The 576,716-nt window shown below is 39.1% G+C and overlaps 10 protein-coding genes, 1 non-coding gene and 4 pseudogenes across 21 annotated transcripts; 9 read left to right on the forward strand and 6 right to left on the reverse strand.

Moving 5' to 3' along the window:
• The first annotated feature begins 12,331 nt into the window (after positions 1-12,331).
• prdm16 (PR domain containing 16) lies at positions 12,332-282,107 on the forward strand. 5 transcript variants are annotated; one of them, XM_088332122.1, is made up of 17 exons: positions 12,332-12,407; positions 98,354-98,787; positions 159,996-160,043; positions 249,737-249,877; positions 257,146-257,248; positions 261,261-261,462; positions 261,547-261,694; positions 261,873-262,026; positions 262,207-263,845; positions 263,964-264,051; positions 266,513-266,685; positions 266,805-266,882; positions 268,303-268,472; positions 269,129-269,300; positions 274,316-274,558; positions 276,077-276,257; positions 279,441-282,107. In XM_088332122.1, exons 1-17 carry the CDS (start codon positions 12,371-12,373, stop codon positions 279,573-279,575), a joined length of 4,146 nt encoding a protein of 1,381 aa, XP_088188248.1. In that variant the 5' UTR covers positions 12,332-12,370; the 3' UTR covers positions 279,576-282,107. The 5 variants fall into 5 exon arrangements, with proteins under 5 accessions (XP_088188248.1, XP_088188250.1, XP_088188249.1 ...); XM_088332124.1 differs by having other exon boundaries at positions 269,162-269,300; XM_088332123.1 differs by having other exon boundaries at positions 263,967-264,051.
• On the forward strand, positions 138,999-139,184 carry LOC148369878 (U2 spliceosomal RNA). The gene has a single exon (XR_015850165.1). It is a non-coding gene; the product is annotated as a U2 spliceosomal RNA (small nuclear RNA).
• Positions 282,108-283,291: 1,184 nt separating the features above from the next.
• On the forward strand, positions 283,292-296,272 carry tprg1l (tumor protein p63 regulated 1-like). The gene is made up of 6 exons (XM_088332106.1): positions 283,292-283,625; positions 286,934-287,025; positions 291,095-291,145; positions 292,215-292,340; positions 292,935-293,088; positions 295,571-296,272. The coding sequence occupies exons 1-6, from the start codon at positions 283,398-283,400 to the stop codon at positions 295,763-295,765; spliced, it is 846 nt and encodes a 281-aa protein (XP_088188232.1). The 5' UTR covers positions 283,292-283,397; the 3' UTR covers positions 295,766-296,272.
• A 1,794-nt stretch (positions 296,273-298,066) lies between these two features.
• On the reverse strand, positions 298,067-314,178 carry wrap73 (WD repeat containing, antisense to TP73). The gene is made up of 13 exons (XM_088332111.1): positions 314,008-314,178; positions 313,461-313,540; positions 313,243-313,395; positions 311,674-311,790; positions 303,355-303,427; positions 302,823-302,926; positions 302,543-302,629; positions 300,405-300,539; positions 300,220-300,297; positions 300,046-300,148; positions 299,847-299,972; positions 299,556-299,747; positions 298,067-298,468 (listed from the first exon to the last, which is right to left on the reverse strand). Exons 2-13 carry the CDS (start codon positions 313,527-313,529, stop codon positions 298,305-298,307), a joined length of 1,401 nt encoding a protein of 466 aa, XP_088188237.1. The 5' UTR covers positions 313,530-313,540; positions 314,008-314,178; the 3' UTR covers positions 298,067-298,304.
• LOC148369881 (U2 spliceosomal RNA) lies at positions 300,728-300,896 on the forward strand (annotated as a pseudogene).
• Positions 314,179-314,772: 594 nt separating the features above from the next.
• Positions 314,773-372,191, forward strand: tp73 (tumor protein p73). Of its 3 annotated transcripts, XM_088332110.1 has the most exons (14): positions 314,773-314,815; positions 318,310-318,405; positions 320,234-320,384; positions 345,762-346,007; positions 357,003-357,189; positions 357,303-357,418; positions 359,158-359,267; positions 359,904-360,046; positions 360,131-360,219; positions 362,885-363,012; positions 363,140-363,288; positions 367,676-367,808; positions 368,995-369,088; positions 369,973-372,191. In XM_088332110.1, the coding sequence occupies exons 2-14, from the start codon at positions 318,347-318,349 to the stop codon at positions 370,372-370,374; spliced, it is 2,007 nt and encodes a 668-aa protein (XP_088188236.1). In that variant the 5' UTR covers positions 314,773-314,815; positions 318,310-318,346; the 3' UTR covers positions 370,375-372,191. The 3 variants fall into 3 exon arrangements, with proteins under 3 accessions (XP_088188236.1, XP_088188235.1, XP_088188234.1); XM_088332109.1 differs by lacking the exons at positions 314,773-314,815; positions 318,310-318,405; positions 320,234-320,384 and adding an exon at positions 334,145-334,871; XM_088332108.1 differs by lacking the exons at positions 314,773-314,815; positions 318,310-318,405; positions 320,234-320,384 and adding an exon at positions 342,633-342,813.
• A 455-nt stretch (positions 372,192-372,646) lies between these two features.
• rer1 (retention in endoplasmic reticulum sorting receptor 1) lies at positions 372,647-382,285 on the forward strand. 3 transcript variants are annotated; one of them, XM_088332114.1, is made up of 8 exons: positions 372,647-372,800; positions 374,138-374,219; positions 376,323-376,427; positions 377,294-377,390; positions 377,517-377,595; positions 380,193-380,328; positions 380,501-380,555; positions 381,725-382,285. In XM_088332114.1, exons 2-8 carry the CDS (start codon positions 374,139-374,141, stop codon positions 381,733-381,735), a joined length of 564 nt encoding a protein of 187 aa, XP_088188240.1. In that variant the 5' UTR covers positions 372,647-372,800; position 374,138; the 3' UTR covers positions 381,736-382,285. The 3 variants fall into 3 exon arrangements, with proteins under 3 accessions (XP_088188240.1, XP_088188238.1, XP_088188239.1); XM_088332112.1 differs by having other exon boundaries at positions 372,648-372,800; positions 380,501-382,285; XM_088332113.1 differs by lacking the exon at positions 372,647-372,800 and adding an exon at positions 372,890-373,279 and having other exon boundaries at positions 380,501-382,285.
• Positions 382,286-386,827: 4,542 nt separating this feature from the next.
• tas1r2.2 (taste receptor, type 1, member 2, tandem duplicate 2) lies at positions 386,828-395,753 on the forward strand. Its single transcript, XM_088329833.1, has 6 exons — positions 386,828-386,997; positions 388,252-388,558; positions 390,098-390,817; positions 393,070-393,276; positions 393,411-393,531; positions 394,819-395,753. The coding sequence occupies exons 1-6, from the start codon at positions 386,828-386,830 to the stop codon at positions 395,739-395,741; spliced, it is 2,448 nt and encodes an 815-aa protein (XP_088185959.1). The 3' UTR covers positions 395,742-395,753.
• Positions 395,754-407,101: 11,348 nt separating this feature from the next.
• Positions 407,102-408,653, forward strand: hes3 (hes family bHLH transcription factor 3). The gene is made up of 4 exons (XM_088330023.1): positions 407,102-407,198; positions 407,271-407,366; positions 407,529-407,613; positions 408,235-408,653. Exons 1-4 carry the CDS (start codon positions 407,145-407,147, stop codon positions 408,651-408,653), a joined length of 654 nt encoding a protein of 217 aa, XP_088186149.1. The 5' UTR covers positions 407,102-407,144.
• Positions 408,654-410,244: 1,591 nt separating this feature from the next.
• Positions 410,245-474,577, reverse strand: gpr153 (G protein-coupled receptor 153). The gene is made up of 6 exons (XM_088332115.1): positions 474,035-474,577; positions 449,909-450,487; positions 436,381-436,810; positions 428,621-428,810; positions 425,291-425,475; positions 410,245-418,827 (listed from the first exon to the last, which is right to left on the reverse strand). Exons 2-6 carry the CDS (start codon positions 450,259-450,261, stop codon positions 418,138-418,140), a joined length of 1,848 nt encoding a protein of 615 aa, XP_088188241.1. The 5' UTR covers positions 450,262-450,487; positions 474,035-474,577; the 3' UTR covers positions 410,245-418,137.
• On the reverse strand, positions 415,117-415,249 carry LOC148369887 (U2 spliceosomal RNA; annotated as a pseudogene).
• A 9,203-nt stretch (positions 474,578-483,780) lies between the features above and the next one.
• Positions 483,781-567,211, reverse strand: acot7 (acyl-CoA thioesterase 7). 2 transcript variants are annotated; one of them, XM_088332117.1, is made up of 9 exons: positions 566,943-567,211; positions 558,857-558,974; positions 556,383-556,539; positions 533,033-533,124; positions 531,161-531,272; positions 530,600-530,686; positions 510,882-510,998; positions 507,391-507,575; positions 483,781-485,390 (listed from the first exon to the last, which is right to left on the reverse strand). In XM_088332117.1, exons 1-9 carry the CDS (start codon positions 566,981-566,983, stop codon positions 485,295-485,297), a joined length of 1,005 nt encoding a protein of 334 aa, XP_088188243.1. In that variant the 5' UTR covers positions 566,984-567,211; the 3' UTR covers positions 483,781-485,294. The 2 variants fall into 2 exon arrangements, with proteins under 2 accessions (XP_088188243.1, XP_088188242.1); XM_088332116.1 differs by lacking the exon at positions 566,943-567,211 and adding an exon at positions 563,947-564,100.
• On the forward strand, positions 515,785-515,930 carry LOC148369889 (5.8S ribosomal RNA; annotated as a pseudogene).
• Positions 566,060-566,171, reverse strand: LOC148369890 (U2 spliceosomal RNA; annotated as a pseudogene).
• A 1,616-nt stretch (positions 567,212-568,827) lies between the features above and the next one.
• Positions 568,828-571,664, reverse strand: LOC148369891 (transcription factor HES-2-like). 2 transcript variants are annotated; one of them, XM_088330025.1, is made up of 5 exons: positions 571,534-571,664; positions 570,414-570,657; positions 570,240-570,335; positions 570,045-570,132; positions 568,828-569,626 (listed from the first exon to the last, which is right to left on the reverse strand). In XM_088330025.1, the coding sequence occupies exons 2-5, from the start codon at positions 570,501-570,503 to the stop codon at positions 569,322-569,324; spliced, it is 579 nt and encodes a 192-aa protein (XP_088186151.1). In that variant the 5' UTR covers positions 570,504-570,657; positions 571,534-571,664; the 3' UTR covers positions 568,828-569,321. The 2 variants fall into 2 exon arrangements, with proteins under 2 accessions (XP_088186151.1, XP_088186150.1); XM_088330024.1 differs by having other exon boundaries at positions 570,414-571,627.
• Positions 571,665-576,716: the final 5,052 nt, after the last annotated feature.

Genomic DNA, 576,716 nt, shown 5'->3' on the forward strand with positions numbered 1-576,716 from the left:
TTACAGTTACATAATTAAAACTAAATAAATGAAAAAAGTATATTATCATGACTACATATGGGGAGTGACATATTTCAATACAGACGCTGCCCTACTTACGAGTGATCGTTCGTAAGTTGAATTTGTCCATAAGTTGCTTCAGTGCTACATTTATATATATTATGTTTAAGGTTTGTATACGTATTTTTAAGGCTTGTATAAGTAACCAGTATTGTTTTGTATTTTAAAATAAACTTTTCATAAAAAGATATGCTCTATAAAGATAAATAAAGATGAGTTTAACTTACTTTTGGAAGATGTGCTTCAAAAGGTCCCCCTACGTGGTAAAAAGTGGCCGAAAAAAAACGTTCTGACCATTTTCTCAACCGCATCAAACTTTCTTATTGCACTTTTGTTTCAAAAGAGACGACTCGCTTCTTCTTTACACTTCACACCAACCATATTGAATGGATGTATGAGATATTAAACAATAAAAATGTCAAAATTCTTAGCGCGCTGGAGATAGTGTAGACATAGACGGTATAGAATGTTTCCACATCAACTAGGAAGAGGAAACTGATTTTTTTTCTTACGGGGGGATGCTGGGTGACCTCTCATAGCGCCTGAAAGAAGCACTACAGTAATGTCCTGTACTCGGAAAAAGGTGCACAGAATTAAAAATCTACCTTACAAATACTTTGTATATACCGTGTAGGAGAGCATCTGTATTACAACAATCATACCAACAACTTGTTTTAGCATGTTTCTGTATGCTTATTATTTCTTAGCAGAATAAATTATAAATATATATTTCAGATGTATGTATTTGCAGATGTTGAGTGAGACAGTAACTTTGGAAAAGGAATAGCAAGGGTAAAGTATCTCACAGTAGCGCAAAACTTGACTGGACTTAACCACACTGCTGCATGAGGTTGAGGAGTCATTTGTTGTGATTTGTAGAAATCCCTTTTTGGATTGAGCCTTTGCATACCTTGGGCCGCGTGAGCACCGAGACAGCTCCCGCTAGGCTTGCAGATATTTAGCTCTAAGCTCATAACGCTCCTGCCTCAACCCCTCAAAAGTGGTCAAAGTGCAACACGAGATGCAGCCTTCCCATTGTTTCGTGTGTGCGTGGGGGCCCCAAGGCTGCGATTACGTCATTCCCCCACATGCGGAATAATGATCACGCTTGTTTCTGTTGACCGTGAGATGTTTGAACTCCCATCAACCAACACATAATTGTGAGTTTTTGCACAAACATTGTTTCTGCTTCTTACAGGGGATCCGTGCTGTTCTCAGGTTTGGATTGATCTCACACTACCTCTAAAACCCGGACTTTAGCAGCAACCGTACAATGGGACGGGTACAATAGTCCTAGAAAAAAACTGAACGGTCAAATATTTGGAAGTTATTTTTGGGAATGTACAATCTACAATTTTCAAGGGGTCATTGGCTAGTGAAGTATTGTCTAATAGGTAGTACGAGTGAAGCTTTTTCATAAGCAAAATATCAAAGCATTTTTTTGTTATACTGTATGTTGCTGAGGTCACATCACACCAGAGGTAAATAAAATGTAGGTAAATAACATTTCAGTTTTCTTCATATTCAATCAAACTGTTATTTAACCACATCTACATGTATTACACATAAGCACTATTAAATACATATTTTGTTCTTATTTTAAAATGTTATGGTGCACTGGGCGTTCAGAACGCATTAACTAATTAGCATAGGTTTCCTTCCCTAGCTATATGGTAAGTATACTTTGTGATCCCTTCCTCAGAGTGAATTAATGTCATATCGCAGAGGTCTCCTGTGTTCCCTAAATAAGACATTCAGTACCACTGACAGATGTAAACGCTCAACCTCAGATTTGCATTAAGTAGAAAAAAATAATCAAATATACTTACAAAAGACAATTTCCTTTACCAGACCAAGAGCCTTGAATGTGTCACAAAAGCAAAGGTTGTAATGTTATCACCACAAAGTTTTCTTTTCAACAACATATTAAAGCCACAAGTTTTGAGTTATGTGAATGTGGCTGACCCAATTTCTTGGAACGAATGACTTTTGCCCCAGTGATTTGGGATCTGGAATCAGTATTTTCACACGCTGCTGCCCGCCAATGCTGAGGTCAAGACAGTGCATATATTTACACCACAAAACAATGGCAACCAGAGGATGAAAGTGATGTATCCGAATCAGAGCAGGAGGCTTCCTCTGCTACCGGTAAACTATGGGCACCAGTAGTATTTGTTTCATATGGAGAAACAAACCTCTACCGAAAAAAGGACCTGGATGTGGGAAATGAACAGATTTTACTTTTAAGTTGATGTGATTTTGAATGCAGGCCCAAGAGTGATGAGATCTCATAAGACAAAATGCAGATCTTTACATGATTAGGCAACAAACCTTGTGATAGGGATTCAGATAGAGGAAGAAACACGAGCTAAATTTGAAAAGGCCTTAGATGAAGCTACAGCCGGGATGCCCTCCCCGGTGTTTCCTGCTGCGATGCCTGATGGGTGCCAAACGATGTAAGGCTACTAAGAAAAAATGTAATCTGAGACCTGCCATCAAAAAGAGATTCATATGGACAAAATAACACAGACAACTTGTTTGATAAATCAAGGTGGGACTTTTTTCATGGAAAACAGAACATTTTCTGAGTGACCCCAAACTTTTGAACATTAGTGTATATAATTTGCTTCTTAATCTCTTCTACCAGCATAATGCACATACTGATGGCAATCACATCAGTCTCACTCGTAAATGTTGAATATTCACATTTGAATTTTAACAATCTTGTATGGGTTTTAAAGGCTCACCATGGAAAAATAACTGCAGTATTTAGACCGATGCATTTTAGTTAGGATTTACGGGGTTGAGTCATTGCCATTGTCATCCTTGTTGCCTTTTCTATGCAACTTACATTTTGTCTTCTATCACCTTATCAGGTTGGGTTTTTGTTTCTGGTTTGGACACTTTCAAGTTGTTTTCTTTCCTGGTTTTGTTTTTTGTTAATAAATGACATCCTTTGTTGAGGACACATACCTCCATTCTGAATTCTCTGGATTTGGGTCCACCTCTGAAAACGTGGCGTTCATCCTGTGAGCCTATTGATGACGTAGGTTGGAAAGAATCGCTTAATAAAGGGATTAGCAATTATTAATAAGAGGAGCAATTGGCTGAACTTGACAAGTGTGTAATATTAGTGTGTGTGAACATTTTCCACGTAGTTTTAATAAATACATTTTGTTAATTAGTAACACATTGAAAATTGTATCTGCTTTTTATATCAAGATTTTAACAAACAATAGAGGCCTGTTTATTTACTTGACTTGAGGTAAATATTGAAGGGACAGTGTGCAATATGGTATTGTATTGTGTAGTGCAACCAGAAAGGAGTGCTACAAAGCACGGTATAATACAAATTACAGAGAATCAAAGAGAACAGACCACAGCATTTTTCTAAATTATTTTGCCATGCCTTCCACAAGGTTTTTGGTTTTTGTGGTACCTGTAGCAGCAAGATGTCTGACAATTATGTCAGCTCCCATTAAGTAAGACTCGTGTTATGGAAAATAGATACAAATACCTCCATTTACAAATATTTTGAAAAAAAAGCATGGTTATGATAATTATTTTATTTTTGCTTATTTTCTAAAGCATGCTATTTTTTCTTAATGAATCATGTTTTTAACAATGAGGATGCGCTAAATATTACACGTCTGTAAAACCTGTGTCAAACTCATGGCCCGCGGGCCTCAATGTCCACTAGATGTCGCCAAAGCTAGGCACCACTCCCAAGCAATTGGAGCATTATTTAATGACTACCATTGATTAACATGGAGGAGACCCACTCGGGGTGCACTTGAATTCACAGGGACGGATGCACTGTTTTAGGCAATGCAAAAATAAAAAATGAAAATAATAATAGCTAGGTGGTTAAAGAAGCTTTAGTTCCTTTCTAAAATAAGCCTATTTAGGTAATCTGTTTCATTAAAAAATAAAAACACGAACTTATCTTAAATCCTGCCATGTCATTTAAATAGGCAATTTTATGCTATTTTGGACTCTTTTCAGTGTGGAGGAGTTTCCCCAGAGTTCTTTTTTTTTTTTTTTTTTTACAAATGCACATTTGATTAACACTACAAGATTAAATCTTAGCGATGGAAAAACATATATTGAGGAAAACCCTCTATAATTGTTTTATAATCAAATAGCGATGTTCTATTTCTCTAATCATAATTGATTTTGAGCCTCCGAAAAGACCCACAACCCTCCAACTAAGGCACACCTTTTATGCTATTAATTTCCTAGTCGGGCCCCGTGAGAATATTTTTCTACTATGTGGCCCCGGAGGAAAAAGAGTTTGATAACCCTGTATTAAAGCGACTGCACATTTGGCATGAACTCCATGCATGCATGGGCGCGCGCTCACCCGTGCGGGCGTGCGCGCGCTCTTTGGCTGACTTGTAAAATATGACAGGCCATTTTCATACTCAAAGATTAACATTGTGATTCCCAGCAGACGGCGTGATTGATTACATCATATTATATTAAGGTCATTTCGACACGGGGGTAATTTTCACGCGGAGCCTTCGGGCAATGTTTTAATGTTCGTTTTTGTTTGGCGCTGCTGTCGCTCGCTCGCTTGTCTGGTCTGGAGAGAAATTGATGACGACGTTAACCGCCTATTAATTAAAAACAAAACACATTCATGATGAGGGTGACGCCTGCTTTCCCTTTTGAAAAATGATCTTCCTCACACATAGAAACCGCAGTCATCAGTTAAGCGAAATGTTCCAGAAAATGTCTGTATTCAGTGATTTTATATATATATATATATATATATATATATATATATATATATATATATATATATATATATATATATATATATATATATATATATATATATATATATATATGTATATGTGTGTGTGTGTGTGTTTGTGTGTGTGTGTAGTGCTTTATATAATTAAAATAAATAGATAATATATATATTGTAGTGCACAACTCAGTGAAAAAAGTTACGTAACAATAGTGCAAAACAATCCACAACTAATTACATTAAGACAGTTTAATATTAAAACTGTAAATTAAAAAAAAAATAATCATACCTTGTCATTATTGCAAAAACACCATCTTAACATCGTTTGCTGTTTTTTATTTTTCTTCGTCGATACAAATGAATACAATTGACGAACCCGTGTTAAGATGCAAAACAATTTCTGGGAAAGCCCCTGAGTCAGCAAAACACACTCAATGCCGGTCAGCTTTTTGGGGTGGTTTTCACATCCGGGGTAACCTATCCGTCTGCCTGTAATAACGATGATGTTGACATTCATTTTATCTGGTCTGGGAGAGTGAAATGTCTTTCCAGGGGAAAAAAAGGCTTCGAGGGTTACTTACTTGATTACATCTGAAAGATCGTGGTCATCTATAAACTCCTTACATCTCTTTGGGATGACATACTTTGCTCAAGGGTGATCGTATTTGAATATTATCACATTGAGAATTAATTTTTAGCCACGGTCATGCATAATCTGTCTATCTGATGTATATAGGGGGAAATATCCTTGCTTCTTTTAGTTTGTAGGTGAAATGTGCATGTTCGTGGGATCAGTCGCTTTATGTCTGTCTGTATCTATGCACAACGCACGAAACATGAAATATGCGCCTTACTTGGCGCTCACACCCCATCACATGAACACGCATTATGGCAGCGGGAATGCCGCTCATTTGCGGCCCTATGCAGTGTGCACGCTCCACTCGCAAGTGTAATGTGCGCTTGCGTTATCTGCACGCAGCAGGATCCAAAAATCTGGAACCTTCTCCACCGTTGATCAAGTTTTCAGTTTTGGTGTGTGTCTGTCTAAGAGTGTGTTTGTCTAAGAATGGCGTGGGTTATCCATTATTACTTTTCTACTTGAGTGTTTAAGAGCGCGTTAGCAAACCTTTTATCCATTTCTATACGTTTGTTCCACGCCCTTCAAGAAAAACCAATACGATCTACACGCCCATGTATGTAAAGTGGGCCGAAGTACAGATTATTCGATTTTTGAATGGTTGACTTTTCACCCCTCAACAGAATTGTTTTCCCCCAGGCTTTCAAACATCGGTTGGCGGCCTTATCCTCAAGTTTTTCTTTTTTTCATTGATACTCTCAATTAAACGGCGGCAAAGACACCAAAACATTTAGAAATACAATTTTAAATGGTGCTAATGTGATAAAGTTTTGATCATTTCAAGGACTACCCATATTAAATTTCAGCAAACTTGTTATGATTATCATCATACGTTTATAAATAGCGTTGATGTCAACTTCAGTGGTGATGATTAATATTGTGAACGTCCCAAAAACCTAATATACTGGCGTGATTGTCTGATTTTTAATTACAATTAATTAATAATTATTAGTCATTATTTTTCTTTTTATTCTTATGATTAGTGGTATTATTAAGGTTGTTAGAATTGTCTTCTTTTGTCATCGACAAGAATGAAGTGAACATTGCACATTGCAACGAGATAAATGCCAAGGTAAACACATCGTAACGAAAAATAAGACAAAAGAATGTTTGGATAAATAGGCAGATATATTTACAAGGTACTGCTCGGATACTGTTTTAAGTGCACCTTAGCTGGTGCAATGTAAAATTGTGCAACAAAATTAAGCTTCAACAAAATTCCAAATTAAATCAAGAAATACGATTTTGCACAATTGGTAAGAAAAAATAACATGGAAAGTCGATATAACTGTGAAAGAGGATTTGTACAAAGAACAGAGCTGGCAGGAAGTGACGTTAAACATGTTTTAAGAAGAAAAATGAGGTACTAAAACCAGAATGTTAGGATAAATAGACAAACATATTTACAATGTTGTGCTTTGGGATTGGCCTGATTTGTAAGTTTATCATAACAATGTTATTATTAGGAATAGTATTGTTGTTATTGTTATTGTTGTTGTTATTTTTTATTGTTAATAGTATTAATAGTATTAATAGTATTAATAGTAATACTATTATTAATATTATTAATATTATTAATATTATTAACATTATTAATATTATTAATATTATTAATATTATTAATATTATCAATATTATTAATATTATTAATATTAATATCTTATTAATATTATGTATCTATTATTATTTATTTATTATTTGTTGGTATTAGTTTTATATTTCCAATATTGTATGAACTAGATTATTAATGACTGTAATGTTCAAATACTGTTATGTTTTTGTATGCTCATTTATTGGTGGATTTTTCATATACATATTTATTGATTCGATAATCAATGACAATATTATTGAGTGACGCGCAAGTTAGGATCATTCTGACTGGTTCTACATTGTGCAGTCGTCACACACACAGTTGTCCTACTAACTACAAATACTTAACGAACGAGTGGATAAAAGAAAGAAAGAAAGAAAGAAAGAAAGAAAGAAAGAAAGAAAGAAAGAAAGAAAGAAAGAGAGAAAGAAAGAAAGAAAGAAAAAAAGAAAGAAAGAATGACTGACTGACTGACTGACTGACTGAATGAATGAATGAATGAATGAATGAATGAATGAATGAATGAATGAATGAATGAATGAAGCGCTCGTCTTGGGATCAAGGGATCCCAGTTCGAATCCCGGCTCGTCCGTGTTACATGTCGAAGTGTCCTTTGGTAAGACACTGAACCCCAGATACCCCCAATAAGCAGGTAAGCGCCTTACATGGCTGCAAGGCCGCTATTGGGAAATGTGGAGCACATTGTAAAGCGCTTTGGGAAGTCATTGACTTGAAAAGCGCTATAGAAATGCAGATCATCATTTATTGCAACAAATTATAATAAAGACAATAAAGAGTTTTTAAATGTTCCTTGTTGATCAACCTTTTTGCATGTCTTCCTCTTCAGAAATAAAAGAAAAGCAGCAGATCTCCCGTAAGAGCAAAGTCAGCGCCATCGAGTCGTCCTTCGAATCCTTCCTTACCTTTGACAGCAAAATGTAGAAAAGAAACCCAGGCAAATAACCCCCCCCCCCCCCCCTTTTTTTTTCCGGCGAGGGCCAACCATCTCCCCGCCTGAACAATTAGCCGCTAATTGGTGTCATTTGTGCTAACTAATAAAAAAGAAATGTTGCTGTGAGCACACACACGAAATGCAATTAACACCCTCTCACACGCAGATTTCTTCACTTTATTCAGTATGTGTGTGTAAGGCTGACCTTATCGATCTCCAACCAATCGATCGAGACAATGGTTTCACTTTCACTCCCACTTTGTTTCCTCCTCGCTGTAAACAAAACCCTTTCACTCATTAATGACTTCATTAATGTGGCGACTTCGTTCGCACTTTCCAGTTCGGCATTTTTTCTTTCTTTTTAGAAACCTATGTTTTAAACAGCAGCAAAATATATAAATTCATATATATTGAAATAAATGACCCTATAGGTAATATTCGGCTTCAGCCTTCTCTTTAAACACATTTTTACGCATTGTCTAGATGTATTGCAAAGCTGTTCATTGTGCAAATAATATATTGTTTGTTTTTTTTCCTTTATTAAATAACGATTGTTGTTTATTTGTGTCATGCCTAAATAAAAAAGCCAGTTACATCTCGTAAAATAGTTGTGTGGACGTAACATAACAATCCAAGTCCCACAGAGGCTCCCTATAGTATGCTAATTGCTACTGATTATTTGTATTGATTTATGATTACAGGGGAAAATCCCGGGTCGATGTGTTTGATAGGCGCCGGTAACTCATAAATAACGTCATCTATATTATTATTATTATTATTATTATTATTATTATTATTATTATTATTATTATTATTATTATTATTATTATTATTATTATATAATGATAATAATAAACATAATCATATCAGTTTCATTTTTTTTTCTTATCATCTTTATTATTTCTGTCATTTATATCATTAACGTGATCATATATTATGTTATGAATGTTTAATTGATTATTAATACCATAATTAAAACTAGTTGTTGTTTTTGTTACTATTTGTATTATTGTTGCTGTCATTTTTCTTTGTATTTCGTTATTATTATCATTATTTATCTCATTATAATTATTATTATCATTATCTTCATTTCTTCTTTTTCTTCTTCCCCTCCTTCTTAATATTGTTCCTCTTATTGTTTGTCATTATCATTATTATTGTTATTATTATTGACTAAAACATTTCATAAGTTTTGTTTTCATTAACAATCTAACGATTGTTATCGTTATATAATTGTTTTTATAACTTGTCAATTATTATATAAAGTAAATAGTATGTAGTATATAGTATATAGTATATAGTATATAGTATATAGTATAAAGTATATAGTATATAGTATAAAGTATATAGTATATAGTATATAGTATATAGTATATAGTATATAGTATATAGTATATAGTATATAATATATAGTATATAGTAAATTGTATATTGTATATAGTATACAGTATTTAGTGTATAGTATACAGTATATAGTTTATATTGTATGAATTAATGATATTGTCATTGCAATTGCTATTTGTGATTATTGTCAGTATTTTTAACAAATGTTCTTATTTTTCTACTTCTTCTTCTTCTAATTATTATTATTATTATTATTATTATTATTATTATTATTATTATTATTATTATCATTATTATTATTATTATTATTATTATCATTAGTAGTAGTAGTAGTAGGAGTAGTAGTATCGTTATTATTATTATTTTTCAATTAATATAAGAATAATAATGATAAAAAAATCACAATTATAATAATCATTATAATAATATCGCTCTTATTTTTTTGCCTTTATTTAATATTATTTTTATCATTTGATTTATCATTGTTTTTGTGATTGTTGTTATTCCGTTGCTTTTGTTTTTGCTGCATTTGTCCCAAATTTACAATTACTGTTTAAAAGCACATTGTATTTTTAATAACAACACCAACAAACAACAACAACAACAATAATAATGATAATAATAATAACAATACTACTACTACTACTACTACTACTACTACTACTACTAATAATAATAATAATAATAATAATAACAATAAATATTATTATTATTATTATAAAGCTAAGTTGTTGCAGTAGTAGTAACAAAAACAATGTTTTTTTAATGATTATATCTAATAATAATGTAAAATAACAATTATGAATAATAGCTCCAATAAATAATAACAATTAGATGAGCTTCCAGTGAGAATAGCAGCTGGGGTATGTCGCCACCTCACGCAGGCAGACGGCAGCCCCTCCATCAACGCAGATCTTTAATAGGCTCCAACACAGTGCCGCCTTTATTTGGCCCAAAGCACACGCAAACTATTCCCATATGACATGCTTGCTTCAGGCAGAGGCACCATGTGGAGCCTGGCCAATCACTCCGCTTCTAATGCACGCTGACAAACTTTTCTCACTTTTTGGACGCTGCTGCGTGGGGCAGTCCAAAAATAATTGTTGCGTCGCACGATTTGATTACAGTTCCTTGTTTTTCGTTCATGCGTGCAAGAAAAAAAAGCATGGGCACACAAACGCAAATATGCAGGTGAACATTACCTGTACTTGCACTCTGCATCTGAAGCTCAAAACGTATTTGGACATTTCTGAAACACACACACACACAATGAAAAAACATAAAAATAAGTGCAGAATCGCTTGATAGAGGATTTGTATTATTTTCACCATTTTGATTTGAGGGGGTTGGAGGTATTTTGTGGTGCAAAACTGCATGCTAGATAACAAGGAATTATGTGCCATCCAGGGGAAGAACATACCAACATGGGACAGTCCCAAAATAATTGTTGGGTTACAAGATTTGATTATAGTTCATTTTTTTCATCATGCATGGAACAAAAACATGAATACACAAACTAAAATGTACATTACATTTCAGCATTACCTGTACTTGGAATCTGCAACTGAAACCAAAAACATATTTGTAAATTCCTGAAGCACACGCACGCAATAAGCAAACCTTCCAAAAACATGCGTGTCAGGTTAATTGGCATGTCCAAATTGTCCTTAGGTGTGAATGAGCGAGCGAGTTGGTGTCGCCGTGCGACCAGTTTAGGGTGTTCCCTGCCCACTGCCTGAAGATGTCGCTGGGATGGGCTCCAGCACCCCCCCTGCCCTACTGAGGATAAGCGGCACAGATAATAGATGGATTGACAAAAAAGTGCAGATTTGCTTGTTTTCAAATGTATATTATTATTTGCAATTGTGGTTAGGTGGTCTTTGGGGGTACGCCATGGGGCAAAAAGCTCCATCATACTTTACCTGTAATAATGTGCAAAACCATACCACCACGGGACAGTTCCAAAATAATTATTGCGTCGCATACATAGATCACAATTGATTTATTTTCCTTCATGAATGCGACAAAAACAAATGCATGGGTGACACAAATGAAAAGTAGACATAACACTTGCATGTACTGTACGTGTACTCTAGAGCCGAATCCAAAAATGTTTGGTAATTCTGAAGAGCGCGAGTGCGCGCGCGCGCGCACACACACACACTGAACAAACATAGAAATAACTTGCTTGATTTAAGATTTATAATATTATTCACAACTTTGGCTTGGGGGGGTATATGCCATGGTGCAAAAAGCAGCATACACACTTTTAAGAATCAATGCTATTGGAGAAGCCTAGTCCACCATGGGACGATTCCAAAATAATTATTGCCTTGCAAGATATGATCACAGTTATTTTTCTATCGCACATTCAAAAACATTAAAATCAATTTAAATGAATGAAAACACAAACAAAAATATGCATTACACTTCAAAAGTAAACATTACCTTCACCTGGACTTGCGTTGGGGGCTGTCATGGCGCAAAAAAAAAATGCACTCACACGTAACAGTGTGCTATTAAAGCAAGATACTACTGTACCACCTTTTGGTTAAATTTTGCAAAAAAGTGATACTAATAAATATATTATTTATAATAGCAATAACCATTTGACCTACCTGGTACTATACCCGGGAAAGAAGCACCTCTCCGCCTTGAGTTAAATGCAAGTGGGTGCTGCCAGCATCGGGGCTGGGTGGGCTGGGAACTGGGGCTGCATTGAGGAGGGGGAGGTGGGGAGCATGAGGAGAGAGAAGGTGCAAGTTTGAGGAGAGAGCAGCATGTGGAGGAGGAGGTAGAGGAGGAGGGCAAGAGATAAGTGATCTAAAGGGGAGACGATAGGACAAGAAAAAAAAGTGATGGTGATGAATACGTTGGAAAGTTTTTTGGCCCCGACGCGGGTGTCAGATTGAATGGGTCTGTGCGCATGTGCGAAGGTGTCCGAACTGACAATGCTGGTGAGATGAAGATAGTGCTGTTGCTGCTTCTGGACTCACCGTGGACGACGAGAGGAATCTACAAGGCGACAAGATGAGATCCAAGGCGAGGGCGAGGAAACTGGCCAAAAGTAAGTCCTGCGTCTTTCGGGTTTGTTATTCCCCACCACCCAGCGGTAAAATCATTAAATCAGGAAATAAAACGCAGCGCTTTACTCTTGCACGTCCGGTGTCATTGTGAGAAGAAGCACGGGGATAGGCACTTTTGGGAGAACTTTTTGGTGCGCTCCAGTGCGAATTTGTGTGCGCTTTGCGGTATCGCTTTCCTCGCGTCAAAAGTTGGAACGTTACCATTTTCAAAGCCACTCGTCTCTCCTGCTTTGAGATTTTTTGTTTTTTCTTTTGGCTTGCTGCAGAAAAAGTTGCCCGAACGGATTCGAAGGTTCCGAATCCTTCTAAGACTTGTGAAATCACATCGTTCCCGTCACGTGTAATAGTGGGCGCTGTGGTACCGTCCCGCAGCATGTCTTACCCGAGGCTTGCAGCCTATTTTTATTTTAGTTCTTTTAAGGGATTGGGGGTTAAAAATCACAAATATTTAGTCTTCCGTTTGTTTGTCATCACTCACTCTCCATAGGCTGCGTCACTGCCCCTTTCTAAAACCAAATTCAACCCCACTCTACACACGAACACACACACTGACACACGCACACTCACACCTTCGATGAGTGCCGATCAAAAATACAATTTTAAAATTTCACATCCTAGCCTCAAATATTCGTTGTATTTTTTTTTCTCCCAGTTCTGATATTATTTTCTTGCAATGTTAACTCGATTCAAATAATATGCAGATGATGATGATGATGATGATGATGATGTTGTTGACAAGTTCCCTGCTGGCATTTTAATGCATTGTGATCTTATGCAGGACACAGTTTGTGATATTTACCAACAAATATTTATTTATATACAATTAATACAATTGAGCAACCTGGTCTTTTTAAATTTTAACCGTAAATAATTAAATCTCATTTTATGGTAACAATTCTCGGAAGAATTGATATTATGTTTGCAGTGTTATAAGTGCAATCATAACATTGCATTAATTGCCATTGCATATTTTATTTGTACTATTGCTATTGTACTGATGCGATTACAACTTAGCCATTCTAATGTCAAACTTGTAAATAATTTCGGTATATGATTTAAATATTCGTTTTCTAATTTTTTCTGATTTATGTCTTTACTACATTTTGATTCATGAGTGCCATGTAGTAAAAATGGTCACTACGTTGTTATCAATGGCAGGGAATGCAATTGTCAAATTCTAACGTTGTCTCATGGTGCAGCACATTTGATTAAATTCTCTAAACAATGAATGCACCACGCCTGGAACTATACTGTGTATTCTAAATCCGTAATTTATTTTGCAGATTCTTTCATCGTACTTTTGCTATGATACACTTATGATTTAGGCCAGTCTCAAAGCACCACCTTGTAAATATTTCGCCTGTTAATTCTGAAATTTTTTAATTCTTTTTTTCTAATCCAAATGACGTGTTTATCCCGGAGTATCTAATCTCGTTGAAAACAACGTTGTTATGCAAAATAATCTCGTTTTAAAACTAAACCGTGGCCTTTATTTTCAAATTTCTTAAGGCCACATTTTGCATGCTCTTATTAGGCCTATGTTCGTGGGGAGCGTCCCCCACCCACCTTTTCTCCTTTCCTTTTTTTTTTTGCTTTTAGCGGAAATCGCTAATTGGTGTGCTTAAGCTAATTGCTTGAACGTGTCGAACCAGAGCGCTCCTTGTGAGTCTTCTTGATCTGCAAACAGCAGAAGTTGTTAGTCTGTTGATCCTGGTGCTAATGAACACAAATACATGGCTTTGCACAGCCTTCCTCGCGCAATCTCAATGGATACGTTCAAGTCCCGGCCGTTGTGGAAATCCCTGATTTTCTTTTGTATATGAAACTTTTTATAATCTATTTTATTGTCAAGCAACCATTTCCCTTGCACTTAAGTCCCCCTCAAAAATAAATGGCTATGATCCTCTGGAGACGTTTGCCGCCACATGCGTCACCGTGTATAAATGTGTGTGCACACAGCCGCTCGCGCGCACGAATGTATCATGTTTTTTACTACAAACACAAAAACGACAAAACGTTTTTTGTTCCATGCAGAACTGGTTGGTTGGTCGGTTGGTTGGATCCCTTAATCACTAGGGATGTAGAGGGCACCATTTCTTGTGGTGTGTCTTGGGCAAGACCAGCTACTTTAATTGTTGAGTCCTGAATGTATTTAATGAAATACACAAACATAAATAAATAAATACAATATATATATATATATATATATATATATATATATATATATATATATATATATATATATATATATATATATATATATATATATATATATATATATATATATATATATAATTACTATTGGGTTAACTGTTTCCTTATTGATGGCTTCCAATATATAGCGTTGCCTGCTAGTAAGAAATTTGCAAAAAAGTAAGTTTGCGCTGATTTGCAGTCCTGCCAATAGCTGGCCATCAGTCTTTGTTGTGATCCACTAGCTCAAAGTCAGATGGGATCAACTCCAGCTCCACCCGTGAACCTTGATAGATTGATGTCGTGTGTGCTTTGAAGTTGCACACAACTTCTTGTCCTCACACTTTATGAAACTTCTTGCACACTAGCAGTCGGCTTGTAAGCCATTTGAACTGGGCTCACTCGGCGACGTGAGGTGGATGTAATATTTTCGAATCTGGGGTTGAGTCCTGGCTGCAGGCTCTCACCTCTCACTTGTATTGAATTGAATATTCTTTATTGTAATTGATGTCAACAATGTGAAACATGGTATGCAACTAGATTAGAGATGACACTTAAAGCTAATCATGTAAAAAGATCTAAAAGAGAAAAACAATAAAACACTGTCAGGTTAAATAGCTAGAAAAATATTTCAAATAAAGTACTCATTGACGGGCCTAAATTGGAATGATAATGCAATGAAAAAAATAGTGCATCATAATAATAGTGCAATAATGAAAAATCCCAGTCACAAGATATATATTGTTCACAGTTTTGTGCAATTATACTTAGCAGTCACAAAAAACAAAAGAAAATAAGTCACAAAATATATCCTTTCACAGTTTTGTGTGCATGTTTAGGGTGATAATAAGCGGTATATGGCTTCGGTGATAACCCTTGGGAAGAAACTGTCTCTTTGTCCTTGTTTTAGTTAAGGGACATGTCTACCTGTCTACCAGATGACAACTGGTCAAAGAGGTGGTTGCCCAAATAGGAAGAGTGCTTTGAAATGTGAATGACTATGCTGCGGTTTTGCAAGCTAGCAATGTCCTCTAGACTGGGCAGAGAGCATCCGATGATCATCCGGGCAGCGTTGATTGCATACTACACCGTGACGCTACCTGCCAGAATGCTCTGCCCTGTGGCTTTGCAAACCAAAGTACATCCACACACACAAACACAGGGACAATACACGTGTTGCAGTTGGATTTGGTGTCCATCCGTCAGTAACGTAACCAGTCACTTTGATTTGTACCCAATATGTTTAATTTCATCATCTTGTGGTCTTCGTCATTATAGTGTTGGATTTCATGGGTTATATTATCAAAGTGGAAGAATTGTTAAATGTTGCTTCATTCACTCTCTCCGTAAACAATTGAGTGGAGTCATTTAGCGAGAATAGAAGAGTGTTACGCTTTCTTTACAGAGCCAAGGCGTCTGCTCCACTTAAGAGAAAACACACAAAAAAATCAAAAAGTTGGGATGCTAAAAATAATAATGACCTCATGTCTGATGTCGTACTCCGTTTAAAATCTACGGCTGTTTAGTGGAACACAACACTGACCTACAGTATACCACTTGCATGGACTTCAATTTTCTGTCTCTTGGCATAAAGAGAAAGATTATTTTACAAATCTACTAGCTATGTATTGTTATTGGCATCGACAGACAAACCGCAATTTGGATTTTAATGTGTGGTTTTTTTTTTTTTTTTTGTAATGTTATTTGTTTTTGGTATAGTGGTGGGGGTGCAGGTTCCTCTTTCTATTATGGTGGTTCTCAGCTGTTGAGGGCCCACCACCCCAACCTGAATACAAGCCATGATCTAAATCAATACATAAAATTCCACTTTTCGAACTTATTGATGTAAAACTTAAATCATTGTTTTGTATACTTCGACACAGCTTTCTTTCTTTCTTTCCTTGTGTCTTTCTTTCTTTCTTTCTTTCTTTCTTTCTTTCTTTCTTTCTTTCTTTCTTTCTTTCTTTCTTTCTTTCTTTCTTTCTTTCTTTCTTTCTTTCTTTCTTTCTTTCTTTCTTTCTTTCTTTCTTTCTTTCTTTCTTTCTTTTTTTTCCTTTCTGGCATTCTTCCCCTTGCTTTTTAACACTCGTTTTAGGCTGCATAATGGAAGGAAGCGACATCAAGTGGTCAAATAATACACACAAACATTTTGGCAAAAAAAAGAAGATTCATTTTAATAGCTTTGTCTCCAATATGATAAAATCCAAATCTCATATTCTCCACTATATTAGCCAAACTAACTTTACTGGTCTTTTTCTGGGGAAATAGTCGGTGTCAACTCGCATCTGCAGGGCATTATTGCAGTCCCAAGTTAAGGAGTGTCATTTACCCTGTCATTATTTTTTTTTTAGGATTATTTTACCAAGGCAAAGGCCTGCCACCCCCTAAAAACGAGCCTGCAACTCACTTTTGGGTCCCGACCCCCCAGTTGAGAACCACTGTTCTATCTATTCTATTTCTTATGTGAACACAGAATAGGAAAGTGAGCCTATTAAAATCACCCTCACTTGCTCAATTGTTGTCCTGTGATCTCTTGGTTTATCCTAAACCTCACAATTATTTTGTCAATTTGTAAAGCTAACCTTTGTTTTTATACCCTTGAAAAAAAATGTCAAAAAGTACAAAATAAATCTGGTTTCTGCTTCTGAAGCATATGGTCTCCATTTGATACAATGATACAAATACAGATGAATTTCTCTGAGTAATCATACCTTGAGATTTATTGAGAGAACAGACATTTCCCACTTTAAATACATGTGCAGAGTTCATTTCTACTCGCGCTTCTCTCCTAACTTTTTTTGGTCTCTTTCACTTTTAGATATGTTACTACAAAGAAGAAATTTGAATACGAGAGAACGATGGCTCATCCATTCTCGATTATTTTCATGCATTTATTACAATTTTATATTCCTAGTTGCTTCTACAATGGTTTAGTTTTTACTCATACCTTGATGTTTGTGCCTACTCCAAGAAAAGACTTCCATAGTAATTCACTCACACCTTGTTTTATGGTTTCTGCCCATCTCGGACTTTAGGGACCTTAATTTGCAAATGGCACAAAAGTTATTGTATTAACATGACACCCATACAGGTATGCAATAAATATCAAGAGCAATAGACCAAAAAAACAAAAAATATGGATTGAATTAATATCCATGACAGACTACTTAATAGTGTCAGTGTGGTAATTAGTCTACTATGCTTCAGCTCCACATAACTTACATTCTTTTTCAAAAACTGTAACAACTGACATAAACATGTTATACAGAAATGCATTAAAACACTACTATACAGCATTTGTAAATCCAGGTAGGTCCAGAGGTCACCAATGTGGTGCATGCAGGAACTGGGTGGCCTTCAAGAACATCTGAGTATATCACAGAACTGAACCGAAAATGGATTACCAATGAAGTGTCATTATGATGTTTTCTGAAATTTAAAGATGTAAACAGAAGAACAGGTTCTGATCTGTTTTATATTCGTGTTTATTTTGTAACTTATAAAATAAACCATTCACAAGTTTAATATATTTAAATACCTTAAAAACTCTAAATAAATCTTTTTAGAATCAATATTTCAGATATAAGGTCAATATTATAGATACATTTGTTTTAGTGGTTGACCGAGTCTATTTTAGCATACTCATAATGATTATGACCTATTAAATATGAAAAAAAGTCTATTTTTCCCTGTTCCGTTCTATTCTATTCTATTCTATTCTATTCTATTCTATTCTATTCTATTCTATTCTATTCTATTCTATTCTATTCTAGTCAAGTCATGTTTATTTGTATAGCCTTTAATCACAAGGAATCTCAAAGGGCGGCACAGACCACAGATTATTGCAAACTACAGACTATATTCTATTCTGTTTTAGAAATATCACGAGAATTCCCAATTGATAATTGTTATTATATGTGCATATCAAACTGCTATCTGTCTGCACTACTGTATTCTGTTCTATTCTATTCTATTCTGTTCTATTCTATTCTATTCTATTCTATTCTATTCTATTCTATTCTATTCTATTCTATTCTAACAATCATTGTTAATTGATAATTGTTATTATATGTGCATATCAAACTACTAGCCATTTGCACTAATCAGTAACAAAAAAGTAGCTCCCGGCCTTAAAAAAGTGGATGACCTATGGTGTAACATAAACACATTTTTCACAGGTGGTGTAGTTTTGCCCTTGTTGTTTTTTTTGTTCATATAAATAATATAGAAATCAGGGCTCACATATTTTACACCAACGATATGATTTAACCCTAATCAATTACAAACAGGAAAGGTTGAGTGCAAGCAGTGTTGCAATTTTCGGTAGGTGATTGGGGTCTTGTCCGCTCTGACTCTCGTTCAGAATGGCACTACCATGGGTGGGCACCTACCGCTGATCCAAACAAGCTTCTTTTTGCAGTCCGGTGCCGTGGCAAGTTGTACATTGAGTTGACATGCAAATACCAGCAAGCATTAAGCCATTGCACATGGCTGCAAATCCCGCTCATTCCACTGATACGCTGACCTCACATTATCCAGTTGGCAAATATTCCCCCTCCCTGCCTTGCTCCATGACCTCATCTGCTGTGTTTGTGAAAACATCCTTTGGCAGGTTTGGAGATTTCACTGATATTTTTGCTCTCGGTGCCCCCCCACCACCTCAAAACACCCACCTCTTCTTCCCTAGAGTCTGTGTTTTAAAAACGGGAACAATTAAGCAAAATGTCTCCGGTGACTGTCAACTATCTAATGCAATTGTCCAAAAATAAAGGCCTCCCTCCATATTGGGTCCGCCCCCCGCTGAACAATAGCCGAGAGCATTTTCTTGCACATTTTTGTTTAACATAAAACTGAACTCATGGGCACAATTTTGTTACAAGATTTGAAACCATGTCACGAAGCCCAGATCACTGAATTCTTATCACTGGACTAGCAATAACACATTGTGGGTGACATATGAAAAGGCATTGGGTTTTATCCCATTATCACACTGATCATGGAACCAAAGACAAAAGTTAATTTTGTTCTTTATTTCAGCTGTTACATGTGAAATGCACAACAAAATTAACATTGGTCTCTCGTAAAGTGACTAAAGATAGCATGATAATGAGATAGGAACCAATGTGTTTTTATATGTAAATTCATACGTAATCCAATGTTGGTCACTCCCACTATTTCAAATGTTACAAAAAAAATACATTTGCCACTATCGATGCTTAAAGGTGCTGTCCAAAACTTCAAAATATTTTACATGCTGACACAATCTTCTGGCTGAAAACATTATTGCAGCCTCTGTCAAGCTGCTTGTACGGCACAAGGAGGCAGTATCTCTCTTAGACGCACATTTTTAAACACTTCTTTTTTCATCTGTTTTGAGGTTTGGGTTGATGTTTACAATATATTTAAAACAGTCCTTTTCTTACTTTCACCTTTTTCAACCTAAAATAAAAGAAAACCTCTTACGTGTGCGTGATATCACTCTCCTCAACTATGACCTCGCTTTCCTTCAGCCTATTGCACTCTGTGGCCGGAACAGGATAATAAAAGTAAGATAAAATCAGTTAGGTGCGGGAAACAAAATATATAAAGGATATTTGATATTAACTTAATACAGAAAATATTTAATTCTGAACTAAAAGTACGCACCCCACCTATAAAATATAAAACAATTTATTGTGATTGTAACATGTGAAACTCACAACAAAATTTATTTTTGTCCCTGATACCTTGACTAATAACAGTGTTGTAAAAAGATAAAAACCCACAACCTTTTTCAGGTTATGTATGTCACTAGTGGTCCAGCGCTTTACAAACCAAGCTCATCTTGGACCTGTTAAAATGGTGCACTGCACAACAGAAAGTTAATGTTCTACTTTTTTTATATGAAGAACACACAGCATGATATTTTTTATTTTATCTTTTATTGTCTGACTTATAATTCTTTGAATAATCTGCAGAGAGTTATTTGGTAATAATTTATTTTACTACATTATTAGTGTTTTTTTTTTGTTGTATATTCTGGCGTATGTTCGGTGGACAATTTAAATAGGTAATTAGACTGTGGCCTTCTAGAAAACATTACATCCACACATTCCGGCACTCATGCAATCATCACACTTTTTCTGTTACAAACTAATTCCGGCCCTTCATAAGGTAAGGGACAAGTTATGTGACCCCATACGAAAAGTTGGGGGACCCTAGCGTCTCTAGCTCATCTTCACTTCCATGGCACACTGGTTAATGTGAAAATTCTTTCGTTCTTTCTCTCCCCGGCACACGTTTTTGCACCACCCACTGTGAAGCGGTGCTTGCTGTTTGCCAGATGAAGGGTGAATGTGTGGAGTCCTAATGAGCTTGTTGTAGCAGCCCTCATGATTCCCTCCACGTCGCGGCGTCCCGGGGCTCGCTCAGCATTGTGACTAGTCTTATCTGGGTTTAATCCCGATTTGTTTGGTATTAGCCAGGTCACTTTTCCCACTTTCTCCTATGTTCCCTTTTATTTCTTCATTTGCCCTGACTCCGCTCTTTTCATTTGATCCTCAAATCCAGATTTGTCGGTGCAACGAACTTTGTGTCCTGGATATGATTGTGCAGGTTGATGATGAAAAATCTTGTTTTTAACCAAAAAAGAAAAGCAATTGAGAGAAAAATATCATTTGTGTCAGACTATCTAAGCATACAGGCTACAGATGAAATTCAAACCTTGAAAATGAGGGCCAATGACTATGAAAACTCAACCCACAGTGGTCCTTCAATCAAAGTCTCATACAGTGATAAGTATTGATGGCATTGAAGATTGTTTGATTGTTTTATGAGGATATTGTTCAATTAATATAGTTCTGGCCACAAATGATGATTAGTCAGACCAATAATTCGGCAAAATTCCCTTTGAACAAAAAGATGGACTCACAGTGCTAAGACACCCACTCATATCATTGTGGCTTCAAGCTGTTCAGTATTTGCTTAGAAAACATAAGTTGTGGGCTTCCTGTGTCACAATATTCATCAATCCTCTTATGAAGCCTTCAGAAACCAATTAATGTACGTTTATCTTTTTTTGCAGATTACATTTTTGGTGATGTTTATTGATGTATATTGTGAAGTTAACTTAAATAATCTGTTATAGGTATTAGCTTGGAAACATGCAATCTATTTTGTAGTTTTCTATGTTTATGACAACTGAAATGGTATACTGTACAGCTTTACGGAAACACTTGGTGCATTGTTGATTATACACAGGTTTAATGTTTAAAAAACACCTTTATTCTCTTTAAAGTTTCACTTTATGTCATTTATTATGAATTTGTGTTTTCAGAAATCATTAAAGGGACACACATGCTCTTTCCCTGCTTCATGAAGAGACATTTTGCTGCTTATCTAAGTTTCACACTTAACGCAACTCAACACCTAAAGGAATCAATGCAATAATGATAATTATTTTTGACTATCTAATCGCACAATCAAAATTTTAGGTAGAATCACATTGGCTGACTCTGATTCCCTGTACCAACACTTCAGAATCAAGTTTTCGGAACTTTCGAGCTGAGTGAGTGTCATTGCATCTTGCTCACAAGCACTCGAACTTAGATGTCAATTGCTTTATCTAACCATGATTTGTTATCTAAAACATTTGATTTTGTTTTTAAATAAACAAGTTCAATATCAAGAACATGCAAAATAATACTTGAACGAAATCATAATAATTACAAGTTTGAAGTAATGTACAGTAAAATAAAAATATGACATTGGCTTAATCCTATAGAAAATACAAGTTTACAAAAGCAAAAAAATCCAGAAATGTTGTGAATAAAAAACGGTAATCCTAGGGATTTCAAAAGGGAATAATTTTATTTAAAAAAAAGTTCCTTAAAAGTTAAAATGTGATTTAAAAAAAAATGAGAAACAAAAATGTTGTGTATGCAAATATAGGGAAAAAAAGACTACTTTTCTCTACACATTGTAGTGGTATAGCATTTTACACTTACAAACTGATATCTTATTCTCTTATTATCTTATTTTGCGTGCCTTCCGCATACAGTCGCGAAGAAATAAATCTGGTTTGCCTGCTGTCCACTTACAGATGCGGCCAAATGCAAGTGAAGTGAACCGTTGCGGAAACATTACAGTTGGCCAGTCTTTGCCACACACCAAGCCATTAAAAAACTTTTGAGGAAGTGAAAACTCTTTGAGGATCCTTGATTGCACATGTAGCCAGTATGAGGAGTGTTACTGAAAAAAGTCATGTTTACGGTTACTAATTACTCCATTTAAAATGTAATTGCATTACCTCCATGATTACCGACACCCTACGTAGTGCACTACACTGAAAGTAACAAAAATTACTGTACAGTATGTCACAAAAGTGAGTACACCCCTCACATCTCTGCAGAGAGATGAAGATAATAACACTGAAGAAAAGTCACTTTGACACAATGAAAGGTAGTCTGTGCTAAGATTATACAGCAGTGTAAATTTATTTTTCCCTACAAAAAAAATCTAAATATAGCCAATAGTAGCTAATCACCTGGTAACAAAAGTGAATACACCCTTAAGTAAATGTTCCTGAAGTTCAATATTTTGCGTGGTGATTTTGCAGAACCACTTTCATCCTCCAGGCCATGGATTTCACCAGAGCCTCATAAGTTGCCAGTACAATGCTCTTACACTCCTCCACAACAACATTAATGAGCTGGGGAATATTCAAGGTGGTCTTCAACCTTCCGCTTGAGGATTTCCAAAAGATGGTCTATTGGATTTGGATCTGGAGGCAGGCTTGGCCAGTTCATTGCCTTTACCCTTACCCCCTTTAGAAAAGCCTTGGCTATCTTAGAAGGGTGTTTAGGGTCATTGTCATGCTGGAACATTGACCTGCGACCTAGTTTCTGGAGGAAGGGGTTCATTCTCTGCTCCAGTATTTCACAGTGCATACTTGAGTTTGTGTTTCCCTTACAGCAACTCCCTAATTCGAGTTACACTCTTGCAGCCACAAACCATGACATTCCCAACACCATGCTTGACTTTAGGCATGATACAAACATGATTGTACTTCTCACTTGGTTGTCGCCACACATGCTTAAAACCATCTGAGACAAATAAATAATATTTGCCTCATTTGGACCAGAGGCTATTTTTCCATTCAGTGATGGCCTTTGTTTAAATACTTCTTTTCATTGTGTCTAAGCGGTGTTTCGTCAGTAATGTTCCATGAAACGTTATAATGAAATATCCGCAGAAATGTGAGGGATGTACTCACTTTTGTAACAAACTGTGTATACTCGCCAAAATCTCCCCTAAAACTGCTTAAAATAGCCACATTATAAGTGAAATAGAAGACAATGTGTACACTAACCTCTGGAAGCAGTTAAGCCTTCATATTTTTTGGCTGGCTTGTGCAATCGAGAGAGCTTGCAAACAAGCACTTAGCTGAGGCACTTCATATCCATTTTGCCTTCAGACTACTTAAAGATGCATTTTTCAATTTTCAAGTCCTTCCCAAGACTTTTTCTCCAGGCATATTTTATAGCAAAACTAGTTTTTACAAATAAAAATACCAAAATTCAGCACACTTTTACTGTAATTTATGTGCTCATTTTTCCCCATTGAATGAGTTGGTTTGTTCCTGCATTAGCTCCCTTCATTGGTAAATGGTCAATTGTAAATTGTCTGCATTAATATAGAGCTTTTTAAGTCACAGAATACCTTCCAAAGGGCTTTACAGCGTGCTTCTTGCTCACCCGTTCACACACACACACACACTCACACAGCAATAGCGACATTGCCCTTTCCATAACACAACGCAAACATAGAAAACAAATCGATCTTCATTCGGTTTTGACTGACAAAATGCGGTACCAAAAAGGGTGAGATGTTTTTCTTCAAAATCCCCTTTTAAGTGTGGACATGTCCTCAGTCACAGCCTGGCACCACTGATGATGCTCATCCTGTCCAGATATGATAAGTGGACAAACTGCCCTCCCAGGGCTGTTTGTCTGTCTGCCCCCTGAAATAGGCCACACCGTGTGAAGACAGCGTGACTCTCAACTCCCTCGGCCCCTGTCCGCTTTCATCCAACTGCCACTTCAAAGCCTTGGCTCGGTCTACGCCTCTATCTCTTTTGCTTTTCTTTCCCTCCCTCCATGCTATCGTTGCGACCGGGTTTCATCATTACGCGAAGACGGGCTCGCTGTGTCTCATTAGAGCGGATTAGAGACATCTCTACGTCTCACAAGGGCCAAGCGGGACATTTCTCTTCTTGGGTCGCCGCCCCCTCCCAACAACCACAACCCTGGCCGCTTTTCTCTCACAGATCAGGTTCTTTGATTGGGACAGATAAAGACTGCTTTCATGTTAGCGGGGACAGTTAGCGCTTAAACTGTCAGGCCAGCTGTTTTGTTAGGTCTGACAAATTTGCCGCTCAGGGCAGGAGTGGGCAGTGTTGGGCACGTTAATGATAAAGTAATTAGTTATCGTTACTGGCACTTCATTTACAAAAGTAATTCTGTTACCTCCCAGATTCACGGTTCACAGTTCCCTTAACCGCCAAGGTCGTCAGGGCACCACTCCCTCTGGTGTGTCTTGGACAAGTACAGCCTGGTGGTGCCCATCCTTCTCCAGGCCATTTCTGGGTAGGGGTTTGCTCCCCACATTAAACATATACTGGTAATGGCTTCCATTCTTAACAGTAGCAGGAAAAGCCTCCTGATCAGACTTAGTTTTAATACACCTATCATTTGGTCGCAGTTGTTGTTTGGTGTATAGCGTCATCCTGCTCTTCAGAGATGATGGCCAGCTGTGTGTGACAATACAGTCACTAGAACTTAAATCACTAAGGGACACCTCTTTAATATAATTCCATTTTAAAATAAATTTTGATCATGTACTAAATGACTAAGAAAGAATACTAAAAATAACCATCAATTTGTTTGATATTCAGCAAACATTCTGTAATTAATGCAACCCCTGAAAATATTGATTTACTAAAATTTGCAAATAACCGCTGAAAAAAACAAAAAAAAATAATAACACCAAAATTCAGCACACGTTTGGGGTAAATTCTGGGCTCATATTTGCCCCACTAATTGAGTTGTTCCTCTATGAACCACGCTCCCTCCCCATGTGCTCCCTACCATTCGCTACTGATAACACATAACCAAACTAGTGCGTTAAAGCTGAACCTCTCATGTGAGTACTTCTTTTTACAATTGAAAACACAGCTTAGATGCGAGGATATATGGTAGAGAGAGTATATGTGGGGAGAAATTCTTGTACTCTGTTGCTATGGTCATCACGTTGTACATTGTAGGGCCATAACATGCCAACAGTCCTTTGAAAATGTGACTAGTGGTGTGATTCTGGCTGACTCCATGTTTATTATTCCGTCATGAGCAGTATGGGAACAGGTACCAATTGGTTAAAATTCCGGAACTGTCTGTAATAAGTAGCCCAACAATGCCCATTAGAAAGAAAGAAGCTGCCGTCTATTCGTTTCTGGTGACACACAACCAAACATGTGCATTTAAGCTGAACCTCTAATCATAGTATTTCATTGTATAGTTGTAAATACGTCTTAGTTGCAAGGATATATGGTAGGGACAATATCAGAAGGGAGACATTATTATACTCTCTGCTTGAGACGGTGCCACCCAAACTGTATTGAGTTGTACTATGTAGGGCCATATTAAAATGGCAGCTCCACTTTGATGACATAAATAGTGGTGTGATTCGGGCGGACTAAGCGTTCATTAACCCGTCCTGACAGAGGGGGGTACCGATTGGATGGCATTAAAATGACAAACCTCCTTTTAATAAGTAGCGGAGTAAAGCACCATGTTATAAGGTTTGAGATATACAATTTCACAAATAACGCATTGCAGTACTCGCTACAGAGAAAAGCAATTGCGTTCCATGAACATGTTACATCGTAACAGTGCTGGCCAGCCGGTGAACAAGCAGATTCACAGTAATTGAGCTATCATTATCCAATGACCCCGCCGGGCGCTGCAGCAGAGGCCTCTGCAGACCTCCTATTTGTTTTAATACTTGGGATAACTTTCTTTGTGACTATGATGGACAGCAGAAATAAGGGGAAGGGTGCGGAAATGGGGTGTCAGCCTGCAGATGAATGTCTGCTTTTTTGGGGGGGCACTTCTCTTCAGTGGCGCTCGCCATTAAAAGTGGTTGTGCTGCTTTACTGATGGTGCCTTTTCTGAGCTGCCTCACGTAGCAGCGTAATTAGGCCCCTATAACAGACTGCTATTTATTTTTGGGAGAAAGCTGTTGGCATGTTGATTACAAGTCCCCCAACACACTCAGACACACACAAAAAAGGTTCCTACGCTCGTGTTTTTCAATTCAATTGACTCAAATGTGCTGTGCAGGATAAAGGGACAGTTTAAAGTGTGCTTCCATTGGCTGCGTTTCAACGAAATTACACCATTATGTTAAATGATGCCTGCAGTTGTATTTTCTTCCAAAAAGAAAGCCTATAGCGTCACTTAAACATATTTGTCAGGGTGGGCAATACTGGGAATTTTTGAATTTATAGGATCGAAGTATATACAAGGTAGTATTACTCGATACTTATATCTACTGTAACGTTTTGCCAGGAAATCTAGTGGTCATTCAATAACTGGACCTCCCCCCGCTTCAGTCAGTTTTTAATTATGATAATACACAGCACACATAATTTTAGCACCAAAAAACAAATGTATATTTTTTTAAAAAAATAACTACAACGCAAACCTTTATAAGAAAAAATACATATTTTTATTGCAACCACTTCAGAACAAAAGTCAAGAGAGTCAAAGCAGAACGGCAGTAATAAAAAAAAATGAACATGAAACTATAGCTTCTATTGCATTATATTCGAAAAATGAAGTCAAAGTGCCAATTGCGTCAACAATACAATGTAAACACCTTCAAAAGTAGCGTCAATAAACTTGCAAATAAACAAACTTGTTCCATTGAGTCTACCCAAGTGGGTATTTTCCAGAAATCTTTGTTGAATTAATTGCATACTACACTTGAAAGCTGTAAATGTATATGCATGAAACCATACCCCATCCTCTACAAGGTATAGACACGTTGTTGTCACCACCTAAATACAGTGGTACCTCGGTCCTCAACCATAATGCATTCCTGGTTGTTGATTGAGTACTGATTTGGTACCGAAATGTTAATTCTCATAGGAAACATTGGTAAGTATTTTGATCTGCTCCACCCATAAAAAATACCTCAAATATTAAGAAAACGTGTATCTAAACATCAGTAAAGACCATACATGTGTACATAGTATATAATAAACATAAAAAAAAGAAGAAATATACACTATTTTGTATCGGTTACATACCTTTGAACAGTGGTGTGATGGCATACAGAACGGGTGTGGGAAGGTTACTGCTTAGCCTTCATCTTCTCTTTTAATAATAAACCTGTCCATTTTCGGCTGCTTCTCCCTCTTTTGAACCATTTTTCTAAAGCCCGACATGACATTGTCATCAAAAATGTTCACTGGATGGTTTGCTACAGCTGTATTTGGGATATATTTCTCAACAAAAGCCTACAGCTCATCCCACTTCGCATACATCTCATTCACAGCTACTCACGAAACATCCTTTCATACTTCGCGATTATTTCCGTTTTCATTCCAATATTTTTCATCACGATTTTCCTCTTATCCTTCCCTTTATCGCTGTTACTCTTGGGACCCATGTTCAAAAGCAATGCAAAAGCTCCAACTAGAAGAAAAACAACTTCCAAAACGACGTACCCGTTTACTAATTGATGGTCCGGATTGAAGTGGCGCTAAAGCTAGGCTAACTCGCGCCGCTGAGTGCATCTTGGCTCCACTCAATATGCGCCAAATCTCATTCAATTTGACTATTTTCTGCCATTTTCTGCTATTTTGACACGGCTATTTTTGGTTGGGCGTCAAATTCCGTACCGAGCATCAAAACATTTTTTGCGCACATTTTTTGGTTGAACACCGATTTGGTTGAGTATTGAGGAGGTTGAGGACCGGGGTACCACTGTAGTCCGAATTTAACAAAAAAGTCAGCTGCTCCTTTGATGCTTCTTTCTTACCAGTGTTTACTTAGAGGAACATCATATTGTGGCAATGTTACCATTGTATTGTATTTGCATTTTTGATTATTTGAATTATGGTTCTGGATCTCATTCTCTGATGGATGGGATCCCTGCTTCTGTAGATGGTTGTTTGCACATGATTGTAGCAGAATTGTCTCGATGTGATTGGTTGATTCTTCTGTCAGAGAGCCTTCACAACACTTGTACACTCCCTAATACTGGGGTGTCAAAGTCAAACAGATGGAAGGGCAAAATAGAAAATCAAGCTACAAGTATGTCATCTTGTGAACTGACTTAAACTTACTACAAGGCAAACGTATATATTTCAATATGATCAGATAAATAAGGCAATATTTTCTAATATTTGTCAGTCATATTTAATTTTTAACTGGCACAGTTAATTTTAAACTTCACTAGACACTCAAAAAAAGGAGAGAAGACATCAATGGATTTTGAACTTGCAAAGAAAAACATGTATAAGATAATTTTGTTCCCCGTTTGTGGCGCCTTCCCTCTGAGCCACTTCATTTTATTAAACCCTCAAGGTTACAAAGAGCAGATCATCCCTAAGAGTTGAGGGAATCAGAGAACAGCAACACGATTAGCGACAAAAATGTAAAAATAAGGATCAGCAGATCGCAATGGTAGTCAAAATAAGGAACTGACATCCTATTAAATATTTTTTGCATTTATCCAATATAAAGACAGAATACACTCACAAGGCACAAAAGCTAAATTAATTTGATAAAAAAAGAAGAGAGAAAAAAGGCCTACTACTTGAAAATGAAACAAGGCAGTATTATTCGGGCACCAAGGCGGTATTACTCAGTGGCTTTTATATTCTCATTTTACCAAAAGTGGGCTAAAATAATTTCAAAGGTAAAAGTGAAATCAATGTTCTATCATTAAATAAACTACAATAAAATAAAGTTTAAAAATAAGTAGCACAGAGTGCAAATAAATGCTCAACCATTCCTAGTTTATTATACAATATTGAATCAAAATCATCTCGGTGGCTAAAGAAAACCTTGTCAGGGGCTGGATGTGACCCGCACGCCTTGCCTTGCCTTTCCCTTAATATTTAAAGAATGGTGTGTAGACATTTTAGATAAACATCTCCATGATGAAGGCAGTCCATCCTTATTATTAACTTTTCACAAGGTTTGCTCTTCAACATGCATGTCTCCAGTTTTTCCAAATTCTTATGAACTATGTTTCGTGTGTCCAGGCTGTAAAACGACTTTGAGGTGTAAAAAGAGCTCAGAAGATGCGGCACAGTCCGAGCGATTGCGGCAGAGGAAAGCCTCCGTTAGGATAGAATGACGCTCCAGGCCCAAAGGTTATGACGGGTGAAATAAGAGCCCACCTCTCCTCATTAACCCAAAGTCAGATTGGTTTGGAATGTGTGCGATCAGGAGTGTGTGCGCAATTGTTTGTGTGTGTAGTTGTTGGAGGGGTCCTGACTAAAACATTTCAAGATGGCCCATTAGCCGCCACAGACTCTTCCCCTTCCCCGACGTTAGGATTCATTCCTCTGCTCTGACCCCCTCCACCTCTTAGCCTCTTCGTCCCAGAGGCCCCCCTCGACCTTATCGTGCCAAGTGTACGGTTCCAAAGTAAGGACGGAGCGGTTTGCGTGTGAAAATATTGAATTGCAAAAACATCCCTGGGTGAGAGGGTGTGTGAATGGAGCTTTCAGCACCAAGTCCGGTCCAGGCTTCTGCGCTACTGACTGATGGACAACAAATGGCATTTTGTGTCTCTGGAGCGGGACTGAGCAAAATTAAAGAAGAAGAGATGGGGGAGACGAAAAAGATCGAGGAGCTGGAGAAGGAGAATGATATTGATGTTCTTCAAGCCTCTTCAGCAAGGGCTCCTAAATGTGTCTCTTAAATGCCTTATCACATGACCCGTCTGACCCTTGGCCTCTACTCAGGAGAGGCTGTCAAACTCTTCTTCAACCGGGGCCACAAAGCCCCCAGCCTCAAAGACCACCATTCAGCTTCCCGTGCTGCCGTCTTCCTAAGGTAAACAGGTAAAAGTAATGTCACTGACCTCCACTTTCCCTCACTCGACACCAACGCCAATCTCTTGAGATGAAGTTGAAGTGGAGAGTGGCCCTCATAAGCTGCTCATCTGCCAATCCAACTTTGTTCTAGAGCCTGCAGAAGTGATGACAGATTAAATCAAGTTGAGAAACTTCATTTGGACTGTAGTGACATACTGTGCATTTCAGACACAGGCCCTCCGTAGTGCTACCTCTGAATCGATCCAAACTTCAATAACTTGTATGGCTTTAAAACCTTTACTGCTCCTAAAGCACTGCCTCATAAAAAGCATCACTAATACTTCATACAATTCCATGATTATTTAGCAACATATCAACCTTTTACGCACCAAAAATCAGTTTTATTTGTACACAAAAGCCATTATCCTTGCTTTACTTTTTAGTGGACAGGTGGTAATGTACATTATATCTGTGTTTCTCTCAGGAACAAAATAAAGAAGCTCCACATAGTTTTCTCCGTTATTCGGTCCAGCGCTTTCATAGTGCCCCTGAAAAATGTTTCTCTTTGCCCTGGTTGTGACAGGCTTTCTGCTTTGGAGTTGTCTAAACTTAATTGATGATGTCCAGTTTTTTCTTGAAGACGACTTTGACAGTAAATCTGCCATCAAGTCCATGTTGTTCCTCCTTCAGCCATTGTGGCTTGACAAAACCACTATTCAATCACCACAATATTATTTTTGCCCGTGCAGCTTACTACAGATACAGCTTGATAGCTCTGGCTCAAACAATCTATCACTAAATTTAAATATAAATGGTCTGCATTTGTATAGCGCTTTTCAAGTCAATGAAGACCTCCCAAAGCACTTTACAATGTGCTTCACACTTTTTCCCTTTTACACACTAACTAACCGACAGCAGCGTGACAACTACCTATCGGGGGCATTAGGAATTCATTGTCTTGCTCAAGGACACCTCGACTAAACAATCATCTTCTTTATCTTATTCAAGTTTCACAGCGCTTGACACCATCACTTTAGATAACATGTGCAAGAGTGCTTTTGGATATGAACACGCAAGAAAAGTTACAGCACTTTAGCAAATTAGCTCAAGTCATCTATCTACTATATGAAAGGTCTAACCTAACACTTCCCCATGCCAGCTAGAAGGTCATGGTGGTGCATTTATTTTATGCTTCTGGGCCTGCAGAACTGATTGTGAAAGTTTCGGTTTAGACGGGTAGATTTCTGACTCTGGCAACAAGTTGTGGTTAAAATGTGATTTGTTACATTTTTATATATGAAAACACACATATGAATGCAGAACAATCAGGGGAAAGTCAATGTAAAAAAGCTGATGGACAATTTGTATTCAAGTATTCATGGACAAAATATAATGTTATCACATGATTTCGATACTTTTTAAGCCAGAAGAAAAGGCCTTGTAGGCCAAGACAGCCCTCCAGTGAAATAATAGGGTGGGCAAGGACTAGAACATAGGCCTGTTTGGAGACATGAGAGGATTTCTGATGCCTCAAAGGGCCGACAGGGTCAAGGCATGACCGCAAACTCCGTCTTGCTTCGCAACCCACACACTAACGCTCTCTCGCTCATGATCAGTCCAAGGCTTCTTTCTTCTTCCCGTCTGTTTTTCCCCTCTCCTGGAACACTGGACGTTCTCTCTCCCCAGCACTCCTTTGAAAAGATGCGACGTCTTTGTCTGGCCCGATAAAGGATGCCATAGTTCCCCTTTCCCCCTTTTCTTTGTGTCCCAAGGCTGGCGGCTCATGTAGAAGTGCAAATGGTATCCTCTCGAAGGGGCTATCCCTGCGGGCCCCGCAGGACCCTCTCTCCCTTACGCTCCCCTTCAGGCTTGGCTAATTAACACCCGACCCCCCCCTCTAGCTAGCCCTAGTACGCAGCCCCCAGCTAGCACGGACAGCACATTCCCACAAGCAGCACCTGGCCTTCCTTTCTCCTGGCCCGCTTTGATGGTTGACACTCCAGCCCAACCCGACCCTCCCTTCTCTTCCTTGTCCTCTTCTTCTCCGACTGCCTCTTCTCTTTCTCTGCCTCCATTCCTTCTCACTCCTGCGCTTTGACTCTCATTAATAGAGGTTTTAAATTGCTTTCTGACCCCGACAAGCTGCTCTGTCTAAAATGGAGATGCCGACAGGCGAATAAGAGGATGTGTGCAATATATGACCTTAAGAAGTCAAGTCAAATCACGTTTATTTGTATAGCCCCTAATCACACAAATAAGTGAGATCAAAATTTTTTCAATTCATTCATTGTTCATTCCTTACTCACTTTAACCAACTTCATTGGTTTAAAAGAATTGAAGGGTTAATTAAAAGATGTTACCTCAAACAATGTATTTGTCGGATAGCATCCTACTCTTGTACCGAACATGACAACCTTTAGACATTAATAAATCGTAGCTTTTATTTCATACTGTATTTTTACCCACAAAACACAATCTTTCTTCAGAATATCAAGAAAAAAGGGTTTGTTTAAATCCAGAAGTGGTAAAGGTTTACTAAAAAGTGAATCAAATGAAAAGTTGGAGCGGTTTATTGATGCGCAGATGCTCAGTTTTACTTAAAAATAAAGCACCTGTAAACTAAAACACTTATCTTTAATCCAGATGTTTTATTTTTGTTGTTTAGATTTGAAAAAGCGATTTATTGAAAAAAAATGATAAACAGTCGGCGTTTTTAAGAGAAAAAAAGCGTTAATCTATTGTCTTAAGCGGTAGTGTTGGTAAGTATGCTGTACTAATAAAAAAAAATGATTAAAAATAATTAATATCGGATCACAACAGACAAGTACAGTTTATAAACTGATCTGTGTCATCATACCTTTGGGACCAGAAAATCCGATTTAGTGGTTGTTTCAAATAAAATATCTGTTTTGGAGACGATCTTTTGTAAAATAATCAAAAAATCCCATTCATTATATTTTCAGAAACAAAAGATGCATTATTTGGAGGTTTAAAAAATATGGGAAAAGAAAATTCAACTCAATTTGTTTTGTTTCTTTAATTTAAATCAACAAATTTTGGGTGGGCTGTTTTCTGTTGGAATACAACCAATTTTTCTCAAAATATTAAAAATGAGTAACCTAATCTTCAGGGAAGTTAAAGAAAATGCCAATGTTTTACTTTAGTCAATTTCTTCTGCAATTTTTGTTAAGTGGGTTGGTATGTTGGTTTTACATGAAACAACTCAAATTTGGGTTTCGTATGTGCAAAAAACGAAAGTGATGGTAAATAATAACCCAATTAGTGGATTAAAGCACACACACAGTATTCTTTAGAGCAATGGTTCCCAAAGTGGGCGGTACAGCCTCCCTGGGAGCGGTGGAAAGAGCTGGGGGGGTGGTGAGGAAGAAGGGGGCAGTAGGTGGGCGGCAGTCCGAAGTTTAAGACAGAAGTTTGAACGTTTGTTTGACAAATCGGCATCGGATGTGATGTAGTGCGGTTGTGAAACGGCAAAGCACTGCAGTTTTTTTCAAGGTTTTGTAGTGAGTGACAGAGTTTTGGCCAACCACAATTGGTACTGTTCAAGTTTTAAAAGCGCCGACCAATCAGAGGCACATTTTTATAATAGCACAAGCCAATAAACACGATTCAAAGGTTGCAAGCACCACACTATGCCACACCTACCGTGTGAGCTCATTGAGCGTCATGGAGGACTCTGTAAACATATTCCCAGAGTCAACAAACGAGAATGAAACTAAGCTTGCACCGAAGAAGGGTGGTACATCACTTGTTTGGACCTATTTTGGTTTTGACGAAGCGGTTGTGGAACAGAAGAAAACACCCGTTGCAGAATTTTCTTTCGTGTAGTCGCTAGGTCCAGAGGAAACACAAGTAGTTTGTACCAGCACCTTAAAAATAATCACATATTGAAATACACGGCACGTCAAAAAGGATTACAAATGAAAGACGAAGAAGGTGCATCTACAAGTGGACTGAGAGGTAAACAAACCTCCATCGAAGCAGCATTTGCGACCTTCACGCCATACGAAAAAAGTTCACAAAGGGACAAAGAAATAACCAATGCTGTGACTAGCTAAAAATGTCTACTAGTGTCCAATCCCAAAACTGCGTTATCAATTAGAGTTAACTATTTTTATTTTTGCAAATGAATAAGTGAATGTTATAATAAGAGTAATACATAGTTGTAGCAGTAGTGTTCATAAGTTAGCAGGAATGGTGGGTTTGAATTTGATTTTCAACTGTTTATGTTAGAAGTTGACTTTGTTTGGAATCCACTGGGGAGCCAAGGGGGTGCCAGCCTGCAAAATTTGGAAACCATTGCTTTAGAGTGTATATTTAGCTTTTCAAGAAGTAAGACCAAAACAAAATGTTAAAAATGCTGATATATATTCCACAATATTTTAGGGAATCTTGTCTAAATTCAGAAGCGTGATTGTGATTCAATTGGAGCCCAGTGTCGAACGCAGACCGACTCTGTTACTGCAGTGTTAATCCACTCAGCCGTCGAAACACAAATATCTAATTAATTGCATATTTGTTTTCAACTGCCCGCAGGCCAAATCAATACCTGCCCCAGAGGACTTGACCAATTCATAGCTGGCCTTTGTGCCGTTTGGTGATCCCTGCGAGGTCGCTCGGACAGCTTTCTGAGGAAAACAAATAGCTCTATTACGCTCTCGCATCCGCGCCATCCAACGTCTCTCCTCTGGGACTCTTAACATCAGTTATTAATCAGACCTACTCACCACGTGGCGAGTAGACTGTTTTTCAACGTAGCTTGACCTGACTGGGCTTAGAGCTATGGTGATGGGCAGGATTATTTGTAAAATAAAAGGAGATAAAAGCACTTATCATACCTGTCAACCTCAGCCAATTCCCCCCTTATTAATGATTAGAATTGCCCGTATTATGCGATAATAAACCTTACAAACACAATGCGGCACCTACTTAATCACAGAAAGACAAAATATATAGAATGCCGCATAATGCCGAATAATATTGTCAACCTACTATGACATTGTCGTTTGCTACCAGTGATCGAGATGGTTCGGTTAGAGACGAAATGGACGAGACTTGATCAATCTAAGAACAAACACGTTTTTTTTTAATTTCTGTACAAGAATTGTTCAACGCTGTACACAATTTTAAAAAAAAGTAGATTAAATACAGGCAAAACGTGTGAGTTGATGGGTTTGTAATATCAATGATACAACAGAGTCATAACATAATGAATTGAACAAGATAACGGATAATCATTTTTGCATTTAGTGTAGGTAGGCATGCTTACTTCCACTATAGTAATCTAATCACTCCAAAACACACCGTCTTGAGATATGGTTACAACTTACAGTAAGGGACGTGTGACCTTAATAATCGCTCAAGACCACGTGGTCAGATTTAGTTAGCTGTTTCATGGTAAATCTGTGTGAAAATAGACTTGCACATCTTATTATAATGCACTCAATCCAATTTATTTAGAGAGTGTAAAAAGAACCACAAAATGGAAAAGAACGCCTCTATTTTATCTGTTAGGGTCTGACTTACTTTATACCACCAGCAAGCCCCAACCAGGGTTTGGACTGGGGACAGTTGTGTTATAATTGACAACAACTGTACCCAGTTTAAACCCTAGTAGGGGCCTTCTAGTTGTAGGAGGTACGCCGGATATATTCAACCAATTAAAAAACATGATAAATGTTTCCACTAAAAGCTGATTAAGTGTATGTTATCTTTGCCTCACTATTTCAAGGGATGAACGAAAACTTGAAAAATCACTGAATGCCTCGACTAACATGCTCAGAGGCTGTTTCTTTCTCAGGGCCATCACTACCCTAAACAAGCGCTCAAGACTGTGAAAAATATATATCTCGCCTGTTGTATTCAACAATGAATGACTTGTTTGGGAAAATTGTTGCTGCTAAATATCATTGATATTGGATTGCATTTTCACTTGGTTACTTGCTATTGCGATTGCTTTGTAGACAATATGCAAAGGCAAGGAAGTATGGAGTTAAATCAGGGTCAAAACATTTGAACGAGAACATTTTTGTGTGTGTATTTGTTTAATATAAGGTAAACATATCTGCGTTTGCTTTGGTAACTTTAATTCAAATCAAATTTTTGATACTTTAAGATTTTTTTTCTTCCAGATTTGAAATGTTTTTTAATCTTTTTTGCTTAATATCGGATCAGTTTTTGGAGTTGCAAGCTTCTTCTGCTTGAATCAAACAAAAGCACTCACGCTTCACTGCTATTTCCCTTACTTGTCATGTACATGCCAGACAATTATATACAGAAGCATATAAATGAAATGTGTCCTTAGTGATTAAAAATAGTCGTAGTGAACTGGGAGTTATGTCGCAATAAATGTATTTGTCAGGCTAGTTGGAGTGACAAAATAAACACTCAGCAAATGTGTGCACGCTTGCTGCATGCTGACTTCAGCACAACGCAAGCTGCATGTCACACACAGAGACCTGTTTCACTTATCAAGCAGAATTGAACATTAATGCTTCATTTCAGTGTCTTGTTGTGCAGCCGGGACATTGTTAGTATCTCTCTGCTTGGTAGTCCTTTATCTTTTTTTTTTTTAACTCTTTTTTTTCCACAGCTGCCCAGCCCTGTACGTTTTACACATTATCACCTCCAGGAGATTTGATGATTTCATGAACTAGGCTGCTTGATTCTTCGGCTAATTCAACAATGATGAGCTTCACACTAAATAAAGTGAATGTTGTCAGACAGAAATATTCCAGGGTTTTTCCAGTAGATTTCCATAAGTACTCTTTGTGGAGTGTTTAATTTGAAAACAGGAACATGCTTGGTACCCTTGGTTGCTTAGTCTTGATGGGAGGTTTCCAAAATTTGGGGCTCCTAACATTTGCATAAGCTTTGAGACCTGGATGGTCCCTCTGTTCAAGTCTTTGTCCTTTAAATCACCTTATTTTGGTATGCGAAACCAAAAGCATGAAAACTAGATGTCATCGTTTGGTGAAGTGCTAAAAATCACAACAAAGAATACAAAGTACAGAGACTCAAAGTGACCAAAACACAATCTATTCTTGTCTAACGTTTTTTTTTTTTTTTGGTCTTTTGGGTACCCGTAGCAGCCAGATGTTTTCTCTTTTTAGGTGGGGCTAATTTTATATAAAACAAGTGTTTATTTCTCAACCTAAGAATACTTAGAAATGATAGTTACTGTATTGTTATGATTTAAATTCTTTCTCCCTCTCTCTCTCTCTCTCTCTCTCTCTCTCTCTCTCTCTCTCTCTCTCTCTCTCTCTCTTTCTCTCTCTCCCCCTCTCTCTCTCTCTCTCTCTCTTTCTCTCTCTCTCTTTCTCTCTCTCCCCCTGTTTCCCTCTCTCTGTTTTTATCTCTCTCTCTCTCCCCCTTTCTCTCTCTCTCTCTCCCTTTTTCCCTCTCTCTGTCTCTCTCTCCCCTTTCTCTCTCTCTCTCTCTCTCTCTCTCTCTCTCTCTCTCTCTCTCTCTCTCTCATTAGGAAGCGTTATATAATATACACTAATATCACTTTAAAAAAGGCAGATTTTGACACCTTACATTTGGCCACAATTAATAGAAGGGCAATTTATGTTTTCATTTATCTGTCAGGGATATTCTTTTTTTGCATGTCAGCAGGGAACTTCGATTCGTATTTCTTCTTTTGCATAAAGCGATGACCCGACCCAGCACATCTGAGAGTAGTTTGGTGCAATAACAGCAAATGTTTGTCTTGTATTGTATGGCACGCTGCTGGAGGAGCGCTAAAGCCCCTTCTTCCAGCGCCTAAAGCGTCTCTTAATAAAATAGTCAAGAATAACTCCCCAGCCTTAATCTTCCCCCCAGATTACCGCACTCTGGGCGGGAAATTAGCGGCAGGCCCACACGCTTCCCGCTTCGCTTGTCATCTTCCATTGACACAGTTACAGCTCTATTTGCACTCGATGCTTCTTTTTCATGGGTTTGGCGGTATAGTTTGAATTTAAAACGCTTAGTGAGGAAAGACAATTTATTCCTTTATATCATTCAATTGGGAGGCTGCACTGAGTCAGGCAGAGCACTGAGAAGGCAGGCGTTTTGTGAAGTCATTATTAAAGGTAATATCTTGGTGATTGGCGACAATATTTTTGTCACTAAATAGTGTAAAGGGCTACTAGTTGTATGTGCATTTCTAAAATAACATATCATATTATCACTATGTTGTGATTATGTTAGTATTATGCTATTACCACGTTATAATGATCAGAAATAGGGTTGAAATAGGCTCAATCAACCAATGAAACTGTGAGTGGGCCAAATGTGGCATGTCACATAATTTCATGTGGCCTGCGGGACGATGCTGAGGGAAGAACAAGAGAAAAAAAAGCCTCCAAAAATAACCTGCAGTTTAAAATATGTCCAATGATGTCGCAAAAGCCAAGTGGCACTCGCAGCGCATCAACCAGAGAACATTGAGGAAACCCATCACAATGTCATTTTACCTAAATTAAAAGCCGCAATACAAAAAATAATACATAAAAATAATAACAGTGTCTTTGCAGAGGTATAAATAATCTTTCACTTCTATCTGTGAAAAGTTTAAAATGTAACAGTAAAGTCCCCATATTCAGGTCAACATTTTCTCAAAACAATAGAAAATAAAAAGCACAATTCATTTTAAGTTAAAAAATCAAGACTTTAAATGATGGTTGTAAGCTATTTTTGTCACTTTCTAGTCTGCGTGAGTTTCCATGACTAATTAATTTTTAAAAATTAACTCAATATTATTTTTTATTTTTGTTTTTTTTACAATTGCAAAACGACAACCAAAAACTACTTGAGATTAAATCTTAGTAAAGGGCAAAACTATTGAGGGCTAAAATGTAATTAATGGTTTTATAATCTAATCATACATCCCAGAATTATCGCGAGCCTTCGAAAAAGACCCACATCCCTCTACCTAAGGCACACTTTTTAATAACATTAAAGTAGTTCGACCCCTGAGAGAATTTTTTTTTACCATCTGGCCGCCAAACTGAAATTATTTTTTGAGACCCTAGCATTAAAATATATGGCTTGTATAGGGGCACTGAGTGATGGACAGATATACATAACATTTTAATTTTAGAAAATAATACCAGTTAGAAATAAAATTTCCTAGAAAATCACAATGACCCATGAATGGGGAAATATTTTCAGATCTAGTTCACAAACTAATCTGGTGTTCTTGGGGGGCTACCCGTTGCCTGCAGACACAACGTTGGTGACCCCTATTCAAGTCACATTTATTTGTATACCCCTGAATCTCAAAAATGTCTTAATTTATTGGACAGCACACCATTACAACATCCCCTGATCTGAAACCAAGGGAAAACTCTAAAACCTCATCATAAAGAAAATAACAAACCTTTTGAAGAAACCATACAAGAGGTAACCCCCCTCCCAGGATGACCAGGCTGCAATTGATTTTTCTTAGGCAGCAATACACAAATCATAGTGAACAATGAACAAAACAAATAACTAAAATTGTTAAAGAAGTCCAAGACCGTGGCGACACAGCTTCCCATCTCAGCCAGCTGGTCAATGTAGATGATGACATGCTCAGGTCCAGGTGTTGGTACACTGACTCATCCAAGACTGTCCTTCTCCCTTACTCCGCCACCAGCCAGGCAGCCGGAAACGACATAAAAACAAAAGCATGAGGTCGGCATCAATCATTAAGGTATAGAATGTAAGTGTGTTCTAAGCCTAGATGTAAACACGTACAATGAGCTTTTCTCAAGAGGCAGAACACTCCACAGGACCATAGCCCGAATGGAGAATACTTTAAAGCCTGTAGAATTCTTCTTGGCCCTTGGAATTATGAGTAGACCAGCATTTTCCGAGCAGAGGCACTGAGCAGTAACATACGGCACAACTAAATCAGAAAGTTAGGAGGGTGGAGATCCATGCACACTTTTGTTTATTCTAAAAAAATCAAAATGACTATTGACAGTTAATAAGAATCCCTTTGTACTCACAAACATACACGCGGCTCTTCATGTGTGTTTGAGTCAACCAGAGGTGGGTAGTAACGGAGTACATTTACTCTTTTACATTTACTTGAGTACGTTCTGGAAACTGCTGTACTTCTACAAGTATTATTAAATTCCTATACTTTGACTTTTACTTGGGTAAGTTTGTGTATTAAAAAACAGTACTCTTACTCCGCTACATTAAGCGAAATTGAAGTCATTACTTTGTTACTCAATATATCCCCTCCATGTAAGTACACGTCTGTCTGTCTTCGCCAAGGCGCATTTATTTTGACGCAGAACTGCGACAGGCTCTACAATGCTTAACCAATCAAACGTAGCAGCCTCATCACGTGACCATATTTAACATTAGCAGGGGGAATGAGGATGGAAAATGTCGCTTAGCAATACTGACTTCGAAATCCCAAAAGAGGATGAGCACACCTCGCCTCGCATCAAAAGCACGTTCCTCTTGGAATTTCTGCCAAACATAAGCTACAATATGCAATGTCTTCAGTGTACAAGTTCATGAGCTAGCTTGTGGTTCTGCTTGCAGAGCCTGTGAAGATCAATTGAGGCTCTAAATGTGCTACACGTGCATAATTGATTTATTTAATTAATTTATACTATGTAAAGCACTTGAACGTATGATGATTAGATTAAACTACTTTTATTTTTTATTTTTTTTGTTGGTTTGACAGACTTTGATTATTTGATGATCTGATTGGTTGTTTTAAAAAAAAATCGATGAATACGACGTTGCTACAGTTACTCAGCACTTGAGTAACTTTTTCACCAAGTACTTTTTTATTTTTACTCAAGTAAGTATTTGGATGTCTACTTTTACTTCTACTTGAGTAATATTATTCTGAAGTAGCAGTACTCTTGCTTAAGTAAAACCTTTAGCCATTCTACCCACCTCTGGTGACAAAGCAATAGTGTAACCAACACTCCAAGTACGGTAGCAGTAGCAGTGGCGGCTTTGAGTTCAGTTTGTCCCACCGTCTGATCCCGGTAACCAGAACTCTCTTTTAACGCTTCCTGTCCACTTGACCCACCTTCAAACCTACTCGCCTACCATCTGGGTCGGCTAAAGGACACACACAAACAAGCATGCACGTACACTAAGATATCGCTAACCTCTTACGTGCTCTCCTAAATTTAAACGAAGCAGTTTCTCGCATCCTTGATTACCTTTGACAAAAATATCTCACTGAAATGCACATGAGTAAAAACAATTTGTTTGAAAAAAATATCAATGCTCATTTGAAAGTAAAGTTGCTTTTGCCGATTATTCACAATTACTGCATTATAACATTGATATATAATAAATCACTTTCAATCCAGCTTTTCATGGTAGGGCCTGTCCCTAAGATAAATTGAAACTTCTTCAAGGTGTCCAAAATATTCACGAGTCCATTAATTCCCAACTCTTTTTTTGAGAAAAGGAACACTTGCTTTGCAAAAGTTTAAAAATTCCTGGCACTAGTTTCATGTTTTTGTTAAAGGTTAAATGATCATTTTTTTTAGTATTTGTGGCAACCATTGCTTAAAATAATTATATGTGAATATTAATATAATAAATATAATACATATAATAAATATAATAAATATAATAAATTATATAATAATAATAAGGATAATAATAATAAAGAATAATAATAATACATATTTGATTCTTTTGACTATTTTTGCAGTGCAATCCTAAAATGCTTCTTGAAACAAAATAATTCATTAAACATATTTCCCTGTACTGTACTGCCTCATGACAAGATAATTAATTTGTATAAATAAACATGAAATCTTAATCTGCTGCCACCTACTAATATAGATTATATAGTTACCTGGCGGATCTTTGGAACGAAGCAAATATTCTAAAGAATGGCAATACTCTTCCGCAATCATACAACTTGGCAATTTCCGATGGCACATTAGATCAGCTATCAAAGTACATGATTGTGCCCTGGCACACTGGTTAAAGAACAGTGCACTAGTAAAAAGGCTAAACTTTGTTGATTACAAGTAAAAAAACAAAAAAACTATCACCAACTATCAAAACCAACTCCTCACATTAAGAAACACTATTTTTAAAAAAGTCTTTAAGTAAAGTGCAAAGATAAAAAACATAAAAAACACGAAATAAATGAACATATCACTTAAAGGACTTCAAATGAACTGCAAATGCCTAATAAATTAGATCTATTTACAAATCTTTAAAGTGATAGTGTGTATTACTTAGCACCCCCTACTGATAAACACTTTAAGAACTTAGTAGGTCCAAATATTTGTATTTATATGACATAACATGAGCCTCACTTAAAGGGAGCTCACATAATTGTCCGACAATTTGCTGCTACGTGTACCCAGTAAACAAAAATCTAACAAAAAGTGTGGCCCGAAAAAAAAAAAAAGGTCGCTTTGAGTCCCCGTAGTTCGTAATCTTTCTTGTGCTTTTAAGCACTTGTTTTTCTGTTGCATTACACGACACAGTGTCATCTAGTGGTCGAATAATACACACTATCTTAATAATAAGAGAAATCAATAAAAAAAATAAACCATGCAATATATTTCATATGGATAATGTGAATATAGTGATATTATAATCATATCGTCCATACTATATCGGGTTTCTTTTTTGTACAACTTGGATTTGTACACTGAAAACTTACCCATATAATATTTAGTGTAATTTTAAGTAAAAAAAAAGGATGCTAATGGCCTATGAAATATGTCTTTCCCCAAACCAATTACGATTGCCTCTGTGGGAATACAGGATGTTGAAATTGGATAAACACAATTGTTTTTACAGGTTTGCTCATGAGTAAATGAGAGTGCAAGCGATGTGAAATGCAGTAAAAAAAAAAAGACTATCTAATTTATTTTGAGTGCTGCAGGTGCTCGCTCACAGTTTATTGGCTCTTTGGATGCCTCTTTTTGCACTAAAGAGGGCAATTTGTGTTCCTCACCCGTCCATCTCTCTCCAGAGGCCGGTGCTGAAGTGGCCCACTTATTTGAACGGGGTCTTGTGGTCATGACTTGTGGTGACATATTAATTAGGCGGTTCCTCCGACGAGAAAAGGCGAATGTCACCTAGGCTCCAAATGTGTTTGTAGAGTCATGGAAATTGGTTTTGTTTGGCTAGAATGCTTTTAGGTGTTTATTTACACACGAACTAGTGTCAAATAGCAGTTACATCTCAACTTCAGCCTGGATGTGTGTTTTCTGTCCGGCCCAGACCGCATGTTTGGGGCATAGGCTCGGTTTTTGCCTTGTAAACATACCTGTTGGAGCGCGACATGCATCCGATGAGCTCTGCACAGTTTTCCTGGCTCTCGTTTTTTTTTTTCCACACAGCCTGGTCTTACTATCTTCCTCATCTATTATTGACCAGGTTTATTCACGGTGGCCTGTTTAGACCCATTACAAATCTGCCAAACAGACTCGAGGCTTTAGAGATATTTGACTTCCTTCCTGTTTGATTCAGGCACACAATGTGGCACTGAATTTAATTGCTAAAAACAAAGTTTGACAGTCACTCTCCCACTTTGGCGGGTTTCCCTGAGGCTACTTTAACTAGCTATAATAATATTACCTTGTGGGCAGGATTTATCCGTCCATCTATGGAAAAAAGCCCTTATATACATATATTCAGTGTTCCTGCGCGATATCAACTTTCACGTCCTCGATAAATTACAGATTTTTTAGTTATGTAGATCAGAGTTTCTCAAATGGTGTGGTGGGGACAAAAAGTGGGTCGCAGGCCCGTTTTCAGTGGGTCGCGGAAGAAAAATCAGGTGTATCAATTACAATGTAGATGGCCATAATACATGTAGGCAATAATCCCTCCTAAAGGAGCAGTGCCCAGACCATCTCTGCACACAAAACAAATATATCCAGCGCATAAAAAAACATCATGGCTCTAAATTGTGAATTGAGTTGCAAATTCTGCCAAAATTACAGTGCATGCTGTTAAAAACAACAGAAGTTACTTTTTTACAAAGTCAATGCTGAAACTGCACGAAGTTGAGTAAAGTCAGTAAAGTTTTAGGAGAACCGGCTTCTTCGGCTTGGCATACGAAAAAAATGCCGTTTCTCTATCTAATTTCAATACAAATCTGCTATCACGTGAACTCAACAGTTATTTTATTTGACTCCTTATTGTTTGCAGTAAGAAAATAATAGATGAAAAGAAAACTAAAACAAAACAAAAGTTAATTTCTCACCTACAAAAATGTACATCAGAGGTATTGGATTAACATACTGTACTAGTTACAAAAAACTACCTTGTCTCAAATTCGAAGGCTTAAACCTCGAGGGTGACAACCTTAATTAGTATGTTGTTCTTACCCCTGGTCAAGATAACCTTTACAGAAAAAGTTGAGCAAGCACTTGTCTGAATGATTTGCATAGTTGTCTGTTTTCCAGTCAGGATCTTTCATGTAGGCTAGCTCAATTTACACACCTTATAAAGTTTGATTACAAATTTGTACTCTTGAGGCCGATGGTGCAGCCAGCAAGTGACGGATGAAAGTGCTTTGCTATAGTTACCACGGCTGAGATTGTTTGAGCTGGCATCCTTGTTGGAGAGAAACAATGAAATGACGACATGACGCCGCAGATAATTGGTCCCTTGCAAAGCTGTGGAAGGAGACATTTGTTCTGTGTTTGTTTTGGAGAAAGACGTTCATCTTGGGAAAAACAGATACATGTTTTCACCTTCTTCTGTTTTCCATTTTTGGTTTTGGAATTTTGAATATGCTTCATATAAGACACTTCCTGTCAAAAATCCATACGATCTTTTTTACTTTCGATCTTGATTTTAGTGGTAATTAAGCTATGCTTCCAAGACCTTACCCTCAAGCGTTCACATCTTGGAGAATTACCTCCTCAGGAGATTCTTCTCTAGTTACCCCAGAATGAAATTGAAGTCCAAACACACAACATTTTCTTTGGTCTGGTATAAAGTTCCCGCAGTCTCGATAATCAATTTATTTCTCGGCTGTTCCAAACTATCAATAATAAGATCTATCATTTCCAATGCCCCCAACAGCCTTGATTTGATTATTTTGTACTCTTCCTCCGACTCCTCCACGGTAGATCCGTTTCCAATTTGAGAGAGGCCATGTTTTGTGTTTCGCATTGTCATGACAAGGTTCCTCACTGAGCAAGGCCTGTCTCCGACGCAGCATAATCAGATCTGGGCGGAGAAAAGCCATTGGGGAACATGAAGCTGGGTTGGAAGGTTAAACAGGTAAAAGTGGGGTCATGAGTAGTTTACCTTCCACTCCTCACTGCCCGCATTTCCTCATTTAAAGGAAAATTAGATCTGCCTGCTCCATATAGCGTGTGTTTTTCAATACAAAGGCTTTGAAGTTTGGGGAGTCCTGCGCCCCATAAACCACATGTACAGGCAACCTCCCAAACACAAGTAACCGCCCCTTCTCTTATCTAACCCCCCTCCACTTACTTCCAGACATTGCTCATTACCTGAGGCCTTGTTGAAAAAAAGAGTGGTGGTTAATCAAATTGGCTCTGCAGGTTTTCTGCCATCAGAGGAAGTCTTGGCCACTGAGAGGTCATCGGTTCATTTTGGGGCTTCAGGAAGGCATCTCAAAGTCAAAAAAAGTTATTTTCTGGACTTTATGAATAGCTTGCAAGACGTACAGATGGAATTGGTCAGTAAAGGCTAAATTTTAATACGAAGATATCGGCAAAACTTGGGTTTCATTTCGCGATGTCTTGGGGCTGGGAGTTCTAAAATCAGCAAAATAGATTAGTTAAAAAAAAACAACAACAGATATTCCCCTGATTATCCAAACATGGACAACAAATTAGTATATTTGAATAACCCACTATTTTTGCCCAGCCATCCAGAAAGTGGTGCTAGCATGTGTGTCAGGGGTGCACATCCATGCCACCGCATCTATAGCGACCGTGTTGAGCCAATATGCAAACTACCGACTGCCAGGAAATCAGAACCTTTTGTCATCGCCATGCTGCGTTAGCCTGGGTACAAGGACGTCGAGCTAGGAATACATTTAAATAAGCGCACGCCACTTTGAAAATATATATCTTGGAACTTATTAATCTTGTTGATGCTGCTAATTTTTTTCTGTTGCTGAAAAGTTGTAATGCACTACTTTTTTTGCACTACTGTTTTGAAACACTAGTCTTTCATTGCACTATTATTTTAAGGCTAAAAGGACCTGTAGAACTTAGGTCAGTCTCTAAGCACTGCCTTGTAAATATTTTGCCCATCTTTAATAACAACAGAGATAATTTTGTTATGTTCAATTCCATTCTATTCTTTCAGGACATGGTCAGTTGCACATAAAGGATATAATGAAAGTAGCAGAAGGAGCACCAATGCTGATCCAAATAAAGATAATTCAGAATTGATAGATCCCACAGTCGGCACAGCGGTTTGGTTGTTAGAGTTTCTTTAGGCTGCATTATTTTTCTTTAAGTGCGTTATTAATTGTCATTTTTTTTTCATTACCTGCGCAAAACTACACACTTAAAAAAAATCTAGGAAATGGTAAAAGGTGCAAGTGTGTCCTGATGCATCTCATAGGCTTTAAAAAAATATATATATAAAATTTCTTCTTACCATCCTTAAAGATAGAAAAGCACTACAGCGCTCCTGCCACTGGTGGTAGAAATGCGGTATTGCATTCCTATCTTCTCATTGTTTCAATAGTGAATTACATCTCTGAGCCAAATGCACTCATGGAAAGAGCGAAACCTGGCTAGCGAGCCAGGCGAGCAAACCCTGCCCTAAATTAGGGCATTGAAAGGTCAAAATAAAGGTGTATGCGATTTTAAGTGGGGTTTTGTGGATACACATGTATGGCTACTGGACTATCTATAATAGCATTCATTTTGGCATTTGTACAAAATTAGACCACTACTAGCTACGTACCAATGTGGGGCCTAACTTTTATAGATATAGTGCAAGGTAAAAATTATATTTATTTATTTATTTCTATATTAGAAAATACATTTCCCGTTTGGCTCCCCATCTTACCATAGAACGTTACTGGCATGATATGTTTGGGGAGCGGCACTGGAGAGCTCAAGTGGGTGTTTGGCAACTCGCCGGGAATTAACCCACATATTCTGCAAGAAAGACAGCTGCATGTACACTACACCACTATTCCAATTCCTGATGAACATTAGCAAATGTTATGATGGAGCTTTTCGAATAGCATGTATCATTAGCAACAGACATGATCCCAGCGGCTGGCTGTGCTTTGACCTCTAACCCAAATGAAAGTTTTGCAGTTGCGTCCATCTTTCCGCCTCCTGTGCCGGCCTCTCTCAGCTGCCCGCTGCTAGCCACTTTTGTTTTCACATGGCTAGCTTCTCAGGGAACTTGCTCATATTTGTGGCTTTGGTGGTTGGCGGCCGAGCGTGCTACGCTCGGCGAGTTTTTTTTTTTTTTTTTTACTATGACTTACCGAGCGCACAAATTGAACAGTTTAGTCATTTCCCTTTTGGCCATTTCTCGCTCCTTTTTTGCACCTCCCCCCTCACAAAACATAACAATTTTTTTGGGGTCAAAAAATCTTAACATTTAGAAGAGTTTAGTTGCCATGGAGGCTGTAGATTTCACACCTGGACCTTCAGTTGAGCTTTGGCTGAATTAATACAACCTACAATAACTGTTTTATGGCTATAAAAGATTTACAGTAACTTCGGCCGCGACACTATAAGCCAATCACATTCTGGGAAACTGGTAATGTCTCCTAAGGCCCGCTAGCTGGAGCTGACTTGCCAACTCCCAAACTGGGTGGCTAAACCCACTGCTTTATGGACACTGATGTTACTGATGGCTTGCAGAGCTCATTCCGTAAGGCCTCAAGGTAGATTTCTGACCCTGGTAAAGAGTAATGGGTGATATGTGATAGGCAGGGTTGTGTAGGGTTACTTTAACTTGATTACTTTCAATTAGTTTTGGATTACTTCAATACCAAATATGCTAATAAAAGACAAAATAAATTAAAAATGAATACAATTATGACTCACAACACGTGGTTAGCTTTCTCTCCTGGCTTTGATCTCTTTGATCTCTGCCAAAACTAACATAAAATGCGACAGAAACAAAATGAAAATAAATCCAAACAGCTTGCCAACATCATTTTTGCCGTGCTATGTATTCCGTTACCCCCCAAGCCTGCACAAAATGTAGTAATTTTACTCATATTTAGTTTATTTTGTCTTTTATTAGCATATTTGGTATTGGAGTAATCCAAAAGTAATTGAAAGTAATCAAGTTCAATTAACCCTACCCAACCCTGGTGATAGGTTAAACGCTTAGATATAAAAGCAGACATATATAGCAGCAGCAGCACACGCAGGGGAAAAGTAATCATGGGAAACTGATGGACAATTTGGAATCATCTAAAATACGTATTATTGGATTAAATTAATTAACATTCGGCGGCAGAGCGGCTGGGTGGTTAGCACGCAGCTTCACGGTGTGGAGGTTCAGGGTTCAAGTCAAGCTACTCCAGCCTCCCCGTGTATAGTTTGCATGTTCTTTCCATGCCTGCGTGGGTTTCCTCCGGGCACTCCGGTTTCCTCCCACATTCCCAAAAACATGCATGTCAGGTTAATTGGTCAGTCCAAATTGTCCCTAGGTGTGAATGAGCGAGTGAGTTGTCTGTCTCTGTGTGCCCTGCAACTGGCTGGAAACCATTTCAGGGTGCCCAAAGATGGCTGGGATGGGCTCCAGCACCCTTGCGACTCTACTGAGGATAAGCGGTGCAGATGGATGGATGAATGGATAATTAACATAACATGATTTAGATATTTTTCAGCCCAGCAGAAAAGGCCTTGCAGCCTTGCAGCCCCTGACGGCCCACCCCTGTTTAGATGAAACGCCAATAAGTATATCAAGGTGCCTCAGTCAATTGTGCTTTTAGACCCCAAAGGAAAAGCAAATATTTTGGTAGTCTTTACCACACAGTTGTAAGCATGAGCAAATCTTCATCAAATAGGCAGAATTCATCCAAAGCCTGACGCCCAAATGAAAAAGCAAGATGGTTATCTGAAGTGAGGTCAGAAATGAAACATGTCATAGCAAATTAGAACCATATTTGAACTACTCCAGCCTGCTCCTCAAAAAGACAGGCTTGCCCATGGAAAGAAAAATGGGCAGGGACTGTCTATTTAGTTGTGAAAATGTGAGCCACAAAACGGGAAAAAGAGAGTTTTGGTGTCCTTTTCAGACGGACCAAAAGTGGTTAAGAGAAGATGATAAGAAAAGCAAGAATAACAGCCCGAGCCTGAGACGGGAGCCTCGACAGTCAAGAACATGTTTGCTCTGGAACAAATAATGTCACCCCGGGCTGAGTCATAGGCCTGCTGACAGATGATGACGAGGAGGATGATGAGAAGAGACCATGTATTCATTTTTGCTCCAGGGAAAGCTTGTGGCATCATTTACAGAACTACTTTGAGAGGGGGTCCTCGGGGTGTGTGTGTGTGTGTGTGTGTGTGTGTGCGTGCAAAAATATGCACATTCTTTCAGCATCTTCGGCCACCAGGGCCTGTTTTTATAGCTGGGAACAGGATCAGGCCCGAGTTTGTTGCAAGGTCAATTTCAGAAGATGGGAAGGAAAACCCTCATAAATAAATATATTTGTTAAAGTAGGAGAATTGTGACCAGAAGAAGTTGTGCAGAGGGATTTAAAAAGCCCTCAGACGTGTTGCAAAAAGGATGAGCCAGCCGTCATAGATTTTCTGAGAACAGTCTCTTGATCAAACTACAGATTTTCAATCACATTCAAGTCTGGGGACTGAGACAGACATTCCATAATGTTGCAATTGTTGTTCTGCATCAATGATTTAATCAAAGGTGAGCAGTAGTTAGGGTTGTTGTCTTGCTAAAGTATCCAGACCTGGCACAAATTCAGATTTGTCACTGATCCTTGAACATTGTTCGTAAGTATCAGCTGATACTGACTGAAATCCATACAAGCTTCAACTTTAACAAAACTGCCAGTATCTGTGCTGGTCACACAACCCCACAGAATGATGGAACCAATACCAAATTTAACTGTTAGTAGCAGTTGTATGTCTTTCGAATTTTGCCTTCTTCTTCCCATGGCATGTCCAAATAACAAAATTTTAGTTGCATCAGTCGACATAGCTACTTTTGTCTAGGTAATTATTGCATACGTTCTGTAAATCCTATTAACTTAATTTCACTCCCCTAATATCACTGTTTTTGCCTGCAATATTATACTGTATATTTACGGAACTTACTTATCCAAATAACCAATTATGTACTTAAAAATATCTTGAAAATGATCAAAAGTGCACAAACTGTTTTCTACGAGTGTACCAGTGGAAGGTTGACGCTGCATCAAGAAATTTCAAAGCGAGTAATCAAATACGATGACCAAGTGGAATGCCCTTAATCTTTTTGGTGGGATGCAATATTTTGCATTTCGTCAGGAGGGAATCTTTATCATGAATCGTTTTAATAAAGGTAATTTATTAATTTTAAAAATATCTTTTATTATCATGGTGTGGGTTCATCAAAAAAACCCAACCCGAAGATAGCATTATATACATCAAGGTCTGCAGCATCATTGTTGATAGTGGATGTGAAAGAATTCAGTTTTACTCTGCAGGCAATATTTACTTAGATATTGTTTTTTCTTGCATGCCTTTAGTCTAGCACGGAGTCAAAATAGACAAATAGTTGGGACTTTCCAGTTGGTATTGACAGCTTTCAATATGTTCCCAGTTCTATCAAGTTTTTGGGTCATGATTGACCCTTACAGGAGGAATGCTAGGTAGACACAGATAGGGATCAATGGATGTAAAACATGACTCACACTCAGTACTTTGCAAAACAGAGAATAACAAATTTGGCGGGGATCAGTTAATATCTACAACAAAATAATATATTGCATGTCTAAAATTGCAAATTTCACTCCATGTTCTAGTCATTATGAGCATCAGACTGTAAATCCATGGAAGTACAAAAGTGTGATAGAAGACAGGTTGAGAATTCATCACACTCTCTCAGACAAACCCAGGCTACATGTACTTCTCCAAATCATATCCAGGGATGGCCCTTGTGTTCTTTTTTTTCCCTTTTCATCGTCCTCTATTTTAGTTTGTATCCTTCCACTCTGTCCACTCCTTATCTATCCTTCGCTGTTCTCCACTGATTCATTCAAGTTTGCAGTAATTCTCTCCATCAAGATCCATCACCAAACACACAACAGAGCTTATGTAGACGTGGAATGCAGGTCATGTTTCCGAAAGACACACAAACACACGCACACTGTCAGACTAAGATATTCATCTGGGGTTTGTCATGTCAGACATGGCCAATGTCTCTCTCGTCTGTAATTATGGCAGTATTTATTTTTTCAGATTGTACCACTGAGTTTGGAGCGCCCCATGGTGTGGTTAGGACATAGAACTCACTCTGCTCAAAGCTTACAGCTGAGCTAAACCTGCCAAAAATGGAAGGACAACAAACCAAATATTGTTCAATTGTCCGTTATTCAGAGAGATAACACAATTTCATGGCATTTTATCCAGCGAGAGCATTTTTAGATTTGGAACTGTTGTAGAATTTTTGAAAAATGCGAACGTCCATACATTTCCATGTGCCGTTATGAGAATAAGAACGGACTTTAATATTCCAAAGCACATACTAGTTGCAGTGCACTATCAAAAGCATGATTTTCAAGTCACACACCACTTTGTATCAGAAAGTTCAATAACATATGTGATTAGGAACTGAACAGTTCTCTTTAAATCGGTAGCGCCCAAACTACTTACACTGAACACGATCGGAAAGCCCTCAATACAAAAACAAATTGTACCCAATGGAGAATTAGCTGTGCAATTTTGTCTCCCCATGTTGATCACTGGATCCCATAAAAACAGAAAATACATATGTTATGTTATAATAAATGTTTCATGGGTTGGTTTGGATAGGGACATTAATTCTCATTGTTTAATTGTTAGTAGGGGCTCACTTCAAACTATTTACTAAATATTTGGAAGTACTCAACAAAAGGCTCATGATTGGCTTTTTGGATAAAAAAGAAACCCTGCCACCCACATAATCATTAGAGTGTTTCGTTTATAAAGTGAGCCCAAGCGCTTTAGAGAAGGCACAATACAATATATTTGGCCCTCACAGGAAAAGATTTAGAGAACCCTCTTTCGAATAATGACAGTGTTATTCTTATTGCTTGACTTCTAGCTTGTAACAAGGGGCGACGTGGCTCAAGGATGGTGATGGAAAAAGATGCCTTTCAACCCAAACATTGTGGGTTGAACCCACTGCCTTTCAGACCATATCAACATTTTCTTGAGTCTGATGTTTAACTTTTGGTTGCTTCATACTCCGTATTACTATTTCGTTATTGTTTTGTAATATAAACCTATGCAAATATTTTTTTTTTAAGGCAAATACACAGGAGGCATAATTATGAAGAAACATTGTTTTTGTTTTTCGACTTGTTGTTTGGTTTCATTGCTGTTTTAAGAAATGAAAAAAGAAATGTAGAAAAGCTATAGGCAAGTGAAAAAACGTTCAGCAGGATATCTGAAAAATGAATGTCTAAATCCAAGACAGCACTACTCCTTAGGATACGTCTGCCTTAGGGTTCTGAGTAGTTAGTGTTTGTTCAGTGTCCTTCTCAATGAGACTAAGTTGCACTCTTTTTCTCTGGCAGACTCAGTGAACTTGGCACTCACCCCAACTGACGTCCTCTTACTCCATCCTGTCCTATCATTGCCTTGCAAAAGCATTAGCCTCTCATTTCCACTGTAGCTCCTTTTTTTCGAATGTTCTCATCTTCTGTGGCATGACAGAATGACAAAACAGATGACACCTCTGTTCAAGGGAGACATAAATATCGGACTAGGTGCAAATCAACAACTATCGTGGGAAATGTTCACAAGAACGTTGACAGTGGTAGCGTCAGTGGTGAGAGAAAAAAAAAACGTGCCAATTGTCCCGAAAAGATTAAAGCCCTCGAAAAGGCGGCATTGTCTATCAGAGGGGATGAATTTTCCTCTTCCAGTCACTCAGGGGCCGAATTCAATTCTCCTCATCCTGTCTTAAAAGAGCGGCTTATCTTCTACTCAATAGCGTGTTGCGCTACAAGCCAAGCAGGAATGCATTGAGTTGTATCCCTGACACCCGCTCACTGAGATAAAAAGGAATCAGGAAAGGAAAAGCCAGAATTTGTGAAAGTAAGCGTCTGAATTGGTCTCTTTTTTTGCCTGAGGATGTGCAAAAGGGAGGCAGATGGGACTGTTGACAGAAGGTGACGGGCGGAGAGTAGGTGATCGACCGCTGCCAGTAGGATTAATGCCAGTGCCAAAGAATAGTGGCCCACTTGCTCAGCTTTTTTGGGCTGCACAGTTGGAGGACTACAGAGAAGCCACAGCGGAAGAAACTTGGGAACCCCTGGCAAACTGCCACAACATAAATCGCACCATTCTTTTCCTTGTGACGCAACCGTTCTCTCTTTTTGCATCTCTCTAGCTTCAATCCAGGGAGCATCACCAGTTGCTAAGATACACTGCTTTACAGGACACACAGATCCAATTCAAACACCCCTGATCCTACACAAAATAAACGACCCAGATGGAGAAAGAGTGCTTGGAATTAGTCTTTAGACTGTTTTTTCCAAGCACAAAGTACCCCTTTATCTGTCTTCCATTCAGTCTGTTGCGCCTGGCATGATCTCAAAGCTTAGGTTCATAAAAAGAGAGCACGGAAATCGATAGTTAAGTACATCTCAATGCAAATTACTCTCTACTGGACGTCTGAACGAGAATAAAGATCCAGTTCCCATTTATTCTTTTCAATGCCAATGCCTCTCCAAACCTCATCCCATTGTAAGAAAACAGGATTTTTACGCTTTGACACCAATTTGCCTATTTGTTTTTTATACCCCCACTTTCACCAGGTTGACTGTGTCTTGGATCCGCTTAATGACAGAACTTACATCTACTTACAGGATTAAATTAATCAGTGTGAAACAGGGAGGAAGAATGTGTCGCTCTATGACTGGGCTTGTGTTGGTGGCTGGCGGGGTCATCGGTCTAATGAGGAAAACAAAGTTGTGCAAGCTGACATAAAACTTCGATTGGTCTTGGTGTGTTTACGTGAAATGTGATCTCAAAATTAGTTTGGGTGTTTTCGTTCAGAAGTGATTGCAACAGCTTCATTAGTGTCTGTAAAAATGCTTTCTATTTCTGGCTCAGTCAGCCCAATACAAAAAACAGAGCATTGACATACAGAGCCTCAAGGAAAATTAATGAATTAAACAACCTAAAAATTAAAAAAACAGTTATATTACCAAGTTTCCTACTACATTGCTGATTGACTTATTGACTGATTGATTTGTTTTAAAAAGAATAGACCTATATGGGTAAGGATTTCTACTAGTTACTTACAATAAGAATATATCTGATTTAGAAATTACAAATTCAAAACACACTTTCCAAGTACCGGCAGAAGAGAGTTCTGGCCATCAAAGTCACTCACCAGCTTAAGTAGACACATTAAAACAAAACAAAAAAACATCAAGCTATTAACTGACAGCCATTTTTTCCCAAATGACAGAAAACCAACCTTTGCCGAGCAATCCCAAAGTTAAAATGAATTCGGGAACAGACTAAAGGACTTATGTGAAGGGCTGTAAAAAAGACAATGTGCGAACAACTTTTTTTAGGGAACAGGTCCACGTTTGAGAAAGTATAAAACAAGGTCAGAAAAAATGTATTTAAATTTTTCTCCAAGCCTTCTTGCGCCATCATTAGCTATCCGCTTAACTGATCTTCAAAAATGTCTGTAACGTCGTTACTTTCTATCTGCACAATTGCTGCTTGTGAATCGGTCCTTGCCAAGGTTAAGCTGCAATAACCCCTTGTTGGCCTAAGAAATATATGATTCAGTCTCAGTCTTTCCCGGTCCCTATTCCAGATTCTCTCCTCTGTCACCTGCATCTCTTCTCATGACCTCAGTCTCTGTCCTATGTCCCTCCCTGATGGCAAATGTGTGGTCAGAGGCTCTGTATTTTCCTCATGATAAGCATTAACACAAGAGGCCCTGCTGGTTGTTTGCTCACTGCACTTGACCTGTTTTACTTCAGAAGTTAGATTCTTTCGTAGATTCTTCTGCACACCTCAGGCATGTCGCTCATAAGTAGCCCCTCCCCTCAACCACTGTCTGTCTAACCTCAAAATAAACTCTGTCTCACATGTTACACACTGCAATTTAATGATTGCATTTTGGTAGACCGTTGCCCACAGAGCGAATGTGAAAGATTTATTTCCAACCACAACAAGGTAGACCACATGGAACACAAACTAGGTATTATTTTTTAAAATGATTTATACTTTAACCTAGAACAGCAGTGTCCAAACTCTGGACCGTGGGGCTTAAACCACTGTCATCGGTGAACAACATAACAATTCCTAATCAAATGAAATTGGTGTTTCCCAAAAACTCTAATCGGCCCTTTTTGGTAACTAAAGTTTGGAGGTATGAGTTTAGATGCCCGTTGTAGCCAATCAGTAGCATTGACAAACGTACATATGAACAGCTATGCACACACACACACACAAAAAGATTTAGTCGGTGACAGATGTGTTGTGGTACAGCCCATTGCGTGGCAGTGGTCACCTCAATCCCTTCCATATGACAGTGATTAGGCAGGACGCACATAATGCTTGTAGATCCCTTGTAGAATGCTCTGACATCTCGGAAAAAACACAAACAGGCACACAAAACGCTTACGCACACACGGTTCTCAACCTCGCTCCCCGGCTTAGTGCATTCCGCGCCCGAATTAGCTTTTACTGCTCTAATTGCTTTGTGCGATCACCATGATTTCAAAAAATGAGAAAAACTTCCATTTAATTTAATGATTTTGTGCATTTAGAGAGTTATTTTTGGTCAAAGTTAGGATCTTAAGCTCGAACCTGACTCGACCTAGATTTTGACCTTGGTAGAGCCTAAAATTTCAATCATTACGTTTGTGTCAGCCCGGTCTCTCTTGCTGAATATTTTTTCTTGATTATCCACCTTGTTCCTCTTTGTCTCTCTGCCTCTCTCTCTCTTTCTCTCTCCCTCTCTCTTGAAATACCGTGCTAGATTCTTAAGCATGTACGGCTGCTGTGGTCTATGGCCCAAATTGTTGTCTAATGTAATCGCTACATACACATAAATATCACATATATAGAGTCTTGTTTGACATAAACTTACAAAAGACAGCCTTTAATTTGTTATTATAAAACTCCTCCTCTGCTCTCCAGTACTCACAGATTAAATATGAAATTTCAGGTTTGCTTCGGGCCAGACCCTCCATATCCAGTTAATTGTTTGGGCTCAGGCTGTGTTGGGCTTTAATACCTGCGGCCCCAGATCGGGTCAGGCTAGAATGATTAAGGCCTGATCCTACCTCTATTCTCAGTGGCCAGTTCTGGGCTCGTTGAGTTACCACTGAGTCGCTTCATGGTCGTGAGAGAGTTCACAGCTGTGACATCTTGCGGCCTTGCCCACGAGGGCCTCATGCTGATAAGACCCTGACAAGATAGACAGGCTGTGCTGGGCCTTTAGCATCACATCTTGATGCATCAACAGGTGGAAGAATAATGACAAAACTAGCTGCAGGGCTTGAAAATAATTTCAAGTAGTTTAGTATTGCACAACAATTTAATTTTATATAACATGCCATGGATGCATTATTACTTTTATTAATGAAATACTATATAACGAATATAACGAATTCATGCTTAAAAGCGCACAGCATCCGCACTCCTCATTTTCCTTTTGTACCTCACATACAATCAAACAACATCATACTGGTCAATCAAAGTAAAAGTGTCTGCCTCAAGACCTGCCATTTGCCCCGGCACCCACGCAGGGGGCAAAACGGACAAAAGCAGGCGAGGGCCAATGGCATCAAAGCGATTATTGCCCCCTTCCCCCAACACTTTCCTCTTATCGGGCTAATTGAAGACAAGCTCTCGGACAGATGCACAATAGCGCCAACACTACAGCGGCATTTGAGACTCGACGGGTGGACTTGAGGAAAGGAGATGGCAGGTATTGAAAAAGCCAACCCCCTCTACCGCCCGCCCCTTGTCTAAATCCCTTATTCTGTCTTCCTTTTATCCCATGGCGTCTCATTCAGCTCTCTACTTGACATAGCTCGACCTCTGAACCCAGAGTTTATGAACTGAAGCAGCGGCTATTTATTTGCAGTGGTGCTATTGTACACAGATTGGAAGCCATGTTAGCATTGTGTTTGACTCGGTCTGTGTGCTCGGTTAAACCAGTGGTCAACGGCCTTTAATGCCATTTTTTATGACGACTGACAATTGAAGTTGATGGATCTGTCGCCTTGAAAGATAAATTAATATGTTCCACCCCAAGAAATGCCAAAATTAGTATTTTCTTTTCTGTATATCTTTACATTGAACTGTGAAAACAAGCGCCTGCGTTCTAATTTTAGCATGATGGAAGGAAGAAAAACACAATTTTTTTTTTTTTTTTTTTAGAAAACTTTGGACCATAATGTTCCTTTAAGAAGCCACCACCCTCTGAATAAACAACGATTATCTTCAGATAAAAGTTGACTTGTCGTTATTCATTGGTCAAAGGTGAAATTGTCAAATTATCTCCTAACCAAATAGACAAAATACACAAGCTCTTTTTAGAATAATTTTGGTAAAAGATTTCAGGAAAAAAAGTGAGTATTTTTAGACCCCATTTCAGTGTGTCAAACACAATTTGTACCATTAAACCTCGTTTTCGTTTATTCGTAGGAACAAATACCCAGACCATGGCTTGTCCTTTTTTCGCTACCACAAAAAGTGTGATCGGGTTTTCAGGTTGTAGGTTAGGTTTTGATGTAGAAGTGTTGCGTGGAGGACATGTTGAATCAACACACATCTTAAACAAACAAGGGAGGACAGCAGAGCAAGACTAATGATGGGATCCATGCATCCTGAGTCCACATGACCACACACACCCACACTCGTCTACAAGATATACATCCACCACACTTTAAAATCCACTTGTGCAAAAACAAAAGGAACTACTCGATCGAAAGAACAGAAAAAAAGAATTGTCAGTTTCCTTTCATACTTTTTCGTACATTCTTGAAATTCTCTCAGTTTAGGGTTTTTCTTCCTGGTACTTTTCATTTTTGGGTTATTTTCCAGTAGTTGTATTGGTTGTTTTTAGGTTGTTTTTTTGGGGGTTGGTAGCTGCAAAGAAAGAGTAGGCAAGAGAAACCATGTTCAGAAAAGTTTATGTTCTCTGTTACCTTCATGATTAAAAAGTTAAAAGGTAAAGAACTGAACTTTAACACTAGACTAAAATTCAGATGCGATAGAAAAGGCATTATATCTTAACTTGTTACACTATTTTTAACCACAGTTCCAGAAACACTGATTTTGTAATTCATTTTGTTCTGCATTCTGATAGGTTAAACAGGTTCTTCACGATTTACCTTTGAGTAAATTGCAAAAGACAGAAACAGAACACGGAGAGTCACTGAACAAAACACTTATGAATACATACCACAATTGTATTGACCCAAAGGTGAAGAAGTGGAGAGACTGTTTAACCTGTCAAAATACAGAACAAAGTGCAAAATGCAAAAACGTGTTTCAGGCACCGTGATAATAAGATAAGTTCCTTAAAAAGTAGCTTTTTAGTGTGTCATCTGTAACACTGGTGGCCAAGTGGTTAATTTTCCCCGCCTTTACCGCTGTGATCCAGGTTTTAATCCCATTGCAAATAATATTTTACAATTTTAATCAGCGACACGTATTCACCTATACATTCCTTAAGTGTAAAAAGAGCCCGATGTTATACACAAATAAACACGATGAGTCTTACCAAGTCATATATAAGTCTTATCAATTCCTTGCGGCGTTTAGTCCAGTGCGTCTTATGTATAAAAAACATATAACAAATTATATATTCATTTTTTGGGGACTATGCTTTATTACCCGGTGTACCTCATAGGGCGGAAAATATGGTGATAACTTTTCAAGTGGTCGATCGATTGTCGAGACCGTGCCCATTCCCCTGCCTCAAAAGCCTGCTTACTGTATATTAGGGGAAAGTCAATGAAGCATAAGTGTCTGTGGTTAATCTAAATTAGGGCTGATCAGCCCTAGTTGAGGTAGGAACTCTATAGTGCCATTCTAGTCGGTTCGGTGCTGTGATGCCATGTGCTTGGAACTAATGTGTGAGCAAGTGCATGTGTGTGAGCGGCGTGATGGCATTGTTCAGAGTCCTTGACAGAAGTGAATTAATCAGACCCCACAGGCCCATTTGTCTCTATTTGGAGGGGAGGGGGCCTAATTGGAAAAGAAGCAGGTGTTAATAGAGAAGGGAGCCAGCCAAAGTGACTTGGTGCACGTGTTCACGCGAGTGAATGTCGGAGCACACGCGTAAAATAGAAGTCTCTCAGCTAAGTTAACCAAACTTAATTAAGCTTGTTCATTCCGCAGTCAACCTTGCATCTCTCTCTTCTCCATTGTGAAAGAAGGAGGAATAAAACACTTGCTAACCTAGTGCTATTGTTTTTGGTTTCGTTCATGCCTGAAAAAAAACATTCAAGATACAATGCAATAGCATGTTCCATATTTTTCGGACTAAACTGCTCACCTTAATAACACAATTTAGCCATATTGGAAATGGCACCTTATAACTCAAATAAATGGTTGGAAACAGTAATTATTTCTAGTTTTGTGCAACCATATCTGTTATTTGTGAGCCATAGTTATGGGATGATTCATCCAATCAAAAAACCTTGATGACCTAAATGGTCACAGTGAGAGCCCCGGCAATTTACCACTGGCCCACCAGTGGAATAAATAGTATTCGACAAGGCATTACACCTTTTATCGTTATCAAACTATTTTTCCGATGGTGCCGGGAACACTGATTTACATAGTACATTATGATAGGTTAAACAGACTTCAGCAAGGAATATTAGATAATGGAGAAAACAGATAGTCTTTCAACAAAATACTATAGAAGCTCTTTGACTTATGCATTCCTATTAAACTTCTACGCTATGGACCCACAAGTGAAAAGAGGCGAAACTGTTTAACCTATCAGAATGCACTATGCAATTTAGTTTTGTGGAACCAAGTAAGTGTGATGATGGGATAAGCTCTAATGTCTTACCGTATGACATCTTTACCACTGGTTGTCTAGTGGCGCTCTCAATGCCACTACTTGGGTTCGTTTTCCATCATATACAACGTATCACAACGGAAAGTACCACATTTTAATGCTTTTCATTGATGCATTAAAATGAACCCACTCACACACAAGAAAGCTCTTACCGTAGTCTTACAATTACACACCTTATTGTCCGGTGCGCCTTACGTACGAAAAATAAATAGCATGAGACTGTTTTTGGAGGTGCTCCTTTTAATCCAGCACGCTTTATAGTAAGCACAATACGGTACTGTTCACGCAAAAACTATTCAAGTGTGCACATGGATGTGTAGCAGGACTGTGTCCAATCCTGCAGGTAGCTAGCAGTAAACCCGCTAAAAGGATTGTTCACTTGCTTTATGGTCGCCATCCCTGAGAAGTCAGCAAGTTTTAATGGAAAGCACCTTTTGCCAATTACACAGGAGGGAGCGGGTAAACTACCCTGTGATGTGAGATGTTTTGTTGCTGTATTTATTTACGTATTTGATGCCTTCTCCTGTGTGGTCTCATGACCACTTGCCTACTTTCTGGATTCTACACGCGCACTCATTGGACACACCGTATATTTTGATATGTGCATGCCATTCTGGAGATGAGTAACAGTCCCTTCTTGACATTTGACATGTTATCACTAAATTTCCTATTTAGCACACAAGTGGATCAAAGATGCAGTTGCCCATACTTAGCTTCAGGGAACAAATACAACACAAAATTTTGGCAAACATGCACAAAAGTAAATTGTTTATTTCCATTAAACAGTCCACATCAAAACAATATTATTCTAGTATGGTTTATGTTTATTTTTACCTGAAAAAACGTAAATAAGGGTTTGGCTATTCATATTATTTTTTTATGGTGTTTGTCATGCAAGTGACTGATACAACTAATTCAACACGTCACAAACAACACTTTTAAAGCATAATTGTTCAGAGAGTTTTGTGAATTTTTGCTAACCAAATTAATGGTTGCTCGATCATGAAAAATAACGTCTGGAAATATTTTTGTTGATTATTTGAGATTATATTATTTATTTGAAATGATGTGAGACTATGTGAGAAAATCAACATTTGGATTTGATACAATCGTTTCATAAGTTTTTTTCACACGACAGCGATGATGAGTAAACCAGAAACAAAAAGAAACAAATTTAGCTTGAGGGCCACATTGTAGAAAAAAAAAACATAACCAGGGTTAAAATAGGAAATTAATGGCAAAAGGTGTGCCTTAGCTGGAGGGCTGGCGGTCTTTTCGGAGGCTCAAAATTAAATTATGATTTGGAAATGAAAGATTTGATTCTAAAACAATTATTCAGGTTTATTTTCCTCCATATGTTTTTTTTTAATTCACCAAGATTTAATCTTTTGTTCACTACGCTTTATTTATACTCAATCATAATGGAAAGGGCTAAAACTGGGAACTTCCTTATTAGATTTCATATTGATTATGAAAAGCAACTAAATCTAATTTTTCAAATTGCCCTAATCAGTGTGTCCGTGATTTTTACGTAAAAAAACACAAGGCGGGGTTTCCTCAATGTTCTCTGATTGATTAATAGTATTCAGCAAATAAAGCTACAGTGGGTGCTTTGCGAGTGGTGCCTGGACATAATAACAACTGGAAGTCATTTCTTAATGCAATCCAGCTGATTTTTCTATTGTGCTTCTCTCAGCATTGTCTCGTGCCATTAGTCCGACACGTGGTTTAGGTCCATAAGATGACTTTTTAATCAGGAATAATTTCACTAATCACCCTTAATCTAACATACAGCCTTAAACAAATCATTTAAACTATGTACTTCTATCAAAAGAAATGTACACATCTCATGTTGTTAATCTTTTGTAACTTTGAGATGATGTGGCAATTATTTTAAGTCAAGAATACATTGGACACAACTATTCTTTACCTAAAAGTAAATTGCTGTAGCTGAATACTAAATTGATAGAAAAATGAAATTAAGAAAGGAAATTGTGCCCCTGGGAAACTAGTGGTTAAGGGAACCAACCAACCAACCATGCTAGACTTAATCGTAACAAATTGTAGCCAAGTTTTCAAAATTTTGTAAATCTGTCTTTTGTTGTTCTCTTGACAAACGAACCAACATCCCAAGACTTCATTTGGGATGTGGTTTAAATCATGTGGTCAGTGTGTGTTAATGTGGTGAAAATTTGCATCAATGTGAACATTCTGCCCTCCTGAACCTGGGATGCCCCTGACAAACATACAACCACGCACACATAAGCAAAAACACAAAAGCAGTGAGAGGTGGGATGGCTGCAGGCGAGGAGGCAGCGATTATGAGGGACTGTGTGCTTAATGGTTGCCATCTGTGAGCCCATCTCTTCGCCCGTTACATGTACGCACACACAAACGAAGCCCACCTCTTAAATCCCTCCAAGATACCGTACACTTTTAAAAACATTAGCCCCTAATGCTTTAATGCCCTCCTGTCAATGTAGGGTTCGACTTCAGCAAAAATGGCAGACCCAGGAATGCCCCCTCGTTTGTTCACGTTTGGAACAAATACGATGTTGAGTTTGACCAAGATAAAAAAACATAGCATATATAGGTTTTCAGATATGATATTCATTTGTTCAGTCTAACAGGCTTAATTGCAAATGTTCTCCATCATAAGTAGGGCTGCAACTAATGACTAATTTGATAGCTGCTTAGTCAATGATGATTGAAATGATACCTCGAATAGCAGAATCATTATTATTGTTTTCTTAAATGATCCGTACAGAATTTTGAACTTTGATACTCTATACTGTCTTTTCAGCTGGTTTGTGTCATCATTGCATCCTCAGTCAGCTCATTCATTACTCATGCACGTGCAAATATGTGCATTTCTTAGACGCACCTGAATAAACTCTTCTTTTTTCCTCTTTCTTGGGATTTGGGTTTGTGTTTTTACTCTATCATTGGCACGCCTTTTGCTACTTGCACAAATTAAAAAAAAGAAAAAGAAACTGCAAGGACGAGCAGGATGTCACTCTCCAGCACGACCCCATCCTTCAAACCCAGTGTATTCCACCCCGAACAGGTCTGTTAAAAGTAAGACAAAAGCAAATAGTTCATGATTTGCAGATCCCTTAATTGCCTGGGTCGTTGGGGCACTTAGAAGAGCCAACTTTCTTCTCCACTCCTGGCCTGTTTTGGGCTTGTGGCAAAGTTGGCACCAGTCCATTCCTTAATGTTCTCTGCCCAGTTATTTTTTGGTCTTCCTCTCCTTCTGTCCCCTTCAACTGTGCCCCGGAGAATTATCTCGGCCAGTACTGATGATCTTGTGAAGAAACCGTACCACTGAAGTTTTGGTCTACGCATAGTTGACAACAAAAAGCAAATAGACGCAATGTAAAATAAACCAAAAGGGCTCTTTGAACACATATGGGCAATATATAACTTTGAACTTTTTAAGGACACCTCAAATGATGCCCCATCTCTGTATGTTATGTCTCGAGAAAGCGATGCTATTATGCCTGAGAGACTCAGCAGATATTATTGTCATGTAAAGATGGTTCATTCTGATGGAAAAACATGTCTGGTGCTTATAGTCGACAATGAATTCCATTGTCGACTATTTCTATTGTGGATTTTTGTCGACGATCTTTACTAATTGTTGCAGCCCTAATTAGAAGTAGAACATCTAAATAGATATTTTTACAATCACTTCATTTAACTACTTCTGTTTGGTTGACAACTGGAGGTTGAATGGTGTCCTTGTCCATGAAACACACTAACGTAAACGCTAGAGGACGTGAAAATAAGTGCGTTATTGCAAGAGATTCATTGTGTCAACATATGTGCCACGAAAAATCCATAGGGGGAACAGTCTAGACCATTTACTGACAAAGGGACTGTGATAACAGCCCTTTATTTAATGCACACTTAACCTTGGTGTGCACCTCACTATCTAAACATTTTTATCAAGAAACACTCTTAGATTTCTTACTGTGATGAAACCAGGGTGTCGCTTTTACATTTGCAGGACAGCCCTGAAAATGTTATTGCTCCCCCCAAAATACTTTATAGGAGCAGGAAACTGACGTAAAAGAGGCCGTTTAAACGTTGGCCCCTATGAATATTGGCATTGATGTGTTAAAGGTTTCCAGGTGTCACGGACTCCAGCTGGTACACCCTGGGCCTGTCAGAAAGCAATGTATGTTATCGTACACATATGTGCCTGAAAAGATGTGGGCAAGGGCCATTTGTGGTGCGTGTTTTCACTGTCACAAACTCAGAGAAAAAAATTGCTTCTTGATACCTGATTGGTGATTAGGGAGGGACTGTGTTAATGGGACTGTCGCTAATGTGTCACTTGGGTGAGAAATTAAGCATTTGGAGGTTAATAGACTGCCAAAATGACTTCTATTGGGGGGACGGGATACTGTCGATGACAACAGCATTTATTATACATTATACATCGGGAATAGACCAATAATTCAATATAGGTAGAAAACTCTTTGATTATTCCTTTCTTTGACTGTTAATGGTCCCTCCTTACCACTACTAACCTGTGTGGTTACTTTAATAACATGTTTCACTTATTCAATTTTTTGACACTACAGCTGTTGATTCATTATTCGTTATTCATTTACTATTTATCCTACTATTATTGCTTGGGCCGCACATTATACTTAGCAATATGTTTTTTTAAAGTACCTTATAAATAGTGTTGTGTTATTTACCATCTATCAGATAATACTGCATATTGTTATGGCCTTAAGCATTATTGTTTGTGCCATTTGCTACTGTCCAACCAAAAGTAATCAAAGGCAATGAATTGTGAAGTTGATGTTTTCTCAAATTCTTGCTGTCATTAGTCAGTAAAATGACTTTTAATAGACTAAGGGAATTAACTTTATTCCTGGCTTTTGATCCCCACCCTGCCCCAATCTGTCTCCGCCAAACTTTTGCCATTAAGCATTGATAGCAGAAATCGATATGTAAGGTATCAATGTAGATTGAGTCCTCGACTTCATACTCTCTTCCGAGTCGTTCTCTTTCACACTTCACTTGTCCCCTGGCTTGCCGATTAATAATGTCTCTCCATTTACCAGAGTGGAATGCAGAAGGAGACTCGTATATGCTTCTTTAATGATCTAGACCAGTGTTGGCCTCAACACTAATTAACAAAGCTTTTAATTACGGCTGTAATTAGAGCTGCTGATGGCAAGACGCAATCCCGGCTACCCTGAATAAGTAAGTGTATCCCGCTGAGACGTACACACACGGAACACAAAACAAGGGCTCAATGAGTAAGAATGAAGAATTCATTTAGCCCTTGTGACCAACTAAGGATGGTTGACAACATCTTTGGGCCCAAAATAGCCCCAACACTTTATTTGGAAGCCATAGCATCCCGAAATACGCTCCCACTATCCAAAAACATGAAGCAAGAGGAAGAGAATGTCTGCTGCTGTGTGATGCCAACTTCCCAGTACAGTGGATGTTTTTATTTCTGTTTTTAACACGCAACAGCATTTAATTCACGATACAAAGAGGTTCATATAGAATAGAAATACACCACTAATTGAAAGGTAAGCTTAAATATTAGAGTTTTTTTGTTTTTTGTTTTTGAAATTCAATTTCTCTGCAGCTATTTCAGATCCAGAATAGCTGTCATTAACAACATAAATAAATTTAACCTTAGAGCTCACATGTGTAGCTAGACTTGGATGACTTGCACTAACAGCAACACTTTAAAGATGCTTTAGTAAAGGAAAATGATACAATCTTTGTTGTTCCAACTGAATCCAATCCACATGAGTTGGCATCCCATTACATGATATACCTTTTTTATTATTCAATTTTGTTCAAAAGCACCTAAGAATATACTCCATCATGCCGTTTTGCAGGGTTTAGTCACGTTGCACAAGTGCATGATTGTTGTCTTATCTAACTATATGAGTAATTATTTTCAATCGGGTGCAATGTACTAGTGATAGGTTGGGGTTTCAAGTACTTGCAGAGTGTCTGGTAGTGTAATGATTCACCTGTCTGCCATATGTTCTGCTGGTGTAGCTGTGGTTTATTTTTGTTAAGTGTGAAGCACATTGTAAAGCCCTTTGGGAAGACTTCATTGACTTGAAAAGCGCTATATAAATGCAGCTAATTTCATTTCATTTCATTTCCACCCTCTTTCACTGCAATTCATTAGCCTGGAAAAGGCTAGAAATAGATCATGCTAACCAGTTCAATATGAAGCACTATACAATTGGCAAGATAACCAAAAAGCAAATCTGCAAAAAAAGTGGACTAACAAATTATGTAACATACTCCTTGGTTATTGTGATTTATTACTTATTTATCTTGTTTATTTTTCTTTTCTTTTATATATGTTTTTTGTTTGAGCTTTCAAGGAAAAAAACACCCATTCCTGGGATTTTATGAAAATAATGAAAACTCATTCCGATTAAAACAAAAACAGATTAAAATGTCACAATAAAGAGTAATGGGATTTGTAAAAGTGTTTTTATTGTTTTAAAACAGTCTCATGAACTAGTGACCAGCTGGAATGGACAACTCTTAGAAAAGAGCTTTTCTAAAGCCACACCGCCATCTTCCTGTCTCTCTACAGGCTTCTTCTTTTTTGAGACTTAAAACGTGCTTGAACTTCCTGAAATAATGCCAGCCTTCGTGCTTTTCACTAAGAGAACCTGTAGCTGCAATCCCGTGCCAGTGCTGTGTCACACATGACCGCTCTTTATTTCTTATTTTTATTTTTTATCATTCTCAACTACGCTCCTGTTGTAATGTGTTTTTGCAAATCAACTTGTGTTCCTAGATTTTGTAATAAAGAAAACAAGAAAAAAAAGCAACAGTGGTGGAATGTAATGCCATTAAAGTACGTCACAAATTCGGTTGATCTGCACTTAAATATATTAATCAATGAATACCCAATGGTTTCAATACTATTTGAGAGCAAATATATTTTCTTCTACAATTACTTTTGTATTTCCTTTGGATTACTCTGCCCAACTTTTGTAAATTTTTGTCACTTCTTGAAACCGTTTGACAAAAACTAGTTAAGTCATATTTATTTTGTCAAGTAGAAGCCGCTTAGGAACCAGCAACCAATCAGAAATCGTCTTACTTTCTCAGTCTGGGAGTGAGTCTTGGAAGTGAGTGTTGTCTTGGTTTCTGACTGACATAGGGTTCATATATTTATTTATTACTAAATTGTTACTGTCCATTAATTAAGAGTTTGGACTCCATGAGAATGTTTATATCATGCGCTTCTTTTTTTTATATCTGCAACCTTGTCAACGTTACACTGTCAATGCATGACCACTGTATTCTGGATTTTTTTGGGATATTTTCTTTAATCTTATTCAAAGACATGAGTGCCCCGCGGCCTTACTGAGGATAAGCGGTGCAGATAATGGAAGACTGGATAAAAATGTGTGTATTTTTTCCATAAATATCAATAGCTAGTTTTATTAAATATTTAACAGTCATGATTGAATCAGTATATAGTACTTTTAAATATTGAACTTTAAATTGAGGAGGGAGTACTTTTCTAATTTGAGTTGGCTGGATTTTTTTTTTTTATTAAAGGTTTTTTTCACCTTATTTTTACTATTAAGTAAAGTACTTCATTCACCTTTGCAAATCAAGGTCAGAATAAATCAGCAGCTCTAACAACATATATACCAAGCAAGGATACACCTTAACGGTCATGTGTTAACGGTCACGATCCCAAAATAAAATACATTTAGTCTTTAGAACAATCATCATAAATTCAATTTACCTGGGGGGGCCCCGCCCAGGTCTGGGTGAGTAAGGAGCGCATCAGGTCTTTCACAAGAAAAACTCTCATTAAAAAAAATAATTAAAAAAAATAAAAAAATACCCATATTCTCAAAAAAGTTTATATAATAATATGAAATAATATGATAATATGAAAAAATAAAATCACAGTTAAAAATCTACTTTTTGTTCTATACTTTGCGGCTTCAGTGCATCATGGGTTGAAAATATTCATGGGAAAATGTAAAAAAAAAATAACCTAAAAGACAAATTCAAGCCTTGCTGCCTGTGAACTGGGAACGCACGATCAAAGAGTACCATTTTTTTAAATTTTCGGTTAGGGCTACTCGTGCCTACCGTTTTGAACCTCCTAAAGTGAACTGCACGGTGTGGCTGAGTTCCAATAGTCACGGTCGACTATTGCTGATTGCTAGGGCAGAAAGATAGAATTTGGGCTTTCGGACTGTTAAGAAACAAATACGTGTACGCAAAAACATCAGCATGAGGAAAATGAAGAAACCTTAGGGCCGCACATGAGGAAACCCCCTCTCAAGGGGGACCGGGCTGCAATGGATGTTGCAAGGGTATCAACAGACAATACACAACCTTAACATAAAGTATACGTAATAACAGAATGTCCGGTTGACAGCGTCCTTTTCCAAAATCTTGACCGCTGCAGCAGGTCCTAGACGATGGCATTCACCAGGTCCAAGTGCCAGTACTATGGTTTGAAATGCATGCACCTTGCAACAACCACGCTCACCCTTCTCCCTCACGACAAGAGGGCAAGGGTATGAGTATGAGAGTAGTACATTACAGTAATCGAGATGGGAGGTAACAAATTTATAAGTTACAATGTCAGCATCAGACTGGGACAGCATGGGTCCAATGTTATTTTTTTTTCACCTGTTTTATTGGTCTACCTCAACTCAAATGCCTGACCAGACAAGCGTAACCTCATTAAAATGGTCTGGTTAAGCACCGTATTTTGTAGCCGAGCTGAGTGAGTTGTCAGGCATTTGCAGGAAGGGGGAGGCAGTCACTTCTGTCGCGGGTGAGGGTGCAAATCTCATCTCACCTAAACTAAAAAGAGATTAAGGAACTTTTGCAAGATATTAGCTGTTAAAAAATGAGAAAAATGTCTTAAGCCTCTTGTGCTGGTGTTTGACCTGGTCAGACAAGGCTGTCTTTTGTTTCACAGATAGAGCAACTGAGCATGGAGTCAAGGAGATATTACTGCATGAGTCCGTGTGTGAGCGAGAGAGAGAAATTGGGGAATTGCCAGGCAACAGCACTCTTCTGTGACTTTTCAAGTGGTTTTAAGCTGAGTATAAAGACTGGTTCTATATGCTACATGCAGTCTAGAAGTTATGTGTGAGTTCAGTAGAAGGATCTCACGACATAGTCACAGGACTGTATTCATCACAAAGTTTCAAGATGGAGAACAGATGATCAACAATGTGGGAACTCTAAACAAAGAGATCTTCATTGAATGATCTAGGTTTAAACAAGTACTGATTATGATGATCTGTTTATTGCATTGGACAGCAAAATGCTCTGGTGAATGTTTTGGTTAACAGTGTCAAATGGAGGACAAAGGTATCATACTTGATCAAATAGTGAAAATTACTGATCAGGTGTGGACAATTTTATCTGCAGTGTGACATTCTGCAGAATGTATTTTTCCATTGCATCACCATGTTAAAGTCAATACAACTTAAAAAAAAAAAAATAATATTGGCTTGTGACATGACTCAAATGTAGCAGGTGATGCACAACCGCATAGATATATATTAACGGTTGTATTTATCCTGTGTTAAAATTATTTTGCTGTCTTGTTATATTAAATTATGAATATTATTCATATAATTAGTGTGTGACATTATTGTGTTGAGCAGCTCCAAATAACAAGTAAGGCATGTGATTATCTTGCCGCATGGCAGAGAGCGATAGTGAGACCAAAGCTTCTGATGTGGCGCGCATCTCAGCCCGAAAAAATATCATTAGTGACAGAATTGGCAAGCTACACAGCATCTCAAGCAATCCAGTGTTTTTTTTTTCTCATTGCATTAACTTTTTAATAATGAAGGATCACCTAGCTTGTGATTCTTTTATTCAAAAACAGAAGTCTATAGTCTTCATTTATAAGTTAAGGAAAGCCATTTTTTTTAATATGCTACAGTTTATATATGGCTTTCTTGCTCCGCCAATCGAACGATGAATAAAAGGTAGGTTCATTTATTTGTAAATCTGACTGAGCCCCATCAAACACAAACCTCACGTCACTGGCCTTTTCATTCAGATTCAGATTCAGATTCAGATTTATTTTATTGTCATTCGTGTACACGTGTATACAGAACGAAATGTCGATACATCTGACCCGCACAGGTTCTTTGAACGTCAGCCGGGATAGATAAGATTAACCATGTCTTCGTCAGAATTTTAGCGCAGCAGTTCGTCATCTCGCGGTTCGATGCCACTTCCAGTTGTTAAATGGTCCAGTTTATTGTCCAGAGAGCGAACGTTGGAGAGCAAAATGGATGTTAGAGGGGTTAGCCTTTAGCCTAGCTGTTAGCCCGGCCCGCTTCCTCGTCACGCCGCTGTCTTGCCACTCTGCTTCGCTGCTTTGTAGGCCGCTGGGTCTTGTTGACATAGCAGTCCGTGGATAATAAACACTCCCGAGTGGTCGTAGCACCGAGCGCTTGATGTCGAGTGGTCGTAGCACCGAGCGCTTGATGTCCTCGTTCGGCGGTCACGCCACTGTCTTGCCACTCTGCTTCGCTGCTTTGTAGGCCGCTGGGTCTTGTTGACATAGCAGTCCGTGGCTAATAAACACCGAGCGCTTGATGTCTGGATGATCGCATATCCAGCAAAAAAAACTGAGATCGTATCTTAATCTGCAGTTCGAGACGACTTTGTGCGCCATCAAAACTGAGTCGAAGACTGGATCTTATGGCCGACGTGTAAAAAAAACGTTGCAAGCCGATGCAGCCGCAGCCGAACAGGGCGCCGCCATGATGTAATTGATCATGAACATAAAATGATGAACAGAAGAATTGCATGAATGTAGCTGTGTTCAGAGCATCAATAAACTGCTTTGACTCTTCATTTTAACACACCTACGATGCATTCTCACATTTCTCTCTCTGACTGACAGAGACATAAATAGTGAATCCAGGCCATGTGAGGGTGTCATACGGAAGATATTTTGTGCTATTGACACCTCACCCAGTCACACATAGACCAAAGACAACCTTATACCCAATCACTTTCCTGTGCCATTTATTTCTCATAACTCCACCTACATCATTTCATGGTTATTTTTATCCTTTTTTAAGCGCTGATGACCACACAAATTAACCTAACGCTAATTGTACAGGCTTTATAGTTATACTTCTGTGGAACAAGTACATAAAAACTCCAAACACAATATGGTTTGCCTTTCCATTGCACATAGAAGCCAGGAGTGCTTAGCATGTTTTTGGACTACCGTCTATTAAATTAGACCAGTGGAATATTGTATAGAGATGGAAATAAAAAAAGCTGCAGGCATCTAAGTTCTATGTGTTCGAATCATCTGGAAAAATGTATCATAAAAAAATCAAACAATACAACTCTGGAAATCAATTTCCGACTCCATATTTATTTTGCTGAAATGGATTTGGGGGAAAAAAATCGAATAATGGATGAGGAAGAAGTAGTTATGACAACTGACATGTGACTCTGGTCATTAAAACATGTATTTAATACTCAGAATAACTAAAGGTGAACATAATACAAGACCAGGACTACTTTTGACATTGGATTCTATTTAGGGTAGGAGATTTGAAAATAAAAAGAACATCCAATTGGTACTTGTTAATAAACGAATACAAGTTGGAAGCATAAGTGCTTGTCTGAGCTTTAACTTTAATAATTTAAAGATGGCACATGAAATAAAGATATTCAAATTCAGGAAGCTCTTTTTTCAACCCATTGGATTCAAGCATACACAGAGGTCACAATGGGCCAATTGGGGGGTTCAATTAGGCTGCCGGAATTTTTTTTTTTTTTTTTATCAAATGCCTTGTAATAGGAATGTTCTTTAAATGTCCACATTTTTATAATGGTGTCAGTTCAATGGTTTGGCAGATATGTAATGCAATGGGAGTTTGCTTTAACCCAAAGTAAAATAAGTTCGATGAGTTGCTAAAAAAATTGTACAGCTATACCTAGTTTAAATGCAACTACATGCACCATGACAATATTTAAGTGATGCCATTAGCGGGGGTGTGAGATTTGTTTTGACTATTAGACTTAGTTGACAAGAACGTTAACAGTCAACTGCGTCAAGAAAGATATGCCTGTCATTTTTGCAACTATTGGCGTCCATGCTTAAACTGCATAGCAAATGATCTCAGTGCCCTCAAAATCTTTTTTGCGCCATGTGTGTCTGTCCACCACTTTGGGGTCTTGACCTCTAAATTGACCTTCAGTCGGCCTGTCAAGCCCCTCGCACTTCTCATATCTGCATCGCACTAACGCTGGCATTCTTTCACGTTAGCGCATCGCAGCACTACAGATAGGTCTGCCAGACACCCCCTTTGCTTCATGGGTATCTCTAAAGCACACACACTCACACACACACACACACACACACACACACACACACACAGTTAATTGGTAACTAGAGTTTATGGGTAGCTTGCATCTCACAACCGGACAGCACGGTAGCGAGAAGTCGGCTTTTGGTGAGTTGCGATTCCTTGTAATTGAGCGTGGCACTACGTAATGCATCTATTTTTGTTTTATTTTCCTCTTTTGACCTTTCAATTTTTTTTCCCTATTTTATTGCTCGTTGAGCAGGTTGCCCATCCAAATAATAATTGTTTTAGAATTCCGAGAAGACGTCACGTGATTACGGAAGTGGCGTTCCTTTTTTTTCGTGGGCATTTACAACACAAGCTATTTTTTCCCTCTAATATGTAGCGTAATCCGTCTTTATTGCACAAAAAATCAACACCTTTGTTGGAAAAGGTGTTATTTTGTCACTTTTGACTCGCCAATCAATATCAATAAAGTGGTCTAGTTATCTATTTTACCTTCCTCCAACAACTGAGGGATCAATACTCATCCGTCATGGCTTCACTTGCTGAATGTTATCGCTCAAGCTGGGATTAGTTTGCCCCACATGTGATCTCGCTGTGCTCTGCTCTCCTGAGATGTTGGTTGGACAATTCACACTGTGTTTAAAATTGTCGGTTTGGAGATCCAAAATGCGTGACGTTAATTGAGGTCCATTTTTGGACGCATTATTCCTCCAAATGCAGTACCAATTGCGTACAATAACATCCCACATACGAGATATAATATACCTGTGTCAAACTAGTGGGCAAGCTCATCCATATCCCAGACTGTCAAATGGCCCAAGCATGGTCATCCTTCATGCCTTTCTCATCCTTCAAGTGCTGACCACTCTCCTCCATCTGTCTGTCAAGCCCAAACTTGACCTCTCACCTTTACGGGTCCGCCCACCTTGTTAATACTAACCCCTCAGTTGATTGTGTTGCTTGACCAGCTTTGAACAGTCGGTTCACAGAGAAGCTTTCAGCTTGAAAGGACGTTGCACAAACCACGATTGCACATTTTGATCAAAACATTCGCGTTTTTGATCTACCTGGGCAAAGATAGCAACATGTTTAGTCGAACTACAAAAATTACTATGAGCTTCATGCAGAGAAACTTTTTTTTTCAATGCTAGGCAACAGTAAGAAATATACTGTTTATTTGAACATAAAATATATAAGGCAGATAATATACTGTAAAGTCAGTTGGGTCAACAATAGCCTTAAATGTTAATCAAACCACGATGAAATAGGTGAATTATTTGAGTGGGGGGTTGAATAGAAAATTATGGCGGAAGTGCCTGGCAAAGTGAAAAAATGATTCTTAAATTTCTATCTATTGCTGATAGCCTTGAATTCGAAACCTCAGAAATTCATGAGCAAAAAAAATATGTTCCATATGTATTTTAAGAAAGAATGCACATTAAGTGTGAAGGTTATATTTATTTTTATATTGGTATGTAGATGGATTAAAAAGCCCGATAGGCCGCATGATGCCCATTGACTGTAGTTTGCCCAGTCCTGATTTAAACCCGCATTGGGGAAAAATAGGCCAATTAGCATAACTATTTCACAAAGTATTTCAGCTCGGTGGCCATGGGGGTAGGGCGCCCGCCCCGAGACTGGGAGGTTGCCGGTTCGAGTCTCGACTGGGTCATACCAAAGACTTACAACATTGGTTCCAACGAGCTTGGCGCTTGGTTTTAGGGGTTGGAATTGGGGGGTTTGCTCACCTAATGACTCCCAACGAGATGTTGCAATCAGTTGGGTTGAGCGAGGGGGCTGGGAATTCCCTCTTTTTTTTCAATCTCCTAGAAAGAGTAAAAAATGAGAATATGTTATTGACTCGAGCCACCTCCCACTAGGGGGATATGTATGTATGTATATATTTCAGTATTGGGGGCTCTTAAGTGTGTTATTCAGTAGGCTCAAAGATTCGCGTCAACACAGTTTATTCGACTAACCTGAATATTTTGGTGGATCCAATTATTTATTTATTAAACCACCCGACTTATATGGTAATGCTTTTCAAGCTATGTCACCCAAAACTAAATAGACTACGTCAAGCACCAAAATTAAAATAAAAGCATTTCATGCAACTGGATTTTAGGGTGTTTATGGATTGTTAATTCATATATCATTATTTTTAGAAACGTTTTTTATCCCTATGGGTTATGGCAGTGTTTCTCAAATAGTGGGGCACGAGAAGTTGTCTTCTTCCTTGGGGGAACATGACAGGAAGTAATTGAGAAGCACTGGGTTTTGGTCCCTCACATCCTAGGGGAAACTGGGGGAAAGTCCCACACGGGAGAGCTACTACCTTAAGTGCATGTTACACAAAACCATGTTTTCCCTTTTTTCTCTTCAACCCAAGACATATCTCTGACGTACTCTACCCGTCCTTGTACCTCCATTCCCGCTTAACACTCAGACTGATGAGCCCAATTTGGCCTGCTTGTGCTGCGGACCGACTTGATTAATGACTCTAGGTGATCTCGACTCTGTCTTTTTTTTCCGACCACACACACACACATGCAAACACAATCGAGTAATTGATGACACAATCCTTAACATTTGCAAACCAAATGTACCCCCTTTTTAAAACTTGCTCACTTTCTGTCTTCTTCTCTTTCTTTCCACACCCACCTATTCATTAGGCGACTGTCACTATGATATGCAGGCCAGGGCGGCCTTGTGACACACTCACAAAGAAGTATAAATATTTGATTAGTCTAAATGGAAATCATCAGCGCTCGCTAATTGCACACACATATTATCTGAGGTGGGCTAGCAAAACGAGGTTTCAACTTTGATCCTCCCTCCCCCAATCACACCTCTCCACATTTTTTTAGTCCACCTCAGCCTCTCTTGTTCTCTTGTTTATGTCGTTTATTTTGGGACATCTGACTTGATGTCACTCGCACTGTGTCCCACCGACCCTTTGCCTTCCTGTCTTTTTTCCAGCAGTGTCGTTTGTATGCTGCATGTGAGAAATAGAAGGTGTTTGAGGTCCTCCGATCTAGTTTTTCACTTGCCAAATACGATTCATTTGATATAAATGCTATTATTTTGATGGTAGCAATTTTTCTGTGATTGCATATTTAAATCTCGGATTGCGATACACAGGAGAGGACATTGGCCATTCAGTCAGGTCAAATCTGATATTGTGCAAATACTTTGGGGTCAAATAGAGGTCATTAAAGCTTGTTCAGATATCATGATTAGCTCTACCAACGAGGTTATTGTTTTACTGATAAAGTTTACATTGGCAGCGCATTTTGAATTTATTATTCCTAAAAGCTATTCCCATATTTAGCTGCATTTATACCATAAACCCTTATTCTCTTCATTCTATAATACATTCATCAGAATAACATATGTTTTTTTTTTTATTATGTGGTCATTCAATTCATCTCCACTAATGGCCAAAGGTGGGGAAAGATTTTTACTGTATATTCCATTTTGTATACAAGTTCTCGTCAGATCCTGAACTGCCTAACAGCTTGGATTTCCAGGGGTCGTTCTTAACTTTATTATTTTGGTTGGACGTTCATAACTAGAGGATTACCTGTATATACAGTACATGCACTGACACGTTTTAGTATTGTAATAAAATGCATTGCTTCCAATGAAGATTGGTATCTTCAACTGATGATTTCAATGTGTGCAGAATCCAATGCGCTCCTAATGTAGAGTGTTCACATGCGCTTCCTTAATCGTCATCCTGTTTTTTATTTGCTTGTTGTTATTTACGGAGTGTCTCCCCCCTCTGAGATCCGTCGTATTGTTTGCTGTCGCTTCTCTTTTCCCACTCCCTTACCCTTTCTGGATGTTCCCATTTAGTCAAAGACAAAACAAGTTAATGAGATCGGAAGTGGGGGCCTATCAAAGGCGACCCAGTGTTCAAATCAAGACCTTGTCTGGACACAAACAACAGGAAGCCAAACAAGAGGCTGCTACTGCTGAATAGGAACGCAGGAGAAAGAGTGAGCAGGACGAAACAGAAAAAGAAGAGGAGCGTGTGCAATGGGACTCGTCGGGTCTTTATCTTTGAAACTTTCGCATTTATTGTACTTATTTATTTTACCATTTTACAGAATCTTTCTTTAAAGCAGGGGTCTCCTACGTGGTGCCCACAGGCGCCAGGGTTCCCCCTAAGGACAGCTGAGGTGCCCAAGGACCTGTTCTAAAGATAGCTCACCAGTGCTGGGTCATTGTGAGTTTCTAGTACTTTTTTTAGTGCTTGACGTAGTCTATTTAACCCTACTTCCAATAATTAACTCCGTAACAAAATAATAAGCACTTGCTAAGTTATTTTAGAACTGCATAAAAAAAAGTCAATCTCAGCTTTAAAAAAAGTTAAAGACCCCCTGCTTCAAACAATTTATCATGTTTACAACAAGAAATACATAACACACGTTTTCTGTTGCTAGCAAACTGTTGCTCGCAAAGAAACATTAGTTTAGCTGGTCCAAATTCATTAAATTGATAAAATACTATCACTGCTCTTTGACATCCATCCTCAGTAGGGTCACGGGGGTGCTGGAGCCCATCCCAGCTAACTTCAGGCAGTGGGCAGGGGACACCCTGGACTGGTTGCCAGCCAGTTGAGGTCACACAGAGACAGACAACTCATTCGCTCATTCACACAAAGGGACAATTTGGACCCACCAATCAACCAGACATGCATGTTTTTGGAATGTGGGAGGAAACTGGAGTGCCCGGAGGAAACCCACGCAAGCATGGGGAGAACGTGCAAACTCCACACAGGAAGGTTCGATCTCATGACCTCAGAACTGTGCCGCACACATTTTTACCACTGCACTGCTGTGTTGCCCTTACATAAATACACAAAATACAAAAACAAACTAACACAATCATTTTGTACAATTAAAGCATATTCAAAAATGTCATCTAACATTTATGGTGAAATAATCGGCAGAATCAATATTTTGGAGCTTTTGGACATTTTGAAATGCCAATTTCTTACAAAAACACAGTCGTAAAAGGTGTTTTCGACCAATCAAATAGTTGTGAGAATCAAAAACACATGATTTTCCTGAACATGGCGTCCTACTTCCTGGTGAGCATCATCTATGCAAAAATAACTTTTATTTTTTTAATTAAAAGTCATCCACACTCTGTTAAAGTTTAGATATAACCATTCAATGACAATAATTTTTGAAAGCGGTTTAAATAACAGCATATGTATCCTTTAAAGGACAACATTTTGAATGCACATCAAAATGTTTGCAATTTTTCTTACTCATGTAACAAGACTTATACAAAGCTACATTTTTAGTTCGTGCTTCGACGCCTTCTTTTGGAATAATTTATTCAGTCGTTTCACTTTAGTTACTTTGATGCTATTTTGTATTCAAACCAAAGTCTGCAGATCTTACTCTGCAATCTATGCAGATATGCCATTCCTATTTAAATGAAATCAACAATTTTGGTGTCATCGATGTGACACCAAGCTAAACCACCAAAGAAAGAATACTGAGACTTTAATTGCCTTTTCTCTTTGGTGAAATCTGCAAAACCATATACCATCAACATGGATGAGGATGGATTAGTCATGCAACAGTCCTCTTTATGTATAGCTGGCAGAACCTCAAGTGACATGAGAAACCCAGAAGTGATCTTATTGTGCTCCACATTTGACTGCACTTTTCAAATTAAAGCTCATATTTTTTCATGTAGAACACATCTTAACTTACTTCTGTGTTTAGTTTAGTGTCACATTTTAAACACAGTAAATTACTTATTGAAGAAAAACAGTTTGCGTAAAGGCAAAACCACAATTAAAGGACAAAACAGGAGTAAAAACTGAATTGGTGATATTTTTGAGTGCAGGAACAATTTGTGTATACATTTAATCTCAAACGTATTTCTTATTTCCGCAGCTCCAATTGCATACTTGACAATAATCTTGTTTCTTTTCTGGGAAAATGTAGAATTCTAGGGAAGGAGGAAACAAATCTGAAGATGGCGCACGAGGGAAGAGGGGGAGCGGGAGGACCGTGGGTGTCGCTCGGGCATAAAGGTCCCATTATCTGGTGTGGAAGGCCACCTGAGCTAAAGACAGCCATTTGTTACCGAATCGACCTGTCGACCCCCACCTAATAACCAGACAATTATTTCCAAATGTCTCTCGTTCTTCGCACAGCCTGAACACCTAAAAGAAGGATAAACTGAATGGCCTTTCTGCACATATCAGTTGTACTTCCACCTCTTTTATTTAATAGATGTTTGAGAAGAAGCACAGAACTATTTCTACCATTTCGAGTTTGTCACATAGTTTATTTCACATATTTAGACATTTCATTTAATACATCTAGGTCAGTTTTGAAACCTATACAAACCTAAATCGTATTTTTCATTTAAGTGACAAAGCAAGACATCAATATTTTGACTGTAGCATAAGAAGTCGTTTTACTGTTTTACCTTGACTTAAAGATATGCGGCCTATGTGCTGCTGTTTTTGATATATCGTCTAATATGAAAACAAGTCCATGGAACAAAACAAAATTTCCTGGATAGCTTGACTTGCTACCAGCTTGCTAATAACTTTCATGAATTATATTGTTTGAGGCTGATATGCATGCCAAATCAGAATAATTGGTCTCAGTATCGCCCTCTGCCATGAAGTAAGAGAATTGCGTGCCTCATTCTACATCTGCACACACTCAGCTATACGTTACATACAGCTCCCTTCAAACTGAAGTGTCAATATTCCCACGTTATGGGAAATGTCCATGAAAAAAAATACTGAATGACTTGACTTGCTGTTATACTATACAGTATGTTATCACAAATTATTTTTGCGATCTGTGGTGTGCACCAAATCAGAATCTTAGGTGACACTACTACCCTTTGCCATGAGGCAAGTTAATCATGTGCCTCACCCTGCATCTGCAGACACGCAGCACAGTAATACGTTAAATACAAATTGTATTATTAAAAATGAAAATAAGCGTCTGCTTCTTACTACCCCGTTTAGAACATGTTATGTTAACATTATTTTTGTTTGAGTCATTGTTTGTTTAAGTTTTTTTTTTTCCTGTTTTTATTTTATTATGTTCGAACTAAAGTTTTTATTCATTCACTCAATATTAATTCAGTTAATTAAGAACATTCTTTGATTTTGAAAAAGAAGATTAAAAGATGAAGATACATGAGAAAAAAATCTTTAAAACTAAATGAATAAACCACTTGTAATATATTTAATATTTTACTTCTATTATTACAGGTGAGGCTTTGTATCACCTGCCTTCCCTGACTACACATCAATGACAGAAACTATATATTTCAGCACACTGCTTTACACGTTACACTACTGATATTTTTGGCCCTTAAATACGCATACCGCTATAGAAAATAAAATAGAATTTAAAAGTGCTTTTTCAAATTTAAACAAAACAAAACACATACTTGAAACTAGTGTTTTAGTCTATTACTTATTTTTGGAAACAAAATTCAAGTCAAGTCAAGTCATGTTTATTTCTATAGCCCTTTATCACAAAGAGGCTCAAAGGGCTTCACATTTCAAAGTCTATTGCAAACTATTATTAGAGACTATTAACCCACATGAGGGCAAATGATACACATATTATCAACATAAAGTATAGGGTTATTCATATGCTATAGAGTAGAAGTGTGTTTTAAGCTTAGATTTAAACATTTCCACTGAGGTTGCAGATCGAATCTTAGGGGTAAGAGCATTCCACAGCACCCGGGCCCGGATGGAGAACAATCTCGAACCTGCGGATGTCTTCTTGGCTCTCGGGATCATTGAATTTTGTAGCGGTTTATTTGAGTATTGATTAAAAAGTATAACACGCGGATAAAACAATGTTATTTAAAAAAAAAAAAAAAGCTAGTTCAAAACACGGTTTTTACCGGTAATCCATGTCCAACAAAAGCATGCACCAGGACAGCTTCGCTTAATCTCGGTTAAAAGGTTCCCTTTCTTTATTTTGCGCCACTGTAGTCCTGGTCCGCATGGAAAAAAGATAGTGCTTCATGTAACAAAAGTACCAGGACAATAACAATAATAATTGCTCGATACGCAAGGGCGCTAGCATCCAAGAGTACAGTATTCCACAAGCAAAGGACACATTGCTTGTGACGAGACGTGTCCTCTTCTGCTTGTGGGAAAGTGTTTACACGGGAAAAAACATCAAAGTCACAAGAGATCGCATACAAGTCACATTTAGTTGGAAATGTGAACGATCTAAAAAAAAACATCGGATTTTCCCCCAAAATGTTGTCAGTCTTGACTTGGCCAAGTCCCAAACCCGTGACCTCCCAGGTCTGAATCAAACACAGGGCACTGTAAGATGGGGCACGCCACACAATTTGGAGAAAATCTGAGACTTTTATGTGCGCCTTAAAGTTGTGATATACGGTATTATTCATGGTAGCTATATAAAAGGAAAAAGAGGAGTGATTCGCTCATCGCTGTATAATAAGTCGAGAAGTTTGACTAGTATGCTTAAGAAAGTAGTAACCAGTCGGTTTTGGAGTTTGGTGGATTGAGGATACTGTACGCTGGATCAGTGTGTTACGAGAGAGAGTTTAAGAATTTCTGTGATCCTTGTGTTGACATTTAGGCACATATAATGTTGCACAGCAGGTGTGTGCGTGTAATGTTGTTGCAGCTCCCATATAGCCACGTCATTCCTCTCCCTCTCTGTCTGGCACCGGGCTGTCTCAGCAGTCCGATGCGTATCGAGTCGACCCAACGGAGAAGAAGGCTGCACCCCCGTTCCCAGAATTCTTTGTGGCCGCGCCTCCATTGTTTGCAGTGGCATGTATACAGTATTGTCCGTCTGATTGTGAGCCTTCATTCTCCCATCGCCGTGCGGCCGGTCGCCGAAAGCGAGCAATGCCGAGACGAGGAGGACGAGGAGGAGGGCAGTAGTCGGCATTGTGTCCCTCGCAGACCATTGTCCCGCTTTTCCATCTGTTTCCTTCTCTTCCTTCCTGTTTCTGTGGGATAGTGGACTGATTAGTAAGAACCCGGCCGTGGCTCCTAATACGGGAAGTTATGGCCGGGAAATAAGATGGATCCGTCTGAGATATCATCTCGCCGAGTGGTGCAATAGTTTTGAACTCTGACACCTTGTCGCTGGTTCGAAGCTTTGATCAGGAGTAAGCAGGAATATCCCATTTAGACGGGTTTCCTTTACTTAAACTTAAACTACTACTTGCTGTTAATATTTGAACAGTTTTCTGATATTTGTAGTTCAGTGATCTTCCCATGAAGTATTATACCACTTTTTTTTCTTTTTTTACGTGTAACACTTTGAATCTGAGCCAAAACCTTTCATAATACCATTATTGCTCCTTTTTTTTAAAAATAGTTGTGTGTGTTCTGCGGCATTGGGTCAGGCAAGCATTCGGTCTTTCCCTGGTTTTGTCAGATCATTTTACTTCACCAGATGCAAAGTCTCACCAAGGTCAGTACCTATTTTCTGAAACCAAACAATCAGAATTTTAGCCACAAACACCGGTATTTATCATCTGGTATTAATCATTTGAGTAATTTTGCGGGGATTATAATAGTGAGGACATATAACTTTTTTTTTCAGATGCCTTATCTTTTTATAGGCTAGGCATCATTGGATTGTGTGAACTTTTAGGACTAGGTCCACCGCCCGTTTTATCATTTGCTAACTTTGTATCGTCAAGCCTCAGTCTTTGAATGTGTGTGTGTTCCTCCGGTCGTACACTGCGCCAGTGTTCCTTACCAGGCTCCGGTCTGATGTTGAAGCTAAGTGGATTAGCATATCTCCAAAGCCGGTCGCATTTGTAGTGACAGCCTGATGACATGGGACTGTATGACGGCCTGGACCCACCTGACGGGCTTGACTCGGGCCTCTCAGCAGGTGGTCTCCCTTTCGAAAAAGGAGCTAAGGCTTTTAGTGATGAGTAGAAGCTTGGGAAGCCATGTTTGACAATTTTCCGGTATAATTATTAGTATAATTGTCCGCATAATGTTTGACATAACACCTTACATCTTTTTAAGCAAATCTGTCCGTCTGACTGACCCTCTGTCTGTCCGTCCTTCCATCCATCCGTCCGTCTCTCCGTTCGTCTGTCACATCTGTGCATCAAGATCATGAAATCTCACATTTAACAAATACACAAGTTGCACTGAAGTATAAGTCGAATTGATTTTAAGGGCATGAGAGCTCGAGTCTTGTCCTTAAGTCCGTTTCAATATAAGATACAATTTGTTTAAGTTTGACACGAAAATAGGAAATTAAAATGAGGGTGCATTTGGTGGGAGTAAAAATAAACAGCACACAGTCATTAAATTCAAATTGAAAAAAACAAATGTTTTTTTAATGGAATAGAAACACATACACTTCAAATTTCAATACAAATATTTGAAAACACAAGATTAAAATAATATTTTCCCACTAGCAGATAATATTGCTATTTTTTTATTCTTTATGATTTATTCGTTTGTTTATTTTGGTAATTTACCAAAAAAAAATCAAAATCTTTATGTGTCTTATTCAAATAAAATTAATTTGCAAATTGCAAGTATTATTTTCTATTTTACTGGGAAAACAAGTTGAAAATATAGTAGCATGCAAAAATAATACGTACCTGAAAAATATGGTATTATGTCAAAGTACCGTAGTTATTTATCCATATTTTATTTTTATAAAATTAGGACATATTTTACATAGAACTATGACCACATAAAGCAGGGTTAGCTTAATTTTCACAGGGTCCAACAGAGCTATGGTCTGGATGCGGCTGGGCGAAATCAGGTTTATGATAAGAATAGTTGCAATAAAAACATTCCACTGTTCTAAAATGTCTTTTATGCGATTTGCTACACAAAATTTGATTAAAAAGAGATAATTAGGGTTCAAATAAATTAATCAATCAGTAATGAATGAATCTTTATAACGATTATATTGATACTTGTCTTTTGTCTTTCTACAACCCTATTCCATGCAGTCTACGCCACTTTGCGTTCTTCTCTCTGCCTCGCTCTTCTTCATCTGAATTTTCCTTGGACATATTTGCTTAGCATGACTCAAGTGCAAAGCAACAAACATTTGCTTCGGCCCGTCCAGTCATACAACCCCCCAACCCCGTCTTGCAAGGCGATGCAAACACTTTTGTCAGGGTGATTAATAGCACGCTGGAGTGCCGTTAATTCACTGGCTAATGACTGGAGGGAGAGTGGGCGAAGGCAAAGCGAGAGCAGAGCTGAGTGAGAGAGGCGAGTAATGGACTGATGTATGAGAGAAGGCCGCGTGCAGTGGCAGAGGTGAATGGCGTCACCTCCATCAACACTCGCCTGCATAGCCAGACATTGGCACTGAAGCAATCCCGCAGCTCCAGCCTGCTACATACTTAGCTCTGTATTACCCAATTATGCTAATACTAAACTGTTATTGAATCGCTTTCCATTGGGTAATATTGACTGTAATAAAGCATGGATGTGTGCACTCTTGTGTAATATATCAGGGTGGAGAAACTTTGCAATAATGCATGTACATAATGTTGGTATTTACTAAAGTATTAGGTTGAACTGAAACCAGGACTGGATTTTAAGGCAATTGAATCTCACAGTCACACTCTAAGAAAATTCTGGGAGGAACAACAAATAAAAATGTGCATGTTATTGGAATTTTGGGTCAGGTAAGACCACATGTGTTTTCTCTCATAGACAGTCAGATATTTGTATATTTATGTTAAAAACAACAGATTTTCAATAAACCGTTGTCAGAATTGTATTAATGTATTAATTCTCAACTATACCTTATCATAGAATGATCAATATGGTCAAAAAATAAGAATGCGTTGTTTTAACTGGATATCCAGAAAAACTTTTTTGGGCCCATGTTCTAAGACAGTTTTGGGCCACTACAGTCACTGAAGTATGACTCGTTTATGTTTTCCACAATTGCAATATCAATTAAAGCTGTTTTGAAATGCATGTATCCATTTGAAAATACTTCAGGTAAACCAATTTTCTGATAGTTCAACAGCATTAGGGAATTGTGTCAAACCTTTTTTTGAATATTAATTACATGGCACTTGATCAAGAAAAACAAAGTACTGTAAAATTAAAAAAGATTCACACCGAAGTAAAAATCACATGTATCATGTATCCATGATACAATCAATAAATCATGGACCAAGACACACACAGTGGAGCACTTAATTTATTCTTATACACCTCCTACCTTTGGCATGTTAAACTGCCACCAAACCGAAAGATGGTCAATAGATTTTATGGATTGGCCACATTGATTATCAACACAGTCTTCACTCTTCATGTGAGCATAAATCTGATTATTCCACCTAAGTGATCGACAGTACACTCTGTTAAAGAGGGCGACCACTATGTCTATTTGATTTATCAAACAGTTTCCATGTTGGTGCTAGCTGCACTTATTAACATTCTTATTGCTTTAGTCTACTTTTATATAATTTATTTTGTCATGCTTAACATTTATTGGCTGGCTATAAAAGGATAACTGATATCTAAGAACCTTTTGGAAGTTCTACAAATATTTGTCTCCTCAAAACATTTTGTCCAAGACCTATGCAAAGTATAGACGTGGGTCAATAAAATGTAAGCATTATAATGTATATTAGAACTTATACATGTTATATATTCTAAATTGGTAGATTGCCACCTTTGTTTCTACTGCTTCCACTGAGTGATGTTTGCAACCTAATTTGGCAAATGTAACTCAATATTGACTGTTATGAATATTATTATGTTTTGCCCCAGTGCCATTAATCCTCCCTGTTAATAAGTGTCTACACAAGCTTGGGCCCTTGGGACCGTGTGCGATCTTTTTATTTGCCTGAAAGATTGATTGTGCTTTTTAGCGTAAAAACACATTCACTGCAGGATGCGATGCCCTTAGGCTGCTTTAGGCCTGATAACGCAGCAATATATCAGACATGTTGGTTGAGGGCAAACAAAAATCTTCAGAATGGCTGGTGAATTCGAATTGTTTTCCAACAGCTCTAACTTGCTGACTTTTTCTTTTTTGTTTTTCTGTAAATGTAGTTGTGCACTGTATAACACCTTCACTAACTCTCAATCTTCCTGCTTTTTGTTCTAAAATAAATAAGTCAATTTATTTGAAGCTAGAAATGCAAATGAATTCCTATCCCCCAAAATATTGACCCACCTTTGTATTTATATAACTCTTTTAAAGAGACAATGTGTATAACTTAGCGCCTCCTAGTGCTGAAAAAATGCATTAAATTAAAAAAACAACAATATTGATGTAAGTAATAGGCAAAAATACATGGACTATAGGCCAAGAAATGACATTTGGTTGCTATCGTCAAACTTTGGGTACCCAAAAACTGGGATCAAAAAAGTAAAAGTAAAATGGTGCAGTTTGGTCACTTTGAGTCTCCAGATTTTGTATTATTTCTTGTGCTTTTTAGCATGACTTTCAGGTTGCACTGCAGCATAGAGTTATATGTAGTGGTCAGATAATACACATTTTCTTTTGAATAAACAAATGAATAAAATAAATAGAATAAATATTATATATATATATATATATATATATATATATATATATATATATATATATATATATATATATATATATATATATATATATATGTGTGTGTGTGTGTACTGATTTCAGTGGGGTTTTTTTTTAATTGCGGAACAAAAAAACAAAACAAAAATACAACCTGTAAGATTCTTGTGTTCTTTGGGTTAAAAATGTTTTTTTTTTTTTTATTTTAGCTATTATTTATTTTAGCTATTATTATTTCAGCATCTATCTTTGTTCTTTTCCCACTTGCAGTAGATTAAGGGTTGCTTGTTAAACGCATTAAAACAAATCCTGTGCAAAATTTGTTATACGGCATACAGAATTTGAAATGATTAATACATGCATACAAATCATCGGTATGCTGAATGTAAAGCAAATTGATCAGTGTTTAATCATCTGAATAATCAGAGTTAATATCGGCATATTTAAACCTAAATTGTGACTTCTTATGACAGTCCATTTGTGATTGTCACGTACACAAATTTCAAGCACGCTGTACTACACAATATCAGAATTGTGTCTAGGATAGTTTTGATGTAACAAGTCATTCTAAAAATTAAACTATTTCTGTCAAGAATCCTTTTCAAAGTTCAACACAGCAATTCCTTCGTTATTGCACTTAATGGGGATTACAGCCCTGAAAGTGAAAATCCCCGAGTAGCGTCACACCTTCATAAAAAACCCCAAAGGGCAAACTTATCCCAAGATGATGTCATTACAGACTGAGAGTATATGACTCTAACAAAATCTTAACTATAGATCTACCAAAAAAAAAAAAAACAGAACACCGAATTGCATGTGAATCGTTGGTCTTTGTTTGTATTTTTTTTTTAAAGTACCACACAATTGGAGGGCTTCTCCTCTTAGGGTAAGAAAGCGATTTAGAGAGTGGCTGGCTAGCTGCACATAAGCATCTGGTAACCTCTGCGAGGATTAAAACACAACACTCCCAAATGTAGTGGGTAATGTATCTGGTGTTTTTTTCATACAGGCCTGGCAGAGTTAGCTTGTGAGATTTGTCAGCCTAGCTGTAGTGTTAAGCCGGACCTGCAGCCTCGGCATTGCCCTCTCCCCAACAGCGCCTCAGTTGCTTTTCAAACCAGATAACGATCCACGGACCACCTGATTTCTTTGCGTTTCTCTGACTTACCTTAGATTCTGATGTAATTGATGAATTTCTTTTTAATGTAACAAGCTGCTAGAAGCTATTTGTTTTGGTAGTCAGTTGAGCGCCCGTCCCACTGTTTGACTGACAGCATAAACTAGCCTATCGAAGTCGCGCACATAGAGTGTTACGCTCACCGACACAAAAAAAAACTCCATTACCTGCCTCAGTGATAGCGTTTGCAGTGTGTTGTCTATCGGAACACAATAATATTCATTGATATCAATGACGATAAGGAATATTTTAATTCAAAATCCGCTAAGCAATGAATCAGCGATAACCGATGCGCGAAATAGCGAGGGGTCTCTGGACTATGTATATGAGAGTGCGGCAAGGGGGCTGTGTGTTCTCACTCATCTCATCCATTTTCGTGTTCCATATGTCTCCGACTTTCCCCGCGCACTCTTTCGCTGCAAGGTATGAGCGCCTCGTGTTGCTTGGAAATGTTCCCCGGCACTTTTACAAGGGGAAACAGTGTGGTGTTTTTATTCGGGTTGGCTCCCTGCTATTGTAGCTGACTATGCCCCTGTTGCACTCTCACTACTTCCTTGTAAACAGTCGCGCACACACTCTCACACACACGAGCAAAAACTACCTCGAACTAGAAGACTCCTTTTATTTTTTTATGTATTGCGGGGTAAAAGGTACACGTCATTTTGTTTAATGCCAACATTCCGTGGAAAAAATATATATATGCTCTGGGTTTTCAGGTTAGTCACACTCATAATCGTGATTTTTTTTTTATGTTGTGCATATGCTTGTTTTTCATGCAGTCAAATGGAGAGAGAGTAATTATTTGTCATTATAAAGAATGCCTGCATGATAGGACATCCGTAGCTCTATTAAAATAAGTATTTTTTTTTTCTACCTATCCAATGTCACACATTTCTCTCAAATTGGAAGAGCTTGGGCCAGACAAGTTCAGCCATTTTGACTCAATTTTGAAGGCCTACAGAAAATTTACTTCTTTAGCTATAGAGTAATAGGAGGCATCAAAAGAAAGCTTTTAACCCTAATCTTTCATCAGAAAAAAAGGATATTTTCTACTAATTAGAAAAAACAACAACAGTTGAACATGGCTAAGTTTCTTAAAAATACTCTTTTCCAAAAAAACTTTGCTCACAAAATTACATTTTATTGCAAGAACACAACCTCGTCATGAACGATGCATGAATTTTGCAAGAACTTTTCAGCGCCTGGTGTTTCAAGTGACGTGATTAATTAATTCTAGTTACCATTGTCATCACGTTCCTGTGGACATACACATAAAAACATCATCCTTCTCCGCCCAGATGATTAAGAAGGCCATCTAATGCTGATTTATCACACTGAAATCATTCCCAAAGGCTTGATACTTACTGATGAGCTGTGCCAAAGACTTTGTTAAACCCGTAATGTTACATGTCGTCACTCCCAAAAACGTATTTATACGTTATGGCGCTTGAATAAGTCAACCAGATCTCAACAGTTTTATCAGGTGAGGGTAGAGGTATGTTGGTTGAAACATAAGTTTATATATTTGTTATTAGTTCATTTGAAATACTCTGTTTATTATTAGCAGCAACGGCAATCCAGGAAAAAAAAATCATCATTTATATGCAAATTTGTCAACCATTATAAAATGTGTGCGGTTCAAAATGAAAAAAGTTACTTTTATTGTATAAGTGAAAATACATATTTATATTGTATTAACAGGTTTAAATGCATTAACTTAAAAGGTCAAAATCAATAGGTCATACCTGTCAACCCTGAGTGACCAAACAAAATTAAATACATTAACAATAACAAATAATAAAACAAAGAGTGTATTATTTACGTACCCAAAAAACCTAAAAAAAGGTGGGCAAATAATGACAAACTTGTGCTTTTGGTTGTTTTTGTTTTGCAGTTTCTTTTTTTGCTTTCTATCTCCTGTTTCCTAAACAAAAATCTTGTCGTCAAATAACATACAGTGTCCCTTGAAATAGAATAGAATAGAATAGAATATACCTTTATTGTCATTGTTACAAAATGGGTTAACATATTGTGACAACGAAATTGGGCAAAAGTAAAGTAAAGTAAACAAAATAATCGAATGTTGAATAAAAATCATATTTATTTCATAATATGATTGTAATCAAATATTTGAGCAAAAAGTCCCAAAAAACATTTTAAAATTGTATAGGTTGGCAGGTTAATATATTGCAGATTTGACTAATTAGACTGAATATTTGCACGATTAACATAATGTTAATGTTAATGGTTAATGTTAATGTTTGTTTAATCTATATTGTCTTAACTGAACCTTCTACAGTGGAATATTCTATATAATTAAAAAGGTAATAATGTGGTAAAGTGGTATACCATTGTATGGAAGGGAAACATTTATATTTTGATACAAGTGTAGTGCAATTTGAGTTTGTGCATACCAACTATTGCGTTAATATCTTTAATTTTATCACAAGTTCAAGTTTTAAGTAACTTTGACCGTGCTAAGAGTAGACAATACAAATAATTACAGCCTCACTCCTTTTTTTCTCACTGGATGCTGTCAAAGTTTAATCCAAAGTCTCCACCTTTTATATTATTTTTACATTTGCTAGGAAAAAATGTACTTCTCCTCCATTGCATGTTGCTAGAACTTTGCATAGTATGCAACATGATGTAAATATAGCATTTTTTGAGTGAAAGAACAGCCACCCTTCGTCCCATATTGTTCCTGCTGCATCAAGTCTGGGTATGGCCGTTTTCTCTGAGGGCAAGCCCTGATTTTGAAATGTTTCTGCCATGTATTACCGAGTTCGTTTTTCATACAGATCATAATCTTTACTTTTTTTGCTATCTCGCCGCCTACTACTAAGCGCTCTTTTCTCCCATATTTGTAATCATGAGAATTATTCTGCATAGTTCGGACATTTCCCTGGATACGGTTCATTTTTTGAGTTGAACCAGATCATTTTATGAGCGGCGAAATAAGCAGTTTGTGTGCGTGTTCATTGGTGCCCGAGTATGTATTGGAAAAGGGAAATAGGACGCGTGCATTTTATGATGGCTGTCACTTGTGCACATGTCCTATTTCCAGCTCTGTTTTATTGTTATCTGAGCTGCGAACGGGCTCTTGCAAACCAACTTGGAAAGCACAAACGATTGTTGGCTTCCTTGGGGCTTGAGATCTGTTTTGTAATGTTTGTACGCCTGTCTGCAATTACAATTTTTTGATTGCAGTTTCGGGGAGAATTTCTCCCCCTCCAAAGGTTTTTGGGTCCCATCGGTGCTTTCTTCCAGGATTTAATCTTCGTAGTGAATTTTGTTCTTGGGGCCGGGCAAAAAAAATCAGACGCATGGAACACGTGTTTGTGTACGTTCAAGCAGACAGCAGAAAATGACGGAAGATCTTTATCTCTCGACGTTTAAGTCTCGAGTGTTCTGATTAAACGCAACCACAACACAATTTACGCTGTTGTGAGACCCGACGATTTGCTCGATGATTTTCAGCTCCATGTCATTTTAGTAACTGTAGATTAGCTTATCTGGGTTTTATACATTACTTTTACCAATGTGCTTGTTTGTTCTTTGGGGTGAATTGGTATCCAAGTCTGTTGCTGCCATTGTGTGAGCAGCAGTTCCATGTCAGCATCTTCCCCAATAATGCCATGAGTTCTTAAAGCTGTTCTAATTTTTTAAACATGCAAAATGTGAGGAAATAGTACAAGTTTTTTGAAAGAAAGCAATTTATATTTTATCGACAAATTCCAATATATTTCTTTGAGATCATGCGTTTTAAAGACAGGATGTCTTTTCGGTGTCATTCTGAGCTGTGATGTCATTGGAGTAACACCAGCCGGTCACCATATTGTTTTATTTGTTAATCAGTTGAAGAGATATATGAGTTTTTTCAAGCAAAGTTTTGGTAGTTTTTGTAAAGAATACTGAGGCGTTTTGTCGCAGGTGGACGCAGTACTGGTACAACAAATTGCGAGCAGCCCAAAAGGGGCTAATTGGCGAAAATAACACATGGAGAGCTGCCATCAGGGATAGACCAAGGCACACAGCAAAACTGGTGTTAACGCCAAGCTAGCTGTTCTAACACAAGACGGTGCGACGCCCGTACAAGGAAAAAAGGCAAAAATCGTGTTAATAAGCAGATATATGAGGGGTGGCCAACCCAGTACTCAAGAGCTGCATCTCCTGCAGGTTTTTGGAAGTTCTCTGCTCCAATAAATGTCATTCCAATCACCTGAATGATTACCAAGTTGCCACACCGCTTGCTAACAAGCTAAAAATTTGCATCACCTGAATTGAAAAAAGAAACCTCCAAAAAATTCAGGACATGCGGCACTCGAGGACAGCGTTGGACACTCCTATCCACAAATACATCACAAACAACAAATTATTGGCCGCATTATCACACATCAGACATTTAAGGGCATCACAGACCTACATTTGCTTTATTTCTCGGTATCAAAATTAACCATACAAATCGCTCCACCGACTACAAACAGCAATGCACCATAGGAAGGCACCCAGTGAGCGCCAACCAGGAGCAAACAAAACAGGAAAGCCCTCGGAACCCCCAATGCTAACAGAGAGCTAGCCGGACAAAATTATACCAACCACGACCCACCCGGTAAAAAAAACATACAAAAAGCCAAAATTGCCTACCTAAAATGAGGTGAAGGAAAATAAGGAATACACGCTGTAACAGTGGCAGGTAGAGGCAGTTTTTGGAGGTCAAAGCATGTAAATTTGACAAAACAGTCAAAAGACCCCTACCTACAGGGTAAACAAAGTTCCAATTTCTCCAGGCAAAAATGAGCGATAAGCGATCTCAGCTAACAGAAATCCGCTTTCTATTTTGGAGCTGCCTCACATGTTGTGCTAACTGGGTTCAACATTTTAAAAGTGTTGAGTTCCTTCGATGGCTTCGCAGCTCTAGAAGAAACACCCAAGATGGGTCAACTTTGAGATTAAATTTCTCACATCCCCCAGCGTGTGGAGTATTTTGCAACATATTTGCATAATTGAAGGGCAAAAGACTACACATTCTGTGCCTGATTGAAACTTGCATCTCAGCTCTTGCAGTACCTGCCTGAAAATCTTTGTTCCATCATCTTTCATGTAAATAGTGTGCATTTAAAACAGCTCACGGATGTCTTCACGTGTCTTGCACCCGGGCTCTCAGGCAGCCTTTTTTCCTCTCAACACAAGCAGCCTATTGTAGCTACGGCCAGAATCGGGACCCCCAAAGTGTGAATTAATGATTGACCCCTGATGTAATCTGAATAAATAGCTGCCCGTAAAAGAGGAGGAGCAGAGGGAGAAATAACAACATCGGGAGTCAGGCAGAGGAAGGCGCTATCTGGCCGTGCTGTTTTTTTAAAAGTCCTTCGGGAGGCGAAGCTAACATATCTCCTTTGGCTTTCTGAGATGTCGGAGTAACAGAGGGGTGTTTAAAAGTGGGCTGGTTGCTCCTCACTTTTCCTCGCCTGCTCCTCTAACTTTTAACTGCTGTTTTTTACGGGCTAGCGCAGGGACTCTCAAACTGTACTTTAAAAGTGTAATAGTGGCCTGGTATAATAATTAGCCGTTTACTGTAAAATCGTGCCGGTAACAGTTGTTTCAAACAGAACAAGAAGTTTGAAAAAATCCTAAAACATATTATCCAGGAAGTTAAGCACTTTCACATTCTTTACATGATTTCCCAGTGTCTTAGTACAAAGGCTTGAGTTAAAGCTGCTTTAATTCTTAATTATATAGTAATAAACCATAACCTCAGTATACAGTATGGACAAAAAATATATATTTTTTCTTTTTGTGTGGTCTGGTAGAGAAAAACCCATGGCCCGATATTGGTCTGCGGCCCGATGGTTGCCAAACACTGCTTTAGAATATAACAAATAGTTTAAGAAAGGGGGTCTTAAATTTTCTTCCTGCGGTATGGTAGTTTGAGGTTCCACCTTAATACAATGATTTAATCTAAGTGCAGCCCTCACAAATAATGGTTTAATTTATTATTAAATCATTGATTTATTTTCAAGTTTAATTCTTTTTTTGGGGGGGGTCTTAGTTTGTGTAGATATTTTTAAACATATTTGATCGGCATGATATTTGTTATCAGAGCTTTTTTTTGTGTCAAAAAATCCGCCACCTGACTTGTGTCGGCAGCACCCAAGTAAATTGTGTTTGAGACCCCATGTTTAAACAATTTATAGGTACATATAAAAACACAAATCGGCGCAAAGATGAATATGAAAACAGTCCTTTTGACTAATGTATTCATTACTTTCACTTCTGAAATATGGTTTTGTTTGTCAGTCTCAACTTTGGCTGTAAACATGTTGGGCCAACACACCAAAGATATGCCATTTTGCAATCGCCTATTCATGACTGGGTCTACACAAATTGACAGCACCTCTTTGTGATTTACTCCAACTTGTCACTAAAACTAAAACCTGACACTCAAGCGAAGCTTGACACGAAATTGGAAATTCAAATAAAACAAGAAGATGGAGTGTATGAACAATATAGAGTGAAGTAATCATCTTTATTTTGAACTGGTTAATAAATGTGGAAGTCTAAAATTCTCTCTTGTGCTTAGTGCATATTGTATGCAATTTAATACAGCATGCATAGTGTGTTTATTGAGTCAAGTCATTTACGTATTTGTATGTGCACAGAGACTCATACATGTAAAATGCATAGATTTCCTAGCCCTAAAATTGCTCTTACCAGTTCCAATGTTATTGAGAGTTGAGTAGTGCAAGAGAGGCTCACAAAAGAGGGGGGAAAGCATTTAACTGCTTTAAAACAATTTGATTGTACAGTGGGATCAAAGTCCCTAATCCAAATTCCAATGAAACATCACAAAAAAAGGTTTTCCCTCAAAATTGCTGAATGACGCAAAATCGGTCATAAAAGGCAGACTTTTACTGGTGTAACTTTATGTGATATGTCTCCTGGAGCTTCGTGGAGCGGCCTCAGCTTTGCCAAGCTCCGGACAGCCGCTGTCCCGTGCTTTGCTGGTTTAATGTTTCACATTAAAAACGTACATGTCAGTTAATTTAACAGCGTTCACAGGCCACATCTGTCGCCGGGCGGGAAGCCAAAGATTTGGCAGAGAAAAAAATAGGATGATCTGCGCCGTGAACGTACTTTTTGATTCCACGAGTGTTTGATTAGATCATTCAATACATCTCCAAGCACTTCCCGTACAACCTCATTACCATGACGACGCTGCTAAAAACATGAGCTGCGTGCTGTGCTTCTGAGTGATGGATTTTAAACATCACATGCTATTAAACAGAATAGAATCACGTTTAATAATAACTTTTGGGTGCTAACTACAACCTGGGAGGGGCTCTCAAACGTGCCACGTTTCACTACAGGGAGGGATGGAAATTGATTAAAAACACAGCTGTCATCATTTAGGGTTCAGTTAATCAAAACGTTTGCAAACTTTTGCCAACTTTCAAGACAACAAAATGATTGCTTTTCACAAAAATTATTAAATGGCGCGTAAAGTTTCAAAAATATGTCTGGACGATGTCTATAGGTAATGGAAAAAATTGATTCATGAAAAATATACTTTGCTTTAAGTTCACGGAAAATTTGCGCAGATTTCAATGTTTGTTATCTATAAAAGTGTTGGAAAAGTTAAGATTTTTAATACATGTCAAGTCAAGTCAAGTCATGTTTTTTTGTATAGCCCTTAATCACAAAGAGTCTCAAAGGGCTGCACAGATCAAAGACAATTGCAAACTACAGACTATTATGACACCATCAACTGATTTAAAACCTACATAAGGGCAAATAATACACAGATACACAGATGTTGTCAACATAAAATATAGGTTACTCATATGTTAGAAAATAGAAGTGTTTTTAGCTTAGATTTAAACATTTCCACTGAGGTTGCAAATCGAATCTCAGGGGGAAGAGCATTCCACCTGCACCGTCTCAATTACTGTAATGCACTACTCTACGGTCTCCCGAAGTCCAAAATCAAGAGCCTTCAGCTGGTACAAAAAGCTGCAGCGAGGCTTTTAACAAAGACAAGAAAGTTTGATCACATTACCCCGATTTTAGCTAACCTGCATTGGCTCCCTGTTAGCTTAAGATGTAATTTTAAGGTTCTGTTGGTATGATACGAATCATGCACGGACTTGCTCCCTCATATCTTTCAGATTTAATTTCCCCCTATGTTACGATCCGGAGACGCTCTGAAAATGCTGGTCTACAAGTGATCCCAAGAGCCAAAAAGAGATCCGCGGGTTCGAGAGCATTCTCCATTCGGGCACCGGTGCTGTGGAATGCTCTACCCCCTGAGATTTGATCTGCAATCTCAGTGGAACTGTTTAAATCTATGATTAAAAAACACTTCTATTCTATAGCATATGAATAACCCTATACTTTATGTTGACAACATCTGTGTATTATTTATTATTACAACATCCATTGCAGTCTGGTCATCCTGGAAGGGGGATTAACTTATGTGTGGTCCCTTCTCAAGTTTACCTCATTTTCCTCATATTGAGGTTTTTGAGTTTTTCCTTGCCGTCATGTAGGTTTTAGATCAGGGGATGGTGTAATCAGTGGTTTGCAATAATCTGTGGTCACTGCAGCCCTTTTGAGACAATACATTTACTTTATTTTAAAGTGTTGAAAGTTAAATACTATTTTTTAAATTAAGTATGTGTAAACATTGCCCAACTGAGATCAAAGAGCCTTTATGTTTTATTTTACATTGGGCTTATCTGCTTTTGTTTTACTTTTATCAGAGCTGTTTTGGGCGCAACTCATCAGGTTCGAGGAAGGGGGTTGAGTGCTGGAGAGTGACCCATTGTTTTGCCTGTGTAGCATACAAATTGTGAAAGTAAGAAAAGGACTACCGTATTTTCCGCACTATAAGGCGCACATACAATCTGATTTTTTTTTAAAAAGCTGACTATGCGCCTTATAATCCGGTACGCCTTTTATATGGATCATATTGAATTGCAAGGTCTCGCAACTAAGAGAAGCAGCCACCGACTCCATTTTTCGCGTTGAAGAAGAAGTGGGCTGTGCATACTGGGAAATATTAAACAACGATTCTCTTTTATTTGTGCGTTTGTATAAAGACCCTGAAATGGCTCCTATTAAGAGACACGCTTACAATGCAGAGTTCAAACTCAAGGCATCAGTCACGCAGTAGAACACGGAAATAGAGCAGCAGCGAGAGAGTTCAACATTAATGAATCGATGGTGCGGAAGTGGAGGATAAGCTGCGCCAAGTAAGGAAGACTAAACAAAGTTTCCGTGGCAATAAAGCGAGATGGCCACAGTTAGAGGACACACTTGAACAGTGGGTTGTTGAACAAAGAGCAGAAAGTAGAAGTGTCAGTACAATAACTATTCAAATGAAGGCAACAGCGCTGGCACGGGAACTTAACATTAAAGAATTCAGAGGTGGTCCTACTTGGTGTGTGTTTACGTTTTACATTTTACAGTTATTATGTTATTGCTTTATTGTTATTGTTTTGCACTTGTTGTTTTTGCACTTAACAAGTGTCACCATATTGCGATTGCACTAACGTTTAATTTACCATAACAGTATCAGACGTTTTTTTGTGTGTTGACTAAATGGAGGAAAAGTAAAATCTTATGCCTTGCTGTTGTTCAAAGATGTTAAAGATGTGTCACGAAAATGCTTTACCTCAGAGAAAATAATAAAACAGCTGTTTATTCGTTTTGGGAGTGAATGGAGTTGTGAAAAGCTTGTTTGTTATCTATTAATAAAGTTTGACTGACCTAACTGACTGTTTTGTTGACATTCCCTTTAGCGCGGCTTGCATAACGTTACTACATCCTCTACTGTAGCCAAGTCAAGTCAAGTCACATTTATGTATATAGCCCTTAATCACAAAAATGTCTCGAAGGACTGCACAGGATTACAATTACAAAATTGCACAATTACCTGATCTTAAACTAGCATACACTTATAGTGCCTTATAATGCAGTGCGCCTTATGTATGGAAAAAGTTTTAAGATATATCATTCAGTGAAGGTGCGCCTTATAACACGGTGCGCCTTATAGTGCGGAAAATACGGTACTTATAGTAGAGTCCAAATGCCAACCCCAAATTTTCGAAAAGAAGAAAAAGAATAATTCACCTGCACGCGCATTAATAGTAAAGCTGCAATCATGACTTAAAACTAGAAGATGGTGGCAGAGAGCGATAATATTTCAAATTCCGCACATCTTATCAATGGATTAGCATTTTTAGATGGCCAAAAGCTTGAAAAACGCATTTCAGCTGATTATATGGTTGTTAATCTAGCTGTATAATTTGATTTTTAGATGACAGCGAGCCGGTGGACAGCATGTACGACACAGAGGCCAACCTCCCAGGCTTGGCTGCTGGCGGCGTTTGCACCGACAGCCCCGAAGACGACGCTGAGGATGGCATGGTCAATGTCTCTCCCCTGCCCTCACCCCTTTCTTCCCATCCCAACAACCATCATCTGCTGCTGCATCCCCACATGTACAATAGCCACCATCACCTCCACCATAACAACAGCAGCAGCAGCACCGACCAGGACTTCTCCACGCCAAAGGAAGGCTCACCCTATGAAGCGCCAGTCTACATTCCTGACGACATTCCCATTCCCGCTGATCTGGAGCTGCGGGAGTCTTCGGTGCCGGGCGCCGGTTTGGGCGTGTGGGCCAAAACTAATATCGGAGCCAGTGAGAGGTTCGGCCTGCACAGTAAACGCAGCTCCTTCGGATGGGAGGTAAGGTCTTATTTTTATCCAGGCATGGTTTATTGCAAAAATAATTCTACGGATAGAAAGACCAAAATTCAGCACATTTTTACTGTAATTTTAGTGTTTCTCTTCCTGTATAAGAGATGCGCCCTCCTCACGCACTGCGTACCATTCGCTACACACTACCAAACAGGTGCACAAAAGCTGACCCCCTCTTTTTAGTATTTGTAGTTGTAAATATGGCTAGGATGCAATTTTTTTATGGTAGGGAAAATGCATAAGGAAAAAATAAGCCCCTCAAACTATGCTTGAGACGGCGCCATAGTAACTGTATTAGTTACTTGTACTTTGTAAGTAGCTATAAACATGTTAACCCATTGATACTTGCAGTTTGATAGTAGTATGTATCAATACGACTGATGGAGTATTTTTCAGCAGCTGGAGTCAAATTCTCAATGTGCATTTAATGACTAATGCTCTGAGTAGTATAAGTTACGTCTTGAGCCCGAGCCTAAGCCTGACCTGAAATTTAGGTCACAGGTCAGAATCAAGTCAAAATCATTACGTTCTGGTGCAGGCCAGGCTGGGCTTCTCTCTCACTGACTTTGTATTTTTAATCATCCACTTGTCATCTTTCTTTTTTTTTTTTTCTTTTTGTGTCATGCTAGAAGGGGACTGAAGCCCTGCTCTGCCCTGCCCTCGCAAATAGAATATGAAAATTCGAGTTTTCTTCAGGCTCAGTCCTTCAAATCAAGTTAAATGGTCAGGCTCGGGCTTTGGTCGGCTTGGGTTGGGTTTCTTTAGGCCTGATCTTACCTCTACATTGTAGTAACAACATTTGAGTCCCGAAAATGTGTCAATAAGACGCTTCAATTACCCGCTACCAAAAACAGTAGTTGCGTTCCAGGAACCCGTTCCTTTTTAACCCATTAGTCCCATCATTGCTTCTTTGTGCTTTGTTTTGTGCCCTTCTTCATCTTCATTGTAACTGTCTGTCACCTTTGACTTTTTCATTGTGAAAGCAACAATACAGTGAATGCATATGATATTCAAGGAAAGAGTTTTGCGACAAAAGGGAGGGGCACGAAGGGGCTGATTGATGAAGGAGTCACTCTGCATTCACACGTTCACATTTCCAGCAATCACAGTTCATTCACGGGCATCTATCTCATCATCATAGCAGGAGCCAGCTCCATTTGCATCCCCATCTCATGATTGGACCTCATCTTTGACTACACCAACACACACGAGCGTGAAATATACTCGTCTGCGTATGCAGCTCCACGACAATGTCAGATGGAGAAATTGGACTGATTAGTGGAGGTATCAGCTTTTCTGGGCGTCGGCCTGAGCGGGCATGCTCATTTGGTCACGCCACCCGATATGGAAATGGAAGAAGCATGACCGAACGCAATGGCGGCATATTGCACTATTAATTTTCATCTTGACATGACATTAGGCAATATTGAAGTTGCTTTGGTAAGCTCATTAAGAAATGAAAGTCAAACTGGCTCTTGTCTTTGTGTCCTTTTTCTTTCGTCTGCCAATCAGACATTGAATATTCTGGCTCCTTTCTCGTTTCGCTAAATCCGTGCTGGACCGCTCATTCACTGACCATGACATGATTGTTACAGTTGTTTGGGGACACTTATTTGCGTACAGACCTCCACGACATTCGGGATATATTTTAAAATATAGAAATCTACCGTATTTTCCAGACTATAAGACCCTCCTAAAACTCAAAACATTTGCACAAATTCCCAAGAGTGCCTTATAATCTGATGTGCCTTATAGACCGGGAATACATTGAAAAAGTTTGAATTGTTTAATTAAAATGAAATGCTCTAAAGTACGTTAACCATTTTATAATGAATTAATATAATTTAGTTGTGAAAGCCGATTTGATAATATTTATGTTCAATGAAATAAGTTTTCCTTTTTATTTTATGATGTATTTTAATGCAACCCTTGCTATGATTTCATGTGCCTTGTACAGTGCGCCTTATATATAAAACATGTAGCTCACAGGAATATTTTGGAAAAATTTGGGTGTGTACTTTATAATCAGGTGAGCATTAAAGTCTGTAAAATACAATACATGCGCTTGCAGTATATAATTAAAACTGATGAAATTGTATGTTGAAATAACAAAGGTACAAGAAAAAACTACTCAATTACAAGTTATGTCAGCATATTTTTTTGAAAGTGCATCACGGTCACAATTGTAATGGATCTTTTTTGTCTTCAATGGTATTGAGCGTGGTAAACATATAGTTTCCCCTTGCCAGCTTTGCGTCAAAATTTTCATAACATCTAAAGAACGATAGCAGTGTATGTAGTCCGACTTAAAGGTAACTGGGGGTTTTAACTTGGCTGGGTCAGTTTAACTAAAAACGAAATTTTGGATGATTCCAGCAAAAATTTGTTTAATGAAGTTCACTCAATATATTTTATTCACTCCTTTATATAGACTTTAAGTTTTGTAGAACATTCAAATTGATTTTGATTTTACTTGATCAAAGATTCAACATGGGAAATCTTATTTTTCTTTGAAATAATACATTTCTAGTTTGTATAGTGCTTTTTTGTGATATTTTTTTAATGCTGTGACCATAAAATGCTGCAACTTAGATCTCATATTCTAACTTTAAGTCAAGTGAAGTCAAGTTACATGTATTTGTGCAGCCCTTTTTCACAAAAAGTCTCGACGGGCTGCATCATCCCCTGATCAGAAACCTACATGCGGGCAAGGAAAAACTAAAAAAAAAAAAACGTATTGAACATGAGGTAATCCCCCTTACATGAGTACCAGGCTACAATGGATTTCCCTCAGGTATCAACATAACGTCAACATCAACAATAAACATTTCATAACTGAAATCATGCAAAAAGTCCAATTGTGAGCAATGGCAAGCTTCCTGTCGCAAAATATCTGCTGATGCCGCAGGTTCTTGATGATGAGCATCAGCTCCAGGTCTTTAAAATAAAATTATTATTAAAAACATAAACAAAACTTATTCACAGAATGCAACAATGTTTGTCTTTATTTTTGTTGATGAAATGAGAATGAAATGATCTGCATTTAATGCAACCCTTGCTTTAATTTCATGTGTCTTGTAGTACAGTGCGCCTTATATATGAAACATGTAGCTCACAGGAATATTTTGGAAAATTGGAAAATCGCTTTACAGTGTGCTTCACATTTTTCAATAGCGGCCGTGCAGCCATGTAAGGCGCTAACCTGCTTATTGGGGGCATTAGGGGTTCAGTGTCTTACCCAAGGACACTTCGACATGTAACAGAAGGAGCCAGGATTCGGTCTCTTGATCCCAAGACGAGCGCTCTACCTCCTGAGCCACTGCCGCCCCAATATTTTTTATTGGATATTAAAGACCCAACTCAGATCAGTGTTAACATTATCATCAGTTTGCTCAGTCCGGCCACAAAGTAAAGCATCCGTAGACTAAAATACTAGTACAGAGTCAAAATTGTTTTTTGTTGTTTAGATCTTAAAAAGCAGTGGAATGTTCTCCAAAAATCTGTCGGCATTTTAAAGAGGAGAAAAGTAGCTTTCAAACCCGTAAAGCGGTAGTGTTGGTGCATGCTTTGGTCTTCCAAAACCTTAACATTGCCAACAGTAAGGTTTTTAAAGTATAACTGATGACATCTAAACATACAAAATAATGTCTCTAGAGTCAGATCCTCTGTTATCATGTGATATATATTTTAGAATAAAATAAGAAAGCTGTACTCTCCAAAAACACGCTCAATATGCTAAACTCGGAGTCGGTTCTTTGACTCCCTTGTGAGCACTGGGGGAATGTGTTGATGATTAAAGAACCCTGGCGCATACATGCTGAGCGGCAGCGAGCGGTTTCCTTGTTTAACATTCATATTATGCGTCGCCATTCAAGGTGCAAAGGGCACTTCTCCAAAAATGACACGCGCATTTTCTTTCTTTTTTCGCTCACTACATGATAATTGCATATTTATCGGCACTGAGGTTCAGGTTCATTTTTTCTTCTTTCTAACAAATGTTTAGTAGACCCCCTAAAATTAACATAGACTTTCTGCCTGGTGTAGTTTTACTAGTTTATTGAGTTTTAAGAGTACCATATATTCCGGACTAAGAGGCGCACCAAAAAAAGAAAACCCAGATTGGACAGAAATTTGAATGTGCACCTTATAACCCGGTTCTAAGATTATTATTTTTTTGTGTGGATTATTACAAAACATTTTATACTAGCATATTTAAGCAATAATATACTTTGATCTATCTATCTATCTATCTATCTATCTATCTATCTATCTATCTATCTATCTATCTATCTATCTATCTATCTATCTATCTATCTATCTATCTATCTATCTATCTATCTATCTATCTATCTATCTATCTATCTATCTATCTATCTATCTATCTATCTATCTATCTATCTATCTATCTATCTATCTATCTATCTATCTATCTATCTATCTATCTATCTATCTATCTACCTTGGTCATATTCCTCAAAAGGGGTGACTGACAAACACATACAATTTCTTAAAAGGAACTATACACTATACTATACAATAACAAAGAAAATAAAATAAGTGAAAAAAAATAGCAAAAAACACACACAAACATTTTTGGACCATGGCCAACCCAATTGCCCATACACCCAAACTAGTTAGGCACCTCGGCACCTAAGTCAGTCATGCTTTCGTCCCTCCAGATGAAACAGGACACAAGAAAGCGACCGTGTCACTCGGGTCAGGGTGACACAACACACTCTACTGTTCAACAGCAGGGCCCGACAGCTTTCACTGGTTTACCGCTGCCGCATCATACAGGTGCCCTGCCCATCCCTTAGAACACGTCCAAACATCCCTCTTCTATAACTACTTCTAATAATAATAATAACAATAACAACACAAATATATATTTATCTTAATGTACTTCAGATCATAGCGTGGTCGGAAAGCGGAAACTAGTGGATTTGCTGGGACGGGCGATCGGAGCGCGGTCGATGTGCAAAAACAGGTCAAGTAGCCAGAGCGGGAGATCGGAGCGTGGTCGGTGGGCAAACACGGGTCAAGTAGCCGAAGATGATCGGAAAGTCAGGGACAGACGAGAAAGGTGAAGACAGACGGGGGCCAGAGTCAAATAGTGCTTGCCTTGCGTATGCAGAGGTTCTTTAACGGACTGACAAGGAGTGAATGGAGTACTGAGTTTAAATAGGAGGGGAACCAATCAGGCAACGAGCAACAGCTGGCGCCAAACAAGCGGGCACAGGTCAGGGCAATGGGATATCGTGACTCAAAAGTCAAATCTTGAGTTAAAAAGTAAATGGTTTAAATCAGCACGAAAAACTACTTTGCATGAGATAAACTTCACTGATAGAAAACTTCTAAGGGACTCTGTGTATTATTTAGTGCGTGTCAATTTTAAAAAGAAAACATTTATAAGAAAAAGCATTTGATGTATATAACTTGTTTAAAGTACTCTTACAAACTGTGCCAGAAACGTTGATTTGCATTGTGTACTGCATTCTCTAATCATTTCTCCACTTTTTTCACCTGAGCAACAATAATGTTGCGAAAGACAGAAACTGAAAACAGAAAGTCTTTCAACAAAATTATGTACAAGCTTGTATGTAGGTATTCATATTCAAACACGTGAAAAAAAAAAGACTGGTTAACCTATCAGCAGGCAGAAACAAAATGCACTGTGCAAATCCGTGTTTCTGGCACGGTGGTAAAAATGTGTGATACTGTGATAAGCTCCAATGAATCGGTCTCCAATGTGGTGCCCGTGGGCGCCATGGTGTTCAGTGAGGACAGCTGGGGTGCCTAGGACCTATTCTGAAAATAGCAGAACAACATGCACTATGCAAATCAGTGTTTCAGTGTCATTGTGCTTTTTTATTAAAATTGTTTTTTAATGGTCGACTGCATATATTTAACCCTACCGCCAATAATTAACCTCGTAACAACAGTAACAACAGAGTAATAACATAAGTTATTTTAGATATGCATATCAAACAGGGTGTCCTTTGTGCTAATAATTAACAAAAGGTAGCTCTCAGCTTGAAAAAAGGTCGGCGACCCCTGCTCTAAAGCCTTCTGTATGTCATCTGTACCACTGGTGGTTTTTGGTAAAGTATCAGCAAAGATACTATTCTCGTTTCAAACAACATGTTGATCAACAACATTTATAGAATATCATTGTGCTGTATGTGGCGTACATTGTAACTCTTACTATAGTCTCGATGTCATGCGCCCTATAGTCCGGTGCGCCTTGTGTATGAAAAATTGATGACAGAAGCTATTTTTAGGGGGCGTGCCTCGTGGTTCGGAAAATACGGTAATCAACCTCTTTCCCTTCATGATGAGATTGTACCCTACGAGGGGTCCACTCGGTTTCCATTCAAGCAAAAACATGTGGCGTTTGCTCCCCAATGGCAGATGAGCGATTGATCCGTCTCGCCTCCTCCTTTTCGGTTCTCGTCGGAGGACCGAGCGTGTCTCAGTTCGTATTATTGCTTCGCATTTCCTGTCTACTCCGGGGCTGGAAGCCTTCAGGGGCTCTCCTCACCCAAACCCTTATCACAGACAGTCATAACAGTCGGCCTGTTGATAATCACCGACAGACTCCCCGAGGAGGGCCGCGCACCCTTTTTCATCTAATGCTTCTGCTCTTAGACAAATAGACTTTGCGAGAAGTGCTGCAATGTGTGCCCAGGTCCTCCAAAGTAATGCAATGATTTGGAGTGTGAATTGTTGTTTGTTTATGTATGTCTCTATAAAACAAGAAACCAATTGTTTTAGAGGGCGTCTAATGTTAGCTGGCAATGGCTTCCCTGTATCACTGCAAGATGCAATACCATGATATTAAAAATTTAAAGAATTTGAAATTAGATTTTATTTTTAGACTGGGAGATTATTCAACTATTGAGTCTTTATTAATAACAACACCAGATATCTACTGCACACTGTAAACTATTTGTACGTGCAACTGCTTACCCGCATACAAAACTAACTCATATGTTATTAAAGTTACCTATAAATCCTAACTTTTTATTTTATAGCATTAAATAATGACAAAATCTGACCTTTTTTATATCCATTCATTTTGGTAATTGGACTAGGAAAGGTAAAACCAACTAACAAAGTATATATATAAGTATATATATATATATATATATATATATATATATATATATATATATATATATATATATATATATATATATATATATATATATTTAAATAAGTAATATTATTGTTAAAATTTTTACTATGATGTATGTTGTATGTTAATTGACATGATAATAAATAAATAAAATATTTTAAAGGCTAAGCAGTAAATATATATATAAAGTACCAATTGTTACTATTATTACTACTACTAGTAGTACTATTACTACAACTACTACTTCTATTAATAGCAATAATAACAACACAATTACTTTGTATTTCAAAGCATTTCATAATTCTTGGTATTTCAAAATAAAGTAATGATTACAAAATAAATATGAGAGATACAATTGAATATAATGCATCCAAACACAAAAGATACTGTTAAAGTTTAAATTTCGAATGCACCTCACAAGGTGTGGGGAAACTATGGCCACCTCATGCAGCTAAACAAAAAACGTGAAATCTATTGACAATTTTTTATAGATAAATAGACCAAAAATACTACCACAGTACTATAATACCAAAATACTCCGACGGAAATTCTACAAAAAGATGAATACTGTAATACAACAAAAAAGCTACAACAGAAATACAGTTCATCAGAAATATTTCAAAAGTAAGATTACAAAAAATTCTAAAAATACTTTTAAAATATTTTGACAGAAATGTTACAAAAAATACTAGAGTAATGCTACAAAACTACTAACTAACTAACTGAATATCAAATTAAGTGCTTTAATACAGGAACCAAATTTATTATTTTGCTTTAATTGTGTGTTTTAAGACCAATTTGATAAAAAGAATGAATTTGAAAACTAATATAATACATAATACAACATGTAAATGTTTTGCATGTATATTCATAAATGCAAATGAGAAAAATGTGATGGTTGTACAGGCCCTTGCCATTTTCTTTTTAACCAAATGCAGCCCACTACTTCAAAAGTTTGCTCAACGCTGCTCTACACTATACAGGGCATATCACAGTTCAGGAAACCATTCAGGTTTTTGGGCCACTACTTCCTGTGGTGAGTCGCTGGCAAGTACAGCCCTCTCCAGGCCCATCTTTTGGGTAAGGGTTTGCTCCCCCACATGAAACAGATAGTACTGGTTTCCATGGCTACCAGTAGCAGGAGAAGCCTGCTGATTTGAGTAGGATACAGCCCCTTCATCATTCTGTCGCCGTTGTTTCTTTTTGTAAAGAGTCACCCTGTTCTCAAGAGATGAGCGTGACCTCGACATTGACGGGCAGCTGCAAGTGAAGTTACTGATACTAGATCCTAAATAACTGACGAAAAACTATTTTGTTGGGAAATGTTGTGTATCACAATGTACAATACACTTTGTATAATATATACAAATATTCTATAATATTCTAATTATTGATGTATTTAGATGAATAATAACAAGATGGATAAAAGATTTAATTGTTCCTTCAAAAATAAAAATGTAATGATATAAATACGTTATAAAAATAGATGGTTTAATAGAACGGTTCCAATACATGGATAAATAAATCAATATAATGTTTTTATTGAAAATACATAAATACATGAATATCCAAATAAATGGATGTGAAATGAAGACGTATTCATAAAGCGATTGTCCAGTCTATAAAAAAGTGACTGATGGTAGTCAAATATTACACAATGTTCCTTTCATATTTGAAATGAGGCACAAGTTGCATTTGTATACCACGTAATCTTCTGGACGTGTGAAGTTAAGCCGTGTCGTCGAGCGGCAAACGGCATGAAAGAAGAGGAAGGCCTAGAGGAAGCGCGCCATTGTCTGTCCCGGGGGCCCGGGCGAGTGCGGTGGGGGGCACTCGAAGAGGCTTTAATTCAGACTCATTTCAGCGAGACGGACAGCTCAATCTAAAAGCTGCTTTGCTGCGGGCAATGGCTATTCTCTCCTGTCTCACTCCGCCTATTTGGGCGAGCACTGAGTCATCTATTTCAAAACCATTATGCTTCCCCTTTAGCGCAACATGATAAAACGGGGGAGTGTGCGTCGGGAGCACCGGTCCCTCGCGATAGAAAGGCCTGAGCTCCGTTGCGTCGCCGATCTGCTGTCAGAACGACTGCTGCTATTATCTGACTGTGAGATTGACCTGCCGCTAACAATTGATAAAGACATGTCACCGTATGACTTCTGCAGCTAATGTGCTAAGCGGTCTCACTGATCTAACTAGCCTACAAGCTGCTTGAATTGCACTGCAGCTTTGGCTTAACTATGAGTAATTTCTCTGTCTCTTTTTAAAGGGACACTGTGTAATATTTGACCACTAGATGGCGAACAATCATGTGAGTTCCTTTTAAGTTAGCAGGGAGTCAGCCTAAAACACCCACTTTCTCCTGTGTCCTCACAAATAAAATATGAAATTTCGGGATTGCTTCGGGCTCAGTCCCTTAAATCAATTTAATTGGTCGGGCCAAGGCTAGTTTTTTTAGGCCCGATCTTAATTTTAGTTCATGTATTTTTATTATTCAAATCAATGTCCATCTAAGGTCTCATTTGAAGGTCAGTATGCATATCAATCAGTTTACAACATAAGGTGTTACTTCCTGAAGATTATTTACAGCTAAATTCTGGTTAACTTCTGATCATAAAATCGACAGTGACAATTGTTTGACAATGCAATATTACACACACAAACGTTAGATATACATGCTAAACTTGTGTTTACCCAACCTTTTTTGAGCCAAGATCCACACTTATAGCAAAACCAATAGGATAAATCACAAAAGCAAGAAAAAGGGTTTAAGCCGGGATATGTTCATTATTATGGCTGAATTTAGCCCTAAGTGTGTTGCATGAAAGCAGGTTGAATTTAGGTTGGCTCAGTTACTCCTGTAATTTATTTTCTACAGCTAGCCTGCTCCAGACCAGGCTAACAATCAGGCTAAAATCATCCCCAGAGATACGTCTGGCATGAGTACTGTCCATCGTGTGAATACTGAATACGTTTTATATCTTTTTCATGGACTTACTTGATATACTGTACTATTTTTGTTTATCCCCCACTAAAATTGTATATGTATACACATAATTTTATAGTCAATTCTACTTAATCATTAATGAAACAAATGTATTGTTGTCAGGCCATGCTTTTTAATTAACAATTAACAATGCGTGTCAGCATGCCATCATTTTCCTTATTTTACAAATTCTTAAAAGTCCATACGGAACTGTTGTCCAGCACCCGTAAAACACAATGGGAACATTTTTCCATTTTCTGATCCGAACATATTTGTTGGGTCACGGTTACTGGAAAATACTCATCTAATTCAATGTCAGCGAGTGTAGTTTTGTCCAGTGTTTCTCTACCAGTCTTCTGTGAGACCATGTATAGCCAAGTAACTTTAAAATTCCTCTATGTCAGTATGTGGCAGCAGATAATTTTTGCCTTTATATATGATCACGATTTGCTCATTACAGTATATTTGATGATTTGATTAGTTTGATAGAACTGTATTGCACTGCAAAATAATAATTGAAAAAAATATATAATATTGTCAAAATCGTACGTATAATTTTGATGATTTTAATCATCATTTCTATTTAAAGAATAAAAAAATAGAACATACTGAAAATGTGTTTGTCCTGCTAGCACATCCTTCTTGTATTTGTTGTTATTTTTCTAGAAAACAAAACAAAACAGGTCAAACTGGTTAAAATATGGTATTATGCAAATTTAAGGCAAATTCTATTAACCAACATGAAAACTGTAACAATTATCCATGTCAGTAGGTGGCAGCAGATGCAGTTTTTTAAACAAATATGAATTTAAAAAAAAAGTGACAGATGTTGTGCCATTAAGTTTCCTAAAGGAGCTATGTGGAAATTGGAACTAAATCTCTGTTGCCATCTTCAGGCTTAAAGTCTTGATCGGAGCTTCATTCAGCTCATTCATGTGCAAGTGCATGCTTTATTTGATCCACTCAAATCAACTATTTTTTCATCTTTTGGGGGGTTTGAGTTGTTACGACTCTGCTAGAAGCATACATTTTCTTACTTAACCATTTTCATGCTACAATGACAAATAGAAATGAAAAATGTGAAAAAAGACCTGGGGGCTCAGGGAAGATCTCTCTCAAGATCTTCCCTGAGTCCCCATTCCATGAACCTAATGTGTTCCACCCCAAAGAGCTCTCAACAAATAAGATAAAAGCAGATCCGCACAGTGGAAAACAAAGCATAAGGGCTCTTTGAAATCATTTGGGCATTGTTAACACCTCCTTGATTGAGAAAATATTTTACTTGTACTTTTTAGGGACACCTCAAACGACCCATTAAGGAAAATAGTGTGCTTTGGGTCTAACCTAATTCAATTTGAGATCAATAAATCAGTGAAACAGTCCAATCTCATTCAATCCAATTCTATTAGACATACAATATAAAATAATATATACAAACAGTATCTGGGTTGACACCTAAAACAAACTTTGAATTAAACGTTTTATCTAATTCGGAGAATATCGTTTTTTGCTGACCATTATATTTTTATTGTGTCATCTAAAAACATATTGAATAAATTAGCCATTGAATAAAAAATACATTTTCCTGTAGGATGACTCAATTCCACTCCAAAGCAAAGAGCTTTCTGCCGGTCCAACTTATGTACATTCTTTTTGTTTTTTACTTTTTGTGGAGTGATTTTCCGTATCAGTGCAATTTATCCAGCGATGTGTGGAAAGAAGGGGGAAATATGCTAACTCTTCTGTTGACTATCTTGTTGACATAAAGATAGGCCAAGATGTCTGCTGCGTGTCCTTATATGAAACCAAATTCCTACGTGACGTGTGCCTATCCAGCAATGGCTTCGTGCATCTAGCGCACCTGCTGTTTGCCAATGAATCTTTCTTTTTTCTTTTTTTCTTTTTTCTTTTTTTTAATGTGCTAACCTCTTTCTCACCTCTTGCGCTTTGTTCTGAGATTGAGCCAAGCAAATGTTCATGGCTCTAAGCAGGACGACGAAGAAGTGCTGGCGCACCCTGACACTTATCTGTCCTGACCCACCTCTGGCCTCCTGCACTGTTTACTCTCCTTTTGTGTTTTCCCTTTGAAGGGGTTTTATACTTAAAATAACCATGTATAGCAAGGGTGGCGAACATACGGTACACGGGCCCATCAACAGATTTAATCAGCCAGCGAGACAATAGCAGCTTGAGAAAATAGGATATGCTTCATGTAAAAATAGAGCTTGTGATTTTAAATATATCCACTGGGTGTGGCAAGGGTATCTACACCCTCAATACCCAGGCTTTTCAGTGCTTTTCACTAATTTGTATTACTTTTTCATACTTCTAAGTTATTTTCTTTAGTTTTTGGTACGTATTCCATGCTTTTCTGTAATCTTTAATACCTGTTCATACTCTTCAGGAGTTCTTATTTTTTATATTTATCACATTTCCACTTTCTCAAACTGTGTCATATTAATTTTTCAGCGCTTTTTACCTTGTGGCCCCTGGGCAAACAATGGTATGTTAAAAAATCAATTGTCAACATTTGAGATATTCCTTTTACAAAGTCTATGAGATTAGCTGGTTTATATTAATATATATTTGATTTCTCCCAGTTTTGTAGTGCCACCCAGAGGCCACAGCCACATTTATGACCGAAATCAAATTAAGTCGCAACATCAATGCGGATTAGTGTTTTCAAACCAGTGTGCCGTGTCGCACTAGTGAGCCGTGAGATCTTGTCTATTTTGCCACAGGAAATTAATGAATAGGATGCCATTGTTCAATGCCTTTTCTTTCTTCCAGTGGTCAGTCGAGTAAGTTTAGCATTCATCCATATCAATAGGTGGCAGCAGTTATTTTTTTTTTCTTCATAAACATATTATCTGCTCACGAGGTAGTACAGTATACCGAGTTCCCTCGGTTTTCACAATTATTGGGAACACTCATTTTAAGCATGTATTTGTTTCGATTTCCCATTTTTGACAGTTTTCTTGTTAAACTAGAAAAAAAACAATTTTATTGATAAGAAATGTTTTATACTGCAAATAATCTAAGGACAGTGATTATCGTTTTAACATCTTTAAAAAATGCATACATATTTTAACATCATTACCCTTTTTTTTCTTCCAACAATCAAAAATTGTGGTCAATACTACGATGTTGCCTATTTCAAAGTGCAATTTTGTTAAAAATAGAAGTAAAACTATTTAAAACAAGAAAAGTCAAAACGCAACATATCATTTTGCTCATCTTAAAAATAAAAACTCTTCCAATATAAAATTTAAATAAGCAAAAGATCCAAATGTGCTGTTTTTATTATTACATTTAGTTATTATATAATATACACTGTACTTTTAAGATATCAATAAAAGAATAAGGCAAAATCATATAAAATCTGCTAGAAGAGGAAAAAAATAATGTTTTTTTTTTAATCACAAAGTTATTTACGTCAGTAAAAATATCATAAAATAAAAAAGCGACATTTTCTGACAATGGAGTAAGATATTTCCGTTTCCTCAAAAGAGTGTAAATTAGTTGTAAAATTTAGTAAAAATATAATAGATTTTGGAATAGAAGTCTGGTTCACAGTTCACAGTTCGATTAGAAAAGAAATATGAGCGACGTTTTCTAAAAATGGGTTGAATTTTTTTTTAGTTTGTATTGTGAGTAAAAATATAAAATGAAGTAAATAAATTGTATTACTGCAAAAAAGGGTCATTTTCTGACAAGGGTTTAAGATTATTTATTTTTAGAATTTTATTTTACATAGCGAAAAAAATAATTAAATTAGGTGAAAATACATTAATGTCACTGAATGAGTTAAAATCAGGACAATGATCTGCCATTTGCCATATTTAACGGGTTCCCTCATTATTAGTAATATTTTTTTATTTTCTGAAATAACAAAAATAACACATTTAATGAGATAAATGACCATAAAAAGGTTTTTTTTAATATACTGACATGAAATATATATATGAATGAACAACATTTTCTTACGGTATGATACCATTTTTATCTTCTTCACAGTACATTGCACAACTAACTTTTCAAAAATAACATCATGATTGACCACCACAATGTGCGGTTTCCTGCCCTCATAATTTGCCTTTGAAAGAGAAGGTTTACGTGTGGCGCAAAAATCCAGTAGGGAGAACAAGCTCAAAAGCCCCGAGCTTGCGTGCAATAACATCTTCCACTCAACCTCCATTTTATGTAGGTTTTAAACATACCATTAGCCCATTGAATCCAATTTTCTCCGTTTTCAGAGCACTCTGGTGGAACAGATTCCATCTAATATTGAACATATGGTCACTGTTACACAGAGAGTCACAGCGGCGGAATTAGCACCCAGCACCATTTTTTTTTCTAATTAAAGGAGCTGCTAAAGACAAGTCTCCTGTGGCCAAGCACAATGTACACGGCACCTGATAATGAAGGGCCTGTGCAGTAAATGAATTGTCGGGTTTGATTATGCATTTGATGCCTTCTAATTTGTTCATAATTCATTAGCACATCTGTTAATTATCTCGGAAATTAACGCACGAAGGAAAGTTGTCCGTCATTAGCGAGCGCAAAACTTGACGGTGTCGCTAAGATTTAGGCCTTGATTGTCCTATTATTGGATTTCCGAACTTTTAAGTGGACTTAAAACCCCAAATCAGCCAAAATGTGAAAGTTTGCCTTTTTTCTTTAGAATACAGTAGGGTGCGGTTGGAAAAGAATCCAGTCATTATAGGTGTAGGTTACCACATGAGGTCTAATGGTATACTTTTGTATTTTAGAAATGATTGATTAATTGATAATCATCGCTGGCCCGAATCCTAATGCATTGTATTCAATGGAATTTATCGCGAGACCAAACGTGGGGCATACAAGCTATAAAAAGGCGCAAAAGCGTATCTCATTATCACACTATTTTTACTACTGGTGCCAGAAACAATGATTTGCATTGTGCATTCTGAAAGATTGAACAGTCTCATCACTTCTTTACGTGTGTCAATAACGTTGCAAAAGACAGAAAAAGAAACTAAAGTCTTTCAACAAAATACTGTACAAGCCAAAACAATACCAACATAACATTTTTCATGTATTTATATAATGTCCTTCTAAGTCTGATTCATTATCAGATCTAGCAAAAAATTGTTTCACTCATCGTGTTTTTTTGCTAATGTGTATATTATTTTAGGAGGACTTTATTTTTCTCTATTCTTTACCATTTGTCTCAGGTACCGTGAGTAAAAGGAGTGTGATATTGGGATCAAATCTAATATTTTTTTCATGTTATCTACGGGGTATCCCAAAAGTCTTTGGCACACTATGACCTTTACTAGTTTGAAAACTATTAAGGATATTCAAATCCATCTGATAAGTTCAGAAAGATTTGATCTTGTTTTTTTTTAAATTTTATTTACATAGAATTTTTGAAAGATGTTTAATATGAGCATCCTTTGTCATGACACATCAAGCAAATTCTTGACAAACCCGTCCCAGCAATGTGTTGTGAAAGGTAAGCTTGATATGCTGAAAAACTGGTTAATGGATAAATTGAGTAAAAAAAAATGTGTTTGTTCATTCTTCAACAGGATGGTTCGCCACCACACTGCTGCCTCGAGGTTAGACAGTTTTTGAACACAAAACTGCCGGACAGATGGATTTGACGGTCCGGGCAGAATGATCACAATCCAGATTTTACACCATGCGATTTTTTGGGTGGGGATTCGTGAAAGGATTGTCTTTTGTGCCTCCTATTCCAAGAGACATGAATGAACTGAAGGCACAAATAACAGAAACTGTTGGAACCAGTGACAATGCAATGCTGGGACGCGTTTGGCAAATAGTTGACTCTTGGCTTCATGCCTCTAGTGGGACCAATGATGCTCACATTGAACATCACATTGAACATCCATGTCAAAATTGAGATTATAAACTTTCTGAATTCACCAGATGTGTTTTATCAGCCTTAGGATATTCAAAGTCATAATCTATTTTGGAATTGTGGACAGTGATATTTTTCCACTGATTAATTATTGATCAAATACGGTAGCGTAATTGAGTAATGTAAAACTTTGTGTATAACTTTTGTTTTCATTATTGATGCTTTTAATCAAAAGGAGCTGTCAGAACCAGAACCAACAGTAGACCCAAAAGCTTAACGTTTCACAACAAACGTTATTGCGGAAGCGGAGAAGTCAGGGGTAAGGAAACCAACGCCAGCGATTCGGCGATCGCTGGACAGGAGGAGCAGCAAGCTCACGGAATTGGAGTGTGGTCGGAAGGCTGAAACGAGTTGAGCAGCCAGGACGGGAGCTCAGAGCATGGCCGGTGGGCAGAAAGGAGTTGGGCAGCCGGGGCGGGAGATCCGGGCATGGTTGGTAAGCAGAAATGCGTCGGGCAGCCGGGGCAGGAGATCGGAGCGTAGTCGGTGGTAGGAAAAATTCAGGGAGCCGGAGACGATCGGGAAGCCAGGGGTTAGTTGAGGAGGATACAGGAAAGGACAGGGCAGACGGGAGCCAGAGTCAAAAGGTGCTTGCCTTGCATGTGTGGAGGTTCGCTGATGGACTGACAAGGAGTGAATGGAAGTGTTGAGTTTAAATAGGAGGGGAACCAATCAGGAAACGAGCAGCAGCTGAAGCCAAACGAGCGGGCACAGATGAGGGCAATGGGCAATCATGACAGGAGCAGCACATATAATTAATTTAAGATAAGGTAGGACAATAAAACATTTGTTTTCTATTCCACAGTTAATAGATTAGCTTCTTGCTCTGGCAATCAAATGATGAATAAGATGTAGGTTCATTTATTTGTAAACTTAAATGTGCCTTACCAGACACGAACCTGTCACTCACACTCATGCACCACTCCTCTTAAGATTACCCCTCCCATAATCCCTTTTTAATGTACATTGTTTTTAACACTCCATGTAAAATTTGCACAAAGGCCCATCATTATTCCCTAGTGGCCAAATCCAGGTAACTGCTGTCTAGCGTCCACTCCAACCCTCAGTATAACCCCTCCCTCTCTATATGTGGCTAGATAAAGACCCATCATTCATCACTCCCCTGATGAAAAGTCCCATCAGCTGGAGAGCCTCCGGGCAGTACAGACAATGACGGCAGTCTTCGCATTTATCAAATTCTGTTTATCTTGTAGATTACATTTATTTGCTCAAGTGCCGCTTATTTCTCCTTCTCCACTGTCAAAGTATATTAATTTGTTTTTTAGAGAAGTCACTGAGGGTTGCGTCACTGAAAATTGGGTAACCCTTTATTTTTTGTGAATACATGATTTTGTTTTTGTCAACTAATATCATTTTACAATAGACCCAAAACTTTGAAAAGTAGTGTGTCTATAAACATAAAAAAATGAACACACAACAACAACAAAAATATAAATAAGACAATTACGCTCTTATTAAAAAATTAAATGTCATTAAATGGCCTACAATTATTTATCTTTTCATTCTAAATGTTTTATCTTGTTTATATTGTATTTATTTGTACTTTTACTTATTAATTTATATATCTACATACTGTATATTTTGTTATTTTTACAATCATTTGCATGTTTTTTTCAGTCAATTTTATGATTACTTTTTCTCCATAAGGTTTGAATTTTAATTTTAGTTTACCGGGCATTAATTGTGATTCATGAATTTTGCGTCCTTCACAATTTACTACAATTTACATCAGAGCTGTTACTGGACTGTCAGCATTTGACAGTGTTTTTTTTTTAATCTAAAATTAAATTGTCCTTATTGTCATTGATAACAACACATTGATATGGTTAGACAACAGCAGTTCAGTATGAACATGTGATAAAGATTTAGAAGAAAAATAATCTCAGGATGAGGATAAGTATACAAAAAATGCAATATTTATTATTATAAATTACAGCAAATGTAATTAGAATGGGTAAATTGTTTAGTCATTTGCATACTAACAAGAATTAAAATAAACAACACACACCCTAATAGCCCAAAAAGTAATTATATGTAATAATGCATTAGTGGATACGTAACAAGTACATTATTCACTCAAAACAAATGATACAAAGGCGTTTTTCCGTAGACAAAGGACCATTCTTTGCACTTGTGTCTATTAATTACCTTAAAAACTGAGCTGTGCATAATCTTAAATCTGTCAGATTTCCTCCTCTAAATCAAACCCTCACTGCTGTATTAGCTTTATTTTCTTCCAGTCAGAATTCCAATTAACGGATTTTACAAAATGCTACTTCTGTTTTTACTTCCTCAAAGAGTTTTGTGGAAATCTCAAACATTTCCGAAATATTTAATCATCTGAACTTCACAAAAGTACTTGATAGGTTTGTTACTATTGGAAAAGTGCAAAGGAGATTTCATGGGAATAGAATAGAATAGAATAGAATAGAATAGAATAGAATAGAATAGAATAGAATAGAATAAAATAGAATAAATTCATCTATATTGTCATTGATTACAACATGGTGTACATTGTTTTCAACCGAAATGGAAGTGGCACTCCTTCGAAGACGTAATAAAAGATGTATATATGTAAAAAACAAAACATTTATAAATATTTACAATGCAGTGCTTGTAGACCGACCCACAATTTAAGTGCATAAGAAAATAGTGCAATGAAAAATTGTGCAAAACATTAGAAGCGACAAAAATAAGGATAAATAAATACAACATAAATGTATTTTTTTCCAAACATGGGAAATATTTTATTCATTCACAGTTTTGTGTGCTTGTCAAAGACAGTGGTGGCTCTGTGAAATAAACTCTTAGCTAATTTAGCTAATGAGTAAATTTTCTTTATTGTCATTGAGATCAACATTGAGAAAACTTGTATGCAACAAGACTAGATGTGTCACTCTAAGGTAAACATGTAATAAAGACTTTAAAGTGAAAATAAAATAAAAGACTGTCATGATAGACAGTGACAAGTTGCATATCAAACTTGGTGCTCTTTGTGCTAATAAGTAACAAAACGAAGCTCTCAGCATAAAAAAGGATGGAGACCTGTGGCATATATAAACTTCCTGAGCGATTGAGCAAATGACAGATATTTAAAATGCATTTGATTAAGAAGTATACTATTGTATTTAAGAATGCACAACGCCCCCCCCCCCCCCCCCCCCCCCATGTGTTAAATAAAACCAAAACAAAAGAGTTTCAAAGTGGCATGTTGAGTGCCAGCCAGTATCATTGTACCGTAAGTCGATTTTCTGAGAATTCTTAGTGTGAACCATGTGATAAGCAAAGATGTGCCTTCCCCGCCGCCTATTGTGAAAATATTATCCATTATCTGCACCGCTCATCCTCAGTAGGGTCACGAGGGTGCTGGAGCCCATCCCAGCTATTTTCGGGCAGTGGGCAGGGGATTATGAAAAACTATTTTTTAAAAAATGATGTTTTGTTGAATAATTGAATTGAATTGTCTTAATTGTCATTGATATCGATGCTGCAAATCATTGTATGCGATGAGATTGGACATGGCACTCCAGGGTAAACATGTAATAAAGACTTTATAGAGAAACAAATATCAAGATTATCAGGATAAAAGGCAGAGGAAAACATGTTTACATCGTAGTACTTAGAGACTGTCTTATTTTATAATAATGGAGCAATGTTCGTGAATGAAAAATATCTGTGCATTGAGCACAGAGCAATAAAGCAATGTAAATAATTGCAATAGCATTTAGCAGCAACAAGAAACCCAAAATAAGTCACAAGGTATATCCTGTGTATATATATATATATATATATATATATATATATCTCATCTCATCTCATCTCATCAGCCGTACCGCTTATCCTTATTAGGGTCGCGGGGTATATATATATATATATATATATATATATATATATATATATATATATATATATATATATATATATATATATATATATATATATATATATATATATATATATATATATATATATATATATATATATATATATATATATATATATATATATATATATATATATATATATATATATATATATATATATATATATATATATCATCTCATTAGCCATACCGCTTATCCTCATTAGGGTCGCGGGGGGGGGCTGGAGCCCATCCCAGCCATCTCCGGGCAGTGGGCAGGGGACACCCTGAAGTGGTCGCCAGCCAATCGCAGGGCACACAGGGACAGACAACTCATTCGCTCACTCACACCTAGAAACAATTTGGACTGGCCAATCCACCTGAAATGCATGTTTTTGGAACGTGGGAGGAAACCGGAGTGCCCGCAGGAAACCCACGCAAGCACGGGGAGAACATACAAACTCTGCACAGGAAGTCTGGAGCTGGATTTGAACCCACGACAGGTTCCCATGACATGAACATATATATATGAGTCAAAAATAACACCAAATCACCGAATCAAATTTCGAAACGTTTTTCAACAGTAGTTCATCACTGTTTAACTCACCATCCTCAACATGATGGTGGCCCTCCCTCCTATTCTCCACTTCTCTCGGCCTCCGGGGCCCTGGTGCTTCTAATTCGGTCTTATCAGCCAAGTAATTTAGCTGCCGCAGCTTGGGTTTCTGTTGGGCGGCGAGAGGCCTCATTGTGCCGCCCTGCTGTCGCTGAGATAAACCCTCAGATTGAACAAAGTCCGTGCTGACCTTTACAAACTCCCCAATCTTTCTGCGTGTGCACCTTCGCCACAGGCTCCACAGGCTCCACATCCTTCAATCTTTTTTATCAAGGGGAGAAGATAACTGTGTTAGTGCATATTTGAAGGGGTGACAGTGTGTGGGCGGTCAGAATGAGATGGACAGGGAAGAAGGATTAAGATGGCTGACTCAGCCTGTCCATATTTCCAATGGCACTTTGGTCTAAGTGGGAGGCCAAGAAAGGGGGTGAATGGAGAACGAGCAAAGCGCTCAAGTGTGTAGCCCTCTGTCTTCTTGGAACTACAGGGCGGCGCTTTTGTGAGAGGAATTTATAAGAAGGACATGAAGATCTGTGACAAAGAGAGTTTTTCTCTTAAATTTGGGCAAGAAGTTGCTCATTCAGAGAGTCCTGATGCAGTAAGACCAACATATGCCTTCATCAAAGTCTGTTGACAGTTGACAGTCACACATGTAACCGACCGTTCAAATGCCTGGGGTCATTTATTTACCTATTTTTGAAAAAAAAAAGCTGTATTTTTCAAACCAAGTTAACATAAAAAATGGAGAATAGACCTTGTGCATTGTTAACATTGTGGATAATTGTTTTAGCTGCAAATGTCCGCTTTTTAATGCAATATCGAAAGGAGTGCTCGTTTTTAGCAACTAGAACTCCAGTATTCTGTCAGATACTGCACGTAATTTGACCTTCCTTTTTTTTCTGGGTGTGATAAAAATTTTACAATGGCCATAAAAAGAAAATTTCCTTGTGAAACTTGACAGTATATTGAATGAAGGCTATTCCATCAGAGGAATTGCTAAGTGACTGATGATCTCCTACAATGTTGTGTACTACTCCCTTCAGAAAACAGCCAGTAAAAAAAAAAATAAAATCACAGAAGAAAAAGAAGTGGCAAAAGAACAAGTACTTTAGAGTCTGTAGCTTGAGAAATAGACGTCCTCAACCAGCAGCTTGGTTAAATAGTACCCGCAATATACCACTGTCAACATTTACAGTGAAGTGGCAACTCTGAGATGCAGGCCTTTAAAGCAAAGTGGCAAAGAATAAGCTAAGGAAGAGATTCATATGGGCAAAAGAACACAAACATTGGGCAACTTGTTGGAAGAAAAAAAAAACTTTTTCACAGAAGACGCATAATTCTCTGGTGACCCCGATCTTTTGAGTGGTAGTGTAGTTTGAAGTAAAAAGGTAAGTAGTTGGGGGACTTTGCAACAGGAGGGACCTCACCAATGCGAAGAGCTGTTTTTCTTTGGGAAGATCTCCACATCCAAAAGCCAGTCTTTGTCCTTCTGTGTAACAGGCAGGGGAAATTGCACTTGAGGATTGAGACAGAGTTGCTTGAGGGTTGCAGGACTTCAGAAGATGAGCCTAAGGGTCTGGGGCTAAGTTTAAACGGGGAGCTTCAAAGCCACGGAAAGGAGTTCTAGACTCTGCACCAGTGTATTTCTTGATCACGGTGGCCTTGTGTTCATCCCGCCCTCCATCCCTCCATTCAGCCCTCTGCCTGCCCCCGCCTCCAATCTGCCCACCGCCACCTGCCTGCAAGCCACCACAGTGTTCCCAGGGAGATGAGCGCAATGGAGAAGAAGGCCCACAAGGGATTAACTTTTCACATGGCTGGGAGTCCTCGTCTCAAAAGACCTGACAACCCCAGACGGCTTGATTAAAAAAGAAAAGAAGAGAAGAGGAAAGGGAAGGAGGGAGGGTATGAGAGGAGAAAAAAGGGGAAATTCTTCACATGATGGCCCTGAGAGAGGGATTTTAGATATAGGGTGTCTTTCTCCCCCCTTCATCCACAGTCACCATGTCATGGTTGAGAATGAACTTTTTCTGTCCGTAGAGTCAAAACATCTTTCACTTCCATTTTTTTTATTTTCTGGGAGAACAATAAACTTCAGACATAATTATCCGTGGTTGTGGTTAGTATCATCCTTTGACAAAAAAGTAGAGTACTGTTGTGGATGTCGGCCTACCATTACAGTAAAGGAAGACACAAGGAGGGAATCGATGAACCGTTGCTGGCTTAAAGTTCTAGTGTTCAGATGGCAAGGAGCCCCATTTCCCTTCACTCTATCCCCTGATAAACTGGGGCCTCTCAGGTTTGTCGGTGAGAAAGAGAAGACTGAAATCACAACAAACTCCTCCACTGAAGTGAAGATGGGTTTTGGCTTTCCGCTAAGGCGAGCAGATCAGCAATTCAACCTGGCAGGACAGTGGGCCACTTAATACCCCTCATCTTGTCCATGTAACGGAGTGGGCCGACGGGCGGGTCAGCGAAGGTAGCACAGTGTCATCTTACCGTCACCTCTTCCTAGTTTGACTTCCTCGGCTCGCTTAACCTTCTTCTCGTCTCCACTACGGGGCGACTCTGACATCTCTTTTCCTGTTCCCCTTACTTTCTTCCTGAAAAGTTTGATAATTTTTGTTTTTGTTCTGATCTTAAGTAGGTTTTCAGAGATTTAACACAGGAAGGCGTTATGTAATTTGTGGTTTCCACACTAGGAGAGCTACGGAGAGGACTCCACTTCCATGAGGTGACTACCAATTAGCTCTAATATCAGCCCGGATCTCTCATTAATCATGACGCTTACCAACCATATGGCCTCTGAGTCCAAGGAGGCGCTGAACTATTTGTTGTGTACTTGACCTTGCTGCTGGGCTTAGGGGAATACAATTTGAGCGCCATTACTCTTTTAGCCTTTTGGCTCAATAGATGGATGATTAGTCGTAGATAGGCGATCTTGAAGATCTCTTTGATAGAAGGTCTTGTAATCTTGAATTGATACTCAAGTGGTACATCTAAGCACATACACAGAACATGTCGTGCATGGCACTTGAAATACAGCGGAATGTGGTGTATTACTTTAAAACTACAGATAATATCCTTTTATTGAATAGGTTGAGGCTATTTCACACTTCATATATCAATTTGAGTTAAACTTTGAGTTATAAAAACAAAATTCATTTCAATCCGTTTAAATTGTTTATGATCAAAGCAAATTAGCAATATTGAGGAAAGTGTTCATGTATTTATGCCACTCACTAATGATGAATACTAGCCAGTAATGTAGCTCAAAAATAAAGTAGCTGCTAATATTAAAGCGGCACACCACGTTAACAAAAGTATGTTCCTTTGGTTTGAGGAGAATTGTGAGGGTATTATTTCCCCCCATATATTTGCTTATATTTGTTTAAGTGTATCTTACCTAAACAAGCCTGAGATATATTCAACAGAAATACAATAGTGAGTATTATATAGACTTAATTTAATCGTTTCAGTATACTTGACATTTCTTGTAGCTCAGGGGTCTCCAATCCTTTCAGGCCGAGAGCTACTTTTTGTGACTGATTAGCGCAAAGGGCAACCAGTTTGAGATGCAATGGTATGCTATTACCAGGTTGATCATTGGAAATGGGGTTAAATAGACTACATCAACCATAAGAAACAAAAATTTCACAGGAAAATAATAATGACACAGCACCGGTGAGCTATTTTTTCGATCAGGCCCACAGGCACCACCTCGGAGACCCTGTTTTAGATATTGATCAAATAGGATTTTTGAATACCAGCCATTGTGTTTGTATCTTCAAAGTAGTGGGTTGTTGTCTGAATGGAATATGGGGAGTACTGTGATACTTCCTTTAAAAGATTACTTTTGAGATTCATAACTATTTCAGGAAACTCAGTCATAAGTTAACAATATTTGATTGTTTTTTTTTTCTATGATCATAAACAATGGCTCGCCTTCCTGAATCAGCTATGATGTTGCCTGTGCAGTGGGGACATTTGTATATTATTTTGGCAAACATTCTGGTAAACCCAAATGCACAGACACATGATCATTGCGAAGCGTGTACTGTACATTCTTTGACCTAGCTCATTGTGAATAATTGTAAAAATCAATGTGAAGATCCCATTGCTTATTTTTCACGTTTCTGAAATAGAGAATTATGTGGCAGGAACCCTTTTTTAAAAAGTTGGGGAAATAAATCCGGAAAAGGCTTCGCTGTTGACGAAGCAAACAAAAAATGTAAAAGCAGGGTTACACATGGACAGCGGCAGCACGTGTTAATGTGCCAACAAGTATGTAAAGTATGCGACCTCTAATGGTATCCACTCAGCGCTTGGATCCCCTGCTATTCCTGAAGTGACAAAAGTGACACTAGTGATATGATACACTGGCTCATTACTTCTGCCCTCAGACCAAATTACGATCCAATCAGTATTTCTTTGTCTGAGCACTCCTTCCCCGCAGCACGGCTATCATTAAATGTCTAATTTAAGCCGTCACAGGTAGGCCCACATCAGTGCCTCGCTTGTGGCTTTTTTTAATATGGCGGCAAGCGGCGTTCTTTCCTTTTTAACGCTGGCTGAAGTGGCCAAGGCTTATGTGACATCTATAGATCTGGAACCTCATTAGTGCCAAAATACTCAGCAGTGAGTCTTAACAGGAAAACGGCAAGACCGCTATTGTCTTCCCCGCAGTCTAAACCAGAAGACGCACGAAGGGCACCATAAGGTACATATTTCCGGCAAATCACGGTCCAATATTTTTATGAGGGGTAAGCAAGAGCTTCACTTATTGTTATTGTAATTACAGTAAATGGCCTAACTTATCAATCACAAAATGTGTAGGGTTTACAGAAAAGGTTTTGGGGTTTACTAACAAGTTTTGCACTTATACATTGAGAAGTTATTTTACTGATGTGATTTTAAAAAAAAATAAGAAATAATTACATAACTGAAATGTTGCATTTAAATGTACAACGTATGAGGAACATTTTTATTGATTTAAGCAGCTGATGATGACACAAAAATGCAAATACTATGTGAGAGGTTCGTTCTATATTTTTGCTTGTGCATTTATCTGTTAGTGGTACTGTTTTTGTTTTTGTTCCCCCCCCCCTGTGTTAGTTAGCACAAACATACTACTATTCACTTTTTGTTATAATAAGGCTGGGCAGTTTTGCCCAAAACTCCAATCTCAGTTTATTTTTTATATTTTTTTAAAGAGGGGGGAGGTACAATTTATTGCCTACACACAAAAGCATTAAAAGCAAAAATATTTATTTTAAACATTTTCATTAAAAAAAAATGTTTTTCCTGTGAAATAATGAAAAAAAACTAATAACATTTATATCAAGGAAAAGTGTAATAAGACTGCAGCTTTACGACATCTCGAATTTATCTTGCTACTTCATTTTAAATAGTGTTTGTGTTCCCGTAAATCTGCTGTTCCGGGTTGCTAGGGAAAAGATGAGAGGGTATTTGATTTTCTTAGGGTACATGGAATATCTTTGTATTATTAAATCTGAAATCTGCTATACAATAACATTTATATTTGATATTAAATAGATAATAGATTGGATATTTTATAGATCAAGGAGACAAAAAAACACATTTTAACTCATTCATTGCCATACATTTTTAAATATGTTTTCAGATGCATTGTGCCTAAGTGCAAAAACGTAAAAACACGTTTCTTTTTTTATGATTTATAATTTGAAAAGAACAAAACAAAAAAACCTTTCGATAGATCTTTGGTGCTAACTAAGGCTTTTACGCTGCTGATCAGTAGGTGTCAAGCCTCTGGGAATGGTTTCAGTATGATAAATCACCACTAGATGGAATAAATGACTTTGATCAGATCTATGTTAACACATCCCCCATTCACTCAAGTTGCTTTCCTATCCAGCGATTAAGAGTGTATGGGCAGCCCCCAAGTGACTGACCGGAAACATTGAAAAATGTTTGCACATGCCATGCATCATTTATTCATCATTTCAGTGTTCTTACTGTAAAACGTTATTTTGCAAACATAGTGCTCGTTTTATGGTAAGCATTGTTATGAAATTAGAGGTATCAAAAATGCAAAAATTAAGCAGTGAAAGTTCTGCTTGAAATGCTTCCTTTCAAAAATATCCATTTCTTCTCAGGAGTTTTCTTGGAAATTAGTATTAAAAAAAAAAACATTTTCAACTGTTGTTTATTAAACAATGGCGAAAGTTAGAAATATATTTTTTTCCTAATAAAAACCAGGGTTCAAGCGTTCTTTTGATGTGTCCTATACCTATTTAGCCACAGAACAAAGTTTTCTGTAGGCCTGTAAAAATGTATTAAAATGGCCTAAATTTGGCTGGCTATTCTCATTTGAGTGAAATGTCTGGCATTGAATGACTTAATAATGAAGCACCTGACCGGATTTTTTTTATTTAGATAATCCAAAACGACAAAGTTAAGTCAGTCTGACTGGTCTGAATTCATACACTAAAGCCAATGCTGCTGATTATGCTAGCATCCAAGTCAACAATGCTAAAAGCTAATACTGGCGTCATCGATGTTGGACACTAATTGTAGCAGCCAGATTCCCAATGATGGTCTCTAAAGAAAGCTTCTACGACACTCACCGCTAATAACAGCGATCTGACTGCACATTTTCACACGCCTTGATATCCTAGTAGTCATATCAGGTAACACTAATTCTCTTTTTTAAACGTGTGACCGGTCATCTTGACATTGAGTTCATCAAATTGAAACATGTATCCTCGGTGTACTATCAACGCTATGTCAGCATCCTTCCTCATCTTAACATGGAAGTTGTTTTATATGTGCAAAGTTCGCGCTCACTTCCCAATATTTTCAATTGTTTTCTCCATTTTTCTTATCCGCTCCCTTTGCATTATTCAAATCAGAATCCCCATGTGGGCACCTCGCTCTCGAACTAGCTAAGAAAGCTCCTGATTGCTTTAATAGCAGTTCTTGGACCTGCAAGGTAGGCAGGAGTCTTTAAAGGAACTCAGAGTCGACTCGAGGACTGTATGCTTGTACGAGTGCAACCAAAGGGTGGTTGATTAGAACTGACCTCAAGCTTAAGAACAAATATGCATCAGGGAGGTGTGTGTGCCCACATAATTGGAGTGGAGTGGAGTGCAGGGAGGTGAAGTAGGACGAATGGTTAGCGGACCGAAGTGAAAGTCTAAATACAAATACTCCGGCACACACACGCTGTGCTTTGACTTGGTGCAGTTAAGGCGTCTGTGATTGAGGAATCATAATAATTCTCCTGATCAGAAATTCTCGTTGAGTGAATGTGAGCTTTGATGGCAAAATTTGAGGCCTGTATTTCTGTAAATAGTTTGGTTGTGATTTAATTTTTTCACAATTCAGACCTGAGTGTAATGCAGTTTATACCCATAGTTTCTTGAATACTAAATACTGTAATATAATTGTACTTTTCAACATAAGCATCCCTCCACAGATGTGGTTCTTTAGAGAAACATTGTGTACTTTTTAACGGCACCTCGTGGTAAGTAGGTTTCATTGATTAAAACCTAAAAAAAATCAAATAAAAGGCAAAAGTACATGAGCTATAGTATAAACTTGCTCTTTTAAAAATAAGAAATAGTTTTTTGTTTTACACCACATGAGGCTCACCGAGAGGGAGTTGACATGATTGTTCGCCATCTTGCTGCCAAAGGTACCCCTTAAAATACCAAAAACCTCCTCTGAACCTAGGCCAAAAAAAGGAGAAGAAAAATACTACTCTTTGGTCACTGTGATTCTCCATTGTTTGTATTCTCCCCTGTTCTTTACAGCACTGGTTTTTGGTTGCACTACACAAAACAGTGACATCCAGTGGTTAAATACTACATAATGTCCCTTTAAGAAACGGTTTGGGGAGAATTTGAAAATATAAAACATTTCCCACCGAGCATGAAATATATTTTGCTTGTTTTAGTATTATTTTCTTATAAAAAACTAGCTAAATACATTGCTAATACGCATAAGAAAACATGCAAAATGTTCACTTGTTTTTCTATCAAAACAAGAAAATAGCAAACAAGAGCAAAATATTTTGATATTTGAGATCGTGAATCGTATAAGTCATTTTAATTATAATTTATATTTCAAAATCAAAACGGTTATGATATGACCAATTATTTAATTTAATTTTATAAACAAAGGTTCCACAGTGTCATGATAGAGTTTAGAATAAATCAATATTAGAATATGTGTCTCTGTTGTGAAATGTTTTTCCATTTACAAAAGTCCCCCCCTAAGCCCCCCAAAAGAAATATTAAAAAATAAATAATAATAAAAATAAGGAACTACATAAATGATTACATACCTAAATAAATAAATAAATTAGTAATTACATAAATCATTACATAAATAAATACATAAATAGATATAGAAATAAACTGAGCCCTCACCATTGCATCAACAAAAAGAGAAAGAAGTTTCTCACACTTTTTTCTTTGTCACTAATTTAGGTGAAACATACAAAACACAGCATGGACTGACATGAAGTATTGTTTTGAGGGTACAAAATGTAAAATGTTTCAAATTTGGTTGATTCAACTGGATGCTAGTTATCTGCACACTTGTGTTCTAATGATACTGCTAAAATTAAAACCAATTGGAAGCATTCAGAATTGTAAGGATGGTAGCCTTGGATTGCTCATTACGAAGGGTTAAACTTAGGTAAAATTGCACATTTCATTTAGTATTTTTTTTTACAAGTGTGGTTTTCACAAATGTTGTAGATTTTATTCATAAGTTCTGTGTTGCTGCTTGTTGCGAAAAAAAAAAACATCTTGGATGCTCACATCCTCCCACTCAAAGTAAGCACACTATAAGATGTGTTGAAGTCCGGCATCCCTGAAAAAAACCCGAGTATAGATTTGAGCCCACAATTGAAAACCATTGAAAAGACATTCTGAATCTTCTATTTTTTGCCAGCAAATTGGGAGGAAATCTGGCTATTGTGCTAAATTTGGGGAGGTAGCTGGTGGGAAGGGGGCTGCCTACTATGATTACATATAGATGAGGCTCCAGACTAAAGGGTTCAGGGACATCCAAGAGAGGCTTTGAAATCCCACTTGTCTGGAGATGGACGTAGTTGGGAAGAGGACTTCAAGTGGAAGGTCAACAACGGTGAGGCCGAAACAAACGGGCAGCAACATAACACTGAATAGAAGGAATTGACCTAAGCCTGGAAAATAAAACATCGTAGAGAACCACCAATTGTTTTCTTTAACCACTTAATATCTATCGTTATCATCATCGCAAGAGATTGGATTTATTAAAAGAACACAACCCTTTATGTTTTTTGAATTTAAATATACACTGAAGACAAAGGGAAAGCTTAAAAAATTCCAGTTGAAAATTGAGGGGATAAAAAAGTTAAATAAACCAAATGATCTTCTTTCTTTTTTTAAACTGGTGGATAATAATGCAATTTTTAATTTGTGTCTGTTTAGTGTTTGTTTTGAGAATGATCCATACAATATTAAAAACAACACACGTAGAAAGAGAAAACATATGCCATATCAATACAACAATGTTTTATTTGACTAGAATAAATATATAGAGTTCAAAATAAAACTTAAAATAAGAAAAACTAACTGCCAGAAAAAGAATATAGGTTTTATTTGTTTGTGTGTTTTTTTTTATTTATCAATGTTCCATTTAAACTGAGATTTCAGTTTAATGGTAAAGGATGGCACTATTTTGGCCTTACTTAAAAACAAACTGTTGTTATATTTTATATTCTTGTATTGAATGAGGATTAATTAGTTTGTGGTCTTTAACATCTATGTGTAAACCTCTAAAAAATCTAATAATACAATAGAGGGCCTCCAAATAGTATTTACAAATAGTTGCGATTGGGCAGTATTTAATATTTTGCAAACGTATCCAAAGTTTTATTTGTATATCGCCATGCTTGGTTTTGTTTCTGTTAATTATTTATTCATTTATTTTTGTTCTGTTTTGTTACTCTGTTTGTTACACTGTTTTCAAAAGGCAAAAAATAATACTTGAATCAATTCGGGAACAATTTTCAAGTGAATAGGTCACGAAGCTATAGGCCAGAGGTGGGGAAACTGCGGGCTGCATACGGCCAATCAGGTTTCTGAATTGAGCCCACCGAACGTTAAGAATAGGACAATAACATGTATAGGAGTGTAAAAATAATTAAAAGTACTACTAATAATAATTCGTTGATTTAATGCCACTTCTGTCCCTAGTGTCCCCAACATTCAAAAAGCTGGGTACATTTATCTTTACATGCTAAAACTTACGTTTGTATTAATTAATCAAAATATTGAATTAAGAAAAGCACAAACAACATAACATAAAAGTTTTTGCATGCATATTTACAAATCTAGTGGTTGAAAAAATACATATATGTTAAGTTGTATTTATTCTGAGTGTTTCAATACCAATTCAATAGAAATGATCTATTCATGGACCCAAAAAACTGAAATATAAAATGCAAATGTAAATGTCTGCATGTAAGTGTCTGCCTGTTTATTCATTAAGGCATATGGTCCTCGAGATAAATTGACTAAAATTGTTGGAAATTGTTGGTTTTGTTTGCAAAATTGACTGTTTACAAGGAAAAATATGCTTAAAAAAGGAGATCTGTCTCATTAAATGTCAGAGACGACATATTTTATCGTTTTTCCCGATGTGCATTGCCAAGGTATCAAGACCTATCCTCAGGCAAAATGTCCCATAACTGAATTGGGCCTTTTTTGTTCCCGCTTTGAAGAACAGTTGTACAGTACAAGTAACAAAACAAAAAACATAAATAAAACCAAACATAGAGAAATATGAATCCAAAAATTAAAATTAATCATTTGTTAGCATTGTTTTTAACACAATGTGGCCCTCCACTCAAAAAGTTCAAAAAAGGACATGGACAGTTTTACAATATAACATTTGCGAATCTCTTTTTCTTTACTTTCCTCTGAATAATTTCAATTTTCCAAAACCAACAAAGCAGAAACACATTCAGTACTTGCTTGCCCCTCTCAGTATCAAGGAGTCAATCATACCGACATCTCATCTGCTCATCCCTTATTATAGCAGTGAGTGTTTTCAGCAAGGCTAACACATCTCATATGTAGCACGGTGACAGACTAAAACACATTTAGTGTTTTGCTGCCATAAAGCAGCTGAGCTTCTTCCCCACGGTGTAAAAGTGCCGACAAAGCAACTCCTATTCATGAGGAAGATGATGACGAGCACGTCAGCTTTTGAATGCTGCTTTGATGGATGAGGATTGATGTGGTTCACGTTGAATCGTCTGCCTTCATGCGCACCAAATCCTCCAGGCAACCATCATACCGTTGAGCCAGTGATCGGCAAACTAAGGCCTGCAGGCCGAATATGGCCCGCCTTCACATTTAGTCCGGCCCACTGAACAATACCAAGGAGTCTTTTTTACCTAAAAAGGAAATCAGAGTCGAGGTGGATTTCTTTGCTTGAAGCAGGATTTGGACCAGGGTTGCGATGGTGAGAGCGCCCAACTCTTACCACTGATACCAGTGATATAGATAACAAGTGAAGAGGTATTGGCTTATAGCTTTAGTCCCAGTACCACAGACAAATGTCAATTTAGTTTCGCATTTCACCTGTTCCATTAAAAAGTATCTGAAGAATCACATTTGAATAAACTTTCAGAATGACAAGAAAAAGAGAACATTGTGTGAAATTCGAGTCTATTTTTGCTATTCTTGTTATTGTAACATGTGAAACACAAAACAAAATAAACATTTGACTCTGGTACCATAACTGAAAATAGTGTGATCATGTGACCAAATCTATTACCTTTTTGGATGCCATGGTACAGTTCTCTGAGCTGAACTTGGACCTGTTAAGAAAATTGTTTATTCCATAGACTTTTTTCTGTAAAGAACCCACTTCTATTTATAGAAGTATAGGTAAAATCTCAAACCTGAGCCATGACCCGACCCAAAACGTAACTGAAATTCGTTTGAGTTTGGGTCGGGTCATTTTTTGAATATATCCACCTGCCATTGTTCTTTGTTTCTTATTATTTTTGTCGCGCTTTGGAGTATCCGCGCAATTGATTCCATCGCCTGTAGCGCAGCCTGCTTATCTACTCTAGTCACTGTTCGATGTGGGGGGAAGATTCTGCCCAAATTACACCCCCTCCTACCAAGTATTCTAAAAAGATATATTTTGATTCGCTGTGAGCTTGATAGCTCTAATTTAGTCTATTGATCAGGTTTAGGCTTCAAAACCTGCAGGCCCTGGTCGGGTTGGTCTGGATTTGTTAGGCCCGATCCTACCTCTATCACGGTTCCCTTAACCGCATGGGTTGTCATGTCACCAGCGAGGACGCCACTCTGGACAGCCTTCTTCACTGTTGACGGTCCCTGGACTGTTTTGGGGTCATAGTAAAGTTAGGTTAATATTTCTTTTATAAAAATTGCTAATATTTATTTGTTGCTCTTTTACTCTGTGAATACTCCAGTAAGGTCATTCGATTGTGGCCTTCTAGAAAACAATTTTCTTTTTTTTTTACATTAAGGCACTCCTGCAATCGTAAGCCTTTTTTTCTGTTATAAACTAACCCTGGCCCCTATTCAGAGATGGGAAGTTAGTGGCCCTTATAGTAAAAGGTTTAGGGACCCTCGCCGTAAGCTGTCGCTGGGTTAGTATCTTCCTCATCGGGGCGCCCAAGGCTCTTCTGTAGTCTCCAACCCTTTAATTCCCCCCTCGTTGAGCATACCCAACCAGTGCCACCCCTCTCTCTTATTTTCTCCTCTCTCTATCTCATTAATCAATGTCAAGCTGTCCAACAACAAGGCCAGCATTCTTTCCTCGTATATGTCATTGTGCATGGAACACCCCCTACTTGCCCTCCGCCTCTTCCACCGTGGCTATCATCATCCTTTCTCATGGCCACTGAGCAAAACTCAAACCCACGGTTGTGACATTAAAGCTCATTGGGACGCAAAGCAAGGACGGGAGAAAAAGTGTGGAGGAGGCGTTTCGCTCACGTTGCTTCATCCCTTTTCCTGTCTTCTTCCAGCCTGAGAAGAAAGGGAAGCCTTTATCATTTACATAAGTCATGCGAGTGAGAAGAAAACAGTCCTTTGATTCCTGATGAGAGAAAAAATGGGGATGGTGCGGGTTGAGAAATCTGTATGCCAGTCTCTGTGACCCCTGGACGCATCTTCCCACGATCCCAATACTCGGTCATTGTCCCATGTGTGACTGTCCTGCTCCAATCAGAACATTCTCATGATTTCAAAATTTGGGACACACTTGGTAATATAATGTTCTAAACTGTTTATAATATTCAATATTTTTTTAACTATAACTAGGAATGTTTTATGCCAGGAGTCGCCAAACGTCTCGAAGCTGAAACTACCTTTTGTTACTGATTGTTGCAAAGGGTTACTATTTTGATATCACGGTTCATGGATCCCTTAACCACCTGGGTCCAAAAACACTGACAACCAAATGATTAAGGTGTATCTGTGTCAGATCAAGAGGGTCCTCCTGCCACTGGTAACCATAGAAACGGTTACTATCTGTTTCATTTGGGAGAGCAAACTCCTACCTAAAAAAAAACGGCCTGGAGAGGGATGGGCTGTACTTGCGCAAGGCACAGGAAGTTTTGCCCATTTAAATATGAAGGGTACTCTCCAAAAATATATTCTTTGAGAATTAACTATAACAACAGGTACATCATTAAGGCAAGTAATTTGAAAATGTGTATTTATTCAAGATCATTTTATTTATTTTTTCTGAAGGATAAATTAAAAAGCATGTCAATTCATTGAACAGTTTCCCAAAATGCCTAAGATACCGCATACGCCAAGTCATTAAACCAGTTCCTGCCAAACACGTGGAACATCTCTTGGGTAGCAGTTCTTATATGTGGCTTTGGGTGCTTTTGGGTGCTCTGAGAAAAGTGCTGAGTAACAAGAGTATGAGTATGGATGTTGAGAGTTAACTGTATGAGAGTGTGATTGTGGCGACTGGGTTGTATGGTGCAGAGACTTGGAGCCTGAACGCAGATTTGAGAAGGAAATATTTTTTTTTTAGATGAAGTGTTTGAGGGTTATGTTAGGAGTGACAAGACTGGATAGATAGAGAAATGAAATTGTGAAAGACAGAACTAGAGTAGCAGTGGAACTGAGCAAGCGTGTGGAAAAGAGAGTACCCGGTTGGTTTGGACACATGGGGAGGATGGATGAGGAGTGAATATTGAAGAGTCCCTGTTTAATTTTAAAAACCTATTCTAAAGACTTTGCACTGCTGATCAGTAAGTATCAAGCCTCACAGAATGATGTTATTATGATAAATCACCACTAGGTGGAATCACTTCAATCAGATCTTTGTCCACACATCGAGGAGCCCCCACCTTCTTGTTTTGCTTTGCTTACTCTATTTAGTGATTAAGAGTGTGTGGGTGGCCCCCGAGTGACTGAAACCAGGTGATCACATCACAGATGGGGGGGGAAGCATCTAAGTAAAAGTTCTGCTTGAAGTGCATCCTTTAACTTAAAGAGTTTTCTCAGTAGTTTTCTTAAAAACGATTAATTTTAAGAAATTTAGCAATGTTCAAATCTTGTTTACTAAACAATAGTAAATGTTAGAAAGATGGGTTTTTTTTTTAATGAAGGATGAGAGTTCAACCTTTCTATTGATACGTCCTTCACTTCTAAGGCTGCGGAACGAAATTTTCTGTAGGCCTTCAAAAATAAGTCGAAATGGCAAATATCAAGCTGGCCCAGGACATTCTATTTGAGAAACCCCTGGCATTGAATGAGTTAATCTGTCTGCCAGCGCCACAATCTTCTAGGGTTTGCAACAAAACCTTGTCAGGTTGCTAGCTCGTCTAAGCTACTTTATATCATGACGTTTTCACTTGCGTTTGGTCAGATCAATACAAAAGACACTCGATTTTTGTGGGCACCAAAACGGTCTGCTACTTTTAATGCTGATGTAAGAAGTCCGCCATTACTAGACTGTTTTTGAAATGAAATCTGTATTTTTTTTTCTAATTACAAAAAATAGTTATTGAGAGCTGATGCTGACATTTTCCACCATGATACAATTTCGCCAAACAGCTTTAACACATGACAGCTAAATCAGCACATTCAGCATTTCTTTTGGTCCCACTGGCATGTCGGTTTCTCATTACTCATGGATGTCGGCTTTTTATTGTCATGTACTGTTTGCTTTTCCTTTTTCCATACCATATTAAAACAAGGACAGAAAGCCAATGTCCCCTTTAACAATTACTGTAATTGTCCATATTTTCATGGAATAATGAGAGCCCTTCTTGCATGAGCTACTCGGAATTGTTTTTGTTTACATTGAAGCAGATGACTCCAAATCTGCAGTGATGTTTCAACACAGGGAGGCTCTGCTGGAAAATCTTATCCTATTCTGTCCCTCTTCCTGAAGCATTTGTATGTTAAATACCGTTCAAAAGTTTGGGGTCACTTAGAAATGTCCTTATTTTTAAATGAAAGGCACAATTTTATTTTAAATGAGGATAACATTAAACCAACCGAAAATGCACCACTTCAATTGTTAACTTGGTAAATAATGAATCTCTACTTTGTAATGCAACATATACATAAGTGTATGGGACCCGTTTCCAGCAACAAGCACTCTGTTGTTCATATAGCAAATTGTGTTTGCTAATTGCCTTAGGAGGTTAATGGATGATTGGACTACTCTTAGGCATTGACACTAGCACAGCTAAAAAGGTTTACCTGGTTACAGAAGGTATAAAACAGACCTTCCTTAGAGCTAGTCAGGTATCTGAAGTGTCATATTTGTGGGTGTGATTAAACTTTCAGAATGGCCAAGAAAAGAGAACATTAGTGTTAAACTTGACAATCTATTCTTGCTGTAATAAATGAAAGTTACTCCATGTGAGAAATTTCCAAGAAAATAAAGATATGCTGCAATGGTGTGTACTACTCCCTTATGAGAACAGCACAAACTGAATCTAACCAGAGTAAAAATAGACATGGCAAGATGACAAGTACATTATAGTCTCCATTTTGAGAAATAAATCCCTTACAGGTCTTCAACGAGCAGCTTGGTTAAATAGTACCCGCAAAACACAAGTGTCAACAACTAGAGTAAGAAGACTCTGGGATCCTGGCCTTCAAGTCAAAGTTGCAATGAAAAAGCCCTATTTAAGACTGGCCAGTAAAAGCAAGAGATTAATTTTGGCAAAAGAACACAGACATTGGACAACTAAATTGATACATAAAGGTGTGACAGTTTTCTTGGGAAACACAAAACTGTCCGGGACACCCCAAACTGAACGGTAGTATATTTTTTGCACTAATGAACAGAACAAAAGTTTCTGTGGGCTTTTTTGAAGAAAAATGTTAAAAATGATCAAGTGGTCAGTTGCCACAAAAATAATGATGACGAAAAGAGTGGCAAATATGACTTTTCGTCCGACTCTTCCTCAGCCCCGTAAAAAGCCCCTCTACCACCTTTAGACCTCTAAGGATCACCCGATGTTTGTCTGCACATTGATGCGCACGCTACATTCAACTAATGTTGCAGCCATCTTGTCATTCTTCCCGTCAAACCCGCTCAGACAATCAGTCCTTTTAATCAGTTACAATGATATATTCAATACATCCATTTGGATCAGCATTAATGGATATCTTTTATTAAAGCCCCCATGTGTAATAATTGACCAGTAGATGGCACTGTGTTGTCTGGTGCAAGCAAGGATCCACAGCTTGGTGCCTGATTGCCGGACAAATATGGAATCCACTGTGTGAAGTGTAAAAGACGAAATGTTACTCAATGTGAATCTTACCTGTAGGCCAGCAAGTTTTCGCAAAGAGTTTCAATTATCCATCCATTATCTGCACCGCTTATCCTCAGTTGGGTCACGGGCGTGCTGGAACCCATTCCAGCTATCTTCGGGCAGTGGGCAGGGGACACCCTAAACCGGTTGCCAGCTCACAGGGCACACACGGACAAACAACTCACTAACTCATTCACGCCTAGGGACATTGGGGCCAGCCAATTCTCCTGACTTGGATGCTTTTTGGAATGTGGGAGAAAAACGGAGTGCCCGGAAGAAACCCATAGAAGCACGGGGAGAACATGCAAACTCCACACAGAAGGGTTGTAACTAGATTTTATTCCATGACCTCAGAACTGTGCCGCATACGCTTTTACCCTTCTGCCGCCGTGCCGCCCTATTAACTAAAACTTTTAGTAGTAAAAAGAGACTGGACACCTCAGTAAATTAGTTTGTCAATCAATCTTTCCCCCTTGGTTGTCTTAAATAAAGCTGTCAAAATCCTCCCAGCGACTACTTTAAGTAACCATTCCATCCATCCATTATATGCACCGCTTATCCTCAGTAGGGTCGTGGGGGTGCTGGAGCCCTTCCTAGCTATCTTCGGGCAGTGGGCAGGGGACACCCTGAACTGGTTGCCAGTCAGTCGCAGGGCACACAGAGACAGACAACTCACTCGCTCACTCACACCCAGGAACAATTTGGACCGGCCAATTAACCTGAATTTCATGTTTTTGGAGTGTGGGAGGAAACTGGAGTGCCCAGAGGAAACCAACACAGGCGCAGGGAGAACATGCAAACTCTGCACAGGAAGGCCAATAGCTGGTATTAAACCCTGGACCTCCACACATAAGCAACAAGACAACCACCCACCCACCATGCCGCCGACCTCGGATAATAAAGTTTCAAATTCAGTACAGGTCCTTCAACCTGATATATTATATGTTAAATGTCCAACAATGAACTGTCTCTTGTATCAAATTATCACAAAGACAATTGTTAGCGTACTCTACCACTGTGCCTTGAAGTATTCACTTGCAAATTTCCGTTTTGTGGTGCCCCTTGCTCTGTCTCAAATAAGCGTGTGGTTTAGGTCAAATAGGTCCCCCTTCTGCTCTCTTATCTCTGCTGTTTGTTTGCATGCCTTGTTCCAAATGATGTGTTTAATGGGCTTTTTTTCACGGTTTCTAACAACATGTTTCAATGTGGTAAAGTAGGTACGATACCTTGCCACGATAAAGCAGCCATATAGAATTGAGGAATGGTCAGGGGTCTTCAGGGGAAATTTTGTCCTGGATAATGTCAGGGGACAAGGTACCACTCAATGATGCAGATGACTACCAAGTTATTTTACTGGCGGAGAATCGGGCTGAAATACCATGACGGTCGCAGAGCAAGAGGCACCCCATGCCCAAAGAAGGAATTAAGATGTCTCATACATGACTGCCCTCCCCTTTAGCTTGTTCACCATGTCCCTCTCTCTCTGGATCTCTCACTCAATCTCTTCCTAATTCTGGGATGGTGGCCAAATGCCACCAAGGACACTAAAGCTAATAAATCATCCTCGTTTCAACATCTGCCCCGTCCCATAGGGGTGCATTCCACCAGCACCCCACCCCATGCGAAGATTGGTCCCTGCCTTTCTTCCTCTTTCAGCATCCCTCCATACTCACCCAGTGACACCTCCGTCCTGACCCACAAAACGTCTTTTGTCCCGTGCCCAAGTGAAGAAGAGACTCTCTTTCTCCTTTGCTGACAAAAGCCGGCTGAAGCCAAGATGGGGCCTGCCAGGCGAGATGTCGGCCCTCGGTAGGGGTGCCCCCTCCTCCAACTTTTTATCCTTACCCTTCGTCTATCTCTTACTCTCAGTTTTTAATGTGTACCGTATGTTCCACAATACAACGTGCGCTGGATTACAAGGCGCACCCCAAAAAATTGTCTTTTGAGAGGACTTATGGATGTAAAGTGCTTCGAACCATAGGGTACATAAAATTAAACCTACTATAAAACAATAAATATTCTTAAAAATTATAAACATTTGCACATTAGTTGATCAGTCAGTGTATAGTACTGATCACAATTGCATAACATTAGGTGCAAGACACTAGGTTTCTTCTCAATATCGCACTACTTTTAGTCACGGTACCAAATTGTTGATGTGATTTATTTTTGCACTCACAAAGTCTCACAAAGCACACAAGATTCTGCATTGAATGACGAGAAAATCATTGAGGTAAGTATATTGGTCGTTCTAAACTATCCATCCATCCATTATTTGCACTGCTTATCCTCAGTAAGGTCGCAGGGGTGCTGGAGCCCATCCCAGCTATCTTCGGGCAGTGGGCAGGGGACACCCTGAACTGGTTGCCAGCCAGTTCGGGGGGCATGCAGAGACAGACAACTCACTCGCTCATTCACACCTAGTAACAATTTAGACCGGCCAATTAACCTGACATGCATGCTTTTGGAAGGTGCGAGGAAACCCACGCAAGCACGGGCAGAAACTCCATACAGGAAGGTTCGATCTCATGATCTCAAAACTGTGCCACGGACGCACTAACCACTCAGCCGCCGTGCTGCTTGTTCTAAACGAAATGAAGAGAATTACATTGTGGGACGTAATTTGGTCGCCCTGAAAAATATAATCAAATACATTGCCGCACATATTCAAAATGTTTTTACGTACAATAAAATGCTTAGTTTGAGCTGAGAATAAGATTACATTCTCTCTAATCTAACATATCTGGTACTGTGAATTAACGTAGTCTAATTATGACTTAAGAACTAATGTCTTTTCACTTATCGTCTGTGTCCCTATGGGTTAATGGGATAGGTTCTGGCACTCTGGTTCTGAATTTGCATACTATCTATGAAGTTATGAGCTGTGATTTTAGAATTCTATACCATCGAATGGATCTATTGATTTTTGCAATCCGGAGATGGAATAAGAGCTTGCTCTGTCCACGCCACGCATCGGCCCGGTATTGCAGTACCTCCGGGAACAGTGCATTTGCAATGATCGCAGCAAGGATTTAGGGCTAGGACCTTAGCTTAGCCTTTTGGCTGAGAGTAAGTGTCCCGGCTCCTAGGCTTTGTAGCGTATTATGAACTGACCGATAATGGATGATGGATAATGAATAACGAAGATAGAACAATAACCCTTAAAAACCCCAACCCCATCCATTGCAATCTGGATTCGATTCCCTTTGTGTTCAATGTTATTTAATTTTGAACAATCATCCATGTCGCTAGTGAACTGGTAGTTAGGAATTGGTGCTCTTACCATTGCTATCTGATTCAGAGATGGATTTTATGAGCTGATCAATTATTAATAAGAGTAACACATTTTCAATTTTGAACACAAATAAGGTGCACCGGATTATGAGGCGTGCATTAAACTTTCTGGCTAATTTTGGGGATTTGAGTGCGCCTCATTGACCGGAAAGTACGGTAATTCTCCCCTCCCGTGGGGGTCACTCAATATGCCCCCTTCTCTTTTGATGGCGGTGAACTCTCAGGCCCACATAAAGACATCAAGTGACAGCGGCGAGAGAAAACAGACCGATTTGGCAGAAAGAGATATTAGACATGGCTGTCATTGGCCATTCTGCATGCCTTTTGTTCCCTCGGGTGTAGTTGAAATAGATAAATAAACAGTCATAGGCTGAAAAGCCTGGATCAGAAGCTTGTCAAACGTATTCATACGGAGCAGAAAAGGGGCATAAACCTGCTGTCGCCAATTAAAGATGTCGGGATTTGTTTTCACGGCCAATGCAAAAGACATTCAGTGACTTTTCGCGCTTGCCTCCAAAGATGGTACACCTCTATAGTTGTGTGAAGCTCCGAGCGCAGCCGTAAAGACCCCAGCAGTTGTCTTGGGCATCATCAGTTAAGACGTGCGCTCGCCACGGTTGCTCACAAGAGCTCATTAACTGTGAATACGCCGCACATTTTCCCAGCACCTCCGACTCGGCCCCGACAACAGGGAGCGCCGCCCACAACTAGGCGCCCGCCAGACACTTTCTGCACTTTGTTCACGTTCACGGGCTGTCTAATCTTCATCTTGATTCGATGTTGGCCAGGAGTCATCAGCTTTTGCACTGAGTTGCTTTGTTTAATATGTCCAGGGTTTGTATACTTTTTCCATGTTCCAATACAAAAAATGTATAAGGGAATTGAAAGACAATTTTTTAGTATCTCCATACCCAAGTAAATCAACGTTTAGGTGAGAATTGTGTATTTTACAGATCCACAAATATTTGTGCCATTTACATATGCCATTTTTAATCTTGCGTGTGCATTTATCAATACATAAGATTTTCAGAGCTTGAGTATAATATATTGAGCATGTGTGAATACTTTTGAGACGGTGCAGTAATACGAGCGTACATTTTCAGTTGCAAGTAGTTTTTTCCATTACAATTTACCACTGAAAAATGCTACCTTATTGTCCTGCTAGCCGGTTAAAAACGTCCGTTATTGATATGCAATACTTGCACTAATACACATTTCATCATATCGCAGTGTCCAGTAGCATGCACCTGTTCTCGTACGTTCGACCTGTTAGGGCCGATGACGATTCAAAGGACGATGCCATATAAACAAATGCCAGCTGCTGTTAATCAAGAGCAGTGTTGGAGTCATTTTCAGGCAGACTTGTTGTGAAACATACCAACTATTTCAAGCATTTTTAAATAATTTAGGCAAAATTCAAATACATTTTAATCCTTAAAACCACAACATAGAAATTTAAGCATTTTTAATGACTTACAGAACCCGTACAACCCGTATCCTTCATCCATCACGAGATGTCATTCCAGTAAAATACATCAACATTTGATTTTGCTTATTTTAAAGGTAGGGTGCGCTGTTTGAGGTGCCCTTGAAAGCGAAGTTAAATATTTTCTCTGTTAAGTATGTGAATTTCTAACTGCGTTCAAAGAGCCCTGATGCTCCTTTTCCCCGCACATATCCTCTAGTGAACCTAATTATATCTAGTGAGAAGCTAACAAATACAATCCAATATAATCAGATAAATTAAACAACATTGATTGTGGCTCTTTCAGTAATTTGTATTTTTCAACAGGCACAAAACAAACATGTCCTTGATAAAATTTGCATTACATGAACAGTAAAAGCAAGAAGCTGGTATTATTATCTTATTTTTTAAATATTTTAGCAAAAGTAATCCTTAAAGTTTTCTATCACTAAAGTACAATATAAAGTGCCAAGAGAAGTTACATACATTGAAAACAAATACACAACTATTTCGGGAGCATGATACAATCATTAATCAAGATTATCTCACGATCTGGAAAAAAAAAACTTTTTGAGGTCTGAATGCGTGACGAAGTGCCTACAGTTAGTTGTCTATCTATCTATCTACCTTGGTCATATCCCTCAAGAGGGGCGACCGACAGCAAGACACACACATACAATAACAAAGAAAATAAAAGGGAAATAAATAACAAAAAAAAAAAAAACACACACATTTTTTGGACCATGGCCAACCCAATTGTCCAAACACCCAAACAAGTTAGTCACCTCGGCACCCAAGTTGGTCATGCTTTCGTCCATCCAGATGAAATGGGACACCAGAAAGCGGCCATGTCACTCGGGTCAGGGTGACACAACACACTCTTTTGTTCAACAGCAGGGCCCGACAGCTTTCACTGGTTTACCCCTGCCGCATCATAGGGGTGCCCAGCCCATCCTTAAGAACGCGTCCACAATCCCACTATCCTTTCACAACACCTCTCCACTCCTTTCTATCACCAACAAGAGCTCTAGCTTCCATTATATTTAGACCTCTTTCCTGCAGTGCACTCATAACACCATCCATTCGCGTCAATCGCGGCTTTCCTCTTGGTCTCCTTCCATTGACTTCTGCTCTGTACATCCTCTTCAACATTCGCTCCTCATCCATCCTCTCCATGTGTCCAAACCAACTGAGTACTCTCTTATCAACACGCTTGCTTAGTTCCACAGTTAGTTGTACTAAAATAAAATAATCTATAAAATATTAACCTGATTCCTAATCACTGAATAAACTTGTTCTAATCAAAGTTTCCGTGAGAGAATTTTTAACAAAACATTTTCGATGAGGTACACATTTAGTTACTGAACTTATATTTTTAAGCTACAGATATATGAATAGAATATTCTGTGATTACGGTTAGAAGTTAGCAAAACATGTTTTATTCTTTCAGAATTACTCAAGTCAGCAGGTCCATTTATCGATGAGGTACTAACATAAATGAGTCCATAAATGTTGCAGGCATTATTCAAACCATTACTTTGAAACTGAATGATTTAAATCAGGTCTGTTGATTAATGAAAAATTTCAGTGTGTTTAAAGATGGAAAAGCCAGTAAAATGATGTGTTTTGCTACAGTCTGCTAAAGAGATGATCTGATGAAGCTGCAGAATGGATATTAGTGAGCAGACAAATCTATAATTCAATTTTCCACTCCCAGCAAGTGTGGGCTCCTTTGACGCGTTTCTCTCGCTGTGCAAAACATTTAGATTTCCAATTAGCTCCTGTGTACAATGGCTAATTTATCGCAGTGAGCAGGGGCTTGACGTCTCAATATGTTGTGCTGTCAGTGCTCAAAAGAACTTCTTCCATAATGTCACACACAGACACACACCCGTTAGTCCATTAAAACAGTCCATTAAGCTACAGGGTGAGAACAGATCATATCCAGAACGGAAAGCATAAGAAAAAAATCAGGACTTTAAGGGAAAAAGAACATAATGAAATACAAATTAGGAAGACCACTTGAAAAAATATTTGACAGACAGGCTGCTGCTCTGCAGTCGCCCCACATTGACTCTGAAGCCTGCAAGAGGACAGCCAGCCAACTCATCTACACAACACCCACATTGTCCACTGTGCCAACGAACCAGAGCAGCGTTCCACTCCTCCGGGGAAGCGAAAAGGGGGGGTTGCTTGAGACGAACATATTATAGATACATGTTAGCCTTGGCCAGACCTTTCCACTCTCAGGGGAAGGGTCACATACTGTAGGAAAGAGTGAGAAAGAAGAGAAATTAAACAAACAGGCAGACAGGATGATCTTCCCAAAGAGCTTAACAATGCCAAAGTTTTTTGGAAAAATTGAAACACATAACTGAGGGTTCGTGGCTGGGGTGAGGAAAAATAAATGAAGTTCTTCAAGAAAGGAAATACTGCGACAAGCTTTTGATGATTTACTGACCTTATTCTTGGAGTATTAGTATCTTAGTAGCAAGAACATCACCACTTAATTAAAAAATTGCATTCAAGTAAGAAACTTACACAACCATTCAAAAGTTTGAGGTCATATTAAAAAACACACTTTTATGTATCAAATGAGTTGTCCAATGTCTAGTTTCTTTTTCTTTGGCATTGAACCTTGAAGGCCTGCATCTTGGAGTCACCACTTCACTGTAGATGTTGACACTGTTTTTTTTTTTTTTAATTGCTGTGTCAATAATGTGGTTATCCTTTCACCACTACGGTTATAGGGGCACCATTTACATTCAAACTACTTCTAGTTAAGGAACTAAAAGGCATTTATTTCTCAAACTAGAGATTTGAATGTGCTTGTCGTCTTGCTACTTGTCTTTCTACTCTGGTTAGATGATATTTGTTTCCCTCATCTGGTTAGATTTTACTAGTGCTGTTCTCTGAAAAGAGTAGTATTCACCATTGTAGGAGATATTAAGTTTCTTGGCAAGTTCTCCCGTGGAATAGCCTTCATTTCTTAGAACAAGACTGTCGGATTCAAGCAGTTCTTTTCCTAGACATTCTAAAAGTTTGATCACACCCAACAATGATTCTCGACTTGCTCAAACAAAGGTAATAGTTTGATTGTATTTTTGAGTTCAAACATTCTCAAATTAAAATCTTACATCAAAATGCTTCGTGTAACTCGTGTAAACAATAAACCTCCATGATTTAATGATCGTTTGCAAGGTTTGGATTATGCAAGCACTGTAAATTCCAACTCTCAATTGAACTTACCATCACGCTCAATTCAGGCCTCTCTAAATTCTAATATTTGTGCATTATAATCTAATCTTTAAAATCAATTTTAACTTGTTTTTTTTTCAAGTAGAATGCCAGAAATAGGTAAAACAGATAATCTGTTGATTTCAAATTGTAATTCTTTGAACTGGGGGTAGTCATAAAAAAACGTATGTATAGGGCAGCACGCCGGCGCAGTGGTTAGCGCGTGTGCGGCACAGTTCTGAGGTCATGGATTTAAATCCAGCTTCCGGACTTTCTGTGCGGAGTTTGTATGTTCTCCCCGTGCTTGCGTGGGTTTCCTCCAGGCACCCCGGTTTCCCCTCACATTCCAAAAACATGCATGTCAGGTTTATTGGCCGGTCCAAATTGTCCCTAGAGGTGAATGAGCGAGTGAGTTGTCTGTCCCTGCGTGCCCTGCAACTGGCAGGCAACCAGTTCAGGGTGTCCCCTGCCCACTGCCCGAAGATGACTGGGATGGGCTCCAGCACCCCTGCGACCCTACTGAGGATAAGCGGTGCAGATGATGGATGGATGGATATACAGTACATGTATACACGTTTTTTCTTTTTTTATATACTTACAATGAGCAAAATTACCCATTATGGCAAATGGCAGATGATTTCACAAAAATAGTATATTTACCTATCAAATAATTTAAATTTAGAAAATAAAACACTCATTAAAATTAATACTGTTTTCCATAATTTTCCATTTTGAGTTTTTGATTCTTATCTTTGAAAAAGCCTAAAATAAGAAATTTTAAATTTAATTTACCATCGGAACAACAACATTTATATGGACAAAAAATGAATATATACAGTAACTTAATTCCCTACAGTTTTTCAAATTGATTTTTCGCATTTGTGTCCTAACCAATAACTAGTTTTGCCGTGTTCCTTGGCTTGTTTATTTGTTGTTGGTTCCCAGTTAGTCTAGCTGCTTGTTGCATGTTTTTTGGTCGGCCAGCCTCGGGATTGCGGCCGCCTTTCGTTGTTTGGTCTCGCTTAGCCCCCTCCTTGGCGGCTCTAGGTGTGTCATTTTAGCCAGTTAGGCCCTTTCTTAGCTGCTTGCCCTGTTTTACCATCACTGCATCCACCTGCGACACAACGCTTAGTCATTCTTCACAAAAAATACCAATACTTTGCTTTAAGCACTCATGACTTATTTGACTAGTTATCACATCAAATAATAAATTAACTGACTAGCAAGGGTGCTGTTGCTTTAATGATGTCACAGCTCAGGATGACAAAGACAATACATCCGGTACTCAAAATGCATTGTCTCAGAAAATAATTGCAATAAACCTATGAAATATACAGTACATAGGTTTTATGCAAAACCATGCACTATTTCCTCACACTCTGCATGTTTATTAATTTGTGGTTACCTTCAAAGCCAAACTAATCCTTTATTTTTTTCAAATTCGCATCACCACCTTAGAGATGGTCATTCCATAGGAGTTATAGCCATCCTCAGCAAAATCATTCCATCTCTATTTTACTTTAGCAGCTATTTGTCAGAAACCTCTCACAAAGTATTCTATCTTCCTGTGCGCCTCACAAGACCCTTGGCTTGTCCTGGTGGAAACCTCTCGCTAGTGGCACTATCATGCTGTGTAATAACCACTCAAATGAGGCCAAATTTGCCCTTTGGACCCAGATACGGAGAAAAAGATTCCAGTCTGGGCCCCCAAAGCAAAACATTTTTTGAGGTGCTGTCCTTTTTCTGCTGTTAAACACACATAGTTGTCTGCACAACTCTGTTGTTTCAGCTTCATATCGCTGCCGTTACTAAGCAGAGGCAGGCTGACTGAGAGCTGGCCTCCTACGTTCATGTGCCTGCAGCCGGCCCCTCAATCACAGAAGGCCCATCGGCAGCAACTGCCTTTATCTGGCCTGGACCAGCCCTGTGATAACACTCTTAACAACACAAAAGTGTGGCTGTTGGAAGCTGTCACTGTCAGGGCGCATCCGATTAACGTTTTTTTAGCATCTTTTGTCGCCACGGCTATTATCTCTTGCTGGTCTTTATACAGCATATGTGTTTATTCCATTTCTACCATGTCATGTGGTTTGTTTGTGGGTTTTTGTTTCGGCACGGCACAAAAAAAACCCATCAATAAAAAAATAACAATAGGATAATACAATTATACGATACATAATCATCTGCCCAAAGGAAATAGCCAAAGCTTTTAAGTGCTTACCCCTATTCTATTATTTCTTAGCAGGGGAAGACAAATAAACAGGAAAAACAGCAGCATACCTCAAAAACAAAAATAAGAAAACAAAGAAATTACATTTTAAACATATAAAAGTATCAGTAGTGACTCATAGTGTATTATATTCCTTTTAATTTATTATTATTTTATTTTGAACACAAGGATACTGCTGGAAGTGTGAATTTCCCTACAGGGATGAATAAAGTATCCATCTATCTATCTATCTATCTATCTATCTATCTATCTATCTATCTATCTATCTATCTATCTATCTATCTATCTATCTATCTATCTATCTATCTATCTATCTATCTATCTATCTATCTATCTATCTATCTATCTATCTATCTATCTATCTATCTATCTATCTATCTATCTATCTATCTATCTATCTATCTATCTATCTATCTATCTATCTATCTATCTATCTATCTATCTATCTATCTATCTATCTATCTATCTATCTATCTATCCATCTATCTATCTATCTATCTATCTATCTATCTATCTATCTATCTATCTATCTATCTATCTATCTATCTATCTATCTATCTATCTATCTATCTATCTATCTATCTATCTATCTATCTATCTATCTATCTATCTATCTATCTATCTATCTATCTATCTATCTATCTATCTATCTATCTATAGTCCCATGGAAATAAATTCTGCTACACATACATTCTATGTGTTTTGCCCGTGGTTGCCCGCGATGGAAAATGCGCAAAATTGGCCAACCCGCTGTTCATTGGTGGTATGCCCGCAAAACAGACGCCGGCGACTGTTCCGCTCCCTCATCGCGTCATTTCCGCGTCATTTCAGCGTGTGGACCACGGGTATAAAAGCTGCCGAGCCGGTGTTATGCCGAGAAATGCATCCCCTCGCTACTACAACCACTTTTACCTCGTTTTATCTCACTTTTAATGGCGAACATATAACCAAAACCAGGTAACATGTTTATTTTGCCTTTTTCTATTCAAATCGATCGTATTGAACCTGTTATGCACTCTACCATGAAGCTTATTTCTGCATATTAAGCTTTACGGTAGAGTGCATAACAGTTCTCAAAAGTGATTTATATACGGTGTGCATTACCGTTCGATTGCGTTCACAACAAAAACAAAGACGGAATGGTTTATGTTGTATTACATTCCCAACAAATGCAAGACGAAGTGGATTTGGTCATATGTTCGCCATTACATTCCCTAAAAGTGATATAAAATTGAGATAAAACGAGGTAAAAGTGGTTGTAGTAGCGAGGGGAGGGATGCATTTCTCGGCATAACACCGGGCTGTAGAAATCATAACCGCTCAAGACACAGTCCCGTGAAGATCAAGATTTCAAGCTATGGCACAGAAGCCAATATGTTATTATTGTAATAGTTTTTCATTTTTATTTTATTATCTTGTTATGAAATGAAAAGAAATGTCAAGAAATAAAAATGGATTAAGACGAGGTCACTACGGTGACGGGGATCCATGTTCACCCCTTGACGTCTCGAGCACGTGTGCTCGGCAAATCGCGCTGTATATAAGCGGAGAAAGGCGTTTGACCATCACACGCGTAACACGCTAATTTTCACGTAATAACACCGTGATACAGGCGCAGAACATGCTCCACCTACGATTACCCGCTGAAATTTCGCGTCCTATCCACGTGTAACCACGCCCTGGCCACGGCCAGAGCACGTCCTTCTGCGTCATTGCCTCGTGTGTACCACGTGTGCCGCCCGCGGTTAACACGTGGTCTATAGTTTTGAGCAGCGCAAAACTTTTTCGCGCGGCCAACCGCGTGTGAATTTCCGACCGCGTGTAAAGCACTGCTGTATCTCGTCTGTATGGCGATCTCAAAGCGTCCAACAGCGTCTGCTTCACAGGCAGAAATTTCTGGCCGTGATTCAGCCTGGATACAGACGCAAATGGCTTTGTGACCGGGCCCTTAGACTATATAATGTATGTCAAAATTTTGTGTAAAAATATTGAATATTTGGTGGGACTTGGTGTTTTCTTGGTTTGTATGCTCATGGAAGGAATTTAATTTTCAATGTATCTTCAAATTTTAACATTTGGGATTGTGTAAACAGTGTTTGTATGTTCCTTAAGCACAATCCTGATAGCTTTCCGCTGTAAGTGAATAAGCGGTTACAGATCGCTCTTATATGTTTTCCCCAAAATCGCTATTCTATAACTTAAATAAGGCGAAGTTATTGTACTGTAAATTATATGAAAGTTTTTTTATTCCTGCATCCACTCATAACTGCCATACTATTTGCTAATTTGGATTGTATGCTACCTATCTGGGGTCCCCAGCAAATAGCATAGCTCATAATCACTTCAATAAACGTATACTCTTAACTTTTTCTATTTAAACATAACCTATTTGTTTGTATTTCAATGTGGTTATTATGTACATAGGTTTTATGCAAAACCATGCACTATGTGTTGGTAGAAGGGACTGAACAGGCCCTTCTTCCACATCATCCCTCTGGGAAAACACTGGTGTTATTTCAAAAATCACACAGTTAAAGATGAATGTGGACCTAGAGGAGGTGTCATCGTTCTTTAACGACACGACCAAGACTTGGGATAAAGGCAGCACTGTGTTCAGTCCCTTAGCCCAGGGACGGATATGTTTCCTCTTAACAAGCTCTCCTCTCAAAACCCCCCTTTGTCCAATAGCTTTCTTCTTAAATCATACAAAGAGAGAAAATGAATTTCTTCCCTTTCAGACTTTTGGTCCTTTCCTGATGTTATTGTTGATTTATTAAATCAGAGAAACGTGTGTTTGTGCAATGATTACTTTCTCGTAATGATTAAAAATATTGTCGATTAAGGTCAAAGGTTTTCACAAACATTTTCCATTGTGATTGTTCCGGTCTGATGACTAATGGAAAGTCCCAGCTCTGAAGGGTAAGCGTGCAACTCCCCCAATAAAGTCATCCGTCATCATGACAGAGGAGACAGACAGTTATAACTCAGGGTTCAGAGAGCACAATCAGAGCATCCGATTTCTAGATGATTGGTCTAGAGGATGTTGGTACTATAAATTAATCGGCTGTAATTAACATAGTCAAGAGTGGGTATGATAAAAGCGTACAATATCTGATTAGGCCTGATGAAGACTCGATGTATGCAAACTGGATTTATAGACAAATGTTTCTCTTATGCTGATAATCCTAAGATTTGATAAACCGAGGAACATCAATCTTAGTGACAGAGATAGTCCCTCGTTCCTTTGCACTAATAGCGTTGTAAAAGTCTTTACCTTATACGGCCCTGCTAATAAAATAATTTGTGATGAGCCCGAAGGTCAATGGAATAAATGTGTCTGTGTTCACCTGTGTTTTGTCTTTGATATTGCCTAGCATATTAAATTGATCTATGAGTTCACTTTGATGCACAAAGCTGTAATTGGTGTTGTATCTTCACTGTTGCAAATATACTCTCGACATATGAAAGTTAGTAGCTCCTGAATTGATCTAGAGCTTTGATAACAAGGACCTTAGGCAATGGCCTTTGTATGTGGGAGTGGGATTGCTACATTATCGCCACTCCTATCTTCTTTCATGAGTTCTCAAGGCCACTCAGTTACAGATGAGATTGGTCTTTATCAAGCTACAGTTAACAAGCTGTCTCTCACCCGATTTTTCCTCCTCAATACTCTCATAGGACATCATGCACATCTTTAAAGCCGACTCACAAGTGTAGTGTGCGGCATGCCCCAATCAATTGTATTAGCTGTATAAATCAGGCAGCTTGACATTTATTGCCAAAGTGGTGGTTTTATCTTGTGGACTTGGGGACGGAATCCATGGTGATAAATGCAGCTATCTCTTTGGAGCAAGTATGCAAGACAAAGGTGGAGGAATTTGAAATGGGTATTAAAAAGTATGGCTACAGTTTACAATGTGTGCAAGGATGCCCACTTTGGTGGAATCGGACCAGTTTAGTGATAGTTGACTTCGTTATCACTAAAGAAACCAGCTTGAATATTTAGAAACAGCAGTCCATCAAAGTGGGTGAGGGCATAATTACGTGATAGCCCGGTTTGGTCAAGAGCCATGTCTGATTACAGAACTTTTGCAAACTGAGGGTAATAGAAATGCACATGGAGAAATCTAATCTAATTTTTAAAATATTACACATTCTAATAGCCGCTATTAGACCTACTAGCTGCTTTTACTTCTTTCTGGTATGTACAAGCGTCATTTGACGCAATTGCCAGGGCCGTAAGCCAACTAACATAAAGTGCACGGATTCAGCCAGTTTAACCATAAGCATTCGACAAACTAATATTCCCTAGTTGAGGGAAAGACAGTGTCATGTCTGTCAGGAGCAGTACTAACTGTCTCAGTCATGTGAGTAAGTTGTTTATCACACTTAATGAAAATGAAAAAGAGTGTGTTTTGAAGCATATTAGTGCACTAAAGTGAGACACTTAAAATCACAGACTACCAATGGAACAAAGACTGTCTCATGAACACACGGTGCTGTTTACCTTTTCCCCAACACACACTATACTATTCACCTCTGTCCTGTTGATGACCTAACATCTGAGCTCCATGTCTTCCTAGTAAACACACAGGCCACACTTGTACAGAAAAGCAATTGAAAAGAGGGAGAAAGTCCAAAGACCTAAGTGGATGCTTCAAAGTATAAGTGAGGGGAGGAGTCGCAGGTAATTGATCTCTAACTGTACGTGTATATTCATGTCTAACGGGTGTCGTTTCAGACGTATCAGATTGGACTCGCCTAACAAAAACAAACAAACTAACCCTCTTTGGGTTTGCCTTCCTCAAGCGTCATCTTTATCAACACAATTTGAAGGCCTTGACCTCTGCAAACCTTTACAAGTGCCAACAAAGGCTTGTCTATTTTGCTTTCATCCATATATCTACGCAATTTGTTTTGGCTGCAATGTGATTAGAAATGATTTTGAAGTGATTTTAAAAACACACGTATAACTCAATAACCACCAAAAGGGACCATTTCAGTCACATATTTAACATGCTTTCTATTGATTTTGATCAGCCTACCACATCGCTGTAATTATTAAACATATTTGGATTAATTGTTATCCTGAGGCAAATGTATCAATAAATTTCAACAACTGGAAGGTAAAATTTACTATGATACAGAATTCACCTAACTGTCCAAACAAAGTCTTCTGCTTCCTATTGCATTTGTGGAATATCTTTTAGACAACAAAATGTATGTATGCTACTTTCTGTCCTCCACCTTCTGAGATGGATAAAAAGCATTGCCTTTTGCATCTCAGTAAATATTCTGAAAACACAATATTAACCAAATGCTATGCTTGTCTGTTAGGGGGCCCAAAATTTACTGGCAACTATTTTCGTTTACTTTGAGAGGATTCATTTTGTTTAATTTATGAGAGAACTAATATATGTGAACAAAAAGTGTCAATGTTCTTAATTGCCTAAAGTCAGGTTACTAGAAGGAAACGTTGATATGAGACAGCTTTTCCCCAAAATATCAATATTGGACCTAGAGCGCATATGTTTCATCTGTCATGTTTAGCTTCAAAGGCAGCCCTGAGATGTAAGATGAAATGGCGTGACCTTTGATTCGATCCATATGCCCCCGAGTCGATACCCTGAATTTTACTCGTATAACCCCTGCTCACTACGAGGCAATATGTGTCATCTGAAGAATAGGCGATCATTACATCCGAGCCGTATTATTTTTCATCATCCTGTTGCGAATCGATGAGCTGCAACATTTATCAAAACGAAGCAGGAGAATGTGATATATCATGACCTGAAATTCACGTTGCAACCTTCCTTGATGCTATGCAGCCAATCCTCTTAGGGCAAAAGCTAGATTATTTATTAGTCCTCACTCAGTTGGCTGTCACCACATTCCCCAAGCACAAGATCTATTGCTGCACATTTATTCACTTATGATTATTACTGATCATCTGCCCAAATGACTTATCAATAAAGTGGAGGCCAAGCAGATAATTTATCTGTACAGGTCTGTCGATATCAAGTTCAGCAGCAGAGGCCTTAAAAGGATAAGGGGCTTTGGACATGCGGTGATGGATGATCATATTCAGGATCCAAACAAATATGACTCTTTTAATGTAATTGCTCTTTTTTCACTTCCTCGTCTTTCTCGCTATCTCGCTTTATTCTCAAACTTTGCCCCGTCGTCATGTAAACACTCTGTCAGATGTGCAAACGGAAATATTTTTTATACCAAGTCTTTTTGTCGATGCGAGATCTGTGAATCATGCACGACTTTGAAATAAAGAAAAAAATGCCTGTCTGGGGTCAATGAAAACCCTGGCAGCATATTCTACGCTGGGATTTCTTTATCAATCGCATGAAGGCTCATAGGGCTATGCGGGGTCAAGGCTGGTTCTGTAAATAGCGAGCGTTTGTATTAGACAAGTGGCCGTGACTTTCCTGCATCGCACAATGGTTCGCCGTGTTTGCCTTCCAAATCTAACCTTTGTGCACTAAGCTCTATCTCGCCGTTGTTCCGTCACAGGCCGCACCCTTCCCAGCCTCGTCTACACGCAGGGTTGGGCGACTGTTAGCTTTAGATTGTTGTCTAGTTATATTCGGGTCCCTCATGGTTCTCTGAAACAAACTCGGCTACTATTGCCTTTGCTAAAGTTCTGTATATAATAGTCTCGTATTTAGCTTCACGGTGAAACTGACTCAATGATCATGAATCAAACAGAGATTACTCGGAATTGCGTTCTCGATCAACCGGGACGGACAAACAGGGGGAGCTGGAGAAAGAATGCTTCCTATCAGGACTCTCCCGTGTTTGCTTTGGCCAGCACACCTCAGTTTCTCCACTTATTAAAGTCGTCATAAATATTTTCTATCTGATGGATGCCGGCTTCCTGCTATTTAGCAGTGACCATTTTGCCCTTGTTTCCTACTCCCCTGCCTTACCACTTACGTGCCGTGGGCAACCTCATTGTTGAGGCATGTTCTGGAGAGGTCATAGCTCTGGTCTTGTTTTGGGTCAGCTGTCAAGGCCCCTATCTATGGGAAGTCCCAAAATAGTCCAATTTAACAGTTTCATAGGAGAGAAACCTTTAAAGGTCCCAAGACCCAGACTGAATTCATGGTGTATCCTTATTCAAACAGCCAGAAACTGATTCTTGCAGGAAAGTGTAAATATGTTGTTATCTGGAATGTTAAATGACAGCAAAGGACCTGTGAGAAAATAACAGCGGATACTTCATATTGTTACTTTTCTTCCTTTTTGGGACCAATTGAGTCCACTCCTTGATTTCGAGCCTTCCTCAGAAAATCGGCTCGTTTTGGAGGAGATAACACTTGGATAAAGTTTAGCTCTGCTTTTAAGCCCATTTGGCAGTGGGGAGTCTTTTGTCATTTAAGTATTATTTGATTGCCGCTTTTCCATTATACCGGTTCAGCACCGGGTCGGAATGGTGGGATATGAAAGTGTTTGGTTAATTTCAATTTGTTATGGTAACAGTGAAAATATAATTTCGAACATCTCACTGGATCAACTTTTGATCGGCTAACATAAGTTGCTATGATATAATCAACAACGCAAGCTCTTCATCATACCTCTTGTGAAAACCGTAAGTGCTGTCCATTTTACATTGATGGCTTAACAAGAACTGACACTCAAGAAAATGATTTGTCTTCCTTTCCTTCAAACTTCCTCAATGGTGGTGGAAAGTTAACCTATACTATAATCTTATTGATAAGACCGAAGACACATATCTCTTTCTTATCAACAATTAAAAGTAACAATGCCAAGGAAAACGTATTGCACTTGTAACCTTGCATTCACATTAGATTGATGCAATAACTTTTGCATAGAGTCGAATGAAAAAAAAAAAAAATCAGGGATGTTTGTTACCTTTTTCAAACAAAAAACTGTTAATTTAAAGGCGTTTAGGTATCATACGTGTTTCCTTATGTTCCTGCTAGTGTGTCACACATCTTTTCAATGTCGTTTGAATTTATCAATATGTCCCTAACCCACAATTATTTTGACAAGCTAATTGATGAACAATGAGAAACTTGGTCTTCACTCCATCCAAAAATCAATAATCTACCCCGTGAAATAAGGTTAAACCTATGTGCCAAGAAGCAACAAAAGTTAACAATAAATTTGAGCAAAACTTTCAATCTGTGGCTTTTTTTGCTGTGGCTGTGTCTGACAGGGCCCTGCTTAAAAAAACCTGAGGTTTGTTTACTGATGGTTCTTTTTGGAAAAGTTGTGGTTTTTGGGACATTCGTAGTCATCCATTGGGCAGACCTGCCTTACTGCTTGTATTATTCAGAGTTCTGAATTGTTCTTGGCAGCACAGGGCTAACATTTTCCTACGACGCAAACCCCGGGTTATCCTCCGAATGGGAAGATGAGCAACATGAGGTCAAGCTTCTTGGCTGTAGCATCCATGACTTGTAAAAATATATGTTCCCGAGCTAGGGCTCTTTTTGCAAGTATTAACTTTTTTTCGGCATGGAGCACAAAACACCAAGTGTGCATAACAGCGCTCAAGGGAAAAAAAGGGGACATTCGTATGCACCTTTCAAACAAATTTAGTTCTGGAAACGAGTGTAGCGGGATTTCGCTCTGCAGAGTTTTTTGGAGTGTGACACATCTTGTGAAAACAAAAGCTCTCAGTCACTTCACGCCTCTCTCTCCACTGCATGTTTTCTTTTTGTGTGCTCGGCCATCACGGCACGTCAATACGGATGGTGCTAAAGTGGCGTTGAAAGACTCCTGACTCTGTCCAATAACAAAAATTGCGAATTGAAACTTTAATAATGGGAGGGAGTCGGTCTCCTTCCCGCTCAGTGCGCAAACGGCCAGCCGACGTGGACATAGTGAGATAGATAAACACACGTTGATGCATGCTGCTAATGAGTGGAATGGTTGTGCAGGTGGCTACACTTTCATCAAGCCATAACTTGATTTGTTTTTGGTTGAGGTCATACGGACCAGGGCGAGCGCTACACACGTACACACACTTTCTAATTACCCTCGTGGCAATGTTTTCTCTTCTCACTGAGACATATTGACGTGTCAGCGCTCTGCGGGTTAGATACAGAACAAATGGACATTTTAGTTCTGTCTATCCAGTGGAAAAATCTATCCTTCACAACATAAGCTCGACTCTATTTGGACTTGTCTCACTGAGCCGGAGCAAAAGTCATTTTGAAATGGCGCGTGCAATAAATCAAAGCTGCAACCAGTCACTGGCCAATCATTTTTTCCAACTTTAATTATTATTGTATTTATTTGCATGTAGGGTTCTGTTGGTCTTTCAAGTTATCTGCATCAATATGTGTTTTGGACTGAATTGAATTGTCTTTATTGTCAATGATAACACACAGTAAACAGTGTATGCAACGAGATTAGACATAGCCCTCCTGGGTAAACATGTAATAAGGACTTAAAGAGGAAAACAAATATTTACAACATTGTGCGTAGAGACTGACCCAAGTTATAATAATAGTGCAATACTTTTGAAAGAAAACGAATGGTCCTTCATAACAACGGTGCAAAGAAAAGGAGGGTAATGACATTTAGCAGCAATAAAAATCCCAAATAAGACACAGGATAAATATTCTTACATAATGTGTGAGGTTTTATACATGTATTGGGTATTGGTCTCATCCTCATTACCACATGTTTACTGTAATTGTACAGAAGGTCCCTTGTGTAATAATTAGTTAAAATAATTGTCAATTTATTGAACAAGGTTGACACTGTTTTTTCCCCTTAAACAAATTTTGGTTATATGACTTACTTTACTGTAAGCATTTTAATTGGGGGCAACATGTAATGCATTTAGCACATATGTTGTCATTTCATGCATGGCAGCACGGCTGCGCAGTGGTTAGCGCATGTGCGGCACAGTTCTTAGCCTAACCTCTTGTGTGGGTTCAAATCCAGCTACCGGACTTCCTGTGCGGCGTTTGTATGTTCTCCCCGTGCTTGCTTGGGTTTCCTCCCACATTTCAAAGACATGCATTTCAGGTGGGTTGGCCGGTCCAAATTGTCCCTAGGGCGAGTTGTCTGTCCCTGTGTGCCCTGCGATTGGCTGGCAACCAGTTCAGGGTGTCCCCTGCCCACTGCCCGATGATTGCTGGGATGGGCTCCAGCACCCCCGCGACCCTACTTGAGGATAAGCAGTGAGATGAGGTGATTAGATGAGATGCTTGTCTGCATTCAGGTTAACAACATATTGATGATACGTGACTTTTTAGGCAACCCGACAAAATAGTTGGTTTGGTAAACAACAGTTGCTAGTTTTTCAGTGGGGGAGGAAAAACAAATTCGCCCATTCTCACAAGTCATAAGAAGTTTCTTTATTTTATAATAATGTATTATCATCATGATTCATAACAATGACATTTCCCAAGAAATATTAACATTGTAAGGCGAACAAAACAAACTATTTTTTCTGCGTGTTTCAACGTCACCAAGGTGCTTAAGAGAGAAACCCACGAAATCATTATTTGTTCCGGGATGCTGAATTTTAAATATAAAGTTTATTGGAGGTACTTCAAATGATAGTGTTCAAAATTGAGCAAACACACAATGGCTTGCATATTCAACTTAGCCTACCCATATCAGTTATACTTGTAAAATGATCAATGTGAGGACGGAGAATCTTATCATAAATGTACTTCTAAAGTACAAACAATGTTAAAATATGAATGAAATAAGTGCATAGATTATACACCATGCTGTTTTTTTTCTTTTTCCTCAAGCAGATCTTTTTATATATTAATATAATAAGAGTAAATATAGATATATTTCTCATTTTACAATTGACTTTAAGTTTTTTTTTGTTTTAGAAAATTATAAAAGTAATTCATAAAATTAACTTTAAAGTAAGAACAATAACATGTATCTGACATCTGCCATATTAGTGAATATTCCTTTTACAGATGATCATTTTTCTAATTTTATTAAAACAATTTATTCAAAACAATGATAAAATAAGAGAATAAGATACTAAAATGTGAAAAATATTCTTACAACAAAGTAGGATATTGTGTCTTGAAGCCATGACATTGTGCTTTAAACAAAGCCGCACAAGCCATGTTTTTAGAACCAAGCTTTTTTTTTCTTTATCAAGAGAATTAATTAGGCAACGACACATGTGAGCGAGCACGTCTGCACGAGCCCCCATCCATCATCTAAAATTGACAACATGGTTGCAGGAAAAGTACATGAAAGAACTATTATGCGGCAAAAGAGTAATGCCATGGTGACCACGGCAGATCCAGCAACAGATAAATGTCTTTTACTCCTACCTAATGGTCCGCAACCATTTCCTGACTCCTTTACTTGAACTCACCAAAATACAGCAAAACAACTGTTTAAAGGGCAGCAAATAAGAGGCATGCTTATTTTGAGGGTATTTTTTACAACAAATTTGCTTGAAAGCCAAGCATCCAAAAGTACTTATCACTTTCCATCAGTGAGTGTCAAGGAACAAGAAGTACTTTCTCATTGCAACGAAGTCGCCTCATCACTTCATTTCCTTTAACAGACACTGGCGGCATTCTGCTACCTAGTAAATATTGCTTGAAGGTTTAATTACACACACACACATAGACACAGCCTCAACTAAATTTCCTTCAATGCCAAAGCAGAGAATTAAGGTCAAATCTTTCGAGGCGTTCATTTATCAGGAGAGGCGTGTGTAATGTAATGGAATGTTTTCTTGTATGTGTGACCTTTTCATCCATAATGATATCCCTTTGGTCACAGTTGTTGCCCAAAGGGTTAGTGTGATGTACTACGAATACCCGCGTTCATGTCACAACCCCGCAGCCAAGGCCCTGCACGGCACGTAGATCAATACAGTGGTACCTCTACATCCAAGCTTACTCCGTCCAAGCATAGGATCGTGCTCGTTGCTTGAATTGCTTACAAAATGAGCAAGTTTTCCTAATAACGAAATAGTCAAAAAGAAATTAGCCCCTTCCCTACCTCCCAAACGATCAAAAGGAACCCCAAATAGCCTTGAAACACATCGTTCTGATCACTAAAAACACATTTAAATAGTAATTAAAAATGAAAATACAGTAAAAAGGTAAACACGATTATATTAACATAAAATAAAATGCGAGTTTATCATGATCACTTGTAGAGACGGGCAGTACGGCGGCACAGTGGCTCGCGCGTTTGTGGCACAGTTCGGAGGTCATGAGATTTAACCTCCTGTGTGGAGTTTGCATTTTTTCCCCGTGCTTGCGCGGGTTTCCTCCGGGCACTCCAGTTTTCTCCCACATGCATTTCAGGTTAATTGGCCGGTCCAAATTGTCCCTAGGTGAGAATAAACAAGTGAGTTGTTTGTCTCTGTGTGCCCTGCGACTGGCTGGCATCCGGTTTAGGGTGTCCCCTGCCCAGTGCCCGAAGATAGCCGGGATAGGCTCCAACAACCCTTCGACCTTTCTGAGGATAAGCGGTGCAGATAATGGATGGACTTGGAGAGACTCCAGTCGCCTTAACAAAGGTGTGTGCGTGGTGCGCAGATGTGGGAGTGGGGGTTGGGTTTCAGGAGTTTGACGGTGCGCAACTTTGGATGATTCTTAAACTTTTACTGTACACTTAAAATTAAAGTTTACATGAATGTGAACACCCGATCATTTTTTTATAGCACAATTATTTTTCCTTCTTTGCGTTTCAGGTTTCATTCATGAGTCTTTTTCCTTTTTAGCTGGACTCGCAACACTATCACTTTCTACAAGTATTTAAAAAAAAAGGAGAATTAAATAAAATAATTTATTCTATGAGATTTGTCTCTGCGTCCCCTTTGAAATGTTCCAAAAATGTGTAAGGCAAGTGTCATGAAAGAGAGATGTTGAATGACCAATTTCCACGTATTTTTCCCAGAAGCAACTTCCTCCTACTTGGTCAGTACCTCTTTAATTTTCTTTGTACATGCCAGCTTCTCTGGTTCATCCTCCTCTTCGCTGTTTTTTTTTTTTTTTTGCAACAGATATATAACTTCCCTCGGAAATTATTGGAGCAATGTACTGGGTAAAGTCTTCCAAGGCTTTGTGATCGGCATTCGCTTCGTTCCTATTGTATCTGTTGGCTTGGTCACTTAGATAAACACCATGCTTGTGTTTTTTCATTATTTCTTCCTCTTTTTCGATTGTCGTCATACTCTTTTCTTCTCAGACACCTCACTGTTTCCCTTTCCAAAACCCATGGCCAATGTCACAAAAGGTCACAAAAAGGAGATGCTAAGTAATGATATAATGTGATTAAAGAAATGCGATCGAAATGAACTTCCTGCGAAATACAGGTACCCGACATGTAAAACCAGGGGTGTGGAATCGAGTGTCTGATGCCAGGAGGCACAATCGCAAACTAGACCAAGCTGATGAAGCAGTGAGCGGTCTTGAGCAGTCTCTAGTGGTAGCCTCTGAGACTGTTGATGTAAAGGATTTCCATTCGTAGAGCAAGCAAGATTTTTGTTTAAAAAAAAAAATGTTTATTGAAATTATTTTGTGTGGAACTATATAGAGGTACCACTGTAGTTTGGTGGTAATTTAGTTTTTTGTCCTGATAATCATAATTCTTCTCTTCCCAGATGATGAATGACCACGACGAGTCCTCGCCTGACAGCTGCATCAAAAAGGTAGGACCTGTTCACGTGAGCCTCAAAAGCTTGGTGTTGTTTTTGTGTGACGAAAGTTAATGCAAAGAAAAGTTCGACCGTGTGGAAAGAGCAACAAAATGCTGACATGCAGAACATAAACATTACCAGTCCAACGTCGTCATTCAGTCCCCTTAGGAAAATAGACTGATACTTGGCAATAAGAGCGATACATTTCATTAGCCAGCCACTGACCACTTTATGGGATGATAAATTTATTGATGAGATGTCACCGGGTCAAGACAAGCCTGTGCTGGTGTCCGTGTCCATCTAATGGTCCATGACAAAACAATGTCCGCCACCAAGTGGACGGACCCTCGATGGGACTTGAAGAACCCATGAAGCATGGTGTAAGTTGAGGTCATTGACAACAGGGGGTCTACAACTGACATCTCAATGACTATAAGCCATATGCTGTAAAATGACTTTTTCTTATGTTGTATTTCAGAAGCTTAAGAACAAGTACTGTTTACACAAAAAACGGTATATGAATAAAAATAGACTGTAGTTGTAGATCCAGCCATCCTTTATCCTCACTCGGATTGTAGTTGCGTTGGAGCCAATCTCAGCTATTTGGGCATTGGGCGGGGGACTCACAGAGCTGGTTGCCAGCTAGTCGCGGGGCACACAGAGACAAACAACTCACATGTTCATTCACACCTAGGGACAATTTGGACCTGACATGCATGTTTTTGGAATGTGGGAGGGACCCGGAGTGCCGGGAGGGAACACACGCAGGCATGGGGAGAACATGAAAACTCGGCACAGGAAGGTCAGTAGCCAGGCTTGAACACAGGGCCTCTGATTGGTGGGGCTGGCACGCTAACCTCTCATCTGCTGTGTCATGTTGTTGTAGATATGTCAAAATGTTAATGCAAATCAGAGCTCATTTATCATGTTTTTCAGTATAATGTGTTTGCATGAAGCTAGAAAACCTACATAAGATAAGGTTATTTATTTATTTGAAAATGTTGTGGTCATTGCAGATGTTCTTACTAAAGGAATCCCTTGGGGCCTTAGCGGATAATAAAAGGCACTATTAGTTGCAATTCTAAAATAAACCTGGAAAAGTGACCAAAATCACAGGACAAGCAAAAAATAAATATACATACAAACCATGTTGGTAAGATTTTTTTAAAGACTTTTTCTCACTTCAGGGAGCAATTTTCTTTTACGAAATAGTATTTTAAATTATTGCATTGAGTAAAATTAGAAATAAAATATGACAATTATCAGCCTCGTTTCATAACAGATCAATTTACACATTTTAAATATATATTTTTTTCTTATTTGACTACATTTTTATTCATTTTACCAACAGAGTTAAAACTCTATAAAATAAGTTATTTGACCACATTTTTGTAAAAATATTTTTTCATTTTTTTATTCAAACTTTATTTAAAACAAGTTTTTCTGGTGAAATAATAACAGTTTCTTCATTGTATATTTTTTCAATTTTTTGGGCCACATATATATATATATATATATATATATATATATATATATATATATATACATATACAGTTTCTTGTACTATATATTTTCAACTTCCTATTTTTCTATTTTCCTAATATTTCCTCTTGTTATGAATGCATCTATGTTATTTTAAACACTGAAGAGCTATTATGCAATTATGCCTTATCCCACTAGTTCCAACTACTCTTTTGTTCCCAAGGATTGTTAAAAAAGTCCAACACATCGTAGTTCAAGTCTTTCCTTTTCCGGATTTAGTTCAACATAGACAAAAAAATATATTTTTTTACATTCCCAGTCCAACACAGCACACACCCGTCATAATAAATACAAAAATGTGCAATTACAAGCAGAACACAAACACACAATGCCCCTCACACAGGTCATTATGCAGAGTGTGAGTTGTGGTGGGCCCTCACCAGGTGGCAGTGGTCAACATTCCTGTTATGAATATGAATGAAATTATGCAGGCGCCATTTCTTATGACATGACTCATTCATCTGCATCAAACACATACGAATTAACTTGTCCTGCCTTTGCCGTTGCTTGGCTTAATTAAGGCAGAATGTTAATTGGGTTTTAGATTTTGAATAAATTATCAGTACTCTATTGGTTGTCATGCAGCATTTGCTAAATGTTTTGAAATAGTTTGACTAATTTAGATGCTAATTTCTTCTAAATTATTGATCCACAGCATATAAAATGAATAATAACAAAACACCAACTACAGTACATATATTGTTTACTTTCAGATACTATTTAAATTAAAGTCAGAATTCAGATGTATAATTCAAATGCACTAACTCATTCACATGTGTTGAAAAGAAGTTGTTTGGAATAAAATGACCCATTCTAAATAGTGACTGGAAAGAGAATGTCATAACACAAAGGCTCATTGTCTACAATCAATTTAATAGTCAAGTCAAGTCACATTTATTTAAATAGCACTTAATCACAAGATGTCTCATAGGACTGCACAGAATTACAATTACACCACCCCCTGATCTTAAACCAACATGCGGACAAGGAAATACTCAAAACCTCAGGACGAGGAAAATAAGAAACCTTGAGAAGGGGCCTAAAAAGAGGCAATCCAGGATGACCATGGTCCAATAACATAACAATACACAGAACATAGTGAACATCAATAAATATATTCTTTTTGTGTGAATCACTATAACAATAAATCACAGTATTTATTTCCCTTCGATCTGCAAATTTGCACTGCATTTTGTGACTAAATGTTTTGTGACTGAAAATCTATTTGAATTAGAATTGTCTTAATTGTCATTGATAACAATCAGTCCCAAATGTATGAGTTCCGGGAGACTCTACGCATTATTGACCAAGCATGTATCCAACAGAGAAAGTAAGAAAAATTAGAGGCCGATAAGAAATAAAGTAACTCTCTGGAGAACTATTAGCCGCTGCACCTGTGTGCACCGCCATCTTTATTATGGTAAAAAGCTGGTGCAGAGAAAGCAATATCCTGTATATTGATTGGAGCTTGTTGTATAAGTGTGACAGGGTTAGTGGGACTAAGTCAATTATGTACAACAAGACTAAGTTCAAATGAATAAGTAAAAAGTCCACGAAGAAGAAACATATTGAGGTCTCTTAATGTGTTTGTATCCACAAACACTATTTCAGCCTGAAAAGAGTAGATTATCAATTATTTTTAAAAACCCTGTTTAAACGCATACTCCCATGCCCCAGCCCCTAACCTGAACATCATCAATATTCTTTCTTTGAGCTTGTTATCGCCTGCACTTAACATGGTAGGTGCGTTTTCAGGCCAAAGTGATTTTCCAATCTTGCCGTCGTATCCTTAGCTTCCATAATCACTGTCTATCCCAATTGAAAGTGCATTTGAGAACATGTGCATGCTCCCGTCAGCACGCAGACAGAAAATAAATCAATCTTCGATCTGAATCCCCCTTATTCATCCTCGGCTTATTCCTTGGCTCTCTGGCCAGCTTTGTGAACAGGATGGTGTTGTTCAAGCTATAGATGGCTATCATAGGCCATCGAGGGAAGTATCAGGGATTGTTTGACTTGGTTTGCTCCGACCACACAAAACCTTCACTATCCGTCTGTTTAGCTGTCTAGGCCCTGCTTACACTGACTCGCCCTTGTAGAAGTTAATAGGGTGTCAGAGGAGGGCTGTTTCTTTTTCAGAGTCCCGGGATTTAAAGGTGATATAAAGACGGGGGAGGCGATGAAGACAGTCTGCGCTTTGTGTGTGTCTACGCTAATCCTCATCTTCAGAAGAGCTCTGCTGTCCGCCCTGATGTGTGTAAACATGCCGCGCAGATCAGATGGCAGATAATGACTTCCAGATAGACACCCTCCATTGAGGCGGTGAAGAAAATCAATGAGCGCTGATTGCTTTTTTCCCCAAGTTGATCGTCTCACCCCCTGAAGGCTACTATCTTTCTCTCGTCTCCTTTCTTGGTTCACGCGAATTGAATCAGTTCTTGTTGCTTTTCATGGAAGGTTAACTTTTAAAGCGAAATGTGTCGTTAGGATTTTCGTAACTGTGTCAAACTCAGTGGTTTACTTGCGAGCATGCTTGACTTCATAACACCCTGATGTTCTCTAAAGATTAATTAATGGATTCTGACGGTTGCGTAAATCTCAACGAGTTGTTTTGGGATGTTCTCTGATCACAGAAATGAAGTGGCGGGCCAAGCATTTCATTCTTAGGTTTTCAAAATTGCCACGTCGGCAAAAATCCAGCCCTAGATAACGATTTTATAAAGCTGTGATGCATATAAAAAGCATCAATATTAACCACATACAATTTCATTTTTATTTAGGAACGAAGCCATATTTTACTCAAACAAATGCTATTTATTCGTGCACCAACCCCACCCTCCTTCCTTTCTTCCAGAGAATGTAAATCACTCTGTTGTACAAAGTTTCTGTGCATTTCAAGTCAAGTCAAAGTCAAGTCAAATTTATTTATATAGCCCTTAATCACAAAAATGTCTCAAAGGACTGCACAGGATTACAGTTACAAAATTACACAATTACCTGATCTTAAACCAGCATGCGGGCAAGGAAAACTCAAAAACCTCAGTGTGAGGAGAAAAGAGAAACCTTGAGAAAGGACCTCACATGTGGTAATCCCCCTTCCAGGATTGACCAGGGTGAATTACAATTAGCATTACTGTACACATAATAGTAAACATAAGGTAAGATGTTGAAAATGTCCGGAAAGTGCATGACATCAACGACGCCCCCAGCCTGCAAACCAGTCCAGAAAGTCTATGACGGCCACGACGCTGCCTCCCGTCTCTGCCAGCCGGTAAATGCAGGGGTTGACATGCTGCAGGTCAGACGCCGGTCCGCTGACCCATCCCAAATCATCCTTCTCCTTCGTATCAGCCAGGCAGGCGTCGGAAAAAGACAGGACAAAACAGAATATGAGGTGGGCATCAATCATATGCTTTGAAATAGAAGTGTGTCTTAAGTCTCGATTTAAAAACTTCCGTTGAGGTTGCAGATCTTATCTCCAGAGGCAGGGCGTTCCATAACACCGGGGCCCGGATGGAGAACGCTCTCGAGCCCGCAGACTTCTTGGCTCTCGGAGTCACAAGTAGACCGGCATTTTCCGAGCGCAGACTCCGTGCAGGAACATAGGGGGAAATCAAATCGGAGAGATAAGAGGGTGCAAGCCCATGCAAACATTTATATGTTAATAAGAGAACCTTAAAGTCACATCTTAAGTGGACTGGGAGCCAGTGCAAGTTGGCCAATACAGGAGTAATATGCTCAAACTTTTTGGTCTTAGTCAAAAGTCTAGCTGCCGCATTCTGAACCAGCTGCAAACTTTTAATGCTAGACATCGGGAGACCAGAAAGCAATACATTACAGTAATCAAGCCGAGAAGTAATAAACGCATGAATTAAAATCTCTGCATCTGATTGGGACAGCATCGAACGAATCTTCGCAATATTACGGAGGTGGTAGAAAGCTATTCTAGTAATATTTTTCACGTGTAACTGAAACGACAGATTAGGATCAAATATAACACCTAGATTTTTGACCGAGTCACTATGGGTGATATTACATTTGTCTAGGTTCAGGGTAGTGTTTGAAAACAACTGACGACAGTGAGCTGGATCAATAATCAACATTTCATTTTTTTCTGGGTTAAGGCGTAAAAAATTATTTGACATCGATCTTTGAATCTCAGTAAGGCAAGCCTCCAGATTTCTAAAACTTAAATGTCCATTTTTTTTCCAGTGGCACATACAGTTGAGTGTCATCTGCATAGCAATGGAAACTAATATTATACTTGCGGATAATGTCACCAAGCGGGATCATATAAATACTAAAAAGAAGGGGGCCAAGTACAGAGCCTTGAGGAACACCACAAGGGACATTAGATTGTTTAGAGGTCAGATTGCCATAGTTAACACATTGCATCCTGTCTGACAGGTAGGACCTAAACCACGAGAGTACAGTTCCTGAGATACCAATGCGTTCTAGACGAACCAATAATATGTTGTGGTCGACCGTATCAAAGAGATCCAGTAGCAGTAACATTGATGAGGCACCAGAATCTATTGTTAAAAGGAGATCATCGGTTACTTTAGCAAGGGCTGTCTCAGTAGAATGATTTGCCCTAAATGCTGACTGGACAGTTTCAAAAAGGTTATTTTCTGACATGAAGTCATTTAGCTGCTGTGCAACGACCTTTTCAAGTACTTTCGCAAAAAATGGCAGATTTGACACTGGCCTATAATTACCTAGGCTTTCTGGGTCAAGGTTAGGTCGCTTAAGCGTGGGTTTAATGACGGCAGACTTGAAGGCTACAGGAACAATACCCGAGGATAGCGATATATTAATAATATTTAAAACTGATGGTCCTAAGATCCCAAACAGATCCTTCACCAGTGAAGCTGGAAACGGATCAAGCAGGCACGTAGTTTGTTTGGCCCTACTGACCATCTGTGTTAGATTATCAAGGGACAAATCATTGAAACTGGAGAATGTTTCTGAACAACCGCTGACACAGTCCATACCTAGCACCTCCACATCTTTGATATAGGAGGAGGAAACAGAGCGTTCTTTTAAAATTTCATTCCTGATTAGTTCTTTTTATTAAAAAATTCCATAATGTCATTAGCAGAATAAGTGCAACCATTTGGGTTAAGTTGTTCTCTGGTAAGTTTCGCCACTGTGTCAAACAAAAATTTCGGATTATTCTTATGTTCAACAATAATCTTAGAGAAATACGAAGCTTTAGCTGAGGCAAGAGCTACTTTATATTTCAGCAAACTGTCACACCAGGCCAGTCGAAAAACCTCCAGCTTAGTAGTGCGCCAGTTTCGTTCAATTTTTCTGCAACTTTGTTTGAGTAACCTAGTTTCTTCAGTAAACCAAGGTGTATTCTTCTTGGGTCGGAATTTATACTTTAGGGGCGCCACAGAATCAAGAACATTTACCAAAGCAGTATTGAAGTTGTTTGTAAGTGAGTCAACAGACCCAGTGTACGAAGGGAAGGCTGCAGTTACTGTAGGTAATAATTCTTTTAAGGCTAACACCGTTTTAGGGCGGATATTGCGACTGCCAAAGCCTAAATTTTCCTTATCACAGTAAACATTAAACAGCACCTCACATTTAACAAAATAGTGATCAGAGATGGCATTAGGATACGGTAACACTGTAACATTTGAGGCTACTACGCCACGGGTCAGGACAAGATCTAGAGTGTTCCCATCTTTATGAGTGGGCACATCAACTATTTGATTGAAACCAAATGTATCAATCAGTGACTTAAATGCAATTGCAAGTGAATTTGATGGGGAGTTTATGTGAACATTAAAATCACTAATAATTACAACATTGTCCGCATAAGTTACTAAGTCTGTTAACAGTTCCGAAAATTCTTCCAAAAAATTTGAGTATGGTCCAGGCGGGCGATACACAACAACTAAATAAATTGGTGTTGACATTAAGGACCTCATAACAAGTGCTTCAAACGTTTTAAAACTAGTAGGGGTATTAGAAGTAAATTTCAACCTATCTTCCGATATAAGAGCAACACCTCCACCTTTTTTGCATGGTCGTGCCAAGTGCGAACTCACAAAGTTAGGGGGAGAAGCCTCATTTAACACTACAAACTCATTTGGTTTTAACCAGGTCTCACAAAGGCCAATAAGGTTAAGATTGTGTTCATTAATAAGGTCATTGACAAGTAAAGCTTTGGAGGCTAGTGATCTAATATTAAGAAGGCCAAGCTTCAGCACTGTGGACTGAGCTGAAACCTTTCGCGAGTTTTGAACCTTAATGGCAACCTTAGTGGTAACCACCACAGGATTAGACTGCCGGTCCCGGGTCTTGTGCCTTGCATGACGGCAGATGCGGCCCGAATTCCATACCACAGGAATATTGTTGACAGGTGGAGTAGCGGGATAACTATTCAGTTCCATCAAGAAGTTATTTTCTATAAGTATTGAAGCTAATGATCAAAGTTGAGTCTGTCCTGTTGTATTTCGGGCATACATTTTTATTAGATTTAGGGCTGAAAAGTCAACAGAAGCCTCCTGGACAATCATAGTTTGTGAAACTGGTGACGTTTCCCGTGGCCTGCTAGCAGGTGCAGACTTGCCAACTCGGCATCTGTTTGGCTAAACCAACAGCTTTATTGAAATTAAATGATCTGCATTTATATAGCGCTTTTCAAGTCAAGACTTCCCAAAGTGCTTTACAGTGTGCTTCACAATAGAGGCCGTGCAGCCATGTAAGGCGCTAACCTGCTTATTGGGGGTGTTAGGGGTTCAGTGTCTTACACAAGGACACTTCGACATCTAACATGGAGGAGCCGGGAATCGAACCTGCGATCTCTTGATCCCGAGACGAGCTCTCTACCTCCTGAGTATTGTCACTTATTTAATGCCTTTGGGCCTGCAAAAATGATTGTGTAGGTTTTAATGTGACTGGTTAAAGGCTTAGATATGAAAGCACACATCTGGAACCAGCACAACGGTGGAAAAATCAATGAAAGGAAGTTGACAGGCGATTTAGAATTTTATAATTAGTTTTCATGGCAAATATATCATTAACATTCCGTGATTCCAATTTTTTCTTAGGCCAGCAAAGAAGGCCTTTCAGGCCCTGACGGCCCACCACTATAGAAATGTATTAAATGTGTTTTTAATGCATGGAGGCTCCTAAATGAAAGCATGACAGGGGTTGAAATGAACTCTGACCCTAGAGTAGATTTTCCCCACTCTGCTGTATGTCATTACAGCCAAAGGGGTCCACTGCAGCTGTGGCCGTGCATGTGCATACACGTGAATATGATTTTTTTTTTTTTTTACCGTATCAAACTGGATAAAGGAGGTTTTAAATAGGCTCGCTAAATGACCCTGAATGTACGAGAGCTATTATGTGGACAGACTGAGGCTAATGGGTCACAAAAATGATCCATGGCTTCAGGCCATAGTTTACCTCCTGCCAACTGCAACTCAAACCACCAATGTCCTGAAATTGGCCTGTGATTGATTGATAATTATGATAATTTATTTGAAATGATTATCTGGATATTATTATCACTGCCACCCTGGTGTGCCACGGTTCAAAGTCATTTTTCATCTTGCTGAACATCACAAATGGCCTACGGATATGACGTATACATTTCCCAATATGTTCTGTACTATTTTCATTTGATAAATACTCTTTTTAGAATTTGAAACATGTCAAATATTTAAAATTGAATATCTATATAATTTGGAAAGAAAATAAATGAGAAGATGCTGTGTTAAAGTTCATTCTTTATCTACATACAATAATCATGTTGTTGACAAAATTATAATTCAGTATCAACTTTAGCTAAAGTTGCTTTTTTGGCAAGCACATGGTTCATTCAGTTCTTCTCAAGTTCTCAAATAATATTGTTTCTCGATGGGTTTGTGCTCTTCTAAATTAGGTATTAGAGTGGGTATTGTTTAAGAACTGAATATGTATGATCGATTGTGAACGAAAAGTTGGTCGGTTTGGTTAGTTGGATCCCTTAACCACGTGGGTCATAGAGGCACCATTTCCTGTGGACTGTCTTCGGTGGTGTGCCTTGTAGTCCAAGTTACCAGAGGTGTTTTACATTAAAGAGATGCAGGGGGCAACAAAGGGTGTTTGCAAGATTCAGAACATCCCTTCATTCTATGGACAATGTGAATCCATCACTCCTTAGCACGCCACTCTGAAACATACTGGTTTGAAAATAACCAGAAGCAAATGTTATTGCTGATTTAATAAATGTTGGGATCTATTAATCTGTCTGTCTGTCTGTCCATCTGTCTATCTGTTTGTCTGTCTGTCTGTCTGTGTGCATGTCTGCTTGCCTGCCTGCCTGCCTGCCTGTATATCTGTCTGTCCGTCTATTTTTAAACATACGTAAAATTACCATTGATAGATGGATAGATAGATAGATAGATAGATAGATAGATAGATAGATAGATAGATAGATAGATAGATAGATAGATAGATAGATAGATAGATAGATAGATAGATAGATAGATAGATAGATAGATAGATAGATAGATAGATAGATAGATAGATAGATAGATAGATAGATAGATAGATAGATAGATAGATAGATAGATAGATAGATAGATAGATAGATAGATAGATAGATAGATAGATAGATAGATAGATAGATAGATAGATAGATAGATAGATAGATAGATAGATAGATAGATAGATAGATAGATAGATAGATAGATAGATAGATAGATAGATAGATAGATAGATACTTTGTTCATCCCCGAAGGGAAATTCACATTTCCAGCAGCATCCCTGAGCTGAGAACAATCGAAAATAACACGGGAGCTGCTGGACACAGTGCTTATCGGTCCATTGACCCAATATCCCATATTAGAAGATTCAAAGGGGAGATGGATAATAATTTGGAATGGCATTTATTCAATTACCTATTTTTTTATGTTGTCATTCATTATCAGCTAATTACTTGGTACTTGGTTGGTCTGACCCAACTAAATGTCTTGATTTAAAAAGGTGACCCACCAACTGTATATTTGTAATCGAATAGCACTCGTCCAGTCCATGCAATAGTATTCCGGTCACAAAGACCCTAATTGTGTCCCTGTGGTGCTTCAACTCAAAACAACTAAACTAAAAGAAAAGCAGAATTGGTATGTATTTTTATGCATTTTTGGTGGTATCTGTGCTGTAATAATATTTGTGGTTTTCACTGTGCCCCAAGATGACTTAATGATGATATGGGTCTCTTTCTTCTGCTAGGCAGGGTTTCTTTTAACGGGACCCGAGTGACATGTTTTATATGGCTGCAAAACACCCCCAAAACACATACACGCACATGCACACGCAGACAGACAAATATTCCGAGATTATACTCACATGTTCAAAATCCTGCACGTTAAAGAATGTTTGCTTCGTGGACAGGATAATCTTTCAAAGCATACCCTCGCCTCCTGACACTGTCAAGATCACACAAAAATGAAGTTGAACCCATCTTAACTTGAGATAATATCTCGTCATTTTCAGTGTATACACGTGTAGTTAGAAATAATACACACTAATTAAAAAGGGTTTGATGGCAATCTGGGGCAAGGAGAATGTTTTACACAGCTGTATATAACATTTTTAACATTTGTATATATTCCACTTTGGAAATCTAAAATATACTCCCTTTTGTTTCAACACTTGCTTGACAGATGTGTCTGTCAAGTTGGCAATAATATCCTCAGGGTTTTTATTTAATGACTCTGTTGAGATCTTTTGGGCAAAAGTCTTGATTTTCTGGATATCTTGTCTAAGCCAAAAAGTTTGAAAGGCATTTTGGAAGCAGGAGACAAGGTGAGATGGAATGAGCATTTAAATGGTCTTACTGTCTGGCATGTCTGTGGTATTTTTTTTTAGGGATGGATACTGTTGAATGCTGTCATTATGCTGCGAAAGTGTACATGTTTGAGTGTTTTGTTTTGTTTTTAACCTACATTACCACTTGTGTATTTGTGTCTTATACCTGTTGTTACTCCTGATATTGTTCCCAGAAGTTGTCTAATTTATTCAGTTAATACATCTTTGTCCCTCCATCATTTGTGTGGATTTAAGTGTTAGAAAGAGGATGTGCATAGAGTACAAGAATAACCCCAAAACAGTGTTTTTGTCGCTCATTTACTGTCTGGAAAGGTATGCCAAAACAACTTCATTTTTTTTAACTACTTTGCACTCCTCTTGTTATAAGATATCAAAAAAGAAGTAGACACGAGACATAGAAGAAAGACAAATTGCCAAAAATTTCATTTAATTTTTGCCATTAATAGGTTTTTCATTAAATACCAAGGTCTATATCAGTAGTGAGTATTGAAGTTTTAAGAATTTTTAAACATTTGAAAAATAAGAATGGATTGCCATACTAGGTGACCTGCAACAGGCTTTTTCTTCCTCTGCATGCTCGAATCAACATCCGGTTCTTGGGAAAAGACGGGTAAAAACAAGCCCTGGAGCAGCTGTTCCGTTGAAGTTTTAATTTCTGTAAAACAAAAAAAATGAGTCAAAGATAATATTCTGGGCTAGTAAGTACAGAACAAGGCTGTGTGGTTTCACGAGTATGCTTTTAAGATAGCTGAGAATTTTCATGTACTAGAGGGGAGGATTTTTTAACAAAAAACACGATGTGAGACACTGTAGCGATTCAAAAACAACTGAATGAATGGATATTTAAAGGAGTCTGTTGATGAAATCACACAATGAATAATAACCAGTTTTCCGAATGATAATTTGGCGGATTATTTACAACTTAATGAACCAGATAGAAATGACTGAAATAATCAAAATGCTGTAGCCGAAAACGCATAAAACGGTGACTAAATATGCAGTGACACATTTTAATATTGCAACAGTATCAAGCATGAGGACACTATACTAACACTATTTGTTTTATTCCAAAAGCTTATAATCATAATTGTAGATTAAACGGGTACCTACTCAATTATTAGAGGAAATACTCCATGAAAATGTTGTAATTATGGTTGAATACACACATCCTGCCTTGTCTAGAGTATGCGTTTGCAAACAGTCACAAACGCCAAAACTTGTTGCTGGTCCAGTTAGAAAATTAAAAAGTGCAAGACTGTTTCAAAATACTCATGTGAAAAAATATCAATAACATATCAATAACAATAACAATCCCAAAAATTGTATGAAAGTCCATTAAAGCGACTCGCTTGTCGAAGGCAGGCTTTGGTAGTGCCTTGTGGTATAACTTGATGATCCAGGAGACGTTGCCACGGAAAACAGGACGCTGCAGTGAAAAGATAGGGGGTTGTTTGGTCCTGCTTGTCAATAAGTATTTTCATGTTCGTCAAGGAAGATAAAGTTAATCTGAATGTGTGGATGTATGGTTGTGTTTAAACAGAAACCTTGCTTTCAGACATGATTTAATAGTCGATAGTAAAATTATATTGTTATATTATAAAATGATTGGTCAGATAGTCAGTCAAAAGTGTCACAGCCCCTGAAATAATGCATCTATGTTCAAGACAAGGATTGAAACTTGCAGAGGACAAAAAACAGCCGGAGACTTGAGAGTGGAAGTGTGGGGGTGGGGGAGATACTTGATGGGGAGGAATGCCAGAAAGCCCAAGGGAGACCCGGACTGGCAGCCCAGTTTACAGACACGGTCTGTCTGGGTCGAAAGACGGCCGGGGTGGCCCAGCCAAGGCAAGGTCATGTGAAAAAAACAAAAAAAGTCAGCGTTTCTCCACCCACCCACCTATCCATCCATCGAGATCCATCCAACTTGATGCATACACGCTTTAGCTGCCAGAAGTCTGTGACATTTGCACCCACTACAAAGGGGGGGAAAAGAATGAGAAAGATGGAAGTGAAGGATGAGACACAGCAAGTCTGTCCCTAACAGCTCTTTGGGGAGCTTTGAGCTATAGAGCGCTAGGTGAAGCGTAGCGCATGTTGAGGCTGTACTGTATGAACACATGAGACATCGCACAGCGACACATAGGGGCACGTAAAAGCACAACATGTTCACATGTTTGAACTGGCATGCAATCGCTGAAAGATATACAGTACATCACAGCGTATCGTAACTATACTGTATATTCAGACATAGCTATGGTGCCTTCTAGTGACTGCAGGCATTGGATTCTCAATGTTCCTTTATTTTTTGGCATTGGGAAAAAATTGTTTATTAAGAAAAGAAATACATCCATGGTAAATGTAGAATAAAACTCAATAGCATCAATTGGAAGCACTTTGAGTCTCTAGAAAAGGGAATATGAATTTAGTGCATATATTGCATCAGTCAAATGCAGTGAGGTTGGTAATCGTAAATGAACCTACGTCTTATCCCTCATTTGATCGGAGGAGCAAGGAAGCAACATATAAACTGCATGAAAAAAATCACATTATATTGTCTTACGTTAACTTATCAATAAGGTTTGTGCACTTCTCTTTTTGTATAAAAATATTAGATATGTAATCGTCTTTATGGAAAAACGTTTATGCAACAAGAACAAATATTACCGGTTGGCTTGACTTGCTGTTAGTCTGCTAATACTATCACTAATTCTACACAGTATGATTACCAGTATAATCCAGTTATTTATTATTCTATAAATAAGGACCATTTGTTCAATGAGGTATTAATTTATTTAGTAATTTGATTACTCTTTTTGTGTTAATTAAACAGAGGTTAAGTAAGTGTCCGCAATAATAGTTATAGTTTAACATTTAAAGACTAAACCTGTAACACTACCCGGGTGATATATGGTCTTTTTTTCCATGAGTTTTAAGTTATTTTACTGTGTATTGTGTAGGGCAGGGTTCAGTAACAGGTGGCTCCGAAGCAGGATTTGGTTCCTTGGCACTCCCTAGTTGCGCCGTGGTGCGTTTTTGTAAATGTTTGAGAGTGAAAATGATATGGTCTCTGTAGGAGTAAAAACATGACACAAACATTCCTAACGTTTACAAATGAACATTGATAAAGAAGAAATCTGGTTTATTGTGTGTATTTATCATAATTATTATTATCATTATTATTATTATTGTTGTTGTTCTTATTATTATTATTTCACTATTGTCTTGTAATACAAACCTATTTAAATATGTATATTTGTGACGTGTTTGTTGAATGTGAATACACAGGAGAGCTAGCTTTCAGACACAATTAATAAGGAAGTCGAAGGGTTAGGATGAAATAAGCATATGCAACCTCCTATTCCTTTACAGACATGATACATTAACATTGTTTATGGTATGTGTTGTTTTTTTTTTTTTGTGTGGCTCCAAACAGACGTTTTTTTCTCGTATATGGCTCCTTCAACATTTGGTTTGAAGATACTTTGTGCACCAAATCAGAATCCTTGGTCTCATTATCGCCCCCTTTCATGAGGCAAGATAATTGTGTGCCTCTCTGCAGTGCAGACACTCAGCACAGTAATACATCACATCCTAATAGTCATTAAATGATATTCATTACATAATTTAAAAATGCAGCAATCTTCAAAAGGAAAATCAAAAAATTGTGAAATTAGACAAAAAAGAACACTAAATAAATAAACCTAAAATATACTATTTTAATGTTATATTTTCATGATGAAATGTGAGGTACAGCCTGGTTACTGTAATGCATTATTATTAACAATATTATAATGACACAGGTTTCCAGTTTAGTGGAGAAAAAAAAGTGTTCCTCTCTCTTTTCTCATTTTTTTCTGCCTTGAACCCAACTCAAATCCATCCGAGCAATAGCCGCCGAACACTATACTCTTTGGCTGAGTCTTAATCTTCATTACAGGGCATTAGTCCACCGGGGAGGCCCCGTCTCGTCCCCCCACGGCGCAGGCTGGCACTATCCTGCAAAGGGACGTCCTGCCACGGCGTAGCACAGGACACCCTGCCAGCAATTCATTTTCCTCTTTCCTCCCCCTTCCAGCCACTTTCACCTTACCTAGCCCTTTGCTCAAATGAACTGTTAAATAAGCGGCTGGCCCTAATCCACATGAAGGAGGGCGGGGGTGGGGGTTCTTAGGTGGCGAGCCTGCAAGCGAAGAAACAATAGCGGCGGCCCCGGACGCCTCCATTTTAAAGCAACCATCAATCTTGCTCACCAGGAGACGTCACTTTCTTTCTTTTTATGGCATAGACGTGATCATTAATGACTACATCTGCGGGAAATAAATGAGACCAATACTAATGTAAAGCATGTGGCTCAGCATCCACTCCCAAGGACAAGAATGCTTGCCTGCCCTCTTAAAAATAAGAAACGTTTTGCAGAAGTCCTGAACATGTTTGCGTCGTCAGAAGAGTCGTCGGAAATAACAAAGGTAAACCCGGGGATGCGCTGGTGTGAAATCCGTTGTGATGAATAAGCAGTGGCTTACCCTTTGAGATTGGGTAGCACTCATGGTGGAGGCAAACCTGTAAACTTCAGTGCTGAACTTAGTAATTCAAATACCCTTATCAAACTATAATAAACCTTACAAACACAACACAACACCTATTTACTCATCACCATGCCTTAAGAAATATGGATATGGAATGTCTCCGCTAAGTGCCGTTTGCAAGCTTTTGAGATTCCACAAGACAGCCCAGAAAAAGAAAGTTTTACTTCTTCCACTTGTTGGTGCAGGTTCTATTTTTCATGTGGCTATTATAAAGCAGTTTAAGAGGGTCGGCTTCAACGCGAGGTTATTTGTTAATTTGACAGGTAGAGAGTTTGTTTTGGAGTAACGCGCTACTGTCAGTTACCTGGGGGGAAAAGTAATTAATTTTTAAATGTAGCTAATAACTCTAATTACTTAATTTTTTTTCGGTATTGCACCCAACACTGGTTAATGTGTTTTTTGATTGACTTTGGTCTTAAAATACAATTTATATGCTCTTTTTATTGAAGGTTCTCCCATGTCTGTAAACAAACACCATGCAAGCAGTGAATCATTTTTCCTTCAACTAGCAAAGACACTTGACTAGCTTCCAATTTGGGTAATTAGAAAGGATGGCTAATTGAGTAAACAGGCACGGAGGCTGTCGCCCCTAATTAAGCGATTACAGGAAGAGGACCCTCGGCCCTGCTCGGCGCTAATTAACGCGTACGCGACAGCACGTAGCGACGTCAGGGACGACACGGAGAATTATCTGTTGAAGAAACAATGATTACGCTGAGTGGGGGATCCCAGGAGAGGAGGCAGGATGACGGAGCGCTGCACAAGAGTGTGTGTCTCCGTGCTAATTCACAGAAGACTCAGAAACAGAATAGGCATCGCCTTTATTATCATTGTATTGCTACAATGCAATTACAGTTGCATTCCAGATGACAAAGTATCCAATATGAAGGCTAATACGTCAAAAAATATAAAGTATTCAGCTCTTACACACGATATAAAAACTATTAACACCGGGGTACAGTATTACACGAGAAAAAAAAAACAATATTGAACTTAAAACTGTCAAAATCAACATGACAACTACAATACCTTCCATTTGCTCAATATTAGCATTCTGGCATACAGCATCAACACGTAGTAGGCTAGGAATACCGCAGCAGACAGGAAAAACATGCAGAGAGTAATCAACACAGCCTAAATCATCGGCTGCACGCTGCCCAGTCTGAAAGACATTGCCGGTTTGTGATACTGTAGCAGACCCATTAATATTATGAAAGGCAGTTTGTATCCTGGCCACCACCTTGTTTAACCTGTTGTCCTCCAGTAGGCGCTACAGGTCCTTTAAAACTAGGACAAACATGCTCAGAAACAAATTCTTACCCAGGGCCATCACAACCATGAATAAACACACAAAACTGTGAAAGAATATTTCGTGACAATCGTGACAATGGGTTTATTTCTTCTTTTTTTTTAAACTGGAACAAATAATACTATTTCACGAAACTGTTAAAAATACAACAACACTTACGTTATTTTTTGCATTATTATTGTAATAACTTTAGCAAGATTTTCTAATCACTATGTTGTAAATATTCTTTATTTTTGCCTATTAATCCTGCTCGCCTTTCCTCTTTTTTCTCTTCAAATTATATTTTACCCTAGAGTGCCATGTCTAATCTCACAACGCTGATATCAATGACAATGTAAACAGTTTTGACAATGGCTGCAGTTTCCTGAGAGCAACATGGCCTGGTTTTGGTTCGCCCCATGCATTCTATTGACTCAGGTAATGGACTCTGAGAGGAAAATTCAATAGACAAATGTAATCATCCAGTCCAAACCATTGTATACATTTAAATATTTTATTTTGGCTTCTTCCCACCGCTACATTGACGCCAAAAGCCATTTCGCGTTCCGTGTGCCATGGGGATAGATGTAATACGGGAATCCAAGCCTACTCTAATCTCAGCCGTGACATTTCAGATGGAGAAGCTCATATTTTCACAAAGAATTTGTCCCTGGGGAGTATTATCCACAACATTAACCAGGAAGTCTAAGTGATTATCCCCCCTTGCCTCCGACGGTCTTTTGGGAATACTCACGTGTGTGAGTGTGTATGATGTGTTATGTTTTTCTAATACAAAACCATATCTCGTCAAATATTTAGTTGGATATTAATGGCTTTGCTCAATGAAAAGAGATTTCATTTCAGTGTGCAATTTACAATGGAAAAAAAAGAAATGCAATTCAGTAGAGCCCGAATATTGTCACCTGCATAATAATTCATAAAAATAGGGGGGATATAATTGATAGGACAATACAAAATTAGCATGAAGAAAATAAGTCATACACCTGATGTTACCATTAACATAGTTTGGGTCAATATGAACTGATACACTGAAGTGGTTAATATGGTTTATATCCCTGGGTTATATTAACCAAATAACCAGAAAACCTACAAAATGTGTTCATCTTGCACTGAAGAAATCCCCAAAATGGAAGATATTGCATCAATTTACTAGGAAAAAATGGTTGTTTGAACACACCAAAAAGAATAATTCATTTATGACAACTTAACAAACTTTTTTTTACAAAACTCAGCAAATAACTAGCAAAGAATTACAAATAAATGTGATTATTCTGTTTCAACCACTTAAAAAAATTATATTTGTCTATGATCATCTAAAATTTGGAGATGTGTTGTACAAAACAATCCTGGCTCACTTTGTTTAAAATAAATCCCCCATTGCAACCTTTTTAACACATCTCAAAATGCATGCAGTTTAGCTAGATAGATAGATAGATAGATAGATAGATAGATAGATAGATAGATAGATAGATAGATAGATAGATAGATAGATAGATAGATAGATAGATAGATAGATAGATAGATAGATAGATAGATAGATAGATAGATAGATAGATAGATAGATAGATAGATAGATAGATAGATAGATAGATAGATAGATAGATAGATAGATAGATAGATAGATAGATAGATAGATAGATAGATAGATAGATAGATAGATAGATAGATAGATAGATAGATAGATAGATAGATAGATAGATAGATAGATAGATAGATAGATACTATATTCATCCCCATAGGGAAATTCACACTTCCAGCAGTATCCTTGTGTTAAAAACAAAATAATAATAAAGTAAAATGAATATAATATAAAAATACCCAATGTAACGTGTTAATATAGAGTATTTAAATAGTGCTACATAAAATACACACTGTAATAAAAATAGGGTAATATGAAAAGTGGGTGTGTTGTTTAATGTGGGCTTTTACTCCCCCGGGTGGAGTTAAAGAGCCTCATGGCATGAGGAAGAAATGATCTCCTCAGTCTGTCCGTGGAACAAGACTGTGACAGCTGTCTGTCGCTGAAGGTGCTCTTCCGTTTGGAGATGATGCTGTGTAGCGGATGTGAGGAATTGTCCATGATTGACCGCAGCTTTTTCAGTGCCCGTCTCTCAGCTACTGTTGTCAGGCTGTCCATAGCCCGCTTTCCTCACCAGTATATTAAGACGAGAGGCATCCTTATTCTTGGCGCTGCCTCCCCAACATGCTGCCGCATAGAAGAGGGCGCTTGCCACAACAGTCTCATAGAACATTTGCAGGAGCTTTTTGCAGATGTTGAAGGAGGCCAGCCTTCTGAGGAAGTACAGTCAGCTTTGACCTTTCCTGCATAGAGCTTCTGAGTTGGCAGTTCAGTCCAGGTTATTGTCCTGCTGCACACCAAGGTATTTGTAGGTCTAGACAATTTATACACATTTTCCTTTGATGGTTACAGGAACTGGGTGAGTTCTAGTTCTCCTGAAGTGCACCACCCTCTCCCTGGTCTTGGTGGTGTTCAGGTGCAGGTGGTTAGCGCCGCTCCATTGGACAAAGTCCTGAATCAATTTCCTGTACTCCTCCTCCTGCCCACCTCTGATACATCCCACGATAGTTTGTTTGATTATGTAAATATCCGTGGCATCTTGTACAAGATAACACAACTAAATGAAAATAACCTGTCTCGGACGCCCAAAAATCTTCTATTTTTAAATCATAACCCAGACAACTTGGCTTATTTGGGTTTAAATAACACCCCAAACTGTCCCGACCCGATTTGCTTGGGTTGAATTGATCCAAGTCGTGGATTTTTGACTCAAATTGGGGTATTGATGACCTAGTAAGATTGTTTGTGATTAAGGGCTGTACGAATAAATATGACTAGACTTTTTTTTTGGTTCACTTTTCAGTTTGCCGCTTCGCTGATTTGCATCGAGCATTGTGTCTTACATTCAAATTGGCTTGATTCAAAAAATGTTTTCTCAGTATAGTATTTATTTGCAAGAAAAAAAAAGAGTTCATTGAGTACTTTGGTTTGCTAAACACATTCTTGATCATTGTAAAATAGGTCCGTTCTTTGGTTTCAGTGTATGATAGAATATTTATTGTACAAAACTCAATTCCAATGAAGTTGGGAAAGTGTGTTAATTGCAAATAAAAATTGATCCAAGTAAATTGCAAATTCTTTTCAACCCATATTTAAATGAATGCACAGCAAAGACAACATATTTATTGTCTTCACTCATAAACTTTATTGTTTTGGGAGAAAATCATCAACTCTGTAATTTGATGACAGCAACACGTGCCAAAATAGTTGGGACAGGTGTCAATAACTACTCAGAAAGTGGATGAATGGAAATCAACCAACTATTTGCAGGTGAACAGATGAATTAGCAACAGGTGAGAGTTGTTACTGGGTATAAAAAAGGGAGACCCGAACAAGCTAAGTCATTCACATGCAAGGATGGGGCGAGGTTCACCTCTTTGTGAACAACTGCGTGAGCAAATTGTTGAACAGTTTAAAAACAACATTCCTCAAAGTACAATTGCAAGGAATTTAGGGATATCATCATCTACCGTCCATAATATTGTGAAAAGGTTCAGGGAATCTGGAGAAATCACTGTGCGTAAACGGCATGGCCGTAAACCATTATTGAATGCCCGTGACCTCCGAGCCCTCAAGCGGTACTGCATTAAGAACCGACATCAATGTGTAAAGGACATCACCACATGGGCTCAGGAACACTTTGGAAAACCACTGTCAGTCAATACAGTTCGACGCTATATCCGTAAGTGTGGGTTAAAACTTTATGTTGCAAAGCGTAAGCCATTCATCAACAACATCCAGAAACGCCGCAGGGTTCTCTGGGCCCGAGCCCATCTAAAATGGACTGATACAAAGTGGAAAAGTGTTCTGTGGTCTGATGAGTCAGTTTTCCAAATTGTGTTTGGAAATTGTGGACGTCGTGTCCTCCGGTCCAAAGAAGAACAGAACCACCCAGACTGTTATGCACGCAAAGTGCAAAAGCCAGCATCTGTGATGGTATGGGGGTGCATGAGTGGCCAAGGAATGGGTAACCTGCACATCTGTGAAGGCACCATTAATGCAGAAAAGTACATTCAGGTTTTGGAACAAAGTATGTTGCCATCCAAACAGAATCTTTACCATGGGCGCCCTTGCTTCTTCCAGCAGGATAATGCCAAGCCACACACTGCACGTCTCACGACAGCGTGGCTTCGTAGTAAGAGGGTGCGGGTGCTTGACTGGCCTGCCTGCAGTCCTGACCTGTCTCCCATTGAAAATGTGTGGCGCATTATAAAGCGCAGAATAAGACAAAGGAGACCCCGGACTGTTGAACAGCTGAAGCTGTACATAAAGCAAGAATGGGAAAGGATTCCACTATCAACGATTCAACAACTAGTCTCCTCACTTCCTAAACGTTTATTGAGTGTTATTAAAAGGAAAGGTGATGTAACACAATGGTGAAGAAGCCCCTTTCCCAACTACTTTGGCACTTGTTGCAATTATAAAATTCTAAGTTTATCATTATTTGCTTATGGAAATAAAGTTTATGAGTTTGAACATGGATAATCTTGTCTTTGTGGTGTATTCATTTAAATATGGGTTAGAAAAGGTTTGCAAGTCATTCTATTCTAATTTTACTGACATTTTAAACTTTTTCCCAACTTCAATGGAATTGACTTTTGTAGAATAATTGTAAAAAGGTTTATACTTCACTAATTTCGCCTACCCAGGTATACTTTTGGAACATAATGCCTGAGATAAACATGGGTTGACTCTTCGGGCTCAACCAGCCCATTTTAGGGAATTCTCCAGCATACAACTCCCTCGCCCCCCTGCTCCTCTTTGGCTCGGCTAGTGTCACTTGCGGCATAGCGGCAACGTCTGTGGAGGCCTCTGTGTATTACAGAGAGAATATGTCATACAGTGGTTGTATTTAACAACTATTTTATCACTTTGTTATCATCAGCAGATAGCGGTCTTCATACTAGTTACATTGGATCAAATGAAATAATAATCAGCCCTGCTTAATGCGTGTGTGTAAGCAAAATGTGTGATCATCTTCCCAGTCCCAGCATGGACCTTTGCATTTTTTTTTTCTGTAAAAAAGCACCATGTTTAGGTGAAAGTCCCCACAGGAACTATAAGGAAACACAGTAATTCCTCGGTTATCGCGGTTAATAGGGACCAAAACCACCTGCGAAAAGTGAAAATCCGCAAAGTAGCGACACCCCTTCAAAAATACTTCGGTTCACTAGCTGCACCAAGGGATGAAGAGCGTTTAGGAGCCATCACGAGGACTTCACAAAACTTTAAAAATCACCGCGAGACAAAGGCTAACTACGGTAATGGTGAGAAGCGTACTGTATTGTGCTGTATACGAAATAAGCGTGGTCTACTGTAGTGAATGGGCCAATGGGGAGTCGAGTATTCAGCGAGTGCTGGCCAATCAGCTTGCGTTTATGGCCGTGACGCTTAGCGTATACGTGCATTTCTTTGTGTTTTAACATTTTGTAAAACGATGCAATTACTAATTCTAACCGAATATTTTGTTTTGAAATTTTGTAAAATAATGTAATTTCTAATTTTAATGTAAAATTTTTCTTTATTTTTTTTTATTTATTTTCTAAATTATTTTATTTTATTGTTATTATTTTTTAAACCCGCGAAGCTCTGAACCCACGAAAGTGGAATCGCGAAGTAGCATGGTCCCACTGTACACAAAACTCCCCCTGATTTATTTGTGAATGGTTTTAACTGAATGTGACACTGAACAGTGTTGAATGATCCTAAATCCGGAAAAATAACCAGAAAACCTGGTTCACCGTATACCAGAAATGTTTTTTATTCATTCTTAATCAGTCACATACCTTCCACCACTACCGCTCTACACATAACAATAGCGTTTTTTTCCACTCAAAAACACGCACAAATCTGCAGCTTTTTCGTATCTAAATGAAGACGAAAAATCTTCACTTGAGACTAGTATTGGGACTTTTGCTTTATTTTAATGGGAAGTTTATGTGCCTGAATAAACCACTCCAATGAAGGCATTCGACTTACGTTTTGGTAAACGTTTGCCAGCACATGTTTTGTTTTTTGTTCTTTTAATATTTAGGAAACTATTGTGTGCGTAAAAATAGAGTGTGCAATAAAATCGACCGGTTTTTAAAGTCAAAATCTCTGCATTGGTGCAGTTCCCCACAATGAATACAGCAGGTAAGTGGATTTTTAAAGCTGAGCACCAAAGTAGATTAGCGAGCCTTAAAGTTAAAAAAGGAAAAAATGCATTAATTAAGTATCACACCAGGGGATTAAAATCTAATTATTTTCCAGAGCTGAGAGAAATGTTTTTCCATGTTAACACCGGGGGTAGTTGTCCTGAGCTATCAGCATCCAACAATGCCGTCCTTTCTTGTACCACCCTCCAGTCACCCTCCCCCCGCTTACCATTGTCCAGCCGATTTAAGAACCCTAATGGGCATACCTGCCCGACAAACATGACTTCTTAGCAGGTGACTGCTGTCAAGTATGTCTAAAATAACAGGTAAATGAATTAGCAATAAAATGGACTTAGGGGTAACAGGTAGGGGTGCCGGTCTTAATCACGAAAGAGATGCCATTCACTTGCTTTGAGAAGGCAGCATTTTTCACCACTTGCTGGCTGTCGACCCCCACAACGACGCAACACACATCTGATGCAAAGCTCACCACTTGACTTCCGAGCCTTTCTTTCACTCTCTCCCTCCATCTCCCCCGCGTCCCTTTCTCTCCTTTAAGATTATCAGTTTTGATTACCGCCAGCAACAGGCTCTTAGCGGCGGTCGGAAGCCGCGTTTCGCAGACCTGAAAGGCCCTCAGCGAGTCGCGAGCAGCTTTGGAAATTATGGGGCTGGCTGGCGGAGGGGGAAAGTGCTCCGAGCGGCGTTTCAGGGGCCATTTAATCAACTGCTGACTTTTGATCGCCAAATAATGGCTAATTACAGTAGCACCTGCCCACGGGGTCAAAGGGTGGAACTGACTTAATGGGGACTACTATTGAGACCGAGACAAGGAAAGGACAGAGATTTTGGGGCGTGATCTTTATGTCTTGGGAATTACTATATGTTCCCCACTATTAGGCACATGGGATAATAAGGAACACCTCCAAACATTTTAATTTTGTGATATTTTTATTTATATGAGCCACACCAGACTATGAGGCGCATGTCATTAATACTACTATTTGGCTTGGAGTTTGATTTGAAAATAAATATGTACCATATTCAAGCATTGATTGATATGATCACTAGTGCGAATTTGAATGCAACAGGAATCGAAGCCGGATCGATACTATCCACTATCCACTGACTTTTGTTTAATAATGGCAAATTATAATAGCACTGGTCCACGGAGTCAAGTGTCACGACCAGATCAGGATGTAGGACCCAGATGCGTAACATTAATCACAAGTTTATTGAGATATAGAGGAAAGGCAGCACCCGTGATCTGGTGCTCGCTGGACTCGGAAAGCAAGCCATTTGTAAAATACGTTGGCATCGAATTTTATCATTGATTCGTTGTGTTGTGCGATGTATGCATCACTCAGCACGATGCGGAGCTGTTGACGACCTGCAGCATGAGTCGGTGAGCTGTACAGAGCGAGGTGGAGTGCGAAAGCAATATTTTCGAAGGATACACTCTATTCAACAAATTTAACATGACTGTAAACAATAAACAGTTCCAATGAAGTCCTCAACAGTGTCGGCGCACTTCAACCTTCATACAACAAATAAGAAAATACATTTTATTTTACATAACATGAGCCTTACTTAGAGTGAGCTGACATAATTGCCCACCATCTTCCTGCGTGTGTATTTCTAAAAAACGTGTAAGAGGCTGGGCTAATAGTTAAAAAAAGTGATGCAGTTTGGTCACCTTGAGTCTCTGTAGTATGTAGTCTTCCTTGTGCTTTCAGTTTCACTACACAATACGACACACAATGGTTAGATATTACATAGTGTCCCATTTAAAAATATTTGAATCTATTGTAATGACAAATCATCGAATCATAATGCCACCGACATGTCCAAAGCACAACAAAATTTAAAAAAACATTTGGAAAACATTTTAATGCCATCACTGCTGGTGCTCCCCCTGGAGGGCTACTGGTGTTCTCACAGTTCGGGAAATCCCTTTTTAAATGTGATATGTGTACCTCCTTGGTCATTTATTTAACCAGCTTGAGTAAGGGATCAAAGCTTATTACACGCGACCTATATGTGTCAATGCGTTGATCTAAGACCAGGTGGTACCACCCTGGTGCTGCTACGAAACCCACTCTCCCCCCTCCCCAAAGGCGACAACTCGGCTCTATTGTTCAGGGACAAAGGCTATGTAAAGGTTCGTAAGCGATTACAAAGCTGCAATACTGCGGCTCAATTACTCAAACGTTGTGTACCACTTGAACACTTTTGTGTTTGTCCTCCTGCACATATGTGTGTGTGTTTGTGTTCCCCCTGTGAGATATTAACAGGCTTGTGGCTGTGTCAGCAACACCGGGCAACGTTTTGACTCTTTCATGTTCCATTTATTTGGCCCCTGACCCTCAAACACACCGCAGCTTTACTTCATACACATCCCGGCACCTTTGCACAAACACAAGGCAAACAACACAAACCTCTGCACTAGTGATGGGAATCACAGCCCTTTTTAGAGAACCGGCTCTTTTGGCTTGAATCACTGTAAATAACTGACTCTTTTGGCTCACAAATGGCTCTTAAGGTTGTTTTTGTTGCTTAAATACACATGTTACCAATTGCTATGTCACATTATCCACGGAATGACTTAAAAAGGGGTGGTAAAAAGAAAAGAACAAAAACTGAAAAAAGGAAGAACAAAAAAAGGAGAAATCTAGGTAAAAGGAAGAAAAAAACTAGGAAATAACAAAAGACAAAGACAAAAGAAGACAAAATAAAACAATAAAGGAAAAGAGAGACCCAAAAAAGAAGAAGAAAGCAAGAAAAAAGTAAAAAAGGTACAAAAAATAAAAAATAAAAATAATTTACAAAAAGAAACAAATGAGCCAAAAAGGAGTAAATATCGAGGAAAAAAGAAATATAAAAAGAAAAAAGGAAGAAGATAGAGGGACAAAAGAAAAAGCAAGAGAGAAAGTGAAAAGTGAGGGAAATAGGGAACCAAAAGAAGAAGAAAATGAAAGCAAAAATAGAGAGAGAAAACAGAGAAAAAGCAAGACAAAAAAGAAATTAGAAAAATGAGGTAAAAAGCAATATGAAAATAGGTAACCAATATAGAAAGAGAAAAAAGGGGCAAAAGCTAGTAAACAAGAAGTAAAAAAGAAAAAACAAGTAAATAAGATAAAAGGCTGGGAAATAAAGAAGAAGAAAAGAAGAGAGAAAAATAAAGAAGACAATTCAAAGTCAACGAATTATCACAAGAGGGGGAAAAAAGCATCTCGAAGGGAACCTGCTCCCGTCGTTCACCTTACAGCCGTTTTGTTTGCGAACGACACATCACCGCCCTGTACCTCTTGGCATACAACGCAGCAATCAATTCCTTTCTGTGACCCTCTCCCTCTTTGCGCTATCACAAACCATATTTGCCCCATCCAATCAGTTTGATTAATCATGCGCCGGACCGCAGTTTTGCGCATCTCGCTGCACCCTCCCCGTACACCCCTTCACTCGGGCACACACTTTCACACAATAGCGGTAGTGGCTGACTGACTATTTCCCCATAGACATCCTCTGTGTGACAGGACCATAAACTGCCCATTTATCAAAGTGTCCCCGGTATTAACACACACACACACAAACAGACCCAAGAATGTTACAAAATGATTGTATTAGTACTAGTAAGGAAAGCCAAACTGAATGTATTTCTTCCATCATCATTGTATTACATTTGTTTAGCATATGTTTACAGTTAAGAGGTGAATGCCCTCATCCCAAAATGATATCACTTTATCGAAGTAAAATAAACTAAAAGATAAGCAAAACCAATTTTGAGTGCCATTTCCTTTCTTTGACACTTGATAATTGGAAAACCCCAAGAGTAGGAATTAGTCCAGATGAAGAAAAATCTCATAAAATGGCGGTACGAACAGCCAATTTTTTGGTCAATTTTAGTCCCTGTATTTTGTATTCTCCCCTGTAATTTTTAGTTCTCGTATTAAGTTGCACTACAACACACATGGACACCTAGTGGTCGAGTAATGCACACCTTCCCTTTTGTCAAGTTTGGCTCAATTTCTCAAGTCACCACGTTTTGGAAGTATTGTAATACCATGTGAGCAGTTCATCGTGATTGAGTAAAGTCGATGTCTGAGCCTAAGACGAAAACAAATGTGACTGGGTTTGATCTATTATTAATCAGAAGTGCTCATAACAATTTAATTACCGTATATAATGTTATTATCATACAGGAAGGCGGTTTCCCTCATCGACACCTGCTTGTTAAAGTATGTGTATGAAATCTGATAGCCACTCATAACTCATTAGGACAGGTTGTTATTGTTCCTTCTTTTCATATTATTGTCCAAACGGCACTTTTTGCGTTGCAAATATTGAGCGTGTTGTTTCTTAAAAGCTTTATCTGTTTGCGGGTCGTGAAGCCTGTTGCCTTTCAGGAGCGCCTGCATAATTTTGAAGGACCTCATGCGGCGGCGCCGCCATTCTTTACAGCGCAGCAGTCGATAGTAATAATGGAGGACATATTCATAGACGTGTGATGGTGGGGGCCCGCTCTCAACCTGCTCTATCAGTTGAAGATTTAAAAGCTTTGCTTTTTTTGTTTCACCCTTTCTCGTGAGTTGCTTGTTTGGTGTGTGTATGTGTGCATCTCCCTCGCACTTTCTTTTGTACGCCTTGCCTCCCCTTTTCTCACCATCAATCTTTCAGACTGCAGCTTACAAACACATCGCCGTTTTCCTGGTTCTGAAACAATTGCGACTGGTTCTTAATACTATGAGAATGATTTACTGGCACACTTGAATTTTTGAGCAAGCAGTACTAAAAAAACAGTGTTCCTCAACTGGTTTGACTTCAGGGCCCACCATCCTACCCTAATCACAAGCAAGCTTGAGGAATAACGAATTAAGTGAAACCACGTAACGTAATTTAATTGTGTTCCGTTACAGTTACAAAATATATGTATAATGAAATCACGTGTATATATATATATATATATATATATATATATATATATATATATATATATATATATATATATATATATTGGAAATCAATGGAAGGACACCGAGAGGAAGGCCGCGATTGACATGGATGGATGGTGTTATGAGTGCACTGCAGGAAAGAGGTCTAAATATAATGGAAGCTAGAGCTCTTGTTGGTGTAAGGAATGAGTGGAGAGGTGTTGTAAAAGGATAGTGGGATGTTTGGACGCGTTCTAAGGGATGGGGAGGGCACCTGTATGATGCGGCAGGGGTGAACCAGTGAAAGCTGTCGGGCCCTGCTGTTGAACAAAAGAGTGTGTTGTGTCACCCTGACCCGAGTGACATGGCTGTTTTCTTGTGTCCCGTGTCATCTGAGATACGAAAGCATGACCAACTTAGGTGCCGAGGTGCCTTACTTGTTTGGGTGTTTGGGCATTTGGGTTGGCCATAGTCCAAAAATGATTGTGTGTTTTTTTGCTATTTTTTTTTCCCCTTTTTATTTACTTTGTTATTGTATGTGTTTTGTCGTGCTGTCGGTCACCCCTCTTGAGGGATATGACCCAGCTAAATAGATAGATGGATATATATATATATATATATACATATATACAAAATGCACCAATAGACACGAAAGATCACTGACATGAAAGAGACAAATAGAGATAAAGCTTAAACACTAAATCCGCCCTTATCAGTTTGCACAAATTGCATATTTGTCCCACTGTGTTGCAGGTAAACGCACTTTTCTGTATTTTCTGTATTTTATTTCTCCATCAATGTAGCGCTCATTTTGTCTGCAGTTTCGTGAGACAGTTTACATGTGGGCGTTATTGATGCGTTCCGGGACATTTAGTAAATTTGATTGTTTCATTTTGGGATTTTGCCGTTAATTGTTGTTCAAATGCGGTTTAAATGAATGATAGTAGAATATATTCACATTAAAAAAACTAACCAGTAAACCCAATACAACTTCAAGTACTGCATTTTCCGGATGATAACCCGCACCAGATATTAAGGCACACCTACAAAAACAACCGTTTTGCATAAGATGTTCATATGTAAGGCGCGCCTGCAAAGGTAGTCTTTTGTTAAATGTTTTTCATCAATAAAGCACATTCTGGTATAATTCACATTAAATCAAATTGCTGTAAGGATTCCATTAAAAAAAATGTGAGAAAATTAAAATAACGAACTTATTTCATCGATCATGAATTCTCAATATGCAAATTGTTTGCACCAGTGAAAAAATGATAAATTCATGAATGGTTACTGTATGTAATCATACATTTGATTGTAGTCATAAATATCCAATTTGATTCTCCCTTTCTCTTTATGTAAGGCAAAATGGATTAAAGGGAGCACCTGCAATTTATGGTTTATAGGTGCGCTTTATAGTCCGAAAAATACAGGAATCATTTTCCTTTGAATGTATCAAATAGCTCTATGTTTAATAATTTCAAAAACGCTTCACTTGTGTTTATTACCGCCATTTCCTGTTAAGAAGTTTAAATGACTCTCGGTGTTTTTCTTCTCAGCATTAATTTGACAAGGGAAAGGCCGCTGACCCACTGAAAATGACTCCCGACCTACCAGTTGAGAAACACTCCTACAGAAGATTTAAATTTTCTTTCGGGATTTTGCACAACGTGACAATGTCCTGCAGTGCACACAGCTGAAGTCTTTCCTCATGTGCTAACAGCTTCTATCCGGGGCAGCCAGCAGCTCATTGGGGGCTTTTTTATTGCTGCCCTCTGTTCCAGAGGGCAACCAGTGTCAGTAATCAGGATATGGGGGTTATCCTGGCTGACCCAGGTATTGAGCCTGCAAGTGGGGCCCTTTTTTTACTGAGTTAAAAGCATTGACATTTACCAGGAAGGCAAGGCAGTATGGCTTTTACATAAAAATGATCACAATCGAACAAAGATAAAAATACAGATGTTCGCAGTGGAGGCCAGCGGCGGTTTTGCTTTGAGAAAGAAGGCTGCGGGCTAGATACTATGACGAAAAGTACCTTAAAGTTACTAACATCCCATCTTACTCCCAGAGTTATGCTCCTTTTGTTTTAGAAATAACTACTTAGTTCCTACTACGTGGGCATCAGATGATCTGTTTTTTATCATTTTTAAAAATACAAAAAATACTATTATGAAGGGTTTGGTGCTGCTTATCGATAAATAGCAAGCCTCTTAGAATTGTTTCATTATGATAAATCATGAACCTCCTGCGTGGGTTCAAATCCAGCTACCGGCCTTACTGTGCGGAGTTTGTATGTTCTCCCCGTGCTTGCGTGGGTTTCCTCCGGGCATTCCGGTTTCCTCCCACATTCCAAAGACATGCATTTCAGGTGAATTGGCCGGTCCAAATTGTCCCTAGGTGTGACTGGGCGATTGAGTTGTCTGTCCCCGTGTGCCTTGCAATTGGCTGGCAACCAGTTCAGGGTGTCCCCTGCCAACTGCCCGGAGATGGCTGAGATGGGCTCCAGCCCCCCCGCGACCCTAATAAGGATAAGCGGCACAGCTAATGAGATGAGATGAGACCATTACTGTATATGCCATCAGTGGCTTGGATTAGTTCTTTGTCGACCCATCAAGGAACCCCCATATGGTGAGTAAGCATGATGAAGTAGTCCGGTGATAGTCAAGAAACATTGAATTAATGGACAAATACCGGCAGTTAACTCTTCAAAAGAGCTGTTTTCTTTCAAAATTATGACAAAGTCCCATCTCATCGCTTGGTCAGAGAGGGTTTACGGCACATGCACGTCTGCAGGAACGCGGTCACCTAAAGGAACACGGTAACCGAAATTGTGTGATCAATTCACCAGAGACATCGAACGCTGATAAGTTCTTGCAAAGTTCATGCATCAGTTCAGTGTTCTCGCAATAAACTGTTATTTTCTAAGCTAAGTGCTGTTTTGTCCATGGAAAGCAATGTTTGATATTGGAGGTTTTAAAAATGCCATCAAAATCACAAAAGTAAAAGTTTTGCTTGAAATACATCCTTTCAGAAAAAACTGTTTTTTTCTCAGTTTTGCTGGAAACAAGTATTTTCAAGAAACTGTTTTTAATCAAACAATGGTGAAACCTAAAAACACAATTTTTTCCCAATAAAATGTGAGTGTTCAAGCCTTCTTTTGATATGTACTATCCCTATATAGCTAAAGAACAGGATTTTCTGTGTAATGTGTCAAAATTGGAAAAAAATTGTCGAGCACTGGCTCTTCAAATTTGAGGGAAATGTCTGGCAGTTAAAACACAAGAGTTTTCTGAAACGTCCATCAAGAAAAAAAAAGGTATTTAACAGCTGCCCAGGGAGACTGCTTATTGTTATTCCAAAGGAACTAGGTTGACCTGACCCTCTTGACCGAGCCATCTTTTGAATGGCTGATCCCATACTTTATTTGTTTTGTCCCTGCGACAACAGAAGTCTCGAGAGCGCCATAAGCGACAGGGCCGCCCGGCGTTGTCACAAACAGCGAGACTCACTTTTCCTCTCCTTGTCTCGGTGCCGTGGAAAAAAAACGAGCTCCATGGTTTGGACACAATCACAGGAGGAAACGGCGAGGTATGTGCGAGGCTGTGATAACACAAAGCGATGGGAGACAGATATGGGAAGGGCAGCGGTGGTCATGCTCTCAAACACACATATGCACAAACATGCTACAACTGAGTACGTTGGCACTTGCAGGCCACAAAGCAGAGACAGGAAACTTCACGCTGAGGTTATTAATGCTGAAACAGATGACTCAACCGTGATATTTTAGCATCATTGTTTCAAAATGGGCAATGCAAGATAGACACCAGACCACTATGTAACCTTCTGCTTTTGTGTTCTTGTTTTTCAACTGGAATCAGGAGTCCGACAGTGTGCAGGCGCTCCCTATTCCTTATCACAGCATATATTTCCGAGCATTGCAATCGTATTCAAAAATACACGTTTGATCTAAAAGGTGTTTAAGAATTTTGCTGTTGTTTAAGAGTATTGCACTACACTTTTATTGCATTATTATTGGAATGCACCTACAACTTAGGACAGTCTCCAAGCACTTTCTTATAAATATGTTTGCCTATTTATCCTGATATTCTGATTTTTTTTCTTTTTAAGTCTTTTCACGTGTTTATGCTGAAGTGCCATGTCTAAATATATTGCAAACATTTTTCACTACGTTGCTATCAATGTCAATAAAGACAATTCTAATTTTAATGTTTCTCAAGTAGTCTGCCAGGAAACCTTGTGTATTATGCCACAAAGTCATTTTCAAAACTTTGAAATTTAAAACTTAAAATTTGCTCAATAATGTGCCAAAATAGACAATGCGCTTCATCATCTGTACCAGGTTTCGCAAAATTAAATTGTGCTTTGTGGTACCAGTTGTGCAGTCACACTGTATTAATATTATTCATAATTTCATGTGAAGATTTTGCAATTTTAAGAAAGAAAATCAGAAAAGTTAAATGAGAAAGTACTTAAACAACCATTTAGTATATTATTGTATGTCATGTTTCCATAATGATAGGCCCAACTTGCCTTTCCTGACTGCATGTCACAGACAGCAACTACCGATCAAATATCAGGAACTAATTTTGTTTGAATGAATGGATGTCTTTATTGTACAATAGTAAACTAAAATCGAAGGGCTTGTCTTTTCAGTCCAAGTAAAACGAGTTAAATCATTTTTTAAAATGTGCAAAAAGGTTAAAAACCTTCAAAACATATCAATTATGTATATAAAATATGAGCATATTTACGTCAGTTGAACTTTGCTGTTGCATGCAACAGGAATCGAACCTGGGTTGCAGTGGTGAGAGCGACAAATCCTAAACACTGGGTAACTAGTGGAATGAAAGATTGCGTTTATGATGCAGAGAATAAAAACAACTAAACGTCCCAAAAATAATATTTCACTGGCAAATAGTTTTACTTACTATCATATTTCTGTTATACAGTTATATATAAGTTTTGTATTTGTTTTGTATTTGTACACTTATTATTTATATTAATATTACATTATGAATATTAACTTCAAAGTCTTAATTACATGTTTAACTTAGGGTGCCATTTTAATCCCGTTACATGCAACGTTTCATAACAATAATATCAATGACAATAAATTCCATTTAATTCAATTCAAGTTAGACTACACAGCCTTTCTGGATAACATTAAACAGGAATATATTCATGTGTTTAAATGTGATAGTTTTGATTTGATTTTATGGGAAAATTTCTACAGACATCCATCTCATCTCATTAGCTGCACCGCTTATCCTCAGTAGGGTCGCGGGGATGCTGGACCCCATCCCAGCAATCATCGGGCAGTGGGCAGGGGACACCCTGAACTGGGCCAGACAACTCGCTCGCTCATTCGCACCTAGGGACAATTTGGACCAGTCAATTCATCTGAAATGCATGTTTTTGGAATGTGGGAGGAAACCGGAGTGCCCGGAGGAAACCCACGCGAGCACGGGGAGAACATACAAAGTCCCCACAGGAAGTCAGGTGGATTGGCCGGTCCATATTGTCCCTAGGTGTGAATGAGCGAGCGAGTTGTCTGTCCCTGTGTGCCCTGCGATTGGCTGGCAACCAGTTCAGGGTGTCCCCTGCCCACTGCCTATCTTCGGGCAGTGGGCAGTCACAGGGCACACAGGGACAGACAATTCGCTCGCTCATTCACACCTACGACCGGCCAATTAACCTGACATGCATGTTTTTGGAATATGAGAGGAAACTGGAGTGCCCAGAAGAAACCCACACAAGCACGGGGAGAACATGCAAACTCCACATAGGAGATCTTATGACCTCAGAACTGTGCCGCACCAGCGCTAACCACTGCGCCGCCGTGTTGCCCCATATATATATATATATATATATATATATATATATATATATATATATATATATATATATATATATATATATATATTTATATATATACATACTTCTTATCCATCAATCCCACAGTCACCCCTGTTTCAAATTCATTAACAAGACTGCAAAACTTGCAGACAGAGCAATCACCCCAAGCAAAATAAATCCCATTACCAGAGATCAAACCTGTGTGTGTGTGTATTTAGGACTTGTTTCGTTCATTGGTGTGTGCATGTGCGTGCAAATTATAGCAGAGTCGTATCATCCACTGCCGAGTGGGGAGAGGAATCTGTTTGGACAACTGCTGAATGTTTTGCTTCTCCCACCGCGCCTTGGAAAGCCACGCAGCCACTGTATCTTTTACAAATTAGCCTGTGTCGTCTACACAGCACTTTGTCTTATCCCTGGCCTAAGCCCTGTCTGCCCACTGCAGGGCAATCCTGGGCGGTTGCAATTAGGGTAGGTGGTTTTTTTAAGCAGAAAAGAGTCATATGAAGGTTTTGACATTGTTTATATAGGTGAAAGTATTCACAGAGTGTTTTCATCAATTTGACATAGAACATATAGCATCCCTGCTCACAATTATGCAAATATGTTGCTAAACAGTCTCTGCAGTGGGGGAATCTGGCTTGTTTTCTCTAGACCTGTGACATCATTGAAGACAACACTTTCAAAACGGTGAGTCCTATTAACACAACATTTGAGGCCAGCTCAGAAACAGACAGCGATTGTAGTGAACAGCGATTGCATAACCGCACATTTCTGCTTGGAGGTAGGCGATTGTGGATTTTCGGTTGTGTTTTTTACCGTGTTTGTCATGGTTGATATATTTTTTCCATCCCGTCAGGGCTGCCAGGAGATTTCCTGTTTTGTTTGATCCTGGTTGGTGCTGATTGGCTTCCCACAGCGTGTTGTTGGCCGGCTAACCTGGCATTAGCACCGGTTTTGTCATGTCCCTTGGTTTATTTTCTGACGGTTATCACCGTAGACGTTGCCACTTTTCCGTTTAGTTTTTTGTTGCCTGTTTTCAATGCATGTTTTTTGGTTGGCCAGCCCCACGTTTTTATGCCGAGGTTGCGGGCGCCTTTCACTGATCCTCCCAGTTTGCACCCTGTTAATTGCTCTCTATGAATTTCTCTTGGCAATTAGCCTGTTTTTAGATGCTCGCCCTTTGTTGTACCATTATTGCATCCATCTGAGACACAACACCCAGACATTCTCCACAAAAACTACCCAAACCTTCTGTTTAAAACAATTGTAACTGATAAATATATAAAACAATATCACTACTGGTTTGGTAGGTTGCTGGTGTTCCTCCAATGATGTCACTACTAAGAAAGAAGCCATGCTGTTTTCAAATTGCATCTCAGAAAATAATTTCAATATGCAGATAAATAAATGAATATTACTATTACTATGTATTCACATTTTGCCAAAAATGTGGGATTACCTTTTTATCATATGTTTGTAGGAAAAGATTCTAGTTTTAATGAATTATGTCAGGGGCAGCATGGCGGGGCAGTGGTTAGCTCGTGTGTGGCACAGTTCTGAGGTCATTAGATCGAACCTCCTTTGTGGAGTTTGCATGTTCTCCCCGTGCCTGCGTGGGTTTCCTTCGGGCACTCCGGTTTCCTCCCACATCCCAAAAACATGCATCTCAGGTTAATTGGCCGGTCCAAATTGTCCCTAGGTGTGAGTGAGCAACTGAGTTGTCTGTCTCTGTGTGCCCTGCGACTGGCTGGCAACCAGTTCAGGGTGTCCCCTTCCCACTGTCCAAGGACAGCTGGGATGGGCTCCAGCACCCCCGCGACCCTACTGAGGATAAGCGGTGCAGCTAATGGATGGATGGATGGATGGAATTATGTCATTGACAACGATATTGAATATGGCAAGCCAGGATAAACACGCAATAAGGACTTGAGATAAAAATTCAGATAAAAAGAGGATAAATAGGCAATGTGAATGCATCGGCTCGCTACAGTTTAACAGTACGGGTCAGGTGTATCGACATTTCGTTCTGTGTGCATTGTTACAAAAAATGACAATAAGAGTAAATTATATTTTATTCTTTTCTATTCTATTCTATTCTATTCTATTCTATTCTATTCTATTCTATTCTATTCTATTCTATAGTAAGCTTGTTGTAGGTTTTAGGTGTGACTCATTCGAGGGGCGAACAAGCTCAGGGCGAGCACCCTACCCCAAGGCCACCAAGATGGTCATCCAGTTGTCATATTTAATGATGATCGTTTGGCTGATAGTTCCTCCAAAAATGTACTTTGAGGTTGAATTGTACAAGTATTTAAGGAGACACTTCCATGTGGTAAAAATCAAAACAAATATAGGTCATCTTGCTTCTATGGGTAACCAAAAATCTTGATAAAACTGTTCAATAAGCTGGATTGTGCCTCATAGTACTAGTTTTTGGTCCCACTACACCATGCAGTGAGAGATACTTGTCAAATAGTACACATTGTCCTTTTAAGGTAAGGTATTCAAAGAGCCAACTGCTGTCTTGGTGAAGTGTTTACAAAGTGTACCAATACTCTTTCAAGTCATATTTTAAATTTTTAAAATGGTTACATAGAATAAGTGTTCAGAAAGATTGGAATATTCCTGCTGGTTCAGGTCACGACACTAGAAGGCGCAGATTACTACAGAGAAAACCCTAAGGAGAGTGTTTCTCATGGTTAAAAAATAAAATTAAAAAAAATACAGTTACCTGAAGCTACCACCTCAGATAGGATTTGAAGCTATCAAAAAAATGCTTTTCTTGAATTTGGCTTTAAACTTCCATCTGTGTCTGGTAAGCAAAAATGCTACAGTATGCTAACTGTGGGAGAAGGTCAATGCTAGCCATGTGACAACTGACCCATATGCCAAAAGTCATGTTTTGATTGAATCATAATGATAATGTGAGATCTTGAATTGGTGAGTGATTGCCAACTTCTTTTTTTTTTTCGGGAGCTCCTACAAACACAGTCTGGGCCTCGTTTTTTTTTTATTGCTTTTTTGGGGGGTGGGGCGGTTAACGTAGATTCCTTCTTATTGGGACATAACATACCATCGACCATTAGGTGGTCCAGTCATGAAGAGGAAATCCTTTGGGCCGACTTGAGACGCAGCTTAACAGTTTAGCCATTGTTCACTTTCTCACACACACACACTAGCACTACCTATTTCCCTAGGAAAAAAAAAGTGACCACCCTTACTTCATGCCACAGCGGTGCGTAAATAAAGATACAGGAAGATGAACTCAACAGCTAAGCCCTCTGTCATCATGAACTCATTTAGGAATGATACATTGTTGCCGTGCAACACTGCTGACATCCTTCCCAGCCCACACTCGATCGTTTCTCTCCACTTATCAGTTTGCAGTGGAGGCCACTGACCTGACAAATCCTGTTACGCGGCATGGGATTATCTTTACTTTCTGAATAATATCGGCATTTAAATAATAAGAGCATAAGTTACTGTCAAACATGATCGTTTTTGCACGCAAATTATATGATGTCTTTAAATGCCTGCATATATCTCGCTGAGAAACATAGCTAACCACAGACACTGACAAACGTCTGCAAATGTTCATTTTTAGCACTTCCTCAGAAATAACAAGTGTGAAAAACGTCCTGGAAGCTCATCTTTCATCTGGAACAGTCACAAATGTAATTGATTCTTCCAGAGGCAGAGTGTGGGTTTCCAGCTTCACGGCCAAGACAAATATTTGCGCCTACTAATGTGCAGAAGTCTTTTCCAAAATTTGCACCGAATGCCTGTAATGTGCATCGAAGAATCTGTGGCTGACTTTACAAACTGAACATAATTTCTGAGATTGTCGTTTTGGTGACTCACATTCGCTGTGGTCAGAATTATTGCAGTTTATACGCAAGCTTATATTGCATTTTGAATAAATGTTTTTTTGTCCTAACCCTAAATATACTTTGATTATTTTGGGGCTTTTTTACTGAAAAAAAACAATGATTACGGATTACGTACCTGTTATATTTAATATAAAATTGTGTAATAACCTCAAAAACGTAAAACGAACTATATATTTGCATACAAAACTTAAAAAATTGAATATTGCCTCAATAAACATAGTATTTTCTGCCATGATGTCACAAAGAAGAAAGTTGCATTGCGAACTTTGATGTAGAACTGCATTACCTCAATTAATTAGACAACGGGTAATTTTCAAAGGGTGGACGTTAGAAACTTTCCAATTGTGGGTTCGTGCAGAGGTCCTCAAATTGGGGTACTTGGACTTGGCGGCACTTTTATGCACTTGGCCATTTAAAGAACGCTAAAATATGTCTGAAAAAGGTGCTTTAATACAAACTCACATTATACTTTTTACCATCTATCTTCATTAAAAAAAAATGACCAATATTTTGGTGATTTTTATATCGTGCGGATGGTTATGTTTGCCTTGTTATCATATGATTATTTTTCCTTTTTAGGGTAAATACTCTTTTTTTGTTATTAACTTATTTTACAATTACATATTTAAACCACCCTAAAAAAACAATAACTTATTTTTTAGTCATTATAATTGGTCTTTTTTTATAGTAATTATTTTTTAGAAAAATAAAAGATAAAATATATTAAATAAATAAATGAATCTTGTGCGTGGTTAACGCATAATTCACCCTTAAACCATATTTCCTTTGTTTTCCATGAGCATGTTTATTTTTGCCTTGTTTTTATGATTCTTATTTTTTAAGGCAAATTTTATTTCGTTTTCTTTTTCATTACAATTACATATCTTAAACTAAAAACACGTTTATTATGACATAATTTTTAATAGTATAAAATGTTTGTTTATTATGTTACCTGATTTTATTATTAAAATTAATTTCCAAAATATAAAATAAAATCAGATAAGGGCTCCTTAAACACTGTTAAGCATTGTTATCACACAGTTAATAGAGAAAATATTTAACTCTGAACTTTTTAAAGGACACTTCAAACAATAAATCCCACCTTTACTAAAAAATTGCAAAATTACGCAACAATGGGACAAGAATTTTGTTATGTTTTTTTTTTTTCAGTGTACAAAGTCAAACACCTTATGTAAACTGGGGTAAGGAGTACTTGGCTGGGGAAAAAACACTTGAAACACGGTATATGCATAAAAAAGTCGAGAAACACTAGGTTAGTGGGTCACAAAATGACCAGCTAACACAGCCTTTTCCAAACATTTTTGTGCTCTACAAATACGCACATATACACACCCGAGGGGAAATGTTCTCTCACAGCGGTGCAAGTAATTGAATCAAGTCTGAATTGAAGGCGTCGCCCCCTCCCCTTTCCCTTCCTCCTTTGGCCTGCCCACTCTCCCACCCTCGCTTCGGTTTGAAAAAGGTAAGCTTTGTGGTTAATGGGAAGCAGATGTGAAGTGAGGCCTGCGTGCTAGTAAAGGTGCAGAGTCAGAGCCCCCACATGCAACCCCTGGCCACAAATATATCTTCATTGCAAGAACACGGGTATCCTCTTACATCTGCTCCGGCACATCACATCGCACTCATCTGCGTGCGTGCTCGTGCGTGTATTTTCGCGCAGGCGTGCACCCCTGAGATGCGAATGACACGCATCCCTATCACCATGTCCTGACAGTTCCACACGTCTGGCTCCAATATCCCCCCACTGAGTCTTCGGAAACACCATCCCATACAACCGTTTGCCTCGTAATGACACTCGTTAGCGTGTGTGTGTTTTAACAGAAAGGTTGAGTTACAACAGGAAGCTAAAGCTGATACTCAAAGTGTCCGACTGCATGTAAATATATGTTATATGATATTTTTTTGTCATTTTGATGCACAAAAGTTACATTCGGTAATATTTCTCTCGTGGAGCTCTTTTGGATTCTATGGGTACAATAATCCCTCGTTTTTTGCAGGAGTTGTGTTCCAAAAATCTCGAAACCTGTATTTATTAATAGGTTTTAGCTATTGGCTATATTCACCCTAGCAACAGGGATGCTTGTCTTGAGCAGGGTCTCCGTGATGATTAAAACACAACTGTATGGAATGTAGCAGTTCCCCAAGAGCTGCAGATCTAGGTAATTTGTTTCATTGGTAATGGATCTGGTATTGGTGAGATACTGGCTTATCAGGGGTGGCTCGTGAGGCATAGTTGCAGCATTTGGCCGGACCTGCAGCTTCTTCACCCGGCGCCGCCTCTGTCTCTCTCTTGACCTGATGACTATACATGAAGTACCCAAGGGTGAGCAGCATTTCTTTGCGCTCTCCTCAGAGTTTTTTAATGTAACGGGCCGCTAAAATACTATCTGTCGCCGCGCTTTGCAGTTTGTTTTGGTGGAAATATTGACTTGTGAGCCCGCCGGGTTGTCTGACTGACAGCATCACCAGCCTATCACAGTCACACACGCAGACAGTCATACTTAGCAAACCCACACACACAGCCCTCTGTGACCTGCCCCTGTGATAGCATTTGCTGTGTGTTGAACATAATGTATAATCAAAATCAGTTAATTAAACTGTATTAAAAGCAAACTGTGATACAGCAAAGGACAACTGCGACCGAGGAATTCATCCTGATATAACCATAAACACACACCCAGACTTTGAGTCCTATTTTAGGTATAAAAAAATTGCATCACGAAGTGTCGTTGGGTAAGACACTGAACCCCTAATACCCCCAATAAGCAGGTTAGCGCCTCACATGGCAGCACGGCCGCTTTTGGGAAATGTGAAGCACAATGTAAAGCGCTTTGGGAAGTCTGAACTTGAAAAGCGCTATATAAATGCAGATCATTTCATTTCATTTATTCTGATATTTTTTTCAATCAGGCACAGAACGTGTAGTGATCCTTTCCTCGGTTATGCAAATATTCTATGTGCCAGGTTACTTGAGAAATTGACTCAGTCTTAAAGTAGAGTGATCTGGTTTATTTTTGTTTGTGTTTTTTGCAGAGTGTGTCATTGTTGTTATGATTTTTTCTGGTTAGCTGCCGACGGCTTTCTAGTTTGTTTTTTTTTTGCTCTCAGTGGGCTCTCGTTAGTTGCCCACCATGTATTATTTTACTGGTTATCCTGGCGCAAGCAATAGTTTTGCTTTGTCCCTTGGTTTATTGCTGGCCGGCTTCCGCTTTTGGTGTTGGTTCCCGGTTTTCCTGGCTGCTCGCTGTATGTTTTTTTCGTCGGAAAAACACAAACCCCTAGTTTGTGGCTCTCTGTTATTTTTGGATGATCACCCTTTGTTGTACCATTAGTGCATCCACCTGCGACACAACACCTAGTTTATCTCCACAAAAGCTACCATAACTGCTTAAAACACTCATGACCGCTTAGACTAATCAACACGTACAGCAATATAGTAAATGGCATGCTAAGCACACTGTGAGACAAGACATGCTGTCATCAATATGCATCCATCTATCTATCCATTATCTGTGCCGCTTATCCTCAGTAGAGTCGTGGGGGCGCTGGAGCCCATCCCAGCTGAACTGGTTGCAAGCCAGTCACAGGGCACACAGAGACAGACAATTCACTTGCTCATTCACACCTAGGGACAATTTGGACCAGCCAATTAACCTGAAATGCATGTTTTAGGAATGTGGAAGGAAACCGGAGTGCTCGGAGGAAAACCACGCTGGCACGGGGAGAACATGCAAACTCTACATGGGGAGGCTGTGGTAGTTGGACTTGAACCCTGAACCTCTGCACAGTGGGGCTGTGCTCTCACCACCCAGACGCCATGCCATCCTTTAATATTCATTTTGTCTGAAAAAAAAAATGGAATATACAGATGAAATATATAGAGATTTCATGCAAAATCCATACTATACTGTTAACTCATGTTGTGCAAGTTTAAGAATTTGTGAATACCTTAGTCAAAGTTATATGTGCAAACAAATCCAAACCGCCACATATTGAAACATTGAATGATAAAAATCAAATGAACTCCCTCTAGTACCGGCTTCATCCCTTAGTAGAAGTACTTTGTCCTAATTATGCATTCTTTCCAGACATTTTCTATTTTGGTCCATTATAAGGCACACGTGTAATTATGGTTTAAAGCACTATATGTTAGTCCTAAATCTGGCCTGTCACTTGAAAACCTCGGGATCACTTTCCGAGGTTTGACATAGCCGTAATTCTGTCCAGCTGTTGTTCCAAACATATGGAAGCAGGGCACCATTTGACGCCAAACTATAGGGATACACAACATTCTTTGATATGGCCAACGGTAAATAATTTGCCTCAATTTTACAGTATCAGTTTGGTAAACTCAGTTGAAAATATTTTATAAAACAAGCGAAATCTTCTGCCTCTACAAATCAGATAATTGTGAGTTTAGGGTTTTTATTCATGTCATTTTACTGAAAAAAAATACAAATATTTCATTTATTTTTCCTTTCCTTTTGTTAATTTCTTTTAAATTTTAAATCAACCCTGCACAGCTTTGGTAAAAACGTCCAGAAAACCAGTATAGTCTCAGAATGATATATAGAATGATATTAATATTTTGCTATCAAACAGATAACTTCCACTATTTCTTAACCTCCCCCAAAAATGGGTTACATACTATTTAATTCATTTAATTAATGTTCCTGATTATCAAATTTTGTTGAGTACAAACTTGACCATGCAAGAAATGTAACCCATCAAATTATTTAAATGTAGTTGACTTGGTTAAAAGAGGGAAACAGATGACTCATATAGTCTATTTCAGTGTTTTTCAACCAGTGTGCTGGGGCACACCTGTGTGCCGTGAGACCTTGTCTTGTGTGCCGCTGGAATTTGCCCAAATTTATCTTTCAAAGAAATCAGGCCATTATTCAGTATTTTTGCTACCTTCAGACGAGGAACTGTAATATTCATCCATATCAGTAGGTGGCAGTAGATTTTAATATACTTTTTTATATACTATATTTTATCTGCTCATGAGGTAGCACAGTATATTTAAAAAAATAATTTGTTTAACAAAGCGCTTTAAGGTAGCACTGTAAAAATAAAAACATAACTAAAGCACATCATTCTTTTTTATTTTAAGTATTATTGTCTTCTTTTTATAAACTAATGACCTACTTATGAAGTAGCACAGTGAAATATTTGACATAACTTCATTTTCAAACATTTTCGATGGACGGTGTGCGTCAGAACCTTTTTATAAATAAAAGTGCACCTTGGTTTCAAAAGGGTTGAAAATCACTTTTCTATTTAACCTTATTATTACTGAAAAGCTAACAATGATACCCCATTATAACATGATAAACAAAACATTTTTCATGCCTCTGTCTATCTTTAGTTTTGAACAGGTACAAAGGACACATTTCCTTGATAGAAAAAAATCCCCATTACATCAACATTTAATGAAAGAAGCCAGTATTATCCACGCTCCATCATTACCCTATATTATGCATTTTAAAATATTACTTCAAACGAAAACATTCATTCACTAAACGACAATAAAATAAATTGCAAAAGAAGTAATGTACAGTGAAAACAGTTAAACAACGACTCACGATAAATGATACGATAAGGAATCAAGATCATCTCAGGGGCCAAAAAAAAAACCTTCTCGAGGACCGGAAATGGTTCGCGGGCTTTGACTTTGACATATGTTTTCTAAAATGACTACTATCCAACCATGGGACTAAAAAATGTCCACTACAATTTAGGGGATGCCCTTGAAGTTTGTAATGTTTATCTTTCATTTATGTCCCAATTGTTTCCCATACAATATCAGTACTGCTTTCCCTTCAACCTTCGTCACTTCCAATCCTGAAAAATGACGTGAACAATGTGGAACTTTCGACCTCGCCATTCATCACGCACTTTATCCTGTTCCCCCTTGGAGGATTTAGCAGTAGTCGCAAATAAATGGGTGAAATAACTCAGTTGTCATTATGACAGTTTTGGTAGGGTTGCAGAATGAAAACTTTAACGCCAATATAATCAGAGCCAAAGTGTTAATTGCCTTATTTTCTGTTCAATAAGGCAGCGCAAAAATCCCAAATTGGCCAGAAATTTGAACATGCGCCCTATATACGGACAAAATTGGAAATGCGTTATTATATCAATCAATCAATAATTGAATAACAATGGTGGCAATGGGGATCAAACCAGCATTGGTAAGGGCACCGGTTCCTAACCACAAGACCGCTGGGATGGATGTTCGCAATCGCAAAATATTGGATGCAAAAGGAATCAGACCCGTATAGTGTGCAGGGTGAGTGCAGGATCCTCTCCACAAGTACACTAGGTATACGCATAAAAATACCGTAGCTTTCATCTCACTATCACACTATTTTTAATAACGGGACCAGATGAGAGATGAGAAAACAGAAAGTGATTGAAAATCGATTCTGTATAAAATGTTGCTTTTTCAGCTCAAACAGCTCAAACAGCCCAAACATCGTAAGTGAAAAATGTTTTCAATATGAGTGTCCATGCCTTTATTTATATGTTTATATCTATATATAGGCTCCCTATAATCCGGGGCAACTTATAGTGCGGAAAATACAAATGATTCATAGCAAACTCTGTTTGCGTACCAACCAGAAATAGCAATACAAGCAACAGGTAAAATAAATATAAAGATGAAAACTTCCCAATAATATGATATGGGGCAAGACACAGGGACAAAAACAATCCCAAGTCAAATGAGAGAAATGAGCCCAAGACAGCATCAAGGAAGGACGCAGACAAGGATATGCAGAGGCAGCGCAAGAGGAGACGTCCTCGGGGAGAATAGGGCCGTGTAAGCTAGCAAGTGAGCAGCCTATTGACAGACATAGCCGAGCGCAGATGAGTGAGGAAATCCCTCTTGTGCGCGCACGCCGTAAAAAAAGCCAGCTGCGCTCTGTATTATTCGGTTCTTGTTGTGCATTCTACCCTTAGGACCCCCGTCAATATTGAGTCATCCGAAAGGATTTTGCAGACATTTAGCAACAACAACACACACACATGTAAGAATAATAATCATCTTCGTCATTGTGAGGTAATTTGGCTCCTTTTCCTGCAGATGGCTTCTGGCTGCCTCGTTCTTTCGGAATATTATTTGAAAGTCTGATTCGCACCTTATTTTAACATGTGATGTCAGTAGCGCACCTAACTTCTCCTGAGGACTATGTACTTTTTTGTATATTGATATTTGGTTCTGGCTCTAGTAAACACATAAACCACTTTGCAAGCATATTTGTCGGTCATAATTTGAGGTGAAAGATTATAAGATTCACAGATTCTGGAGTTGAATGGCTACATTTATGTGTGACGTGCAATGAGGTCAGTGTTTGTTGAGGCTCAGTCAAATTTACAAATAAATTAACCTGGATCGTATTCATCATTACATTGGCAGAGAAAGAAAGTAATATATAAACTGTCTCATAGAAAAATATACCTTCTATTGTCTTACCTTAACTTTTAAAAAAAGATCAATGTGCTGCTAAGTTTGAATAAAAGCATCAAAAGAAAGATAGAAAGATATGACAAAAAGTCCATGCAACAAGAACAAAATTATTTGGATGGCTTGACTATCTGTTAACTTGATAACACTACTACTGTGTGTGTGCCAAATCAGAAGCCTTGGTCTCACATTCGTCCTCCTGCCTGGGGTAAAAGAATTGCCTGCCTCATTGTAGAAATACAAAATATACTAATTGTATGTGTAATGTTCATAATATACTGTAAAATAAATAAATAAATAAATAAATAATCAAAAAATCGAACTATTGTGGAGGTAAACGAGAAAGAACTTAAACACATAATAGATATAACCATTTAATATATTTTGTATTCTATATTTTCATGATTTATCAGTGTTGGGTGTGTTAATGAAATAAAGGTATCAATTGCCTTTACTAGTTCTTGATTAAAATGTTAATTACTGACACCCAAAAGTAGAATGTTACTCGAAATGTAACAATTTTGTTACAAATTACTCTATATATCCTCACATTGAATCCCCTAAAACTGCTTGACATAGCCACATAATAAAAGAAATAGAGGAAAACATGTACACCAACCTATGGAAGCGGTGAACCCTTCATATTTCTTGGCTAGTGCAATCTTGAGGGCTTGCAAACTAACTCTGTGCATTGAAACTGTCCCCTGATTTCACTGTTTTATTTTATAGTTGTAAATGCAGCTTAAATGCAAATATATATCATAGTGAGATATCAGTAGAGATAATGTATTGTACTCTGTGCTTAAGATGGTGCCATTGCAACTGTAGTGAGTTGTTCTTTGTAGGAATATATATACATGCCAACATCACTTGCAAGATGTGATTAGCGGTGTTTTGCTGGCAGACTGAGTGTTCATCAATCTGTCCTGAGCGACGATGAACAGGTATTGATTAAATGCTGTTAAAATTCCTGAAACATTGTTTAAGTAGCAGAGTAACACAACATTTTTAAATCACGTTCGAGAAGCGATTTTTTATTTAAAAGGCGTTACATTACTCATTACAGGGAAAGGTAATTGTGTTTGTTCCAAGAATGTTTTACTTTTTTACTTTGTAAAACTGCTGTTTATGTGTTCATGTTGAATTAAATCTGAAGACAAATCTCAGAGAAGCTGATAGTTATTAATACCCACGAAATTCCTATATTTTGGGGGTAGGCTCCAGACTAAATGTCAAAAATATGTTTGAAAGCACTGAGAATCATGGGAAATAAGCCTTCCCACCATAATTTTATTGAATTATAAAATATTTTCAATATCAACAATCTTTTTTAATTGATTCGAAATCTACATTACTCTCGTTTGAATACAGTAATTCAGGCATAAGATCCTTGCCACGTCACTTATGTCATGACCTTTTTGTTCCTTGCTCAAGAGGAAAATAAGACATATTGCACTCACATAACCTTGCAAAATAATAGGCAAAATGTTTGGACGTGACCCGCCTCAATGCCGCCAACCCAGCCTGACCTCCTCCGAAGATATATACCACTTAATTTTCTTTAATTACATTCCTCACTGACAGCAAGTTGGCCATCGACCTCGCCCGCTGAGGCCCAGGTGCCAAAACCTGCCCTCAGTGAGGCATAAGAAAGAAGGATCCATATACTGTGTGAGTGAAGAAGATAGCTGCTGATGACATATTGATGAGTGAGTGTGGACGACCCTAAAATACATGTGCTGATGTGTTTTGCTACTGTGCACTGAGTGGATTGAAATCATGTGGATATGACAACCGTTGATGGATGATGTTTTGTGTAAGTGGGAAACGGAGGGAAAACCTGTTGCAGAGTCACCGGCACCTGCATTATGCGCAAAAGCCTCCATTGCGGCACTGGAGTCAATAATATTCCAGTGATCTTTGTGAAATAGATAACTTGCGAAAAGGCAGTAGATTTTATCTCATTATCACACTATTGGTAGTCATGGTACCAGAGTCGAATCTTTAATTTTTTTGTGTGTTTCACATGTTACAATGACAACGAATCAATATTGTGGCAGTCTTTTGTCTTAAAAACGTATCTTTATCACATGTTTACTCTGGAGTTCACAGTTCACGGATTACTGTGGAGTGCCATGTCTAATCTTTTGCATACAATAGAATAGAATATACCTTTATTGTCATTGTTACAAAATGGGTTAACATATTGTGACAACGAAATTGGGCATGACACTCCAGTTTTACACATTCACAGTGAGGTATGAGCCAAGAAGATAAAGGAACAGAGAAGATAAGGTTATAAAACAAGGGGGATAAGGCTATAGTTATAATTTACATGGTATTTACACAAGAAATGTCAGCATGTGGGATGTTACATACCGTGTTATCGTGATACCGTTGGTATCGTAAGGGTTGTTTCATAGTGTAGATATAAATGACATGAAAGACAATTCTGTTCAAATTATATTATTTTCCTCTATTCTATTCTGAGCATTGCAAGTGACAAATGTATTGTAACATGTGAGATGCAGAATGATATTTGCATTTGTCTCTGGTACTGTTATCAAAGATAGCATGATAATGAAATACAACACAATGCTTCCTCATATGTCATCTACATCAGTGGTAGTCCCGTAGCAGTTCGGCGCGTGAATTCAGGTTAAAATCCCGTCAGAACAAACATTGTGCACCCATGTCGAGTTCTTTTGACTGCTAACAAAAAGAAGAAGGGTGGCCGTACCGAATATGAAGGCGGGTCGTAGTAGGGGTATTACTGGTTTATTGTCTTCTTTTAAGTTTAATTTTTGTTGTTCATGAACAAAATGGATACTCATTGAAATATTTTGATAATGTCTGTCTCATCTGACACAAATTTTAGGCTATTCACATCCTCGATTTTTTTCTCTGTTTTTTAATGTTGCCATGACATATAGCCACATTCTACTAATTTAGAGACAGACTTTCAAATTGTGCTCGTGTAATCTCTTTGTGAGTTCTTAAAGGGACAGTGAGTATTGAAAAGTGCCTCCTTGTGGTAAACAAAATCTGGATTCTTCAAAAAAAAAAACAATATTGAATTAAATAATCAGCAAAAACACATAAAATATATAAAACATGAACATTTTAGAATAATATCAGGTTGTCAAATTTGCATTCACTTCACAAAACAGGTGTCTCGCTTGGAGGGAGATGACATAATTGCTTGGCATCTTGCTTCTAATGATACCCAAAAAACAAAAACCTTGCAAACGGCTCAGCAAAACTAGACAAATAAGGCTGTAGTTCGAGTCTAGCCGGTATTCTTCCTTGTGCTCTTTAATCTCTTGTTTTCAGCAACAAGTCAAGTCAAGTCAAGTCATTTTTATTTGTATAGCCCTAAATCACGAAGAGTCTCAAAGGGCTTCACAGATTGTTACACTATATTACACAAACTATTTTCAACCGACAAGAGGAGTAGGTTATTCGTATGCAACGGAGTAGAAGTGAGTTTTAAGTTTAGATTTAAACATTTCCACTGAGGTTGCAGATCGAATCTCAGGGGGAAGAGCATTCCACAGCACCGGTGCCCGGATGGAGAACGCTCTCGAACCAGCAGAAGACTTCTTTGCTCTGGGGATCATCAGAAGACCAGCACTCTCAGATCGTAGGCTTCGGACCGGGACATAGTGGCAGATCAGATCTGAAAGATAAGAGGGAGAAAGTCCATGTATGATTTTGTACAATACTAAGAGAACTTTGAAGTCACATCTTTGGCTAACTGGGAGCCAATGCAGGTTAGCCAAAATCGGTGTTATGTGATCGTACTTTTTTGTCCTAGTTAAAAGCCTCGCTGCGGCATTTTGTACTAGCTGAAGAGACTTGATTCTGGACTTCGGGAGACCGGAGAGTAGTGCATTGCAGTAATCGAGACGGGAGGTAACAAATGCATGAATTATTGTTTCCGCATCAGACTGAGACAGTATTGAACGGATTTTAGCAATGTTGCGAAGATGGAAGAAGGCAGTTCTAGTAATTTGCTTTACATGCATCTCAAAGGATAGATCAGGGTCAAATATGACACCTAAATTTTTAACTGAGTCACTCTGTGTGATGTGACATTTGTCAATGTTCACAGCAGTTTTTGAGAATAAGTCCCGGCATTTAGAAGGACCAATGACTAACATTACAACTGGTGGTCAGATCACAAACACTGTCCCTTTAAGTGCTACCTTGAGAAAATCAACCATTTCTAAATATTTTCTACAATTTGTTATCATTATTATTTATCTAAAATTATGTTTATGTTCTTTAAAAAGTTTTCATTGGACATTAAAACAAAAAATATGTATTATAGGATGCCTATTTAGTCCGGCTGCAATTAAATTGAACTGTAAGGCAAGACTAAAGAGGCTTGCCTGCATTTGTCTTTACTATGTAATTAAGGGATTTTACCAGCCTCTCAGTGATAAGCCCTTTGGCTTGGAGGAGTGGACACTTGACAGGATATCTATTAACAAGTGATTTTAAGACATGATGTTATCTGGAATGTTGAAAGTTTGCATTTAAGCAAGCATTATTTTATAGCTGTTACACAAAGATCATTCTGTCAAGCATAAAATACATGCATATCTTAGTTTGAGTAATTGCAATCCTGTAATTCGTTTTAATGTGAATAAAAGTATGGAAAGTTAGGCCAGAATTTGCATTAAAATGTGTAAAAAAAATCAAGCCTTTTTATCACAATGCTTAGAAAATGATTATTTAATTACAATGTAACAACACTTTAAATTTGTTATTACAATAAATAATGATAAATGCCTCATATGTGTATTTTGTCCATTCAATCATATATAAAATATATTTATATGTTATATAAAATATATTTATATTTCATATAAGGTTGAACGGACAGATGCTGGAAGAAGTTGAAACCTTTAGGTACTTGGGTTGTGATGTGGCTACAGACGGTGGAATGGAGTGTGAGGTTTTGCACAGAGGAAATCAAGGAAGCAAGGTTTTGGGTGCTCTGAGGAGAGTGATGAGCAACAGAGTATGAGTATGGATGTTAAGAGAGGACTGTATGAGAGTGTCATTGTGCCGACTGTGTTGTATGGACATTGGAGCCTGAATGCACATTTGAGAAGGAAAATTCATGTCCAATAACATCACACTAACATCACAAGACATGAACTCACTGCCACACACTCTGTTCTCTATTGTAATGTTTAAAACGAAACATTACATCGAGGCGTATTCCAAGTTATCCAAAATATGAACTCACCAAACAAATCGACCCTAGAGAAAAGTGTACTGGTGTTATGTGCTTCCCAGGTACTCATTGTCATATTCTTGGTGTACGGATTCCATGCATCCTCGAACCGCAACGCTTGATCTTTCCTCCATCGCCAAAACGTTTTCCATGGTCGCTAACTTGTTTACTGGCTTTGTAACATTATGTAGTGGGCTGCAGTGACCATTTCCAGACTGATCTCTTATAACCAACACTAAAGTGCAGAATTTGGGTTTTATTCATTCCTCGCTGAATTTTCCATAGGCGGGGGGGATACTCGCTTGAGGCGTGACCGTTGCTGCCTGAACAACCCTGACCTGAACTTAAATGCACCACCTAAAACTTTCAGTTAATTTCGGTGTGACCATAGCTGTGTCAGTAAATCAATAAAAAGCAAAATTGGAACCTATTTTTTTCTTTCTGTGCCACCCAGTTCCGAAGGACTCATGGCACTGGTCTGTGGCTCTGTGGTTGGGGAACACTGCTATAAATACAGGAAGAAAAAAAGATATCACAAGAAAAACATTCATACATTTGCAGGGTGCTGGGAATAAAAAAGGGGCCCCAAATATAAATTAAAAATGACAGTTTCACATACAGAAAAGTAGTGCAAAATCTGTGGATCTGGATAGTTATTATGAAGTCCCTGATTAATACAGCACTGACAGACCACATTTCATATTCTCTGAACATAATGGTGTCATATGACCATGCAAAGATAAATATCACAGACCTAGCCTGAGGAAGAATAAATGGGAAGAAGGGTGATGATCTATTTTTTATACAACATAATACAGCTTTTGTGCTTCCACAGAGTACAAGAAAGCTTTTTCTCAGTCTCCTCCGCTTATTCCCTCAGCTATCTTTCAAACATTGATAGTTACGGAAATTAGCGGTGCAGAAATCCATAAGCCTCAATCATCAGGGGGTTAATAAATGTCTTTGTGAGGTTACAGGGGGCCATCATCATAGTGTAGCCCACACAGACATTGCACCGGAATTCAAAATAAGTCATGAGCATAAAATTTAAACATAGGATTGCAGATGATCTATCTTTGTTGCGCATGTCATGATCCAAATTGCTTACAGTAAAACGAGTCACCATAGCGCTCATTAAAAACCGAGAACGGAGGGCATATTGATGGCGGTGCATTCAAATCACAAGACCAAAAGGAATTTCCTCGCTTTAGAACTTCCCGATATTTCCTTCTCCATCTTGCATGTTGCTGTTTGCAAGGAATATAGTGGCGGATAATAAATGGCGGCAGACATGGACATCGATTTCGGTAATAACACCGAGAGCAGAACAGAGGCGGTGGCAGACGTCAGCCCGAGGTCCATCCATCTATGAAAAAGGACACGCCAGTAATAGGAAAACACCACACACCGTTATGGCCTGAGGCAAAGCGCACAGGCAACTTATCACAGCACTGAACTTTGATGCTTCGCCGCGTGCAGAGGGGAGGAGGGCATATATAATTCCATTATTTTTTCACAGATGATGAGACACGACTTATTTGTGTGTATGTGTACTGTATGTTTTTGTGCTATATTGTGGCATGTATGACCTTTGTATACTTAAAGGCACTATATCCGTTGGTTTGGTTTGTATTATTGAATTATGAACTGAGCATCTTTAATATGCCTCTTATATGGCTTTATTACCTACCTTATTACAAGACTTGTTGCGGCTTTATAAAAACATAAGGACAAGTGCATGCAACAGCTTACATTAGAAGAGATGATGTCCATCAACAACAGCAACAAAAAAAATGAAAGCCTAAGCATGACATGATTGCCTTTTTGTGATCAATGTGCTTTTTACATGTAAAATGGTAATTTGTCCGCATTAATATAGCGCTTTTTAAGTCACTGAAGACCCCCCCTCAAAGAGCTTTACAATGTGCTTCACACTTACCCAACCACACACACACTTACACACTGACAGCCTTGTGAGGCGCCTACTTGCTTATCAGTGGCTTTAGGGGTTCAGTGTCTTGACCAAAGACAATTCGACATTGAACTCGGAGGAGCTGGGAATCAAACCTGGGATCTTTCTGTCCCAAGATAAGTGTTCCACCTCCTGACCTTCATATTTTGGAGGGGTCCTGCTTTTATTTTCAATATCCCAAATTTTATCAAATACTCTTCCCCTCCATTAATTTGGTTGGCATGAATACATTTGAAGTCCTGCAATGTAACTCTCGTAAAAACTTCATAGGATAATGGCGCTCATCTTATTCTTGGCTTTCTTGATGGGAAATACAACTGATGCCGTTGTTTCTTTTATTAAACTACCACACAGTGCAGCATTCCCAGCCACTGCAAATACCAAGAAAACCACCAACTTCTAAATTTAAAAGTCAGTTCTTTTAATAATAAAATGGGCCTAAATATTTGTGGGGTTTTTTTTTTTCAATCAGACACGATCGAGTGTTTTGCATAGTCTGTGTGTATCTCAAAAACCACTTTACGTACATATTTACACGCGTGTTAGCACACCTCCCCTTCCTGAACTTAAAGAGAAAAAGTAGATTGGGGCCGGTAGGGTGAAAAGTTGAGTGAATTGACTGCCAATAATATTTGGAAACTCGCCTAAAGAATCAAATCTTTTAGACGGAACACTTGTACGACAGTGTTTCTGGACAAGGGTCTGGAACACACACACACACACAGATCCAGACCTCATGAAAAATTAGGGGTTCCTAAAAGGTTTCTCACAATGGTATTGGCGAGGATCTGTTTTACGTTTCAATTAGTGCTGCAATGATTAGTTGATGCTGTTAGCAAAAATTGAAAACATAAAATGTTGACTATTGTCGCAAGAAATGTTTTTTTCCAACAGAAGCATCTCTACATGAATATGATCCCTGCTGAAGGGTCAAACATGTGCATTAGTTTCTCGATCTGTAACCTAAACATACAGAATTGTTGGCGTCAAAGTCTAGCACACGTACCAAAATTTCTGTAGTTTGGGAGCATTTTAGTCTGGATATGGCTAATGGAAAGACTACTCTCAAAGTTTGCAAAGAAGACCTTGTAAAGCACAAACATTTAAAGAGAAAGCATGTCGGACAATAGAATGAAACAGAGAATAAAATTCAAGTTTTGTTTGAGCCGAAACGGTTCTGATGCCATGCATTGCCCATTTTATTAGCATATTCTGTAATTTGCTGTTAAATAGCGCTTGAGTTTTATACCAGACCTGAATGACGTGTGTGTGTGTGTGTGTGTGTGTGTGTGTTGTATTAAATGCATGCAGTCCGAAGAACAAACATTAGTTGTTAAAACAGTTTGATTTCAAACTGTTGAGAATGGATAAACACTTTTGTTACAGACTTTGCTACTGAATGCTATTTCACAGAATGCACATAATATTGGTTTTGTTTACCGTTTTAATGCTGCTAAGGATCCATGTATTAGTGTAGAGGGATAAAAATGCTTACCTGATTTTAACTCATTATTTATATCCTTGTTTCTAAATAATGGACAAAGATTGATTCAGGAATGTATGTCTCATCTGATCAAAGACTGTGCCCAATTGCTTTCACATAGGGCAATATTATTTATGTGTACGAATCCGTAGGATGTTCTATGAAAATGTATTTTTCATTGTTATTATCATTTTCCACATAGAGATCGGGGACAAGTCAACTATTAGAAATGTCGTTAGTTGCAGCCCTAATTTCAATAATTTAATATTTCTTGGTTGTCCATAACAGGTGCCAGAAGCAATTTGTCAATAACTAAAAGGAGGAAACTGGTGGTTGGACCGAAATTCTAACTTCAAACTAGCCTTGGTTCCACTTGGCTCTTGTTTAAAGGTCCACCACAGAAATGCCAGACTCTCTGAGTCTCACACAGCTGTTGGACATCATACTCCAGTACCAATGTTGTATTTTAGTCTGGAAAAAATAAGGGTTGCCTAGTTGCGAGTATAAAAAAGGTTTATCTTTGGCGTGCTCGTATTTTCACTCCTGGGGTTTAAGGGGACAGGTACTGCAGCGCATACTGTAGCTTGCGGCTTTAACAACCATGGCTTCAAGGAAGTGATTTTTTTTCCCGTACAACATGCATTGCCTGAGGGAATTTCAAGGAATTTTCTCTCCAACAGCCTTTGAGTGGTTCCTATTTTTAATCCTTCTTGACGGGGTGGTTCCACAAAGTGTATGTTTTTTTTTTCAATGTGCTCAATGATATATTTCAACAAATGCACAACTGAACCCAAAGTTAAATGCCCAAGAGGTTGTACAATGTAGACGTCTCAAAGGGACAGTGTGTATTTTTTAGGGCCTCTTAGGCATTAATTGAGTTTAATTAATTTTTAAAAAGTAATGATAATATCAAGCAAAAATACATAAACTATAACATACGCATGCATTTAAAAAAATACTCATTGGTCATGTAATTAGCATTTATTTTACATAACATGAGCGCCACCTAAAGGGAACTGACATAATTGTTCACCATCTTGCTTTCCGGGTACCCAAAAAAGGCTAGCCAAATACAAAATAAGTAGAAGGGTGCTTTTTGATTACTTTGAGTTGATGTGGTTTGTATTTTTCCTTGCACTTTTTACCACTTTTTTTCTGTTACACTGCACCGAACAGCAACATCTAGTGATCAAATAATGCACACTGTTCCTTTTAAATTAATGAGCCATGAGGATGGTGATAGTACTGATGAGTGATAAAAAGATATTAGAAAGATAGAAGAAAATACAGCTTTTCTATTTTCTGCTTCCTTTCATAAAATCTCATTGATGATGTGGATATATATTTTTTTTATTTTTAGGTCAACAAATAAGCTATTCATAGCAAAGAATGAGAAATGATTCATCATAAATCTCCTTTTAAGGCAGAAATAAATCCCAAAATGTTTAATTGCCGACTAGTTTAAACAGGATTTTTAAAAACATTTTTTGTTGAATTTGTCCATTGTTTGTGTTTTCATTCTCAAGTGGTGGCCATTGTTGATAAATGACCTCCACGGAAATGATAATAAACTTTATCTGGCTTCAGGTAGTGACCAATCATCTTGGTCACTACCTACGAAAAAGAGATGGTCCTGATCGGTTGGTACTTGACCCTGTGGAAACTTCGGTGAACAACATGTAGCAAAATCGAAGATGTAGGTTTGGCCTTAGCATTAGTGGGGGAAAAGCATTTATTTTTAAGTGTTTGCATAATAATGGTGGGGACAAAACAAAGATTGCTTGATATTGATGGGAACAGGTCCCATCTGTTCATGCTAAATCTTCGCCCTTGAGAAAAATATCTGAGTTGGATAATAACGGAAAAGAAATATCCATCAAGCAGTTACAGACTGCAGATGTCATGCATAGTGAAAAAGCACAAATATCTGAATTCTTTGCTTCTTCATCACTCAAATAAAAAGGCATAGAGAGACCGGCTTCTAAAACTGCTACAATTTAAAGAGTAATTTCCCATTCCTCGCTCTGCTCCAACCAAAAGTGAGCAATTACACATAAAACCGACCCGTGTGAGGTGACGCGTTTCTTCCCAATTTCCAAGCTGTGCCGTCAGAGTGAGCCCCCTCTTGTTCAGGCAAGAGATGTTTATTGAGTTAGCCTCCGCAGTGCTTTTCCAAGCAAAAGTGGTAGAGTAGCAAAACAATAGAGAAAGGTTTACATTATTTCTTCCCGCCTCTCCAAAGGAACTCAGACACGGGATTTTCCCAAGAATGTGGAATTCCAACTTCGTTTCCCCTTCTTGTATTTGCAAACTACTATACTACTATAGACCTCCTCAAACACCTGCTGTTTATTTTCACCCCGTGTTGTTTTCTCAGCTCGTCCGCACGCTCCCGCTACTCATCACCCTTGAACCCCGATGATTATTTTCTCCGATATCTCGCATGACACCCTGTTTCTCCTTTTTGGAGAATCTTGTCAGTGCGTGTATGTTTATCTGAAGGATGGCGGCTTTCAATAAACCCAGCCTTGCGTTCGCACCTCCGCACACACAAACAGACATGCCGGTCCTGGTAATTAATCCAAACACACAACCTCTCATGTGTGTTAGGCAGAATTAACCTGTAGGAAAATAATCAAGTCTGGAGAATGCGCGTTTTAAGCAAAGTGCGATTTTGCCACCGTGTACTCTGGGAAAAAAGTAGCGGAGCGAGCTGAGGACAAACACGCTATTCTGCGGATTGCAGCGGGGAGAAACTGATAGCGACGACCGGGTATCCTCTTACCTCACGGAACATGCAGGAAGAGTATTATTGTAGCAGGTGATAGTTCAAAGGTCACATAAAGAAAATCAGCTACCAATTCTCAGGTCCAAATGTACTTATGGCCATTGCTAGAAGATGCTCTTTTTTCCAGCAGATGCTATTGCTTAGTAGCAGCCCGGCAAGCGCACGACAATTTCGGCAGCCAGCTGGCACAACAATCTACCTCTACACTCTCTAACTAGATGCTATCCCTGCAGCAGATGGTCTCATTGTAATGAATTTGCGACCGGTTGAACAGAACCGATCACGATCGAATGTTACTTTGAAAGTGGTGTCTGCAACTTTAAATGTTGTTACTCTCTGCTGCCATCTCCTGGTTTTAATATGATATCAGCCTCAGAATGCTCATTCCTCAAGTACTAATAAACTCAGCTTTTTTTTTTATATTTTGGGGGGTTGGGTTGGCGTTTGAAATGTATTTGAAACAGGCCTTTTCTTACTTTTACCATTTTCAGACTATACTAACAATGAAATGACTCTCCACCCTCCTGCTGTTTGCTGCTTCTTAGTCTCAGAAAAGTTGTGCTAAAAGTTGGATAAAAGCATATAGGGCGGTAGGAAGTTATTTTAAAGGCTCATTGAACTCTGTTGGGCATTGTTAACACATACTAAATAGAGAAAGTATTCTACTTTCATTTTTTCAAAGACACCTCAAATTACATTTACATTTTTTTTATATATTGACTCTTGAAATTACTTTTTAATCGGTCAATGATATTTGCTCATATAGCTGCATGGCATTTGTTATAATTCTGTTGAAGGGTGACAATTTCGTGGCTGAAACTTCTGAATATTTTATTTCACAAACGATTGTAATGATTCACTTCACTGAAGAGAAAAATCATGCCAATGAGTTGTCTCAATTGCCAACTACATTTGTCATGGCAACCAGCTGTTTGCGATGAAAACGATGCTGCAGACCATGGGAAGAAAATCCTTATCTTGGCTTTCTATAGAAAAATGAGTGTTCGTATGTTATAACTCAACTTTGGAAGTTTAGCCGCTAATGCCATTTCACTATTCTGATGCACATATGACATTCTGCCTGGCCTGCAAGGTGTGTTTCAGGGGCCGAAGCCTCTGAATATTGGGGCTCTCTATCCTCTCCTTGTCTCACACACACACAGAAATGCAGATGGAATAAATTGGACTGACTCACACACCACCCTGGCCCCATACCAACACTAAAGATGATAACTTCCACGGTGAGCTCTGCGTGATTGAAATTACATTTATTTTAGTCATTAACAGCGAATCTTGTGGCCCCGGGGCTAATGCTTCTGCAGACTAAGAGCAGTAAGTGTTTAGATGAAAGACCTTACATTGTCAATGCGTTGTGAGTGCTTGCTTAAACTGATGTGAACTCTCGAAGCGTCCATTTCTTGTTTTTATGTTACTAATCACTCTTGGTGCAGCAGCCGTGTCATCTCAGCTCTTTGGCAGATCTTTTCGTTTCAGAAACAAACAGTATATTTGGTAGCCAATCGTGCTTTCGGCCTCACCTATCAGTCAAAGCGGAAAGCATGTTACGTAGAAGGTAAAATCGAAATAACTGTTCATGCAAAAGCCCTGCAAGTGGCTGGCAACCAGTTCAGGGTGACCCCTGCCCACTGCTCTTGGTTAGCTGGGATAGGCACCAGCACCCCTTCTACCCTAGTGAGGGAAAGCAGTGCAGATAATAGTTAGATGGATGTTTACGTAAAATGGTGACTTAAAGATCTGATTTCTTCCTGTATTATAATTGTGACAAACAACAATTTGAAATTATTGCCTACCCTATAAATAGTGAACGTCAAGTAGAACAATCTGGGTACCTGAGGACAGGTTCTTGAAATATCTCACCAGTGATATGTCATTGCGATTTTCTAGAAAATATTATTTCTAACCGACATCATGTTTGATTAATTGACGTAACTTGTAGAAATTACAACCTGTGAATAACATAGCAACATCATAGTAACATAAGTTGTTATTTTAGAAAGGTATATCCAAAAGGTAGCCCTTTGTGCCAATCAGTAACAAAAAAGTAGTTGTCAGCTTCAGAAAGGTTGGTGACCACTGCAGTAGATACAGTTTGTCAATTGCATGAAAACAAAATATTATCATATCAGTAGTGACATAAAATGTATTCATAAATACAGTGGGTGTCATTTAAACAGTTTGTAGTTCTAAGTCTGTTGTGCATCAGTTCAAGTACTATTTCCGTGGAGGAATTTAACATTTTAAAATCAAAACTTTTCTTTTTTTGTTTTGTTTTTTTTCTGTCACGGGTTCTCCTTACTATTTACATACATATTCATGCTTCTGCATAATTGTGCCGTCAGAGCATTAGACCAAATACTTATACTAACCGATGGTAAACAATGTCTATCAATTCAAGTTTAGTAGAACATAAATTAATACCAGCAGTGTTTTTCAGTTGATCACCATGCATTCTGTGCTACGCTACATGCTAATGTGTTTTATTTTCTGTGAATTCACAAACATCTGTTGTCCTTGGGGGAGGTCAGTAAATGAAATATCACATAAACTAAACAAATTAAGGACTCTATCGGGAGACCTATTTTTAATTATTTAGCATATGATTCATTAAGACTAATACAGTTATTGATTGGTAAATTGACTTTGTAGGAAAGAATTGTTTTAGGCGATGCCAGGACTGATAACAAAATGGTCTCGCAATTACCACGCCTGTGTACACAATGCAGTAAAATTGGCTCAATCATGTTATCGCAAGTGTTTAAATAGTTCCCAGTAAATAGACCTCACTAATAGAGCCAAGCTCACACACATGCACCCTTAGGCCCACTTGTCCTCCTCCCAAGAGACTTGCGGTATCCTTTCTCTCCCAACGGCTGCTGCCGTCACGGTGGGGTCGCGGGGTCTCCCAGATAAGGGCACGGACTTTTCTAAAGGGAAGCTTGACTTTCTTAACACAGGAAGGAGCCATGAATGCCCACAGAGGGAAAAAGTACCGTAAGGAGTGAACTCGATTTGAAACCCCAAACCATGTGCACATCTGATAAGGTGGCACCCATTGAAAGCAGCGTAACAGAGAAGGTTAGCGGCAACAGTGCCTGGGGCGGTTGCAGGGGGTGAGGGGGAGAAACGCATGGATGTAAATAACCAAACAAAAATGTACTCTTGGATGCCAAATGTGTCAGTGTGTGAACTATACAAAATGATTCCACATTGGATATGTCTGGAAAGATTAAGATTAAGAATGCGTTGAGGCCATTAACGTTTTCAAGCTCAAGTGACGTATGAAGTGTGCAAAACCTCAGGTAGCTCGGCAGGCCACCATTGATTTTCACTATCTGCACAATTCTGCTGATTGATGGGCAGCGGTACAGTCATTAGCAATGTTGGTAACCTATAACACTAACTCTTAGAGGGAGAGCAACAATTGAAAAGTTGGATCGAATATCAGTCAATTTCTTTGGGTCAAAGATGAAATAAAAACTTCAATTGTGGGAAAGTAAGATTCCACTGCAAGAATGATCGAATCAACAATCTTGCACATAATTTTGCTTATGTAATTAATCTTCATTTACTAAAAAAAAATCTGGGGGAAAAAAATAGAATATAGTAAAAAATGTTATGTATATATTTTTTTTTAATTTTAAGTTGTTTTTTTGTTATTTTTCTCTAGAAAAAAAAACAAGACAAAATGATGTGAAATATGAATAACGGGTTAAAATATAGTAAATTTAAAAATTACAGTACGATTGTGAACCAAAATGAAAAAACTTTATACACCTTTATTTAAACAAATGAAAAATGAGAAATAAGCAGTTCCTCTCCCAATAAAACTTTCTTTACAGATGCATACCATGTCATTGGGCTTGCATCTAAGTTCCTGTTGAAAAACATGAGCTATTATACCAATGTTAATGTTTATATTTATTCATAGGTCGAGAAATATGTATTACTTTTACCTTGCGGAATTCACACGTAGTAGTCGTTTTTATGTTTGTTTGGCATTTGCTTCTACGCTATCCTCTTTGGAACTGGTTTATTTTCGCAACAAATAATACAATGCCATCTAGTGGTCAAATATTACACAATGTACCAGATCGTTTTAGCTCATTTTAAAAACAATTTCCTATTATCGGTATAATATACATATTAAATTGAGCTAAAAATATGATATGTGGTAGATATGCTTACTTTAATGAGTTTTTTTAATTTCGATAAATGTTATACTTGTTTTCCGTAGAGTAGTAAAACAAAAAGCTAAAATAAGCAATATTTTAAATAGTTTAAATTTGCACATAGCAGATCCCTTGCACTCTTTTTAATAACATTTTCTTTTCTGGTATTGATTTTGACATGGCAGTACAGCGGTGCAGTGGTTAGCGTGTGTGCGGCACAGTTCTGAGGTCATGAGATCGAACCTTCCTTTGTAGAGTTTGCATGTTCTCCCCATGCTTGCGTGGGTTTCCTCTGGGTACTCCAGTTTCCTCCCACATTCCAAAAACATGCATGTCAGGTTAATTAGCCGGTCCAATTTGTCCCTAGGTGTGAATGAGCGAGCGAGTTGTCTGTCTCTGTGTGCCCTGCGACTGGCTGGCAGCCAGTTCAGGGGGTCCTCTGCCCACTGCATGAAGATGGCTGGGATGGGCTTCAGCACCCCTGCGACCCTACTGAGGATAAGCGGTGCAGCTAATGAGATGTATGGATGGATGATTTTGACATATAGTACATCTTCAAATGTATTTTTCTAGATGTCCTTATTTTAAGACATTTTCTGAATTTTTTGAGAAAGATATAAAATATTTATCTAAAATTGGCACATATAGGATTTCTTTTATACAAAACAGGTAAGACTGAATGAGTTCCAAATATGTATTCCAGTTTTAAAAGCAATACAAAAATTAATACAATGGTTACATACAATTTGTTAGACGCAAATGAGCATTTCGCATTGGGCCTAGACAGGATCGGTACTAAAATTGAACTTAGTAATGCTTAAATAATTGTCCATAATTAAGCTGCGTTCTGTCCTATTATTAAAAAACACACACACATAATATACATTTACAATGTCTTCTTATCATTTTGAATAATAATGGGTCGGACATTACTCTAAGCTACTGTAACGGGAAGTGAAAAGGTTGTCTCCCTAACCTCCCATCAAAAAGAACAGACGTTAATATGCATGAAAATATTGCTTTAAGATCTAAGTGGCCATTGATTTGGTAAAATAAGATTATTGGGATGTACAAGTGAGAGCTTTTCCTCCATCAAATTTATTTTTGCATATAAAGATGATGTGCTCTGGCAATGAGCAGAATTAGTGAAAAGGGTTGAAAAGGAGAGACTCAAGGTTAGCTTTGCATATGAGACAAGATTTTTGACTCACGGAGGCCGAGTTTCTTGCCGACCATCAGGCCTCTCAATGTGTCTTTGTACGCGGATGTTTTGGAGACACTCGTTCACACATACTGCTGATGAGCTCTCGTTTCCCACAGCCAGTGAACATCACATAACTTGGCACTTAAGCCATCAGCTATCAAAGAACGCTCGCCAAAAACACACAGAAAGTCATTCAAACACTTACAAGGCTATCATTCATCAATTTATCTGTATCTAAGTTTTTTTTTATTTTCCTGGAGCCATGTCATCAAATGGAATTAAGGATCTCTTGACTTTAAATTGGAAATGCTTTGGTTTAGATGTTTTAAAATGAGGTTTTGCTTGAGTCAGTGTTTAACTTCTGCTTGGATCTTCTGAAGTTGAAAGGGTGCCTCTGTAAACCCTCACTCTTTTACTTATGAACACTCTTACCCAAATAGAATCTGGCTTAAAACGGGAGGAATCGTCCTATGGAAAAACATCAGAAAATATGACGTAATTCGACAAAATGTAGCATTAACAGCTTGCCTCAAAAATGCAAGCCCTTTCATTCAGGAAATAAAAAGTGTGTTTGTGTGAAAAAAAGTTGATTTTTTTCTGAAGTTCATCGTCAACATCACAATTGATGTGGAATTATACCTTCTCATCACAGTTTACCATTTTCTGTAATGGATATAGTATTAAAGGGACAGGGTGCAAAACTTCCATCATAAACTGATTTGCATATTAGGCCAAAATACATAAACTATCATACCAATATAATTTTTATACAAAATTATAGGTCAAGAAATTTCTATCGCTTTTCTCTTTCCTTAAGTCGGCGCTGTTTGTCCGTCATTCTGGCGCCACACTGTGCAGTGTATCACTGGCCATTTGTGGTACCAGACAACATAGTGCCATTTAGTGGCCATATATTACACATCGTGTCTTCAGTTAAAACTCAAAGATGCTGTCCGGAATCACAAAATCTGTAACTCACTGCCGCCATCTCCTGGCTTAAGTCACAATTGCAGCCACAGTCAGATCATTCGTGAGTATGAGCATATCTTAGATGCGCTTGAATAAACTCTTCTTTTTGGGTGTTTAGGTTGGCATTTGGACTGTATTTGATACAGGCCTTTTCTTATTTTTCAAATATCCTGCCACACTAACAAAAAACTACAATGACAAGCATAGTGTCACTCTCAAACCTCCCCCCTTCTCCTCCTACCTAATGTGATGTATTGGTAAAAGTAAAATAAAAGCTGAAAGGCGCAGTGGAAAAAAATATATAAGGGCTCTTTTGAACCCCTTTAAGCACTGTTTAAACATACTTAATACTACTTTCAACATTTTATGGACACCTCAAACGACACACCCCACCCTTAAGTAGACATTCCGAATAAGAAGAGATGACATCAATGGATTTTGGACTAGCAAGGAGAAATAGAGATTTCAGATAAGATAATTACATTCCCATTTCTAACCCCCACCTAAACCCCCTGAGCCTCCTCTTTTCATTAAACCTACAGTTACAAAAAAACAATCAGCCCTAAGGGGTGTGGCAATCCAAGAAAGGCTCCAAAAATGACAATCCTTTTTTCTTTGTAAATAACATAGAATTTTGTTTAACAAAAAATGTGTCAAACACATTCCAAATTGTCACACGCACGTAAACTGGAACATATCAGGTCACAATGGGAATCTCTTAGCTATTAACTTTGACACGTAACATCAATAATCTCATTTATCTGTGCAGTCAAACAACCGTTCTCACCTATACACAAACCTACTCCATGGTCCTCCCGCCACCTTTCGTACCTGTGTCTTCAGGATATGCAAGGCATTCAATAAAAAACAATTTTTTGCACCATTGATCCCTCCGCCGCCGTTTGTCTTCGCTGCTTTTCTCTTCTTGGTTCGCTTCACTTGAAAAAAGCCTGCGTCCACTCGGGAGGCTTTATTGTCAAATGATAAAGTAAATGTTAGGAGAGGCTTGCCTTCTCCAAAGGGCAACAGGGCAACGACTGTGACGGCGCATGCTGGGATGAAATGAATTGCCCGAGGGGGAAAAAAACACTATCGGCACTGCCGAAAAAGCATCATGAACACACATATATTTTACAGTTTGTGTGTATTCATGAGAATGAATGTGTGTTTCTGTCTTATTCTAAGCTGAGCCAGCTCTCACATTGCTGCTTCCATTCCTAAAGACCAATATAATTAGTCACCCATTTCAACTACGTTACTTCATTTCGTACAAATACTCCAAGAAGTACGAGTAAAGCAGCAAGTATTCCCATTACTAAGAGTAGCACTGCAATTATATCAAACAATCTTACAATGGTTCAAACAGCTTCTGTTGGTATAACTACTAGTCCTACATGTGTGTCGAGGGTTTCTATTACCACTGTTACAAGTACAATAAATACTACAATTACACATAAGTTTCAAGTAGTGCTAATGGCGATACAAGCACTACTATATGCACAACTACTGCAGCACCACTCCTACTAGTACTGCTTCAACTCCCATAATTATTCAAGCGCTTTCACCATTACTACAAGTACTACTTTATGCACAGATATGCCAAGCACTACCATATGTATTGCTAACAGTACTACGAATATCCACGTCAAGTACTATAAGTACCACTACTCGTGAAATAGCTACCAAAAAAAAAACACTTGTAGAATAGAATAGAATGCAATACAAAAGAATACTTTAAGGTAATTATTTTAATTGATTATGAGATTGCGAACAAATAAACATGCAACAAATGACGATAAAAGTAAGAAAAAAACGCGTATCAGATGGAAAAATAATGGCTAGAATGTAGTGGTTATAGACAACCAGTTCGGGTGTCCCCAGCCCACTGCCCGAAAATAGCTGGAAGGGATCCAGCACCCCCACGACCCTATGGCGGTTAAGCGGTGTAGACAATGGATGGATGGATGGTTATAGACTGGACTAAATTTTGTGTACATCAGAAGCTTTACAAAAATAAATTGACTACAAGTAATTACAGAACAATTAAAAGCTTTAGTGTTTCAAGTACCTTTACTAGCACTACAAGTACCATTGAAAGTTTTTCAAAGACCTCTACTTGTACTTTAGCACTTCAAGAGTTAACGCTACTACAAGTACTAAAAGCACCAGTACTTCAACTATTGTATGCACTACTGTTAATACTCCAATTGTTCAAGTACCGCAAGTAATTCTAAAAATAATGCTCGTATTACTGCAAGTATTTCAAATTTTGCAAATAATTTTACTAGTGTTCAGGGTACTGCGAGTATTACTATGTTTCACACATACTAAAAGCACTCTTAATGCTTCTGTAGTAACTCCTAAAGAACCTCTATGACCGTTTTTTGTTTATCTTAATACAGATTTAATTACCATGCTCACTGTAACCTTTCTTTAGATTGATACCCCAGTTATGCTAAGCTAATGCATTGTAGCAAAGAGGGCCCAAGTTACCGAGCTAATTTGGCACCTCGGCACTTGACATAAGGCACTTTTTAGTCCTTGTGTCATTTTCCAAGTTATATTCCTTCTTCAAACACGACCAAGCATTCGCAAACACCACAACCTTGTGGTTTCATTTAAGGCTGGAGCTAATGAGTTTCCTCAGTGCTTTCAATTGTACGGCTTTTTAATTAGCGGCGTGGTGCCAAGTATCCCCTCATGGAGCTTTTGCCACCACCGTTTCTTGTCATCCATCACACAATTCTTTTGTTTTCCTCCCATTTGCATATATGCAAGAACCCCAAATTAGCAACTGGCTTCCTAATTGCCATGTGTGGGCAAGTAAATGGATGGTGGCATTGCGGGGTGGATGTGCAATCAACATGTTTACCTTCTAAATAACCCTCAGGACCACTGAGCTGCAGCACACAGGGAGGTCATTGTGAATACGCCTCTTAGGGCTTAAAAGATTCATTGTACACTGTACGGTAATTAGCACAACTAACAATCCCATAAGTCCACATTAAGAACTCTATACTCTTGCCATGAATGATCGTCATCATTTGGCACTGCTGTTGACAATTTTAATTACAGGGAATTATAAAAATATAGTCACAAAGGAAAATGATAAGATAGCAATTTTAAAAAAAAAAGTTAAAAATGTCGCTAATAACTAGTAGACTTTATACACAGTGCTATTGATCAGGCGCAGTGATTTGCTTTGATTTATTTCCCAAGTCTAAACTTGGATTTTATTGAGTGTTCGTTCAATCAAAGAAAGTTTGCGGGGGGAAAAGAAACAGACTAAAATAACCAAAGGCGTCGTTCAATCTGTAACTCGATCATCGTCAGAGAAACAGATCGGTACTTTCTTTTCATCCATTTCTAATCTAGAAGCAATGGTTCCCTTTGAGCAAAACTCTCAGAAAAACGCCATCGCGTCAGTTCTTGTCCTCACTGTATCCATCAGCTTCACCACATGAACTTTTTGTAGTGTTTGATCCTGATGTAGATTGGTCAATTATTGCTGATTGCGTTCCGTCTCCATCAGTAGTGAGTCAAATTATTCCTTCGATTCTAATGTGAGCACCGGGAGTGTAAAACCACTCAAAGATTGTTGCTTTTTTTCTTACTAAGCCAAGAAGTAACTTCTCAAAGACAGCATAGTCACATCCGAGCGAGGAGGCCACTGCCGCAATTATAATGAATGAACACTTGGGACAAATTGTGGCTTTTGTAAAATCAACTCTCTTTTCCGGTCCACGGCAAAACTTTTCGAAACATTCCGGTTGCTAAATTATGACCTCCCTATTGCTGCTTTTCTTCAAAAGGAGCAGTGTATGGACTTAATTTATAGGTTATAACAAAAAAGTGTTTTCTATGCTTTTTTTCTTTCTCTGACAATCAAAAGATCAATAAGATAAATAGTAGGGTGATTTATTTGTAAATCTGACTGGTCCTCACCATACACAAACCTCACCCCACGTCACTGGACAAGGCTTTTCACTGTTAGGGTCTGGTTTAATTACTTCCACTAGAGGGCTCCAACTGGGTTTGGGACTGGGCACTGGTGTGTCCAATCGGCACACACCTGTCCCCCTATTATCCAGATCCTTAGTGAAGACATCTTGGACGGCACACTTGGTCGGTAATATTCATCCACACTGTGATTGCTACATAAGATTTGTTTTTTGTTTCCTATTTCTGGTTTGGACGTTTTGAGTGTAGTTTATTGCGCACATGTTTGTTACTATGTTCATTGCATTTCCACTGCGACGCCAGGTTTGTTTGTGTTTTTTTTCATGTTTCTAGTTTGGATATTTTGTTTGTGGCTTTTTGACCACTTTTTTGTTTGTTAGTTACCTTGTTCCATGTTTGATGAATTTCAGTCTTGGTTTCTGTTTTGGATCTTTCCGGGTTTGATTTTTTTGGGGCGGGGGGCATTTGTAGTGGTGGGACCACGTGTGTGTTACTTTATTCCTGGTTTTGTTTTAAAATGCCATCCTTATTTTGAGCACCCCTGTCTCAGTTCCTGCTTCCTTTCACGTGAGACCACCCAAAACAGTCACACTGCATTCAAAATGATCAGGAAGAACTGCTTTCGTAAGACTACACCAAAGTTGGTTGTAATCACTTGACTTACTTGACACATATCTACCATTCTCCACTTGTTTGTGCAAATATAAACTTGAGTATAGCACATGAAGAACATACTGTTGTCAAGAAAAAAGTTTTGGTTGTAGTGCAATTAAATTATATATGAATCTTGCGAGTTGGAGATGGTTTCTAAGAAGTAAAATCAAGAAAATTATGTTTGACCAGCTATTTAATACACGTAACAAAGTCAGAAAACATTTGGAGTTACTGCTCCGCACCCTGCAATGGACTTTTTTTACACTATTCCTGGAACAATTGGTGCCTAACCGAACATTTGCACAGCCCTGACCTAACCAAATGGGAAGTCCCTCAAATCGTGTCAAAAAGACAAGATCGTGACATAGATATGGACAGTGTTTTGACATTATTAGATCTCTAAGAAATCAATAAAGGTAACATCTGGCTTGCAAGAAATACACATTTTTCACAGACGCTTGTGTTCTCTGAACTGTGCTTCAAAAGGTTAGATTTTGCTCAAACGAACCCATTTTCTATGGCGGAGTAGTAAAAAAAAAAAAAAAAAATTAAAAGATCATTGAGCAGTGAGCCGTGAACAGCAAAACCAGTGCTGGTTAGGTCTGCAGTCTTTTCTATTGACTCAATTTATAATGGGGCGGCAGGCACTTCTCGTGTGCAGATGCGTCAGAAAGAGATCAGCCGTGAAGAATAGGATGTCATCTGACATGCTTGGAGCAATAATAAGGAAATATGCTGTCACCCCTCGGTAATCCCCCTTCATTTTGTGTTCGTGTGCGACACAGGAAAAGAGACAAGGAGGGAGCGGACCAATATGGCTGTGATTGATGATGTTACTCGTGGTGTGTGTAAACACTGGCAACCCAGTTATCTCTTGTATGACACAGAAGAGAAGGCTGGTGTCAACAGCTGCTCCTCCTCTTCATTTATCTCTCTTTGTCCTCTCGCCGCACCCATCCATGCATTTTTTCCACATCGCAAACCGTCTTTAGTGTTTGCTCATGGCTGTAGATTATCTATTAATGAATGACCGATTGAGTTATTCTTTTGTGTGAGGGACTTGAAAAGAAAATATTCACTTGGGACCTGTTAAACTAACCATATTAGTGTTATAAGTGTGAATATCAGCATACCTGACAACCTCCACGGCTCCATGCCCTTACAAAATGTTGTATTTTCCCTTATAAAATACATAATAATCTTACACCATATTTTTTTCAAACGTGTTTATTTATGTAGTTTAACATGTTATATCGTACATGTGCTTCGTTATATCATATATATTGTGAATTAACATTTATTTTTTCATGAGATTCTGAGTTGCTGGACATGAATGAGGTTTATTATAAAAAGAAGTTCAAAAATAAAGTAGCTTGGACCAGACATGGGGACTTGAGACTTAGTGACTTGGACTCGAGTCGACTCGAGTCGCTGTTTTTATGACTTGTGACTTGACTTGGACTTGGCAATCTAAGACTCGGGACTTGACTTGTGACTTGACTTGCCCAAGAAAAAAATACTTGGGACTTACTTGGGACTTGAAGGTGAAGACTTGAGACTTACTTGAGACTTGCACATGTGTGACTTGGTCCCATGTCTGGCTTGGACGTTCACTGTAGAAGGAAAAAATACATGCAAATATAATTAAGTAGAATTTTCTTATTCAAATTATTAATTATTTTTCTGCATTAAATTATTGTTTGTAATATACTTATTAAAGGGATAACCACAAACCTGTCTTTTTTAAAAAATTCTCCTTTTATACTTCCTTTTTCTCTTAACTTCTTTATACAACATAATAATTCGTAGTATAATGCATCAAAGCAAGTGAGCCGTTTGAGAGCGGGCCCCCTTTAATGAGTTGAGCCGAAAAAGTCGGTTCTCTAAAAATAGACAGACTCCCTTTCACACAACTACCACGGAATGATGCATCATGGGAAGTCTCCAGGCGACAGAGGCATGCACACAGTAGCATCAAACCGCTCGCTTCGTTTGGAACGAAAAAAACGATACAGAGATAGAGGCTACCGCAGCGAACTTGTTGGACTTGATTGATTTGCCGTTTTGTGATAGTCGGTGTATGCTGGATGGTACCCATCATTGACAAATTTGCGTTTTTCCATACAGATGTCCTTGTACGTCGTACACTTCTTAAAATGCATAATAAACGTACTTTGTACGGCAAAAACGTACAGGTTGACAGGTATGATATCAGTATTATGTTCATTATTATTATTAGTAGTAGTAGTATTAGTATTAATGGTAGCACTACAGTTATTACTGTTATCATTATCTGGCCACCTGATGTGACTATTACTTGCGAAGTAATTCCTGGCTTTTTGTTGCAGTGAGTGGAACCCAATTTCAATCAGTAATACTGTTTGCCAGTAAACCAACCCAGGTTAAACATTTGTTCTGCATCCTTACTATCTGTTAGATTGTGCTGGTTTTTGTACCATCTTTTGTTCTTTTTGTATATAATAATAATAATTAAACAGGATGTGGCTGCATGGCAGCACAGTGGAGAACGCATGTGCGGCACAGTTCTGAGGTCATTGGTTCAAATCCAGCTATGAGCCTTCCTGTGCGAAGTTTGCATGTTCTCCCTGTGCTTTCTCCGGGCACTTGATTTCCTCCCTCATTCCAAAAACATGCATTTCAGGTTAATTGGCTGTTCCAAGTTGTCACTAGGTATAAATGAGCGAGTGAATTGTCTGTCTTTGTGTGCCCTGCAACTGTCTGGCAACCAGTTCAAGGTGTCCACTGCCCACTGCCCGAAGATAGCTGGGATGGGCTCAAGTACCCACGCGACCCTACTGAGGATAAGCGGTGCAGATAATGGATGGATAAATGATGTGTGACTTGTCTTGAGCAGTGTTTCCCAAGTTTTTTTGAGACAAGGCACACTTTTTTTCATTCAAAATCTCAGGGCACACTGTCCAATGAAAATGTTTAATATTCCTTGCACCAGTTTCATGTTTTCTCTTTCTTTTGCTTAAATGATCATGTGGCCTAAATAGACAGTATTTTGTTTAATAATCACAATGGTAATACAGGTTATTCACTTTAGTCAATAACTTTTTATTTACTTTTTCTAAAAAAATAACAAAAAAATCATTTCTAAAATGAGCAGGTCCTATCTGCCAACGGACCATTTTCTTGTTTTTTGGTCTAATGAGAAAATAAGTAAAACCAGCAAAATGATGTGCAAGATTTGTACTTCATTTATTGTATTTTATTATTTATGAAACGCAACCTTAAACGACTTCTTGAAATAAAAGAAGTTATTAAATATATATTCCATGTGCCACTTCAGGAGCTGATAATTATGGTGTATAAAAAGGAAAAATAATAATAATCTGCTGCCACTAACTGATATGTTACAGTTACTCGCCTGATTGACGGAACAAAAGAAAGACACCGAACAATGGTGTTCTTTTTTGCAAAGATAAATTGGCCAATTTCCTGCAGCACACTAGACAGCATGATACATGTGCTATATTTTTCTGGGGGAACTGTCCATGAACATGAGTGTGAACAAGCACAGGAAGTGTTTTCCAAAACTAGATTCCATTAAGCCCAAGTCAATTTTATAACGAATAGATATAGAACAAGATTTAATGTTATTCTAATATGTGAAACAAACAGTGAAATTAAAACGTGCCATTCCAATGGTGCAAGAACATTCACAAGATAAAACACATTAACATCGTTTTATATCTTAAATAAGGGTAATAGTATAAAAATAATTGAATGAAAGAAAATTATTAAGAAATAACTGAATCATTATTGTTCATTCTACCAGTATTTCATGTTGCAGCATTGAGTGAGATAATTGCCTCGGGGTTGAAACTGTTTTTGAATATATTACTTGACTTGATTTGTTCTAAATTATCTACCTGAGGGCAACACTTCAAACAAGTGATGTCTGGGCTAGAAATTGTCCTTCACAATTATCTAAACTCTTTTGACACAGCAAGCTCTGGACAGTTCATCAAGCAGTAGAGGGTGCAGTCCACAATTTTATGTGCTGTGCTGATCACCTTCTGAAGTACAGATATCAAATGTGTTTATCTTATTGATCCATCCATCAATTATCTGCACCGCTTATCCTCAGTAGGGTCGCAAGGGTGCTGGGGCCCATCCCAGCTATCTTCGGGCAGTGGGCAGGGGACACCTTGAACTGATTGCCAGCCAGTCGCAGGACACACAGATACAGAGAACTCACTTGCTCATTCACGCCTAAGGACAATTTGGACCGGCCAATTAACCTGACATACATGTTTTTAAAATGTGGGAGGAAACCGGAGTACCCGGATGAAATCCACGCAAGCACGGGTAGAACATGCAAACTCCACACAGAGGGTTCGATCTCATGACCTCAGAACTGTGTCGCACACACGCTAACCAATGTGCGGCCGTGCTGCCCTATCTTATTGATGTTTAACAGAAATTATTTCAGAGCAATACAAGTACGGATGCCAGTAGTACATTTGACACATATGATCGGCCTTCAAAAGAGGCATTCACTCTATTAGCTTCTAACTTGTCTGTGCGGCATACCCTTATATATCCTGTCATCCATAAAAGGCTGGATTGATAGTCATCAGCCAACCCACTGTCACACTCTTAATAGTGGTTCTAACAGAAACCACATGGCTTAAAGGTTGTCCTACACACACATTCTGATACTTGCAGCCCATTTCCTCCCCCATCACTTAGGCAAGAAGAGATGAGCGTTCTTAATTAAAGGCTGGCTGTGAGGGCCTCAGCGGGCAGGTCATCAAGAAGGATCCATTACCTGCACATTGGGGCCCTCCGGAGTCCGACTCGGGGTCACAATTAAGATAAAAGGATGGGACACTGGGGTGTGTTTAATCTCCCCGTCAAAAACAAAGCTCAGAAAAAAACGAAGCCCATCAGGGCAGGAAGTCATTTCACACTACAGCATGCGGCGGCGAAAAGCGTCACCAAAATGGTGCTGTGAGGTGCGAGCTCACCGGGCTCTCAATAGCTCTATTGTATTCACACTTGAACGCGGTCCAGGAGTCGTAGCAATAACAGAGTGGAGAAAGGGCGCGTGAAGAAGTGTTGAAATGAAACAATAGTTTACAAAACAGTGAAACGCTCCATTTCCTTCTCACCAGCGCTTGAGAATGAGAAAAGCTCCATTAGGCCCTCTGTGCTGCTTTCTGTCAGGTTCAGGTACAAGCGAACCAACTGACGGGCAAAACAGGAGATGGAGTCAATTGCGGCGCATGAGAATTTCCAGATATTTAGTTGAAGGAGAGACAAGCGTCTGTAAACATGTCTCCTCGCCTGCAGTTAATGCTACCGGGCAGAGGCGGAACCAATTGGGTCCAGTCTCTACTTGTGTGCAAAGTGAAACGCTTGCTTCTCTTAACAGGTAATGTGAGACGTTGAGGGAGTTAACAGTCTTGACGATTTTCTTTGGTACCATTTTTAAGATTACAGTCACAGCGTGGTTTGTAAGCATGTGTTTATTTTTTCTTTATGTGTAGCAAGTTTTCTGGATAACTTTTAAAATGTAAATGTAGATGTAAATGGTCTGCAACAAGTCAAAATTGTGTGTTGCAAAATAAGCAAAACTCCACCCAAACAATCCTGAAAGAAGCGCAAGAGAAAAATGAGCTGTATCAAATCACACAATGACTTGCAGTTTTAAATGTCCACTGGATGTTGCCAAAGCCAAGCGCCACTCTCAAAGCAGCCACTTTAGCTGTATTTGCTGACTGCCGTTAATCAACCAGAGAACATTAAGGAAACCCCTTCCGGTTGTATTTAACCAATAAAAGTCACAGACGCACTGTTTAAGGCAAAATGAAAATAGCACACAAGTGTCTTTGAAGAAGTTTAAAGAAATTCCTTTTTATAAGCATATGAAGTTTTGTATTTTTCTCCTATTATTCAAATTAATATTGTTTATAATGGATAATTTTACTAGCGAGCACTAAATTATACACAATGTCCCTTTAAGAATTCATTAAAAAAAAAGAGAGTTTTGTGACGACGCAAATGAACCCTTTTATCTTTTAGTTTTTCACTCAAAATATGAACGATTTAGATGCCAATACCATAAGGCAGAATTTGGTGTGAAGTGGACGATACAGCTCTTTCTGAAGACTTACATTAGTATCAAAGATATCGATACCCAGTTCGATTTGCCCAACCTTGTGCACTCTCCAGAGTTTGTTTCATCTGTGCCCAAACGACATTACAAGACGATGACTGTTTTCTGTCAGTCTCCGTTTCAGTAATACAAGCAACGAGATCCTTGAGCTAGTTAAAAGCAATTCTGGTTTGATGTTGAACAGCAACCGACATTCAAACGTTCGCAAAAAGCCGAACCGTATTGCAAACGACTCGCCTGTTTTGGATCGATCCGTCAAACATTTTACGACTCCCGTTGTTCTGCCGGAACGTCCCACCATGTCGAGACGTCCTCCCGTGGTCTGATCTGACACGGGCAATTTTGTTTTCTTCATAATCACGTGAAAACAGCGACACTGAAACTTAGAATTATTGTAAGAGAGAACTTTTATTGGTGATATAAAATGAGGGTTAGCATGCATCCATACACCACGTCAACAAATACAATGCTAGAAAGCTACCACAGAAGAACACGCCAGGCTTCAAAGGTATGGCAGAAAACAGTATTTTGAAGCAGTGAAAGAGTCAAATAAGAGTCAAAAGTATTCCCTACTGTCAAAGGCACAAACCGATATCTCGATGGGTAGGAAGAAATTCCAGAAAACCTTTCCCTTTTTCACTCTCTGCTCTTCGTTGTACATTGAATGAAAGAAAATGTTATTAAAGGAAGTATTCTTTTATTTGGGTGTTAATAGATAATTGATAGCGTTACATGCCAGGCCGGCACCATTTCCCTATTTTTGTTTGACCAGTTCCAGCAATTGTCCCCTATTTTGTGTTTGGCTTCCGATGTCAGTGGATGAAGTGCAGGTCAAGTTGTGTTACTGTTGAATGCAGGCTTCCGCCGCTCATTATTATTTCACATTATTCTTGGCGTTCGTCTACTACTTTTGCTCACGTCCCAGTACCTACATGAGAATTGTTTTGTTTTTTTTTTGCTTTTTTTGTGGCCTTGTCTGCCGACCTAAACATATCTTACTAAATAATTCCAAATTGTCTGTCAGCTTATTTTAATTGCTTTCCCTCTGGTTGCAATGCTTCCAGGTGTGTGCTTTCATATTTAAGCATTTAACCAATCACATTTGTCCCGTTACTTTCTGCCAGGCTCAGAAATCTGCCCGAAGGCCTTCAGAATTGGTTTTGAAGGCCTCCTGTATCATAACATATGTGTCAAAAACACCATTAGTCTAGCCCAGGCGTGTCAAACATGATTTATTCCAGACTGCCATACATTTATGAGTATGTCATAAAAAAGAAGAGAGTCTTTAGTTTATTATTATCAAAAGTAATTATTTTGAAAACAAATGCAAAGCAAATGCTCCTTCTGGCAGCTAGTTAACGATATACTTTCAGCTTTAGTAGCCCCGGCCTGGTAATTTGATCAGAGGTAGTAAGACTGTTATTGCCCAAGCACTGGGAAAACTTGTATTTTGTATTTTTTATTTATTCCAAACCAGTACGGCAATAAAGGCGTTATGCATGTTGTTTTCGTGACTCCCACTTGACTTTGTATAACATGGTGAGTTGTTTTAAGTGTAAGACTGCGTTCAATCCATTTTTTTAAATGAACCTGTCAAATTCAATGCCAACTATGAAATCCATTTTCTGCCCAAAAATCTGGTTGAATTTTAGTCAAATAATAGAAATTATCCTTAAAATTGACTACATTGTTTGATAATTGAGTATTTTTTTAGCAATGTAATTAATGGTAAAAGTTTAACAAACGTTTTTGTTTTTTCAATCAATACTTAATTATTAAGTATCAAAAGGAAGACAAAACAATAAACTCTTTGACACAAACAGCTGTAGAATACAGCAGTGCATTATAGCGGATTTTGGGGCTCTACATAAATAAACTGCATTCATTCAAAATAGTAAAAAATGAAATGGAATTGTATTCATTTATGTAAATAAATACAAGGCTACAAATACCCAGTTATCAAGTATTTTTATCATTTTAGGAAAAGTCAGATATTGACTTTTCATACCTTAATAGATAGATAGATAGATAGATAGATAGATAGATAGATAGATACTTTATTCATCCCCTAAGGGAAATTCACATTTCCAGCAGCATCCCTGAGCTGAGAACAATACAATAATAAAGCCAAAAGAATACAGACAAATGATTAAAATTAAAATAAAATTAATGATTAAAAAAATAAAAATTAAGACAAATGAGAACATAATTTTATTTATATTTACATGAAGTGAATGATAATTTCTTTCATTTAATTAAATTTGTAATTTAATGAGTTTGTTCCAAGCTTTTAATGTAAAAAAACATAAATGCATATCAAACAATTGTAAAACAACTGATAATGGACTAAATTGATCTCAAATTAAGAAAAATATGAGGAAATCAAATTTTCAATCATATTGTCTAATATGTTATATGCAAAACATACAGCACAGATGAAATGACTAGACCTGCAATAAATAAGACACAAGAAAAATAACAAATCACAGCAATATAATAAAGGAAAATGTTTGCATATAAAAAATTTGAAATTATATAAGGTTTAGAAAAATGTGAAAAGTAAAGCTGGGATTTAAATAGAGCAGTCTTGCATTGATTTGACAGAAGGCAGAGGCGTCAGAGGGGATAGAATAGGGAAAGAGTTCATAGTCCTGACAGCCTGACGGAAGAAGCTGTCCCTGAGCCTGCTGGTTGTAGCTCTGAGCCTCTGCAGTCTTGTGATTCCAAATCAAATCATAAATGGTAGTGTATAGTAATAGCGGTTAGCAGATACAATTTTTAGGTTACAACTCATATGCAGTATGTGTACACAGGTGTACATGTAAACAAACTCCGCTGCATCGTCAAACATCACTACCTGTCACCCAATAAACAGCTGTTTGCTCACTGTGTGTTCTCACCCGGCAATAAACAGGCAGTTGTGTATTTTGCTTACGAAAAATATCGAAACTTGTCGACCAGGTCTGCCGGCGATCACGCCCAATCATGCATCGTCTTGTTTTGCAATGTGTTCAAAGAATAAATAGATTTAGGTAGAAAAAAGTTGTGTGGGGCACCCGTAAGGTATGACCCTATACCTCCCCGTTTAACCAGCACCTGCTTGGCCGTAATGAGCCAATATATCTCCTCGCTAATTGCCATAAATACATATAATAAAGGCCAGCCCGTAAAAACTCCTCCCGCCAGTAAAAGCCATGCATTTACTTTGAAAGTGTCACCTGCACGCCAAAGATTTCTGTCGACGTACACACGAGCCGACGCACACGCGCTCATTTCGCACACGGGCTTTTAATACGAGGTTGTAAATAACGGGCGGCTGCTGCATTAATGAGGCTTCGGCCTGCAAACTCACTGTCTGTCCCTTTTCACAGCGTGCAGACTTCCTGTTTCAAGTTACTCCAACATGGCAATGAGCCAGCCTGATTTAGCACGCTTGCTAATTTAATGAGTTAAGTTTTGCTTTTATTATTAGCGCTCTAGTTCTATGTGGATTTCAAAAGTCGGGGGCCTCATCTCTCGCTACTGGAAAAGCGATGGTAAAATTCAACTTCCCTGCAATGCTTTAGAATCCCTAAAGAGACGGTGTGTAATATTTGACCACTAGATAACGCTGTATTATGTAAAGGAACAAAAACCGAGCACAAAAAACACGAGGAAAAAATAAACTACAGAGACCCAAAGTGATTGATATGCACTAATTCTCCATCCTGTTTTTTTGCACCTTTTGTGTATGAAGCAAAGAAAACAAGAGAAAGGAAAAAACAAAAAATGGAAGAAAAAAAACAATTGAAAATGAAAGAAATGGGGAAAACAGAAAAGAAAAAAGGGAAAACGAAAAAGGTGAGGGAAGAGGATAAAAAAAGAAAAGAGAGAAAATATGAAAGAGAAAAAAAAAATCAAAAAAGAAAGGAAAAAGAGAAGAGGATAATAAAAGGAAAAGAGAAACAAAAGAAGCAAACTAGGACAAAAGAAGAAAATACTGAGGCTAAAAATAATAAAGGAAAAATGATAAATGGAAAAAAAAGAAAGTGTCAAAAGAGGAAAAATGAAAGAAATCGGAAGAAAAAGAGAAAAAAAGGAAGAATAAAAAAATGTTTTTTTTTCTAGGGGTTCACAACAAAATGGCTGACGAATAGGTCAGCTCACTGTAGGTGATCCTCACATTATGTTGAATGAATACAATCTTTTCAACCTACGAGTATCAAAAAATGCACATATATTTGATAGTTTATATATTTTGGGCCTGTGATTCAAATTAATATTGTCTTTTAAATAAATTATGTTTTTTTTTAAACTAGGAGGTGCTAAAAATACACAATGTCCCTTCAATAATTGGACTCAAAATCAAAACATCGATTACAAACTGGAAATTGATTTTGTGTTAAAATAACGTTATTTTCGTAGCGTTCCTGACAACAATCTAATAATACATTGGAAAACTGAAAGACTTTATGTTGCCTTTTTGTATTTTAGTAATGATAAATCTTAATTTGAAAAGCTTCATTAAAAAAGTGATGCCAAATATTGGTTGACGTGTTGCACCTTTTACATGGCCAAATTCTTGAAGCACTTTTTAAGCCAATTTTCCAATTTTTCCAGTACCAGCATCTTGGTCTCTTTCCATGACAATGCCATGAACTAATTCCCGTTGCCGTTAGTAATGAGGGAAGAAGAACTACAATGGCAAAGCAAAACCACCAGAGCAGGCGGGCTGGTGTCATTTTTAAGCAGACTTGATTTATTTATTTTCCTTTAATGCGTGGTCTATCTAGTCAGACGGCAGGGGAAACATGGCAACAATTTCAATCATTTACTACACCCAAGATTCAAGCACTTTTCAAACTTTGAAAACACGACATTGAAATTCAAGGATTTTAAGCACCCCTCAAACCCTGTGCAAGAATTAAAATTGTCTTTATTGTCATTGATAACAACTTAGAGAACATTGTTAAAAATGAGATTAGATGTGGCACTCTAGAAAAAAAAATTATAATGATAATACGGGAATTCATAATGTTCATTCTACTTCTTGTTCTTGTTTTATTTATTATTTCTCTTTTTTTCCTCTTTTCTTTTATTCTTCTTTGTTGTTTTTCTTTTCTTTCTTTGTTTTTTATTTTAGTTTGTTAATATGTTTTTTTCTCTTTTCTTCTTTCATTTTTCTTTTCTTTCCTTTTTACTTTTCTTTATTTCTTTCATTGCCAAAAAGGCCAAGCAAAAAGGAAAACAATGTTTTGTTTTGGTCACTTTGAGCTTCTGTAGTTAATTTTCTTTCGTGTGCTTTTTTGCGCTCGTTTTTGTTGGCACAACACCATATAGAGACACCCAGTGTTCCAATATTATACACTGTACCTTTAAAAAAAAATACCAATGTTGTGAGCGTCTCGTGCACATGTATGCATTCACACACCACAAATGATAGCTGCAGAACTGTGAGTGCTAATTTAAGAGAGGTAAGCAGGGTCATTAATGAGCCAAGCAACATTTTGACACAGGCAATATTTTCACAAACCTAGAACACACACACACACACGCACACACTCACACACGTACCCAGACCAGATGGCTTTTACAAGGCCCCGGGCTCTGGCCTCCTGGTTTTTTAATGATGTCACTCTGGCTACCAGGCCCAGATAGAATGGATCACACTTGCATGCATTCATTCACTCTCACATGTATTGTACATTACAAAAAAATGTACACATAAAAGAAAACACTTACACACATGCAATACTGTCCCTTTCGGTATATCTATATAATTGTGCGTAGATTTACAACCAAATTCCTCTTTAGCTGTCAACAGATGTTGGCTTACACAGGCATTGTTATCAGCTCGAGTAGTGAAAATAATATTTTTTTTAATTAAAAAGCCCAATTTGCATTTGTTAACAGTCTCGATGTAGTGAAGTGCCCGGGCAGGGGGTGGGGACATGTTTTGAGTCACGGGCTGTGTTGGGTTAAAGCATTTGGCATTTGGATGATAGGTTCTTTTGGTATCTACGGATACGGTCTCAAATCCGATACCTCAGCAGGTCAGGAGGGAAAAGATCATGTATCCCTTACGAAAGACGGATCCCTATATTCTGGGCTTTCTTTTTTGCATTTTTTGCACGGCGAATATTTTTTTTAATGACAAAAACATGAAGATGCGCCTTTGCAGAACAATATCAACAATATTTTTTCTCCAATAAACAAACATGCGCATTCGCAAGTGCATGCTGTATTTCTTTTTTCTCTTGAAAAAAAAATATTGAATCATATTGGTTTCGACCAGGTCAGAGTTAATAGAAAATTAATGAATTATGTCCATTTAATGTTTAAATCTAAGCCTAAAACACACTTCTATTCCATAGCATATGAATAACCTATCATTTATGTTGACAATAACTGCTGTTATTGCAACATCCACTGCAGCCTGGTCATCGTGGAAGGGGGATTACCTCATGTGCGGTCCCTTCTCAGGGTTTCTTCATCTTCCTCATGTTGAGGTTTTTTACTTTTTCCTTGCCTTTTTATAGGTTTTAGATCAGGGGATGGTGTAATAATAGTCTGTGGTTTGCAATAATCTGTGGCCTGTGCAGCCCTTTCAGACTCTTTGTGATTAAGGTCTATTCAAATAAACATGATTTGATAATATGAATTAAAAACCTCTAAGTACAATGAGGCTAACTCAGATGCTTTGTTTTTGTTTTTTTTAATAAACTTATGGGAACAAGACTGACACCAGACCTACACATTTTCGTTTGTAATACATGATTTTACAATAAATACTTATTGTCGTTACATTTCTAACGTTTTCGTTTGGGGTGCCGGATAAATAATCCTTACAAAAAAAACGCATGTGGCCCGCAGGCCGTAGTTTGCATACTCCAATGCTAGGGTCATCTCAACAGGCCTGAATCAATTTTTCAGAGAATTTCATACCTGTCAAGTTGTTTTTCCTTTTAATCATTATTCGATTGTCTATGCCGTATAACTAATTTTGTTTGTGAAAAAATTGAAATATTCGTTTTTTGATATTCATTTTTTTGCTTAATCAGATCTTGTCGCGACCATTTTTCTCTCATCGGGATCATCTCGGTTAGGGCTGCAAGAACGCAGATGGATTAAAATCAAATATTCAAAGCCAATTTCATCATCGATTCATTGTGTTTTACGCTGTACTCAGCACGTTAATTCAATGCAAATAAGAGTATGCACTGAATTTCCTCGGTTGCAGCACGTCGGTCCGGCCTAGGGCGCTTCAATACCTTATTTTGATGGGTGGAGTCATCTGGATGGAGTTCCAAATGTATTTATAGAACAGTTTTCAGACACTGAAGTGCAAGTCAAAGAGTTATCCATCCAACAAAGTACTTGGATTCTCCTCGGATGTTTCCTTTTTCTGTTTTGCACTTTATAAGAAAAGTATCTCACATTTTTGTGGGTGTATCGCATATATTTGCATGCATTTTTGTTTATTGTTAGAAAGATAGATGGATAGATAGATAGATAGAGAGAGAGAGAGAGAGAGAGAGAGAGAGAGAGAGAGAGAGAGAGAGAGAGAGAGAGAGAGAGAGAGAGAGAGAGAGAGAGAGAGAGAGAGAGAGAGAGAGAGAGAGAGAGAGAGAGAGAGAGAGAGAGAGAGAGAGAGAGAGAGAGAGAGAGAGATAGATAGATAGATAGATAGATAGATAGATAGATAGATAGATAGATAGATAGATAGATAGATAGATAGATAGATAGATAGATAGATAGATAGATAGATAGATAGATAGATAGATAGATAGAAACTTGGATTGTTTTATTGTTGTATATTATAGGATTCTCCGTTGTTTTTGTGTCCAACAGAGTAGAGCAGGACATAAAAGATATATTTTTGTTCGAATCCCATTCATCGATTAATCGAAACAAATATTCGTCCGGATAGTAAAATAACCGTCAGTGTCCGCCCTCGTCTTCGTAACTGGTAGCAGACGTCATCATAGTTTGTTAATGTTGTTGCAGTATTCGACATATCTATACCTGTGAGTAAATAGGTGCCCCCTTGTTTTTGTAGGTTAATTCTGCTGTAATAAGGCAAATTGCAATCATTAATAGAGGAAACAATTGGCTGAGGTTGACAGGTATGTATGGGGCCTAGAGTATAAGTGGAGATCTGCACACTGTCAACCCCTTTATTAGTTTTTGCGCAAAGGGGCCTCCAAAGTGAAACGAGACGCATTTCCAGAAAGGATACACGATTTCACACACACTTCTTTATTCCTTGTTAGTCGTCCCACACCTTAATTTGCAACACCTCTAACAACCGGCTCTGCAGAACAATCCAGCCACTCAATCTTCTACTGTCACTGCTCCACTTCCACCGGGGCCGAAGTGAAGCGTATGTTCATGTGTATTGCGCAGGCACATGTTTGCAAGATTCTTGCATTTCTACTCGTTTGTTACATTTTAACAACTACATAATCAAGTGGAGAAAAGGGGGTGAATACTGGTGCATGGCTAGTCTTTTTATCTGGCGATAAACGGCGCCCCCTGTTGCCTTTAAGTGGAAATGTCCCATTTTGTGGAGTCTCCTAACTCGGGAGGATTTGACTGTATCCTTTGGTAATATATCAGACTGTATGTACTGTATATTATTTTTCTTGATTGACATTAAAACGGTCCAAATGCAAAAAACAGCTGATATTTTGCCGGGGTAAGAATAATGAATTTGTATTTCTGTTCTTGTTTTTTTTTTTTCATCATGTGGAATCCCTCATCACAAAAGGGATGACAGGTTTAGGCCAAAGGCTTTTTGGAGGCATGTTATTTATTTTGGACACTTCTTCTATCAATGATTTCATAAAACATCAAAAATATTTAGAATATATATATATATATTTTATAAATATTATTTTTTAGAATATATATATATTGAAAATATTGAATATAAATAATATTTATAACATTTAGGATATTTATCATATTAATCATATTAATAATAAAATACATTTTATAACAAAGTGCCTTTCAGGAAACCCAAAATCACTGTACGCAATTTAAAAAAGAAATACAAAACTAACAGGCAATAAATACAAAAATAAAAACAAAGTACTGGGGTTAGGGGACCATTTGTGGCAGATTATTATGGATCGGTAGGTCTGAAGAGGTGATTATTGAGTCTGGATTTTAAGAAAGAATGATCATTTCTTACGTCATTTTAACAGTCGTTTTATAGAATAGAATAGAATAGAATAGAATAGAATAGAATAGTCTTTATTGTCTTTGCTATCAACGTGGTATAAATTGTATGCAACAAAATTCGACACGTCACTCCAGGGTAAACATGTAATAGTATTTGAAGAGAAATAAAAGAGAAAAAGACAAGATCATAAAAAAATATTCGCTATGTAGTGCCTAATTCTGGCCCAAGTTATAATAATAGAGAATTGAAAAAAATAGGGCATTATAACAATAGTGCAAATGAATCACAAGATATATATTATCACAGTTTTGTGTGCTTGTTAAGGGACCTGTAGTGCTTGCTAGAAAAAACAGGTCAAGAGGTGGTGGCTGGAGTTAAAAGAAACGCTTATATTGTTGATGGCTCTGCTATATAGTCTATTTAGAAATGATCACATTGTTTGAATCACGATGTATATTCGATTGTTTCGAAGATTTCTTTCTATACTTTTTAAAAGAATTAAAGCAAATCCAAAGTTAAAGCACAAGAGAGTGAAGAAGGGGAAATTCCAGAGCAAGTAGAAGAAGCGTCTTTACTCGTAAGACTGCTTTGTAATTTTTCACTTGCCATGATGCAAAATTGTAGGTAACACAGTGAAGAAATCAAATCTATACCTGTCTAACGTTTAAATAAAAACAAGATGTCTGTAGTGAATGCAGATTGACTTTGAACACTCCATAATACAGCCAAGTGCTTCTTTTTGCACCTATCGGCGCCGAGGAGCGTTTTCATTTTGTGACCTCAGTCGAAAAGCGAAAATAAGGTGCACCTTGTAACTGGCGTCTGGCCTTCCAAGCGACTTTTCTCTTGTAATTTGGCCCCTCGCAAGCCTCTCACATCCGTCAGACGGAGCTGACGGGAGGAGAGGGCATGTCGAGACATCCATTAAAGCCTTGCCGCCTGTCAAAGGTTCCCCTTTGTGAGGCGAAGAGCCGGAGGAGTGTCGCTCTCTTATCAGAGCTTCCTGTGGAGTTAACTCTGCATCCTGTCCACTTCGAGACGCTTCTCTTTTCACATTTACCTCTCAAAGGACACTTTGCAGGTTCTGGTAGTTGCCCTATATTGCTTTCCAATCAAATTCTAGTACACTGTAACCAGATTGCAAGCAGCTGAGTATAAGTCAATAGACTTTGGGGAAAAAGATATTGAAATCTTTGGCAACGTTGCCCACTTGATTAAAGAGGTTGCAATGGCCAAATCTCACTATACAATGACTATAACAACAGTTTTTGTAGCTCGGTGATATGGAAAAATACCCACTATTGAAAAAGCATTGAATTTCATTTTTCAACGATTGTATTCTAAACATTTACTCTTCACAAAGCTTATTAGCAAAGGTCATAATAATACAGAAATAGTACCATTACACTGAGTAACCTATTTTCAGGACTATAAGCGGCACATAAAACATTTGAACGTGTGCCAGTTGGAAATGCATAGTTACAATCAAGTAATTCTACATAGAGCAGGGGTGTCCTATCTTTTCAGAAAGCGGGCCAGATTTGGTATGCTAAAAATGCGTGAGGGCTGACTATTTAGCCTGGCATTCTTTACTACGTGCTTGCGTGGGTTTCCTCGGGGCACTCCGGTTTCCTCCTACATTCCAAAAACATGCAAGTCAGGTTAATTGGCCGGTCCAAATTGTCCCTAGGTGTGAATGAGCGAGTGAGTTGTCTACCTCTCCGTGTGCCCTGCGTCTGGCTGGCAACCAGTTCAGGGTGTCCCCTGCCCATTGCCTGATGATAGCTGGGATGGGCTCCAGCACCCCCGCGACCCTACTGAGAATAAGCGGTGCAAATAATAGATGTGTGTATATATATATATATATATATATATATATATATATATATATATATATATATATATATATATATATATATATATATATATATATATATATATATATATATATATATATATATATATATATATATATATATATATATATATATATATCATCCAACAATTTATTCACTCATTTTATTACTGGTTATTAATGATTTCATGACAAAGGCCACGGGCAAGTGAAAATTTGATCATACCAGAATTCGGACATGTCTGGCATAGAATAACTGTTCTACCTTTGAGAAACATAAAGAAAAGTCTTTGAATGCTCTCCTGTGGTTAAAATATTGTTTGTTGCTAAAAGGAAACCAAATGTCACGGTTGCCATGGCGCCCAATTGGCCCCCACCGTGTAGTGCCAGCTTCTGTCACGGTTGCCAGGGCGCCCAATTGGCCCCGCCCATGGACACCAGCTGAAATTTGTTGACCGATTGCTCCCTGTCACTACTTAAACGCTGTCCTGTGAGTCGCCCTGGGTCGGAGCGTCTGTAAAACTCTGTTTTTGACATGTCTAGCCCTGAGAATCTCAGTTTTTGCCTTTGTTTTTGCTCCCGTTTCGTTCTGTTTGATTTTGACCACTTCCGCATTTCGAGCAATCTACTCCCCGCGACCAACGATCTCCGGATCGACTGTGCACTCCTTTCTCTTTTCCCCAATACACTGTGAGTAACGTTACGCAAGTGGGTTCTGCTACCTGTCCTGGTCCTGACACAAAAGAGAACAGCAGAACTTTGACGGCAGCTTAGTTGCCAACTTTCAGACATTTATTGCAAATCCGCTTTTGTTTTTGCTTTGGACAATAATCGTCTGTAAGTATTGTGATTATTTGATTTTTTGTTTATGGTCCCGTTTTATCCTAAATTGCGTATGATTGTTTGAACTGTTGTTAAATTATGTTGCATACAGTAACTGTTTTGTTTTTGAAAAAAAACATGTGAAGTGGCCTTCATTAATTGTTTGATAAAATAAACTTTAGGGGTGAAACCGGATGTCGTAATGTTAATATATGTTCTATGATATGTTATTTTAATTCAAATGTATTTTTTTTTTATGCAACCCCAGTTTCCACTGTAGTTTTATTTTCATGTAGATGTGGGTTAAAATATCTGTAAATGGGGTGGGGAAACAGTAAAGGTAAATAAACAATCAGTTCAAGGCATGTTCTGGTTATCCCACTCTGTTGCACTTCATTTGAAGCCTTATAAATCAGACTCGCACCTGCAGACAGGGTGTTGGGAGGCCTCCTCAACATAACACACACACATGCACCGGTGAAATGCTGTTTATTAAGCCCACCATCAGACCCTCGAGTGCGTGAGGACATTTTATTCTGAGGGCCACAAGCCTCGAGTGTGTACGAACGGCAGCATGATTGCTCTGTTTGTAAGCATGTCAAACGTTCTGCAGGACTGCTTACCTTCTCACACCCCAACAAATATCCGCCATGCAAACCAGATGCTCTCTCTCCGTTCACTAGAGAGCATTGTTAAGTTTGTATAGCGTGGTGAGTTTGTCTAGGTGTAAAACTGCATTCAATCGACTGTACTCGGGCCTGGTGTAATTAACTTCCTTTTTGCTTGACTGTATGTGAAGTTCTACTTCACTAAATGTACTAAACTGCCCCCCTGAGAACAACCCCCTCACACAGATCCAATTGTGTATATCTGGACCAGTTCCTTCACACCTCTGACCAGACACTTTACATATTTACCCTCCAAACCGACACCTGCATCCCTTTACCCTCACGGCAAGAACACCAGCCTTCACACGTTACGAGCTGGAAAAGAAAAATAACATTGCTCCGGAAAATGAGGCCGGTTGTCAGAGTCCAGGCATCTGAAAAGTTGCTTGTTGGTTCTTCTCGGTTCCACCTGCGTGCTTTTCTTTGCAGCGCCATCTGATGCGTCACGCTCACTCGAGTCGAGGCCATCTCAAGGCCAATCTGTTTGGGAGTCGTAATTAGCCCCGTTGCTCTGTGTCAGGCCGCTTTTCTCAGGAGGATACACAGGCATGAGATTACATGCCACAAGGGGGGTTGAAATTACAGCGTTAGGCCTCGGATGAGCTTGGGAAGTTTAGAAAAGTCAATGGCTTGTTTGTTTTTACCTTTTCATTTTTGTTGGCTAATCTACAGATGACAAAGCTGTCTTGGATTTTTATCTTAAAAATCAATTCAGAATTACTATATTTTCAGGACGATAAGGCACACACAAAAACCTCAATACAGACAGAAATTTGAAAATCAGCCTTATATACCGCATTATACGGTGGGCACAATTGGAAATGCATACAGTAATTATAGGTATGCATTACCATGCAAGGTTTTACGACACACTGTCGTATTTGAGCAATTGCCTTGCAATGACTGATCAATTGATTGACATTGTTTGCCTATTTCCAAACTATTGAATCCAATGGGAATCAAACCTGAGCAGTGGCAGTGAGAGCACTAACACTTTACCACTAGACCACCACTGGTACTGATGATGACTTAACAGGGCTTATCTCATGATGACACTTTATTTACTCACAGTGCCAGAAACATTGGTTTTCCATGGTACAGTCTCTGAATTTCTTTACCAACAAAAACAAAAAATCTTTTAACAAAACACTAGACAAGCTCTTATAAATACACATAAATATTCAACCAAGAGTTTATTGACGCACAGATAAGGGAATGGAGAGGCTGCTTAACCTATCAGAATTCACTAGGCTAATGAGTGTTTCTGGCACTGTGAGTGAAAATAGTGAGACAAGAGGAAATGTATTTTTCGACAGGTTATTCAATCAAATATGAGCGCTCTTACTGCTATTAATCAGGTTCAATTCCTATTGCATACAATGATTTGCTATATTGTTCAGTGGCATTTATTGAGCAATCATTGCATTAATATTTACCGTAAGTGTATAAAAATGCTATACTTGATTACTGTACATAAAACTATTATTGTAGTCTCAATTTCATGAGCCGTATAGTCCGGTATGAAACTGTTGCGCCTTGTTTTGCGGAAAGTACATCAATTGTCATTTCTAAATGGAAAATAACGACCGTATGGTCCTTCATTTTTGTTGTAGTTCCAAGATAACGACTCAAACATGTCCATACTAGACAGGATTGGGGACTGTGGGGGCAAATCAAACCCTTAAATTTGGGAACCTTAAAAATGACTTGTCTATTCTTTGGACTCCTTTGAAACAACAGTATAGGTCTTTTTTGCACATAAACACTCCCGAAAGTTGTTGTTTTGTTATTTTTTAAAAAGGGGGGAAAATGCTTTAATTTGAAAGAAAATAGCAAAACAAACTTGCGTACGGCAAATTCTCTCCTGACACAAAATAAATGAATAGATGAATGAATTGACAAATTGGTGGTTGCTTAACACAGGAAGATTTTTTTTTAAAACATTTTGGTTTAAGGACAAATCTCTTAGGTGGTGTTGAGCCCTTTTTCATCTAAATTGTTTCTTTTTTTTGTTTACCAAATGTTTAATGTTTTTTTTTCCTTCTCTATTCGTGCGATCCCTTTTCAATGTTTCCTAATTTTCCTCAAGTTGAGGTTTTTAAATTGTTTCTTTCCCTAATGTAGGCATTAGATCAGGGGATTGTGTAATAATAGTCTGTACAGCCCTTCGAGACTCTTTGTGATTGGGAGTCATCCAAATACATATGACTTAACTTGACTTCTTTTCTCACTGAAAAAAACTGTTTTAAGTGAATTAAAAAAAATCCATACCAAGTTTTCTTCAGTTAAATGTAAGTACTAATTGGGAAATACATGAATAAACCAATAGTATTCAAACGTACCTGTTTGTGGATTGGGAAAAATAGTTGAGTCAAAAAGCTTGTGTCAGTCCTTTTTGATCTTGTTTTTTTATGTGCACTACATTTTCCCCATTCAAAGAGACAACATATTTCTGCATATGATGTTGAAGTGATGCTTATTTTCTTCTTGAAAAACGTTGATTTTCAGGTTTACTATTTAATTCCCTAGGACACGGACAAAAAATACAGAATTAAGATTAGAATGTGTCAAATGAACGACCCCTCAATGTTCCAACACCACAATATTGAGTAGCATTAAAGACAATTTTACATTCTACATTCATCATGTGTTAGTTTTTATCGTGTAACGGGAATTCCTTGCGTCAAATTATTCCACTCCTTCCTCTCATGGAACCTTTCGATAGTCACCAGGCTCGCATTCATGATATGATTGACATAAAACTCATGGATGTCAATTATGTCATCTTTTATCAACGTGGTTACTGAGTGATCTTTGATTGTTTGTGCAACTCAAAATAGTCTATGGTCTATGGTCAATTTCTACATTTCTAAAACGGGACCTGTTGCCCCTAAACAGGTGGTGGACGACATGGGCAGCATCAAGTTTGCTTTGGACACGGGCCCGGACGCCCCCGGCAACAGCTGGCTCAAGTATGTCCGCTGCGCTCCTTCGTTTGAGGAGCAGAACCTCACCGCCTGCCACCTCACTGGAGACCAGGTAAGAGTCCCGCTTGCATTCGGACTCCACATAGGAGACACATAATGGCCTTTTCATTTTCTTGTGACAGCAAACACAGCTTTGCTTTCCTGTTTCCCATCCAGTCAGAGTGATTAGCAGGTTCCTTGTGTGTTGTGTGTTAGCCATTGTGGCTGCAAAGTATGTTGGCTGGTAATGACCATGGAATGGTTCGATTGTGAGGTGCTCTGTAGGCCGCCTGCCAGGACTATTAGGGAGTGACACGTGCAACAAAGCATTAGAATTACCCTGATGCTCATTGGACTCATAAAACCAACACCCAATGAATTATGGGAAATGATTATGATTATTATTATGTTTGCAACTTATCTTTCCTCTCACAGAATTTTGGAAAATCTAGCCCTTTTTAAGAGGTTTTTATTTGGCATTTTAACAAACCAAGACATTCTATTCTAATTATTGATGACCAATATATACTGTATAGTAAAACCTTTGAACGGGTTAGTCTTTTACCTGAAATGTAACAAAAAAATGGATTAAAGTGGGGAATCTGTTATTCATTTGTAGGGATTGTGCATCAAGTCAAACTTAATTGAATATTTCTATATTGAAAAATGTATAAAAAAGACTTTTCATCAGGAAAGTTATTTTAAATTAATTTCATGTTTTAAATAAATGAAGAGTAGTCCTGACAACAAAAACATTACTGCATAATGGCCTTGCAAACGGGATTGCCCCCTATCGTACTGAAACTTTTTGTAATTAAGGGCTATACAAAAAAATAACCTTGACATCTAGAGATACAAAACACAATACATTTTCGGTTTCAGGACCGTGGATTTGAGTCATTTCACTCAAGTCAGTGTAGCATCATCTGGCTCACTGACCCTCTAATAGAATAGAATAGAATAGAATAGAATAGAATAGAATAGAATAGAATAGAATAGAATAGAATAGAATAGAATAGAATAGAATATGCCTTTATGTAAATGTTTGCCTGATTCGACGAGTCACCATGGCAACTACAAAGCTTACGTTGGGTCAAATCTCATGTGTAGCTGAGAGCCAGAACAACTTAAGGTTCTTCGGGGGAAAACCTGCGACTGCGCAGCTAAAATTCAAAGAAGCTGTTCTCATAGTATTGGGTCAAGATCTCAACACAGTTATCTTTGATAATCGTCTTTCTTGGGTTACCTGACTTAACACATAACTTCCTTCAGTTTTGGGTTGACACACAGAGGATTCTTACTAAAGCATCTAACAACCAATGGTCCCATGATCCCCAAAGTCAAACTTTCACAGATTTTGAAAAATTACACAGCGAAACCTCAAATTTGTCTCGAATACGTTTGTCTAGCTTTAAGCAAGAAAAGCAGGCTGTAGTAAAACTGACCAGAACAAATCAATCTGTGGCAACATGGCAACACTTGATGGGATGTCTGTATTTCTGTGGCTTACGTTGAGATAATGCCAACAATTATACAAACTGATATGAGACTTATCAGTATTAGAGTGTAAACCATTAAACGTTGAAGAGGAAACGGAAATTGTGTGACAAGAGCCCAATGCATCAATACAACCATCTTACGTGTTTTCGCATTCCTTCCAGTCTGCTCTTATGTGCCTCTCAATCCCCGCCAACAATCCCTCCGTCCTTTCGTCCCCTTTCTCTGTCCCCGAGTCTTGACCTGCCACCTGTCACTCTTTCACACGCTGGGGATAAACCACCTTGTCCATGAAAGCTCCAAAGAAATGTGGAGGCTCGGGAAGAAGACGCAAAGGCAACACCGACCTGTCTTATCCTCATAACATTTTCACATCGGTGCCCAACTGCCAATGAAAGAATCAAAGCACGACAAAAATTGGGCAGAATCATCAGAGCTGCTCGAGGTCACGTGTTGTTTTGCGTTTCGCAGTTTGTCGTTGGCAAAAGCCTTTACTATGTTTTCCTGCCCATAATTTATTTACACGCACTGGTGGCTAAAATGTGTTTTTTAGCAGCACGTTCTGTGATTTGCCACGCATACACAATGCATGAGGTTATGGGAATGTGTGCATGCTGCAAATTCAAACGCAAGCCCTGAAAGACGATTAAAAAAACAGAACACGCAGAAGAGGCGTCACCAGACATCAGTCTAAGTGGGGGCATATCAAATGCGTGGGGGGCAAGACTATAATAACCCCCCAAAAATATTTCACAGCATATATGCACATTAAACATAACCAACAGCACATCCAGCAGCAGAATTCAACCGGCTTAGTTATTTAAAACAATAGACAGCCGGCTCAATTCCAAACGCTTTTTTTCTTCTTGTGATTGGTCGAAATGCATTTTTACATAGATTCTGTATTATTGACTTTAAATTTGTTGACTGTTTGAAAGGTTAAAGCTCTTTGAGAATTCTTGTGATTAGGGGCCATACGAATAAATAAGAACATGGGTGGAAACTGCCTACCTCTACCCCTTCCCCCTTTATACTCAGTGTTATTCTTGTGTACAGAGAGAAAACTTAACTGTATTTGTCAGGAATTAGAAACCTGGGGGGGGGGGGGTGTCCTGTGCTTTGTCATTCAAAACTGTCCAATGGCGGCCCTTATGATTGTTGCAGAAATTGACTTTAGGGCAAAAAGATCGACTATAATGAACGTGCCCACCTTTGACTCATTCTTTCGTGTTTTATGTTTGGGGGCGTTGTTGGGAGTCCTGTGTGATCCACACTCTGCGCTCCGGATGGATTCATCAATAGAAAGACATAAACTGGGTTTGTGTGTGTGCGTGTGTGTCCGTGTGTGAATGTGAGAGTGTGTGTCAAGGCCCACAGTAGGGTTTTACTACGGGGCCTGAAGGTGGCATTGATCGATGAGGCGTCTTTCTCTCTAAACACTTGACAGAGATGGAGAGGACAACACTGATCTGAGTGTGTGGGAGGAAAAACATATAAAATAGATATTGATGCCCCCCAAAAATATATGAATCTTCATTTTAGGTAAGTGTATAGTGTATAAGTATATCCTAATGAATCTCGATAAAAAATGTTACCTATCAGTGAATGTGAAAATCTTCAAATTTGTTTGAATTTTTTTCAATAATCATTTCACAATGAGCAATTGGTGGAACAACTTTCTTTTCAATGGAAAGTCTGTAGTATTTAGCAACTCCAATTGGTAATAAAAACATAATTCTTGAAAAAAAAGTATTGATTTAAATAATGGGCTTTCTACAATATATATATTTTTTGGGGGGGTCCAATATGGCTCTTTCAACATTTTGGGTTGCCAACCCCTGCACCAACCAGTGGTCAGCAACCACCGGGCTGCGGACCGATACCAGGTTGTGGGCTGTTTGTTATCAGGCTCCACAGAGAGAAAAAAGTTACCCTTGCTTTTTGCTTATTCCATAAATTTTGTGAATGTACACAATTTGTTGACCTAATTAAACCCCTAAGTATAGTAGTAAATTACTGTATTTGAGCAATTGTTCATCAGTCGGTAACCACCGACTACTTTGCTAAACATTGGTTTCAACGGAAAACAAACTAGCAGTGATATTGCTGTTGATGACAGGAGAAGGCATTTGATTTTATTTCATCATCACACTTTTTTGCTCGCGTGACCATGTTGCCGCTCCTTTTTTATCTTGAAGGCGCACATGATTGGTCAATCGTTGCACAACATTGTTTTGGCGGAATCCATTCCCATAATTCTCCATTACAACATTATACAACATGGCAACGCTCAGCGCTGATAGGGATTTCCAGGGAAATGTGCAAATTTTGTTCCTACCTGTTATATGTGCCTTTAAAGCGATGATAGATTTAAGTGAAAGTGGTGAGTACTTACAATTTTCATATTCATGAAGTCTTTTTTGACTCTCTTACTGCTTAAATACAGTTTTCCGGCATAGCTTTTAACATGGTGTTTATTGACTACAGCAATCACGCTTCACAGCATTATCTCCGGACAGAAGAGCAGTTTCAGTGACAGACTGCTGTCACTGTCTTGTACTACGGACAGACTGAAGAGATCTTTTCTTCCTCATGCCATGAGGCTCTTTAACTCCACCCGGCAGAGTAAAGGCCCACATTAAACCACACCACCTACATTGGATATTACTGAATCTTACTGCATTATGTGTTCTGTGTAGCACTATTTGGTTACTCTATATAACATGCTAAAGTGGGCATTTGCACGTCACACTGGGTATTAGTATATTGTATTCTTTTGGCTTTATTATTGTACTGTTCTCAGCTCAGGGATGCTGCTGGAAATGTGAATTTCCCTTAGGGGATGAATAAAGTATCTATCTATCTATCTATCTATCTATCAGTGTTTGTAAGTATGCTGGTCACTGTTTTATATCATAAGTAAAACTTCTGTTTGCGATAACTAGAGGTTCAGTTTTGCTGGTTTTACTTGATCATAAAGAAAACAAATTTGCTGTCGGATCAGCCTACGGTATAGGATTCTTCGGTCTGTGGTGCAGAAAAGGTTGCCAACCGCCTCACAAGACCGTACTGTGGCATCTAGTTGTCAAATTATATAAACTGCCCTTTTAAAGTATTTTTTCCATATTTATTCTGGACTGTCACGTCCAATCTCGTTGTAAAAAATATACACTACGCCAATGACAATAAATACAAGTTTATTCAATTCTGTTCTATTCTTATGGCAAGAACTGCGTGCAGAACACGCAGGTTGGCTTTTATCCATTACGCACATCAATATTAGATGCGTGTACTTGATGGGGAGGGGAGCAGGTTAAGGGTCTGCCGTGCGGGGAGTGGTCCTCGCTAATTTTGACGGAAGATAAGACAAGGAGGAGTGGCCGTCGTGGGCTCGAGAGAGAGAGAGCCAGAGAGAGAGAGAGAGAAAGAGAATGAAAGAAAGAGAGAGAGCACCGGAGGCTTCGAGGAGGAACCACGAAGAGAGAAAGTGGAAGGAGGGTGGGGGACTCATCTTCTCGACATCTTCTTGAAGAGTGCTCTGTGACTAGATCAGAGAAAAAGTCTACAGAGACATTTTCAAGGACTCCAACTTTTTGGGCGGACGTGAGCGCATCGGCCAGCCGCACTGTGACCACTGACCCTCGGCAGGGTTCGTCCACTCCGCCTGCCCCGTCTGGTTCCGCGGCCGGGACTGGGAGTCGCCGTGGGGCGAGTATGGGTTGCGTGGCTGACTCCAGTGGGACTCAAGTGCTCGTGCAGCTGGAGGCGCTCCGCACCGCCGCGCAACTTTCGCAACTATTTCGCCTCACCGAGAAAAGGAAGGTCAGGTCTCCGGCTTGGAAAATTAGTTGTTTGTTTGCGGGTTCTTATTTAGGCAGAGTACAAAATAAATAAAAAGCCCTAATTAACAAAGGAGACAATAAACTATTTTCACAAAAAACAACTGAAATACACAATTTTACAATACATGTACATAATATTTTCCTTTTTGTAGTTTGTTTTAATTGTATCCCGTTTTAGACTTATTTTACAAACACTGTACTCTGGTGTCGCAAAGAAAATGGCATTAGCATTTTATTTTAATAACATAATCAAAACAAGAAATCAGCACCATACCCTACAAAGGAAAATACGGAAACGACTAAATGAGCTGGATATATGTATCATTATTCTTCACCATATTTATTTAATATAAGTATAGATTATGATGTGTTTATAATTGTTGTAAATTAGGGGCATTTGAAAATAATCGTCAAAGTCGTTCCATAAATTAATACATTTTTGGTAGCACAGTGCCTTTCCAATCCTGTGCGAGAATATATAATTACATTGAAATGATTTTAATTGAATTGCCTTTATGGTCGTCAATAGCAACGTTGTGAAACATCGTATGCAACAAGATTTGTGATGGCACTCCATGGTAAGCATTTAATAAAGACTATTAAGTCAAAAATAAGATCACCTTGGACATTGAAAATGTAGATTCCATGCGATGATGAGTGTATGCTCTGTGGAGAAATAACAATGACAATAATAATAATAATTATGTCATAATATTTATTATGTGTATTAGATTTGTCTCAACTTTTGGAAAGTTGTTGTTGAGGGAAGTGTGAGAGTTTGGGGGGGATAAAGAAGTTGTGGCGACATGGCCGTCAAAGGGTGAAGGGAGCCCCCATGTGGTGGATTTTACATAGCAAGACTTATCGAACTGGTTGTGCAGAAATGATCTTCTGTAATCCTTAAAATAATCTACGCGTATGTGTTTTGATTGTTAATGTTTAAATCCAATACTTCATATTATTCAACTTGTGCGAGAATGTGTTTAGTTTTCCATCTTTTGAGGGGTGGTCAGTCTAATCAATGCGTCTGATAGGACTGTTTGTTCCCATTATTTTCGTGTCACGCATCGCATTATTGTTTTAGTAACTTGGAAATTATTACCTGAATCAGATAAAAAATGTCTAAATTTTAAGATTTGGAAGTCAGATTGACGTATATGTAAACCTCAACCAATTATTAATGATTGCAATTCGCCTTAATCCACGATAACAAACTTTACACAATTCAGTACCTATTTACTCACAAAAATATTGCGTAGAATAAAAATAAAGAGAATTTCTGGAAACATGTTTTACAAAACAATTTTACCAACAACTTGCATTAGAATAGCTGTTACTTATTATACGTAGCAGTGCATGATTTTCACAGATTCACTCTTCAGTCGACGATGCTAGAGATCGAAACGATCTGGATTGGAGAAGAAATGGGCAAAACGAGATCGGTGTTTTTAATAATTATTTTTTCCTCCTACAATTTTTGTATACGGCGGTAAAAATTTGAAACGATCAAAAACGTAGAAATTTGGGGGGGAGTACGTTGATCGCTAATATTTTTGATCCTATAGAAATGCGTTGGATAGGACTGTGTTTTACAACATTTTATTATCACTAATTGCATTAACGTGCCTAATTTGTAATATCTGATGTTGAATTTTGAATATCGGAAAGTCATTGAGCTTCAGCCTTGAAAGCGCTTAGAGGTTTGCAAAAGGTTTAAAAAATGATTATTGTTTTTTAACTTATTTTTGCATCTTGAAAAAAATATTTTCGTCTAATTGGTGTGTTTATCGATCTATGGGAAGAGTTTTTATTGGATCTCTACAAACATTTGAGCTGATGTGTTTGAAGTTTTCTTTGTACATTGGAATGCAACAAAATAATATCAATAAATATTTTAATTCTTGTTTCCAAACCACTACACCCAAAACTACAATATATGTAGCTTGAATGGGTTTGGATGCAATCGTTTCTAATATTTTCCCCCTCTTTTGTATCTTTATAGATTTACTACAAAGCGATCAGGGACATCGATGCAGGGGAGGAGCTTTTAGTTTATATGAAGGACGGAATTTTCCCAGAGGGATCCATGGCACCCAATTTACAAGGTAAGAAACGAATTAGCACTCATTTTAATTAAAGTTTCAAACTGTGGCCTGTTTTTGTTTGGTGTATAGCACGCACCGTAATTTAAAACAAGAAAAAGACGATCCCTCTTCCCACTGTTTCCTCAGTAAAAAAAATAGTTCTAAACAAAAAAATGACTTAAAAATATGGGTTTATATTCAATTTCATGCAAACAAGCTAAAATAAATGTGTTGGCACTTTAAGGATTTGAAATTTCGTCTGAGTTCCAAATTTTAAAATAGGTTGCAAATTCATCTTTCAATAATATTGTTCTAACGAATTATACATTTTGAACATTTTTTTAATATTATCAAATTTGTGAAATGATTAGATTCGATTTAATTGATTGGTCCCCTTGCGGGAATCAATTTAAAATCAGTTGTTGAGCACATTTTATTTTATTTTTTTCCCCTCTTATTTAGAATTCCATTGTCGCTTGATAACTGTCTTTCTTTTGTTTGCTGAATATTTTTCCATTGCAAAAAGAAAATATCAAAAATCAGGTTTTTGCCTACTCAATCATTCGAATATTTCTATGAAAATCCAAAAGGGGTGCCTACACAATTGTTTTAATGAATAGCTGTGTGTAAACGATTCAAATAAGTAATATCTGCGTGCATACATGCCTGAGCGTATTCTGGCGTGGGTATATGCATGCATGTGTGTTAACAGGCATGTCAAAAGGCGCAAGATCATCCGTATCTACAATAGGAAAAGAATTCTCATTCCGAACAAGATCAACAGGAGAACATAAAATTCCCTTTTTTTTATCAGTGTGTTTTTCTGAGCCTTGCTTGTTCATTGTGCCTTAAGCATGGAGTTTATGGGAGCAGGAATTTAGAGTAAAGAACTTGAGGAGACCCTTGAGACGTCACCCATGGTCCCAGATTAACTGCTAAACTGCACATAATCGTCTTTCCAATCATCCACAAACCCCCCTAAGACTCCCCCCAGCTCTACACACACAGACACACACACACACACACACACACCATCATTAGCCTCGTCTTTAAAAACCCTACTGCACTTAGATGGGTAGGAGAAAAAAACATTTAGAGCAATTGAGTGTACTCTCAAGTGACCTTTTTGAGCATTTATGAACTTCAAGGTAGGCCTTTTATTATTATTAGTCCTTGGCTCCTAAACTGCTAAAAGTTACTTGCTAAAAGTGGCACGTCATGAGAGACTAAAAAGAAAAACTTTGGACACTCACATGTTGTAACACAAATGCCCTTTTTAATGTGTCCAAAGGGTATTCTGGTTTCTATCTACCCCTTTCCAGCCTACGTGATCACCGGATATCACCACAGGATGCATGCGCATTGTTGACCCAAAACAGCTGGGGTAGCAGTAGGAGTTCGATTGGGACGAGAGAAGATTTTTATGTTGAGGAGCATTTTTAAGAGTCGCAACTTACAAAAACAGCATACCCAGCTGTTGTGTGTATGGAGGCACAAATCACAATTTTCAGGAACACAATGATTTTGCAATTCCAAAAGGAAACATGCCTTTTCAAAATCACCATAGGATCTTGCGGCTGAAGGCCATTAAAAAAACGTACTGGGCTGAGGGCATTATTAGGAGTGTCTGCATTTGCGGTTTCCTTTTCATATGTGGTAAATTATCGATAAGCTTTAGGTTTGCTACTTACTGGCGCAAGTCAAATCTTTTATAATAATACCCATAATTATAAAAATAACAATATTAGTAAACCTGTCATTAATAAGTATTTTATGTAATACAGTAATGTTTTTCGCAGGGGTTGTGATCCGAATTGTCCTGCGATAATCAAAACCTGATAAGTACAAACCTTTATTTATTTGTTTAATTATTCATGTATTACTCGAGAGCAACCCCAGTTTACAGGCTGAAGTATCTGTTTAACAATAAAAACGACTTTACTTTTATTTTGTTTTACAAGTAACTTCTGTACTCTCATTTTAATTTTAAAAATAATCTTGCCATTTTGTTGCACAACTGTATGGGTTAAGGAGTAAATCCACTTTACACGATACTTTGCTGCTATCAGGTGGACCCTATGGAAAATTGCATTCACGTTTCAGTTATTTTCTACAGAGATGAATATTTATCCATTATCAGACATTTTGGAAAAAGCACCAGGGTGCCACTTGGGAGCGATAAAGACCCATGTGTGGCCCCAGAGCAAGATTAGCGGGTTGAAAAATCCGCAAAGTAGCAGTACTGAGATAAGTAAACCACGATACAGCAAGGTTATAATATTTATATGTAATAATAGTACATTATTATATTATTAATAATGATAAGAATACATTAATTGTCTATCATTATTATTATCGCTCATCCCACAGACACTAATGATGCCTTTGAGGTGGGTGCGAGCCAAGGAAAGTCAATTATTCTAAAATGTAACTTATTTGTGAACATGTTTGGGAGGGTTAGTTTAAAAATTTAATCCAATACAGTTACTAGTTACATGTCGAAAAATGTAATCAGTAACATAATCCGTATACCATCATCTTGCGGAAATATAATTTGATGTATAAAATGAACAAAAACTTAAAATCGCATCTTAAAGTAACAGGGAGCCAGTGCAGGTCAGCTAAAATTGGGGCAATGTGATGTTTCTTGTCCAAGTTAAAAGTCGCTATCTTGCTTCTTGCAGATTCTCTGTGCTTATTTAAAAAGTTAGTATAAACGATCAACGATCCTTTTCTGTCAATCGGCTGGTATAGATTGACATGAAATCCGCAGTTCTGCCTCATCAATGCGCGCATAGTTTGGCCATGTTACACTTGTTCACAAACACTGAAAGCGGTCTATACGTGGTGAGCCCTAGAAAGGAGGCGTGTGTGTGTTACAAGACCGCCAAGATTGCAGGTGTGTGCTTTTGAGCACCACAGTGACCACGATTACCTCCGTTCTTTAAGGCTTACCGAATTATTTTTTGGAATTATTCACACACACGCATGTATACTATCGCCTCAAACAAAGAGTCTCCGCTGGGCTCCAGCCCCTCCCCTGATCTGTTGAACTTGGATGCAGGCTCAGGAACTCGCTATTGAAAGGACAGGACTCAGTTTTATGTGTTTGACCTCGTCAGTGAGAAGTGTTGTAGAGGTTATCGACATGGAAGGGGCAGAGTGATCTCTATTGTTTCCCGTTTACAGCTCCCAACAACACTTTCCCCTACAAGCAATTGTCGGTGTTAACGAAAGCTGTTTTTCATGCCTAAATGATTTCCATTTTATGCAATCGTCAATGGCGCGTTGTTGGTTTCACCACTTAAACGGGAGACAATTTAGATGTAACTGACCAGCAAAGAGACAATTGCCGTCAATGAATATAGAGGTTGGGTTACGGATACCCATTCGAAATACGAAGCTGGACTTATTGATTCATTCATATAATTAATACTACAGCCATATAATTATTCATATACAGTGGAGGGCCATGCATATTACACCTAGATCTTCAGGAGTGCTATGTCTGATTCAATTCAACCTAATAACTTTTTTATGGTTATAAAACATTTATTGGAGCTACAGGTGTGACACATATAAAAAAGGAATGAGGATAACCACATATAATTGCACTATTATTTAGAAATAAATAATTTACTAACCAAAAATGTTTTTTAATTGTGGACAAAATCTATCCTCCATGCTTTCCTCGAGACGATTTACCAGCCCGTAGCCCAGGGGTCAGGAACCTATGGCTCGCAAGCCAAATATTTCTATTTTCATATATTGCTCACAGTTAAAATAACACTTGTGCAAATCCCATCTTTAGCGTTACAATTCCGACAGGCTTGGAGCCGAGTGTAGGGCCCTCATAGCTGATGTAGCGCTATTTGTAAATTTGGTTTGGTCCAGTATGTTAAGAGGTTGATTTCTGACCCTGGCGACTAGTAATGGCTGAATTGTGATTGGTTAAATGCTTGAATATATAAGCACGCATTTGAAAGCAGTGTACCCGGGAAAATAGCAATGAAAGTTCTGTTGTGCATTTCAGATGAGCAGATGTACCGCTGCGAAGACTGCGACGAGTTGTTCTCATCAACGCTCGAGTTGCGGCGACACCAGAAATATTCCTGTTCCAGTGCCGGTTCCATCTTTGAAACACTCAGGGAAGACTTTAAACAGGAGCGGGAAGACAGCGACGAGCCTGTCTACGAGTGTAAAGACTGTGAGAAAATCTTCCCAAATGAGTATAGGTGAGCAACATTGTCATCTTCCACCCCAAAAGAAATTGCAAAATGTGCAGTGCGGTTTACCCTGCTTGTTCTGTCAACATGAAGTCTGGGCCAACACATGATAGTGCACACTGAGGAGCGGGAGTACAAGTGTGACCAGTGTCCCAAAGCGTTCAACTGGAAGTCCAACCTCATACGTCACCAGATGTCACATGACAGCGGCAAGCGCTTCGAGTGTGAAAATTGTGATAAGGTACAGCATACCCGGCACGTAAGTGGTGCACTGGACACTCAAGCAATACCCAATTAGATTTTCAGCTCTGTTGTGAATATGTGAAGATATGCTATTGTATCAAAACTGTGCAAGATAGTCAATGGTGACAATGTAATATAGACTAAACATTGAATGTGTTCCATTTTTTACATGGCAGGTCTTCACAGATCCTAGCAACCTACAGCGTCACATCCGATCCCAACACGTAGGGGCAAGAGCGCACACATGCCCTGAGTGTGGCAAAACTTTTGCCACTTCATCAGGCCTCAAACAGCATAAGCACATCCACAGCAGTGTGAAACCTTTTATCTGTAAGTGAGATTCCTTTTTGGTTCCATTTTGATATTTCAGATCTCGGTATCTAATGTAACTTAAAAAACTTCCATGAATTTTCTTGCATATGTTGTGGTCAAGTTGGTTTACACAGTTAGAGACAGTGTTAAAAAGGATTTAACCAGGCCCTGATGGGCTCGGTCTTTTTGCACCCCCAGGTGAGGTGTGCCACAAATCCTACACCCAGTTCTCCAACCTTTGCCGCCACAAGCGTATGCATGCCGACTGCCGCACTCAGATCAAGTGTAAGGACTGTGGTCAGTTGTTCAGCACTACCTCATCCCTAAACAAGCACCGCCGCTTCTGTGAGGGCAAGAACCATTACGGATCCCCCACAGGAATGTTTAATCCTGGTATTCCCATGAGCTCCAATCCCATAATGGCCAAGGCCAAATCCCACCATCCTCACCTACCTGGTATAAACCAGTCAGGTTTAGGCTTTGCTGACTACTTTCCTTCCAGACCTCACCCTCATGCTGGCCTGCCGTTCTCGCCAGGACCACACGGTTTTCCGTCCCTCCCACACGGTTTTCCAGGCATATTCTCACCATCCATCTATCCACGACAGCCACTATTGCCAGCCAGTCCAATGATGAAGACGCCGCTGAACAACAATGCTCAAGAAGTCAAACTGCCTCAGAGTCCTTTAGATGGCCCGCCATTGTCTTTAGTTAGCTCAACAAACAGTAATGGGGGTAATGGCTTAAGTCTGGTTGAAGATAAAGACAGTGAGAATAAAATGGATTTGTCCTCAGGTGGAGAATTAAAGACTAAATCCAAGGGGGCAGAGATTTCAGATGGTAGTGACCTGGAAGATGTCAACACTACAAGTGGGACAGATTTGGACACCACAACTGGTACCGCCTCAGGTGATGGTTCAGACCTGGAGAGCGATGGAGATAGCGAACGCGAGCACAATGGCAAAAGAAGAAAGCCACCTGTAGTTTTATCAGGTCAAGAAGGTCGCCAGTTAGAGGACGCAAACAGTGCACTGATGCCAGCAGTGTCTAATTCAGGGAACCTCACAATTGATCGGCCCTTTTTGTCTCCAATGTCAGTGCAGCACTCTTTCTTTCCGCCACCAGATGAGCAGGCACTTCCACCCACCACCACAAATGCTAACATAGCCACCACCGACTCCATCAAAGCTATTGCTTCTATTGCAGAGAAATATTTTGGCCCTGGTTTGATAGGTCTTCATCCAGAAAAGAAGATGGGCCCATTGCCCTACCACTCCATGTTTCCCTTTCAGTTCCTACCCAATTTCCACAACTCCCTGTACCCCTTTACTGCCGACCAGGGTCCCCTCAATGCTGGCCTGTTTTATAAGGGAGATCCAAAGTCGCCCCGTGAGCAACTACATAAGATGGTTTCTGGTGTACTAGGTACACCAGTCCCAGCAGTAGAATCCCCATTTGATCTCAGTACAAAGCCCAAAGAGACCAAGCTCTCACCTCCAACCCCATCTAATCCCTCAAACGCCGACAACAATACTAGAAGAAGTAGGGGCTCTTCAGTAATATCTAGTAGTGAGGAGCAACCGTTAGACCTCAGTATTAACAACAGAAATCGAGGAGGTCAAAATGGTCTGGGAGCTGAAATGCAAAATCAGAAGAATCACAGCTATGGAGTTGTTAAAGGAATTTCTATCAAGGATGAAGCTCCCACCTTTCCGATTCCTCACTCCCAGTCACTGCACCAATCACAGATTGCGCCCCACCAGCAGCCACAACCACACCAACCGCCTCCACTGCACTACGCCAAACCTTCCGCCTTCTTCATGGACCCAATATACAGGTATTTCTGCCCCGATTAGAACACAGTGTGCATGTCAATGTTGGATGGAATAATCGAAAGACTCCAACAGATCATTCCTGCCCTTGGTACGTAACCCTCTGCCTTGTTGTTGGTCCAGCAGGGTGGAGAAAAGGAAGTTACTTGACCCTGTAGGAGCTCTTAAGGAGAAGTTCCTCAGGCCTTCACCACAACTCTTCCATCCACAGGTAAAGAGCCACAGTGAAACACTATACACATCTAAATAGTGTAGGCACTATTCTGAAAACAAGGAATAAGTAGTGTTGGCCGTTATTACTATCAGGGTGCGCATATCAGTACACTACCTTCCCCTAGCAAATACAAAAGAGTTACTGCTTGATTTGCTATCGTCTAGTGGTCTTATAAAATATGGACGCATGCCTGGCGTTTCGTTCCTTCACGCCAATGCCGGACATTTCCCACTGCACATTCATTTCCCAGCCCATTCCACGCGTAGCATTTGCGGTGACCAAAAGGTACATTCTGTAAATATCTGTCTCTTCCACCTCCCATGGTGCTACAACCTGGCTTGGTAGAGTTCCAAGCACCATCATTCTACACGTTGATATTGTACACTCGAGGGCTGTATGACTTCTTCCTTTGTTGATTGAGTGGCGCCTGTGTACTTGTTCAGAGCCGGTTATTGCAGCTTTTTGATAATCATTTACATTGTTCGATTGTCACAGGTGTTATGCAGCCGTGGGAACATTTCAAATGCAAGGCACGATAGTATTATTATCAACATTATTTATTTCTTTTTAAATCAATATCATATGTTGGATTGGTATCTTCACTCATCTCGGCTGTAGCCTTGTTTTATAGTGTGGGAGTCCCCAGGCCAGCTCATATCGACTCCACGGCCCCCCAACCTACCCTTTAAGTTGTTCTTTTTTTCATGTTTGTGGACTGGCTGCCTAGATAATAGCCGCATGTCCATCAAGGACATCCTGTGTTTGTGTCCAGGAGAATAAGGGGCTCTTGTTAGGGGAAACTGCTTAAAATCTGACCTGGAAATCTGTGTCCTTTATCAACCGTGACTTTATAATACACACATTCGTAATATAAATGGAGAGATGGTTGCAATACATTTTTGTACTTGGAGTTGGTTCTAAGAATAACGATAACTTCTATATCCATAGAGTGACTCCTCTTTTATACTTTTTACTCAAATAAGCACTGCGCAAGAGGAATGGTTTCCACCAGTCACATTTGCAATTAGGATGTTTTGGAGAGTGAGCATAAAGCAGATTACCACTCATAAACCCGAAAAAGCACTGCAACATTCAAACTACCCACAAGAACCTTGAATTGTCAATTGATGCCATTACAACCTCCATTGCACCCATTTCAATCCCCTTGTCAAGGTTTCTTATTTTTCCTCATGCAATTTTCTTTTTTTCTTTTTGTTTCCTTGTCTTTGTGCAGGTTTCATATCAGGCGTGGTGTGATTAACTTCTGTGTAGCCGCTTGAGACTTTTTGTGATTAAGGGCTATATAAATAAATTGGATTGTACTTAAGCAACATTAAAAGTCTACAATTTTAGAGCTTTAAGGGACACAAAACTAGCACACCAAACGGCATCTATCTCATTCGGTGTTACAACAAAAATTGCAAAGCAGTAGTTTTTTTTCCCAAACATTTCTATAAAGAGGATTTGAAAGTTTTTGGGGATAAACGATTACGGTAAGCTTTTTTTGGTGTGTAGTGACAGAAAATACAATGAAAATTTAATGGGAAAATCAACCAATTCACATGCGCGCTATAGAATGTAGTGAATTAGTCAGCATTATTGCATGTATTTCAGTTCTGTACCACAAAACCTTGTGTCCTTGCAGCACCCAAAATATCGAGCTTGCGCATAAGGAGTTGGATAAACTAAACGGGTTTAGATGAACCGTAATTCCATTTATGATAGGAGTAACTCAATCCCTTTTAATCAGACTATATTACCAGTCTGAATAAGAGCTTTTTCTTCTATGTTTTAACTGTAATTGTGTGTTTTTAACCTGTCTCTTTGCCATTTCAGTAAAGCACTTTGAATTGCCTTGTGTATGAATTGTGCTATACAAATAAACTTGCCTTGCCTATTCCTGTTTCTGTGTACGTTTACAAACCCCTTGATTTAATACTGGCAATATTCTCATCTTAATAAGACTGCTCCCCCTTCCTGTAAACTGTAGCGATTTTTACAATGTAGAAGTTTTCTCAGGACACTTACTTCAACCTGAGTCATCCTATTGTCTCAAAGCACGTAAGCGCTTCAGCTTCCCAGTGATCCCAAACAATGCCCCCCTCCCTAATTCAGTCAAAATCATAAGACACCCCCTGTCCCTGTGTCTCTCCTGTCTCGTATTCACTTAAATAGGAATGATGTAAGCTGTATTTGGCAAATAAACGTATACATAATGACCGCCTCCCAGGCCCCCTTTGTTCACAAGAATCCCAGGGGAAAGTCCCTACTCTAAGAGTGATCTCCAACTATATTGTGCAACACAATATGCAACTATTGCATGAAATTTGTTTGCTGGCCTGTCAGAAAATGTGAACATGTCCAAACAATGTTTGACTCAATTGAAAAACACACGAAAACAACACCACAAGAAGAAAATGAAAAGGAAAAATAAACCTCCACCCCCTCTTCCTTTTAGATGTCTGCCATGGAAAATATGACCGAAAAACTGGAAAGCTTCGGTGCACTAAAACTGGACATGCCGCCCAATTCGCTGCAGCATTCGGCTCACCCACTCTTCAACTTCCGCTCACCTCCTCCTTCTCTCTCGGATGCCATCCTCCGCAAGGGCAAGGAACGCTACGCCTGCAGGTCAGTGTTCACATAGCTAAATACTCCTGATATGGACATTTTTGTTGAACAGATAATAAAGTAAATATTTTGGTCCCTTCATTTTCCCCTTCCTTTTTTGTGTCCGTTCTCCCATTAAGGTACTGTGGGAAAATTTTCCCCCGCTCGGCAAATCTCACCAGGCACTTGCGAACTCACACAGGCGAGCAGCCTTACAGGTAATTTTAGTTTATTTCTTTGTTGTCTATTCTAATGAATAAGAGGCACTTTTTCAATAAAGTTGTGTTAAAGGTCAGCGGCTCAAACACCACCGAAGACCAAAATATCGAAAAGAGACTAGCAACCGAGGTGCAATTGAGCAAAACATAATATTTTAAAAACGAAATTTGGTTGTACTGACCGACAATTTTGCTCATTCCACATATTATTTGTCTTATGCTTTATTTCAAATTTGTTTTACTTATTTCATTAGTATTTAGGTATTTTTTTCTCAAAATAGGAAAATAATTCTTAAATCAAATAATTATGTATGGCTGATTATTGCTCATTTTAGGTAGACTTTTATCGTTTATAAGTTTAGAAGGTCAAAAGTTCGATTCTGTCTTCAGATAGTGGGCAGGGAACACCCTGAAGTGGTTGCCGGACAGTCGCAGGGACAGACAACTCACTCTCTCATTCACATCTATAGAACATTTGGACCGTGACATGCATGTTTTTGGAATGTGGGAGGAAACTGGAGACATATGCAAACTCCACACGGGGACGCTGCCATAGCTGGACTTCAACCTCTGCACCGTAGGGCTGTGCACTAACCACCCATCCGCCATAACCATAGTTATCTTAATTTACCAAAACAATTTTATATTAAGAATACAATTAAAAAATATTTAAAATGAAGAAAGTTGTCAAAAACGTTTAGAAAGTTTAAAAATGTACATACTTTAAAACATATTTCCAATATGTACTAAATGCACTTTTTGCAATGGTCCTCATATTAAAAGGACATTGTCTATTATTAAGTGCCTCCCAGAAGTAAAAAAAAACGTAATAAAAAAAAATAAACAATTTTAATGAACTATCAAATAAACGTGCAAATACTCTTCATCAAGAAATGTTTATTTATTAGAAAAAGAGGCTCACTTTAGAATGAGCTGACATAATTGTAAACCATCTTTCTTCTAAGAGTACCCACAAAAAAAACTTAAATATATTTCTTGATTAAACACATGAAGCAGCAGTTATGAGGTCATGGGCTGGAATCCTCCTATTCGGAGTTTGCATGTTATCCCCGTGCTTGCGCGGGTTTCCTTTGGGAATTCCGGTTTCCTCCCACATTCTAAAAACATGCATGTCAGGTTAATTGGCCGGTCCAAATTGTCCCAGGGTGTGAATGAGCGAGTGAGTTGACTGTCTGTGTGCCTTGCGACTGGCTGGCAACTACTTCAAGATGTTCCCTGCCCACTGCCCGAAGATAGCTGGGATGGGCTCCAGCACACCCACGACCCTACTGTGGATGTGCAGCGCAGATAATGGATGGATGGATGGATAAATACTGTACATCAAATGCATCCGCGCAATGAGGAGATTCCATCCGAGAAACCCAGGTGCTCACCCTATTTCTTCCGTGTTCCCCTCTAGGTGCAAATACTGCGACCGCTCTTTCAGTATCTCGTCCAATCTGCAACGTCACGTCCGCAACATCCACAACAAGGAGAAACCCTTCAAGTGTCACTTGTGCAACCGTTGCTTCGGTCAGCAAACCAACCTGGATCGCCATCTCAAGAAGCACGAACATGAGAACATTCCGGGTAAGACGACTTTGTCACAGAAACTTCTTCTGGGTTTTTCAACTTTGTTAATGGGCTGACTGATGATGAGTACACATTCGCCGTTTGGAAAATTCTTAAATCTCACCCGTCGTAAAACGTTTATGGACGTGAAAGGAAACCAAGTCAACATGCAAAATGGGAAAGCCACTTTATTCACACTTACTTCTTACTACTTCTCCGCCTGCTTTGCCAAAAACAGCCTCTTTATATCCGCCATGAAAGTCCTACATGCTACATCCTCCGATGACGTTTTAAAGTGAATGAGTCTTTCAGTCGTTTTATTCAAAGTATTTGTACAACGCTGTTCAGGTAACATTTTAAAATGACAGGTTGATCGCTCAAGAAATATTCTTTATGAGCTAAATGATTCATGTCATTAAAAATATGTGTGACATGGACAAATGTTTTTAAATACTTAATTTTAATGTATTTGTTATTTTATTTCACATACAATTTATGCAGAAATGAACAACTTTGTATAGTATCACTGGTTATAACCCTCAGATTTATAACTGTCGGCCGATTATTGAAATAACTAGACGCTGTCTACTCGCGTGCGAGCAGGCCTATATTGCGTGGTTTATGTGTATTTTAATGTGTGCGGATGCGTATGTCTGCAACTCTTCCCCCACCAGTGAGCCAACAGTCTGGGATGCTTTCCAACTTAGGAACCACCATCTCCTCGCCAAACTCTGAGCCCGACAATCACGCACTTTTAGATGAGAAGGAGGACTCGTACTTCTCGGAAATCCGAAATTTCATTTCCAACAGTGAGATGAACCAGGCCTCCAGCTCTACAGACAAGAGGTATTCAAACACACATCTTATTGTTGTAAGCAATCATGTCAAACATACAGAAATTGGATTATTTCATCTGGCTCGGCATCAATTTATGAGCAGGTCAAAAAAAGAATCAAGTGTCCAGATCATTTCTATCAAAAGTTCAGATTTTTTTAAAATAAAAGCAAACTAGATATTCCCTCTGGCCGACAGAGGACAGTAAAGGATAGATTATCAGGTTGAGCAGGGGCCAGCCGCGTAATTTGATTTGAATTAGTCTTGTCTTATCATTCATGTACTGCTAAAACTTCAAATTTGCATTCCTGTTTTTATTTCTTACAAACCAGAACGATAATGAAGACAAAAATATGTATTTTCTCATAGATACTCTTATGTTTGTGCTGTGGGATGCTGGTTAAAACCATTTAACATATTTGATGCCAAACATGTCAGCCATGATTATGATACATAGAGTAGGCTACTAAATAATTTAGGCTGAATGATAAAGCATAATATTTAAAAACAATGGTAAGCTAAAAGTTAAGTGGATACTATTTTACTGATCCGGCCCACCGAGTATCAGAAAGTCTGGATCCGGCCCAAGAGCCAAACTGATTTTGACATCTGTTTTAAAGTTTAAAATTGACAGTAATTTAGAATAATTTTGAAGGAGAAAACACGATTAGGATTCATAGATCTATCAGTGTGTAAAATTTAGTGCCTCCTAGTGGTGCAAAACCTTTTATCCAGTAAAACATTTATTTGAATATCAGGCAAGAACACTTGAACTATCATACCAGTGTTAATATACATTTTTTAAAAATCATAGGATCGAGAAATTTGTATTTCTTTTACATGGTGGAATCCATTCCTAGAAGTCACCACCATGTTTGTCTGGCATCCTGCTGCTACACTATGCTCTGTAATAATAGTTTGTGGTCTGTGCCATTTGAGACTTCTTGTGATTAAGGGCTATACAAATAAACATGACTTGACTTCACTTGACTGGCCCTCGCTCAACACAGTGCCATCTAGTGGTCAAATATTCCACATTTGGGCTTTAAAATAATGTTTCAGGGATGTTAGCACTCCAAAATATCACTGTACTTCTATTCGCCATTTCATCAATGGCTAATCAATGTCATGGACCATCCCTAACTGTGTCATTTATTGCAATGTCATAATAAGAGTGGAAATTAAAATCAAGTGCCTATAGGGAGTGAGTTGAAGCAGAAGTTGAAAGAGACCATTCATATCATTTAGCGCCTCCTAGTGGTTTAAAAAAAACTTCATTCATTCAAAAAAATCTAATTGATTCAAATGATAAACAAAAATACATGAACTATCATAGAACATACATTTTTAAATACTCTTGGGTCAAGAATTAGCGTTTATTTTACATAAGAGGAGCCCGACCTCAAGGGTGCTGACATAATTGCCCTCTTAATGCTATGGGTGACCAAAAATCTCAAAAAGGCTTGACAAAATAAAAAAAAAACAGAAGTGAAATGTTGCATTGTGGGCACTTTGAGAGTTTGTATTCTTTCTTGTGCTTTGTATCACTTGTTTTCAATTGCACTACCAAACACAGTGCCCTCCAGTGGTCAAGTATTATCCAGTGCCTCTTCAATTAGTAAAGAGAATACAAATACACATTGTCAAATTTGTTTTTGCACTGTACAACAACATTTTAAGGTACAGTAAGTGTGTTGCTGTGTGAGTTTTATGAGTGTGTTCCTGTCAATTGATTGGAAAGAATGTATTTTGTCACTTAACTTGTGTGATTTGACTTTATTTTTTGCAGTTAACTCCACAATTGTATTATCAACAAGCTACTGAGTGTGATGCTGGTGCTAAAAATGCTTAAAAGACCTCATTTGTTTACTTAAGACATTTTTTCAGATCCAAGAGTTTTAGAGATGAAAGCAGCAAAAAAAGAAGTATATCATGTATGCTACATGTGTTGTAAAATTAATTATTGTAGGACTTTTGAAGTGGTAGCATACAGTATGTGCATATGGCTCATTTGTGACTTTACTGCATAATCCAGAAGAGTCATATGACTTCCCTAAATTGTATTCACATAGGTGACGTCTACTGACTGATTTATTCAGACTACTAATTCAGAATACTTGAGTATGTTGATAAAGGTCCTTCCCAAAGTGACATGTTAACTACACACTACAATAATTACATTCAATTCTGGAAACTCAAAATTGTTAAAATGACACCAATGTTAGTATTGTATCTCACGCTGTCTTTTAAGACGTTCCACCATATCTATGCTTTTTCCACTTGTCAACACATTACTTGGCAAGGAGACTCTGCGGTAGTTAAGCCTGTCTGCCATCTGGGATCAATACCGAGGCTCATGCGTGACACAAATCAGTATTTCGGACTAAGTTTTGCGCGCTCAGCTCTGCGTTTTCTAGCACCTATGCTGTTAAGGCACAGGGATGAAAAGATACTCAACTAGTTCTAGGTTCGAAGAGTGGTAAAATCAAAAGAAGAATTACCAGAGTCCGAATTAATATGAATAAAATCCAGTAATTGAACGAGCAAGACCACTGACGACATTTACATATGTTTTGGTAAAAAAAAAAAAAAACACTCATATTTGTTTGGTTAATCTTGGTTTACTAACCCTATTTTATTTACATTTCAGTTTGATGATCGGTCATCAACACTAATTTGGGTTAATAACCTATTATAAGTTGAACAATTTACATTTATGGGCATGATATGGTTTTAGAATATACCTAATTCTGTTTTGTGTTGGAATATAAAGTCCCACAATAAAACACTTCCAATTTCAATGCCAGTTCTAATGTACGATGAGAAGTTCATTAAAATTAGGAGAGAAAACAGCTCTGCTTTTTCCTGTTTCTCAAAGTTCGTGAGTCCACAGTTAGGAACAAAGGAATGATCTAATTCCTACCGCAACCTTGTTGCAAAGCTCTATGCTAAAACAGATGCTGGCTAGATTCTTGATCTGGGAAACCTCGCCAATCAGATCACTGAAATTTCAATAGTTCAAGAAATAGGGGAAAGAAGTGGAAAAAAACTGGCCAAAACTGGTCTAGATCTTGCTTTCGTCTTTTTTTTAATCACACCGTCTCCCGTGGATTCAAAGTGTTGCAATGGAATGAAGTTGAGTAAAAGTTTTTAGCTGGGTCTGAGTATAGCAACTAAACCTATAAAGTGGAAGAGGCAGCCCACCCCCTCCATCTCCCCCAATTCACCTGCCCAGAGGTGATCCTGTCTGATTTGATTAATGTCCACTGAGTGGAAGGGGGAACTTTGCTGTCCTTCAGGAAATGATCTCATGAGCAATGTTATTGAGCTGCATGGGACTGATGGACTAGGGCAACTGGGGTTCTGAACGGAACTTGTACAGAATAGTCCCAAGTTAATCAAATAGAGTTTTTACTGTAAAGGGACAGTGTTCATTATTTGACCCCTAGATATCGTCTTTTTCCAGTTTTCTATTTATGAATTATTAATAATTTTACCTGAATGTGGGAACTTAGCCGTTCTATTTTATATCTATTACAGAAATGAATTAAAGCTTCTTTTAACTTCTCCAAAAACATCCAGGTTCTATGTTTTAATTTTTTCAATCTTACAATCTGGGTGCTAACCGATAATTTCCCATCACTGGGGTCGAAAAGTGTAGTTTAGAGGCAAATGTTGCAGTCAAGAGAGACATGAATGTGCCACACGTGACTGCAGTTTTATTACCGTCTAGGGTATATCCATGACTTCTATTTTAAGTAAAATAGCATCAGGATGGGTGTTTCCTTAAATGTTCTCTGGTTGATTAATGGTAAGGAGCAAAAACAGCTACAGTGGGTGGTCTGCTCTGGCAGTAGCACCCGGCGTTTGGTGACATCAAGTAGACATATTTAAAACTGCAGGTCAATGTTTAACATGAAAGGGGCCCGATTAAATGCATCAGTTTATTCGAAACCCCTGCTCTACATGTTACTATTAAAGTGGTTCAACATTTTTACCATACAAATGAAGGTAACATTTTTCTATTCTATTAATGAGAAGTATATTTGCTCATTTATTATATTTTCCAGACTTTAGGGCACAATGCACCATTCGCACTGCAGAATAAGGTGAATGAGATTGGAAATATATGTATATATATATGGTACTTTTAGGGGTGCGTTACTACCCGAGGCGTAATAGTATACTTTTGTATTTGAGCAACGATAACGATAATCATCGCTGGCCCAAACCCCAATATATTGTCTGCAGCGGATATCTAACCATGGTCTTGACGGTGTCTACACTTACCAATAGACCACCAGTGGTACAGATGACATACAAAAAGACTTTAGAGCTTATCCGGTCATCACACCATTTTTACTCACGATGCCAAAAACTGATTTGCGTAGTGCATTCTGATGGGTTAAACGGTCTCTCCGCTTCTGCACCTGTGCGTCAATAACGTCGCGAAAGACAATACAGAAAACAGAAAGTCTCTCGGCAAAAAACTATACAAGCTCTGTTACGTAAGTATACATATGAAACCAAGAGGTTATTGATGCAAAGATGAAGAAAGGAAGAGACTTAACCTCTCAGAATGATTTATGCAAAACAGTGTTTCTGGCACTGTAAAATCAGTGTGATAATGAGACAAGCTCTAATTCCTTTTAATATTTTATCTGTACCATTTGTGGTCTAGTGGTAAGGACTAGACACCCTCATTGCCACAATCGGGGTTGGACTCCTGTTTCAAGCGATGTTTTGCGATTTTAACTTCTTGACTGGTTAATAATTGCTCTACTGTATGCCAATGAATAAACCGAGTAGCTCTTAGTGTGGCCTCGATTTCATGTGCCTTATAGTCTGGTGCGCCTTATGTATGAAAATGATTACTATTATTTTGGGTGTGTGCAGTATAATAATATATATATATAATAAACCTGACTGCATCACAAGACGAGCTACTCACCACATCACACAAACATAAGCCACAAATGTAGCAAAGGATCAATAACGTCCATTCCATTGGTTCCCCCTTTGAGCAGATCTGACCCGGCCGAGGAAGAGCACCCGAACGGCCAAAGGTTGTCCAACTCCAAGTTAGGCCTAGATGAGGAGGAAGAGGAAGGCGAGGGCGACGATGAGGAGGAAGAGGAAGGCAGCCTGACTGAAAAATCTCACGACGAGGCTCCGGAATCCCTGTCTCCGGTTGCCACGCGAACGTATGAAGAGGAGGACGAAGAGGAAGAGACGACTCTGCTATCTATGAGCCACGAACACTCCCGAAGGTGCTCATTTTATTTTTATGAAGTTGAAAACCGCAGATGCTCTACTGCCTTTACTAACAAATGCTTATTCACAAAATAGCAACATAACAATGTAACACTGCAGAAACTGAAAGTTTAAAAACTTGAGTATTATTATGGATAATATCTGTGAAGGAAAATTTGCTGTCTGCTGCTTCTTTTACTTCTCATATAAAGAAAACCACCACATCCGAAGAAAAACAATCAATTTGACATGAATCTGGAAATATTTTCTCTTGCTGCATTCGGGCCTTAGTCGTTTGATTTTTCTCAGATGAATGGAAATGCAGATATACAAATCAAAGTTATAGAGGTAGGAAGTAGTCCACTACAAAAATGCTCACTGGAAAACGGCTGATTAAATATTAGCACCTTTAATCGAATATATATGTTTTTGTTGGGAGATGAATTTGTTCAATTGAAAAACATTTTTTTCTTCTCTCTTTTTTTTTTTTTAAATTTGGTTAGCGCACAGACGCACGGTGTGGAGGTTCAGGGTTCAAGTCCAGCTACCGCAGCCTCCCCGTGTGGGGTTTGCATGTTCTCCCGTGCTTGCATGGGTTTCCTCCTCCCAGCTGCTCCCCTCCCACATTCTAACAACATGCATGTCAGGTTAATTGGCCGGTTCAAAGTGTCCCTAAGTGTGAATGAATGAGTGAGTTTTCTGTCTCTGTGTGCCCTGCGACGAGCTGGCAACCCGTTTAGGGTGTCCCCTGCCCCCTGCCTGAAGATAGCTGGGATGGGCTCCAGCACCCCCGCGACCCTACTGAGGATAAGCGGTGCAGATAATGGATGGATGGATAGATAGTTTCAATTTTGACATAAATAGCAAAAATAAACATTGTTTTGTAGGATTAATTTCGAGAACTTTTCCCATCAAAATCAGAAAAACACAATACTAAAAAGGAGCAAAATTATCCAAGATAATCTTTTTTTATTTCTCGTAGGTCAAGAAATTTGTATTAATTTTATCGAACATGAGTCTCACCGAGAGGGAATTGACATTATTTTCTGCCATCTTGCTGCTAAACAAATCAGAACAAAATTGTGCGGTTTTGTGTTATCGAGTCTCCGTAGTTTGTATTGTTCTGGGTGCTTTGGAGCACTCGCTTTTGGCTGCACTACACAATAAGGCGAAATCTATTGGTCAAATATTACACAATGTCCCTTAAAGTACTATTTTACTTATTTCACATAGAGAATTGTATTCAAAATGAGCAAAGTAATCTGCTAGAACCAATTTTGTCCCAAAAAAAAGCCATGAAATTGATTTCTGCAGTGCATAGTTTTTTTTTCACTGACTATAGAGCATCTGTCTTGTCTTCTTTTCTTCCTCCTTATTAATCAAGTCTATCTCTTTCTCCTCCCTCCATTCGACTAAACATCTACCTTCCCATTCCCGCCCTTGCATTGTTTTTCATTTTCATTCCATGTTTCCACACATTTCCTGATCACGTCCGCCCCTCCCACGTTTATCCCACCATATCCGCCATTGTGCAGGTGTTTAGAGGAGGAGGGCTCCATCTTGGACCTTGAAACTCTTTCCAGCTTCCCCAAAGGCCTGGACGGCTTGCGTAAAGCAGCCGGCCATGAGCAACACTTTGACGTAAAAGACATTTTTAACACGTCACTAGAGTCGGAGGCTTTGAAAGAGACCTTGTACAGGCAGGCTAAGACACAGGTATGTCAGATTGAACACAATTATTTTATAGGATGATTGACAAACTGTCAATTTGTTCACATTCCTTTAACACAGAGGTGTTCAATAATTATTTTTTAGGGCCACATAAAAATAAATAAGTGCCATTTAATTGTTTAAAATCTGTTTTCGTGTGTTTTTTAACAGACACCATAATAGCTTTTTATAAGCTATTATGCTTGGGTCCCACAAAAGGGCAGGTTGTATAATATAGCGCTTCTCAGTGGTTAGAAAAAAACATTCCTTTTAAAAAATCAATACCGATTCAAATTGTAAACAAAAATGCATGAAATATAGGTTGGTAGGTCAAGACATTTGCATTCATTTGACATAAGATGAGCCTCACCAAGGGAGGGACAACATCATTGGTTCTCATCTTGCTGCTACGGGAACCCTTACAACCAGAAACCTGTCAAGAAAAGTCTCAGTAGTTTGTATTCTTCCTTGTGCCTTTGAAAGTGGGAGGCATTTTTGAGGTATCTTTATAATGATGTAGGTTAAATATTGTTTATATTAAGTATGTGTTAACAACGTCCACCTGAATTTAAAGAGATCTTATGCTTTATTTTCCACTGCACCTATCTGCTTTTATGTTTTAGCAAAACTATTGAGGGCGGAACACATTAGGTGGGAGGAATGGCGGCTGGCTGGGTTTTCCAGGAGAGTGATTTCACACTTGTCCCCGCTGTCCTTTTTTGGTTTTGTTTTGTTAGTGTAGCATGAAAATAGTGAAAGCAAGAAGAGGTCTTAAGTACAGTCCAAACTGTGACCCAAAACCCAAGAAAGATTAGAAAACAAGGGTTGATTTGGGCAAGTCTAAAAAAATGCATGTGCACACATCATAAATGTACTGACAGATGCTGCAATGATAACACAGGCCAGGAGATGGTGGCAGCGAGTAAAAAAACTTAACCGAATTCTGTACATATCTTACGATCCCAAAACTGTATGTAACATCCTACATGCCCACATTTCTGGTGTAAATATTGTGTAAATTATAACCTTTATCTTCTTTGGTCCTTTATATTGTGTAAATCATAACCTTATCTTCTTTGTTCTTTTATCTTCTCTGTTTTCTTTTCTCCTCACTGTTAAATGTGAAACTGGAGTGCCACGTCCAATTTCGTTGACACAATATGTTCAACCCAGTTTGTAACAAAGACAATAAAGGTATATTCTATTCTATTCTATTCTACAGCCCCCCCAAGCAGACTTTTTCTGTTGCAAGAAACAATACAGCAACATTGAGTGGTTCAAATATAAACAGGTTCCCTTTAAATATGGTACACATCCTTTTAGCTTAAAAGTTTTGAATATTCAACTCCTCCGTGTAAATATTAGACATTGCAAAAAGTTGGAAATTGAACAAAACACTTTTTAGGAGCAAGTATAATTTGTATTGTAAAGTTGTAGGCCTTTCAAAACTCATCAATGGGCCACAAATAGGCATCGGCCTGTAATTTGGACACACTAAGAAAATTAAATGGTTGATACAATGCTAATGGATTAATAAATACGCTTAGAAAATGTATAACAATGGGTAGAATACATGCACAACTGTTTTTCCAAATAGAATATTACTGTTCTGCTATTTTGCTCATGTGCCACATTATTCTGAATATTTAGAGAATTAATTTAATTATTCATTTAAAAATGATTTGGGGGAAAAACATGGATGGAAAGTAACCTCTAACACAGTAATGAGCAGAGAGGCTCATGTCTGGTGAGACAGTCACATTGACAAATCAATTTACATCTTATTCATCACAGAGCAAGAAAGCATTATATAAAATGTAGAATAGAGAAAACAAAACTTTTAATGTCTTACCTTAACTTATGAATAAAATCAATGCACTGTTCCTTTTAAATAAAAGCTTTAATGAAAGCGTAGTCCTCCATTATAAAGCAATGTCCAGGCAACAAGAAAACAATTACTGGATGGCTTAATTTGCTTCCAGCTTACTAATTCTATCACTATTTCTATTGTCTGAAAACTGCTTGCAAGATTTGAATACAGCCTGAATTCTTCTCTCACTCCCTCCAAGCTCACTAATGTGTGTGCTCTGCTTCATCACAATGTTGAAGTTTTTTGTAACTGATTTGATGTTGACAATTAAAACGGCTGTAAGACGATCGATCAACTTACCTGAACCAGGCAACCAGTAATAGCTGGAATGTGATTGTTTAAATCACGTGTCAGCAAACTTTGGAAGTCGCAAGCCACGTTGATTTCGAAAGATTTGCACAGGGGCAAAGCCAGGGGTGAAAACAGCTCATAGATATGTTTAATTTTTTGTTGTATTGCCGGTAAAGAGTCTAAAATCCGAGACCTCGGCAACACATAAGGAAAATAGATCAAATCAGCCAATTCAATTGTTCTCTTTTGAATTTACCTGCACAAGTTGTTTTATCATCTATTTGTTTATAAAGGGACCATTTCATTCAATTGGTTTTGAAACACACAAAATATACAAGTAATTAAATCACATTGTAAAGCGCTTTGGGAAGTCATTGGCTTGAAAAGCGCTATATAAATGCAGATCATTTCATTCCATTTCATTTATAATTAAAAACTTTGGCACATTTGCCTAACACGCGAATGGTCCTAGGTTCGAGACCGGGTGGAATGGGCACCATCAGGCTGTACTTGAAATGGTGCCCTTACGTCCCTAGTGGTTAAGGGATCCAAAGGAACCACACAAACAAACAATAGAAAGGTAATTTGTCTTTTTTAAACACCAAATTTGATCATTGGCATGCGTTAGCAACATCAAGTGGACATATTAAAAAAATGAAGGTTGTTTCGACCAGACGCAGCTCATTTTTCTTATACGTCTCCTATCATCACCTCTGGTGCCCGATTAAATCTGTAGGCGGGCCTGATTCGACCCAAGGGCCAGTTTAGTGACCTCCTGGGTTAAATGCTGACGTATGGAAAACACTTATGGAAGCAGCACAACCAGGGGAAAGCAATGAGAGGAATTATTTAATACGTATTCATGGAAAAAATATAATTACATTCCAATTATTTGTGTATTTTTGGGTCAGCAGAGAAGGCCATGAAGGCCATGACGGCCTACCACTGGTGAAAGCTGAGATGGCAAACAGATAAAAGCTTGATTGACCTTCTTTGAATTCTTTCAATGTCCGTGTGCTCTCTGACAGGCTTATGCAATGATGCTGTCTCTGTCGGACACCAATCCTTTGCACACGCCTTCCCAGAACTCCCTGGAAGCTTGGCTGGGGATGGGAGGAGGACCATCTGAGACAAACAGCTTCCATCAGCTCAACCATATCTAGAGGAAGGACAGAAACAAAGATGAGGTTGGTGTGCTCCAAGGACAGAGGAACACAACTCGGCTTGGACGCAGGATGGCATGAAGAACGGAGAATTCGGGGTGTCACGTGCATTCGAAAGGTGTTTGAGTGTGAGTATGCGTGCGTGTGTGTGAAAGAGAAAGACAGTAGACTCTCAAAGAAAGCACTGCTAAGCTCCTGTTGATGTGAAGGACACAGATGCTCAAGATGCCGGACAATTATCGACAGCTTTGAAACTCTGCCGATCATCGGTGCGCTTACTCTCACTCTGCCTCAGCAGAAAACCGAAGCGTCACTCCGATGTCTCGGATGAGGTCATAAAAACTGTGTTTGCGTGATGCCTGTAAAGCAACAGAAGATTCAAACGCTGCTTTCGAGAACACGTCCAGGAAGGGGGGGTGCTGTTTTCTCACAAAGTGACACTCGAGCCTCCCGAGTGAACCCCACAGGAATCAACCGCACCACACGACAAAGTGAGTGTGGGAGGAAAAGAGGACGACGGACACACTCGGATTGATTCTCATGTGCACAGATAAGAATTTATAATTATAAGTGTTCATATCCTAGCTTGATCATGCTGGCCGTTGTTCAAAAGCACTCATCTTTTCATATCACTCAAAAACGTTGTTTGCTTACTTTTCTTTTAGATACCACTGTATTGTTCGGTCGTAGGCTCCGCCGTGCTAAATTATTAATGTAATTATTTTTAGATAAGGACCAAAAATGTATAATAATATCACATGCTGTACAAAATAACGTAGATGTTCATAGACAGGGTGACACATGCCAAATAACCCTATAGAAACATGTTTTTGTTCTCTGACAATCATTTCATTTCCATTTCCAATATAGTTGATTTCACAAGCGTGTGTGTATGTATTTATTCCCCCCCCCCCCTCATTCTGTTATGGGACGGGCGGTGACAGAACAAGGAAAAGTCCTCTCTCCTTTTCTTTACTTTCTCCATTTAATTATACTTATTTTGCTGATGGAATAAAAACAGAAGAGAGATTGAGAATCTCCGGTTACGACGTGCCATAATGGAAGTGATCCATGAAATGTTTTTATTTATAGTAGGAGATGTATTGTTTAGTGGCTGTGTAATGTTTAGTTAGCCTTTTGCTTGGGTCCCATTTCACCTCGTTGGAAGTATTATAAAGAGGAGCCTTCACTGTCACAGTATGATTACAATCCAGCAGATTTGATCATAACTCTTGCGAAACCCAAGGGGAAACATTTGAAAAATCTAAGGCACATGCTATAACGGGCATTAGAAATATTCTGTTTAGTCCTTCGAGCATAGTCACCATCCTGGACGAAATGTTTTATATTTCATTGTGGCATCAAACTCATTCCAAAGTAGCAGAAGGACATGACTTTTTTTGGACTGTAGATAGATGTAGATAGACATCTCGAGAGGGGTTTGTCGTCATTCTCAACTTTAACAGATGCTGTAGTTTTGTTTTCTAATTTAGGACTTAATGAAAACCGCACGAGTCCAAGCCATACATCAATAAGGCTTAGGTCTCGACGACTTATAATGACGACAGGACGGAAGGAACACTGTATTTTTCTTTGGCTATACGTGGACTGCTGCATCATCTCGTTTTCTTTCCCCCAAAGACGCAAATCTCGCTCTTGTTTAATACATCTTCATTTATTGACCTTTTTAAGATGTAAAGCTGTGGGTCGTCTCTATGTGGTGATTCATGTCAAGTCATGGACTACTGTACTACGAATGTGCTGTGTAAAGGCATAGAAGCATTCCATTGTTCCAACTTCAGAACGTATTCTGGCAGATGGTCATCAAGATATTGGGACACAGTTGATGTTTCCCTCTCACTGTTACAGAAGACACACAAAAAAGAAAGATTGTTTCTTATCGACTGTATAGTATTTTAAAGACAGAAAAGCAATGGGGCATTTGTCCAAAGTAAGAAAAAAATCATGGAGAAACTATGGGTTTAAGTGGATGGTGCTTGTTTTGTTCGGATCTGAGTTGTATCTCGCCCTATGTTATGTTTATTGAAAACTGACAACAACAGAAAAAAAAAGATTGTGCATGAAGTGTTTAGCGGTCACAATTATGTCCATTTGTGAATTGTGTATCAAAAAGAAAAAAAAATGGAGAAAAAGAAAAGAGGAAAAAATAAATCCGTAGATGCACTTATTGTAAATGTGGTTAGGTTTAGTAGGTTTGGCTTCAAGTTCTTGACTGCCTTCAATGTTGGGGCAGGTGGCTCTTAAAGAAGTAAAAGAAAAAAACATGTTGGAGAAGACGAGGAAAAAAAAGACAATAAAGGTTTGTAGAATAATATTGAACAATTCTAAAATTGCAATTCTTTGGATGCTTGTGATTATTGAAAATGTACTTTAAGGAAATTTCTTTGAAAAGACATGACTCTGTTAATTCTGTAGGATAGCAATGTATACCAAATGTAATCTTTCCAATGTTATGAAGAATTTATACATGAAATTGATATGCAATAAAACCTGTGTGCTTTTTAAATGGAATTTCCACTACTTAGTTTTTTTCTCCAGCTGGTGTAAAGAAACAGTCGCATATTTTTGGATCAGGATTAAAAATGTCAAACAAATGCACTAAATTCTCCCCCCAAAAAAGCAGTGAATTTTAAAAAACAGGTTAAATGGCTCGGCATTGCTCGGCCAATAAAAGATTGGATTCGGCTGCTTGAAGTGGTTAGTGGTCGGGAGCTGCAGTACCCAATTTGGCCACCAGAGAGTGATCGAGACCACCCCAAAAAAAAAAAGCCAAAAGATCACACGAAAGCAGACGTTTATCGATGTTGTTGTTATTTATTAGAGGTGCTTTGACATAAAACCTAGCTAAAGACACTCCTGGAGGCCTAAAGTTGAACTGTGTCTTTTTTTTTTTTTTACGAAAATCAGTTTAGCTGCTTTAGAGCCAATAAATCACATCCAAACACACACACCAACACACATACAGGATTTATGAGGTGGTTTGGATTAGATAGTTTGATTGGCAGAGAACGAAAGCAATATATAAATTGTAGCATACAAGAAAATGGTCATGTGTGGTATTTATATCAAATATAATTTACCAGGACTGTCCTACTTGTCATTCCAATTTATTACACCTTTGAACTCATCGCTTTAATCCTCAAGATACTTTTTTTTTTTTTATGTAGACCACCACTCTTTTTTTAAGTTTTAGCTGCCCAATTTATCTGATGTTCGGATTCAGCGTCAGCAATCAGTGATGGGGGGAGGAGAGTGTGTCTGAGGTTTTCTTTTTTTTGGGGGGGGGGGGGTGGAGATGGTGAAATGCAAAAAAGTTTTAAATACAGTATAAATGGCAACCCAACCCTAAAAAAAGGTGATGAAAAGAAGAGTTTACTTGATCGCATCAGAGGAAGCAACAGTACTTGCACACACAACAAAAAGGAGCTTGGCAGAGGCTGCAATGACAGTTTCAGCCAGAAGATGGGGTCAGGTAGTAGAATATTTTGAAGTTACGTACACCACCTTCCAGGTAGATGAACATTTTACACCTTAAATTGTGTATTTTTTAAATATGACTGTATTTAGATATCTCAGCAAAAATAAAAATAGTACAGGTTGACCTACTGGTATCCAACTGTCAAAATTGAATTTGAAACGAATTACCAAGTGGCGCTTTCATAATGCGCCTGTCCCTTTAAGAAATCAAAGGCGGAAGTAAAGCAAACGCATCCACAATCAAAACATTCTCGGTGCACCATGGGCGTGTTCGCTTGCAACAAATAACGTTTGCTACATCTCCCGAGAAGCCCCCATCCAGCCATGCTTCAGCTAAACGACACAGTGGAGCCCGAGAGTCCGGGAGCCGCGATTATCCACCCGGTGGTGGCCGAGGAGGGAATCGAGGTCGCCTTCACGCCGCTGGAGGCCGGACAGAGCCTCGGACGCGGAGCCGCTGCAGCCTGCTGCGGGCCTCTGCAAACACTCACGCCTTTTCATGTGCACAATCCCACCATGCAAGCCAAAGTCAAGGACTACTTTGTGTTCCGGGTACGAACGCTTAGAATACTGATATTATTCTGTGTTTTCTTTGTGATTGAAAGCATACCTGTCAACCTCCACGGCTCCATGCCCTTACAAACTGTCGTATTTTCCCTTTCAAAATACAAAATAATCTTACACCATATTTTTTTTTTCAAACGTGTGTATTTATGTACTTTAACGTGTTAAATTGTACACGTGTTTCGTTATATCATTCTGTACATCCATCCATCCATTATCTGCACCGCTTATCCTCAGTAGGGTCGCGGGGGTGTTGGAGCCCATCCCAAGTTTCTTTGGGCAGTGGGAAGGGGACACCGTGAACTGGTTGCCAGCCAGTCGCAGGACACACAGGGACAGACAATTTGCTCGCTCATTCACACCTTGGGACCATTTGGACCGGCCAATCAACCTGACAAGCATGTTTTTGGAATGTGGGAGGAAACCCATGCAAGCACGGGGAGAACATGCAAACTCCACACAGGGGGTTTGATCTCACGACCTCAGAACAGTGCCGCACACGTGCTAACCACTGCGCTGCCGTGCTGCACCATCCTGTACATATTTTTAATAAAAAATAATATTTAAAAAAATCAGGTTTATCAGCCTAAATATCCTAAATTTGTAAATATTTTTGCAGGAAAAAATGAGTTGGCATTTCTATTTTGCAAACCAAACCACAATATCAAGCATTGATGCTTGTATTTTAAATTTCAAACAGACTATTTAACAGGGAAAGAAAATACAAAGCTTTGCAGCCTTGTGACTGGGAAACATGTTATTCATAAGCCTTGTGAAGTGATCGGCAACTGTTAGAGGTCTGTTGTGCTCTGCGATGAAATGGCAAAACATCACTTCTGCAGCTGTTGAGTCTTCCGGTGTAGTGTCTAATGTAGACTCCCCTGCAAAATCTTCCCTCCCTCGCGTGAACGTGCATTCTGCTGCGCTTCCGACAATAGCTTTATTGTTTAAATAAGCTTATTACATAGAATACGATCGCTATTGTCGGAAGCGCAGCAGAATGCGCGTTCACGCGAGGCGGGGGGGGGGTCTTTGCAGGGGAGTCGAAATGAGGTACTACAGCGGCATGCGCACAGTAGCATCAAACACTCGCTTCGTTTGCAACGAAGAGAACGTTACCAAGGTAGAGGTTACCGGGGCGAACTCGTTTGACTTGATTGATCTGCCCTTTCATGATAGTCTGTGTATACCGGATGGTACCTATCATTGACAAACTTGCCTTTGTCCATACAGATTTTCTTGTACGTCATACACGTCTTAAAATGCATAATAAACTTACTTTGTACAGCAAAAACGTACAGGTTGACAAATATGTGAAAGTGTCAGTAGTAATGCAAATTTAATTAGGTTTTAAGGTAAACTGAAAAAGATTATTGAATAAGTAGTTGGTTACAGTGACTGGTTACCTCATTTGAAAGTGAATTGCCTTACCCCCCAGATTTCACGGATCCCTTAACTGACAGGGTCGTGGGGGCACCACTTCCTGTGGTGTGTCTTGGGCAAGTACAGCCCATCCCACTATAGGTCGTGTTTTGGGTAGGGCTTTGCTCCCCCACATGAAACGGTAGCAGGAGAACCCTCCTAATCTGACTCAGATACAGCACCTTTCATCTGGTTGCTGTTGATATTTGGTATGGAGTGTCATCCCACTCTTCAGAAGGGAACCGGGCCTCGGCATTGAAGGGCAGTGGCTTGTAACTATGGTCATAGTAGATCCTAAAGGTAGCACATTACTCCGAAAGTAATTACTTAGTTACACATTGTTGGGAATTAAATATCAAAATGTACCGTTTACCCAATTGTTCAAATTAGTTATCTGACTCCATTAACCAAACAAAACCTACATTCGCCCAACAATTTATGCACGCTCGTTTCTTGAGGGAAAAGATGAACAGGAAGCCGACATTTCCACACGGAGGCAGGTTCATTTTCCCTAAAAATTTAACTAAGTGTACTCCATCTAAAACGGCTGAATTAGTGATGTTGGAGTCTCTGGGAAGCCTTTTTCTGAAGTCCTTTAGCTTTCTCCTATTGGCCATCTTCTCCCCGCATAATGGCGTGCCGACTCCTCCCATGGGCTCGCCAATGAAGCCCGCTGGGCTTCACCATCTCGTAGAAGAGCGTCCCGATGTCTGGGGTACTCAAAACAACACAGAGCGTTTCTACATCATCAGGGCCTCTCTGCGTCAACAGCGTCTGGATGTGCTGATTATCTTATTAGCCGCCGTTCCTGTAAACAACATTTTCCACCAGGGTGCCCTGACCTCGCACCACAGTCTAGTCAGTGAATATCTTTTGCATTAAATGTAATTTGTATTCATTCGTATAAAATCCTTTATAGTCAAATGTATAGAATCCTTCAACATTTATGTATATACTAGCTTTGAAACCATCCCCCTTAGCTTAAAGATAACCACACAATAAAAGAATCAAACAAAATTGTGTACACCAACCAGTTTATGCGATGAAGCATTCATATTTCTTGGTTTGTGCAATCTTGAGCCCGAGACACTCCATATCAATTTTGTCTTCAAACCACTCAAATATATCATTTTCCATTTTTGGGGTAAGATATTTTTTTTCTACAGGCAAGTTGTATTGCAAAACTCACCTAACGCACCATGTTCTAACGACAGCTTAGTTACAGAATGTTATTAGTAATGCGATACAATACCAGTTTCAGAGAAAATTAATTGCTTTCCAGTTCATTTGTAACTCATTACTCCCAACTAAAGATAAGATCGGGCCTAAAAAAAAATCCAGCCCGACTCAGCATGCGGGTATTAAAGACTGAACCAGGCCAAGCCCAACAAATTAACTTAAATTTTAATATTTTATTTGTGAGGACTTTATTTTAACGTCCTTTACGGTGTGGCGAGGGTCCAATAGATTACATTTTCGTGTCGAGGGGTGAAAAAGCCAGGATCACAAAGGGGTGAACGGGGTATGCGTGTTGAAGTAGGGGCTCTTCTCTCTCGCTGACATTATTTTTTTTTAATTATCCACCCGTCACTGTTCTTTTTGGATTCTGGCACCCTTTTGCAAAATGCAGCCAGCATTTAGGCCTGTGAACACACCGAGCGCAGATCCTCCACAAAATAATAATTTAACCACAAACAATTACAGGTGGATGAATATACTTTTTTTTTTTTAAGTCATCCAAAGAGAAGCTCGACTCGGCCTGAACCCGAACTAATGATTGACATTTTAGACCCAACCCAAATTTTGGTACGGGTTTGGGCTTAAGATGTTACATCTACTCCCAACACTGCCCACATGTGTTATGCTCATGTTAGCCAGGTACCATCGAGCAGGCGGTCAGCGACATCCGAACTGTGGCCCTGCCCTCTGAGGATGGAGAAGTGCTGAGCGTCTGGCTTCTGGCTCAGTAAGTGTTCTTATTTCATCCTGAACTAGTACAGTAATCCCTCGGTTATTGCGATTAATGGGGACCAAAACCACTCGCGAAAAGTGAAAATCCACGAAGTAGCAACGCCCCTTCAAAAATGCTTAATTTTTATTATTTTTTTTAATTATTTTATTTTATTATTATTATTTTGAGATTGTGTTTGTAGAATTTAAGTAAATAAGCAATACCTACGGAGTGTCTGCCTGCTTATTTTTTTCCCACTTTACTTTAAGGATCATTCAACACTGTCTAATCCCTATTGTCATCATCACATTACACCTTGTGGTTAGCTGAAACACTATAACTACGCCATGTCCAGCATTTACTCATTTATTTCTCATAGAGTAAAATAAGGACTGATATCTATTGATAATAACAAAGTCATGGTATTGTGTGATAAAATAGTTGTTCAACATAACCACTGTACAGGTTTTCGCGGTTCATGTGGACCAGAACCACCCGCCAGAAGTGATAATCCGCAAAGTAGCGTCACACCTTTTATGAAAGCCCACAAAGGGCAAACTTACCTCGAGATTACATTATTACCAACTGAGAGTTGTATGGACCTAATTGACGCTCAATGGAAGTTGCATCAGCCCACCGCGGCCAGCTGGTGGCAGAAAAATTGAGGGAAATGCATGCAAGTGAACGGGGCGGCCATTCATTCCTATGGAGCAAAGCATTTCCAATAGGAGCTACAGTACCGCCGGAATCCGCTAGTAGGCGCTCGTCTTTAATACCGGGCTTTCCTCAAGTACCCCCAACTCCAAACGACTGCCAGCACGTGTATGGCAGAGGTTTTTTCCACAGAAAGCACCCACACCGGCACGTCTGAGACATTCAATCTAACTGAGGTGAGGCTCGGAGCAGCCTCGCTCAGTGCATTTTCCCTTTAAAACCCCCGTCCTCGATAATTTTCTAAGTTTTTCAAATTTCAGAGTATTAAAGCTGTACTTCCATGGCGGGCCTAGGAGAGACCTGGCCGGCCCAAGGCGAGAGCCTGTGTGATCCAGGCTTTTTTTTCTTCAGTTGATTCCCGGACGTGATAACATTCTACAAGCGCATCATTTCTTTGCGTTCTTCTGCCTTTTACTTAGAGTCCAATTTAACTGATGAATTTCTTTTCAATGTAACGAACCGCCAAAAGCTAGCGTCAGCTATCTTTCCCAATTTGTTTTGATTCGGAGACGTTGACTGTGCATGCCCCAACCGGCTGTTAGACTGACAGCATACACTAGCCTATCACAGTCACGCAGACAGACAGTCACACCTACTCAACACAAAGCGCCCTACCTAATCTCTCCCTCGCTGTCTGCTGTCTATAAGAAACACAATGCACAATGAGTTGATATCAATTACAATAAAGACCCTTTGAATCAAGCAAGAACCGCATTGGAGTGAACCAACAATAGGCGATGCGCCAAGTAGCCTGGGGTCTCTGTATAACATACACTCACTTTAATACACTGGAGCCGCCACAGACTCTGGCGCCATGCTGCAAATGACACTAGCCGAGCCTAAGAGGAGCGGTGCTAGGAATCAAATAGACTGAACCATTTACATGGCAGTGGATTATTTCATTTCTGTTTTGTTCACACGTTTGTGTAGCGTTTTTTTTATCAGTTCATCCTGTCCTTTATTAAGGGTAAGAGGGTTTTAAAAAATGTATGATTTTTTTTGGGGGTGCTTGGGTTGAATTTGGTGTTGTTTGAACACCCCGGCAAAACAGGCTGGTTACGCCTGGAAAATTCGCTTAAAATACCAATCCAAAACGTACCCTAAGTAAATTGAATGCTGTTCATGAACCTTTGCATTTAGGAGAAGGCTTGAGTTTTAACAGTACTTGTTGGACCAGGTCTAGACAGAGGGCTGGCATACATAAGTAGGGCTTTTTCCACTACTCCCTTTTTCATTCTTGTCATAGCCTGCCCTCCTTGTATGAAAGTGTGTGTCGGCCATTTATACCACTCACCCATTAATTAATCAAACAGCTTTGTAGTGTACCTCATTTGTGCCTGCAATATTCTGGAAAAAAACTTCACTTGAACTGCTGTCACAACCTGCGTGTTAATCAAACATGTTGAGGAAAAAAATGATACTTTTTCATGACCAGAGGTGGGTAGAGTAGCCAAAAAACATACTCAAGTAAAAGTACTGTTATTTCAGAATAATATTACTCAAGTAGAAGCAAGTGTTCATCCGAATACTTATTTAAGTAAAAGTACTTGGTAAAAAAAGTACTGAATAACTGAAGCAATGTCGTATCTATTGATTTTTTTTTAAACAACCAATCAGATCATCAAATGATCAAAATCCATCCAATCAACAAAAAAAATACATTTAATTTCAAATTAGATTGAAATAATCAACGTAAATTCAAGTGCTTTAATAAACACTAAAATAAAAACAGTATAAATTAAATAAATAAATGAAGTACATGTAGCACATTAAAAACCCCAATACTTAACAGGCTCTGCAAGCAGAATAAGAAGCTACCTCATGAACTCGAACAAAGGGGACACAGTACATTGTAGCTAGTGTGATATTCTGATAGCGTCGGCATGTGTGGCCGAGATGGAGTATGAGCTTGCTCTGTCCACTCCACGCATCGGCCCGGTATTGCAGTACCTCCGGGAACGGTGCATTTGCAATGATCGTAGCAAGGCTTTGGGGCTAGGACCTTAGCTTGGCCTATTGGCTGAGAGTAAGTGTCCCGGCTCCTAGGCTTTGTAGCGTATTATGAACTGACCGATAACGGATAATGGATAATGAATAACGAAGAAAGATCAATAACCCTTAAAAATCCCCCCTTTTTAAGGGAAACATGCTTTTGATGTGAGGCCAGGGTTGCAACTCCTCTTCTGTGTTTTCTTAGTTGGAATTGCTAAGCGACATTTTTGATCTATTTCATCCTAAAGAAAATTCCCCCGCTGAAGTTGAATGTGGTCACGTGACGAGGCTGCTAGATTTGATTGGTTAAACATGGTAGCGCCTGCCGGAGGTCTCTGTCATAATATACAGGTATGTGCCTTAGCGGAGACAGACAGACACGTAACTGCGTGGAGGGGATTTTTTTTAAGTAACAAAGTAATGACTTCAATGTTGCCTAATGTAGCGGGGTAAAAGTACCGTTTTTTTTCTTCACGAATTTACTCAAGTAAAAGTATAGGGATTAATAAATACTCATAGAAGAAAAAAAATACCTAAACTTACTGAAATAAATGTAACTGAGTAAATTTACTCTGTTACTACCCACCTCTGTTCATGACCAATCATGTTTATGCTTTAGAAAGGAGGTAACTCTGATTGGTGAGGGTTTGTGAAGTAATCCTCACTCGACACATTCTCAAATTGTCTGCTCTTGAAAATAGCTGATACAGGTCGAATTTGCTTTCTTAACTCGTATTCCATGAACACAACATTCCTTGAAATACTAGAATAGAGGAGGCAATATATTATAAGGAAATCCTTTCAGTTGACTTGATTTTATTCTTGGAAACTAGTCCCTTTGCATACATGTTTCAAAACTCTATTTATATCCACTGTTTTCATAAGTATTGTGTAATTTTGTGTGTGTGAGTTTGTGTGTGTGAAACTCAGTAGCTATTTCAAAGTCCAGTGAGCTTGTGATGTGATGCATAACAGTTATTGGTAAATCAGAAGTGTCTTCAGGCTATTTAGTGTCAAACCCATTTTATAATTTAGCGTCTAACTCAACTCAAAAGCTTTATGACAACTGTACGTACAAATTGCTCTACTCGTATTAAAAATTGGTGCAACGAAAAAAACAATATTGATATTAGTTTAATAATAAATATAAGCAGGTCAGTCATCACACCGAGGTTCGGGAAGAAGAAAGCTCCAAAAATAAACAAGCATTGAGTATTCCAAACAACCAAAGCAATGAAACAGAAGGCTAACGTATTTGGTGTCCGTGTATCATCAAGAAGCTGAGACAGAATCGTAGCAGCCCTCAAATTAAAAAAAAAGCTTTAATTTATTCGTTTTAAATGATGTACACCAAATAATTTGCTTATCATTTGTACAGGATTGACCACTGGAATAATGAAAAGGAGAGACTGGTCCTCATTACAGACAGGTAAGTCATAAAGAACCAGTTCATCAGTTTTGTTTTTCTTTCCATTTACTAGCATTCCCAGGTGTCTTAAACCTAAATGACAGTATTGGAGTGGAGAACTTACCTTGTTTTATTGCCATGGTCAAATGACAAACAATAGGCTCCAAGTTAGAATTAGAATAGTCTTCATTGACATTGATTACAATTTAGTGGACAATGTTGGCAACAACATTAGGCATGGCACTCTAAACGCGTAATAAAGACTTAAAAGAGAAAAATAAGATTAAGAATTTCGGGATAAATAGGTAGAAATTATTGCAAGGTTGTGCTTGGAGTCTGGCCCTAAGTTGTAATAATAGTACAATGAAAAATAGTGCATCAAAACTATAATGGAATGAAAAATAGTGCAATACTGTTCTGTGTTTTTTTTTTTTTTTGCAGTTTCCTCTTTATCCTTACTTAAAAGTAGATTACCTGCTTTTAGAAAGAGGGCCAAACCATTACTGATTGAAAAGCCTAACGTAAACATCCATCCATTATCTGCACCGCTTATCCTCAGTAGGGTCGCGGGGGTGCTGGAGCCCATCCCAGCTATCTTCGGGCAGTGGGCAGGAGACACCCTGAACTGGTTGCTAGCCAGTCGCAGGGCACACGAGGACAGACAATTCGCTCGCCCATTCACACCTAGGAACAATTTGGACCGGCCAATTCACCTGAAATGCATGTCTTTGGAAAGTGGGAGGAAACCGGAGTGCCCAGTGGAAACCTGCGCAAGCACGGGGAGATAAAGCCCCAGTGTGTAATATGACCACTAGATGGCACAGTGTGTTTCAGAGAACAGCATGGTGACGACCCAAATGGGGATTCTACTGTATCAAAGAAATACACATTTCTCTATATATGGTTTTTTAATACAAATTAACATTGGTTAATCTATATATGCCTAGTAATCAAATCAATGTTTCTTTACCCTGAATGAGTTTTTTTGTTCCTAGGAGGCACTCAGTATTACACACTGTCCATTTAAAAAATAAACATGGGCCAATACGTAATACTGTTTAACAAAACTTGGTTATCTTTTCATGCACAGGTCCTTGCTGGTGTGCAAGTACGACTTCATCAACTTGCTTTGTCAGCAGGTTGTCCGAATTTCACTCAATGCCGTCGACACCATCTCAGTGGGCGAGTTTGAGTTCCCACCCAAGTCCTTGAACAAGTATGAATGTTACTTTTGATCAAATAGAAAACATTTCTTACCAGCATGAACAATGTTTTTTTGTGGGGAGGAAAGTACATTATTGTCGTGAAATGCAGAGAAAAATGAAGTTGTTCCTTATTATGCCTAACTTGATTACAATGCAATCAAGGAAGGAAGAGTGAAACACATCTGATTTATGAAAAAAAACAAAAACAAATCTTGAAACACTTTTTAATGATTTAAGTGTTTGTTTAAAGGGAAACCATGTATTATTTGACCACTAGATGCTACGGAGAAAAAAAAAAGTAAAAAGGAATTAAGTGAGCAAAAAATAAGACAAACCATGTATAAATATACATATAAAATAGTAAAAATGTTTTAAAAAAAAAAAGATTTGAAAATGGATTATTTTGACATGAACACATAAACATGGTTTGTTTTGTAGGACTCTTCTCAGGAATGACTAAACAACATTATAAAAATGTTATTAGGTTTTCAATGTGTCCAGATCAGAAACACAGAGCTCCTTTGAGAGGGAAAAAAATGTTCAAATGTGTTCCTTGTTATCCTACCTGTATTTGCAGTTTGGGATTTTCTGCATTGTTTTTACAGGCGAGAGGGCGTCGGGGTCCGTGTCCAATGGGACAAGCGTCCTCGGGCGTCTTTTATCAATCGCTGGAACCCGTGGTCCACAGATATGCCCTACATCACCTTCACAGAACATCCCATGGCCCACGCAGATGAGAAGGTGGCCTCCCTTTGCCAGGTAATCCCTGTAGATTCCGGAATACAAGATGCTACTTTTTTGCTACATTTAAAACACTGTGGCTTTAAATACGGTGTGGCTTATTTCCTTTTTTTGTGGTGCCACTGAGGAAAATGGTAATCTGCTCTTTTCCTCAACACATGCACTCTTAATGAAAAACAACCTGGTGACATCTGGAAACATTTGAGACGCTTTTTGAGAGGAGAAAATAGTAATATTTTCACCAGCATTATGCATTTAATCTAGAACGAGAGCAAAACAGGATTTAACAGTGTAGTTTATGGAGTAGTTGTCACATACTCACAATATTTTCACCCATAAATCAAGTCCTTAATTTATACATTAAAATAGAACCGCAGTAGAGGTTATTCATTGAAAATGCTCCACTCCCTTTTCCGTCTCATCGGCGTAAATGTTGAATCGCTGGCGTTTCCTTGAATCCTCGAGAAAGGATGACAAGAGAATGTAATTTGGTCAGTCACCAAGGCAACCATAAATGACAACTCAAACAAACTGTGTTAGCTCCTTACCATGACTGTAAAATTCACCTAAAATCCCAATCCAAAAGGTACCCAAAGTAAATTGAATGCTGTTCTTTGAGAAACAACCGGGATGATACTAATTATTAGTATTGAGGGGAGGCTGATAACTGATATTTGAAGGCGACATTAGTTTGCTGTAAAACCCGAAAAATCTGCATACAAAATGCATGTGTGCATTTAATTACCAGTTTTGGATATATGGAAGCCTTTTCTAAATTAAAACTAAAAACAGACAGACAAGAGTAGTTCAACATCATGTGTAAAAAAAGAAAAAGCAGTATACTTAACTAAGAGCGTGGTGCAATTAGGCCTGGGCGATCAACAAACATTGTTATCACAATAAAAACAATTCTTATCAGTCAATATCAATTTGAAGGTTGACCATACCCGATGCTGCTTGAACCATGGTGCCAAACTATTACACAGCCTTTCAAAAGATATGAGGAACAAATGAATACCTTCTCGGAGGGGGGATCTAGTTGCAGGGATACACTGCTTTTGCCTTGCTTAGCTGGCTGACACGTGGAAAGTTTTTTTCATGGGGCCTGGTGCTTGTTGAACGTCCGCGAGCACTCGTTTGTGGCAAAATTGTTTTTCCTTCAGCATATTCTGGCAGGCTGTTTTAAATGGTGGGATAAGTTTCTAGTTGGTTGCCTGTCTTGGTCAACAAAGTGCATATCGCCGCTCTGTTTTTTATCAGACGCAGCCAAAATACCTCCTAACACGTGTAGATGAGGAGCCTCTCCTGTCTTTGACTCTTAAAATGTTTTGAGTGGGTGTGCTGGCTGTTCTCCTTCGTCCCTTTTTCAGATGTTTTGACCTTGTCGTAGTCCTTTAGCTTTCAATGTGTGAGCCATCGTCCCAGTTAGAAATCAAATTTAGAAATCACAATGACCAAATATGTTTCCAGAAATAGTATTTGGGCTACTTGGGTGGGTCTAGGGGGCTACCTGGTGCCTGCAAGCGTCATGTTGGAAACCTCTAATCAAAGTGATTTTCTTAATGTAAATTTTAACAATTTTCCCCATTAAACAGCAATATTGAAACATTCCAACCAAGCATTTATCAGCGTACCTTTTTCATTACTACACTTCCAACATAAATTGCCCTTGAGCAGTCCAGTTAGGAAAACATTCTACACTAAATGTCTCAAAATGAAAAAGCTGGTGAAGGTAAAGAAACTGTACTGCGGAGGAGTGCATTTATATAGATTTTTAGAATTTTTTGGCAAAAATTCACTCAATTGCGTATCTCCCAGGGTTCGTACGGGTGCTTGAAGTCCTTGAAAATGGTTGAATGTTAATGTTGTTTTCAAAGATTGCATTTTGGGTGAAGGGCTTGTAAATGCTTGAAATTTTTGCCATGTTTCACAAGTCTGCTTGAAAAATGACACTGCTCTCCAGGTTTCTTTTTGACATTTAATTTCCTCGTGACTAACGGCAGCTGATTTTGTTTGTATGACATTGTCCTATGAAGTGTTGTCGCCCCCTAGGAGTTGCTATGAAATGTGTATTAGTGCAAGGATTACAAATCAAATGTGTACATTTATTATAGTACATAAAGTTGTGGTAGTGTTTACAGTGGTAATTTGTAACAGGAAGAACTTCCTGCAACTAATAATGTAGTTTATATATTACTGTTATCAACACCTCTTCCGATATAGATCTGTCAAAGAAATATTTACACATGTATATCCGCGTTTTACTGGCAGTCTAAAAATCATGTCATGATAAATGCACACGCCAGATTAGAAATCGCATGTTTATCCCAGATATTTGTGAATCAGCAAAATACATGATTCAGATCAGATTTCTTAATGACACTGGAGAAATTGGAAAAATGACTTTGATAGTTCTTGAATTTGTTCGTGAAAAAGGTTTACGAACCATGAACTCAATTTTTCATCCTCTGAAAATTCTTGTTGACTTCTTTATGTTCAGCTGGACAACTTTCAAACGCAGCTGGTACAGGCGGTGAAGAGAGCCCATAAAGAGCATCCTATCCCTGGTCGGGCCAACGGAGTGCTGATTCTAGAGAGGCCCCTCCTTATCGAGACCTACCTGGGCATCATGTCCTTCATCAACAATGAGGCTAAGTTGGGATATTCCATGACTCGAGGGAAGATTGGTTTTTAAGAGACGGTCTCTCCAAATGACAATGAGAGGTAGTTAAAACGATGCTCTGCAAGTCATCTGTAACAGACGAATGGTCAGCCAGCTGAAGACTTGCATGGATGTCTCATTCCTTTTGCACATGTGCTTTTTCAAGAGCTGCCATATTTGCATGGGATCCTTCGACAGTACGGGTATGTGGAAAAAGTCAATGAAAACAGCGTCTGCATCCGCCATTTTTTTCTATAGTCTGCAGTTGTCTTAGCTGGGTGTGTTGAAGTATTTTGTTTCCTTTTTGAACATTGAGTGTTAAAAGTTGCGTTCTCTGCTAAAGATGTGTGGTGGCTACCTACCTGCTGTGATGTTTGATGAAATGAAGCCATTGGTCAGATTTTTGGAACCGGAACTAATTCACGTCAGATGGAGTAAGGATCGCTAATACAGGAAAATGACGTGATGTGTTCTGTATTTCTATGCTTGTTTACTGTGGAAATATCTTCATACTGGAAACAATAAACAATCTTATGTCAACCTTCTGCTGCCAGTTAATGTGCTTGGCCTGTGTTTATTTTTGCTGACCCCAAAAACTGGAAAACATGTTTCTCAATGCTAAGGGTGTTTTAAATGAAAATGGGTCAGTAAGTAATTTGTCTAACCGCATTTCCCGGATTGGTATTGCAGATAGTAATAAAAGGTATGCTTTACCATGCAAGTTTTATAAACGGTAATACCGTATCTGAGCAATGACTGCATTGATCAAATTGATAAACATTACAGACCTAAACTGAAAAACATTGCTTGCAACAGGAATCGAACCAGAGTATTGGTGGTAAGAATGCCAACTTATTAGTACAAGTCCACCAGTGGTGCAAATGACATAAGACAAGGCATTTGACCGTAGCTTATTATCACTATTTTTTATTGATGCTAGGAACACTGGCAAATTGCATTCTAACGGGGAGAGACTGTTTAACCTTTCTTCACTTATGAATGAGAATGAAGAAAACAGTTTTTCAACTAATTACTATACAAGCTCTTTTACGTATGTATACATCTTAAACTGCAACGTTATTGATTGACAGGTGAAGAAATTTCAAAAACGATTTAACAGATTACAACACACTATGCAAATAAGTGTTTCTGGCACTATACAAATAGTGTGCTAATGCAAGAAGATCAAATGCCTTTTTGTTTGTTATCCGTACAGCTAGTGGTAAAGTGACTGTGCTCTCACTGCAACTGCTCGGGTTCCTTTGATAAAATGCTGTGTGATCTCTGTCAGTGACACCTTTCGACTGATCAATATCAGCATTAATATAAAATAGCTAGTGTATAAGGGAGCTCAACAGTTATGCGCACGGTAGCTCTTAATGAAGTTTCAATTGCATGTGCCTCAGGTCTACTGCGTCTGATGTATGAAAAATATGGCAAAAAATATTTTCGGTGGGTGGGTTTTCTAGTGCGGAAAACACAGCATTCCGTATTCGTTTTTAAAAACTGAAGGTTGGCTGCAATAATGCATGCCTGCCATCATCGCTGATGAACCGATATAATTTAAAGAGAAGTCAAATGCCCAACAATATAATGACTGCTCTATTGATTAATTGTGTCATCCTAACTGAACAGAATTGTAGCTAAAATTGATAAGTCAAGTCATTTTTATTTGTATAGCCCTTAATTACAGAGTCTTAAAGGGCTTCACAAGTTATTACACAGACTATTTTTTCAGACTATTATTACACCATCCCCTGATCTGGAACCAACATGAGGGCAAGGATAAAACAAACGTTAATTCATATTCCATGAACACAATACTTAGAATGCCAAATTTATGGGAAGACCCATATAGAATATGCTTTTGGTAGGAACATTGCCACTACTTCCATTTTAAGTTGCTGTCCAAACACTAGATATTGTTGAAATCTTGTTAGGGAGCTTGCATTTCATGAATGCTATTCTTAACCTTGAGGAAACCACATTATTATTAAAGTTGACAAATATTTAACACTGTTTCAGGGTGTCTGGGTCAATCTGACCAGTGGTATGTTTAACTTTTTAGCACAACCTGCAGAATGATCCTGGGTCACTGTAACCTCCATAAAACAAGGGAAGAAAACCATCCAGATATTGAAGTGTAGTTTAAGGGTTTTGTGTTTTACTTTTGTAATATTTTTAATCCTTTTATCAAAATAATTTTAATATGAATGTACTCAGTCACACTTATTGACAGATAAATGCATTTTCTTTTGGTTCTTCTTGAATACATTGAATGTTCTTATTTTTTTCCTAAAAGCTTCCCCAGCCAAAAATGAATTGCTCACCAAATCATCTCTCCAATTTTATTCAAAATGTACAAAATGTCATTACAAAGTACAAATCTTCCGTAATTAAAAAAGAGAGAGCTGAGAGGCGGTGCCATCACTGTCACAGTGTTGAGAACTAGTGCGATGGTTAGTCAAAAACTCCAGGTTTCCCCAAAAGATCAAAGTGACATACTTCAAGTAAACTGAACTGGTGGAGCCAAGTGCTGAATCTTTAACCACCAACCTTTCCTGATGCATTTTTATTGTAAAAATGTGCTGGATGTCAATTGCGGTTTTGTTCTTCCTAGTCTCGCATCCTCTGTGTCCTCAGTGTTGGTGTAGCACAAGCACAGCTGCTCCTTCCCCAGCAGAATGAGAGAATCTCCTTGGCAGTGCCACATTAGGGACTGGACCTCAAAACCATCTGGAAAAGACGGCAATACAGAGGGCAGGGTTTGTATGAGTTCTTGAAATTTTTGAAAATGCTCCTATCAGTTAGTGTGAGTAAAAGGGAAAGTGTGAAGCACATTATAAAGCGCTTTAAGAGGTCTTCGTTGACTTGAAAAGCCCTAAAAAATTCATCTGACATCTGAAAATGCTTGAATTTGAATGTTGTGTTTTCAAAGGATTGAAAAGAGCTTGAATTTTGGGTGAAATGCTTAAATGCTTGAGATTATTGCCATGTTTCACAATGAGTCTGATTAAAAATAATGCCAACACTGCACTCTGGTGGCTTTGCTTTGCCATTACATTTGTTCTTCCTTCTGGATTAAAAGCTGGCATTAGTTTGTATGGCATTGTCTTATGAAGCAACATTTCCCCCTACGGGTTGCGCCCAAGATAACAAGTACATGCTACACCTAAACAGGGCACTATGAAATGTGCATTAGTGCAAGGATTACGCATCAATTATGGACATTTATATAGGCCAAGCAAAAAATTAAGGCAGCCTTTCCTAATGGTAAATTGTAACAGGAAGTACTTCCTGCAACTGAAAATGTAAGTTACATATTACCGTCATTATACCCAACACCTATACGGTGAGGGATTCGTCTTCAAACTATTTACACACTTATTGTTCAGATCCACAACTATATTAGCGATTTGCTTAAGATCACAAAATCATGTATTAATAAATGCACACGCAATATAAAAAAAAAAGATACCTAAATCGCAGATAGCTTTGTGGATCTGCAAATTACATGAATCACACCGGGTTTCTTCTTATAATAGTACTGGATCAATTCAAATACTGACCTTGAAAGTCCTTCTGAAGTGCTTAAATCAGGCCATGAAAAAAGTGTACAAACCCGGAGTCTCATCTGAGGGAATCTATTTGTTTGACAATTACACTGTGATGCTTTTCTTTAAAAATAAAATGAGAAAAGTTTTAACAATATTTGATTGATTATTAATCTATTTTAGAATTTAAAAACGAAATCTTGTTCAATTCAATCAAGCGTGTGCGGTTTTTCTTAAAATCTCACACCATTAATCCTGAATTTAGTTACCGTCACTGGGGACTGGAACTGAGACGCATCCTGTCGGGGTCCACAGATAAACGTTAGCGGTGCCGGTGCATATTGCCAAGCGCGGGCGTCTCGGGTCCCATTGGTAGCAGCGCACAGAAGACATTTGCTCAAGAACAGCTTTCAGGCTCATTTTCTGCATGTCCCACACCCAGATGACACTGGCCATGTTATCTACGACAAAAGTGCAAATCTGCAAGTTTCTTCATCGTGTTCGCGAAGGCCACAAAATGTTTAGTGCCAGTGATCACCGAGCGAAAAGTGATGCCTGACCATTCTTGGTGGCCAAGTAGTGACTGTCTGAGCTGAAGGCCAATGTAGACACACCAATTTTGGGGTTTGCTCTTTCCGGGTCTGGTCTCATAACTGGTATTTGAACAGGAGCTGTGTGGATCTCATCTGGAGGCGAAAAGAAAAGTACTTGACCTCAGAGTTGTTGTCAGAAAATGAGTCCAAAGTCTTACTTTCGTACATTTGCTTTGCCTGCCCGAGACAGTTAAATCCAATGTTATGTTGTGTAGAGCGTTTTCGTCGATGCCAGCCAATGATCTTTTCTCTACTTCCCTATACACAACCTACTGACAAAAATACCTTCGAGTGAGCTTTGAGATCTCATGTTATAACAATGACGGAAGAAAATACTCGCAGCTTTGGTGGTGGTGATGGTTGCCGGATGTTCAAACTGTGCCATTTTCTTCCATGTGATGTGGTTTAAGATACGTACCTGTAAATTGTTGATAAATGTTTTCTTATTTCTAACAGGTACTAACAGATGATGCTTATTTACAAGGATCACTTCTAAGGTTTAGTTTTCTAAATAGGTGTCCATACTTTTTCATCATAGCTGCCGATGGCCAGGAATTGACTGCTGGGGCTCCAAGCCACACACTTGACACCCAGTGACCACTCATATGCGCTGTAAGTAGACAGTAACCGCCCATCCAGAGAATACAGCAACACTTTGTACTGCAATGAGAATGTGCATGTCAAGTTGTGTGCTTCTGACAACGTTGGTAAGGGGAGTACTTTAGACATAGTTTAGTGCGTCGTTTGAGGTGTCCTTGAAAATTAGAAAGTTAAATATGTTTCATATATTAACATTTCTTACCAATGCCTTAACGCCAGGACCTTAACTTGGCCTTGATGCTAGGTCCTTAGCTTGGCCTTTGGCCTTGATGCTAAGTCCTTAGCTTGGCCTTTTGTGTACTTTCTATGAAGTCACTATCTTTGATTTTTGCATTTCGGAGATGGAATATGAGCTTGCTCTGTCCACTCCACGCATCGGCCCGGTATTGCAGTACCTCCGGTAACGGTGCATTCGCAATGATCGCAGCAAGGCTTTAGGGCTAGGACCTTAGCTTGGCCTTTTGGCTGAGAGTAAGTGTCCCGGCTCCTAGGCTTTGTAGCGTATTATGAACTGACCGATAACGGATAATGGATAATGAATAACGAAGATAGATCAATAACCCTTAAAAACCCCAAAACCCCAATGCCTGACCCAGCTCAAAGAGATTTTATTTTCCACTCTGCCTGTCAGCTTTTATCCCACCTTTAGCGGAGCTGTTTGGGGTGGAACACATAGGTTCGAAGAATGAGGGCTCGGGGAGTGCTGGAGAGGGACGTCTTGCTCGTCCCCACATGTTGTTTTTTTTATTTATTTTTGTCAGTGTATACCCTATGGTTTAAAGAGTCTATTGCATTGGATGCCTCATCAATTGTTCTGGGTTAACAGAAAAGTGTTGGTTTTAGAGCAGAAGATGGTGTAATGCAGTAAGACCTCGGTTATCGCGGTTAATGGGGACCAAAACCACCCGCGATAAGTGAAAATCCGCAAAGTAGCGGCGCACCTTCAAAAAAAAAAAAAAAAAAAAAAATCTCATCTCATCTCATTATCTGCACCGCTTATCCTTATTAGGGTGACGCCGCGTCCGCCGAACTCGCTCCGTCGCGCGGCCCGGGAGTGACCTCCGCCGACTACCCACTGTAGTCTGTACAGCCCCTTGAGACTTGTTGTGATTAAGGGCTATACAAATAAACATGACTTGACTTGAAAGTGATGAAAGGCCTGCTTTCAAAGGGTTCCAAACATAAACCGAAACTCCAAGAATAAAGGAACAAAATCATAAATATATATACATTTATTTATTTATTCGAGCTAATCTAAGAAATGCCCATAAATAAGGTGACTAAAGGCTGCAATAATGACACAAGCCAGGAATTGGCGGCAGCAAGTAAAAGCTCCATTAACATTTACATTTCTTTTTCTCGAGAAATTAGACACTTATGTTCTGTTTTCACATGAAAATGGGAGGTAGCCCGTCTATCGTAAAATGTATGCCAAGCAGTATTTGTGTTCAGGCCAGTCGACTCAGAAAATATTGTACTGGTGGCATTCAAGATCATTTATTTAGTTAAGATGAGTGGAAACATTTGTTGGCCTGGATAGGTATGGACAGGAACAGGCTGTGCTTGCCCATGACACACCACAAAAAATGGTGCCCTTATGACCCTAGAGGTTAGGGGATCCTACCACCCACTCAATGTAATACATAGCTAACTTGTAGGATCTAAAAGCAATTTCTCGTGTTTATGCGGGCATCAAAAGAGCAATATTGGCATTTTGGGTGAAAAAGTCAGCTTGCTTTTAACAGTTCGAACAAAGTTTTACTAGGATGTCATGTAAATGCGTGATTTTTTTGGTTTTGCATAACATCTTAATAATTGAGTGCTTGTTCTCACGGTTAAAACTGTGTCACGAGTTTGTAATTTTCAAAGATGAGGCAACAGCTCCTTAGGCCTCCTTTGGATTGCTGGCAGAAGGGCATGTTTGTGTTTAGAAAAATATTATATTGTTTACATCTAGTTATGACTTGGTGTCTAAAAAGAAAAAAAACAGGAATCTAAAACCATTTTTTATGAGGGCAAATTTAGCGACGTAGCTCCCATGTAGGTAGCATTGAGAACCTCACCTCCAGACAGTTTTCCCAAACAGCCAGCACACAGCCATTAGGAGACCACTCTAAACCTTCAAGGTCCTGCGTCTCAGCCTCAAAATGCTGGAAAACAATAATCATCACTACTTAAGCTTATCATTTAAAGAATTTAAGTAGCATGAAGTACTACAAAAAAATTACAACTTAGATGCTAAGATTTATAGTAAAATACAAACCCATGTTGATAAAGTGTTAATCAATTTGTGTTGGCACCAAGAATTACTTGATAAAACTTTAGACTTTATGGTGTACTTACCCTGAGTAAGTGCCAGTCATCACACACAAATACACAAATGTAATCTTTGCAATCACGGCGCTCAGCCAAGGCCATGTAACAGCCATCCCTGCTGAAATCCATACCTGAGGGTAAAAGAAAATGACACAATACAAGAAAATAAGAGGAAATACTAATCCAAATAATTGTTTAAGTCACTTTACAGTTCTGCTTCATAATAATTTCATCACATATTGGGACAGTTTAGAGTGGACATATTATTTATGGCAGCCGAGGGAGCACGTGGGCCATGCGTGGGCACAAACAGGGATCATCATTTTACCGTATAGGCTGCTGACAGGCCTGTTATGAAAAGCATGTCCCATATACCAAAAGCGGCACAGCTGCCTGCAGAAAGCCGTACACTTTTCATACCTAGTTTTAGGATTGTCTGCAAAGTAAAGATGCCATGTGATTCATGAACGTATTACTAACCCAGTCCTTGGGTGCTCGAAGTAACACATACACACGCAAACATCCCAAGCAATGTATTGTAACAAAATGTTTCTCATACCCTTGTAGCAAGCTTTGGGATTCTTGATGTAAGACACCGCTTTGGTGCAGAGGGACCACACTGTGATTCTCAGCTGTCAGGGTGAAAAAGAAAACCTTTTTAATCCCAAAAAAGTCATTTCTTCATTGATGCTGCAATTTTACATCATTTCTAGACAAAAAAAGTTCAACCAAAAGTTGCTATAGTAACATCAGTAAAACCCTTCAAACATTACAGGGCAAAGAACAAATAAGCCAGGTCTCAATACAGTCTATATCTAAACAAACAAAACGAGTCATGCATTTTGCATTTAGTCAAGATCTTTCATCACAACATTTGTTGCGGACATTTGAACTGAGTCTGTGTCTGTCACCTAAGTGGCCTGTAATGTCCACCGGCTTTGCTGAGGACATCCAGCTGTGCAGTTCAGTACACACTTACTGACCAGCCCTTCACAGCGACAAGTGCCAATATTGCGCAAAAAAAAACCTTCATTCTATGCCATACAAAATGATTGGAATATATGTCAGAAAAAATTACATCAATCTTTCAGTTAAGTACTAGACTTTAGGCATGCCACATCTCAAACTGATTTAACCCATTTCTCCGGTTACAACCCTCATGATTCTATCAAGGAACTTGGGTCTTTTTCATCCAACATTACACAAGGTATGGATGAACCATTGCCATCAAGCTCGTGTCAGCAATTTAGTCCGACTATATTGTTGACAAGTTAGAATAGAATTAGAATAGAATTTACTTTTATTGTCATTCTTTGTAACCATGCACACAGAACGAAATGTCGATACACCTGATCCGTACAGTTAAACTGTAACGAGCCAAACAGGGCGCCGCCATTTTAGACCCAACTGCTGTGTTGGGAGTCATTAGGTGACATAAGCCCCCAATTCCAACCCTTAATGCCGAGTGCCAAGCAGGGAGGCAATGAGTACCAATGTTGTAAGTCTTAGGTATGACTCGGCCGAGGCTTGAACCAGCGACCTCCCAGTCTCGGAGCGGGCGCCCTACCATCTAGGCTACCGAGCTGGTTAGTTAGACCAGGGGTCGGGAACACATGGCTCACGAGCAATAAATGGTTCTACTTATGAGTACCTATGGCTCAGAGATAAAATTCTATTCATGCAAGCCTCTATTGCATTTCTATTCTGATAAGCGCGGAGTCGAGTCTAGTGTGCGTATGGCTGACGCTACACTAATAAAAATGCTTCGCTCCAATATATAAAAAACATACTCGTCACAAGTTTATAGTCAAGACCCTTTATATAAAAGTTTATTGAACAATTAAGGTTCACTGTTGGGACACTGGGCAGCACGGCAGCGCAGTGGTTAGCACGTGTGTGGCACAGTTCTGAAATCATGAGAGCGAACCTCCTGTGTGGAGTTTGCATGTTCTGCCCATGCTTGTGTGGTTTTCCTCCGGGCACTCCGGTTTCCCCTCACATTCCAAAAACATGCATTTTAGGTGAATTGGCTGGTCCAAATTGTCCATAGGTATGAATGAGTGAGCAAATTGTCTGTCCCTGTGTGCCCTGCGACTGGCTGGCAACCAGTTCAGGGTGTCCCCTGCCCACTGCCCGAAGATAGCTGGGTTGGGCTCCAGCACCCCCACGGCCATACTGAGGATGAGCGATGCAGATAATGGATGGATGGATGGATGTTGGGACACTTTATCATGAAAATCCAAAGAAAAACTTAATAGACAAAAACGCCAGCCAAGCACACAGGTTGGGTGAGCCGTAGGGGTGGGTGGAGCTATGCACACAGCGCACAGTGCAGCATCATCTGCACCGTTAGACTCTAGCATGGCTCCAGTTTTCACACCAAGAATGCTAGTCCGTAATTACAACTTTCCCAAAATATTCGAAATGCAAACCTACAAATCACTTAATGGTGGCTTTATTATTTACAAACGATATTCATAATTCACAATATCTTTAGAGTGTGCCAACTTGTGCTCGTAACTATAAACGATACGATACCCAGGTAAAAGAGACACACGTGGCTAGGCCATTTTATTGTCACATAGTCAGACAGACAAATGCATACGGAGGCACGATTCACACCGCAGGCAGCTGTCCTTAAACAAGTTATTATAGCAGACTGTTTATGAGTGAAGCCGAAACTCAAGCCTGACACGAACACCCGTCTGGCACAGCCTTAATGAAATGTTGCTTTGGGGTGAAGGTAAGTTCAAACGGCCCGTTGTCAAGGTAGTTGTGAGAACGGCCAACTTCAGCAATAAAACAATGCCTTGTACTGAGTTAATTTTGTCCCAGATGCTGGTAAGTGATGTTTTTGGCAGATGGAGGTTAGAAAAGAATCATTGATTAAACAACGTAGTGTATATTGTTTACAACAGAATTAAACGTGTCACTCCAGTATAAACATCAGAAAAAAAAACTTTAAAGGAAAAAATATATAAAGGAATATAAGTAGGCAACATTTATAAGGTAGTGGTTGCAGACTGGCCCAAATTGTAAGCGCAACAGAAAAAATGTGCCATTAGCAGCAACATTAAGCAAAATTAAAACATGAATATAGATTTTCTATACATTTGTAAGATATTTTCAGTTTTTCGTGCTTGTTTCAAGCAGGTCAAAGTGGTGGTTGCCTGGGTTAGAGGAGTCCTTAATAATGTTGTAGGCTCTGCTGCAGTTGCGCGAGCAGGCAATGTTTACCAGACTGGGCAGAGAGCCCCTGATGATTTTCTGGGCTGTGTTGATGACTCTGTAAGGTTCTCTTGTCTGCTTGCATGCAACAACTTGATTTTGTATGCTCTCCGCTGAAGGACACCAGCAGCTTCAGTTCCAGGTTTATTTTCTTAGCACTCTCAGGAAATGGAGCCAGAGCTGAGCCAGAGCTGGGCCTTCCCTACCACCGCTATGGTTTTGGCAAACCAGGAAAAGTCTTTGATGCGCATGCCAGGAGGTCTGAATAGGGGGACTCTTTACACCAGGGGTCGGGAACCTTTTTGACTCAAAGAGCCATAAAAGCAAAATATATTAATTTTATTTTGGGAAAGAGCCACACCATATATTATGAGACAAATTTACTAAATTGCTAAACCCGCGCCCCAGACAAAAGCTTAGTCTTCAGCACATCTATTTTTGATGATTTGATAAAAATTATGAAAAGAGAATAATGCCAGAGCCCGTGTCCCAAAATCAACAAACATACCACTTTAAACTTGTGTCTTTCTTGCAATTACTCAAGATCGGTTAAACTCATTTTGACCCTTTTTTTCCACACATATTGGTTTCAAAACCAGATGTAAGCAGTTATTTTGTAAAAACGTCACAACATTCTGCAAACAGGGAGCCTGATGTGCTTATCTATGGCGCAGACGGCGTAGGGCGAGAGATGGGAGGGAGTGCTTGCACTTTTTGCATAGCTCCACCCATCCCTCCCACTCACCCAATCAAAAAACTTTAAATTCTCTTCCGGTGTTTTGGCGTATTTACAGTGTGTTCTGTGGATTCATCATAAGGTATCTGAACACTGAAGACAGATAATATAGTGAGGTTTTATATAACGGATTCTTTAGCGATGTACAGCCAGAACGAGTTTTTTTTTTTTTTTTTTTGTTTTTTTGTGCAACACCTTGACTGTAAATTGTAGTGAAAAACGTGCCCTATATATACTGCCAAGCACAACAATATTGTCAGCTTTGGTTTGGCTTTGTGAGTCTTTGAACAGGATTAATAGCTTACGTTTTGGACGAGATGTAGAAAATTTGCATGCAATCAAATTTGTCTCCGAGCCACAGGTACTCATAGAAAGAGCCATATATGGCTCGCGAGCCATAGGTTCCCGACCCCTGCTTTACACAGTCGTTAGTGTTGATGAGCGAAGCAGTGTTCATGCTATTCCTCCTGAAGTCGAGTATGATTTAACTTGTTTTTTGTGGTGTTGATTTACATGGTTGTGCATTGAACATTGGAAGTCTGGGTCACATTATTGCCTTACAGCAGGGATGTCAAACTCATTTTAACTCGGGGGCCACACGATAGAACAAACATTCTGTCGGGGGCTGGACTAGTACATTAAAGAGAAAGAAAAAGAGAGATAATGCAATAAGAGAAAGAGGGAGGGAAAAGGAGAGAGGGCAGGACAAAGAAAGAAAAAGAGAGAGAGGGAGAGAGCGTGATAAACAAAAGAGATAAAAAGAGAAGTCGTGAGAGAGGGGGGAAGTAAAGGGAGAGGAAGAAAAAAATCCAAAGAGAAATAGAAAGACAAAAGGAGAGAAAAGAGAAAAGAAAGCGCGAAGGGTAGGAAGAGAGAAAGAGAAAAGAGAGAAAAGGAAAAAAGGAAGTTAGAGCAAATGAAGTTAAAAAGACACAGAGAAAGAGACAAAGAGCAACAAAGGGAGAAAAATAGAGACACAGAGAGTGAAAGAGACAGTGACAGAGTAAGAGAAAAGGGGCGGAGAGAGAGAGAAACAAATACAAGTACAGTGTCTTTGTGAGAGGAACCTGACTTTGGCAACATCAAGTAGACATACTTCAACCTTGTTTTTCTCTTGCGCTTCTCTGCGTGTTGTCTCACGGGCCGGATTCAATCCCTTAGCGGGCCTGATCTGGCCCGCGGGCCGCCTGTTTAACACCTGTGCCTTACAGAGTATTAAGTTTGTGTTACCATGTGTGTAGGTGATCATCGCTACACCTGCAAATCCTTCAAAACCCTGCATGAAATTTACTAACTTATGTCAATAAACACATTGTCCTCTTGGTTGAGGGAATACAATATTCATCAAGCCTTCATTTCAAAAGAAAAGTAAAGTAGTATTATACGAGCACCTCAAACACGAGAATATCGGTATACAAATTTTTTTTTTTACAGAAATCTTCCTCGCTATACGAAGAAATATCCAGTTCACGAGCAGTCCCAGATGCTACCACTAGAGATCGCTTAAGGCCGCTCACCGCCACCATCAGCTCATCAGGTTTACGCAAGCATACTACTAAAAGCACCCAAAAAAATGTGCTGTTTTTTTGTGTGTGTGTAGATTCATTTAAACGCACACTACCTTTAATTTCCAAGTGAACAGTAAGTGCTTACGTATCAGCAACGGTCTCTTGATCTCATACCTGTCAAACTTCCACCAATTGCACTCCTTATTATTGATTACAAATCCTCCTCTTTAAACAATTATAAACCTTACAAACACAACGCGGCACTCAGAGAAAGACAGATTATCTAAAATACCACAACATTAGCAATCTATGATGACGACGTGGTCGTCTGCGACCAATGCCGGAGCCCCCCTGGATTAGAGCCAAAATAGGCAAGACAAGATTGGTCTTTTTGGTTGGTCTCTGTATCTGCTTCAATTTCTGTTTTTAACACTACACATGGCGCGCTGCCCAATAGGCCGTGAGTGTCCTCTGCTGCAGCCATTGATCTCTTGAAAAATAAACTGTCGTGAAATGAGAGAGTGACTTGTTTTGTTTCCGTTGCTGTGTAAAATATAATCTGTCTTGTTCCTAATCTATTAGGATCCAGACATACAAAAAACCGACATGTTAGAGACACATGCACTCTCTGCACTCCCTGGCCCTCCAGACATAGTTGTGTGTTGACCCCTGTCAAGTGATTCTTAGAGACAGGCACAGCTTCGTCTGCCACACAGGCGGAGGGATGCAACGCCTGTATAAGCTCTCATCACTTCCACAACATGTGACAAATTTGGAATGAACTCCAAACAGATGTAAGGAGGTAAAGTTTGGAAATAAATATTTTAGATTTTATCACCTCCCTTGTTGGTTGGCAAACTTTAGTGCAAAATTACCCTATACAAGGGCAGTTTCTTTCAGTGTTTTTGAACTTAAGTTGGCAGCTCGCATAAACGTCTCAGTTCACACAGTTCACGGATCCCTTAACCGCGTGGGTCGTCAGGGCACCAATGAGGATGCAACTCTGGACAGAATTCTTCACTGTTGACGGTCCCTGGGCTAAATGTCTTAGTCAATGTTCCCTCTAAGCTGCGCGCGTGCGCAATCGCGCACTGCCCGCACATTGTCAGCACACAAGAAAATCTATCCAGCGAAATATTCCCTCTAAGCTGTGTGTGTGCGCAATTGCGCACTACCCAGAGCTTTTCTGCGCACAAGAAAATCCAGCCAGCTCACAAAAATCAGGGCTCAAAATTGCTAATTAAAAAGCGAATTAAGTCAAAGTTACAGTGCATGAAGGTAATAATACAAGGTTTCCCCTGACGTTGTGTTGTAAATGCGGTATTTTGAAGTCGAAGTAGAACGAAGTTAAGTAAAGTCAGCAGAGTTTTTTGAGAACCGGCTTTTTCGGCTCGGCTCACTAAAAGGAACCGGCTCTTTCGGGTCCTAAACGGCTATTCGGGTTGTTTTTGCTTCTTTCATCCCTATATGACCAAATATTATGTAGAATTATGCACAAAACGACTTAAAGGAATGGGGTAGTGAAAAGCTGAGAAAAAAAGAAGGAAAAATTCAGAAACAAAGCCAGAAAAAAAGAAAAGAAAGAAACAAAGTAAAAAAAGTAAATAGAGAACAAAAAGAAAAAAGTAACAGTTCGGAAAAAATAAACACAATGACACTTTTTTAAAGGAATTAAAAAAACATAGGAAAAACAGGGAAAAAGAAAAAAAACTTTGTGTTGCATTCAAATTATTTCTAATTATATCAAGTGAATCTTGTTGCCAACATTGTACTTTCACTAAAAAATGTAATTGAATACAGTTTTGTATCGTGCAATCGACTAAATAAGCCCCCAAAAATGTTAGTATTATGCGACAAAAGATACCAGGAATAAAGGAAATGGAAATCTTGTGAAAGAATTGTAAAAACAAATGTCGTTTGTAGGCCCTGCAACCTTTGCAATCGTACATTAGTCAATTCATTCATAAGTGAAAAATAATTTTGCATTGCCGGAAACTCAGCAAAATGTAACGTGATGTCAAGTTTTGGACATGTTTGATAACGATTTAGTTGCCACACTTGGGATTGCTGTTGCTCACTGTTGTTTCAAGCTTTGCTCACCGACTTTGTGTGAACGCTCAGACCCGTGGAAAATTAGAGGGAACATTGGTCTTAGTAGGATCCATAATTAAAGTTTCCTCTGATCTAGTACATACAATAATCACTGGCCAAGAAGCCCTCAGATCAGTCAAGCATTGCCATGTGACTTTAAAGAATAGTTGGAATTTGTATATTTTTAAGTACAATCTCGCAGTCGAAAAAACATACATCTTAAACTTTACTATTTGCCCGACTTAAGTTAGTTAGTTCTTTGTTCCTTTGTCTCTTTGTTTCCTTATCCTCACTGTAAATGTGGAACTGGAGTCGTCCAATTTCGGTGTCACATCATATCCAATGTTGTAACAATGACAATAAAGGCATATTCTATTCTATTCTACTTTCGTAAATCTGCCTTACTGTTCATCTTCCAATAGACTTAGAACTCACCGTTTCAGAGTTGACAATTAACTATAAACAACTTCACATGGTCTCCCAATTATTTTTTAACTGTACTTCGTTTTCATTTTTTTAATTTATTGTCTATTTGTATTTCTGGTTTTATGGATGGCACTGCTCAGGGTTCGTACACCTTTTTAATGACCAAATGTAATCCCTTTTTAAGGACTTTCAAAGCCAATTTTTCAATTTCTAATATATCATTAAAAGAAGAAATCCGGAGTATATCATGTATTTTTCAGCTCCACATAAATAACCACGGTTTTGCATGAGCGATTTTTAACCTGGCGTGTGCATTCATCAAGACAAAGGATTTTTAGATCTTAAGTAAATTACAAACATTATTGTGGATCCGATCAATACAAGTGAAAATATTTTTAAGACACATCTCTCACTCATAATATATATATATATATATATATATATATATATATATATATATGAAAGGCACTTTTAAATCAAATGTATTATTATTATTAGTATTGGGTTTTTTTTTAATTGTAATGCTCACCAATAGTCAAACCAATAGTATAAACAGCCTTGAGACCTACTGGTAATGTATTCCTCCAAGGTCAAATCCAGGCAGTGGCGACAATAAGCCAATATTTTGATTCTACCAGACCTAGAGGATGTAAATAAATGTTCTTGAGGCAATAAGACTCATGTCTGACAGGATGCGAACAGGAGGGAAGAAATGAAATGCATCTGAATACATGTAGCAGGTGGGTTTAAGGCTCTGGTGTCTGGCTATTTTTAAGGCATCCTCTTTCCTTGTGGGCCAGCAACAGTGGAAATCAGACAAGCATATGCATAAACACTCTTGCGTGAGCGAGAATGCATGCCAACTTGCACGCACTAACTTAGCACTTACATGGAACTCGGCAGTGTTGAGAATGTGACGTCCGTCTGGACTCCAGCAAGAAGCCACCAGTCCGATAGAGCCCTCGTCGATTTTACAGTGCCACTCGGGCTCCTCCAACGACCACACCTGAGGAGGCAGACAGGTAGCGGCACCAGCAGGATAAGCATTACCAATGACTACACATAGCGTATGCTCCTTTACGTCAGTTCTAAAAAGAGCTTGAAGACATGAAAGACTGGCGATGGATTCCCCTTCAGAGGTAAGATATGTGCTGGTCCGTTACAATGAACTACAACATTTCCAGGAGAACGTTTAGTATATTAGAGAAATATTGTCTTGGTTTTCTTGGCATTTGTGTATTCATTGAGCTCATACTACAGTGGTCGGCAAGCACTGGGCCATGGGAGTTTGGTACCGGGCTGCACAGGAAAAAATATATATTCCAATATTTTTTGCATATTGTTGTTTGCTAACATTGCTATGCTTCAGACTGAACTTGAACCAGGGCTTGTAGGTGGTATGTTTGATTTAAAATTAGTGTGATTTGCACAGGCAATCGTGGTTACCTGTTGGGCGGAGCACCTGTCACGTTAGGAAACAAGGATTCCTGCCCGCTGAAGATAGTGAAGGATGAATTAATTCAAACTTTGACGCTTAAGGCCAATCAGCACAGAGAGTAGTCAACTACGTCGCGCTAAAACAAACTTGCAGCTATGGAAAAACTTTTGGACACCAAGTTGAAGGATGCATGAATTCGTAAGTTGAGAACAAGACACAGAGACCACTAAACAGATTTACACAGGAATGGTTAATTTGGTGAGTTTGTGTTTTTAATTACATGCCATGTGGATCATCGTTACAATAGCGTTCAGACTGCGTTGCTATTAGCACGTCAGCTTCACATTTCAGAGGTCCCAGGTTCAATTCCAGCTACAGTCCTTTTTTGAAGTTTGTATGTTCTCCCCATGCCCTCAGGCATACATGTTTCCTCTCGAATTCGAAAAAACATGGCTGGGAGTGGCCAATCACCCCTGCGATTCCTCCTTAGAATATGAGATGTGGAAAATAAATTACAATGATTTTGGTGCGATGTTACGAGGTCATCTGAATGTTCCACATGAATTCACAGTGGATTTATTATTTTTATAAATGCTACAATTACAAATGTTATAACTATCGTTATTATTGTTTTACAAAAAGTACAAACATGTTTGTGGCTGCCCTCAGGCCGAACGTGAAAATAATGTCAGACAATAAACTGGTCTGTGGTACAGAAAAGGTTGCTGAGCACTCTTGTATGATTTTTTTTTGTTTCTTTGCCCTGCCCTTTGCAAGAAAGTCGGCAGAAACAGATGTGCACCAAGCACTCGTAACCCAAATAACTGAAAAGAATTATCAATGATAATTTTGATCATGTTCAACTGATTTGCTGATAACTACATATTTCTCACAGAGGACTATAACGTTCCAATGAAAATTTCTTCCAGTTGATGTTAAAAACTAAATAAACTAGAAACAAGAAAATTCATGTAAAGTTTCAAACTAAATAGACCAACAGTACAGGATCATTGAGCTCACCTGTACTAGTCCTCTCTTATACATCGCACACAAGATGAACTGAGAGTCTGGTGACCATTCCAAGTGAGTGATCAGATCCAGGCAGGTGTAAAGGTTCAGGATCATCAGTGTGCTCACCTCCCGCACGACCAGCCTGTACTGCACGCAGGTAGCCTGCAAAAAAACATTTTAACGAACAATAATTCATTGGCGATTACACTGAACATATTCCAACTTACTAAGTATTTCCCATCCGGAGAAACTTTACAAAGTTGATTGGACTGCTTGAAGACCTCGGAGAAGTTCATTTTGAGGACTTCTAGATAAGAAACATAAATAATTGTTATGATTACCGTTACATCTGGCAGTGTTATTTTCCCAAATCAAACACGAGATGGAGACATCTCCCCAATAACCGAATTAGCGTGTATGATTATTTACTTGTAACAGTGACACATTAAAAACACGCATGGTTCTTAACTCCAAAACATTCCCGATTGAAAGAGGCGAACAATAAAAACATGACGTCACACTTGAACCTATTTGAAATAGTCAGTGCTTGTCTAAGAGAAGCTACGTGTGGCTAACTTCGGACTCACTCCATTAAAAAGCTATGTTGAATTCAAAACCAGTTGCAACTTAATTTAAGTTGAGGCCCTTTATTAAGTCGCCAGTATTGTGTTGACATTAGCAGGTCAACGGCTAAATAGAAAGGAAAACGAACAGGTCGCTAACGGCTACCACTGATTCAACGTTCGTTTAGTGCGCCTTTGAGTTGTTGCAAACCTTTTATATTTTCAAAATCAGCTTAAAAGCATCCTAGTTGGTAACGGAGACAGTCCAGAACGGTCAGTAGTTTTGAAAAGTTCACATCGTTTGATTTCTATTAGCATTAACTGTTGAGCCTATTCCTTTCAAAAATACAATTGACGGCATAGACCAGCTCGCCAATCAGCTCCTCGCCTTGATTCTGATGCATTCTGGGAAATGTAGTTTTCGAAACGAAAGGTTTTTTGTTTTTTGTTTTTTTACCGTAAGCTGATATTTTGTCCGTCATGCGCTCTCTCCAGTGTTTAGTCAGCGATTAGTGTACTGTTACAATTTGATTTTGATTCAAGAAAGAGGTTTTAGGGTTTGGAAGATGCATTCATACAAATTTGTTACGTTGTTTTTTTTTTATTTTATCTTAACGGTTATCAATTGTTGCTGTTCCCTGGAAACCTTGTTTTTTCTTAAAACAACCCCTGGAATTCCAACATAATAAACAGCTAAAATAAATGCACCTGCAGAGATGCAGAACGTTTCCCGCTTGTGTGCGCCCAAAACGCGCTACCATACCGCCTCCCTTCTTTTTCTGTTGGAGTGCTTCAGCCTCATACTTCCCAGTGCTGCATTTAAATCAGCTTGACTGTCCTTATCAGGCTTCATTTTTCCCCCGAAAAGTCAATTTCAATCAAAGTTGAGGTCAGAACGATTTTTCCCTCTGTTGTTTTCTTATTGTTATTCTTAGACTCAATCTCTGGGTATGTCCAACAATAAACAGTTTCTGCACACAACCAAATTATCTGTGGATTGGGACAATAACATTCTTCAGGTAGGTCAGTTCATTATTTTTTGTTTGGCTGCTAAAATAACCGAGTGTCATATTATTTATTTATGTTTATTGTTTTCATCCTAATGTTATTGTCGGATTAAATCATTTTGGTAACAAATTGACGTATCTGGTTATCGTTGCATGGTTCCAGTGTTTCGTTTTGTAGCCATTTCCTTTTGTTTCAATAATTTTCAGAAAAAAACAGGTGACAGCTAATCCAAAATTACGAAACGTGAAGGGTTCCTCAATTTCATCAAAACGGGGCTACAGACTTGACTTTGTTGTGCCGATATCGTATTTTCTTTTAAGACAAAATGTTTTGAATTGATTTGAATTGAATTGTATTTTATATAATTTGTATCAATGTTGTCATACATCGTATGCAACGAGATTAGACATGGCACCCCAGGGTTAACATGTAATAAAGACTTAAAGGAAATAAAACAGATAGAAGACTGTCAGGATAAATAGCAAATGTTGGAATCAAATGTTTAAAACGTAATGCTTAGATACTCGCATACGTTATATTAATGCAATAAAAATAAATAGTGCAGTGAAAAAAGGCCAATAACATTTAGCAGCAACAACAAAAAAATAAAATAAGTCGCAAGATATATTTTCCCAGTTTTGAAACGACATTTAAAGCGGTATTCGTTACGAGGGTTTGAGAGAACAGAACAAAAAACATATTGGCCTATAAGGGAAAATTACACAATTTCATTATTTTCGTTTGGTTGGTGTATTAGCCGAGTGTCGAACGATGTATTTATTTTTAATTTCTTTCAGCACAAGGTTATTGTTGTATGAATTTGCTCATAAATCCTTTCGTTGGGGTTTAAAATGACAGAACAAAAACGTGTCGGCCTTTATTTAATTGATTTACATTTGGGAGTGTGCTTTTTATTGACTCATGGGAAGCATTGGTTTTGTATAAGATGCGTGCAAGTTGCCATGGAGGCCGTCACCCTGGAGTATAAAGACAATTTAACATGAAACCTTAACATGATATCTGCCTTTGTGCTTCAAAGTTGCACAATTGGTCAGGAACTCGTATAATCGTTAAGAAAGAAGATATATCAATTATATAAATGAAATAAATTAAACATAAATTATTAGACCTAATTATTTATGTTTAATTTATTTCATATGCTGGGGAGCATTGGTATATATGCTCCCCAGCATATGAAATCAATTAAACATAATCCCAAAATTTAAAAACAATTAGGTAAAGGCGATACGTCGTTTTTGTTCTGTTTTTGAAAACCTTTGCGAACATATTCCTTAGCAAATGTATACAACAACCTTGCACTGAAATAAATTAAACATAAATAATTGGTTCAACATATATATATATATATATATATATATAGAGAGAGAGAGAGAGAGAGAGAGAGAGAGAGAGAGAGAGAGAGAGAGAGAGAGAGAGAGAGAGAGAGAGAGAGAGAGAGAGAGAGATAAATAGATAGAATATGTATTTTTTAAATTCAAAAAGACTTTGAAGATGACGAGTCTCGGGAAGGGAATTCTTATGTTTCATAGTTGAATGTTTTTAAATTGACATTTTGTTTTCCTGTGTGTTTTTCATAGTTTCTGAGTTGCTTGACTTTAATGTGGCTTAGTATGAAAAGGTTAAAAGTTTAAATTAATAAAAAGTTCACCATAATGTGGAAAAAAATGAATTTAGAGGAATAATAGATGTTTTTGATAATAAATTCGTTTTGGGAATTATGTTACATTATCATTGGGAATATACCAATCAAAAGAAGCCCCAGAACCCTGTCTTTTTTGTTTTTTCTTCTGTTTTTCTTTTTTTGTTATTTTTTCCATGTTTTTTTTACTGCCTCTTTGTTCACGTTTTTCTTGTTTTTTTTCTCTTTGTTTTCCTTTTTTATTTTGTTGTTCTTTTTTAACTTTTATCTTTTTTGTGCTTTTGGTTTTTTTCCCTCCTTTTTGAATCATTCCTTCATTAATCGTTCCTTGCATTATTTTCATAATAATTGGGAATATAAGGATTAAAGCAACAAAAACAATCTGAAGAGGCGTTTGGGACCCAAAAGAGATGGCTATTTTTAGTGAGCCGAGCCGAAAGAGCTGGTTCCTTAAAAACGCCGTAATTCCCATCACTACTTCCGAGCCTTCTATCACTGTTGAGTTGGCTGGTCTGGGCACGCCCAGGCCCCCTGACACCCCCGATTGGTTCCATCACACCCGTGCATAGTCTGTGTGTTTGCGTATGTGCGCACATCCGTACAAATGAGAATCCCAGTATCTACAACATGTCCAGTGTTGAGCACGTTACTTGAAAAAGTGATCCATTACAGTTACTAATTACTTCATTTAAAGACTAAATTAGTTACCCTTTCAGATTACTGAAAACCAAAAGTAGCGCTTTATTCTTTAAGTAACAATCTAGTTACAAATTACAGTGTGTACTGTCATTGTTGCCGACCCCATAAAAGTGCTTTATAATTGCCACATAATACAATAAATAGGAGAAAAACGTGTAGACCATCCTGTGGAGGCAGTGAAATCTTCATATTCCTTAACAGTTGAGACACTCCATAGCCATTTTGTTACCACTCGAATATTTCCTTCTCGATTTTTGGGTCATGTCCAAGACATTTTCCTTTTTTCTCAAGGCGTGGTGTAGTGCCAGAAATCATTTTACAAATTAAAAGGCCAAAATCACTCTGTTACGAATATATTTCTCCACCGCGCTTTTCTGCTTTGTCTTATTTTTACCTTCGTTGTTCCGGGCACAAAGCGTGTTTTGCTGGAGTAAAGGAGGGTGTGATTTCACATGCATGAGATTATTCGCGCAGCCAAAGAAGCTTCAATGATTATTTCAGCCAGTATGTGGCATCACCCAGTACAATATTTTAAAGTTACGGACACCATTTTTAAAGAGGAAAGAAAAGATAGACTATCAGGATAAAAAGCAGAAAAAATATATTTACAACTTAGTGCCTAAAGACTGGCATAAGTTGTAATAATAGTGCAACGAAAAATAATTGTACATCGTAACAATAGTGCAATAAGAAAAAGTGCAATAACATTAAGCAGCAACAAAAATCCCCAAAATAAGTCGCGAGGTGTATATTTTTAGTCTTGTGCAATAACATGAATAAGAAAGTATGGCTCAGATGCGAGTATGTACGTAAGGAAGAATATCAGAAAGGAGAAAATACATGCCCTCGTACTCTGTGCTTGAGACAGCTCCGCCGTAACTGTTTTCAGGTGTGTTTGGTAGGTATATATCATTTGTTGTATTTAGTATTGTGTTGCAACTCCAAAACTCCAGCAGATGTTGCGATTCTCGATCTTCTTTTAAAAAAGTAGGAGGAGCAATGTCGTAATGACAATTGAGGTTAAAAATCATGCTTCACAGTACTAATTACTGAGAACAGTAATTGTGTTCTAGGAATGGGTTCCTTTGTAACGCATTACTCCCAACACCAAATATGTCGGAATAATATTTTGTATTTGTGTCACAGAGTGATCTGCCCTTCGCCAGACTACTCAACAAGCAAAATGTCTCAAACCTCACCGAATGAAGAAGGAGGCAACTTTGAGCACTTGTGGAGCTCCCTGTAAGTGTTCGCACGAGTAAATCAATTAAAATATTTTCTAACCAACAACATCATTAAAAATACAAAACAGATCAATCATATAAGTTCATAATGTTTCACACTGCCAGAATATTGTTCAAAACCCAGTTTTTTTTAAATTTAGTTATCGGGTTGAATTCTGCATTGCACAATTTTCCTTTTTTTATGCTTTGGTTAAATTATCATTCACCTTTTGCTGATAGAAATGGCTTTGTTTATTGTCCTTATGCAACCAATCGGGTAGCCATATTTTTGTAATCAAAAATGATAACATTGAAAGTAGACATTTCACTCCAGGAAAACCTTATAATAAAGATTTTAGAGCATATGTGTCAACACCATGGCCCACGGGCCAAATGTACCCCGCGAGATAATGCTGAGAGAAGCCCAAGAGAAAAATGAGCCAGCCACAATGACTTGAAGTTTGACATATTTCCACTGGATGTGGCCAAAGCTCGGTGCCACTCGCAAAGCACCCACTGTAGTTGTATTTGCTGACGACTATTGATAAACCAGAGAGCATTAAAAAAAAACAACCCCTATGTTATTTGCTTAAAATAAAATTCCCGGGCACACTGTTTAAGTCAACAGAAAAAAAAGTACCTGAGTGTCTTTGCAGGAGTGTAAAGAGGCTTAAGCTCATTTATGTAGTAGATATGAAATCTAAGAGTGACGTTTCCGTATTCAGGTCAACATTTTCATTACATAAAAATAAAAAAGGACTTTTATATCAATCAATCATTCATATTATTGTTAATACAGTATTTTGTGACTTTCCAGTCTGCATGAGTTTACCCGAATTGAATAAAATGCATCCTTCCATCCATTCAATATCTGTATCGCTTATCCTCAGTAATGTCGGGGGGTGCTGGAGCCCATCCCAGCTATCTTCGGGCAGTGGGCAGGGGACACCCTGAACTGGTTGCCAGCCAGTCGCAGGGGGACACAGAGACAGACAACTCACTCTCTCATTCACACCTAGGGACAATTTGGACCGGCCAATTCACCTGACATGCATGTTTTGGGAATGTGGGGGGAAACCCACGCTAGCATGGGGAGAACATGTAAACTGCATACAAGAAGGTTCAAACTCATGACCTCAGAACTGTGTCGCACATGCGCTAACCACTGCTCTGCCGTGCTGCTGAATAAAATGCAATGGAAATAAATTCAATTAGTGTTTTGCACCCTTTTTAAAAAAAGTATGCTTATTATTATCATTATTTTAAATGCAAGTGATAAGCACTACAAGGGATTCAATATTAATTAATGTAAAAGGTATTGAGGAAACCCCATCAATAATTGTTTTGTAATCATATTTTGCATCCCTAAATCATAATTTAATTGTGAGCCTCCAAAAAGAACCCCAGTCCTCCAGCTAAAGCACACTTTTAATGCCATTAATTTAATGTTCCGGCCACAGTGAGAATGCTTTTTTTGACCATGTGCCCCTAAACTAAAATAAGTTTGACACCCCTGCTTTGAAGAGAAACATAAGATAAAAAGAACTTTGGAATAGATAGGTAAATTATGTGTGTATATATATATATATATATATATATATATATATATATATATATATATATATATACCCCCGCGACCCTAATGAGGATAAGCGGTACGGCTGATGAGATGAGATGAGATGAGATGATATATATATACATAATTTATTTATACAAGGTACTGTTTGGAAACTGGCCCAAGTTGTAAGTGCATCAGAAACTCAAAGTTTGAAAGAAAACATATAATATATGTAAAGAGAAGTTTAGCACTGTCTTTAGTTTCATCAACCGGCCCACTGTTCCTACAGGGAGCCCGACAGCACCTATTATGACCTCCCGCCCAGTAACCAAGGGGGTGGACGTCCAGTACCGTCTTTAAGTACGTCGATGAACCCGAGCAGCACTTCTGAGGTGTCCATGGATGTCTACCACATGAGAGACATGAATGACAACGTCATGGTAGGAGCAAAATAAAGGAATCAACCAGTGACAGGTCGTGCCTTTCACACCTAGTCCAACCCTGTATAACAATTTTTGGAGCTATAAACCTTTATGGCTATCCTCATAAAATTACAAATCAATCGTGTCCACTCAAAATTTAAAAAAAATCTAATCGTAAAAATTGTCAACTCAGTGTTTTTTTCAAGCTCAATGATGTGTCAAATAAGTTATAACTAACACTGTAATGATAACATGCTGCATTTCAAGCGTAGATAGCAGTGCGATCTACCAGTACTACATCTGGGATCCACCAGTAGATCACGACCTACGTAATGAGCAATATTCTTCTTTATCTTCTTCAAGTTTAACAGTGGTTGGCACTGTGATGTTGGTGCATTACCGCCTCCTAGCCAATCAGAGTCTGTGAAAACGCTGCCGTTTTCTTATGCTAGCTAGAAGACCCTGGTCTCACCAACTCGAAATCTGACAAAATCAACAGCTTTAGCGACATTTTTGCTACAGAACCTGCATAACTGAATATGAAATGAAATGAAAATGAAATGCAATGATCTGCATTTATATAGCGCTTTTCAAGTCAATGACTTCCCAAAGCGCTTTACAATGTGCTGCACATTTCCCAATAGCGGCCTTGCAGCCATGTAAGGCACTAACCTGCTTATTGGGGGTATTAGGGGTTCAGGGTCTTACCCAAGGACACTTCGACATGTAACACGGACGAGCCGGGATTCGAACTGGGATCCCTTGATCCCAAGACGAGCGCTCTACCTCCTGAGCTACTGCCGCCCCCAATATGAAGGGCTCAGGGTAGATTTCTGACCCCGGCAACAAGTAATGGCTGAAAATTGATTGGTTAAATGCTTGAATATGAAAACACACCTTGAAGCAGCACAACTAGGGGAACAGCAATGAAAGGAAGCTGACCATTTTGAATTATTTAAGTTACTTTAGTTCAGGGACAACTATAATCAATCTCACATGATTCAGCATTTTTTAGGTCAGCAGAGAAGGTCTTGCAGACCCTGAAAGCCCACCACTAGAATCAAGTGATATTTTTGTGAGCCCTGAGCAGAGATGACCTACGTACACATTAGTGTGTGCAGTTGTGTGTGTTGTGGTTTTCTATTTGTTTGACTTTTCCCTCCAGTGTTCCCTCCAAGACACTTTCCCTCTCTTGTTCTGCCTTTTCCCTCTCCTCCATCTCCCCACTGTGATTCCTCAGGGAGTGAGGAGTGGTTTTGTCCTGTGTGGGTTGGGGCCGGGCTAATTAAAGACACCACCCAGATTGGCAAATCACTCCTCAGCCATCTGTAGACTTATGCGCTCTTACTCCAATGACTCAGACATGGACTTTTATGAGTTAGTGATGTGTCGTTTCTGAACAAAAGGGCTCTATGAGCTTCTGGAAGTGAACAACGGGAGCTGGAGCCCCACAAATCAAGAGCCGGTTCCTCTAGAGATGCTTTTTTTTTCCCTCTTGTGATTGCTTCTCGGACGATTTTAGGTTCAGAGCTTTGGGTTTGCTGAGCACCCAGAGTGTCAACTGATTATTTTTTGTTTTTTCACCTCAGGCGATTCAGGCGTGTTCAACACTGTACTAGATTGTCACTTCCCATTTGTGAACATGACATTACAATTTGTGGTTAGCAGAAACGGTATTATTACGCCATGCCCAGTTTTTACTCTGTTATTTTGAACAGAGTGCACACACATAAACATATAGAAGAAGAATTAGGAAACATATTAGACAATGGTGCATTCTATTCAACACTTTATAATTCCACCCTACACTTTAGAGATTAAGCTGTCGCCTGCCATTGGGGGTTGCAAAGCTGCTGTTTAGAGTTGCATTCGATTCATCCACCCATCCATTATCTGCGCCACTTATCCTAAGTAGGATCGCAGGGGCTCCGGAGTCCACCCAGTTATCATCGGGCTGTAGGCAGGGGATTCTCTGAACTGGTTGCCAGACAGTAGCATAATTAGATTCAATGCAGCTAAAATGAGTCAAGTCAAATCATGTTTATTTGTATAGTCCTTAATCCCAAGGATTCTCAAAGGGCTAGACAGACCAAAGATTATTGCAAACTACAGACTATTTTTACACCATCTCCTGATCTAAAACCTACATGAGGGCAAGGAAAACCTCAAAACACACAATTTTACATTGACATTTTGAACAGCTTTCTTATTCTTTCAATTCAAAAGATGTTTGGGGATGATGAACTCCATCCATCCATCCATTATCTTCCGCTCATCCGGGGTTGGGTCGCGGGGGTAGCAGCCTTAAAAGGGAAGCCCAGACGTCCCTATCCCCAGCCACCTCCTCCAGCTCATCCGACGGGATCCCGAGGCGTTCCCAAGCCAGCCGGGAGACATAGTCTCTCCAGCGTGTCCTGGGTCGCCCCGGGGCCTCCTGCTGGTGGGACATGCCCGGAACACCTCCCGAGGGAGGCGAACAGGAGGCATCCTTATCAGATGCCCGAGCCACCTCAACTGGCTCCTCTCTACACAGAGTCCCTCCCGGATGACTGAGCTTCTCACCCTATATCTAAGGGAAATCTCAGACACCCTACGGAGGAAACTCATTTCGGCCACTTGTATCCGGGATCGTGTTCTTTCGGTCATAACCCAAAGTTCATGACCATAGGTGAGGGTAGGAACGTAGATCGACCGGTAGATCGAGAGCTTTGCCTTTCGGCTCAGCTCCCTCTTCACCACGACGGACTGGTACAGTGTCCGAATGACGGCAGACGCTGCACCGACCCGTCTGTCGATCTTCCGTTCCATCTTACCCTCACTCGTGAACAAGACCCCAAGATACTTGAACTCCTCTACTTGGGGCAAGATCTCATCCCCAACCCAGAGGGAACATGCCACCCTTTTCCGACTGAGTACCATGGTCTCAGACTTGGAGGTGCTGATCCCCATTCCAGCCGCTTCACACTCGGCTGCGAATCGCTCCAGCGAGAGCTGAAGATCACGGTCTGAGGAAGCCAACAGCACCACGTCATCTGCAAAAAGCAGTGACACAATGCTGAGGCCCCCAAACCGGACTCCATCCCCACCAAGGCTGCGCCTAGAAATTCTGTCCATAAAAGTTATGAACAGAATCGGTGACAAAGGGCAGCCCTGGCGGAGTTCAACCCTCACCGGGAACGAATCCGACTTACTGCCGGCAATGCGGACCAGACTCTGGTACCGGGCATACAGGGATTGCACAGCCCGGATAAGACTGTGCAGTACCCCATACTCCCGAAGCAACCCCCACAGGGCCTCCCGAGGAACCCAGTTGAATGCCTTCTCCAAGTCTACAAAACACATGTAGACCGGACAGGCAAACTCCCATGCACCTTCAAAGACCCTGCAGAGTGTGTAGAGCTCGTCCAGTGTTCCACGGCCAGGATGAAAACCACATTGTTCCTCCTGAATCCGAGATTCGACCTCCTGGCGGACCCTCCTCTCCAATACCCCTGAATAGACCTTACCAGGGAGGCTGAGAAGTGTGATTACCCTGTAGTTGGAACACACTCTCCGGTCCCCGTTCTTAAAGAAGGGAACCACCACCCCAGTCTGCCAGTCCAGAGGCACTGTCAACCATGACACGCCCACAACATCCAGAGCCTAATGAACTCCGGGCGGATCTCATCGACCCCCGGGGCCCTGCCACCAAGGAGCTTTTTGACCACCTCGGTGACTTCAACCCCAGAGATGCGAGAGCCCAACTAGGAGTCCCCAGAGGAAGACGTGTCGGTGGGATTGAGGAGGTCTTCGAAGTACTCCGCCCATCGATTCACAATGTCCCGGGACGAGGTCAGCAGCGCCCCATCGGCACTATACACAGTGTTGATGGCAGCTCCGCCCCTCTCTTCACCCGAGTGCCCAGAACATGCGGCTGCAGGTCCGACGAAACATCGACAAAGTCGATCAGCGAACTACGGCCTAGGGTATCCTGGTGCCAAGTGCACATATGGACACCCATATGTCTGAACATGGTGTTCGTTATGTACAAACCATGACGGGCACAGAAGTCCAATAACAAAACACCACTCGGGTTCAGGTCGGGGGGGCCGTTCTTCGAAATCACGCCCCTCCAGGTCTCACTGTCATTGCCCACGTGAGCGTTGAAGTCTCCCATTAGTACGAGGGAGTCCCCAGGGGGCCCGCTCTCAAGCACACCCTTTAAGGACTCCAAGAAGGGTGGGTACTCTGAACTGCTATTTGGTGCATAAGCACAAACAACATTCAGAACCTGTACCCCCACCCAAAGGTGGAGGGAGGCTACCCTCTCGTCTACTGGGCTGAACCCCAACGTACAGGCGCTGAGCCGTGGAGCAACTAATATGCCCACACTGGCTCTGCGCCTCTCACCACGGGCAACTCCAGAGTGGAAGAGAGTCCAACCCCTCTCGAGAGGACTGGTACCCCAGCCCAAGCCGTGCGTGGAGGTGAGTCCGATTATATCTAGTCGGAATTTCTCAACCTCACACACCAACTCGGGCTCCTTCCCAAAAGCCAGTTTCTGTAGCCGGGGATCGTCGCGCCAAGGACCCCTCCCTTAGCCGCTACCCAGCTCTCTGCGCACCCGACCCCTTTGGCTCCTCCTACAGGTGGTGAGCCCAAATGAAGAGGGTCCCACGTTGACCCTTCGGCCTGTGCCCGGCCGGACCCCGTGGGTAAAGGTCCGGCCACCAGGCGCTCGCCAGCGGACCCCACCTCCAGGCCTGGCTCCAGAAGGGGGCCCCGGTAACCCACGTCCGGGCGAGGGGAAATTGAGGACCAATGTGTTTTGTCGTCATAAGGGGACTTCTGATCTGGGTTTTGTCTGGCCACTCACCTAGAACCGGTTTGTTATGCTCCTAAGATCATTGGGACATTGGGACACACAAACTCCTCCACCACGATAAGGTAGCAGATCAAGGAGGAACTCATTTTCCAAAATGACCATGCGTCATACCACAGAGCAAAAACTGTGAAAGCATCCCTTGGAGAAAGATGCATCCAGTCAATGTCATGCCCTGCAAATAGCCCAGATCTCAACCCAATTGAAAACCTGTGGTGGAAATTGAAAAAAATTGTCCACAGTAATAAGGAATACTATATGTTGATAATAACAACGTTTTGGTATCTGGTGGTAAAATAGTTGTCCATTATAACCACTGTATAACATACTCTCACCATAATGCACTGGTGCCTCCACAGACTCCGCTGCTATGCAGCAAGTGAAACCTAGCCGGACGAAAGAGGAGTGGGAGGGGTGAAAGCAATGCAAGGAATCAAATGGACTGAACCATTTCAAGGCAGTGGAGTATTTTCGATGCCGCGTTGTTCATATATCTTTGCTTTGTTTAACTTTTTTTTATCCAGCATTTTTTATCATATTTGAGCTTATCCTGAAATAGATTTTTTTAAATGCTATAATTTCGGGGGTTGTTTGGGTTGAATTTGGAGCACCCCCAAAACAGGCTGGTTATGCTCATAGATTTGTCAATATTTTTTTTTAATGGATTCTGTGTTCACTTTTAAGGTAGTGTCTGCTACTTGATATGTTGCTACTCTCTACTGCCATCTCCTGGCTCAAAGTCATGACGCAGCCTCATTCAGATCATTCCTCAAGTACTAATAAACTCTTGCTTTTTCATATTGTTGGGGTTTTGGTTGGCATATGGACTGTATTTAAAACAGGACTTTTCCTACTTTCTCCATTTTCAGGCTACACGAAAAAAAACTACTGGGAAGGAGAATGTTTCACTCTTCACACATTCTTCCTCTTTCTTTCTGTTGAGAGTCCCAGGACAGTGGTGCTAAAGATAAGATAAAAGCAGATAGGAGCGGTGGAAAATAAAGGTTCTTTGAACTCAGTTGGGCATTGTATACACATACTTAATAAAAAAAGTATTCTAACTTTTTAAGGACACATCAATAACAACCACTTTTAAGTTTGTTGAGTGTATACTGTACAGTGGTATTTTTTATTTTATTTTTTTACAATTTGCTTTTATTTTTCATAAAAAAGTAATGTATTCTTGTATTTCATAGAATAAAAGTTTTTGGGACTGAAAAGTACATTTTTTTAATTTCATGTTGTTGTGCCATGTGTTTTTTCCAGCATTTTTGAGTGGCTCTACTTTAATGTTGCTTAGTCTAAAAAGGTTCCCAGTTTAAATGAGTTTAAAGTGAATGTAGGATGATCAAAAATGCTAAATTGGTAGAATAATAGATTTTTTTTAAATATTGATAATTCATTTTTCGCATTATGTTATTTTATTAATGGTAATATACCCATTAATAGTATTCCCAAATCCTGTCTTTAAAAAATATATTCTCAGCTTTTTTATCAGTTTTTTAAACTGTATTTTCTCCTTTTTTCCTCTCCTTTCCCTTTTTTTCTCCTTGTTTTGACTCTTTTTTCCTTGCATTTTACTTTTTTTCTCGTTTTTCTTTATTCACTTTTTCTCTTTTCTTTTTCCTTGCTTTTTACATCTTTTACATAATGTTACGTAAGAATGTTTTTACTTTGTTTTTACTTTCTTGTCTTTTTTTCTCCTTTTTTTTCTTGGCTATTTTTGTATTTTCGCCTTTTGTATCATTTTTCCTTTTTATGTTTTTGTAAGTCTTTTTTGCTTTATCTTTCCCCATTATCAATAATTTAGTGTATAATGTGGCATAATAATTGGTAATATATGGATTGAAGCAACAAAAACAATCTGTTTGGAAGTTGAAAAAGGCGCCTCTTTTTAATGACCCCTATAAAGAGCCAAAATTTCCATTTCTACTCTGAGTCTGTAAATTGACAAAGGCCGAAGCAATGATGGATTGTTCCGCTTGTCGATTTTAAACAAATATTATTTTTTTCTTGCCTTGTATGTGTAAGTTCACATCTATTGGATTGCTCTAATCTTTATAGGCAAGTCTGGGCTTGCTTGGCTAGTTAATGAATGCTCTTGACACATTCGAAAGGGGGCAGGTCTAATTTGTCTTTTTGCAAGGCTGGTTGTGGAGGCCCATTCACCTAAGAGGGGTTGATAGGTATTGTTGTGCATCCTTTATCATGGACTTGGTTTGTAATATCGTTGTCATGGTCGTCATGCTCCTGTTTGACTAAATTGACATTCATTTGATTTGGGTTTTAATAATATGTTATTGGAATTTAACATTTTCTGGAAATGCCTTGCATGGTAAGTGTGGAAGAATTGCTATTTTAAAGCCATTTATCTTGCAGCGCATTGTGCATATTTGTGCCGTTGGGTTTTCTCCAAAATCGTCACCTTTCAGGAAACAAAACCTTTAGATCAGGGGTGTCAAAATTGCAACCCAGGGGCAATTGCGGCCACTGGGCTTCAATTTTGAGGCCCCCGCCTTAATATGAAAATTTAATGTAAGTGTAGCCAACACCAATTATGGATTCATTTATGACTGATTGATGTTCATGGTTATTCCTAAAGGTATGCTGCAGCGTTTAAGGTGTACTTAAAAAGGTGAAAGATTTGTATTATTTTCTCTATTAAGCATGTGTTAACAATGCCCGACTGAGTTCAAAGAGCCTTTGTATTTATATAAATGCCTGTTTAAAATGGAGTCCAACACAAACCCCCAAAAAGATGAAAAAAATGAGAGTTTATTCGAGCATGGCAAAGATGTGCACGTAATGATCTGACTTAGGCTGCAATCGTGACCTAGCCAGAGAATAGCGGCATAGAATAACACATTTTTATGTTGGACTGCACCTTTAAAGTTAGAGGTGTCCCAAAAAAGTTGAAAGTAGAATATTTTTTCTATTTAGTATATGTTAACAATGCTCAACTGAGTTCAAAAAGCCCTTTTAATATACTTTCCACAGCTCCTAGCTTATTTTATCTTACTTTAAGCAAAGCTGTTCGGGTACTGAATGGGGGTGGATAACTCCTGGTAAGCGACTTTATGCTCATCACCGCAGTTTTTTAGTAAGTGTAGCAGGAAAATAGTGAAAGTAAGAAAAATTCAGTTTTAAGCTAGGATCAACAGATGGTTGTCCAGGGCTGATATGGATTATTAGTATTTAAAGGAGACAGATTCGTTGTTTGCTCTCTACCCAGTCTGGAGGACATTGCCTGCTTTCGCTACCTCAGCAGAGCAGAAAACATCTTGAAGGACTTTTCTCACCCCGGCCACCACCTCTTTGACCTGCTGCTTTCCGGCAGACGCTACAGGTCACAAAAAAACAAAAACAAACAGACTCAGAGACAGTTTCTTCCCCAGAGCCATTACCACCCTTAACACACACTGCACAAAAAACTGAAACTCTTTCAAACACACTACCTCATGCAGATGTAAAATTGTATTCATGCCTATGCTCACTTTGCACAATGTTGACTATTTTTGCACAATGTTGACTATTTTTGCACTTAACGCATATTGCACTAATACGATCCCAAAACAACAAATATATAAATCAATCAATACATAAATTAATACAATCAACATAATTTAAATTACCTTTAAAAAAAGGCATCGAAGTTTCAACGGAGCTCGCAAATTAAAAAGTGTGAGCACTCTTGTTTTACAACCAGATTGACAGACTAATGTTTTGATAAGATCTAATCATATTAGTCTCCACCTGAACGTGCTTCCCTAAAACAAGTTAACGACACTTTTTATGCCATCTCTTAATCACACACACACTTTTTTACTAGGGACTTTTTAAAATCTCAATATTACCAATGATTTTGGCTGACAGGCATTTGGGTACTTGGATGTAGCTAGTTAGCAAAGCTGCTGTTGTTTACTCTGCTCTAACATTATTCTTCCTGCTTCAGTGGCTCCGCCCCCGGTCGCTTATCCAATCAGAAGGTGCGGGGTGGTTAGCATTCGAGAAATAGGGAGGAGAGAAAAAGAGAGAGAGGCTCAGCTGCATCTGAGCCTAAATAATCAGCCTGTCGTATAAATGAAAATGTCCATATCGATATATGTCAAATTCCAAATACTGTTGCCGATAATCAGCCCGCTCGATAATCAGTCGACCCCTAGTTTTAAGTACAGTCCAATTTTTTTTTTTAATTCATGGTCTTGGTGTTTAGACAGACTTTTTTTTAACGTAGATTTCGTTACACTAGACTGGGGCGGAGGGCCCTTAGAGTAACAGATAGCTTTTTGTATCTGTTTTAAGATAATTAGATAACTATGCATAGTAACCAATGCGGTTTACCGGTGTGAAGTTTGTAAGTTAATGCAGCGGCTTTACTTGCACTTACTTTGAGTATATTACTGCGCCCTCGTTAGCATATCTTTTCAGCGTATGACAAAAACAAATGCAAGCGAAGGTGGTGTTTCTTAATTGAAGTAAATCTTGTAAATTATGGGCTGGATAAAATATGCAATTCGTGATCCAGTCTATCACATTTATGAAACCTGTGATGTAATTTCCACATGTTATCCGCTGTAGACTCGGCACAAATGCAAATTACACCACTTGTTTCATAAATTTGATGTACTAGATCACTCATTGTATATCCTCTGTATGCCATTTTCTCTCACAAATCTAAATCGATTTCTATGTGTAGTTGGTATGGGGCTTCTGACCTTCTCGTAGATTGCCAAATTTGCATCCACCCTTACAAGGTTAGCGTCTTTAGACACCTTGATGACATGAATATAGCTATCCATATAATAATTGAGACCCCTTTCTCCTGACTTTTGAGTTAAGTTTGCATCATGTCAGTGTCTGAAATAACGTCTGCCCGGACGCCCGGGGCATGCATCTTTTACCTCGGGCGTACAACTTACAAAATGTCTCCGCCCAGGTGGCCGACAACTTTCAAGAAAAAAAAAAACCGCAAGTTTTTTTTTTTAAATCAAACATTTGCTTTATTCCGATTTTGTAATCTTCGTTCAGTTTGGGAATTTGTGAATTTCGGTTTGTTTGGCAATTTGCATACTCGGCAGCCAATCAGAAGCCCGCATCAAATAACTTTGTGCTTCCGGACTCTCCCAAGCGTTATAAGGTCGTGCATTTGCATATCATTTTCCAAAGTAGACGCACAGAGAACAATGGCGAAGTGGTTAGGAATCAAGCCAAAACCTCAGCCCCAGAAGAAAGATTCAAAAGAAACTAACAAAATTCATGAGGCTACAAAACGTAAATGTACATTAAAAGCATCGTGGAAAGTTCACGTGGCTTGTAGCAGACGACGCAACGCAAACATTGCATGAATGAAGATGAGTAAATACAGGTACATACTGATGGCAGATGGAAAACAGTGATGTCATAGACACGCAATGAATGTTATAAGTAGATGTATCCATTCATCCATCCATTATCTGCACCGCTTATCATCAGTAGTGTCGCGGGGGGGCCGGAGCCCATCCCAGCTATCTTCGGGCAGTGGACACCCTGAACTGGTTGCCAGCCAGTCGCAGGGCACACAGGGACAGACAATTCGCTCGCTCATTCACACCTAGGGACAATTTGGAACAGCCAATTAACCTGACATGCATGTTTTTGGAATGTGGGAGGAAACCGGAGTGCCCGGAGGGAACATAAGTAGATTCATAATAAACTTAATTTTAAAGTGTTGTTCTGTTATAGTTTCTGATTGTCAATCCCTAATACTTTGCAACAGAGACTTTTTTGCGATTAGTCGTCTTATTGTGTTTCAAGTTGTGAAAAATGGGACAGGCAACTTTATGTGTTTACTGGTGTCCGGTCACTTTTTGTCATGAGTTTCAGACACTGATAATGTGGAAGACATAATATGGCTATGCTTTTTGGAATATCGACTAAAGGTGTTGTTGTTTCGGCTGCTGTATTTGCTCTGCTTGTGATACGTAGATACCGTAACTATGGTGGGGTGTCTTAGCGCTTGCTGTCAGATTTATGAATTAGTTTACTTCAATGAATCCGGTTCACTACCAGGTTGCTGGACTTTTAACTGTGCTGAAAATTACATCAGTGATCATCTTTTAGCAATTGTCTAAGAGAATGTAGCAGTTTCTGAGTTTGCAAACATTGGTGATGTCATGAAGATGACGACGAGCAAGAGCACCCTTCTCCTTTGGTTACTTCAGGGACAATTTAAATACGTTTGACTGTACAAATGAAATGCTTCACTCGAGGATATTTCTAAAATGGTGTTTCTTACCTTACATCTACGTCACATGAAATTGGTCTACAGCAGGGGTCTCCAACCTTTTATCTATTTTTTGTCACTAATTAGCGCATAGGGCACCTAATTTCATATGCATTTCTAAAATAATGACTTATACTGTTTTTACTTAGTTGTTAAAATGTTATTAACAGTTTAATTATTTGAAGTAGGATTAAAAAGTCTCACTAAAGAAATTTTTTTTTTACTTAAAAATCACAGTGACCCAGCTCTGGAGCCTACCGGCACCAGATTGGAGACCCCTGGTCTATAGTGTCAAGGAAAATATTGTAAATGATCTCCAAGCGGAAGTCAACATTGTTCTTCACCAAGTATGAATATGGCAGTAATGTGCAGTTGGGGAAGGCAGGTGAGTACGTGCCTCTTCAGTCATCATGTAAATATAAAAAAAATAAAATATAATAAATGGTGGTATTTATTCGCTGCTAAATAAAGTTTTTCTCATTTAACTTCACAATATTGTGATTTTCTTTTTCAAAATCGCCTAATTTTTACATTATGTGGTAAGACTAATAATAATACAATTAGTATGCAACATATTATTGTGCTGAGTGTCTGCAGATGCAGAGTAAGGCTAGCAATTATTTTGCCTCAGGACAGAGGGCAATAGTGAGACAAATGATTCCTATTTGGAACACACCTTAGCCCTAAAAAAAATGGTGATACTTTTAGAAGGCTATCGGTAAGCCATGCCATCCAGTATTTTTTTATTGTTGCCTGGACTTTTTTTCATTAAGAAAGGTAATTTATTGATGCTTTCATTCAAAAGGAAGAGCCCATTGACTACATATATAAGTTGAGGTAAGGCAATAACATGTATTTCTAAATGTGCTACAACTACACAACCCCCTGATCTGAGACCAACATGCGGGCAAGGAAACATTTAAAACCTCAATATGAAAATAAGAAACCTTGAGAAGGGGCCTCACAAATGGTAACCCGTGGTAACGAAACAGAATGTAAGATCATTTATTTGTAAATTGGATTTTGCCTCACCAGACACGAACGTCATTACACATCACTATTATTATTGTGTTTGTGTATTATGAATAAGCAGCTAAATCAAACATTTCAAACCCAACTCCGTCTTTATTTTAAAACCTGCTGTCAAGTGGAGATGACATAATAGTTGTTCAAGTCTCCTAAAGAACAAATCAAGGAAGTGTTTCAGGAAACAGATCCGAGCACCTTTGACGTTTTTTCAAGAGAGAAAATCTGAAATTGGCTGAACTCTGAGATGGCTAAAAGAAGTGCAATTTGCTTTTTAAAATATTTTCTAATAAAATATACTGACCCAAATTCGTTTTGTTTTTGGGCTAACGGGGGCTAGATGTTAGGGTCCAGTACGCCTCCTACCACCAGAGGTTTGGAACTGGGCACATGTGTTTCCAATCACCACACACAATTATCCTGACCCCCTGACGACATTTTGGACAGCATACGAGATCGGGTTATTTCATTTATACTGTCATCAATTCAGTTCATTTCGTTTTCTTTTCCTGTTTCTGGTTTGGACATTTTATTAGTTGTTTTCGGCCCACTTGTTTTTTTTTTGTTTGTTACTTTGTCTCGCATTTCCACCCTCACTGCAGTTTTGTTTTCTTTTTTTCAGTTTTTTTCTGTACATTTTAGTACTCGTTTGGTGCTTACTTATTAGTTTGTTACTTTGCTCCTTACATTTTCCATTTCTGGTCTGATTTTTTGTTTCTGGTTTGAAATTGGTCAGAATAGATTTGCTTTGAACGTGGTATTTGTTTTGTGACTTATTGTGCGTTTGTTTCTTTGTTCTTGGTTTTGTTAAAAAATAACATCCTTATTTTGAGCACCCCTGCCTCAGCTCCTGCTTTCCCCATATGGGTCTACCCGTAAAAAGCGTAACAGCATTGAGGACATATTTTCCTTTGCTTTTTTGCTTTTAATCAGGATGGCAGTTACATTGAAGTTGAGTAACTGACGCTTGCTTGAACAAAAAAAAATAAAGGCGAATGTTAATTGACACATTATCCTGATTGCAATATTATGAATTCCTTTTTTATTTTTATTTGTATTTTGTTATGCAACTGAAATGAAGTATTAAAAGCACAAGGAAGAATACAAACTACAGAGAATCAACGTAAAACGCATTATATTTCTTCTAAATTTTCTTGAAGTGTTTGGTTTTTGGGTTCTTGTATCAGAAAGATATATGACAATTCTCTTAGCTCCCACTGGGTGAAGCTCATGGTATATGAAATAAATAAAACATTTATTGACCATGCCTGCATTCAAAATAATTGCACATTTAAATGATAGTTCATTTTGCTTCTTATTTAAATATTGTTTTGGTTTTTCTAATGAATTACGTTTTTCAACACTTGTTAGTGCTAACTACTACACTTTGTCCTTTTAAAGGTACATTGTGAGAAATCTGACCATTAGACTGCACAGTACTGTCGAGTGGCGGCAATTTTTGTGTCTCCCACGTCGTCGCGATTCAGATTCCAGCTATACCAGAATTCTGGACTGAGATTTTTCAGCTTGAACTGTTGGAAAGTTTCAGATTTGTATCGGCGACGTCGGCTCCGTGCGGGGAAGCGGCAGTCAAGCTAGCTTCGGCTCGGACGTGACTCGCCTTCACTCCCCGCAGCCGCTTTCTTTCCTGCTCGTCGACCGTTCGGCTTTTTGGATGACTCTGCGGCGTCGAATCGTCTCGTCGCTCGTTTGAGTGTGCTTCGCTAAGAGCGAGTCGCCATAACGCCAAAAGCGTGTCGCCACAACATCAAAGATCGGCCATTGTTGACGCTGGCAAACATGGCGGCGCTACTTGTATAGCGACCAACAGTCGGGGAAACTAAGTCCGGCGAAAATAACAACTTGAGACTCAGAGGGCGATCGGGTGATGCGATCAGCGGACGGTGCCGTAAGAGGAACGTGAAGTTTTCAAGATGCCGAGCAGGGATAAAGAACTCGAGGAAATTAAAAAGTCACTCGGCTTTTTAATGGATAAAATGGATATCGTCACCAGACAACAAGACACAATTTTGAGTTTAATGGCGGAAATCAAAGGCCTAAAAAACGAAAACATGGAGAAAGAAAAGAGGATTATTGCGCTAGAACGACGCGTAGCAGATCTGGAACAGTATACCAGGATAAATGACATCATTATCACCGGTCTGGACATCAAACCTCGGACCTATGCCAAGGCTGTGGCAAATACAAATATTGCAACAGATGCTGATGAGGATTCTGCTGAGCAACAGGTCATTGCTTTTATGAGTAAAAAAGGCATATCCATCAATGCTGAGGACATAGAAGCATGCCACCAATTAACAAGAGGTGACAACCGACCCAAGGCGACCATCGTAAGGTTTGTCAACAGAAAACGGAAACATGAAATCCTTAAGCAAGGAAAAAAACTAAAAGGGACTAATGTTTATTTAAATGAACACTTAAGCAAAAAAAAAACTCTGACATTGCAAGACAGGCTCAATTTTTGAGGAAAACGAACAAAATACAAGGAACATGGACTTCAAACTGCAGAGTATACATAAAGTTAAACGGCACTCCGGAACAAGCAAAAATATTATGGGTTCGAGAAATGCAGGAGCTGGACAGATTTGCCTGAAGTGTAACAATGGCATCCTGGACTGACAATATGGACACCTTTATTACAGATCACAATAAAAAAATCCATCATAAAATATTAGGCCATGATTTACCGGAACTGAGCATTGTTAATCACACTGACTCCAATAATTCAAGATTAGATGACTTCGATCCTGACCACAAATTCATATCAGCTAGCTCAGACAATTGCAAATATTATACTGGAAATGAATACAATACCTTTGTTAAATCTGAAGACAAATTCTCAATAATACACTTTAACAGTAGAAGTATGTACACAAATTTTGATGACATCACTGAATACTTACAACAATTTGAGAACCCGTTTAGTGTTATTGCAGTTTCTGAAACGTGGTTCAGTGAGGGAAGGGGTGTAAATTTTGAATTAAACAACTATAACCTGAACTATGTAAATAGAACTAACAAAATAGGAGGTGGAGTAGCTATATATGTGCACAAAAGATTAAAATCGAAAATATTACAAAACATGTCATTTGTCATTGACGATTTACTTGAATGTATTACAATAGAAATTATAAATGAAAAAAGGAAAAATATTATAGTCAGTTGTGTGTATAGAACACCTGGCTCAAATCTGGAAACTTTCACAAACTGGGCTGAAAAAACATATTCAACAATAAGCGCCAAAACACTATTCATTTGTGGAGATTTCAACATCGATCTAATGAATCCAAACAAACATAAAAACATTGATGACTATATTAATATGATGTACAGTGTGCGTTTGTACCCAACTATATTAAGGGCTAGTAGATTCACTTCACACAGTGCAACACTCATTGACAATATATTTACAAATAATATGGAATTTACAAACGTCAGCGGGTTACTGGTTTGTGATATTTCTAATCACCTACCAGTATTTACAGTGTATGATGAAAAGGTTACTAGACAAGAATCAATTAAGGATTATGTTTACAAACGAGTTAGAACTGAAGCGAATATTATATCACTGTATGATGACTTAGTTAAACAAAACTGGAATGCTATATATGGTACAGATGATGTGGATGGTGCGTTTGACATATTTTTGGAAATATTCACCAACAAGTACAACAAAAATTGCCCAATGAGACAAATTAATATTAAGAATAAATCTGTAAACCATCCATGGATAACTAAGGGTTTACATAATGCTTGTAAGAAAAAAAACTACTTATATAGAAAATTTATTAAACTAAGAACTAAGGAAGCCGAAACCCGGTATAAAACGTATAAAAACAAATTCACAGGAATATTAAGAGCAAGCAAGAAATTATACTATACCAATTTATTACATCATAACAAAAGTAATATCAAAGGTATTTGGGATATATTAAATAGTATAATAAAAGGAAAGAATGTAAGCAATGCATATCCAAACTATTTTATTGATAAGAACAGTGAAAATTATAATTTAAATCAAGTTGTGGAGAATTTCAATAGTTATTTTGTAAATGTTGGACCAGAGCTCGCTGCAAATATCCCAGAGTGCAGTGGTAAACAATTTGAGTCACTAATAAAAATGAACTCCAAGACCATGTTTTTATCTAGGGTTACGGAATCAGAAATCTTAGACGTGGTTAACAACTGTAAAAACAAAACGTCTATGGATTGTTTTGACATCGATATGGTACTAATTAAGCAAATTATAAACAGCATTGTGAAACCATTGACCTACATCTGTAATCTATCATTTCTAACAGGCACATTTCCAAATCAAATGAAAATAGCAAAAGTTATACCAATATACAAAAATGGGAACAAGCACATTTTTACAAACTATAGACCGGTATCTCTGCTTCCTCAGTTCTCTAAAATATTAGAGAGACTTTACAATAATAGACTAGAACAATTTGTAGATAAACATAAATTGATTAATGAAAGTCAATATGGTTTTAGAGCAAACAGATCAGCAACAATGGCAATTATTGATGCAGTAGAAGAAATCACCCACAGTATAGAAAAGAAGAGATACGCAGTCGGGGTATTTATTGACTTAAAAAAAGCATTTGATACCATTAATCATAATATACTATTAAAAAAACTGGAAAGATATGGCATCAGGGGAGTGGCTTTGAAATGGATTCAAAGTTATTTGACGGGGAGGAAGCAATATGTAAAAATGAGAGAGTTTTCATCTGAATATTTGGACATCTGTTGTGGAGTACCACAGGGTTCTATCCTGGGACCAAAGCTATTTAATTTATATATTAACGATATTTTTAATGTTTCAAAACTATTGAAAATAGTAGTATTTGCAGACGACACTAACATTTTCTATTCAAATGATAACTATATGGATTTGGTAACCTGTATTAATCGTGAACTAATTAACCTAAAAATATGGATGGATATAAATAAATTATCTTTAAATTTAAATAAAACCAAAGTAATATTCTTTGGTAATCGTAAGGCAAATCAAGATTTAGAAGTAAAAATGGATGGTGTCACAATAGGCATTGTATCAGAAATTAAGTTTTTAGGGGTCATAATAGACAATAAATTAAGTTGGAAAACACACATCAGACACATACAAACAAAGGTATCTAAAAGCATTTCAATAATTAATAAAACCAAAGTTCTTTTACATTATAATGCATTGTATTTATTATATTGTTCTCTCGTTCTGCCATATTTAACATATGGTGCAGAAGTCTGGGGCAATAATTACAAAAGTTCACTACAGCCCCTTTTTATCCTTCAAAAACGTGCAATAAGAACCATACACAGGGTAGGATATCGGGATCATACCAATATTTTATTCATGCAGTCCAATTTATTGAAATTGGATGATTTAATAAAATTTTTCACTTCACAACTGTTATTTAAGGTCAACAAAAACATAGTGCCAGAAAACATACAAAGATTATTCACTCGGAAAGAGGGAAATTATAACTTGAGGGGCTGTGGTGAATTCAAAATCCCAAAGTTGAGAACCACCAGGAGAAGTATGTGTGTGTCTGTGTGTGGAGTCAGACTTTGGAATAATTTGCAAAATGAAATCAAACAATGTCCAAATATCCATGTGTTCAAATTTAAATACAAAAAAGCATTACTGGCGAAATACAGAGATGAAGAAAATGGGATATGACGGAGACTGGAAATACTGCACTTCAAACTATGGCTAACTTGTTGTTATTGTGCTATTATCACATCAGAACTGTTATAAGTATTGTGTTTATTTTTATTGATATTATCACTGGTGCCGCAGTGACATTATGCGCATTATGACGTTGAGGGATGGGTATTGCGAAGATTAGTGTATAAAATACGTGATTATTGTAACTATTATAATTATTGATATCTGACCTATGTAATAAGTATATCCATGAGATGCGGCACAGTTCATGTCATGGGAACCTGTCGTGGGTTCAAATCCAGCTCCAGACATCCTGTGCGGAGTTTGTATGTTCTCCCCGTGCTTGCGTGGGTTTCCTCCGGGCACTCCGGTTTCCTCCCACGTTCCAAAAACATGCATTTCAGGTGAATTGGCCGGTCCAAATTGTCCCTAGGTGTGAATGAGCGAATGAGTTGTCTGTCCCTGTGTGCCCTGCGATTGGCTGGCAACCAGTTCAGGGTGTCCCCTGCCCACTGCCCGGAGATGGCTGGGATGGGCTCCAGCCCCCCCGCGACCCTAATGAGGATAAGCGGTACGGCTGATGAGATGAGAGATGATGAGATGGACACAAGAGGAGCTATCTATAAAATGTATTTAATAGGGAAGATAAAGGGGTAGGAAAAATAAGCATCTGCTTCTGACTACCCCTTTTCGAACATGTTGTGTGACATTATTTCGTTGTTGACTCATTGTTTTTGTCCTGTTTTTATTTTTATGTTCGAAATAAAGTTTTCATTCATTCATTCATTCACAAACAAGAAGTGCCCAATGAGTACAGCGTAGCAGCAAAATGCCAGACAAACATGGTGCGCAATGCAATGTATGGATTCCGCTTTCAAAAGAAATATATACTTGCTCGAACTATTATTATCTATCTATCTACCCTGGTCATATCCCTCGAGAAGGGTGACCAACAGCAAGACAAACACATACAAAAACAAAGATAATAAAAAAGGGGAAGAGGAGCACAAACACACACACAAAAATGTTTGGACCCAAAACAAACAAGTTAACTACCTCGGCACCCAAGTTGGTCATGCTTTCGTACGTCCAGATGAAACGGGACACAAGAAAGTGGCCATTTCACTCGGGTCAGGGTGACACAACACACTCTTCTGTTCAACAGCAGGGCCCGACAGCTTTCACTGGTTTGATGAATGAAGGTTTCTATTGTACCACTAGAAGGCACTAAATATTACACATTTTGAGTGTGTGATTTTTTTTATCTATTTTTTAAATTTCAGTTTAAAACCTGTTTTTTACCTGATATCCAACAGGGGGCAGATAATGTCCTCTCCACCATGCCCTCACTTACTTCATTTAAAATTTGATTACATTTTTCATTTGTATTAATTAGACTTTACAAAGAATGACGCTCAAATGTTTTGATGTATATTTGACCTGTTGGTCATTTTTATCTACATCACCAATAGTAAACAGGATATAAGCAAAAAGCGAATCACTTGATCCCGTCTCTATTGTGTTATTCCTCAACCTGACAGTTAAGTTTTGTTGTGGATGACCTGTAATCTATATGTAGTTTTAATGTTTTTCATTCTTTTGAACCTTATCTCTGAGTGCCATCGAGAGAAACGATTGCCAATAGGGGACATCGGAATTTGTCGAAGCTCCAATACGCATTCACGCCACACGCATACACGCTGCACAATGGCGTCAGATATTGCAGCTCTGTTTCAACTTGTTGCACATGAAGTGTATTTGACGAAAGCAAACATACCTGTGATTACATGTGTTCACTTGATTTGAATGCACGGTTGCACTTATTCTCAGACATTTTCTTCTTACCTCATTGCCATTAGCCAAAAAATGGATTGGAATGGCTCATTGTTTTTATTAAACTACCCATTCACTTTGTAGTAGTAAGTATATGTTGCAAAGCATGTCCTTATGCTTGGGTCAATGTATACGGCTCCACGCATCGATGTGCACATACACCCACACATAGAGAGTTTGCATTATGTCTGGGACATTGACCTGTCTCTTTGCTTTTGTCTGATAAACTGCAGCAAGAGGAACATTATGGACTTTACGTATGTTTCACTGTACGTCTGCTTCTGCATTTTGCCGATCTATGATTTGAAGCAAAATGAGGCTAACCGGGCTGGACCTACTAAAAAGCTGACAAATATATCCTAATAGGATCTGTTGAATAAAGCCATATTGTCTCATGACACTGTCGGTAATACTTAATTTGCAAAAGGCAACCAGGGACGAATTTCTTTAATATAAAAATGTTCTGTACATGGACATTGAACAAAAGAAACCGACATTATCCAAATACCATCAGCAGCCTATATTGTATATTTTAGCCAAAGTTGGCAAAATCACTTCTAAGAAAATAAATATAGCAATTTCATTCACTAAAATAAGAATATATTCAGGGAGAAGTAACTTCGAGTGAAAGCAAATACAGTACATGCTTTCTGGTGTTTTGTACAATAATAAATCAAGATCATCTCAGGGGGTCAAAAGTAGGCCGCGGGCTTTAACGTTCATTCTTCTTGCGGAGTCTCTCCAGTATGGTTGTTTCTTCAAAACCTCTACCGATTTTTTTTCTACTCTTCACCTTCCTTATTGGTTTTACTTCTTTTGTTTTTTTTTGTGCTGCTACTGTTTCTTTTTTTGTTTTTCTTTCTTATGAACCTATGTTCGACAAATTCGAAAAATGTCCAAAACAAGAAAAGCAGATAACATTGACTCGATAAAAACAGTTCTAAAAGAGGGATTTAAAAAGAGCAAAGGTTGCTTTTACATGATGGACTACAAAATACAGAAAAATAATGAAAACAAATGGAGAAACAAATTGCAAACAAAAAATGAGCTGGAGGATGTGTCAGAACTCGAACAGATGCTAGACCCAAACGCGTAACGTTTTCACACGAAGCTTTATTTACGGGAGTCTTGCGCGGGAACACAAACGCCAGCGATTCAGCGATCGCTGGGCAGAATAAGCGGGCCAGAGAAGTCAGGAGCGGGAAAAAAGGAAGCTAGAGGCAGACAAGCGGGATACCGGACAGGACGGGACAGACGGGATCGATACAGGATACACATAAGGCAGTGGATTTTGAACAATGATTTAATCATCACAGGACTGAAAGTTCAGCCGATCGCCAGAAATACCAACCCAAAGCAAAACATGGAGACAGTGGCTCAGCAGGTGAATGAAATTGAATAGAATTGATCAATAAAATCATGGACAATGAATTTATTCATCGATTCGTTGTGCTGTATGATTTAATGCAGTACAAATCAGCGCAGTGAATTTCTTCTTGATCCAGCAACGAACTTGTAGTTTTTTGATGCACGAGCTCATCTTGATCCGAATAACTTTTTAGACTTCAAGGCGCAACTCAAAGTGCTATACAAAAATGTACAATATCAATGTACAATAAGATGACATATATAACAGGAGTTAAGCAAACAGCTTTAGAGTGAGGCAATTTTTGTATACGTCCAAGCAACCCATAGTTTTGAGGTTTGTTTGTTTATTCTAGGCTTTTTATTAAGGCACACACACAAAAACCAGCATCAATCATTAATTAACAAAAGGAAACAAGTAACCATTTGCACACGTCCAACTAAGTACTCACGCTCTCCTTATAATTACACCTCTCTTTTCCGCACTTTATAAACGATTATTTAACCATATTTGCAGGTGTATAGCATACGTTTATATGTATTTTTGTTTATTGTTAAAAACTATTTGACAAACTTTTTTTTTATTGTTTTATATTATAGAATATTTTATTAGTTTTGTGGGCTATTGTTCTATCTGCCCAAAACATCAATATTTCAATCGAAGAGGATTTTTAAAAATGTTTCTTTTTAATCTGAATCATTGATTATTCGAAAAAAATATATCTACCCATTCATCAATTATTAAAATAATCATTAGTTGCATTATTTTTGGGTGTCTGAAATCGGCCCTATTCAATGTATTTGTACATTTGGTGAATTATATTCAATCTTCATTCATTGACATTTTGGCACACAGTATATGTTTCATAATTTCAAATATGATCTCTCCTTCTTGATCTCTCGCTCACTCACTCTCATGCACATGCCCAGACAGTCTTTACTTAGCTAAGGCCTTCACAAATTGTTTTTGTAACATGTGTGTGCATGTGCCCAAGTATTGCCGTCTTTGTCCAGACATGCAATAATGAGAATGTTGTGCCGTCTTTTTAGGTTCCCATCACCATTTTCCTACTCTCTCTCTCTCTCTCTTCTCTCTCTTCTCTTTCCCTTTCTCTCTCTCTCTCTCTCTCTCTCTCTCTCTCTCTCTCTCTTTCTCTCAACCCCCTCTCTCTCTCTCAACCCTCTCGTCTCCTCACCTTTGTCCTGCCTCTACATTTAACATGTGTGTGTAAGGTTGCGTGTTTGCGAGAGAGAGATAAAGAAAATACATTGGATGTGTGGTGTGTCCACTGATGCGCACCTCGTTTGAACTCTGCGCTTAGTTTGTTCTATTAGACATCTCTGACTGAAGTGCGAACACATGTGGCTAAAACCTTAGAGGATGTACTACGTGAAAAAAAAGGTAAATATTCCTGATTTAAAATTTACTTTCAGGTTGACATAAGTTTGCATGTCTTGTTATCTAGTGAGAGACACAATTAAAATGCATTCTTGCTGGGAATAATTTTCCAGTTAAAATGAAATAGCAACAGTTGCTGTTTGATTCTTTTGGAGATGCTCAAACAGGTTTGTGTGCTGTATCGACACCTACAATTTGGACTGATAGAGTTGTAATTTCAGAAGGTCTTTTTATTTCTATAAAGTTTGAATATATCATGCATAAAGTAGCCTAGAGGTGGCATGTGTTAACTTTCTGTCACCTTACTCTGGTGGACTAATCCTGTCATGTGTAGAAATAAATGTATAAATAAACAAATACCTACAAATAAATGCTGTATAAATGATTTACTTTTATTTGTTATCACTGTATATAACGTTAAATTATTTTGGTTTGTTTCAGGAATGTGTCTCACATTGTTATTTTTTTAGAAAATATGTCCCAGTTTTAATTCATAAGTTTGAATCCTGAAATATAGCAATATGTAAAAAAAGTTATTGGGGGGGCAATTATTTTGCAAGATACTGTATACAGTATAAGCCATATATGGAAGGCAACACGTAGTACATATATATATATATATATATATATATATATATATATATATATATATATATATATATATATACTTAATATACCTACATTCATTGGAAAAACAGTTTAGGTGGGGGTGCATAGTTTGAGATGACCTTAAAAAGTTAAAATAGTTTGTTTTTTGAGTATGTGTTAACAACGCTCAACTGAGTTCAAAGAACCTTTATTGAATTGTATTTTCACCACCACCTATCTGGTTTTACTTTACTTTTTTCATAGGTATTACGGCCACAGAGCACACTAGGCTGAACGGAAGTTGGCGGGGAGGGGGATATGGAGAGTGATTTCACGCGTGTGCCCGTGTTTTTCATTTATTCTTGCATGAAAATGGTGAAGGTCAGAAAAGAACTGTTTCAAATACAGTCCAAATGGCAACCTAAACCCCCAAAATATGAAAAATGAGTTTATTCAAGCACCTCTAAGAGAGATACGCGGCACACAAGCAGCTTGACAGTGGCTGCAATGATGATTTTAGCCAGAAGATGGCGTCAACAAGTAGAATATTTTGAATTTACAGACACCATCTTTAAGAATTTTTTGGTCATGTTGTCATGGTTGCCATGGCGCCCAATTGGCCCCGCCCGTGTGGCGCCAGCTGCAGCTTGTTGACAGATTGGCTCCCTGTTGGTATTTAAACTCTGTCCTGTCAGTCCCCTTTTGTCGTTCAGGCTGCGAATCTGTTTTTACACGGCAAGCCCTTTTTCGCCTGTCTTGTTTTTTGCTCCTGTTTGTCTCCCGCTAAGATCTGTTTTGATTTCGACCACGTCTGCTCTCCCGTTTCGAATTACGACCTATTTTGATCTCGACCACTTCTGTTCTCCCATCCCGAATAACCACCCATTTTTGATCTCGACCACGTCTACTCTCCTCTCCTGGCTTTCAACTTGTTTCCGATCCCGACCACATTTTTGCTCTTCTATCTCGGCTACTGGCCCGTTTTTTCCGTTCCCAACACTGCCATCGCTCGGCCTGCTTCCCGCGTCCAGCAATCCCCGGATCGTAGGCGCAACCCCCACCCTTTCTTCTAATAAAACTTGTGAGAAACGTTACGCGAGTGGGTCCTGTTTCCGTTCTGGTCCTGACACATGTTTGTCCTGCTACAGAAACTATATCATTTTCCATTATCATACATTTTTGAAAAACACCCCAGTGAGTCCCATGCGGCTCCAGAACCGCTTGTTGCTGCCCCCTGTAATAGCTAGTTTTGCACAAAACAACCGAGAAGGCTGGATCCAATGAATCCAAGTTGTGGATGAGTCCATCTGCTACTCAAGTACAGGAGGTTTAGCGATGGTAGTGTATGAGTGTTATAGTAGTCAATTTGGGTGTTATATTTACAGTGTTGGGCGCGTTCCTGAAAAAAGTAATTCGTTACAATTAGTGGTTACTTAATTTTAAAAGTAATTGCATTACCCCCTCCCCCAGATTACTGACACAAAAAAAAAGTTCCAAATTACAGTATTTACTCACATTGAAGCCGGCCCCCTAAACCTGCTTAGAAATAGCCACATCGTAAAATAAATAGAATAAAAGTTGTACACCAACCTGTAGAAGCAGTAAACCCCCCATTGCAACTCTCACAGCCGAGACACTCTATCCATTTTATCATTTTTCAGACTGCTCAAATATTTCCTTCTCCATTTCTTAGTGATGTCAAAAAGATTAAAATTCTGAACTTTTGTACCGAATTCTCGATAGCTAGCAAACACCGTCGAAACATTGCATATTCATTTTGTCTTTTGTCTTCAAAGCACTTAAATATTTCCTTATCCATTTCTGGGTGATGTCAAAAAGACAAAAAACAGGACTCTTTTACCGTAAATTTTACACTCACGTTGATTTGTGAGTATATAGAGCAGCGAGAATGTCAGAAAATCAGTAGGGCGAAATTACAAGTCCACGTAATCTGTGCTTGAGATGTTGCCACCATAACTGTATTCATTGGTCTTTTGTAGGTAGGTATAAACATGCCCGACTCTCTTGATTGTTGCTTTCAGTGTTGTGTTGCTGACGGATCGAGGGTTGAATATAGCTTGATGAGCGAATGAAGAAGCGCCAAAGAACAGAAAACACTGTAGTTTGTGGTTTCTAACACTGGATATTTAAGTATTAACATCCCTGAACGGAGCTGTGGTGTCTTCACGGCTTAGAGTTTCCTAGATCCCTTGTTTACAGATGAGCAAGACTGGGATGACTAAGGATTCACACAATGTAACCTGAAGCTACCACCTCTCCAGCATCTCTACCTACAGCCTACCTCTGGCTTTCTCTTCCTTTTTCACCTCCCTCATTCTCTCCTCTGCTCTTCTTTCACACAGTCCCAGTACAACTTGCTGAGCAGCAGCATGGAGAGCCTGGGGAGCAGGCCCAGGCCCTCTAGCCCCTACAGCACTGAAAACACTTCTTCAGCCATGCCCACCCCCTCACCCTACTCCCAGCCCAACTCCACCTTCGAGGGCCTATCTCCCGCTCCGGCAATCCCCTCCAACACCGACTACCCGGGCCCGCACGCCTTCCAGGTTTCCTTCCAGCAGTCCAGCACTGCCAAATCGGCCACGTGGACGGTGAGTACATGCATTCTCGTGAAGCTTTGGAGCCTTTCTAATTCATTCTCGTTTGCGCTCTAAGATGCCAATGCATAAATTGAATCGCTTAATTTAGTGCATGTGCGGGCCTGTCCTGTGCTGGAGACCTTTCAAATGATTCATCTTCCCGTTTTGTTTCTTCTATTGCAAGTAAAATGTGAAGTGAGAAATGTTGGCCTGAGGCTCAATATTGTAAGTAGCATATGGTTCTAGAGCAAGGGTGGACAAAAATTTTGAGTCGCCGACCGCATAGGGTTATAATTTGTGGAAAAAGGGCCAGTCGTAAAAAAATTTTTGATTTTGTTTTTTGCATACACCGATACAAATCCAATACCACGGTAACACATGAGAGAAAACCTCTTATTGCATGAGTAGACCTATTCCCGTTTTTGCTAATTGCATTCAGGGAAGAATTAAAAATGACAGAAAATTGGATCTACGTCTTTTTAGAATGGCTACGACGAAATGCATTTATGAATCAACAAACATGTTGACATTTACACATACTCGTGTTATATTTCTTTTTTTGTCTCTAAATAAAGCTTTGAATCAAAATGGTTATAAAATGTTTAGAATTAAAGAAACTGTGTGTGATATTCGGTGCCTCCTAATGGTACAAAAAATTTCCATTCAGTTAAAAAAAAAACATTGATTTGAATATTTGGCAAAAATACATAAACTATCATACCAATGTTAGTTTTTGGATTAAAAAAAATATAGGTCGAGAAATGTGTATTTCTTTTACACAGTGGAAACACCACTAACGCCACGATGCTTGTCCGGCACCCTGCCGCCAATGCTGTGCTCTGTAACTCTGACCAGACAACACAGTGCCATCTAGTGGTCTCACATTATACGTTGGGCCTTTTAAGCAAAGTTTTACTTTATTTCCGTTTAAAGGACTTATTTTGATGATACTTGTATGCATAGAAAAGCTAAAAATTCAATACAACTACCTCAGATTTTTTTTTTCATTAAATGTCTCAAATTTATTGATAAACAAACAAAATAAATGCCTGGTCAAAATAGCTAGTAAAGAAAATACAGCCACCTAACTGAATGTTGGGGACACTGGAAGAAATGGCGTGGCGTTTTATACACACTCGATTGTGATTATATTTTTAACATTTTCGTTTAGCAGGTCACATGAAAAACTTCTGTTCTATAATCGTATACTCTTTCTTCATTTATGAATTTAATGTCATCCAAGAAACTGTTCTTATTTTCTTCTTCTGTATCCTCGGTAAGTTATTCTATTGTTCAACATTTCTATAAGAAAGTGGTGTAATATACAAAAAAAAATATTTGCACATTAAAAAAAAGGATTTCAAATTCTACTGAATTACATTTCGAGTTTTGCCTTTAAATTACAGATTTGATTTAAACCCAGGATTAACTAATCATAGTGATAGCCAAGTACGTCCATTTTACTATTTGTTAAGGTGTGATTTTGTGTAACTCCAGTTTATTTGTATGGGTGTTTATGGATAACTTTGGGGTTGGTGGTGTAATGTGGTGAGTGATACTGTATAATATATACAGTGTATATGATCCAGCATGTATAGCAAGGCGACCTGTTAGAAGTTGCTTTTCCTGAGTAACACCCCTTCTTAATGGCATTTCCTTCAAGTTATCTTTTTCTTTTTTTCTGCTAAAACGTACAGTAGAATATTGCTCCATTATTAATTTGTTTCAGTCAGTCCCTCCCAAAAAAGATGTCATCTACAGGGCGTAATATGATCACCATAAATTGGAAAACTTCTTAAATATTGAGCATAACTTCCCTAAAATCCAGCCTAACTACACGGCTCACGGATCCCTTAACCGCCAGGGTCGTCACGGGACCCCTGCCTGTGGTAGGTCTTGAGCAAGCACCCATCCCTCCCCAGACTGTTTTTTAGGTAGAAGTATGCTCCTCCACATGAAACAGATGGTAGTGGTCTCCATGGTTACTAGTAGCTGGAGAAGCCACCTGACCTGACTCTGATACAGCACTTCCATCATCTGGTTCCCTCAACGTATTGGTCATTACCTGGCTATTTATCTCTCTGTTGTTAACCCCAAAAATGGATGTGGGGCAATGTAAATAGATTCATATCTCCTCGCTAGCACACAAATAGGTCCCAAATCCCATCAACTCAAACTCTGTCACCTCTGCCTGCCACACAATAGAACAGGGCTCTGGTGCTAAATCCAGACTTTCTGTTCTCAGGCAGAACAAATCAGATCAGTAAAAGAATGTCAACTCCAAATGTTTAGCTTTGCTTTTCAGTAAAACGCATTATCATTCGGCCTCCATTAGTAACCTACCCTATATATTATAATCACGGATAACAAGGAATCTTTTAAACACAGCACATCTATTCACAATCAAATTTTCATGTTTGGCATTGAATATGTTAAATGGTTTATTTTAAGTTGAGTGAATGCAGTTCTAAACCAACTCACCACGCTATACAAACTTAACAGTTCTTTCTAGCTGCCAGTGAAAGCATTTTGTTTGGATTCATTTAAAAAAAAAAAAAATATATATATATATATATATGTATATATATATATATATATATATATATATATATATATAGATATAAATGACCTGGAGACCCGCTTCTTCTTTTGACATACTCAGAAATTTATGGCAGGCCAGTTTACATCATCCAATGGGTCGGATCCGGCCCCTCGGGCAGTTTGTTTGACATGCCTGTGTTAGAGCTTCTTCAAACAAGAAATGGGATCCAAACAGTCCTGTCATCACTCCGCATGCTTACAAATCTGTGTGTATGAAGGGCTTCTCTCTGCTTCTGTTTGCTGGAGGCAACCATGCATGGTGGGCTTCTTCACACACCTTTCAGTGATGTAAGAAGATCCTCCTGCCGACCTAAAAGTCTGACCTTTAGCCTGACGCTTTTATTCCCCCGTCTCTTTCTTTCTTTGGCTTGAACCCACTTTAAATTGTCAGCTCAAGCGCCATTAGTTTCATTGTAGAGTCGTTGTTATTTATTGTTTGAAAAAAATGCATTTCCGCTAAACATCATTGCCAGGGGCAAGCGTCTCTTAAATACTCTATACTTTAGAGTATCTTAGAGTCTAAAGGGCATTTTTGTGTGTTTCATCTGTGAAGCTATTGCAACATTTTGAAAAAAAAATCTTTACAAACATTTTTGAATAACATACTTTGCAATTTTTTTTTTTTTGGAGGCCTCTCAGTGTCATCGAAAGGAAAATACAGTAAACACGTATCTTCATAAGCGGAAACCAAAAAATTCAAAATGTTTCAATTGTGGGATTTTTATGTAGGGGTGCGGTGCAAATTATGTGGTTATTTACATCAGCTGGAAAATAGACTTATAAAGAACAAGATCATTTCAATCACTTTATTTAGTTTTTGTGATGTGAATAGAGAGCATGAATGGATTTACTGTAATTAACTGCTCAGAATACCTATAGATACCAAATTGGGACTGAGGTGGCTATTATTTTTCCTTTTTTTTTTTAATTCATAAAGCGTAGATCACCAGAAAACAATTTTTTCAAAGAGTATTTGATGCCCCTGTAGAATTTCAAAGTGAAAATATAGTTAAGGTGCAAGTGCTGGTCACCTGATTTTCATCTGAACACTTTCAAAGGTACACTCAAAGCAAAACTGAAGCTGTACTTGAACTATTTGTCGTATCAACATAATTTTGGTCTCTTTTTGAAGGTAACACTTTGTTTTCTCCTCAACATATCTGTTTAGGTACTACTGGCACTGAATTATGGAAGTTTGAATATGCACGGAAAAAAATATATTTTATAAACTCCCATTTTTTCTTCCCAAATTAAATTTGTAAATTTAATGTAGCAGGGTGGTGGGACTGAATAATAGAGCAATATATATATATAAATATATATATATATATATATATATATAAATAATTGAGTGGTTATGTATAGTAGACACTTAAAACCAAGAGTGAAGACATCAATGTATTTTGCCATGATTGGCTGATAGTGACGATAATATAAACCGTTCATTATTGTAAAAAGACGGACAATAGTGCGCAAAAATAGTCACGATAACAAAACGGCCTCCGAAGCAATCTCCTTTGCAGTTTTCCAACATTAAAATGTATGTAGATATAATTGTATTTCACTCATTCTTTTATTTTTGGCTTTATGTGGATCGCAACTTTATATTTCCTTTAATTTCCGATTTCTAATTCCTGGTTGTTGAACAACCAAAGAGAGTCAGACATTATGAAAAAAAATGCCTGGTATTTGACTAACGCATGTACCTGTTGTTCTTGCCACCTATTTCTACATTGAATTATTCTTTTGACACATAGAAAATAGAACAGAGCAGGACAGAATTCAATGCAATTACAGTCTTAGAATAGGGTGATTTGTCACCGGGCAAGCCATTACTTGTGTATATGGACGGCAATTAAAAAATCATCACCCTCGCGGATTCCTGTCAGGACCTGCCTCCTGTGGACCATCACCACAGTGTGGGGACATATATTCGATACTGTAAAGATTGTCCTTTGCTTCTCAACACTAAACCAGATACACACTATGTTTGAAGATTATTTCTTGAACCACGCCACACATATTATAAATTCTGCCAAGATCTATTTCTAAATAGATATTTTTGGATTTATTTAGTTTTTCAGTATAAAAAAAGGTCTTGCTTTCAATTCCTTTTTGTCTTCTAATCTCTATCCCAAGCTGAGGTTGATCCATCATACCTCTTTTGTCTCAATGGGAAGCGTGTTTTTCCTGATGGCGGCTCTTTTCTTTTTGAACACAGATGCAGGCAAATTCATGTGTTGTCGGTTTGTGTGAATGAACAGGATGTGGACAAGTCGAGACATCTTCAAAGACATGAAAATCCTGGAAGAACCAGTCAAAGTATAATAGAATGTTTTTTATTCACCTGACGACACTCCATGAAAAGACACCTTCATAAGAATGGTGATTAGAATATCAATTGTAATTATTTGAATTTAAAATGTTAACACATAGTTTAAGGTGGGGTGTGTCGTTTTTGAAGTAGTATATTTCCTCTATTAAGTATGAGTTAACAAAATGAGTTCAAAGAGCCTTCATATGGTTTTCCACTGTGCCTCTCTGCTTTTATTTTACAAAGCTGTTTCGAGACTTGCAATTCATTAGGCAGGAGGAATGGGAGGATAGGGGGGATGACTTTATGATCGTCATTGCAAATTTTTGTTAGTGTACCAAGAAATTGGTAAAAGTAAGAAAAGGTCTGTTTTAGATAGTTCAAATACCAACCATAAGCCCAAAAGTGATGAAAGGGAAAGGTTTAATCAGCCATTTCTAAGACACTCATGAATGATTTAAGTGAGGCTGCGATTATGACTTTAAGCCAAGAGATGGCGGCAGAGGGTAACATATTTTCAAATTCTGCACAGCACCTTTGATCGTCCACGTGAAAATGAATTAAAAAGAATTGTTTTTGTTTAAAAGCCATATTATATCCATAACATAAACTTTCAAATGGGGCATAATGTAAAAGGATATTGTGTTCTATCTAGCGACTTTCAGTGGTACAGTGTCACGACCGGTACAAGCAGGGGACCCAAATGCATAACGTTTCACACAATGCTTTATTAAGGGGATCGGGGAAGTCAGGGCGAGAGGAAAAAGACAGCGATCTGGTGCTTGCTGGCCAGTAGGAGCGGGAAGCCCTTGCGAACGAAGCGTTGTCGGAGATCGGAAGAAGTCGGGCAGCCGGGACGGCAGAACGGAGCATGATGGGCGATCGGAACAAGTCGGTTAGCCATGAGGAGCGGGAAGTTAGGGATCGGGGATCGATACAGGAAACAGAATCAGGATACGGGTAGCAGAGACAGGAGAAAAGAGCTTGGATCGGGTATCGATACAGGAAACAGAATCAGGATACGGGTAGCCGGGACAGGAGAATGGACCTTGGATCAGGAATCGATACAGCAAACAGAGTCAGGATATGGGTAGCCAGGACAGGAGAACGGAGCTTGGTTCGGGGATCGATACTGGAAACTGGTCAGGATCAAAACGGGAGCCAGATTCAAAAGTGCTTGCCTTGCGTGCACGGAACCCCGCAGGCGGAGTGACACGGAGTGAATGAGAATGACGTTTTTAGATAGGAGGAGAACTAACTAGGGAACGAGTGGCAGCTGGGGCTAAACGAGTAAGCTCAGGTGAGAGCAAATGGATAATCATGACATACAGTGAAGGTACAGTGTGTGTTATTTGAACACAAAGTGTCACTCGATTGTAAAATGCCACTGGAAACCAGTCCTACAAAGCAGAAAAACTAACTATGGAGAGTCTGGAGACCAAACAGTATCGGTTTCCTCTAATTTACTCGGGTTGCCTCGTTAGCATAGCCTTGTCAGGACCTTCTCCCGCATGCAAAGCTCATGTCATCGCATACGACTTCCAGTATTCCCTGAAGTATTGAAGTAAGTCTATTATATTTGTTACACTTTTAGTACTAATTTATCCTTAGAAACAGTAAGTGACGTTTAGACCAGTTTGATTGTTTAAAATGTTTTATTTTTCAAAGGAAACGCTATTGTTGTTAACAGAAGCTCAGGGAAATCGTGTTTACCAATAAATTAGAAAGCCTTTACTCTGATGCAAATATTTCAAATGATTTTACATCGTATTGAACAATTTAGTTTTCAGTGATCTCCAAATAAAACACAACACAACGTTGTCAAATTTATGAGCAAATTTCACGTTTTGATTGAAAATGCAAAAATGTGTGGTTCAATTCATTGTGTTTATAGATGGCTATTGAATTTTTTTTTTTTTTTTTCATTATAGGCTTAGGTCTGGTTTTTAAATCTTCTGACAATTACCTTCTGGCAGACTCGTGGTAATGACATTGATGGAACACAATACCAGCAAATCAGGGAACTGGCGACTTATTCTAAGTTGCTGTGCTGGGGAAATAAACGCTTATCCAGTTTACAGTTTACCTGGTATCTAATCCCAAAGCAATGAGTAATATCTACTGTTGTAATAATTCTATGTATTCAGGATAAACATCATTATTTAAGTCAAAATTCAAGTGTGTCATTCGATTCTCTAACACTGGTTTACTTGTCCAGGAATTAGCATTCCAACATTAGTCAATCTCAACAGACCATCACAACAAAAGTATGACGGAATAAATTAATAAATGTCCTTCATTGTCGTCATATAGGTTTAACAGATTTGGCTTCTCATTTTAGTGGGTCTAAAACAAATCAAAAAGGTAAAAATGTGTCAAATGATTTTTTAACAAATGTTAAAGAGAATATTTTAATGATATACATTATGTGTATATTCACAGACGATTTTTGTACGGTTCACAAAGTGGTTGTCCTTATTATGGAGCCCATGCTACCTAAAAGCATTGTTAAAAATCATCCCTGTTGTCATTCAAGAAGGTGGGTGTTGCTGGAACGTGATGTTACTGGTAGCATATCACGTAGGTATTTTGATTGCGCTCATGCCGAAGGCCGTGTTTGCCTTGAAAATAATCATTCTTTCCCTACAAGGGCTGTCAATATTTGTATGACATGGGAAAGGCTACAATTGTTGAACATATGCAGTATAACTGTGCTTTAAAATTGTATTATTCTATGTAATATATAAGTTTGAATCAATGTACCATATTTTCATGTACTGTATTTTTGGGGACTATAAAGCGCACCCAAAAAAAGGCCTTATATTCAAGTGCACCTAATTTACAGAAAAAAAATTGGAAATGCGTATCGGTGGAACATCGTATTTTTGCAATTATTGATCAGTCAATATTTATCGCAGACCAAAATTGCATAACAATGGTGGCAAAGGGGATCAAAAACTGGATAGAGACAATAAGTTACACTATTTTTAGCCACAGCACCAGATACAAATGTTTGAGAAATGAGAAAACAGAAAGTGATTAGGAATTGGTATGAAATTGTTTCACATTTTATTAGATGAAACTAAGCATTGTAAGTGGCAAACATTTGCATTTATTTATATAATTGCGTACGATCAAAGCTTTTATTTAATAAAATAAAAGTTGTCCAAAAACTCCGGGACAAAACAGAACAAAAACATATTTACACTCAGAATGGTCAGGTACAGGTTTCCTCCGACTTAAACTAAACAGGACAAGGCATAACAGAACAGAAAAGGTGTAATGAGCCAACCCCCGCAATACCCACAACCCAACCTTAAATAGCAGCCACGCAATTAGCTGATCTGCTTCAGCTGTTGCCCAGGGGGGGCGGGGCGGGGCAGATCGGTCGCCACGGCGACCATGGCAGAGCCCCCCCTTTAAGGGACAGCTCCTGAGGTCCCCAAAAGAACAAATTACTACCTCGCGCCCCGGAATGGTTCGACGCTCGGCGGGGGGGGGTAAGACAGGCGATCGGCAGCGGAGTCGGACTCAGGACAGGTAAAATCAGAAGAGTCGGACTCAGGACAGGCAGAATCAGAAGAGTCGGACTCAGGACAGGCAGAATCAGAAGAGTCGGACTCAGGACAGGCAGAATCAGAAGAGTCGGACTAAGGACAGGCAGAATCAGGAGAGTCGGACTCAGGACAGGCAGAATCAGGAGAGTCGGACTCAGGACAGGCAGAATCAGGAGAGTCGGACTCAGGACAGGCAGAATCAGGAGAGTCGGACTCAGGACAGGCAGAATCAGGAGAGTCGGACTCAGGACAGGCAGAATCAGGAGAGTCGGACTCAGGACAGGCAGAATCAGGAGAGTCGGACTCAGGACAGGCAGAATCAGGAGAGTCGGACTCAGGACAGGCAGAATCAGGAGAGTCGGACTCAGGACAGGCAGAATCAGGAGAGTCGGACTCAGGACAGGCAGAATCAGGAGAGTCAGACTCAGGACAGGCTAAATCAGGAGAGTCAGACTCAGGATAGTCAGACTCAGAACCGGCAAACAGGAGAGTCAGACTCAGAACCAGCAAACAGGACAGGCAGAATCAGACAGGACAGGCAGAATCAGACTCATGACAGGCAGAATCAGACTCAGGACAGGCAGAATCAGACTCAGGACAGGCAGAATCAGAACCGGCAAGACAGGACAGGCGGAATCAGAACAGGCAGGCCGGAGAGTCGAACAGGCAGGCCGGAGAGTCGAACAGGCAGGCCGGAGAGTCGAACAGGACAGAGGAAAACAGGACAGGCGCAGTCGGACTGGCAGGCAGCGGAGTCGGACTGGCAGGCAGCGGAGTCGGACTGGCAGGCCGCGGATTCGGACTGGCAGGCCGCGGATTCGGACTGGCAGGCCGCGGAGTCGGCCTGGCAGGCCGCGGAGTCGGACTGGCAGTAAGCGGGGTGGGACTGGCAGGCGGCAGAATCGGACTGGCAGGCCGCGGAAACGGACTGGCAGGCGTCAAATCCTCCCGGGACCCCATTCGAGGCACAGCATTGGCCACGACGGGCGGGGCCGTGGTTTGAACGGGCAGGGAAGGTTACCTCAATGAGTGCTTGCCAAACGGCGTCCTCCAACTCTCCTCAAATCGCGCTGGGATCGTTCGCTGAGTTCGTTTCTGGTTGGCTCATTCTGTCACGAGGTGGAAGGGGTGACCGGACCAGAACAGAGGCAGGAGGCAGGAAGTGAGAACTCAATTGCGTACGATCAAAGCTTTTATTTAACAAAATAAAAGTTGTCCAAAAACTCCGGGACAAAACAGAACAAAAACATATTTACACTCAGAATGGTCAGGTACAGGTTTCCTCCGACTTAAACTAAACAGGACAAGGCATAACAGAACAGAAAAGGTGTAATGAGCCAACCCCCGCAATACCCACAACCCAACCTTAAATAGCAGCCACGCAATTAGCTGATCTGCTTCAGCTGGTGCCCAGGGGGGGCGGGGCAGACCGGTCGCCACGGCGACCATGACACGCTGGTCAGAAGACAGATGAAAAGAAACCTGTCGTTGCTGCTAGCTGTCATCATGTACTTTGTGTGTGTCCCAGAATTAAAGAAAAAAACGTTGGTGATCATAATTTGAAGTTGTACGAGATCCAAATAAACACTCCTGATCAAACAAAGAAAATAGAGTTGTGGTAAATGCATTAAAGGCAAAAAGATTGGACCGAGGCACTCATATCAGGCAAGAGAAATCTTTAGGATAGTCTATCAAGTCCATACTATTTATTATATCTTTTTATTTTTTTACTTTCAACAAAATGTTAGCATGTAGCATGAATGCCAATGATATCCTTGTGAACATTGTGTGGGTCGAAAAATAAAAACAGGCATACATTGCCAACAATTGCTAGGCACACAATCCAAATAATTCATCAGATACATTTAATTTATTGTTTTTATTTCGGAGTAGCATCTCTTGATTGTATGTTATTTTCTTAGCTTCAGCTAAGCTAACAGTTAGCTGAAGCTAAGAAAATAACATACTTTGCCATGATATAGATAGTATGGACTTGATGGCAACAATCATAATTTAATTTCTCTTACCTGATATGAAATGTGCGCCGCAAACCCGAGCATTATTGACGAGTGCTCCGGTCTAATCTTTTCGCTTTAATGCATTTATGGCAACTCTCTTCTTTTTGTCTGATCCGTGGCGTCTTCTAGGATCCTGTAAAACTTCAATTTACAATCAGCAACCTTTTTTCTGCTAATCTAGCTCATTAACACGCAACATGACATTTTAACACCGAACTAGCAGAAACAAATGCTTGGTTTCTTCAATGTATTGCTTCCAGCTGTGAGGTCACATGTAACATAGGCGATGAAAGCATCGATAGTGCGGAAAGTCAATTAACGAATCTATTAAACTCCAGGGTCATCGAGGCACCACTTCCTGTAGTGTGTCTTGGGCAAGTACAGCCTGGTTTTAGCCATGGTGTCATACCGAAGAAAATCACTGCTTCAAATTGCCATGTTCGTTTACTTCCACATAACTCTAAAGTACTTCTATTTTTTTGGCCTCTCACTGTTTACATGTTCGTTGTCCTTTTAGTACTCCCCGCTGTTGAAGAAGCTCTACTGTCAGATCGCCAAGACATGCCCCATCCAGATAAAGTTATCCTCCTCACCTCCCCACGGAAGCATCATCCGAGCGATGCCTGTCTACAAGAAGGCTGAGCATGTGACCGAAGTGGTCAAGCGTTGTCCCAACCACGAACTCGGCCGAGAGTTTAACGAAGGTACAGGCACACTATCAGTTTAACAGAATGACGACATTTGCTATCTCGATACAAATTGCTGTTCACATCATGAAAAAAAGGAGTTGTATAAAGTGTTTTGGCTGTATATTCAGGCCAAGCTGCCCCATCAAGTCACCTAATCCGAGTGGAGGGGAACAATCTTAGCCAGTACATGGATGATCCAGTGACAGGGCGGCAGAGTGTCTTTGTTCCCTATGAAACGCCACAGGTAGGTGGTCCTTTAAGTTTGGATTTACTCAAATATTCTGTATCATGTGACCTGGAGAAGTCATTTGAGGAATCTATGCTAATTGGGGGGTTTTGCATACCTGTCAACTTGCATGGGTTTGTTGTATTTTACTGCTTTTAAAATTAATATTAAAATTTTTCCGTGCGATCTTGTTCCCAAATGAGGTATCCATTCACACACATGCGACTGTGTACATTAAATGATGCGAGGATAGTTTTACCCAACCAATGTGTCGCAATACCTGTTGTTGGGACCTCGCCCCCAAAATCCAACCCCGAGTGCTTAACGCCTAGCAGCGAGCCAATGTTGCATGCGTAGAAATGACTCGGCTGAGACGCGAACCAACAACTTTCCAGACAGGGACGGACCCCAAGGCCACTCAGCTAGTTAAATTAAATGTGTACTTATAAAGATTAAAAGAAATATAACATGATAACATAAATTTTGAACCATTAGCTGTACTTTTTAGCTGCGGTTTGATGGCAGACACTCGTACACCATCCTCATATGTCACAATGACTTCCTTCTTCAACTCGATTGTTGTTGTCATCACAGTTTCCCTCCTTTTCCTTTCCTCTTTCTTTTCTTTTGCTCAAAATGATTCTACTCGACCCGGCAGAAGTAGCTCATCTTACTCGGTTATGTTCGCATGTTCGAGTTACGATTTTTTTTTGTTTGAATACGCCAGCACAAATTACTCTGATTATTTGGTCAACCACAGATTTATTTGGTTATAGAGTCGTTTGAATACAGCGGTATCACTGTATTATATTTTTTACCACACATACAAACATACAAAATCAAAGAGGAACACAGATAGAACCTTTTAAACAAATTGTTATCTATCCCCCGCCCCAAAAAAGGGTAGAAAAAAATATTTAGTTGGCTTGAATTTTACACATTTCGGTCTCTCAGGGTGGACTGTATAAATTTGCGCAGTAGTTGACCACTTGGTGTTATTTATCCAAGCAAAATAAATCGTTTAAATAATATACTTTCTTCAGCATTATAGTACAGTGCTGACATTTGTTGCGTGTGTGTTTGTGTGTATCCCAAGTTCTACGGTCCTTGGGGCACCATTTTCTATGGTATGTGTTGGGCAAGTACAGCCTGGTGGCACCCAGCCCCACAAATGTTTCAAACCAAAAATAGCGTCCCTATAAATGAAAGTGCTCCAGAACACTGCCCTCTCGTGGTAGTTTGGTCGCACTCTGCCTCCAATTGAAATACAGTAATCCCTCGGTTATCGCGGTTAATGGGGACAAAAAACACCCGCGAAAAGTGAAAATCCGCGAAGTAGCGACGCCCCTTCAAAAATGCTTAAAAAAAAAAAAAAATATATATATATATATATATATATATATATATATATATATATTTTTTTTTTTTTTTAATTATTTTATTTTATTATTGTTTTTAAACCTGCGAAGCTGTGAACCCGCGAACGTGGAACCACGAAGGAGCGACGCCCCTTCAAAAATGCATTAAAAAAAACAAAAACAAAAAAAAATATATATATATATATATATATATATATATATATATATATATATTATTTTTTGTATTTTTTTTTTAATTATTATTATTCTTTAGAGCCGCGAAGCTCTGAACCCGCGAACGTGGAACCGCGAAGTAGCGAGGTCCCACTGTATGTAATTACTAACTTGCTTTGGTCCTCAATGGGTTTGCATCAAATTCTATGTTTTTGCTCGTTGCAGGTGGGGACAGAGTTTACCACCATCTTGTACAACTTCATGTGTAACAGCAGCTGTGTGGGCGGCATGAACAGAAGGCCTATTCTCATCATTATCACTTTGGAATCAAGAGAGTGAGTCACTTTTTATTAACGTTGGCACAATTTCTGTTTTACTTCCTTTTAACAATGAGTACAGATTTGGAAAAAAAAATATTAGAGTTTTCTATATTGTCATTGATAACCCGGTGAACATTGTTTACAACACGATTAGACATAGCACCCCTGGATAAACACGTACTAAGGATTTCAAAGAAGAAAAGAATGTGAGGATTTTTAGGCAAAATTTATACTAGGTAGGGCTTGGACACTGGCCCAAGTTGCAAGTCATTTAATTCACACAATATGATGGAATCAATTTGCATTTGCATTAGTTATACATTATTAAAATTGGAATGTTGACAATATTACTTCAAATACTAAAATAATTTTGTATTAGCATGTAGTGGTTGTTAAGTCAATAAAATACAATATATTTTTGTCACTAATGTCTGATTCAGCCAACTTCATTTCCTGATTTCTGGGGTGAAATAAAAATATGACTCTAAAGCCCAAAAAATATATATAATTATAGATAAGGGTTTGTTGACATAGAAAACGAATCCTCTCTCATTAACTGGTCTACAGCACTGCTTTTCAAAAAATGCCTACAGTATGTTTGCTGTACCGTCATACAGACTCATGAGAACTATTCTTGCAACAAAATTGCAGTGGACAAGTATTAGGTCGAAGGTCATTTGAAGGCCGGATATGTGCATGTCCTGGCCGAGATCGCAAAGCAGATGAGGACCACTTCAGGGAACAACAAGCCCTGAATGATGTTGCGGCAAAGAATGGCAATGTCAACAAGCGCAGTGAGTTTATGTCCTGCTGTCCTCCGTTATTAGTTATTGGTTAGCTGTGTTTTTAAAACTACCGTATGCGTTTGCTGTCTCCAGGTTTCAAACAAAGCCCACCAAATACTTCCAGCCCAAATATTAACATTAGGAAGCGGCGGCACGGGGAAGAAGAGATCTACTATATTCCTGTAAGTGTGGTTTTCTGTTTGGGTTTTTGATGTTTTGCAAAGTGGTTTATTAAACATTTTATAACAAACCTATAAAAAGTGATTGATGGCAAATACTATTTCCTCGAATTGACAGAGTGTATTATTTAGAGCCTCTTAGTGGTAAGATAAACTTAATTTATTTTGATGGTAAATGATGTCAACATTGCGAAACATTGTATGTAACGAGATTAGACATGGCATCCGAGTTATACTGTACATGTAATAAATACTTTAAACAGATAAATAGGATAAAAGCCTATCAGGATAAACAGGCCAAAATATTTTTAAAGTAGTGCTTAGTGGCTGGCGTAAGTTATGATAATAGTCCAATGTTTTAAAAAATAGTGTTGTTACAATAGCGCAATGCAAAGTAGTGCAATAACATTTAGCAGCAACAACAAAAAATTCCTAATACTTGACAGTTTATATATTTTGATAGACTTGCGCGCTTTTTCAGGATGCTGATAGCCCTGGCAAAGAAACTGTCTCTGAGCATGTTAGTCCTTGTTTTAAGAAACCTGTTGGGCCTACCAAAGGCAACAGGTCAATATAGGTGGCAACGGTAAGAGGAGTCTTTTATGATGTAGATCAGGGGTCAGCAACCTTTTCGGTGTGGAGTGCCACTTTCAAATTTCCTTGTACATCAGTGTGCCACACCAAGATTAATGACTCGCACAATAATTGTTTTATATCCAACAGAGCTGTAATTTTACACCAGTCCAAATATACAACATGGATATACATTGAAATCGTATAACTGACCAATTTTATCTTCCACTATTTTTGTTCATAAACAAACTTAAAAAAGAATGTGAGCAACATGTGGAAAGGCCTGTAAACATCCATGACTTCAACCATTCTCCATCAACAATGAACTACAATCAAAAAGAAGTGATATGGACTGCTACCATACCATTCATCAATAAAATCTTATTTCAGAAACTATCCAAACTTGAAACACACACACATTAGGACTTTTTATTCAGGAGATAGCAAGGGGGGGGGCGGGGCTGGGGATTTTGGCTGGCATTTTACCTGCCAAAATCTGACTCCCCTGCTAATATGGATCCTGTTTGAGATATAGACTTGAGACTTCTAGGGTAACTTTCTGTGACATGCATATGTCAGCACAGTGATTTGGGGGTTATTCGGACTTTTTATTCAGGAGTTAGCAGGGGGGGATTTTGGCAGGCATTTTACCGGCCAAAATAGGACTCCCCTGCTAATATGGACCCTGTTTGAGATATAGACTTGTGACTCGTAGGGTAACCTTCTGTGACATAAATATGTCAGCACGGTGATTTTGAAGAGCTTCAGAACGTTTCTAATAATATTACTATTATTAATAATAATAGTAGTAGTAATATTCAAACAGAGCCCACCAAATATTATAAGATTTGTCGAACACCTATTCAGTAACACATCACAAAGTGGAGGTATTCCTCTGTTGTTGGATCCCAAAGCAAAAAATAATAAATATTGATTCGTCTCCGGTGTTGGTGACTTTTTCGTCCGCTTTAACAAACGCATTCTGTAGAATACGATCGCGCTTTATTGTTTTAATAAACGCATTATATAGACTACGACCGCTTAATAGTTTTAATTAGCTTGCTTTATTGTTTTAATAAACTTATTATATAGAATGCGATCGCTTTTGTCGGAAGAGCAGCAGAATGCGCATTTACGCGAGGGGGGAAGGATTTTGCAGGGGAGTCGGATTTAGACACGACACCGTACCTGGACACAGCGCGTTTTAATGTTATCCGCCTTGTCAGACTCGTTCTTGAATTCATGTCCATGTTTTGTCTCGTAATGACGTTTAACACTTGACGTGCGAGGTACAACGCTCTCAAGGCATAATGCACAAACAGCACGGTCATTTTTTCTGTCCTCGCTGGCTTAAAAGAAGGAGATTTTTTCGCTGGGGGAGCTGATCCGTGATTTGTTCATTTATTGCGCGCCGGTGTTTCTGTGGGAGTGTTAAAACACATCTCTCCTCCTCTGCGAGGCACCGCGCAGACACACGCTCACCGTAAAGCCGCTAAACAACAAAGAGCGCAATGAAAGTGTCTAAATTTCAGGTAAAAATGCGCATTTAAAAAAAATCATTATTATTTTGCTGTGCGCTCGCGTGCCACTGGTTAACCCCTCACGTGCCACTGCTGGCACGCGTGCCATAGGTTGCTGACCCCTGATGTAGATGGTTCTGCCGCGGTATTACATGCCGGCAATGTCCTCCAGACTGGGCAGAGAGCAGCGAACGATCTTCTGGACTGTGTTGATTACTTTATGAATGTTTTTCCTGTTGTGCTCCCAGTATACCACACGGTAATGCTTTTATTTAAATGCTCTTAGGTAGAGAAATTGTATTTATTTGACATAAATTGAAGCAAACCTAAAGGGAGGTGACATGGAAGTGCACCATCTTTCCGCCACAAGCACCCTTCAAAAAACAAAATCCTTGTGAAAGGTTGCGCGAAAAAATGAGAAAAAATATGTTGCAGTTGGGTCCTTTGAGTGTACGTAGTTTGTATTTTTCCCTGTGTTTTGTAGTTCTCGTTTTTAGTTGCACAACACAATACAGTGACATCCAGTGGTTAAATATTACACAGTGTCCCTTTAATATTTTTTATTTAACTTGCAGGTTCGTGGTCGAGACAACTTTGAGCTACTGATGAAGATTAAAGACAGTTTGGAACTGGTGGAGCTTGTCCCTCAGCCACTTGTGGACTCTTACAGGCAACAAACACAACAGCAGCTGCTGCAAAGGCCGTAAGTCCCAGTGGCGCACGCATTCGGTACATAACACAGTTGTGCGCGTACAACTGTGATCAACTGCATTTTTCATTGCAAAGTTCGCTAGATGTTTCTCTCATCCAACGAGATTTTGTTTCTCCAGGAGCCACACAACATCACCGTCCTCTCCTCTGTCGAATATGAACAAGCACCACCTACATGGAGGCAGCAATAGATCCCAGACAGCCAATCACTTGGCAGGGCAACAGCATCAACACTACCCGGCCAGCCACACACCCGTGGCCCATATGAGTGAGTAAAATATTGGATTATGACGCATCATCTGACGTTGGCTACGTCTATTCTATAAGGGGCCCACATTTTCAAACGTTTTCCGGAAGAGGCAATCAAGGCCATGTAACCCATTCAGTGCCAGATGTTTTCCTTTAAAAGGGAAGTGCGGATGCCAGCCAATTTTCACCATTTTGACTCATTTTTGAAGGCCTGCAGAAAATGTTGCTCTGTAGCTGTATCGGCATAGGACATATCAAAATATAGCTTCACCTCTCATATTTTATAGCCAAAAACTATGTGTCCTGCTTTTACCATTGTGTAGTAAACAAAAGGTGAACATTGCAAAGTTTCTTGAACACATTTCTTTCTTCTGAGAAAACGGCTTTTTTAAAAGAATGCATTTCAAGCAGCACTTTCACTTAGGTGCTTGTTTTGCATTTGTGAAACTTCCAATATCTGAACAATGCTTTCCATAAACAAAAGGGCAATTTGCTTGCAAAATAACATTTCATTGTAAGGACACTGGAAACCAGCTCAGTGGCCTGAGGTAGAGCGCCGGTCTCAAAACTGGGAGGTCGCTGGTCCAAGCCTCGGCCAAATCATACCTAATACTTACAACATTGGTACCCATTGCCTCCTTGCTTGGCACGCTGCATTAAGGGTTGGGGGGGTATTTAATGAATTCAAATGACAAGTGCTGTGACACATGGGTTGAGTATAACTATCGTCACATCATTTACTGTGCACAGTCATGTGACAGTGTATGGGAGCCTACCCTTGGTAAATTGGGATTAGGCGAGGCAAAAGAAGATGCAAGAACACTGAATTTATGCATAAATGATCCATGATCTTTTCAGCGCCCAATATTTCAGGTGAAGTGATCACATAATTTTGGTCACTTGGGGGTTGCCCACACACACTGGATAGAGGAAGCAAAGCAGCATGAAGAAGTGGAAGATCCTAGATGTCTGTAAAGAGATCCGATCAGCACCTTTTCTGCCATCAAGGGGTGATTTGTCAGACTGTAATAATTACCAGAGGCTTGATACTTACTGATCAGCAGTACCGAAGCCTTTAGAATAGTTTCTTTTTAATTAAACCAAAATACATTTATTTTTAGCTTTTGGCACTCGGAGACATTGCTTCTAAAAACGTGGTCGTACATTATGGCATTGAGTTAATGAGTTAAAGGTGGGTTGCATCGTTTTGAGGTATCTTCAGAAAGTTGAAAGTAGAATATTTTCTCTTTAAAGTATGTGTTAACAATGCCCAACTGAGTACAAAGAGACCATATGCTTTGTTTTCCAGTGTACCTATCTGTTTTTATCTTACTTTTAGCTAAACTGTTCAGGGTGAAACAAATTAGGCAGAAGGAATAGGGGGACGAGGCTGGCGTCGCGAGTAACTTTATGCTTGTCCTCGCGTTTTTCTTTTGTTTTGCTTCTATTTGTCAGTGAAGCATGAAAATGATGAAAGTAAGGAAAGGCCTGTTTAAGTACAGTCCAAATGCCAACTCAAAACCCAAGAAAGATGAAAAAGAAGAGTTGATTCAAGTTTATCTAAGATATGCCCATGCTTGCATGTACATTATAAGGAGCTTGACAGAAGCTGCAATAATGACACAAGCCAGGAGATGGCAGCAGCAAGTAAAAAAAGTTTAAAATTTTGTTCAGCTCCTTTGAAAAGGACAATTGGTATTGATTATTCTACATGTATAAAGTGTACAACCAAAAAATGAAAAACAAGATAAATTTTGAAACAAAAAAAGGATCATCTTCTTTTCTTTTTCGGCCAATTGCAGCCTTTGTTTTGCTGTTTAAGCCAATGCCAGCCTGTAAATGATAAAAAGGATCCGCCCCTTGACCTCCGAATAACTTTAGCGATCGATTCAAATGATGATTGACACATTGGTTAGCCAATGAAACGCCGGTAAATAAATCCCAGCATACACCGCGGACTACTTGGCGTTCGGGGGAAAATCGAGTCGGCGGCTGCAAGTTAGTTGGAAAACTTTGCAATTTTAAAATTGATCCATAAATAAGGCGCACTGTATTATAAGGCGCATGGTCAGCTTTTGAAAAAAATAAAGGCTTTTAGGTGCCCCTTATAGTGCGGAAAATACGGTAATTGGGAAAATCGAAAGAGGACGAAATCAAAGGATATACCCTTAAAACAATTTCGATTTTCAGATGGAGGAGTGCGAATACTTAACAGTCCTACCCATAAAACCAATACAGTGTTTTTATTTATACCATTATTCAATAAAGAGACTATGTGCATTATTTAGCGCCTCCTGGTGGTAAAAATAACTTCACTCACTAAAAAACTATGTATTGATGTAAAACGTGCATATTTTAAATACTCATTGGTCAAAAAGTTTACTTTACATAACATTAAAAGCGCTATTTAAATGCAGACAAATTACCACTAGGGAAGAAATTACTGCATATCTTTTGGGCGTCAGATTTCAGGCTGACAACAGTGAGCGACTCTTCAGCTGCTATTTCTGATAGCAAAGCCGAATGATTTCTCCCTTATTATGCAAACTTATCTCAAAAGACAGTAGAAAAGGGTCTCAATTATAATAGCAGAGTTATATTCATGGCATCAAGGTGTCCACACGCTAATAACATTGTGAGAGTTGATGCAAAATGTTGGCGATCCAAGAGGAAGTCAGAAGTCCCGTACCAACTAGAAAATAGAAATCGATTCATATTTGTGAGAGATAGTGGCATATAGAGGATAAACAAATGAGTGACCAAAGCACATACAATTGACAAAACGAGTAGTGCCATCTCAACCCGCTCCGAGTATCCGGTGAGGAACACATAGAAACTACATAACTAGCCTCACTAACCCAGTAATTTTTTTATAATTCAAAATACAGCCACACTGAGAACGTAGTTTAAGAAATGAAATAAATAAAGTGCTAAAAGTACAATTATCCTAAATATGCATTAACATCTAATGTCATAGGACCGGGAGGTGGCAGGTTTGTTTCCTGGCTCCTCTGAATTAAAAGTCAAAGTGTCCTTGGGCATGACACTGAACCCTAATGCGCCCGATAAGCAGGTAGTTGCCTTGCATGGCTGACAATGCTATCGGTGTGTGAGTGAGTGTGTGAATGAGTTAGTTTGAAGCACATTGTTAAATGCTTCGGGGGGTTTTCAGTGACTTGAAAAGCGCAATATAAATGCAGAACGTTTATAATATGAGCCTCGCCTAAATGTAGCTGACATAATTGCCTGCCGTCTTGCTGCAACGGGCGCCCCCCAAAAAACAACGCTTTGCAAAAGGCTGGGAAATAAAGGGAGAATAAAAATTGTGTCACTGTGCTTTTTAGCGTTCGTTTTCAGTTGCAGGACACAGCGACATCTAGTGGTCAAACAATGCACACTGTCCCTCTAAGTTTTAAAAATCTTTTGAACACAGTACAAGGAAACATAAGAGTGCTCCTGCTTCAAGTGCGGCATCTAGTGGTAAATATAAACGTTAAAACTTAAATCTACAATTGATCCCTGTATGTGTTGTTGTGATTCTGCACCGACGGCTGTGTTTTTTTTCTTTTTAATCACGAGTGTTTTTATATTGCTTTTATTGTTAAATTATCTTTGTAATTTGGCAAATGTTTTCAAACAAAAAACACTCATTGAAATTTTCTTTTTGTTTTTTCTTTAACCTTTTTTTTTTTTCAAATTGTTTAAAATGGTCTAGGGGCCACTCAAAGTACAGTCACTGACCTAACTCATCGAGGAATACAAAGAGTCAGCTCTATTCATTCAGTATATAGTTATCCCTCTAAGTACTAGATTAATTTGTTGTTGTCCCAGATCGAGAATTGCTAGTATATTTAGTTCATTTTCCTTATATGGAATAACTGAAAACCAATGAATCAATTTCTGGCCTCCCAAAAGCATCCCAGTTAACCCTAAATAGCTATAAAACACGTTTTCCTAATCACTAAAAACACATTCGAATAGTAATTGAACATGAAAATAGATTAATTAAACAGATAAAAGATTGCAATAAAATGACTCTAGAGTCCCCATCCTGCATGTTTTACACCTTGTATCTCAGATTTGAATGAAATGAAATGAAATGATATGCATTTATATAGCGCTTTTCAAGTCAATGAATGACTTCCCAAAGCGCTTTACAATGTGCTCCACATTTCCCAATAGCGGCCTTGCAGCCATGTAAGGCGCTAACCTGCTTATTGGGGGTATTAGGGGTTCAGTGTCTTACCCAAGGACACTTCGACATGTAACACGGATGAGCCGGGATTTGAACTGGGATCCCTTGATCCCAAGACGAGCGCTCTACCTCCTGAGCTACTGCTCGTACGTAGAGGTATCACTGCACTGTAATGTTCGCTATCATTGATGTGCCTTGACCTCTCTTCCAGGCCACAACGTGTTGAACACTCACCTCATGCAAACGAACGGTGACATCAACGGTGGCCACAGCGGTCAGACTTTAGGGTCTTCTTCACATTGCAGCCCACCCCCTCCATATAATCCTGACCCCAACCTCGTCAGGTACCTCACCCTCCAATGAAACTCTCAATTTTCCTGTGCTGGACAATACCATGCCAGCGTGGTCCGACCAGCCACTTTGCTATTGAGTATTTTTTGCAGACGTAATAAAAATGTTATTTCGGAATGGTTTTGAGTACTACAAGTAAATTGTGACTACTGGCGTTAAAAACGGGCCCTTTAAATATTAGCGTACAATGCAGTTGTTAAAGGGACAATTGTGTATTATTTAGCGCCTTCTAGTGGTGTATTTTTTCCATTAAAAAACAATATTGATTTGAATAATTAACAAAAAAACATTAACTATCGTATAAACGAGCATTTTAATCAATACTCAAGAAATTTGTTTTTACTGTACATAACTTGAGGTTCACCCAGACAGAGCTGACATTGTATTCTGCTACCGTGCTGCTAACGGGTTAAAAAAAAAAAATAGAGGAAAAATTATGCCATTTGTCACTATGCGTTTCCGTAGTTTGTCTGCTTCCTTGTGCTTTGTCACCCTCTTTTAGGTAGCACTACACAATACAACAACTTCTAGTAGTTCAATATTACACAGTGTCCCTTTAAAAAAGGTCATAATTTATCAGAAACTAATTGAATTGAAACAGGTTTACAAGTGGAACCAAACTGCACATTTTGTGTGTATGAAATTGTGTTGTCATTTTGTGTGATACCAGAACCCTCTCCAAAACGATCAAGAGAAAAATTCTCTTTTTTAAGTTGTATATTTTATTTATAATTTTGTGTAATTCTGTATGAATGCACTATTTTTTCCACTGCGAACTTTTTACCGGTGGAGCCAGGCTACACAGTTTGTATGAATGAAATGGAGTTGTTTTGTCATTTTGTGTGGTACCAGAATCCTCTCCAAAACGATAAAAATTCTCCTTTTTATGTTGTAAATTATGTGTTATTTGACATTTTTGTTCATCATTTACTGAAATTCTGTATGAATCCACTCCTTTGCTTTCTTTTTTTTTATCCTTTGTCACTTTTGTTGCAGAATATTTTTTCCATCATTGTACGTTGCCCTATATTTTCACATTTATGTATTTATAATAAAGATTCTTGACTAAAGCAAGAACCGCCTAATGATTCATTCATATTTAAGTGTGTTCTTGATTTTGCATCCTAACATGAAATATGTCTTGTTCGGTATTCAACATATTTTGTCATCTTTTTGCAGCTTTCTAACCAGCCTGGGCTGCCAAAACTTTATTGAATACTTCACTTCTCAAGGCCTCCAAACTATCTACCATCTCCAGACTCTCTCCATGGAGGTAACAATCCCGTGGTGCCCATTTATTTCTGTTCTTGTTGTTAATCGACAATATTGTCTATTATGAGTGGGGATGTCTGGTAGACTTTTGTCAGACTGGTACCCATACTCAACTTTTCATTGGTCATTGATACCTAAACAAGATATGGATACTACTCATGTTCAATATTAAATATCGTCTAATAAAATTTTAGAGCAGACGATATTGGTATTAGCCATCACTGTGAATATCTCTAAATAAGGCTGGCATTGGCACTGATATGGAAACATTACTAATTGAAACTATGTATTTGTCCTAACCTTAGAAAATATCTACAACAGGGGTGTTAAAGTTTAACGGATCCAGGGGCGACATTAAAAAAAAATAAACAGTATATATGACCACTAAATGGCACTATATTCTGTAATTCGAATAAAAACCAGTGCCATGAGCACAGCGTAGCAGCAAGAAGCAAGGCATACATGGCGATGACTTCTGGGTAGGGATTCCATTATGTAAAAGAAATACAATTTTTTGTCATATGATTGTTTGGTAAAAAATAACATTAGTATAATAGTGCCTGTATTTCTACCTAATATTCTTTTTTATTTTACAGAATGAAAGTTTTTTGTACCACTAGGAGGCACTAAATACTACACAATTTTTTATTATTCACTAAACTACAATAAAATAAAATGCTCTGAGAAGTCCCTTACAGTGAAAACAGATACATAATGATTCCTGGTGTATGGCATAGTCATGCAAAACGATCACATCACAGGGGCCAAATGAAACCTCAGGGGGGCAGATGTGGCCCGCGGGCCTTGACCTTGACATATGTGATCTACTGGTCTGACTAAGCACTCTTGCTCTTATCACATTTACTCTACTTCCTCTTTGTCCAGGAGTTAGGTGCACTAAAAATCCCTGAGCAGACTCGCATTGCCATCTGGCGAGGCCTTCAGGACATGAAACAAAGCGCAACGCTTCAGATGCCCGCATCCTCGCTCCACCACGACTATCACGGCCAACAACTCCTACGCTCCAGCAGCAACATGGCCGCCTCCGCCATGGCTGCCCTCGGGGCCGGCAGCGGCGAGGTGCAACGCCAGCGCGTTATGGAGGCCGTGCATTTCAGAGTCCGCCACACCATCACCATACCCAACAGGTCGGGTGTTGTCGGAACTGCAGGCATGGCGGCAGGGGCCGACGAGTGGGCTGACTTTGGTTTTGACATACCCGACTGCAAGGTGGCCCGCGGCAAACATCCAATTAAGGAGGAATTCATGGAAAGAGATGTTCGTTGAAGTTACAACCGTCCATGTTGTGTATTGCCAATCATTAACGGCTTATTCAAAGACTAACTACTGTAAATTCTGGACTACAATCTGATACCTTTTTTCTCCATTTTAAACACTACGGCTTTAAATAAGGTGCGGCTTTTTTTTTTTTTTTTGCCTGGCCCTTTCCTTGGGTATCCTAAGCTGCAGCTCCCATCGGGGCCCCGCATCAACGCGGTGGCGCTGCCCGTCCAGCGGCGCGTCTCGGGCAGTTAACCTCGGCCAGGGCTTAGGACTGGTGCGCATCAGAGGAATCCAGCTATTTCATTAAAACAAAGCATCGCGATTTACTCCTAATGCTCTGAATGTCAAAGTGAAGGAATTCAATTGAGCGTGGTAAAACATAACGATGACCCCCTTTGGTAGCCGAATGCCTCGTCATTCAATTAGTGATGCACAAGAACGGATGAACCAGATTCCCACTGTACCTATGGAGTGGGATCCCAGTGTTCCACTGAATCGTCCTACTCTGTCGAGACGTCCTACTGTAGCCTTGGCAGCAATTTTGTTTTGTTTTTTATAATCAGGTAAAACCAGTAACACTGAAACTCAGAACTATTGCAAACAGAACCTCGATAACTGATAAAATGATGGTTGGCATGCATACATCCACTGCGTAGAGCAGTCAACAAACACTAAGCCAGAAAGCTACCACATAAAAACATGCCAGGCTTCAAAGATACACCAGAAAACAGCATTTTGAAGCAGTAAAACTGTCAAATAAGACAAAATCAAAACACAAATCATAAGTACTCACCACTTTCAACTGACAAGGTAGGACGAAAACTTGCACTGTCGGCTAATTCCCACTGGGCATTGGTAGGACATCTCGATAGGTTGGAAGGAATTTCAGAACACCAGTCTAGGCAGAATCAGCGGGGAAAAGTCTATAAAAAGTAACACATTGTGCCGCAATTTAGATACTCCTTAGTGGACATTGTCTGCAGCTCAATCGCTATCAACTAATTATCAGGTATATTTTTCCAATCGGGCAAAATCTGTGACGTCATAGTAGGAAAAATATACCCGATAAATTGTCAACTGCTTCCACATTAAAATGTTAAATCAGTCAACACTTGTTAGAAAGATATCAGGTGCGCTCAATAGTCCAGAATTTACGGTACAAGAATAGTGAATATGCAATTAGCTATCGGTGCGTGTTGAATTGTTCAATGGGCATTTTTGTGTATTTGTGAAAACAGTTTCAGTGGCAAAGGTTGGACATTGTCATTGTTTTATTCAGCAATTTATTTTAGAACTGTGAACACGTCTTTGACCATTCCATACTGTTTGATGACTATTTTGAAACAGTATTATATCTGAACATCAGATATGAAATCTGAGTTACAGGTTCATTGTGGATTACATCCTGGTTTACTACACTGGACAGGAATGTAGCGATTTTGTTCTTCTAATGCAAAACCTTGCTGGGCAAGGTCCTCTCATGTTCGTTCTTGAGGAGGTTCTTCAAATTATCTTTAAGAAACATGTTTTTGATTATTTAACTGAAACATTCCAATTTCGCTTTATGACAAAATTATGCACACGTTATTATGTTACACTTGATGATAATGTTAATGTTTTTGTACCACTGATGTGAATCCTTTGTCTTTATTGTTGTACATACATTTAGGGTCACCATCTGGTCATAAAAGAAGCACTTTATTTCTTTTAGGGGTACCGTTTCAGTTTTGTGTTAAACGTGCGTGTGATCAGTATTATGATGTATATAGTACCGTAACTGCTTTATTATTGTCCATTATCTGTTGCTGGCTGTTGTTCGATTTAGAATTCTAAATACTGCAATGTTTTGTGTCAAGTGTTTCGTACCACAGAAGATACCTGTTTGTTTTGCTATCACGTGCCATTAAAACTGGTCATTGATAAAGCGGTCTTCATAATGATTTTGCACATTTGGTTTAAGATGTCTGTAATGTACCTATTAGTGTGATGCGGGCCTAAAATTGATTTGCTGTACCGAATGATTTCAGAATTATACGTTTTGTTTTGTTTTTTAGAAACGTTGTAGGTCAAACATTTGGAAAGGTAAAACAGCCTTCAATCCTCGAATTCATAAATAACCCCCTCATTCATCCTTTTGATATCCTTAATCACCATCTGACCACCCCGCGACCCTACTGAGGATAAGCGGTGCAGCTAATAAGATGAGATGAGACCATCTGACCAGCAAGTTACAATACCATTCAAAAGCAAGTGAATCCGCTACACCAATTTCTACTTTTTCAGAACCAATCGTTTTTCTGGCTTCGATGTGTATGGTCTGTTGCAAAATTCCAGTCGTGCGGAAGTACTGACGTGTTCGCTTCAGTTTGGTTCCTGTGACTGACAACTAGCAGGGGTTGAGCCGGGTAGTGACACAGCGGCTATATCAGGTAAGAAAAATGTGATATTTGTTTGTTTCTGTGACTGGTTGTTAAAAAAATCACGGCCTATGAACTCAATAGCCTATAAAACAATATTATGTTACTCTTATCCATTCAAAAAATAGATATTTCTCTAATGTAAATAAATTGGCGGCTGTGGTTAGCTTAGTAGCTAACACGGTTAAAGCGTTCCGTTTCTCGGGAAGTGAGTTGTCCCGCATTGTGTTCTTTTCTGGGATTTGTAGTTCAAAATGTTCGTTGTGTACTTGTGTTGAAAATGGAGATGTGGTTTTTGGGAACTACATTTGTCGAAGGGTTGGTTTGTATATAGCACGTGGGAAATGTAGTTCTATAATATATTATATTCCTCCTACCCACTGTGTAAGAAACGCTTGAAAAACTACATCTCCCACGCATTTATTTAACCATTAAGGCCGAAGGTCAACCTGCATTTACGGCTAGTTAGCCGTTTCTCCGAGCAAGCTAATGTGAGTAATGCGACACTATCTTTTATACAATAAAGTTGTTTCTCTGTATTTTACTTTTTGAAGTATTAATCTGCTTCAACTGGGTGAAATGACTACTGATTATTTAGCTTCGGTCTATCCTTTTCACGCCTTCGTTTGCATATCGGAGAAAAAAAATCTTATTTCTGTCCAAAATTAATTTGCTAATGTTGCAATGTATGACAGCGTTGGATTTCATAACCTCAGGATAAACATTTTCTTTCGTCATAGTGGTATATAGCAGGATCATTTTAGATTGTGTAAAGTAAAATATCTGCAACTTCAGTGGAAATGTATAAATCTAAGCTTAAAACACACTTCTACTCTATAGTGTACGAATAACCTATATTTCTGATCTGTGCAGCCCTTTGAGACTCTTTGTGATTAAGGGCTATACAAATAAACTTGACTTAAAATTTATGCATGCTTGTTTGAGAAAGTAACTCATATGACGACTATTTATTTGGAAGTTGAAGTCCGTTTTCTGTTCAACATCCCTTGGAGTTAAGTCCTCGTTTTCGTGTTATACTTCATTTGATTTGTGGTTACTTTCCGATCTTTCCATGGATCTACCGAAGACATGAAATTACCATACTCCTCTTTAATTATCATAAAACGTGTTTATTATGATTGCTATCCCAAATCGTTTTTAATGGGCTCCTGGAGTTCATTATCTCAAAAAAAGAGGAAAAAACTTGGAGTATTGTACTAGGAATTGTACTTCGGTATTGGGACCTAACGGACCATCTTTTTTCAAACGCTACGCAAATAAAAATGTACTTCTTAATGATGGAAATTCAAACTTTGTACCTGTACAAAATGTGTACCTTTTACTTGTAGAATGTCAGAAGGGGACAGCGCTGGGGAGTCAATCCATGGGAAATCATCAATAGTCGCTACCTTTTTCACACGGGTCGGACAGGTGAGCATCGAACATAATCTTGACAGTTAAAATCTTTATGGTCAGTATGGAGGACCAGAAGTGCCTTTAAACATACATTCAATTTATTTTAAACGTTATTTAAAGGATTATTCAATTAATTACAATGGGCTTTTAAAATAAAAAGCCTTTAGCAATATATATGACAACGTACTTTGTTAAAAAAAAAGTTTTTTTTCTAAGGATCCATAGCAAATATGTAAAATTCATTTACGATAACATCTTAAATAATTTTGCTGAAAAATCTTGCTTTTTATTAATTGAATTGTGGTATTCTTGGTCCTCCATATTTCGGGGGTCACTGAGATTATTTAAAAATGTAGTTACTTTTTGGGTAGTAAGTCACCAAAAAGTCTGCAGTTCACTACATACCACAAAACTAGAAAAATAACCTCTTTGCTTCCCTCTGGCAGACGCAAGAAGTCCCTTAAAACAAACAAAAAACATGCTCAGTGAGTTTCCTATCAGAGCCATCACCACCCGAAACAATCACACAAAACAGAAAAAAATAACTTCCCTGTGAATGGGAAAGATATATTCACATTTTCTTCTTTGTTTTTTATAATTGCAGTTTTGCAGCTAAAATCCATTGCATTATTTTTATATTTACCGAGAAACTTGGCTTTTGTAAATATTGCCTGTCTGTCTTTTTATTTTTATTTTTTTATTTTAATGTTTTTTTTTTTCATGTGTTTGTCTTAAGAGGGCAATTTCTAATCTTGTTGTGAACAATGTACAATCGCGTACTTGTCGACCTGTACGTTTTTGCCGTACAAAGTACGTTTATTATGCATTTTAAGACGTGTACGACGTACAAGAAAATCTGTACGGAAAAACGCAAATTTGTCGATTCTGGGTTCCATCCAGTATACACAGAGTATCACGAAACGGCGTTTTTTTTGGTTGCAAACGAAGCGAGCGGTTTGATGCAACTGTGCGCATGCGTCTGCCGCTGTAGTGCCTAATTACGACTCCCCTGCAAATTCCTCCCCCCTCGCGTGAACGCGCATTCTGCTGCGCTTCCGACAATAGCGATCGTATTCTATATAATAAGCTTATTAAAACAATAAAGATATTGTCAGAAGCGCAGCAGAATGCGCGTTCACGCAGGGGGGGATTTGCAGGGGAGTCAAAATAAGGCACAAGGCTGCAAATGTTTGTATTTTCTGTCCCTGTTAAATAGTCTGCAATTGAAAATACAAGCATTAGTGTTTGATATTGTGGTTTGGATTATAAAATAGAAATGCCTACTAAATTTTTCCTCCAAAAAATATCTTTATTTACAAATTTTAATTGAAAGTGTTAGTAATGGATATTGTAGTTACGCTGATAACAATTGTTTCAGATTTTTTTTTTAATTTTGATTTTTGTTTTATTATTATGAACATGTATAGAATTATATAATGAAACACATGTACAATATAACATGAAATGAAATGTTCTGCATTTATATAGCGCTTTTCAAGTCAATGGAGGCTTCCCAAAGCGCTTTACAATTTGCTTCACATTTACCCATTCACGCACACTCACACACCAATAGCGGCCGTGCAGCCATGCAAGGCGCCAACCTGCTTATTGGGGGCATTAGAGGTTCAGTGTCTTACCCAAGGACACTTCGACATGTAACACGGAGGAGCCGGGATTAGAACCTGCAATCTCTTGATCCCAAGACGAGCGCTCTACCTCTTGAGCTAATAAACTTAATAAATAAACACGTTTGGAAAAAAATATGGTGTAAGATTTTTTTTTTTGTATTTTGTAAGGGAAAATACGTAATGGTTGATAGGTATGAAATCTGTTGTAATTCATAGCAAATACAGTTTGATTAAAAAAATGCTCAAAACTACCTCTTTATTTGTCAATTGGATGTAATTCATGATTTGGATTTTTTTTTCTACAATACAGACCATTGGCTTAGAATACAGGGCTAACTAATATGCTCACTGCAAGGTTAGGAACTTCTTAAAAATAAAATGATCGAATATCTTTTACGGACCTTGATGCATTGTGTCAATAGAGTTGCTGCCTCAAAGGTTGTGTCGTATCTGATTGTTACATGTACATGTTTTGTTACTTGTGAAACAGATCTATCAGTCATGGTTAGACAAATCAACGCCATATTCTGCAGTGAGATGGGCGTCCACACTTGTACTTACCGCACTCTACATGATCAGAGTGTACATATTGCAGGTACTATTTACTTTCTTGGGTTCTGTTTATAGAAAGCATTATACGCAAAGCACACTTAAAAAAAAGAGTACATCTATGTTTTTACTTTTGAACTAAACCCTACTGCTGCAATGCATTTCAGGTTATTCTCGGGGTACTGTATTCCCTATCTTGACACACTGGTATCATTCAATTATTTTGGTATTGTTACCTTTTATGTTCTCCTGTGTCTATTTTAGGGCTTGGTATGTATTGCACAAAGTGTCAGGTTTTTATCAGGCTGTATTTCATCAACAACTGCAACGCAATCAAAAGTAGCAATATCGCACCGGTCCTGATGTAAGCTGTAGTTCCTAGACCAAATAAAATAAAAAATACATATAGATTGCCCTGTTATTGTGCCGGGCCTTTATTGTATACAAATATTAAATATATATATATATATATATATATATATATATATATATATATATATATATGACTGATATAAACAAAATTAAAATGCAATAACTGAACATGAGATAAAATTGCTAATAAAATGTGTCTCATTGTTTTTGTAATCTTTGAGTATAAATTTGAAAACTGCCGTTTTAGTACTGTTTTAAAAATTACCAAGTAAGCACGGGTATTCTATAAAAACCCTACGGAAAACAAACTTCAAACAACAAGTTTTAGAGCTTTTGTGGCTATTATGAGTTATCCAAACTAACATAATCTCATTTTTATGGTAATGCTGCTGTTTTAGTTTCATTCAACATTCTGTTCCATGCAACTTTATCTTTACGCTCGACAACATCAATATTTCCCTCGCATGAAGTTTGGTTACTGAACTACTTGTTAAGAAGAACCGCTCATCTGATTTTTTTTTTTCCTGCACCATTTTTCAGGGTTGGTATATAGTTACATATGCCTTGGGAATCTACCATCTGAACCTGTTCATTGCTTTTTTATCACCAAAAGTGGATCCTTCACTGCTTGACGAAGGTAAGTTCACCCCATTTTTATGAAAAATATTTTTTATTTGTTTTGTTATTTGCTGGATGCTAGGTTGTTCTAACTTTTAGAGAACACCAAATAAACATCCTTATTTTGTATTTGCCTTGTTCACAGATGAGGGTCCTGCACTTCCTACCAAGCAAAATGAAGAGTTCCGTCCTTTCATTAGAAGGTTGCCTGAGTTCAAATTCTGGTGAGTAAGCTGATCGTACAGATACAACTTAGTAATCTTTGATTTTGAATTGAAAAAAAGTGTACCATACAGTTTTTTACTTTTTTTGCGGTGTTAAATGCATGTATTGGAGAGACACTGTGTGGATATCATTTTTCTTGTGTAGTGCGATTTATTTGCTATTTTGGGAGTGTGGAGGTACTCTTGCTTTTCTCTTTTTTTATCAGGTTGGTTTGTTTGTTTTATTGTCACCTAGAATGCTGTAATATTATTGGACAAACTGAAATTGTTTTGTGCTTGTATCCCTGGCGACCAACAATAATAGGAAGAATAAAAATAAAAAATAATTCGAACACATATTTATTTAAATACTTGTATGTTCTGAAATCTCTATTGATTTTTTTCAAAACATGTGGCTAACCTAGAGGAAGTTGACATTATTGTATGCCATCTTTTTGCCAAGAGTACTCGTTTTTTTCGCCCCTTTTTTTATCCGCTCGTGCAAAACATATCAGAATAAGTGTCTGAAATACATTACAAAAATATACATTTGCAAATACATATTATACATGGTTACACATATTTACAAAGACGGTACACCGAGAGAGTTTTCAAAGCTTTAATAATAATAATAATAATAATATAACGTGCTTCGTTTTGCTTTCGCTTTTAATATAGGTATACGAAGTGTTTTAGCCCCTTTTTTTTTTTTTTTTTTTTTTTTTTTTTTTTACACGTTCATGTTAGCGTAATCTTTCTTACGGAAGATTACGATAACGCGAACGTACGATTAGCCTGGGTTAGCTTTATGTCTTCGTTAAACATTCAAGGTAAACATTCAGGGTGTTGGAGCGGAGCCCAACATTCAGGGTGTTGGAACGGAGCCCCCTTTCCAATGAACCGCTCACCACTTGTTGTGGAGACCCGGGTGCTAAATGACTTGTAAACGACCTGATTTTTTTATTTTTACACGTTCATGTTAGCGTAATCTTTCGATTAGCCTGGGTTAGCTTTATGTTTACGTTAAACATTCAAGGTAAACATTCAGGGGGTTGGAACAGATTAAAGCGATTTACATTATTTTTAAAGGGAAAAATGTTTTCGGTGATCGAACAAATCGGTTTTCGAACAGGGTTCTGGAACGGATTATGGTCGAGAACTGCAATGGGAAATCCCCAGGCAGCAGACGTTTGCGCAAAGTAGCATCAAACCGCTCGCTTCGTTTTCAACGAAAAAAACAATACTGAGATAGAGGCTACCGCGGCGAACACGTTTGACTTGATTGATTTGCTGTTTCGTGATAGTCTGTGTATACCAGATGGTAACCATAATTGAAAATTTGCGTTTTTCCGTACAGATTTTCTTGTACGTCGTACACGTCTTAAAAATGCATAATAAACGTACTTTGTACAGCAAAAACATACAGGTTGACCGGTATGTGAATGTGAGCAACATGTAGAAAGGCCTGTAGACATCTATGACTTCGACTTTTTACCACAAGAATCAACCAGAATCAACCATTCTTCATCAACAATGAATTACAATTAAAAAAACAAGCTATATGGACAACTACCATACCATTCATCAATGAAATCCTATTGCAGAAAATATCAAAACTTGAAATCACAGCAGCAAGGCAGAAGACTACTTGAAAATATGTGCAACAGAAATAACCACTAAACAGCAGCACCCACACACGCATATTCGTTATCAGTAAATGGTTTTCCGTGCTTTCCTATGCAGTGAGCAATTTGATAACTTGTGTTTTTAGCAGTGAAAATGTGTTCAGGGTCCGTGTTTGTCTGCCGTACCTGGACACAGCGTGTTATAACGTCTCCGCCTTGTCAGACTCATGCTTGAATTAATGTTCATGTTTCGTCTCGTAATGACTTTTAGCACTTTACGTGCGAGGTACAACACTCTCGAGGCTTGATGCACAAATACGTTCATTAAAAAAAAAAAAAAAAAAAGCCCCAGTCATCCGTCCGCGCTGGGTGGATGATTCATTCATTTATCGCACGCCGGTGTTTCTGTGGATGGGTTAAAACACGGATCTCTCCTCTGCGAGGGGCTGCGCAGACACACGGCGCAATTGTGCGCCGTGTTGTTGAGGGGCTTCAGCAGAGCCCCTCAACAACACGACACGCAACTGAAAATGTCTAAAATTTAGGTAAAAATGTGCTTTTTTAAAAAATAATATTTTTATTGTTTTGCCGTGCGCTCGCGTGCCAGCAGTGGCACGCGTGTCATAGGTTGCCGACCCCTGGTGTGTACAATTTAGCACCAACTAGTGGAGCAAAAACACCTTCATTCATTTTAAAAATGAATATTGAAATTTGAATAATAAGCAAAAAGAAAGCAATAGGTATGTACTCGGGGACTGGACTCTCTGAATGGTTTTTTGTTTCACGTTGGTCTAGTTTCTTTAAATTAGAAGAATGAATTTCCCTGATATCCCGGACTGATTGACCTGCCTGGTGTTATTACATGTTGCCTCTTCCACCCACCTTATTGGACTTTTAACTATTCTGTTCCATTTTTTTTTCTTACAATATCGCATTCCCATTTTCGTATCAAAGCTCCAACTATTGTTTCAAAATGAACTTTTTCTTTCACAGGCATTCAGCAACAAAAGGCATTGTCATTGCCATGATTTGCACATTTTTTGAAGCCTTCAATGTGCCAGTTTTCTGGCCCATACTTGTTATGTACTTCATCATGCTTTTCTGCATCACCATGAAGAGGCAGATCAAGGTAGTGATACAGCCGCATTCTGACTAACACTGTGCTGGAAAGTAAAAATATGATTTATTTTTTTAAATAAATGAGAAGTGAATTGCTTGTTACTGTTTAAAAAAAACTGCAAGTAAATAAAACCTACACTAAATATGTAATTACTGACAGCCTGTCCCCCTTTCTTTTACAGCATATGATCAAGTACAGATACCTGCCATTCACTCATGGGAAGAGGACATACAAAGGCAAGGAAGACACAGGGAAACCTTTTGCTAGTTAAAACTCTCCCTTCCCATTGTCCTTTTTAGAAATATACCATTCACAGTCCATGAGGAGGCAGGGGCTTACACCCTTCTTTCTAAGGAGGACAAATACAGGACAAGAATTAAAAAAAAAAAGACAGTATGACAGCGTTGTAAGAACATTCTCACGGCACAGATCAAAGAAGTCTGGAAGTGTTGCCTTTGTTCGCTTCCATTGATAGGAGGGGATGGGGGGAGTTCTTGAAGGAGCCCAGATCCTTAAATTTGGATTCGGACAACATTTATTAGTAGTCAGTAAAACCTCGGTTCTGCTCTTTGCCTTTGAAAGCCCAATGATTAGTGCAAAGTCTAAAGTGTTTTTCCAATATTAGACACACCCAAAATCCCTCATTATTTTTCATTAACATAGTGCCAGAAAGTTGTTTGTTTCACGTAAAAGTGGTGCCGGTTAGTACACTATTGGATTTAGAAAAGAAAGAAGTGCCCCAAAACCTTTTTTTTTTAAATTGAATGTTTTCATCTCTTGCACTTGTGCTGAAATGTATCACCAAAAAATTGTACCAGAGCATAATTTGTGTTGATCACACCTCAATTTAATGTCCTTTTATAATATCAAATTGGACCAGCTCCACCCTTTCAACGTTGTTTAAAATATTTGAATTCCTTATTGGGCTTTAATTGACCCATTTTCAATTTTTTATTACAAATCACGTTATGTACTGATATGTTGAAAGCTTTCCCCACCCTGTATGTCACCACCACTATGTGTAAAACTGACACATTTACCCAATCAAAGACGATAACAACAGTAGCATTTTGTTTTCAATTGTTAGTTCAAGAATTAGCTGGCACACACTTTTCTGCAGGAGTGGCACCCAAACATGGTAAACAATGGGCTCCATTCTATAGAGTGGGATTGTTTTTTTTTCACAGTATTTAGGGATGGTTTCATCAACTTGGTTTAATGGGAGGTTCTGGATAGACTCGGACCTGTTTTCTTACTCCAAGGAAGTGTCTTGGAATGCTAGTGTTTGAAGCTCGGGTGCCATTATAAAGTCCATCGTAGAATAGCTCTTGTACTCATTGTAACCTGTTCATGCTTTATAAAAGTGACAGTCATTCCAAGCAAACTCTTCTTCTTTCTTTTTCAGAGGAAACATAAGAAAACACAGATTGAGGTCTTTTAATATGTCAATGGATGAAGTGGGTGGCGATGACTTTTTTCTTTTTTTGAATCCCTGACATTTTTTTGATATGCATATATATTTTTTGTTTTACAAAATCATGGTTAATTGTTCCCCTGTTAAACTATGGTCATTACTGTTGTAAGGGAGAAAAACAATATTTCCTGTAAAAAGTTTTTTTAAAAGGGGTTGTTGGAAAGATTTGTACATGAAATGAAATGAAAAATGAAATGAAAAATATATAAAAAAACATATATATATCTTTAAATATGATATTTGAGATTTTTTTTTTCCTCTTCAACTATGATAGATAAAAATCTGCAAGTGTCTATTGAATAAATTTCACGTGAAATTGTAAAAGCCGAACTGGTTAATCGGGTTCTTGAGTTGATCCATTCAAACTGTTTCTCATGACGTGCATGTTATTTTCTCGTGTAACTTCAAAATTTGGTTTTATTAACTTAAGTGCATTTTTTTCCACTTTTAATGCTATTAAAATGAAATGTTTCTTGAGACATTCGAAAGTTACTCACGTGTTTGCGTGTCTTATGTGCTCCTCATTTTCATCATTAATATCACATTTTAATTTACCAAAATGTTTATTAGTGTAATTGTCTTCTGCAGTTGCTTTTACATTGCCCTCTACTTTTATTTCTAGAGGGCTTTTAAAGAAATAATGCGACATTTTGGAAAATAAACTTTAGTTACAAGTCTAATAATACAGTACATCACAAAAGTGAGTTCGCCCCACGCATAGCAATATTTAATTGGACAACAATGAAAAATCATCACTTTGACACAGTCTGTGTAAAGCGTTTATAACAGTGTAAATTATTTTTTCCCCTCCAAAAACTCAACATATTGCCATTAGTAGCCAAACCCCTGGTAACAAAAGTAAATACACCCTTAAGTAAGTTTCTGAAGTTTAATATTTTTTGTGGCCACCCTGATATTGCTAAACCGCCTTAATTCTCCTGGCCATGGATTTCACCAGAGCTTCACAAATTGCCACTTGAATGCTCTTCCACGCCTCCATGACAACATGACTGAGCTGTGGGATAGTTAAGATCTTGTGCTTCTACACCTTCTGGTTGTACTCCTCACCTGGTTGCCGTCAAAGAAATGATCCTTGTCTCACCAGATCAGAGGTGTCAGAATCCAAACAGACGGTAGACACGTAACGTTTTCACACCAAGCTTTATATACGGAAGCAGGGCAGACATGCACGGGAACACAAGCGCCAGCGATTCGGCGATCGCGGGGCAGAGTCCGGTGCTGGAAAACAGGAAGCCAGGGTCGGACGAGCAGGATACCGGACAGGACAGACGGGATAGATACCGGATACACGAGCAAGATACAGGTGAGGACGGGACGGATACAGGATACACGAGCATGATACCCGACAGGACGGGATCGATACCGGATGCAGGATACAGGACGGGACAGACTGAATGGATACCGAAAGCAGGATACAGGACGGGACATGAGGGATCGATACCAGATACTGGACAGGACGAAACATGAGGGATCGATACAGGATATGGGACAGGCGAGATCGATACCGGATGCAGGATACATCAACAAGATACCGTACGGGACGGATACTGGATACACTAACAGGATACAGGACGGGACAGAGTCAAAATGCTTGCTTTGCAAGTGCAGAGGTTCGTTGACGGACTGACAAGGAGTGAATGAGAGCACTGAGATCAAATAGGAGGGAAGCCAATCAGGCAAAGAGCAGCAGCTGGCGCCAAACGAGCGGGCACAGGTGAGGGCATTGGGTAATCGTGACGAGGATATATTTTTAGCAAGCCTTTCAGCAAACTTTCAATCATTGTGTCAAAGTGATGTTACTTCAGTAATGTTGTATTAAAAATGATGAAATTTCTGCAGAAATGTAAGTGGTGTACTCACTTTTGTGACACTGTATATCTGACAAATTTAGCAGTTACAACTTGCAGTGTTTTGTTACTGTATATACAGTGTGGTCATGTTACTGAAAATGGTAAATGATAACAGTTACTTTGTTACTGTATATACAGTGTGGTCATGTTACTGAAAATGGTAAATGATAACAGTTACTTCGTTTAAAAAGTACTTCAGTTAACTCCACCCCAGATTACTGACACTCCATATCCATTGCGCTTCTGAGAGCTCAATTTCTGGGTAGTGTCCAAAACGTTTTTTTTTTTTCCTCCAGGCATGGTGTATTGCAAAAATATCTTTACAAATAAACAGACCAAAATTCAGCACACTTTTACCACAAATTCTTTGCTTACATTTGCCCCGTTAACTTTTGGTGCTTTTGTTCTTTCTATACAAGCAATCCCATGCACTGCCTACCATTCACTTCTTGTGACACAACCAAATATGCGTTCATAAACTGACCCCCTGATTTGAGTTTTTTATAGTTGTAAATTTCCCTTGGCTGCGATTATACAGAGTAGAGAGAATATCTTTTGGACCAGTGCCACCACATCTGTAGTTAAATATGGACTTGCCCCGCCCCCTTCAAATTGTGTTGCTGGAGAATCAAGGGTTGTACTGTATGTAAGAAGATTCAGGTCAAGTAATGTTTATTTGTATAGCCCTTAATCACATGGAGTCTCAATGGGCTGCACAGACCACAAATTATGGCAAACTACAGACTATTAATACACGATCCTCTGATCTAAAACCTCCATGAGGGCAAGGAAAAGTTCCAAAACCTCAACATGAGGAAAACAAGGAAACCTTGAGAAGGGACCGCACATGAGGTAATCGCCCTTTCAGGATGACCAGGCTGCAACGGACGTTGCAATAACAAATAATACACAGATCTTGTCAAGAGGAAATCTAGGTCATTCATAAGCTATAGAATAGAAGTGTGTTTTAAGCATAGATTTAAACTGTTCCATTGTGGTTGCAGATCAAATCTCAGGGGGCAGAGCATTCAACAACACCGGGGCCCGAATGTAGAAGGCTCTCGAACCTGCGGTTTTCCTCTTGGCTCTTGGGATCACTAATGACCAGCATTTTCAGAGCGAAGGCTCCGGACCGGAACATAGGGGGGAAATTAAATTACTCCCATCTAGTGAGCAACTCCATGGATGATTTTGTATAATACCAATAGAACCTTAAAATCACATCTTAAGCTAACGGAGCCTATTTAGGTTAGCTAAAATCGGGATAATGTGTTCAAACTTTCATGTCTTAGTTAAAAGCCTCGCTGCAGTATTTTGTACCAGCTGAAGGCTCTTGATTTTGGGCTTCGGGAGACCGGATAGTACTACATTACAGTAATCGAGACGGGAGGTAAAAAAAAAAAGCATGAATTATAATCTCCGCAATTCGAATAATCATATGTCACTTTACTCGTTACAGGGTTCCAGGAGCCCATTCCTTTGTAAGGTGTTAGTCGCAACAAGGATTATATATTTAAATGAAAACCGTTAGGGTAGACAATCTGTCACGCCGCGTGTTTAATTCAGAGTTTCCGACCAAGTATTTGGACAAAGAAACACGCTGAAGAGAAGTTCAGGTGATGACTTTTTATTACAAAGAACCAAAATACGAAATAAACAGAATATTCTTGACACATCAGGGCTAAGTCCCCCCAACCCCCTGGACAAGCAATGGGTCACCACAGTTTTTATTGGAAAGGGTTGTGGATTGAAAAAAGTAAAACTTTTGAAATATGCAAAAATGAAATTAAACTTTTCCAGGCAATCAGAGGAAGTCATATCTTCACAAACAAACTTCGTTAAGACTGGAACCAAGTGGATCTTGAAGGTTGTATGAAAATATTAGGCAGCCTTATCAGAGCACCACTTGGATGCATTTCTGGACTAGTTTATAGGCTGAGGACATCGTTGCTGTCATGCACTTTCCGGACAAATTTCAACATGTTACCTAGTGTTCTCTTTGATTGATGTTTACTATGTTTGTGTACTGTAACTCAATGCTAAATCTATCCCACCCTGTTCAGCCTGGAAGGGGGATTACCACTTGTGAGGCCCCTTCTCAAGGTTTCTTTTTTCCTCGCGCTGAGGTTTTGAGTTTTTCCTTGCCCGCATGTTGCTTTAAGATCGGGTAATTGTGTAATTGTAATCCTGTGCAGTCCTTTGAGACATTTTTGTGATTGAGGGCTATATAAATAAATGTGACTTGACTTGCTGGGAAAGTACTGAATACATGGACACATTGAAAAATTAAATGAAAACCGCAAGTAAATACTTATAATAAGTGGATATACATTAAGTGCATCTAAAACAACTAAATAATGTCGTCAAAGTAAGTATCCATCCATTTTCTGTGCAGCTTTTCTTCACTAGGATCGTGGTGCTGGAGCCCATCGCCGCCATCTTCGGGCAGGAGGCACTGGCAAAGTCATTATTTGATGATTAAATTAAACTAATATGATTGAAAAACCTATTTAATAGTGACAACATATTTAGTGACACATTTTAACAATTGAACAAAACCCACATTATATTTGAAGCAGACAGCATTTTCTTCAGAAGGGTAGAAAACTATTTTTGTGTGTATTCTACAATCATCCTGTACAAGAGCTTTTTATGATGGATAGTAATAAGAGAACCTGAAGTAAAGTGTAGTCACGGGACAAAGGTGCTTCCAAATAATTTGTTTTTAGTGGGTAGAATATTTGTAAGCGGATAGGATGTGACTGTCTGGTTGAATGCACACGTTTGCTTGTGACCGAGAGTGTCCTTTCATTATCTAATTTCAACAGCAACTGCTGTTCTTAGCTCTGAATTATATTATGTTTGAACTTAAAAAGGAAAAAGCAGCATCACATTTTCAATTTTGACTACAGTTAACTAACGCAATATAGTTTGGCGAAATTGTTGTGACCAGGTTTGTAGACTCTTCATAGTCGGACCACATTATCTTTGCATAAACTGATTTGTAAACCGCTCATCCTTTTCAGACACTAATGGAAATCCTAAGCATGCATACTAAAGTACATGAATCCTCCCCCTCAAATAGAAGCATCATGTTATCTGTTAAAAGCAGACTATGTATTGAAATGTCATTACATAGGCTTGGACAACTGTAGCAAAAACAATGAAACAATTTACTTTGTGTTTTTATCTGATGGGAAATGTTTTCCAAACTTGGTCTCTGTGCAACTCCCAGTTCAACCTGAATGGAGACTATTTAATAGGTGGTCTTTTTGACATTCACAAGACAAGCTCAGTCATCCACGAGAGACCAGAAGTTATCCAATGCTCTAGGTAAGTCTTACAGTAAATGCCAATCTTGAAACCAACAGTAATAGCTTTTGTCTGTTCCATAGAATGTCATAGATAGTGCTATGTAATGTCATCTTCGGAGTCCCAACATTCACCAGATCTTTAATGATAATCCTAATTGTTCCTTTGTAAAGGTATTTTAGTTTGATTGACAATGCATTGGTTGTACAGTGGTTCATTTTACCTCTGAAAAGTGATGGGTCCCGGGGTCTCGCATGCTCAAAAATCTATGGGTCCCAACAGAGATCTATGGGTCCCCAAAATTTAGTGTTATCGTGGTTGAAATTGTAAATCGGCGACAAATATATCATAAACATCTATATATTAATTCAGTTTTAATCATCACAGTTTATTGGTAATACAAATCAGTTACCACTTCAAGATTTTTTAGTTCACAACAATATTGTACATTATACAAAATATTATTGCTGAAATAATTATACTAATCTATATTTTCATTCCGTTTTAATCATCACAGTTAATTGGTAATACAAAGCAGTTGTCACTTCAAATTTTTCAGTACATATATTCTTCGTGGTTTGCTGTCCCGCCATATTTGTAATGCCTTCTCAAAGTCAAATCCATTATCATCCTCCTCATAGCATAACCAGGAGTATAATTTAGTCCATTTTTGCAGAAAAGTCCTTTTCTTGGTAGTATTCTTTTGTTTATTTTCTTTTGTCGAATCGTTCGCTTCAAAACACGTGTTTTCCTTGCCTTCGCAGACTTCTGAAGAATTTCTCCACCATTTTTTCGTGCCGGAAATATTGCCGTTGTTACCACTTTCTGTGTTATGTTTCGACTTATTACCGACACTGAAGAAATTAGCAATTTTTTGTTGATTTGCACCTAATACCAACTGTTTTTTCGGAGGCATACTTCTCTTTCACTCGACAACCGCCACAACAATGACGTCACCTCGAAGCAACGAGATCTCGTTTGCCGAGATCGCCGCAAGACCAAAACAACAATGGCGGATCTGCCTGACGAAAAGTTTGGAGTGCGGTAAATCTTTGTTAAAAAAAAAAAAGTAATCGGGTAATAATGACAATTTGGTGTCAAAAACGATGCGTCCCGGGGACGCAGGTTGATTTGACCCAATGCGTCCCCAGCAAAAATGATACGTTCTAGGATGCAGGGACGCGGGCAAACGAGAACACTGGTTGTAGCGGTTGTATATTGAATATTTTATTTATGACATAACAGTTTCGTCCTAATCAAATAGTCTTTTTCCAGGCAGGCTTTCAGTCCTTCAAGTTACAGACGGTTTCAGCTTATGCGGTTCACCGTGGAGCAGATCAATAACTCAACCCAACTTTTGCCCAACGTCTCTTTGGGCTTCAAGATATTTGACCATTGCTCAATTTCAAAGAACTTCCCCGGCATTTTTGATCTGATTTCATCCAACGGATTGATCCGACCATGGAGTGGAGAAAACCGTGGTCCTTCGGCAGCCGCGGAAGTCATAGGAGTGGTTGGGCCTTTTACAAGCACCGAAACCCTGACTGTAGCGCCGCTCTTCATGATGGACCTCGTTCCACTGGTGACTTTGCAATCACTGAATACGTTTGGACACGGTAGAACCATAATGCACATGGACATGCGCAAAATGATGTAATTTTAGAAATATTGTTCCGCATTTTTTTTTTAAAAAGGCTCATTTTACGTTTGTACACATAAACAAAGGGTAAAAAACCTAATAAATAAATAAATCTGAGTTCTTCTAAGTTTTTGTGAAGGACAGAAAAACGGTTTTCTTGAAACACTGCTTTATAACAATTTTGTCTAAACTGGTATTGAGTACCCTAATTGAGTAAATGAAAATTAACTTTTGCAACATTTTCTAAAGCTGTTTTCCCACTAGTGATATTATTCTTGAAATATACACCTTTCTCTCTTTCATCATAGACAAGTGAAATTAATGAGTTTCTTTTGAATCAAACCAATGATAGGTAATACTCCACTATGAAAAAATCTATGCAAAGAGAATAAAATTACTGGAAGGCTTGCTGTTAGCTACCTAATTCTATCACTAAATCTATTGTTTGGGGCTTAAGTGTGTGTCATGTCAAAATCCTTGATCTGCTATCGCCCTCTGCCATAAGGCAAGACAATTATGTGCCTCACACAAATGAACAAGCTCTTAAACGCAATAAATATAACCATTTATTGAGGTTTTATATATTTTTTTGTATTTTCATCACCACAGGTGAGCCTATGCCTCACCTGCCTCCCAAGACGGCTGGTCAATTACGATGTGACTTAAAATACTTTTTGTTATCGTTGTCTTAGTTGGAAGACCTTTTAGGTCATTTTATGTATTATTTTTAATACATATTTCAAATATTTTTCTTTCTACCTCAAAGGTGGAGTGCGTCGTTTGATGTGTCCTTAGAAAGTTGAAAGTTAATTTTTTTTTGAGATAGTGCGTGTTAACAATGCTCAAGTGAGTTCAAAAAGTCCATCGATCGATCCATCCATTATCTGCACCGCTTATCCTCAGTAGGGTAGCGGGGGTGCTGGAGCCCATCCTAGCTATCCTTGGGCAGTGGGCACGAGACACCCTCAACTAGTTGCCAGCCAGTCACAGGGCAAGTTCAAAAAGTCTTTATACTTCATTTTCCACTGCACTGATCTGCTTTTATCTTACTTTTAGCAAAGCCGTTTAGGGTGGAAAACATTGGATTTGAAGAATGGGGCATGGTTGCGAGTGCTGGACCTATCTCGTGCTTGTCCCCAGTTTTTTGTTTTTGGTTTGATTTCTTAGTGGAGCATGAAAATGATGGCACTAATAAAAGGCCTGCCTCTAGGACAGTCCAAACACCAACCTTAACCCCCCAAAAAAAGAAAAAAATCGTATTTTTTTCCGACGCATTTAAGAAAAGTACTTGTACAAGCACTTGAGGCTGCAATAATGGCAGAAGCCAGGAGATGGCGGCAGCGAGTAAGACACTTCCAAATTTCGTATAACTCCTTCAATGGAACCGATAACAACGAAATAGATTCAACTTGGTCATGCTAGCTTAACGAAGCCGCAGGACTATCACAGCGCTGACAATTTTTTTCCCGACTTCTTTGACAGGTCAGCTACGGAGCTGCCAGCTCTGCCTTTTCAGAAAAAGCCAAATATTCCTCTTTCCTGCGCACTGTGCACTCCAACCTAAACAGCGTGAAAGTGATTGTTGCCATCATGGAGCACTTCAAATGGGAATGGGTGGCCTTCTTCAACAGCGATGACGCTTACGGCAACGACGGTTTAGCACTCTTCAGGAAAATGATCACAGATACTGACATTTGTTTGGCCCTTGCCATGGATCTCAAACAGAAATCCAATTACTCTCAAATGTTCCAAAACATCGAGGTGCTGAGGATAAAAACCATCGTTGTTTTCGCTCCCAAACTGCTGTCCGAGGATTTCGTTAAGTCTGCTGTGGAGTTGGGCGTCAGTGATAAGGTGTGGCTAGCTGTCGACACTTGGTCCTTAAGCGAGAAGCTCCCCAAGATCGAAGGAATCCATACAATTGGAACAGTCCTGGGAATGTCTCAGCCCGTATTGACCATACCCGGGTTTAAGGAATTTCTCCTCACTTCCAAAAGTGATTGCGATCATATGGACGGACTTCAGTTTTGCAATCAGATTTGCAATTGTTCTACTCTGAGTGCAAAAGACATCATTTCCATGGACCCATCCTACTCGTTTTCTGTTTACTCGGCTGTATATGCCATCGCTCAGGCTCTACACCATGTCTTGCAATGTGAGAGGTACTCGTGTTCAGGAAACGTTTCAGTTTTTCCCTACAAGGTGAGTAATGCATTCTGAATTACTCAAATGATTTAATTCCGGTGATGTTGCTTTCTTGGAAATTAAGTAGTCGTTAAAAATGGTTGCGAATAGGGTTTTGTTAGTATTCCAAAGGCACTCTCAGTATGTGCCGTGCATTTAGACGATTTTTACCACAATATTATGGGTAGAGTATCGATATTAAAACAAAGTTTAGAATATTATCCAAAAGATGTTTTTAAAAAAACAATTCTGAACATAACTCCAGTGATAAAAAAATTGCTTAGATGCTTTGATGTCACAAGATCCCATTGGCTCAGGTTAAGATCTGTTTTTTTACAGGACCAGTCTGTAATATTTGACCGCTAGAAGTTGCTGTACTGTCACTGTATAATATAGTGTAACCGACAGTGCTAGAAAGCACAGGGTAGAATACAAACTGCAGCGACCCAAAGTGACAATACCGCACCATTTTTCTTCTCATGGTTTTGCCCGGCCTTTCGCAAGGTATTTGGTCTTTGGGGTACCCGGAGCAGCAAGATAGCAGACATTTATGTCAGCTCCCTCGAGGTGAGGCTCATTTCATGTAAATTAAATGCATATTTTTTAACCTCCACATATATTTTAAAAATGCAGTTTTACATGATAGTTAAAATAGCTGTATGGAATTTGGAACTTTATTTCTCTCTACCACCATCCCCTTGCTTAAAGTCATGATCGCCGCCTTAATCATTTCATTCATGATGCGTGCGTGCAAGTACATGTATTTCTTAGATGCGCTCAAAAAAACTCTTTTTTTTCACCTTTTTTAAATTTGGGTTGGTGTTTGGACTCTGCTACAAGCAGGCCTCTACCTACATTCATACATTAATTTTTTATTGTTTAATATCTCGTGCATCCCTTCGATATGGTTGGTGTAAAGTGGGAAGAAGAATCAGTTTCTTTTGAAATAGAAGTGGAATAAGGAAGCTTGATGGGGTTGAGAAAATGGTTGGATCACTTTTTTTGCCACTTTTTACCATGGAGCAGGAAGTCACCAAACTGTTGGAGCTCATCTTCCAAAAGTAAGTTAAAATTATCTTTATTTATCTTTTATAAATGGGATATGAGGGATATGACCAAGGTAGATAGATAGATCTTTTATAAAGCATATTGTTTATGAAATGTTTATTTTTTTTAGAACAAAACAATAAAGTCCTTCGGCAGCCGCGGAAGTTGCTTATACAAGCCTTAAACAGAAGCCTCGGCCGAGTCATACCTAAGACTTATAACATTGGTAAAATGGCGGCGCCCTCTATTGGCTGCGGCTGCATCGGCTCGCTACAACGGGTCAGGTGTATCGACATTTCGTTCTGTGTACATCGTTACAAAGAATGACAATACAAAGGAAATTATTATTATTATAAACCTTAAACGTACAAAATATAGCGCTGAAGCATCTTCCGAACAAATTCAACTTACCAACATTCGTTCGTAAGTAGGGCAGCGTCTGTAAATTGACCAAAAAAAAAAAAAAAACTACGAGGCAAGCATGACGTCCCCATTCCTCCTACTTAATGTGTTCCACCCCGAACAGGTTTGCTAAAGGTAAGCTAAAAGCAGCTTGGGGCAGTGAAAAAGTTCTGCATAAAATTAATAGAAAAAATATTTGACCTTCAACTTTTTAAGGACACTTTAAACTTTTATATATATTTGCTTAATATTTAAATCAATACAGTTTTTGTGAAGCTTTTCACCATTGGGAGGCGCTAAATAATACTCAAAGTCCCTACATGATGAAAAAATGAAAATAATCTTTTTTAGTAAACTGGCCATGAGAGGGGGCTAGAACACCAAAAATTGAAATCCCAAACGAATTTGGTGTGCTGCTTTAAATGTATACAGTAATTCCTTGCTCTAAAGCAGATAATCTTTCACGGTCTCACTGTTTCCCGGATTTGCATTCTGATTGGCTAAACATTCCCTAAGAGCGTGGGTGGTGGTAAAAAAAAACAGGATACAAGGAAAGTATATGCTACTTTAGTTTGTTAAACAAATGCTTGGGCCTTTACAAATGGTTTATTCATTGGTTTAAATATATCAAAGAGGATTTAACTGTATAATAATTGTAAAAGAAAATAAAGATCCCCTCTTCCCCAACTTCGCCTATCACGGATTATTTTTTATTTTAAACAAGGGTTTTATGTACACATATTTTAATCACTGGGTCACAAAGTTGCAATTACTGTTCCATTGACATACGCGCATGTTGTAAACATTACTTTACGTTTTAGGTTCTGGCAGAGTTGAAGAAGTCAAACTTCACACTTTTAAATCAGCACATTCAATTTGATGAGCATGGCGACCCCAATTTTGGATCATATTCCATCGTTTTTTGGAACAAGAGTGGAGAAATCCAAGAGATTGGATTCTATGAATTCCATTCCTCTGACAGCTTTGTCATTGATGAGACCAAAATTCAGTGGCATGGAAATTGGAAGGTAGGTTATTTTCTCTTCATTGGATGCACTTTTTTAACTCATTTGTTTGACTACGTGTCTTAAAAGGCCACGGTTTGAATCAATCTGACCTGAAAATGTAATTAGTGAAATCAATGTATCACTGTCTTGCGCAGGTGCCAAAATCTCAATGCTCCAACAAATGTCCTGTTGGCTTTGCAAAGAAGCAAGAAGGAATTCATAAATGTTGCTTCACCTGTGAGGAATGTCCTAATGGAACATTTATCAACGTCACAGGTAATTTGAGAAAACTAGACTCCCAGGGGGAACATAATATATGCTCTAATCAACATGAACTCTTTATTTAACGCGTTAATTAACTCCTCAATGTAAAAAAAACCCTCAAAATAACTGAATTGGGTAAAATGCAAAAACTAGTATTTCAAAAACTTCACACACTAACTTTGGGATGACAATATTTGAGTCTCAGCTGTGGTTGATCTTCTCTTTGTATTATATCAAATTCCTTTTGCTACTGAATCAAGTAGCAATACTTTCAAGGTATAATTCAAAATTACACCAAAACAATCAGCCAATAGAACCGTGGTGGGAAAACTATGGCTTAGCTGTGACTGATCTTCTCTTTGTATTATCAAATTCCCTATGCTACTGGTCGTAGCCTTTGCTCAATAAACACTGGTCAAGAGCCAAGAAGAAATCCGCAGGTTTGAGAAATTCTCCATTTGATCTGCAAGCTCAGTGGAAGCTTTCAATCTAGTCTTAAAAGACACTTCTATTCCATAGCTTATGAATGATGTTGACATCAGAAAGCTTTCAACCAGACATTCTGTTTTACTTATATTTCATTCTCCTCATGCTGATGTTTTTTCAATTTTCCTCTCCCACATGTAGATTTCAGAACAGGGGATGGTGTTATAATAGTCTGTAACATGTACAGCCCTTTGAGACTTCTGTGATAAAGGGCTATACAAATAAATATGATTTGACATGACTTGATCAGAGCTTACTAAAGTGGCGAAATACCACTTGAAACCTTTGATATTAAGTGTTTTGTGAAATTCCAACATGAATCATTTTGGACATTCAAACGATGTACTGTAATCGCTCGTTTATTGCGGTTAGAGGGGATTTGAACCTGCCACGATACGCGAAAATCTTATCTTAAAGCATAAAATATTCTCCACTGCATTTTAGATGGATGGATAGATGGATAGATAGATGGGGGGTTCAGGTGTTTGACCGGTTTGCCAGTCAATGTTCCTTTATTAGAGGCAAGGTGTTAACATGGTCAGCGACTATTTTCATAAAATAAAAAAAAAATTAGATTAAGGGAGACAGAGGTGCCAATGGCTGATCAAATTTAAGAAAGTTGCTCATACCGATACTGTAAAAAGTATATAGGCAGTGTATTTACACGTCTTGCACCGACTGAGCAGCACAAGACACAAATTCTAGCAAATACAGGCTGTGTCAGCAGAAAAATATGCTCTGAATCTAAGTTGGGATGTAACCAATAAAGGATGCTGACTCAAAATCCACTCTTTTTTGGTGTCCCCCCCACAGAGGACGCATACTCGTGTACAGGCTGCAAGGAAAACGAGTGGTCGTCCGCTGGCAGTACCACTTGCCTCCCGCGCCAAGTGGAATACGTCTCTTTTGGGGACGTCATCGCCATCTTGATTATTGCAGGTATCGCGGTCTTGCTGGTCTTGGGACTGGCCGTCAGCATTATCTTTGTGCTGTCCTACCACACGCCCGTCGTAAAGTCAGCCGGCGGCCTCATGTGCTTCCTGATTTTGGGGTGCCTCGGACTGAGCAGCCTGACCATGGTGTTTTTTTTCGCCAAGCCTTCCGTTTTTTCATGCATCTTCCGCTTCGTGCCCTTTTTGCTGCTTTTCGCGGTGTGCCTCGCCTGCTTTGTTGTGCGTGCCTTTCAGATAGTTTGTGTTTTCAAAATGGCCGCCAAGTTCCCCAAGTTGTATGGCTGGTGGATGAAATATTACGGTCAGTGGCTGGTGGTGGCAGGGACGTTCGTGACGCAGTGCGTCCTGAACTCGATTATGTTTTGGATTGATGTCCCCAAACCATACAACGAGACAATGTGGGCCCCTGACAAGCTCATACTGAGCTGTCAAGTCAACTTCAGAGCTGGGCCTATTTTTCTCCTCGTGTTTTTGTGCACTCTTTGCTTCATTTTCTCCTACATGGGGAAGGACCTTCCCAAAAATTACAACGAGGCTAAAGCCATCACTTTCTGCTTGCTTTTACTGATCCTCACCTGGATCATCTGTGTGACCATTTCTCTGCTCTATCAGGGCAAGTTCCTTCAAAGTATTTATGCTGTGGCAGTCCTGTCAAGTTTGTACTCTTTCTTGTTGTGGTACTTCTTGCCAAAATGTTACATTGTCATATTTCAACCACACAAAAACACACCGCAATACTTTCAAGGTATCATTCAAAATTACACCAAAACAATCAGCCAATAGAACCGTGGTGGGAAAACTACGGCCCACGGGGTTCTTCATCCGACACGCTAAATTTTGAAATATAATGTTAAAAAATATAACGCGGTTGACGGAGCCCTGAAATTGTTAAAGAAAAATACTGCTAATGAACATGTGTTGATTTGGTGCCAGTCTTGTCCCCTGTGTCCCCAACATTCAAACAGATGGCAACATGATATTTTACCTGCTATTTTCTGTATCGATCCAGACATTATTCATCCATCCATCCATCCCCTATCTGCACCGCTTATTCATAGTAAGGTCGCGGAGGTGCTGGAGCCCATCCCAGCTATCTTCGGGCAGTGGCCAGTGGGCAGGGTACACCCTGAACTGGTTGCCAGCCAGTCGAAGGGCACACGTAGACAACTCACTCGCTCATTCACACCTAGGGACAATTTGGACCGACCAATTCGCCTGACATGCATGTTTTTGAAATTTGGGAGGAAACCAAAGTGCCTGGAGGAAACCCAAGCAAGCACGGGGAGAACATGCAAACTCTGCAAAGGAGGAACGCGGAAGAAATTGGGTCAGCACTTGGGTTCCTCGGATGGAATCTCCTCATTGCCCAGATGAATTTCATGTATTTATCTATCCATCCATCCATTATCTGCACCACTTTTCTTAGTAGGGTGGCGGGGTGAGCCCATCCCAGCAGGGGACACAAAACAGACAACTCGCTCATTCACACCTAGGGACAATTTGGACGGGCCAATTAACCTAACATGCATGTTTTTGGAATGTGGGAGGAAACCGGAGTGCCTGGAGAAACCCACACAAGCACGGGGAGAACATACAAACTCCACACGGGGAGGCTGTGGTAGCTGGACTTGGACCCTGAATTGCCACACCGTGAGGCTGTGCGCTGACCACCCTTCCGCCGTGCTGCCAGACGTTATTCAAAATTACATTAAAAAAAAATCTACTTGTGAGCTAGCTGTAGTTTTTTAATGTTTTTTTTTAATCAAATTTAGTGCTTAAAAAGGGACATGACTTATCATTTTACTTTTATTCAAAACCAATTTGGTTAAATTGTCTATTTATATATTTTTCTAAATGAAATTTTGCCCACAAGTTCAAAAGTCAGGGGTCACTTGAGAATTTCTATTCTTGGCCAGAAGCCAAGTTTGGAGGATATTTTAAAAATTATTCTAAAATATGAATCATTATTTCTAACCTTCTCAGTGTCTGTACAATAGGTTTGATCTATTTTGCTACTCATTTGATTATACTGAAAACAGACTATTATCTAACTGACTGCAAACTTGATAGGTAGTTTATGTTTATCAATCCATAAATGCATATTGTCACTGGTTTTCTAAAACATTATATCTCCATTTTTTCATTCCTAGGGCACATTTTTGGGGGGTTAATTTTAAATAGGGAAGCACGGCGATGCAGTGGTTAGCGCATGTGCGGCACAATTCTGAGGTCATGAGATCGAACATCCTGTGTGAAGTTTGCATGTTATCCCCATGCTTGCGCGGGTTTCTTTTGGGAATTCTGGTCTCCTCCCACATTCCAATAACATGTATTTCAGGTTAATTGGCCGGTCCAAATTGTCCCTAGGTGTGAACGAGCCTGTGAATCGTCAGTCTATGTGTGCCCTGCGGCTGGCTGGCAACCAGTTCAGGTTGTACCCTGCCCACTGCCTGAAGAAAGCTGGGATGGGCTCCAGCACCCCTGCGACTCTACTGAGGATAAGCGGTGCAGATAATGGATGGATGGATAATTTTAAATATGTTTTAACATATAGATCAAGTGAGGTAATTTTGATTGACTATCAAATGACTTTGAAAAAGAACTAATAATTCTTGTCATAATTTTGCATATTTCATTTTATATTGCATTGAATACATGAAAATGAAAACATAAATGTTGCAAAATTATCTGAGATGGCACCTATTTACAGTACTTAAGTTATCTATCCCAGCCATCCTCGGGCAGTGGGCAGGGGACACTCTGAACTGGTTGCCAGCCAGCCGCAGGGCACACAGAGACAGACAACCACTCACTCATTCACACCTAGGGACAATTTGCACCGGCCAATTCACCTGACATGCACGTTTTTGGAACAAATGATGAATGCATTTTTTGAGCAATTAATTTCCATTTTCCTTTTTTTCTTCTGATTCAGTTTTCCTATTTTGTTCATTCTTTTATTTTTTTGCTTTTCCTCTTTTTTTGTATTTTTACCTGCATTTTTACCTTTACTGTTTTCCTTTTTTTGTTTCTTTTTTCCTAGCTTTTTACCTCTTCTTCTTTTTCCCTTATTTTTCCATTCGTTTTGTAAATAAAGTTATATAGTAATTGGTAATAAATAGATTAAATCAGGTCAGCACAGCGGCTAAATGGTTAGCGCGTCCGCGGCACAATTCTGAGATCATGGGATCAAAACTTTTACGGAGTTTGCTTGTTCTCCCGTGCCTGCGTGGGTTTTCTCCGGGCACTCCAGTTTTCTCCCACATTCCAAAAACATGCTTGTCAAGTGAATTGGCCAGTCCAAATTGTCTCTAGGTGTGAATGAGGGAGTGAGTTGTCTGTTTCTTTGTGCCCTGCGACTGTTTGGCAACCACTTCAGGGTGTCCCCTGCCAACTGCCCGGAGATAGCTGGGATGGGCTCCAGCAACCCCGCGACCCTACTGAGGATAAGCAGTGCAGATAATGGTTGGATGTATTGAATAAACCCCCGAAAATGACAGTTATCGAAAAATATGCAGATGCATGTGTTCCAGTAGTCGTGGCGAACGCACACACACACACACACGCACATGCACAGACACTTTGTGACTTGCCTTTTGGCTCATGCGCGAGGCTTAACATCTCAATGTTGGGAGGGACTCCTCCCGTGGGGTCTGACGCACACACTGCATGCTGTAGGGGGCAGGACAGTCCACGCGAGTGTCCGCTGACATACACTTCTAAATGGGATGGCATGTGCGCTGCCCAAAATGTCTTTACTTTGAGTGGGCAGAGCGTGTCCGTGGATGGACACTGCACCCCCCTGCACTCACCTCCTGGTAACGCCCATGCTAGCTATTTGCTATACATTAAAGGCAACGTAATTTCAAATATTTTTGTGTAGTGCTGTCTTGTGCAAGTTGTAAGCTTCAGTGTAATTTCTCAAACAATAAAATACAACCTACAGGGGTAACGGAAATGGTCTTTGTGTGTTTTTTGGTATTTTTACTACGGGTGTGCTCCTTCCTGGGCTTCAATTGGCACTTTGTTCGGCCATTGAGCGCAATACTGCACGAGGAGAGGGGGAGGAGAATGAACCGTGAAAGTAGGAACGAATTGCTCAATGGTGCCACTTAGAATGGCATATGGCACACCAGGGGGTGGGGGGATGTCGGCTTGATGCTGACACCAACAAATTGACGATTTCATACCAATTTCCCACTTAGTTGCTTAACACAGAGACCAGGATTTGGTTTGAATTCAAGGTTACTGACAAAACCTGAGGTGATTGAGTAAATAATAATGCATTTTGTTTATTGGCAATTGCAATTGCCTTTTTCCCGAAAAAGCAAAATGTATAGCCTATCCCCATGGTCGATTCAAGTCATGTTTATGTGTTGAGCCCTTAATCACAAAGAGTCTCGAATGGCTGCACAGACCACAAATTATTGCAACCTACGGAATATTATTACACCATCCCCTGATCCAAAAATTTCATGAGGGCAAGGAAAAACTCAAAAACCTCAACGTGAGAAAAATTAAGAAACCTTTAGAAGGGACTGCACATGAGGTAATCTTCCATCCAGGATGATCATGCTGCAACGAATGTTGCAATAACAAAAAATACACAGATATTGTCAACGTGAAATTTAGGGCATTCATAAACTATGGAATAGAGGTGTGTTTTAAGCCTAGATTGAAACAGTTCCACTGAGGTTGCAGATCGAATCTCAGGGGGAAGAGCATACACGTACATTAACATTATTGATGAAAAAAGTATATATATTTTATGTCGGACCCTCTTCATTATTTTCGAGTGAAATGGCTTTCCTTGAGCTTTCTTAATCTGAGTTATTCATCTGTATCTATTTGTTAACTTTTTAAACGTATTTGTGAATTGATAACATATAGTTGGGGCCTGAAAGGGAAGTGCATACCTGTCAACCTCAGGCAATTGCTTTCCTCATTAATGATTGCAATTCCCCTTGTTAAGCCATAATAAACCTCACAAACACAAGCTAGCAGCTACTAACAACAAGACAGACTTATAGAATAAAAACCAAGATGATTTGTGTAAACAAGTTTATTTTATTTACCAAATAAACAACAATTATTCTTTTAGTTCTTTCCCCACTTACAGTATATTTTATTTTGCTTATTGTTCAGTTAAAACTTTAGTAGACACTTAAAATAAGGCGAGAAGACATCAATGGATTTTGAACCTGCAAGAAGAAGCAAAGAGGAGCTTTCAGGTAAGAAAACGGCATCCCCTCCTCAAAGTACTCTTACGAGACCCCTCTTTTTTATTACTTCCTCGAGGTTGTAAAATAACACAGATCAGCCATCAAGAGTGCATGTGGAAATCAAGGAACAGCAACATAATTGGCCCATATAGCGACAACGATGGAATAGTCAAAACCACGAAAGACAGTGAGTTAAAATAAGGATATATGAAATATCTGTGGTGTGTGTCCATTATTAAAAAAATGAATACATTTCTGACTTTTATCCGTTGCCAATAAAAAAAGAGACGAAATGGGCAAAACGAGATGGGTTTAACAACAAACGAGGTTTTATCTGTCATACAAACATATGGCCTGCGCCTTTTAAACATGTACTGGGAAAACGTATACCGGTAAGTTGACATGGAAAAGTTATTCTATTCATATTTTGTCCCACTTTATATAATTCTCGATTGAAATTTTGCTCAAGTTTTCTGCATTCTTGCTGCAGGAATTAACATGTGTGCCCCCGAAATTCCTATAAGGAGCGAGGAAAATCGCAGGCACGCCCCCGTGTCTTTTCTGTTGTACCTTTCGATTTTCCACTTTGGTCAGATAAAGCGGAAAGCCCTGGGAAATCCTTGGCTGGCAACTGGACCCTAAACCAAACAATAAGACACTTTGAGTCGTGACCGTGTGAAATGTGTGTGGAAAAATGTTTCCTGAAATTTAAGGTTGAGCTCAAGTTATGTCAATGTTCAGAAATAGATGGATATGTTTGAATTTTTTACGCAAAGTGTGCCTCTTCCACGCACTGGCGTCATTTATGTAATGCTAACAGTTGCTTTAATTCCATGGGGAGAGTTTTAATTCAAACCGGTTAAATCCATTTTTTTAAAACAACGAAGTGTATTTTCCCCCGAAATAACTGCAGTGCAAGTTGCTCATCTTGTGAAATGTAACACGTTTTGTATTTGTGCGTAAAAGCGCGTGCATGACGTCCGCGGTTGTTTGCCGAGTGCACTAAAAAGGGCTGCTCCTTTCTTTGAATTCAAATCCCGTTCAAGTGGCTCCAAGTAAATGGCAGATGTTTTGCAATTCAAGGGGCATCAATGCCCGTGCGCTTTAGTGCCTAACAATGGCACCCCGCCCCGCGTCTTCTTCCCACCCTCCTCTTGTCTTTCACTCGAGGCGCACAAAAGCTTCATCCTCCAGCGAGTTATAAAGTTACTTTGCAGTCAGTTCATTTACGGCCTTGAGAGAACCTTAAGCGATGTTAATGTGCGCCTCCGCTCCTTTCATAAGCTCACTCCTGCACACACAGGCGGACAGCGCACCATTGTGCGCTCGGAGCAAAGGAAGAATCCTTTAAATAACCCGAGGAGCAGTCCATAGAAATTCATGATGCCTTTTCCTTTTGATCTTGGATCACAGTTACTGTCGCGTGCACTTGTCCCAAATCCTTTTTTTCTGTATTTATAGTTTACTTTTTCCACATTTCCCCTCCTCGTGCACCTGTTGGCATGTACCTGCTCCGTTTTGTGCTCTTGTTGCTCTCAACAAAAGCCCTTTGGTCACACCAGCGCAGACTCAAGTGCACCAGAATGGAAGGCGGTAAATCGATTTGCTCCGCTCCTGCTGTGCAAAATAGTGAGCATGCCCTCGTCTGCATGCTTTAAGACGTAGTCCACGTAAAAGGGGTGCAAGCGTGGGCTAAAGAGAATGAAATCCTCCGGATGGATGGATGAGTGGATTGATGGATGGATGGATGGATGGATGGATGGATGGATGGATGGATGGATGGATGGATGGACGGATGGACGGACGGATGGACGGACGGACGGACGGACGGACGGATGTATGGGTGCAAAAATGAACAGTTAGACCGACAGTCAACCCTTAGCTGGTGCCATGATTGTACTTTACTTTGGTTGTTTTTATGTTATTTAGGAGTGACAAAGTCAAACGGGTGGAAGGGCCAAATGGAAAATGAAGCTACAAGCCAAGGGGCCAGACTGATAAAATGTTAACTAAACATACAGAAAAGCTAACAAATATATTCCAATATGATCAGATAAATAAAGAAATATTTCCCTGTGGTTTAATCTTTAACGTTCCACATTCAGTTGAGATACAAATCTAATTTACGTGAACGTCAGATGAAAGAAAACGGTATTATTCAGGTCCTATTAATAGCCTGTTTTATATTTTGGCAAAAGTAAGCTAAAATCACATATAAGACTTTATTTTCCGTCATTCACTAAACTGCAATAAAATAAAGTGGAAGGAAATGTAACATACAGTGAAAACAAATACACAATGATCCCTGGTTTATGCTTCAATAATGAAACAAGTTAATCTCAGGGGCCGTAGAAAACTTTCATGGGGACCGCATGTGGCCCTTCGGCCTTGCCTTTGACACATAAGATATAAGAGATGCCAACTATCCATCCATTATCTGCTCGCTTATCCTCTGTGGGGATGCTGGGTGCTGGATCCCATCCCACTGTTCTTAAAAGAGCCTGTTCTTTAAAAAGAGCCGGAAATCCCATTGAAGGATTTTATACATTTGACTATAAAGGATTTTATATGATCAAATACAAATTACACGTAATGCAAAAGATATTCACTGGCTGGGCTGTGGTGCGATGTCAGGGCACCCTAGTAGAAAATGTTGTTTACAGGAACGGTGGGAACGGGACATAAGGCTGATAAGATTATCAGTACATCCGGAGGCAGAAAGGCCCTGATGACGTAGAAACGCTCGGTTATGTTTTGGTTATTCCAGACATTGCGACGCTCTTTGACGAGATAATAAAGCCCACGGGGGGCTTCCCTGGCACGCCCTTGGGAGGAGTCGGCACGCCATTATGCAGGGAGAAGATGGCCGATAAGAGAGAGCTAAAGGACTTCAGAAGAGGGCTTTCCAGAGACTCAGTCACCAATCCGGCCATTTTCGATGGAGTACACTTAGTTAAATTGTTAATGAAATTAAATCTGCCCTCGTGTGAAAATGTCAGCTTTCTTGTTCATCTTTTCCATCAAGAAACAAGTGCGCATTAATTGTTGGGTGAATGTCGGTTGTGTTTGGTTAATGGAGTCAGATAACTAATTCGAACAATTTGGTAAACGGTACATTTTAATATTTAATTCCCAACACCATCATTACTTAAAATCTCCTGACCGTGTCAACAAAATGTTTCATTTGCTTCAAAAGACCAATAAACGGTTTCACAAACGTGTTGTTACGGAAAACATTCTATTACTAGTAATCTTGTATTATTTTATTCAGATATTCATTGAATTGATCTGCAGTGTGCGGGATCACGTCAGACAGCTAAAATAATGTTATCCCATCAAGGTTAAAAACATATGTCACTTTTCAATAACTTGAATTAATGTGACTGAAATCAAAATATGCGGCATTTGCATAAACTGTTGTCTAGGATTATACATGATGAGTTGTGTTAGCGTAAAAGTCAGTTTTGACCCCTTCCCCCTTAATTCTTTTGAGTTTGGTGGCTGTTATTTATAGGAAAACAAAATATAACCTATTTCGAGCCAAGAAGGCGCTAAATGTTACACACCGTCCGCTTAAAATCGAGGGCACATGTGAAAGTTACCCCTGAATTTGAATGTTTATAATAGGCGCTTTGTCGAACCATTGACTTGCAAACGCACCCGTTTGCTCCCCGAAAATAGCTCGTTTATTGCAGTAATTGCATAATTGCCTCACTAATTGTTGCTAACAGGTTCCCCAATAGAAGTCCAATTCTCTCAGCAGCTCGGTCCGAACCCCCGCCGGCACCGAATCATGACAAAAGCCCCCGAAAGGTTAATGAATGACACGAGACTCAAAAGGGAAAGCTGTGCATCCTTTTTTTTCTCCGCATGCACTTAACTTGTCATTTAATGACGCTCGCCTTGTCATTTGCAACTGCAGGGTCACAAGTACTTCGTTGAGATGATACCTTGGATGCTTTAAAGTGGAGGGGTCTGGAAATCACTCCACCTTGGCCTTGTCGTGCCTTTCTTTGTGAGCTTTTTTAATAGAATCATTGCATTCTTGTTTTTGTCCCGAGAAAAGGCAACACTAATTGAAATTATAGCGAATAATAAGCGAGGTAATGTCTGTGAAAAACCTGACAGAGCCGGCCACGGTGCCTCAAGTCCAAAGCAAGCGTGAAAAGTCAACTAATGCGACGTGGAAAGCAGACAAAGGGCGCAAAGCATGCAACTCCAACACGTTTCAGAGCAATTACGCGGTTATACATGGCACCAGATTTGTGTTCTTCAATTATTCGGTAGATTTTACACAATCGCTACTTTGCTCAGTGGGTTTTTTTTTGTGTGTGTTCGGAGCGTGGCATGAAAAACGTATTTTGAACGGAATTGTCTTTATTGTCATTGAAAAACACATTAAAGATATTTTGATACGAGATTAGACAAATCACTCCAGAATACACATGTGATAAAAAATGATGTGAATATTTTTGACTATTTATCTCGATAAAGTAGTGCTTGAAGATTGGCCTAAGTTGTACTAATAATAACGAAAATAATTGCATTGTGACAAAAGTGCAAAAAGGTGTCGTGCAATAACACTAAGCAGCAATACAAATTCCCAAATCAATCACAAGATATATTTACATATATTTTAAGGGGAGAAAAGCACCCGTCTAACGCAGTGTTTCTCAACTAGTGGGTCTGGAACTTAAAGTGAGTCGCAGACAGGTTTTCTTGGCCTTTTTGTTGGAAAAAAAATGCTAGGAAAAGACAAATATAACCATAGTAGTTGGCGAGAACTCCCTACAAATGCAAGTTGACACTTTAAATTTTCACCAGAAACGAAGACCGATAAAGACTGTTTACACGTGTTGAGCATGGTCAAACACAAATATAGCGAAATATATATACATTTTATTATATTGAAGATGAAGATACTGAAGTGAAGAGTTTTAGATTTCCCTAATAAGCTATTTGAGCATTAAAGGGGCCATGTGGAATATTTGCTAATGTATTTTCTAGTCACTCTCGTGCACCCAAAAGTGAGTACTACAATGCACAAGGAAAAATTCAAATTAGGGAGGCTCAAACTGATCAAACCACACTATTTTTCTTTTCATTTCCTCTCAAGCCTTTCACACAACCTTACACAACCTATTCAGATGATTGTTTATATGTATTACCCGTATTTTGCTCATTATTCGAATCAACGTTGTTTTGTTTATTTAAATACATTTTTATCACTAGTTGCCAAATAACACACATTGTCCCTTCAAAGACCTTTTAATTGAAGTCCTTTCGGTTTTGCTGGTCTTTTTTTGTGTGTGAATATTTTCCACTGTCTCTGGTTAAAACTGCACTACATTTTCATTCAATACATTTTAAAAGTGAAATTTATCTTCTTGATTTGGGTCGTGGCTTGTCATTAGTGGGGGTCCTTATGGCAGCCCGGTCAAGAACCACATAAAACGGTAGTGTTGGTGTGTATTCGAAACAAAACGAGGCAACTCTTTGATACTGTTCAGAAAGACTCAATATGCACTTATTTCAACCCCTCCCCCCATATATTTTTCTTTTTGTAACCAAGTAACAAGTTGTGCGACCCTCGTGGTCGAACGTAAGCCTCCCCCGCAACCAGAATGATTCTGAAAAGCCCTTTTACGCGCGTAAAAGATGCGCAATGGGTCGAGAGAGAGGTCCTCTTTCTCAGGCCAGCACTTCCTTTCAGGGAGCAGTGTGGAGAATCGCAAGGCGGGGGACCGAGGACAAGGGGCGGACCGCGATTTTCCTTGGTGCCCCCTTAACCCTCCACCCAACCCCAAAACGGCCACAGCCCCCTCCAAACAGCCTGGCAAAAAGTCATCACGGAATATATTTTTCTTGCTTAGAAACACATCTGTAATAAATAAATACAATAAATATAGAGTTCCTTCATAAAAAAGGACCTCTCATCGTTGCAGGTGCGATAATTGGGTTGCAGATGCAACCATAAAATTGCTATATATGTGGCGACAAATCGAAAATTACCACGGTGCTGCCTTCGACTTTCTGGCGTGAAACTCACAAATAAAAGGCTGAATGGACGAGCGTGCAGAACAGAAACTGCGTCAAATTTGGTTCAACTTTGGGGATTTCACAGATTTTTTTTTTATGTATATAGTTGTTTTACCTCACACGATGCCTTTGCACGTTTGGAACGACGAAAAGTAAATGATCGCATTTTTCCCTATCGTATAAATTCACACACGAGTAAATAAAACAAAGAACACAAAAATAAATAAATTGGCTTGTATATTAACTTTTTGACATTAAAAAGTAATGGATTTCATCGCTCACTCTATTTTTACACGCAAAACACAATCTGTCTCTAGAATACTAAAGAGAAAACATGTGGAAGTTGAAAACCAAGTGGCAAAGTTTTACTAATTGGGACAGTTTATTTACACACAAAGACTTAGTCTCGTTTCAAAATAAAAGAGCAAAAATACTCTTTAGTCAAGATATTTTGTTATGGTTGCATCTTTAAAAGCGGTCGATCCTTACTTAGAAATCAATATACGTTTTTAGGGGAGAAAAGCCGTATTTTAACGCATAAATCAGTTGTGTTGGGCGAGCATATTTACTTGCCCTCCTATTTTTAAACCTTTTTTTCTAGTTTAGTTTATCTTAATTCAATTTAATTTTATTTTATTAACCTTAAATTTTCTTCCCACAATTTCCCACTTCAAATGGACGATCCAAAAACCTTCTTTGGGTCTATATTTTGAGATAAGGAAAAACATCATTTGTGGTGAGATGCCAGAGCTTGGGTATTTGAGGGGTTTTGGGTGGCGGGCGGGGGTTTTCAGGAGGGGGGGGGGGGGTCCTCTGTCTTCATTGAGATGTTAATTGGGTATGTCTATATAAACCCGATCTTGGTCCACGTTGTCTTTTTTGGGGCTGCGGAGAGGGAGATCAATTGGTTTCAAGAGCGTACAGAATGGTGGCCACTACAGACTGCGAGGACAAGACCAACATTATCAATGTAAATAAGGTAGGTTGAGAAATGGTGATCATGAAACCTCGAGTGAAATGAAAGGATGCATTTTGGAACGTGCTCGTCCAGGTTTCCAAGCCACTGATGGAGAAGAAACGAAGGGCTCGAATCAACAAATGTTTAGAGCAGTTAAAATGTCTTCTGGAGAACCACTACAGCAGCACCGTAAGTGTCCATTTAAACTTCAATTAATATCAAAACAGGTTTTACAAAACAGGAAGATAACAAGAACACAAAAACAATAACACGCCTTCATAAGCGATCACACATCGCAAGAGCTAATTCTTATTCGGAATGTTTGGGTTTTCATTGAGTGTTGTTTTGTAGATCCGGAAACGCAAATTGGAGAAGGCTGATATCTTGGAACTCACTGTCAGACACTTGAAGCATCTTCAGAAAGCTCACTCTCTAAGTAGGAATATTTTGCCCTTCTTTTTTGTTTTTATCATTTTGATTGTTTTCTCATTTCGTCATCATTTTTTTAAACTAATTTTCGTTTGTATTTGTTTTTTTATTTTTTCTTATCACTGTTTTCTTCTTCTTTTCATTTATTATTCTTTGTTGTTTTCTTCTATTTTCTTTCTTTCTTTCCTTCTTTCCTTCTTTCCTTCTTTCCTTCTTTCCTTCTTTCCTTCTCTCCTTCTTTCCTTCTTTCCTTCTTTCTTTCTTTCTTTCTTTCTTTAAACACTTTCAACTCTACCTTGTCCTCTATTTCATTCTTTTTTTTTTCTTTTTTATGTACTTGTTTTTTTCTTTTTTTGTTTTTCATTTTCCTTTTGCTTTTCTTACTTTAATGATTTAACTTTGTGCTTTTCACTTCCTACCTTCCTTCTTTCCTTCCTTCCTTCCTTCCTTCCTTCCTTCCTTCCTTCCTTCCTTCCTTCCTTCCTTCCTTCCTTCCTTCCTTCCTTCCTTCCTTCCTTCCTTCCTTCCTTCCTTCCTTCCTTCCCCCTCATTTTCTTATAACTGCTATTATTATTTAATCCATTTATGTGTTGTAGTATAAGTAATCCTTATTGTGGCTATTCTGCAGTTGCTTCCACGCGTGGGGATCTTTCCGATTACCAGAGAGGTTTCCACACCTGCCTGGCCAACTTCCAGCACTATCTTCTACCGGCCGACGCAGTGACTGAACAAGATCGCTCGAAGATGGTGCAGATGTCCCGCAAACTGGCGGATGTTTCCAGGACCACGGACAGCGCCCCATTACGTTCAGATACGCAAGAAAATGTGCAGAGACGACAGAGCCCGAATGTAATCTCTAAGAAGATCCAAGGCACCTTACACGATTCTAACCCCAGTGAAAAAGCGCAAAGTTCTGTGCAGGAGGGCTTTGCACAGTGGGGGCTTAACACTGCCCCCACGATAGACGTGCAGGAAAAACAATCTTTGAAGAAATTGCAGTCCCAAAGTGTTGGCAGCAGTCATCACAAGATGTGGAGACCTTGGTAGACACGCTGGACGTAGACCATAGTCTTGAACGTACTTTATTGTTGGTTATGTGTGTTTGTAGGTTTTATTTTTTGAATAAATGTGATATTACTAAGTTTCTCTCTTTTATTTGAAAGACCTGCACTGAATGTTTTACTTTTTTACTCTCTGCCTCCAAGTCCTGGCTTAAATCATCATTGCAGCCTCAGTCAGTTTGTGTTCATGATGCGCCTCTAATTCGCGCATTTCTTAAACTCGCTCAAATAAGCTCTTCTTTATTTTTATCTTTCTTGGGCTTCAGTTAAGGGTTTGGTCACAACTTGAATATGACGTTTTCTTAATTTCCCCATTTTTACTCTACGCCAACCAACAAAATCCCTTGTGATGACGATGACATCACTCTTCAGCACTCCCCCATTCCTGGAACCTAATGTACTCTGTCCCGAACAGCTCTGCTGAAAATAAGATAAGTGTAGTATGGCACAATGAAAATTAAAGACTAAGGGCTTTTTGAACTCAGTTGGCCGTTGTTAATGGCATAGTTAATAGAGAAAATATTCCACTTTCAACTTTTTATTGAGACTTCAAACGCCGCACTCTACCTTTAATTCTTGCAAAATGCTATACCCTTAAATGTCTGATATATACTTTTATCAATATATAAGCTACAGTATCACATATACAATTATGTTTAAATTACATTCATTTGCATTGCTCATTTTTAATGAAAACAATATTCAATGAAAAGTATATGAAAACATACTTAAAGATACTTTTTTTGGGAAAAGTATTTAATGCTGGATAACAAACATGGTTTCATCTATTTCAGTGCATTTTCTTATACACTAATTATCTTCTCATGAGGAAGTAAAGGGGTATTTTTAGTTACATCATGCAGTTTCAGGTCAAACTGCAAATAATAATAAAATAAATCAAACAAAGTAAAAATTGTGCACGTTTGTAGATTTTAAGTATTAGCTTCTTATTTTACCAAAACAAAAACATTAGAAGGTAGTAATAAAATATTCCACTGGCAAACTATTCTTTCTTTCATTTTCAGTATTATTTTTTATAATTTATTGGAAAATTACAGGTCAAATACATTAAAAATGGGAAAAAAAGGTTGAAAATATAGTAAAACCCGAAATTACAGCAATGTTTTTAAACCAAATTTAAAAACCTGTATTACCTCATGACCCATGGTGACTACAAATAATAATAACATTTTTATTCTTTCAATTTAAAAAAGTAAGCTTAAAAAGATTATAGTAGTACTGAATATTATTATTAAACATTTCCAGTGTTTCTTTTTTTTAATGAAAAATTGTGCATCGTCTCAAAGAGTTTGAAAAACAGTTATGGTCAAAGTATTAATTCTGTCCTGTTAAAAATACAGATCTCAACAGGCCCATACATAAATATCACCTTGAGAATTGTTTTCACTACACCTTAAGTAAAAACCCTATATTAAATCCAAACATGGCCTCAAATATTAAACTCATTACGTTGTTGCAAACTGTCGATTGGACTCTTAAGTTGTTCCGAAACCCTGACTTGCATTGTAACTTGAAAAGAGTTAACGTCGAAGAGATGCAAGTAAAAAACACACTCGTGTATCCTTGTGAATTTAATCAGTCAAGACCTTTTATAAACCACGTCGTCATCTAAGAACTCATAACAACGAAACGTCATTCATTGACTTGTAAATCTGCCAGTATGTTACAAAATAAGATATTCAGTTTGCAAATACAATACAAGGTTCTCTGAAAGGGATGTGATTGATGATGCAATAACAAATGTGTTGGAATACAGAAGACGATTGTAAAAAAATATGTGTTAGGTGGACAAACATGCAACTACTGGGGTACTCTTGATAGTTGTGTCCTCATTTGATGATGTTGTGCAATCGTTTTGCAATGTCGGTATCAAAACTGCTCGGGTTGCCAGTGGTTGTTGGCCGATAATAACGGAAGTGTCTTTACGGTGTGCCTTGTGGGGCTTATTATTTGACCCTCGGGTTTTTTAGGGTCTCCAGTGAACCATTTTCAAAGTTAAAAAAAGAGATAACCGATGTGTCTTAGGGGCCATGAAATCAGAACACTAATTGAATATATGGTTGTGGATACACATGATGTTTGTTAAGATGTATTATTGACCCATACTCCTTTTTTTGGTGGTCAGGACTGAGTTAGATCACAGTGTCAAAATTCACCCGCTAACAATGGTTAGTCGTGCCAAATCCTTATACAACACGAGCTAATATCTTATCAGACGCAAATCGTAAACATGTTTAAGAAGACATATTTAAGTAGTTGAATAAGGACTTTCAACTGATTTACAATTTAAAATTAGTCTTCTCTACCTGGAAACAAATCCTAAAAAAAGGAAATTCAACACATGGAAAAAAAGTTGTTAAAATTAATTGAAATGAATTAGTCTTGTGTGTTAAAGGCTACAATACTTAACATGTATACAAATTGTTGTTACAAAAAACAAACAAAAAATAGATAGCTCAAGGGGCACGTGTTGTGAAAAACTTTTTTTCTTCTTTTTTTTTACCAGAGATGTGAACAAATACTCCTAGCGGATAAAATATTTCTCCAAAAATATAGTCGAATTCCCAAACTTATTGTATGAATAAAAAAAATAGAGGCATTACATCGAAAAGTTAGTGTTTTCATATTAATCCGACCTAAAGTGTCACATGTGTGTGTAACAGGATATGTAGTTCGTCCAATCAGGGTTTCCCTAGTGTCACATCGTAAAAAATATGGGGGCCCTGAAAGAGAATTTGCATCCTGAGCAGTTTATGAACCGACGCTGGCCCATTTTTGTCTGTTTTTTTTTAATTAATTCGGACTTGAAAGATGGCTTGAGATTTGTCACAAAATAGTTCAAGGCCCTTGCCCTTAAAAAAAGGAAGTCCAACATTTTCATTTACTTTCCGACAACTTTGTTTGAAACACGGTTTATAAACAAGTTGTACATTATGACCAAACTAAATGGGGAATGTTGTCTGTTTGGTCTTATAAGCAGGAAATAATAGGTCAGAAAACAAACACTGCTTTACAAAAATACAAGAAAACAAACGACCTTTAATGAAAACCCTCAAGCCCATTGATGTACTGAATATTGTCAGCGTTAAAGGTAAACAATGTGAAAAAAATGGAGAAAAATATAAACAACAGCTAAAAGATGATTGTCACCAGATGTACAATGTGGACATCGATACTTAAACATTCTTTATTTTCTTTATAGCTATAGACCATCCAAATATAGCCTGCTTGTTAGATTTATTATTTAAAAGTGACAAATGTTTCATTACATTTGATCTTTTAAGGGATAGTGTATATTATTTGACCACTAGATGTCACTGTAAGGTTTAGTGCAACCAAAAAGCGCAAGGAAGAAGACAAACTACAGAGACTTAATGTGACCATAACACATTTAACCGTGTTTATTTTTTTTATGTTCATGTTATGTAAAATAAATTCTCGATTGACAACCCACGTGTCATCAAAATATAATAGTCCAGTTAGTTACTTTTGTGTTTTATTCAAATCAATGGAGTTGTTTTTAATTAATACATAGCGTCCCTTTAAGACCTCCTTACACTGTCATTATGGACTCCAATTCCACTGCTTCCTGAATTCAATACAACTCCTTAGTTTTCTGTTTTTAATGACTAGGCACAGTAAACAAAGCTGGTGCAGTAGTGATACTCTTCAGTGAATCCCAATTTATTTCTTATATGTGTAATTTATAAATTCTATTTCCAATTTTTATTTATTGGTGGTCTCCAACTGAAGGCCGAGATTCGGGCCTTTATGTAATTTTTTCCATGATCCGCGTAAACTTTCTTCTTCAAAGCAAAATTATTATTGTTGGATTGACAAAACGTAATTGCCTGTGAGTGTTGTTTTGATCTTTAAACACTTTTCAGAGTGTTGCTTGTGTACACTAAACTGGTGTTGCTCCAATACTCTATTCCAAGGGTGGTCAAACTACAACTTATAGCCTTTTTTAGTTTGGTGAAATTGTAAAAATGTATAATGATTATATATAGAACTTACTTTCTGGCCCAAATTCAGATTTTTTTCACTTCCAATAGAAAGTTGCACTATCAGCAAATGACCCCAAGTTGGTCAACCAAACGTCTTGCAGATATCAAAACAAACAGCATTTCTGCAGACTCCGAATTTGAATGAGAAAACCTTTCTCTTGTGACAAAAATTTAATCTTTAAATTCGTAAAAATTACTTGAGTATAATGGTAAAAAAGGAACGCTTGTTTTGGTGCCACTCTTGTCTGTCATGATGTGCCAATTGCTCTCACCTGCGTTCACGCGTTTAGCCCCAGCTGCCACTTATTCCCTAATTAGTCCTCTTTCTATTTAAACACAACATTCTCGTTCACTCCTGGTCAGTCCGTCAGCAAACCTCCACACATGCAAGGCTAGCATTTTTTACTCTGGCTCCCACCTGTCCCGTCCTGTCCCGTATCCTGCTCGTCTGTCCCTGGCTTTTCGATCGTCTCCAGTCACCCGACTTGCTTCCGATCTCCGACAATGCTCCGTTCTTCCGTCCCGGCTACCCGACTTGCTTCCGATCTCCGACCACGCTTCCTTCGCGAGGGCTTCTTACTCCTCCTGCCCAGCGAGCACTGGATCGCTGTTGTTTTTTCCACTCGCCCTGACTTCCCCGATCCCTCAATAAAGCATTGTGTTAAACGTTACACATTTGAGTCCATTGCTCGAACCGGTCGTGACATTGTCCCCAGTCTCCCTTGATGTTGGACGCCTGCCTCATTGGGAAAAAAAAAGTGTAAAAAGCATTTTCATATCCCTCATATATTTTGTTTTTAGTTTGTATTTATTTCATTCATAAATATGTTCATTGAATATCACAGGAAAAAAAAATTAGATTTTTAAGTTTTCCACCTCATGTGAAAGTAAAATGTAGTGCTAAAAAAAAACCGTATAATCAATTACTTTGATTCTCGGTGTTTCAAAACCAATTCGATATTAATCAATTTATAAATAAATATAAACTGAAATACTACATTTATATGTAGATTTATGCAAGGATATCTGATGAAAAATGCATGAGGAAGAATAGATTTAAGGTCTTTTTTTTCATGTCTTGCCAAGGTTTTTGGTATAATTTCATAGAGAAAGATCAATCATGTTTTTTTCTCTGTAGTTGGGCCCCGGGGCTATTTTTTTTTGGCCCACTGCAGGCCATGACTCAGAAAGTTTGCCCACCCCTGATCTATTTTTCTTGAATATCTATTCAGTAATCTGTACCACAAATGAACAACGAAGACACATGGTGTGGATTCTTAAATTGTTTCTCGTGTTGAGCTAACGCTGGATGTAAAAAGATTTATCATTAAGAGCGTTATAATCAATGATAAAATGGGCTGAAGATAACTTAATAGGAGTCTAACTTTTACATGCGCTAGCCAGGATTGGCATTAAATGAGAATCTTATCTCATTTAATTCAAAGCTAGAACAAACAGCATGTTGGTGTTAACAAAGTAAGAACTCTGTATGTAAGTCATCACTGCTCAACTTGCCGACATCTTTTCCCATTTGGACCCACTGTGAACCATAACATAAATTCAAAGCGAAAATACAAAATAAACAGTGATATTTATGCTCCAAATACCAGAACTTGACATAATAACCAGACAAACAAAAGAAAGCATGAATACAATGAAGCAATATAACACACTTTGATCCTCCAATATACGCCAAAGTAACTCACCATGTCATATCAGCAGACGTGCCAATACAAAATATGATATACACATGTTTGCCATTGCCCTAAAACACATTAAGAGAAGGACACTTATGTTTGACCTTTGCACTGTTGCAAAACGGAACACAAAGTGGAAAAGGTCATTTCGGTATAAAGAAGATCGACCAAAGTGCTCCTAAAGATGAAAAAAGCACAGAAATGAACTCATATTTACTACAAATTCCAGTAAACGCTAAAACCAAATCCCGCCCCCAACAAAAAGAAAATGTAATGAATACACATTGGAAATATGACGAGTGTTCAGAAAGTCACTGTGGTGGTTTTAAAGCCAACATAATGATTAGCAATGGTCGTTTTGGGGTCAGTTTTAGTCCAAGCTTGAGCCAGCAGATCGCACGGAAGAATCCCAAGAGCTGCTGCTAGCCGGCATTTTTATTTGTATTGAAGTCCTTTTGACATTCCTGATCCCGCACAAGTTTGATCGAGTGGGTAACATTAGTATTTTTTGGTTGCGGGTGTCGGTTCAAATCCCGTTTAGTAATTCATTTGTGGGGGGGGGGGTTTGGGGTTTTTAAGGGTTATTGTTCTATCTTCGTTATTCATTATCCATTATCCGTTATCGGTCAGTTCATTATACGCTACAAAGCCTAGGAGCCGGGACACTTACTCTCAGCCAAAAGGCTAAGCTAAGGTCCTAGCCCTAAAGCCTTGTTGCGATCATTGCGAATACACCGTTCCCGGAGGTACTGCAATACCGGGCCGATGCGTGGAGTGGACAGAGCAAGCTCTTATTCCATCTCCGGAATGCAAAAATCAAAAGGCCAAGCTAAGGACCTAGTGTAACATGGAGGTGTCATCATAATTCTCAGAACGGCTCAGAATCCTAACCGCACTGCAAAGTTGCCAGTATTGGATTAACATGAGCCAGTGTTTATATGTTTCACCTCGCAAGATTACTAGTTTTACGACCTTTTTTTCAACTGGTGGTGTTAAAAGTCCCTCTCTACAGTGTATTGTCTTTTCTGTGTAAATCAAACACAAAGGGCAGGAAATTACTTCTTCGAAGGTTTTTCCTTTTTTACTGGTGTGTGGACAAATAACGACATTTTTTTAAAGTGGTATTTTCTTTTGTTGTGTACAATGCCACGGTTGCCATGGCGCCCAATTGGCCCGCCCAAGTGGCACCAGATGCGGCTCGTTAACAGATTGGCTTCCCTTCTATTTACGCTCAGTGCTCTCACTCACCCTTTGTCAATCCATCTACGAACCTCTCCACTCGCAAGATGTGGGTTTTGACTCTGTCCGGTTTCCTGCTGGTTTCCTGTTCCTGTCTATTTTGTCGTGTTTAATATCGATCTTCAGTTTCGTTCCCGTCTAATTTGTCCTGTTTAATTTCGATATCCGATTTTGATATCAATCCTGTCCGTCCCGTCCTGTCCGGTATCGACCCCATCAGTCCGATATTTGCCCGTGCAATTGGTATCGATCTCGTTGGCCGCTGGCTTCCTGTCATTCTACGCCACACTGCTGCCCTACGTCTGCCCTACGTCTTCTGCCCAAAAATCGCCGAATCACTGGCGTTTGGGTTAACGTGCATGACTGCCCCATTTCCCGTAAAATAAAAGCTTGTGTGAGAAATGTCACGCATTTGGGTTCTCCTCCTGTTCCAATTCATGACATACACCGAAGAAGCGTGTTGAAAGGCAATTTCGAATTAAAACAATTTATGGTGTGCACAGCAAAGTTATAGAGGTATAATTAACACTAAAATGTGTTAATAGTGTCCAGAACCATCCATGTTAATTCAAGCTTTGATTTTCTTTTTAATAAACGGAATATATCAGAGATCAAGGGGCCACATCCGGTCACAGGGATGATAGTTTGAGAACACCGGTCTTCACATGACACTTTTGTGTTAGTGCAGCCCAAATGTCTTAATTTCTTTTAATAGGAATAGGAATATAAATTGTCATTGGAACATCTGTGATTCACAAAGAAATTAAAAAGTGACATTATGAAGATAAAATACCACATTTATTTGTAATGTTTTTTTTTTTTACTTCAATCTTATCTGGTGTAGAAAATGTCTGAAAAGATATTTAAGAACAGTGGAAGTCATTTATCAAATCTTTTTTGGAGGAAAACGTGGTTTGGCCAGCCCTCACGCCTCATGCCTAGTTCCAACAGACCCTAAGTAAGTTGAGTCTGAGACACCATGAGCAGATTTCAAATACTATCTAGCATCGCTGCAACACCAGTCTAAAATGGTAACAAAACTGTAACATTTACATTACAACCTGTTAATAATTTTGTGTTTGCGTATATAAAATATCATTCAAAAGTTTGGGATCAGTTAGAAACGTCCTTATTTTTGAAGGAAAAACTGTTTTTTCAGTAAAACTAAACGTGAATTTAATAAGAAATACACCCTGTTGATTGGCAACGTGGTAAATGAGTAATTTTAGCAGCATATGTTTTTAATGCAACATCTGCATCGGTGTATAAAGGCCCATTTCCAGCAAGCAGCACTCCAGTGTTCTAATAGTACATTGTGTTTGCTGATTGTGTTTCAAAGCTAATGGATGATCAGAAAACCCCTGTGCATTGTTAGCAAAGCTGTTAATTGGTTAGCTGGTTAGAGAAGCTATACACCTGACCGTCCTTTGAGCTAGTTGAGTACCGAGAGTATCACATTTGTGGGTGCGATTAAACTTTCAGAATGGCCAGAAAAAGAAAACTTTCATGTCAAACTTGACAGTCTAATCTTATTCGGAGAAATGAAGGCTATTTCATGCAAGAAATTGGCGAGGAAATGAAGATTTCCTCCAATCATTTGTACTAATCCCTTCAGAGAACAGTACAAAAAGGCTCTAACCTGATAAGAAAGAGAAGTGAGAGGCACAACCTAACAAAAAGTACATCAGAGTCACTAGTTTGAGAATAGACAATTTACGGGTCCTAGAATCTTGGTTAAATAGTACCCGCAAAACACCAGTGTCAACATCCAAAGCAAAGATGCTGGCCTTCAATTGGCAAAGTCAACCCTATAACTGAGACTGGCCAACAAAAGGAAGAGATTCGTATGGGCAAAAGAACAGACTTTTAACAACTCATTCGATAAATAAATGTGTGACTTTTTAATGGAAGACACAAAATAGTCAGGACGACCCCAAACCTTTTAACAGTGGGGTATATTTATACTGGCTGGTGTCCCCTGCCCACTGCCTGAAGATAGCTGGGATGGGCTACAGCACCCCCACGACCCTACTGAGGATAAGCGGTGCAGATAATGGATGGATGGATGGATGGATTTTTAGTGTTAAGCTAAGAACAGCAATTATTCCAGTCTTTTTGCAACACTTTTTAAATTGCTGGATCAAAAGTGACTCAAAATGTGTTAAATATTTATACCAGTGCAACATGCACAGTTTCTATCAAGCAGTTTATTAGAGTCATGTTCACAAAATCATAGTAAGTGCCCCGCGACTTTCTGAACACCCAGCATGTAAACTTTATTTTTCCCCTGAAAGGAAGAAATCGAAGGTTCTGTTTATTTTTTTATATTTTAAACTCTTTTGTGTAATGTTCAAACATGCAGCCGGTCACATTGACCAATGAAGATTTTTTTGGTAAACAGGCCAAAACGGGAAAGATTAACATTGTCTGGGAATGTCAAAAAAGAAAGGTTAGGCTCAAGAGGGAAAGAAATACCCTCGCATTTCGAGGGAGGGGTGTTGTCATTTCAGGGAGCCGAGCCGACAGAATCCGAACGGAAGGTCATATATCTTGAAGAAGAAACGGAACGTGGCGTGATCACAAAACAGTTCCTTCCCCCTTTCATTTCCAGGTCAGCCGGCGAACCTCCCCCGGTGGAGGAACCGGCCTCCCTTCCGTGGAACGAGCTCCTGGCGCCGCTTTTGTGTTCCGAAAGACGGCCGAGAGCTTGAGGCTCGCGTTCGAAGTCCGTGAGCGCAAAATGAGGCAGGGCGCCTCGCTCTTGGGTGCCGTGCAGGAGGGCGAGGGTGCAGGACGCCCGCCTGGGGCTCCTCCTGGGGCTCGGCAGAGGCGTCTCGTCAATAAAGCTGATGACCTCGTCGCGGCTGAAGCAGCGGGGGTCGTCCTCGCTGTAGTGGTAAGCGTGAGGCGAGCGCTTGAGGGAGTAGGTGTCCTCAGAGCGCCGCCGTTTGCGGTGGTGGTGTCGGTGAGGAGAAGGAGGACGATGATGATGATGGAGGAGGAGGAGGAGGTGGTTCTCCTCGTGGTAGGAGGCCAGGCTGTTCCGTCGCCTCTCTCGGCGCGGCAAGGTGGAGCTGTAGCGGCCACTCGTGATCATATCCTCGCTGGAGCCCCACCTGGGGAGGAAGGAGGGGGGGATCCGCTCGATGGTCCACATGTCGGTTTCGTCGTGGGAGTATCTTCTTGTAGGGGGCACCTGCAGGAAAAACAGTGTGAAAAGAGACGGCGGTATTAGTATTTCGCTTGAAAATTCTCACTATCCAACTTAATTTCAATTTGCTACTGACAACAAGACGGTGTCTTTGTAACTTTAAAGCAGGGGGTCTCAGACCCACAGCCCGTCAGCCACCTGCGGTTTGCTTACCACAGTTTAAGGCCCCCATCTTAAAAAGAAAGTTTGACGTCAGTGCGGCCCTTGCGAGTTTGATATGGACGTGCTAATCAGTTGGGCAAGGCTTAAATTGGGTAAAAAAACAACCTAACTCCGTGGAGTGCAAGTTCTGTCTGAAGTGGGTTTTAAACGCGGTATTTGAAAGTCATTGTACTTGGCTGGCCGTTCCGATTGAAAGCACGTGACGGAAATGAACAGAGACAGAGATAGACAGAAAGAGAGGGCGAGAGAGAGAGCGACAGAAAGAGAGAAACAAAAACAGTGACGGACACACAAAGACAGAAACAGAGGGAAAGTCATAGAGAGATGGAAATAGATATAGAGAAAGAGACAGCAAGAGACAGGAAGAGAGATAAAGCCACAAAGACAGGGATTGAGAGAGAGAGAGAGAGAGAGAGAGAGAGAGAGAGAGAGAGAGAGAGAGAGAGAGAGAGAGAGAGAGAGAGAGAGAGAGAGAGAGAAAAAATAGTCAATAGTGAAATAGACCCTGAGAGAAAGAGCATGACATGGAAAAAAATGTAAAAGACAAACATACACAAAATTAGGAGAGACAGAGAGAGAGAGTGAACAAGTTAGAGATGAATTCATTTAACATACAATATCTGGTTTCCTACGATATTAGTTTTATTATTTTATTTATAAATAATTAATCTATTTTTTTTAATTAAATACAAACAAAATATTTGTTTATCTTTAGATGTTCTTTTGTGTGGGGAAAAAAGGATATTTGAGAACTGTGAAATGTTTGATCCAATATGGCCCCACTTTGCCCGCAACATAACTCCGGCGGGCCCCAAGTAAATTCAGTTTTAAACCCTTGCTTTATGGGAACACTGTGTAGTATTTGGTCATTAGATCTCTCCGTATTGTGTAGTGCGACGGAAAACGAGTGCTACAAAGCACAAGGAACAATACCGAAAATTCCAGACTACAAGGCAAACCTTAGCAAAAGCTGCTTGCTCAAATTTAGGAACAAAGCCAAATGTTGTCTTTGTACAAGCTGAATGAGATTTTAAGCCACAGAGCTCGATAGTCGATTAAAGTGAACTACTTTACGTTTACTTTTTACATTTTTATGGCCAGCACAAACCTGCCGCCAATTTTGGCTGCTGAACGGCACCTGCGCTATGCCACCGCACACCTGACGCTGTTTTCAGACGCGTCGGTTTGAATTTTGCCCCGAGTTGTTTACGTCACGTCATTTCGGACCAAATGACCATCCAACATGGCGATTATAAAGACAAGCACATATTTAGTACTGCACCAAAAGAAAATGCTAATGGGGGCCGCGTCGTTTAAAATGTGAGCCCTATATTTCTAGATGAGGTGCCAGGGCAACAAAACTATGGAGAATAGTGCCAGATTGCAACATGAATGTTTTTTATTGTGTTGTCATTGTTGGTTTCCGCCGTAACGGACCTCGAGGATTAAATAAATTTAGGGCTTGACATTGACATTGATGCTTGGAAAAGAAGTGCAGCGTTTTTGATAGATAACTTCCGCTGGAGTTCGGATATATAAATTGAGGACTTGATTTATGAGTGAAAAAGTTGAAATACCGGGAATACACTGTTAATATTCAATAAAGTATTTGTAAACCTTCTGTTGTGCTCCTGTTATGCATTTTATGAATAATGTTGGCAAATACGTGGATTCATTTCTCCAGACGTCACTGCGGTATTTGTATTTTGAGCGCATGCTATGTGGAAAAGAGCAGCTTGCCATTTTCCTCAGAAACATACATTTTTCACAGTTACAATTCTATGTTTCGTTATTCTGTTAATTAACACGTAAATGATAGAAGACTGTAAATAAAAATATGGTCACATCTTAAGAACATTTACACAATCTAAAAATCCAATTGATAATAAGTGACATTAAACAGCGGAGGGCGCAAGTATACGTGAATTTACCTGTTGGCGTAACAGCAAGTAAATATTAAGGTAAATAGCTCTACCATTTTTTGATTATGTGTCAAGAAATATACATAATAACAAATACATTCAAAAACCACTCATTCGTACCTATAGAATAATCTGACTTTTCAATACTTATGAACTCTTCTCAGATAGAAACCAACCTAATGAAGAAATCTCTGGATGTCACTAGATTGTGCAACTGTTCCTCATATTATGACCAGCAGCAGTGTGTACATATACAATGCCTAGCGAAAATATTGGCCCCCCCCAATAACTTTTTGTCATATCGCCACATTTAAGGCTTTACACTTAAAGGTAAAAAACTAAATACATTTTTTTTAAACAATCAACAACATGTGAGACACAATCGTGAAGTGAAACTAATTTTTTAAAACACTCTGTTATATTTCCAAAGAAAAAAAATAAAAGGTAGGTGTTGCAAAAATATTGCCCCTCTGTTTTGCATGGCAAACTGAATCTAGAAGTTCCCTGATGACCTCTGAATGATCAAATTCTGACCCTAATGACTAATTTTGGAACATTTACACATCTCCTGGAGCACTGTGTGAGCAATAATATCAAAATGGAGTGAGCATTAAACCACTGCAAACCTACCAATACCTGGCTGTACCTCTTAACTTTCAACCCACATAAGGGAAAAACTAATCAAATAAGCAACCAAAAGACCCGTGACCACTTTGGGTGACCTGCAGGTATACACAGCTGAAAAGACTATTACTTGTACTCTGCATAAATCTGCCCTTTATGGACAAGTGGCAAAATGAAAGTCCACTCTGAAAGAATACCACTAAAAGGCCTGTTTGGAGTTTGCAAGGGGGACACAAAAAACATGTGGAACAAGCTGCTCAGGTCAGATGAGACCCACATTGAACTTTTGGGCTCAACACAAAGCATTACTTTTGGCATAAGGGTAACACTGCACATCACCCTAAAATGCCATCCCAATTGCAAAAAAATGGTGGCGGCAACATCGTGCTCTGAAGTTCATTTCTTTCAGCAGGGACTGGAAAGATTGATGGGAAGTTGGATGGCACCAGTTAAGGTCGATTCTGGCAAAAAATCTGTTAGAGTGTTAAGAGACCTGAGCGTGGGGCACAGGTTCACCTTCCAACTGGTTAACGAACCAAAACAAAATCCACAATTGAATGGTTTAAAACTCACAATAATAAAGGTGCTAGAATAGCCAGGCCAAAGTCCAGACCTCAATCCTATGAGCATTGGTGGAAAGATCTGAAAAATGCTGTGCACAAACGATTCCCGCCAAACCTTCAGGAACTTGAGCCGTTTTGCAAAGAAGAATGGAAAAATATTTATGTTTCAACATGTGCAAAACTTGTAGAGACTACCCAAAACCACTTGTGGCTCTGATCGCATCAAAAGAAGGTTGTACAAAGTCTTTTTCCCACACCTACTTTTCAGTTTCTTCAGTGTAAATATTATATAGCATGTCGAAATCCTTTGGTTTCATTTCACGAACGTGTCTCAAATGTCATTGATTCTTTGAAAATGTTTCACGTTTTTTAGCTCAGTTTGAAGCCTGAAAGGTGGCCATATGACCAAAAGTTTTCGAGGTGGGGTTAATTCTTTCGTAAATGATCAATTCAAACGTGTACTCTTCAACACGAGCTACTCACATTGGCCTCTGCCCTGACAATTTATGCCAGAGAAGGAAGCCATTTGTCAAGCTGACGTCATATTTGCAGGGCTCATGTCAGCCCGCACTCTTGTGACGGCTTTTTGTTGAAATTCAGAGAAAAAGTGAGACAGCAGACGATACAGTAGCGATGCAGTGGAGGAAAATACACAGCAGGGGGCAGCACGGACAAACACATGGTGTGAAATGCAGGATGCTTATTTGGGAAGTGAGGGTTGTGCGTGTGATGCGTTTGGGTGAGTTTGATATCGGCCGGACATTGCAATCGCACATAAAGGCTATAATGTTATATTGAAATAATTGAAATGGAATTATAATAGAATCTTATTCTATTTGTGATATTTCATTTATCATCTTTGTTGAATATTTCTGTACGACAGGCGCTTTAACAACAAAGAGTGGATGAAGTATGGAGGAAGTGATGGCTACTGTATACATCTCTGTTTGCAATGGAACAAGAAAACAGTTCCAGGAAAGAACAACGCTGGAATTAAAGCCCCCAAAATGAGAAAGTGTTGAGATGCATTCTGGAAAAGTATACAGGACATTAAAGGGACAGTGTGTATTTTTTAAGGCCGCCCACTATTTCTTTTGCCCTTTTCCCCTATTTGTTCTCCTCTCTACTTTGTTTTCTTTTCCTTGTTTACTTTAATTTTCCCTCTTTCCCTTTTTCACTTCTGTTCTGTTCTCTTTTCATTTTCTCGTTTTGTTCTTTCACCTCTTTTCCACATTCTTTCTTGCTTCTACTTTCTTTTTTCATTCAATTCTTGCTTCTTCTTTTTCTTGATTTTTTTCCCTTTGTTTTTTCTATTCTTTACATTTTCATTTTTATTGACTTTTGTATTAGGATTTTTGTTGTATTTATGTAGCATTTTTATAGCAATACTTTTGGTAGTATTTCTCTAGGTTTTTTGTCGTATTTCTTTAGTAGTCATTTTTTTCAGTATTTCTATAGTAGTACTTTTGTAGTGTTTCCGAAGTAGTATTTTTGCAGTATTATTGTAGTATTTCTGCAGTTGCATCGCTGTACTAGGATTTATGTAGTATTTGTGTGTCAGTACCGTAGTCGTATATTTGTAGGATTCATGTGGTATTTCAGCAGTAGTATTTTTGTAGTATCATTGTAGTATTCCTGCAGAAGTATTTTTGTAGCATTATACAAACAAAAGAAACAAAAAAGGAACTTTTCCCATATCTGGTTACCGAGCGTTTGTTGTTATGCAAGACCAGTAATATACTTTGACGTGAATCATTTGATGTCATTTAAGAAAATAAAGAGTATTAGCACTTTTTGGGAGTTGCCCCAAAATGCTCTCTGACAAAAGAGGAGCTGTTGAGATTAAAACAAAAGTGAGAAGGAATCAGATTATTTTCACCACAGTATAAACAATCTCTGACATCAATTACTTTAAAAGAACCCTCTTGTTAACACTTTAAACCAGTGTTGAATGGTAAATCCTCATTTTGGATGATATTTACTAATCCTGTTTTATTTCTGTTTCAGGTTTATTTCTGTTGTAGTATTTCTGTCAACATATTTCTGTACCATATTTTTCTATTATCTCTGTCGTAATATTTCTGCAGAGGTATTTTTGTAATATAGTATTACTGACGTCGTATATTTGAAGTATTTCCATAGTAGTGTTTTTTAGTATCTTTGTAGTATTTTTGTAGTATTTATGTTTTTATCTTTCTCTAATCGTATTTTGTATTACAGTATTATTGTAGTAGTATTTTTATAGTATTTATTTCTTTTAGGAATGAAAGCAAAATAATAGGCCCCTGTTTTTAGGCACAACATTTGACATTTAGTTTTGGGATCATTTTGTATTATTTTTAGTCTTGTTTTTTTTTGTTGTAGACACACAAAAAGACAATGAGTAAATTTTTATTAGTAGTACATTGTTTACAATTATCTAAATTCTCATTATATTTTGACCATTTTGGATCGGCAGGCCAGATTAAAAATCTGTGGCACAAAATCCTGATAACTCTTGAAACTACCAATGCCTATTTGATATGACGGACGGCTCTTTAATATTTTTTTGTGAAATATTTGAGAGATAATATATCATTTTATCATCAGGAGGAATAAAATACATGAAATGAGCCAAATCGGACATGTTTAATAGTTTTAGCATAATTTCTTGAGATTTTATTTGAGATATAGTTAAGAATAAGATCAAATGTTTACTTATATTTGTTTATGATAGGGATAATAGGAAAAAAAACCTTAAATGAATCATGCATTCCGATATGCTGGTGCGTATTGGTTGCTGCCACATTGTCAACAAAACAATAAAAATGTACCTGTGTCATTTTGCATGAGCGACTTGTGAAAATATTTCAAACAAAAACCGAAAGTTCCGTCTTCGATCTCGTCTTGATGATTGCTCGGTTTCAGTTAGAGTGTGATGTTGCATGCGACGGCTACTTTGTGTTAGAGTGTTATTGCCAAACATTGGCCAGCCAGAATGCATTTTTCGCTTAGAATCGCCTCAAAAGCAAATAGACTCACACACACACAGACAGAAATCAGGTGGCATACATGACGGCCCACCGTGCCGTTTGAGCATGCACATTAGCAATGGCGTGTCATTCAAAAGAGGTCATGTGATCAAGTCCAAAAAAAGCAATCAATAAAGAAATGAAGAAAATTAATCAAAGAATATACCTGCAAATACTGCATTTTATCTTCCTGCTGTTCCCTCACTGGATACCCTTGCGGGACCCCCCTTTCTAAGGTTGAGAACTCATACTTGGCATTACGGTCTACGGTCATGATTTCAGGCGCTGAGCTATAGTCAAATGGTCTGTCATATATTAAGTCGACATGAATTCCTCCATCTTGGCTGTTTTCTACAAAGTGCAGAAAAGCACGAGCGTCAGGGTTAGATAGCAACGGACTCACAAGACAGACACAAAGACAGACGCAGAGAAAATAGAGACAAGTTCAATTGCTTTCTGATTGCCTTGGCCTTTTGATTTGACCTATGTCTTGCCGGAAGGTGCGTCTGCGCTTTAATAAATTAAACGATGTTTCTCAACTGGTGGGTCAGGACCCAAAAGCGGGTCGCGGACCCATTTTCGGTGGGTAACGGAGTGTGAATTACACTCCGTTACAGTAGATGGTTATAATGCCACATTTAATTTTATTGTGATTTTGTTCGTTTGATTTCCTAAAAACGGGTCCAAATAAAATTTGTTATCAGGGCAAGGAAATGTGGAAACAGTGACAACAACGATCAGGTCGAAAAAAAAAACTGGTGTACGGGTGTCTGCCACAGCAGCACTACTGGAAGGCGCAGTAAATGGTTTAAAAGTTTCATATTTATAGCTTTTCACCAGTATACTTATCGTTTTTATCGACATCGCTAAATAATCATCCATGTTTAGTTACAAATTTTATTCTTATTCTGAATAACGAATGTCTTTTAGTATGTGCCTATTTCAAAGCAGATTCAATTTGAGAAGTGGGAGTTTTTTGTTTTTATTCATTTGGGTCGCAGAATGTCATGACGGTGGAATGGTGGGTCCTCAAGTTGGACCAGTTGAGAACACTGAATTATAGCATTAATTCATTTAAGATGTGTTGAGCTTGGCAGTAAAATGCTGCATTTGAGGGATAACTGTGCCAAAGGGATGAAAGCTAGCAGGTTTTTTTTTTTTTTGCTTTGCACAGGCAGGTGGACATGCAAGTCAGCGGCTAACATAAAAAAATAATTTAAAAACATTAAATAATCATTATACATACAACAGTGATGAAATATACATGGCAAGCCCTCTGCAAAAAGAGAGTAGAGAACTAGAGGTGTTAATTATCACACAAAATACTAGCTAGCTTTGTTGACCCTTAGCTGGAAAACATGCAATTCTCATGGCGAACACCAGGAGGCTCAACATTTAAAGGTGGCAGGAAAAGGGCAAAAGGAAGGGGCACTGTGTGGGATGATGATGAACTTTCAACATCAGACAAAATAGGGATTCGTCTTTAGTCCACAGCATGAATTCCAGAAGCTTTTTATTTATAACCTAAGTGTCAGTTCAAATATAAAGAAAAAAATAGGAAGGAAACTCTCCATCATCTTAATGTAGAATCTAAAAAAAACAAAACAAGGGCCATCTCTTGGTGACTTGAGGCCGATATGAGCTGAATGGCGATGGTATAAGATGTGATTTTTTTTCTTCTTCCTGGTTTTCTTGTCCCTCTAAATAAATAGGCACCATTTATTTGATTGTCCTGCTTTTGTGGGCCGAAACATCTTAAATGCAATGAACAAAGTGCTGCGAGGTAAATATGGCCTTTATATGGCAATCACATTTTTTTTTTCATTTTTCTAGAATGGTGCTCCTACAAATGGTGAAACAAATGACAGCAGTAGGCTTTTTACTCAACACTGCTGTTTGTCCCCTCATAGACACGTTGTAGTGTAATTTTCTTTTACGAATAAAGTTTTGCATATTATTTTGAACTGTTTATTTTGTAAGAAGGAAAAAACACTCTTTAATTCATTTTATATACGGAAGATTACTCAATAGAGGGCAAACTGTGTGTTAATGTTGCATACTATTTTTTCACTGTAAGAAATTCCTCACATTTTTAATTCAATTTAAAGGGACAGTGTGTGTTATTTGACCATTAGATGTCACTGTATTGCGTAATGCAGAAATGTCCAACTAAGTTTAGTTTTGGGGCCGGACCCAGACGTTTTTTTTCTCAGGCGGGCCGGATCAGTAAAATAATGTACACTCCATAATTTTAGCTTTGTTTTTCAGTATTATGCTTTATCATTCATCTTACATTATTAACGTACCCTACATATAATAAACACAGATGGAAAGGAATCTTTTAAAACACATTTTATTACAATAGGGTTTGCATGTTTGGCATTGAACGTGTTAATTGGTTAATTTTAACAGTTCATTGAAAGCAGTTTGATACCTGAACCAACTCACCATACTATACAAACTCAAGATGGCCATCTGGCTGTGAAAGAGAGCATTTAGTTTGATTTTTTGTGAAAAAATCATAACTTTTAATAGAAATGACCTAGAGACTGGCTTTTTTTGACATACTCAGAAATTTATGGCGGGTCATACTAACTCATACAGCCGCCCGATCCAGCCTGCGGGCCTATTGTTTGACATGCCTGGTTTATGCAACTGAAAACCAATGCTATTTAGCACAAGAAGGTATACAAAGTAAGGAGGCTTTGAGAGACAAAAGCACACCATAGCAGAAGGATGACAGAGAATTATGTCAGCTACCTGTAGGTGAGGCTCATGTTATGTAAAATAGATTTCTAAACAAATTAAACGAACACATTTCTCGACTTACGAGTGAATGAAGTTTCATTATGCCACTAGGAAGCCCTAAATGTACAATGTACTATACAACTGCCATTCAGGAGTTTCACATATTTATAATATATCATTGATTATGTACATCATTGATTATATATAGATTATATATATACATATATGAGTGTTTTTTATCCTTTTGCAAAACTTTACCTTTGTAATTTGTTTAACATGTACTAAAAGGAGAAACCCTTCAAATCAGTTATACCTGTATAATGACAATAAAGGACACTTTTTTTGTGTTCTTTTCTATAAAACATATATAATTGGTTTTTTAGTCAATTAAAATTCCAGCTATTTTACCATTATCATGCTTGTATCTGGGTGTGTTAAACAAGAGGCCACAGATGGAAAAAATATTTTCAAGCATGGAGAGAGAATGATCATGTACCAATACAGTGAAAAAATACAGCAAATTAGGGTGAAAAACTGACACAAAACTAGAAAATATTTTCAGATAATATGCTCGATGGCCGTCATAAAAAAATTGGTCAACTAAAACCAAGACATTGGACATGGCCATAGGTTCAAGCTTTCCAAATTCAAGTCTCATCTAACACATAGATGTGTTTTGGTCATGGGAAAGGGAAGTGAAAAAAGATGTTGGGAAGGCAGGAGTGGAAAAGAGAGGCGACTCACTTACCCTCGTCCACCTCGTCATTGGACATGATGGCCACGCATTTGTCCCAAACCATGCGGATGTCAGCCCGATAGCGGTCGCAGGCCCAAAGGAACATTGGAAGCAGGATGGACTGCACAATGGAGCACCAAAGCACGCAAACAACCATCCAGTTGTAGGAGCGATCAAACTTCAGACTGGCAAAGCTCACCACCTGCGCACAAAAGCACAAAACAAACCCGACTTTACCGAGTGAATGTCCGTTACAGTAAATTACTCTTTATTTGAAAATAAGACGCACCTAAAAACCGTGGATTGGCCAGAAATATGAAAGTGTGCCTTAAAACCCGGTGCAGTTTATATACCAAAGAATGCCCAGATGCATACAGTAATTACAGGTATGAATTGCCTTACAATGTTTTACGAAAATACTGTATTTGAGGAATGATTGATAAAATTGATAAAATTGCTGACCTAACTTTCAAAACATTGGACGGACGGGAATTGAACCCGAGTAATGGCGGTGAAAGTTTTGACAGTTTCTGTTTTTGTTTTTCTTTCATAAATAAGTTACTGTATTAAAGATGTAATACAGGGCTAAAACGGATATAGGTTCATTTAGAAGTGTTCTACATAGATATTTGTGTTTATTTGAGCTATAAGGTGAAAAATGTAGCGGAATAATACTTCTTCTGGGTTTCTTGCATCACTTCCGCTTCCACCAGCTCAACATAAACAGAGACTCAAACAATGGCTCAAAGGACTGTTGTATGTCAAATCCTTCCTCATCCATGTCGAAGTATTAACAAGGCAGTGCCAAACATTTCTAAAAGTGTTTAAATGATGGGTAAAATAGCTGCACGATTTTGCAAAAGAAAACTCAATTGCGAATTTTAAGAACTGTATAGCAATTTTGATGCGATTTTCAATTTAAAAGGAAAGTGTATTTTCTGGGCTAGTTTTTTTTTGTAAGAACTTCATCATAGTAACATGCAAACTTACCTGGAGACGTTGTCCTTACCGATTAAGAGTATACGACTGTAACAATATACAAACTGTAGATCTACAAATTAAAACAGAATAGCAGCCTCGGTATTACTTTAACACCCAACGCCGCATCAATCAATTACCTAACGCGATAACAATCCACAGAGCACCTGCTGGCAATCACCATTTCTTTGTGCTCTTCTGACTTTTCTCCGATTTAGTTGATTAAATAATTTTCAATGTTACGTGTCGCTAAGGCTACAAGCTGTTGCATCGTACCGTCATTTGTTTAGCTGGCTTTTTGACTGACAGCATACATCACGCACACATTGCTTGCAAACTTTGCCTCACCTTTATTGGCTAGTGTTGTTAAAACTTGCCTCTGATTGGCCGACGCCGTTAAAACCCGAAATGTGACAATTCTATCTGGCCAAACACTCCATCATACATATTAAACCGAGAGAGTATTGACGCACAGGATAAGAAGTGGAAAGACTGTTCAACCTATCAAAATGTTCAATGCAATCAGTTTTGTGGCAACATAAAAGCAGTGTGCTAATAGGATTGTCTCTAATGTCTTTTTATATGTCATCTATACCACTGATGGTCTATTGGTAGTGCGTGCTATCCAGCTTTGATTCCGAAGGCATACAACGTTTTGCAATTTTGGTCAACGGCACATATTAATGCATTGCATTAATTTGTCTTAATTTCATGCGCTTCATAGTGCGATGCGCCTTATTTAGGAAAAAAGACTATTGTTTGGGGGTGCACCTTATGATCCGCTGCGCCTTATAGTGCGTAATATACGGTAAAACAAACAAATGAGGTCGCAAAACTACAAAAAAAAATACAAATGTATGTTAGATATTTATGGATATTCTCATTGTAAAATTGAATTTCGCTCCTACCACTAATCTATTTACGAGCGGGTGAATTATCAAAAAAATGTATATGAGCATCCGTGAACATTTATCCGTGTGTTTGTTTTCCTCCATGCATTTAAACAGCTCATTATATCTGGTCCGCAGGGAGGTTTTTTATTTTCATTTTGCTCCGTCACTGAAATAGAACCTTCCATCACTATGATCCCATGTACCAACAATACGGTATGCTTTTATACTAACATATTCGAATAACAGATACATTAACGTATTAGTACTTTCCACAACATAAACAAGACTTTATTTCAAAAGGCAGATTATTAGATTTAGAGTGTTTTAAACCTAAAATGATAAAAATGCTTAGTTGTTTTTTTTTTCGCAAAACATTTGCTACTCAAAACAAGAGATAGATGGGTAAGTAACAGTTTCACAAAGAGAGATTACTTGAGATCCTGACCATTTACTCTAGTTATTGTCTTTATTTTTATTGATTAAAAACATATTGAACATTGTTTACAACAAGATTAGACATGGCATTCCAGGAAAAACACATAAAAGAGAAAACTGGGATAAGTTTCTTTCAAGCTAACCTGTTCTGTAGAACATTTTTCCTCACTAAACTTTAACTTGTTCTCTATCTCCGCTCCCTTTTAGTCAAACCTTAGATATGACTTCCTAATTTTTTCAGTCAGCTGGGAAGATTTTGCAAAGCACCTTTTTTATTTATTTTATTTAACACATTTTAATACATTTTTAGTAAAGTAAAAATTTTAGTCAAATTTTCTTAAAGAGACAGTGTGTAATATTTGGCACATCGTAGTGATAAAAAATGTCATTCAATACCATAACAAACATGAGACACCTCACTACTTCGTGATTCAGTTATTACTTAATCACTGCTTGTTGGATTTTGAATTGAATTGTCTTTATTGTCATTGATATCGATCTATCGTGCATTGTGTTCTGCAGCAGACAGCACACAGCACACAGTGAATGCTATCATGAAGTAGGTGAGGGAGGGCTTTGTGTGATGGTGTGATGGGTGGGGTGACTGTGTGTCTGACTGTGATTGACTGACAGCATACACCAGCCTAACAGCTAGGGCGAACAGGTGCGCAAGTCAATCTAAAATCTACCTACCTACCTAACTATCTACCTACCTACCTACCTAATTACATTTTCTATCCAACTACATGTCCTACCTACCTACTTACCTTTCTAGCGCTCAAACTACATACCAATCTACATACCCACCTCTCTTCATACCTTCCAACCTAACTTCCAACCTACCTCCCTACCTACCTACTTACCTACCTAACTACATGTCCGCCCTACCTACCTACTTAACTACCTAACTTCATGTCCACCCTACCTACCTACTTAACTACCTAACTACATTTAGTCCTGACGTACCCACCTACCTACCTACCTACCTACCTACAAACCTACCTAACCACCTTCCTACATACCAACCTACCTACCTTTATACCTACATAACTTCCTATCAAGTCAAATCATGTCTAATTGTACAGCCGTTAATTACAATAATTCTCAAAGGGCTGTACTGACTACAGACTACAATTACACCATCCCCTGATCTAAAACCTACATGTGGGCAAGGACAAATTCAAAAACCTCTGCTTAAGGAAAATGAAGAAACCTTGAGTAGGGGCTGCACCTGAGGTAATCCCCCTTTCAGGATGACCAGGCTGCAATAGATGTTGCAAGGGCATCAACGGACAATACACAGGCATCATAAACATGGAATATACAATAAGTTATAACGGAATTTCTGGTTGACAGCTCCGTAAGGACAACATAATTCTTAAGCTAAATAATATAAGTGGGTTACAAGCCTAGATTTGAACACTTGAATGAGGTTGCAGATTTGATGTCGGAGAGCAGAGCATCCCATTGCAACGTAAAACCAAATGGAGATCTACCAATATTCCATTTTTTTCTTGCAGGATAGACATACTCAAAATTCCATACAAAAGATATATCAGAAAATCAATGAATGTCAGACCCAGCGAGTATGATACCCAAAGAAACAGATCAAATACAATATTCTACCTTGGAAAAAAGACTGCTCTTTTGATCCATGAGATGGCAGGACAAAGCTTATACAGCTTAGAGCAGGGGTCGGGAACCTTTTTGACTCAAAGAGCCATAAAAGCAAAAAATATTAATTTTATTTTGGGAAAGAGCCACACCATATATTATGAGACAAATTTACTAAATTGCTAAACCCGCGCCCCAGACAAAAGCTTAGTCTTCAGCACATTTATTTTTGATGATTTGATACAAATTATGAAAAGAGAATAATGCCAGAGCCCCTGTCCCAAATTCAACAAACAGACCACTTTAAACTTGTCTCTTTCTTGCAATTACTCAAGATCGGTTAAACTCCTTTTGACCCTTTTTTTCATACATATTGGTTTCAAAACCAGATGCAAGCATTTATTTTGTAAAAACGTCACAACATTCTAAGAATAGGGAGCCTTATGTGCTTACCTTTGGCGAGAGATGGGAGGGAATGCTCGTACTTTTTGCATAGCTCCACCCATCCCTCCCACTCACCCAATCAAATGACTAAGTTCTCTTCCGGTGTTTTGGCGTATTTACAGTTCTGTGGATTCATCATAAAGTATCTGAACACTGAACACAGATTATATAGTGAACTTTTAAATAAAGGATTCTTTAGCGTTGTACAGCCAAAACGAGTTTTTTTCCCCCCTTTTTTTGTGTGACACCTTGACTGTAAATTGTAGTGAAAAACGTGCCCTATATATACTGCGATGTGTTTCCTTTGCATTTAGCTTTGGTTTGGCCGTACGTGTACCTGAATAGCATAGACATTCCCGGTTTTGAACAAAATGGAGAACTTTTGCATGCAATCAAATTGGTCTCTGAGCCATAGGTACTCATAGAAAGAGCCATATATGGCTCGCAAGCCATAGGTTCCCGACCCCTGGCTTAGAGGGATAATGAAGATGATCATGAAATCTATCGCCTGATCATTGTAGAACAGCTTCTTGATGGGTGGTGTGCTTCATAGTATCATATAAAAACAACTACAAGCTTCGATTTTAAATTCTCCGCTGACAAATAGTTCAAAACACAAATACACACAAATAACACAACCAGGATGAGGAAACAGGGTTTTCTTTAGCTGTATAGCAATCAAACCACTTACAAAAAATGCCTTTTCTGAATCATGCGAGCAGTCTTAAGCTAGCCCCACGCTCTCAGTTCTGCCTGGAAACGTGATGAACCGACTTGTGAAAAATAAATGAGAGCCCGAGGCGGGAATTTGCACGCCAAACTGTGACAGGCGGACTGAAAGGCCCGTTGACGTGGCGTTTCTAGAACTCCTGTTCCCAGGAAGATGAATATTGACATTACAAATGGGGGTTGACCCCTTGCATTCCCTAGCAACCTTTTTCTCCCTTGACTATGTCCCGTATGACTTGATGTAAACATGCACATATTATCCAGAAGCGCTGAGGATGGCCTACTTTCAGAAGTACAGTAAATGCAAAAGATTTAACCTTTGTGTGAAAAATAAAGCATTATTGTATGCTTCTACTTCATCATGATTAACTCAATTTAACGTCTGAGTAACCGCTCGCAAACCTCGCACACTCAACAATGAACTGATGAGAAATCTCAACATCAGATCATTGTATGATTATCCGTCAGTCAGTTTTATCAGTGAGGGCTGTATTCTTCTTATTATTATTACTTTAAACCAGGGCACACATTTTGATTTCAAGGAGCACCATCACCACCATTCGTTTCAATGTTTAACAAAATGTCATTTCTCGCTACACATCCATTTCTAATGTTTAAAGGGGCAGCATGTATTAGTGTACTATTATATGTAGATGTGCCTGTATTGTGTTGTGCAATCGAAAACGAGTGCTAGGAAAGCTACACATGAGAATGCAAACTACTGGGACGTAGAAGCCCCAGTGTGTAATATTTGACCACTAGATGCCACTGTATTGTCAAATTCGAACAAAAAGCGGTGCCACAGAACAAGCAAGGTTGGAAGACAAACATGGCGGTGAACTTAAGTAGGGATACCACTAAGTAAAAGAAATACACTTTTCTCAACCTGATTTGTTTTATAAAAAAATAACATTAGTATTATGTTCATGTATTTTAACCTAGTATTCAAATCAATGTTTTTATACCAAATTAAATATTCTATACCACTAAGAGGCTCTAAATATTTCAATCTGTCCCTTTAAGTTACCAAACTTATTTCCTTTTTTGCGTAATTATTTTGACAAGTATTTAAGGAAATTCACTCTAAATTATAGGTCTTGTATTTTTGCTCATTATTTAAGTAAATATACTATTTTTTTTAATAAATGGCGTTTTTTTACCACTAAATGCACTTAATAAGACTATAATTATAATAATAATAATGTTTATAATGATAATAATTGTAATAATAATAATAATAATAATATAGTGGCCCTTTTAAGTAAAACAAAATTTTTGAAATAAAAAATAAATTAAAAAAACATTTGTTTTCAGGTTGTTTTGACTCAGTTCGGGGGTAAACAAACTTAAAAGTGTTTTGAAATAACACACTGTCCCTTTATATTTTCAAGTTGCTGTCCGTCTAATCTTTATGTCCTCGATCATTATTTTGTAGCAGCAGTGGCTCTAAAGGTAGTATGGGTAAATAACTGAGGGTGCGCCTTACAATCAAGTATGCCTTATGGTCTAGAAAATACAGTTGATGATTATATTTATTCGGTGTTTGAGTTCTTTGGATTACACTTTTTCAAAACTGCGGATTTTTTACATAATATAATGAATATTACTAATGGATTAGTATGCAACTTATCACTGTGCTGAGCAACTGCAGATGCAGAGCGAGGCACGCCGTTCTCTTGCCTCATGACAGAGGGCGATAGTTAGACCAACGACTTTGATTTGGGATGCAACTTAGCCCCAAACAATAGGAATAGCAATAGTGTAACAGCAAGTCAAGTCATCTAGTAATATTTTTTATGTTTCTCCAAGATGGAGGATTACTTATCTATTGATACTTTTATTCAAGAGGAGCAGCCCATATTATTCATTCAAAAGGTAAAGAAGCTGTACGGAATTTGAGACTTTTTTACCCGCTACCGCCATCTCCTGACTTGTGTCTTCATTGTAGCGTCTGTCAGTTCGTTTATGGTGCACGTGTAAGTTCATGCATTTCTTAGACACGCTCAGATAAAAAAAAAAAATCATCTTTCTTGGGGTTTGGTTTGACATTTGTACGTGACTTGAAGAAAGCCTCTTTATACTTCCGCTATTTTCTTGCATACACTTCCAAATAGTGCAAAAAAATCTGTAAGGATGAGTATTACATCACCCTCCAGCACTTCCCTACCACCTATTCTTCTTTTCTATTGGGCTCTGCCTTCAGCAGCTTTGCTAAAAGTAAGATAAAAACAGGAAGGCGCGGTGAAAATAAAGAAATGAAGGCTTGTTGAACTCATTTGGGGACTGTTAACAAATACTTACTAAACATAACCGTTCACTTCTTAAAGTATACTTCAAATGATGCACGCCACCTTCAATGTAAGACAACAAAACATTTTTTTTCAGACGCAGCAGTTTATATATTGCTTCGTTGCTCCGCCAATCAAATGATGAATAAGATGTAGGTTCATTTATTTGTAAACCTGACTGTGCCTCACCCAACATCGTTGTTGACAACCGCAAACGATGTGCAAATGACTGCCATTTTATTGTCCCTTTTTGGGAAAATAATTACCAGCTATCGTCATCCATTAAATTCAATTGCACAGTTTCCTGAGTCACTTCAGAAAGTATCTCACATTGCAGAAGCGCTGCATTAGCCATTGGGAAAAAAGAGGTAGAATCAAGTATTGAACTCACCAAAATAGGGAAGCCAGTTAGAAAGTCATAGATGAAGACAATGCCGCTGATCAGGTAAGTGATCTGCAGCGACGTCTTGAGAGGTTCAGAGCCATCAATGGAGGACCTACGCTTGCCCTGGGCGTCCTCCACCACAATGGTGGGGACGTTGAACTTGTTTTTGTCGGCTTTGTGGCCTGCCTGAATGGAGAAGGTCTGGAAGAGAGCAATTCCGATGCAGATCACGCCCATAGTCACGCTACCGCCAATCAAGAGCAGGAAGCAAACCCCAAACCCAAGGCCGATCTCTGTCACAATGAATCGGCAGTCGGAGGTGTAGAAGCGGTCGATGGTATCGTGCCAGCCCACGGCTGGGAGCGTGGACAATATGAAAGACACCATCCAGATCCCCATCACTGTGTGCACTGCCTGCTTTTTGGTATTGCTTAGCCTAGAAAACAGAAACGCATCATTTAGTATCAGAAACATATACTGGCTGAAAACGACATAATGCTTTACCTCAAATTCATGGCATGTTGGTTTTTATACGTGGCCCGCGAGAGCTTAAAATGTCAGAGTGTCTAAAGATAAACGGGTCAAAAGAATTATTTTACAATAAGCTACATTTTCCCTCAATGCCTGTCGACTAGGATATAGGCCCGGTCACACAGCCGTTTGCGGCTGAATCACGGCCAGAAATTTCTGCCTGTGAGGCGGACGCTATTGGGCGCTTTGAGATCGCCATACAGACGAGATACAGCAGTGCTTAACGCGCGGTCGGAAATTCACGCGCGGTTGGCAGCGCGAAAAAGTTTTGCGCTGCTCAATACTTTAGAGCACGGGTACACAGCCTTTCACGGGCGTATCGAGGCTGAATCACGGCCAGAAATTTCTGTGGGTGGGTGGTGGTATTTTGCGTAGGAGTCGGATTTGGGCACAACACCGACTCGGGAGCTTTTATACCCGTGGTCCACACGAGAAAATGACGCGGAAATGACGCGATGAGGAAGCGGAATAGTCGCCAGCGTCTGTTTTGCGGGCATACCACCGATGAACAGCAGGTTGGCCAATTTTGCGCATTTTCCATCGCGGGCAACCACGGGCAAAAAAAAAACGCAAAATTTTACCCGCGATACAGACGCAAACGGCTGTGTGACCGGTCCCTTAAGTATCTGCGTCACTACACGCAAGTATATCCATATAGATCCCAATCCAAGACATACCCAAGTGAATGCTGATCTTGAACCGCTTGGAGAATACAGACGCTTTTATTGTAATTTTGAATGGTAACACTTTGAAGTTTTGTGCCAAACTGAAATTATCACCGCAAGTGCTACTAACATTGAGTGATCTGAGTTAGAAACCACAGAAATGGGTTTTTATTCTCACCTGAATTTTCTTTTTCAAACAAACGCCTGTAAATGAGTGTAGCAAGGGCAATTTAGCTGGAAAATAGTTAAGGCAATCGCTTGAAGCCTTACCAGGTACCTTGTTCAAATTTTATCACAACCAGAAAAACTAAACATTACATTTTATACATTTTTCTAATGGTGATTCTAGGCGTTTCCAAAAGTGGCCATTTGAAGACAACCGGTTAACAGCCCCCAAAACATTGCTTTTGTGTATTTTACTTTAGCAAATGTTTAGACATTGTGAATGAATGTTCTCTTACCAGAAGTCAATCAATGAGTCTGCACACTTGTGCGTAATAATGGTTCATAAAAATGAATCACAGGTGGCATTGCATAATTGCAGTATATTTGTAGTATTTCTGTATTTTTTTTTCTTTTCAGAATAAATGCAAAGAAATATATTAGGTCACCAAATTTGATCTTTGGTTTTGTAGTAATTTTGTAGTATTTTTGTAGTATCTCTGTCGTCGTAATTTAAGGTAGACACACAAAGGGACAAAAGGGGCAATCCTGGCAAACCCTACATTTTTCTTCAACAGTAGTACTTTTTTTTACTATTTTATGTATCGTCAAAATCCTGCTGGGTTGTGTGTGGCCCGTGGTGCGTAGTTTGCCCACGATTGTCTTAAAGGGATATTGTGCTTTATTTTTGCGTTTTCATTGCATTTACTTCATTCTCAGCTGTGACTAAAAATTCATTAAAAATGCCACTGCCACCTACTGTTAAGATTGTGCAAATACACTTTACCATATTAGTAAAGCATAAAATAAGTATACAAAAACATAAACAAATGAAAAGAACAAAGAGAAATCAAATACAAGAATAAAAAGTATTCTTCACATTAAACTCAAAACACTCCGATTTAGCACAAATTAAATGCAATGCCTTTTCTAACGCCTACACTAGCATCAGCAATGTACAATGTTCCCTTCCAAGCAGCTAAATGTGTTACTTTCGAAGCTTAATAGTCCTGTTTCAAACAAAATGTGATACAGAAAGACTTTCCAATGTCATTATTGCAATGTGGAAAACCTCTTACGCTTCACGGTCAACACTTAGATAAATTGGAGTTGAATGTTGGGGCCAAGTAAGAGCTTTTTGCCGATGGCAAGAATTGCGTTTCACATCATACGGTCAATTTGTCATTTTGTTCTATATCGGTGTGAAGGCCTTTGATGGTCGTTACATGTTTAAGGAAATTGTTGAAACTGAATATTTGCCAAATGTTTTCATCTTCTTGGGCAATAGACCTTTTTTTTCTTGCACACATGTAAATGTGATAAAGGATATTCCTAGGATAGAACTGTCCTGTTCTCCAATTCTGTGGACAGAGAACAGAGCAAAATAATAAAAACACATGAAGGACTCAAGTCTTAAGTTACAATAAAAATATAATCCTTCATCAAGCTGTTCAAAATGTCATAATTCCCGATTAATTTAACAACACCATTTTTTCCATAGTATATCACGATGAAAATATGACATATTTGAATAAATAATTAATGGAATCAAAATTGTTTTTTTTTTTATTTGTAGTACTAGACTGCAAAGTAAATAAGTTAGTAATATTTACCATGTTGTAATTTGTTTTGAAAAGGTGAATTCGTTTTTTTTATTGTATATTTGAATTACGAGAATAAACTTAACCAGAATGTTTACCTAATAATAACATCAGGTTATACATAATGATTGTTCATGTAATTTAAGAGTGGCTGTTTGAATATTGAAATTTGTTCCTGGCTGTCATAATAGTGTGCGTTTTCCAGTTATATCATTTTCATTCTTTTAAATCATAACGTTAATATTTGAATCACGTTGAACACTTAGTGGTAATCGATGCACTTGATGATTATTCATATTTTTGAATTTACTTTTATTCACTTGTCGCCACAATGCATCCATTCGTCGAGTTGTCATACAGTTTCTACATTGTTCTAAGCGGTGTTCTGATTTACTGTTCGGAGAGAGGCCTTGAGTCTCATTAAACCACCGGCAGGATTTAATCTGAACTAAGGACTGGTGAGAAGCTGCTGACTTGAGATTGTTCCACTCACTTCTGTTTTAAATATAATTACTTATAAGGGCGGCAAGACGGCTGGTTGGTAAGAGCGCAACGGTGCAGAGGTTCAGGGTTTGAGTCCAGCTACCACAACCTCACAGTGTGGAGTTTGCGTGTTCCCCTCCTGCCTGCATGGGTTTCCTTCGGGCACTCCGGTTTCCTCCCACATCCCAGGTTAATTGGCTAGTCCAAATTGTCCCTAGGTATGAATGAGCGAGTGGATGGTGGTATGTCTTTTTGTGCCCTGTGACTGGCTGGCATCCAGTTGAGGGTGTCCCCTGCCCACTGCCCGAAGACAGCTGGGATGGGCACCAGCACCCCCGCGACCCTACTGCGGATAAGTGATGCAGATAATGGATGAACGGATGGATTATTTATAAGTCTAGGATGCTGGTGTAGTCATGCCATCTCTTCATTTGTGAAAATCATATACTTGTTGTTTTTATTTCATGAACACATGTGAGTATGCACATTTGCTTTTTATTACTAAAAGACAATTTAATTCCTTACTGTGATGGGAATTCATCACCATAAAACATCAAGAAATATCTACCAAAAAAACATGTCTTGACCAATTTCAAAGTTGTGTTTCACATACGAAGCTTTTGCAGCTTTATGCAAAGCCACTTTTCCTCAATATGCCTTAAGTTTCAAAAAGAATGAGATTGCATCGCTTAGAAGCTCGAAACCATTGCCCGAACGAGCGTTATAAAGGGTACTGGACGCTGTGAGAGAGCAGCGGCCCAACTACAAGGTTGAAATTCATTATTCAGGCCTTCAGTGAGCGTTAGCGTCAGAGACGAGGCAGCCATGCTTGCTCAGCAGGGCAAACGTGGAGACACTGGAATGGAAAAGGAACAACATTTACATGTCGTTTCGCCCAACAGCACCTGAATATGGAAATGAAGGGACTAACGCAAGGCCACTCGGGGGGAAAGAGAAAGGTGGGGTTAATGGATGACCATGTTATTTACAGAGCCCGCTGGCCAAAACATTATCAACACTTAAATACTGTGTTTAATTCTGTAAAAATCAGCAAATGTCTGTTTGTATTCAGAAGATCTGAGGTCTGTAAAACACTCCCTCTTTGATTCAATGAAATACTGTGGTAAATGCTAAATGCTCTGTGATGACCCGGCCAGATTTGGACAAAACCAAAGTGATTTTATTCGGGCGCTCGCTGGGAGGCGCTGTGGCCATCCGCTTGGCGGCGGCCAACCCGCACCGCGTGGCGGCGATCATGGTGGAAAACACCTTCCTCAGCATCCCGCACATGGCAGCGACGCTCTTCTCTTTCCTTCCCATGCGCATGCTACCTCTGTGGTGCTACAGGAACCAGTTCCTATCCTACCGGCAGGTGGCGGGGTGTATGTAACGGGTGTAATAATAACTTTTATTTTATTGAAATTCCTGCTAAAATATGTGTATAGTTTTTGGTAAATGTCCTGCAATGCTGAGTCCAACAGTGCCATCTGCTGGTATGGGGTGGGGTTTGGTTTTGGCTTCTAACATGTGACCAGGAGGCGGGGTTTGTTGTCAGTTTTACCAGAGTACTACAAAGGTAAGACATATCTTTTGGTGCTCCACAAAATAAGTTAATTTTAAACATTATAACCCCAGCTGACAAATCTCTCACCATGCATAGTAATGTGATTGATATTGTCAAGCTGTTTTGATTTATTTTCGTTTTGTTTCTGTTTTACTAAATATTAATTCCCCTTGTAGAGATCAAAGAGATCAAACCCAGCAGGACTACACTTCCCTCCATTCAGGACATTGGCCAGAAGCGCTGCCTATCCCATGCTAAGAACATTACCGGGGACCCCTCTCACCCCCATCATGGACTGTTCACTCTGCTAGCCTCTGGGAAGAGGTTCTGCAGTGTGCGGTGCAGGACCACCAGGCTCCGCAATAGTCTAGTCCCCCTGGCCATTAGACTGTTAAATGGTCAATCTAACATATAGTTAACTTAAATCTAAACGGCTGCTAATCTGACTTTTTGCACTACTGGCAGTTTTTTATAGCTTGCCACTCATTGCACATTGCTCTCTGCACTATGGTAATTACAGTGTTATTGTTACAGTGTTAATGTTACTGTGTACCTGACTTGTTAACCTGACTGCCCATTTTGCACATCTGGTTAGCTACTCTTCTTGCACTATCGGCACTATGGTAAAATACTATACGTAGCCAATTACAATACAACTTTATTTATATCTGTACATTCAAGGAAACTGTGGGGGTCAGATGCATCGACATTTCGTTCTGTATACACGTGTACTAGAATGACAATAAAGTAGATCTGAATCTGAATCTGAATCTGATTTCTATAGCGCTTCACAATGTGCTTCACACTTACCCATTGACATACACACTCATACTTCAGATTTTAATAAACTGCCATAAATAACAACATATAGATTAGGACTAACATGTACCTTCATGTTACATGTTCATGTACATGTTACATGTTCAACATGTCATCGAGTGCTTTTGGAAAACATCGAAGCGCACAGGGAGCGCAGTTGCTGTGTTTTTGCGGAAACGTGGCTCACGTTTAGCATTCCGGACGCTAACGTGTAGCCACCCGGAGCTACCCGGAGCAATCCGGCTTCAACGCTGCTAAACAGAGACACGAAAGCCGGGGGGAATCGGAGAGAAGGCGGACGGACTTGCTAACACGAGGTGGTGTATCCCTGGATTTTCGCAAAGAAAAGTTATCCATCTGCCGCAGGGATGTCGAATTTTTGGACTGGCCTGACGTCATCCACTTCGCTACAAGCACCCCACGGGCATCATGTTCATCTGTTAATAAACAACAGGGTAGACTGCTGGAAGTGTGAATTTCCCTATGGGGATGAATAAAGTATCTATCTATCTATCTATCTTAGTATTTTGGGTGTTTATAGTGAAATTTAATTATGTCTAGAGAAATGATCAACTGTCAATTTCTCTCTTTCTTTCCTCTTGCTTTTTTCACTCCCTTTCTCATCCTCCCCCCCTCTTTTTTGTCTACTTCTCTCTCCCCCTTTCTTTCCATTTTCCTCCCTATCTTAATGTATCTCTTCCATCGACCTCTCTTCCTCTCACTCTTTCTCTTTGTGTCTATTTCTCCCTTTTCTCTCTCTCTCTCCGTCTTTCAGTTTTCGGCTTAGATTTCGAAGGCTCAGGTATAAAATAAAGTGTAACAGGAATGACAAAAATGGGAACCTGAGTGCGCTGGAGCAAAGAATGGTTAAAGTTGTAATCAAAGGTAGATGTATTGAATAACAGGAGAAAAATGGAACTTTTACTAAACGCTCAGAAGCAAGCAAAGGGACTAATGGAAGTGTATCCCACAAAAAAACGTAATAAACGTCTAAGAAGGGAATCAGTTAATCTGCCATACTATCTTCCCCTCCTCCAAAGTTTTGGTAGCAGCCTTTCTCTAACTAACCAACTACTCAAAGCAATAAAGCATACCCCCAATAACCTGGTGTATTTAACAAGAAGTTTCCTAGTAGTAAGTACATGTAGAGGCCTCTTGCCTTACCCGCACCATACTGCTTTTCTACTAATTAGGCAACAATGCTGTGCCGTGCTTACCTTCAAATGCATTTTTAGGTGTGTCTAATGTTATTTCCACTTTGTGTCTTTAACACGGTGATGCATTGTGAATTTGAGCATCTGTTTTGTCTCAATGGTGATGCCAAATTGGCTGGGCTAACTGTAGTTAGATAACACCCTGGAAAGCACACTTTTTATTTGTTTTCACAGGATCAGAGTAACAGTGGAATGTCTCAGTCATCACCCGGACCAATTTCTTCCTGTTTCACTCAATGCAAGATGAGATAGTCATTTTGCAATCTGAACTAAATTCAACAGTGTTGTGGTACTCGTCTACTTTGCAGAGATATCAATTGTTTAAAGTATTTTCACATAAAAGTCTCAGACTTTCTTTAAGTTGTGCGGCGCCCCCATCGTGCGGTGCGCCATGTGTTTCATATAAAGTGGCGGGCGTAGCTGAGGACACCATTAGGCTGCAAGGGTAAAGCGTGGGCGTCATCGCAAAAGCGTGAGGTTTGGGTGTTTTATAAGGTTCACATTGCAGAGCTCAATGCTCAATTCAGATTTTTGGGTGTAATCCAATGTTTCATTATTAACATTTCCAACTAAATGTGACCTGTATGCAATCTCCTGTGACATCTATGTGTCTGGTGTGTGAACACGGTAAGTTTTCTGCCTGTGCACATGACATCACACGCAATACGGACATTGTTTGCCAAAGTACTCATGGATGGCAGCGTCGTAGCGTAGCTCGCAATTTGAAAGTGAGTGCACTATCGGAGGCTAAGCAGAGTTGTCTCTCAAATATCAATTTAATCCAAAAACCTCAATTTCTCTCCCTTCAATGATTTCCGTGTTTTCGTCCACCATAGTTTGTTGATTTGGAAACGAGCAGCCGGGAGAGAAATAAAGATGAATAAATCAAATGTTCGCAAGTGGAGGAAGCTGAAGAATGAACTCCGACAAGTTGCAAAACCTTGCTCCCAGCTAGGCAAGCTCATCCTGTCCGACATTTTCCTGCCCTGTTTTCTTCTGCCTGATACCTGTTGCCGACCTGTTTCCGGACCCGTTTCTGCCCTGATCTGTCCTCCACTTGAGGAATGAACTCCAACAAGTTGCAAAACCTTGCTCCCAGCTAGGCAAGTTCATTCTGTCCGACATTTTCCTGCCCTGTTTTCTTCTGCCTGATACCTGTTGTCGACCTGTTTCCGGACCCGTTTCTGCCCTGATCTGTCCTCCACTTGAGGAATGAACTCCGACAAGTTGCAAAACCTTGCTCCCAGCTAGGCAAGTTCATTCTGTCCGACATTTTCCTGCCCTGTTTCCTTCTGCCTGATACCTGTTGCCGACCTGTTTCCGGACCCGTTTCTGCCCTGATCTGCCATCCCGACATCCGACTTGTTTTGCCTCGTTGGCTGCCTGATACCTGTTGCCGACCTCTTTTCTGAACTTGATACTGCCCTTGCTCTCCCGTCCCGGTTATTGACCAGTATCCCCACAGTCTAGGATTATCCTCGCTCAACACAAAAGTGCCACTTCCGCGTTCCAGCCACCTGCTACCCGTGTCCGTCGATCCTCGGATCGTGGAAGCAAGCCCTGCTCTCCCTCTTTATCAATAAAACTGAGTAAACGAACGCTACTGGGTCGTGTCTCCATCTCTGGCCTGTGACAGTTTTACTTTGTATTCAATACTTAAAGAAAACACAACCAAACTGCCTTGTTCCTTCTGTATTTCTAATTTCGTACACTTGTATGCTTGTCTGTGTTGCCCCCTGTGTATGTATTAAATACAGAAAGAGAACCACCTAAGGAGCCTGCGCCTTTTAACGCGAAACGCCCTATGTTCGTGAAAATACAGTCAATAAAAGTACAGTGCATTCATACCAAATTTTTGGCATTAAAAAGCGGTGGAATTTATCACGCACCCTATTTTTACATATATGACTATGAAAAAAGACAACAAAGAAAAAAAAACAGAAGTTAAAAACTTTACCCAAACGGAAATCTCGTGTGATCAATGGAGTGGTGTATTCACGCACAAAGTGGTCTCGCTTCAAAATAAAGGAGCCATACACTAAAGTACTAGTCTTTAGATTTTTTTGTTGTTCGCATAAAAAAAATGAAAAAAATCAGTCGGTGTTTTTTAAGGGATACATTTACTTATTTCAGTCGACGTACAATATCGTCAGAACCCAAAGAGACAGTGGACCCAGACGCATAACGTTTTCACACAAGCTTTATTTTACAGGAAGAAGGAATCGCTGGGCAAAAGAGATTGAAACTGGTCAGGACAGATGGCATCGATACCAGATACAGGATACACAAGCAGAGACCGGACAGGACTGGACAGACTGGATCGATACCGGATACTGGACAGACGGGATCGATACCAGATACTCGAGCAAGATACCAGACAGGAAGGGACAGATGGGATCGATACCGTGTACTGGAGACTGGAGCAAGATACCGGACAGGATGAGACAGGCGGGATCGATACCAGATACTGGAGACTGGAGCAAGATACCGAACAGGACGAGACAGGGGGGATCGATACCGGATACTGGAGCATAATACTAGACAGGACGAGACAGGCGGTATGGATACCCTGTACTGGAGACTGGAGCAAGATACCGGACAGTACTAGACAGACGGGATCGATACAGAATACTGGAGCATAATACTGGACAGGACGAGACAGGTGATATGGATACCATGTACTGGAGACTGGAGCAAGATACCAGACAGGACGAGACAGGCGGGATCGATACTGGATACACAAGCAGGATACCGAACTGAGTCAAAACACAAGTCTTGCAAGTGCAGTGATTCGTTGACGGACTGACCAGGAGTGAATGAGAGCACTGAGTTTAAATAGGAGGGGAGCCAAGCAGGAAACGAGCAACAGCTGGCGCCAAACGAGTGGGCCCAAGTGACGGTAATGGGCAACCGTGACAAATATACCTAAAGCAAAAACTTGGTTCACCTTTTTTTCACTTATTAGATTTATTTTCTATTTTCTTCGGACCATAATGTTTATCATAGAATATAAAGAAGATGTTCCTTCTAGTAGCGTTATCTCACCCATGGGTACGTTTTCTCACCACTCTCATGTATTGTATTTATCATCACAAAGAGAAACACTGAAGAAGACCAAGCAAATTTCCTGTTGCCATTTGAATTTTCATCAACGGAATGTTTTGAGTGCAATTTAGTAAAATGTTAACGAGTACAGTGGATGCAATTCTCCTTGTTGTGTGTTCAGTTTTACAGTTAAGTCTAAGTGAAGTGTCATTAAACATCTTAAAGGGACAATGAGTATGATTTAACCACAAAATGTCACTGTATTGTATAGTGCAACCCAAAAATAAATGCTAAAAAGCACAAGGTAGTATACAAACTACAAAGACTTAAAGTGACCGGCCATCACACTTGTCTTTAAATAGCTTTGCCAAGCCTTTCATGATGTTTCTCGTTTTTGAGGCTATCCGTAGTAACAAGAAGGCAGAGAAATATGGCCGCTCCCTTTAAATGAGCCTCATGTTATGTAAAATAACTAACATTTTCACGACCTACGAGGATTTCATGATTTTCACCTTTATACTATAGCTCATATACCTTTGACAAATGATCTAATCAATATTATTATTTAAATGAATTATGATCTTCCTTTCCACTTGAAAGTGCAAAATAACCCGCACTGTCCCTTGAAAGGCCAACCCGTGGCCTCTCTGGCTTTTTGAAAATTATTTTCACCGTTATTTTGAAAAACAGCAAGTAAAAGGGAACCTACAGAAATTACCTAATTCATTTTCTAATTAATGTTTTTGAAAGGAGGATTATAAATTGATTATCGATTTTGTGTATAATTGTGCCTTCAGGACCGATGGGTCCTAAAGCAGGAAGGTTCTTGAAACGTAGCTGTAAGTTGTTTCATAAGGGAAACAAATGTTCATTATTTCCATTGATATTTTAAAAACTATTTTCTTTTAACTCATTGCATTAGGGAACTAGAAAAAGTACGGATATTTGAGTTGTAGAAACCAGTCACTTGATTAAAGAAATACTCAAATGTAAAAAATCTAACAGTACCGTACTTTGTCACCTACCACCTCTATTTCTGTGTCCCAAAACTGGAACGTAAATCGGCATGATTTAGCAGATGGTCTACAGCAGATCTAAGATTTTTGAGGAGTGCCTTAAGGAAAGCGGTCATATGTCAGCACAAACAGCACAATAATTATATAAGAGCAAACGTGTCAACGTGACGAAGCAACTCTCGTGGGAAAACATCCCACAAAACTGACTTGTAGGACAAACCTTGTTGGTAAGAAATGGACTGCAACAAAAACTGGTCTTGTGTAAACAAAATACATCGCCGCTGTCTGAAAATGACTGCAATTGAGAAAAAAATGGGCACGCATCCCAACTAAAAACCAAATGTTATGAGTGAAGTGAAGATTTCTTGGGGACTCTTGCAAGGCCTAATTGTGTTACTGCAAAACGATGCGGTTTGTTAAAAGGACTACTTATTATTCAGTGTCACTTTGCTAATATGGCTTCATGTCTGTAGCCAAATGTCTCCGAGAGCCAGAGCTAGCAGCTGCTCCTTGTGGAATATTGTTATGTGGTGTTAGTTAAAACAGAAGCATTGGCTGGAGAATAGTGTCGCTTAAGACAGGCTGTGAGGATAACTGTATGTTCTACCATTTGTACCTAAGTCTCCTTTATGTGCATTAGCCTGTTCAGTGCAGGGAAAGGTGGAATTCTGATAAGTGGGTGTCTGGCATGGTACTCAGCCGGAAAAGGGTGGCATGCTCCCTCCGGGTAGGGGATGAGATCTTGCCCCAAGTGGAGGAGTTCAAGTATCATGGGGTCGTGTTCACGAGTGAGGGTAGGATGAAACAGGAGATCGACATTCGGACCCTGTACCGGTCCGTTGTGGCGAAGAGGGAACTGAGCCGAAAGGCATAGCTCTCGATCTACCGGTCGATCTACCCTCACCTATGGACATGAACTGTGGGTTATGACCGAAAGAACACGATCCCGGATACAAGGGGGCAAAATGAGTTTCCTCCACAGGGTGTCTGGGTTTTCCCTTAATGATAAGGTGAGAAGCTCAGTCATCCGGGAGGGACTCTGTGTAAAGCCGCTGCTCTCCCGCATTGAGAGGAGCCAGTTGAGGTGGCTCGGGCATCTGATAACGATGCGTCCTGGACGCCTCCCTCCCCGGGGGCGACCCAGGACACGCTGGAGAGACTCTGTCTCTCGGCTGGCTTGGGAACTCCTCGGGATTCTGTCGATGAGCTGGAGGAAGTGGCTGGGGATAGGGACGTCTGGGCTTCACTTTTAAGGCTGCTGCACCCGCGACCCGAACCCGCATAAGCGGAAGATAATGGATGGATGGATGGATGGATGGATAGATGGATGGATGGATGGATGGATGGATGGATGGATGGATGGGTATCTGGCAATTTTTTATATTTATTTTTTTCATTTCACTTAAAGTGATTTAAGATCAAAGAAGCACGGCGGTGGAGTGGTCAGAGTGTCTGCGGCACAGTTCTGAAGTCATGGGATCAAAACCTGCACAGAGTTAGCATGTTCTCCCTGTGTTTCCTCCCACATTCCAAAAACATGCATGTCAGGTTAATTGGCTGGTCCAAATTGTCCCTAGGTGTGAATGAGCAAGTGAGTTGTCCGTCTCTGTGTGCCCTGTGACTGGCTGGCAACCAGTTGAGAGTGTCCCCTGCCCAGTGCTTGAAGATAGCTGGGATGGGCTCCAGCACCCCCGCGACCCTAATGAGGATAAGCGGTGCAGATAATTGGTTGATGGATGATTCAGAATCATTTAATACTGTTCAGGAGCATCACTTCCCATTTGTGAACATCACATTACATTTCAAACTGGGTAGCGCCGACAACCATATACAAATGTATAGGGAGCTTTTGTGTTATTTTTTTATAGTTAATGTGGGAAATAGACTCTCACCTGAACATGGTGGGTTTTGCAGTAAATTTTTGAGAAAGTCCATGCTGGTACACATGTGTACCAGACGTAACAATTAAGCTAGGCTGGTCATTATTGCACTTGATTCAATGGAGCTAAAATGAGGACCGTTGAGGATGGAAGAGTAATGGCACTGGGTGGTAAAACACAAATTGTCTTACATACTCTTAACGTCAGACACCGGAGCCTCAGAAGACTCTGCCACTATTCCACAAGTGTCACTAGATGAGTGGGAGGAAGGCGAGAGTGATGCTAGGAATCAAATGGACTGAACCATTTCGAACCAGTGGAGTGTCTCTGACACTGCATAGTTAGCATTGTTTCTCCATGATTTTTCACAATAAAGCCTGTAATATGATTTATTAAGGAAAAGAGAGTTTTAATGTGCTATAGTTTTTGAGGGTGCTGAGGTTGAAATAGGAGATCTCAAGTACCCCAAAAACCGGGTTAGTTACGCCCATGGTTGCAGCCCTATCAAGCTAAATAAAGCGATCAGAATTTGAATGGGAAGGAGAGTATCATACCTGTAGTTGACAGGCCAGCGTACCATCCACATGCGGTGGTAAGAAAGCGAGGTGACGGAGAAGCAGGTGACCAAGGTCAGAGTGTAGAAGGTGGACACGAAGACTTTACACAATCCTTCGTTCCACTCGTAGTTGGAATGTTGACGTCGCAGCGTGATGATGCAGTACATGGTGACAGGGATGGCCATGTTGAGGATGTGCGTCCCGGCCAACGTGCAGATGAGGAACTCGAGAGGTTTCCACTTCTTCTGCTTGGCGCTCACGCTGAGGATGCTCCACGCGTTGGCCAGGATGGACACGCCCGAGCAGACCAGCCAAGCCAGCGTGTTGGCGTCGATGATGTCATCCGCCATGTCGGAGGGGGGCCGGGCACAGCCTCGGAGGCCGCGAGGAATCGTGGGCAAGAGCCGGCGAATGCCAGGAGAAGGAAAAGGTGGCGGCGACAGTGACAGGCAGGAGGGGATGCAGGGCTTTGGACGAGAACGGCATCCTACATGGGTTGGAGCGCACTCTCCATGGCAGGGAGAGGACACGCCTGTGAGGGACGATTGGGAAGGCAGGCAGATCTGGGCCGATTGCCTGAAAATCCCAAACATATGTCATTTGTCAGTCCAATTGAAAATACATTGTTAAAAGGACCTATTGACCCCTTACACACATGTGACCTAACGCTGTGAATACACCATGACGGACAGTACTAATCCGTAGTAAACAGTGGACCAGGCCAGTAATCAGTAGGCAACAACAACAAAAATAGCTAGACTACTCAAAACGATTGGCAATAACTACTCAAACGAATATCGAGCAGCTGTCAGATGACGTGCCTCGCTTTGTCGGAAATTACAAAGAGTGATATTCAGAGAAACTGAGGATTATTATATTGAGTGTCTTTGACGTGACTCGTACCTACTTAACATTAAATTGCTTCGAAATACATCAAACGTGCCCTTAAAAAATGTTCGCTGCAAATCATGGAATACTTAAGGGCTGCCAGCCTCCCAGCGTTATGCCTTGGGACGACACCAATCCCTCTGTTTGACTGCAGATAAACATTGCTGTCTTCTGTTTTTATCACTAAAGTGTGTATTCCAAATCAGACTTGGAAGCTTGCCCACCGCACAGGAATGAATCACCATTGTAAAAAGTGATGGTTATATTATTGTGTGGTGGTTATTGCTATTTGTTTAAACTCAACCTGCTATTCAACTACCGTGCACTCAAGTGCTGCTTGCCGTCCATCATGGCTCTCATTCTGCCAGAGAAGGCAATGTGACGTCACTTGCAAAGGGGTCAATAAAGGATAAAAGTTTTAAACAGGGGTGTCAAATTAATCTGCGCTTGATGGCCACATGGTAGAAAAAACACTCACGGGGGCTGGATTCAATGATTAGAGAGAAAGAACAAAAGAGACAGAATTGCTAAGCGACATTTTCCATCTGTTTCATTTTGAATAAAATTTCCACCGTTGAATGTGGTCACGTGACGAGGCTGCCGGGTTTGATTGGTTTAACATGGTAGAGCCTTGCAGGAGGTCCCCGTCATAATAAAGACAAATGTGTACTTGCGTGGAGGGGATTTAGTAAGTAACGAAGAAACAACTTCAATTTTGCCTAAAGTAAAAGTACCGTTTTTCTTCACAAATTCACTAAATTTAAAGTTTTTGGATTACTAAACACTCCTTGAAGTACAACATTTACCAAAACTTACTCAAGAAAATGTAACGGAATTATTGTACTCCGTTACAACCTACCTATGTATACAGTATATTACTACCAGAGTCCTAATCTCAACGGCACACTATTTGCACGAAATAAAAGGAATAAAAATATAGATCCTAAAGTGTAAATGAGATGCGAGTGAGGCGCAGCAAAAGTGGCAAAACCGAATGGAATGTTGTCACAATAAGCCCAAAAGCCATTTGGCCAGATGCCGCGCTTCTTCTTCTACCGGCCTATTTAGTAGCCGACACCAACGAAAGCACCACAAGATATTCAATAATGTCCCTTCTGCTGCCGGCTGAAAAATGCTTGCCAAACAGCCGGGAATGCTGTCACATTCATTTTCCCTCTTTTGGCTTGTCCAAACACTGATGCGCTGCGGGCACAAAGTCCCCCCGTCCCGGCCCCCAAACCCCCGATGGGAGACACTGAAAATGACCTCATCACTGTAACCCAGGGGTTTCAAATTAGCATCCCCCAGGATGATGGTTTGCGGGCCCCACCTTATTATTAAAGCTAAAGGTACGGTGTGTATTATTTTTACCACTGGATGGCGCCATGTTCTGTCGTGCCGCCTAAAACGAGTGCTAAAAGCACAAGCGGAAAATACATGATACGGAGACCCGAAAGAAAGGAAGAAGAGAGATACTTTTTTTTTCGTTTTTGTCTTGTTCCTCTTTAATTCACTTCCTTCTTTTTATTTGCTTTCTTCTTTCTTTTTCCTCCATTTTCCTTTTTTTGCTTTTTTTCCCATTACTTCTCATTTTATTCCGGTTTTCCTTTTTTGCCTCTTCTTCTTTTTCTTCTCCCTTATTTTTATTCCTTTTCAAAAATTATATGTTCGTCTTTCTCTGAAAAAGGCTGTTTCAAAACTCGTAGGAAAAGATTGCTTTTTGCTCACTTTCAGTCTCCGTAGTTTGTATTCTTCCTTCGACTCATTTTTTTTGCGCTACACATTACAGCGACATCTAGTGGACAAATATAAAACACAGTTCCTTTAATAAAGGTGTAATGTTTTTAGCAGCGTTTTTTGCAGAGAACCCCATTCGACCCAACTTCACCCGGATCCTAGCTTCGACAGCCCCCAACTCAATTGAATGTAAGACCCCTGCTATAACCAAAATCGGTGTTTGCAGGTGAGGTGCCATGATGGTGTAGTGGTTCAATTGTAGGAGTTCAGGCAGGTTTGGGTTATTTCTAGGGATGTGTAGTAAGCAAGGTGAGGCATGTGACGCTGTGCCTCAACTGTAATCATAGAAATATATGATTAAAATATATTAAATGGTTATGTTTAGTTTAGTTTTCAAATTATACTAGTACTGGGGCGGCAGTAGCTCAAGAGGTAGAGCGCTCGTCTTGGGATCAAGGGATCCCAGTTCGAATCCTGGCTTGTCCGTGTTACATGTCGAAGTGTCCTTGGGTAAAACACTGAACCCCTAATACCCCCAAAAAGCAGGTTAGCGTCTTACAAGGCTGCAATACAAGGCCGCTATTGGGAAATGTGAAGCACACTGTAAAGCGCTTTGGGAAGTCATTGACTTGAAAAGCGCTATATAAATGCAGATCATTTCATTTCATAGTAATAGTATTTACACATTTAATGCCAGACGTGTCTCTCGAATGAGAAGTGACGGTGCCAGCATATTTTTGCCATTTTGACTCATTTTGAAGGCCTACAGAAAATTTTGTTTCGTAGTTTATAGGTCTCTCACAGTTTCATTTTTCAATTTATCCAATCTAGTCATTCCCAACATACTCCTCAAACAGTACATCTCAAATGAGCGGAGAGGTGTTGTGAAAGGATAGTGGTATGTTTGGACACAATCTAAGGGATGGGCAGGTCACCTGTATGATGCGGCAGGGGTAAACCAGTGAAAGCTGTCGGGCACTGCTGTTTAACAGAAGAGTGTGGTGTGTCACCCCGAGTGACACTGCCGCTGTCTTGTGTCCTGTTTCATCTGGAGGGACGAAAGCATGACCGACTTGGGTGCAGAGGTGCTTAACTTGTTTGAGTGTTTGGGCATTTGGGTTGGCCATTGTCAATTTTGTGTGTTTTTTCTCTCCTTTTTTCCTTTTTTCTTTTCTTTGTTTTTGTGTATGTGTTTGTCTTGCTATCGGTCACACCTCGGAAGGGATATGACCAGGGTAGATAGATAGATAGCTATAAAGGCATCGGACAAAGCAGAAGAAAGCTTCGATACTCATCTTTCTTTTCTAGCTTTTACCATTGTTTAGTAAACAACAGTTAGATATTGCGTATCTCTATATGTATATGTATGCAGTGGTTAGCACGTGTGCGGCACAGTTCTGAGGTCATGAGTTTGAACCTTACTATGTGGAGTTTGCATGATCTCCCTGTGATTGCGTGGGTTTCCTCCGAGCACTCCGGTTTCCTCCCACATTCCAAAAGCATGCTTGTCAGGTTTATTGGTGACTCCAAATTGTCCCTAGGTGTGAATGAGGGAATGGATTGTCTGTCTCTTTGTGCCCTGCGACTGTCTGGCAACCAGTTCAGGGTGTCTCCTGCCCACTGCCCGAGGATAGCTGGGATGGGCTCAAGCACCCCGCGACCCTACTGAGGATAAGCGGTGCAAATAATAGATGAATGGATGGATGGATGTATGTATAACAAAACATTCAAGACATCAAACAAGAGAAGATGAAATAAAAGATCCTTGCTTTGATCTAGGGATTCCCAGGTGCTTGTGAGGGTCTGAGCTGCTCAAGCACAGCATGATTCATCCCAGTCCAGAAATTCTGTTCTACAAACAGAACACAGCAGCTATAGCATAAACGTCTGCAAAATTTGAAACCAAATGCGGGCCAGCAAGGAATATCGTACCTATTGTTGTGTATTACATTTTGATGCTCAACTGAAAGAACAGTTCATTAAGGAAACAAAACGAACAAGCGTCCCAATGAAATCTTGAAATTCTCGCTTTAATGCTCGGACGGTATCAGGACTGCAGAAATCAGACGGTTTGAGTTTTATGATGAGAATCATGAAGTAGTCAGAATCCTGAAAATTCTCTGATCGTTTGTTTTTGTCAAGTAAGAAGTCTGACTATTATTTGATAATTACCAACAGTGAGAACCATATTTTGGAATTTGGACCTAATGACACACTGTTTTAATTGAATGATAAGTAATAAAACCAGAAGTATTTCATCTTAATTTTGTTGTTGCTACAGTTTATAAGTCCTCTTGAGTTTTTCTTTTTAAGGTTGAGTTTGTGTCTTTGGGTTAATTATTGGTTTATTTTGGTATGGTTACATTTTAAAACCCAGGTTAGTTCGCCCTGAAATGATCAGTACACTTTCTACTATCAGCTAGGATATTTTTGTCTATTTTAATATGTGTGTTTAAAGTTAGTTGTAATATTAAAATTTGACGAGACATGTCAGTATTCATGATTGTATAATTTCTTCAGTTCAAACATCTTTATTTTAGGAACATGTAACTTGCTACTTTATTTAGTTGTAAATATATTATTTCTCAGTCGTGTTTATTATTTTTTTTTCCATTATTTCAGTTGTGCTTTATTTCGTAGCCAGAAGTGGCCTTGAGCGCTATTATATCAGACTTGCTAGAACAAGTTTCAGACAAAGGGTCGCAGTAAAAACTTTCACCGCTGTCCATTAATATTTATTTTCTTCAAAGTTTAGGTTTCTGTTCGTATAAGAGTCCTCTGCGCACTTGTGAATTGCTACAGCCAATGTCTAATAACAATTTGTTCCTGGAATAATATGTGAATAAAACCTTTGAAGGAACTGTTCATCATCTCGAGCCTTTGTTTTCAAAACTTGCCTCCCTACTCGGAATCAAACGAACACACGAAGGGATAAAAAAAATCATTTAACAACTAGTTTAAATGTGGGTCATTCCAAAAATGTGTTTGAAGTGCCCCAAATTTCTCAAGAAGGAAAGACAGTATTTGCATGGTTGTTTAGAACAACGTTTCTCAACTGGCAAGTTGCGGACCTCTTTTCAGTGTGTCGCGGGTCTTTTCCTTGCCCAAAAATTTCTAAGAAAACAAAACAATTGAGTTTCAAAGACACTCCCTAACAGTAGATGGTAATAATGCCCTGCAAATGCGAGTTGACACCCGTTATTTCACACTACAGAAACAAATGTTAAAGTTTGTTTGCACATGCCATGGTAAAAAATCCAGATACCATTATCGGTTTACTGTAGCAAATGGGGACCAGAGCCCTCCGGCATATACAAAAATCCACCAAACAGTTCATCATGAGGGAAGAAAAAATGCCTTGGCAAAACAAAGCCACCAGAGAGCAGTGTTGGCATCATTTTTAAGCAGACTTGTTGAAAAAAATGGCAACGATTTCAAGCATTTTTAATCATTGAAAACACAATTTAAATTCAAGCATTTCCAAGGATTCCAAGCACCCATACGAACCCTGAAGACATTAGAGAAGTGGACATTTTTTCTCAATTTGGGTCGCAACTTGTCGTTAGGGTGGTGGTTTTCTTCTAGACCAGTTGAGAAACACTGGTCTAGAACCAAACCACCTCCTCCATGGAGGAGTCCTAATCGAACCCTGCACTTAGCCTTCAATCAATGGCGCAGGACTTGGAGACGGACCGCTGTGTGAAGGTCAGCTGTGCAAACCGCGACGCAAGCAGTGACAACTTTGGTCAACAATCTGCAAAACTAACTTGTTTTAAATTGTGTCTCGAGAATGGTTTATTCAGACGGATCGAGTGCACCGTGTCAACAGGCCTGTTGAAAAAAACCAACTAAAGTGACTCATAAAAAGCTTGTCTTCTTGTAATGACTAGCCATACATCAAGAAGCGAGAACACAAAGTGCCGGATGTCGAAGTCATTAGTGGTTTACATTGTGGATCGCCGCAACTGAGTATTACATCGGGATACTGCTTCCAAACACATTCCGATCTCTAAGAGAGGGGTGGGCAAAGTACAGCCCGCAGGCTGGATCGAGCCTGCCAACAGATGTAATCTGGCCCATGAGACAAAACTGAGAGAAGCACAAGAGAAAAAAGGGCCGTATTATCTTGAAGCGGGACTAAGTCTTTGTGCTTGGAAAGTTCACTACTTTTGGTTTTAAACAAGCACATGTTGTTTGCTTGTTCTTTTATATTCAGGAAATTTAATTGTGTTTCACACATCCGCTGCATTTAAGAGCCTTTAGCAGGAACAAAATGCTGCAGCGAGGCTTTTAACTAAGACAATAAAGTTTGAGAAATGAAATGAAATGAAATGATCTGCATTTATATAGCGCTTTTCAAGTCAATGACTTCCCAAAGCGCTTTACAATGTGCTCCACATTTCCCAATAGCGGCCTTGCAGCCATGTAACGCGCTAACCTGCTTATTGGGGGTATTAGGGGTTCAGTGTCTTACCCAAGGACACTTCGACATGTAACACGGACGACCCAGGATTCGAACTGGGATCCCTTGATCCCAAGACGAGCGCTCTACCTGCTGAGCTACTGCCGCCCCCACTTGAGCACATGACCCCGATTTTAGCTAGCCTGCATTGGCTTCCTGTTAGCTTAAGATGTGATTTTAAGGTTATCATGCATGGACTTGCTCCCTCATATCTTTCAGATTTAATTTCGCCCTATGTTCCGGTCCGGACCCTTCGCTCTGAAAACGCTGGAGTACTAGTGATCCCAAGGTTCGAGAGCATTCTTCATTCGGGCCCCGGTGCTGTGGAATGCCCTTCCCCCTGAGATTCAACCTGCAACCTGGGTGGAAATGTTTAAATCTAAGCTTAAAACACACTTCTACTTTATAGCATATGAATAACCTATACTTTACGTTGATAACACAATGAGTGAATTTGAGCTGCGGATCGCCACCAACAACACGGAGTCTTGGCTTTCCCGACGCCGCATTACATCAACGGCTCGAACGAGACGTAAAAACAGGGGTTGGAGACTACGTGCTACAATAACAGCCGAACCATTGACACACACTGCTCACTGTGGTCTTTGTGTTTGCTGTTTACTTTCCGCCGCTAACCGTTTCACCGGATGCTAACGTTAGCATAGCGCTAAATCTCCTGCCCGCTGCTATCAATAAACAGCAGCTTGCACACCCCAACGGAGCTTTATCGTCGACTGCGACTTTAATCGGGCATGTTTATGGACTGCACTCCCAAATCCATTCAATTGTGGACTGAGCAATTTGGAAAAACACTGGACTATGTGTAATGTGTAATGTAAGATCAAACATCAAACATTCCGGTTGTATCCAGCAACTCTGTTTGACACTCACCCCCCTCATCAACCCCCCCTCGGAGGAAAACAAAGCCTACTTACAACAAAGTCAGTTAGTTCTTTGTTCCTTTATCTCTTTGTTTCCTTATTCTCACTGTAAATGTGGAACTGGAGTCGTCCAATTTCGTTGTCACAGCATATCCCATGTTGTAACAATGACAATAAAGGCATATTCTATTCTATTCTATTCTATTCTATTCTATTCTATAATATGTGTATTATTTGCCCTCATGCAAGTTAATAGTCTGTAACAATAGTTTGCAATAGTCTTTGATCTGTGCAGCCCTTTGAGACTATTTGTGATTAAGGGCTATACAAATAAACATGACTTGACTTGACTTGAAAAGGTTGACATTAATGGCCTACCATTTATCTACCAGAAAACATTTGAGGAAACAAAACATCCTGATTCATGGCCGACATTCAATTCTCTGGCTAATTTTTTTTCTGTAATTGTTTTTGCATTTTATGATCAAGATATTACATTTCATGCAATGAAAGACTTCTGAAGTAAGCCTAATCCGATTTTTCAATGCAGATAATCACATTGAGTGCTTTAAAAGGGGAGACATGACTTTGCTTTTGCTTAAAATTTTCTATAAATAAATATATTTTTTTGTATATTCTGAGTGTTTCAAAACCATCCATCCATTATCTGCTCCTCTTATCCTCAGTAGGGTCACAGGGGTGCTGGAGCCCATCCCAGCTATCTTCAAGCAGTGGGCAGGGGACACTCTAAACTGGTTGCCAGACAGTCGCAGTGCACACAGAGACAGACAATTCGCTCGCTCATTCACACCTATGGACAATTTAGACCACCCAATTAACCTAAAATGCATGTTGCTGGAATGTGGGAGGAAACCGGAGTGCCTGGAGGAAACCCACGCAAGCACAGGCAAATATGCAAACTCCACACAGCAAGGCTGCTAGCTGGTTATGGAAAAAATGTATTGGCTTGTGTGATCTGAGATATCAGATTTAAAACTCTCTATTTCAGGGGTCGAGAACCCTTCTAACCCAAAGGGCCATAAAAGCAAAAATATTTTGATTTTGAGCCACATCATATCCGTATTTTGTGACAAAATTCACTAAAACTTCCAGGCCCGCTCTCCAGACAAAAGCTAATTCTGCAGCACGTTTTATTTCACTGAGAAACATTTGATGGTTTCATAAAATATATAAAGTAATAATAACAATAATAATAATAATAATAATAATAATAAATCCTGTGTCTCATATCAATAAAAATATACCACTAAAAATGTGTCTCCCTCACAGTCACTTAAGTGTTGAGGATCATTTTGACCATCATCTTTGTCCCAGGTAACAGTTTGAAAACAAGGTGTGAGCCAAGTTATTTTGTAAAAATGTCCAAAAATACTAACCTATTTACCTTTGGTGCGGACCTCTCCTGGCAAAGGGGGTTAAGAGGTGCGCACACTCTGTGTATGGCTCCGTCCATTCCTACCGCTCAACGAATCAACTAACTCTGGGTGCTTTGCTGGAATTTTAGTGTGTTTAGAGTTGGTTCTGTGGGTTTTCATAATAAAGTGTCTCGACATTTTAATTTTTAAAAAAAATTCCATCTAAAATATTCTTTATTGAGATTCTGCCAGAACGGGGTCCATTTGTGTGACACCCTGACTGTAAATTATAGTTGGGCCCGTGTCCTTTATCTACTGGACAGGACCATTTTTACATGCACTGTTTTTCTGGCTTTGCTCGTGCTAAAAACTCATTTAATAATGCAGTGTTACTGTTGCACACGTCAATTTTATCTCTGAGCCAGATGTACTATTGAAAAGAGACATATATTACCAACCCCTGTTCTATCTGCATATACAAAATGTTAAATACATTGTCCTTTTTTTCAACCTGGCCCCCATGCAAATATTTTTTAAAGAGTTTGCTGCCCACTCCGGTTTGTTAGCAGGTGAGAGCAAAAAGTAGAGTTTGAATGTAAAAACACTCCTTTCCATTTGAAATAACAGCTTGAGCACTCAACATTCACTGAGCCTGCTATTGGAAATGTTTTTCCTCCCCCAGAAAAAAGTACTTACAAATTGTTCTCCCTTCAATTTTAAGGTTTCAAATGACAGAATCACTGCGAACAGACAGTCCTTGTATCGAATGACTTCAGAGAGATGTTAATTTTAATAAGTCGGCTTAAAACGACATAAAATGTTCTAGAACAGTCAATGTGAGGTTCTTTGATGCGTAGGTAAAAAATTGTGTTTGTCACATTTTGAAGGTAAACCCAAACGCAGGGAGGCATCCTTTGTTGAGGGAATCTGATCAAAGCCACTCCTCCTATCTAAAGGTGATTTTCATCAATTATCTGCACCGCTTATCCTCGGTAGGGTCTTGGGAATACTGGAGCCCATCCCAGCTATCTTCAGGCAGTGGGCAGGGGACACCCTGAACTGGTTGTCAGGCAGTCGCAGGGCACACATGGACAACTCACTCGCTCAGTCACACCTACGGACAATTTGGACCGGCCAATTAACCTGACATGCATGTTGCTGGAATGTTGGAGGAAACTGGAGTGCCTGGAGGAAACCCACGCAAGCACAGGCAGAATATGCAAACTGCGCACAGGAAGGCTTGTAGCTGGATTTGAACCCATGACCTCAGAACACTGCCCCAGACTTGCTGAACACTCCGCAACCATAATCTATCATACTGAAATCATTCCCAGAGGCTTGATGAGCAGCGCCAGAGCATTTATAATATTTTTTTACTAAAAAAAGAAAACCAATTTTTGAGTTTTGGCCCTCGGGGACAATGCTTTTGAAAACGTATTTACACGTTATGGCATTTAAATAGTTGAATACAGAATAGGCAAACTTATTTTTAATTTTTCAATCTGGAGTTGCTCACATTTCTTACACCTTAGTGATGAAATTATTGGAAGTTTTCATGCGGTGCACAGTCTGAGCCGCACACACACAAACAGGGAAGAGCTCTCCTTCACAGACGAAGGGATTAGGGCGGCCCTTGGAGGTCAGCGCACAATCAATCTGCTGCTCATTAGCCTGTTATCAGAGTCCAGCAGAGGCGCTTTCATGCGTAACCAATCATGTGCAGGACCTGCTTGTTAACCCACTGTCCTGCAAAAAAGACTGAACGGGGGCCGAGGGCCATCCTTTTTAGGGGTCTTCTGCAATGTTTTCTGCATACGGTTTGGATGGAACGTGATTTAATAAACTGCTTTATTTAATCTGCCACTTGATTCCCCTCTATCACATTGCACCCACGGCCTGTGTTAGGCTCCAGTATAATTAAGCAGTATTAGGGTTGTTATTAACAACATTACTCCTTTGAGGCTTCAGAGGAAGAATGTTACCGCTGGTCAAACGGTTCACTTTTTTTTCGTGTTCATGGGTGACCTTATAACGTAACATTCTTGAGAAAAGCATATACCTCTATTTTCATTTTTATTTAGCAGCTGGAGACACTTGCTTGAGTCCCCTGGGGAAAGTGCTGTCATTTATTCTCATTATTTCTCCATGATGTCATATTGTTAGTTGGAGTAAAGAGCATCCTGTTTTTCCACTCATGTGTAAAGGAAAACATGTTTTGGTTTTGTTTATCTATTTTTAGGTAGGACACTTTTCACCAAATTACTTCTTCTAGCTGATCCAAAAATATGACAGTAAAATAAAACATGATTTGCGTATAAATCCCCAGCGACCCTATTGAGGATAAGCAGTGCAGATAATGGATGGATGATTTATAAATGTATTAAATTCAATGCATGACTCTATTGCAACCAGCAGAGGCGCTGTTGATTCAATCTAAGGTAGTACGCTGTCTAACGATGAGAAAAACAGTTAACATTAATCCGATCCTACATTGAAATCAAGCCATAACATAGGATCAACATCAAATAAGGCTTGAACATAGCTACATGTGATGTTGGTATTCATACTAGCATGACAGGATCAAAACCCTTCCTGGTCCACTAATGAATTACACATGAGTCGTGCGATCTAAAAGTGATAACCTTTTACTCCTGAACTCTCGCTGATCATTTAAAAGACATTGTTTATTTCAAAAGTAGATACATATTTTATTCATAATATTACAATAATATTTGTTGAAGTTCTTAACATGAATGAACATATTTACTCATTTACTCCGTGAAATGCATGTATTCATTGAGTCGTTATACAATCCCTACATTGTTCTAAGTGGTGGTCGTATTTACTGTTGGGAGTCTTATTCAGCCTGGACAAAAGGCGGGCAAGATGGAATTTTGGGAATTTTCCACTGACTTATGCATCCTTTTTGTCATAGGCCGCCGTGCTGCACCCTTTTGTTATATGTATTTTTTTATTGTAAGCCATTTTGAAAGCACACTTATGAAACCATTATAGCATTGTTCTGTATTCACAAGTCTAGAATATTTGGTTTTGTTTCTTATATTTGATTTTATTATCACAAAAAAAGCTGAAGGAAAGTGTTTTTATATGTCTCATCCCGCGACCTAAATGTCGATTCGAACATACAGAGGAAAGAAAATTCTGTTCTACTTTAGTATAAATTAGATTCCGACTTCAGCAAAATATTTATTTTGATCGAACACAAAGGTCTTCTATTACAAATAACAGTAGAATAAGCAAATATTGGATGTTGAGACAATCAAGTACTGAGGATTCGGAGAATGTATTTGATAAAAATAACTCCAGTGAAAAATACTTAGCAATTATTTGCAGTACAATCCATTAGTTGTTTCTTCTCTAATTGGGACCCTAGTGACACTCTTACTCACACTCATAATTGAACACTTAAATATAATCACATTTTCTGTGCAGCTACAACTTACAACTTAGGCCAGTCTCAAAAGCTACCTCGTAAATAACTTTGCCCATTATTCATCCTAAAATGTGTTTTACCTTATTTTTCTCCGAGAAGTCTTTACACTATATGTGTATTTTAGAATCCGGAGCGTCAAATTTAATCTTGTTGTAAACAATGTTTACAACGATGAGAACAATGACAATTAAATCAATTCAGGTTTTAACAGCCCGCTCAATAAAAAGACTGAGTTCTGAAGAAAAGATCAATGTTCATCAATTTGATACCGTGCTCCCTTCAGGCAAGTCATTGATGAAGGCATCATTAACTGAACATGCTTCCTGATTAAACAATCTAGAGGGAATATCACCCGTAATGTACACAGCGGTGCTATTCTCTGAATTGAATCTCCTTTTAATGCTTTTACTTGCTGAAATGGAGATTAAATCCTGTCTTTTATCGAGTTGGACGATAAGGCTAGTTAAAAGGAAAGCCCTGCGAATGAAGAGATTGCGTATGTGCACCTTCTGTTCCTTTTTATCTGTTTGATTCAATGTTCTTTTTCCATTTTTTTGCTGCATTTGAGGCGAAGGCAACTCAAAGGTGAAAGATGAAGATCTTAAGATGTACGCAGGACGCAAGGCAGAATATAATGTGGTGCTTGCTATCCCGGTGGGACACATGTAAACACTTTGTCGCAGTCACTGGTCTCCTCAGAGGAAGTCGTTGAATTTTCCATTATGTAACCCGAGGCTTTCTTCCTGTTTACGGTAAGCGAGAGAAGAATAAGGCGAGATCACTGCCATATGGCAGGGACAAAATGACCATTTCAATCATTAGGTTCCCTAGTTATTGCCAAAGCTAGTTTGGTGATGATGTTTTTGTTTGAGATCGGAGTATACATATCCGTTTGTAGGTCTGTTTGTCAGTTTCTCAGTTTGTCTGTCCACTCAAGAAAAGGGGGAAGGAGTTAAGATATGACCACCATCCTTTACAGGCAGTCAGTTCAGTTACCCACGATGTGAAAATTGCCCAAAAGTTGACTCAGTATCTTTGGTTTCGTTGACTCAGCATTTTTGTTTGTTTGTGTGTCTTTCCACAAAGAAAAGGGGAAATAAGTTAAGATATGACTGACATCTTCGACAAGCAGTCAGGTAGGTTAACCTAGACATGAGAAATACCCAGAAAGTTGACTCAGCACTTTTGGTTGTTTTGACTTTGAATATCAACACCACCTTTTACACCAGTCATGTAGATTACTCCAAATGTGAAAACTTCCAAAGAAAGCTGACTTTGCAGTTTTTCCAGGAAGACATTCCCCTCTGCCAGACCAGATCGACATTTAATGTCAACACAAAAACTTGCAGACAGTTGGAAGAGTTCACCTATATGAAATGAAATGATCTGAAATGATCTGCATTTATATAGCGCTTTTCAAGTCAATGACTTCCCAAAGCGCTTTACATTGTGCTTCACATTTCCCAATCGCGGCCGTGATCTGTGCAGCCATGCAAGGCGCTAACCTGCTTATTGGGGGTAATTGGGGGTTCAATGTATTACCCAAGGACACTTCGAGATGTAACATGGACAAGCCCGGATTCGAACTGGGATCCCTTAATCCTAAAACGATCGCTCTACCTCCTGAGATACTACCGCCCCAATGTGAAAAATAACCCAAAAATAGTCGACTCTGAACATTTGGTTTTGTTGACTCGGAATTTTTTCCCCAGAAATCCATCCAACTATCACAGGCCAGAACGACATTGAATATCAACAACATATCTTACAAGCACTCAGGTATGTTACTCCAGATGAGAAAACCGCCCAAAAAAGCTGACTGGGAATTTATAGGGTTCGCTGATTCAGCCTCTTTCACAGAAAGACATTATTCTCTCTCAGAGCAGAACATGTTTGGCCAGAATCAGTCTTTTGAAACCAATCAGGCAAGTCAAACGGAAATGCCACCCAAAAAAATGCTTTCTACTCTTTATGAATGTAAACGGTCTGCATTTATATAGTGCTTTTCAAGTCACTGAAGACCTACCAAAGCACTTTACAGTCAGCTTTACACTTACCCATTCACACCAATAGCAGCGTCAGCCATGCAAGGCAACTACCTGCATATCAGGGCATTAGGGATTCAGTGTCTTGCCCAGGGACACTTCGACATATAACACAGAGGAGCCGGGAATCGAACGTGCAACCTCTTGATCCCAAGACATGCGCTTTGCCTCCCGAGCTATTATTATTCATTCATTCAATTTCCAGTCCTTTATCCTCATTAGGTGGACCAGAGCCCATCCTAGCTGTCTTTAGGCAGAGGACAAGGAACACTCTGGACTTGTTAACAGGGAGAAAGATAACATGCTCACGCATACCTAGGGACAACTTGCCCTGCTTGATTTGGGGACACGGGAGAAAACGAGAGTGACCTGAAGAAACCCACTGAGAGAAAGGGAGAACATGCAAACTCTTTGCGGGGAGGCCGGTATCTGGAATTGAACCTGGAACCACTGAACACTGAGACTTACGTGCCTTCTAAAAACACTGAGACCAACAAAATATGTGTATTAATTTGGCACTTTTCTTTTGGTTCCTTTTATAAAACGACCCAATTGTTTTTTGGATGTTTTAAACATAATGACCCTGAATATTTGGTACACCTGTGTTGAACTCAAGGCCCGCAGGCCAAATGAAGCTTGCCGTTTCATATTATGTGGCCCACAAGACAATGCTAAGAGAAGCACAGAAGAAAAATGAGCCACAATGACCTACAGTTTTAAATAGGCCCACTGAATGTTGCCAAAACTAGTTGCCACTCCTAAAGTCAAGTCAAGTCATGTTTGTATAGCCCTTAATCACAAAGCCATATTTTCTGACTACCATTTATCAACCAGCGAAAATTGATAAAACCCACCCCTAACAGTATTTGGCTTAAAAGAAAAGTCACGGACGCGCTGTTAAAAGTAATATGAGAAATAAAACACTAGAAAAATAGCAGATGGGTGTCTTTGCAGGGGTTTAAAGTCACTTAAGCTCTTTGCTGTAATGGATAACAGCAAAGTGTCCGTATAAAATAATGATAATACATAATTAAAAAGCAGGAAGTCTTTTGAATTGTAGAATCAGTTGTTTAAAGAAATGCCTGTATGCTATTTCTGTCAAGTTCCAGTTTGCATGAGTTTTCCTGAGTGAAATAAACTGAGGAGGAAATTAATTCAATTGTTATTTTTCTTTTTTTAACAACTTCTCAATTGATAAACAATACAAGAGATTAAAAAGGAAAACTAATATGAATGGAAAACCCTTAATAATCCTTTCACGATAAAATATTGCATCCAGGAATAATAATTTAAGTGAGCCTCTGAAAAGACCCCCGACCTTCCAGCTAGGGCACACATTTTATCTATTCACCAGGCTGGCCTCCGTGAGAATGGTTTTCCTACCATGTGGCCCCAAAACTTGAATGAGTTTGACACGCCAGGTTTAGAATGAGTTATCTTTCTTTCAAAATATTTTTTGAGGAACTCTTTTTACAAAAACACTGCACATATCTTTTGCGGGTGAGGGGGTTGTTCAAAACAACACAGGACGTTGGGCCAAATCACCCCTAGTAACTGGGTGGGTCCATTTTTTTACCCTAACTTGGGTTTTTATATTAGCCTAACTGTTTCTGGAGTGTTCTAATCAGTTATCCACCATGCCGCCCTCCCTAGTCCTATTAAACAAAACCTGCGTCGTGCTTATCAACTTGTTATGATCATCACCGCTACACGCTTGGCGACAAGAATAACACCGAGTTTGAGCACAGACCCCCGACGGGGCTGGAACATTTGAATTTGATTCGGCAACAGAATGTCCGTATTCATAGACGTGCGCCTCCTCTACATATCTGAAATATCATTTGAGAAAAAAAAAACCTGAAAGAGCGATGAAATTCCTTGGAGCGGGTTAAAATGTAATGAGGCAGTGACCATGGTGGATTTATTTACTGAGGACTCAGAGCGTTTTTACAAAAAAACTGTCAGAGAAGTCCCAGGACTGGCATTAAAAATATATAAACAGAATCAGTAAATAATTTAGGTCCAATTTTCGAATGTTTTTGTTTGAAAACGCGAACAGTCATACATAAAATATTCTTGTTCCGCTGGCAGTTGAGTTCACTCATTTTAACTTTATTAAACTTTCACTGAGAAAAATATTGTTAAAATTTGGAAATTCATTTTATCCCCCAAAAAACCCTTTCTAAAATAAAAAAATATAGCATGACCTAAATATTTAAAAATTGTTAATCTCCCCCCCCAAAAAAAAAATTGTTTTCGAATCTAAAAATAAGAAAAACAAATTTACCAGAACAGATAATTTGTTCAGCAATTTAAATAACTAAAGTAATTCTAAAAAAAAACTTCCTCTTAAAAATCCTAAAACTATATAAAATGTGTAAAATGATCAGCCATATTAAACAATTTTGCATGTTTTAAAAACTTGTATCGTGTCCTGGAAATAAAACCAATTTTGCTCATTTTGAGTTATTTTTTCCCCACCAAAACAAAATAGTATAATTAAATAAAAAACATAATGGAGGGCAACACAATGATAATAATAAAATAAGAAAAATATGTTTGGAGATGAGCTACACTATCCAAAAGTTGATATTATTACAATCCATCCATCCATTTTCTGCACAGCTTATCCTCAGTAGGGTCGCGGGTGTGCCGGAACACATCCCAGCTAACTTGGGGCAGTGGGCAGGGGACACCCTGAACTGATTGCCAGCCAATCACAGGCCACACAGAGACAGACAACTCACTCCCTCACTCACACCTGGGGACAATTTGGACCGGCCAATTAACCTGACCTGCATGTTGTTAGAATGTAGGAGGAAAGCAGAATGCTAGTAGAAAGCCCACGTAGGAACAGGAAGAACATGCAAACCCCGCACAGGGAGGCTGCCATAGTTGGATTCGAACCTTGAATCTTTGCACCGGCCACCGTTCCATATAACTAATAAAAATCCTAAAATCATTTGTAAAATCTTGAAAACTATTAAAAGAGTAAAACGATCTGCCTGTTTTGCTCACTTTAAGTATATATTTTGTTAGTTTACTGGGAAAAAAACATTTTGTTCATTCTGACTATTTTGTGTACTAGAAAAACATTACACAAATTGTTAAAAAAGATGAAATAATACGGATACATTTTGAGCACAAAACAAGGATAATCATACAATAAGAAATATAAACTGTAAAATCAGCTAAATTATCCACAAGTTTATATAACTACTAAAAATTCTTAACATACTTTCAAAATCTTAAAAACATTGAAAACAGGTATTATGGGCAGCCAATTTAGACAATTTATCTGATTTCAATTATATTTTTTTCTTAGATAACTAGACAATTTCACGACCAGATCGGAATCAGGACCCAATTGCGTAACGTTAACCATAATTTTTATTGATAGAAAGAGGAAGGGCAGCACCCGCGATCCGGTGCTCGCTGGACGCGGGAAGCAAGCCGCTCACGAAATCGGATCTTGATCCAAATACGGAAGGGGATCTTCCTTAGTGGGAGATGGCGGTGTCAGGGACGGAAAAAACATGTCGATAGCCGGGACAGGAGAGCAAAAACGGGGTCGGGATCAAAAAACGGGTTGTAAGCCGGGACGGGAGAGCAGACGTGGTCGGACTCAAAAACAGGTCATCCCCGGAGACAGACGGGGAGATCAGGAACGGGCAGGTGGAAAAACGTCAGTGTCAAAATTCTTGCCTTGTAACATCAGAAGTTCTCTGAAGGACCGACAACTGGAGAGTGACAGGACTGGGCTAAAAAAGGGGCAGGGAACCAATCAGGTAGCCCGCAGCGGCTGGCGCCAAATGAGCAGGCACAGGTGATTCTAGTCAGTAATCATGACAAAAGCTAAATTTGCTAAGTATGATTTCAATAGAAAAAAATAATTCAAAAAATCTACTAAAATAAGACTATATCAGACTTGCTCATGTTAAAGGTGGGGATTAGTAGAATGTAAAATATTTGGCGCACATGTGAATAAAAGGATGTGTTAACAATATCCAACTAAGTTTAAAGAGCCCTCATGCTTTCTTAACCACTCCGCCCATCTGCGTTCACAGGGTTCCCACCACTAAGAGCAAGTTAGATTCAAGACATTTTAAGACTTTTTAATGCCCTTTGAAATCTGACACTATACTTAATCCCCACTGGTTTCTATTTGTTAGTGTAGCATGGAAATGCTGAAAGTAAGAAAAGGTCAAACGCCAACCCAAACCCCAAGAACACTGAAAAAAAAAGAGTTTATTCGAGAACATCTAAGAAATGAACGTACTTGCAGTCGTATAATGAACAGGCTAAGAAAGGCTGCAATGATGACACAAGCCAGGAGATGGTGGCAGTGGGTAAATTCCGCACAGTCAAGTCATGTCATGTTTATTTCTATAGCCCTCAATCACAAGGAGTCTCAAAGGGCTACACAGACTACCACAGACTTCAGACGATTATTACACCATCCCCTGATCTAAAACCTACATGAGGGCAAGGAATAACTCAAAAACCTCAACATGAGGTAAATGATGAAACCTTGAGAAGGGACCGCACATGTGGTAATCCCCTTCCAGGATGACTAGGCTGCAGTGGATGTTGCAATAACAAATAATAAACAGATATCGTCAACAGGATATATAGGTAATTCGTAAGCTAGGTAATAGAAGTGTGTTTTAAGCTTAGATTTAAACATTTCCACTGAGGTTGCAGATGGAATCTTTTGGAGGGCAGAGCATTCCACAGCACCGGGGCCCGAATGGAGAACGCTCTCGAACCTGCGGCTCTCAGGTTTTCCGCACAGCTCCTTTAAGTGTTTGTTTTTCTTATTATACTAGGGGACAAAAGCAAATGTTGTTCATTTTATTGTAGTTGTACACGATGAAATAAACGATGATTTAGGAGGGCAAAATCATGCTTGTGTTTCTTAATGCTTTATTCTTTTTAATTCAGAGCAACATTAAAGAAGGCAAGAACAAGAGCAGGGAAATGTGGCCGACGTGCGGATTGTCCGTTTGGAGGAAAGCTTGAACACCAAAAAAGAGTGTCAAAAGAGCGATATGCAAAATGTCACACATGCCCCGTGAAACATGGAGCACGGTGGCTACGATCGTCACGTGCTCTGCAGCCAAAGTGGACGATGACAAACACTCGAGCCGCTGTGCACTAATGGCTTCTGCATCGACATGGACCTCTTCCTGTTGTGGCTGCTGACATGTCATCAATGGTAGTGTTTAGTTTTATGGTTTACAGTAGGTGATACTTTATTATGGTCTTAAACACAGAGAAGTACAGTCATTTCCGCACTATAAGGTACAATGGATTTTAAGGAGCATCCCCCCCAAAAAATTGTCCTTTGTCAAATACTTTTCATGCACGAGGCGCACCGGACTACGAAAATGAAATACCATCAGAGCTACCATGTTGATTATGGTAACATTGTATGCAACGAAAATTGAACCAGGGTCGCGGCGGCGAGAGCGCCGGCAGATGACACATGAAGAGGCATTAAATTTCATCTCATTATAAAATTATTTTTGGAGCCAGAAAAACTGATTTGCATAGTGCATTGCTTTCTGTATTCTGATAGTTTAAACAATCTCTGCACTTGCTGACCAGTGCGTCAATAACATTGGAGTTTAATATGTATACCTTTGTTATGGAGCTTACATAGTATATTGTTGAAAGACTTTCTGTTTTCTCCATTCTAACATTTGTTGGTGGAGAAGTGGATAGACTGTTAACTTTTTAGAATGCAAACCAAAATACACTATGCAAATGTAGAACAAAAAAAACATGCAAATGGAGAACAAAATGCACTATGCAAATCAATGCATTCTGATAAAGTCCAACTTTTCAACATACACATTTTAGAGAATGGAGCAAATAGAAAGTCATTCAACAAAATACTGTTAGGATTAATAGTTTGACAATTACATCAGTTTGGCTATTGACCAATTGTGTTGTTGTTCTTTGATACCCACACCCTTTGGGGCCAACTGCTTATGCAACCGAGGATAGATAATGAAAGGAATTGACTAAGGGGGAGGTCTTCTATCACGGATAGACTTTCTTATCTGAAGGCTTTTCCCTGTTTTCACTGCAAGTCCAAAGTCCATTGATGTCTTACCTCCTTATTTTGAGGGTCTACTAAGGTTTAAAATGATAAGAGATGCCATGTCAGTAATAGGGTTGTACTTGCTATAATGTGTCACGGTGACTTCTTCCAGCAAAAAAATAAGCACAACTTAGGTATGAGCTTGTTAAATTCCACCAATAGAAAACACGTTTGCTTTGTGATCAGATACATTAGAACTCGTATCTAAAGCTACGCGCATTGCAGCTGCTATTTACCATCATGATCGTTCTGTCACCTCTCCAATCTCGTCATTGCACTGTCCATTTTTAATTTTCTTTCCGTTGCTCATTTTAAATGAAAGGCATACATGTTTACTTCAGAAAGATTTAAAGCGGAAGAAAAAAATAAAATTTAATGATACTATCCTAACTGTAGTACGAGTCACCAACCATTGCAGCTAAGAACGGATGGAGTACATTCAACAACTCTCAATGTGGTTTGAATGGGCCATTCTTTGGAGATATTTGGGCATTACAGCAAAACGCAAAACATTATTAGTAGTACTTCTTTTTACATTACATTATTAAAATGTTCTTTCAGCAGTCCGGATTCAAAATCCAATCAGGCTGTATGTATCCCGCGGGGCCCAGTTTTCCTTTGTGTGGTTCAAACCACAGGTTCTCGACTGGTCTTACTTCAGGACCCCCCATGCCACCCTAAAGACGAGCCAAATCATGAAAAAATGTCCGCTTCTCAAATTAATCCAAGGAGTGATTGTGAAGCTCAAGGCAGATATCGTAAAATATATTTACTTTTTTTTCAAAAAGAAAAGACCAGCGAAACCAGAACAACTTCAAACACCATACAGGTATATACTCGCATATATACCTTACATATATACCACAGCCATATCCCCCTAGTGGGAGGTGGCTGTTTGGGAGATGGATTCAGAGGAGGGGATTCCCAGCCCCCTCGCTCAACCCAACTGAGGTGTTGGGAGTCATTAGGTGACCAAAACCCCCAATTCCAACCCCTAATGTGAACACCAAGCAGGGAGGCAACGGGTACCAATGTTAAAGTCTTAGGTATGACTCGGCCGAGGCTTGAACCACAACCTCCCAGTCTCGGGGTGGGTGCCATATACCGAGCTGGTATATACCTACTTTGCATATAAGTGACCCCTTAAAACTTCTTTAAAATAGCCACATACTAGAGGAAAGTTAAAATAATAATAAAGTGTGTACCTAACAGGGTTGGGTAAGGTTACTTTAACTTGATTACTTTCAATTACTTTTGGATTACTCCAATACCAAATATGCAGCGCTTCAATAGAAGACACTCGTACACACTTATCATATTTAGCAAAAGTTTCCTTCTTCGACTCGATCATTGATGCTGTTTTCTACTTGTCCTTCCCCTCATCACTCACTTTCTTGGACTGAAAAGCTAAAGAAAACCAAGAAAATCACAGTAAAACGAGATTTGGTCCCTCTCAAACGCGCCGATTGACTCAACAGGTAGAAAAGATCAAGCAGGGCATTATTGTCATCTACTGTTAAGTCGTGTAATTGATCCTCCATTTTTTTCTTCTTTTTAGCATTATTTAGCCAAGGCAATTCCCTTAACCCACTAAAGGATTCCAACCCACCAGTTGTGAAACACTGGTCTAAAGGATCTGCTATTATGTAAGATCTGCCATTATGTACAGCATATGATTTCTTTACAGAGACACACTACATACTAATGAACATTGGTAAGGACTACACATCTCTTGAATGAGACAGCTATCCTGATTTAAGATGATTGGGCCGTTTGGACGTCCAATTACAGCCTATCTTACTCTGCAAATGAACAAGGCATTTTGATTGTTATTGCAACATCTCATTTAGTTTCTAGTTTGAAAATGTGAGCCAAACCTACTTTTTTTTTACTCGGATGTACAGTTTTATACGTTTCATCCTTGTGCGGTATTTTTCGTACTATAAGGCACACCCCAAAAAATAGTCATATACTTTATGTATAATCCATACATAAGGCGCACCAGACTATAAGGCGCATGCATTTGAGACTACAGTAAGAGCTACATACTTATGGTACATATTAGTGCCATGTTTGATCAGTCGCTTAAAATTTTTGTAGTTTAGTGCCCACTTGTTTGGTACTTTGTTCATTGCTTTTCCACTGATGTGCCAGGTTTGGGTAATTGGTTTAGTTTCTTGTTTGGACATTTTGATGGCCGTTTGTTACTTACTTTGCATTTTTCATTTCCAGTTTCCGTCTCTAATTCTGATTTTGACTCTGTCACGTTTGATTTTGGTTGGACATGTCATTTGTTGTGTGCCCCTGTGGTACCCTGTATTTATTCATTCATTTAGCAACAACAATTTACAACAACTGTAAAATTCAAGAGAGATTGTCAATGGAAATTCATTCATTTGTATTATTGGTTTGCTTACATCAAGTCAAGTCATGTTCATTTGTATAGTCTTGATTACAAAGAGTCCCAGAGGGCTGCGTGTTATTTTTGTACAGCTGTGCATTTTTAGGCACCTCACAAAATGGATGATGAAGAAAAAGCGGGGAAACTGCAGACGCTATTGATCCAGCTGTTCAATAAAAAGTTGCCCAAAAAGAAGCTGAAAGTGATCTCCATGAGTCATTTCAACAGGGCAACTCTTGTTCATTTGTTACTTTGTTCCTGGTTTTGTTAATAAATGACATCCTTGTTTTGACCAGCCCTGCCTTGATGTCAGAAATCGTAACTGTCGGACCTCAAGTAGGGAAGTACCTAAAAAAAACTACTTTCAATGTGTTTTATCTGAGTGGACATTTCGCGTAAAAACGGCACAGGTCGGAAGAAACGGTGTATTTAATGAAGACGAATGTTAGCACACATTCGAGCTTTTCATCCAGTCCCTTGCACGTCGCACTCAAGGACAGTGCGCCGTCGGTGTGTTATTCCATCCCCCCGCAACTGGGTCATTTTTCGGTTTGCATTGGACAAAAATCGATTTGAACGCAACACTCCAAATAGTAGGTCAGATTGGCTGCGCGTATGCAGGAATGTTGCGTTCACGTTTCGTCGCATCCGATTCAAGGCACCACCTGTTTGGACCTTGCTCGAATTCTTGAACTACTTCAACAACTACGATAGTGATGGGAGTCGAATTTAAGCATTGACCTAAAATAAGCGATGTTGTGTTTTCTTACCTTTGGGGAACCGCTCGGCGCTTCCTTGTAGCAGCTCACGAGGTGTTCACATCGTCATCAAAAGTGTCTCCCGGCAGGAAAGTCAGCAAACGGAATAAGGAGCGATGGAAATGATGAATGAGCCCAAAAGGAGAACACACATCACCTCCGGCGTACTAGATCATCTTTGTCTCCCAAAACGAAAAAGAAGGCCGTCTGCGGTCAAATTGTCAACGGGTATCGATCGAACGATCAATGCCGTGCCCCCCACATGACCGACAGAGACGAAAGAGAAGTGGCCGAATGGCGTTAAAAGCGTGGAAAATCGGCATCATCTTCTCCTAGCGAGCGAGTAAAAGATGCATCATGTTCGCGTGTTCGCTCGCCCATTGCCACCGTTACTCAGCAAGCAATGGCGCCACCAGGGGGTGGCCGCGGCCCTCCTATGAATGTGTTGGCCACCCCACTGGTCACCCCGCTTTCCACTATATCATTAGACTGTTGTAGCATCAGTTATGGCTTTTCGATTTTGGCGTGCTACCCAAAAATTTGAAGTGGCCCCATCTGGCCACCCCTATGAAACCTTTCTGGAGGCGCCACTGTCAGCAAGACTTGGTTGGCTGCGCGCTGAGGCAACCCACGCAAGCACGCACGCGCCCAAGGCAAGACGCTGTGTGGCGGTGGGAAGGGGAGCTGGTCGACGGGCTGCCATGGGGTTCAAGGGGCAGTGAGGGGCATTCGTGGAAGCACGTACTCAAACCTTATTTGAGAGTCTTGAAACTGATTTGGAATCAAGAGGAGTTTTGGGTTGTAGTACATGTGCTGCTAGGCAGAGGGAAGAAAAGCTACAGGACTAGTTCTAGGTTTGATGAGGGGCAAAATTATTAAAGGAAACACCAGAGTCAAAAATTGATTTGAAAAATAACTAGCAATTTTATGAACATTGTACAAGACAATATTTAACATGAACCATTACAGAAGTGCTTCACGGCCCCCTCTGAAGAAGAAATCCTTTAGGGTTGGATATTTTTTTCATGGGGTCACTTAAGGGTCTGCTCCATTTCAAAATACACTTTATACTCAATGCTTACATTCCGGGCTATATGCACAGTGTGGAGGTAAATGTAGAAAAAACACTGCCAATGAGAGCGCTACTGCTCCCTAATGTTGTGGAAGTGTAATTTCACTTGATATTTTGGGAAAGAAAAAAAAATTAAAAACTGCCTGATGTTCTTTGCCATTTGGGGGTACTGTCCGAGATGTTTATTTTATTTTTGTCCTGCCATGTTGTATTGCAACAATCATTTTGTGAATAAAAGATCAAAATTCAGCATAAATCTTTGTCCTTTGTCCTGAGGCACCAAGCCCAGAATATTCAGTTTGTTTCATTTTTTCTTCCTTTGGGATAAAAGTCTTCAAATCAACTGCTCTCTTCAGCTCTTCAGCGGTTTTAATTGAATTTAAACAATTAGTTCTAACAGGGTAACTATTCTACTATCTATATCAGTGTTTCTCAACTGGTGGGTCGGGACCCAAAAGAGGGTCGCAGACCCCTTTTCAGTGGATCAGAGCCTTTGCCTTGGCAAAATAATGCTAAGTAGAAAAAACCTAAGGATCATTTACACTTCTCATCAATAAATGACGAGAATATCCTGCCCGATCTTTTATTTCTGTTCAGTCAATCGGCAATGTCTTAAATGTGTTTGAATGGTACCACATCTTTTTGGGGGGTTTATTTCCTTTTCCTGTCGTTCCTAGGTAATTTAGATAAGTGGTATTTTTTTCTTGATTTGGGCTGCAGTGTCCTGAAGTCGGACCAGTTGAAAACCACTGATCTACAGTATATGACCTGCATGTTTTCAAACCTTTGCATCATATGCATGAAAACAAGGTGACAATTACACAATTGAGTTTTCCACTGTGAGAGCCAACAAGCAATTCAGGTGTACCCGATATTGCGAACACGCCGCAGCAAAGCTCGCGTGCAGAATGAATCACACCGCTAGTTATTCATGCCCCTTTGAAATGAGCAGTTTTCATTGACATTATATGAGTGGTTACGTAAGACTCTAGCTCCCTTCAGAACAGTGCTCTTCCCTCGGGGCTTTCATTGTACCCAGTGAGAGAACTAATAGACACCGTGTGACACGAGGGCAACCCGCGACATGGACGACGTGGCGAATTTACGGGATGCGCCTGGCAGCCGCACAGCCTGGGAGGTGTGCGGTTAAAACGCTGCTCTTGATTCGGAAGCAGCGAAGGGGGATTTTAGAAGAAGGGGCGGGAGGCTATTTCCCAAGAGCTTTTGAGATCTAGTCAATAAAAGCTGCGCCGGCTCCCTGGAGGTATTATTTCAAACGACATGTGTAATTGGACTACAGCAGGAAAAGATCAACACAATCTGCATAGTTTTCTTTTGTTTGACTAAAAGTAAGACAACAAAACACAACAGGAATGATAGATGTGAATAGAGGTAGTGGGTATGTCAAAGTGCACACGTAAACACTTTCAAAATGGCGAATCCCGTTAACACAACATGTGAGGCAGCTATGTAACAATCAGTAATTGCAATTGAACAGCGCTCATTTTTGCTTGAAAAAAATCAAACTTTGCTTACCCTTTTGCTAGAGCCTTCTGACTGAAGTTTTTGCTTCGTCCTCCGAGTTACAGCGTACGTACCTTCTTTACTTTCTCGTCCTATTAAATGTGATTTTTGTTTTGTTTTTGTTCTTCGCTGCGCGTGTCGCAGTTGGTGTAACATCATCCGAATAGCTCCCCGTTAGTGTCTCAGCTGCCGAGGGCTTCCTGTTTTGTTTGCTCCGGGTTGGTGTTTGTTGGCTGCATACAGTGTTTTGTTTGGTTGGCTCGCCTGCCCTTAGTGCCGATTTTGCCATGTTTATTCTGGTTTCGTGGTCGTCGCCGTAGCTTTTTTGTTGTTGTTGGTTCAGAGTAAGCCTGACTACTCACTTCATGTTTTTTTGGTCGGCCACCTTCCAATTTTTCTGCTGAGGGAGCAGCCACCTTTCTGTGATCGGTCCCGGATAGCAACCATTTTATTTCTGTCTTTCTTTTACCAGTTAGCCCCGTTTAGGCTGCTCGCCCTTTGTTGTAACGTTACTGAATCGACCTGCGACACAAAGCTTAGCCATTCTCCGCAATAACTACCAAATTTTGGCTGAAAAAACGAATAACCTCTTTAACTAATTAACATGTAAAGAAATATGGTGACTGGCTCTTTAGCGTTCAGGTGTTTCTCATGACATCACAGCTCTGGAAATCAAAGATAAGACAGGTTGTCTTCAAAATGCCTTATCTGAAAAGGCAATCTGAATATACAAATAACATATTTATAGATTTTATGCAAAAACCATGCACCTTTTTCTTACATTTTGCATGATTCGTAATTTAAAAATACCTTTACAAAACAAATTCACGATAATGATGTTTAAAAATCAAAACTGTTTTAGGACAGAAAGCCCCTTAGCCGTGCCCGGTTTCTTGTCACGGCGGCATGGAGTAAGCCCATCGGCCGCGCCTGGTTTCCTGTCTCAATGACGAAGGGCAAGGACCTTCAGCCGTCCTGTTGCTACAGTCTCCCCAATTTTTTTCTTTTGGGCCATCTGGTATCCGACCCTGGAGGGGGAGGTCATGTTAAGATGTAGTGCATCTCCTTCCACCAGGGGCCACTGAACGTGTTTAAAACTGGGCAGAAGTGTGTCCATTATCTACACCCAAATTATTCCCAAATTATCCTCACACTTTATAAAAAAAGAAAATTAGACATTGGTTAATTTTATTCCACAGTCAGGCCAGGTGTTTTTTTTTGTTTTGTTTCTAATTTGGACATTTTTTTGGTGGTTTAGTGTCCACTTGTTAGTTTGTTACTTTATTCCTTTTGTTTTATGGTTTTAGTTTTTGTTTCTGGTTTAGACTTTTAGGTTGTTTTTTTCTGACTTTTGCTCGCTTTGTGAACACTTGTTTGTCACTTTTGTTATTAAATACTATGCCTCTTTTTGAGCACCCCTGCCTCCAATTCCTGCTTCCCTCACATGGGTCCATTCCCCAAAACCTACCAATAAGAACCCAGACTAATTTTTTCGTCAAAAGATTATGTGATGTACTCGGGCATAATGTTTAATAACAAAGATACTGAGGAGTTTTAGGATACAAAATCCAAAAAACAAAACACAGTACGCGTTGCCATTTGCAGCTCGTGGCAACCGGTGCATATGCGTGAATGCCGGCATGCTCTTCGTGTTGATAGGTCGGGCTATCGCTCGTTATGATGTCTTCCTCGTGCATTTCCAACAGATTGGAAAAAGCAGGCGTCATTGGATCAGTTTTTCAAGTAACGTGAGGCAAAAAACACTGCTGAGGACCAGTAAACAAAATGGCCAGTTAAAAGGTAAATAAATATTTTCGTTATTTCCTTTTTTTTTGTTGTTTTTTTAAATGCCTCTCGTTTTATGTTTAATGTATGTATGTAATGTATGGTTATAAAATTTGAATATGTATTTATTTCATGTTCTGATGCTGTTTTATTTTTTTTATTTTTTTTTCAATTATACTTTTGCGGGGCTTGAAACGGATTAGTGCAATCACATTCAAAAGTGTCTCTTCTTACAAATGTATTAGTATGTAATTTGCATGTAGAGGTACCACTCTAGCTCTGGTCTAAACAAAACATTTAATGTTGGGGGGCATTCTCTTATGAGCACATTTGGAAACGAAATACAAACCCCGGTTGGTGAAATACTGTGAGTGATTAGAGGTGGCACTGTAGATCAGGTTTTTAAAAAGCATCTCACCACCTCTTTGTAATGTAAGTGACCTGGAAGTAAAAAGTGACAGAGGGCATTCCACCCACTCGCCCCCCACTCCCTCCTCTGGCACAAATGTTGCAACCCCGTCCCCGACCGATCGTCACCGTCATACCTCACTGGCATCTGCACAATAACCATTAATACATAACACTACTTGATGGTCTTTCTGGCGGGATCCTTGCGAGATGTGGACACCTCTACGGACAGGTCCTTTTACTTCTTACAGCTCCGTCCAGGACATGGGGTTCCCTACTTTTGCAAGGAAAGTCCTCCTTGCTCTAAGCCCAAGTAACAGTGGCAAACTGGAGCAAGGACTTCCCTGCTTTATTCTGGAGCATTGCATTTATAGAATGTTTTTGCCGGATTATTCGTTCAGATAACTTTGCAGGGCTCTACTTCAATTTGACTTTAAAAGTTTAAATATTTGACAACGGTTATTTGCTGAAAAACAAAATGTGCTAGAATAAAGGCTATCTTGTTAGCTCAGTGGTTATGTCGCTATTGATGCAGCAATATGAGGGCACTTGTGAGGCAGGTGGCGATAAATATGCGTTGTATTTATGCTTCTTATAGTCTGTCCTTGGACAACACTCGGGTTTCCGTGTGAAAAGTCTGTCCGTCTGTCATGAGAGGGAAAAAAAAGCTGAGAGTTCTTGTTTCCAACACGTGCTTTTTTTTCCATCTTTAATCCTCCTAATGAACTCTTAATAGTTTCCCTTTTTTCTTTTTGTCGGGGACAGAGTTCAAATGACCATGTCTCCTTCTAAATGCCGGGACTTATTCTCAAAAACTGCTGTGAACATTGACAAATGTCACATCACACAGAGTGACTCAGTTAAAAATTTAGGTGTCATATTTGACCCTGATCTATCCTTTGAGATGCATGTAAAGCAAATTACTAGAACTGCCTTCTTCCATCTTCGCAACATTGCTAAAATCCGTTCAATACTGTCTCAGTCTGATGCGGAAACAATAATTCATGCATTTGTTACCTCCCGTCTCGATTACTGCAATGCACTCTCCGGTCTCCCGAAGTCCAGAATCAAGTCTCTTCAGCTAGTACAAAATGCCGCAGCGAGGCTTTTAACTAGGACAAAAAAGTACGATCACATAACACCGATTTTGGCTAACCTGCATTGGCTCCCAGTTAGCCAAAGATGTGACTTCAAAGTTCTCTTAGTATTGTACAAAATCATACATGGACTTGCTCCCTCTTATCTTTCAGATCTGATCTGCCACTATGTCCCGGTCCGAAGCCTACGATCTGAGAGTGCTGGTCTTCTGATGATCCCGAGAGCAAAGAAGTCTTCTGCTGGTTCGAGAGCGTTCTCCATCCGGGCACCGGTGCTGTGGAATGCTCTTCCCCCTGAGATTCGATCTGCAACCTCAGTGGAAATGTTTAAATCTAAACTTAAAACTCACTTCTACTCCGTTGCATACGAGTAACCTACTCCTCTTGTCGGTTGAAAATAGTTTGTGTAATATAGTGTAACAATCTGTGAAGCCCTTTGAGACTCTTCGTGATTTAGGGCTATACAAATAAAAATGACTTGACTTGACTCTCCATTCAGAAATCTTTTGATGCAATCATTTGTAATAAATAGCATTTCCTTCTAAGCTTTATTTCATGTGTTTAATAAACAGCTTCCTCAGGTGTTTTGAAACCTTGTTTATGTTTTAATAAGTTGCTTCTTGCGCAAGTAGCTTTACAATTCTAAATTATTATAAATCTATTATTTGCAAGTTTTTTTATGTGTCTTTTCCTTTTAATTTGTTATCCGGGCATAAGGCGTAAACTTTATTAACATATTTATACACACGACTGTAGCTATTGCCAGTAGGATAATGGCCATATAACAATTGGTTTTAAATGTGTTTTTTTTTTTTTTAATATAATTTTTTGTAGAGGGAAGGGATTCCTATTTACTAAATGTGTGTGTATCTCAGTTTCAATGATTAATTAGATTTGGTAATCGGCATAACTCTCACACTGGTTAGCCAGATTTGGGCTCGACACATAATATCTATCTACAGTTCAGACTTTACAAATCAGGGATAGGTAAAAGATTGTTTGACCATAGTTACCATATTGTGGCTTGATGTGTGGCAGATAAAACAAAGCCAATGGAAATGGCGAAAACAGAGGTGAAAAGTGCTGTATGTGAATAGGAGTAATGGTTTAGAGCAGACTCTGGTCTGTTAGAAAGAAAGTCCACAATCTAGCGGTAATTGGAGGAGGCTTGCCAGAGGTTGGAGAGTTTCTCCAAAAGGCTCTCCAGAATAATGGTGTTGTAGGTCAAGCTGAAGTTCAGTAAAAGGATCCTGACATAGCTCTCCGATGCTCTTCAAGTATCAGTGAGCGTTTTTTTGAGCTGTTTGCTGGTGGCCTGCTATCTTCAAAGCGAGCAAAGAATTGATTCGAATCCTCTCCCAATGAAGCATAAACCCCAAGAGTCCCAAGTTTGTTGTCTCTGGAGTTAATCTGTTGTAGTCTCAGCCTCATCTTTCTTAAGTCTTTCCTGGTGAAGTGGTCCTCAATCCCCCTCGTCTAGGGTAGACTGACAACCCCAATACATTTCTTCAGTTAGCCCTGAATCCTGCGGTAAAACCTGAAGGGAGGTTTCGGTGTTTGAGGAGATCAGGAACTTCAATAATCCTCAGGGATTTTTGGTTTGTTACCGAGATATGGGACATACCGTTTTTTTTATGTAATAAAGTACAATGTCAGTGTGCATCTGTAGGACATGCTTTTCAAACACATCCCAGGAAGTTTGTTGAAAGCAGTCCTGCAGCAATTTTCTGGAATAGATTATGTTCTTTTTGCCTTTTAACTTCTCTTGGGTTAAAAATAGATATGAAGCGCCTCATGGAAGCTTGGGCCTAACTTCATTTCATGGGGGGAATGAAAAGCTAGCATGTTGTGCTGCAGGGGTTCGTGAAGCAGAACAATAACCTTGAAAATGCAATGACAAATCAGGAGGAGGAGCAAAAAAAAGGTACTAGCCGTTGCGATTTTCTGCTGGCTGATCTATCTCAATCTCTCTCTCACAGTCAAATGCAGTTTTCATTTCATAGAAAATATTCCTATCTGTTGTGTGGTATGAAAAACATGCTTATGTTTTATCCATCCATCCATTAGCTGCACCGCTTATCCTCAGTAGGGTCGCGGGGGTGCTGGAGCCCATCCCAGCTAACTTCAGGCAGTTGGCAGGGGACCCCCTGAACTGGTCGCCAGCCAGTCGCAGGGCACACAGAGACAGACAACTCACTTGCTTGTTCACACCTAGGGACAATTTGGACCGGCCAATTAACCTGACATGCATGTTTTTGGAATGTGGGAGGAAACCGGAGTGCCCGGAGGAAACCCACGCAAGCATGGGGAGAACTCCGCACAGGAAGGCTGGTAGCTGGATTTGAACCCATGACCTCACATCTGTGCCACGCACGCGCTAACCACTGCTCCGCCGTGCCCCCACTTATGTTTTAAACAACTGTTTAAAAAAACGAGCAGCAGAGACAAGACATGCACAAGCACTACTTCATTGATAACCCCAACTGCTCACACTCGAACTTAATGAGCCCATGACCAACACAAATCAAACACATGTTGCTAAGGCAATCCAAACCTGGCTGTTAATGCATGTTTTTGGTCGGCCAGCCTCCCATTTTTCCACCTATCTGTCCCGGTTAGCCCTCTTTAGCAAGCCTGCATTGTTAATTTACCCCACGTTAGCTCTCTTTGTTGGTGATAGAAAGGAGTGGAGAGGTGTTGTGAAAGGATAGTGGGATTGTGGACGCGTTCTTAAGGATGGGCTGGGCACCCGTATGATGCGGCAGGGGTAAACCAGTGGAAGCTGTCGGGCCCTGCTGTTGAACAAAAGAGTGTGTTGTGTCACCCTGACACGAGTGACATGGCCGCTTTCTGGTGTTCCGTTTCATCTGGAGGGACGAAAGCACGACCAACTTAGGTGCCGAGGTGCCTAACTTGTTTGGCAGTTTGGGCAATTGGGTTGGCCATGGTTCAAAAAAATTTGTGCGTGTTTTTTTTGCTATTTTTTTCCCTTTTATTTTCTTAGTTATTGTATGTGTTTGTCTTGCTGTCGGTCACCCCTCTTGAGGGATATGACCAAGGTAGATAGATAGATAGCCCTCTGTGTGTTTTTTTTTGCCAGTTCGCCCCATTTATGCTGCTTGCTATTTGTTGTACCATTGCAGCACCCAACTGCAACACAACACCTAGGGCATTCACCACAAAAACTACCAAAACTTTAAAACACTCGTAAACTATTCGACTAAGTAACACTTAAACCAATATGGTGACTGGCTTATGAAAGTGCCGGTGTTACTCGGATGAAGTCAAAGCTCAGGAAGTCAAAGATTATATATAGTATTTCATGCAAAAAAACATGGACTATTCTCTCACATTTTGAATGTTTTAGATTTTGAGTATCCCTTTAAATCCCTAAATCATAATTGAATTTACTAGTTCGGCCCTTGTGAGAATGTTTTTTCTACCATGTGACCCCTGAGCTAAACAGAATTTGACATCCCTGGTCTAGTACATTTTCTAGTACACAGGCTGTGGCACAAAAAGACTGTGACGGGAGGTTACATAGCAGACTATGGAATAAGTGTGTGCTTGGTTGCTACATATCAGGAAGGAAAAGACAGCTGTGCAGTTGTACAAGGAAAGCAAGAATGAACTGGAGAGAAAGAGGAGGGGGTCTGTGCTGTTGTAAAGAGGCTTGGGACACATGCGGGTTGAGTCAAAGCCCCGCAAGACATTCCCTGCAACCCCCCTTTTGTTCTGCAGTGAACGTCAGTGGTTAAAAAATGGGCAGCGTGTTTCTTCTCTGCCAAGGCTGAGTCAATACAATGGCATCATCATCCTCATCAACATCATTATCATCAAAAAACAAGGAAGAAAACAAAGAGAGCTCAGACTCATGTTCTCATCTTTTAATCTTTCCTCCAGTTATTTTTTGCTCAACTATATACTCACCCGCCTTGTACCCAGTACACTCGATCGAATAATTCGAAAAGATTTTCTAAAAAGACTACTATCAAATGCATGTCAGAAAAAATAAATAATTTCCCTTTTATTTTAAATAAAGATGGTTATATATTATCTGAGATCGCTTTGGTGCAAGAAACAGGTCAACTAGGGCTGCAACAACGAGTCTATATAATCGATAAAATAGATTCTTAAATTCATTGGTAACGAATTTTAGCAGGGATTCGTTTTATCACAAAATTTAGGAGACACTCAATACGTTAAGTCAATGCAAATGAGAGTGCATTGAATTTCTTCTTGATCCAGCAACAAACTTGAAGTAGGACTCGGCAGAGGGCGTTCCGAGACCATAATTGGATGCACTAAGTCATCGAAATCAAAATGTATCTCGTTCCCTACCAACGACTACCAAATACGTAAAAATAAGTTGTGAATTTTGTGCTAGTGACGGATTAAGAACTTAAGAAGGCTGTCTAAGGAAGAACTAGCACCAAGTCAATGAGTTAAGCGAGGTTTAGTTTTGTTAACAATAGATCAAATGTTTTCAACTTTAACTCATTCAATACTATTGACGTTTAAAGGTGTCCAAAATCTGTTCTGAATTTTGTGCCATTGACTCTTAATTCTCTATTTTCTGTCATGTCCTGCACGGTTGTCATGGCGCCCAGCTGGCCCCGCCCCTTGACACCGGCTGACCTGCATTTTCCTGATTACTCCAATGGGTACGAAACGCACCTTTTGGAACTGCCCTTTGCCAGATCATTGTTTACCCTTGTTGAAAACCTGTTCACGCCTGTTTGATACTTGTTTATTCTTGTTGTGCTTGTTGGACTTTGTTGCACTTCGTTTCGTGACAATTTTCCATTTAGATAGGTTGAATACAGGCTTTGGTGCCAATATACTATATGTTCATCACCTTTCTTTTCTCTTGTTAATGAGGACAAAAATGTGATGAACAAATGGGATCGTGACACTAAAGCCTTTATTCAATCTACTTAAATGGAAAATGGAGAACTTACTTTTAAAACTGTCTATGGCCTTTAATTCAAGACTGATTTTCTACAACTTTCGTCGTCATTTGTTGTGAATATGTTTATATAGCACTTTCAGCTCAAAAGTGCTATAGAAGACATTCAATGTACGAAAAGAGGACATGCGACAAAGTACTTGCATTCTACTCCATTGTTGCCTCCATTTTGTTTCTGCGCTTTATAAGAACACACGTGTGTAGCATACATTTGTAGCATTTTTTGTTTATTGCTAGGCTATTTGACAAACACTTTTAATTGTTTTTTAAGCCTGATTAATCACAAAAGTAATTGACAGATTCATCGATTATTGAAATGATCGTCAGTTGCAGCCCTTAGGTCAATGTTAAGGAATAGGATACAGTTAGGAGAAGAAAAAGATTTTGATTTCTGCTGTTATAGTGCTGCCGGTGTCACTACTTGGCCTCCTTCTCTGCAAGCCTCTTGGCTTTATTGAAGACGTAACGGGCCTGGCCTTCATCAAAACGTCGCCGCTCCTCTTCACTGTTAACCTGGGTCAGAAAGAAAAATGTCAATATTAAAAACAATGTTGCAGATTTTTGAAGTCTTTGTTTAAATTAGTTTTCAGCACCCACCAGCCACTACCCGGTCGTGGGTAGTTTGGTACTTGGCCACAAAGAAAGAATAATAAGTTTCATTATTTTCTGGCTGCCAAAGATACAATGAAGGAAGAATCAAAGATGCAATGAAGGAAGAATCAAACCAACTACGTCCTGCTAGAAGGATTGTATACGAACTTCCGGCTATGGAAAAATTTCTGGCAACGGAGTTGAGTGATGCATGGATTTCTAAGTCAAGAACTTCGACAGAGACCACATAGCACTGACAAGCTTTTGGCAGGGGCGCATCATTTGGTGATGTTGTAGTTTTAATTACTTGGTATGAGGATTGACATGACGTTTTGTGTTAAATATTATGACTGCGACCAGAGTGTGTGGCGTCCCGTTTCATCTGGAAGGACGAAAGCATGACCAACTTAGGTGCCGAGGTGCCTTACTTGTTTGGGTGTTTGGGCATTTGGGTTGGCCATGGTCCCCCAAAAATGTTTGTGTGTGTTTTTTGCTTCTTTTTCCCTTTTTTTTAAAAAAAATTTCTTTGTTTGTCTTTCTGTCGGTCACCCCTCTCTAGGGATATGACCATGGTAGATAAATAGATAGGCCTATCTGCTTTTATATAACTTGCGGCAGAACTGCGCATGTGACGTCATGCTCGTCGCCACGAGTTTTTGTTTTGTTTTTATTTGTCAGTGTAGCATGCAAATGGTGAATGTAAGGAAAAGGCCTGGTTCAAGTACGGTCCACACTAACCCAAACTCAGAGAAAGATGAAAAATGAAGAGTCAATACGAGTAATGAACATACTTCCACATGCATCATGAATGAGCTGACTGAGGCTGCAATGATGACACAAGCGAGGAGAAAAAACGCATTTCGGAGTTAATCATTTTTCACATGAAAGCGCCGATATTCAAAAGCAATTCCATTTGTTTTTGTTTTTTTTGCAAATACATTGACATTGATGTGAACAAGTGCATCTGATTTTGACTCATTATATTATGTCAAAATGTTAGAAAATATTTAATATACAGTATACGTTAAGGCTAGTAGTACACGAGTATGTATATCGATTTTTTAATCCTACTAAGTCTTGGTGTTGTCCAATTTGCGTTCAAATTTGAAGGTGAGTGTGACTTTGGCATTCTAGAAGGTTCTGATAAGTTTTTGAGAGGGTGTTTGCAGGAGTTACGAAAACATGATAGGAGTGATCGATCAGACGCTTCGGGACTTTTAACGAGCTGCACAAACCTAGCATGACAGATTGTTATGAACTTTTGTTGACAATGAAGATGTAGAATCCTGAAACATTTGGAACAGCTTGGTAGCTAAATAATTAACACTCGATTTCCAGGTTATAACATTAAACGCCTCTGCTCGCATCATCACAAAAACATCTTCCCAGCAGCACATCACCCCCGTTCTCCAACAGCTACACTGGCTTCCTGTTCAACATCGCATCAGCTACAAACTGATCCTATATACATATACTGGACTGTCTCAGAAAATTAGAATATTGTGATAAAGTTCTTTATTTTCTGTAATGCAATTAAAAAAACAAAAATGTCATAAATTCTGGATTCATTACACATCAACTGAACTATTTCAAGCCTTTTATTATTTGAATATTGCTGATTTTGGCTTACAGCTGAAAAAAACTCAAAAATCCTATCTCAAAATATTAGAATACTTCCTCAGACCAAGTAAAAAAAATAATTTTATAACAGCAAAACTAAATCAAACATTTGAAAATGTCCATTGATGCACTCAGTACTTGGTTGGGAATCCTTTTGCACGGATTACTGCATCAATCCGGCGTGGCATGGAGGCAATCAGCCTGTGGCATTGCTGAGGTGTTATTGATGCCCAGGATGCTTCGATAGCGGCCTTCAGCTTATTTGCATTTGTAGGTCTGGTGTCTTTCATCTTCTTCTTAACTATACCCCACAAATTCTCGATGGGGTTCAGGTCAGGGGAATTAGCAGGCCAATCAAGGACAGTGATGCCATGGTCAGTGCACCAGTTACTGGTGGTTTTGGCACTGTGGGCAGGTGCCAGATCATGCTGGAAAATGAAATCCTCATCTCCATAGAGCTTTTCAGCAGATGGAAGCATGTAGTGCTCTAAAATCTCTTGGTACACAGTTGCATTTACTCTGGACTTGATGAAACACAGTGGACCAACACCAGCAGCTGACATGGCTCCCCAAACCATTGCTGACTGTGGGAACTTCACACTGGATTTCAAGCAACTAGGATTTTGCTCCTCTCCAGCCTTTCTCCAGACTCTGGCGCCTTGACTTCCAAATGAAATGCAAAACTTGCTTTCGTCTGAAAAGAGGACTTTGGACCACTCTGCAACTGTCCAGTGCTTCTTCTCCATAGCCCAAGTCAGACGCTTCTTACGTTGTCTTGAGTTCAGAAATGGCTTGACCATGGGAATACGGCTATTGTAGCCCATTTCCCGGACACGTCTGTGAACTGTGGCTTTTGATACCTGGACTCCAGCTTCAGCCCACTGTCTTTGAAGCTCCCACAAATTCTGGAAGCGGCTCTTCACAATTTTGTTAAGGCTGCGGTCATCTCTCTTGGTTGTGCAGCTTTTCCGGACACATTTTTCCCTTCCAACAGACTTTTTGTGGATATGCTTTGAAACTGCACTCTGTGAACAGCCTGCTCTTTGAGAAATTTCTTTTTGTGTCTTACCCTCCTGATGGAGGGTATCAATGATGGTCCTCTGGACAGCAATCAGATCAGCAGTCTTCCCCATACTTGTGATTTAGTTTACTGAACCAAGCTGAGTGTTTTTAAGGCTCAGGAAACCCTCGCAAGGTGTTTCGAGTTAATTAGATGATTCAGGTGATTAGTTGAATAGCCTACTTGTATACTTTTTCATGATATTCTAATATTTTGAGATAGGATTTTTGAGTTTTCTTAAGCTGTAAGCCAAATTCAGCAATATTAAAATAATAAAAGGCTTGAAATAGTTCAGTTGATGTGTAATGAATCCAGAATGTATGACATTTTTGTTTTTTTAATTGCATTACAGAAAATAAAGAACTTTTTCACAATATTCTAATTTTCTGAGACAGTCCAGTATGGCCATTCACAACCTGGCCCCTCCTTACCTGTCCGACCTTCTCGAGGTGCACGTCCCCACTCGCTCCCTCAGATCCTCGTCCTCCCTCCGACTGTCAGTGCCCCCTGCCCACCTGAGCACCATGGGAGCCAGAGCCTTCAGTCGCGCTGCTCCAAAGCTTTGGAACAATCTACCTCCGGACCTCCAAAACTGCACACCTCTCTCCACTTTTAAGTCCCGTCTAAAAACACACCTGTTCAGGACTGCCTACAACACATAGCTTCTCCATTTCCTATGTTTTTATGATTTTATGTCTTGTTTTTATTTATTATTTCACTTACAACTTTTTTTAAATTGTATTTTTTTCATTGTCTGTACAGTGTCCTTGGGTGGCCTGAAAGGCGCTTTTAAATAAAATGCATTATTATTGTTATTATTATAATTATTATTAAAGGAGCTGTATGTAATTTGGAACGTTTTTACTCTCTGTCGCCATTGTAGCCTCAGTCAGTTTATCATGATACACATGCATTTCTTAGACGTGCTTGGATAACTTCTTTTTTCATCTTTCTTGGGGATTTAGGTTGGTGTTTGGACTGTACTTGAAGAATGCCTTATCTTACTATCACCATTTTCATGCTACATTGAAAAATGGAGAAAAAGACCTGTAGAGATGAGGATGACCCCCCCCCTCCAGTCCCCATTCCTCAAACCAAATGTGTTCTGCCCAAAACAGCTTGCCTAAAAGATAGACAGAAGCAGATAAGTGCAGTGGAAATACAGCATAAGGGCTTAAAAAAACTCAGTTGGGTATTGTTGAGACATACAAGTATAGAACAGAACAGAATATAATAGAATAGAATAGAATAGAATAGGTCTTTATTGTCAGTTATATGAATGTTGAGAAACATAGTATGCAACAAGATTAGATATGGCACTGCAGGGTAAAACATGTAATATAAAGGCTTTAAAGAGAAACATGATAAAAGAATAAAGATAATTGGCCCAAAAAGATAATTACAACGTAATTCTTCGAAAAACTACCTTAACTACTACCCCAAGTAAGATTATAATGCAATGGAAAAGAATAGTGCATTGTAACAAACAAAAATAAGTTAATACGTTTTCACGGTTTCATTTAGCAGCAACAGAAAAAGAAAAAATAAGTTACACGATGTTTTCACAGTCTTATGTGTTTGTTTAGGGTGGTGATCGCCCTATGGAAGAAGCTGTCTCTGTCACGACCGGAACAAGCAGTAGATCAAAATGCGTAACGTTTAACACAATGCTTTATTAAGGAATCGGGGAGGTCATGACGCGAGAAAAAAGACAGCAGGAGGAGCAGGAAGCCCTCGCGGCCGGTGACAGGTGGCAAGTTGGGTAGCCGGGACAGGAGAACAAAGCATGGTCGTGGATCAGAAGCAGGTCGGGAAGCCAGGATGGGAGAACGAAGTGAGGTCGGGGGATCGGAAGCAAGACGGGAAGCCGGGACAGGAGAACGAAGCGTGGTCGGGGATAGAAAGCAAGTTAGGTAACCGGAGACGATCGGGAAGCCGGGGACAAGAGATCGATACAGGCAACAGGGGACGGAATCAGCAAGGCAGCACAGTGGTCACATAGCAGGGACTTACCGTATGGGATCAGCAATACAAGCAAGAAGAGATGAAGGGCTGAGGGTACAGGAGCAGGTAGGAATCAAAACGGGAGCCAGAATCAAAAGGCGCTTGCCTTGCATGTGCTGGGGTTCGCTGACGGACTGACAAAGAGTGAACGAGAATGAAGTACTTTCAATAGGGAGAGGGATAATTAGGGAACAAGTGGCAGCTGGGGCTGAAAGAGTGAGCGCAGGTGACGGCAATTAGCGGGCAAGTGACAGAATCGTTATCGTCTAAGAGCCGGTTAATCAAAGAATTTGAAAGACCTGTAACAGGCGCTACTGGCCTTGGGGTAGAGCGCCCGCCCGAGACAGCTGAGTCCCTGCCGCCAAGGAATTGCTCAGAAGGCAACAGGTCAAAGAAGGGGTAGTTGGGATAGAAATGGTCGATGATCTTTTGGGCTGTGTTGATTACTCTCTGTTTTTTCTGTTTGCCCCTGTTCTTCCAGCATACCACACAGTGATGCCGTATGCCAGAACGCTTTCCACTGTGGCTTTGTAATGCGATAGTATACATTTCATCAAAACATCAGACACGGAAAAAATTCAAAACAATAAACTGTATAAAAGAATATGAACGAAATACGTCAAGGCTCTCCATTGCTAGAATTCAACCTGCAGATGAGTGTTAAGCACGTCTGCCCCATTGTTTAGAGCTCGCGGGTTCAATTCCAGTTATTGTCCTGCATTGCCTGCTTGGGTTTCATCTGGGCACCCCGGTTTCCTCCCACATTCGAAAAACATGCATGGCAAAATGATTGGAGGGTCCAAATTGTTCCTACGTATGAGTGAGTGTGTGATTGGTTGTATGTGTGCCCTCTTATTGGCTGGCAACCAGTTGAGGGTGTCCCCTGCCCACTGCCCAAAGACAGCTGGGACAGGCTCCAGCACCCCCGTGACCATTGTGAAGATAAGCAGTGCAGAAAACGGATGGATAGATTCAACTTTTTAACTGTAAAGTCAAAACTTCCTTAGCTGAGGCAGATTTCAGATTTGCGTGCTTTAGCCACGTACTAGCCTGCAGTTCAATTAGACCACTTGAACAGCATGGCCACCTTCGGCAACATCACCCAATGTAATGTGCGGTCTTCACCAGACAGGAGAGTGTACATGTGACTTGTTTATTTTTAAATACATGGTGAGCAAATATATGCATTTGCGACTCATTCGGAAACAGGCTTCCCAATCTGCTGGCACCAGGAGGTTGGCACATTCAACAGCACCTGTCACTCAGCAGCGCTGCAAGCACAGAGCTGACAGATGGCGCTTTAACTTTCTGGAGGCAACAAGGTGGCAACACATATGACAAAATGTCAGCCTTCTGGGACAGGGACAGAGGTCACCTCTCAACTGGGAGGGCTAGTTTGTAATGTGTTATAGTGCCACAAACACATTAAAAAAGCAAATCGTCGCTGTTATTTAAAAAAAAGACGTCTGCCTTTTTTGGGGCCTTTTTTATTGTAGATCAATCCATTTAAGCAAAAAAAATAATGATAAAACGCTAGCATGATAATACATGGAGATTAATATTTTCAAAATAGCAGCAACGATATGTTAAGGTAAAACTAATAATGAATAGTATTAATACAATTAGCATGTAAGGTATTGCAGTGCTAAAGGTCTGGAGATGCAGAGCGAGGCACGTGGTTTTCTTGCCTCATGGCAGAGGAAGATAGTGAGACCAAGGATTGTGATGAGGTGCAGACCTCAGCCCCCCAAATAAGAATCACTGATCTTATTAGCAGGCTGACAGTCAAGCAATCCAGTATTTTTTCTCGTTGCATGGACTAGGCATTAAAACGGGTCAGGGCTTGAAACAGTGAGAGCGGGTTGTGTAGGACATACCGTATTTATTTGTGTATAACGCGCACCCCTAATTTTTTTTATCAAAAATCATCTCAAACTAAACATCGAAAGTCACAAACGTTGGATACATGTGGCCATGATTCAAATCGTTTCCAAACATGATACCAACAAAAAAATAAAAATGTATTTATTTAATTTAATTCAAAGTCCGATTCATCATCAGATGCACCAAAGAGTTGTTTCCCTTGTCGTGCCTTGTTGCATTAATTTAAATCTTTCAGGAAAACTTTCTGTTTCCTCCATTCTCTAACATACGTGTCTGGTGGTTAAAAAAAAAGTGAGATAATGAGATAAAATCTAATGAGCGTTAAACAGGAGTAAATACAGAACTCATGCGAGCGCAAGCTACACTGATTTTAATTCGAATGCACTGCCACAAATGGCCAATTAACTCTGGGAAATATCACAATACATTTTATACAACTACTTGTCTGAGAAACAGCAGAGCTACAAAAATCACAAGCACTGTTCCATCCATTAATCGAACTGCTCACATTTGGACATAATGAGACCATGATCAATGCAAAACAAACTCAAAAACCCCAGCATGAGGAAAATCTGAATCCTTTAGAAGCGGTAAGATAGGGTAATCACACTTCCAGAATGACCAGGCTGCAATAGATGTTTTTTGGGAACCAATACACAAAACAAAACATACTCTACATCAACAATTATCAAAGAAATTAAATGAAAATTGTCCAAGACAGCAACGATGCGGCTTCCCAAACTATAAATGTTTACATTAAGATAGCCAAAATGGGAAAACATTCACGATTAGTGAAAGCAAATATCAACTCCTGTAATTTAAAAAAAAAATCTTTAATTGATGATTATGAATACACTGCATATATGATTAGGGGTACACTAAAAAAGGGGAAAAAATAAAAGACATAGATTGGTCTTATTCTGTTCGAGAAATGAGTTAACAGTATCTTCAAATTAAAGTTTTATTTCTAAAAAACAAGGGTTTTGATAGCTATAGAACTAGTCCAGTCCCGTTTCTTCCTTCTTCTTAACAGCATAGGTTTTACACTTATATCTTTTACAAAGGAAAGAAATAAACATCAAGGTGTGCCACAGACTTCGGCACAGTCGCAAATTCCTCAACTTTGTCACGCTTGGTGCCATTAACCTGTTGACTACGGCAGGCTGCGTGTCTAAAAATAAACACATCATTACTTGGACCACAGCAGGTTGCCATAACAACCAGGCTTGTTTTCATGTAAAGGGACAGCCAGCTGAGTCCCTGCCGCCAAGCAAGGCGGCAGGAAACGCAGCCTCCAACTAGGAGGACGATGAAAGAGGGACAGTATTAGGAGCAAAGGAAGAAAAGATGCTGGGGAGAAGAAACATAGCAGGAGGGAGAAGATGAAGAGACAAAAGAAAAATTGTGAAGAATTATTTACAATGGAAGGTAGAAATTAAAGGGAGAAAGAAACGTGGGAGAAAAGATGAATCTGGTGAAAAGGGGTAAGGATGTTATAACCAGAACAGAAAAAGGTCCCAATCCTTCAATGGTGTCACAGCTATACAGCAAATAAGCCAGATGGGTAAACTTTGAGACCGAAATTCTCGAGTCCCCCGGCGCATGGAATTTATTGCATTATATTTGAATAATTGTGTGGAGGAACATTCTGTCGTTCAATTAAAAAAAGCTGTTTAGGAATACCGTTAAGAGGATGCAAGTTTGCAAACAAAGAGTTACAGAGGAAATGAGAGAAAAAAATTTATAGATAATGATGAAACAAATTTTATGCATATTGTTGTTCTAATGTGAAAATGGCAAATCTCCATCTCCACTTAGTCATTTATTCCCTTTGTTGGCAATTCTGCATTTCTTTTTACAAAACTTGGAAATACGTATTTTTCACATGACATTGGCATATGAAACTATTGAGTCCATTTGGCCGGAAAATGTGTGGTCCTATACAGCCTCCCAAGAGCAAGAATGAAAAATTGCAATACCACCGAGCAAGGCAAGACCCCCACCTCAGCCCAACGCTGTCCTCCTTCTCCAATTTACATGACATCCCCCAAGATACACACACTCAGGAGCTAAAATTGGAAATTCCATAACCAGAAAGGGAGCGGTCTCAGTGGGTAGGACGCCTCGTTGAAGAAATAGGGTGGAAGGGTGGGGGTAGCACCTGCAGTCAAAAATAGCAGAATGTGTCTTTCCCTTGGTCTATTTATAGAGCACAACTAGAGCTGAATATGTCGCAATGCTCATGAAAGATTCACTGTCGAGTCATTTGATTGTGTGACCCTCTATTCTGAGATCAGTTGTGGAGTCAAATGTGAAGTGTATGTTACAACCTCTAGTCTGCCGTAAAATGTTGAATCGTGTGTGTGTGATGCAGAACAAAAATACAGTTTCTGGTCCTCATACTGTTTTAAAGGGTGTTTCAAAAGTCTTGGGGAACATTTAGAATTCTAACCCCAACCCTATGTCAGAAACCATTATGGATATAAAAACACATCTGTTAAATTCAGAACCCTTGCAATCTCAAATTCCACATGGAATGCTCAAAGATGTTCAACGTGAGCACCATTAGTCTCACGACACACATCAAGCTGATAGTCATATAATTGCCAACTCGTCTCTGCATTGCATTGTTAATGGTTGCAACAGCTTCTGTTATTCGTGCTTTCAGCTCATTCACGTCTCTTGAAATAGACCAAATCCCCACAAAAATAAAATTACATAGTGTGGGATCTAGAGATCTAGGTGGCCACGACATGATTCAGATCTACTTTATTGTTATCCTAGTACACGTGTATACAGAACAAAATGTCGATACATCTGACCCGCACAGTTTCCTTGAATGTACAGATATAAATAAAATGTTGTATTGAGTTGGAGTATTGAAGTACTAATAATATACTAAATACTTATGGCTATGTATAGTATTTTACAGTAGTGCAAAGAGTGCAAGAGGAGCAGCTAACCAGATGTGCAAAATGGGCAGTCAGGTAAACAGTAACAATAACACTGTAGTACGATAGTGCAGAGGAGAACAGATGTGCAAAGGGTGGCTAGCTATAAAGAACTGCCAGTAGTGCAAAAAAGTCAAACAAAACCAACAGATGTACAGATTAGCAGCAGTTTAGATTTACTATGTGTTTGATTGACCATTTAACAGTCTAATGGCCAGGGGGACAAGACTATTGTGGAACCTGGTGGTCCTGCACCGCACACTGCAGTACCTCTTCCCAGAGGCTAGCAGAGTGAACAGTCCATGATGGGGGTGAGAGGGGTCCCTGATAATGTTCTTGGCTTGGGATAGGCAGCGCTTCTGGCCAATGTCCTGAATGGAGGGAAGAGAAGTCCCGATGATTTTCTCTGCTGTCCTCATCACCCTCCTCACACTACCCCAGTCGGAAGCGCTGCAGCCTCCACACCACACAGAGATACAGCTGGTCAGGATACTCTCTATGGTGCCCCTGTAGAATGTGATGAGGGAGGGTGGGGGCGGGTGGGCTCTCCTCATCCTTCGCAGGAAGTACAGGCGCTGCTGTGCTCTCTTCACCAGTGATGCAGTGTTCACAGACCAGGTGAGTTTGTTTGTGATGTGCACCCCTAGGAACTTGATGCTGCTGACAACCTCCACAGCCTTGTTGTTGATGAGTAGTGGGGCATAGTTGGGCTGGTTTTTCCTGAAGTTGATAATGATCTCTTTAGTTTTGTCAACATTCAGGACCAGGCTGTTGTCCCTGCACCAGCCCACCAACTGCTCCACCTTCTCTCTGTAGGCCAGGTCGTTCTCGTCCCTGATGAGGCCCACCACTGTTGTGTCGTCCGCAAACTTCACGATGTGGTTTGTGGCTGACCTAGGGACGCAGTCGTGTGTTATCAGGGTGAACAGCAAGGGGCTCAGGACACAGCCTTGGGGGGAGCCCGTGCTGAGGGTGATGACTTCGGAGATGTTCTGACCAATTCGCACTGACTGTGAGGAAGTCCAGCAGCCAGTTCCGCAGCCAGGAGTCTCATTTTGTCTACCAGGAGATCGTATTCATTCCGCCCGGATCGTCCAATACATCTGTCTGACAGTATCCTGTTTTTATAGTTTTTGAGTATCTTGTTCCAGACTAATTGTGATGTTTCTGTGATGAGTATATTTTGAAATGGTCATTATGTCTTAAAACCTAGGAGTTGAAACTTTCCAATGATATGTGACATGACGTAATATAGTGACTAGTCACATTGTGATGACAAGACTTTGTTTATCAACGTTCCGACGGCCTGCTCGTTTTCCATCATGTCGAGGTAGGTCTCACCACTCACTGTTGCTCTTTCAAAGGAAAATGTCCAGTAGACAGCTTTCTTCGACTTAGCACAAAAAAGTAAAGCGTGAGGATTGATAACACCGATCATTTAATATACACCTGATCATTTACGGATAATTATTGTTTTTTATGCAGGTTGACTAATTATTTCAAAGCCTGTTGTACTGTGCTGCCCAGGGAATCGACCTCCTCACTTGAAACAACTGCAAATCATCTTTCCCAATTGAAATGAATAAAAAACACCATTAATGCTGGTATAAAAAACGACAAGTGAATGTTGATGACATATAAAAACAAACACACATGCAAATGAACAATTATCAAGTGGTTTAAAAGTTCTACCACGAACATTAAATGTCTCATTAACTGCCAGGATTCCAATGTCAGACTAATTACTGCGTATATGTTCAGCTAATTGGCTGTCTCTGTGTGCCCTGCGACTGGCTGGCAACTAGTTCAAGGTGTCCCCTGCCCAATGCCCGAAGATGGCTGGGATGGGCTCCAGCACCCCCGCGACCCTACTGAGGATATACGGTGCAAATAATGGATGGATGGATTTTGTCTAAGTGTACTGTAAGCACCCAATTTTGACACCTCAAGACAAGTACATAAACAGTAACACATATCAAAGATATAGCTCAGGTCAAAACTTTCTTTGTAGAGGATACAATTAGGTGTCTATATAAGGAGTCCATTTGCCAAGGAGCAGTAATTCTCAATTATAAATTAAACAATAATAACAAAAAAGTACATATTAAAGGGTAAAGGCCATGCCTGTGTCTTATTAGAAAACAGTCATATAAAAACCCCTACAATAATAAACTGCAAACATGAATGTATGGTATTTTATTGTAAGCTTTTTTTTTTTGCTAGTTTTTTTTTTTTTAAAGCAAAGGCTAAAAATTATGTACTATGGGTACGTTTACCTAAAGGTGATAGTCAAATTGAGCTTAGAATTCAGGTTTCTGGACAATTAAGAATACTTTAACTCATTTATATTAGTAGTGATGAGTTACCACCATTCACATAATGTTTGGGAATAAATCATTAGGGAGGGGCAAAACACGAGTGATGTCTTCACACAAATTGTTGTTTTTCCATTTAACTTTTCACATAAAAGATAATTGTATCCAAGCCAAACACTTCAATTAATAAAGTATTGTAGTTATTTCCTCTTTGCTTCTAAATTACGATTTATAGTTTCTGCTTGTATGTTGTTTTCCAGAAGCACGGACTTACTCTGTATATGTGTAGATATAACTTTGGTGTATTCACAGTACTGACAGAAAATAAAAATAAATAAGATGTTAGTGAGAATGGAATTTATGCATAAAGAGGATTTTTATGTAGTAGTAGAAATACTCTCTATCACTTTGTCATGTGCGCAAGGGATGGGAGAGCTTCAGATCAGTCGCAAGGCTCAGCATGTGTATAGGCTGTTGTAATTGTACGGACTTCTGAATTCAAGTCAGTCCACGTTGAATTTTGTTATGAGAATGTTTTTGTCGCACTCCTGTGTATATGTTTATGCAAATTTCATTCAAATTGATTGCTGCGCTGGTTGTTTAATATTAAGAGTTGCGGACACAATCGAGTCACTTGATCGTGGCACAATGTGTTACTTCACGGTACTGTACATTTCCCCGCTGGTTTCCTTAAATTTTAGAACTGGACGTGAATGAGTTCATTTGTATGGCTGTTTAAGCCTGTGTGATAGAATACAACATAAAGTAGAAAACCGAGTTGAGTTCTTCGCTTGAATTTGCGCATGCTGCTTTTAATCAGGTGTGCTCTGTAGTCCGAAATTTACGGTAGGTGAAGTTTGTGTAGCAAGTTAGCTAGTGCTAGTTTGTATGATAAAATACACTACTGCAAGACAAAGGTTTTATTTTTGTGAAGGGAATGACAGAAAATAATTGAGAAGCATTAATGTAGCCTAACATAGGCATTGTTGAAAGATGGACGCCATTCAATCGCCTACAGAGAAAGCATCCCTTATTAAGACTTTTTTATGATTCCTGGTTTCCAAAACGTCTCATTTGGGGCCACTTAATAAGTCAAAATGCCTGAATCAACTCACAACTGCCACCTACCTCACTCAGCAATTTGGTGCCTCGATCTTGACAATCACAGTCCACCAAATGATGTGTCCATTACTGGAACAAGGCTGGTAATACGTTGGAGGCTATTTTTCCTCATTGGAGAATAGAAGTATAATTTAGAAAAAAAAGAGTGGTTGCACGTGCAAATCCTTGCCATCATCTAATTCTCACGGGAAATGGATGTCGCCGTCCTGTTTCTATCCATTAAAATCCCATTGCTTTTGTTAGGGTTATCATGAGGTGTTAATTTGACAGATGCATTGCGTCTTATTCCCTGCTCATCATACTGAATCTCTTTGTGCGCAAAGAGAAATCCATTTGGTGCGCAATCAGTAATAGAATTTACGTGCGTGCAACATCATTTTTGTTGTCAAGCATCATAAGAGGAAGACTGAAATAACAGAATGGGCCGTGTTTCTCACCAGTATGACCAAGATAATGTATCATTGTGCACGGTCGAACAAACATTTAGAAGTGTTGTTATTTTTCCTTTCAATCAGTGCTGTGCTCATTTCTAACATGATTGCAACAGACAACAAATGCACACTTTCCATTCAGCACACTACCCGAATCTCACTTGCGCAGCTTCCATTTACACAGATGAGGATGAATTATTCAAATCATCGGCCGAGCTCGTTTCAGTTGTTTTGCTTCTCTTTTCATCAAATGAAGGCGTAGTGATACATTAGAGCAAAGGAGGGCTATGATGGCTGCCGTCGCATGCATTTAAAACAAAGGACAGGAACGGTTCATTGGCATGGGGAAGAGTCTATAATGAATGCATGAAGCTTGAAAACAAAACCCCAAGCAATCGTGAGCTTGTGTCAAATGGAAATGAAAACAGTGGCAGGGGCTTTTGAAAACGTAGGCCAGCAACAAAAGCAATGCGGTGTTTCCAACTCTCACCAAAAATGCGTTCCACCCAAAGCAAAGATCACACACTGAAACTCTGAATATACGACAATTAAGACGTTGGGTTTTTCATTACCAAAATAATAAACAGAAGTAGTTTTGTATGGTTAGTCTTTCACTGGAAAAACATATAGTTATCTGCAGCAAAATAAGAAGAATATTACTTTAAATCAGGGGTGTCAAGCTCCTTTTACTTCGGCGGTCACACGGCAGGCCTAGTAAATTCATGGCCTTAGCTAGATGGCTGGAGGTCTTTTTGGAGGCTCGCGATTAAATTATGATTCAGAGATGTTAGATTTTAGATCAGGGGATGGTGTAATAATAGTCTGTGGTTTGCAATAATCTGTGGTGTGCGCAGCCCTTTGAGACTCTTTGTGATTAAGGGCTATACAAATAAACATGACTTGACTTGACTAGATGTAATATTTGATTTAACGAATATTGAGAGTTTTTCCCCCCTCAACAATTCTTTCCTTAACGAGTATTTAATCCCTCGTAGTGTTTATTAACTGTGCGTTTGTAAAAAAAAAAAAAAAAAAAAAAAAGCTAAACCACATTTGATTGGCAGGAAGACACCTAGATTGCGCGGTAGGAACACCGTTACCACTGCCATATGGCACCTCCACACCTTGAACAAACAAGTAAAGTTAAAAAAAACTAATCTACAAGATGTAAAGATACTCTTGGGACCTTTTGGGTCTCTGTGAGACTAGATGGAAAAACTTTGCAGAAATGAAAACTGATGAAGGCCAGGTTTTCTACTAGAGTGGAGAAGCTAACAAGCACATTTATGGTGTGGGATTCTTGGTGAACAAAAAATCAAGGCCTCGGTATTAGGATGTTGCCTGATCTCAAGCAGGCTAATTTCAATATGTCTCAGTCCCTCGCTGTACAACTTCACAGTCATCCAGGCCTATGCACCAACCATAGACACAGTAACGAACAAACTGAGGACTTTTATTCCCAGCTCCAAGACATCATAGACAAAGTGCCAAAGAAAGATATCATACTGCAAGGCGACTGGAACGCCCAAATTTGTGTTAGTGCTCATAAGGACAGGAAAACATGTGGAACAAGCTCTAACCTCCAAAACCATGATAGAGGCCAACGGCTCCTTGAACTAGCTAGCCTCAACAACTTGGTGCTGGAAAACACTCTTGGCAACGAGAAAAACTCAAGACGAATGAACATGGTACCACTCGGATGGTATCTGCCACAGTCTGTTTGATTACATCATGATTCCACAATGTTTCAAAAGTAGAATCAAGACAGCAAGCACACGCACATATACAGGACCCGATGTGTGAAACAATCCCAATTTGGTCATGATGAAGTTCCGCGTTCACCTACAGAAGGTCAAAAAGTCACGGAACACATTGATCAAGTTTTACCTTGAGCGACTGAAAGACCGACAAGTGGTCGAGAGCTTCCAGGCCTTCATCGGTGGAAAGTTTGCCCCTTTGCTCGCCTTGGACGATCATGTCAAACCCTGACCAGCAAGTTGTCAGAGACAATGACTGAAGTAGCAAAATAAATTGTAGGAAAACACAGGAAGAAGATAAAGCCATGGGTTGCAAATAAAATTCTCCAACAGAGCAACACGAGGAAAGAACTAAAGAAGAATAGAAACAGCCCTGGAGGATCAGTCAAGTATAGAGCAGCCAACAAGAAAATTTGAAAAAGCTTGAGAGAAGCAGAGGAGTAATGGATTGAAAACCAATGCTCGGAGTTAGTAGAGTTCCTCAACAAGGACAATTTGAAGAAAGCCTTCCAGATTCAAAAAGTCAGCAGCTAACTGAAGAAGAAATCATGAATAGATGGACTTAATACTGATCCAAACTCTACAACCACCCGACACAGGGAGAACATGAGGTCCATAAGAATTGGCCCAGGCGAAAGTGATGACTTCCCTATCCTCAGAGAAGTAGAGGCAGCAATTAACTCACTGAAGAACAGAAAGGCTCCTTGAATTGACAACATCCCATAACAACTCACATGAAATGGGGGTGAGCAACATAAAGGTATGGTCAATATTGGGGCACACAACATCACCAACCTACGTTTTGTTGATGACATTGTCGGATTGGCAGGAGACGAACAGGAACTCGGAGATCTGGTCAATCGCCTAGACAAAGCATCAACCCCGTATGGGATGCAAGTAGGCACAGAAAAAAAAAGTAATCACCAACTATCCACAAAATATCACCACAAACATCACCATCAACCACAAAGAGCTAGAACCTGTCACCATATTACAATATCTCGGAGGTGTCATATCAGAAGAGTGGTCAGAACCAGAAATCATGGCCAGGATAGCTCAAACCACAGCAGCACTTGCCAGACCTAAACTCCCCTTGAGGAAAAGAACATAGCAGTGAAATCAAAGATCAGACTCATACAAGTGCTGGTTACTTCCAGCTTTCTGTACACTTGCGAAACATAGACTCTCACAGCAAAACTGGAAAAGAAAAAGCCTTGGAGATGCGATGCTACAGGAAACTTGTGGGCATCAGCTACTAAGCCCATTTGACAAACAAAAGGGTGCACAACCCCATCAGAGGGGACATTGGACCCTACAAAGAACTGTTATCAACTTTGCACGGACGGAAACTTCAATGGTCACGTCACAAGATCATCAGGATTGACAAAGATAATTTCTCTAGGGTACATACCAAGGAGGCAGGAGGAGAGGAAGACTGAAAAACATCTGATTCAAAAACATTAAAGGAAGGACTAGTGCCAACTTTGCCAAGACCCATGAACAGGCTTCAGACCGTCAACAGCGGAAAAGAGTGCATCCTCATTGGTGCCTCGATGACCCATTACTACCACTGTGGTAGTAAGGGAGGGTAGTTTGGTAGGATAAAAACAAAATAATAATCAATATTTTTAGAACAAAAGAAAGTTAAGCACATTCAAGGTAGTATTTATTCCAATTATAACTCATTTAATTTAATTTTCTATTTAAAAAGAACAATCATTCTTTAAATGAGCAAAATTATCTGATATGGCAGATTGATAAAAAAATTGCCCTTATTTACATAAAACATATCTGGCACATACATTTCCATGCCAAGTGGAGGTTTGGTTTGGATTCCTTAACCACTAGGGCCACCATTTCCTGTGGAGAGTCTAGCTTGGTTGCACCCATTCCTTTCCCAGCCAACAAATGTTTCCACCCAGTCCACCAGAGATCTTACGCGTGCTAACCACTGCACTACGGAAACCCACAATCAATTGTACTCGTTTTGAGGTATATTTTCCTAATTTTACCCCATTTTTCCCTTGTTTTTATGTTCCTCATTTATTGCATCTCACATAAACCGTTTCTTAAAAGTTGTATTATATATTTTTTTCCTAGATTTTTTTCTTAAAATAATCATTATTGTCTTTTCTTATTGTAAGTGTTGTTATCAAAAAAATGTTTTCTTATTGTAATGGATTCTTAACTTCACAGTACACTTGAAACATGAGATAAGGATGCTTATTTTTCTAATTTTACTCAAAATAATTGTTTTTATTGTACAATATTTTCCCGACTATAAGTCCCACCTGAGTACAAGTCTCAACAGCCTAAAATGCATAATTAAGAAGAAATAAAAATATATTAAGTCCTACCGGTGTATACGTCGCATTTTGGGGTGTGATTTGTTTGAGAAAATCCAACATCAAAACCGTACAACTCATATTGACAAGATAATTTTAAATTAAAATAAAAAAGAGAACATCAGGCTGAATAAGTGTAACGTTACATCACTGAAATGCCTTTTAATGTCAGTAATGACATAACATATTAAGAGTTATTAAGATAACTCTAGCATGAAGAAAATGCTTACCAAACTATCAGTTTCAGTCACAATCCCTAAATCCAATGAAATCTTCATCTTCAATCTCACGGTGGACGAAGCAACGCTTCCTCCTTCCAGATCTACGTCACTTATGTCAGACTCATTATCACCTCTACTTTTCGCCAGTCCCTCAAAGTTTCTCAACAACTCCAAACTTTCTTTCTGCTGCTGGACTACTGTTTTCGGCTGCATCTTACACTATTTGCAGCTTGTAATCTTCAGAATATGATTTTCTCTTATGTGCCATTATTGTTCAGCCTTTTTCAGTTGTTTTTTTAAATTATCGTTGTTGTACAGAAAAGTGACGTTCCTGCGTGAAACGCCACTAAAACAACTCCGTATCTTATTTTTAGGGAATGTATTTAAACAGTAATCCACAGAGCATTTGCACCTTGTCTAGAAATCACTTTTAAGTAAATTGAAAATATATACTTTGGGGAAATGACGCCTTATCTTCTAAACGCCGTGTTTCGATTGGTAAGAAAAGGCGGTACCATTTCACCAAAGTATATATTTTCAACTTGCTCAAAAACGATTTCTATAAAGTATACAAGAGGCAAATGCTCTGTGCTTTACTGTTCCATTACATTTCTCCCCAAAATGAGATGCGAAGTCATTTTAGTGACGTTTGCGAGAGTGATGTTTGCGAGAGTGACGTATGCTAACTGGGTTGGGGGGAGCAATTTGGGCGAAGGGAGGGACATTTTTGGCACAAAATGGCAAGGTTGAAATTATTAACACAGGCCTAGAGCACTCTCTTGCAGTTAATGGTGCAAATAACATGTGAAATTATATACCTGTAATAATAATTTAAAACTCAATGATTTCAAAATGTGTTAATAATTTCACATATAAGTCACACCCCCGGCCAAACTATGAAAAAAACTGCATACTAATAAGAAACGGTAGTTTAGTGAATGATAGAAAAATTGAATATATTTGTTAGCTTTCAGTAAGTTTGATTTAATTCACGAGACTATATGCGTCATTTAAAAATATTTCATCATTTATTGTTGGCTCGAAGCTTAATTTCTTATTTGGCCCTTTCTTTAACTTGACTTTGACACCCCTGAATTAGCCAATTCCCTTATAGTATTAACGTTGAGTCAAATTCTACAGAGTACTAAGTATCTGAACCTTGACTGAATCAATCGATCAGCTCGGTAAAATAACATCAATGGATGTCCACATGATTCCCTTGGTGGAGTTCAGGTGAAAATTGGACTGCTGTGGGAAACCTGATCTTCTGCATATGAACTCATGAGCTAGATAGAAGACAACTCACTCATTCAATGACTCTTTTTTGCAAGGATGTCTTACACACAAATATCCACATGATCAACAAAACAGTATGGACATTAGAAAACCAAGGTGGGAGACAGCCACATGTAGGGTATGGACACATAGGGACAACGACTGAGTTCCTCATCAACCAATGGACAGTGCCTTGCAAAAGTAATGCTCGCTAAAAACTTTTTGACATATTGCCGTGTTCCAGGCTTTAAATGTTTATACAAAAAAAACAGAAAATATTTTCTAAGAATCAACAACAAGTGAGACACAATCATGAGAAGAAACGGAATTTATTTATTATTTATTTTATATAGTTCTCAGAAAAAAAAAAAAAAAAGCAAACATTGCAAAAATATAGGCCAACTTTTGAGTTAATACGTTGCACAACCTCATTTTGCTGCAAATAAAAAGTCAGTTGTTTGAGCTGAGAGAACAGGGGTCAATATTTTTGCAACACCTACTGTTCAGTTTTTTCATTGTAAATATGATTAAAAAAATGCTGAAATAATTTGGTTCCACTTTACAATTTGTTTTCTCATGTTTTTGATTCCTAGAAAATAGTTTCCACTTTCTAGCTTTAAGTTTGAAACATGAAATATGGCAATAGGACAAAAAGTTCTTGGGGGGTATAATACCCTCAATAGGCACTGTAGGTTGAACACCAGGATATTTTTTGTATTTTTTGTTGGCCCATTTTTAAACAATAGCCAAATTTCTCATTTGAACAGATGGCGTGTACACACAAAATAACAGAAAATGGACGAGGGTGTTCTGCACACCAAGCTTCAACAGCAGGTGTTCCATTTGCACTCAGCAGGTAAACACAGCAGCTTTGTATGCAGATAGCAAGTCCAAAATTGCCCAAATATTTAGCAAGTGCTCAGAGATCTTGTTAGAGCATTTGTAGTCCACGGTGGCTTCCTCACCTCAATACAGCACGCAGGGGTGCTCGTTTCAACAAAAGAGCTCAAATTAGCCAAAATAAGGGCGCTGTGTTATGTGGGCAGGTGATTGCAACGAGGAAAACACAATAATTCTAAAGTCCATTGCCACAAAATCAACTTTAGAGTACCCGCGGTACAAGTCTAAGTCTGGTGCCGTGTCTTAATATTCACTTTTTAATTGTTTTTATGTCACACTGGGATGTCAATATCCACAGTAAGATGGGTTCTTAAACTGGAACTCCTCAAGACAATCTGCAGTCTGAAATCTCCGCCTGGTGTCCTGGGCTACGCTCACGAGGTCCGGCCAGGCTCAACTCAAAACTCAAACCGCGAGACCAAAACAACAATGGCGGATCTGCCTGACGAAAAGTTTGGAGTGCGGTAAATCTTTGTTAAAAAAAAAAAGTAATCGGGTAATAATGATAATTTTGTGTCAAAAAAGTTGCGTCCAGGGGACACACGTTGATTTGATACCATGCGTCCCCAGCAAAAATGATGCGTCTAGGAGGCAGGGACGCGGGCAAACGAGAACACTGCAACTATAAGGGAAATACACATCTCAGCCTCCCTGGTAAGGCCTATTGTGGGGGTACCGGTGGGGAGGGTCGGTCAGGAAGATGAATATCAGATCCAAGAGGAGCAGTGTGTTTTTTGCCCAGGTCGTTGAACAGTGGAACAGTTCTACACCCTCTACAGGATCCTTGAGGGTGCATGGCACTTTGCCCATCCAGTCTGCATGCGTTATGTGGACTTGGAGAAGGCATTCGGCCATGTTCCCTGGGGAGCCATATGTAGTTTGCTTTGGTAATATGGGGTACGGGACAGTCTAATTAGGGCTGTTCGGTCCCTGTATGGCTGGTGCCGGATTTTGGTCCGTATTGCCAGCAGTAAGTCAGGTTATTTTCCAGTGGGACTTGGACTCTGCCATGGGTGCCCTTTTTTCACCAATACTGGTCAGCATTTTTATGGAAGAAATTCCTCCCTCCAGCTAAGTCATGGAGGGGGTCCGGTTTGAGAACCTCAGCATTGCATCTCTGCTTTTTGCAGATGATGTGGTGCTGTTGGCATACGCAAGCCATGATCTTCAGCCCATACTGGAGCGATTTGCAGCCAAGTGTAAAGCGGCCAGGGTGAGAATCAAAACCTCCAAGTTCGAGATCATGTTACTCTGATGGAAAAGGGTGGCATGCCCTTTCCCAGTTAGGGATGAGATCCTGCCCGAAGTGGAGGAGTTTAGGTATCTCGGGGTCTTGCTTACGAGTGAGGGTGGAATGGAATGGAAAATCAACAGACGGATCGGTGCAGCATCTACAGTCATATAGACCATAAACAAGTTCGGTAAGTGTAGAGCCGCTGTTCCCCTGCATTGAGAGGAGCCAGCTGAGGTGGTTCGGGCATCTAATAAGGATGCCTCCTGGACAGCTCCCTCTCCAGGCGTTTCGGGCATGTCCCACCGGCATGAGGGCTCGGAGACGCCCAAGACCTTCTGAAAAGACATATGTAGGCTGGCCTGGGAACGCCTCAGTATCCTGTCGGACAAGCTGGGCAAAGTGGCTGGGGATAGGGATGTTTAGGCAGCTCTGCTGAGGCTGTTGCCCCCACAGATAAGCGCTATATAATTGATGGGTGGATGGAACAATGGGTGGATGAATGGATGGATGGATGGATCCACGTGTTCTAGGGCTCATTACAGATACAATTTGGTGACTTTGAAATGGAAAGCAAGACAATATAAACTATGCAAGGAAACGAGTTGGTTTCTGTTGAATATAATTAACTAGTATTAATTTTTTTTACTAAATTGCAAGCAACCTTTACTGAGGGAATACTGGCCGACAGACAGACGGACATATGTCTGAAGTACACCCGTCTCACTTCTAGGATAATGTGAAAAGAGTGTATATTGTAACACAGCCAGTTTAAAACTTAAAAAGTCTGTAAAGATGGTACCAACCTTCAGAGGTGAAACTGGTAGAGCTTTGCCAAACTTATCCAGTGAAATAAAAGTGAAAAAGGCAGAGACCGCACGATAGCTGACTTTCTCGGAGTCAATCAGTGAGGAGGAATGAACAACCACTTCAATTTCCATGGACTTGTTGCTGATAAAGGTGAGACGGCCTGTCACTGTCACCACACAGCCTAGACAGACAAGTTGAAAAAGCCCAAAAAAAAGAAACTAGTGAGTAAACTGATTCACTTTAATGAAAATAAGCATTTTCTATGTCCTGTCAGTGGGTGTTGTTTCTTTATTCTTTTGAATGCGCTCATGAGTTATTCCTGTGGGTTGCCACGGAAACATGGAAGAAAGCCATTATCCCTGCAGTCTGAATTTGAAGCACAAAAACTACAAGTACAAGGAAGATAAACACGTATGTCCATTCTGCATAAGATTTGTTTGTCACGTTGTATAGATGTAGAACATACAGTTCTAACTCATACTTAAGTGGATTAAGAAGGCCCTTGATAATGACCCCATTTTCCACACTATGAGGCGGAATGAATTATAGGGCGCACTACCAAAAATGTGTTTTTTTCATCTATATTTTATTACATACTGTGCACTGAACTATATGGCACGTGAAATCGAGACTACAGTAAGGGCTACTGTGCCGTTAGGCTCTTTTTACACTTACAGTATAAATTAATGCAAAGATTGATCGGCTGGAATCAAGAGAAAAACGGAAAGGCATTACCCCTCATCTCATTGTCATACCGTTTTTACACGCTTGCCAGAAACACTGATATGCATAGTGCATTCTGTGCTTTTTTTTCACCTGTGCGTTAATAATGTGGCGGTTTAATATTAATACATATGTAAGAGCTTGTATAGTTTTTTGTTGAAATACTTTGTTTTCTTCATACTCAAACATTTGTTGGTGAAGAAGTGAGAGTACTTTAACGCAGGGGCCGGGGGACAATTAGAGCCCACAGGATGATAGTATTATTTTCCCACGAAATGTCGCCGTATTCTGTCGTGCCAAGAAAAAAAGAGTGCTAAAAGCACAATGGAAGAAGACCAATATGGAGACTGAAAGTGACCAACATGCACGCAATAAAAGGAACGACAAACAAAAGTAAATTAAAACAAAATAAAAATGAAAAAACAATAAAAAGGAGACAAATAAAAAAAGAAAAGAAAAAGGAAAAAAATATTTATTCTTGTTTTTGTCTTTTTTCTTTTAAATTACCGTATTTTCCGCACTATAAGGCGCACCTAAAAGTCTTAATTTTTTTCAAAAGCTGACCATGCGCCTTATAATACAGTGCGCCTTATATATGGCTCAATATTAAATCACAAGGTCTCGCAACTTACGCAACAGCCGCCGACTCAATTTTCCCCCGAACGTGGAGTAGTCCGCGGTGTATGCTGGGATTTATATACCGGCGTTTCATTGGGTAACCAATGTGTCAATCATCATTTGAATCGATCGCTATTGGCTAAAGTTATTCGGAGCCTCGGATAGGCTAGAGGGCCGAAACAAACCCTGCAACTGGCCGAAAAAGATGTGTCAATCATCAGTCAAATCAATCGCTATTGGCTGAAGTTATTCGGAGCCTCGGATTGGCTAGAGGGCCAATACAAACCCTGCAATTGGCCGAAAAAGATGTATCAATCATCCGTTAAATCGATCGCTATTGGCTGAAGTTATTCGGAGCCTCGGATTGGCTAGAGGGCCAAAACAAACCCTGCAATTGGCCGAAAAAGATGACTGAATAGCAAGCTTGCTAAACTACGGCATAAAGAAACATGTTTCATTAGTCTGTATTTGTAAACATTTTACTCTCCTGGATTTACTACACTCACGCATGTAAGAAGACCATGACTGCGTATCATTATTGAACGTGAGAACTTAGGTGAGCTATGCGGCTTTATATTTTCCTGGTATCTTGTTTTAGAACGATCTTGATGTTGCTGTGATGAGTTGAGTGAATTAAACTCAATTCCAAGTGTTTATTGTCATATGCACAGTAAAGTTGCGAGCAAAAAAGAAAATAGAAACTAAGGAATGTTTGGCATTTCTTGAATCCCAAGACTTTAACCTTCCGAATGATATTTGAAATGATGCATTTGAGTGACATCGTACGGGCACCGCATCCGCACGTGTCTACGACACGTATTTGCTTCTTTGCAAGCTTTGGGAATGTTAAGGGGGTAATCAGTTTGACTGAATCATCTGACTGTTTTGTCGACGTTCCCATTGTAGCGCCTTATCTATGGAAGATATAGGACCAAAAACTATTTTTTCGGGGTGCGCCCTATAACCCGGTGCGCCCTATAGTGCGGAAAATACGGTACTTTCTTCTCTTTCTTTAATTTTTTCTTTTTTCAATTTTTTTTGTTTTGTTTTTTATTACCCAACTTTTCTTTTCATCCCCTCTTTCCCTTTTTGCCTCTTTTTCTTTTTTATTCTTTTCTATTTGCTATTCCTTTAAATAAAACATGTTTCCTTTTTTTTTGTCTTTCTCTGAGAAAGGCCGGGTTAAAATTGTAAAAAAAGGGGGTTGTTCTTGTTTACTTTCAGTATCACTTGTTTGAGGTCTTCCTTAGACTCATATTTGGTTGCACTACACATGACAGTGAACATTATTGGACAAATACAAAACCCTGTCCATTTAAGAACAGCGGAATATTTTCTTTGGGAGATCCCTTTCAGCCTAACCTCACCCGGATCTTTGTTCAATTGAGTTTGAGACTCCGGCTTTACCTATCAGAAATAACTTTGCAAATCAGTGTTTCTGGGACAATAAGTAAAAGTACTATGATAATAATGCCAATATCATATGTCACTTTTACTTCTGGTAGTCTAGTAGAAAAAAGGTTGGTGGTCCCAACACAACTAGTCGGGTTCAATTCCCCTTGCATACATTGATTTGCAAATGTTGTCAGCGATGTTTTTTTGATTGACCAATCATGAAATGAAATGAAATGATCTGCATTTATATAGCGCTTTTCAAGTCAATGACTTCCCAAAGCGCTTTACATTGTGCTTCACATTTCCCAATAGCGGCCATGATCTGTGCAGCCATGTAAGGCGCTAACCTGCTTATTGGGGGTATTGGGGGTTCAGTGTCTTACCCAAGGACACTTCGGCATGTAACACGGACAAGCCGGGATTCGAACTGGGATCCCTTAATCCTAAAACGATCGCTCTACCTCCTGAGCTACTTCCGCCCCCAATCATTGACCAATCATTGCTCAATTATTGCAGAAATGCTGTAGCATACCATAATGGCCTCGTTTGTTAACGCATGGCTATACTTAGTGTAGGCATTACCAATCTTATCCACCCTATTCTGCAGCATATAAGGTGCACCAGGTCATAAAGTGCATTTTAAAATTTCTTGAGAATTGGGGGTTTTCTAGGTGCGCTTCACAGTACGGTATTTATTTGAATCAATTTTCATAGTTTGATATCACGATAAATGAAAATCAGGCAAGAAGACCTTTCTTAATCTTGCGATGAAAGTTGATGGCGTCCACAGATGCGGTGACGATGTTGGTGTTGCAGTGGCGTCCTGCCACAATGCCTGCAACTTCGTCCATCAGTTTCATGGTCACACCTGCACAACACAACACACAGTACTGAAAGAAACAGTCTGATATTTATTTCAGGTGATATTTCACTTTTAAGACCATGTCAAATAATTCAGAAAGCCTACAGGGCGCTTTGCCAAATTTACATCAAAAGTTAATTCATTTTTGAAAAGCTACAAAGAAACAAAGTGAGAGTGCTATGAAATCTACAAATTATAAAGTAGCACAAATGCAGATGCAGTCATCCAAACAACAAATAAGGATTAGTCGTGGAGGTTTTACACATGAGCAATAAGGCTCCAGGTTAAATGAGTAGTATGGCATTTCTATTGAACTTCTTCCTCCGCATGTTCGTTTAGTTTCCAGGTTGTTAGACTGTCAAAAACAAAAACTTAAATGAAAAGTTTCTTTAAAATTTTATCATTACAGAATATTTTGGCCAGAAACGAGCTACAGGAATATGGCTTGGAGAATTCACGAGTGTGAAGACCAACATGGCTGTCACTTTTATACTAGGGGGTGGGCCATGACAAAAACTCAAGAGGTAATGGAAAATTCTTACTCCACCCTGAAAGAGTGAACTTTAGTAAGAGAACAAGGAGTAATTGTCCGAACCGGTATCAAAAGTAACTGATGTTACATGCCCATTCTGGCTACAAAATAAAGTTAAGATGATAGAATGGCTGAATAATTACAACAAATAAAAGTAATAAATAATTAAGTTAATTAAAGGTTCTGTGCGGAATTTGAAACTTTGTTACTCTCTGCTGCCCACTACTGGTTTAAAGCCATAAGACTTAGTCAGCTCATTCATCAACAACGTACATTTCTTAGAAACTGTGGCAATCGAAGGTCCCATCCAATAGAGCAGGCTGTATTGGGCGGGCAAAAAGGTTTTCTGTCTACCTAAGATGTTCTTGTCCCAGTAGGCGGAGACTACCCCTTAGAGCAAAGCCACCTTGACCATGAAAAGCCAACCTCCGACTGGAGAAGAACCTTAGTTTTTAGTATCTCACCCCCATCTTCCTTAAATGTTTTGGCAAGAATAAACTTCTCTATGTTTAACCCTCGAAAATTGTCTCTTGGTTGTGTGTTTTCCGAGTGTAAAATATACTTGTTTCCCCGAAATGCCACAACGTACTTGAATAAACTCTTTTTTTATTCCTTCACTTTTTTGGGGTTGGTTTTTGGACTGTATTTGAAACAGGCCTTTTTTTAGTTTTAGCATTTTCAGTTTCTACTAATAAAACGGAGTTGCTGGATTCATTCCCGTGTCTCACACACAACTCCGAATCAATAAGTCTGCTGCGGATGGCTTTTTTGGCTCTGACCATCTGCACAGTGAAGGGAGCCTATGTGATGTGTGGGAGTACATACAAGAACGTGCTGCCTTCTGTAATCACATAAAAGACCGCCTGTTTACTCGGTTTAGAAGAAAGTTTCCTATTACTTTGACATTGTGTACTTGAAAATTTTGTGAAAACTCCAATGTTTTTTTGCTCATGAGACGCCAAAAGTGGCACACATTTAAGTGGGGGTGATGAATGTCTCCTCAATTGACAGTCCAGACACCATAGCTTTGTACTTGCAGTTTCTAAATGTGGTGAAAAGCTTGACAACGACATGTAATTTTGAATAATTAATTAGTAGGAATCATTAAAAGCTTGGACTAATCCTCTTAGTGCTAATAATTAAATATGAACTAATTCATGAAGGGCAATCATTCCAACAAAAACACTGCACAGAACACTTTGTATCATTTGGTAAGCCTCCACTTTATGTAGCAAATATTTTATCATATATTCATTTAATATATCAAAGTTCTTAGAGCATGAAGGATTTGTAAACCGATCAGGAATCTAGCACAGAATATGACTTGTTGCTCAGCCTGTAAGCGATTATCTATTGCCATCTTTCTTCACCATCAAAACAACATTAATTTCATAAGCGAAAACATTTTGAGGAAGGGGAAGTTTTTCTCTTCCACAAGCTCAAATCAACATCCGGATTGCAAGACTTAGATGAGTAAATGTGTCTTAATTTCCTCATGCTGAAGTTTTGAGTTTTTTCTTTACCTCATGTAGGTTTTAGATCAAGGGATGGTGTAATAATAGGCTGTAGTCTGTTCAGCCCCTTGAGACTTCTTATGATTAAGGGCTATACAAATAAACATGACTTGACTAAAAAACAGGACTGGAGGATTGCTTTTCCATTGGGGTTTTAATACATTGCATCATTATCAATATCATCATCATAACGATTTTAATACCATTATTTGTGACGTGATATTTGCAGGGAGGAGGTGAATGCCTATAAAATGGGCCTTCTTGGCATTAAAGGGTGTGCTAAATTCTGGTGAGCAAAGTGATTTCACTTGATTTAAAATTTAGTGTCAAACTTCCTCCACGTTTGATCCAAATTTCCATGTTGAAAGGGCAAGTTCGGCGTAATATGTCTTTTTCTTCTTTAGCGCAAAATTTTAGGAAAATGGTCAGAAAAAAGAAAATTAGTTAAAAAAAATAAAAAGATATATCGTATTTTCCGCACAATAAGGCACACCAAATCTAAAAGGTGCACTCATAAAAAGTATTATTTTAGGATAGTTTTTAATATATATCCAATTACAACTACTCTAAGAGCTAGGGAAAAAAATACATACATACATACATACATACATATATATATATAAATACATATATAAATACATATATACATACATATACACATAAATACATATATTATCACATACACTTCTAATCAGTGCGACTTCTGCAGTTACCCAAACAGTGACTGTAGCCTTCAACCAGGAGAAGATGTTGTCAGGTGGTGTCCAACCGTCACTGGGCGTTTCGACCCTTAACCACAACGCCCTCGAGTTGGCGGGCCGGCAGTGATGGCCAGTCACTGCCCATCTTCTCCTGGTCCCCAACTAAACTCCTCTCGCCTACTCCAGAGCCAGCAAGAGGCTCTCTCCGCGGCTTCCCCCACCCTTTGGGCAGCTGCCTCCTCTCCCTTCCACTTATTCCCAGAGCTGTTAATGTGTCCCATACAGACTGTGCTGGGAAGCCCCTGCACCCAACCTCCACTGGGAATAGCCAGGTCTGCCATCCTTTGTTCCTGCACTGTTGGACCAGCTCTTGATATTTGGCGTCTTTCCTTTCATATATATATATATATATATATATATATATATATACTGGACTGTCTCAGAAAATTAAAATATTGTGATAAAGTTCTTTATTTTCTGTCAAAGCATATCCACAAAAAGTCTGTTGGAAGGGAAAAATGTGGCCGGAAACGCTGCACAACCAAGAGAGATGACCGCAGCCTTAACAAAATTGTGAAGAAGAGCCGCTTCCAGAATTTGAGGGAGCTTCAAAGACAGTGGGCTGAAGCTGGAGTCCAGGTATCAAAAGCCACAGTTCACAGACGTGTCCGGGAAATGGGCTACAATAGCCGTATTCCCATGGTCGAGCCACTTCTGAACTCAAGACAACGGAAGAAGCGTCTGACTTGGGCTATGGAGAAGAAGCACTGGACAGTTGCAGAGTGGTCCAAAGTCCTCTTTTCAGACGAAAGAAAGTTTTGCATTTCATTTGGAAGTCAAGGCGCCAGAGTCTGGAGAAAGGCTGGAGAAGAGCAAAATCCAAGTTGCTTGAAATCCAGTGTGAAGTTCCCACAGTCAGCAATGGTTTGGGGAGCCATGTCAGCTGCTGGTGTTGGTCCACTGTGTTTCATCAAGTCCAGAGTAAATGCAACTGTGTACCAAGAGATTTTAGAGCACTACATGCTTCCATCTGCTGAAAAGCTCTATGGAGATGAGTATTTCATTTTCCAGCATGATCTGGCACCTGCCCACAGTGCCAAAACCACCAGTAACTGGTGCACTGACCATGGCATCACTGTCCTTGATTGGCCTGCTAATTCCCCTGACCTGAACCCCATCGAGAATTTGTGGGGTATAGTTAAGAAGAAGATGAAAGACACCAGACCTACAAATGCAAATGAGCTGAAGGCCGCTATCGAAGCATCCTGGGCATCAATAACACCTCAGCAATGCCACAGGCTGATTGCCTCCATGCCACGCCGGATTGATGCAGTAATCCGTGCAAAAGGATTCCCAACCAAGTACTGAGTGCATCAATGGACATTTTCAAATGTTTGATTTAGTTTTGCTGTTATAAAATTATTTATTTTACTTGGTCTGAGGAAGTATTCTAATATTTTGAGATAGGATTTTTGAGTTTTCTTAAGCTGTAAGCCAAATTCAGCAATATTCAAATAATAAAAGGCTTGAAATAGTTCAGTTGATGTGTAATGAATCCAGAATGTATGACATTTTTGTTTTTTTAATTGCATTACAGAAAATAAAGAACTTTATCACAATATTCTAATTTTCTGAGACAGTCCAGTATATATATATACATGCATACATACATACATATATACATACAAACATGCTCCTGTACGCAACGGAGCGAGTTCGGCGGACGCGGTGTCACACGGCGCGACCCGAGAAAAGGCGGCGGGCGTGATCGGGCTACCCCCGTAACTGGGGGGAGCCCGCTCGTCTGACGACCTCAGTAACGCGGCGCGATGACAGGCGGCCGTCCGCGCGCGGTGGGCGAAAGGCGGCGGAAGGGCGCGGGACCCCCGTAACTGTGTCTGTGTCGCGCGTATCACACCCGAAAGTACCCGCGCTGCGGGTTAGGGGTTCGCTCGCAGGAGCGACCGAACGGCACCCGCGGTAAAAACTCTTTCGTGAAATTGTCTCCGATCGTCCCGGGCGGACGTAAAATCGCCCAGCTGTACGACTCTTAGCGGTGGATCACTTGGCTCGTGCGTCGATGAAGAACGCAGCAATCTGCGAGAACTAATGTGATTTGCAGCTGCGATTGGCTGGCAACCAGTTCAGGGTGTCCCCTGCCCACTGCCCGGAGATGGCTGGGATGGGCTCCAGCCCCCCCGCGACCCTAATAAGGATAAGCGGTGCAGATAATGAGATGAGATTTTTTTTTTTTTTTTTTTTTTGGAAGGGGCGTCGCTACTTCGCAGATTTTCACTTTTAGCGGGTGGTTTTGCTCCCCATTAGCCGGGTCAAAAAAATAATAATGAAAAGAATAAATAAATAAATATATATATTTTTTTTTCTTTTTTGACGGAGCGCCGCTACTTCGCGGATTTTCACTTATCGCGGGTGGTTTTGGTCCCCATTAACCGCGATAACTGAGGTCTCACATATATATATATATATATATACATATATATATATATATATATATATATATACATATATATATATATATGTAGACAAATATTTATATATATATCCATCCATCCATTATCTGCCCCGCTTATCCTCAGTGGGGTCGCGGGGGTGCCGGAGCCCATCCCAGCTATCTTCGAGCAGGGCAACAGGGGACACCCTGAACTGGTTGTCAGCCAGTCGCAGGGCACACAGAGACAGACATTTCACTTGCTCATTTACACCTAGGGACAATTTGGACCGGCCAATTAACCTGACACGCATGTTTTTGGAATGTGGGAGGAAACCGTAGTGCCCGGAGGAAACCCACGCAAGCGCGGGGAGAACATGCAAACTCCACACAGGAGGTTTGATCTCATGACCTCAGAACTGTGCTGCACACGTGCTAACCACTGCGCCGCCATGCATCTCATCCCGCTGCCCGATGATTGCTGGGATGGGCTCCAGCACCCCCACGACCCTACTGAGGATAAGCAGTGTAGCTTATAGCTAATGTATAGCTAATGGAGATATATATATTATAAGTGCCGTACGTGCACATTGATTAGTTGGAAAATATCACTGATCATAACTGCATACAATTGCAAAACATTGGGTGAAACGGGAATCAAACCCAGATCACGAGGTGCGTAGAACCCTTTCCACCAGACCACTAGGGATACAGACGACACATGAAAATACATGATGTCTAATCTTATCATCACAATAGTTTTAGTCATGGTATCAAATTGTTGACGTTATTATTGGGCCAGATTACAGGAATATTTTCAGAGGTTAAACCGGTCTGTGGTGCAGCCGACTCACAAGGTATTTACAAAGGACACAAGATAGTGAATTGAATAAAGATTGGGACATTGTGGGACGTAATTTGGTCGTTTTGAACTGAGTGAACAGCATTTAGGCAAATAATTTGGTCGTCATTTTCAATTAAAAAGCTCAGTTTGAGCTGAGATCTTGTTATGCAGTATCGAATACTTTAACGCAGTTCCAATGTTGTCGCGTATAAGGCGCACTAGATTTTAAGGCGTACATACAAATATATGGCCAAAATGGGCGCGCATTGTATTCCTGTAAATACGGTTGGTATCATTATTTAATGCCCGTTGTCTCTTGTGAAAGAGCTTAAAATCACAGGATATGTGTCCTTTAGCATTCAGTGCTATTGATGGAAATACACCTCAAAACTCCTTTTATCCATTCCAGAAGGTTGGCAGCGAATGAGTCAATTAATAATGGGTGACCATAGAAACATCATGCGGTCTCAATTTAGAACAGCAGGTCAGACTGACCAAAATGTGTACCAGTGAGCGGGAGACAATAAACAGGGTGCACTTGACACCACTGTGCTGAGCGAGAGCCTGAAAGAGAAGCATAGTGCCAAAGGAGTGAGCAATATTTCAACAAAAATGTTACACAACACCGCGGCAAAAGCAGCAAGACACAGTCACGTTTCTGAAATGCATCTTTATGAATTTCACAATTAACATTTTTACACTTTTAAAGGATGAACATAGTTAAACCTCACATGTTTACTGTAAATCAGGGATGTCAAACTCAGTTTGACTTTGGGGTCCGATCCAGACTTTCTGTTCCAGTAAAAGGATGTCAACTTGAATGTTTTAGCTTACTGTAGTTCAGTATCATGCTTTATCATTAGCCTGCTTAAGTAGACTACCTTAATCTTTTCTAAGCATAACACATGTATTCACAAACAATATTAAAAAATAACTTAATGTTTGGCCTTGAATGCATTAATTGGTTTATTTCAACAGTGAGGCTTTGGGGATGATGGACCCATAAGAGGGAAGCATGAAATGGTCCTCCAAAAGGGGGATTGTGTTTGATAACGAAAGGAGGTACAAATCGAAAAACAAAAATAAGTTCCCAAAACATTGAAATGGCCAAAAGAACAAACCAGACGTCTGAATCAGGAACTAAGACCAAAACTGGAAATGGGAAAACGCAAGAAGATGTGTAACAAAGAAACCAGAAACAAAGAAAGAAACGTGGTGGAATGAAAATGGCCCGACAACGTGTGCTGGTCGAAATGTCCAAATAAAGGCCAAAGATAATTGGGCATAGGTGTATTAAATCACCACACGCCTGTGCCATGTCCTACACACGGTTGGCGCCCTCTTGTGAAAGGAGGCACACCAGACCCTAACAATTACACCTGAACCAACTCCCCGCAGTATAAAAATTCAAGTGCCTTAATTATCGTATTGGTTTGAAATGAATAAAGAGCGAGTACAAAATAAAGGTTTTAGCAGTGTATGGGCAATAATATTAGACTACATGAGATCAAAGTACTAGGCTGTGCCTACTAAAGCTGAGAGTATATCCTTTACTGCCACCTAGCAGCCAGAGGGAGCATTTTGGTTTACATTTATGACCAAGACACTCGTATCTCAGAAATGTATGGCGGGCTGGATGAAATCATCCAATGGGCCGGGTCTGGCCCACGAGCTGTATGTTTGACATGCCTTCTGTAAATGAAGAAAATCACTTGAACTGACACCATGATGTGTCAGGGACAGGCAAGGTCAAGACAACCCGAGGGCCTCAGTTACTCATTCTGGGGTGACATGGCACTCCATGACTCCCTTTGCCGTAGGGAGGGAACAAGCCCGAGGCTGGAGAAAAGGACCGAGGTGTCATGGCGTTGATGTGTGCAAAAAGAACAGGGAGCTCACTTCAAATGGGGGAAAAGTCCAATTAGTGAGCTAGTCCCCAGTGAAGCCCAGTTTTCCAGAGGGTAAAACACCTCTGTGATATAAGGTACATTGTGCTCCAATGGCAGCAGAACAGCACAGTAAGGATTTCAAGGCAGCCTTCATAACTCATCAACATTTCATAGAAACCCGTTCAGCTGTACATGAGGGTCCTGTTGTTATTGAGAAAGGAGAGGAAAAGAGTGAGGTCCACATGACCTCACAGTTTTGTGACAGCCTGGGAAATGGTTATTGAATAGTCCGGCCAACTGTATTGTATAGAAGGGGACAAAAGTATTAGTTTGCATGTAGAGGTTCCTCATTGGAGAAAAATTGTGTGATGCATCACAACAAAATATTGAAAAGAAAATTCAAATATTGTCCTTTTACGGAGCCACAGAACATTCTGGCATATGGTGTAACGATGTGGTTATGCTAGGAGCACGACAGAAATACCTTACAGGGTCATCAACAAAGCCACTTTCCATTACCTTGACAAAAAGTCAATCTTTTCATTCCAACAAAGTGTTGAGATCCAAAGTCTAGCCCCAATGGCTGGAATGCACCCTATTGAGTAATAGTGAGACTTTTCCAAGCTGCAACAACGGGGCACTCTAAAGCAACCATGGTGGCATCATGCCAGTAAATGTGGTTCATTTGATAATAATGAGTAAAGCTGGCAGAACCAGAACATATGGTAGACCCATACGCGGAACATTTCACAACAAGTCAGGTATGGGAAAGCAAGCGCCACCAATCCGGCGGTCGCTGGACAGGAGGAGCAGGGAGCACACAGGATCGGAGCGTGGTCGGAAGGCGGGACTGAGTTGAGTATCCGGGACGGGCGATCAGAGCGTGATGGATGGGCAAAGACGGGTCGAGTACCCAGGGCGGGAGATCGGAGCGTGGTTGAAGGAAGGAAAAAGTCAAAGACCCGGACACGATCAGGAAGCCAGAGGCAGACGAGCAGGATACAGGCAAGGACGGGACGTACGGGAGCAGAGTCAAATAGTGCTTGCCTTGCATGTGCGGAGGTTTGCTGACGGACTGACAAGGAGTGAATGGAAGTGTTGAGGTTAAATAGGAGGGGAACCTATCACGCAACGAGCAGCAGCTGGCGCCAAACGAGCGGGCACAAGTGAGGGCGATGGGTAATCGTGACAAAAGCAAAATTATCACATGACTTGAGTGTGGGCATAGTTAGCAAGCTAACTCGATCATCAAAGTCAGTTTTTCAGGTTATATTTCTATCGTGGTAGAGTAGTGAATGATGCCCAAAAAAATGATAAAACCAAAATGGTGAAAGGCATTTCAACATTGTCTCCACAAGTGAGTACAACACAATTGTAAGTGTTGTTTTCACTATTCCCGGTAATAAACTCCAAACACAACAAGTATTTTGGAACAAATAACTATTCACGTCTTTACGCCCTGAATTCTGCATCTAAGCAGAATGCTTTGATGTGCCATCCGTGTTAATTTACATTCAACACTGCAATTGCTTGCTTCGAATGCGAGTCGCACAAGGTAATCATCACATCACAATCATGAATCCAACACTGATAGTTTTAGATTTTATCTACTCCTAAATTTGCTGGATGTCGTTGCATTCATCCGGTCCAATGGTAAATTTTGACCCACAGTAGGTCTTTCTATCACCTCTTGGGCTGCCCCCCATTGCACTCTGCTCAACTTGTAATCTAGCCTCCTGAAAATGCTTTGATCGTGGACAGCATCAAATCTCTCAAAGTTCCTCCTAATGAGCTGTAGCTATGGAGACAGCCTCTGTTAATGACGGTGGCTTTCAGTAACCTCCCCACGTCTTTGTGGAAACTGCCATAAATTGTCTTCCAGGCTTTGCTGAGAACCCTTCTTACAAAATTACATAGAAGTGCTGTATCTATTGGTGTGCAGGGTCACCAACAGGCATGGCTGCAGAGAGTTTCAGTAATAATGCACAAGTAAGAGCTGCACTCTGAACAGTTTCTAAGATTGCACCTTTTGTAGTTAGTCAGGTGAATTCATGTAAAAAATGTATTTGGTATAATCAAACAAGTATGCAATAATCCAATAATTCAGTTAACGCTGTAGTGAATGTTGCAAAGTATGTTTGACAAAATTTGGCATCTCATTGGTTTCAATGGATATCCTGCAGATTATATATACAGTATTCGGTAGATAAGAATGTTAGTCTACTTGCATGTTAAATCTTGTAGTTCCACAACACCACTGGGATTATTCTCCCACTTGTTTGTGATTTTATAGGTGCTTTACGGAATTTGAACATTTTCTACTTGCTGACGCCTTCTTCAAGCTTGAATCATCATTGCAGCCTCTGTCAAGCTACATGTGTAGCATGTGCAAGTAAGTCAAATTTTTACATGTGTCTCACTAAATTCATCATTTTTCATCTTTTTTGGTGGTTTGGGTTTGCGTTTGGACTGTCGTTTTCTTACTTTCAGTTTCTAATGCTTCAGTAACAGAAATCTGCAAGCACGAGCATACATTGACTCTAAGACCGCCCTTCCCCCTGCATATTTTCCTCTATCCCAGGGGTTTGGGAATCTATGGCATGGAGCCATATCTAGCTGAGGAGCTCGTTTCATCCTCATGCAATTTTCTCCGTGTCGTTCCAATTCTGATACATGCAACTGTGAAAAGCCCATTTCCGTTCGAGCAAAGCCAAAGCAAAGCTGTAAATGTAAATGGTTTAGTCTAATATACAGTATGTAAAGCACAGACTGAACTAGATTTTACAGTCAAGGTGTCACATAAACAGACACTGTTTTGGCTGTGCGTCGCTAAGGAATCCACTTTATGGCAGCTCATAAAACAATGTAAGTTCACGGACAATAGATGATGGAAACCCACAGAACAAACTGTAAAACCCCAAAATGGTTAGCCAAGCACACAGAACAATTTGATTGGGTGAGCGGTAAAGGTGGGCGGTTCTCTGCACATTTAGCATTCTTTTGTCTCTCACATACACCTAATGTGCTGAAGGGAACTACATCCATAAACTTGTAGTTTTCAATTTTTAGTGACATTTTTACAAAAGGACTTTGCTTGCACCTTGTTTTGAAACCAACCATTGATCCATTACTTGCACTGTCTATACTAAGTAAGCTCGCGGCGGAGCTGGAGCCCACCCCATTATCTTCGGGCAATGGGCAGCGAATATTTGTGAAACAGAAAATGAAGGTCAAAATGAGCTTGAATTATCTTAAAGGGACAGTGTGTAGTATTTAGTGCCTCCTAGTGGTACAAAAAAACTTGTATTCATTAAAGAAAAACATTGATTTGAATATTAGGTAAAAATACATTAACTATCTTGAGAAATGTTAGTTTTTCCCAATAAAATCATCGGTTGAAAAATGTGTATTTCTTTTATATAGTGAAATCCCTACCTAGAAGTCACAGCCGTGTTTGTCTGGAACCTTGCTGCTACGCTGTGCTCTTGGCACTGTTTTTTTCACATTACACAGTACAGTGCCATCTAGTGGTAAAATATTACACACTGGGGCTTAAAATAAATGGAAAAGGGAGACAAGTTTAAAGCAATATATTTGTTGATATGAGACACAGGCTCTGTTATTTTTTCATAAATTTTATCAAATCATCTATACATCACACAGTGAAATAAAAAACAGTAGAAAATAGCTTTTGTCTGGAGAGCAGGTTTGGCGGTTTTGTTGAATGTTGTCTCAAAATATATGGCGTGGCTCTCTTGCCTACTTTCTGAAGCAGAGAAATGCTTGGTCATTAGCTGTAGCCTGAGCAAGTATGATGTCGTTTCCACTCAAAAGGGCTGCACCCAGAGATCAATAAAAACAGGGTTAGGCTGCTTCTTAACATATATTCTAAAAACATATATAAATAACCCCCGCGACCTTAATGAGGATAAGCGGTACGGCTGATGAGATGAGATGAGATGAGATATATAAATAATAAACAAACATATATTCTAGAAAATACTGTAGTAACGGCTGATAGAGCTTAACTGAAATCCGGTTTGACTTCTGCTTTAATATTTGACAAATGATAATATTCTGAGAATAAATTGAATGCCACCCTCTTGTCTGCTTCTCAATATATAAAACAAGCACTTCTAAATAGCTCTTTTTTTGTCTTACTTTTCTTTTTAAATATGCGAAACCCATCTATCCATTATCTGCACTGCTTATCCTCAGTAGGGTCGCGGGGGTGCTGGAGCCCATTCCAGCCATCTCCGGGCAGTGGGCAGGGGGCACCCTGAACTGGTTGCCAGACAGTTGCAGGGCACACAGAGACAAACAACTCATTCACACCTAAGGACAATTTGAACCGGCCAATTAACCTGACATGCATGTTTTTGGAATGTGGGAGGAAACCGGAGTGCCCGGAGAAAACCCACGCAAGCACGAGGAGAACATGCAAACTCCACACAGAAGATTCAATCTCATGACCTCAAAACTGTGCCGCGGACTCGCTAACCACTGCGCCGCTGTGCCGCAATATGTGAAATCTTTTATTTTAATTAGACCGCAATGGGATGCAAGAATGGAAATCAACTAGTGTTTCCATGGAAACGGGTGGTACACTTGCTGAGACCACGGAGAAACAATGTCGAGGGGAAATATTAATGAGAAGTAGGTTGACAACATGGAACATGCAATAAGAAAAGAACGCTAGTGAGAGCTGGAAGTCTTTATTTTCTAGTAATTTAAAAAATATATAACTTTTGTTTTTCTTTTGTTTTGAAAGGTTTGGGTTAGTCTGTATGTGCACGGCGGATAAAAAAAACATGTTTTAATTTCTATTTACCCACACTTGACTTTCAGTATCCAATGCTTTTAGTGAAGGGTTCATGTCCTATAACCTTAAACAAACCACAGGACAATTTGCCCAACTTATAGTGCCTTGCAAAAGTATTGCCCTCACCAAAAACTTTTTGACATGTTGCCATATTTCAGGCTTCAAACTTATAGATAAGATACTCAAAATACTCTGAAATTATCAGCAACATGAGGACACAATTGTGAAAATAAAACAGGTCCATTCAACATTTTATATTGTGCTAAAAAATTTGAAAAGTAGGCGTTACAAAAATATTGGCCCCCTAAGAGACTTTCTACAACAGCTACACGTCTTTTTGGGGTATGCCTCTAAAAGATTCACACATCTTAAAACTGAACTATTTTCCCATTCTTAAAAATAATTTCAAGTTTTTCATTCACACCTCGGGACAATTTGAACCGGCCAATTTTCCTAAAATGCATGATTTTAGTACGCGGGAGGAAACCGGAGTGCCCAAAGTAAACCCACGCAAGCCCGGGGAGAACATGCAAACTCCACACAGGAAGGTTCAATCTCATGATTTCAGAACTGTGCCACACACGCGCTCCCCACTGCGCTGCAGTGGTGCCCTTGTGTTTATACGAGTTTTCTTAATACACAAAGCGCAAAGTTACATTTAACTTGCGTCTTCCTCGACACATATTTTCCACCTGTCTCAATGTTTAATGTTTTGGCACCCCTGTCGGCCATTTAAAAAAAAAAGGCATACATAAGCCGCATCATTGCATAAGCCGCAGGGTTGAAAGCCTGGGAAAAGAAATTGTTGCTTTAGTCCGAATTTTACGGTAAAGCAACATTTTCTCTACTTTGTCTTATCTGGTACAGTAAAAATAGTGTATTAATGATATAAGACCTCATGCCTCATGTCATCTGTATCCCAAGTGGTCTAGTGAGGTGTTTTTCAAATGATAATGCACTGCTCCATTTCTTCTTCCTGTTGAGTCAATTGGCTTGTTTATGAGGGACCAAATCTTATTTTAGTGTGATTTTTTTTGTGTGTGTTTCATTTCCTTTTTCTGCCCCATGAAAGTTATTGATAAGGGGGAAAATGTGAAAAACGAGGATCAATTGTGAAAAAAGAAAATTGTGTACGAGTGTCTGCCATTTCAACACTGCTGGAAGGTACAGTAAATGGTTTAAAATGTTATTGTTTCAGCCTTCTACCAGTAAATTAATCTTTATTAACAGCATTATAACTTATGGGTGTTTAGGTACACGCTTTATCAATATTTTTATTTTTTTTAACTATGTGGCTATTTTAAAGCAGTATTAAGGGGTTTCTTATATGCAAACACACTACTATTCTATAGCTTATGAATGACCTAGATTTCACGTTGACAATATCTGTGTATTGTTTGTTATTGCAACATTGGTGACAGCCTGGTCATCCTGGAAGAGGGATTATCTTATGTGTGGCCATTTCTCAAGGCTCCTTCATTTTCATTATGTACAAGTTTTTTAGTTGTCCCTTGCCCTCGTGTAGGTTTTAGATCAGGGCATGGTGTAGTAATTGTCTGTAGTTAGCAATAATCTGTGGTCTGTGCAGCCCTTTGAGACTCTTTGTGATTAAGGGCTATACAAAAAAACATGACTTGACAAGTTTCTTAAGGTTGATGTGATCGAATGTGCACAGCATTTTAAGATCTTAATCTTATACCACGTTACGCTTTGCGTTTAGCCCATTGAGTTGAAAAAATTTGGATGGGGCTCGGCCCGAGGCTGATGGATCGAATTTTTTTGTATCTTCTCTCTCCATTTCGATAGTATTGCTCACAGAGTCCTCCGGGAGACGTGTAAATGTTGCAATTCCTGCTTTGAACTTTTTCACATAATAATCCCGGACATGCTTGGTGTGTTCACTTTATAATGCTGTCTGTTCTCCTTTCAAAGACCTCTGAGCCCATCGCAGAGGAGGCGCATTTAAACTGAGACTTAGTGACAAACATGTAAATTGGCTAACCTGAGATATCAGAGGGCCAATAATTTTGCAACACCTAATTTTCATTTTTTTCGTTATAAATATAATATAAAATGTTTAATTTGCTTTCACTTCAGGATTCTGTCTCACCTGTTATTATTTGAAAAGTGTTTTAGCTTTAAGCCTGAAATGTGGCAATATGACAAAAAGTTTTTGAGGGGTGTGTGGGGGGGTTGCAATACTTTTCACTAGGCACTGTATACTGTGATTCAGAAACTGTCAGGTTACTACGGCGCTGTATTGCCTCATTTTGTCTTAACATTTGAATGAGAACAAAATCTATTTTTCCAGTGTTCATACGAGAGTGCTTAAACTGTCCTGTGCTTCTGCTGGAGCTTTATGTTTCCTTAGTCGCCTTTAACCAAGTCACATTACCAGGAAGTGAAGTGGACATGTACAAAAAATGATTAGTTTGTACTCCGAAATAGAAAACAATTCTCTCATGAAATAGAAGTCGAAAGAAAGGGAGGGCGAGAAAGGAGGTTGTCTGACCCGACGCGTGCTTATGTAAACAAAATAAGTGTAGAGCAAGCAGCAGTGAGCAATGGGGAACATCGCCCTAATGAGCAATAGTATGTAGAAAGACGAGTGTGTGTGTGTTTCTGTGTGGGCACGTGGAAGGGGGGGTCTTGTACCATTTGATTCTTAATTGGACAGATGTCTCAGCAAGCTCTCCAAATTAAAAAGCCAAGCGTGACACGCGCAACGTTTATCCGTCCCGCCTTGTTTGCTTCCATCTCTCGACTTCCCCTCGATACGCTCTCTCCTGTCTATCTCTCTCACAACCCTCTTGTCGTTCTCCTCCCCTTGTTCACCCTTGACGTTGGCACAAATGCCAGCAGGAACCAATTCATCATTAATGTAATAGCTGATGCATTTAAAAACATTTCTGAATTGAAATAAAAAAGTTTGATGTAAAGGATCTTTGCTGAACAACGTTGGAGCTACAACTCCACATTTCTTTAAAAGTCAGATATATTTGCCATCCATTAGATTTAAATACTGCACCTTGAAAAGATTCCTTCTAGCGTTGTCCCTGTAAGTGAAGTGACGTTGCTGCTCACACACGAGGGGTTGGCAAATATTTTTAGTAGCTAGTTGGATTGGTTTGAAAAAAAAAGGGCATGGGGCTGGGCCGGAGGCTGATTGATTTAATTTTTTCGCATAAATTTTGGCAATACAGGACGAAAAAGGATTATATTGGCCAATCCATTTTTTTCTCGTTTCGGCATTTACCTGAACAAGTTATCATTCATTGACTATTTGTTTATAAAGGGCTTGATTCATCCAATTGGTTAAGAAAATTTAAAATATACAAATACATACAGTATATTGATTAACAAATGAAAATATATTAAAAGTTCCATAATAGCAAAGTAATATCTTTCTTTTGAAGCACCACATTAGATCATTTGCATTGAAAAACTCAAAGCACTAAAGCAACTTTAGAAGTGTTTTATTGCATGGAATTTAATATCTAGATAAATTAAATTAAGTACACAAAAGCAAGTACAGAAAACTTTTAGCCATGAGCGCAATAAAACGCATCGTTTTTATGTGGGTACACAAAGAGAAACTAAGAAAAATGCCAAGAAATCCAGGTGAGTGCAATCGTATTCCCTTAAACAGCGCAGCTTTCTATTTTTTTAAGTAAAACAACATCAGGATGGTTCATTTCCTTAAATCTTCTCTGGTTGATAAATGGTAATCAGGCTATACAGCTAGAGTGTGTGGTTTATTTTGTGAGAGGCGCTTAGCTTTGGTGAAATAAGGTGGACATATTTAAAACTGCAGGTCATTGTTTGACATGTTGCAGCTGTTTTTTTTTTTTGTGCTTCTCTCAGCATTGTCTAGAGGGCCAGAACAAATCTATTGGCAGGCCTATTCTGGCCCAAGACCTGTTGTTTGCCTACATCTGTCATACACTATAATGTGAGCACAAGCTGAATCAAGCTGCTCTAAAACCTTACGCTGGTTTCCCAATTATGGAGAAAAAAAACCCTGTCCAAGACGAGCAATTCCAATTTCCAATGTATAATATGAGTCCGGAGATTTGAACAAGTATTTACTGCATTGCACAGTAAAGCTTGTAAAAAGTACAGTATTCTACCATTATTATTTGGTGCTATAGAATGAATTGAGTGCATTTCTTACTTTTTTTGGAAAGGCAAAACGGCTGTGTGGCCTGTCTGTACATCAAAGTGCAAGCAATTCAACTGATGCTATAACTTTCAAATGTTTAATTACGGCTATATCTCTTTGATCTCCAAAGGTACAGTCAATCATAAAACCAGGTCGTAAATTCACCACCAAGCCTCAAGCCAAGTCTTTACGCACTCTGATACCTCCAGCCTAAAAGCTATTTCCCCAGAAAAGTGTCGACCCAGCTAAAGGCAATCAATACAGTGTTTAATGCTCTCTTTGAGCAGTGGCTATCAATGTGTCAAAAGCATTTCAAACTATAAGTCACAAGTTAACTAAAGTGTAAACTTGAATTGAATAGCGCAATTTGGTGTATGGGTTTTTCAATAATCCCTCGTTTATGGGGGTTAATGGGGGGCAGAACCCCTCGCGAAACATGACAATCCGCAAATTGGAAACCTTAATTTACTTATTTCTCAAGAAAAAAAAGTAATAGGCTGAAGTATTTGTTCAACAAATAAAAGTACCGCATTAAAACATATTTTAAATAACTTATGTACCATCACATTATAATTTTTAAAAAGTGCTGTTTTATTACTTAACTTTATGAATTGCACACCCAATCCACATGTTTTTACATGATATGTTGCCGCCATCATTTGGACGTTGTGGACAACAGCATTTACCTTCCGTTTCTGTCCTATAGAAATCAAATAGTTTTGAAAAAGCGCCAGGGAGCCACTAAAGAGCGGCAAAGACCCACGTGTGGCTCATGAGCAGGTTTAGCGGTTGGAAAGGTCCAGATTTGTTGGCGATAAAAAGCCTCTTCCTCTGTTTAGCCAATCAGAATGCAGAACAAAATGCAAGGTGAAAATCTGCGAAGCAGTAAACCAGCAATAACTGAAGCGTGAAGTGGCGAGGTGTCGCTGTATTCGACAAATAAAAAAGAACAGGTTTCATAAAAGTGTTTTCATAAACACTATATTACTCCAGTCCAGCAGGTATCGGTAGTGCTCAATGCCAAAGTGGGAGCAAATTGCAACCCTGAACAAACCTTTTCACATCACAGTTACACAATTAGTTGCAGACTAGTTTTTTATGTCAAATAGTCTCAGTGTTTCGCATACCATATCATTTTTACATTGATTTTTTTTTGTCCTCTCACTCACTTTGGGATAGATGTTTGATTTGTTATTAGTGTTTTTGTTCACTGAGCCGAGAATGGAGGGGTTGGGGGGGCACTACCACAGCAGCACATCGAGCACAAGAACGGTTCAAGAGAGATTGCTTTACAGAGGACAAAAAGGACAATTGAAAATATGTGTCAAAGCAGGAACATTATCCTTATTTGGACTCATTTTAATTATATAAATGATTGTGTCCATTGTCTATCACCGACAGAAGAATCAGTCCCTCATAAATGTTGTGTTCCTAAATGCCATTATTCTGTCAAAGCCAAGGCCCCCTTTAAGCTGAGCGCGTGTGCAATTGCGCAATCACCAGACCATCTCAGCGCACAAGAAAAACCATCCAGCACATAAAAATCAGGTCTCGATATTATGAAATTGATTTCCTGGCCACAATTACAGTGCATGCAGGCAAAAATAATGCAGAGGTTTCTTCTGCGGTGTGTTTTAAGTGCGGATTTTTAAGTCAAAGTCAGCAAGAGATTAAGAAAAATAAAACAAGCGGGCATGTGAGCTCGAGTTTTCGGGAGGGAGAGATGGAGAGAGAGAGGGGCGGCGGGGGTGGGGGGAGTAAGCGGGTGTTGGGGAGGTGTAAAAGTTTGCTTTTTTTTAAAAAAAAAATTGTATTACACTTTAATCAATTACACACTTCAAAATATAGAGACACAAGTGTGATTTACTTTACTTTTTACACGTGACCTTTCTTACCTACATGCCTATGTCAATGTCGCTGTGCAAGTGTCTGTCTTTTTTGTAGAAAAGTGGCTCTTTTGGCTCAGCTCACTAAAAAGCGCTGGCACTCAACTGCTCTTCAGATTGTTTTTGTTTTTTCATTCATATGTCACTAGATCTTATGTATTATGCTCAAAATGACTTAAAAGGGGGCACAAGTAAAAGGAAAAAAAGAATGCTACACAAAAAGAAGCAAAAAATAAAAGAAAAAGTAAACAATAGGAGGGAAAAAAAGAGGAAAAATAATAAAGCAAAGGGGGAAAAAAGTAAAAGAAAAAAGCAAGAAAAGGGATACAGGTTTGGGGATCTCTGCTCTTGTGTTACATACAAACATTTGGCAAATTAAGTCAATCTTTTTGCCAACATTGTATTTCCACCTAAAAAGTGTGATTAAATACAGTTCTGTATTGTGCAACCCACTGAACAAAAATGTAACTTGATTTGATCTCAGGTTTTGGAGATGTTTGATAATGATTTGGTTTCCACACTTGGGATTGAGTTTGTTTTCCGTCATTCAAGATATGCTCACAAATTTTTGCGATTGCTCAGACCCATGCGTAGCCCCGGGTACGACCCTGGGCACACCCACGGGTACTCTCCCAGGCACCCACCTGGGACCCCTAGAGTGTCGACCCACCACAGTCTCAAAAAATTCTATGGAAAACACTGAAACTCGTTACAACAAAACATGTAATCATTCAACTCTGAGTTCAACCTTTTATACTCATGTCTTTTTCTGCCAGTTTACATCAACTGATCATGTTACTTAACTTACCCCCATGAACATAATCATGCAGTGTGCAGTCCGACGGACCCACCAGATGGATCAGACTGGACTGGCTGAAGCCCACACTGTGCCTTTCTACAATGCAAAAAGACATGCGTACTGTTAAGAGTGGCAAGCACAGATAGAGATAGTGTTGGAGTTTGTACCACACTGCTCCTTTTTTCTGTTCATATTGTTTTGTGTTCAATCAGGTTAGACATGGGTGTCGGGGACTTTAACAAGAATGAAACCAATAAACATTCTGCAGAATTTCTCCTTTTTCCTACAAATTATTTGTTACATCCAAGAAAAAAAAATAAAAGGAAAAAAAGACCAAAAAGCTGACATTTCCTCTGTATGTGTAAGTACTTCTGATTTTTAAATTCGCATCATGCTGTCCTTTCTAAACTATTGCAGCTGCAATCTGTATATAAATTGCAATAAGTACAAAAAGTCTTCTGTGCATGGGCCACATTCTCTTTTTGTATGATTTAATAACGATTTTATTGCAAACAAGTTTTTCCCTCCTGTGTTCAATGATGTTGCTTGAACAGGAAGGGATTTTGTTACCTGGATTTAGTGGAGGCGGTACTATTTCATCGACCACCTCTTTGGTTTTCAGTCTTGCTGTCTTCTGCGCCTCGTAGCGTTTCCGACCAGCCTCCTCTTGTTCTGCGTTAAACTACACATTCCTTGTTGTTGAGTGATATTTTCTGTTACTGTACACACATGTTATTAAACATATTCAACCTTAAGTGTGTATGTTTCTCAAAAATGATTTACAGTATATACACAGAGATCCCTCTGTTTTTTAGCTTAATGGGGACCAGAACCACCCACAAAGAGTAGAAATAGTGTCACACCATTTTTATTTTGTATTTTTGGCAGCCTTCATTAGAGTGGACTTGCTGACATAAAGAGAGGGGGGGGGGCGAGGGGTAAATAGAAAACATTCTGGTTTTAAAGGTATTCAATATTTCAAATTACGGCCAAATATTAAACCAGCAATAACTGAAGCACCAAGTAGCGAGGGCTCTCATTGTTCTTCTTGGTTCATTGATATTGGAGGGAAGTTCTCTCATCTCAGTCGCAATGATTTGTTCTATGGGTCAGGATTTATCATAAGTTCCGAACTAGAAGCCGTTACTTTTTTCCCAAACGTTCAACCCTGCGGCTTATTCAGTGATGCGGCCAATTGATGCAATTTTTCTAACAGCCGCCAGCGGCGCTCGAGTACAAAAGGTAAGATTTAGACCGGTGGGATATATGCGCCGTGGAAGACTGCAACTTCTTAGCTTGTGCACAAATTAAATTAGCGTAGACATATCCTCATCATGCAGATTTCAAAAAGAAAAGCACACGACGCAGCTTTCAAGCTAAACGCAATCGAGCAATCCGATAAAGAAGGAAACAGAGTTACTGCACGTAAACTTTACTTTGCGAGCGTGTTGCTAGAGTGTTTTTGAATAAGGGAGCGTGGGACGACGTCTATATGACAAAGTATCTTTCCCATACTGAGGGAAGACGACTTAGATGACGTCAGTTATGAGGAGGAAGATGAGGACGGTTTACCGTGATTTCTGGGAGCATGTTCCTAGTAGCGTTTTGCTACCCTTCACAGGCAAGGTTTGGGATGAAAGTTATAATATTATTATTAAAGCTTTGAAAACTCTCTCGGTGTACCGTCTTTCTTTGTAAATATTTGTAACCACGTATAATATGTATTTGCAACTGTATATTTTTGTAATGCATTTATTTTAGAGACTTATTCTGATATGTTTTCCACGGGCGAATCAAAAAGAAGGGGCGAAAACAACGGGGTCTGACGAGAAGTGGAGTAAAGGTGAGACGTGTTTGTGGACGCAGCGGACAATAGTGGATATATATTTTTCCCACCCTTACCTTTGGAAATATACATTTTTTTTCCTTGGATTATTTTCAACGGGACCCGGACTCTGCAGGTCTGCATCAAACCTTAAGTACCGGTATAATTTTCCGTTCATTATGCCGGCTGTGGTTTTTGGACTGTGTACTTTATATTCAGTTACAATCGCGGGACTTTGGTTTGGGTTAATTTTGTGATTGTGTTACATGTTTTAATGTGGGCGCATGCGGCTTATATACAGGTGCGGCTTGTGTAAGTACAAAAGCTGTTATCCTCTTAAAATGTGGTGGGTGCGGCTTATAATCAGGTGCGCTCTATAGTCCGGAATGGACGGAAAGTGCACTTTTTAAACTTGTATTTATTTAAATCTATGCATTTTCTATAAGAATTTGGAATATTTTCGAAATAAGGAAAGCATTCAGATGAGTAAAAGGGCCACTTGAAATGCCGAATGACAAGCACTTGATCGAACGGCCCTGCTCTGTGACAGATAGGAGCGTGGTAAAATGGCAAACTTTGGTTGATGAAGGTTAGGGCAGCAAACATTTCCCACGGACCTTGATGGGGGGCACTTCCATGATCTTGTCGACATTCTGCAGAGAGCAGGGGACGTACCAAAGAACCGCCCTGTTGACCAGCTTTTTGTCACCTGCAGGCAAAGAAGAAAAGGTCGAAGTCCAGCCTAGGAAAATGTCACTGAGTATGGGAAAGATTTCCTCTTAAATGCATGTTGGAATGGAGAACAAATAGCAACACCAGCCTGCAAAAATTGACTGATTAGCAAGGGAGGCTAGCTCATTGAAAGCATGAAAAAAATCATTGGAATCACTTATTTTCATTATTTTACTATTTCAAGCCAGGCAGGACTCAGCATGGTCAACTACCTTTTGAGCTTACCACCTGTATATCACCCGAGGAAACTCGGGTCTCCTGTTGATAGGGTAACTATGAACTCTTCCTTCAGACTGCTAAAGGGCAGTCAATTTGTTGTTTCTCCCGTACAGTGAGATGCTGCAGGGGCTTCGTGGAAGGCCCTGCCGCTTCCTCAAAAAAAAACTAATGACGCCAAAAGCCACGCATCACGCATCAAACATCAGCCCTGAAAAAGTGGACGCCATGGTGACAGTGCTTGAAAAAAAAAACAGGTGACCACAGAATTAATAAAGACCACCAGGCAATAGAATCCCAGAAATGTGCCAAATGTGCCGGTTGAACCCAGAGGGACAACAAACAGGGGTTACCACCAGAGCCATAAAAGCCCTCCAATCCGCTTCCTGCGAAGTGCCGGTACACCCTGATGAACATAAAACTCCATGGAATGCTTCACCTGCGGGGAGAGAAGGGTCATTTCGCCTGGACTTGACCAAAGATGGATGAGTTGATGCCCTCCGCAAGCCCCTTGAGTAGAGAGCAAGGTTACCCCAATAGCGTAACCTGTGTTCATGGTGAGGCTACAAAGCATCCCAATGCCCGGCTAGAACACCAGTCCCCTGCAAAAACTCCACGTCCACGTTCTGATTGGTAGAAAACTGTGCCCTATACACGCGCTATATAACAATCCAGGAGGATCCCCCTAGAACAGACCTGGGCAGTCCGGTCCTGGAGGGCCATACGTCCTGCCAGATTTTGAAGTTTGCTCTTCTTTAACTCAGGTGATACAAATTATAACCTCGCTAGCAAGTGCTCGTTAACGATACTGGTGATTGGAATCACCTGTATTGGATCAGAGAAACCTCAAAAATCATGCAGAACATACGGCCCTCCAGGACCGGAGTGCCCAGGTCTGCCCTAGAAGGACGGTGGCGCAGAGAAGACGAGTCAGGGCCACAATTTCTACCACAGCAAGAACAGCAGTCACCCTACCATCTCGATCATCTAGCGAGGAAGAAGGCCTTGGAGGAGGACCGGCAATAGCAGCTCCCCTGAAAGTTTTGGTAATTAATATATCTCTAATGTCAGACCCAACAATCTACATATGTATATATACATGTATAATTCTATATATGTACATACACACACACACACACACACCAGGGTGTGTCTTGGGCAAGTTCAGCCTGGTGGCGCCTATCCCTCTCCAGGCCAACAAATGTTTCAACCCTGTCTCGAACCGGGGACCTTTTTCATGTTAGGCGAATGTGCTAACCACCGCACTACGGAAACATACATACTGTACATATACATTAATACATATACAATTTCAGATATATATATATATATATACATACATACATAATATTCATATATATAAATTCATATATATAAGCAGAATAATACATAATAATTTAATAATATTTTCAAATATATACAAACGCCAAGTTCATAAAAATACACTTTAGACTTCTCATGATATACTGGACTGTCTCAGAAAATTAGAATATTGTGATAAAGTTCTTTATTTTCTGTAATGCAATTAAAAAAACAAAAATGTCATACATTCTGGATTCATTACACATCAACTGAACTATTTCAAACCTTTTATTATTTGAATATTGCTGATTTTGGCTTACAGCTGAAAAAAACTCAAAAATCCTATCTCAAAATATTAGAATACTTCCTCAGACCAAGTCAAAAAATAATTTTATAACAGCAAAACTAAATCAAACATTTGAAAATGTCCATTGATGCACTCAGTACTTGGTTGGGAATCCTTTTGCACGGATTACTGCATCAATCCGGCGTGGCATGGAGGCAATCAGCCTGTGGCATTGCTGAGGTGTTATTGATGCCCAGGATGCTTCGATAGCGGCCTTCAGCTCATTTGCATTTGTAGGTCTGGTGTCTTTCATCTTCTTCTTAACTATACCCCACAAATTCTCGATGGGGTTCAGGTCAGGGGAATTAGCAGGCCAATCAAGGACAGTGATGCCATGGTCAGTGCACCAGTTACTGGTGGTTTTGGCACTGTGGGCAGGTGCCAGATCATGCTGGAAAATGAAATACTCATCTCCATAGAGCTTTTCAGCAGATGGAAGCATGTAGTGCTCTAAAATCTCTTGGTACACAGTTGCATTTACTCTGGACTTGATGAAACACAGTGGACCAACACCAGCAGCTGACATGGCTCCCCAAACCATTGCTGACTGTGGGAACTTCACACTGGATTTCAAGCAACTTGGATTTTGCTCCTCTCCAGCCTTTCTCCAGACTCTGGCGCCTTGACTTCCAAATGAAATGCAAAACTTGCTTTCGTCTGAAAAGAGGACTTTGGACCACTCTGCAACTGTCCAGTGCTTCTTCTCCATAGCCCAAGTCAGACGCTTCTTCTGTTGTCTTGAGTTCAGAAGTGGCTTGACCATGGGAATACAGCTATTGTAGCCCATTTCCCGGACACGTCTGTGAACTGTGGCTTTTGATACCTGGACTCCAGCTTTAGCCCACTGTCTTTGAAGCTCCCTCAAATTCTGGAAGCGGCTCTTCTTCACAATTTTGTTAAGGCTGCGGTCATCTCTCTTGGTTGTGCAGCGTTTCCGGCCACATTTTTCCCTTCCAACAGACTTTTTGTGGATATGCTTTGAAACTGCACTCTGTGAACAGCCTGCTCTTTGAGAAATGTCTTTTTGTGTCTTACCCTCCTGATGGAGGGTATCAATGATGGTCCTCTGGACAGCAGTCAGATCAGCAGTCTTCCCCATACTTGTGATTTAGTTTACTGAACCAAGCTGAGTGTTTCGAGTTAATTAGATGATTCAGGTGATTAGTTGAATAGCCTACTTGTATACTTTTTCATGATATTCTAATATTTTGAGATAGGATTTTTGAGTTTTCTTAAGCTGTAAGCCAAATTCAGCAATATTAAAATAATAAAAGGCTTGAAATAGTTCAGTTGATGTGTAATGAATCCAGAATGTATGACATTTTTGTTTTTTTAATTGCATTACAGAAAATAAAGAACTTTATCACAATATTCTAATTTTCTGAGACAGTCCAGTAGAAGATCACAAACGCAAAGATGTCATTCGGTTGTTGCACTTAAATTCAGTAGTACCAGTAGTGATTCAGTTTATTGGTTTCTCTGGGCTGTAAGTCTGGTTAGCTCAGTTGGTTGGAGTGCATTGCCTGTAGCGACATAGTTGCCGGTTCGATCCCCATACAGGCCATTTGTTTATTTATTTTTTTGCATTAACCTGTGCAGCCCTTTGAAACTCTTTGTGATTAAGGGCTATACAAATAAAAAGGACTTGACTTGACTGGATAAACCTAAAACCAGACTGAAATTTCTCTAAAATGCCCTTTTCTTCTAAAAAATAATTAATGTGTGTAGACGATTCAACACCCATATTTGCTACATCTGAATAAAAAAAAAAAAATTCTAAAACTGTGCTAAAAAAAGGTCGGTTAGACACTGGACAGTAATTATTAAAAATGCCTGACGACATTTAGAGTTTCAAGTCACCAGACACTGACATGCAGAGGTCTATTATACTATGCTGTCAGGTGGGAGTATTCCAAAATAGTGGAGCAGGGGTGCCCAATGAGAATGGAATTTACAGTCGCATCCTCGTAGATGAAAATTGATTTTCCCTAATTTAAGCAAAAAGAGTACAGTGGGACATCGCTACTTCGCGGTTCCACGTTCGTGGGTTCAGAGCTTCGCGGGTCTAAAAAATAATAATAATTAAATAAAATAATTCCCAAAATATAATAAATATTTTTTATTTCAAGCATTTTTGAAGGGGCGTCGCTATTTGGCGGACTTTCACTTTTCGCGGGTGGTTTTGGTCCCCATTAACCGCAATAACCGAGGGATTATTGTATATCGTGCAGCCATGTTTTAAAGGGAAGTGGTTCTGAAGACTTCCACGAAAGGAGAATCCTCCAACGGGCTATCAAAGAGGCGAAGGCTAAAACGTTATCCTCAATAACAGTTGTCGGGAGATGTGGTAATAGGGTCTAAAAGATAGATAGATAGATACTTTATTCATCCCCGCAGGGAAATTCACAAAGGCAAAAGGCAGGTTGTTGGGTTGAGATGGGAGAAAACTCAACCAAGCATCAAAACCAAGGCAAAACTTTCCAGTGTTTTCTCAGGTAAAATCGGTTTTGAGCTATTATTGAGCTTACATTCTAATGGACTAAGGGCTGCACCTGATTTTAATTATTTTACTTCTGAAGTGGTCTGCAAAGTCCTCACAAAAAGCATTTGTCAGGTCTGGTGGGGAATTTTTAAAATCAGCTTTAGTTAAAAGTTCAAAGGTGAAGGGAGAAAAGGAATTTGGGGTCATTTTTATTGTCAGAAAACATTTTTGAGAAGTATGCTATGCATGTTTAAGTGTTTTATAGTAGTTTCTGATTTGTTGAAAGAAGGTTAACCTTTGTGGGCGGGTGGGTGTTTGTATCCCTTAACCACTAAGGTCGTAGAGGCACCATTTCCTGTGGTGTTTTGGGAAAGTACAGCCTGGTGGCGCCCATCCCTCCACGGGCCAACATCGTAATTATTTCTCCAACTTGTGAATTTCCCTTCGGGGATGAACAAAGTATCTATCTATCTATCTATCTATCTAACTTCTTTAAGCAATCTTTCATTGTCTTTTGTGGTATTTGATCATACTGTTTCTCCATGAAGGTTTAGACTTCCTAGTTATTGTTTAGTTTACCAGTAGGGCTACGTGATCAAGTGCTGATTTTAGATTTTTCTTAAAATTAACTACAATACAATCACAGGGTGCAGGAAAGATGTCGGTGGTTGTGCCCTTTGAAAACTCGATGTAATTTGCAGCCAGTTGAAGAATTAGGTATTGTTTCCTTACTGTTCTCACTGAGGCCACCTGGTGATTAAAAGTACTGTTAAAAAAAGACACAGTAGTGATCGGACACAGCAAGATCGTCAACAGAGGACACACTCGCGTTCAAACTATAGGTAACAACGACATCAAGAGTGAGTCCTCTGTTGTGAGTTGGCTGCGCGACGAGTTGTTTAATATCTAGGAAGTTTAAAAGCTTTTGAAAAATCTCTGTACAGTGTGTCAGAAGTGTTGTCTACATGTACGATAAAATCACCAGCAATTAAAATCTAATCATAGGCAGAGTGTAAAATTCTCAGAAAATCTGCCAATTCACTGATGAAAGAAGTAGATGATTGGGGATGTCAGCAAATACTTACGCAGAGAATGGCTAGACTGGTAAACAAAAATGTGTGGTACTCAAGGGTCAGTCTTATATTCTGCCTTACAGCACTGAAAGGCAAAAGATATAAACACAAAATCACATATAGCAATGAGGGGGAGAGGTTGTCATGGTGATATCTGTTCTACTCTACCAACACTTAATTTTCTAACTGTAAGGATATTTGGGGGCACTTGTCCATACAAACAAAGAAAATGCGTTGGGAGACTCAATCATGGTTAAAACATGTCATGGTGACTTTTTTAGGGACATTTGTATTGGGTGTATCGAAGAAAGAATTGTATGTTGTATGTAGCAAATTTGGGTGGTCAATATATCTATGGATCACGGATCCCTTAACCGCCTGGGCTGTCGTGGCACCAACGAACACAAAACTCTGGACAGCTTTCTTCACTGTTGACGGTTACTGGCCTGTTTTTGGGTTGTGGCAAGCTGATACAAGTACATTCCTTGATATTATCGGCCCAGGTCTTTTTCTGTCTTCCTCTCCTCCTGCCCCCTTGGACTGTGCCCTGGAGAATAATCTTGGACAATCCTGACGATCTTGTGACGAAACCATACCACTGAAGTTTCCGTCCACGCACAGTTGACAACATTTCTTCGTAGGGTCCAAATTGCCCTTTGATGGTGTCCATATGGTTTAGTTTGTCATATGGGTTTCCTGTAGCATTGTATCTCCATGGCCTGAGTTTTCTTTTCCAGTTTTGCTGTGAGAGTCCATGTCTCGCAAGCGTAGAAGATGATGGAAGTAACTAGTGTTTGCATGACACCCATTATTTGAACAAATACCGTATTTTCACCCCTCATAGGGCGACCATGTAAAAGGGCGCAATCGCCATATTTGGTTCTATTTTAAAATTCAACACTACTGGAGGCGCACCAGTCCGACAGGGCTCAGGGGCCCACGGCTTGCATGAAATGTTTCCCCTCCCGCATACAAAGTGCAAATGCTTCGTGCTTTACTGTTCTATTACATTCCCCCGTAATTGGATACGAAGACGTTTTAGTAACGTTTGCACTGCGAGGAGGAACATTTTCATGCAGGGGGGTGGTTGGATTTAATTCATTATTGGGGGAACAACTCTATTCAGCCTCTAGTAGCACAGTAACTTTCATATTGCTAGATATGCTACTGAGTTAGCATCCATGAGCACTTTTGCTAACAATGGATCGCATGTGACGTCACGCGTCTTCTTCCTAGCAAGTAGGATAGGATGGAAATAAAACAAGAGACGCTGTCATGATTGCCGATTCGGAGCACCTGCGTCTGCTTAATTGGCGCCAACAGCCCAGACAGCTGATTGGCTGATGTACTCCTTTTAAACCCCCGACTTCCAAGAGATCCCTGTCAGATCGCTATGCAAACCATTGCTCCCAGCTCGGCAAGCTCTTACGTCAGACTCTGTTCCTGCCCTGTTTTTCTCTGCCTGATCCTCGTTGCCAACCTGTTTCCGGACCTGACTCTGCCCCGTTCTGCCTGCCCGTTATCCGATCTATTTTTCCCCGCTACCTGCCTGCCTCCTGTTGACGACCTTGTTTCTGAACTTGACACCGCCCTTGCTCTCCAGTCCCGGCTAACGACTTGTAATTCCTGCCTGTCTTCGACCCGCCTCGCTAGTATACACGAAAGTGCCACTTCCGCATCCCCTGGTCCCCTTGTCCGTCAACCATCTGATTGTGGAAGCAAGCCCTGCTCTCCCTCTTTATTAAAAAAAACTGAAAAACGAGCACTATTGGGTCCTGTGTCTGTTTCTGGTCTGTGACAGACGCTGGTAGTCACAGGAGAGACATAGAAGTCACATTTAGTTGGCAATGTGAACAATCTCGCAAAAGCATCAGATTTCACCCTAAAATGTTTTACGGCTTGACTCAGCCAAGGCCTAACCAGAAATGAACCTTGAAAGACATCCAGGTAACTGCAGGCTTTGGTGGCCTCAGTAGAAGTCAATTTTCATGACTCCACAATATGAAAGACACTGGCCAAAAATGACATATATGGGAGAGTTCCTAGCCAAAAGAACACAAAGAGGTGTCTCACATTTTCCAAACAGGGTCTTGAGTATACTCAAGACTTTAGGATAAACATTCTGTGGACTGATGAGTAAAAAATTGAACGATATGAAAGGTGTCTACCCTGTTTTAACTAGCATAAAAATGGGACAGCATTTGACAAAAGGAACATTTTGCCAACTGTAAAGCATGGCGGTAGCAGTGTGAAGATCTTGGGGTGCTTTGCTTTAGGACCAGGACAACTTGCTGTGGTTGACAGAATAAGGAATACTGGTGTTAACCAAAAAATACCGAAGGAGAACGTGCCCTAAAACTCAAACGCTCTTAGATCATGCAGCAGGACAATGATCCAAAAAGTAGCAGCAAGTCTACCTCAAATTATCTAAAAAAAAAATAAAATAAATAAAGCTTCTGGAATGGCCAAGTCAAAGTCCAGATTTAAATCCCATTGAGATGACGTAGTGTGACCTTAAACAAGTATTTCATGCTAGAAAACCTTCAAATATGGCAGATTTAAAACTATGTTGCAAAGAACAGTGAGTCAAATTTCCTCCACAGCGTCCTGATAAACTCATAACCAATTTTTAAATACTTTTCACGACACTGTACAAAAAAAGAGGCAACCGGTTCAAAGCAGACTTCTTTTTAGGAGGAGATTTTGCATCTCACACCCGAGTTAGAAGTGCGCTGACATGCCGGGCAGCGTTGTCATGCCAACCGCACTTCATTCCTCCTCTATTCATTGACACCCGCCCAACCTCTCCCCCGGCCCTTGTCAGCTACCAAGAAGTTCCCCACAGGAGAAAGAGTCATATTTGCATATCCTTGAATCTAGCCGGACTGCTTGAGTTCAGTCTATTATTAGCCGGCCACAGCTTCATGTTTTAACTCAACTGTGTTTCGGAGGTGTGATGTGTCGTTTGCAAACGAAACAGCTGTATGAGCTGGCTCTTGGAAGTGAACGACGGGAGCCGGCTCCCCACCAACCGACAGCCCTTCGAGACATTATTTTCTTTTGTGATTGGTCAATGTGCATTTTCTCCATGGATTCCATGTTTATGACTTTTTACATCTTTTTTCTTAAGTGCTAAATAATCACTGCGTATCAGCTACATGCCAGACAAACATGGCGGCGACTATTAGGTACGGATTCCACTATAGTAAATTGAAATGGCAAAAGGTCTGCATTTATTCAGCGCTTTTCAAGGCACTGGAGACATCCCAAAACACTTTACAATGTTCTTCATACTTACCCATTCACGCACACACTCACACACCAATAACAGTGACAGCCATGCACTGCGCCTACCATCGGGGGCATTAAGGTTTCAGTGACTTGCCCAAGGACACTTGGACATTTAACTCTGAAGGGGCCTGCAATCGAACCTGCGACATTCGGTCCAAAACGAAGGCTATACCTCCTGAGCCACTCCTATGTAAAAGAAATGCAAATTTCTCTACTTGTGAGTTTTTATAAAAAAATTAACATTGGGATAGTTCATATGTTTTTGCCTTGTATTCAAATCAAAGTTATTGTTTGTTTAAAAATTTGGGTTTTTTTGCACCACAAGGAAGCACTTAATATTACACACTGTCCCTTTAAAGATGTTTATTATAAAAAATGTTTCAATGAGTTAAAACGTGAGTGTAGAGTAAAAACATAAATGCTATTGTAATTTAGTAGTAATATAGTTTTGTTTTTTAAATTATCAATTTATTTTGTGCACAATGTTAAGTTATTATTGGTAAAATACCCAATAAAGCGAGTCTTTTCTTCATTATGTGTTTTTTCCCTGGCTTTTTGTTTTTTTTCCAACTTTATTTTTTCCTCTTTTGATTCTTTTTCCCTAGTTTTTTTACTTAGTTTTTATTTAATCTTTATTTTTCTTGTTTTGCCCCATTTTATCTTTTGTCTTGACTTTTTTCCTCCATTTTTCTCAGTTTATAATTTTTTCCTTTATTTTTCTCCTTCTGTTTCTTTTGCATGTTTGTCATTTATTTCTTCTCCTCTTAATTTTCCTTCTTGGTTTTTTGTTTTTCTTTTTTATCCTTTTCCGTTTCCTTTTTCCTTTAACCTTTTCTTCTTTTTTTCCTAGCTTTTTTCTTTTTTCTTGTTGATTTTCCTGTTTTCATTGTTTTTCACATTTTTTAAATATTTTTTTCTTGTCTTTTTTCTTTCCTGCCTTTTCACATTTTTTTTCTTAATTTTTTCTATTTATTTTATTTTTTCCCTCTGTTCATTTTTTACATTTTTGTCCTTTGTTTCCTTTGTTGCTTCATTTCCACCTTTTTTCAAATAATTTTGTGCATAATGTTATGTAATAATTTGTATTATATGATAGATACAAAAACAATCCAAAAAGCCAGTTGGGAGCCGAAAGAGCCGCCTCTTCTTAGTGAGCCGAGCCGAAAGAGCAGTTCTCGAAAAAGAAACGGAATTCTATTACTCACGGCAAGATGGGCGCAAGGTGATGGTTGAGGACTATTCCCACATGACCTTTTTCCCAGAACCTAATCAAGGAGCTTGTTTTCAATTTCTGGCCAATCCATATTAAATTACATCAACGTTTGTTGTCTGTTCTACTCAGCCGGCATGCGTTTATTCATGCAGCATGATGACCGTATTAAGGTTACGATTCATGCAGTTATTAAAAAATCTGCATCGGAGAATTCATCCAGAAACATAAGTCATGTTCTGTTTTTTCTCAAAGACGATTGGCGAAGTCGTCCCACTTTTGAGCATTAATATTGCTAACAAAACCATGCCATGTGACTGTGTATTATTTGACCAGTCGATCCTTAGCAGGGGACGGGAAACTTTTTGATCCAAAAAGCCATGAAACCAAAATATTTAGATTTTTTTCGTGAGGGAAAGGGAGAAAGAGAGAGCGAGAAAGAGAGAGACACCATATATTTTAAGAAACAATTCAACAAGACTGATTACATTGAAAAGAAATTCAACAATTAAATCCAACTCTGAGGAGAATCAGAAGAGCCCAAAGAAATAATGATCACCACAGGGTGCTCCGTGGACTGTTATCAAGTCAGAGAAGAGGCTAAGGCGCTGTCGGGAGAGAAAAGAATAGTAAAGCTGCAGGTGTGGCCTACTAAGGCTAGGCTACATTACAACTTTGCGACTCCTGCCTAGCCTGTATCTCACCCACGCCAGATCCATGACACATTTAACAGATGACCTGGAGCTACAACTCCTGGGAAACTTCTACATTCATGACTCTTGTAATCATTACAGAGACCTGGCTTAACACAAAAATCATCGATGCTGCCTTGCAACTCTACATCATTTTCATACACTGAAAGGAGAAGCCCTCCAAATTATTTGTACTATTGAATAATGACTATCTATCTATCCATCTATCTACTTTGGTCATATCCCTCAAGAGGGGTGACCGACAGCAAGACACACACACATACAATAACAAAGAAAATAAAAGGGAAATAAATAGCATAAAAAAAACACACACAAACATTTTTGGACCATGGCCAACCCAATTGCCCAAACACCCAAACAAGTCAAGCACCTCGGCACCTAAGTTGGTCATGCTTTGGTCCCTCCAGATGAAATGGGACACCAGAAAGCGGCCATGTCACTCGGGTCAGGGTGACACAACACACTCTTTTGTTCAACAGCAGGGCCCGGCAGCTTTCACTGGTTTACCCCTGCCGCATCATACGGGTGCCCAGCCCATCCTTAAGAACGCGTCCACAATCCCACTATCCTTCCACAACACCTCTCCACTCCTTTCTATCACCAACAAGAGCTCTTAGCTTCCAATATATTTTGACCTCTTTCCTGCAGTGCACTCATAACACCATCCATCCACATCAATCGCGGCCTTCCTCTTGGTCTCCTTCCATTTACTTCTGCTCTGTAGATCCTCTTCAACATTCGCTCCTCATCCATCCTCTCCATGTGTCCAAACCAACCGAGAACTCTTATCAACACACTTGCTCAGTTCCACGACTAATCCAGTTCTGTCTCTCACAATTTTATTTCTCAGTCTATCCAATCTTGTCACTCCTAACATAGTCCTCAAACACTTCATCTCAAAAACATCCAATGTATAATGACAATAAAGACAATTCATTCAACTGTAATTCTGTGTTCTGTTTTCATTTGTAGATCTATAGTTATTTTGTTATAGTCGTATATATTATGTTACTGATATGTAATAAATAAATATTTCTACTTTGCAGGTTTGGACTGTCGCCTGGCTTTTTTGGATTGAAAACCTGCAAAAAAAACAAGAGATTACTATAGTTCGGTCGTGAAAACATTTCATGGGCCAGTTTTAGATAGAATAAATGTTTGGTTTTGCAAAGATAAGGGCCGATAGGGGACACTGCAGCAAAGAGGTACTCCAAAGTTGCCTGTGCAATAATCGTGGACCACGATTACCTCTTCTTTGCACTTACTGGAGGTAATTCAGACATTGTAATTATTGCCTTTGTGCACATAAGTCCCCCCAGAGCTGTTTTATCATTATTGAACAAGCATTGCTCCTAATTAAAGGCCGTCATCACAATTTTAGACAGGTGGTGACATTGTTATTTTGTACTGATACATATGTTTAACCACTTAGTGTTTAAGGGGCGGGTAGAGGTTGCCGTGATCTGTCTGCTGTTTCATTTTAGCTATCTGCCTCTTGAAAATCACCACATCCCTTGCCTTATCCCCTTTATATAGTTTTATCACTTCACCTAATACTTTCTGGAACTTTGTCACCTTGCTATTCTTGGCTATGTCTCTTAAACAAGAGTTTTAAATGCCTTAAAGCATAACGTTTTTGGCCATTTCCACCTCCTGCACAGCATTTTCCAGACTGAGGGATCCAAACCCCTGATTTGTCCATTGTGCTGTGGCCAGGTTTTGTTTTTTTTTTTTGCACTCAAAATTGAGGCCCTCTGCAGTATGATTGTCGGGTTAGTTTCAGGACAGAGGTTTTTCACATTGGACTTTAAGGCGGTAACACAGGAATAGAGATTTTGTAGAATCAATGTCCAAATTATACAGGATGATTGTGTACTTGGGTAGTCTTTTCCGGTATTTTGTAGCGTATTTATTTTTTAAAGTATACTTCAATTTAATGCATACATTATAGAACCAGAAGGGGGCATTACGTTGTTTGCTTGGAAACAATTACTTGCCAGAATACATCTACCGGTAATCGAAAATGTCCCTGTCTTAGAACAATTATTTCACATGTTACACACGATAACCAACATCTTATTTTGTGATTGGCTATGTATTTGCTGTTGAAATGATACAGCATTGTTTCCAAAAGGGCTTTAACAGTAAAGTCAATGCAGTTTTTCACGTGAACCAACTCACCACGCTATACAAACTCAACATTGCACTCTAGCGGCCACAGCGATTATTTAGTTTCAGTTTACATAAATAAATCAGATCTTTATGTAGAGACTCACCTGTTTTTGACACTCTCCAAAATTAATGGCGTGCCGGATTAATTCATCCAACGGGCCTTTATTGTTTTACTGTACCTTTACTGGAGATTATTTTATTGATAACCCTTACTTCTATTTATACTAAGCATTTATTTCATGTACAGTAGCTCATAATTGGATATTATCTCGGGTCATAGAACGTTTGTACTTTTCCCATCTCAGCTTTTGCATTCATGATTGAAATAAAGTGTAATTCATTTTGCAAAACACGTCTTTGTAAATTCAGAAAGCAAACATTCAGAGTTTGCAGTTGAATAACCCATCACGATCACGGCGAGTACTGTCATGCTTATTCCAAGCCTCACCCTTAATGCTTTGCGATCAGATGCGTCTATGCATGTGGATGTGAGGGGAGGGTTACGATACAGTGTTCATGCAAATAAGTGTATGTTTGTGCATGTGATGCGGACATCATTCCCTCTACGTTTGTTACAAATTCAAACTGTACGGTTTATTTTCTTTTTTTCAAACCGACGCCAAAAGCCTGAATGTGCATGTTGTGTTGCGGCAAAGTATGTCGATGCGAACATGAGACTGTTTTTTACCCAGCATGCACCATCGCTTATGCAAATCAGTGTACGTGTGTGTGTGTAACTGCACATCTGTGTAGGGCGAGCACGAACCTCGTGCACAGCGGGGACAATCATCACGGCGTGTGCCCACAGTGGGCATCTCCCCCCTGGGGGGGCTGTGACTGAGGCCTGCCTGATGAGATCCTGCCTGACTGACTGTGGAACCTGGATGCTTGCCTCCCTCCAACACACTAAATACAAACACGTGCATAAAGATCCTTTAGGAATGTGAATTTGAATATGTATGTACGCACAGAAATACGCAATTAATACAAGGACCGTACCTTCTGCACTATAAGGCACACAAGATTATAGGACGCCCCCCCGCCAAAAAAAATTGTCTTTTGTCCAATATTTTTCTTACATAACCACCAGTCTGGTGTGCCAGACTATAAAGCGAATGGAATTCAAACTGACGTGTATGTGTAGAGATGGCAGATGCAAAGACATTAGATCTTATCTCCTCATTAGACTATTTTTACTCACAGCAACACAACACTGGTTTGCATAGTGCATTCTGAATTAACGAGAGACATCAAACAGTTTGGTTCTGGGGCTGAATTTAGACTTTCTGTTCTAAGGGGAGTTGGATTGGCAAAAAAATGTCAACTCCTAAATGTTATATTTGTTTTTGAGAATTATTCTTTATTATTCAGCCTACATTAGTAGCTAATGTACACATTATAATCCTGGATCATAAGGGATCTTTTTTAAACACAACACATTTATTCACAGCTGATGGGGAAAAGTATTTTCATGTTTAGCATTGAATGTGTTAACTGGTTCATTTTCACAGTGGACTGAACGCAGTTTTATTCCTGTACCAAAGCACCACACTGTACAAACTCAACACTGCCAGAAAGATCATTTGGTTTGCATTGATTTAAAAAAACTCTAACCCAACTTTTGATAGAAATTACCTAGAGACTTGCTTCTTTTTTTACCTACTCAAAAATTATTCATCTATTCTGGCATACAGATGCGGGAGTCGGGCGCCAAGTCGTGACGGATCCCAGCGCCCAATGTCACTCGGCCGCGACAGCGGGGATTATAAAGCCCAGCCCTGCACTAAAGAAGACGGTAAAAGTATTGCATAGCCAGCGGCTGAGGTTAGGTTTGCAAGGTTGGCCAGATGTAGGGAGATCTGGCTTCCGACCCGACCGCGGCCAGTCTTGGACGGAGGATGTGAGCAAGACTGCACAGGTGTAGGGGTCGGGTACGGACCAAACCAGGCACTGAGGCGACTCACGAGCTGCCGTGGAGAGGTTGGGACCGGGTGCGGGCCCCCCCTGGGTGCGTTGCGTTCTGCGGCAGGGACGCGTTGACCACGCGGTGGAGCTGAACCCCGCCAGCAATGGACCAGACGCACCGGCTAGCCGGGGCAACTGCCCTGACCCCTAAAGCCCACACGCATTTCCGGTCCTCTTAAACTCCAGGCGCAAAGGAGGGTGACTGTTGGGGGGGCGAAACAGAACTGTTCCAGGTGAGGGAGTGGCAGGCCACCGCAACGGGTCCGGGACATCAGCCGGGCAACACCATGACGGAGGTGCGCGCCCAGCTGCCGCCATTATCGCACTGGACGATGGTGGCGCCACCGCAAAAGAGTTCGGGCATTAGCTGGGCAACCCCTCCCACTCATTCCCTGGTACAGCCAAAAACACAGTTAAAATTTAAATAACTAGACTAAAATTGATTAAACCTACACTTTTATAACCCAAAGTTACCGTATTTTCCGCACTATAAGGCGCACCTGAAAGCCTTTATTTTTTTCAAAAGCTGACCATGCGCCTTATAATACAGTGCGCCTTATAGATATATAGATGAATATTAAGTCGCAAAGTCTTGCAACTAAAGCAAGCAGCTGCCGACTAGATTTTCCCCCGAAGGCAAAGTAGTCCGCGGTGTATGCTGGGATTTATATACCGGCGTTTCATTTCCTAACCAATGTGTCAATCATCATTTGAATCAGTCACTATTGGCTAAAGTTATTCGGAAGTAAAGAGGGTGGATCCTTTTTATCATTTACAGGCTCGCATAGGCTAAAGGGGCGAAACAATGCCTGCAATTGGCCGAAAAATATGAATGTGAATCACAGGTTGGGTTGCACTACGGCATAGAGAAAACATGTTTTACTATTCTGTATTTGTAAATATTTTACTCTCCTGGATTTACTACACTCACGGTATTAAGAAGACCATGGTTACGTGAAGGCTGCAAGAAAACTTAGGTGAGCTATACGGATTTACATTTTCCCGGTATCTTGTTTTAGAACGATCTTGATGTTTCTGTGATGAGTCTATTTTTAAACTAAATTCAATTCAAAGTGTTTATTGTCATATGCACAGTAAAGAACCCCGTTTCCCTGCACAATAAAATTCTTACTTTGCTGTCCACACAGTTGCCAGCAAAAAATAAAATGGAAACTAAGAAATGTTTGTTTGGTGACATCGTACGGACACCGCATCCGCACGTGTCTACGACACGTATTTGCTTCTTTGCAAGCTTTCGGAATATTAAGGGGGTAATAAGTTTGACTGAACTATCTGAGTGTTTTGTCGACGTTCCCATTGTAGCGCCTTATAATCCGGTGCGCCTTATGTATGGAAAATATAGGACCAAAAACTATTTTTTAGGGGTGCGCCCTATAACCCGGTGCGCCTTATAGTGCGGAAAATACGGTACTCCAACAAGAACATCGGGTTAGAGACTGACTGTGTCTCCGTTTTTGCCTGTGTTTTGTTCTTACCCCGATTTGTTTGATTTTGACCACTTCCTCGTTCTGATCAATCTACTTCCGCGGCCCACGGACTCGCCCGCCATGGGAATTGCTGTGCCTTGAATGGGGTTTCCGGGAGAATTTGGCACCGATCTGTCCGAGGTCCCCGTCGGCCTCAACGACACTCACGTCGGCCTCAACGCCGCGCCCGTCGGCCGGCCTTCTACACTGCTTGTCCGACTCTTCTGCTCGCCAGTTCGACTCTTCTGCTCGCCAGTCCGACTCTTCTGCTCGCCAGTCCGACTCTTTCGTCTGCCAGTCATACTCTTCCGACTCTTCCGACTCGCCTGTCTTCCAGCTCGACCCGTCCGACTCTCCCGTCTGCCAGCTCGACCCGTCCAACTCTCCCGGCTGCCAGCTCGACTCGTCTGCCGGCCCAGCCTCTCTCTGTTCCTGCTTTTGCCACGCCTTTGGAGGCTGAAGTGGAGCCACCCTCCTCAGGGGCACCAGCCCATTCTGGAGTGCAACGTATTTTGTTTTTGTTGGGACTTCTGGAGCCGTCACTTGAGGGGGGGTTCTGTCACGGTTGCCATGGCGCCCAATTGGTTCCTGCTGTCTGGCGCCAAGTTCTGTCATGGTTGCCACGGCGCCCAATTGGCCCCGCCCATGGACATCAGCTGAAACGCGTTGACAGATTGCTCCCTGACTACTTAAATGCTGTCTGTAAGTCGCCTGGTGTCAGAGCGTCTGCGAAACTCCTGCTAAACTCTGTTGTGATACGTCAAGCCCAGTGAATCCCTGTTTTTGCCTGTGTTTTTTGCTCTTGTTTTGCCAAGCCCAGTGAAGCTCCGTTTTTGCCTGTGTTTTGCTACCGTTTTGTTCCCACCCCGATTTGTTTGATTTTGACCACTCCCTCGTTCCGATCAATCTACTTCTGCAACCAACAATCCCCGGATTTAGTGTGCACTCATTCCTCTTCTCCCCAATAGAATAGAATAGAATATACCTTTATTGTCATATTATTATTATTATTGTCAATGAACTGTGAGTAACGTTACGCGAGTGGGTTCTGCTTCCTGTTTCCTGCTTCCTGTTTCCTGTCCTGGTTTGTGACAGACTGTACATTAAGCTCCAATGTAAATCTGCAATTTCAAAATTGCAGAAATCTTGATCTTTCATCCGACAAAATGCATTTATCTATCAAAGATCTATAAAGATTGAGAAAATGAAAATTAATTTTATGACACAATATTCCTTACTTTTATTAGTAAACCTATTATAATTATTAGCTCGAAAAAAGAGACAGGGAAAAATGAAGACATTTGAGAAGTAAATTTAAGACTGGTAAACCAAATTAAAGGCCTTTTTCAATGAAAACCTGTTATAACGCTTACCAGTGATAACAGTATGCATATCTTATCGTATCTGCCACATTCTGCAGTATATGAGGCGCACTGTCAAATTTCTGGACGAATTGGGATTTTTAAGAGAGATTTTTAGTCCAGAAAATATGAGACATAAAATTTAACTCAGAAATAACACATCTACCTGTGAGATGTAAAACATGTTTTTGAGAGAACATGTTGGTGCAAAATAGCATGAATGTGTGATTTTGTGTATCAGCTAGTGCGTGTGTACGAGGCATGTTCAGGTATCCCAAGTTGGCGGCCATGTGTGACTGAACCGCAGTGTGTAGGACCTGATGCTAAGCCGACATGACAGAAGCAAATAATGTCTGCTCCCGTTATCTTCTCTACCCCCTCGGCCCCGCAGGAACCTTTTAGAGGGCCAAACGCCGATACAAGCACGCATGCACAAGCATGCACGCATTTACAGTACGCCATACTGATGCAGTCTTGCGGGATATAATGAATCACATGCTGCATGCAAATGTATCTATGCACAGCGAGGAAATTGTGACTTCTCTTGTTACACATTGATTCTCAAAGTTCAAATTTCTGAGAATGAATGTGTCGGGGGGTTTTGAATCGGGAGGTCGAAAATGTCATCTGATGAATGGTTTGAGGTCAAATGTTGCATTTAAAATGCTGGAAATTCAGAAAAGTAAAGCTGGGTCTGGCAAGGTCTAGTTTGGTGTGCATCATTTGGATGCTTTCTTTGTGTAATGGATTATTTTTATTTTCATATTCCATCTTCTTCGGCAGGATCCCTTAAAGTGATTAGCAACAAAATTAGAATGAAATCAAGGATATTAAGATAGTCATTAGGTTTAAAGAAAAACATTCTGTAGGCCTTTTAGCGGACTGCAAACATTTCACACAACATCAAACAAAAACTCTCATGTTATAATACAAACTATTGGTGTTATGGCTAGTCCTACAATAAGATCGAACACAACTGTGAGCAGTAGTTGCTATGGCAATGGCACATTAGCTTATCTACTGATTACAGTGTCAATTGGATATGCCATCTTCCTAATTTTAATATTTATTTTCATATTTTGTTGTATTTTAATCTATGTTCAATTAATGCAATCATCTATTTAAATCAACCAATGTACTGTTTATTTACTATAGGGCAAGCAGCTGGAAACTTTTTTTTTTAAACAAACAGTAATAAAAACTATTGTGAATTAACTGCGGGCAGAGAACTGAGCAAAATAGCAAAACACAAACTAGGCGGCAGCCATGGGAATAACGTTGTTATACATAACCCCTTTGCGTAACGGTGTAATATTTCAGTAACGGGGTAATCCAACTTATTTTTTCCGCTGTTACAACGCCATTACCATTACTGACGGCACCCATTCCTCTCCAGGCTGTTTCTTGGTTGAGGGTTATTGCTGGTCATTTTTGGAACGCCATTGCCGTGGAAAACAAAAGATTACGATACATTCAATTAGCAAGTGTACTTGTGGAGAAATTGAGATAGGATCATCATTACTTCTCCATGTGTGAGGTTTTCTGAGAGTGTAGGGGGGTCACACCTCTGTCATGTAACATACTGTACCGCAACAAAGAAAGAAGAAGACCGACGGTGTCGATTCTATGAACCAACGTACATCAAACCGTATCTGTCTTGCACCATTGTCTCATGTCTCATGCAATAATAAGCAAGGATTAATGCTGTCATTCTGAGTCCCTGAGTCTACATTTTGTCATCACCTCCAAAGTTACGCTCTGGTTTGGGGATTAATGATTAGTCCTTTGCCGGCGTTATTTTGCTACCATAAAGCTATTTATGGCAGATACTGAGTGTGTGCCGTTTTCCACATGTCATTTCTTATCTCCACTGGATGTCTGTCAACGTGCTCCCAACCCAGCAACCCGCCAACCAACCAGTACAAGCCTGTTGCTAGGGCAACAGCTGTCTAGGGGATACTTCTTGTTTCTCGCACCTCCCTTCATCTTTCCCGTCCTTTACCAGTCTCACTCAATGTTCTTTCATTCGGTCTGCAGGCCTTCTATTCATCAGTGTACACATCAGTCACTGTGTCAGTTTTTTTCCCCAGAGATCATTAAAAGTTGCTGCGAGGCAACCACACCTTTCATATCCTCAAAAAAACATCCACAGATATAGAAACTAGAGCGACTCCAGACTGACTAAATTGGTTTATTTGCGTTCATGTGCTATTTCCTGAGCACTATCTCCCCTGCAAAACGTTGATTTGTGTGTGCCGCCCTCTACAGATCAAACGATAGAATGCTACTGGGCAACCTGGAATCCTTGTATAGTTACACTTAGAATTGCTTTTTATCTCATTAATTTTATTTACCGCACTTGTAGCTAAGCACAATTTGTTAAGTTATATCCTAGCATTTATGTTAATATGAGCTTTTATAAGACGAACAGTCGTTTTCATCCATACTTTTTTAAGAGGGGCGTGAACGTTAAATCTGCAAATACTGTGAAAGTGGCTTCCAATAATCTTAGTTACGATATGCCAGAATACACTCACTGCCTTTCAGTGTTTATTTTGTCAACGAGGCTAAATATGATCATACTAAAACTAATAGAAATTTAATCACCCTTTCATAAACAATAACTGGGACTAAAATCAGTGTGAATGTCTCATTAACAAATAAAGATGAGACAAAAAAGTATTTTTAACAAACTAAATAAGGATTAGACTAAAGTGTAAAGTCACTTTAGTGCACAAATAAAGACAAAAAATGGGATTTTGTCCAAATCCTGTATTTTTCCTCCCTTAAAAACCACCACAACAACAGCTGCGTTATCGTTGTCTTGGACTTTGAGAACAATTTTACCTTTGTTTATTGTTGACATTGACTATGTGTTGTGTACTGTTACCCAGTGTGACACCTATTGCAACCTGCTCATCCTGGAAGGGGGATTGCCTCTTGTGTGACCCCTTCTCAAGGTTTCTTACTTTCTTCATGCTGAGGTTTTTCCTTGCCCGAATGCAAATTTCAAATCAAGGGATGGTGAAATTGTGGCCTGTGCAGTCCTATGAGATATTTTGTGATTTAGGGCTATACCATGGGCATAACCAGCCCTATGTGTGGCTGCTCAAGCACCCCCAACTTCAACCCAAGCACCACCAGAATTGTAGCATTTTTAAAAAGCTCTTTATCCTTAATTTTAAAAAAATGGATAGGCTTAAATCTGAGGGGAAACATTTTGTAAGTAAAACAAAACATAAATCTGAGCATTGCAACCGCCGGAAACTACTCCATGAAATGCTTCAGTCCATTTGATCCCTTACACCGCTCACACCCGCCTGCCCACTCCTATTGCACTCAGCTGGTGTCACTTGCGGCATTGAGCAGAGTCTGTGGAGGTTCAGGAGTATTATGGTAAGAGTATGTTATACAGTGTTTATGTTGAACAACTAATTTACCACCCCATACTATGACTTTGTTATCAACAGAAATTAGTCCACATTTTAGCTGTGTTGAATCAAATGCAAGTTGCATTTGGCACTGTGGGTGCTCAGCTCCCCACAAACCGAAAGCTCCAAACCTAAAATTGCCCCTGGGCTGAACAAAAAAAGTAACTTGACATAGAAGAAAATTGTCGCTTCAAATAAAGATGCTCTATCCTCTAAGAGATGGATAATCATAACTATGTTTTACATCGGATGGAAATGTTCAATGTTATCTGCAGACAGAAGTTCAAAATTATAATCCCTAAAAGACAAAAATGTCATTGAGTTTTGACATAGTAAAACTAGATGTAAAAAATTCACCTTGGACTACATAGAGAAAAATACTTAATTTATAGTTGGCAAAAACTTGATGAAACAGGATGTAAAAGACAACATTTTACTAAAAGAAATTAAGAAGTCCAACTGAAAACTGGGACTAAATGGCTGGTAAAATGAACAGTATTGCATTGTTAGACCTTTAACAGAATATACTTGCTGTATAATTTAGTATGTGCTTTTCCATAATGTTTATTATTTTATAAATTGCATTTGTATTATTATTTATGTTGATCTTATTTTATTCTAACACTTTTTTGTGTCTGAATTAGGTGTTTCGGGATGTTGAGTGGGGAAAAAGGAGGGGATTTTATATACTTATTGTACACTGAATGTTTTATACAGCACTTTGAGTGGCAATTCATTGCAAAAATGCTTTGGAAATCTATTTTAAATGTAGTTGTCTGTCCCTGTGTGCCCTGCGATTGGCTGGCAACCAGTTCAGGGTGTCCCCTGCCCACTGCCCGATGATTGCTGGGATGGGCTCCAGCCCCCCGCGACCCTACTGAGGATAAGCGGTACGGCTTAATGAGATGAGATGAGATATTTCGATAAAATTAAACTGAATGTGATTACAGAGCAAAAATTGGCACGAGATTGTGTATGCAAACAAACTAGTTGCTTTTAAATTTTGTGTGTTTTCACTGAATGCATTCACACATCAATGGTTGTCATTCTTCTCATTCTCGAGGAAAGAATGAGGTGAAAGGTTAACATTGGGTGTGTGTCATCAAGTCAAGAACAATTCTATTGTGCCAGTAGGGATTAGGCTAGGTTCACACTGCAGAGGTTAATGCTCAATTCCGAATTTTGGGTGAATTCCGGTGATTTTTTTTCTAGATTGTTCACATTTGCAACTAAATGTGACTTGTATGCGTCTCCTGTGACTTTCAGCGTCTCCTGTGTAAATGCGACAAGTGTCCCGTATGCGCAGAATAAGTCAAGTGACGTCACACGCTATTGGCCTGTTGGCCTACTCAGGATATTAACACCGTAGCGTATCTAGTAATTTAAAAGGTATTGTGCTACCAGAAGCTGAACAGTGTCGTTGTCCCCGAATATTAATTAAATTCCAAACCTCACATTATCTCATTTGAAAGCTTTCAGTGTTTTCGTCCGCCATGGTGTGTTGATTTCTACGTTTCCTCCCGCCTGCCTCTTGATGACGTGCAGGTCGCATGAATGCGCCTTGGCCGTTCACACATAGGTCCCGTGCCAAAAGTTCAGATATGTATCAGATTTAAGACCAGGGTTGGGTAGGGTTACTTTAACTGGATTACTTTCATTTACTTTTGGATTACTCCAACACCAAATATGCTAATAAAAGACAAAAGAAACTAAATATGAATACAATTACAAAATTTTGTGCAGGCTTCGGGAGTAACAGAATACATGGAACGGCAAAAATTATGTTGGCACGCTGTTTGGATTTATTTTCATTTTGTTTCTGTCGCATTTTATGTTAGTTTTGCCGGAGATCAAAGAGATCAAAGCCAGGAGAGAAAGCTTACCACGTGTTGTGAGTCATAATTTTATTCATATTTAGTTTCTTTTGTCTTTTATTACCATATTTGGTATTGGAGTATTCCAAAAGTAATTGAAAGTAATCCAGTTAAAGTAACCCTACCCAACCCTGTTTAAGACCACATGAGAAAATGGCCTGTGTCGTGTGAAGAAATCAGATTTGTGCCAGTCAGACGGACTTAAACAGATCGGATAAAGCTTGCACCCATGCAAAAAAAAAAAAAAATCCCTGCAGTGTGAACCTAACCTAATACATGATCTGATCAACCTTTGATGTCTTGAAAAGATACCTGTGAGAATGTTCTCTCCTATGACTTGGACCTGCACTTCCAGCGAGTGTTGCGAGGTGTATGTGATCTCAGCTGTGGCATGGGCAACCTCTCCGATAAACATAGGTGAAAGGAACTCAGTCTTCTCCACGCGAACCAAAACCGCTGCGCAGCGGTCCTGCACAAATGTCATCAGACAGAAGCTGTCAAAATCATATTCAATGCAAAATTAAAATCCACGGATGAGTATGCTCATTTTAAGTTATTTTCTTTACTCTATTACTTTATTTGAAATGGGCAAATCATTGAATATGTGTTGATATTCTTCTTTAATGAAACAAAACAAAAAAAAAAAAAAAACAAGATAGACGTGGCTAATTTTTCTCATCTGATCAAAAGAAAATATTAAAATAATAGAATGAAAATCAAAAACCCATAAATTATAAGTAAATTAAGAATTATCAAATAATGCATTTTTTTTACTAGTCAAACATGTCCAAATATAAACTAAAAAACATTTATAAATCTTAAAATGTGTGTCATTAAGTTGGCATTTATAACATATATATATATATATATATATATATATATATATATATATAAACATATATATATATATTATTATTTATATATTAAAGTATTAACTGATCTAAAGTCTTCTTTGGTAAGACAAGCAAGGTCGCATAATGTTTGAACACGTCTGTTATCCTTTATGTAAAGGTACAGTGGGTATTATTTGACCACTAGATGTCACTGTATTGTATATTACAACAAAAATGTGGGCTAAACTCTTTAGTGGGATATGCTTTTGTAACCTAGGAGATTTTATGAAAAAAAGGGCTCAGAGGAGGGCCTTTACAAGTGCTTGGAATATCTTATCTGAAGATTGAGCTCTTTTGTTCTCCTTACTAGCTTAAAATCAATTGATGTTTTTTCTCCTTATTTTGAGGCTCTACTATACTATAAACATGTAATTGAAGCTCAGGTTAAGCAAAGTAAATTAAAATAAATTCAAATCTCAATCAATATTGTTGTTGTAACTTGATGAATTAAGATGTTTAAATAATACACACTGTCCCTTTCAAGAGCACTGCAATTAAACATGCTTTAAATGAATTTCAAACTACGTTTCGTCTACGAACCAGAGATCTCAGTGTATAAATACATATTAATATATACCATCACATTTAACAGAAATATTAATCAAGAGGTGCTGTAACTTTTTTTAAACATAAAAGCGGGGAGGACTGTTACAATTTGAAAAAACTATGTTGAACATTTGCAATCAGCAAACATTTCTGCAGAAAAATATGGTATTTATCGCATCTCACTCCTGAAGTGAGGCTGAAACGGAAGACATCATCAGAATGATTTAGTGCAAGATAAGGATCGGCCCAAAGCGAGTCGACGTGAAAAATTCAATAGGTGAAAGGTAAAGAGTGACATAAGGGGCAACTGTTGATGGAGAGCAATCATTTGTGTGACACAGGTGAAATGTTCTTCTCTTCCAGTGTGTTCATTTTGGTGGCATGTTTTTGTTCCAGGGCTGATTCTGTCTGAGGCAGAACCGATGTTAAGCTTATTATTATGCATTAATTTGAAAATTCTTTGAATATCTGGCTTGTGTTCCGTCCATCTATTTGCTCTGTTTGAAAATAAGTATCTCTAGCTTGATTCGGGGTTTGAATTCATTTCACAATTTTTATTTTTAAGCAAAATGTTCCTGGAAATATACAATAAGTATTACATATGTAGTTGGCTCCCAACATTAAACGTGATATGACAACAAAGTTTCAAAGTTTGTACAGATAAGTCTTCACCTGTGCTCTGCTATAAACACTGCTCAGTGTGGATGTGACTATTTGTTATCTGGTTTTACCTTTATGTGTGCAAGAGTGCATATGAATAGAAAGATGTTAATTAAGGGAAAAAGGTCACGGCAACACATTGGCCACGCCCTAGCTCAAGTCACATATTTATTTTGTCTGGATCTAGCACGCCATCTGAATACCATCCTTTTTTAAACACACCTGCCTCTGCTACGGCTTCCCTAGATTTGGGTCTACCCTCGCAAACGTGACACATTTACAATAAATGACAAAGATGTCTAATCTAACAAGTTGTTGGCTGATTTTTTTTTTTTTATGGTAGGTGCTTTTGGCAAGTTGACCCATCAATATTTACGAAACAAAGACTGAAACCGGACAATATACGATGTGGTCCTTATGCAGGAAAATAAATTACAGTATTTGTATTCAAAGTATTTGTACTCTTATCGTTGACCCTTGTGACCAGCTTTTCCGTTCTGGAGCCGACAGAAGGTTGTCTCCATGAAACTGAGACGAACTGTCGGTGTGATTCTGAGACAAATCTTTAAATGGTCTTGACTTGTTGGTATAATGCCGTGAAATAAAATTAGAAATCTCAATGGACCCCAAAGATAATATTGCTTTAAACAAAATTATAACCAAACTGTTATGGTTGTAACCTCTCACCTCATTCTGTGTATTGCAGTGTCTGGTACTGATAATGCATCCAGCTTCCTCGATCATCTTCAGGATGTGTCCCCCATGTACGTTCCCTACGATGTTGGCATCATCCGGCCGCATGAGTCTGCAGTAAAAACAAAGAAACAAACTCATTTAGTTTGGAATTATTTTTGCTCATTTTAAGCATTATTTTTCTTTATTTTCAAGAAAAAAATGAAAGTATGGGGAAACTTGAAAAATAGGCTAAAAATATAGTAAAATCCCAAATTAAAGCAACATAATAAAACCAAATGAATTACCAGTATTATTTCACGATTCAAGGTGACCACAAAAACATAACATAATGTATTTTAGCAACACGATCATTTAGGCTTTAAAAAACAACAACAACTAACCGGTGCTGGGAATTAATTTTATAATATTTTTGACCGACAGTGTGCCTCAATATTTTTTGATGAAAAAGGCATGACATTTATTCACTGATATGTTGCATGGAAAAAATTAGACAAAGAAAAAAAATGTTAAAGGTGATTTGTAAAAAAATAAATAACAATAATAATAATTCACAAGCATACAATTTTTTTAACATTTAAAACACTTTAGTATCAGACACTTTGTATTTTTATGGTTTTATACCCAAACAAATGTGATTTCTTAAAGCTTGCTTGTATCTATCATTAAATTCTCTTTTTGTGTATTCCCTGCATCACTTCTTGTAACTTATTTTCATTATGATTTTTCCACGTTTTTTTAAAGTACAAACAACAAAAAACAGAGCGGGGAGGTTGGAATAAATAAATAAATAAAACAAGACAACATTGCATTGTTGGGCAGTATCTTCCATGGCGGAGTCATTATTCAAAGTCTAGTCTTCATTGTTCATTAGTGGTATCCTTCTTTTTCTATACAGTGGCTTACAAACTTTAAACGACACTTTTGATGGATATCTTTAAGAATTTGCTTCCTTCTTGCCACTCTAACATAAAGGCCAGATTTGTGCAGTATACGACTGACTGTTGTCCTATGGACAGATTCTCCCTCCTCAGCTGTAGACCTCTGCAGCTCATCCAGAGTGATCATGGGCCTCTTGGCTGCATCTCTGATTAGTTTTCTCCTTGTTTGAGCAGAAAGTTTAGGGGGACGGGCCGATCTTGGTAGGTTTGCAGAGGTCTGATACTCCTTCTTTTTCAATATTATCGCTTGCACAGTTCTCCTTGGGATGTTTAAAGCTTGGGAAATCTTTTGTGGTGCGTTCCTCGTTCTTCATGATGCTCCTTGCACTTTCAACAGACCTCTGAGACTATCACAGTGCAGGCGCATTTATACAGAGACTTGATTACACACAGGTGGATTTCAATTATCATCGTTAATCATTTAGATCAACATTGAATCATTCAGAGATCCTCACTGAACTTCTGGACAGAGTTTGCTGCACTGAAAGTAAAGGGGCTGAATAATTTTGCACACACTATTTTTCATTTTTTTGTTTGTTAAAAAAGTTTAAAATATCCAATAAAGTGTGTTCCACTCCATGATTGTGTCCCACTTATTGTTGATGTTTCACAAGAAATTACAGTTTTATATCTTGATGTTTGAAGTCTGAAATGTGGCAAAAGGTCACAAAGTTCAAGGGGGCCAAATAGTTTCGCAAGCCACTGTATCTCCATTTGAAATAATTCCCCCACAGTGCACACCCACTGCCCCACGGTGGGGTCTCTTGTTTATACCATAATCTTGTTATTACTTTTTTGGTGGCTGTTAGAATAATTTTCACCAGGTATTCATCATTTTTCTGTAATATTTATTCTGTTAATTCCCCAAATAGAGCACCTTGAATGTTTTGGGCATCCCATATCCCACAATTTTCTATAAAACAAACCATATTTTTTCCCTGTAGAGTATTTTTGGACACAAACCAAATTTATGCATGTGGACGTCTTCCTCTCCACATGCTCGCTAGCATGGTTGCTGAACCTTTAGAAAACCTCTCTTAATTTTTGGGGTAGTAGAAAAAGCTAATCAGATTCTTCCAGGTTAATTAATTAAGAATCCGGGAGCAAGTGGATGTGCACTGTGTTTTACAGATATTCCACCATTTGTGGTCTGTTATTTTTGAATCCATCTCCTTTTCCCTGTTTTCCTTTGGTAGTGATGGATGCCCACTACATGCCGTTATACATTCATGCATATCAGAAATTACTTTAAAAGTTTTACCTTTATAGGCTCAAGTGTTGATGACCAGGCCCGATTTTATGTCTTCGTGATAGTGGTCTTTTAATTAAGGGTGACAAAAATAGTCACTTTCCATCTTTTTTTCAATTTCACAAAACTCTGCAACTTGTCATTTTCAACGATTTTGCATATTGCCGTAATACCTATGCACGCCCAATGTTCTGTCTGGGAATTAACCTGTTGTCAACGGCAAACTAACTCCAAATTCTTGCTTCCCCCTTCCAAGTAGTATTTCCTAACGGTCTTTGTGTTACATTTTTGAACATTTTTTATGTGGTGTTAAATATCGTACCGCTGCGTTTGCCATCCCAAATTCTATGTTTTTACATTTTGCAACTAAACCGTTAGGGGTCTGATTTGTGCCGCATAAGGGTAATCCTATGGGCTTGGTAAAGCTAGCCCTCCAATATCTTTAGGAAGCTACAGAGTCTTGCATCTAATTCCAGGTTTTTTCCCACCCTAAATAAACCTTGATATTCATTTATCCCATTCAAGGAATTGTGATCTGGGAACCTACACTGGAAGGGACTGGAAATAGTACAATAGCTTTAGGAGGACACTCATTTTAACAACCTCTATTTTTGACCTCATATGTAATACTATATTTGGCCATTTTTCAAAATCCCTTTTTATTTCTTCTTTCAATTTTGTATAGTTATCATTAAACAGCTTGTCCAATCTTTTTAAGAGCTTTACCCCCAAGTATTCTATTTACTTGTCCTTCCAATTAATTCTGTATTTCTCCTTTATTTCCTGTGATGGAACATAATTAATTGGAAAAATCCGTGTTTTCATGACATTAAATTTGTAGCCTAAGTACCATTGATTTCTAGGAGTTGGTGGGCTGGTGCAGGGACAACAGCCTGGTCCTGAATGTCGACAAAACTAAAGAGATCATTGTCGACTTTAGGAAAAACCAGCCCAACCATGCCCCACTTTGCATCAACAACAAGGCTGTGGAGGTTGTCAGCAGTATCAAGTTCCTCGGGGTGCACATTACAAACAAACTCACCTGGTCCGAAAACACTGCATCACTGGTTAAGAGGGCACAGCAGCGCCTGTACTTCCTGCGGAGGATGAGGAGAGCCCACCTGCCCCCACCCTCCCTCATTACATTCTACAGGGGCACCATAGAGAGTATCCTGACCAGCTGTATCTCTGTGTGGTGTGGAGGCTGCAGCGCTACCGACTGGGGTAGTGTGAGGAGGGTAACGAGGACAGCAGAGAAAATAATCGGGACTACACTTCCCTCCATTCAGGACATTGGCCAGAAGCACTGCCTATCCCATGCTAAAAACATTACCGGGGACCCCTCTCACCCCCATCATGGACTGTTCACTCTGCTAGCCTCTGGGAAGAGGTACTGCAGTGTGCGGTGCAGGACCACCAGGCTCCGCAATAGTCTAGTCCCCCTGGCCATTAGACTGTTAAATGGTCAATCTAACATATAGTTAACTTAAATCCAAACGGCTGCTAATCTGACTTTTGCACTACTGGCAGTTTTTTTTATAGCTTGCCACTCCTTGCACATTGCTCTCTGCACTATTGTAATTACAGCGTTATTGTTACAGTGTTAATGTTACTGTGTACCTGACTTGTTAACCTGACTGCCCATTTTGCGCGTCTGGTTAGCTACTCTTCTTGCACTATCGGAACTATGGTAAAATACTATACGTAGCCAAAATACAATACAACATTATTTATATCTGTACATTCAAGGAAACTGTGGGGGTCAGATGCATCGACATTTCGTTCTGTATACACGTGTACTAGAATGACAATAAAGTAGATCTGAATCTGAATCTGAATCTGAATCTGAATCTAGTAACCGTTTTTCTTGGGCTGTTAAATAAATCAATATGTCATCTGCAAACAACGCTATCTTATGTTCTTCTCTTCCTACAATTACTCCTTTCATCCCTTCAACTTGTCTAATAAATTGTGCAAACAGTTCAATGAATAGTGCAAAAAGGCTTGGATTGAGTCCACACCTCTGCTTCATACCCCTTTACAAATGAATATGTCCAGTTAGACTACCATCCATCCATCCATTTTCTGCACTGCTCATCCTCAATAGGGTCGCGGGGGTGCTAGAGCCCATCCCAGTCATCTTCGGGCAGTGGGCAAGGAACACCCTGAACTGGTTGCCAGCCAGTTGCAGGGCACACAGAGAAAGACAATTCACTCGCTCATTCACACCTAGGGACAACTTTGACCGGCCAATTAACCTAACATGCACGTTTTTGGAATGTGGAAGGAAACACGAGAGCCCGGAGGAAACCCATGCAAGTACGGGGAGAACAAGCAAACTCCACACAGGAAGGTTCGATCTCCTGACCTCAGAACTGTGCCGCACACGCGCTAACCACTGCGCCGCCTTGCTGCCCCCAGTTAGACTACCATTTATTTTAATCCTTGGATGTTGTCCTGGTATAGTGATTTAATAGATGTCACTGCTTCATCGCTAAACCAATTCTTCTTGATGTCTTATGGAGAAATGTTCTGTGTCTGCATCACTTTACAGTTTATAGCTTATCTCAGACGTCAAACAACATCCACTTCAAGTAATTCACAAAAACAGAAAAGATTTTACACCAGAGGGGCGAAATTAACCCCATCTAGCATCCGAAACAAGTCTTTTTTTTGTGAATGAGTGAGGGCCAAATGGCTCATAATTAGTCGCAGCAACAAAATTGGCAAATCTATGCACCAATGTCAAGAACGGAACAGTTTGCCACATTGTTGATATTTCCTCGAAATTACCTTTATTATTGGTACAGACTTATAGAAGCGTCCTCCCCAAAAAAAGGCAAATGCCACACTTCAAACATACACGTTTATAACTGAAGCATTTTATCAACTACCTGCAAAGTTGATATTTGATGTCGGTCGTGTCCAATACACAGGGCGCAAACTTTTTCGGGGGCCTGAAGCAGCGCATCTTCCAAACTTCAACCTGTCTTGCTACGTCCTGTCTCTAAGTCGCTATTTTTGCTTCTGGGTGTTTTTGCGTTCAAGTCTAAGATTATTGGCTGTGATGTCTCTACTGGTCTGACTGGATCAGAACCCGCCCGCTGATGAGGCGATAAGACACTGAGTAACAGTATTGATTGCTGTCAAGAGTCGTGTGCCGTGGTTGTTGAAGGAATCTCAAGAATTTGGATTGCTTTTGCTGAGGAACTATAATTTAAACTACTGTTTGTAAAAACAGCTGGCGGCATTCTTTTAGTAATGCAAATAGATTTTCAACCCAAAAAAACATCTAATGTGACACCTTAAATTTAAGGGTCCCATGCTAAACTGTGCAACGCAAAAGCTGGTCTGTTGTTAACCTTTGTTTCAAATGTCTTTTGTGTTGAGGAACAAGCTTGACGCGAGGTTTGAGAAGGTTCTGCTCCTCAGATAAAATCACTGGTTTAAGAAGGGGTAAAATAATCTGATTGGTTGGATACATGAGGAAAGAAGGACAGGATGTCTTATTTATCTCTGGTTGTTAGATTTACATTGCAGTATTAAACAAGATTTGTTGTGTAAATAACTTTTGTTGTGAAAATATATTTGAAGTAAAGTAGTCAAGTCAAGTCAGTCAAGTCAGATTTACTTGTATAGCCCGTAATCACAAGATTTCTCAAGGGGCTGCTCAGGTTACAATTACACCATCCTCTGGTCTTAAACCAACATGTAGGCAAGGAAAAAAGTAGCAAATGTGTACTTGACTTTCAGACTGTGATTCATGCTACAGAGTCAAATCAATTCATGTTTTTTTGTATAGCCCTTAATCACAAAGAGTCTCAGAGGGCTGCACAGACCACAGATTATTGCAAACTACAGACTATTATTATGCCATCCCCTAATCTAAAACCTAAGTGAGGGCAAAGAAAATCTCAATTATGCATTATTATGCATTTTAAGACATGTACGACGTACAAGAAAATTTCTACGGAAAAACGCAAATTTGTCAATGATGGGTACCATCCGGTGTACAACGAGTATCAGGAAATGGCAAATCAAACAAGTCAAACGAGTTCGCCGCAGTAGCCTCTATCTCGGTATGTTTTTTTTTCGTTGCAAACGAAGCGAGCGGTTTGATGCTTCTGTGCGCATGCGTCTGCCGCCTGGGAATTTCTCATCATTCATCAATCCGATCACAACATAGTTTTGAATTTACTTTGGATACAATCATCAAGTCGCAATGGCGGAACCTGAATCAAAACGCCGTAAGTCATTCTGATCTAAAAACAACAGGCGAGGTTGATTGAGTGAATTTGAAAGACACGTGGTCTTAAAAAACATCGGATTTCATGCAGTAGTTGTGTAGTGAAAGAAAGTCTTTTTAGAGAACCGGCTTTTTTGGCTCAAACGGCTCACTTGCTTTGATGCATTATATTACGAACTATTATGTTGTATGAAGAAGTTAAGAAAAAAAGGAAGTATAAAAGGAGAAAATGAAAAAAGGTTTGTGGTTATCCCTTTAATCAGTTTATTACCAACAATAATTTAATGCAGAAAATGAATTAACAATTTGAATAAGAAAATGTATTATTCTACTTAATTATATTTGCATGTTTTTTTTTCTTCTACAGTGAACATCCAAGCGACTTAATTTTTGAACTTTTTTAATAATAAACCTCATTCATGTCGAGCAACTCAGTATCCCACAACAAAATGTTGATTAACAATATATATTATATGACGAAACACATGTAGGATATAACATGTTAAACTACATGAATAAACACGTTTGGGGAAAAAATACGGTGTAAGATTATTTTCTATTTTGTAAGGGAAAATACAACAGTTTGTACGGGCATGGAGCGGTGGGATTTTGTAAGGTGTATTGTTCTATATTCTTTATCAATTATCCATTATCCGTTATCGGTCAAATCAGTATACGCTACAAAGCCAAGGCGCCGAGACACTTGCTCCCAGCCAAGAGGCTGAGTCAAGGTCCTAGCCACAGGGCCAAGCAGCGATCAGTGCGAATGCACCGTTCACGGAGGTACTGCAATACCGGGCCGATGCGTGGAGTGGACAGAGCAAGCTCTTATTCCATCTCCCGATTGCAAAAATCAAAGAGCATAGCAGCGATCAATAGATGTGTCCGCCATGCCGAAACAGTGGGAATCCCACCTGACCGACACATGCCGACACATCAAGAATTTCACAAGCCGTGGAGGTTGACTGTCTGTTCTTCTCTATTTAACTGACTCGAATACTGCCCGATTAATAAGGTGAGCAATTGGCTGAGGTTAACGTATGTTCCATGTACAGAGGTTTTCTAATGAAAAGATGGCATAAAAACAGCTTTGTATACACTGCCAAGAGAGGGTGTACTGTACTGTGCCTGGGGGAGTGTTTGTTCAAATACGCCCCCTTTTGGTGAGCATAAATACAACAGCGCAGGGGCTGCTAAACCGGTTCATTCACTACTGTAATCCAAAGTAAAATAGATTAGAGAATTCCCTTGAACATATTTTCACATTTAATTAAAACGTCGGCAACACGCTACACGATGTGAACGACGTGTAATTATATATCATCGTGAGGAAACAAAAACGAAAGGAAAATGCTTTCTCATTCTCAACAAATATTCACTGACGCGGTGCGCTATCATCACCGACTGACATTTATAAGGAGTGATTTAAAAGAATGATAACGTAGACTAAAAGAGAAAGCATGGAAGAGATAAAGCAGATTATGCTAGTTAGTGACGTCAAATCTCGCGATGGACGTTCGCCGGCACACGTAAGTTCCGTGTTCATGTGTTCAAAGGGCTCACGTCTAATACCGAATGAAAGTCGAGTTTTTGTTTTATAAATGTATACAATAATAACTGAAACTTGGAAAACACACACCCTACCTGCATAGCTGAAGGGATGATGCGGCGTCCAGTGCCGACATGATGCTGGTGATGTCCTCTTTCCTGATGGAGGCGAACGAAGCGCATTAGCAAATACTGGCACCGTGATACCACGTGACGGAAGTACTTTTGAATATATATAATAATGGTTTTTTGCAGCTTTAGGGAGACAAAAGGTACGAAAAGGGGGATTCTGTTAAACACATGTGTGGGGGTTCAATTTAGGATTGTCACGCAACCGGCCATTTTGCTTCCTTTAGAACGCGGCCACTTTATGTCGGTGAACGCAACTCATTGCTGCAATACCTTTACAGCCTTTAGAGGGCAGCCGTGACCTACAAAATTGAGGTACAGTACACTGATTAGATATGGCACCAGGGGTGATTTTAGTTCCAGAGCTTTGGGGATGCTTAGAATCCAGAGCAGGGGTGGGCAAACTACGACCCCGGGGACACATCCAGCCCGTCAGGCTTTTACATCTGGCCCACCAAACAAAAATGGTCAAAATGTAATGACAACGTATGTAATAATACAGTACTAATAATAAAAACATGATTTTTAGTGCCAACTCTTTCCGCAATGTCCCTTTGCTTGTCTGCAACAAAGTATTCATATCAAGGAAAAAAATAATATAAATATATTACAAAAATACTACTACAGTGATATCATGATGCAAAAATACTTATACAGAAATTTTACAACACAAATACCACCAAAAATCAACAAAAGTAATATTAAAAGAAAACAAACAAAAAAAATACTACAACAATGCTAGTATGAAAACACTTCAAAAAGACTTCTACAGAAATACTACAAAGAAGCACTGCAGTAATACTATAATACAATAGCACTGCTACATAAATTTTACAACAGAAATACTACAAAAAGACTCCTACAGAAGTCCATCCATCCATTATCTGCGCCGCTTGTCCTCAGTAGGGTAGCGGGGGTGCTGGAGCGCATCCCAGCTATCTTCGGGCAGTGGGCAGGGGACACCCTAAACTGGTTGCCAGCGAGTTGCAGGGCACACAGGGACAGACAATCCGCTCACTTATTCACACCTAGGGACAATTTGGACCGGTCAATTAACCTGACATGCATGTTTTTGGAATATGGGAGGAAACCGCAGTGCCCGGAGGAAACCCACGCAAGCACAGGGAGAACATGCAAACTCCACACAGAAAGGTTTGATCTCACGACCTCAGAACTGTGAAGCTCACGCCCTAACCACTCATCCGCCATGCCGCCCTCCTACAGAAGTATTATGAAGGGAATAATACAACTACACTAATACTACAAAATATGTTACTGCAGGAAGTCTAAGAAAAAAAATAAAAAAATAGAACTACAGTAATACTACAAAACTAAATATCGAGAGCGGTGCTAGGAATCAGATGGACCGAACAATTTCAAGGGACTGGAATATTTCCGAGCACCACCAAAAACGGGCTGGGTACACCTATGCATGGCACCCTGGGTTAAACATGTAATAAAGACTTATGAGATTAAAATAAGATAAATACATTTTAGCATACATAATAGCTAAAATTATTTGCAAGGTATTTTTGGAGACTGGCCAAATTTGTAAGTAGCTAAGTTATAGCTGTTACAGAAGATTTGATTATTTCTATGTGTTAAGGGACAGTTTTTCTCCAGGGCCAACACCACCCTAAAAGAGCATACAAAACTGAGAAAACATATCTTTGGGTCTTTTCTTTTTTGTTGTTGCTGCTTAAATTGTGAATTAAAATGTGCATGCTGAATAGTGTTCTCTTTGTTTTTTTCTGTGAAAATAATGAAATATGAGGGGCTGATGATTATAACAGTTTACAGACAAAACAAATCAACATCATGAAAGAAAAGACGCTTTAACACAATATTTCCACGACGTCGTATTTTATTGGTTTTATGATTTACATAAATACAGAGTTTGCAGTGAATTGCAAAATTTAAAAAACACATCCCATCAGAGATACTTACAGTGACACACAATATGTCCACCAAATCCATTTGCAGATTCAGATAACTGAAGTCTTCCAGTGCAAATTCACTAAGAGTGACCCTTGGGGTCTTACAGGGCTGTTTCAATGGCCCTTCATTATTCAGTCCTTAAAGCAGACCAAATACTCAACGTAAAAACATACATGCGGATTTTTAACACAATGCGAAAGTCTAGATTTGTCAACTTAAACAAGGACAACCGACGCGTACGCAAAAGTAAAAAGTATACAATACTCGGCTAGGTCGATTTACGGTAAATCTGAAATCTTAAGTCATGCTCGTTAACATGTATGTTATAGACATGACGTGCAATAGTTGCTCCAGGTAGACCCACTGGAACAATCTTAACATGCAATAGTTGGACCCACGAGGAACAATCTACCAGGGTCTCCACATGGGAGCACTGTCGTGCTGTGGAGCTGAGCTTGCTTGGCTGCTGGCAACCTCAGTTTTATGGCCCAGGCTTGATTTGAGGCTGAGGAGTCTCTGCTGGATGTGAGCGAAAGGCGCTGAGCTTTGGCTGCAGCAATTGAGGCACGGCCGGCTGACGTTGGCCGCCATGGAGCGCACGATGAAGTCGCCAACCTGCCGACTGGCGTCCGGCTGCAGGCTGCTTTTGGGGAGTAGCGCCGAAACACGCTGGAGACACGCCTTGTAGCCCTCTTTGTAGCTATCAGTGGAATCTGAAGTCAAAATGGGAACATTGAGTGGTGAGTTCAATGATCTTATTTCAAAATGTTGTATTTCTCGCTTTTACTAGTAGTGTGGGGAATAACGAGTCACAAAGTAAACAGCTCAACGCAGTTACTGTGCCACCGTTTCAAGCAGAGTGCAAGAATTTATCCTTACGGATATTCTCCCTACCATGTATACTCGCAACGAAGCTGTATTTACAACTATAAAAACAAATACTCAAATCAAGGGGTCATATTAAACTTCTATAGGTGTATACACCGTCATTTGTAACTAGAAAGATAGTTTCATTGTAACAAGCTACTTTTTGGGTGTCTGGGGATAACAAAAGTACTTTTTAAATAAAGTAACGAATATGGATTTTTTTCCAGTAACACGCCTAAAGATGTTTACCAGTAGGGTACTCACTTTTGTTTTGGACGGAGGGGATGTCACTGAGGAATCTTACAGTCATCTCAAGGATGTCCGCTTTCTCCAATTTGGAGTAACGAGTGTTCTAAAAAATAGTACATTAAAACAAGTTAGACAAATCAAAGGGCTGGATCAACGAATCGATTGCCAATTCCTTGATTTTCAAACCACATACTTTTTAAAAAAACTTACATCTTTGCCGGTGAGAGGAAGAATCAGCTCCTTCAAGTGGTTCAGACTGTCGTTAATACGAGCGCGCCTCCTCTTTTCCACCAAAGGTTTCATAGTCTGGGGAAATAAAGCCATTTTAATATGGTGCTCCTAAAAATATCTATTTGAAATCGCGAGAATAAAGCCACGACTCACCTTTCTGAGCTCCAGTGCTTCTTTCCTTTTGGCCACGGTGGGCCTCGGAGAATACGATTTCCGGGCATCCCAAGTCATGTTTGGAGACATGCTCTCTCTGTTTTCAGTTCTCGTGGCGTGTTCTTCGATAGGTAGTTGAGTGGAAATGTCTCCAACTGCCACTGGCCGCCGTTTATATCCAGTTCCACGGCGTCGGTAGCCGTGCGTCACGGCGACGCCCCCAAGCCAACACCGAATGACGCGACTGGCCATTACCATCATTTGACGACGTAAAAAAACGGCATCGCATTATTAAAATAGCCATCTGTTTTCTACTGAAATCCAAGCGTGACGGCTCCAATGCGTGCGTGCATTATTGTAAAGAAAGAATAAAAAACCTAATCCCCAACGCGACGCCGCGCGCAAAATTTGTCCACTCCCTCCTCCCAAAAACTCAAAAACAATGTTGAGGTTTGTTTGGATCTATTTGCTTTAAATGTTTTATCATTAGCAAATTGCAAGTAATGCTTCACGTTGGCGTAAACATTTAAACGGAAAGCAGCATAGTGCGTAATTACGCATAAAAATATCGCATTTATTTGCGTCATGACGCGAAATTTGGTAGCAAAAATAATGCAATGAAGTTCTTAAATATGATGGAGTGCATGTTCAAATTGGTCTGATCCTAGTTTATACTTTAACATTTATATGATAATGCATATATAGCACCTTTGATTAACCGTGACGCCGCGCACCAAACTTGTTTACTCCCTTCTTTCACGCAAATACATACAATGTCGAGGTTTGCATTAACGTATAACTATTTTCTTTACGTGTTTCGTCATTATCCAAATTGCAACTGTTGCTTTATTTTGGCGTAATCATTAAAACGGAAAGCATTAATGCGTAATTACGTAATGAAAATGCCGTTTATTTGCGTCATTACGCAGAGGTGAATTTGCTGAGCACAAGCCAAGCTTCATGCCTTAAATATGATGGAGTTCATGTCATAATGGTTGTGATTCTATTGTATACAGTACAATGGACATATATCACCTTTGATTGATTTTTGGTCCAACTAATATGTATTACTGTGTGACAACTGCATTATTGTTAAAGGGAAAAAATGCAAAATCCTTACCGCAACACCACGCACAAAACTTGCCCCTCTGCCCTGCTCACACAAATAAAAAGAAAGTCAAGGTTTAAATGAAATGATAACTATTTGCTCTAAATGTCTCATCGTTATTGCAACTGATGCTTTGTTTTGGCGTTAACATTGGAAAGGAGTAGTGTGTAATCACGTAGAAACTGTCGTTTCTTTGCGTCATTACTCAGAGATGATTTCGTTAGCAAAAATAAAGCAAAGCCAAACTTAAGTGCTTAAATATGATGGAGTGCATAAAAGTGTCATAAATGTTGTGCTTATTATACACGCTACCATTTGTATAATATAACATGTAGCATCTTTAATTGTTAGTCCAATTCTTTTATGCAGGGTGCTTCAAACAAATGTCCTTTGAATATTTATAATGTTTTTCTAATAATAAATATATCTAATTCCCTGTACTAACTTACCAGCAGATCATTTAACTAATAATCTACTGGAGACTGTTACCTAAGATATGCTTCAGGTGGTGCGCACTTTAAACATTTGTGAAATCTCTGACATAATATACAATCCTGGGTCCAAAGTTATTTAATTTATATATTAAAGATATCTTTATTGTTTCAAAACTATTAAAATTAGTAATATTTGCAGATGACAGTAACATTTTCTATTCAAATGATGACTATATTGATTTGGTAACCTGTATTAATCGTGAATTAATTGACCTAAAAGTATGGATGGATATAAATAAATTATCTTTAAATTTAAATTGAACCAAAGTAATATTATTTGGTAATCGCAAGGCAAATCAAGATTTAGAAGTAAAAACGAATATTTTATTCCTGCAGTCCAATTTATTAAAATTGGCTGATTTAGTAAAATATTTCACTTCACAACTGCTATTTAAGGTCAACAAAAACATGGTGCCAGAACACATCCAAAAATTATTCATTTGGAAAGAAGAAAATTATAACTTAAGGGGCTGTAGTTAATTCGAGATCCCAAAGGTGAGAACCACCAGGAGAAGTATGTGTGAGTCTGTGAGTGGAGTCAAGCTTTGGAACAATTTACAAGACGAGATCAAACAATGTCCAAATAGTCACTTGTTCAAAATTAAATACAAAAAAACATTCCTGGCGGAACACCGAGATGAAGAAAATCGGGTATGAGTGATACGAGAGATTGGGAATAGTGCGTCTAGAACTATGGTTAACTTTGAGTTATTGTTGCTATTATTATATCATAACTGTTATTATTAATATCATTACAATTAGTGTTATATAATTGGTGTGTTTAATAGGGAAGATCAAGGGGTAGGGAATATAAGCATCTGCTTCTTACTACCTCTTTTCGAACATATTATGTAATATTATTTTGTTGTTGAGTTATTGTGTTTGTTCTGTTTTCATTTTAATGTTCGAATAAAGTTTCGTTCATTCATTCATTCACATGCTTCTGAATTTCTCATTCACATTTTAAAGAATGGTATTATCTTCAATGTTTTTTTTTTTTTTTATTTCGCCAGCCATAATCATGGACTTTCTGTGATTTTTACACATCAAATGATACCACGTTTTGAAACACCCTGTATAATACTGTGTTATTTTATAGGTTTATGTCTGCGTATGGTAGCAGATATGTAATTTTAAACACAACCTTGTGCATTGCATGTGTCCTATAAGATTGAGGATTGCGTGCGTAAAAGGTCCAAAGACAATCCAAGCCGCATCAGGTCAACCCAAGCCACGCTACTTCCAAAAAAACATCTGCTCACACATTTTACAAACAATAGTTTTGCGTATGATGTTTATGCAGTTCTAATGGTGGGGGGTGGGGGGGGGGGGGGTTGGGGTGAGACCTCGATACCTGTGGGCTGTTTTCTGCGTCCTGCTGCCGACGCTTTGCAGCGGGGGGTGGGTGGAGTCGAGTGTGTTTTTGAGGGAGGATTGGTTCGGTTAAACACGGAACACAAATAATACTGCGCACCACAGACAAAAAACGCAAAATGGGCGATTGATTGTTGTATTGTCAGTATTTTATCAGTAGACGAAAGAGGTTCATGCATACTGGTATATTCTAAAACCTACTTACTCACAGTAGTAGATTTAAGTTCAAACTATAATGCTATGAAAAATGATTTGAATATGTATTATACATGGCAGGCAGTCAGATGCCACTGCACTCAGGGGAACCACGCGTATAGCACGCGCCACGGGAACCAGATGGTTCTCTGTCCCCCTCCCCTTTCGACCAACCCTCTATCCCACCTCTTCCTTAGGAGGGTTCGTCCAGTCTGCACATCCTGACGCACCAACATCGAAGCCACAATTCATTTGTTACTTGACGTATACTTTGAACAAACAAGTGCACGTTTACGCACCAACACACACATGCGCACACACATACTGGCGTAGAATTCTGTCTAGCTTTCCTTAATTCGCATGACACTTGATCCCCAAGCATTTTTAGCGTGGCTACCCCATCTGCACATTTCTAATATGCAACTGAAACAAATTGTTACCACCCCCTTGAGTTTTTTTCTGTATTGCTTGATTCACATTTTGGCGTCTAGGCAACCACACGATGCCATCTTTGGCAGTATTTGTCCAAACATTAAAACTGCAATCTTGTAAAAGCAACGACATGCGGTACGAGTGGAAAAGAAAAAGACAAATAATAAAGAATTTAAATAGAAAGTAAAAATGAAGATAAGAAGATGAAAGAAAAACAAGAAACGTTAATAATAATAATAATAATAATTTATTCAAAAGGTAAAAAAAAAGAAAATGAAAAACCAAAAGAAGAGGAATAGGAAGAAAATAAAGTTTGAGTTTCTTAATCAAGGAGAAAATATATCAAAGTTATGAAAAATAATAGGAAAAAGTGGAAACAAGAAAGAAGCATGGAAAGAAAGAGAAAGAAGAAATGCAAAAATACAAGAGGTGAGAAAAAAGGTAGAAAGAAAAAGAAATAGGGAAAAAAAACTAAAAAATAAGAAGAAAATAACTAATTCAAAAGAAGACAATCTTTTCGAATCTATGCAATCAGGATTCAGGGCTAACCAATCTACAGAGACAGCCCTGATTAAGCTAACCAATGATCTTGCTGCTGCTGGACCTTAGTGCTGCCTTTGACACTGTGGACCATAATATCTTACTAGAACGGTTTGAAAAATGGATTGGTCTCTCAGGAACAGTCCTCTTATGGTTCAGATCCTACCTCTCAGATAGGATGCACTGTGTTAAATATGGTGAAATGACATCTGAGCCTTTAGTGTTACCTGTGGTGTTTCTCAGGGTTCAGTACTTGGCCCCCTTCTTTTCAGCATTTATACATGCTTCCAGTAGTTGATATTATTCGCAAGTATAATATCAGTTTTCATTGCTACGCAGATGACACTCAGCTATATCTTCCGATGGAGGAATCTGCTACACTAAATTCTTGAAATTTGGAGGCCTGCCTCACCGAGATAAAAGAATGGATGTCACTCAACTTCTTGCGCCTTCACTCTGAAAAGACCGAAATGCTAGTTATTGGTCCATCTAGATGCCGTGACTTGTTCTCAAAAACTGCTCAGAACATTGACAAATGTAATATCACCCAGAGTGACTCAGTCAAAAATTCAGATGTAATATTTGACCCCGATCTGTCCTTTCAAACACACGTTAAGAATATTACTAAAACAGCTTTTTTTCATCTTCGCAACATTGCTAAAATTCGCCCTATGCTGTCTCAGTCAGATGCGGAGATTATAATTTATGCGTTTGTTACCTCCCGTCTCAATTACTGTAATTCACTACTCTCCGGTCTCCCAAAGTCCAAAATCAAGAGCCTTCAACTAGTACAAAATGCTGCAGCGAGGCTTTTAACTAAGACAAGAAAGTTTGACCACATTACCCCGATTAAAGCTAACCTGCATTGGCTCCCTGTCAGCTTAAGATGTGATTTTAAGGTTCTGTTGGTAGTATACAAAATCATGCATGGACTTTCTCCATCTTTCAGATTTAATTACCCCCTATGTTCCGGTCCGGAGCCTTCGCTCTGAAAATGCTGGTCTTCTAGTGATCCCAAGAGCCAAGAAGAGATCCACAGGTTCGATAGCCTTCTCCATTCGGGCCCCGGTGCTGTGGAATGCTCTCCCCCCTGAGATCCGATTTTGCAACCTCAGTGGAAATGTTTAAATCTAAGCTGAAAACATGCTTCAATTCTATAGCATATGAATAACCTATATTTTATGTTGACAATACAGGTATAAGGGGTTGGTGTCATAATAGGCTGTAGTTTGCAATAGTCTTTGATCTGTGCAGCCCTTTGGAGGAAGGAAGGAAGGAAGGAAGGAAGGAAGGAAGGAAGGAAGGTAGGAAGGAAGGAAGGAAGGAAGGAAGGAAGGAAGGAAGGAAGGAAGGAAGGAAGGAAGGAAGGAAGGAAGGAAGGAAGGAAGGAAGGAAGGGTTTGCCAGAAAGAAAACTCAGATATTGGTGGGGAGACGTCCCATCTCTTCATGCCAAAGCTTCGCCCTTGGAAGAAAACAAGAAGAAAGGGAAGACAAGAAAGCTAGTTTCTTAATGAAGGAGAAAAATAAATCAAAGTTGATAAAATAATAGGAAAACCGGTTTAATGAAATGAAAGATGGAAATAAATAAACCATGAAACAGGGAAAGAAAGAAAGAAAGAAGGAAAGAGAAAGAAAAGAGAGAGAAAGGGAGAGAAAGAAACAAGCAAACAAAGAAACAAGGCCTGAAAGAAAGAAAGACAAATAAAAGAAAAAAGAAAGAAAGAAGATGAAAGATGAAAGGATAAAAACAGGTAAAGGAGGAAAGGAAGAAAGAAGAAAAAAAAAGAAAGAAACAAAGAAAGAAAAAAAAGAAAGGAAGACAGAAAGAAAGAAAGATACAAACAAACCATCAAACAAACAAATAAAAAAAAGAAAGAAAGAGAAAAAGAAAGAGGGAAAGAATGAAATAAGGAAATAAAGTCATAAAGAAATAAAAAAAAGGAAGAAAGAAAGAAGCGAAGAAATGAAGAAGGAAATAATCGAAAGAGAAAGAGAAAGAAAAAGGTAAAGAAGGGAATAAAGAAACAAGGGAAGAAAGAAGGAAAGAAATTAGGGAAAAGAATAAGAAATAGATTAGGAAATAAATAAAAAGAAAGAAAGAAAGAACAAGAGAAAGAAAGAAACAAAGAGGGAGAGAAGGAAAGAACAAAATAGGGAC

Source organism: Urocampus carinirostris, chromosome 3 (genome assembly GCF_059441175.1).
Source record: "Urocampus carinirostris isolate Australia breed hairy pipefish chromosome 3, RoL_Ucar_1.0, whole genome shotgun sequence".
NCBI classification, from domain to species: domain Eukaryota; kingdom Metazoa; phylum Chordata; class Actinopteri; order Syngnathiformes; family Syngnathidae; genus Urocampus; species Urocampus carinirostris.

What these genes read in the sequence shown, in the direction of transcription:
- prdm16 (XM_088332122.1), top strand. Translation starts at nt 12,371, where the DNA reads ATGAGATCCAAGGCGAGGGCGAGGAAACTGGCCAAAA. An exon ending in CTGACAGCTGCATCAAAAAG is followed by an intron (nt 160,044 to 249,736) that starts GTAGGACCTGTT and finishes GCCCCTAAACAG; the next exon opens with GTGGTGGACGACATGGGCAG. An exon ending in CATGGCACCCAATTTACAAG is followed by an intron (nt 257,249 to 261,260) that starts GTAAGAAACGAA and finishes TGTGCATTTCAG; the next exon opens with ATGAGCAGATGTACCGCTGC.
- acot7 (XM_088332116.1), bottom strand. Translation starts at nt 564,023, where the DNA reads ATGCGCTGCTTCAGGCCCCCGAAAAAGTTTGCGCCCTGTGTATTGGAC. An exon ending in ATCAAATATCAACTTTGCAG is followed by an intron (nt 558,975 to 563,946) that starts GTAGTTGATAAA and finishes TTTTTACTGCAG; the next exon opens with ACTCATGCGGCCGGATGATG. An exon ending in TACCAGTTTCACCTCTGAAG is followed by an intron (nt 485,391 to 507,390) that starts GTTGGTACCATC and finishes TTTCTGACCCAG; the next exon opens with GTTAACAGTGAAGAGGAGCG.
- gpr153 (XM_088332115.1), bottom strand. Translation starts at nt 450,261, where the DNA reads ATGGCGGATGACATCATCGACGCCAACACGCTGGCTTGGCTGGTCTGC. An exon ending in TAACTGGCTTCCCTATTTTG is followed by an intron (nt 428,811 to 436,380) that starts GTGAGTTCAATA and finishes TTTTGTGCGCAG; the next exon opens with GTGGTGAGCTTTGCCAGTCT. An exon ending in ATAAAATGCAGTATTTGCAG is followed by an intron (nt 418,828 to 425,290) that starts GTATATTCTTTG and finishes TTTTTCCTGCAG; the next exon opens with GTGCCCCCTACAAGAAGATA.
- wrap73 (XM_088332111.1), bottom strand. Translation starts at nt 313,529, where the DNA reads ATGAACTTCTCCGAGGTCTTCAAGCAGTCCAATCAACTTTGTAAAGTT. An exon ending in ATAAGAGAGGACTAGTACAG is followed by an intron (nt 311,791 to 313,242) that starts GTGAGCTCAATG and finishes CTGCCTCCTCAG; the next exon opens with GTGTGGTCGTTGGAGGAGCC. An exon ending in CTCGGGCAGGCAAAGCAAAT is followed by an intron (nt 299,973 to 300,045) that starts GTACGAAAGTAA and finishes TTTCGCCTCCAG; the next exon opens with ATGAGATCCACACAGCTCCT.
- LOC148369891 (XM_088330024.1), bottom strand. Translation starts at nt 570,674, where the DNA reads ATGATGGTAATGGCCAGTCGCGTCATTCGGTGTTGGCTTGGGGGCGTC. An exon ending in AAGCACTGGAGCTCAGAAAG is followed by an intron (nt 570,336 to 570,413) that starts GTGAGTCGTGGC and finishes TTATTTCCCCAG; the next exon opens with ACTATGAAACCTTTGGTGGA. An exon ending in CCCCTCCGTCCAAAACAAAA is followed by an intron (nt 569,627 to 570,044) that starts GTGAGTACCCTA and finishes TTTTGACTTCAG; the next exon opens with ATTCCACTGATAGCTACAAA.
- tp73 (XM_088332110.1), top strand. Translation starts at nt 318,347, where the DNA reads ATGTCTCAAACCTCACCGAATGAAGAAGGAGGCAACTTTGAGCACTTG. An exon ending in CCAAATCGGCCACGTGGACG is followed by an intron (nt 346,008 to 357,002) that starts GTGAGTACATGC and finishes TTGTCCTTTTAG; the next exon opens with TACTCCCCGCTGTTGAAGAA. An exon ending in CACACCCGTGGCCCATATGA is followed by an intron (nt 363,289 to 367,675) that starts GTGAGTAAAATA and finishes CCTCTCTTCCAG; the next exon opens with GCCACAACGTGTTGAACACT.
- tprg1l (XM_088332106.1), top strand. Translation starts at nt 283,398, where the DNA reads ATGCTTCAGCTAAACGACACAGTGGAGCCCGAGAGTCCGGGAGCCGCG. An exon ending in AGCGTCTGGCTTCTGGCTCA is followed by an intron (nt 287,026 to 291,094) that starts GTAAGTGTTCTT and finishes TCATTTGTACAG; the next exon opens with GATTGACCACTGGAATAATG. An exon ending in AGGTGGCCTCCCTTTGCCAG is followed by an intron (nt 293,089 to 295,570) that starts GTAATCCCTGTA and finishes CTTTATGTTCAG; the next exon opens with CTGGACAACTTTCAAACGCA.
- tas1r2.2 (XM_088329833.1), top strand. Translation starts at nt 386,828, where the DNA reads ATGAAACAATTTACTTTGTGTTTTTATCTGATGGGAAATGTTTTCCAA. An exon ending in GAAGTTATCCAATGCTCTAG is followed by an intron (nt 386,998 to 388,251) that starts GTAAGTCTTACA and finishes GTCTTTTTCCAG; the next exon opens with GCAGGCTTTCAGTCCTTCAA. An exon ending in AGTGGCATGGAAATTGGAAG is followed by an intron (nt 393,277 to 393,410) that starts GTAGGTTATTTT and finishes TGTCTTGCGCAG; the next exon opens with GTGCCAAAATCTCAATGCTC.
- hes3 (XM_088330023.1), top strand. Translation starts at nt 407,145, where the DNA reads ATGGTGGCCACTACAGACTGCGAGGACAAGACCAACATTATCAATGTA. An exon ending in AGAACCACTACAGCAGCACC is followed by an intron (nt 407,367 to 407,528) that starts GTAAGTGTCCAT and finishes GTTGTTTTGTAG; the next exon opens with ATCCGGAAACGCAAATTGGA. An exon ending in TCAGAAAGCTCACTCTCTAA is followed by an intron (nt 407,614 to 408,234) that starts GTAGGAATATTT and finishes GCTATTCTGCAG; the next exon opens with TTGCTTCCACGCGTGGGGAT.
- rer1 (XM_088332112.1), top strand. Translation starts at nt 374,139, where the DNA reads ATGTCAGAAGGGGACAGCGCTGGGGAGTCAATCCATGGGAAATCATCA. An exon ending in TTTTCACACGGGTCGGACAG is followed by an intron (nt 374,220 to 376,322) that starts GTGAGCATCGAA and finishes CTTGTGAAACAG; the next exon opens with ATCTATCAGTCATGGTTAGA. An exon ending in TCAGAGTGTACATATTGCAG is followed by an intron (nt 376,428 to 377,293) that starts GTACTATTTACT and finishes ACCATTTTTCAG; the next exon opens with GGTTGGTATATAGTTACATA.